Source organism: Chionomys nivalis, chromosome 13 (assembly GCF_950005125.1).
Source record: "Chionomys nivalis chromosome 13, mChiNiv1.1, whole genome shotgun sequence".
In the NCBI taxonomy this organism is placed as follows: domain Eukaryota; kingdom Metazoa; phylum Chordata; class Mammalia; order Rodentia; family Cricetidae; genus Chionomys; species Chionomys nivalis.
Window position 1 is genome coordinate 60,353,829 of NC_080098.1, and position 576,716 is coordinate 60,930,544.

Here is a 576,716-nt window from a genome sequence, read left to right on the forward strand (position 1 = left end):
TATTTCTTTTTTTTTTTTTTTGGTTTTTCGAGACAGGGTTTCTCTGTGGTTTTGGAGCCTGTCCTGGAACTAGCTCTTGTAGACCAGGCTGGTCTCGAACTCACAGAGATCCACCTGCCTCTGCCTCCCAAGTGCTGGGATTAAAGGCGTGCGCCACCACCGCCCGGCAGAAAAAAGTATTTCTTAAAAAATAATTTAAAAATTATCTCTATGCTCCAATAAAGGTCTTCATCGATAAACAAGAAAAAAAAATTATCTCTACACTTGGGTGAAGTTATGTGTGCCTTCAATCCCAGTACTCAGGAGGCAGAGGCAGGTGGATCTCTGTGAATTCAAGGCCAGCCTGGTCTACAGAGGGAGTTCCAGGACAGCCAAGGTTATAAAGGGAAACCCTGTTTTAACAAAACAAACAACAACAAAAACAATTCTATGAGGACCTTACGATGAGAAGCATATTTTATATCTATGTAAAACCAGGTTTAAAAAAAACCTTTTAGTTTTCTATTTTATTTATTTATTTTGCTTTTGTTTTAGACAGGATCATCTCACTACATAGCCCTGGCTGTCGTGAAACTCAACATGTAGACCAGGTTGGCCTCTAACTCACAGAGATCCTCCTGCCTCTCTCTGCTTCCTGAGTGCTGGGAGTAAAGGAATGCACTACCATGCCCAGCCCAAACTTTTTTTTATTAAAAGAAGGAAAAGATCCTGTAGCTGGAGAGATGCCTCGACACTTAAGACCATTGACTGCTCTTGCAGAGGGTCCAAGTCCTTTTCCCAGCACCCACATGGCAACTCACAACCCTGTGTAATTTCAATTCCAGGGGACCTGATGCCCTCTTCGGACCTCCATAGACACCAGGCATGCATGCGGTGTACACACAGATATGCAGCAAAAACACTAGTAAACACAAAATAAAAGTAAATTTATTTATTAGTAAAAATTAAATAAAATACATATGACCCACATAGAGTATATTAGAGAAAGGTTATGTGTTTGGCAAGTCTGGGACCCTGAGTTCAAACCTTTGTGAAATTAATCAATAGGTTATCTTTCTAGTAACAAGTTTCAAATTCCCCGGAGAAGACTGAACAAAACTGACCTTGAAATTCCAGGCCTGAGTTGAGCTCCTTGCTGCTAACTTATGTGGGGCCCACTCAGTTCGCCTCTTTCCTCAGTCTCCTTGCTATGTCTGAGGCTGGGAGCAGCTAGCTATAGCCAAGAGTTTGTCTGAATAAACAGGATTACAGATGTCAAAGTTTGTCAGTCGGGGCTTCTCGCCAGGTGTCTGTGGACCCTCTTGGCCTTGATCTCGAGGTTTTCATGATAGCCAGACATCAATAAAATCTGGCATGTGTATACACACATGCTTTCTTCCTGGATAGAGAGGTCCATTGCTTCCATTAGGTTTTCAAAGGAGTCTCTGGCCTAAATAAGTGTCCTGATCCCCTTTTTTCTCTGTAATTAATTACAGCGTGTTTACGGAGCCTTCACAGTGGAATCTGTTATTAGTGGCACGGCTAACTTCCCCTTCTCTGCTAACCTCAGCCCTGTTCGGAGGGCTTTTACAGGGTTGGGTTTTATATGAGTTTGCATTTCACTTCAGAGGAAGAAGTAGGTGAGGACCCTGCCAGCAGAGATGCTTACCTACAAGCCTGAGATCTTCTCTGGGGGGATCCAAGCCTAAGGGCTCTCCCAGAGCCCAGCAGGGCGGAGCGAGGCTGGAGGACCCACTCTATGGTGGGTCTGCTTTCCGCTCGACTCATATGTAACATATGGCAATGCGCATGGACGCTTGTGAAGGTGATGACTCATTCCTAATCCTTAAAAAAAAAAAAGCCAACCCTATGTGGCTTTGGCTTTCCTCCCCGAGTGCCCTTCTGTTCTCCAGACTGTCTGTGTTGTCACCTGCCACTGCCTTGTGTGTGTCACTTGCTCCTTGGCATTACCTCTCCCGCAGGCTCCTGGCTGGGCTGGCAGCACGGTCTCCCTTACCCATTCCTCTGCTTCTCCTTGCTTTGTTTTTGCTTCGTTTGGTTTAGAAACAAGTTTCACATTGTAGCCCAGGTTGATCTGAGCTCACTCTGTACCTTAGGCTGACCCAGAACACGTGAGAATCCTCCTGCCTCACCCTCTGTGTGCTGAGTCGACAGACGTAAGCCACTACACCTGAATTCCTCTGTTCTGCTCTTCTTTTTCATGTATGTCCTTGGTCAGATGTTCTCCTAGCCTCTCTTCACCCCTCTTCTACAGTTCAGCAGGTAAAGGTGCTTTCCACCTAGAAGGAGGAGCTGAATTCAACACCTGGGACCCACATAGAGGAAGAACCTGCTCCTCCAGGTTGTCCTTTAACCTCCACATGATGGCTGGGCACTCAAATACACAAACACAAACACACACACACACACACACGATTCTAAATTTTGAAAGAAAGGACTTTGTCTTCATTATCAGCTTAGAATCATCTCAGACATGTACGTGTTTCCAGGGATGTTTGACTGAGGAGAGGACGCATCTTGAATGTTCACGGCACAACCCCCATGGGCTGGTTTGTGTTCCAGGCTGAGTAAGAAAGGAAGAAGCAGGAAGCCACTCAGGAAAGAAGATCTCTCTCTCTCTCTCTCTCTCTCTCTCTCTCTCTCTCTCTCTCTCTCTCCTCTCCGTCTGGCCCCACTCCTCTCCCCTTCCTGTAAAGGCAAGGTAACGAGCCATCTCACACTCATTGCAGTTATTTTTCCCTTCCTCCATTTCCTGCCATGATGGACTTCATCCCCTTAGTGAGTTGAAGGAAACCTTGCCTTCCTAAGTTGCATTTGTCAGGCATGGTGTCCCAACAAGAAGTAACTAGGGCCAGGGAGGGAGCTTGGTGTGCAAAATCACATGCCAGGAGCTTGACCATTGTGTTCAATTTCGGGAAGCCAAATAGAACAGCAGTGAGGTGACAGGAGAATCACCCCAAAGCTCGCGGGCCAGCAGCCTTGCGACTTTACCTTAACAAGGTGGAAGGCGAGGACAGACTTAATTGCTTTCTTTTAAAGAGAGGTCAGAGTCCAGCTTTCAGGAGGCAATTCTCTCCTTTCTTTCTGTTTTGTTTTGTTCATGTTTTTTGTTTTGTTTTGAAGCAGAGTTTCTCTGTGTAGCCTTGGCTGTTCTGGAACTATCTGTAGACCAGGCTGACCTCAAACTAATAGAGATCCACCTGTCTCTGCCTCCCGAGTGCTGGGATTACAAGATGTGCACCTCCACTTCCCAGCCAGGTCTCTCCCTTTCTACCACGTGGGTCCCAGAAATGTGCTACCTGCTGAGTCACCTCCTCGGGGACTCACATATTTCAGGCAGGCCTCCAAAGTTTATTATGTAGCTGAAGATGACCTTGAACTTGTGGTCCTCCTCTACCTCCTGAGTCCTACTAAAGTTACAGGCTTAGGCCACCACGTCTAGTTTTATGTGGTGCTGGGGACTGAACCCAGTGCTGCGGGAACGGTAGAAAACCACTTTCCCAGATGAGCTACATCAAAAGCACCTGCTTTTATCGTTGCTATTGCTTCCGAAGTGTCTTTTACGTTATTCTTCTATTTCTTTTTGGGAGGAGAGGTGGCTTTTGTTAGAACACACTCAGCAACTTATCTCAAAGCTCTAACTACTTTTCCTGTATCCTGACTCCTCAAGGGTTTGTGAATGTGGGGGTTGAGGGGTAGAATAGAACAGACTGTATCCAATAGAATTTAGAGAGGTAGAAATAAAACCGCTTTCTCTGGTGTTTGATTGTACATCTTCACATCTGTGGAGGGACATTTTCTGACCAAAGGGCTTGTCAGCATCAATGAAGAGAGACACTTGCCTCTGTGTTCCAGAATGTGTGGTGCCTGGGGTAACTAAAATGGTTATTTACCAAAGGGTGGAAAGACAAGAGTTGAGAGGAAGGTAAGAAGAGAAAGATTAAAGTGTGGAGTGGCCCCTTGGCGCTCCTCTGAACCCTCTCTCCCTTTTTGGCACGTCACCAGGATCAAACGGGCAGCTGCAGGCGGCTCAAGGCTTCTGGTTCTCTGTGTAAATTTAGGAGTCGATTTTGAGGTTAGGATTATGAAGTTTTGTGGTCGCTTTAAAGTGGAAGGTATTGCATTCACCTTGCCTATTCCCCAAGGAAAGAAGAAATGCCTAGCCACGTAATGAAACTCCTCTCAGTCTGACCACAATGAAGAAGACACTGCACACTGAGCAAACCATTGTGAGCAGCCTGCAATGCTTCCCACCGTGACCGTGCGCAAGTGTCAGTATGCAAGCACCTGCGGCAAAGTGTGCAATTTTCAGGTAAAATTTGATGCGTAATGTGACTGGGACGGAGCATCTTGATCATATCCATGGTTGAGCAATTAGTAGTCATTACTACCATAGCTACAAATCCATATGATGGGAAAGGAAGTTCTGTTGATGCTCTCAAAAACAATGAAAAAAACAATGGCTGCAGCCTTCATTCTTTAAGTAGGAATTCTCCATCTAGCCGGGCAGTGGTGATGCACTGATCCTAGCACTCAGGAGGCAGAGGCAGGTGAATCTCTGTGTTTGAGGCCAGCATGGTCTACAGAGTGAATTCCAGGCTGGCCTGGGCCACACAGAGAAACCCTGTCTCAAAAGACAACAGCAACAACCGCAGAAAACCCCTTGCCTTCTTGTTTGTTTGCATCTAATAACCTCATCTCCCTGTCAGCTGTATGAAATAAACTTGCCTCCTTGTTCAGTCGAATATGAGAAACATTCTGAGCTTTTGGGATGCTATGGCTTCTCCATCGGAGAACCCAGTCCACCTGATCCTAGCTGCATGTCTGTCTGTACGTTTGTCCTTCTGTCATTCCCTCGCCCAGCCCAGTCAGGTCAATCCCTGGAGACTTGCAGGACATGGCACCTTCCTTCCCCAGCTCCAGCACCAGACAGGGGTCAGTCTATGGTCCAGGCTGGCCTTGACTTTACTCCAATCCTTCTACCTACCTTTCCCTTCCGACTGCTGGGATCACAGATTTGAGCCACCATGCCTGGCATTCTTCATTTCCTTTGTATATGGTTCCTTTTTCTATTCAATGCATAGAATCTTTCTTACGAAACACAAATTTGTGGAAGTTTCTAAAGGAAGTAGTTGTGTGTGTGTGTGTGTGTGTGTGTGTATGATGTGCATGCATGTGCGTAAGAGTGTGTGGAGGGTGAACATGCCTGTGTGTTTAGGGGAACAGAAGTCAACACCAGATGCCTTCTTCTAGCTCTTCCATCTTTCCTTAAAACAAACAAACAAACACAAACAAAAACAGCTGGGATCAGAGGCATGTGCTATCATGCCAGGCTTATTGTTATTTTTTTTTTAAGGTCTATTTTTAATTATCTGTATTTGCTTGTGAGTGCAGTTGCCTGAGGACGCTAAAAGAGGGTGTGAGATTCCCCTGGAGCTGGATTTACAGTTGTGAACCACCCAGTTTGGGATTTGGAACTGAACTCAGGTTCTCTTTAAGAGCAGCGCTTGCTCTTAACTCTTGAGCCTCCTCTCCAGCTCTACCTCCCTTATCTTTTGAACCTGAAGTTGACTGAAGCAAATGGAATGACTGATTGGCCTGCAACCCCAGGGACTCTCTTGTCTCTGCCTCCCAGCACTGGTGCTACTGCCAGGCACCCAGGCACCAACTTTTTTTTTTTTTTTTTTTTTTTTTTTGAGAGAGAGTCTTACAATGCAGCCCTGGTTGCCCTGGAACTAACTCTCTCTTTCCCTCTGGAGACCTCACTGTCCTTGAACTCAGAGATAAAACTGCCTCGGATCTTAATCCTGCCAAGTACCAGGATTAAAATCACACACCACCACACCCAGCATTTTCCCTGGGCGCTAGAGATCCAGTTTCAAGTGCTCACGCCTGCATGGCAAGCACTTTACCCACTGAGCACCTCCCCAGCCTTAGGAAAGTCATTATTTTGGCAAACAAATACTATATACATATGAATCCCACATTTGTTTCTCCAAGGATAGCTATAGACAAAGTATTCTAGTAATTTTTTCTCTTTTAAAAAAAATGTTTTCTCTCTTCTGAAGTATTTTTTGTTTGCTTGTTTGATTGGTTGCTTTTTGTGTAGTTTGTTGCCTCAAACCTACAGAAATCCACCTGCCTCTGCCTCTTGAATGCTAGAATTAAAGGTGTACACTACCATGCCTGACTTTAATTTTTTTAATTTTATTATTATTATTATTATTATTATTATTATTATTATTATTATTTTATGTTCATTGGTGTGAGAGTCAGATGCCCTGGAACTGGAGTTACAGACAGTTGTGAGCTGCCATGTGGGTATTAGAAATTGAACTCAGGACCTCTGGAAGAGCAGCCAGTGCTCTTAACCGCTGAGCCATCTCTCCAGCCCCTTTAAATTTTTTTTAATATTTATTTATTTTGGTTTTTCAAGACAGGGTTTCCCAGTAGCTATGGAGCCAGTCATGGAACTCGCTCTGCAGACCAGACTGGCCTCAAACTCACAAAGATCCTCCTGCCTCTGCCTCCCGAGTGCCAAGATTAAAGCCGCATGCCACCAGCGCCTGGCTAATACTTATTTTTAATGAAAAAAAAGAAAGAAGTAAGAAGGAAAGGAAAGGACGTGACTGCTCCTAGGTAAATTGGAGGAGCAAGTTTTTTGTAGCTAAAAGGGAGAGCATTGCCCAGACAGGGACGGGGACATCTGGGAGAGTCCAGAGTGGACATGGGCAGGCTGAGCTGGGCAACGTGGCGAGGGAGAGGGGAAGAGAAAGGGAGAGAGGGGAACCAGGTACAGCAGTCAAGAGGGCAAAGGTCTGAGAAGGTACAGAACCAAAATGTCTGGATTAGATGGGAAAGAGCCTCCTGGGGACGGGTAGCCCATTCCTGGGGCTGCAGAGTTCATGGTAGAGGGTGGGGAATATGCCAGCCATACCCCGTAACAGGTAGGGACTGAGGGATGCTGAGAGAACCTGGAGGTCAGATGGCTCCGATGTGTTAAATAGGCACCTCAGCCCATTGTCCAAGGTTGAAAACTTAACATATTTATCTTGTGTATAGATGTGTGTGTGGGGGGGGTGTGCATGGGACCTGCCAAGGCATGCGTAGAGGTCAGAGGACAGCTGAGGGAATGGAGTTTCCCTCTACTGTGTGGGTCCCAGGTACCAAAGCGTCTTTACCTGATGAGCCATCCATCCATCCGTCTTTCTTTCTTCCTTTCCCACAACTCACTTTAAAAAGATAAAACATTGCCGGGCGGTGGTGGCACATGCCATTAATCCCAGCACTCGGGAGGCAGAGGCAGGCGGATCTCTGTGAGTTCGAGACCAGCCTGGTCTACAAGAGCTAGTTCCAGGACAGGCTCCAAAACCACAGAGAAACCCTGTCTCGAAAAAAAAAAAAACAAAAAAAAAAAAGATAAAACATTATTATTCACATAAATATCTCTTACCAACACTTCCCAATATGAGAAGCTTTATAGGCTACAGAGTCTGTCGTGATTAACCTTCCCTGAATGAAACTTCCGGGATCTGCTTTGAACCCACAAAAGAAATTAAATGCACAGTTAAGGCTGATTTTCATCATCAAGATGTATCCGGGAATTGTCATTAAAGCCGTCTCCTGCTGCCTTCATTAAAATCTTGATCTCCTGTTTCAAATTTATATTCCTTTGTGGGTTTAAGGCAGATATTGGATATCCTTTTAATCTATATTTATTAGGCAAGCTATTGATGAATCTGATTCCATCACAAATTCGTGCACGGTGTTCTTACGGCCATTCTGGTGGGAGTCTTAAGAGAATACAATAAGTGGCCTTTATTCACAGAGTAAGCGGCATATTGAAAACAAAACCATTCAAGTTAAAAACATGTACCACCCCTCTACCTCCACATTAAATTGCATTTGGAAGCTGGGCTTGGTGGCAAAGAGCTGTAATCCCAGCACTTGGGTACCTGAATAATGAGGAAGTCAAGGGAGCGGCCTTCTGATCCCCCACTAACCTCCCCATAAAACGCCTCCTCTCACAGGCAAGATCCTCCTGGTTCGGAAGAAACTGCACCTGGAGAGGAGACGGAGGCCAGCCAGCTCTGTTCTCTATCACAGAGGAGCCAACCTGCGCCAGTGTCCTCCCCGGGGCCTCCCTACCATCTGGCATCCAGCTATGCTCAGCGATGGAAAGCGCTGGGAAGAGGTTTGAGGTACATTAGAGAGCAAGACGGAAGTCAGAGTATTTCCCTTCCTCCCTGCCTTGTGTGGGCAGCATCTTGGGCACATGTAGGCACGTGGCCTGTCATGGCAGTTCCCACCCAGCAGCCATTTGGCAAGGCGAGACTAGGAGAGTTTGCACATCAGCTTCCTGTGTGTGACTCAGAGGGAAGGATGAGAAAGGGAGCTGAAAACAAATGACCGCCACAGAGGACACAAAGGACCAGAGTGGGCAGGGAATGAATGGCTGTTCACTGCAAACCCTGCCTTCAGTGTTTCAGAGCAGACGCCCGGTGTTAGGAACCATCCCAGCTCTGGGTCTCCAGTTGAAATCTTGGCTCTATCCCTTCAATTCTACCTGTTTGTCTCCCCCCCTCCCCCACCCGCCGCCTCCCTGTTCACAAGACCCCCTGGCAAGTCTCCTTATTGTGCACTGTAAAATGGATGCCCCATAGCTGCATGGATTGTTCTGTGGGTTACAGGAGGAGACTGCTTTTGGTAGATCTGCACTGGACATGTCAGGGTAGGAACGCATGGTAGACAGAACTGCACCGGGAAATGCGGTGACATTTAGTGGGCTTTCTTGGTGCCTTTCTCGTTGATGTTGTTTGGTTTTTGAGACAGGGTCTCAGATTGCAGCCCAAACTATATAGAATTCACTATATAGCCCAGGCTGACCTCAAACTAGGGTCAATCCTCCCACAGCAGCCTCCAAAATGCTGGGATGACAGACACGAGTTACATACCTGTACTATACTATTGCTTGCTTAGACTACAATTTGGGAAGGACTGTGGCAGGACAGGTAAAATGGGGACAAAAACTCAGGAGGTGTGTCATGAGCTTTTTCTAGGAAACACACAGAGAAGGCAGAACTGTTCCATCAGGGTGAAACTACAGCCCAAATGGGAGTCAGGACCCAGAGAGGAAGTATCTTGTGATATAACAATGATAATGATAATAATCTGAGGTCTTACTGAGGCCCATACTCTATGCCTTGCTCACCCAGTCTTCAAGGATGTGCCATCACCCCTCATGGACATGCTATCACCCCGCATCTTGTCATCTTGTCCTTCTATTTTGGGAAAAAAGAAAGTATCTCCTATCGCTCTTATTGTTTGGGTGAACGTGTGCGTTGTTTTGTATTTGTTCTTATTGTGTGTTTATGAGGTCAGAGGACAGTTTGCCGGAGTCAGTTCTCTCCTCCCACCGTGTGAGTCTGTAGAATCAAACTCAGGCCGGCAGGCTTGGCAGCAAGGGCTTTTCTCCACTGAATCAGCTTACCAGCTCTTGTTTGTTTTTGAGACAAGGTGTTGCTATGTAGCCCTGACTAGCTTCAATCTGTCAGCGATCCTCCTACCTACTAGAATTTCAGAGTGTTGCGATTTCAGGCATGAATCCATCCATAGGCAGATTGTGTCTTCGGGAGGTTTTTTTTTTCTTGTTTTGGTTTTGTTTATTTTTTGTTTCATTTTTAAGCAACAAAATCTTGCTCTGTTGACCAGGCTGTCCTCCAACTCCAGGCTCAAATGTGCAACATGCCATTCATTCGAAATCACTGGTACAGGTGCTACACAATGTGGCCAGGTGATCCAGCCCGCAAGGGTTAGATAGGCTGGGATCCACAGTTGGATGTGCCCAGTCACAAAGGGCACTCTGTGAGGCAATTCTCTGCCTTCGCGAAACCGTGTTTTACTAACAGTTAGCCATATGAGATGGGACTTAGAAGGCTGAGCAGAATTACAGGTTTGAGGCCAGATGGGTCTATACCAGCATTTTGGGAAGCAGAGGCAGGCAGATCTATGAGTTCAAGGCCAGCCTGAGCTACGGAGCAAACTCCATTGCAGCCAGGACTACACAGGGAAACAAACAAAAGAGGAGGGAGAGCGGGTAGCCAGCATACAACAGTTGGTCAAATGACAGATCCAGGCACTAGCAGTCAATAGAATCTAGGCATGTATAGAGTCCCCAGAATATGTCGCAAATAGATAGGTCAGTTGGAACTGGGCAGATGAGCTTGATGCTGAAGTGTAGAGAGCTTCAGGAAGTCTCAGCGGATTCTACACAGATGTGTCTGTTAGACATGGAGACAAAAGACTCCATGTTCTCTACAGATGATCTTGAGGCGATGAGAGTTCTTGAGACTCCATGCTACAGCTGGGTTTAATTACCTCTTCCAAAGTACTAACCGGCATTCCTAGTTTCCCTGGAGAAAACACGACCCTCAAACTGGCACTGTCTGCTAACCTACTTCGGGCTCAAGGCGACTGTCTTCTTGTTTTATGGGTTGGTCTTTTTTGTTTGTTTTTCTTTCTTTTCTTTTTCTTTTTTGTTCTTTGCTCCTGATAGGCAAGATCACTGATTTCTGCTTGAAAATCAGGAAGATAGGCCTTTGATCCCAGCACTCAGGAGGCAGAAGCAAGCAGATCTCTGAGTTCAAGGCCAGTGGAGTCTATAGAGTGAGTTCTAGGACAGCCAGGTCTACACAGAGAAAACTGTCTGCATCAGGGGAGGAAGAGGGGGGGGATGATAGAAAAAAAAGAAGAAAAGAAAGTAAGGAAACCAGGTGTAATAGCACATTCTTATGCACAAGAGACACAGGGGCAGGGGGATCAGGATTCACTATAGAGAGTTCAAAACCAGCCAAAACTGTATGAGACCCAGTTTTCGAAGGAGGAGGAGGAGGGGGAGGAGGAGGAGGAGGAACCTAATGAAAAGAAAGAATTTCTTCTAAAATTCCAAAATGACTTTTAATGGAAAATACTAATCCTTACATTTCTTATTTCTCCATACTTCAGTGCTAGAGGAGCGAGGAGGACTATCTTGCTAATAACAGAGGACCTTTTCTTTGTATTTCAGAGCCATTCAATTATAAACATTGCCAAAATCAATTCAAGCACAATCCTCCTTAAGACTTTTTAAACACAACTGCTAACCTGTCTAGATGTTTAGCTTGCGCGTTTCAAAACCTGTCAGTTAAGCCTTGCTTCCTCTTGCCGCTTTTCTCCCAAGCTATAAACCAGAAGAGAAATTATGTAGCAAATTGGAAAAAAAAAAAGGGCAACCTACACTTGATGGCAACACAAAAGACTGGTTGATGACTCCAAGACACTCCAGTCCTTGTTCTGGAAAATGAATGCGGATTAGAGGGCTCGTCTACCGGCATACTCTAATGAGGCTGTGCCTTCCGAGTTCTGAAACAAACCAGCAGCTGATGCCCTCCAAACACACCTGTCCTGTTCCAAGAAGAAGAAGAAATTAGTCAAACCTGTTGTTGCCTGCGTTTACCAGTCCATTTCCTCAAGTTGTGGCATTGGTAGCAATGAGTAGGTGTGGCTCATTGGAAATAATCTTGGGCCAGCGAGATGATTCAATGGATATAGACAGTTACAGACAAGCCTGATGACTTGAGTTTGTTCTGTGGATCTCAAATGGTTAAAAGAGAGAATATAGCTGGGCGGTGGTGGCGCATGCCTTTAATCCCAGCACTCGGGAGGCAGAGGCAGGCAGATCTCCGTGAGTTCGAGACCAGCCTGGTCTACAAGAGCTAGTTCCAGGACAGGCTCCAAAGCCACAGAGAAACCCTGTCTCGAAAAACCAAAAGAAAAAAAAAAAACAAAACAAGATCTCATGTAGCCTAGAAACTGCTGATCCTTTTGTCTCCACCTCCCAATTCAGAGATCTGAGACAAGAGTTACTATGCCCTGGCAACTATTGGGATTTTGAGGGTTGTTTTGTTTCTGTTGTTTGTTTTGGAATCACAATCTTATGCTATAGTCTGGACTCAGTTAGAACTTACTATATAGCCCAAACTAGCTTCTAAGTCAAGGCAATCCTCCTGCCTCAGCCTCCCAAATGATGAAACTATGGGTAGCAACATACCCAGCCGCCACAGAGAAACCCTGTCTCAAAAAAACCGAAAAAAAAAAAAAAAAAACATACCCAGCCGTAGTGTGACTAAGTATTAGACAAGGTCTTGCTTTGTAGCCCAGGCTACCCTCAAGATCACAAACCTGCCTGCCTCAGCCCTACCCTAGTGCTGGGATTACACACATGCACACTACAACAACCAACAGAAAGTCATTCTTAGGAGACACAGGACAGTGTGTTGGTGTTAAGTACCACCCACAGGAAGCCAGACTTCGACTTGTAGTTCAGCTTGAACCACAGTGCTAAAGTCTGAATGGGAAGACACTAACCCTTTCCTCTGGGGGCAACCCGTGATGTCTTGATGAGCCCATAAATTACAATTGATGGATGCTATTATTTTGATCAGCAGGGACTAGGGCATCTCAATACCCCATACACTTGATTGGATGAAGGACTTTATGTAATCCATTTGCTGACAAATTGTAATAATGCAAATGCTTTTTAAAACTCCCTTTACACATCCCAAATAGACTCTGTCGGGGAGTACATTAGAGGAATGCATGTCCTAAAGCATTCTGTTGCTTTTAAAACCCTAATTGACCTCTAGAGAGAAGGCCATGGACTCAGCTCTCACACAGTTTCCTTTGCCCCGAAGAGTCACTGGTGCCTAACGAGTGCTCTTTCAAAGAACGGCAGGAATTCTTACACAGTTGGAACTGTAGTCTGTGACTGTGCTCTGGGAAGGGAAACCCAGATCACAATATTCGAAATCCAAGAATAAAGTAAGAAATGCCTCTCAAGTGTGTTTCTATTGCCTTCTCTCTAAATTTCTGTCACCAACTCTACCATTTCAAAGTCACAAAATGTGAGCCAGGAACAGAGTCGCCTACCTGTAGTCCCAGGTACGCAGGGGGCTGACAGAGGAGGATCCCTCAGCCCAAGAATTTAAGACATCTGGATCATATAATGATACTCCTTTGGGGGTGTATAGCTACAGAATATAACTTCTCATTTCTTGACAAAGGCTGCTGACATGGCGTTCAGTTGTATCATGGAGCTCGCTTCCCCTCCTGCTATCACACCTCAAGTAGCACACAAGGCCACACCCTAAGGCTGGTACCCCAAAGCTATTGGCGGATAGTGTCCCACAACAGCCAACCTATATCCCCTTTGAGCCTCATGGCAGAAAGGTGATTGGAGATATTATTGGTTAGAACAGAGTTTTAGTGGATGGACCTTTCCCCCATATAAAGAGACAGAACCCACTTTTCAAATGCATGCAGCTCGCTGACCTGACCCTTAAATCCAATACAAACGCCTGCCAGGAATATGTATAAAGAGCCTGCGAGAACATGGGTACCGTTGAAAAGTGGGCAGCCGCGAGATGAACCAAGAAGATTGAAAGTCAGGATGATGAATTTTGATCGTTTCAAAGTCATGAAAGCAAAGAAAATGAGGAACAGAAGAATAAAGAATAAAGTGAAAAACTTCAAAGAGAGGCTGTTCTGAAAGCCCCACCAAAAGATATAAATCTTCAATCTCAATACTCTGGAGGATTCTCTCTCTCTCTCTCTCTCTCTCTCTCTCTCTCTCTCTGTGTGTGTGTGTGTGTGTGTGGTGTGTGCGCTTGGAGGTCAGGGAACAACCTTGGGCTTCAGCCTTTGTTTGCCTCAGCCAGGCCAGTTGGCCCATAGGCTTCTTCTAAGATTCTTCTGGGATTTCAGAAGTGCATGTTACATGTCTGCCTTTTACATGAGTTCTAGGGATTCAAACTCAGATCCTCACACCCATGTGACAAAGCAATTTTGAACATTGAGTCACCTCTTCAGCTTCTCAGAGCAAGACCTTTCACGGTGAGGAAGGGGTGAACAAGCATCAGGAGGAGGAGCCTCGCTTTGTCGTCTCTCTGTGCTTTCATCAAAGCCTCACACAGGGGCTTTGATTGTGGTCACTGTTAGTTCTGAGGGGAGACATCCCATCTCTGCCTACTCAGAAGTAGTCTCCCTTTAGGCATTGTCTAAATTATCTGTCTCAGTCTTCTGCTTTTACTACTGGTTGTATCCTGTATCCTTTCATCTGGGTGGTTTGCATGCTTGGGTGAAGATCATGGACAATTTTTAAATAAGGGAATGTAAAATAAATGTACAAATGTATAAATAAACAAACAAATGCAGAGCCAGCTTGAGGAGGACATGTTTTAAGCAAAGACCTTTTATTTTGAAAACGCCAGTGGCTTGGACGGCAGCAGGAGGCTTGAAGCCCACCCTAACATGTCACCATAAAACAGGTAAGATTTTATTTCATCATGAAAATTAAAGCTCACATTTCTACAATCAAAAAAAAAAAAATCCAGTTCCAGCAATTGAGCAGTCAAAGCAGAAGGATTGCTTCAAGTTCAAGGCCAGTATGAACTATATAGTGTGAGTTCTAAGCCAGTCTGAGCAACACAGACCCTTTCTCAAAACACCAAGTACTAGGGCTGGAGAGAAGGCTCAGTGGTTAAGGCTCTGCACTACTCCCAGTTCTCACGAAAGGCGGATCGCAACCCCTGTAACTCCAGCTCCTGGGGACTCTGATACTAGTTTCTAGCCTCTAGGACATCCGAATTCACATGTACATACCCACACATACGCACAAATGCACATAATTGACATCAAATAACCCTTTAAAAATACACCAGATAAACTGGCATGTTGGCTAACATTGCAATCCCATCACTTAGGCGGTAAAGGCAGAAATAATTTATTAGGGTGAGGCGTGTGCTGAGGTGAAACTGAGGGTTGCAGACATGCTAGGTAAATGCTTTACAACTGAGTTTCTCTTTTCTTCTCCCCCCCCCCGCCCCCGTTTCTTTTGTTATTGCAGCTCCATATCCAAGAACATGGGATGTTAAATGGGCTAAGAGAGAGCCCAAGAATGCCAACGGTATTTGTGTGGGTGGAAATATCTGTCATTGCTCCCTTGACAAAGCTTCTGGAACATGACCAATGCCCATAGGACCTTTCAGTCCATGGCCACGCATGAATATGAAACCACGAGACTAGCAACGCGGAGGGAGTCTACATACTTACTGGGAACGAACATCCAGAAAAAGAAAGCCATAAATCATTTCAGAACATTACAAAGTCTAATGAGGGGGTGTGATTAGCGTTTGTCCTCATTTCAGGCAGAGTCCCTTTAAAAATGAGGACAGCTACACCTAGAAGAGAAGCTACGGGCAACATTGTTCATAGCAAACCAGATTTGGTGTCTGGGGGTGGGGCTGACTTGGTAAAGTGCTTGTGCAGCATTGCTGGGGTCTAGGTTCCATCTCGGCGCAGAAGAGCACGCCCTCAATCCCAGCCCTTGGGAGATGGAGGCCGGAGAATCAGGAGTTGAAGACCAGCGTGGGCTACATGAGCCTATCTCAAAAAAAAAAAAAAGGAAATCAATCAACAACGTAACTACCACTGTGGCTTTACTACACTGCGATTTCTAAGCTCAAATGGACTATTTTCTCGAGTGAGCTGCATTTAGAAATCTCTTGCCCTTATTTTTAATTTTTGATTGCATTTCAATAGTAATCAGTTATTTTTTAAAATGAGTGAAAATTTAATTACTTGAAATCAAACTAGAATTTCAAAAAAATTTTTTGACATTCAAACTGTGTGCTTATATTATGCATTTGTGCCTTCAGCTTTTGAAGTCACGAATTGCTAAAGACTTTTAAAGGAAATTGGCAGCAAGAGAGGTTTCAGGGAAAGGGAGGGCTTAGGTACTTTCTTATATGTAATTAGGGTAACTCCATCCCTTACAGTCTGGATTCTGTTAGTTATGGGTAGAAGGGGTGTGTGTGTGTGTGTGTGTGTGTGTGTGACATGACTTCTGTATTAAGAACTCTCTGTCCTAAACAAGGAGTTTCCAAGAAATGCTAAGAGAAATAACTTCCATGAGATAATGATGACAAATAGTGAAACTCAGGTAGCCATGGTTGCATAGATCCATAATCACAACAATTCTAAAGGTTGAGGCAAGAGGATCACAAGTTCAAAGCCAGCCTGAGTAATTTAATGAGTCTTTGTTTCATAATGACCAATAGACCCAGAAAAAGAGAGAGAGAGAGAGAGAGAGAGAGAGAGAGAGAGTTCAGCAGTTAAGAGTACTTGCTGGGCTTGTAGAAGACTAAGAAGATCAGTCCACAATCACCTGTAACTTCAACTCCAGGGAATCCAATACCCTCCTCTACTCCTTAGACATTTCACACACACACACACACACACACACACACACACATTATCACACATAATGCTCTAATACACTGTAAAGATTTGTCACTTGTTTTGGTTTAATAAAATGCTGATTGGCCGGGCGGTGGTGGCGCACGCCTTTAATCCCAGCACTCGGGAGGCAGAGGCAGGCGGATCTCTGTGGTGAATTCGAGACCAGCCTGGTCTACAAGAGCTAGTTCCAGGACAGGCTCCAAAACCACAGAGAAACCCTGTCTCAAAAAAAACAAAAATAAATAAATAAATAAATAAATAAATAAATAAATAAATAAATATAAAATAAAATGCTGATTGGCCAGTAGCCAGGCAGGAAGTATAGGTGGGGTGACCAGACTAGGAGAAAGGCAGAGAGAGTCAGTCACCAGCCAGATGCAGAGGAAGCAAGATGAGAATGCCTCACTAAGAAAAAGTACCAAGCCACGTGGCTAAACATAGATAAAAATTATGGGTTAATTTAAGTTATAAGAGCTAGTTAATAATAAGCTTGAGTTAATCGGCTTTGGGACTGAATGGCTGCGGGAGCAGTCAGGACAGAAACTTCTGTCTACACACATACACAATTTTTGCTTGTTTGCTTGTTTTGAGACAGGCTCTCTTGTAGCCCTGGTTGTCCTGCAACTCACTATATAAACCAGGCAGGCCTCAAACTCAACAGAGATCTGCCTGCCTCTTTTTCCCAGAGTGGTGGGATTGAAGGTAGGCGTGAACCACTGCTCCCCCTGCCCCCTCACCCCACCCCCACCCCCGTCTTCTTTTGATTTTCTTTTGACAGTTTCAATAGGTAGTGCTGGCTGAACTAGAATTTGTTTTGTAGACCAGGTTGGCCAGCTGTAGCTCACAGAGGTCCATCTGCCTCTGTTTCAAGTGCTGAGATTAAAGGCATTAGCCACCATGCTGAGAGGTGTCTTAAACTGTTTTCTCTTCTTTTTACATGGTATCTCAAACTCTAAGAGATAGAGATTCTTTCTCCTTCCTTACAATTAGTCTACTCGCTAGGATGGGTGTGGGAGGGGGAGCAGTCGATTATGAAGGAAGGCTCCATCCTTGAAGACCTTCAAGCCTGCTAATTGCCAACTAGCCCCCCAACAGAATTAGGGTATGTCTGTTGGCATCTTCACATTTTTCTATATTTTCCAAATATTCCACGAGGGACCATTTTAACAACGAGGGATTAAAATTAGAAAAACTAATTAGGAAAAGAAAATACATCGCTGATGGAAGTAGGAAATCTACGAAGTCCAGGGGCATGTGTCAACCTAATGAATCCTGTGAGGGCTGGAGCGCCATTTGCAACTTAGGACTGGAAAGATGCCGATGTAACATGATGCTGAGACGAATAAAAGGTGGGAAAGAGGACCTTCTGGCGACCTCTGGGGACTTCTGGAAGGGATGGAGTTGGGGCTAGCACAGGAACATTGCCAGTGAGGACTAGAGAGACAGCTCAGCAGTTAAGAGCTTGGACTGCTCTTGCAGGGGATCTAAATTCAATTCCCAGCACACACATCAATCAGCTCACAACCTCTTGCAATTCCAGCTTCTGGGGGATCTGACTGACACCTCTGGCTTGCACTTACGTACACAGACCTATACACACACACACACACACACACAATTTAAAAATTAATAAATCAATTTTTAAAAAGTAAAACCACGTTTTAGCTCAAACCAGCACTCAAGAGATAAAAACAGAGTTTTATTTTTAATTTTTTTATTTTTATTTACTTATTTATTTATTTTTGAGACAAGATTTTTCTGTGTGGTCCTGACCTGGCACTTGCTCTGTACACCAGGGTGGCCTTGAACTCAGAGATCCGCTTGCCTCTACTTCCTAGGACTGAGGGTGTGCGCCCTCACACCCCAGGAAGCAGAAAGATCTTAAAGCTAAGGCTAGTCTGGACTACACAGTGAGGCTGTCTCAAAACAAGTAAAGGAAAGCCGGGCGGTGGTGGCGCACGCCTTTAATCCCAGCACTCGGGAGGCAGAGGCAGGCGGATCTCTGTGAGTTCGAGACCAGCCTGGTCTACAAGAGCTAGTGCCAGGACAGGCTCCATAGCCACAGAGAAACCCTGTCTCGAAAAAAAAAAAAAAAAAAAAAAAAAAAAAAAAAAAAAAAAACAAGTAAAGGAGAACAACAACACAGTTCTAATTGAATGAGTCTCTCCTGATTGTCCTAGAAAAATTTCTGGAGAGAAGGAAGGAGGTGGGAGAGAGTTCTAACCACTTGCCCTTCTTCCTTTATTCTCCACACACCCCAAAACTGAACCATGGCTTCCAGGAGATGGCTAATAAATGATGTCGTCTTGGTGCCCTGGCAGAATAATTCCTAGCTGGAATCCACAAGCTGGCCTGGTTTCCAGTATTTATTTACTTGTTTATGTTCTGTTAATAAAAGCAGAAAGACCTCATAATCCTAGCACTTGAGATCAACCCTGGCTATATCATGAATTCCAGGTCCCTGGGGATTGTATGGGACTCTGTCTACAAACAAAATGATGACAATAAAATAATAGGAAACCAAGTAGGAGGGTCTCATTGTGCCCATCCCATGGCAGAAGGGTTGTGAGAATGCTAGAAGCCTGAGTGGGCATGGGGAAGGCTCTTGGTTGGCATGCTGGTGGGTAATTCCAAGTGAAGAAGACAGACGTCACCGTAGGGCCCCTGAGCTAGGGGCAGAATCTGAATTAAAAGCTGGAACACAGGTAATGGGGATGAATCTAGGGAAAAGTAGGGATCAAGAGAGGAAAAACTGGCCGGGCGGTGGTGGCGCACGCCTTTAATCCCAGCACTTGGGAGGCAGAGGCAGGCGGATCTCTGTGAGTTCGAGACCAGCCTGGTCTACAGAGCTAGTTCCAGGACAGGCTCCAAAACCACAGAGAAACCCTGTCTTGAAAAACCAAAAAAAAAAAAAAAAAAAAAAAGAGGAAAAACTGGAGTTTGGGGAGGTAGCTAGTGGCTAGAAAGCTTGTCTAACATTTCAAAGGTCTTGGGTTCAATCCCTAACATTACACCAATCATGCATGGTGGCATGCATCTGTAATCTCAGGAGGTGAAGGCAGGGGTCAAAAGTTCAAGTTCACTTGGCTATCAGTATGTTTCAAGTTCAAGACCTGCCTAGAATATATGAGACATTGTTTAAAAAAAAAAATACAGGGGTCAAAGGACAGGAAGAGCTGTTCACAGTGATACATGCTTATAACCCTAGCAGTACAAAAATGAAGGAAGAGTATCTGAAGTTTAGGGCCAACGGGAGCTACCCGGAGACCCTGTCTGAAAAGGGGAAGAAAGGAAAAAAGGAAGGATACATCAGTGGGTGATTGGCAGCATACAAGAAGCCAGGGATGCCGGGTGGTGGTGGCACATGCCTTTAATCCCAGTACTCAGGAGTTAGAGACACAGGCGGATCTCTATGAGTTTGAGGCCAGTCTGGTCTACAGAGCGAGTTCCAGGAAGGCTCCAAAGCTACAGAGAAACCCTGTCTCAAGAGGAAGAGAGGGAGGGAGAGAGAGAGAGAGAGAGAGAGAGAGAGAGAGAGAGAGAGAGAGGTACTTCATGTCCCTAGGCCTTTTAGAGAAGCCTGAAGCAAGTTCACAGCATCCTCCTGAAGACCTCCTAGTATAACTATTGATCCTCCACTTACAGCTCCCTGCTGTTTGCAGCTTTGGAGGAATCCACAGTCTGGAATTTCCAAGTAAGCACAAGAGGGGCTGTGCGCAAGAGGGGGGTGTGCTCAGGAGGGGATGTGCACAGGAGGGGGTGTGCACAGGAGGTAGCCTCGTCTGTATAAATTGACTTGCAGGCCACCTGGGGCTGCACACCTCAAGCACTGTGGAAATCAAAAGCCAGGCTGTTAGGACAGGAAGCGTATCTAGGGCAATAGTGAGATTGAAGAAGTGTGTGTCTGTTAATTCTATTAGGAGGGATATATACATATCTGGCTGGCTGCTTTGTGGGGAAGAGATTTGAGGATGGAAAGGTCAGAAACAGAGAGCAATGAGCAGAAGTTCTAAGAATGGGTAAGGTGGTGATGTTGACAAAAACCGGCTTCCTACCAGGATGGAGAGGCCGTGGAAAAGCTCAGCTGATGGGGTGATTCCCAAGCACCCCTGCAGGAAGCCCTAGGTTAGATCCCCAGCACTGCTTAAAACCAGGCACAGTGACTTGCTCTTGTAATCCTAGCACTTGGGAAGTGAAGGCAGGAGGATAGCAATCTAACTTAGACTCCATGAGATCCTGTCTCAAGAAACAGTCATGAGGACAAAGTTGTATATTGCCTTTTATGATAAAGCAGATCACCCAGACAGAATATTGGCAGCGGGTGAACAGAGGAGTGCACACCTATAATAACCTCAGCCCTTGAGAGATGGAGGCAGAAAAGTCAGGTGTTCAAAGTCATCCTCCAGCTACTATGGAGCTTGAAGGCCAGTTCTTTCTAGTAATGACTTTTGTGATCCTGTCACACTGGGGGGTTGCAATCAACTTCTCAGCAACTTAGAAAAGAGAAAAAGAAGTGAGGGGGCATCAGAGCAATAAAAGGGAGGAATATTCATATCTGGGGGTGGATTTGAGTTTTGGGAGGAGTTTGGTATCACCTCTTTTCATTCCTTTTATGGTCCTTTGAAGGCGTCACCCCGGCATGACAATCCTGAGCTGATATGGCAAAGGAGTGACAATTAGCATGCAGATGAAATACAACAAACTTGGAGGTGTGAGACAGCCATCCTAGCTCCAATCAGTTTCTGCTCAGCCCTGCTGAGAAGGATCTTCTAGCTCCCAGGCATTGGAGAAGATAAGCAAGATCGAGGTCTCCTGGCCAAGGGCATCTTCAACCCTTAAGATAAAAGAGACCAGCACCTGGTAGGAATTCTGCTTAGTCACCTAAGCAGTACTTAGGGGAGGGGAAGTCGAGGCCAGGGTTTGGGCAGTTCAAAGCTTGTGACACTCTGAGGAATCAGGTTTCTCTGCTGCCTCCTCTGCCATCTGCACAGGAAGGCCTCTTACTGTCTTCATATGGCAAACAAAGTTTTGTTAAGAAGTAAAGTTAGACCAAAAAAAAGTATAGTTAGTCTGCCAGCTATGGCAGCAGCCCTTTAATACAAGCACTTATAGGGCAGAGGCAAAAGATCTCTGAGTTTGAGGCCAGCCTAGTCTATAAAGCAAGTTGCATGACATCCAGGGCTACACAGAGAAACTTTGATTCAAAAGAACAAAACAAATGAACAAGTTACACACCCACACAAGATAAAAAGTAGATTAACAGCTCCCGGCAGCAGGGAGGGATCCACAAAAGGGTTTGGCCTGTTCCCGTTCCATTTTTCTGAGACAGGGCCTCTAGCCCAGTTTAGCCTCAAACTCTCTAAGTAGCCAAGAATGACCTTGAACTTCTGATCCTTCTGCCTCTATTTCCTCAATACTGGGATTATAGGTATAAGCCATCATGCTGGAGTTTGGGGACTGAATCCAGGCCCTTGCTGTGCTCAATAGACATTCTACTTTACTAAGTGAGCCAGACTCTCAGCCTCCACTTGTACTTTTAGATGCAATTCGGAGGAGGCATAAGGAAAGTCAACCCCTTCTGAAGGTACAAAGGTGCACAACTCCTACAAGTGTGCGCTCCACTAATGCCTTTTTCACTGACCATGTCTGTTCCTCTCTACAACTGAGCCCAGAAAAGGAAATATGGTCCGCTGGATGCTGAGAGCCCCGAATAACAACAACAATACCACTTCTCCATAGGGCACGTACGTGTGTAAGGAAGAGAAGGAAGGACTTTGGTATATACCAGCAGTAACAAACACTGCCCCTGACAGTCTATCTCACACCTTCCGGTAGCTGCTAAACTCTTAGCTGATAAAAGTCTGGAAGGTAAGAGGGGATTCAATTTCTCAATTAGCAACTTGTACCTTCACTAATCGGCTAAACTCAGAGACCTTACCCTTCTAAAGTCGATGCATATGAGGGATTCCTTTGTCCTGCTAGCTGCAGTTTAATCTCCCATCCCAGCTTGCGCTGCTGTCAGGATCCTATGGAGCCTGGAAAGAACCTTGGTTATCTCTTATATTTCTTTTTTTTCGAGACAGGGTTTCTCTGTAGCTTTAGTGCCTGTCCTGGAACTAGCTCTCGTAGACCAGGCTGGCCTCGAACTCACAGAGATCTGCCTGCCTCTGCCTCCCGAGTGCTGGGATTAAAGGCATGTGCCACCACCGCCCAGCCTTATATTTCTTATTATTTATTTACTTTTGGTTTTTCGAGACAGGGTGGCATTTCAATTGTATTTTAATAAATAAAGTTTGCTTGGAGATTGGAGAGTAAAACAGCCCTACTGGTCAGCCTTACAGACCAGGCAGTGGTGACACACATCTTTAATCCCAGTAACTGCACTATCTTGCCATGGAAACCAGGCAGTAGTGGTTTAATCCCAGCCCCAGAGATGCTTTGTAATGATGAAAGTAGAGATGCTGCAGCGGGCCATGAGTCTCTTAGGTGGCTCTCCTAAGCAGCCAGTCCCAGGCAGGGACCGAGCAATGGCTGCATCGGGCCATGAGTCCCAGGCAGGGAGCTGCTGCGTGGTGGGTGAGAAACCTCAATGGGGCAGCCAGTCCCACGAGGAGAGACAGAAAGATGGGCATGCCACGAGACCATGCTGCAGGTCTCCGAAGGTGGCTGGTCCCAGGCAAGGAGCCATGCAGTAGGCAAGAGACAGAGACATGGATAGGCATGCCATGCAGAGTGAGTTTGGATATTTATTTAATGGGTTATGGAAGGGAAGGGGAGAGGGGGTGAAGGGAGAAGGGAGAAGAGCAGAGAGAAACACAGAGGGGAGAAAGGGGAGAAGTGGAGAGAATGGAGAGAGGCAGAAGCTGCCTCTTCAGGGGAGAGACAGAAAAGAGAAAGGACTCAGGCTGGAAGCTGAAGATCGGGGGGGGGGGGGGGGAGTAGGGGTGGCTTGTCCGTTAAAGGGAGAGAGCAGACCATTACAGGCATATGAAACGGGAAGAAGACAGCTCTCAGAGCAGGATTATCACTTCAGACTGAGGTTGAGGTAAAAGCCAGTGGCTAGCTGCTTTGCTTTTCAGGTCTTCAGATTGAACCCCAATTTTTCTCCCTGAGTTTTTTTATTAATCATGCTTCACCTAAATGCAATGGAAACAACCCTACTCATTCCCAAAGCTGGTCAAGTGTACTTGCCTGTAAGCACTGTCATGGTGCCTGGAACACAGTAAACCATCCTTAAGGGGGACTGCTACTCTCCCTTGAGAGCTAGAACGAGCACTTCTTTTTGCTTGTTTGATTGTTTTTTGTTTTCTCATGACAGGATCTCAATATGTAGGCCTGGCTGTCCTGGAACTCACGATGCAGACCAGGCTGGCTTCGAACACACAGTGATACACCTCTGTCTCCTGAGAGCTGGGCCTAACCACACCTGGTCAGATCTAGTACTTATATATCAAGGACCTAAATAAAATTACCATGAGACAGAATAATGAATGCTTAATAGCACTCGCAATTTCCTTTGAGCCAAATCATGGGCAGACAAGCCCATAGAGCCACACAGCACATATGAGCCAGGTTCCTTGGTAATGTTTCCCTATTTGTAACTCAGCAGAAAACCGTGTACCTGCTTGTCTCTCTGAGGCTCAAAGTATAGCCAGAGGGCTGAGCAGCCGCTGAGGATCTGCCTCCTCCTTGAACTATCGGGTCAGCAGGAGGACAGGCCCACAGGAGCACTCACAAGGGGAGAGAGTTCTTAGCCAGACAGGAAGCCAGCGAAAGTGTTCACGTGTGCTGATGAAAACGTGCACATGACGAGCCTCTCAGACTAAGTGCCAGCTAACTTTAGGCTATTGCTTTGGACTCACTCCTTGTCAGGATATTTACTTGCAGTCAAGTCGGCTCTTTATGAAACAGGTAGATGAAGAGTAGATGAAGGCTTTGTTTGCAGTGGGGAGTCCAATGTCCACATCCTGTTCAGGACTCTGGTGCAATGCATCTACAGCCTGTTGACAACAACAGTGGACACATTGTGTGCATTGTGGGCTTTCCTTCCTTTACCTTTATGGTGAGACTTTACCTTTCTTTACTTTTTTTTCCCCTGTGGGTGGGAGTGATTTTTTTTGTTATTGCTGTTTGAAGTAGATTCTGGTAGCATAGCCCAGGTTTGCCTTGAATTTGCAGGGACCTGCTTCTGCCTCTAGTGCTCTCAGATTGTAAACATGGGCCACCATATCTGACTTCTGCTTTTCTTTTCCTGTTCCTTTTGGCGTTTGTATGTATGCTGCTTTGTTTCTACCAGGACAGGGTCTTTCTGTGTAGTCCTGATTTGTACTTGATATGTAGGCCAGGTTAGCCTTACAGAGATCATGCCATCTCTGCTTCCCAAGTGTTGGGATTGAAGGCATGTGCTTTTCTCTTTAAGATTATGTGTATTTGTGTCTGTGTGGATGTTTATGAGCTGAGGATATGGGTTCTAGGAACCAACTTTGGGTCCTCTGAAAGAGCATGCCTCACTTTAATCACTAAGATTAATCTTTCTATCCGAGGCTTCTTACTATACTTATTAGTAAAATTCTGCTTACTTGTGCTAAAAGATTTAAGAAAGAAAGAAAGAGAGAGAGAGAGGGAGGGAGGGAGGGAGGGAGGGAGGAAGGAAGGAAGGAAGGAAGGAAGGAAGGAAGGAAGGAAGGAAGGAAGGAAAAGGAAAATAGCCCAGAGGAACAGACTGGACATAGCACACACAAAGCCAACTGCCATTTTCTGTACCAAAGAGATCACAAACCAAACTAAGACAGCTTGCCTAACACTGTATTTTAAAAATGCCAAACACAGGCCTGCAGGGATGGTTCTTCCAGTAAGAGTACACTGGATGCTCTTCCAGAGACCCCGGGTTCAATTCCTAGAACCCACATAACGGCTTACAACTGTCTATAACACCAATTCAGGAGATCCAGTACCCTCTTCTGACCTCTGCAGGCACCAGGCAAGTACAATACACACAAAAATTAACCCCTGCACCCTTGCAAATATTTAGTTTGAATCCAGGTCTTGTGATTGTTCAAAATTGGTCTTTTTAAAGGTTTGGAGGAGCTGGGCAGTGGTGGCACATGCATTCAGGAGGAAGATGCAGACAGATCTCTTTAGTTTGAGGACAGCCTGGTCTACAGAGCTAGTTCCAGGATAGCCAGGGCTACACAAACAAACATCTTGACATTTCCACACTCCCCCCCCCCCCAAAAAAAAAGTCTGGAGGGTCTTTGTCTGCTTTGTCTTTTTGAGACAAGGAGTAGCTGAGGCTGGCCTTGTATTCCTGACCCAAACACCTTTACATCTCCCAAGCTTGGGATGACAGGCTTGTTCCAGCACATCATCGCCTCCTTCTCCCCTAAAAGCATGCACCGGCGATTTTATTATTTTATTTTTAAATTATATGCTAATGAAAGACCCCCAGTGCTGGGGAGACTCTCACTCAAGTCTCGGGATAACACGACCCCCCCCCCCCCCCCCCCCCCCCGCTCAGTAACTCACGAGAGACCGTCCTTGCTGCAATCACACGAGGCTTTAATGATGAGACAGGAACCAGTGCACTGGGGCTGAGACTCATAACCCACGCAGGGGAAGAGTTCGACCCCGAGTGACCGGGAGAACCGATGTTTAAGGGAAGAAACCACAGCCCAGTGATCCGGAATTGGCAGGAAGTGTGTCACAGAAAATTCTGAAAATACCAGTGAAGATCACAAGGGGGCAACCCCCAGCCTCTCAGGACCACTCCCAAGGTCATAATCAGCTAGTTCCTAAAACACAGTACAATGACAATCACAAGGGGGAAACTCTCTGCTTCTCAAGATTATTCTTAAGATTACAGCCGGGCGATGGTGGCGCACGCCTTTAATCCCAGCACTCGGGAGGCAGAGGCAGGCAGATCTCTGTGAGTAAGATTACAACCTAACTTTTATCTTCAGCTAGTTCCTGAAACACAGTCACTAACCGGCTAATCCTAGATTTTTGATTCTTCTCTTCCTGCTTGGATTTTTGGCTATTTTCTTCCTGCTGGGGAGGTCTGGATTTATCCAGGTCTTTCACTTCTGTGTGTCTGTGTTGGTGCCTTCAGAGGCCAGAAAAGGAAGGTGGATCCCCAGGAGCCAGAGTTGAAAGTTATGAGCCAACCAATGTGAGTGCCGAGAACAAAGGGTCTTGTGAAAGATGAGTATGCCTTAACTGCTAAACCATCTCTACAGATCCTTTTGATTTTATTGAGGCAACCCTGACAAGGCTCAAACTTTCAGTGATTCCTCGTCTCTGCTTCCTGAGTGTTAGCTTTATAGGGGTGTGCCACTGTGCTCAGCTGAGTTACACTCCTTATTTGAGCTCAAGGACCGCTTGTGCTCTTTCCCAAACCCGTATCCAGCTCAGGCTCAGAGAACTCAATCCATGAGCCTGGACCCCAGCCTCAGTTCTCAGGTCAAAGGGGTAGAATAGCTATGACCTTGAGCAAGATCCTGCAAATCCGAAATCCTGTTAGTCTGGCCACCCCCCAATCCTACCCCATTGAATGGATAGCTTCACTGATGTTAACCAAATGTTCTATCTCTCAGCAAAGTGCCCCTAGTCATTCCTCTTTTAGAGAGAGAGAGAGAGAAAGAGAGAGAGAGAGAGAGAGAGAGAGAGAGAGAGAGAGAGAGAAGAACAGACAAGGAGGGAGGAAGGGAGGAGAGAGAGATTCTAAACTTTTAGCTAGGAGAGTCCAGAGATCACTGATCAGCAAAGCTAAATAATACCCAAATACTTCCTGGCTGGCACAGGACTAGCTAGAAATACAGCCCATGGCAGTTAAGAAGGTTGTCTTTTTTGTCTACGGCAGAAAAAAGGGTGAAGTGGAGCCTCACTGTGTACTGTTAACTTTGTCCAGGCTGTCAATAGCAAGCCATGGAAGGGTGAATGAATATATTCTTCATAATTATGAAGACCTTGTCCTAAGAAGACAGTCTGTTTCCTTGGCTAGGGGCAGACTTCTTGCCCCCAGAGAATACACTCATTTCCCTTGGAAAACGGCCCTGGATAAGGGAAGGCCCTTACACGCCCAAACCTGAAATCCTTCCAATTTAGTTGTGCTTTGAGAGTGTACAAACCTTTATTCCCTCTTTCACAAAATGAATCACGATTAATAATAGCCAGAGGGTGAGAAATTACAGTCACGCTGTATTAGTGAAGACGAGTCTTCGCCCTTCCCTTCACCAAGGGCGACAGCAGTGACGAAGCATTCCATCGACTGGGGAAGAAAGAGCTCAGGCCCAGAATTTCCTCCCCACATCCCCAGAAAAGGGCTAGAATAAGGTGGCTGAGAGGGCGGAGGAGGTGTGGCTGTTAGTCAAGTGTGTCGTGCTCTTACACCCCCACTGCCCTGGTGATTCAGCTCTTGGATCAGAAACCGTTCTTTCTCTAGTTTGTTTTGCTTTTTCAGACAGGGTCGCATCTAGTCTATCCTGGTTTTGAACTTACTGTATCCCATCACTTCTGCCTCCCGAGTCACACAGACACGCGCCAATATGGCTGCCTTTTCAGAGAAAACCTGTCTAGCGTGTTGTAGAGGTGCGCGACTCAATATAAGAGTTGCAGAGAGAAGTGGGTGAGGAGATGAGGAAGATGGGAGAAAAGGGCGAGGAGCTGGAGTAAGTTCACCATCTCAGCGTTTTAGGCTGAGGTGGGAAGAGCACACGGAGTTCTAGTTTGCTAACCTGGGCTAACAAAACATAGTACATTTTAAAAATTAAAAGCACGTGCCACTAGCCCGAAAACATAGGAAGGAAAAGAAGTACTCCTCACTCAGAAAGATAGATGCCGGGAAAGGAAATGGGGGAGGGGTGGAGACCGAGTCAGCATTTTCCAATTACCATTTCCCGCTGGCCCGCCACTCTCCCTTTTGGTTTGAGAACTAGTGTTTTTGTCACCACGAGTGCAAATGAGGTTTATTCATTCGAGAGAGTCAGGCTTAGCCTGACCCCTTGACTAACTGTGAGCCGTGGATTGTTAAATCTAATAAGCATATGCGCATTTGTTCCGAGAACAAATAGCTGTGAGGTACATTGCATGCTGACCCGCAATGAAAATAAAATATTAAGTACTTAACATTTCACTATAAAGAGCTGTGCAATGTCAACTCATGTGGGATTTGATAGTCTATCATTTGGTTACTGCTGCTGGGGAATTCAGTTAGCATCTTCTCCATCACCCACCCAGATCTCAGAGCCATTTGCCTTTAAAAGACTGAACCCACACTCAGAAAATGGGAAGTTGGAGGAGCTTCGAGAAACTGCCTTCCTCTCTTTAATCACTGCTATCCAAATGGTAAGTGCCTTTATTTGCATTTGAAGGAAAAATTCAAAGAATTGTGTTGGAATGAGGAAGTCCTTAGAGGTCCCAGATATCCTGACCTAAGGAAGGGAAAGTCTAGGGACAGCAAATTGAGAAACAAAACAAAACTGAATGTGTAGAAACAGACCCAGACCAACCAGTTTGCTTTAGCCTTCCTGCTTTGCCTGTTCTTCTGGATCTTTCCCCTTCACCCAGTCTCTACTTCCCAGGCGCTGAGGTCCCTGCGCGGACCACCACATGAGTTTAGGTGGCTCCTTGCTGACACCCTGACAGCCAGGAGTCTGGTGTTAGAATAACTGTGTCTATTTCCAAAATCTAAAACATTTCCTTCCACTAAGTGGTTCCACAGTAGCTATCTCTGGAAGCCTTTCCTTAGTCCTTCCCGTATGTAGTTTGTTGGAGAACATGCCGGATGCTAAGGATGACTTTACCCAAATAGTTGATAAACAAACAGATGCACAGGACACTGTAGTAAAGACTACCTGAGCCTGGCATGGTGGCGCACACCTTTGATCTCAGCACTAGGGAGGCAGAGAGCAGCGGATCTCTGTGTGTTCAAGGCCAGCCTGGTCTACAGAGCAAGTTCTACACAGGGAAACCCTGTCTCAATGAAATGGGTCTGGATGTGATGGTATATGCCTTTATTCTCATTATCCTGGAGCCAATGGTAGGCTGATATCAATGAGTTTGAGGCCAGCCTCATCTGCATAGCCAGTTCCAGGCTGGGGTGACACAGACCGAACTGAGTAGAGTATGAATGATCAAAACCACGAGGAAAAGCTAGAGACTGGAGAACCTGAGAGGAGCTAGGGAGTGGAATGAAGGTGATCAAAATATATTTTAAAATTCTCCAAAAATAAAAACATTTTTTAAGGGTGCTGGGCATGGTGATGCACTCGGAAGGCAGAGGGAGTCTGAGTTCCTCTTTGAATTCAAGGCCAGACAGGACTATAGAGAGAGAGAGAGAGACCCTGTCTCAAACACACACACACACACACACACACACACACACACACACACACACGTCGGAATGTGTGTGAGGGTGGAGAATGTTCTGTCTTGCTGATAGGACATTTACATTTGGCCCTAGGTTCTATCTCCATCACTGTAAAACAAATTTAAAAATGAAACAAAAACAACAACAGAAGTGAGGACTGAGCTGGGCACGAGGGTAGCCGAGTTAATGACAGACTGTCACTTGCTAAAGGCACCCAAAATGACAAAGTGAGTTCCTGGCCAGGGTGAACTATTTCATGAGACGGTATTTCAAAAAGAAAACAAACAAACCATCAAAAACCAGGGGGCTGGAGGGGTAGCTCAGCTCAGCAATGGAGTGCTCACATAGTGTGTGTGAGGCCCTGGGTTGAAAGCCCAGCAGCAGGCGGGAAAACTGGGCAGGTGAAATGGCTCAGTGTGTAAAGGTGCTTGCTGCCCAGGTTGATGACCTGAGTTCAATTCCCAGGACTCAGTTGGTAGAATGAGAGAGCCACCTCCCGCAGGTTTTTCTCTGACTTCCACAAGCACCCTGTGGCGCGCACAGTGCGCACGTGTGCGCGCGCACACACACAAAATTTGAAAAGGCTGTTGTTTTTTTTTTAAACTAAGTAAATAACCACACAAGGACAGTCAGGACTGGATCACTGTGTAGCCATGCAGAAACTCGGTGGCTTAAAGCAACAGCCACCATTTACTGTTCATGATTTTGCAACTGGGGCAGGAATGGCTCTCCTTCCCCAACATAGTGTTGACAAGAGTGAGCGTCTGGGGTAAGGCTATTCACTAAGGCCCCGCTCACTTTTCTGTGACTGAGCATCACTGCAGTCTGTGGCTCTGCTCTCTCTCCTGAGGCCTCCGATCACCTGCTAAACCTGCCAGGACTTTTTCACACAGCAGCTCGCTGACCTCCTAACACCTGGGTTTGTGAGCCTCAGAAAGTCACTTCCATAGGTTCTGTGGGTAAAGTCAAATCACAGGCCCAGATTGAAGAGCAAAGCAAATAGACTGCACCTGTTCCCAGGAATTGTCATCTGCAGCAGCCACCTTGGCAGGCATGCCACCAGATCACACAACCAGATTCTTAGGGTTCCAAAAGCAGTCTTTCTTCACCGGAAAGAATGGAAGGCAGCTGCCAGGGAGAGATGAGGACAAAAAGGAGCCTTACAGAGTGTTCTACCAAGTGCCTGGCTGGCTGTTGGCACTCAGAAAAGAATAACAAAAGGGCCAGGTGGGGACACACGCCTGTGATCCAGCACTGTGCTGGCTAATAAAGGGAGATAGCAAGTTTGAAGCTAGCCTGGGCTACACAATGAGACCCTACCTCAAAGAACCAAAGGGCTGGCCTGGGATGTGGTTCAGTTGGTAGTGTGTTTGCCTAGCATGCCAGTGGTTCAATTTTCCACAGCTTTAAACCATGTGAGGTATTGAACACAATCAGGATGTGTGTCAGGAGCCGTGTCCCCCCAAAATTTACAGGAAGCACCGCCGCGAGGAGTTTTTGCAGAGAGCTCTACTTCTCAATTGTATTGAGAATAGTCTTATTGACCAAGCCTATCCCGCACCCAAATTAACTGTTAATAGAGAGTTATCTCTTAGCAGAACCTGCCTCACATTCCAAACTATCTAGGCAACTAGGTGTGTCACCTTGTGACTTCCCGACCAAGGAATCGTGACCTGACCCATCGTAACCTCTCAGACTGCGTGACGGACGTGGACCACCGTGCCCCAGCCCCCCAAGCTCCCCATTCAGGGGCTATATAAGCTGTAACCATGACTCTAATAAACGGAGGCTTTGACAAAATAAGCTTAGCCTCCTGCCTCTCATCAGCCCTTGCCTTTCAGGTGGTGCCTCTCCGTGACCCTGGAATAACTGGCCAGCCAGGCGGGTTACAAACCCTAGACAGAGTAACCCGTCGAGGCGGCTACAGATGTGGAGGTTACAGGATGAGAAGGTTAGGATAAGGAGAAGAAAAGTTCAATGTCATCTGTGGTTACAGAGTGAGGGTAGCCTGGGCTATATGAGACCTTGCTTCAGTATCAACACCATCACCCAAGGGTTGAGTGTGTCACTCAGAATACAATACTTAATTAGCATGGACAAAGTTAAAGGTACAAGTTCAATCCCCAGTAATGAAAAACAAACAAAAACAAAAAAACAAGGGTCCTTCCTTGACTCCAGGCGGGTGTCTCCAGTTCCATCAATTCCCAACTTAAAGTTATTTCCAGGTGAATTTAATGTTTGAGCAGTGCTTCAATCCTGCTAAGCTAGCTTGAAGCCAAGACACCAAAGCTGCTTAAAGCGAGACAGTCAAGAAGTTTCTGTGTCATTGTCGGAGCTGAGGATGTCACATGGCTGCCATTTCAGAAGTTTGCCGAGAGCTGCAGAGGCCACGTGGCTCCATCCCAAGCTGCTCTTCTGTCGCCAACTTGGAGAGGAGCCAAGGTCAGTATTTACCGCCCTGCGATGATCCTTCTCTTGGGACTTTCTCTAGCTGCCCCCCTCTCCACTCCCAGCAGGTAACTATAGCCGCCAATTTTAGTAGGATTTTTTTTTTTTAATTCTTTTTTAGATAGGTTCTCATTTGGCAGAGAACCCTTCAATTGCTAATCTTCGAGTAGGATTTTAGGATTTTTTTTTTTTTTTTTTTTTTTTGGTTTTTCGAGACAGGGTTTCTCTGTGGTTTTTGGAGCCTGTCCTGGAACTAGCTCTTGTAGACCAGGCTGGTCTCGAACTCACAGAGATCTGCCTGCCTCTGCCTCCCGAGTGCTGGGATTAGGATTTTTTTTTAAAATAATATTTATTCATCCAGTGTGTGTCAGGAGCCGTGTCCCCCCAAAATTTACAGGAAGCACCACCGTGAGGAGTTTTTGCAGAGGGCTTCACTTTCCAATTGTATTGAGAATAGTCTTATTGACCAAGCCTATCACACACCCAAATTAACTGTTAATTGAGAGCTATCTGTTAGCAAAACCTGCCTCACATTCCAAACTATCTAGACAACTAGGTGTGTCACCTTGTGACTTCCTGACCAAGGAATCATGACCTGACCCATCGTAACCTCTTGGTTTACGTAACGGGCATGGACCACGTGGCAAGGTCCCGTGCCCCAGCCCCCCAAGCTCCCCATTCAGGGGCTATATAAGCTGTAACCATGACTCTAATAAAGGGAGGCTTTGACAAATACGCTTAGCCTCCTTCCCCTTATCAGCCTATGCCTTTCAGGTGGTGCCTCTCCGTGACCCTGGAATAACTGGCCAGCCAGGCGGGTTACAAACCCTAGACAGAGTAACCCGTCGAGGCGGTATACAAGTGTGCGTGTGAGAGAGAGAGAGAGAGAGAGAGAGAAAGAGAGAGAGAGAGAGAGAGAGAGAGAGAGCGAGAGAGAGCGAAAGAGAGAACTTGTAGGAATCTGTTCTCACCTTCTACCATGTGGATGTGTGGATCCCGGTGATTGAACTTAATCAGTTAGGATTGGCGGCAAGCACTCTTGCCTGCTGTGCCATCTCAGCAGCCCCTGGAGTGTCAGGGATCCTTGTCCCAAAGATGATAGCAGGGACCATTGTCCTAAGGATGTTTGCAGAAAGCCCCACTACCTTGAGAGCTGTTTGCTAAAGGAACCTGCCTCACATCCCAACTATCTTGATAGCAGGGACCATTGTCCTAAGAATGCTTGCAGAGAGCCCCCACATCCCAACTACCTTGAGAGCTGTTTGTTAATGGAGCCACAAAAAGAATGTTTCTGCTTACCAGGTGTGCTGATTAGTGACCTTTGCTACCCCAGCAAAATTCCTTCTACCCCCCACCCCAAGCCAAATTCCTCATTCAAGGGCTATATAAACTGCAACCATTGCTAATAAAGAGAGGCCTTGACAAGTGAATTTTGCTTGGTCTCGTTTCTCTCTTCTGCCCATGTTCTTTCAGGTAGTGCCTCTTCAGACCCTGGAATAACTGGACCTGCTGGACGGGTATACTGGAGTGGGACTTTAAGACTCTAGTGATTGAGCAGGAGGCTGCAGAAAGCAGCTGTTCTGAGACATCAAGCGTTTGCTCGGGTGTTTTTCTGAGGAAGCCAAGCTGGCCTAGTCCAGAATTCTCGTCAGACAGGCCCATCAGGAAGGCTTGATTCTCAGAATAAGCACTCTGCTTAGGAACACAGAAGTGTAGTCCATTAAGACTGGCTCCCCAAGTCTATCTACACCTGCAGCCAGCCAGAATGAAGTTGGCACTCCAGGCAGAAGAACCTCCAGGGGTCCCCCTCACTATGACACCAGTTCCTTTAAGATCAGCTACAATCCATTTGCCTGTCCTTAGGCTTTTGAGGTACACATGGATAAATGTGCCTAGATCTTGGCTAGATTGACAGCTAAGTGTCTGGGCTAGTCTCATGTTCTTTCTCTCTCTCCCTCCCTCCCTCCCTCCTCACTCTCTTTCTCTACTGAAACTGACTTTTTGTTTGTTTACTTGTTGGTTTGTTGAGACAGGGTTTTTCCGTAGCTTTGGGGGCCTGTCCTGGAACTCACTCCGTAGACCAGGCTGGCCTCAAACTCAACAGAGATCCACCTGCCTCTGTCCCCCGAGTGCTGGGATTAAAGGCGTGTACTACCACCATCCGACTGAAACTGGCTTTAAGGGAAGAAGGCAAAGTAACCGAAACCAAACATCTCACCTCAAACAGAAACAAACATAAAGGGTAGATCCAAAACAGAAACCATCATTTTTTTCATCCCTGTTCCCCTCCCAAACCTTGTCTCACATGGCCATTGTCACCTAGTCTTGCTGGTTCTTCCACTCAGAAGCTTTGTGATACTGAGTGTGGCGATAGAAGGCTCAAGCTGATAGTTCCAACTCCTTGTTAAGACAAGATTATTTGAGTCAAGGAGGTGGAGACCGTTGCACAAAAAAAACTTCTATCAGAGGGCTATTCTACAAAAAGCTGTGCTGGCTCTGTCACACTCATTTCTACAACGATTTATTTATTATCTATCTATCTATCTATCTATCTATCTATCTATCTATCTACCTACCTACCTACCTACCTACCTACCTACCTACCTAGGTATCTAACAAGAGTCATGTGTGGTGGTCTGGGAATAGCACCAGGGCATCATCAGGGTATGCTGGGTAGGTGTCACTCTAGTACTAAGTCATACTCCATACTCCCAGCCATAGCTTTTTTTTTTTTTTTTTTTTTTTTTTTTTTTTTAATTTTTGAGACAGGGTTTCTCCGTAGCTTTTTGGTTCCTGTCTTGGAACTAGCTCTTGTAGACCAGGCTGGCCTCGAACTCACAGAGATCCGCCTGCCTCTGCCTCTGTTGGGATTAAAGGCGTGCACCACCACCGCCCGGCTCCAGCCATAGCATTTTAAAATTAACTAATTTTATTGATCGATATTTTTTTTTATTCTTTTACATGGTCTTACTGTGTAGCCCTGGCTGGCCTGGAACTCCCTATGTACACCAGGCTGGCCTTGAACTCACAAAGATGTGTCTACCTCTGTCTCCTGGGTTCTGCGATTAAAGGCAAGCACCACGCGATTAAGGGCCCCAATATCTTAACGAAAATATAAAAAAACAGGGACAGGAAGAAATATTGTCTATTACCCAGTGAAGAGCTGGGAAGTGCACTGGAGACACAGGCTTAGGTAGAGCATTGCCCTGCCTCCATTTTTTTGAGGCCCTAGGGTCACATCCCCTAGCTCCAGAACTCAAGAGTTATTTACATGGAAATTAACTAGGGAATTTGGGGAGCTGAACCTAAAATGGGGAAGCCTGTGTGGTGTTGTGGGCTGGTGGAGTCTGGAGAATCAGGAATTCAAGGTCATCAGCACTGCCCACCCCCCCACCCCCCACCCCCCCATGTAGCTAGTAGAGGCTGGCTTGGGTTACAAGAAACTCAAGAAAGGAAAGGAGAGATGGGTAGGGAAGGAAGCGGAAAGAAGAAAAATGGGACTGGAGGAAGAGGAGAGAGGGAAAGAGAGAAGCCAATCCCATGATGGCCCATGCCTCTAATTAGACAGAAAGACATGTCTGAGACTAGCTTAACCCAAGTTAGCCTGGGATGCAAAGAGGACCCAGTCAGAAAAAGACCAAAGGAAAAAAAATTGAACTTTAAAAGGAGCTTCTAGCAGAAGTTGCTTAAGCTTTGCAAGGTTCTTTCACTTGTAGTTAAAGTGTTCGGAGACCAAGGCAGGAGGAGGCAACGTAAGGAGACCCTGCCTAGATAAATAAATAGTCATTTGGAAAGTTGAGATTAAAGTCCAAGAATTTTCCTTACGAATCTGCCCTGGGCTCTGCTGGCCATCTGGAAAAGCCCATGTGGAAATGCCTGGACCACACACACTATTGTGGATTCTTTTGGGGGGTACTGATAAGGATAGTTTTCTGTTGTGAATTTTTGCTTGTGGACCCATTGTTCCCTTTTCAGTTTGTCTGACTCTTCTGTAGAGCAGAGGGTATTTCATCATAACCTTTGAAAATCCCAAAAACCCTGAGCAGACTGCTGTTTCAACACTAACACTGTCTCTAGTCTTGGTGAATTCTTTTTTAGGCTTTGAAGGTTTTTTTTTTTTTTTTTTTTTTTTTGGAGACAGGGTTTCTCTGTGCATCTTTGTCCTGGAACTTACTCTGTAAACCAGGCTGGCCTTGGACTCAGAGATTCACCTTCCTCTGCCTTTCAAGTACTGGGATTAAAGGCCTGCGCAACCATGTCTGGCTCAATTATTTTTCTCATTATGTATATGTTTGTGTGTCTGTATACCTGTTTGCCACAGAGGTCAGAGGCAACGGATGCCCAGATCTTCTGGAGCTGGAGTTATAAGTGGTTGTGAAACTGACATGGCTGTGAGAACTGAACTCAGGTTCTCTCCAAGCCCCAGCACATGCTCTTAACCCCCTTTTTGTTTGTTTGTTTGTTTTTCAAGACAGGGTTTCTCTGTGTTGCTTTGGCTGTTCTGGGATTTGCTGTGTAGACTAAGCTGGCCCCAAGTTTACAGAGATCTGCAAGTGCTGAGATTAAAGGCCTGCATACTGTAATGGTTTAAGAAAATGCTGCAGGTCCCCAAGCTGGGAGACCATGGTGGGCCACAAAGGCAGCAGTTCCAGGCAGGGAGCAAGTCCCAGGCAGGGAAGCCACATGGTGGGTGAGAGACTGAGATGGATATACACCCCACAAGACCACACTACAAGTTTCTGAAGGCATCTGGTCCCAAGCAGAGAGCCACGTGGCGGGGGTGAGAGAGAGAGAGAGAGAGAGAGAGAGAGAGAGAGAGAGAGAGAGTGAGTGAGTGTCAGGAGCCGTGTCCCCCCAAAATTTACAGGAAGCACCGCCATGAGGAGTTTTTGCAGAGGGCTTCACTTTCTAATTGTATTGAGAATAGTCTTATTGACCAAGCCTATCTCACACCCAAATTAACTGTTAATAGAGAGCCTCTGTTAAGGGAACCTGCCTCACATTCCAAACTATCTAGACAACTAGGTGTGTCACCTTGTGACTTCCCGACCAAGGAATCGTGACCCGACCCATCGTAACCTCTCGGACTACGTGACGGGCGTGCCCCAGCCCCCAAGCTCCCCATCCAGGGGCTATATAAGCTGTAACCATGACCCTAATAAAGGGAGGCTTCCACAAATCTGCCTAGCCTCCTTCCTGCTTATCAGCCTATGTCTTTCAGGTGGTGCCTCTCCGTGACCCTGGAATAACTGACCAGCCAGGCGGGTTACAAACCCTAGACAGAGTAACCCGCCGAGGCGGCTACAAGAGAGAGAGAGAGAGAGAGAGAGAGAGAGAGAGAGAGAGAGAGAGGGATAGGCACGCCATGCAGAGTGAAATTGGATATTTATTTAGTGGGTTATGGAAGGGAAGGAGAGAAGGGGGAAGAGCAGAGAGAGAAAAAAAACTAGAAAGGTGAAGGAGAGAAGTAGGGAGAAGGGAGAGACAGAAGCTGCCTCTGAGAGAGAGAGAAAGGTAAGGCTCAGGCTGGAAGCTGAAGATCAGCTTGTCTCAGTGGACAGGGTTGGGAGGGAGTGGGTGTGGCTTGTCTCTTAAAGGGACAGGACAGACCATTACAGTCACCACCACCCAGCCTGAGTCATTTTCTAATTAAAACAATTGCCTAGACTAGAGATGAGGCTCAGTGGTAAAGTGGTTTGCCTATCACGTTCCAGGCTCTCTGGGTTGCATCCCTAGTACTGGCAAATAATGATGATGGTAACATGAGAGTACTCTTCATGGCAGTTTGTTCATTCATTCCTATTCTTTCTGCTATATGATTGAGAGGCACCCTGGTGAATTATCATATTTGTGACAGGAGAAACGATCAGTTTAGCAGAGAACAAACTATATTATAGGGCCCAAAGGTAAGTAATTGGCCCTAATGACTTGGAAATAATTTTGAAATCACATTGGATAAGCTTTCTGATACCTCCTGCTTATAACTAGGGCCTGCCTCTGTGGGAGAAACCTTCAGCATAGGAGGGGTGGGAGCAAGGGGAGGAGAGAGCATTGTTCCCTGCCTCCTTGCAGCTGGAGCAATTCCCACTTTCCTCTTCTCCCCAAACTGAATGATGGCAGTTTAAAGGAACTGCTGAAGCAGGGACAATGTGCACAGAAAGTGGCATTCACAGCCTATTAACCTTGGATTCTGGAAGTTGAGCCACTCCCATGAGTCCCCCTCTCCAGCTGCTTTTAAAATTGCAGTATTTTAGGAGTTTGCCTCTCCATCTAGACTGGGACAAGGGTGGCAGGGAACTGGCAGGCCTGGAAAGGTGACTGAGTGGGCGAAAGATTCCCTTAGGGATTGAGGACGATAGTAGATACTGGTATCTGGAATTTATCTCCAGCCTTTCTCCTGAGTGCTTAGAGAAACAGACTCCAATGATAAGAGCAGACACTGTCCAGGAAGAGTCACAAATTCAGTCTTCCTAGAATCAGAGTCTGAGTTCAGTCCTTTGTTCTGTTGCTGTGATAATACACCCCGGTCAAAATGGGAAGGGTTTGTTCCAGCGCACAAATCTTTAGGTCCCACTCCTTCCCTGAGGACAGTCAGGGGAGGAACCCAAGGCAGAACCTGGAGGCAAAAACTGAAGGAAGCAGAGGCCATAGAAGAGTACTGCACTTGCCCAGGGGTAGCATAGCCTCTGGGCTGGGCCCTCTCATATCAATCATTAATCAAGTGCTTACAGGCCACTCTGGTGACCACATTTCCTTAACCAGGGTCCTTCTTTCCAAATGACTCTAGCCTGTGTCAAGCTGACAAAAACTATAGATTTGGTGTGTGGGTGTATGTGCGCACTGGGGTTTAAACCCAGATCTTACCTCAACTAAGCGCACGTGCTCTACTCCTGCCCCATCACACAAAGCTTTCATAACTAGGTCATAATAACCATTTTGAAGGTTAATATGTGTGAAAGTAAATTGGGTAATTAGAAATGAAGTATGAGGAGACCATCATAAAGTTCATACTAAAGTCATTTTTTTTTTTGTTGTTTGTTTTTTTGGTAGTGTGGTTCATGCCTGTAATCTCTGCATTTAGAAGACCAAGGCAGGAGAACTGCTGTGAGTTCGCGGCTAGCCTGAGCTACATAGAAAAGCTGTCTCAAACTAAAACTGAGGCTGGGCATGTGTAGGGCACCTGCCCAACAAGCATGAAGTTCCAGCTTTGATCTCCAGTACCACATGAACCAAATGAGGTGGCCCATATTCATTAATCCCAGAATTTGGGGCTATGAGGGGCGGGGTAGGGAGAAATTTTATTTAGGCAAAAAAAAGATAACTTATCCATCCATTCCTTTTCTGGGGGAAAATGTCTCTTTCTTTAGGAGAAAGAACATTTAAAACCAAACAACAATCAAACAATCACCACTTTTTTTTTTTTCTGGTTTTTCGAGACAGGGTTTTCTGTGGCTTTGGAGCCTGTCCTGGAACTAGTTCTTGTAGACCAGGCTGGTCTCAAACTCACAGAGATTCACCTGCCTCTGCCTCCCAAGTGCTGGGATTAAAGGCGTGAGCCACCACCACCCGGCTCACCACTATTTTTGAAATGGTCCATTGAAGGCACTTAATTTTTATATTTTTGTTTTTAGACAATGTCTCATTGTGTAGCCCTGTCTGGAATCAGGCTGGACTTCACCATACCTGATAAGATGGCGCTAGCTACTGGAAGAGATAGGAAACCTCAAATGAAAACCTTGAAGAAGAAGGTATTCCTTAGGGGGTTATCCTTGTTCCAGTTGTAGAAATTGAGCCCATTCTTGTGTTGAACATTATTCATGTACTAAAAAAGTTAAATGTCTTTGAATCAAGTAGGTGGTTGTTAAGAGGCCAAGTATGGAAGCATGGTCTAAAGAGGATGCTACAATTGTTCACCTCCTTCAACTTGCAAGTTCACCCCATAGGGTAAGTGAATGAGAAAAACAGATTTGCATGGCCTACCCCCATGTTTGGGAAAGCCACTAAAGACTGAACCCTTTCGGCCACTAGCCAGTTTTATGAAAGCTACTTGTGCAAAGCCACTGCCCGAGTTTCAAAGGCTGACACGAGCCAAGTACCACGGACTGTGGCTGGGAGGGGTCTCAGCACGAGTGGGTTCTGAGTCATCTCTTCCTGGCTTGCAGGCACTGTTTCTCCCCTTTTCCTCACGAGGTCTTCTGTGCATGCCTGTGCCATCATGGGAGATCTAGTTCCTTCTGGTCTAGAGAATGAACTCTCTGGCCTGGTGGGGGACCTAACATCCCACTGGGCTGAGGCTGGTCAATGACCTAGGTAAGGGACCACCCCAGGAAGGCAGGCTCACCAAAACCACAAAAAGACATAGGTGGAATAATTTTCTCTAATAAGATGGTACACATTTTCTTTCCAGAAATCACACCCCTGGTGAAGTCCCTACAACCACAAAATGTGTCGTGTCTGTCACCTTTATAAGCTGTGTCTCAGGAAGGTGCAACTTTTCTCTGTCTCTCTTTCTAATATTGGCCAGATCCTAGGTATCCCCCCTTTTTTTCTGGCACTTTAAACTTTCTTACTTTTTCTCTACAGTGCTGACTTCTATTATGGTTTAATTCAAACAGCATGGCTTTTTTGGTCTTCTTTCTCTTCTCTATTCTCTTCTTCTGGGCAGCTTAGATTTACAGTTTGCTTGCCCCAGAGTTCTTTAAAACGCTAATAAAATTGTCCTCTATCTTCCATTTGAGTTCATTTTTAAATTCTTTCGTTAATGAGACTAAGTCCCCAAGAAGGGACTTCTGTATCAGCAGGACAGTTACATTGGAGTAGGACCTACTCTGGTGATTTCATTATTATTACTATTATATAGACCAGGATGGCCCCAAACTTTCAGAGATCTGCCTGCTTGGGCCTCCCTTGTACTGGGCTTAAAGGTGTATGCCACCACAACTGTTTTACTTAATTAACTCACTAAAGACCCCATCTCTGGACTGGTGAGGTGGTTCAATCACTAAAGGCACTTGTGCAATATTATTTTAAGGTGTGCTACTTTTATGTTGCCTTTGTTTAGCCCTGTGAAGCTGTGATTCTTTGCCTTTCTAAAACACCTGATGGTCTAATAAAGTCCTGAACAGTCAATAGTGAGGCAGGAGCAAGGACAGGTGGGGCTGGCAGGAAGAGAGTATGAATAGGAGAACTCTGAAAGAGAAGGAACAAGATGGAAGAAGGAGAGGAGGACATCAGGCAGCAGCCATCCAGCCAGCCATGGAGCGACAGTGAAAGTAGGACGCACAGAAGGAAGAAAAAGAAAAATCCCAGAGGCAAAGGTAGTCAGGATAATTTAAGAAAAGCTCGGTGGTGACGCATGCCTTTAATACCAGCACTTAGGAGGCAGAGGGAGGCAGATTCCTGTAAATTCGAGGCCAGTTTAGTCTACAAAGTGAGTTCCAGGACAGCTAGAACTAAACAGTGGAACTCTGTCTCAAAAAACAAAACAAAACAAAACAAAAAGCTGGCAAGAAACAAGTCAAACTAAGGCAGGGCATTTATAAGAAAGTATAAACGCCTCGCTGGGCGGTGGTGGCTCACACCTCAGAGGCAGGAGGATTTCTGAGTTCGAGGCCAGCCTGGTCTACAGAGCAAGTTCCAGGACAGGCTCCAAAGCTACACAGAGAAACCCCGTCTCAAACAACAAGACAACAACAACAAAAACTTAGTCTGTTTCCTGTAGCTGTATTTTAATGGTAGAGAGCTCGCTTTGTCTACATGACACCATGAAATCAATCTTCAGTAACATACACAGAGAGAGAGACACAGAGCCTACAAAGGGAGAAGACAAGCATCATTTGTCAGATAAATAGTACATCTTTTATATACTTACTATTTGAAAATGTCTTAGCTTAGTGGTGACTTTCAGTACCATGCACACGGACCGTGATTCTGTCTCCTAGCTTCTTCTCTGGGAATTTCATTAAGAGATGCTCTGGCTGTGGCTGGTCATGGTGGTACACACCTTTAATGTCGATTCTCTGGTGGTGCTGGGAGAGAGAGAGAGAGAGAGAGAGAGAGAGAGAGAGAGAGAGAGAGAGAGAGAGAGAGAGAGAGGAGAGAGAGACACACACAGAGAGAGGCTCTAGCTAGAAAGCAAAATGGAGAGCTTTTAAGAGCCATTTGTCAGTTTCACTTCCTCAATAATGGCAAGTCCCTGGTGGTAGGTACTTATTTGAAAGATCACCCCAGGTGCAGAGAGTACTTGTGAACAAAATGGCAATTGGCTCAGTGCCACGTGTCCATTCATTCATTAATTTTTATTTAAAAATTTCCACATTTTTTTTCCTTTTTTTTTTTTTCCTTTTTTTTTTCCTTTTTTTTTTTTTTCCACATTTTTTTTAAAGATTCATTTTACGTGTGTATTTTGTCTGGATGTATGTTTGTGAATTGTGAGCCTAATGCTTGTGGAGGTCGGAAGAAAGAGCAACAGACTCCCTGGAACTGGAGTTATGATCAGATAGATGTGTGCTACCATGTGGGCACTGGGCACTGACTCCATGCCCTGTGGAAAGTACCCAGTGCTCTTAACTGCTCAGCCATTGTTCCCAAGGCCTCCCATTCCCTCATTAAAAAAAAAAAAACTTCTTGTGGCTGGTGTGTCTGTGATGTGTATGGTACTTGTGACACTGTGTGTAGATTTCAGAGGATAACTTTGTGGAGCTGGTTCTTCCTACCACCTTTTTATGGGATCTGGGGATTGAACTCACTCTGTCAGACTTGTGAAGCAAGAGCCTTTATTCAGGGAGTCACATTCCTGGCTCTGTTTTGTTTTGCTGAGTCTAAAGGTCTCTTGTACAGATTTGCCTTGATTCCTTATTCTCCTGCCTCCAAAGGCAGAATGCTGGGATTGTGAGCCTAAGTGACTACCTGCTCTGATAGTCTTCTCTGCAGGGTCTCTATGCAGCCCTGGTAGTCCTGGTACTCTGAAAACTGGCCTCAGACTCAGACATCTGCCTGCCTCTGTCTCTCAAGCCAAGTGCCACTATGTCTGGCTTTTCCCTAACCTAATCTTTATTTTATTTTTTTACTTTTTTATTTGAGACAGTTTCTCTGTGTAGCCCTGGCTGTCCTGGAATTCACACTGTACACCAGGCTGGCCTGGAACTTCTAGAGATCAGCCTGCCTTTGCCCACCGAGTGCTGGGACTAATGGCATTTTACATTATACCCCGCTAAGACCTCTATTTTTTTGAAACAGGGTTTCACTATATAATTCTGGATGGCCTGGAAATCACAGAGATCTCGTTCCCTTCTCTGCTTCCAAAGTGCTAGGATTAAAAATATGTAGCACCACTGCAAGTAATAGGGCCCATTTTGCAACCTGTGAAGACAGGCCTGTCACCTGGCCAACCCCAGTTGACAGCCTAGAGGCTCCTTTCTGGTTTCAAAGTCTCCTGACTTCCGCATTCTCCTCTACACCCATTACCCGGAAAGAACCTGGGGCCTCCCTCAAGGTCTGCGGGCCTTAGACCCCTAAGCCACACCTCCGGGCCATTCTTCTGTATTATTACTCAACATTCCTTTCACAAAGCTCTGAAAAATTCCTATTTGAAAAACCAGCCTTTGAGGACAGGTCTGGTTTAATTTTATAACCCTAGAAAATGTCCAGCATTTTTATTTTCAGGGAATGGTTGATAGCGAAAACACAAGAATTTGGAAACTGATGATCTATGAAGTTTAGACACAGTGTTACTGCTAAGGTTGGAAATCTTCATGATATGTACGTATGCTGCATGTGTGTCTTCATATAGAAGCAGAATAGGGAGATGATTCTGGAAGACAGAATATGAACTTTGGAGATGTTTTTCTGCAGGAGACAGTTTTGCTCTTGCTGAGCAGTGCATGTATTCATAGAAGCCACGGGATAAGGACATCGATCCTTATTAGTGGATAGCAAGTTTAAGGCTTAGATTGAGGGACTTGAGAAATGGTTCAGTAGTTAAGACAGATGGCTCAAATCTTTAATCCCAGCACTTGGGAGGCAGAGGCAGGTAGATCTCTGTGAGTTTGAGGCCACCCTGGTGTATACAGTGAGTTCCAGGACAGCCAGGACTATTTCCAGAGAAACTCTCGAAAAGCAAAAACAAACAAAAAACAAAAACAGCCAACCAACCAACCAACCAACCAAACAAACAAACAAACAAAAAAGACAGCTGGTTGTCCTTCCAGAGGACTGATGGTCTGATTCCCAGCACGTACATGGTGACTCATAACCCCAGTCTTTCTTTTTTTTTTTTTTTTTTTTTTTTTGGTTTTTCGAGACAGGGTTTCTCTGTGGTTTTGGAGCCTGTCCTGGAACTAGCTCTTGTAGACCAGGCTGGTCTTGAACTCACAGAGATCCGCCTGCCTCTGCCTCCCAAGTGCTGGGATTAAAGGTGTGCACCACCACTGCCCGCTAACCCCAGTCTTTCTACATCCATTCCTCCACCCTGCCACAGGGTTTCCCTGTGTAACCTTTGGTCGTCCTGGAAATCGCTTTGTAGACCAGGTTGGTCTTGAATTACAGAGATCTGCCTGTCTCTGCCTCCTGAGTGCTAGAATTAAAGGTGTGCACCACCAACGCCTGGTACAGCCCCAATCTTTAACTGTAATGCCAGGGGATCCAACACCTTCTTCCACCCTCTGAAGGCACCAGGAGCTCAGCTGTTGTAGAGACATACATTCAGGCAAACACATGTACATACCATGAAAATAAATAAATCTAAAAACAAGCAAGCAAGCAAGCAAACCAACAAAAGCAGCCTTGCAATGAAAGAATACTCCCGGTCTACAGAGCTAGTACCAGGACAGGCTCCAAAGCCACAGAGAAACCCTGTCTCAAAAAACAAAAACAAAAACAAAAAAAAAAGAATACTCCCAAATGAACTGCCTCAATCAGCAGTTCAATGACTCCAAAGACTCTGACGGGTGAATGATTCCTGATAATGGAGAAAGAATTACTTCTACGATGGTCAGTGATTGTTAGTACATTTTATCAAGCCAGAATATTTTCTTCCACCTCTCCCTCACCCTCCTTTAGACATTATGTGTGTCCCAGGCTGGCCTCAAGGTCACCTCAAGGTCACCTCTCCAGGGATGACCTTGAAGTCCTCTTCTTCCTGTCTTCCTGCCTGTACCTTCTCACTGACAGGACTAAGGTCAGGCCTGTGACACTGCCTGTGCTTTCTGTCCTTAGGTTAACTAATTCGGTTCAGCCCACATCCTGGATGGCAAAGAAGTTTCTTTAGGGCTATTTTCCCTGGCTGCTAGGGGAGAGAAGTGTTGAGGTGAGTAGTTTTAGGAAGGACATAAAAAGTGGTAGTGTTCCTTTTTGGCTTAGGAGAGCCCCCCATTTCCATTTACTATTTTCGCCTGCATTTTTAGTTGCAATGGAAGGTGAGCTGATGAATACAGCTTCTTTGTCTTCCTTCCCTGGCTCCAGAGAAGAGAACTGTGATGTCCATGCCTTGGTTTCCACATTATAACCCCCTGTGGATTACCTGGTGGCGGGCAAATTCCACACCCAGCACAGAGAGCTGTTTCACTCTGGAACTTAACAAGAATTTGAAAACTGCAGGTTTCCCCTCTTGGCTGCCTGTCCAGAGCACCAATTCTATTTCAACAACACAGGATGCAATCTAATTAGAGTAGCAATGGTAGTTTAAAAAAATTTAAATTCCTCTTATTACTCTTTGCTTGTGGTCAAAGGACAGTTAGCAGAGGTTGGGTCTCTCCTTTCACCACGTGGAGTCCAGACTGAAATCAAGCCTGATGTGGTTACCCGCTAGGCCACTTGCTGGCCCCAGTAGTTTAAAAATCTTAAATCCAAAGGCTTTTGGTGACTTCTGCCAAAGAGGCTTATAGACAACAAGCAGGTTTTAAAACATCACCTGATTGTACCTGCTTTGTGCTGTGCCATTTTACTGAGGCTTGACAAATAAGACTATAAATTCAGGGGCAGAAAGCACTGACTGACAAAAAGAACTGTCTCATCGTCTTGACATCACTGACTCTATCTTTAAGATGGCTGTTTACTGCTGGGTTTACCTCCTGGTGTGTTTTAAAACACTCTTGCAAATCTCAGTTTGCTTGAAATAGCTGCTCTACCCTCTTTCAATAGAAGCTCCCACCTTCTGAGTATACCGTCTCATAGTTATTTATAAACCTGATGTCAGTCAAAGATCCCTCCTCCTCATTCTCTTCCTCCACATGTGAAGACAGAGCTACATAAAATTAGAAACTTTGCATAAGGTATTTAGTAACTTAGGTAAAAACTATTTGTCAGTCAGCAATTCTTTAAGTGAATGAAAAAAAAAAAAAGAAAAAGGAAAGGAAAGGACATGGCTGCTCCTAGGTAAGGTGGAGGAGAAAGTTTACTGTAGATAAAAGGGAGAGCATAGCCAGAGGCAGAGTCATCTGGGGGAGATGCCAGAGTGGTCAGGACCATGAGCCCTGTGAGGAGAGCAGAGGAAGAAGAGGTGGAGAGAGGTACAGCAGCCAACAAGAAAAAGGTACAAAAAAAAGAGGGTGGGTCACAAAATGTCTGGATTATATAGGGAAGAGCCTCTGGGGTAAGGGCAGCCAACCCCTGGGCTGGAGAGTTCAGGGTAGAGGGCAGGGTATGTTGGCATTCATGCCCTATAACAGGCAGGTACTGAGGCATGCTGGGAGAACCTGGGGCCAGGTCTGCTTTGATATGTTAAATAGGTACCTCAGCAGTTTGTCCCAGGGTTTGAGATTTAAAATATTAAGATGCATAAGTTCTTTGACTAAAAGCACAGTTCTAGGCTGTTCTGGGGGAAACCAGCTCCTTCTTAAGGAAAAATGTCTTTGGGATTTTTTTTTTCTTTTTTTGAGACAGTCTTAAAGTTTTTTTTTTTTTTTCAAGACAGGATTTCTATCCAGGCTGTCCTGGAACTTGGGATCAGAGGCGGGTGGATCTTAGCCTAGTGCTCCCTCTTACTTGATAGAGGTTGACTTTGAACTCCTGATTCTCATTCTCTTGCCTTCATCTTTCCTGTGTCACATTTCCCTGAGACTGGGTCTTTTTTTGAACCTAGAGCTTATAGTTTTTAGCTACTACACTGGTTGGTCAAGCAAGCCAATCTTGTCTCTGGTCCTCACCTCCAATGCTGGGGTTACAGGTACACCCAGTCATTCCTGTTTTTATATGGGGTGAGCATAGGAATCCCAATAGGTACTTAAGCTAGCACAGCAAGTGCTCTTATGCACTGAGCCATCTTGCCCAGGCCCCAGATTTTTTTCTTTTCTCTTTCTTTCCTTTTTTCCTTCACTATGTAAAAGACCTGGCTAAATTTGAACTGCATGTTGGAAATAAAGACATTCGTTACCGTTGCAGGCTCTACAAACCCTTTCCTTTCCAGCTACATCTACTAATATTTTCTGGAATGTTTCTTAGATCACAGTTTGGAGAATAGGGTGTTGATCTACATAAGTCACTTGGACCATGGTGCCCTGGGTGTGTGCCTGCTTCATGGATCCTATCAGGTATATGACCTTAAAAAAAAAATCGTATCTGGGAGAGGGTAGGGGGATGACAGGGTGGGGATTGGGGTGGCTCATGCCTTTGATCCCAGCACTCAGGAGGCAGAGGCAGGTGGATCTCTCTGAGTTTGAGGCCAGCATAGTCTACAAAGCAGGTTCCAGGACAGTCATGGCTGTTACACAAGAGAAACTGTAATGGATTAAGTAAAATGCTGCAGGTCCTTGAGTGGCTGCAGTGGGCAGCAGGCCATGAGAGCAGGTCTCTGAAGGCAGCTGGTACCCGGTAGGGACTCAGGCTGGAAGCTGAGGATCAGCTTGCCTCAGCGGAGGCGGGTGTTTGGCTTGTCTCTTAAAGGGACAGAACAGACCCTTACAGTTAATATAAAAGTAAAAAATAGCCAGGCGGTGGTGGCGCACGCCTTTAATCCCAGCACTCGGGAGGCAGAGGCAGGCGGATCTCTGTGAGTTCGAGGCCAGCCTGGTCTACAAAGGGAGTTCCAGGACAGGCTCCAAAGCTACAGAGAAACCCTGTCTCGAAAAACCAAAAAAAAAAAAAAAAAAAAAAAAAAAAAAAAAAAAAAAGTAAAAAATAGCTCTGTTGCAAAAGTAGAATTGGAGATGATGACAGCAGTTTAATTGTCAATAGCTTAAATGCTGGGCATTAGAGTTTGGTTGAAATATTAAAAAAATGACATCTTCGGGCCGGGCGGTGGTGGCGCACGCCTTTAATCCCAGCACTTGGGAGGCAGAGGCAGGTGGATCTCTGTGAGTTCGAGACCAGCCTGGTCTACAGAGCTAGTTCCAGGACAGGCTCCAAAACCACAGAGAAACCCTGTCTCGAAAAACCAAAAAAAAAAAAAAATGACATCTTCTCAATTCTATCAAGTTCCTGAGGCTTTGAAGGGAATATAATAAATTATGTCTGGGCTTGGTGGCACACAGGCTAGCCAAGGGAACTTCCAGTTTGGTAAAAAGAGAGAGGTTCAGACACTGACTCTGTGAACTTTACCATTTTAAAATTTCTTTTATTATTTTTTTTTTTTTTGGACAGTGTCTGATTACTCCATGCAGGCCTTTAACTCCAGATTGTCCTCTGGAGAAGGAGGATCACAGGCTCACACTACAGGCCCAGCGGTGTGCTAATTTACAAAGGACTCTGAGTCCTCAGAGAGGAAAAGTCCTAAGGAACCCAGTACTTAGAGAGCCTCCCTAGGCTCCAAAAATAGTGCTCAGAGGAGTTAAAAACCATCACAAGAAAAGCAGACTAGCCGGCCTAAAAATGAAAAAGCAGCAGCAAAGGTGATATTTGGCCTGGCCTCCATCTTGGGGAAAGAAGTCACCAGGAGACAGTTCCTTCCACAGCAGGGAAGACTTTCCACCACAGAGGACCATCCATTTTCCTCTTCAAGGAAAACAACACTAGTATTATTTAAGTCTTATGGAAATGAGCAAATTCCTCCTCTACAACCCCCTCAGACCTCAACTAACAGAATGGTTTTTCACGCATGCCTGTGACTTGGGAGTTTGGTAGTCTGGCAGGAGAGTTCATGGGCCCAGGACTGAGAAACCCAACAAGTCTACAGAATCCACAAGAAACTCACTTTGTTCTTTAACAATTGCCTGGGGACTGACAGATATGACGTTAAATTTACGCAAAGCTGCTTAAAATCATAATGATGTGGAGAAGCAGACACCCCTACTATGCGGGCCATAATAGTCAGAATGGCTTTGGAAAACACCTTGTGGCAAGATGACCATAAAGTCACTTGGGTGGTCACAACAACTGTAAAACAGGATGTATTGGATCATTCCCACCAAATGGAAACAGTGAATAAGTTGTGCAATATTTAGGACACACAGGCAATTCTTTTTGATTGTAAAATGAACACTAATTTTAGGAAAATGTTATTTTAAAAAAGGACAAATAATGAGACTTTTTTTTCTTTTTAAAATGTGTCTTATGTCAACTCATGAAAAGATTCCATTAACCTGCTTGGTTCTAAAGGAGTTTTTTTGCTAACTTTTAACTCTCTCCACCAGTTTTGGTCAGAGTTTACTTGTAGATGAGGAACCTGAGCTCACGGAAGCCATTGCTTACCTGAAGTGGTCACTGCGCCATTTGAATCCATAGCTGTTAACCTGTTTCTTAGCACTCTCTAGACCTCTCGATTAGCTGCCCTGTGGGAAATTGTCAGCAGCCGGTAAGGAAGGCGGGGAAGAATGAAAGGTGGCCGGGGGAGGCTCCAGCGTTTTGGTTTGACTGACACTAGCCTGGAGGATTTGAAAAACAGGACCTCTAAGACCTTGAGTAAAAACCAGGAAATTAACGCAGACGCCGGGAGACTTGATAAAGTTCCTGCGAGTGCGAATGCCCCAGAGAGCGACAGCAGGGCCTGCGATCCATTGATCTGAGCGACTGCCGAGCCTGGGCAGGGGCTGGGGCAGGTAAGGCTGTGGGGCACGGACCGTTGGGGTTTCGGGCACTTGGTGTTCGAGACGCTTCCTTACGGTCTGCGTGTGTGTGGTTCGGGCTCCGTACACCGCTCCTATTTTTTGAACGTCGGCGTTTCGGTCTCACTGGCGGACAGCCCTAGTCCTGAGGGTAAAGACCCTTTCAACCGTCTTCACCGACAGCTGGGGCTTCCCCTCGGAGCCACCCGCGACGGCCTAGTGTCGCGTCGGGCGGAGGCTCGCGGGCTGGCGACCACCGGGTCGCGTGCCTGCTCCGGAGGTCGCCCTCCCCATCCGCCTCGCGCGTGGGGTCGCGCGTGGCCACGGGACGGCGGTGAGCCGTGACCTCGGACCACCCCGGCCGCGCGCCGCTCGGCACACACACACACACACACACACACACACACACACACACACACACACACGCGGGCGGGCGGGCGCGAGGCGCTGTCCTGAGGTGACACCGTCGCCTGCCACGGCAGAAGCAGCCGGCGCCGCCGATCAGCGAGTTCGCACCGAGGATTCCTCTTGGTGCGTGGCCCAGTTTTGCTTAGGACCCGCTCCAACCCCTCGCTGACACCGCCCCCCGCGCCGCCACGCTCCGAGGCCTTCCTCGGGGAAGCCTGGCGGCTTGCCCTCCTCGTGGGCCCACGGGCCCGCGGTACGCGCGCGCGCACGGGCGCGCGAGCGATTCCTCGATTCCACAGGCGGTTCGCGCCCCGGGTGGGGGCGGGGCGCGCGGGGCCTGGCCGGCCGCCTGCGGGGAGGGGACTGGGGGGCGGGCCGGCGTGGGGAGTTCCTTGCTCGCAGACCACACGCTCCGCGGGCCAATCCCGAGCCAGCCTCTAGCAGTGTCGCACGCGGGACACGTCCTAGCGTTTGTTGGCAGGGCCGGTGAAGGGGGAGGGGGGCGAGAGCAGGGAAGGGAGTTTGAGTGACAGGCGGTGCGGAGCACGCTGGGAATTGTAGTTCCGAGCTCCCGTGGCCATAGCCATTTTGTAGTCAAGGGACTACAACTTCCAGAAGATCAAGGGGACTATTCTAAGGTGCCCCGGGAATAGGCGGCTCTCCCCCGGGCCGGGCGTCCTGGGCCTCTGGTTCCCAGCTGCCCGGCTGCAGGTAGACGTGAGGGCAGTGGCGAGGGTTTGCATGTGGCGGCCGTGGGGTGAGCGGACTGCGGGGAGGGGGGGGAGGGAAGGGGTTGAGGTGGAGCGACCGAGCTTGCCATGCATTGAGCTAGGGAGCCTCTCTCAATTCCATGCCTGGGATCGGAGTGGGAGAGGCGCCCGAGGGGCGGCCCGGGAAGGGTTCGCGGAGGCCTCTCCCGGGTCTGGTCGACGGGGCTGCGGCAGTGCTGTGCACTGGGCTAGGGCTGGTGGGCAAAGGGTAAGCCGGCGTGCGGGGGCTCAGCTGTGGGAGTTTTCGGCTGGCGAGAGGCGGGGAATTAGCCGAGGAGCCCTAACTTGTATAAAAGCAGAGTCCATTTAAAGTTGGGCTGGATAGCCTCTTTCTCATTGGTTAGGGGGCTTGGAAAAAAGAGACTCGGCGAGCCCTCCGCTGTGGTGCTGCCGCCGCCGCGGCTGGAGTTGACTCTTCTGCTCGCACTGCTGCTGCAGCACAAACGTGACTTCCAACATTTTAAATTTATCTTTCCTTTTTCTTATCCAAGATGTAACTACAGATCAGACACTAAGGACCTTCACGTTTCGCTGATGTAGTTTTTGGAAGAAAAAGGGGGGGAGTGAAGGGCGTCGGTTTTTTTTTTTCTTTTTTTGTGTCTCTGTGTTGTGTGTTTCGGGGGAAATTTTCCATTATGAGTGTTTTACTAAAGTGAATTTTTCTTGTTTGCTTCGTTCGTCTTTGGCTCTTTTTGTTTTTTTTTCTTTTATCCTTCTCAATTTCGGATTTATTTCAAGGCGAATCTGGCTTTGGGAGAAGAGGAAGAAAAGTCGGATTACAAGATCAACCACCACCACCAACAATAAAAACCACCAGGATATTTTTTTGCAAATTTCTGACGGCTTTAAATTCATGAAGCAATTGTCCCCTTTTGCAATCAGCATTTGGATCTCAGAATGAGCAAGGAAAGACCCAAGAGGAATATCATTCAGAAGAAATACGTAAGTGCTCCTAACAACACACCCTTTGGCTTGCAGTTTTAAGCAATGGTTGTGAATGTCAAGTTTATAGATAAATTCTGCCGCTCAAGGGTTTTCAGCGGCGTCCGATAAGGCTGGTTCTTGCTTTTCCGAAAGGGCTTTTCAGGCAAAGTCGTGTCTGCCTAGTTTGGTTGAGAAAACAGACTGGTGTAGAGGTACCTCAAGTGAATAAATTGACCTCGAATGACACAACATTAATGTAGTTTTAGAAGAAAGGCAAGTGATTCTGGTGGAGCGTGGGGTTCTGTGAGTGGGGGGGCCTGCGGTGATAGAACTAAACTGCATTCTCGGACGGATTTGGCCCCATATTGCACTTTGCATACAAATGAGCCTGCTATTGGTGTTATTTAGGAAATAGTGTAAGGTATGTGTGTTGGAAGCCCTGAGTTACAATCCTGGGTTTGACTATGACGATCTTCCTGCACTAGCACATCCATTTAATGTATGTGGTCGTTTGGGCTTATGTAGTTTGCAGCGTAAGCCAGTTGGGAATTATGTTATAGGGATTGCATTTATTGGTATTGACTTTAATAATGAGGCTGATTTTGGTTTTGTTTAAAAAGAGTTCATTGTTTCTAGTTTTAGGGGAAAATCGAGCTAATGTTTTTAAGTATGTATGTGACTGAATGCATATGTTACTACAAATAATTCACCCTTCCTAACTGGGCTTATGAAATTGGGTCGTAGTAGTTAAATTTGTTTTGTGCATAGTATAGAACGTTTTGCTTGGCATAGGGAGTGTTTTTGTTTTGTGTAGTGGCTTTTTTGTTGTTGTTTTAAGTTTTGGGGGGAGGGAGCAAAGAGGGGAACCAGGGGATTAACCAAATATGCACTCGAGTGATCCGGTGGTTGGCTGCATATGCTTTACAGTAAAGAACTTACCCCCCCCGAAAAAAAAAGGCCCTTGAAGATACATAAAGAACAATGCGAGCATATAAGAAAGTTTTATATAACTAGAGTCGATAATTTGGTGTTAGTATTTTTCCTTTCTGTTTTGTGGCGTGTATAATGGGAGATGACCTTCGGGGCAGTGGCTCTGTAAAAAAATATATTTAGTGGAAAACCTGAATTCCTCTTCCGGAGAGCTGATTCTAATCTAGACACGTAAACTTAACTATGAAAGAAACGCGAGATTAAATAATGAAGCTCAACTTACAAAGCTGCTCCATAAGGAATTTAAGAATAAAATACATCCGCATTGCAGAGGGCTGGGTAGAGCGCTAAGGATTAGTTTAAACTCGGTGTGTAGAAACTGCATGGGCAGAGCCTTGCCTTGGAGAGTGGACGCCTTCCCAGAACATGTCTGTTTCTGATGTAGCCACAAAGGAGATGGGGTAGAACTTGGACAAGAACCCTCCACCCTATCCCGGACCTCGATAACTTGGAGAGCACTGTAGGGTAGCCTTTTTTGTTGTTGCTGGTTGCCAGCGAATGCTGTCGAGTCCGGGAGTCCGGACGCAAGCCGCTGTGGCCGGCGGTGGTCACGAGAGGCAGAGCATATGCGGGAGCTGAGTCCGTGCTCACCCCGTGCTCTGGCCCGCTGCTCCGGCCACAACGGGCCGGGGCAGGGTGAGCGGGGCCCGCGGCGGGTTGTGCCGGGGCCGGGGCGTCGGGCTCGCGGGCCGCCTGTAGGGGGCGGACTCTGGGCTGTGCTCTGGCCGGGCGGGTGGGTGGGGCTCGCGGGTGGCGCGGCGTGCAGACTCGGGGCGGGCCAGGCTGGTGAGTGCTGCGGAGGGGAGGCTGCCTCGGGCGCCCCCCGCCGCGCGCACGGCTCGGCTCGCCGGCTCTGGCGTCTACACGCCGCCCTGCCCCGCGGGCTCCAGCGCAGTCTTGAGAGCAACAGGTTAAGCAGGCAAGACGTCAGCGCGCCCCCTCCCCGCGGCCTTCCCTTGCCAGGCGCCTATGCATTTCCCCCCCTCTTCTCCCCGCCCCCTCTCCGCCCTCTGTCCCCAGTGGTTCTGGCTCCCCTCGCCCCCCACCACAACCAGCGAAGGTCTGTTGTCATTGTGACGTCACAAAGGGACGACCCGGTGGAACCTTCCCTCTTCCGTGATGTCAAAAGTCGGGCGGAAGGTTCCAGGAGCGGTCTGAGTGGGAACTGTGGGACGTGGGAGGAGGAAGGGGCTGTGGAAGGTGCGACGAACCTCCCCTTTGAGGTCTTCTGGGTCCCAGCAGGTGAGCATCGGGGAACCTTTTATCTCTCACCGAGTGCCCTTGAACTTTGTTCTTGTACCTCCTAGGGGCTGGAGAGCAGACAGGAGGGGCCTTCCTAACGCTGGAGTATTATCATTCCCCAGTTCCGGGTCTTTTGATGGTGTGACATATTAGGGCAGCCCCACTCTGGCCCATGTTAAGACGAAAACGAAGGAAACTGCATTTAGGGGAGTTTTACTTTGTGCGTGGATGGAGTTGAGTGAGGATTTGGTTACTTTGTCGTGTAGAGGGGGCATAACCTTTGAAGGGGATGCTGCTTAGCTAGTAGTGCTCTCTTCCGGAAGCTTTGCACTGTCTTTGGGGAAGGGCTGTCCTCTTGGCTGTGCTGTTATCTGCCCACTACTGTATCTGAAGGACTGTACTCCAGAGAGCCCAGGACTCCGTGAGTCTCAAGATCCACTGGATCTTAACAGGAGAACAAATGGTTCATGGTTGGAATCTTCACGTTTCTGTAAAATGGAAAATGTCATAACTGCTTTTGTCACTTGACTAAATCATTGAGATTATGTGGGTGGAAGATGTAAAACAGTGTGCTGCTTTATATAGAACGTGGCATTATTACTTAAGCTGGTGGAAGGCAGCATGCTTCCTTCAATTGGTCTCAAAAGCTTCAGATGCCTCCCGTTTACTTTATTGCCTCAGCAGAGAGTTTGAGAGTGTGATTGTAGATGGAAGGCTTCTAGAAATGAGTGTTGTATTTCTTATTAAATGACATCCTTGAGAACCTCATAAATTGAAATATAATTCTATCTTAATTGTATTGGGCACGACTCCCACTACAATACCTTAAATAACTGGGAAAGGTTGCCTTCCAGAGCCCCAATTGAACAATAAAACAGTTGCATGCAGCATATTTTCTGTCTTTTGCATCGTTCTTATAGTTGGTTATTCTTAGGGGAAGTAGGGGATGATAAACAGGCTTTTTGGTCTTAGCTTGATACCAGATAGGAGCAGATACTCCAAAACCAGATGTCGAGGGTGGTATTTAGGATGGCTTTAGCAGATTTTGTACCATTAGGCTGTAATAACGTTTAAAATAGCATATGCTATGACACGTTCACATGGGAAGTCACCGGACAACTTTTTTGACTCAGTTCTTTTTATCTTTAATTGGCATTGAATTTAGGCTTGTTTGCAAGACACATTTACCTTTCTCTTTGGAGCCATTTCACCAGCCCCCTACCTAGCCTTTATGTTTTAAGGATCTAGTTTTCTAAATGCCTGTAATTCCTGCACCATTCAAGGTTATCTTGGTCCATAAGCCCTTCTGGGCTACATAAAAAACTGTCCTTCAGATCCTCTGTCACCAATATGGCTCAGTTGGTAGAATGTTTTCCTAGCATTTGCCCATTGCCAGAAACACTGGGCCTGGTGGTGCTTGTAATCAGGAGGTTTGAGCAGTAGGATCAGGAGTCAACAATAATTCTCTGTTACATAGCACGTGTGAGGCCAGCAGCTGGGAATATACTCCTCAAAAACACCCCAGACCACTCCATGACCCCAGAAAGTGAGAGGACTTGCTTCATTAGGTTTAGAAACTGAGTCTTACTACAGTTTATAGTTGCAAAGTAAAATTAAACAACAGAAAGCAGTATACCAGGGCAGGGGTGTTGAGCTCAGTGCTGGAGTGTTTGCTTAGCATGGCTAAAGTCCCAGGAGGGTTGATCTCTAGCCCTAAAAAGTTCAAAGTAATGACTGCCTGGCATGGTTGGTACACACCTTTAATCCCCAGCCCTGGGGAGCCAGAGAGACCCATGCTTGTCTCTTAGTTTGAGGTCAGTCTAGTCTGCACAGCCAGTTCAAGGCCCTGTCTCAAAAAAAAAGCTTGCTTGCTTTTCCTTTGTTGAACCATCACTGTGATATTTTACAGCTATGGGGGAAGGATTGAAGTTATTCAGTTGCAATTCGTATTGTCTTTGCTTTGTTTCTAGTGGTGGGAAGAAAACCCTTTACCAAGGAGTGTAGGGTGGAGGTGATTTTTTTTTTTTTTTTTTGGGCAGAGCTGGAGGTGGAACTTAGGGTCTTACATATGCTAGGAAAGCTGCGACACCAAACAATCCTAGTTCCAAACAGAAGCATCTTTAAAAACTGTCACTATAGACAGACAATACAGAAGCAATATTGTCAGGTTGATAGTGTGTTAAATTTAAAATGAATAGTTCTTGTTCAAAAAGCCAAAATTGGGTTCTTATATTTTGGGTCGATTTATTACTTTTTTTTTAAAAGGGCTAATATCTCTACAGATACTTCACAATCAAATTATTTTACTTACTTTGTATGTGCATGTTTGTGGGTATGTGGATGCCAGCTCGCACATGTGGCGGTCAGGGTATAACTTGGAGGAGCTGAACCATCTCAGTTTATTGGGTTATTTATTACCTGTTTGTGGGTTAATATTGGAGTTGAGGATTTGTAGCCACTGGCCCAAATAGTCAGCTTTTGTAGTTTAGATGGTTAGTTGATATTTTGCCTCATAGTTGGGACACGGTTAAAACTGTCCCTGATACTGGGTCTGTCTAGGGCGCTGAGTCTCTTCATAGTAAGTGCCTTGATTATTTAAACTTACTGACTTCAAAAGGATGACATCTTTTGAAGTTTCTGACTGGTGCCTGTTCCATTAACAGTGGATTTGTCTTGAAAGAGGATGAGGGGAAAATCATTAAGGCAAGTATATAAACACTTGGTAAAGTCTAAACGGGGATGTTTTGAATTTCTTGCTTTGTCTTGGTCATGGTAGTAGTATTCAAAATTAAGCTTTGGTCATTTTATTTAAAATTCTGGGTACAGTGTTCAAATCCTACAAGTTTTCTCATTGTTGGGTCGTTAGTTCTAACTAACCCCTACCCACCTAGCCTTCTTGCCCGTAGGTGCAGGACATTCTGGTTATTAACCTGAAGCTTCTGCCCAGTGGGCAGCTGTGGGGTGTGCTTCTGTCCCCTTTGGCTTCCACCCAGAAGGCTTGCCAAGTGTCAGTTGTTTGTTCCCCAAATCTGGTTATTCCAGTTGAGCTTATACTTGTAATTACAATTAAGTCTTATGTAAACCTTGAAATGACTGTGAAAACAGTTGGTTCTACTTTAAGTTGAATGCTTTGGAAGAGACGTGATAAAAGTGCTAAAAGAAAAAAAAAGGATGTTAAATTAGATGTAGGCTGGACACTTGATCTTGTGGATTCTTCATAAATGCTGCATTGCAAGTCATTCCTTTTTGGTGGTAGTGGTGGTGGTGTGGTGAGCTAAGTTGTACCTCCAGCCTCCAGGTCACTGCCTTGAACACTAATTTCTTCTCTTCAACAACATGTGGAGCAAGTCTCAAGTCAGAAATGATGGAGTACAAATTGGATGGGAGATTAACTGAGATCCCAGCCGTGGGAGGCTGAAACATGAGGATTGTTGTGACTTCAAGGTTAGCATGGGCTATGGAGTGGCACTGTCTCAATAAAAGAACAAGTTTAGTAGCAAAAAGTAATTTTATTTATCTTTCATCACATCGCTTTTTTGTAACTTTTCTTTTTGATAATCTCATGTAGCTCAAGCTGGCCTAATTTATTGTGTAAGAGATGGCCTTGAACCCTTAATCCTCCTGCTTCTGCCTTCCAAGTGCTGAAGTTGTAGGCACCCACCACTAGAAGTTTGAGAGTTTTGTGTGTGTGTGTTTTAATTTTACATTTATTCTCTCAGTTTTCCGTGTGTTGTGTGTGTGGTGTTTGGTGACAAGCGCTTTTACCCACTGAATCACCTTGCTGGTTTTATATATATATATATAGCAACTTTACTCTTCCATAAGATACCGCTGACGATGCCTTCCATTTCAAATCCTTAAGTGTACATTTATGTTTTAAATTTACTTTTGATTCAAGGTCTCCTTCTGTAGTCCATGATGACCTCAGACTCATGGTGTTCTGTGATTCTAAGTTCTGGCATTACAGACATGGCTTTTAGTAATGCCTTAAAGTTTAGTTCCCTTCTGATTCATTATAAAACTTAAAATTGCAGCTGACTCCTTCAGGAAGTGACTACTTACTGTTTTGCTTCTGGTGCCATAATCTTGCCTGCTTCCAGTACAGCTGCCCCCCCCCCTTAAATAAATGTTTGTATGTTGTGTGTGCATCTATGTATATGCCTCTGGGTGCTTGTGTACACATGCTCTCTCATGGCATATGTAGAGGTCAGAGGATAACTTGCAGAGGTGCCTTGTGTGGATCCTGGGGAATTGAAATCAGGTTGTCAGGCGGAGGCAAAGTGCCTTTACCTGTGGAGCCATCTTACCAGTTTTAGAGAGCACATTTAACAGCCACACAACACCTTCTTGAAAACATGTAGATGACCCAGTCAATTCTGAAGTAGCCACCCACATTCATGGTTTTTACATAGCAAGGTCACATGAAAAAAGGGGCTTTTGACAGAAGGAGAGTATCAACCTCAAAACATTGTTCATATAGTTTAAAGCTGTATGGTATGTCTTCCTGTGTTTTTTGGCTTAAATGAAATAGATGCCAAATGATTAGTCAGTACTATATCCTGAAGGGGAGAACGGATCATAAAAGAAAGGGTCCTGTCAGCTTCTGAGAACAAGGTGTGTGCTAGTCTGCAGCATGTTTATGCTTTTTTTTTTTTTTTTGACTTTTCGAGATAGGGTTTCTCCATAGCTTTTTTGGTTCCTGTCCTGGAACTAGCTCTTGTAGACAAGGCTGGCCTCGAACTCACAGAGATCCGCCTGCCTCTGCCTCCCGAGTGCTGGGATTAAAGGCGTGCGCCACCACCGCCCGGCAGCATGCTTATGCTTGGTTGTTTCTTATGGTACCAGATGGTGGAGCTACTCTGTTGTCCCCTTGTCTCTTTCTCAGAGTCATTGGAAGAGCCTGTGTGGGACTGGTTATTAAAGCTCTGTAGTGTTGTGATGGTCCATCCCACACTCTTGGGTGTACCTGTGGGCCATCATCGGCAATAGTTCTCCAGGCTTCCAGAAATTACTTTGCTGTCTCAGGGCTGTCACAGATCACCTTTGTTAACTTTTTCTTACACTTGGACTGTTGATCCTGGCTTTGCTGTTTTGGAGACCATGAGTTCTGGAGGGAATTGTCCTTGGTCCCCACCAGTGTTTCTGTCTCTAACAGAAACTGTCTAGATGTGTTAATGGGGCAACTTGAGTGATAGGAGCATTATATGTAATTACTCATCGAGTTGTAAGGGTGTGTGATTGACTGCATTTGAGAAGAACCCTACTGTATGTAGGCCCATATTTCTTTTTTTGTTTTTTTTGGTTTTTTTTTTTTTTTTTTTTTTGGTTTTTCGAGACAGGGTTTCTCTGTGGTTTTGGAGCCTGTCCTGGAACTAGCTCTTGTAGACCAGGCTGGTCTCGAACTCACAGAGATCCGCCTGCCTCTGCCTCCCAAGTGCTGGGATTAAAGGCGTGCGCCACCACCGCCCGGCAGGCCCATATTTCTATATGGTAGAAATACGATAGCCAGGCTATCAAGCCATAGTTCCCCACCTGAGGTGGTCACGTTACCTTCCAGACAGGCTGTCGCTAACCTAACAAAAGGTCAGGATGTTGCTCTGCTCTTTTCTTTGTAATTTACTTTTGACCTCGAATTTGTGATCCTGTAGGTTCTGCCCCAACACCAGTGCCTGGGGGATTACAAGTGGGATTACCAACCTAGATGATACCTAAAGTTCTAATTTAGTAAGTCCAACAAGCTCTGCCACTCATGCAGAGGAGGACTGAACTAGTTTAGATAGTAATGTTGACTTCCTATGAATCCTAGGTTAATTGGACTGTTATCCATACACTCCAGGTGTGCTGATTAGTTTTACTTTTTTTTTTTTTTTTTTTTTAAGGCTTGTTTTATTTTAATGACTGATCCACCTGAGGTCACAGGCAGCCCACTATGTACAGGCTCGAGGGAAGCTCTATTTCTTGGTCTCTTCCTCCTTGGACACAGTCTTGATGATATCTTCCTTCTTGGCCTGGAGGCTCCTCCCAGCGCTTTCTTGCTTCCTTGGTCTTAGATCTGTGAGCCTCAGCCTGGTCAGCCAGGAGCTTCTTGCGGGTCTTCAGAGTTTTACATCATGTTGACACAGCTAGAGTTATCTGAGAGGAGGGAACCTCAACTGAGAAAATGTGTCCCCAATAAGATCAGGATATAGGCAAACCTGCAAGGGCATTTTCTGGTTGATGGGGAGGGGCTGGGCCCAGCCCATTGTGGTTGGAGCTACCCCTGGGCTGGTGGTCCTGGGTTCTACAAGAAAACCGGTTGAGCAAGCCGTGAGAATAAAGCAGTGTACTCACTCACTCCTCCATGGCCCTGCTTGAGTTATTGTTCTGACTTTCAGTGATGAACAGTGATGTGGAAGTGTAAGCCTTTCTTAAAGTTGCTTTGGTGTTTCAACAGAGCAGTGATAACTTATTAAGGCACTTTATGTAATTATTCTTGTACACACAGGCCTTTACTTTTCATGTTTTTTTGGAGGTTGGTGGTAGATAGGGAACAGTGAAATGGATGGGTTGTGGGTGTTTTTGTCAGTTCAGGAGATGACTGTCTGGCCTCCTGGGAGATAGTAGCCTAAGCATTTCTGTATTTCTGATGACTGAATTTGCCAGAGAATGTAGGAAGCCTTTTGACATTTATCTTACTGCTTTCTTACAATCTGGGTGGTTCTTCCCCATGTTCTAATCACTATTTTCGAGAGATCCTCAATGGTTGACTCTTGGTTCTAATTTTTGACAACTATTAAATGTTTGGTGTCTGTTTGGTGCAGCACCAGGTGCCAGGAGGAAATGAGAAGGGATTAATACTGAGCATGTGTATTTATCCCTTCTATAGGTGAGAAAGACTGAATGCTCATTCTGTTAGGCAGCAGGGAGTTTGCTTTTTGTGTTTAAGTTGTCATTACTAGCACATGAGCTTCAGTCATAAAGGGCCTTCAATTTGGACAGGTCTGCTTTGACTATATAGGGCACTTAGATAATGGATAAGTTACGTCCAGCTTTTATTTAACTTGGTTGTATGACCCTGGACAAGCTATACAACATGGCTCAGTTTCTCCTCATCTGGATCATTATTGAGTGCACCTTATAGGCTGGGAGAGCCAGGGAGATTTTTGATGTGAAAGCACTTTGTAAACTGCATACTGCTGCACAAATGCTCAAGGTATTATTACACAGTTGGAAATCACCAACTTGGAGACATCAGGCCTGCCAGCAGCCTTCCTAGCTGACTCAGAAATAAATAAATCTAGTAAGTTCGGAGAGAACAGTACATTTAGAGCAAGGCTTTAAAGATTAGGAGGTGATATACCACCCCTCCCCACACACACTTGGCTTGTTGAATGTCTATTGACTCAGGACACATGACAATTAGAAAAGATAGGTTGAGAGTTAAGATTAGAGCAGTACCTAATCTGTCTTCACAACATATTTAAAAGTACAACTTGAAGGATATATATTCCTTGAAACTGAAAATCTGACCATGATCCTTCAGTTGTGGTCTCTTGCATCAAGTGTAAGCCAAGTTTGTCTTCAGTATAGAATAAAATCCCTTTCTTGTTTAAACCATCCACTATATACACTCCTGGATTTAGCCAGGCCCAGCCTCTAACTTTGCAAGTTCTCATCTATGCTCAGCAAGTGAGTTCCTGAGGAGTGCACTATACTCCTCATGGACCTAATGGCTAGGCTGCCATACTCACTCCTAGTTTTTCCTTACTGATGGATAGCACCCCTTACTTCTAGGTTCACACAAGGAGTACTTCTTTGCATGTCTGTTAGGGGCTGAGTTTTGCAAGTGTTTGTGAGTAAGTGATGTACACCAGCATAAAGTTAGTACATCGAGGGGGTCCCCCCCCTTTTTTTAAATTTGAGACAGGGTTTCTCTGTGCAGTCCTGGCTGTCCTGGAACTTGCTCTGTAGACGAGGCTGGCCACAAATTCACATATCCACCTGCCTCTGAGACCTCTTGAGTTCTGGGATTAAAGGTGTGAGCCGCCACTGCCTAGCACCCAGAAAATTCTTTAATTAAACGAATGGTGGAATGTATTCAGTACTACTGGGGTGGAATTGGTTTGGCTCTAGTGGAAAAAGCTGGAGCTCACGAATTAGAATTTTAGACTCACACTTTGTTGGGCATGTAATCCAGCACTGGAGAGTGAAAGCCCTTGAACAGGTCACAGTGACACACTTCTCTCCCCCGGCTGGTGCGTTCTTAGTTCTCCATTGTAGCTGAAGTAATTGATTCATTTTCATGGAAAAATAAAAATTCATATGTAATCCTCATAGCTAATTATAAGCCAGTAGCATTTTCCCTGTGTGAAAAATGGCTTTTCTGCTTCATTATGAAATCATTTCAGTCAGACAAGTATGCAAAGATAAAAATTACTGAAATGGCATACTGGATATTCCTCCACTTGAAGATGTATAGGCTCACTCAGTATGTGATTTTTTTGCTTCTATATCTTATCCTAGTTATCAAAATCCAATGGTTTTGTTGTTTTTTTTTTGTTGTTGGTTGTTGTTTTGTTTTTCGAGACAGGGTTTCTCTGTGGCTTTGGAGCCTGTCCTGGAACTAGCTCTGTAGACCAGGCTGGTCTCGAACTCACAGAGATCCGCCTGCCTCTGCCTCCCGAGTGCTGGGATTAAAGGCATGCGCCACCATCGCCCGGCTTTGTTATTGTTTTTTTTTAATGGCTCTAAACATGCCATTGACATGGGCTTTACTTGGCGTGTTGCCCCTTTGATGGCTTTTCCACAGGTTAGGGTTATAAAAAGTGTTTTGTGTAGCCTGCTTTGTGTGTATCCTTTGCACTTCAGATTTCTCAGTGTTGTAGAATTACTGACTCAAAACTGTTCCATTGATGTGGGATGTCCTTCTATATATTTGTTGCTCTTATTGGTTGATGAATGAAGCTGTTAGGGCCAATGGCTTAGCAGGGTAAAGCCCGGCAGGAAATCAGAACAGAGATGGAGTAGGCAGAGTCAGATGGAGTAGGCAGAGTGTAGCTGCCGAAGAAGGACGCCAGAGCCTTACCACTGGTAAACCACAGCCTCATGGTGACATACAGATGAATGGAAATGGGTTAATTTAAGATGTAAGAGTTAGCCAGGAACATGCTTGTAATTAATATAGTTTCTGTGTGATTATTCAGGTCTGGGCCTACATTCCATGTTGTCTTTTGGGGAGGGGCTGTGCTAATTACATTCTATGTATGGTGCATGCTAGGCCATCTGATTTGTTTATTGGCCTTTAAAGACAAATATGGACACTTGTAACGAGTAAAGATGTCAGTTTCTATTTTCTTTCCTTGTCCTTTTCCAGGGCATTTAGGACTAAGATAAGACACGTGGAAGCATCGTAACACAAAATGACTCTAAAAGCACGTGTTCTTAGACAGAGGGCTTTACTTAGTACTGAAGGAAAGGAGAGGGGGGCGGGTTCAAGACAGGGTTTCTCTGTGTAAAGTGTAACAGAGTGTCCTGGAACCAAGTTGGTCTTGAACTCACAGAGATCAACCTGCCTCTGCCTCCTCCTGATGCTGGCATTAAAGGCATGCACCACTACCGCCCAGCTAATTCTACATTTTGAGTGTTTATGAGTTTCTTTCCTTTGTGAATATATGCAGATACTTAAGTAGTAAAATGACCTGGAATCATTTTTGTTTGTACTCGAGATTTCGGTCTTGTTTGTAGGGTGACCTTTCTTTGTACCATTCCTAGGGCTGAGCTTCATAGCTTGATCAATGAAATACTACTGATAGGTTTTAGCATCTTACTAAGTTTGCTCCCATCATGCTAAGGGAGCAAAGGATGTAAAACACTAGGAAGAGAGCACTATCTTTGGAGCACATGAACGTGGAGTCTTTCCTGATTATGTTTAGATGATGGTGACTTGGGCAGATTGAGTTACAGAGTTACAGTAGGGAAAAAAGAGCCTCTTGATCTCCTCATTAGAGGAGAATAAAAGGAAGTATCAATGTCTAGACAGTGTTGCAGGTCTATAATGGGCATAGTGTGCAACTTTCCAAATTCTGGGTGGAAGAAAATGTGTTCCGGGTCCTCTCCCACCATTACATCATGTTGGAGTTGTGGAAATTAATGTGGCTACTTAGCACTTGTCTCTCATTATGGCTTGCCTTTTCCTTAAGTAATGGGAAAATTCTGGGATTGATGAGTTCCCCCCCCCCCCTTACGGTGTTTGTAAGGTTGAGATTGAGTGACAAAGAAGTGGCATTCCTTTTTGGTCCTCTTGGAATGGACTGAGGCGCCTTTAATCCCAGGGAGGCAGAGGCAGGTTGAGTTCCAGGTCAGCCAAAGAAAGCTACACAGGGAAAAAGAGAAGTGTCTTTGGATGAACTTGTTTTCTTAGGTGGAATCTGACTCCCGTTGGTTTTACCCAAGTTGCTTCCTTTCCCATTCTTACACTGCCCAAAGCACTAAAGCTCTGTTTGTTCTATTTTCAGATTGTAATGATGTCTTGATGTTGGGATGAAAGAGCCAATGTGAATGAACGGAAAGCATTTAATACAGAGTCATGGTCTGGGCTCCTAGTTAAATTAGTAGCACATGCTTTTCATCGGCCTTGAAGGATTTCGGTTATGTTTCCTGGCCATCCATGGAGCTGTGACATCACACAGCTTGGCCCTTTACTCCATGACTCCATCGGATGAGGCACACACACATGCATGCATGTGCGTGCATGTGTGCTTTTAAATTTTTTGAGACAGGGCTTCTCTCTGTTGCCCTGGCTGTCCAGGAGCTTGCTCTGTAGAACTCAAACTTGGACAACCAGCCTCCTTTGACCTCCTAAGTGCTGGAGTTAAGAAATCACTAACTGCCTGAGGCCTCTACTCTTAATGCCAGGTGCCCTGTGGATTTGGTACCTAAATATAACAAGGATCATGAGGAGAGTCACTGCAGGGGTGTTGTTGGTAGGAGAAAGAGATCATGTTATTAGTGATCCTTATTATTTCACAGGTTTTGTTGAACATTTGGGTCTATTCACTTTTCAGTTTACTTGAGTTTCAAATTAGTTTCTTTTTTTTTTTTAAATTTATTATGTATACAATATTCTGTCAGCATGTATACCTGCAAGTCAGAAGAGGGCAACAGACTTTATTACAGATGGTTGTGAGCCACCACATGGTTGCTGGGAATTGAACTCAGGACCTTTGGAAGAGCAGGCAATGCTCTTAACCCCTGAGCCATCTCTCAAGCCCTCAAATCAGTTTCTCAAATTAAAAAAGTTAACATTGGGCAGTGGTGGTGCACAATTTTGATTCCAGCACTTGGGAGGCAGAGTGAGAGATCTCTATGAATTCGGAACTAGCCTAGTCTCTGTGATGGTGAGTGTCAGGATAGGCTACAAAGCTACACAGAGAAACCCTGTTTAAAAACAAACAAAACAAAAAAGGAAGAAAAGTTACTAATAACAAACAAACAACCCCCCCCCCCCTCAAATCCATGGTTTCGCTATCTAAACCCAGCTGTCCTGGAATTTAGAGATTGCCTGTCTCTGCTTACCATGGTACCTACATATGTACGTTTTGTGTGTATGTGTATATGTGTGTGGGTGCTTGCATACCTGCCATAGAGTAGTTGGGGAGGTCAAAGCATAACTTTTGGGAGTTGGTTTTCCTGCATGCTTTTCCACCTGGGTGGTGAGTTTAGGTTGTTAGGCTTGCTGGTGTTTGCCTTAACCCAACAACAGTCAGTCTGTTGTTACCCAGTAACAGACGGACAGAGCCTCCTCCCTTTTCCTCTTTATTCTGTAGCTTAAGATTTGTCTGGAATGCACCGTTCTTTTCCCCAGCCTCGTGAGTACTGGAAATGTAGGTTTTCCTTGCCTTTTATTTTTGATATATTTTTATATCAAAACGATAGTTTTATTTCTTACATCTCTTACATGTCACACATACTCTTTAAAAAGGATGTACATATAACACAATGAGCTGTCATCCCAGGAACAAATTTTTTTCTTGCGTTACCCTTACTAAAGTGCAGTTTTGGCGTACAAAAATGATACAAGATCAAAATATGGACCATGAACAGTTTCCCTCAAAACAGCAGATGTTTGGCACTGAGAGCTTTATTTTAGTTTTTTAATCAGGACAGGGTCTCTGTACCATGACTACTCTAGGACTCATGTAGACCAAGCTGGCCTCAAACTTGCTTCTATCTGCCTGCCTTTGATTGCATCAGAGTGCTATAAGACAGTGCACCCTCACACCTGGCCCCAATTATAATTTTTTGAGACAGGGTCTTTACCAGCTCAGGCCCAGTTGAAACTCATTATGTAGCTCAGGCTACCCTCCAAGTTCTCACTAAGTCTCCTTCAGAGCCTGCTTTTACAAGCATGCGCCACTACACCTGGTTAGGCTTGAATTTTTACCAAAAGTCTTTGCTCAGTAGTATTGGTATTGACACCCTGACAGAACTTTAATCTGTAAGAATTTTAAAGATTCATGAAAGTAATCCTTAGTAATGGTTATCTCCTGAGTGGCAGAGATCAGATTTCTATTTAAATGCCAATGGCGTTTATCATCTCTCCCCCCACCCCCCACCAGTGCAGGTGGCCAGGCAAGGTGTGGATTTAATAATGAACTTCTGGATTCCTGTTAGCTTAGTTGGTGGTGCTAGTAATGAATCAGTGTTTTATATCTTTAAAAATGTTTTCAAATACTCTGTATTGTAATCTCAAACTGCTGTTAGTATTCCAAACCACTGTGGTTTTAACTAGGTTAGGATCTATCTGAAAGGTGGCTGACAAGAGTGAAAATCCAACCTCATTAAATAAAATGCATGTTTGGCTTGAGATTGGTTCATATCTAAGCCTTAGGCCAAGTCCCATGATTGAAGAAATCAAGGAACACTTGCTTCTCATTCTCTTGTATTTATCCCCCACACCCCAAACAAAACCAAAACTCACTCACTATTCCACCATGGATTTTTGTGAGTCAGTTGTGCAGAACCCTTACTTAGACCCACAGACTGTGATGATGCTATATGAAACTTTTGTCTAGATGAGAGAGCGTGATGCCACAATTTGATTGTACTTTAGACAAATTGTAACTAATTATTCTAATAAAATGGGTTTTCTTTTGGTGCTGAGGAGTGGAGAGCATCAAGAGTTTGGGGAATTAGTGACTCTAAAGCCTGTTTTTTTAAAAAATTCCCCTTTCTTCCCCAAACTGACATAGACTGGGATGGAACACATTTTTTTTTACTCAGCTAGCCTTTTCCCCCACCCTTTCAAGAGACTTGCTGAAGTTGTCATGTTATTTCTTTGCAGAATTTATTGGAGCAGTAGGCAAAGCCTCCTGGGAGTGTAAATAATGATGATTATAAAGAACAGTCAGTTTACGAGGGAAGGCCATTATCTTTGACTTGCAAAGCTCTTACAGCCAAACAGTGTTTGCTTACAGTTGTTTAATACAAAAACACCTTAATGTTACCTATTGTAAGAAGGTGTCCTTTTTTTCACCTTTGTAAATGGAGGTCATTCCTGTAAAGAACAGATGATGTCACCTTGGTCAGGCTTGTGTTTCTGGACAGACATTATATACGAAGGCTTGAGTGTGGAATGGAATGTCTGGCTGCTTGCTTTCCTCCTATCAACAGCAAATAATCTTCTGTCAAGTGTTAAAAGATTTGTAGTGTTGATAAGTAGGAATTTACTTTACTTTTTTAGTTCTTTTTTGTATGTAAATTACAAATTCAGGATGGGTTTTAAAGTTAATCTAGGGGACTTGTCAGAGTAGGCACCAAATGACTATGACAGTAGACTTGCCTGCCTTTTATTTTTAGCAAGGATTACAAAAAGTCTTAATTTGCAACTTAAAATTTTTTGTTAATTTAGGTCAGGGAACAACTTTTAGGAGTCCACTCTGCCTTCCACTATGGGGGTCCCTCAGGCTCAGCTGAAGTGCCTTTACCTGGGAAGCCCATTCTTGAGCTCTAAAGTTGCAGTTTTTGTTTGGGGGAGGGTCAAGTTACCCCTGGACCTAGTTTGCTTTTCTATTGCTTTAAAACAACCAAACAAAGCCGGGCGATGGTGGCGCACGCCTTTAATCCCAGCACTCGGGAGGCAGAGGCAGGCGGATCTCTGTGAGTTCGAGACCAGCCTGGTCTACAGAGCTAGTTCCAGGACAGGCTCCAAAGCCACAGAGAAACCCTGTCTCGAAAAACCAAAAAAAAAAAAAAACAAAACAAACAAACAAAAAAACAACAACAACCAAACAACCTCCCCTGGCTCCCCTTACCCCACCCCACCCCAAAATAAAACCTGACCAGAAAAAGGGTTGCTTGGCTTATCCAGCCCAGGAGCCATCCTATCTCAACCTTCCTAGTACGGGAGCGCAGGGATGTCACCAAGCCTGGGAGTCACAGCTTTGTGTTTATGGTTTCTTTTGGTGCTGAGGATGAATGACATTCAGGGTCTGTCATATTCTGGGTGAACAATTTTATCCCCAATCACCCCCCCAACTCAGTCTTTCTATTCTTGGGCATTTCTTGTAGTCCAGAGCATGAACTTCTGATTCTTTTGCCTCCACTTCTTTTTTTTTTGTTTTTGTTTCTGTCACTTGAGCCATCCCCACCCCCAGCCCAGCACTTTCATTACCCAGCTGGTCTTTGCTTGCTGTATCTTTGCAGATCATCAGCTTTTCTTTTAATTGTCTTATACACAGTTATGGGCAGTCCTGGTCCTACCCAATGTTTGTGGTATTTTAAACCAACATGAGGCATCTCAGTCTTTCCCTATGTAATTTTGGATGTGAGTGTAATGTCTTTTAAAAACAATTCTGTGGTTTGTTAGTATATTCACAGAGTTATACAACTATCACTGTGGTCAATTTTAGAACATTTCAGGAGTCCACAAAGAAACTCCACACCAGTGCTACTCACTTCCTACTTCATCCAGCTTCCCAGCCTCTGACAGCCACTAATCTTTCTGTCTCTGAGGATTTTTCCCTCCTGGATATTTGACACAAATGTATTAATAAAATATGTGGTTTCTTTCATGTAACACAGATGACCCTCAGCCACTGTTTTAGTATGTTTCAGCTTCTCTTTTTTAAGGCTTGATCATGTTGCATAGTTTGTGTATACCACATATTTGTTGCTTACTCAGCTGTGCTGATGTGTGTGTTTGTTTCAGAAAACTAGGATTCACCTGGGAAGAGTAGTCACCTGAGGAGTTGGCCTTTATCAGATTGATCTTTGAGTGCATTTGTGATATTTTCTTGAAGTGAAAGCTCAGCCCAGTGTGAGCAGCCCCCACTTTTCTGGTCAGGTGGTTCTGCATTGGCTTCTCTAGCTGATAGCCTATAACCTGTAAGCTAAAATAAGCCTGTTCCTTTTCCAAGTTGGTTTTGGTCAGTGTTTATTACAGCAGTGGTTAGAAAAACAGTACAAATGCTCATCACTCATTTACTGTAGTTAGGTTGTCTCTGCATTGGGCTTGAGGCCCTCCACTCCTGGGATTCATGGGGTACTTGGGTACTCTTTTGATTGGCTGCCGCTCTTACTGCAGATGTTATAGTTTACTTCCTCTGCTTATTTGTAAACTAATGTCATTCACACATATGTGGGAACCATGTCTTCCAATTGCTTAGTAGAGGAACTACATGGTTCATCACTGGATGGTTTGTTTCATGTGACTTAGATGTTTTTTGGCTGTAGTAGGTTTTCAAATGAGTATTTCAAAGATCCGGTGTTTCAGGGCCGGTTCCTGTGAGTAGTTCTGCTTTGAGTGAAGGGCTGAAGGACTGATCGCACCCACGCTTTGCTTTAATTTCTTATTTTTTTTGAGGCAGTTTTTGTTTGTAGTAGCCCTGTTGTTTCTTCTGGAATTTGCTCTGTAGACAGGTCTGGTCTCAGAGAGATCCTCTTGCTTCTGCTTCCTAAGTACTGGCATTAAATAAAGGTATGTGCTACCACAGTTTTCTTGGTTCCAAGCTGGCCTCCTGCTCCTGACTCCGTTCTGCCATTACAGGCATAAGTCACACTTGTTCCTTTGTAGGTATATCGGCTATCACTGTTTGTCAAAGTACTTTTGGGTCAAGGATTAACTATTTACTCAAATTCTCCCTGCAAAAAAACTTTTAGATGTGTGTCTCTTTAAATAGACATTAATGTAGTTTAAGCTGGTTTCAGTTTACTGTGTTCCTTGTGCTAGCCTTAAATAGGCCATCCTGCCTCTACCTCCCAAATGCTGAGATTATATGTTGTATAGGCCTGATAGTCTTGCTACTTATAAGCCCGTTAAAACAAACGCTCTTCATGATGAATGTAATCTTTGAAGAGGCCTGAAATAGAATTCTTCCTTAAAATTTTTTATGTGTGTGGGTGTTTTGCCTGCATAAATGTATGCCATATGTGTCCTTGGTACCTGCAGAGGCCAGAAGAGGGCATCAAGTTCCCTAGGATTGAAGTGACGTTAGCTTAACTGCCATGTGGGTGCTGGGAATTGAAGCCAGGTCCTCTAGAAGAACAGTCTGCTGAGCTATCTCTCCAGCCTATAAGGATATATATATATATTGGACTTGTCAGATTTACTCTTCATACAGTGGTGTGAAATTGTTAGGATGATATAGTTTGCACAGTTTTAAGCATTCAGAGAATTCGTAGGGGCAGCAGAGAAGTGGAGCGGAGAATTTGTAGATGACAGGTACGGTGACCCCCATGGGGTTGAGTATCTTTCTGTGAAGGTGCACAGTCAGTGCCCATGTCCATCGTGCTGAGGATGTCCACACTTTTCCTCAGGATTCCTGTTGATAGGAAGCCAAACACTAGCGTGTCTGTTTGTAGTGTTACATCTTAAACAGAGCTGAAGTTCATTGTCAAAATATTCTTTACTAATGATGTCACCATAGTTTTCTGTTTTTTCTGGGATGACTGTATTGAATCCCGCCCAAAAATCATTAATTTAGCTTATCTACATTATTATGTACCTCTTCAACTCAGAAGTCATGTGGCCTTGGGTATTTGTGTGTCTGAGAAGTTAGTATTTTAAGCCTTGCATTAACTGGAAATGCGTTCTGCTGTGTTGCTTTTTGGTGTGGTGTACTACACACACACACACACACACACATACATAGTTGTGTCATTTGGAATGCAACTGCCACATCCCTTTCACCAAAATTAAAATTGCTTATTAGAGCTAATTTTAGAGTTGAGTTAGAACTGCCCTATAATGTAATGCAGAATATTTCCCAATAATGCCTAGGTTAACAATGATAGTCTTGCTATATTGTGCAAAAAAGGCTTCTGTTCAGACCCAGCTGGGTTTCAGGCTTAATTCATTGCTCTATGGTGGGATCACCACAGCTGCTGTGGGGCCTTTACAAATGCAAAAAAGCTGTCAGTGTTTGTTTCATCAGCTGCATAAGTGATGAGGCCAAGTTGAGGAATCCATTCCCCTGCGCAGTGTGCAGGCGGTAGCCATTATTGTTTACAGAATTAGTGTGCTGGGCTTTAAAATAGTTGGCACATCATCTGCCCTTTAGGAGCACAAGACTAAGGAACGGGACTAGTTGGTTGTCCTGGTAGTGCTTACCGATCCAGTCTAGCGCTTGTCCTTTCTCTGGTCTGTTCTATGACTTCTTTGCCGTTGCAGCACTAAATTAATTCCCCCCCCCCCCCCCCCCCCGGTATACCAGGCTGGCCTCGAACTCACAGAGATCTGTTTGCTTCCCAAATGCTGGGATTAAAGTTGTGTGCTACCACTGCCTGACTAGATTGCTAAATTTTGTCCCACACTTAAAAGGCACTTCTCTAGAATTCTGCACTTGATTTGAATTCTAGTCTTAATCACCCTCACAGATTCAAATAGGTATGACTGTCAGCCGAAAGTTAAATAGCATCCCAGATCTGGCTTTGTGAGATTGAGTTTGTGAAGTGCCACAAACTCATTTGAGTTGGGAATGCCTTTCTTTTCAACAGCCCAGAAGTTAGGACCATTTCTTGACAAGACTTTACAGTCAATTGAAGGGCTGTTAGTATAAGGTGTTTTCTTCAAGTCCTGGCATATGCACACCCAGGGTTTGTTTGGCAGGCAGGCCTTAGGGAACAGTGCCCATAGAGTTTTCTTGGTATTTCATATGACTGTAGAATCAAGTTCCTGTCTCCTCATGTTCCTGCACCTCTACCCCATGCTGGCCTGAAACTTGCTATGTAGCTTTGATTGGCTTTGGTTTGAGATCCTCATCCCTTTATACGTGAGATTATAGGCACGGCATAGGAGCACCACCATTAATAGCTCCTTAGTTGCTGTTTTTTTCCTTCTTGTAGTGTTGGGATTGAACCTAGGATTTCATACATGCTTCAGTCCCTCTCTTTTTTTCTTTTTTTTCTCTGTGGCTTTGGAGCCTGTCCTGGAACTAGCTCTTGTAGACCAGGCTGGCCTCGAATTCAGAGATCCTCCTGCCTCTTGCCTCCTAAGTGCTGGGATTAAAGGCGTGCACCACCACTGCCCAGCCCTCCTTTAATTTTAAACCTGATTTAGTTCTTAAGAATATTGTGAGAGAAAGTGTTGAAGGGTGTGGCTAGTCTGCCTCAACAACTCAGAGTATATAGCTTTTCAAGTCTCTTAGCCAACAAGGATGAAAAATTGTGTTTCTTCCTTATTCACAGTAGGGAAGGCCACAAATTGCTCTCCCATATTCAAAGAAAGATGTCACAAAATTGAGGGGATCCAAATGAAAGGTCAATACCAATCAGCTTTATCTCCAGTAACTCCCTCCTGCTTGCTAAAAAAAAAAAAAAAAAAAAAAAAAAAAAAAACTGGGCATGCAGCCATAGTTATACCAGGATTTAAGGGAAGAAGTTACTGGACATTGTTGACTCCTTCAATTGACTGAGGAAGTAACCTGTTTGGTTCAGTGGGTTTGTCAAGTGATCCTATCTTCTAGATTCCTGAGCAGAGAACACCTTAATCCTTTGAATCCTAGGAAGTGTTTGAAGCCTGAGAAGACAAATAGGGCTGATGAGTTCCATATGTTATGTTGATTAAGCAGAGTTTGGGGACCCTATTGTTACTTGGCCTTAAAAAAAAAAGACTCCTGCCGGGCGGTGGTGGCGCACGCCTTTAATCCCAGCACTCGGGAGGCAGAGGCAGGCGGATCTCTGTGAGTTCGAGACCAGCCTGGTCTACAAGAGCTAGTTCCAGGACAGGCTCCAAAACCACAGAGAAACCCTGTCTCGGAAAAAAAAAAAAAAAAAAACAAAAAAAAAAACACTCCTTAGGATGGTTTCCGACAAGTGTTATTTACCTCTCAATTACAATTTCCAACAGAGAGCAAACAAAAATGTCCGTCTCTACCTTACTTTCCCGACACCCTCTCTCATGAGAGGTGAACACCCAAAAAGAGCAGTAATGAAAAGGAAAACAGTAAACAGTGAAGGCCACATACATCTCTCCCCGATGGTAAGGACTAATTTACAAGGGCCTTCTAAGGAGACAGCAGTTCATGTTCATTCTCCCCCTGTGAGGCCTGTGGTTGCACTTGTTTCTCCTGCTTTGGGTGTTTTGAATATCTCTTTTGAGTTCGGGACTCTTATCAAAAGCCCCTAGTGCAGCCAGGCGGCGCAGCACTCAGGAGGCAGAGGCAGGCAGGATCTCTGAGTTTGAGGCCTGCCTGGTCTACAAGAACTAGTTCCAGGATAGGCTCCAAAGCTACAGAGAAACCCTGTCTTGAATCCCACCCCCCAAAAAAAATCAAAACAAAAAACCAACACCTCCCAGAAGCCCACAAAAACGAAAAACAAACAAAAAACCCTACTGCTTATTTTGAGAGAAGACATTTTCTTGTGATGGCTTGAAAAGTTGTTGTACATCTTTAGTGGATTAGATCTTCTTATGAGGTGAGCAACAGTTTTGTCTCGTGTGTGCACATGCATGCTAGTAAGTGGGCAATGTTTTCTCATGAGCACAAGAGATCTCTGGTGACTTGCTTCCTAGAAATGTGCTACTTTAAATGATAGCTGGAGTGTCCCCCTGCCAGCCTAGTAACAGTGCTCATGAAGTTACTTTTGTCTTCAGTTTTGTCAAGTGGGATGCACGTTCCTTTAGAGGCTCTAAAGTATTAAACTGTCCTGCACCCTAGAGGCCTTCCTTCCCTTGGTGCTCCAGTGCTGCTTTCTTACAGCTGCTCTGCTTGGTGTGCTAGCGCAACTTTCTGGAAGACAAGCATCCTTGGCTATAGGAGGAAATGGTAAATTCAGTACTCTACCCATAAACCGTGGTTACTCCTTTGTTAACTCTCTGGCCACCTACCCACAAGAGAGCAGCCCATCAGTACCTTCACTTTTCCCTTGTGAAATAGTTTGATGTCTGCTTGTGGGGAAAACCTGCAATCACCTGGAAAAAAGAGCTTGACCATGAACTACGACTAGATTGTAGGTGCTGAATAGGGAAGTGAAGTACTCCCTGGAGGGCCCTCGGTTGTAAAATAAATAGTTCAGCTATAAAGCTATTAGAATCAGGTTTTAAACTAAAATATACTGTAGATGAATAAGTATGCTGATTCTAGTGAATTTTCTGGCTGTCACAAGCCATGTTGTTGAAATGCCTTCTGAAGGATCTTCGAATATGATATGATGCCTAGGTTTCACCTTGGTGTGTCAGTGTGGAGCTTATAAATGTCTTCCAGCTGTGAAGCTCCTAAGCGTTTTCAGTATCTGTTTACCTGGCCGTGTGACTGAGTGGCTCTTCCTGGGCTTTGCACACTGATCCCAAGGCCCTACATTTTATTTACTTTCGAATAAACTGCAGTTCACTGAGTTCTGTGCAAGGGAAGTAAGTTGGTTCCCTGAGATGCGTGTTGATAGCCTTTCAGAGTGCTGCTGGCTTAGAACGTCTAAGTTTTGGTTTTTTGAGACAGGGTTTTTCTGTGCAACAGTCTTGACTGTCCTGGAACTCTTCTAGACCAGGCTGGCCTTGAACTCAGATATCCACCTGCCTCTGCCTCCTGAGTGCTGGGATTAAGGTGTGTGCCATCATGCCCTGCCAGGTTGGTTTTGACCTACCCCTCCTTAGTAGAGGGTGTATATAAAATACAGAATCCCTACTACCCGAGAGAATGCTGGGGAGTGAATAATACTGGGACACTGCTTTCTAAGGAGCCTTTTACTAGAAATTAGTAGTGGCCACTTCTTTTCCTCTCTGGAAAAACCAGCACTTACATGTATAAACTTTAAGCCCTCTCATCTCAGACAGCATACCTGACCTAAGTTAGCTTTCTATAGAAGAGCAGAGCTAGATTTTTCCTGATAGTTTTCAAATCACAACTGCAAAGCTCATCTCTGAACTTTGTACTGTTGACAGTGGCAGTTATCCTGCTCCCACTAATAGAAAATAAAAAGTTCATTTGCTGCAGTGATTGTCATTTCCTTCTTAGGAGTGCAGCTTAGCTCCAGGACTTCATTTAGTCGAGGAAAATGGTTGCTACCTCCCTGTTAAGCTGCTTTCCATTATCCAGTTGTGGCAGAAAGACTGTTGGGGAGGCCTGGGGAGATGGGGGGTCACATAAAGGAAGACTAAGAAGGGCTGCTGAAGAATGTGTTCTTCCATCTGAAAGCCTGTGTGGAGAGGATGGTGGCTTTAGAAAAGGGGGTGAAGTAGGAGGGGGCAGCAGTCGCTGAAGCATGACAAGCCTCCAAAGGCCCCTGGGACTTGAACACAAAAAAGGGAGCTTTTTGCAGCTCTTTCACATGCACACGTCTCCCTGGGCTCCATGCATTCTCCCCCGCTGTTTTGTAAATCTCCCAGTTGGAAATTTCTAACACGGGAGAGCTTCTTCCCCTGCTTCACTTGGCAGAATGCTCACACGCAGCTGCAGAGAATCTGCTTGTTCCTTTTCACAGCATCTCTCATTTAAAAGCATTAGCAAGACTACAGAACAAAATAAAAACTTGAGGATTTTTCAGAAGTGGAAGCCAAGTTTAATTAAAGTCAAGGAAGTTGGAGGCTATAACTCTTTTGTGAAGCCTCTTAAAGTCAGATGTTAGCGAGTGCCAATGGAAGGCTAGGTGGGAAATACCCATAGCTTCCTCGTTAGGAAATTTAAAGGCCTGCTTTGCTTGTGGGAATGCTTAGAATTTATCAATGATAAATAGATGATAGCTCAGCTATCTTCTCTGGCCTCAGAATATTTCCTAGTGGTCAGTAGTGGTTGGAGGAAGAATGCCAGTAATAGCTTTGTATTTCTTAGACTCTAAAACCTCCTAATTGGCTCCATCCTTGATCTTACTAAAGCACTGGACTGAAAAAGGTCTACTAAAATAGAGATTTCTGATCTGGTTATTTCCATTGGATTTACCTCCCCAGTGGTGGTGAAGCCCGTTGTTGCCTGCTTGGCTCTACCAGTGTTCCTATCCTGCCTCTTAGTGCTGGGATTTAGTAGGTGTGCGCCACCATGCCCAGGTGTTTAGATTATTATTATTACTTTTTCAAAAAGATCTGGTAGTATTGTTGGGTGCCAGAGTCCTTTATTTTGGAAGCCGGTTTCTTCATCTAACAAGAGACCACATAGTTCTCATTAGGTCCAAAAGACTTGACTGGGCCAGAGTAGTTCCCTGAACTACTTAGACTGGACATTTTGCCCTTCGGTAGTCAACATCAGTAGTCAGACTTTGATGTGGGATCTGTGGACAGAGATAGTTTTTTTTTTTTTGAGTATTTGTTGAAATTGTCCAGATTTTATTTAGTATTGCCATGAAATTGGTTAGTGTTACTAACTTCAATTTCTTTTCTGTTTTCTGAGTAAATTAGTGACTAGATATGTTTTTGCAGAAGGAACTTCAGCATAAAGATTATATAGTAAGGGAGCATAGTTTATTTGCTTTTATTTGTATTTGTATTTTGCTTGCATGTATGTGTGAGAGTGTCAGATACTGGAGTTAGAGATGGTTGTTAGCTGCTATGTAGGTGCTGGGAACTGATCCTATGTCCTCTGGAAGAGCAGTCAGTGCTCTTAACCACTGAGCCATCTCTCCATTTCTTTGTGTAGATCCTTGTACCTGAAAATTGTTTAGGATTTGTTCAAGGTAAGTTTTAGATTCTACGTTTGATCATATTTGTTAGGTGGGAGTTACTATATTTAAAAAAAATAGGTGTAGGGGGCTGGAGAGATGGCTTAGCAGTTGAGAGTACTGACTGAGGACCTGGGTTTGATTCCCAGCACCCACATGGCAGCTCACACCTGTCTGTAAATCGAGTTCCAGGGTTTCTGACACCCTCACACAGACAAACATGCAGGCAAAACCCCAGTGGACATTAAATTGATTTATTTGTTCTAGGCAAGCACTGTACCAATGGAGCTGAATCTTTAGCCCTAGTATGAGGTTACTCACTGAGTCTTCTTTTCCTCATGTCTTCCCCTAACCAGAGTATCTTATTCATTGAGATTGTGTTCCTAGCTGGGCGGTGGTGGTGCATACCTTTAATCCCAGCACTCAGACAGGCGGATCTCTGTGAGTTCGAGGCCATCCTGATCTACAGAGTGAGTTCCAGGACAGGATCCAAAACTACACAGAGAAACCCTGTCAAAAAAAAAAAAAAAAAAAAAAGAAGGGGAGAAGAGAGATTGTGTTCCTAATAGACTTGGAGCTTTCTTTTTTTTTTCTTTTTTTTTTTTTTTTTTTTTTTTTGAGACAGGGTTTCTCTGTGGTTTTGGAGCCTGTCCTGGAACTAGCTCTTGTAGACCAGGCTGGTCTCGAACTCACAGAGATGCGCCTGCCTCTGCCTCCCAAGTGCTGGGATTAAAGGCGTGCGCCACCACCGCCTGGCTGGAGCTTTCTTTTTTATCCTGTTTTCTGTCTTTCTTTTCCTTTTTCTTTTCTTTTTGACAGGGTTTTTTTAGAGCTGCCTTGGAACTCATTCTGTAGACAAGGCTGGCCTTGAACTCACAGAGATATCTGCCTGTCTCTACCTTCCTGAGTGCTGGGTTAAAGGCTAAGATTTGGAACTTTATAAAGAAACAGGTGATGTGGGAGGGTCTTCTATCTATCTATTGCTTTCATTGGTTAATTAATAAAGAAAACTGCTTGGCCTGATAAGGCAGAACTTAGATAGGCGGAGTAGACAGAACAGAATGCTGGGAAGAAGGGAAGTGAGGTAGACGCTATAGCTCTCCTCTCCAAGATCTTAACACAGGTTAAGATCCTTCCTGGTAAGCCACCACCTCGTGGTGCTACACAGATTATTAGAAATGGATTAATCAAGATGTGAGAATTAGCCAGTAAGAGGCTAGAGCTAATGGGCCAAAGCAGTGTTTAAAAGAATACAATTTGCGTGTTGTTATTTCGGGTATAAAGCTAGCTGTGCGGGAGCTGGGCGGAATGCAACCCGCCGCTCCTTCAACAAACAGGAGCTGCAGAATCATTTTATTACAATGTAAGCATGTCAGAAGCCATTGTGGGTGCCCGACCTGATGCAAAGCCTGAGCATTGCTTCCGAAGCCCTCTTTTGGAAGCCTGGTTGGTGTCTTAGTTAGCTGTGTGTAATATAGTGTTCAAGTACATTTTCTAGCACTTCCCCTTCCCACCAGCAGCCCTAGGGAATTTTGTCTTTAGCTTATGTAGTTTACTGGAGTCTTAATTTTTTTTTAAAAGACAGCCTGACTTAATTTGGCTGTCTTTTGTTGTATACTTGTACACTGTGTAAATACTTTTTAAGTTATGTTTTACACCTACTTATTGTATCTCTGACTTATCTATTCCCCTCATTACAGTTGTAGAAACAGCTAGCAAAAGGGTTTGGATACCCTAGTCTTTCAGGTTGAAATAGGAATGAACCAGAGTGTTTTGATCAAAAGCCTGGGTTTCGGGAGGCTCCCCTCCCCCAAACTAAACTCAAACACCATCCAATATGCTAATTAGAGATAAGTCATCACAGAAAGCAGTGATATTTAGGAAGAGGAACAAATAAAAGTGGTCGAGTGGCCTCAAGTCAATTCTGTCTGACATGAGAAAGAGGAATGCAACTTGGTGAAGGTGTGGGTCCTAATCCCTTCATTGCCTCTTTCTGGTTCTGCAAATTAGTCTGAAGTCAATCCTTATTACTGTTATCCTTTTGGGGAGGAGTCCTTGAGGGAGTTAATTCCCAGCCCCTTGGTGGCTCACAACAATCTGTAATGAGATCTGGTGCCCTCTTGAGGAAGAGACCTGGTCAGTCGTCCTCATCAACTTAGACATGAAACCCAATATGGCCAAGTCCAAGTTCTACAGAACCGCCATATACGGGCTGCCCATGCATGCTTCAGCATTGCCAGGGCATACATTTTATTCCATTTCATTTTTTCCCTAATGGTTCCACTCCAGGGGTCAGTCTGTTTCCCAGATTATTACCTCCGCTCCTCCTCTGCAAAGTGGTTGGATCACTTAGGAAAATCCCTGGTGATGTCAGACTCCTCCTGTTTTTATACCTTATTGGCACAAGTAAGAAGCCAGTGCTTTGTAGCAAAAGTGCTTCTAAGTGGCCGATTGATGACTCCAGGTCATGTTTCACTCCAGAATCTGCTTGCCTTGTGATACCCAGGTTTATGGAGCCAGAGCTCCCAGGGAATTTTCTCCTGTCATTTCATCTCCAGTTGTTTTATCTGGAAAATGGGTGTCATTAATGTAGTGCCTGTGTGTCTGTAGTTTTGAGTATTACTGGCTTGGGTTTTTTTTTTTTAAATTTTCTCTCTTTTTTAAGATTTCTATTTTATGTGTATTGCTGTTTTGCCTGCATATATATCTCTGTGTGTGTGAGGGTGTTAGATCCCCTGGAACTTGAGTTACAGAAAGTTGTGAGCTGCCATGTGTGTCCTGGGAATTCACCCAGGTCCTGTGAAAGAGCAGCCAGTGCTCTTAATTGCTGAACCATCTCCAGCCACAATTCTTTTCCTTTTTTCTTAACATATATTATGTACAGTGGGTTTTATTTAGACATTTTCATGCATGCACGTGAGTGATTTTGATCCTATTCAACCCTCTCATTACCGATTTTTGTAACCCTCTCTAGTTGGTACCCTCTCTTGAACCCTCTCAGTGGTTCTGTTGCCAACCAGTCCCATTTGTGTAAGATTCTCACTGTATAGCCCTAGCTGGCCTGGAATTCACAGAGATGTATCTGCCTCTGCCTCCAGAGTGTTGGCATTATAGTGCTGATGCACCACTGGTGCATACAGACCATTGTGAACTGCTATGGGAGTGACTGGGAGTAGAATCCTGAGTCTTTTAGGTGCAAGGTGCAAGGTGATCCTTGGTACTCCTAGTGTTTAGTTGGACCTAGGAAGGGCACTTTTCTCTCCCTTTCTTAATGCTGATTTCATTCTTTGATCATATCAGACACCCTTAAAAAGCTACTGACAATCTCATGGTCTAAAGCTCCACCTGCAGTTAGAAACTGGTTGTCCTGGAATGTTCTTTTGTGTGGGAAGCTGGTAGAAATCTCCATCTGACAGAGGTTTTGGTTAGCCTCTTGACATAGTGTTCTCTGGGATCCAGCATTGTATTACACTATCCTTTCAAGTGGTCTCTGGGAGCCGGTACTGGATTTTATGAACCTTTCTCTTGTGTATTGTGTGATAGGTTTTAAAATGGGTTGCTGTGTCTGATTTTGGGTTATAATTTGAAAAGGCCAGAGGAACACAGGGTGTATGTGGGCTGTGTGCTGGAAGTGTTCTGTCTCTGGGCTGAGTTTTTACTGGTCCAGGGTTAGGGACAGTAGGGAGGCTTGGCCCTTTGGGGAACAGGCAAAGAGAAGAAAACTTTCCTAACCTAAAAGAGGTTGTATCGCTGGAGTGTGCCCCCCCAACCTGTGTGTGTGTGTGTGTGTGTGTGTGTGTGTGGTTTTGCATCTGTGCTGCCCTGAAATTTGGATTTTAAGATAGTGGTCTCGTTGAACTTGGGGATCACTTACTAACAAGAATACTTGTCTTTTCTCCATTTCCCCCAGCATTGGAGTTACAGATAAATGACCTGCAGTGTCCAACTTATGAGAACCCTGGGGATTTGAACTCAGATCCTCATATTATTAAAGCAAGGACTTTTTACTTTTTACTGACTGAGCTCTCCCTCCCTGAAATAGCTGTATGTTCAGAAGTGGAAATTTTCCTACATACAGAGCCTTATTCATTAGGCACTGATACCTCTTAATTCAAAATCGCTTGTAGTAATTGGGAACAGCTGCTGTTTCCCTGCTGACTAGGTGTCAGAGTCGGATGCTTTTGAATAGCTGGACTTGGGTTGTTCACCTTTTAATTTTATCCCATTTAACCCCCCCCCCCGTCTTTTCCAGTGACCTGGATTTTGCTGTAATAGATTTGAATTATATGGGCACCTCAGTAGAAAGATGTATACTCTAAGTTCAAGTCTTACAGTTGATGTTCTTTATTATTAAATAGTGACTATAACTGCATGGTAATTCCCGTTCCTCATCCTCAGAACCTTGTTTCTAGGGTGGTAGGCGGCACAGAAAATTTGCTTCCATTTAGCAAAGTTGAGGCTGTGCTCTAACTTCACTGGGGACACTGGTATATTAAACTAATTGCTTGTGTCACTGCTACAGGAAAGCACTGTGTGAAACAGGACAGACAATTTTATGCTACTTTTTGTCTAATGAAGTTTGCAAAGTTAGCTATGAACAATGAGGTTTAGGGGTGATGGAGATACTTTCTTAGGTAGGGAATAAACCTCAGCTGTCATGGGAAGCTGCTGTGCAGGGTTTGTGTGATGATTCACCTGTTTACCCAGCAGCTTAAGAGAAAAAGAGATTGCCTTAATTTTTGGAGAGAAAGTTGGAGGGGATGTTGTTTGTACTCCTCTCCATGACATTAACAAGGGAAGACATGTAATGGGTGTTTCCTCCCTTTTTGATTTAAGAACCTTACCTGGGCTAAAGTTTTGAGTGGATGGTACTAGTCAGTTTTAAGTTTTCCCTTTTTCCTCGACTGTTGGGTTCTACTTTTGCTGACTTGTAGTTTAGGACAGTACAAGATACATTAGGTTCTACATGGCTGTTTTGACCATAAAGCATTTTCTGTGCTGTGGGAAGACATGGTCTCTGTCCATGGGTGTCATGAATTCTTGGACAGACAGGACCATAAATCACTGTTATATAGAGAGCACTGGGAGTGCTGGGGAAACTCCAAGCTCTGGTTTTATATAGGTTTGGCCAGCTGGAGCAGCTCAATAGGCCCTGTAGATCTTATCCTTTACACTGGCAATTAAAAGAAGTTGCCCAAGTGTGTCTGAGTGCTTTGTGGAATCAGTCCTAGACCGTCCGTCCGTCCGTCCGTCCGTCCGGCCGGCCGTCCTTCCTTCCTTCCTTCCTTCCTTCCTTCCTTCCTTCCTTCCTTCCTTCCTTCCTTCCTTCCTTCCTTCCTTCCCTCCCTCCCTCCCTCCCTCCCTCCCTCCCTCCCTCCCTCCCTCCCTCCCTCCCTCCCTCCCTCCCCCCTTCCTCCCTTCTCTCTCTCTCGATTTGTTTTTATTTTTGTGTGCATTAGTCTTTTGCCTGCATGTATGTCTGTGTGAGGGTACCAGGTCCCTTGGACCTGAAATTAGAGACAGTTGTGAGCTGCCAGGTTTGGGCTGAGAATTGAATCCTAGTCCTTTGGAAGAGCAGCCAGTGCTCTTAACTGCTGAGTCATCTCTCCATAGTTCTGGGCTTCTTGCTGTGCACTCATGGGAACTTTAAGATGCTCCAGGAGGTCTTGTTGGTCCATGTACTTGATCAGACACTGGGGCAGAGCTAGTCCTAGAAAAAGTGGCAAGTTATGGAGCCACTGCTTTTAGGGGAGCCTGCGATTCATATGTCTCTTTGCCACAATGTTGTTTTGGTGGTCAGGTAAACCAGTGCATTCCATATGCACAAAGCTACTAGCAGTCAAGTACCAGGTGTGTTCTATGGTCACTAGGAAGCAAAACCTTGTTTCACAGTTGCTTTCCTCAGAAAATAATCAGTGTAAATGCTTTAATATTTCTCTATGTTAATGAAATGACTGCCTTATTTTTAAATTCTTACATCTAACAGAATCATGTGTTAAACACTCTCCACCAACCTTAGTCTCTTTTAGGATACTCGGTGGAAGAGAGGAACTTAGGTAGTGTTACTTTCCTTTGCATTATTTGTGACAAGACAATATATTGAAGCATTTTAAGGGGCATTTTAGGAGATGTAGTCTTCCAGAGCTGCTGGGACCAACTTGGTTCATAGTGTGCTTTCTTATCTCCTAGGATCAGGAAGTAGAGTTAAGACTGGATTTATGCCATGCGGTTTGTAAAACTCCAACCTCAACCTTGTGGCCCTGTTTCTGCTAGTTCGTCTCATTGTCCAAAAGATTCCACAACCTCCCAAAACGTGTTGCTAGCTGGGGATCAAGTACTGACTTTAATCAGCAAGATTTGTTGATCCAGTAGTTATATGGAAGTGCTAACTTTATTACATCAATCTGAAATTGTTTAAAGAGGTGGTGTGGTGGCACAGACTACTCCTAGCACTCAGGAGCTTAAAAAGAAGATCATATGAAGACAGCCTGGGCTTCACAGTGAGACCCTGTCTTTAAGTAAGGAAAATAGAAGCCAGGGAGTGGTGGAGTCTGTGACTTCTAGAATAGCCAGAGATACACAGAAAAATACTGACTTGATAACTTCCATCTTCACCCTAAAGAGAGGGCCATTGAGGTGGCTCAGTGGATAAAAGCTCTTGCTGCCAATCCTGATGGCCTGATTTCGATCCCTGGTACCTACATGTGGAAAGAGAACTGATTCCTACAAGTTGTTCTCTGTCCACTACCTGCTTGCTGTGTCATATGTGCCCTTGCCTCAATCAATCAATCAAATGAATACATGCAATCATTCTTTATTTTTATTTTTTTGGAGACAGGGTTTCTCTGTGTAACAGTCCTGGTTGTCCTGGAACTCTCTTAGTAGACTAGGCTGGTCGAACTCACTGATACCCGCTTGCCTCTGCCTCCCAAGTGCTGGGATTAAAGACATGTGCCACCACTGCCCAGAGTAATAGGGTTTTTTAGAAAGGGGAGAAAGTAGAACAACTCTTTGTAATGTTACAGTTTATTACTAGGGAAATCTGGGGGAACTGAAACTCAGCAAGTAGCTTGGCAAGATGATCCATGTCTATAATGCCGGCACTAGGGAGGTGGAATAGGAAGTCGTGAGTTCAGGTCACTTTGCCCTGTGTTAGCCTGTGCTAAAAACAAAACAAAGGGGACTGGGGAAATGTGTCGGAGGTTAAGAGCTTTGGCTGCTCATCCATGATACCCAGCACATATATGATAGCAGATAACCCACTGTAACTAACTCCAGATTCTAAGATCCAAGGACACCAGGCACACAAATGTTGCATATCTAAGTAAACGCACATACACATTTCACACACACTCGCACGCACGCAGGCACGAGTGCATGGATGGAAATAAAAATGTGGTGACTACAGTTAGACATGACCACAGGAGTTTCAGAGAAAAGAAAATACAGCTTGGTGGTGTAGGTACACATCTTTGAGGCAGGCTATTTCTGTGAGTTTGTGGCCAGCCTAGTCTACATAGTCATTTCCAGGACTGCCAGAGCTACCTAATAGTAGGTACCCTTGTCTCACCAGGCCCGTGGCCCCCCCCCCCCCAAAAAAAAGAAAAACCCGGCAGCAACTACAGCAAAGTCTTTTAAGGGCTAGGGCCGTGCTCCATAGTGGTGTTTCTTCTGCAGTTCATACTCTAGCACTTCCTAAAACAAATAAAATAGGAAAATGGAAGAACCTGGGTGAATGGAGAGAAAGCTCCACCATGGACCTGTGACTGACTAACATGCAGAGCAGGAAGGAAAGGGCCTGGGGAGACTTGATTTTAGGAGTGATCTGGTTGGCAGTCAGATAGTTGAAAGACCTTTGTGTGGAGCTCTACTACATTGGGACTTCTGGCATTCATTCTAGGCCTTGTTTATAGACTTGCCTGAATGCCTAATTTTGTCTGAGATTTTCATGTGGGATTAACCGTGGAGTGGGCAAGGTGGGGTGGAAAATAGGAAGTTTCAAACTGTTGTATAAAGAGGGTTTTCCTTGGACATTCTAGAATAAGGAACATAGTCTTTAGCATTCTTTCTGGGACGAATGTGCCCCCCCCCCCCCCAAGCACAGACAGATTGTTCCTACCTATCATTCCAGGAGGGTATGGCTGAAACTAGAATTATTACCCTTGTGGTGCGGTGGTTTCTTTTCCTTAGGAAGCCACACAGAAATAAAAGGGGGGTGTTAAAGCAATAAGGCCATGTCCAGGAAGAGGAAACAGAAGCCTTAGGACTGGAAATAAAGATGTGTGAAGTGTGATGCAGAGGAAAAATGCTTTGATTCAACCCATAGCCCAACGACAAGAAGACGTCTATGCTATGTGCATAATACAAGTCCATGTACCTATTTACTTATTCATCCCACCCACCCACCCACTCAAGACAGGGTCTTAAGCTATGGTTGTTCTGGAACTCACTATGTAGACCAGCATCACAGAAATAAGGCGTGAACCACCAGGCACCAATTATACCTATTTATTGCAGAAAGCAGCCTTCTTCCCACCCTCCGCTATCTGTTTTGAACACCTTAGTTGTGGCCCTTGTATACATTTGTATACAAGTCCTTTAGTATACAGACTTAGCATTTCAAGTGCCGGGTACTGGGGTGTGTGTGTGTGTGTGTGTGTGTGTGTGTGTGTGTGTACTTCAACATTAGCAAACACCAGAGTGGCTTGTGAAATAGTTGAAGCTCTTGAGTCCTAATAGTGGCGTATATCCCAGGCCATACACATCCTTACCAGTTGTGTGTGTGTCTGTGTACATAAATGTGTTATAGAGACAGGTATTGCTTTGTAGTCCACAACTAACTTGTGTCTATCCATCCTCCTGTTACTGTCTCTTGAGAGCTAGGGTTACAGGTGTGCTTTCGAGTTTTCTTCCATTTCTTTGCAAATTTAGGAAAGTTTCACTAGCACTGATGCATTGTCTAAGCCATTACTAACATTACTACTGCATCCCAGTGCTTCATAATATGTCTGCACACCAGTATCATCCATATCTGATGACCTCAGAGGCAGGAGAAGGAAGCAGATTCCCTGGAACTGAAATTGTGGTTGTTAGCTTAATATGGACTCCAACCTGTGGTCCTCTGGAAGAGTATGCAGGTCTCTTAACTGGCTAGTGTGGCGTTTTCTTTTCTTCCTGCCAAAGTAAATGTGTGCTCAGCTGTAGCAGTGCTATTCCTCTCTGGTCTCAGCTGCAGCAGTGCTGTTCCTCTTAAGTTTGTTCAAGTTAAATTCAGGCAACTGAGTTGAGAAAATAGATCCTCAAACTTCCACTTTAGGAAAAATAATCTTTCTTTTTTTTTTGAAACTTGCCATTGTCAGTATATCTTTATTTTCATCATGTGTTTAATTATAATACAGGAAGTTGTTGTATAGTGTTCTCCGTCAAGCATACATAACTATCATCTTACCTTCATCAGAGCAACTGTACTGCTTACAAGAGAACCCCTACCCCTGTCAGCAGCATCCCAGAGACTTGAGTGTTTATTTTATAAACTGGAATTGAGTCAAAACCAGTTTATTGATTTATTGTATAGCTGAGTAAGGAGGTAGATTTAGCTTATCTATTTGGAAGTCTCTGTAGGGGGGAGCGTCTCACAGGCTGCAGTCATCCTGGACAATACTGTGGTTGATAGTTTTAGACTATTAAGGTTTGCACTCAGACTAGAGAAAGGCTTTACCATTGCTCTGAGCCTTACTTGGTGAAGGTTTTGGCACTTCTTTCCTTCCTTTTCAGTTTGTTTGGACTTGTGTGGAAAAAAATTTAAGCCATAGTGGCGCATGACTTGGTCCTAACACCCAGGAGACAGAGGTTTGAGGCTAGCCTGATCTATATATCAATTTCAAGGACAGTCCTAACCCTGTCTCAAAACAACAACATAATATTTATATGCATAGGTGCCATATATATGCAGGAGTCCACAGTCAGGAAAAGGCATCAGATCCCCGCTGGAAGGGGAGTTGCAGGCGATTGTGAGTAGCAGCTATGTGGGTACTGGAAACTATGGGTCCTCTGCAAGAGCAGTAAGTGCTATAACCGCTGAGCCAACCTTTCCAGCTCCAGACTTTCTTCTCCAGTTTCAGCCTCAGTGAGTACTTCTTTGCCCTGGTTAAATATGTTGTGGCATCTGGCTACTTCTATGCTAGGAAAGGAGGCCACATGGGGCCAGTAGTCCTTAGTCTGCTGTGCAGTGGAACTCTTGGTGTAGAGTACCACCCATGTTTGCTGACTGTATACCAAGGGATAGTAGGCAGGTTTTCTCAGACTTGTTTAATAACAGAAATATTCTGTTCACGTTATACAAGATGTGTGTGTGTGTACATACATACATACATACATACATACATACATACATACATACATACATGATGCCCAGCTGCTTAAGGGCCTGCCTGGTCAGGGAGAGTTTCCTGGAGGAAGACCACTCCATTCAAAGGATGAATAGAAGTTAGATAAAAGCCTTGCTCTTGTAAGGATCAGGCAGAGGGGAGAAAAGTAGAGTCCCAGGCCCTGAACACTGTGTTGCTTTCCTGTATAGCTTTGCAGGAATGAAAGTTCATCATAGGCCATGGAGGAGGATGAGGCTGGAGGGTAGAACATGGACATCAGGCAATCAAAAACTAGCAAAGTTGGTTGAGGTAGAGGTAGAAAGAATGAAAGTTTGAATCCTGATCTTAAACTGCATGACCATGTCTCAAAAACAGACAAACAAAACTCCAAGCCTCAAAGCTGAACCTACAGCTTCTAAAGCTGTGATGGTGAACATTCCACACTGAGACCCTCAACCCGATCCTTGCTTGGCGAATGCTTTTTACTTGCTGAATGAGTCTGAAGTTTGGTGAAGGGCTAGGGTTGGAATGACGCCACAGTTGGTCAACGTCGAAAGTTGGCTTGATTTCTGCTTGGTTAGGTCTGCATAGCATGTCATTTACTATGCCCCTGTCTCAGTACTTTCCTTTAGTGCACTACCATGTGGGGCTGCAGATGGCCCTGCTTACAGCTCCCAGAGCACTCATTTGGCCTGAAGTTATTGAGGCTGCTGTTGTTTGTTTCCTCACTTCAAAGGAGTGGAGTGTAGGTGTGGATACATTGCATCATTTTCTTGTACTGCTTTCCTTAAAGAAAAATTTACCTTTGTATCTGTTAAGATGATGGGTGTCCTGTTTGCTCCTGTGGATATGGGCGTCTGATCTCCTAATTCTTTCTCTACCAGAAAGCTGTTGTCTTTAGCCATTCTATAACTTAAAATGGAATTCCATATATGTTCTAAATGGTTCAGTGCTAGTGAGAATCAATCAGAGACTCCATGTGTCTTTTTTCCCTCTCTGTGGTTGATGTGGTATAACGACATGCAAACTGGAATCTGTCAGGATTTTCAATAGTGAAAGTTGCATGTGAGTATTCTATCCAAGTTTTGTTCATTTGGAGTCAGGGTTTTCCAGCCTGTTCTCCAACTGGCAATTTTCTTGCCTTCCGTCCCAGATGCCAGGGTTATAGGGCACGTGTCACATGTCCCGATGTGTAAATTCTGACTGCTTATTACACATTGATTTCCTTTTATAAGCACTTAAACTTTCCTGTAGAGGCAAGTAAGAAATGCCGGATGCACAGTGTGGTGTGTACTTCTTCTGCCTTACGGCCGTGCTCCTGACACTGCGTTGTGATTGGATAAGTGACATTTCAGTTTCATCTATAGAAGCATCTTAGTCTTGGAAACTTCTCTTTTATTTTCAGCTTCCTGAGACAACACATTTTTGTGGGCTCATTCATAACAATAAACTACATTTGTTAATTCATGAGCTAGTGCAGTTGACTTCAACTGCCAGGGGAACAATAAGAAAGTTTAAAATTACAGATTATTGCCAGGCATGTGGCACACACCCTTTAGCCTCAGTGTTCAGAGGCATGTGGATCTGAGTCTGAAACCAGCCCTCAGAGGCAGGTGATCTTGAAGTGAAGGCCAGCCTGGTCTACACAGCCACTTGCAGGCCACCTAGAGTTCCATAGCTGGACTCTGTCTCTAATAAAAAAAACCAGACAGACAAACACAGACACAGTCGCTCTTTTTGGAGCTTCCTACTTCAAGAATGAGATATCTTCGTTAGTAGATGGTAGAGCCATTTTGCAAAGCCCACGTGCTTCCCTCCATGTTGTGAGGGAGGCTGTGGTGTGTATATGTATGCATACTGTGGAAGGGGGGCCACATAGAGAGTTGCTAGCCTCTTTATCCATGACACGCAGCAGGGGTTGAGATTGTTAATGAATCTGAAAATTTCAGATTTATCTTTACTGTTTCATTCATTTTTTTAGGTTGTTTTGAGATTATAATACTATATATTTTCCCCCTCCCCTTCCCTCACTCCGATCTGTTTTTTTAATTAATGTGTATTTGTTTTGCCTCTGTGTGTGTACGTGTGTGTGTACGTGTGTGTGTACGTATGTACATACGCTCACGCCACGCGCGCACACACACACCCCACATGCATGTTCAGCACGTGCAGAGTTCAGAAGAGGGGATCAGATTCCCCATAACTGAAGTCATGCACAGCTCTGCCCTCTGCAAGACTGGTACCTAAAGCAATATGTATTGTTTTTTTAAAGATTTGTTTATTTATTATGCATACAGTGTTCTGCCTGTGTGTCTGCCTGCAGGCCAAAAGAGGGCACCAGATCTCATTATGGGCTGTGAGATTCTGTGTGGTTGCTGGAAATTGGTCTCAGAACCTCTTGAACCTCTTGAAGAGCAGCCAGTGCTTTTAATCTCTGAGCCATATCTTCAGCCCCCCAACATGTTTTTTTAACCACCGATCTATTTCTTCAGCACCATGTTCTTAATTATTTTTATCGTTGTTTATTTATTCTTCATGCGTGTGTGTTGTATTTACTTGGTGCCTTTAGAGCCATAAGAGTGTGTGTAATCTGAAACTGGAGTTAGAGACAGCTGTGAGCTTGCTATGTGGGTGTTGGGAATTGAACTCAGGTCTTTTAAAGGAGTACTTTTTTTTTTTTTTTTTTTTTTTTTGAGACAGAGTTTCTCTGTAACAACCCTAGCTGCCCTGAAACTAGCTCTTGTAGACCAGACTGACTTCAAACACAAGAGATCTGCCTACCTCTGCCTCCCAAGTGCTGGGATTAAAGGCGTACGCCACCACTGCCCGACTCAATAACTGCTCTTAACAGTTGAATCATTTCTCTAGATTTAAAACTTTGAGTTCTTACTTGGCATTGATTTTTAACAGATTGGTGAGGCAGACTCTGTCAGTTGTCATAGATACCTGTTTTACTGAGTTAGTTTTGATAGAGAGGAAGCAAAGATATTGGTGAGAAGACTACAGGATTTGTTAGATCCTGGTAGTCTTTTGAAGGGGAGTGGGCAGGTGTAACTGGGCTTTGGCAACTTTGTGTAATTGCTGTAATTACTGAAATCCCAGGCCTTTAAAAATTCCAAAGGAGCAGCCAGGACCACATAAGGAAGAAAAGCTACAAAATGATAGGGTTTTACTGAAGTTAACAAATTGGAAGTTGAGCCTTTTCTCTTAAGCACCATCCACCTTTATTTTTTCCAGTGCAGTGAGAGTATCAGTACTTCCAGTAGTGACATTTTATTAATTTCAGGAATGTCACATTCTGCTGTGAACCCTACATTTGTCTTTGAGTCAGCCATCATTGTGATTTCCATAGGTACTTATTCCATCTTATTTATGATACCTTTTTTCCCCCTTAACTCTTTCTTGTTCAGATCTCATCTTAGTGACTGAAAGTGACTATTTATTGATGGGGTGGAGGCCAAATTTCAGTAATGGATAATAGCAAGCTTCTTCCATTAATTTTAAGTGCATATTGCTTACCATATGTTATTTCTTTTATGAAATCAACTCCACAATAAGCCTTTAAAAATAGTGTGGGTGGAACAATTTAGTTGTCTTTCCGGAATGGAGGGAGAGTGTGCTTGGTGCTTGGAAGCTTTCCTACAGTGTCTCAAGTAATGTGACTTTACATCTTGAATTGTTAGCACCCTTGATAACCAGCCTGAGCTTGGGGCTTGTGACCCTGTATTGTTGGTTTCCTCTTGCACAGCCTGCCTGCCTGCCTGCCTGCCTGCCTGCCTGCCTGCCTGCCTGCCTGCCTGCCATCCATCCATCCATCCATCCATCCATCCATCCATCCATCCATCCATCCATCCGAGACAGGGTTTGTCTGTATAGCCCTCAATGTCCTGGAACCCATTCTGTAGATCAGACTGGCATAGAACTCGGGTCCACCTGCCTCTGCCTCCTGAGTGTACTAATATTAATGGGGAACACACTACCATGCCTGGCTTTTAAATTTTATTCTTAAAAATAAATTAGAGGCTTTTAATAACAGACACATGCAACTGGACAATTTATTCAATTCTTATGAAACTCGACTTTTCACCTTTCTGGTATCCTCTCCCAGGTCAGTTTGAAGTTGTGTAAAAGTCATTGTCTGAATTTTCATTGCATTCTTTTTGCCATGGCTAAAGCATTATCAAATGGTTCTTGCAATTCTTCATTCTAGATGAATAATGTTTTCCTTGTGACCTTTGTCCTATGCCCCTTTCCTTCCAGCCCTTTAACTCTTAAAAACAAAGCAAAACAAAACACCCACATACTTACTGTTTTCTTGGATAATGTCCTATGACTCTTAAGTGGTTTCTGCTCGGGGTCCAGGGAGAATATAGAAATCCTGTATAATTGGTTTATATTACAGTCATGAGCTGATCTGCTGAGTGATAGGAGGAGGGACTATGGTCTAAACTCACTTTTGAGAAAGTGTTCCAGTCAGTGAACTAATGCATCTTTAAAAAAAAAAAAAACTCAGGTGTTCTTCAATGTTCCTTGCTGTGCTGGTGTAACAGAAATGCCCCACCATCCCTCATTAGCCCTTTGAAGCTGAAGACTTTTTATGACCATTTGTGGCAGAGAACCTCAGACGTGTGTCTGGGGACACCACAGCCCAGGTCCTGGTCTTGGTGATGGGTTGAGAGGGTATCTACCTAGAGCCAGCACAGGCCTTTAAGGTGGGTGTTACGATTTGTTTTTGTTTGGCTGCAAGAAGAGCCAGACTGATGAGGATTTTGAAAAAGCACTCATATGAATTGTCCCTGTTTTACTTTTATTGAATGACAGACTTTCATAGTCATGAGTTCACCTCTAACCTGTGCTGACCCAGGACAAAGAAGAGTGCTGACCCTGGGTAATTCTGTTTTTTCTAGTTTTTCACCCTTTCCTGCATTTGAGCTCAGCTCACAGATAAAGTTGGTTTCCTTTTTCTGTTGCTGCACACTTCTGCATGTGTAGGTGAGTTTAGAATGGACTTCTGATTTTGAAAAGCATCTTATCTCACTTCACAACACAGTCTTTTTTTGAGCAGTAGGCTAAAAGAGTTTATGACTCTTGGCTTGGATTTTTCAGGTTTTGAGTACTCTTATTTTAACATTTTGTTTGTGAGAGACTCACTTAAGTCCTAGGAATTACTTAGTGTCTGAATTCATAAGAGGGTTCACTCTTGTGAGGGAACCTGGCTATATTCATTAATTATATGTGTGTGCCTTCTGAGTTTTTTCACCCCTGCCTGCCTCTATCTCCCAAATGCTGGGATTAAAGGTGTCTTCCACCGTTGAATTGTTTTAAAAGGAAAATAAATATCTTCTGGTATTTGTCATTGTGGGATTGGCTGCAGATTTTTTTTTTAAGGCCCAAATTGTGGGACTAGTCTATTTCTGAGATGTCAGGCTTTGACAAGCTATACCAGCAGCCCTCATGATTTTCAATTTCCTGAGGTTTTGCTATCACTAAGCTTCAGTTTTAGTTTGTGATTGAAGCTGGCAGGTATTTTGACTGTTTCTCTGGTAGATTGTTTTATTTTGGGTGATAACCATGTAGTGTGTTCTGATTGCTTGTCCTTTGGACTTGTATGAACCCACGAAGCAAGAACCAAGAGTTCATGAAGTTAGGATTCCCTTTCCTATGAACAGCCTGATGAACCTTACCTTCCTCAAGGTAGCAATTGTTGGGTTGTGTGTTTTATGAATATAATTCTGTTTAGTTAAAATTCTGTGAAAGAATATTGTATTTCTAAGTTTATCTTCAGGTATAAAAACTGTTGAGGACTGGAGAGGTGGCTCAGAGGTTAAGAGCACTGGCAGGTCTTCCTGAGGTCCTGAGTTCAGTTTCTGGCAACCACATGGTGGCTCACACACAGCTATCATAATGAGATCTGGTGCCTTCTTCTGGCATGCAGGAATACATGGCAGGCAGAACACTGTAACTATTGAGCTTTTATTTAAAAACTCTAAACACAAGCCGGGCAGTGGTGGCACACGCCTTTAATCCCAACACTCGGGAGGTAGAGGCAGGCGGATCTCTGTGAGTTCGAGGCCAGCCTGGTCTAGAAGAGCTAGTTCCAGGACAGGAACCAAAAGCTACAGAGAAAAAACACAAACTAATCACACCTTTTTGTTGTTTGTTTTTTGTTTTTATCGAGATAGGGTTTCTCTGTGTATCCCTAACTGTCTTGGAACTTGCTCTGTAGAGCAGGCTGCCTCTGCATCCTAAGTGCTGGGATAAAGAGTGCCACCACTGCTTGTTTTTTTTCCCTTTTTAAATAAAGATTTATTTATTTTATGTATATGAATGCTTTATCTGCATATAACCTACTTGCCAGGAGAGGGCATTAGATCCGACTCTAGATGTCTGTTTGCCACCATGTGGTTGCTGGGAATTGAACTCAACGACCACTGGAAGAGCAGCTGGTGCTCTTAACCACTGAGCCATCTCTCCAGCCCCTTATTTTTCCTTTTCCCAAAAAAAAAAAAAAAAAAAAAAGTAACTATTACTGTTTACCAAGTTTCAGGTATTATTCACTGTATCATTTAACTTCATTCATTCATTCAACTCATATAATGCTTCATTTCAAAGAATGGCTACTGGACAGTGTGTTAGCAGTTCTTTGATTCTGAAGATGCAGGCACTGATAGGTCCTGTCATGAGGGTGCATAGTCACTGGACTGATAAGTAGGCAAGGACTCAAGAGACTGGGACTTATTCCTGTATTCAACAAGTCAGTTTCTCTGTAGGGAAATGTTTCCAGCTGAGGGCGACAGAAGTGGTGTAGGCTGCTGGCTCACCTGCTTCCCATTGTTATGTTTCTGCTTCAAGGAGGAGGAACCTCTTTTTGAGAAAACGTCTCCATCAGATTGGCTTGTGGTCTAGCCTGACAGGCATTTTCCTGTTTAATTCATCCAGGCTCTGGGTGCTGTAAGAAGAAAGCAGGCTGAGCAAGACACTAAGCTTCTGCCTGGTGTTTGCCTTCATGCTCTCCCTTCATGATGGCCTGCAGCTAGTAAGCTCAAGTAAACCCCTTCCTCCTCACTTTGGTTTGATCATGGCATTTATCACAGCAGCAGAAAGCTAACGAGCAGGAACGATGTCCAAGGCATCTAAACTGCCGAGTTAGGCAAATGTAATCTCAACGAGTTTTTATTTTTTCTTGGTTTGGCTATATGTGTTTAAGTTTGCAATCAGATTTTAAAATTTGTTAATCTCTGATTGTGTTGGGTGTGGCCTTAAATGAAGCAGCATTCATTTCTCTAGTCCATTAAGAATGTTCATTGTTTCAACATTTGTTAGCCTCGTTTCACATGGTTTGCAGAGCTCATAATAATGCAAAATTATTCACCCAAGAACTTCAAAGTGTTTTGTATTTTATTCATAGTTGTTGTCTTATTCAGATTTTTATTGCTGTGATACACCAGTATCAAGACAATTTATAAATGCATTTGCTGTATTGTTGTGGTTCACGCCTTTAATCCTACCACTCCAGAGGCAGGCAGGTCTCATAGACCAGTCTGGTCTAGAGAGTGAGTTCCAGGACAGCCAGATCTATGCAGAGAAACCCTGTCTCACACAACAACAGCAACAACAAACCTCTACCAAAACAACAATACCTACAATAAGCAACAATACCTACAACAAACCTCTGCCAAAACAAAAAAAAAGAAAGGAATTTATAAAAGGTTTTAAGTTGGCCTATAGTTTTGGAGGGATCGAGTCAATGGTGGCAGGAATAACTGAGAACTCTGCAAGTAGGAGTCAGAGAGAGCACACTGGAGAGCTCAGTGCCCGCTCCTAGTGACCCACCTCCTCCAGAAATGCTCCACCACCTTATTACAAAAGAGTTTCACAGATTATTGAAATAGGAGTCTATGGAGGCTGCTCTGATTCAAACTGTCATTACAGGAAGGGCAGTAACTCAAGGCAGAAATTGAACTAGAGACCATAAAGGAACAATTATTACTGCTTGCTCCCCAATACTTGCTTAGCCTGCTTTCTTCAGGTTGATAAGCACCCACAGTTTGTTAACTATTAATTGTTAGATTTGCCTGTAGTCCAGTTTTATGGAAGCATTTTTTCAGCTGAGCTCCCTCTTCCCCAATGACTTTATTTAGCCTGTGCCAAGTTGACATAAAGCTAATGAATATAGTCACTGTAGCTTTAAACCCCTCCCCCTTTTCTGGACCTAGTCAGACAATAACTCGAACAAACATTGGGTAAGCCACATGTTCTGACTTGGTTTTCCCCATGCAGACTGAGAAACTTTTTGGGTTTATTTTGCATGTGCACTCACCCCCTCACACCCCACCTTATTTGAATCAGGGTCTCATGGTGTAGCCCCATGTAGCCCTAGAACTGTGTCTTTCCACATCTCAGTTTTCAAAATCAGTTTTCTCCTTCCACCTTATGTAGACTATGATTGAATTCAAACCTGCTGGGCCTACCTCCCCACCGCGGGGGCTCTTAAGACTATGGGCTTCAATTCTGTGCATTTTCATTAGAAATTTTTCTAGTCTTTAGTAGGAGGGAGGCGATATCTACAATGTTCTGTGTGTTACCTGTATAGTGTTCGTTAGAAATGTCTAGTAATTTTTTATTTAAAAGAAAAAAATAAAAACAAAACAATAGGGCGGGTGGCTAGGAGGCCAGAGAGGTCAGATCCTCTGGAGCTGGAGTTAGAGGCAGTTATGAGGCACTTGGTGTGAATGCTGGGAGCCAAGCCCCACAGGGTCAGTGTGCTGCTGAGCAAGCTTTCTATTCCTGGATTTGATTTGAAACCCCCCCCCCCCCCCAGAAGTTCCCTTCTATACATAATGAAGCCCTGGCTGCCAGATATTTTTGTTAAAACTTGTCCTCTTGCTATTTACTTACTTATTATTTAAAATGCTCTGAGGCTAAAGAGATGGCTCAGTGTTTGAGAACATTTAACCTTTTACAGAGGACCTAGATTTGGTTCTTCTACCCCCTATATACGTATGGAGGCTCATAACTACCTGTAACTCAAGTTCTAGGAGATTAATTTTTACTATCTTAAGACCTGTGAAGGCACCAGATATGAATGAATGTGTTACATTCACATATACACAAGTAAATACATACAGACATGTATTCTTTTTGTTTTGCTTTTCGAGACAGGGTTTCTTTGTAACAACCCTAGCTGCCATGGAACTAGCTCTGTAGACCAGGCTGGACTTAAACTCAAAGAGATCCACCTGCTTCTGCTGGGATTAAAGGCATGTACCACCACCACCACCTGGCTTATTTTATTTCAGTTTTTTCTTTCTTTTTTTTTTTAATTTATTTATTTATACAATATCCTGCCTGTAGGCCAGAAGAGGGCACCAGATCTCATTATAGGTGGTTGTGAGCCACCATGTGGTTGCTGGGAATTGAACTCGGGACCTCTGGAAGAGCAGTCAGTGATCTTAACTGCTGAGCCAGCTCTCCAGCCCCTTATTTCAGTTTTTAAGGAACTTTATTTTATGTGCATTAGTGTGAAGGTGTCAGATCTATGGAACTGGATTTACAGACAGTTGTAAGCTACCACATGGTTGCTGGGACTTGAACCCTGTTCTTCTGGAGGAGCAGCTGGTGCTCTTAATGAGCATCTCTCCCTTGTATTTTAAAAGTAACCCCTGCCGGGCGGTGGTGGCCCACGCCTTTAATCTCAGCACTCGGGAGGCAGAGGCAGGCGGATCTCTGTGAGTTTGAGGCCAGCCTGGTCTAGAAGAGCTAGTTCCAGGATAGGAACCAAAAAAGCTACAGAGAATCCCTGTCTCGAAAATAAAAAAAAAAAAAAAAAAAAAAAAAAAAAGGTAGTAACCCCTTCAACAACTCTTCTTGCTTAGGGTACCGTTATTGTGATATTTATTCCTAGTTATACATATAATACACATATAGATGGCACTCATGTTGGTGATTGGTCAGGATCTACATTTAGGAGATCCTGTGTGCTGTATGTACATTATATAGGAACTGATTTCATCCTTATATCATGCATGTGAGGATTGAACTGTTAATCCCTTAACAGAGATGAGGAAGTACAAGCCAGAGAAGTCCAAATCACTGCCTATCTGGCTCCAGAAATAGTTATTTTACCTATCAACTCCTTCACTTCAGCTAGCTTTTCAAAGATGCTGAAATGCAAAGCAACTTTCCTCATTTTCTCCCCTTAAAAAAATTATTTATTTATTTATTATTATGTATACAGTATTCTTCCTATGTGTATGCCTGAAGACCAGAAGAGGCCACCAGACCTCACTACAGATGGTTGTGAACCACCATGTGGTTGCTGGGAATTGAACTCAGGACCTTTGGAAGAGCAGGCAATGCTCTTAACCTCTGAGCCATCTCTCCAGCCCCTATTTATTTATTTATTTATTTATTTATTTATTTATTTATTTATTATATACATATAATATTCTGTCTGTGTATAAGCCTGTAGGCCAGAAGAGGGCACCAGACCTCATTACAGATGGTTGAGCCACCATGTGGTTTCCGGGAATTAAACTCAGGACCTTTGGAAGAGCAGTCGGTGCTCTTAACCTCTGAGCCATCTCTCCAGCCCTGAGATAGGGTTTCTATGTGTAACAGCCAGTAACTGTTCTGGAACTTTGTAGACCAGGCTGGTGCTGAACTCAGAGATCCGCCTGCCTTCTGCCTCCCAAATTCTGGGATTAAAGGTATGCACCACCACAGCTCAGCATTCGCCATTTTTCTTCACTTTTGGATACAGCCTGGTATTGAACTTGTCACGTGGCCAAGAATGACTTGTGTTTCTGATCTTCCTGCTTTCAATGCCTGTGTGCTAGGATTATATATAGGTGCACACCTCTCCACTCAGTTTTACCTAGGACTTTGTGCATGCTGCACAGTAGTCCATCAGCGTCAGCCTCAGCTACTTCTTGAAGGTTTTAGGTGCATCTTCATTCTCTGTGTAGGATTCTGGTAGTGTATCCTATTGCGCCATTTCTTAGGATTCCTGATGTAATTTAGTCATTCTGTAGCCTTATTTACATTTTATTTGTTTGGTCTCAGTTATTTGTGTGGTCTCTAGAAGTAGCTCTCGCTGGTCTCACATTCTTTCTTCCACTGCCTGTGGACTGCTGGAATCATATGGGTTTTAATTTTATGTGGTCTTAGTTTGCTCATGAAAAATATTGGGACTTTGAGCAATATACTGCTCAAAGGTGTGGCATTTAACTAGCATGCACAAGGCTCTGAGTTCAATCCCTGACAATCTCTCCACTACCTATATCTCTTTAGTAATGTATTGAATCTGAGAAATTTCATTATTTCTATGATATGTATTGAACATTAGTAGAGAAGCTGTGTTACTTGCCATGGTGTGCCATCTGCTGGGTAGGGTTTATGATGATTAAATCTAGAGAGGTTTTTCCATGTTAACTTGATGGGCTGGCATCTCTGGTGAAATACTTGAAATTTTCAACACGCTGCTCAGGTGTCTTTGCATCCTTCTATGAGTTATAGCAGTGATTCTCAATCTTCCTAATGCTACGACCTCTTAGTACAGTATTTTCACTGCTACTTCATAACTGATTTTGTTGCTGTTATGAATCATAATGTAAATATTTGATATGCAGTTGGTCTTAGGCAACCACAGTGAAAGGTGTTGGGGTTGTTCAACCCCTTAAAGAGATTGACCTATAGGTTGAAAACAACTGGGTTAAAGCAAAATGTTCATCTGGTAATTTTTTTAAAATTTGACAGAAGATTCATTGTAAAAGTCTCCCTGGTGAAGCCACTGTGCATAAATAATTAATAACTGGTGTTACGGTATTTTTCTTCAGAGGACTAGAAATATGAGAAATAATATTTGTGGGTAGTATTAACAGATCGCCTTCTCCCAACCTAAACAGTGAGTTACAGAGCGCTAGGTGAATCAAAGGTGACCCTGAATTGTGGGCATAAGCTGGTACAGTTGCTACAGCTGCCTTTGCTTCCTGTCTCCCTTTGCTGCTCACTCTGCACTTCCTGCAGTAGTTGTGGAGAGAAGGGATGTCTTTACCCATGTGAGTTTGTGCAAGTATAGACATGCAAAGGATGAAGTTTATTTAGATCTTCCAGGAAATAGAATTTCCACCACCAAAATCTAAATAATTTCAGGATAGGAAGGGAGTTAACTTTCCTATATTTGTGCTAGATTTTTTGATTTTTCTCACCTGCCGTGTGACTTTTGACATTGACTTCTCTCAATTTAGCATGGCCACTTCATGGGAAATCAGTTCACTGAAATGGTTACAACTCTGTATTATCTTTGTATACACACTGGCAGTTAAAGCTTAAAAAACTTACACTCATTTACTTGGGTGTGTATTTGGGGAGAGGGGTCAGAGAACAAGTGAGGGAGTTGTTTCCATGTGGATTCCAGGGATCAAATGCAGGAGTCATGCTCGACAGGCACAGGCACCTTTACCTACTGAGCACACATGCCAGCCCAAGTATTCTTCCTCTTTTTAAAAAAGCTGTATCTGCATAGGTTTTAAAAATGCGTGTATTGAAGTTTGACTTTTGACTAAACTTGTCACAGCTGAGACAGTCCTCTTCCTGACTATCTCTGGCAGTATTGACTGGATTACTGGAGCCGCAGATGGATTTTTATCAGCTGTAAAACTTCTGTAAGTGATGGCCCTTCTGTGTTTACATGGTTTTGCTTTGTTTCCAAAACTCACGTTGTTTGTTTCAATAGTTTGCTTTTATGGCTTAGTTGTTCTGTTTCCTGTGTTTTCCTATATATCTGCCTCCTACTCCCCAAGATCCGTATGTTGCTTTGTAAGTAGATATCTAAGTTAATTTCATGAAGGAACAAAATTAACTAGAGAACAGATCCAGCGAAGTTCATTCTGTTCTGTTACCCTGCCCCTTCACAACTCTTAATAGATGGCAATGTGGAATTTTGGATATATTGTGTAGATCAGTGCTGGTCAACTGTTGACCCTGCCCACACCTCTGCCCGTCTTCTGAGAAATGTAGCTTTGGCAGCTGTGGAACTTGATCTGAAGTCCAAGTTGTCATTGACTTAATATATTCCCCCCTTAGTGGGATTACTGGTGTGTGCTCTCTTTCTCGTCTATGTCCCATACTTAATTACTTCTTATGGCTAGTCAGAATATATAGATTTAGACTGGCAAGGAAAAAGTAGCCACAAAAGAGGTGGCAAATACTTTCTTTAAAAGCAGCAGTTGATGGGAAAGCGCCATTCTATTAGATTTGTCTGCTTTGTCTACACAATCTACACACATGTACACAAGAGCATATTTTCTTTCAGGGAGTGCTGTGCTGAGAACCAGTGTCTTATATTAAGGCAGCTTTGGGAGTGTGTGACCTGGGTTTGAAGTCAAGATATATCAGTTCCCCAAGATGTACTGAGAAAACATCTTAGGGTTTAGGACAAATTTCATAGATGATTGATTGATTGCATTGTTGACTTGTGTAGAAGAGAACAAACTTTTCTGGGAAACTTCGTATTAATACCAAAAACTACAAGAATTGCCGTTCAAGTTTTACCACACAGGCATGGATGCCATGGCAGGAAGAAAACTGAGGACTTGTTAAGTTAGGAGTATGATGTGCAAATGCAGCAATCTGTGTTCTCTGTGCTACTGCGTTTTTGACTTGCAAATCTTGAGAACAGGAGGTCTTGATGGAAATGCTTCCATGTAGTTGGATTTTTCTTTGGGCTACCAGACTTCTTATTGATTATGAAAGCTTGACCTTAGCTTAGACTTTTCTCACTAACTCTTTTAATTTAAATTAATCTGCTTTTATTAATCTACGTTTTACCATATGGCTTTTTACCTTTTATTTTAGATCTCTCAACTCCCTCCATGTCTTCTGAGCCTCATTTTCTCCCCCTATTCCTCCCCTCCAATTCCACTTATACCTCCTGCCTAGCTATTGACTGTTCAGCTTTTTATTGCACCAATCACAGCAAATATATCAAAACATAGTGTACAAATATCTCACAGCACTTCCAGATCTACATCCAGGTCTACAGAAATTTGTTACAATTTCAGAAATGATTACAGCCTAGAATTTGAGTACCCCAAATGCAAAGACAGGAAGATTTCCATAAACTTTAGGCCTGTCTTCCCTATATAGTGAAATATTGTGTGTCCCCCACCCCAGCCCAGGGAAACTAAGATTCATGAATTTTCTGGTCCCTCTTTGATTGTTTGACCTTGTTGTTGACCTGTGTGCCAGACCTCATCTCCCTCTAAGTGTAGAGCTGGTTTGGCAATGATGTTTTACATTGATTGTGACTTGTTTGCCTCATCCTGTTAATTCTAGCCTCCTGAAGCAGTGTTTATTGTGGAGTCCGTAGTAACCTTCAGCTTTTGTTTAGGAGCCTTCACATACCTTGTGTGGAGCAGATTACCTTCATGATTGGATGGAACATGACTACAGAAGAGAAGTATTTTCAGTTTGTTCATGTCTGTTTTAGGGTGTAAGTCATGGAAGTTGTGGTTCTGAGTTACTTTAAGAAATGAGTGGAGTTTCCGGCCCCCCCTCCCCCTTTTGAGATCAGCTTTGGCTGTCCTTGAACTTGCTTTGTAGACCAGACTGGCCTCTACCTCAAGTGCAGGGATTAAAGGCATGTGCCTTCACCACCCTACTCTGCATAATTCTTAACACATTTCTTGGATTAATTAAATTCAATGTTTCAGTTTAGCCTTGTAATCAATATATTGGCTTGACTTGTCAGTACTCACCAATGCTGGTTTTGGTAACACAATAACATTCCTACTCCCAAGTTTATGAAAGGAGAGAGTGTGTATGTGTGCATGTGAGTGAAAGAGTGTGTGAATGCCTGCAGAGGTTAGAAAAGGACAGTTACAGGGAGTTGTGGAATAACTAATAATCTAGCATGGGCACTGGGATCTGAACTTGAGTCCTGCTTTTAGCTAAAGTCATCTCTCTTGCTCCTATATACTTTCTTTATATGGTCTTCTTTAGATTCTATATACCTTTAAGTAAGTTTGGTCTTCTTTATATACCCTCAGATTGATTCTCTAGAGGGTATAAGATGGAGTCGGGATTAAAGATAATAGGATTCATCTTTCTTGTGGCTTTTAGCCACAAATTACTTTTTCTGGTGTAAAAATTCTATGTGGTAGCCATAAGTCTGAAAGAGTAGCAAGAGCTCATAACTGTTGAGCTAGTTCTGCAGACCCTTGCTTCATGGTGTCTAAATCCAGCACAAGAATGTTTCATTCACTTCTTTCCTTGAGGTGCTAAAGGAATCAGTGAATAAGTACTACTTTTCTATGTTTGCAGATGAGATGGGGGCTTATTCTATTGGCTTTTAAGTTTATTTTTGTTTAAATGTGTCTCAACCACAGTTTCCCCAGTTCTCCCAGAATCCTCTTACCCCATGTTTTCTCTTCCCTAGATCCTCTCCTTTGTTTCCCTTCATTAAGAGCAGGCCTCCCAGGGGTATCAGCCAAACATGGCATATACAATAAGACTAGGCACAGACCCTCATCAAGGAAGGTGAGGCAAACCAGTAGGAGGAAATGGTTTCCAAGAGCCAACTAAAGAGTCAGAGACACTCCCACTGTTAGGAGTCCCCCTGAAAACATCAAGCCTTAGGATCAAGGTCAGACTCCTGCAGGCTCAATGATGACCAACACTTCAGTCTCTGTGAGCCCTTTTGAGCCCTGCTTAGTTGATTCTGTGGGCTGTGTTCTCCTTTTGTCCTTAATCCCTCTTGGTCCTATGGTTCTTCTCTCCATACCACAGGCTTCCCTTCCACGGAGATCTCCAATTTGGGCTCTCTTTCTCCCTAATATTTGGCTGTGTGTGTGGGGTATCTGTGTCTGCTCCCATCAACTGCCAGCAGAGGCCTCCCTTGATTGTGTTAGGCAGTCAAACTGGACTTCTGGCAACTGGCAGGCCTCTGGTAGAGCAGAGCGTTTCTGCCCTTATTCGGTTTCTTACTAAATAATTTTTCAATATGGAGTAAATTTTTAATAAGTACAACAGTCGAAATCAGTCCCCTGTTTACATACAGACTGCAGAGAATGTGCAAGTGACCTGTTCTGCAATGTCATTGGTTCTTTAAGAATCTTAGCTATCCACAGAACTGGTATGAATTCGTTGAGAAAAATGTTTGGGCTCACACACTGAGCTTGAATATCAATTCTGCCTCTTGGAGAGTGACCTTGGGATAGTCATCTAACCAGCACAGGAAACATGCAAAGGCCTCATTTGCAAGAAATGCTGAATAAAGAGCCATATTTTAAGCACATGGTAGCTGTGGTGTTTCAGTGACTAATGCCTGGTGTGGGACAAAAAAATTGCTCATTTACTTTGAGACATCAAGTTTGATTTCTTGATCTGAAATCAAGACACAATTCACAGGCCAGTTAGAAAACCTTTCTGTTAAACACAGAAACTGCTAACATGTCATGTACATTTTCTGTTTCTAAGAAAATTCACCTAGTAATTTGGCTTCCTGGTGGTTTTGGCTTGGTGTAGTCATGTTTAAAGGTGATGGATGATTTACAGGAAAGCCACACGAATGTTTTTGTTTGAATTTACAAGCAGTCAGTAGACATCCTGGTGAGACTTTCTCCAAAATTCCCTGGGTGTTCCCTCTCAATTTTTACCTTTTAGTCAGTAAACCTGTATTTTTTTTCCAGTTAAACATAACTTGTGCCTGTGTCTTCTATTATATACATGAATCTTAATAGTTACTTTTCTGTCTCCAATTTACCCACATTGGCTCTCATGTATCTAAAAAAGCCATTATCTCAGCCAGAAGGGAATTCTGACTACCAGAGTGTATCTTAATGTTTTAGTTGAAGTTCATTTTTCCAGGTGAGGATTTCTAATCTGAGAAGATGACATGACTCTCAGGGCGTTTCATCTTCCCACCGTCCATCTTTTAGATAGGGGCATGGATTGCATAGCACTTTTGTATGGAGGGTTGGTGCGGATGGGCAGGCAGATGAGGATAGATACGTAGAAATTTCATGTGCTTGGTCCCACAGACTGTATTTATGCTTTCTCCTTCTGTTAAATGTGTTGCGTTCATTGCAGCTGAGGTGAGAAATCTACTAGGGAGGTAGGCAAGTCTGTTTCTTCTAGTGTTGGAATTTACTGATGTTGCTGGGCTTCAAGCATGCTAAAAGAAAGCCAAAACAAAACAAATATGACAGCTGTGAGGGCAGGAATGATTAAACAAACATCTTGATCTGCTTTTGTATTTAAACCTAAAAGAAAAAGCTGAGATTCTGGCCCAGCTGGAGGACAAGTGGATATAGCAGCATATTTGATTTGAAAGGTGAATGTAGGGGCTTCCGTCTGGGACAGTGTTTGGTGGACAGAGCCTCAAAATGTTCCTGAGGTATTTGCAGAAAACAGCAGGATTTTATGTTTTGGAACTAGGAGCACTTTACAGATAATGTTAAGAACAGACTAGATTTTCAGTCCTTATTAAGGTTACTTAGGTAACTGGGAGGGAAATGGAGCCTTGGGAATCATGCTCTCTCGCTCTGCCACACCAAGTGTGACCCCACTCTGCCTGCCCCATCCCAACACCTCTAAGAGGAGCATCTTTGTGAAGAGGGAAACAGATTTAATTCATGATAGTGACTATGTAGGGCTGAGCTGTGTGTGCGGGCAACCCTCCATCCCCAATCTTGATAGAAACAGTGAAGGGTGGGAAATATCTTCAGATACTTGCTGTACTCTGAATGTTATAAACAGTAATCGCTGTCACAGATCTTGGAGGGTGGTTTGAGGTGGGCAAGAAGGGGGTGTGGTGTTAGTGGTTACTACAAAAAGAGAGCTTGACAGCCATAATGACCTGTCCAAAGGCTGCTGTGAATTCTAGTGACAAAATGCACTACATTTCCTACTAATTTGTTTTCTTAGCTGTGGGTAGCATTTATTTGTTTGTTTTTGTTTGTTTTTCTTTTTTCTTTCTTTCTTTCTTTCTTTTTTTTTTTTTTTGGTTTTTCCAGACAGGGTTTCTCTGTGGCTTTGGAGCCTATCCTGGAACTAGCTCTTGTAGACCAGGCTGGTCTCGAACTCACAGAGATCCTCCTGCCTCTGCCTCCCGAGTGCTGGGATTAAAGGCGTGCCGCCGCCACCGCCCGGTTTTGTTTGTTTTTCTTAAGGGCACGGTACATCCTAGCCATTCAGTTACTGTCCGTTTTCTAGGCTAACCAGGAAAAAGTATGATTATTCTTTTGATCCTTTAGAGAACAGGATGGCTAGCTAGCTTTTATGGCTTTTAACTTACTTATGAGAAGAGATAGGTTACCCTATTGTAGAATTCAGAATTTTGTACATCAAAAACATTGTATTTGCTCATTCATTCATTCCTTAATTTATTTATTCCTTTATCTTTTGAAACAGTGTTTCTGTGTGTTGTAACAACCTTTACTGTCCTGGAACTTGCTTTGTAGACTAGACTGGCCTTGAACTCACAGAGATCTGCCTGCCTCTGCCTTCTAAGTGCTAGAATTAAAGTTGTGTGCTGCTACTGACTGCTCAGTTCAAAGACATTTTTGGTGCGGAAGTACAAATGTTTCACTGTTTCTAAACATGGGAAGGTTTCATGTTGGTAGAGCGGCAAGGGGCTCTCACAGCTTTTATAGCTGTGACTATGTACCAGCTATTCGCTATGTGGCATGAGATACTAGAGGTTTCTAGACTAAAATTACGAAATGAGACCTGTGTTTCAGCGAATAGCAAGAGAAGTTTAACTTGAGAATAACACTTTATGGGGTACAAAACTGCCTCATCAACAGTTTGAGATTATGTAAATTATGTAGTCATCAAGCTCTTTGCCGCATCATTTATCTTTTTATTTCTGACGCGGTCGATCCCCTTTGACTCTGTAGGTGGGTCCAAGGTCATTGTCCTACACTGATTGGAAAGTGAATTGGGAGGCAGTGGTGGTGCACACCGTTAATCCCATCACTTGGGAGACACAGGCTGGCTGGCAGGCAGGCAAATAGCTGTGAGTTTGAGACCAGCCTGGTCTACAAGAGCTAGTTTCAGGACTGGCTCCAAAGTTATAGAGAAACCCTGTCTTGAAAATAAGGGCGCGGGGTGTGTGTGTGGGGGGGGGGGGGAAGGACACATGGAGGAAGTGAATTGGGTTAACTGTGGCTCGGTTAATTTTCACCCAAAGAGACAGCTTAGTAGAACCTGGCTAATATGTAGCTCACTAGTTCCATTGGCTTAGATAATTTTCTCAGTACCTTTCAGATATTCACAAATGCCACCGTTTCACATGGTGAGCTGACTAGTTTCTGCTCCTGTGTGACTTACTGTCTGTGAAAACCCCATGAGACAAAATTAAATAAAGAGATTATGGCCCTAAAAGCACAGAAAAGGACTGGAAAATGCACTGGTGTTTAGTTTTCTTCACAGCTCCAATACATGGTCTTAAGATGTAGGGAAGGGTTTGGTGATCCAAGCTTCCAGTGTGTCTGAATTAAAAGAGAGGAGCCTTGAGTTCAATTATGCAGTTCATGGGATACATGCTTAGAAATAAGAAAACATGTTGAAACAAGCCAAGTGCAGTCAACAACAATATAGGGTAGCTTTCTGGCTGGGGGAAGAAATGGTTTTATCATATAAGTGGATAGAAGTAGGTGCAATGCTGACTTCTCATTATAGGATGGCCAGATGAATGTGATTCTGAGTTGCTTTGAGGCCTACTGTGCTTTCAGTTCATCTGGTGTTCATTACATACATTATGTACAATGCAGTCCTTAAAAAGGTGAAACTGTATGGCTAATGACAAAGGGTTTCCTCCTTATCTAATCAGGAAGGAATCTTTTGAGTATCTAGATTAGTTCTTATTTAGAAAGGATAATATAGGGAATAATTATTCTCTACTTTATTTGTAGAATTTGACATGATCTTTAACTCATTGCATATGAAAATAAAACTCAATAAAGAACAGTCTCGTATTTTCAGCTAGTGACACATAAGAATATCATACTTTTGTTTTCTTAAACTAGCATTTGAAATGATATGTATTGTGTAGTCATTTTGTGCCATTGGTTTATTTGTCAGTTTTGCTAGGCATTACAAAATTGTAGAATTTAAATTTGGGAGCCAGGGGCCTTATAACTCATTAAGGCATATAAAATTATATATGTATTCACTGTACAAGGAGGTATTTTTGTAGTAGAGTATTCTAAGTGAAGTGAATGTACCATAAACTCACAAAAGAAAATAATTTGATCCCTGCAGGATTTTTACAGTGTCATTTCTGGATACTACTAGTTATAGAAAACCTGACACAGTCTCAAATTAATATAGCATCAAGGCAGTCAGTGCTCCCGCAGTCATCCTCCCTCCCCTCTCCCTTCCCCTCTCTCTGTGTATCCGTCCCATCTTGTCTGTCCATTTTTGGTTTTGTATCTAGCCATAAATTAATAAAAATTTTCTCCCTGGGTGCAGGGATGGAACCTCTAGGGCATTGCATCTACTATTGCTTGCATTTCAGCAGTGAGCTATATTTTCACCCTCAGAACCCTTAGAAATTCTGTTAATGACACACCTGCTTTGGACATAAAGGCCAATTATGGCCAGATAAGTGGTTGGACTATTGGTTGCAGAGCATATTTCATACTTACTAAGATTTGTGGGTTACAGGAATGCAATTCATATTTTACTTTCTCAGGACATAGTTTGGGAATCCCTCCCCACCCCATCTCCAAGAATGGCTTAGAAATCTTGTTCCTTCTGCTTATGTGTCCGAAGGTCTAGCACTACAGGTGTGTGTGTCTTGCCTGGCCCTCTGTGTATGCACAAGTTGTGGGCTTAGGTGGAAGGTCCACAGAGACTGCTCCTGAGGTTTCTATAACTTGGCCTTTGGAGAGTCTGTTTTTTCTACCTTGTTGTCTTGTGGTCACGCTCTCCCCTACCCCTCATGAGTGGTCTTGCCATAATTCCCTATTGAACAGTTTTTCTCATAACTCCTAGAACCTATGACCTGTACCTAAGGACATTGCTTTTGTAAATGTTACTTTGTATTCACACTTTCTAATCTAATATTTGTGTGTGCACAAGTGCAGACACATAGTGTTACCATCCAAGGCATACCCTATCTCTTCAGTGTGGGGAGAATTTAACGGAAGTGCCTATAACTAGGCACGGGTGTTATGTAAAGGAGAAGGACTAGGAGTCTAATGTCATCTGCTATGTGCAATTTTGGAGTCTGTCTCCAATAGAAAGAAAAAAAATGTTTAGGAAACTCAGTATGTATGTTTTGGAGTAGCAGAAGAAGGGGCTTTAGAAAGGACTACTAAACAGTTAGGACCTATCTTGATGCACTTTGCATCAGCCTCTGTCACACATAAGTCTCTTATGGTAGTTGAGGGATCTGTTCCCTTTAACATCTTTGGGAATTTGAGTCTTTATTTTAGAAGAAAATGAAGGAGTCCTTGACCTGCTTGGTATCAACAAAATTTTGAATGCTTGTGTAAACAACAGTTTTGTTGGGTCTTTACAGAGACCATACTATGGCCTGAGTTTGACTGCTCTTCATGCTGTGTGGGGTTCATTTTGTGGAAGACCACTCCACCCATAATAAGAAAATCTAGCTTGGTTCAAATAAGTTTCTTTTTGTTTTTAAATCTGTGCCAGGAATAGAGTCCACAGTTGTGTATACTAAGCACAAAGTTAAAACAAAACCCAAAATTTACTTGTTTTGTGTATATTAGCATATGTGTTTTGTCTGTGAGTGTGTACATGTTCATGTCAATGTATGGAGGAGGTGTCTGGATATCAGAAGACAACTTGGGTGTCAGTTCTCTTCATTATAGATGGATCCTGGGTCCAAATTCAGGCCATCATGCTTGCAGCAGGCACCTTTACCAGCTGAGCCATCTCCCTTGTGACCCTTCTTCCATTTTAAAAGTCATGTTTATTTTATATGTATATATTTATTTATATGACCACACTTGCTTTGGGGTGTACATGCATGTCTCGTGTAAGTCTGGCAGAATCATTTGTGAGAAGGTTTTCTCTACTGTGTAGGTCTTAGGGGTTGAATTTGGGGCTATCAGGATTTGTGGAATGCACCTTTAACCACCTAGACCACTTTTCTGTCCTTGGAGTTAGCAGCTCTTTCTTTTTCTTCCTCATTTTTATTGAGCTTTACATTTTTCTCTGCTTCCCCCTCCCCCGGTCCCCATGCTCCCAATTTACTCAGGAGATCTTGTCTTTTTCTACTCTCTACTTCCCATGTAGATTAGATCTAGGAGTTAGCATCTCTTTGTAGCCATCCAAGTTCTTTCCTGGAACTCAGAGTATCTGTTTCTGCCCCCCCCCCCCCAAGTATTATGCTGTGCTATTTATAGACAGACAGACAAGGCTAGTTCTTATTGTAACCCAGACTGACCAGGAACTCTGAATCCCTTGTTTCAGTCTGTGTCGATATTACAGGCATGTGTCACTGTACTAAGTTTCATTAGTTTTTAATGGACACATAAGGATTCTATTTAAAGAGAGTACAATGATATAAATTGTACTTTGGTAATATAAACAAAGAGCCAAATTTCCTTTAATAGTTTTTGTGAAGGTTAAGCCACATGCCTTGGGGGTGGATAGGTTTATATTTGGTTTTCTTTCTCAGATTGTTGTAATGAACATACTGAGAGACCTAACTTACAGCCTGATATGGGACTCACCTGCAAAACAGCCTTTGTGGCTGATTTTGAGAAACTGTTGATGGGCTTTGTTTTGGGGGATAGGTTGTCATTTGCCCTCTAACCCTTGTCATCTTATTCTTCTGGGTTCCTTCTGTTATAAATGATCCCTTTTAGTTAACTTCCCAAGTAACCTCCAGTTTATTTTTTGCATATTTCCGTATTTTAGTCCTCTAGTAGCCCCTTGGCCCCAGTCACTGATTTGTGCTCTCTTCACTTCATATCCAGGAACTTCTACAAGATCTTTAACTGTGCTTGTGTTATAATTGCTCAAGGGCGTGCACTGTGCTGTATAGTGTGTGTCTCACTGAATTTACCTGGCATCTCTTCCACTTGGGGAAGCTGGTTGACCAACAGCCATTGAGAAAAATAGGACCAGAAATAAGGAAGATCATCATGGCTCTTCGAAGCTAATGGAAGGATTGTGGGTAATGAAGAGTCCATAAACAAGCAGTATTATAAATTTAGAGAATTTGCATTTGTACAGAATCTATATATATAGATTCAAGGAGATTAAAGTGTTGTCACATGGGAGTGGGCCCAACATTCATCACATCCCGAAGCTGTTTTAGTCCTCTCAATTGACTGTATCCTCTCTCCAGAGTGCACACAGGATCTTGGGGATCTTGTTTTCATAGGTATTTGTGCTCATCTGCTTTGCTTTAATAACACTGTTAGTGGTTTTCAACTAGAGAAGCAGAACAGTGATGTGGATGATTAGTAGATCATGGTAAAGTGAGAGTCAGCCTGAGAGCTACATGAAGGGACAGATACCCTAGGAGATGAAGTTGTAAGGGTCAATGTTCTGCAGATCTTGGGGATGACGTTCTAGCTTGGTATATATCTAGTTTAGGAATATACTCACCCGAAAGTCTTTCTTTCTTAACTAAGCCCCTTCCCCCCCTTACGAATTCACAATAAATAGTAGCAGTACTGTAGCAGTACCATTTATGAACACCATGCATGCAAGATATGCCTTCTGTGCACATCTTCATACCTGAGAAGCTCTGCTTCCTGTTTCTACTTTCCTTCCTTCCTTGAATGCATAAGGAAGTTATTGAAATATTGAAAGTTGAGGATAGTAAAAGTGGGAAGCTAAAAGCTACCCTGGTGCCCATCAATGATCAGTCTTTGTGCATCTTTGGGTATGTGCGTGCATAATGTCATGTCTAGTGTGTGTGTATCTGTGTCTTTTTGTGTAGTTGTGGCCTTAGAACAAGATTCAGATCATCAAGGAAAGAAAACCTTTTTGTCTGTTTTCTTCAGTGCTATTTATTTATTTATTTATTTATTTATTTATTTATTTATTTATTTATTATGTATACAGCATTCCTTTGATATATACTTGCATGCCAGAAGAGGGCACCAGATCTCACTATAGATGGCTGTGAGCCACCATGTGGTTGCTGGGAATTGAACTCAGGACCTCTGGAAGAGCAGTCAGTGCTCTTAACCTCTGAGCCATCTCTCCAGCCCTTCAGTGCTTTTTTTGTGGGTAGTATTGGTGTAGCTACTGTTCCTGCTAGATTGTAGGTAAAAGAGGTGCTTGTACATGAGCCACACACCTCTTATTTCACTTAGCATGTGTAGCAGGTATCAGCAAAAGCCAGAGAAGCCACTACTATGACTTTACAGCTTCTTGGCTTAGCTTTGGTGCTTCATTCTTCTAGATCCACACTTGTCAGCTGTGACATCACTCCTTTTGTGAACTTCTCAAGCTTTTCCTTCTTTAGTCTGATAGGGTTTATTTTTTCATGTCCTTATAATTCTGATTCACTGGGTCACAATGAGAAAGCTTCTAGCGTGACATCTTCCATTGATGTTTGTCCATAGCATGCTTTTTTGCTAAGTTCTCATCTTTTTCTTGAGGACCCATGAGCCTTCTGTACCCTCTGGTCAGGAACTCATAAGCTCATGTAAGGTGAGTATATCTGAAAAGTAATTAGGGATCCAGAGAAGCAATTTTCGTGATATGTGAGTTGAATGAGGCAGAAACAAATGCTGCTGTTTTACTATATATTTGCGTGAGTACATGCATGTGTACACACGTGCATGCATATACATGCACACCTACGCACAAACATGCCCTAGCTAAGGTCCCTTTCTTAAACTGTCATTGCACAAGTCCTTGGGTCTAAGTTAGAACTCTCTGGTTGGAGCGTGGGCTGGGAGGGCTGGACTGGGAAGTCAGCTGCTGTCCCTGGGATTACTATTGCAGGAGAGCACCCTCCAGGCATCTTCCTGAAGTTGAGACAGGTTCTCATAATTTTGTCTTTTTTACCCATATCAGGTTGTGTGTGTATAAATAGTATGTGGTAGATTGTACACTGAGCTCCTTTGCCTACCCTATACCCATTGGAAAGATGGGAGTTAGTTTTCTTTTCAAGGAGAAGCTTTTATCTCTGATAAGCTGGTTAAGCCATTGTGCCTTTTGTCTCCTCTGTGAATATCAATACAGCCATTTGAATTTCGTCTTTTCATGTAGACCAATGTCAAGAGTTTTTCAAATTTGGAATTCTTTGTGTTTTACTTGTTTACTTGACAGGAACTCTGTAGCCCTGACTGGTTGGGACTGGCTATATATAGCTGTCATCACAGAGATCAGTCTGCCTATATTTCCATATTGCTGGAATTGAAGGTGTGAACCCAACATGGAGTATTTAAGTGTTTTCTTCTCAAACTACCCATGAACAACTTTTCACTGTTATGGGGAACAAAGTGAAAGACACGAGTGTATGTAAACTGACTAACCTTTATTTTGTGTGGGGAAAAGCCTGCAGAAGAAGTAGGCGTTTATAGTGTTATAATCCTTACCATTTTAAACAAACAAATAACTTCTTTACATTCATTTATGTACTAAGCATTTAAATCGATATTTAGCAGAATCTTGTTCTTGGTTTTTTTCTGTTTCTAGCTTTTGCTGTAATTAAACTTGGCATGAGATAGGATGCTCTTCATGACCCAGGGAACAGGACGTGTATGTACTCTAGGAGTGCTGAATTTTTGTGAGAAGCTTATTTTCCCCTCTTCTTTGATTTTGCATTTCAGGCTGTAACTGTAAAAAGAAACTGTAGGGCTGTTCCCCAGGTTATTCACAAAATGAGTCTTTGTCTGCCTTTCCATTCACCAGCTGGTTACAAAGCTAAATTGGAATCGTGCTTGTTTTAATTATTTTCTACTTGTGTGGCCAGGAGGTTATTTGGTCTGGTGAGGCTACATTATAAGCTCTTGTGCTCAGTGCTCATTAATGCCAGAGTCCACATCCTGCGCCAGCACCAGAATGGTTAAGTGGATCCACTTGTGTGGCCAGTGCTTGATATAACACAGTGGTCACAACCAAATTACCGGAGGAAGTGTGGTGTCAGTGTGTGGTTTTTTTCTTTCTTTTCTTGCAGTTTAATCGCCAATAATGTTGATTGCTTAAGCGTATTTTTCTTCTGTTAGAAATATGATTACAAATGACTTAGGTAAGTGCTAGAGGGATAATGTACATTTCAAAAGTTCTTGTCTTTTTATATTAAAAGCAGAATAAAAAAGTACATTTACCATCTTGAACCCTGTATACCCCATGACTAATGGAAATTGTGTGGAGAGACTCTAGTGTACAATCATTTTCTGTGAACCAGCTAAATGATTCAAGCTTTACAGAGCGGTATTGTTTAGCAGAAGACTGACATCAAAGGTCTTCTTTAAAAGACATATAGAACATGCAAGTTTAACATGCATGTACACACAAACCATTCTTCAGTCACCCATTTCCCATGTATGGTAGGAACAGATTCTTAAAAAAAAAAAGCCCAGGATTTTCAAAAGGTGACATTTTAGATGTTTCTGTGAGAGATCTCTTGGTGTTGTGACCAACTTAAAGGTATTTTTTCAATTTCAGAGAACGATTTATTGTGCAGCGAGAACTTACTCATGTCTCACTCTTAATTCTTTTTATTCTGGAATGAACAAGTAGTAGTAGTTGTTTCTGCCTGCCCATTCTCTCATCTTTCAGTCTGTACAGCTAAACCTGTTTAAGTCAGTTTGGGGCCATGGGACTCCCTTAACCATATCTGCTTTTTAAGCTCAGAATTTGGGAGGCTCAGAGATTGGATGCTAGAGGCAGGAGGACCAAGAGTTCCATCCAGGCCAGTCTTGGCTATGGTGAAACTCTCTGCAAAACCCCAAGCTCTTCTTTTGGGCAGCGGCTGCAGAACTGTTCAGCCTCTATGTTCTTCTTGGCAGACCATACTGTTTTGATACTTGCAAATATGTTTGAAGAAATTCCATTATAAACTTATATTCAGGCATAGAATCTGAAAACACGGGATGATAGATAGCAGGTGGCCTTTTACCTCTATATCAGGATCTATAGAGGTGGTGTCTGGTGTCATTAAGTGTTGCTGGTCAAAAATGCTGAAAGTGATGACAGCATTTCTGCAGAACCAACTTGATACAATCTTAAGTTTTTTGTGGTTGTGGCAAATGATACTGTTGTAGGAAAATAATTCTGTTTTTCCCAGGACCTTAATTTTTATATGATTGAGTACTTCCTCTAACTCAAGCACACTGTACAACTCAAATAAGCATTTATTATAATGGTGTTAATACCACTCAAAAATTTGAAACTAAATATTTGTTTTAATCAGAAACAGATTTAATACTTCTTTTGCAAAATACCCACAGCATAGTCATCTCACCACCTCCACTTCTTTGCAAACATTTTTCTATGAGAATCTACAAAAGAGGCTGGTGAACTGCTGGTGCCTGCACATTGGGCCTCCTGTCACATGACTTGAAGGGTTCACCTGGTGAAAGAAAATAATGTATGGATTTTTCCTGAGAATCATCTGAATTAGTTTTGTATATTCTTTGGCCTACTGACCATTTCTTGAGCTGCTTCTCACATTGGGGAAATGAGGGACTTCTTTGAGGTGTACAAGACATAAACCATAAAATTCATCCCTTTAACTACATTCTATTTCCTTTCTAAGCTTAGCCACTGGATTCTTTTTTTTTTTTTTTCATTGACCCAGCCTGCTATTCGGTTCACACTCCCTTTTCTTTCTGCTTAAATAAAGTCATCTAAACAATGTACTGTGAGTTTCTTCTCTTCATTTATCCAGTTATCAGATTATAGTTGTCTTGCTTGGTTTGGGAATGTATGGGTAAGCAGTGATTTAATGGTAGGGCATAAATACTTATTGTATTAGGCATGATCATACTTTGACACCCAAAGTTTGGGCCAAGGGAAACATACTAAGAAAGATGATCAGTTACTTAAATAAGCCACATGTCTCGCCCCAGTCCTAACTGTGAGTCAAGACCCACATATGACATATTAAATGATGAAACTTTTAAAATAGGAGTATGGAATCCATAACCCTGAGGAAGCTGACTTCCCCAGTATACACACAGGTGCTCTCAGAGCGTGTTTGAGTTGATACAGGCATGTCAACAGAAATTGAACTGACAGTGTGAAGACAGGAGAGCTTTTCTAATTAAAGCCTCTTGATGACATTAGACTGTGTTGCTTAATTATAGCAAATTATATTTTCACAGAGCATGCCTGTGAAGGGGTATTACCAGTGTGCTGCATAATGGAAGAAAATCCGACCTTCTTATCATAGTTTGTCCTATGGAGATGACTTATGTCACCATCAGGGACCCGAGCCCTCTGGGAATACTTTCTGACAGTTCTTTCTCTGAAGACATTTTAAATACATGGTTGCATATGTAACATGTCTGAACGCTATATGCATTGAATGGGATAGGTTTTTTTTAATAGACACATTTTATTTTTATGGCCTCTCCTTTTCTGCATCCCTCTTTTAAGGCACTCTGGATTTTTCCATATGCATACATGGGTATTTCCCCTCCTTTGTTTGAATACATGATTATTCCTAGTCCCTATCTTGAACCTGACATTTACAATACCAGTGTTGGCAGCTAGACGGGGCAACTAGGAATGAATAGGCTATTATTAAGGGCACTGGAAGCATCCTGGTATGTTCTCTAAGCCTTTTTTTTTTTTTTTTTTTTTTTTTTTTTGCGAGACAGGGTTTCTCTGTAGCTACGGAGCCTGTCCTGGAACTAGCTCTTGTAGACGAGGCTGGCCTCGAACTCACAAAGATCCGCCTGTCTCTGCCTCCCGAGTGCTGGGATTAAAGGCGTGCGCCACCACCGCCCGGCACTAAGCCTTTTTCTTGATTCAGAACTGGAATATTAGAGTATACACCAACACATAAGATCTTTTTGATACTGAAATGCAGGGCATGGTGTACTGAGATGGTAATTCCTGGTCAGAATAAACTGTTTTTGATGTGGTAGCGTATGAAACCACCTAGGCTCGTGGATGTTACTATTTATTTGTTTTTATTGACTCTTTTTTTAGAAAAGTAGTGTGGTTGGGTCAGTGGGTTTGTTTAATATTTTCTTGATGCAGATTATTAAATCCTTATTTAGGTGTCCCCCCATTCTATCTTGAAATATGTTAGACACAGCAATTGAATTGGTAGAGCTAGAGGGGGACTTTGAATTAATCTGTTCGTAGCTTCTATTTTAAAGATGACTTAGAAATTCATGCAATGCAGTTCAAGCACTTTTTACTTCTCAGTGCTGCTTAAATCTTAGCATCTGACATGTTTGTTCTTGTAAAAGTTCTATTGGCTTTGCATCTGTGACTATTTTATTTAAAACTAAAATACATTTTTAAAAAACATCTGTTTTATGTGTTATGGATGTAGCAGGGAAGGGATGCTCTGAAATGTGTAGGTGCAGGAGTTGGTTCTCCATTATGAGGATCCCAGGGATTGAATTTGAGACAGCACTTTTACTCACGGAGCCCTCTTGATGTTCTCTGGCTTTTTTTCTGCCTGCCTGCCTGCCTGCCTGCCTGCCTGCCTGCCTGCCTGCCTGCCTGCCTGCCTCCCTCCCTCCCCTTTTCTTCTTTGGGTATCTTTTCTTCTTTCTTATCTGATGTTTCTGGGCCTTATCTCTTAGGTTTGGCCCTGTGTGCTGTCACATTTGTTGAAGCTGACACACAGTTGTGGGACAGAAAGTAGTACATTGTTGGGGAATATTATTTTCAGGTGTGTGACTTTTTGTTTACGCTGCATTTGTTTAACTCTGTGAAGCTGTGTTACTGTGCCTGTCTAAAACACCTGATGTTCTAATAAAGCAATAAATGGCCAATAGCGAGGAGGGAGCAAAGATAGGTGGGGCTAGCAGGCAGAGAGTATAAATAGAAGGAGAAATCTGGGCATAGAAAGAAGAGCAAGAGAACAAAGAGAGGAGGACATCAGAGGTCAGCCATCCAGCTAGCTACACATGGAGAAAGACGTTTACAGAAATTGCTGGGCAGTGGTGGTGGCGCACACCTTTAATCCCAGCACTCTGGAGGCAGAGGCAGATGGATCTCTGAGTTCGAGGCCAGCCTGGTCTACAAGAGCTATTTCCAGGACAGGCTCCAAAACTTCAGAGAAACCCTGCCTCAAAAAAACAAAACAAAAAACCAAGACAAAACAAAAAGAGAGACAGGGACTCATCATTGTAGCTTATGCTGTCCACGTACTTCTTCCTCTTGAGTGCTGCACACCGTTACTTCTAACCCTTAAATGATACCTTTTTTGAATATTTGAAAATGGGTAAAGTGATATTTCAGAAATTTGATGGCCTGCCCTGACTAGTCTTGAATTGCCTGTGAATCACATTGGGTCATAACCTAATGAGGTAATAAGTAGTCAGCTCTGATCACACACCCACTAATGATTCCCCACCCCCACTTTTTTATTTTAAAGAATGAAATAAAAGAGACTGTTCTTAAAAGGAAGTCTGTTTTTCTACCCACGCTTCCTTCCTGTCCTGTGATGTTAGGAAAAATGTTAATTTGGTGGCTTTGTATAATTTTCATGTCAGTGGAAAAGTGTAAAACATTCTTGCAGAAATAGCAGTTCCCCACTCCAGCCTTCTTCTCCTTTGCAGATGGATCTATTACATGACGACTGGTTCCCATAGTCTTTTCTACTCCTGCACACTTTGCCCGGAAAATTTTAAAGCCTTTTCTTACATATACTTAACTTCACTTTTCAGTAGCATACGTAAGATACAGATAGGGTCTCTTAGCCTCTGCAACTAAGGGAGTAGACCAGTGGTTTTCAGCTTGTGGGTCACAATCCCTTTGGGAAACCTCTATCTCAAAATATTTGTTTACATTATGATTCATAACAGTAGCAAAACTACAGTTATGAAGTAGCAACAAAAGTAATTTTGTGATTGATGGTCACCACACCATGAGGAATTGTATTAAAGGGTCACAGCATTAGGAGGGTTTAGAAGCACTGGAGTAGACAGTCATTAGGATGGCCTCATCCCAGGATAGATATTTAGACATCTGACCTTCTTGGTAGGTCTTGGTAGGAAGTTCAGGGACCTGCCACTTCCTACCAAGACTTGCTACACTTGCTTGACTAGATTTTTCATTTTGTCTTCAGGAATTACTGAGATGCTAATTAATTTCATTACTTGGTTAGTCTTCATGTGTGTGGTGTTGGAGCAGTAACCACAGGTTGAAGTCGTGTTGTCTTTTACCACTTCCCACCTTATTTTTGAGATAGCTTCTTTGACTGAATCCAAGGCTTACATTTTGACTTGATTTGCCGGTCAGCAAGCACCAGGGATCATTCCTTTCAACTTTGCTACCCCCTCCCCCTTTTAGAGGTATGTACCATTACATCAAGCTTTTACTTTGGGTGCCAGAGATCTAAACTGAGGTCTTCATTCTTCCACAGAAAGGGGGTTTACTTCTTGAGCCCCCTTTCCCCAGTCCCCTAAAGGAAATGAAAAAGAATAGAACAAAGGGGGGTAGTAGGTTTGTATGAGCAGGATAAGGTGGCCTTTTGTGGTTTTCCCTAGTATTGAGACCATCTATGTCTGTTGCTGAGAGTGATTCAGGGTAGGAACTGTAGAAAGTGGAGGAGAATAATTTGACACACCCAAGACTCTATTTTGTTCCTGAAGTGTAGTTTGGTTTCATCTTAAAATATTTAGAAATCACCAAAAAATGATTGAGGGACTGGCAAGATCAGGTAAAGGTAGGTGCTTGCTGCCAAAGCCTGAGTTTGATCCCTGGGATCCACATGGTAGGTGAGAAATGATCCCCACAAGGATTTCTCTAATTTCTACAGCCATGCGTGCATGCATATATAAACTGCTTGCCTACAATCATGAGGTCCTTGGCTTGATTCCGAACATTCCATAAACATGGTGTAGTGGTGTACGCCAGTAAAAGATAGAGAAATTCAGGGTCATCTCCAATTCCTAGTGATATTGAGGTCAGCTGGGATAGAGACCTGTAAAAGTAAACTTAAAAAAAAAAAGTATGAGTTATTTTTTTTCTTCACCAGACCCAATGAAGCATCAAGAAGCAAAACACAAATATTAAAGCACTTCTCTTTCTTAGTGAGATATGTATTATTCTATAATGTAGCTAAATTAAAACATTGCCCCTGGTGAGCACTTTCTAGAACAGCTCTTGTATATCAGGCTAGGATCCTCATTCAAGACACGGCCATTTAAACTGCAATGTTTATCAGAGCAGGTATCTACTTTGAGTTGTCAGATAGTCAGGTAGCAACTGTAATGTCTGTTAATATGCATTAATAACCAGTGTTGGGGTGTTCCAAGGTTTTCTGTAAGCATCTGTTGTTAGAAAAGAATTGGAGTACCACTCCCAATGTTTAACTCATCTTCTTAACAACTTAATGAAATGCTTGGTCAAATACTTTTTCTTTTTTAAAGAGAACTTTGTTGCTAAAACTAGGAGGGCTGGATGGAGAGGTGGTCCAGTGGCTAAGAACTCTTGCTGTTTTGTAGAGGTCGTTGTTTAGTTACCAGCACTGATTTAGGAGGCACACAACCACCCACACAATTTGAGTCCTGGAGATACGGTGACTTCTTTTGATATGTGTGGGCACTGGGCATTTACATACACATGGAAAAATACTCAAAACTAAATCTAAAAATCAGTAGAGATGAGTTTTCTAATTTTATTGTTTTTTGTTGGGTGTGAGAGACTGTTAAATGGAGCCTTGAACATAGTAGGCGTATGTGCCAACACTGAGCTGCCATGTTTTCCATAGCCTCTCTTTTTAAAAAATGAGCATTAATAAATAGATCATCACCTTTCTCTGCTATTAATTTTTATCTTCATTTACTAGCTACTTCAGACATTTATAGTGGTAATTTGATCAACAGCAGACAGTATCTATGTCTGTCAAACTAAAATACAAGAGGGCATATGTGATGAAAAATCAACAGCTTAGATTGGAGTTGTAGGCCCTGCCATCTGTGTGTTCTTTAGGATGCTCTAGGAAGATGTAGTCACGCACACACAATTTAGTTTAACCAAAGAAAATAAAATAACAGAGTGCTGTGCTGTCCTTTCCTTTCTTACTGGCTTGGAACTTGCTGTTTTAGACAAGGCTGGCTATGAACTCACAGAGATCTCCATCTTAGTCACCATTACAGGAATTAAAGGCATGTACCATCATACTTGGTGCGACTGGATGCTTTTGCATTCCTAGTTGAGATTAAAAAAGGCTGCTAGATAGGCCTTTCAAGTTTGGTTCTGTGACTTCTGGGACTTTTTCCATTGATCTTTAAAAGAAGGGTGTTATTAAGTTCCCTTCACACGCAACCAAATGAGTCCTACAATTTTGGTGGACATTATTATTACTGGTTGAACTTAGTGGTGATGAATATCATGTTAAAACCTCCCCCTAAACTGGATCACAGCATGAAATTAGGATATTGCACATCAAAGAACTGTGGGCTACACTTGGTTCAGTGGAGGGGAGGAAGGGTTGTCTGATAGCCCGTCATTGTGCTCTCCAATGTTTAGCAGATGTTCTTTGAGTTAATATTGCTCTTCAGTCATCTTGGACAGAAATGGAATCTGGATAAGATCAAATTGCTTAGACGAACGCGCATTGATCTGGCATCACAAGTCTGTAAGCCAGCCAGAAAAGGAGAAACTAGCAGCGAAAGATGAAAAAACAAGGCCAGTTATTAATAGGAGAGTAGCTTCCAAGTCTGTCAGTTACTTAAGGTTGTTCCTTGTGTATGCTAATTTGGTGGAGGACCTATTTAAAAAATAGCTTCAGAATATGAAGCTCTGCTGTGTTGATCCTGGGTTGATAGCATGTGCTCCCAAGGCAGATAATGCAGTTTGCTGGAGTTTTAAGGAATCATTCTTAAGAGTGAGACTTGATTTTTTTTTTTTTTTTTTTTTTTAAACATCCATTGGTTCTATGAAACTCAAGTAGTGGTCAGTCCTTAAGGCAGTTTTGGAAAGATGTTGAAATTTATTCAGTGGATGTTGCTTGAGTGCTTTAATGTCTAGTATTTGTTACTGTATTACAAAGGGAAAACATAAGTTTTCTTATCAGTGTGTGTGGGTATGTATGTTCCTTTTTTTTTTTTTTTTTTGTTTTGTTTTGTTTTTGTTTTTGTTTTTCGAGAAAGAGTTTCTCTGTGGTTTTGGAGCCTGTCCTGGAACTAGCTCTTGTAGACCAGGCTGGTCTCGAACTCACAGAGATCCGCCTGCCTCTGCCTCCCAAGTGCTGGGATTAAAGGCGTGCGCCACCACCGACCGGCTTGGGTATGTTCCTTAACAGTGTGTGTGGGTATGTATGTTCCTTGTGTCAGCTCAGCTGATGGCAGGGGAGAGAATTAACTCAAATGGGTAGTTGTTGGCCTAAAATCTGATGACTCCCTCTGCTTAAAAAGCAAAGGTTCATTAGGGTTCAGGCAAGACTACTCTGCTTGCCGTGCAGGTCTGCTTACCTTTGTTTTATCTCTGGAATACAAGTCAAAATGGACTGAAAGACATCCCCACCCACACACACACACAAAGAAGGCTTATTAACTGTGCGCTCTTCCTGTGCTCCACCGCTGGGTTTCAGATATGCACATGCCTCTGCCATACCCAGCTGTAGTGCCTTATGATGCATCTTTGGATCTCTTACTAATTATATTTAAATTAGTTGTTATTTTATTAATATATTAACAATGTTACATTGTTAGGGACAAAATCAAGACCATTTTATGTACATTTTGTAACTTTTCTATGTTTTATAAATTTATTCTTCCTTAAAATACAAATTTGCTGTTTATTTCACTGAGCTGGTACATGTTCTGAAGAGGAATTCCTTTTTCTTCTCTTTGGTTAAGTTTGTATGGTAACATTTGGGTTTAACTTAGCCTTTGGGTCCTTGTGACACATTTGGGACTCACTGAGCCTTGTGGAGACAAAGGGTGGGTTATAGTCTTTGCTCTGCCCTGAATTCTCAACCTGCGACAAGTTAGCAGTTTTTGCATGGGGTGTTCTGAGAGTGTACTTGCAGTGAAACATGCTGAATTGACTCGGGTGCTGTTATTAAGCTATTGGCCTTTGGAATTCTCAAGTGAATCCTGTCTGGTGGAAACCTTCTCTTGTTGTTTTCAGATGGACATGGAGGTTTTGAAGAGGCTCTGACTCTTTAACCCTGGCAAATGCACAGCAGAGCATCTATTTGGTGAATGTGACTGTGATCCATGAAGTACCATAAATGCCTTTCCCAAAGAATCTGGCTTGCATCAACGACTTCATTTATTCACTAGAAGAGCAATTTGTTTTTTATTACTTAGTAGCTATGGCAGGTGTTAGACTCCTGTTGTTAACACTAACGGCATTCAGCATTTAAGTTTTTCCTTCACTGTCTGCTGTCTTGTGGTTTTCCACTATTCTAATTGTCACACAGTGGAAGTAATTAAACCCGTGCAGCTCCTCCTCTTATGAATGTTTGCACCTCTTTTAAGTTTTCTTGGCCTTCCCATATTCTGGTTTCAATTATACTGATGGGTCGCTGGTCTCTGTAGGACAGATTATTGGTTATCGTATGGTCTTCCCCTTATTTATTTCCCTTGGATCTTCTGCAGTTGGTTGATGTCCTTGTGACTCCTTAAACCACAGGCTAACATTCATGACCTTTGACCTTTCAGTTTATATGAATTTCTTAGAGATACCTTTTCTATCTAGTAGAGGATGTTAGTGAGCATCTCTGAAGGATGTAATTCCTGTTTAGGTCTCTTTGACTTGCAGATGGGACTTTGTTTTGTGATAGGAGTTGCTAAAGAAAAGTGTTTGGTCTGAGAATGGAACTCTGGCAGGTACATCTTTAGTATTTTGAATTTACTACCACAGTCACACTCTCTGTTCTAGTGAGAGAAGTGGGCCTAATTGGGTTAGCCGGAAGAATGGTTTCTATTTCCATGTTTGAAAAGTCCCATGTCTATTTCAAGGGTTGTACAGTCTGGAGGTGGAGGACAAATTAAAGACTACTGTTTTAGAAGTGGGGCTGAGTTTGGCATTGGCAGCTTGATAATTACGGTATTGGCAAAAGAGCTTTGAATTTTGGCTCTTGGAAGACCTCCTGAGGAAATGCTGAAGAAAAAAAGGACCCTGTATATCAGGAAGGGAGTAAGAGACTGTAGAGCCACTGAGACTGCCTCAGGATAGTGCTTTGTTGTGCCAGCAGGGTGACTCTGCTGGGGAGTCAGTCCCATTATCCCCAAGAGAAAGGGCTGGTCTTAGTTTGGTCATTTGTTTAATTCATGCAGCATGTTTTCTGAGCAAAATTCTGAGTATTTTCTGTTCTCATCAATAATGAAGAAAACAGAGCTCACCTCAGCACGTTTATGGAAAGCAGTAAAATCTGAGGAAAGATGTTTCTTAGTCAAAACCAGACATTTTCTAAAAGGTCAATGAATTAATCAGGATTTGTCTGGTTTGCTCCTAACCATAGTTACTTTAACACCTTCTGTCTACCAAGTGGCAGAATTCTGTCGGAAAGATTGAACTAATGAAACAGGAAGCCTGGGTTGTTGTTAGCTCTTTCTTTCTCAGGAACATCTATCGTTTATTCTTTCTAGATCCTAGGCTCATGTGAAATGAATTTGCATGTATAAATTTCACTGTATGTGTGATGTGTAGCCTTCTGTTGTTAGCAATTCTAAGCATTTTTGTCCTGGTCTCTCATTCACAGCTATTAGCTTGTGGTCAAGTCTTATTCCCTATTAATACAATTTGTGTGTACACCCCCCCCCCCCATAACTTTTGGACTCAGCTGGGAAGTTATCTTAGGCTTCTGAACACTTGCTGTGTGGTCCCTTAATGCATTTTTTTAAATGGGATGTTTTGGCACCTGTGGTTGCTTCAGTCAGTAAGAAAAGAGACACCTTGATTTATTTGCCCTGGTACTTCTTCAAGCCTCTCTAGACTCCCCCTCTCTAATCACATCCTAAATTCTTGGCTCTCCTTTTCACAGCATCTCAGCAGATGCTCACTCCACAGTCTCCCGTAGATACCCAGAACCACTTACCACTGAGAATTTCCCACGTAAGCACATACTTTATTATGTAAATGCTTATTATGAAGTTTGACTTATCAGGAACAGTAAGATTAATAAACAATTATAAAATACAGCAGGTATACTTTAGTGGATCTGGTTTGAGTTATTTAGGCTGTCTAGGATGAAAATACAGATTAAAACTTTTTGGGGGACATTTAATCATGATTTCTTTTATCTTTTTTTCTTTTTTTTTTAACCTTGGAAAATGGCTAATCGAGGAGAGAACCAACTTAGTTTTGGCATGCTTGAAGATGCTGAGTTTTATTTTGTGTGTTTGGGTTTCTTGCCTGTACCTGCAGAGTCCAGAAGAAAGCTTCAGATACTCTGGAATTAGCGTTGGCATGCTTTAAAATGAACATATCTTCTTTTTCTAAAGAAAAGCATTGCACTAAACCAAAGAATGTGAAATGTTTTAAGTAGATATTGGTTTTTCTAGTTACTTTATTTTCTTTTAAAAAAAAAATGCCATCTTCCACATGTACACAGTAAGTAGCGCTCTTCTCCCAGTAACTTGTACAAGGGACAGGCAGATATTTTTTTATGTACGCTGTAGTCTTCTTTGCACATTTATTTCTCCCCTTCCTCCTGAAGTTTTGTTTCTTGAACTCAGATTAATATATTAACAGGCAATTCATTCTTTGCTGTGAGGTGCTTATGGGTGCTGGGAATTGAACCTGGGTACTCTGGAAGAGCAACCAGCGCTCTTAACCACTGAGCCATCTATTTCAGCCAGCTGAGGTTCATTGTTTTATAGTATTTCATACATTTCCAGGTATGTTTCCAGCAAAGCATAACTCTGTATCTGTGACTTATTTCTCTCTCCCTCCAACTTCTGGTTGCCCCTGATCTGCTTCAAAGATGACTTGGTTTCCCACTGGAGAGGCATTTTATATCAGTGGAATCACTTTTTATATCTGCATGACCCACTAATTTCCCTGATGGAAAATTCTATAGTAGACTTCTTTTTATAGATGAGGTTTTTTTTTTTTTTTTTAAATTCCTGTACCATATTTTAGTTGTCTCCGCATCAGTGAATGGGCATTTGAGCTATTTATTTTTTTCTAATATTTATTACAGTATAATAATGTACTATAACTATGTAGTCCAGAGTGGCTTAAAATTCAGCATCTTTTTGCTGTTGCTAATAATGCTTCCAAGCCTTGTGTTCGCCAAGACAGGGTTTCTCTGTAGCTTTGAAGCCTGTCCTGGAACTAGCTCTTGTAGACCAGGCTGGCCTCGATCTCACAGAAATCCGCTTGCTTCTACCTCTGCCTCCCAAGTGCTGGAATTAAACTGTGCCACCATTGCCTGGCCAGTTTCTGCATGTTTTGTGTAAGTATGTAAGAATAAAAGTCATTAATTCCATGTTTTTCTCCTGAGGTACCCACACTTTCCCACAGTTATTTTTGTGATTCCATTGCGTAGAATGATGAGTTTCTCTACATCTTTAGTTTAATAATAATATTAATAACAACAACAACAACAACAACAACAATTTTCTTGCCCTCTAAAAATCATAGCTAAAGATTGGTTTTGGGAGAAATTTATTATTATTTTTGTGTTATTGTGCACATTTTTTCTGATGAATTACAGGGGCAAAAAGAAATCAATTTGTTTTATGGTTTTATATTTAAAATTCTTACTTGTACTTGGGTTTGTTGGTGCATGCCTTTGATCCTAGCAGAAGCTGGAGGATCTCTGGTCTATATAGTGAGTTCCTGGACAGCGCAGAGAGACCGTGTTTTATCTGTGTTAAAGCATTGCTTGTAAGGACAGAACTTGAACACAAACTGCATTTGTGATTTCCCTTCATGTGCTCTCCAAACCTTTGGGTTCAGTACACAGTGCAAGGTCATCTGTAGGGAGAGAGGCCTCCCAGTGTTGTTCTTACTTTGTGAGTTCTGTGTATTTCTTCACCAAAGAATCCTTTCATGAACGTCTCTTGAGACCATCCAGAACAAAGTTCAGTAATTGCATCTACAGGCAGACATTACAGCATGAGAGTTTGCAGTTAAGGTTAGGGATTATGTCCTGGCATTTGGCCACATGCCAGGAGCCATGGAAGCGGCGGACCATGAGCTGAAGGCTGCCCCGGAATGAATATATTTGTGTATACACTGAGACTTTCTTTCCAACACCCTCCTCCACCGTAACCAAAAAAAAAAAAAAAAAGGTTCTGAGGGGGATCCAAGAGGGGAGATGTGTAAAGATATTTAAAAAAGCTTTTCTTTCAATGCAACAGATTCAGTATGAATTTTATTATTACTGTCCTTTAAAAAACCATTTTAATATCCCCCCCCCCAAAAAAAAACAAGCACTGAAAACTGTCAGTGGATGTACGTTGTAGTTTCTAACAGGTGACTGTAGAGGAAGCTAATAACAGTGCTACTTGTATTCATGAATAGGTTCCTAACTTTTTCTTTTCTTTTTCTTCTTCCCCAGAGACAGGGTTTTTCTCTGTGTAGCCTTGGCTGTCCTGGAACGCACTCTGTATACCAGGCTGGTCTCTACTTCCCAAGTACTGGGATTACAGGTGTGCTCCACCACTCACTGCTGGACTAGCTTTTAATCCTTTTTTTTTTCTTGGAGGGAGGGTAAGGGGAATGTCTGGAGGCTTCTTTGGAAGAGTAATTAATTTTATTTTGCTTTTTAAACTAGAGATTTGAATTCATTTTAATAAAAGGTTTTATAGGCCGTGAGACTGCTCAGTGGGTAGAGATACTTGCTGCCAACCAAGCCTGACTACCTAAGTTTGTGGTTTGAAAAAGAACCTCCCCTCCCCAACACCTACCTATTAAAGTAGATTGAGGGAGACACAGCAAGTGTGTCACAAATAAGCTAATAATAAAAGGAAAATCTTTAACCATATGTAGGTAAACAATACTGGACGCATGCATACTTCAATGCATTTTCTAATCCCCAGTGTCTTCAACTTGAAACAGGTTTAACACTGATCATAATTCTGTGATAGTTTCGGGAGCATCTATCTGTACATCATCTTCAGAATGCTATATAGCTTCCCGGATTGCTAGAAAGGCCAGACGAAGCAGGCGGGGTTGGAGTCACGGACAGGATGGTTCTGTGTATGGGCACATAGTATAATATAATAAAATACATTATCAAATAGCACATAAAGTCAATTGAAACTATAGCTAGTGTCATGCACAGTGCTGTCCAGTAGAACTTTATTCTGTGATGGAACTTTTTATAGCTGAGTTGTCATTTTTATTTGGTGCGAATGCTTGAAATGTGGCCAGTGTGACTTGATAAGCTCTTTGATTCATCACTAAGACTGATGGTGACCTTACTAGGTAGTACAATTTAGGAAATGCAGTTCAAGGGATTTGGGATCTATTCCTACTCATCACCTTTTACCTGCTGAGGTTGCAGACAAACATTACCACACCTTTCCTGGTTTTCTTTTTTGAACACAGAAATAAAATTTATTTCATCTTTAACCCTCTTTATTCCTTCTAGGAAAGATCAACTGAAGCTTAGATTTCTGTTGATTCTTGGATATAATCCTGCTGTAGATCTGGTGTTTTTGAATATGGCAGGAATAGAGGTGTGGGAGGTATTAGTCCTGTCTGCTCTGTTCTGAGTGTACTCTGTCTTGGCAAACGTGGGTATCTTCCTGCCATGCTGCTTATTGCCTTCATGACACCGAAAGTCTGACATGTTCAGGCGCAAAAGAGCAGACTTGGCAGCTAACCAGCAGATTTTTATAAAAGCTCAGTTGGTGGCCTGAGATTCTGGCTGTCAGAGTTGTATTATGTAATAAATCGGTTTTCAGTAGAAGTTCGTAATCCAATTTCGACTGTAGCTTTAAAAAGAAGACAGTAATCACATATAGGCACACATTTTTTAAATAAGAATTTGAGAGAAGTAAAACTCCTTGAATCACTGTTTAACCCAGGAAACATGTCTGGAGGAACTTTGCTTGACTTGTTTTCATTTTAGAATCAATTTTAGAATGTATGTCATCTTTCTTAGGATGTTTCCTGCCTCCTTATTGTATTTCTGGATGTGAATTATTTGACCAGCTTTTCTCTGTTTTAGATAAAACATAAAAGTTTTTAGCATTGAGTTGATCTGAGAGGACCCTGAGGAAGGAAATGATCATACCCCAGGCTGAAAATGTATGCCTTTCAGCCTTTCTCTTTGGCAGTGCTTCTCATGCCCATTTTTGTTTAGTGACAGATAAATTCCTCTCTCCATCTTTGTTCTTATTGTTTCATGCTTTCATTGTTTTCAAATTGTTGTAATTGGAACAGGCTGGTGTTGTCTTGTGTAGAATGATTTAGCTACAGGTATTTGAGACAATCAAGAGGTTTCTGATTGCTTTACCCAAGGAGGAGAGAACGGCCATCATGCCTTTCCGTGTTGTCCTTCCCATTCACTTCTGCTGCACCACCACCTCCAGTGCAAGTCTTACTAGGTTCATGGACAGCTGCTGCCTGGCTACCAGTGAGTAATCAATACACCTTGCTGTCAGTTCAGACAGTACCACTTTCCATCTTTCCCTGAGTCTCCAAGGAGGTAACTGCTCTGCAAGCTGAAGTCATCATATGGATGGCCCCTTTTATTGAGGAGTTAGCTGTCATTGGAAAGCATCAGCAGCAGGAACAACCACCAAACTATTATCCAGGGTTTTTGTTTATTTTTCTTTATTTTTCTTTTTTCTTTTTTTGGTTTTTTTGAGACAGGGTTTCTCTGTGGCTTTGGAGCCTGTCCTGGAACTAGCTCTGTAGACCAGGCTGGTCTCGAACTCACAGAGATCCACCTGCCTCTGCCTCCCAAGTGCTGGGATTAAAGGCGTGCGCCACCATCGCCCGGCTTGTATTCTTGTATACCCATGTTTTAATCTTAGAAAGTTTTTTGTTTGGAGTGTTGGTAAGTTTTTGTTCTTGTTTTTTTTTTTTTTTTTTTTTTTTAAAAAAAGACAGGGTGTCTCTGTGTAATAGCCCTAATTCTCCTGGATCTCTGCAGTCCAGGCTGGCCTCCTGAGTGCTGGGATTAAAAAGTGTCTGCGGTGGCCAGCAGACAGGCGTGCCTTTTCACCTCCCTCCCCCCTTTCTCTCTTCCTTTCTTTTTTTTTCCTTTTCTTTGTCAATGTGGGGAGACTGGTACAAATAATTATGTGGTTGTTCAAGAGATAAATGTGATACTTCTTGGATCTCTTCCTTTGTTTTGTGACACAATATGCTTCAACTGCACCTCCTTCTATGGAGGATTAACTGCAGGCACCAGGAGATCCTACAGTGTTAACTGTGCTGCAGGTTAGTCCTCTCTTAGTCCTGCCCTGGCATAGAATTCAGATTCTGAAGTGTATATTTCATCCTTGGTGTCAGATTTTAAAGGCAACTCATGGCATATTAGGTAACTAAAAAGAAGGTATGAGTGCGACAAAGGATTTGTGAGTTTTTGTGCTCCTCTCTAAGACCGCTGTCCATTAATGCTTTGTGACCTCTGAGATGACTAGGACTTACCCTCCATGGACAGCTTGTGGGTCCTGAGGCTTGCCTCTGTGTACCCTGTATTACTAGGGAGCAGTGGGGTACCCACTGCTCTGCAGCTGTGAAAGGGAGTTTGATGCTGGATATTTTGTATCCACAGTCATGTTATTGCAGTGGCACGTCTTCACCAGCCTTGTCGATTCTAAAGCAACAGGTGTGCATGTGTGTGAATTTTATTGTCTAGTGTTTGAAACTGTATGATCTATGTTTTCATAGGTTGTTTCTCCTATATTTAGAGTACTTATTGGTGTAATCACGGTGCTTGTGTCAATAACTCGGTTTATATTTTAAATAGACCTCAGTTGGAGTGGTAAATTCATCTAGAGTCTGAGTCAGGATGAGGGCTCCAACCTTCACAGAATGCAGCAAATCTTCATGGGAGTTTCATACCCAGAGCTATTTGGGGGCTTTATGATTTATAAACTGTTGATGGGGGGAAATAACAGTCATTGTTTGTTCTGGAGATCCAGATGAAAAAGTGAGAATGTGATGGTAGTGAAGAGAATTCTGAAGCCGACAGCTTTAATAAATACGTCCTGGTTGCTTAAGAGGTAGGTCTAGCCTAATAAGCCCATCTCCTGCCGGGAGTGAGCACTATCATTTGGTTGCAGGTAATCTGCTAGGGGAGCTTGCATTTGCAAACTCAGGAGAATTGCCATAAAAATTTAATTCAGCCCCATTTTACTCTTCATATGTTGTTTATCTGCATTATCTGCCACATTGATTATTTGAATTCCACAAATGGAGTCTGGTTAAAAACCTTTATGTTTCTGGTTCTAATCATGAATTTGAAGGTTCCTGGTGACCTCCCTCCCATTAGAGTTTTAGAAGTTTGCTCATGTTATTCAGGTTAGGCTGATACAGTTTCTTGACTTTCTTGGCCTTCCGGTCAAACCCCAAATCCCACTCTGGTATGTGTAAGGCCATCGTATCTTGCTTTCTTCCTTGGACTTTATTTTATCTAGGACAGTAGTTCTCAACCTATCTATGGGTCAGGACCCCTTTGACGGGCCATCAAGCAATCCTACCATGGGAGTTGCCTAAGATTATTGGAAAACACAGATATTTATATTATGATTCACAATAATAGCAAAATTAATTATGAAGTAGCAACATTTTTATGCTTGGGGGTCACCACAATGTGAGAAACTTTATTAAAGGGTCACCACTGCTCTAGGAAATCCTTGAATAACAAAATGTGCAGTTTTTTTGTAGGGCTTATAATCTTTATGTGGTTGGATTTCTTTCTATGAACTAGTTTGTATTTATGTAGAGTTTAGAAATTTAAGAGTGGGGCAAGTCCATGGAGATTTTACATTGTTTATTTGTAATGGGAATATAAAAAACCAAGTCTTTTGTACAGCCCTTATGCCCTGGATGTCAGTTCTGAGCAATTGTGCTTCTCCAGCAGAAAGAACAAGCAAACATGAGTATTCTAATGCTGCTTTTACCTAGACTTCATTTTCTTTGTTCATAGAGAAGTCATTCAAAGTGTCTGAAAAGTAGGTGTGCAAGAAGTAGGTGTGCGATTGTGTACAGGTCCAGAGGACAGCACAGCACCTCTGAATGTTCTCAGCTAGCAGAGTCTTTGCCGAAAACAAAATCTTCCTGGCTTCTCAACAGGCATCTCTTCCTAGTTTCCACATGGTATCACTAATTTCACATGCTCCATGATCAAACCTAGGGCTGTGTCCTAACCACCCCTCAGTAGTTCCCTTTTCTCACATTCTCTTCTTTATTACTTAAAATGCACAGTATCCAACCCACTTACCAAAAGAGAACCACATATGTAATGTAATGTACACACATGTACTGTAGTTTATATGTTGACTGAGTTTTCTGTCCTGCCCGGATCCCGCAGTTGTTAAGTCCCAAAGAAATCACACAGAGGTCTACATTAACTATAAACTGATTGGTTCATCAGCTCAGGCTTCTTTTTAACTCTTATAACTTATATTAGCCCATTATTCTTGTCTATGTTAGTCACATGGCTTGGTACCTTTTTCCGTGAGGCAGTTACATCTTGCTTGCTCTGTGGCAGAGTCAGGACTGCAGAACCAAGCTTCCCTCTTCCCAGAATTCACCTGTTCTCATTTTCCGCCTCTACTACCTGTCTGGTTGTCCCACCTATACTACCTGTCTGGCTACTGACCAATCAGTGTTTTATTAAAATACAATTGATAGGCTACAACCATTGCCCCACAGCAAGTTTTGGTTTTTGCTGGGGTCATGCAGCTTCAGTATTAATAGTGTTAGGTGCATGAGGAAGTAAGGAGATTTGCATTTCTTCATTGGATGATTAGCTTGATTTGTGAAGAAGGAATGTATTGCTACTGTATATTGTAGTACTGAATCACATAATATTTGTTAGGAACTTGAGACATTTCTCCTCCTGCCCCCAAAACAAACAAACAAACAAATAAAAACCAACCTTACTGTGTAGCCCTGGATGGCTAGGTTCTTGCTATGGTAGGTCCGGGTGACCTCAATCTCATGGAGATACACCTAACTCTGTTTCCCAGTAGTATTAAAAGTGTGTACCAGCCTGGTCTACAAGAGCTAGTTCCAGGACAGGCTTCAAAACCACAGAGAAACCCTGTCTCGAAAAACAAACAAACAAAAAAAAGTGTGTCCTGTTGGAATACTGCCTTTATAGTAAAATTTGTGTGCTTGATTTTTGGTGACCCTCCTCTTTATATTTCCACAGGATGACAGCGATGGGATCCCGTGGTCAGAAGAGAGAGTGGTCCGGAAAGTCCTGTATTTGTCTCTGAAGGAATTTAAGAACGCACAGAAAAGGCAGCATGGGGAAGGCATTGCTGGGAGCCTGAAAACAGTGAATGGTGAGTGCACAGTAGAAACTGAGCGCTGTCTCTCTCTTGCCTTCTTCTTGTCAGTTGTGGCCATATGAATATGTATTGTGGACCTTGTATTGTTCCTTTATGTACTACACAATGGAATTGGGAAGGTGCCTTGGTCTGTTGTGGAGACCATGAACTGAATGTGAAGCCTATATTGCATTTACCTCCCTCCCTTCCCCTCTCCTCCCCTCCCCTCCCTTCCCTTTCTCTCCTTTCCCTTCCTTTCCCTTCCCCTCCCCTTTACTCCCCCACCCCCCCATGGCTTTCTACACAGTATGTGTACAGAACCCTTTAATGAACTTGTTGAAATGTGGAGCCCTGTGTTCTGCATATAAGAAATATCCTAAAAACCTACTACTCCTTGTGATGTGCCATTTGTCTTGTGAGCCCCCTACTGGCGCCCTTGTTGACTAAGCCTTGACAGTTGTGCTACAAGGCACTGTGTGTACAATGGTTAGCATCCCTAGTCTCAAAACAAACCTCTTCCTGTGTTTAACTAAGAGATATGAAAAACTGGAGAGAACTGGCTCCCGTGTTTATTACTTTCTCTGTCATTCAGTAGGATTTTTTAAAAAAGAAATAACGGTAAAACTTCAAAACATTTCATTGTCTGTTGTAGCAGTGGCATATTACGTAGCCTACTGTATGAGGTCAAGAGCAAAGAAAGGGCCACGGGAAGAGATCCTGTTTTTGTCTTAAAGGTTTAACTTTGGACACAAGGGGAGTCAGCACATGCAGTATACCAAGTGCCAAGTGATAAATAGTTCATATATGGCTTCCAATTTTCACCTCCTGCCTCCCTACAGCCCCTCATTTCCCTTGTTTGTATATGATGATAATATTTGTGTAAATACGGAAGTCAGAGAACAATCTTGGATGTTGGTCCTTACCTTTCACATGTTCAAGATGAGTCTTCTTTGCCTTAATTGTAAACTGAGTCCTCTATGGTTTCTTGTTGGACCTGGTACTTACAGAGCAGATCTGTTTGTTGACTCGCTTTCATAGGGTCATGGCAGGGTTTTTTAAGACCTCCTCTGTGAACTCCATTGTAGGCCTAACTTGTTTTGCTGTTTGAAGCTGGTGATCTAATCCCTGTTAGGGTGACTTGAAGGAAGACACAAATCCTACCTGGTTTGCTGTCTTACATAGGCATTTTCTTACCCCAAAATAACTATACCATTTTTTAAAATTTTATTTTTTATGTATGGTTGTTTTGCCTGCACACACACACACATACATACATACATACATACATACATACATACATACATACATACATACCATGGGTGTGCCAAGTGCCTGAGGAGGCTACAGCAGGCAGTACTTCCCCTGGAACTGGAGCTAGATATGATTGTAGGAATTCTAGGAATTGAATCCTGGTCCTCCAGAGGAGCCATAATAAGCATTATTTACCCCTGAGCCATCACTTCAGCCTCGATTCTGCCAGTTTTGTTCTACATAATATTCTCCTGATTTCCTTGATGCTCATTTGAGCCAACATATATTTGAACTGCTCATTTGGAGAAATTATATAAGCTGTAGAAACCGTTTTCTATTCTTTGCTTGTAATGCAGTAAACTCTAATCCTTCTGAACATTTGGCATGGTGGCTTTATTGTAACAGTGTAACATAGTATTTTGCTTGGTTCAGTTTGTGAGTGTTTGGGCATGGAGTGTTGATGAAGAATAGCTTTGATTCCAGAGCAAGAGTAGAGGAGCAGCAGCTACTGGTGGCGGCTGTTTTATTTTGGTGAATAGGGATGTTATCTTATGCAGGAGTTAGCAGGCAGTCCCATAGGGCTATTATTTGTTCATTGTCAGAAGTTCACTGTAATTTTTCCAACTTGGAAATATTAGGTGTTATGAAAAAGAAGTTAGAAGGTTCCCCAGGATTTAGTAATGATATTATTTGGATAATGACCAAAAACTAAAGATAATCCTGTGTCTCCACCCAGTACTTGCAGCCATCTGGCTACATTTAGCTTAGACTTTGTGAAAATCAGTGTGAGAATACTGAGACATTGTAATGACAGTTACAAAAGGCATTTCTGTTATATGACTGATGACTTCCATATGCATAGTAAAACTTAAGTTTTTGTCAGGGCACTTTGCTTTTACCCTTACATAGACCCCAGACTTGTGATCCTCATACCTTGACTGACAAGTACTGGGTTAATAGTTAGGTACCACCATGTCAGGTCTGTCTTACCTGTCCATCCATCTGGTCTATTCTGTCTGCCTGTCTGTATTTCTATTATCTAGTACCGTGGAATTCAGAGGACAACTTTTGGGAATCAGTCAGTTGTCATCTCCTGCCTTGTTGAGGCAGGGTTTCCTGTGTGTGTTGCTGCTGGACCACATACTTCAGGCTAGATATTCTGGCCCGTTTCTGTCTCTGCTTCCTATCTTGTTTATAGGATTGATAGAGTTGTATATGCCTGCTACCTCCTGTGGGTTCTGGGGATCAAAGCTGGTCCAAGTCTGTCCAGCTAGTGTTCTTAGTTGTAGAGCCTTCCCGTGACTCAGCCAACTTCCTGAGTTGTTGTAAAGATAGTGCTGCAAAGATGTCCCTGTGACTATGCCACTGTCTCATTTCTAACTGATATCGTTTCATTTATTATATCAGGTTGCATGTAGAGGCCTCAAAATGTGAGCCTCACCTTGTCTGAGAGTTTGAGGTTGTTCAGCTGTGTCAGCACCCTGACCTAGGGTGTGGTTACATAGTGTTGGGTCCTCTCCACCCTGACCAAGGATCAGAGAATTCAAGCATACTTTTGCTTCTTCTTTTGAACTAGGGAGTGACTGCCTTCAGGATAAGTGGTCTAGGTGGTTTCACTGCCTAAACAACAGAATGCTTTTCTTATGAATTAATGGCTTGATGTCTCAACGTATTAAAACTAGTAACTGTTCAAGTTATCCTTTGTATCATGTTAAAGCAGTCTTTTGCCTTCTTCCCCTTTTTGTTTTGGGGGTATAATAGTACATGTAAAATTACACATCCACGACCTCAGAACTCAGAACATTCAGTATTTGCTGAGTTGCCCTTGTGGTACCATCCTATGTCTGTGTGTTTCTTTCTTGTCTCTGTTTCTCCTACCTAACATTTATAATCTTCAAGCCCCTACCCTGGAAAATATGAAACCACCATGGCTAGGATCATGGCAGTAGTCACCACAAAAGGCTGCCCATGACATAAGGCAGTGCAACGTGAAATGGCCTGTGACACTTGGCATCAGGGCCTTTGTCGTCGTCGTCGTCGTCTCTCCTCCTCCTCCTCCTCCTCCTCCTCCTCCTCCTCCTCCTCCTCCTCCTCCTCCTCTTCTCCTCCCCCCTTCCTTTTTTTCCTCCTCCTCCTTCTTTCTAAAAAACAATTTAAAAAAATCTTTATCCAGGTAAATTGGGAGGCAGAGGCAATTGTTTTTTTGTGAGTTCTGTGGCTGCCTAGGTCTACATAACGAGAAACCTATCTCAGCAACACCGCACCCCTTAAACAAAAAGAACCCCCCCCCCCCAGAAGAATTTTGAAGCTAGCTAGCTAGCAAAGATTGGCAATTTTATAGGGATGAGCCAGAAAGCAGAATTCCCACAATGGGAATAACTCTTTGGGAGGGTGCCCCTTCCTCCACTTAACAGAAATACAACACCACATATGGAGGATTCAAGACACTGGAATTTTATGTTGAGAACACAGTGACTTCTCATTGCATGTTGTCTGTGCTTTCTCTATGGATCTCTTATGTGTTTCTAGTGCTCCAAAAGGAGCACCGGAAAGGCTTTATTTTAGTTCACAGTACCTATTATGATGGGGAGACATGTCAGCAAGAACATGAAGCAGCTGGTCACATTGCATCCACATTGTTGATGCGGGAGTCCCCTCTGTGTGCTGTGATTACCATTAATGAATAAAGAAACTACTTTGGACCTATAGCAAGGCAGAACATAGATAGGGAAAGCTAGGCTGAATGAGGAAGAAGGGCAGGGTCAGAGGGAAGGCATGGAGGTGCCGTCAGAGAAAGATGCCAGAACTGGTCAGCCACAGCCACATGGTGATACACAGATTACTAGAAATGGGTTAAATTTATATGTAAGAGTTAACCAATAAGAAGCTAGAGCTAATGGACCAAGCAGTGATTTAATTAATACATATTCTGTGTGATTATTTTGGGGCTAAACAGCTGGAAACCAACAAGCAGCCCCCTCTCACTATACATTGTTACAAGAATTATAGCCAGGCTATGGAACCTCAGTGTCCTCCTCCAGAGAAACCCCATCCTCTTCCTTCCACAACCTTTCAAAACAGCACCATTACTAGCTGAGAACCTGTGTTCAGAAAGCCTATGGGGGCCATAGCACATCTAAGCCAAAATACTTGTCATAGTAGGCTGTTGCTCCACAGCCTACCCATAGAAACACTTCCTTGCTTAGGTCCTGTGAAGTCATGGAATAGGTTGATGGCGGTGTGGTGATGAAGCAAGGAATCCACAGATGTAATTGATGGACAGCGGAGATTGCTGTGTCAGAGGACTAAAGCTTGGCTCCATTTCACAGCTGCTCATACCTCCAGCTCTAGGGCCCCCACTCCCTCTTCTTACTTTTGTAGGCACCTGCTCACGTGTGTAGATATGTACACTCATTTGGTTTTTTTGTTTTGTTTTTTATTATTATGAAAATGTATATGGTGGCCATAAATTTTAAGATTGTCCATTATAGAGGGCCCTTTACCAGGAGCTGACATCATATGTCCAGAGATAGGGCTCTCTTCCCCTATACTCTTTTTTAACCGAAAAAATTATTTTGGTCATTTTTTTTCTCCCTTCCCCAGTTTCAGATCCTCCCTACCTACCCACTTCCAACTTAGTTCTTTTACTCTTCCTGTGTTTTCAAACAAACAAATCCACCCCCCCCCCGCAAGTTAAAAAAGGCAATAAGAAAAAAAAAGGCATGAAACGACAAAATATCTCGAAGCTAAAAGGTATGGATGTGCACTCAGTCCAAAAATGGGATGTTTTCATCAAACCTTTCCCCTCAAGGCTCAGGTGGCTATGGGAGAAGGGGAGGTGGAAAGACTATTTTAAGAAAATACAAGTTCACAATAATCCATCGAGACAGTTTTTGTTTTGACCAACTACTCATGGGCAAGGGGCCTACCTCGGAGTGTGGCCAGAATAGTCAGTGGTATTCCAGTCGAGGAAACTGACTGTCACCTCCCCCACCACATCAGTTGCAGTTAACTTCTTACTTGGGGGTAGATAAAATGTCTACTTCCCCCTTACAGTGAGGGGACCTTGTATGTCTTGAGAACTTGTGCATGTATTATGAGTGTTACCACAGTACTGTCTCTGTTAGTTCTTTATTTATATCTTGTGTCTGGAGGGCAGAGTTTCCTGGATCCACCTATCACCTCTGTTTCTGTGTGCATACCTTATATCTTGGAGGTCTTCTGCCATTACATGCTTTTAACATTCTGACACCTCATCTTTAGGCTGAGTAAAATTGCCTTTTGAATTTACATGTGGAACATGTTTTGAGTCACATAGGCATTTATTTCACAGTAGCAGAATTGGAGTTATATATAGTTAAAGTAACCTTGCTTTCAGAAGACAATTTGCAACACAGAACATATGAAGTTACACGAAATTTTTGAAATTATCATGTTGAGTATAGCATGCTTTAGTCTTTCCTCTTGTCATTTTTAAACAGAGATGTTTCCAGACTATTGTTTTCTGCTGCAGGAATTTCTTAGGAAAAGTCAATTAAAAAACCTAAAACAATGCTATTTTCACATTCACAGTGGGATGTAATTGACATAGTTTTTCTCTAATGACATTTCTCTAAAGACACAACTTCTGCTACATCAGTGACATGCTGGCATGAGGGAGCCTTGTTTCCACAGGAGAAGAAAAGCTATGGATACCATCAAAATTAATAAAGATTTAGTTTGAAAAAGAGAAACATCTTGAGAAAGAGAAATGACAGCTCATTCATAGAGATGACAATACATACTACAGGTTGTAAGGAAACCTCATAAGACTTGGGATAGGGCTCTGCTCTGCTTTGCACGAAAATACCCGTCTTTGAAAAGAGACCTTGGGCCTCTACATGCCTAAAGAAGAAAAGGTAGCTATTCACAAAGAATCACCAAGTTTAAGAGAAATCTGACTTATGGTACTAATATCCTCGGGAGGGTAAAATGTCATTACCTAAACATATATAGTTAAGACTCACTTAAAAATTAAAGCTGGCTTTGGAGTTGGACAGTGGCTATCCTTCTCTAAATCAAAACACATTGTGTGGGGAGGGGAAAAGACCATTTCAGAGTTTCTGTCTCTATCAAGAGCCACCTGGTGTGGGACAGAGGGAAGATAGAATCTAGAAACTAAAGTTATCAAAATTCTGCTTTCAAAGATTTTACTTCTTCCCATACCTATTTTCATCACTGTGCTACTACAGTATATTTCCATTGAAATTCAAACTTTGTTCATTTTGATATAAATGAACAATATATTTTCCTACAGTAATCTTTGAAGTCTCCAGGAAGAAGATGGGGCCCCACAACAACGATTCCACCTGTTTCATATGACACCGTTAAGATGATAGCACCCCTTAGAGATTGGATTTGGACTACAAACTGCTCAGAACAATTTCAAGATTGCTAGCTGAGATGACCCAGCCTCACAGACTATTCTAGTCGGGACTTGAGACAAGCCCTGCGCTTTCTCATGGTGCATGGACTAATGACACAAGTATCTCTCCAGAACTTGACAGTTAACGCAAATTATTCTTTCAGGATTCCCTAAAGATAGTGTCATCCCCAGATAGCAGGAAGTAAATTTAAGAATACAGTGCCCACATTCCAAGAGGTGATGTGGGTGGTTTTTGGATTTTCAGTGAATCATTGTATCATTGATAGGGATAAGGGCAGATTATTGAATCTATTATGAAAAGAAAAAGGGAGGATATAGATAAAAGATGAAAAGGTAGATTAAAAAGCAACTATTAGCTTTAAATGTTTACATTTGATTGAACTTTAGTATATTGTTTACAAATTTTGCATATTGATACGAATTTGTGATTAATTTTTAAAAAACATACTGTACATAGATTTCTACTCTTGTTCAAGATAATTGTACCTATGTATCTCATTTAATAATGCAATGCAAATTTCTAGTCCGTAATAATTATTACGAACTGTTTAGGATAGTAAGGAAATAGAGGTTAGTAGTTAATCACCTAGTAAAATTGAACTTGTAGCCACAATAGGTATGTTTTCATGGTCAAAGAAGGATATTTTATATAGACAGTTTATCTTTGTACACTTCAGAGATCTATGGAATATGGCATTTTAGATGTTTTAATAACTTAGGCTCCTATTTTAGGACAATGAGACATGTATGCTCCTGGCAACACCATTCTACTTCAGAGAAGATAATGAGCATCAAAGAAACTCCATATGGAGCTTACTTTCTTTGTGATAAACGTAAGCCACTGGGCAAGAAAATGCTCCTGCCTCGACTCCTGACAGTATGCTGTCCTAATTAGACAAGCAGAATATAAAATATCATGCTTCCCTTGGACGTCTGTCAGACATGATAGGCCTGTAGACTGAAGATGCATGCCCCGGCCCTGTAGAACCTTGGGCGACTGTCCAGGCAGCCGTCTGTTTCTGGCATTACTCACAGTTTTTGGAAGTTGTTTATTTGCACTTCTCCCTTACTCAGTTAATATTATTTCCTTCTTGGGTCTCTGAGAGACTTGAAGACCAGATAGTTATAGTTATTGTCTCCTGTGTTCATGAAACTCAGAAAAGAAATAGAAATGTAAAAGGATATAAGTTTGAGAGATATCAAAAGTTAGATTTGTTTGGTAATCCAGGTTATGAGAGAAAGTAAATTAGGTATAAGACTTTGGACTCATCAAGATAGAATAGATATGGATTATTATCTCTGAATTTGTCATATGCAAGTGGACTAGGTATTGTTGATGTGTTTATTTTCTGTATATATTGTATATAATTATTTTACTTACTGTAGTTTTTCTTATATTAGTTATAGTCTTTTTTATTTTAGACAAAAAGTGGAAATGTAGTGGCATTTCAATTGTATTTAAATAAATAAAGCTTGCCTGAAGATCAGAGAGTAAATCAGCCTCACTGGTCAGCCTTAAAGACCAGGTAGTGATAACACACACCTTTAATCCTAGTAGCCACTCTCATTTGCCATAGAAACAAGGATGTGCATGTCTTTAATCCCAGTCATAAAAGACAATTATAAGATGGGAGAAGACTGTTCGACAGACTCGTTCCTGGAGGCAGGTTCACCATTTCAGACTGTGGTTGAGATGAGAGCTAGTGGCTGGCTATTTTGCTTTTTGAATCTTCAGGTTGAACCCCAATTTCTGAGATTGTACACCAACTATCCGTCTTGCTTTGGTTCAACCAAAGTGACAAGGACTAAAAGCTTTTGCCTTGTTAAAGCAAGTACAGGATAACTTTGAACAGTGTTGTGGATTAAATGCATGACTTAGACATCATCATTGAAGGTCTTTGCTGTACTAGGAGGGCTGAGGCAGCTTTAAGATCTGCTGATTTTGAGCCTTTTATTCTTCATGATGTTGATAATGCCCCTTTCCCTTGATGTAATAAAATGACAAAGGTTTTCTAAAGAGTTTGCAGAGGCTGGGACCTTGGCCATTCTTGAAGGCTCTTGGCCTGCTGGGGATAAAATTAGGGACATTTAAATAATAACATGCTACACAAATAACGAGTACACATAATTACACAGGAAGAGAGGGGAGCTATTAGCTGTATTTGAATTTCATTTGCCTCCTATAAATGTCATCTCAGATCTGCAAGCCCTTTGGCCAGCAAAATAATTTTGAGTAGACTTAATGTAAGTTGGATTTCATTCTTTAGACTCTTGCAGTGGGCAGGAATTGTAATAACTAAACTGATCTTCATATTTCACAGTGAGTGTTAGAAATCTTTGGTTTTTCATTCAGTCATCAGAACAAACTTTTGTGGCGGGGGGGGGGGGGGGGGGGCGGGACGGGACGGGACGGGACGACGGGACTATATCCTAAGAATGAAGTAGCAGTTTGGTTATCCAACTAGAGCCCGGTAGTGCCGTAATTCAAAACCAGTCTTTCAGAGTTAAGCCTCCTATTTATTTTATTTAGCACTTAGATAAATAGAAACAATTTATGAATCCTCCATAAAGATTCCCACAATAAGAATTTATAAAACAACTCTTGTTTTCAAAGTAATTTCTTTTTGTAAATTAAAAATCATTAAGCATACAAGTTATCAAATATCTGATTGTATTTTCAAACACAGTTTTAGTGTTTACTCCCCTCCTCTCCCAACCATCCTGCTGACCTTCATCTCTCCTTGTGCCCATGAGCCTTCCTAGTCTCCTTTCCTCTTTGATTATCTCTCATGTCATTGCTCATCCTTTAGTGCTTCCTTTTACCCTTTTTTTGTTCTTCTTTCTAGTATCTTTAAGACTTTTCCCAGCTTTGAAGGAGATAGGTGAATTTGTTACTAGGAAAAGTACCTCAGGAAGTGGGTGGTTAAGTATTTGCTAATGTGACCATATTTCTTTGCTTTGATATCTTGTAATTGTATTGACAGATAAATGCAGTCAGTCATCTGGAGGGGTGTGTGTGTGTGTGTATAAAACAAACTTTCAGGTTATCTGGCTTTTTTCACTTGTAAACAAAAACAAAGAAGCACAAAACAGAAAGTTCTAGTATACTTTCTTGTGTCCTGAGATGTATAAGACACATACCATGTGAAAGAAAATATGGATTGAACAAAATGTTGTTGAAAACAAATTTTGTTTTTAAAAATAACATTTGTTTGCATACAAAGCTGCATACTTTACTGTAAAGCGATACTCCATCACTTTTCTCTGTCCGTTTCTTGTAATCCAGTGGAGATGCCTTTCCAGCCCCTGAGTTACTTAGTGTGCAGCCCTTAACTGTTCCACTGTCCTTCCCAAGGTCTCCTTTTATGGAAGACTTCCAAGGGAGCAGGTTAAGATTGCCATCAAGTGGCTGCTGTTGGTAATAGAGAACAGATGCTGATAATTCTAGGTTTTAACCTCCCTGTGCAAATTAGTGAAGCTTAGCTATATGGTTGGAGGGTAGTCTGCTCTTATCTTGAGCTGTTTTTGGTTAAGAAGCCTTTTTTATAATTCTATGTATGTGTCAAAAACAGGTACAGATGAAGCTGGCTATGTTCATGGCCCTGGAACCATGAGTACAGACCATTTAGAGGCAGAGTGTAGTTAGTGGCTGGACATTCACCCAATGCCAGCCTAGATTAGGAGAATTATATTTCAATCCTCTGAAAGATTGTTCTAGCCCACCTTCAAAGAATACACAAGGAGAAATCCCTGTTTGCTTGCCTCTGCTGTGATTAAAGGTGTGTGCCAGCAATGCCCGGCAAGAGTGAAGTTCTAAGGATTAATGAGAATTCATTTGAATACTTTGTTATCTAGTAGAAAGAACATATTCAGAGAGGATTGACCTTCATAAAACCGTAGCTGCACCACGAAGCAGACCACTTGGAAATTGGAAATGGAACTAGGTATGCAATATTCCAAGAATCTGGATGTCAGCATCTTGAAATCAGGAATCTATTCTAAGATCAGCTACCTTTGGTTTCTCCTACCAGGCTATCCTAAATGGCATGGTTAAGGAAGAAGTGTCCCACAGGTCATGTGAATCAGCAGATGCTCCCACCACTGTGTACAGTTGTTTGCCCCTAAGAACTGTGAGCGGCCTGGGGTGGTAGTGGTTGAACACAGACTGACTTTGAACTGGCCCTTACTGCATGAGAAAGGAACTATGGAGAATGTCCAACTGACATGTATGAAACCATGGAAGGGAAATCTTAATACCTATTTTGAACTTAAGAGGGTATATTTTGTAGCCATGCACATTACAATCTGTCAAGTCATATTATGCTGGAATTCCTGGATTCTAGCCATCTTAGGCAATATTGAATTTTTTTGAATGTGTTAAACTAACATTGACATTGGACCTTAATTTTCATTGTATTAGTAACTGATTATGCATTAGGTATACTTTACCGGAAGTTATCAGGATCAGAAGTGTTTTTGGATTTTGGAATATTTTGGAGACTTTTCTGGCTAAACACCACCAATATGAAATCCAAAGTACTTTAAATGCTGGGTCTTTTTGAGCTTCGTAAGGGATTTTGGATTTTGTGTGTCTGGAGGCATTGCTCAGTGTTTAAGAGAACCTGTTTTTGCAGATAAGATGACCCAGGTTTGGATCCTGGCACCCAAATCCCTGCTTTCAACTGCCTATAATTTGACTTACTGGGGTTCTGATGTTATCCTCTGACCTCCAAGGACACCAGGCACATGTCATAAATGAACATATATACACAGAGACAAAAAAGCACATGCACCTACCATATAGTGGCATTATCATATTGGGTGTAGCAGAGAATTGCTTTAGTGTTTATAGCATATCATCTGTCTTCTCTTTGGTTCTACAATATATTGTTGGGCCAGGAGACTTTTGTATGTTTCTATGTAACATAGATGAAAGCATGCGAGGTTTTCTGAAGTCTCTGTGGGGGGAAAAAACAATGGTATGTTAATGCCCATAATCCTGTGTGCTATAGGTAGCAAAATTTGAGTGCCAATCTGCTTTGATTCAAGTGGTACTTGATCTATGACTGGTGGGTGATTTCTAAGATTAAAGACTGTAGTAGGAGCTGTGGGCTGTGTTCCGCCGCCCGGCTCCTGGCCACCGGCTAGCTTTACACCCTAAATAATTACACGGAAACTGTATTCTTTTAAACACTGCCTGGCCCATTAGCTCTAGCTTCTTACTGGCTAATTCTTACATCTTGATTACCCATTTCTATTAATATGTGTAGCACCCCAAAGTGCGCTTACCGGGAAGATTCTAGCCTACATCCATCCTGTCTGCTCCAGAGAGGAGAGGCATGGCCATTACCTCACTTCCTCTTCCTCCCAGCATTCTGTTCTGTCTACTCCGCCTATCTAAATTCTGCCCTATCAGATGGGCTAAGGCAGTTTCTTTATTTACCAATGAAATCCCACATCAAAAGACCAGGGCTGTTGCGAAGTCAGTTACCTAAAGAATGGTTTTCATTCAGAATTGTTTTGGAAGCCATCTTGATGTGGTTTGAGAGAAAAGAAAGGAAGGTCTCAGAAGTCACAATGGGGACCCAAACAGGAGAAGGTATTATGTATGCCATAGACACTAGAAATAGTAACAAACTGCTAATTCTGCAAATAAATTGTTGCTTTCTCATTTTTTATTAACCTCATTTATTAACTTCTAGATATGACATTATTGGACTTTGGCATTGACTTGTTGGAATCCGTTTTACAAAAAACATTTTATAATTGTGTGTAATTGTGCATTTGTGGTTTGAATACCTGCAAATATGTACTCATGTGTGAAGTTCAGAGAACAGCTTTCCTTAGTTCATTTTCTCTCTCCACCGTCGATTCTGGCTGTCTTGCATTGCAAGTGTTTTCATCCACTGAACCATTTTGCCAGGCAGTTTCTTAAAATGTTTTATTAGTTTAGAGTCACACTAGCTGTGTGTGAGAGAATCAATACTCTTCAGTAGTCACCTTTCTGTAGCAATTTTCCAGTGACACTTTCATGTTCAGTACGTCTTAGGTTATTTCTTTTTCCTTCAACAGTACCCCTCCCTTATATTTATGAGTGAATTTGGCTTACACTGTGTTTATAGTATGTTCAAAGGATTCTCAAAAGATTGATCACCACCATCTTTAACTTGGTATGGCTTCTTATTCTTTATATTTCATTTAGCCCTTTGCAAATAGGTTTAATAAATAATTTAAAAATCAGTCTCTGAGCTGGGCAGTGGTGGCGCATGCCTTTAATCCCAGAACCTGGGAGGCAGAGGCAGGTAGATCTCTGTGAATTCTAGGTCAGCCTGATCTACAAAAAGATTTCCAGAACAAAACAGCAAACACCCTCCCTCCCCCCAATACCTGTCTCCCAGGGCTAGAGAGATGGCTCAGTGATTAAGAAAATTGGCTGTTCTTCCAGAGGTCCTAAGTTCAATTCCAAGCAACCACATGGTGTCTCACAACTATCTATGCTTGCATCCAGTGTACTCTTCATACAGGCAAACATGCAGATAGAGCACCCTCCCCCCCCCCCCCCCACACACACAAATCATTCAGTCAATCCCACCCACTCCTTATCCAAAATTTGTTTATTGGGATGGTTTCCTTCCAATCTTAATCAGGATGCTTTCAGTGCTGCTTCCTCCTGAAGGAGCATCCTTCTGTCAATCACACTTTTCTGCCTCTGCACTCACTGACAGAGGACAGTTGAGTAGCCAGTTCACAGAGTACTGTTTGTGCATTGCTAAAGACTGGTGATTTTATAGCATACTGGGTGTTTCGCATCCATGAAGTAGGAATGGGTTCTCCACCAAATATTTTATCTTGTGTTTCCTCTTCTCTTCTGGAGAAAGATGAAGTTGTTTCTTTGAGACAGTTATGTTTTTATACAGAGGCTGTCTGTCATTCCTTGTTTGCTCCTGTGTGGGTGCATGTGCATGGGTGAATTCTCCCTAAGTGTTACCTTTTCTGAGGTGTTTTTGTTTTTTTTTTCTAGTTTAATTGTAGCCCTGTTTTATCATTGCAAACAAGGTAGTTTGACTAAATTTGCCATCCAACATGGGTCACTCTTCTGAGTTATTACAGTTATTGGCCTTACTTTGTAATTGTATAGTGTGGGCTGATGTTAACAGGGCAACTGCACACATTACACAGTGCAACGCTTTTTGGCATTTTAGGAATTTTCATGTCCAGTTGGAAGACTTCCAAGCCAGACTAGTGTGTATACCCAGTTCTACTTGGTATAGAGCCAATGTATTAAATTTCAGTTACATAAGAACCTCAACAAGTAATACTTAATATACAATTGCCATAGTATCTCCCCTTTAATAATAGGTTTAAAAGTAAAATATTAGCCCAGTGGGTAAACACCCCCCTCCCATTTTTAAAATCACACCCTGCTTACAGGATCAATGTAATGAAATTTGGCCACAGAACCAGAAGACTTTTTAGGTTGGTATAAGCATCCTTTAACTGTTGTGGGAGTCCTGTAGATACCAAAGATCATGGAAACCCCATTTCTTTTGTGAAGAAGCTGTAGAGTCAGTCATTGTCTTGTGCAAACCAGAATAATTGTCAGTTTAGTCCAGTCTGGGCAATATAGTGAAATCCCTAATGAATACTAGGTAGTCTGTGCAGAGCATTTCTGGATTAGGTTTTCTAGAACATAGAGCAATCTTGTAAAAATAGCCATGCTGTCTTGTTTAGGAAAGGAGCACTATTACAGATGCAGATATCTTTCTAAGATTTATTATTTTTATTTTGTATATGGGCGATTTGTCTGCATGCATGCAGATACCTGAAGACAGCACTGCTTGGAGGGATAAGGTGAAGGGAAGGCACCCCCTCCCCCCACCAAAAAAACCCTGCCGGATAGACTGCATAAAGACTGGAACCTTGGGTATGACAATAACACAGCATGTAGGACTCCCCAGGATAGGAAACTGAAGAACCACTATAAGTGGGCTGTTCATGTATGCTTAAGCATTGCCAGGGCATTAATGATGATGTCTTTGTATCATGTATGTTCAGTACCTGAGGAAGCCAGAAGAGGGATTGGATTCAAGTTGTGAGTTGATTTTTGGGCTCTGGTGATTGGTCATGGGTCCTCTGAAAACGCAGCCCAGGCTGCTCAGTCATTTCTTAAAACCAGATGTAAATTTTTGTCCTCAATTCCTTTTTCTTAAATCTGTCACTGGTTGAATCCATAGGCGTGGAATGTATGGCTATGGATTGGCGGTTTTCCATAGCCCCATACAGTCTGCTCATTAAGAGCCCACATTTCTTTTCTGAAAAATTCCAGGCTCCATAGCCTCATAATCTGTCAGTTAACCCACATGGCAGCCCATTCTCTCTCTCTCTCTCTCTCTCTCTCTCTCTCTCTCTCTCTCTCTCTCTCTCTCTGGTATGGATTTTCTTGCATTGTGGGGAGTAATTGCACAAAACTCAACTGTTAACATAGCATGTGTCTGTGCAGCTTGGGGTTGTGAATGAACCTTTCTTTGATGCGCTACAACTCTCAGTCTTGCCTTTTTCTCTTTACAATTGGATCTCAATATGGGCTGAATGATTATTCTCGTTTGCCTGTTTAGGACCAGTTTTTAAATTATGTGGTGAAGGTAGCTTGGAACTCACTGTATTAACCTAAACTTGCCATGAACTTGTGGAGTTTTTTTGTGTTAGTCTTCTCAGTTGTAAACCACCATACCCTTACTTTTCAGGTTGGTTATTCAGGTCTTTAATTTAATTAGATAGTACAGTTTTAGCTTTTTAAAATGGAGTAAGCTATACAATGATTTTTCTCTTAAGAGACAAGATATTGTGTAAGTTGGAATTTGTTCTGGTTATTTTTTAAGAAGCCAAATGCACCTAAAGAATTTGTTGAAGTTTTCCAAACTTGGTGGTAATGAGATGTTAGCTATTATTGCTTATGGAAGAGACAAAAATGTCCTGAGGTTTAGGCAATAATTAGGTAGATGGCAGCCATGTACCTTGATTGCTGCATAGAATTGCTTTGATATAAGGTCCTTCTAGAATGTATCACCACTTCAGAAGTAGTATTCGGAGTGCAGTGCTTTGCTTTCTGGTGTCTTCCTGTAGACAGAGACTACTGTGACAGTATGTATACCTGTGTAGGGCTGGCGCCTGCTTGGGGAACCAGTGTGCTTTCATTCGACTTATAAATTGAACCTTTTTTGTATCTAAGGATTTCCACTAATTCTGCTCCTAGATATGTATCCATGAAAAAACTAATGCTTGTTTTCTGCAAGAGCCACAGAGGAATTACACCATGGTTGTGGGAACACACTGAAAATTATTTCCAGTGCCTCTGAACAAGGATGTCAAGATAAGTAGAGAGATAACTGGAATTCATCTACTATCCAGTATCATAATTCATTTATAAAAGTGAGAGAAAGGCGGGCTGGTAATACTTGAGCTAAGATTGGAACTTACCTCTAAAAATAAAATGTCAAGCTCAAGACAATAGGTCAGCACTTCATCTAAACAGCAGGAAACCTACTCGTGTTCACAAATAGAGAGGGGATTAATTTGCAACAGAAGTGGGATTAACTTGCAGCAGAAGATAGATGACAAACAAACACCTGGTTTATTGTAGCTTCTGCGAAGAGGACATAACCAGTGGTGATTGGAAAAGGCCTTCTCAAAGCAGGCAGGAGGTGTTAAGAGAAACTAGAATTTATATATGATTTCTCTCCACCTGTATATGTTTCAGATTCTCCTTTTCACCTCACTTTCCCAGAATTGGTGTTCATCAAACTATCTTGCCTATCTTCTTCCCTGGTCCCTGCTCTGGCTGCTCTTCATTATTGAGGACCCTAGATTAATCCTGCAAAAGGAAAGTGGGTGGGGAAGAGAAGATATTTAAATGTCCTTAGTTGACTGTGTGCGATTTATGCTGCAAAAGGGACACATGCCAAACACTTGCTCAGCATCGCAAGAACATTTTGCATGGGAAAGAGTTTTGTGGGTCTCTGGTAGGAAATCTTGTAGAGAATCTCCTCTGTGTCTTAGACGCTGTCCTTGTATGTTAATATATACTTGACCCATAATGACACAGAACTCCTCTCTAAGGAAACATAGTGACTTGGAGTATGGTTGGAAACCAACCTAGCCTAGGCCACAGCTTTTATTTATAAAATAGTGAGATTGCACCAGACCATTTTTCTATGAGACTCTATCTATAATTGTCATTTAAAAGTGGTGAATATCACATAGGCTTTAGAGAAGATTGTTTCCTTCTTCCTCAGGACTGTTGCATTCATGTTTTTCTGGCATGGTGACCTAAGAAATGACCATAATAACGGCTAGACAGATGACATCATGCCCCAGGAAAATCTAGTATATTCCTTTAACTTTTGTAAAGGTTTCAATTAAGTTAGTGCTTGTGTTTTAAGAGCCTGGAAAGATTTGAAGTAGTAGGATGGGTTTTTGCAGTGCCCTGATAAAAATCTTGTAGAACTTTCAGTACCCCAGTGGAGCTCATGGGCTCAGCCACCATCTTTAGTTTCCCTAAAGGACATAAAGAGAAGCATGTGTGTAGTGTAAAGCATGTGTTTTGCACATCACCATTGCCAGACGAAGTTCAAAAGCTTTAAAGAAATTGACTTTGAAAATCAAAAAAGAGACATGCAGTACAGTTTTTGGAGGCCAGTTGGATGCATGCCTTTTTCACCCCTCTCAGCAGCTGCCAGGCTACAGAGCCTGTTTTGTGAAAGATCTTTAAGAAACAATGAGGGAAAACAGCTTCAGCTTGATTAGATTAGAGCAATTTATGGGCTATGGGGAGGTGCCTAGGCAGGACTGGGGGAGGGGTGTGCTGTGCTTGCTGTAGCTCCTGCCTGCCCACTGGGTCACTTCATAAGTAATGAAGCTCCCATGGTGGCTGGAATTGCAGGAAGGACAGGGAGGGAGGGGCTGGAGGAGGAGCATGTGAAGAGAGATTTCTGCAGTCTGTCTGGAGAGCTGCCCAGGTTTCCCAGCCAAAAACACAAATAAAAATAAATAAAAGGCAAGTGCTGAATGACACAGATTATGATATTAAAAAGGGATACCATTGATACACTGCCCTTGTTCCACTGTTGTTGGAGATGGGTGTGTGCAGGAGGGAGGAGGGGGTTTAGTGCACCGTACAACAGGCCATCCCCTGGACACAAAAGTCTGTACAATTAAATTGTGACTGTCCCTTCTAAGTGCCAGAATTTTTGTAATTTTGAATTGTCTGCATTGCAGGTCGCGGGGAAATGGCAGGATGGAAAGCTATTTTCTTTTGCTTTTTTTCATTTTAATCTATCAGGATGGTAAAAACCACGGAGGGGAAAAGGCAGCCAAATGCCCCCTCCTCTTCAGTGTTCAATTCTCTTCCAGGCACATAAATAATCTTCTCTCCCGACTGTCTCCCCTCCCCCTTGGCCTCGCTGCTGTTCGGCTGTCCTATTGCCGTTCGGAATCTGCACCGCCGCTTGCTTATTACGTACAGGGGAGGATTGTTGACAAGTGCTTGGGAGCCTGCCTCACTGCGCTCTTCCTTCCTCCCTCCCTTCCTTCCTCTGTCCTTCTTCCTCTGTCTCTGCAATGATCCGGCTCTGAGGATGGCTGCTCCACGGGTCTGTCAGGTGCAGTTTTTGGTGGCTTATCTTGAGGAACCTGGGATAGAAGGTCTGTTCCTATAAATAAAAGAAAAAACAAATAGCTTGTGATTCGTTTCAGTCTGATTTGGCTTTTGTTGGAGAAATAGGCCTTTGTGGGTTTTCCTGTTGGGGGTCCTGATTCTATCCATTATGGGTGGCAAGGGATACACACACACACACACACACACACACGCACGCACGCGCACACACACACACACACGCAGTATGTAAAATGTGTTTGGATTTGCTTAATATTCTTAGATTTTATATCTTCTTCCCTAAGGGCATTGGTGGCTCCTACTAAGATACCGTGGAAATTTACAAGAGAGAATTAATGCCATTTTTAATGCATTAAGCTCTGTTGACCATTTTGACCAAATCTGCAATTTTAACCAGGAATTTAGACATTTCTCTGGGGACTGACCAGCCATTCCGCTAAAGTAGATATCTTTATTGATATTAATTTACCAATATATATGATCATTTGCCATATATTTAAAAATAGATGCTTGATTAGAGTGAACTCATTTTATTCCTAGTTTCTTTTATAAATAGCATGCTTGATTTCACTTCCCTTTTCTGTTCTTTTTATGTAGTCTTCCCTTAAACTATGGAGGAAACGGAGGCATGTAGATAGAGGGCCACATCCTTCAGTGGTGCTGGCTGTACCAGAGTGCTTTAGACTTAGAGTTCTTTATTTTTTCTTGTATTTGGTACTATATTTTTCCTTTATTTCCTTGTATTTTGTAGCATTTCATATTTGCATTAGTGTATATAAAGTCAGATGAATATTGGATCCCATCATTTGTAGGGCAGATTGTGGCCACATTCCTGTAGTCTTGTCTTGTACAGTTTTTTATTTCAGTATTGGAAAGACTGTTCTGGGAAGCAGTAGGGCTACCAGCGGGTATGGTTCTGTTTGGACTCTGAATATAATCATCTAAAAAGTGGGTTGGCAATTGTTTGTTTATGTGCAACTGAGATAATGAGCTTAGAGGAAATCTCTTTCTCTCATGCTACAAACAAAATATAACTTGGAACCTTTACGTGTCTAACTGTAGCCAAGGTTAAGGGTATAGATAGCTGTTAGCATATTCATAAGGGTCATGTGCAGCTTTGGCAAGGTATAAGCAAAAATAAGTGCACGAACTTGTAAAGTTTATGGCATTCACTGACGGCCTGTAACCCAGATTTTCACTTGCTTTGGAGAACTAGCTTCATTTTCATTCTTCATTTCAGGGACAAATTCAGTGATGAAGCAAACATTGCACTTTCTTACAGAAAATCTTTTACTATCTGTATGGAATATCAAGTTTTGCCATGTCTGTTTATCTCATTAGAAAACTTTGTAAACACTGGTCTCATTGATGTATTTTAAAGCAAAAGTTAATAAAGCTCTTTTGCTTGCTTGTCCCATTGTCCTGCAGCTCGTTTCCCATAGCCGCCTAATAAGCCCAAGTGTTGCCTCTTATAAGGAAGGCAGCTTTTGACCTGAGATGGTCAATGCTGAGCCTTAAGTCTGTAAAACCATTTTCAGTAGCTGGAGATCCAAGGATCTGTACTTGTGATGGTTGCTGTAAATAAGTTACCTGGTAGGCATGTGTTTGACCTTCCTTTTTGTCAGTGTGAAATGTAAACAGATGTTGGGATGGTGGATGAATCTAGAAGTTAGAGCCTGAGATGGCGGAATGGTGATTAGGTAGATAAAAGTAGGGCTTGACATTGTAGCACAATAGAGGTGTTTGAGGGAAGACTTGAAGTCAACTTGTCGCAATTGCTATGAAAGTCATGATTAGGATGTATTAGTGAAACTGAAAAATAATATATTGTATGCTTGAGCTTTGATCCTAAGAAATGAAAATTTATGCCAAAATAAGTGCTCTGATAGTCTTTGGGCTGATTCAGAATTTTTTTCTGAAGAATAGAAATAAAAAAAAACCCTGTATATAAAGTTTATCAGCTTGGTTTTGTTGGATACTTGTTGTTGAAGCCTTCTTTCCCTCTTGTGAATGTTAGGATGTTTGAAAAGGGGATCTCTTTTGTCTTTGGGTGATGTGGTTCTCTTTCAGCCAAGGATTAAGTCATCCAGACTAGGGCCTATTTTGTGAACCTGCTACAGTGTATTGAGATGGTTGCTGGGCCTTTTCTTATATTTCTCAAAGTAAGGAAAGGCCCTGGGGCCCTGGCTGCCTTTATTATTAGAAAGAGTTCTCTACCTAGTAGCCCAAATTTTCCCTGTCACTGTGTTGTCTTACACCGGATTTGTCTTACAAAAGGGGTTTAGATTTCTGAAGACATTGTATGTGGAAACTAAGGGTGGTGGTGGGTAAAGGCCTCTTGTAAATCATTGGTATAAATTTTTGATATGTAACAGAAATGAACACAACCCAGTGTTACCATTCTGTAGTTTGAATTTATTTTGAGGTTCCATAGGGGCTGGGATTTTGATTACATTTTCTTGACTAAAATAGCAAATCTCCAATGCTTATTTGAGAGTAGACAAAGGGGAATCTCAGTTGGCTGAGGGGTTGTTCTCATGAGAGAGGATAATTATTTCCTATAATCCGAGGTATGAAGCATTTTCATTTGCGCCTCGTTGACCATAAGTGTCACTTACATCCTGCCTTATGACTGTCATTTGTTATCAGCCACATCAGTATGGATCTGTTGTAAACACGTCAATGGACAAGCTAGGGCTGGGCTTCTCAGGCTCTGCCCTGCTCACCCCTACCCTCCTCATTGTGTTGGATGTTCACTGCTGACCTGCATGTGTACAGTTGAGGGTTAATATCCACATTCACATGTGAAGCTGACCGGTATCAGAATGCCTTTACTGTTTGAAAAGCAGACAATCCAATGTTTCATTTAAAGTCTGAGAGAACCACAGCTCTATTCTTCACTAGTAATGGCGGCACACCATGCATTCTGATTACCTTAGAGAGGGTCTCTGCATTAACCAAGGAGGCTGCTATTATGATCTTCCTCCCAACTGAAAGTGAACACATATGCGCAGGCACATCCAGAATGATAAATTGCTGTGGAAAATGAAAGCTCTTTGGGTGCTTGACTGTTTAATATGTAATGTGATACCTTGTGTCACAGTGACAGGGTGGCAGACGGCGTTGGCTCTGTAACACAGAATCACCTTTTGTGCATACTTCCTACAACAAAGCTAAAAACATCGGCTCTCCCTAATATGTTAATAAGTTTGTGCTCCAGATGTTTGAGAAACACTGGCATAGCTTCAAAGCCCTTCCTGTTTTCATTTCTTTTTAATCCTTTTGGCATTGCCTTTGTGGAATAGAGTTTTCCTTTAGTTGTTTTTTCTGCCATGCCTTCTTTGTGTCTAAAACATAAAAATTTTCTAGTTTTTTTTTAAAGAATTATATTGTGCTTATACATTTGTGTTTTGTAATCTTGAGTTATCATTGATTGCTTAAAAATTCTTCAGTTGAAGGAGGTTTTACCTAAGTTGTGTTTCAATCTGCCTACATATTTTCATGGGAGGGCAACAGGGAGAAAGGGTCACTGTGCACACGGTATCTCCAGTGTCCAACATGAATTCATTTTACTCCTTTCTGCCGCTCTTCCAGACCCTTGTGTGGTGCTGGAAGGTTTTTCATTAGTTGCTAATTTGGGAGATGAGATGAATAGCTACCGAGCTTGCAGAGTCCCTGGTAGCAGTTTGCTGTTGCATTTAATTTCTTGGAGGGGCTGTGTTTTGTGATGGTGGACAAGTAATGTGCAGGCTGTATCACATTGCTTCTGTCAGCTGATGGTGTCTAGCTGGGATGGCAGGCACAGGCCTCAAGCTGCCATTATGCCTGTGATTTTGAATTTTCAACTCATATTTATTGCTTTTGTGAAAGACAATAGACTGGTTTAATTTAAGTTCAACCTACTGAATATTAATGGCGGAGAACAAATGCACAGAGGCTGGATCTTTGGGCCCTTCAGTTTTTCCTCTCTGTTTAACCTCCTGTCTACAACGTTTGTGTTAGCAGGGAAGCGGGGGAGGGGGAGTGGAAAAATTAAAAAAAATGGGATATGTATGGGAGGGGATTCTGTTGCATTATTTCTTCTTGACTAAAAATAATAATTTATAACATTGATGCCAGGGCTGTGTTAAGCACTCAAAAGGAAAGGCAGCACACATTAGCCCCTCTATGGCTAATAGCCCCCATGATGGCAATTCTGCCCTGTGACATCATAATCTATTTTGCTGACCCAGCTCTCCTAGATGAGGTAGGCTCTATGATTTGATCTAAAACATTAGGAATTAATTGTGATAGTTGGAGATGTGAAAAAGAAGATAGAAGTGAAGTGTGTGTGTGTGTGTTTGTCGGGGATTGGGGGCTGATTTATCCCAGCACGATAACTAAAAATAAGTGTCATTTTCTGAGTAATTTTTATATAGGATGGGAGTACTCAAATTCAAAACATGATCATCATGTACAGAATAGAGTCAGCTCTGCTCCTTCGTAAAGGGTCTAATTCAAACACTAGCTCTCTAGTTCTTGTCATACCCATTGTGGGAAAAGCTTGGGGTGCCTGTGGGCAATGGAGCCCCCACTTCTAGCCCCATTAATGACTCAGTCTTTTCCTACAAGCAGAGTAGCTTCATTCCTCCTTGCCTCACACTGAGTGTATAACATCTGCAAAAATTCCAAGGACCATCTCATACAATTTCTCCATGCAGTCCCCAGTATTTGTGCTTAGTGCTTATTTTGGGGAGTGGTCCTTTTAAGCCTTTTAGGTGTATACTTTCTTCCCTCTACCCTTTCTTACTCTGGGTGAATTTACACACAAACAGACACACATTTAAATATATAGTACACCATATAGGATTATCTATCTATCTATCTATCTATCTATCTATCTATCTATCTATCTATCTATCTATCTATCTATCTATCATCTGTATATCTCCTTGCACCTTCTTCTTACAAGTTTGTAGAACTTGTTAGATAAAAGTATTGAGAAAAGGTGGAGGCCTTTTTGAAATATCAGATCTGGGTTCTTATTTAGATTTATCCTATCTTATTAGTGCCTCAGTAACAGGAGGTCTCCCATAACCGGCATTAGACATGGACTTCAACTAGCTTTGCATCACCTTAAAATACAAGTTGTGTAGAACAGGGCACATGTGAACCTGGTTCAAGTTCAAATTGAAGAGTGCATTATACCTGCATCTGCTGAGTTCCTGGAAGACAGTAGTAAAGCTGCCAGTCTTTAACTTTTTCACATTAGTCTGAAGTGTAATACTCAGCAGAAGACCAGTTTTTACCAGCTTCACCTGGCAACATTTCCTTTCTTTCCATTATCTAGAGTTTCAAGTAGTAGTCTCCTATCCCATCTTTTTGTGTTGGCAATTTTATTTTTTACTCTTCTGGTTGTCTGACTGTACTGACTTTCCTAGCTTTACCCCATTCTCTTTTTACTGCTTATTACTGGATGTGTTCTTCACTTGTTGTGCAGAATATAGGACCATTTGTGTTGTTTGTCTTGTCTGCATCCTAAAGTACACTGTCAATATAGTAGATATTTTGAAAACTTTTAATCTTTTTACTTTTTCCTGATGAATTTCACTTTAAACAAAAAATAATCTTGTATGTAGTACAATTGGCGGGGCGAGGAGTTTCCCAGTTTTATTCCTGAATTCCTTTTGGCAAGGAATTGAACTGGATTCTGACCGCAGTCATATCTTCTCCTCCCTCCCTTTTCCCAGTCACATTTCTAATGGCTTTGTGTAGTATAGTTTGTGTAGCCCCAGTGATTGAGTGTTCTACCCATTTCTGTATTAGTGTGCTGATGTACACTAATCAAAAGGTTATTGTTTTGATCCAATTTGTTTTTCTATATTTGTTTTCAAAGACATTGAAACAAATAAGTGAAATTGAGATATGCTCAATACCACCTAATACATTCTAGTATCCTTGAGGAGACCTTTCCCTATTTGTGCCCACAGGAGTACATCCATGATTCAGTACTGCAGATCTAGATTGTTGTCCTTACTATTTCTAGTTTGCTCTATGATGTCGTTTTGAGGTAATGATGTTTCCGCATGTAACTGGTATTGGTATTAATGGAAATTCCAAAAGTGATTTTATGATATTTGGTAAGGTTTTACAAGTTATTAGTTATTTGAAAAAAAAAGTGAGGGAAATTATTAAACAACCCTTTACAAATACTGAAAGCCAATGGGAGAAAATCAAAAGAGCTATACAGTAGACTTCAAAGAGATGCTTGCTTATGCAAAAAGGGCAACACCAGTAGAAAGGCTTTACTGCAGAGATGTCAATCCAGTGGAAGAAAGAAGGACACTAAAGAATAAACAGATACAAAGAGGTTGAAGAGGCTATTCTCCATAATAAAACACATCTAACTAACTTACACATCAAAACACTACAAAGCTGCCAGATAGGCTCCTCAGATTCCCGTGACTAAAGATGGGGGCAAGGCCATTTATTAACAGAGCCAGAGGAAGTAAAGCAAAGATGGAGACAATGCTTTGACACCCTATACAATGTCCCTAATGCTGCCATCATAGACTACAATGAGAAATACTTGGGCTGCCATTCGAGCACCAGAGACAATGAGGGAATATTAAATATTGGCAGCAGTGAGATAGAGGAAACTATCAAGAGAGCCAAACAGAAGAAGGCCCCTGGAGTGGATGACATCACGGTGGAGGAGCTAGAAGCGGCTACAATAGGCTCAGGCTGAGGTGCTCCGCAGACTCTTTAGAGAGATAGGGGAACATGCAGTGATTCCCATGGAATGGAAGTACTCAGTCATAATTCCTATACACAATAAGAAGGATAAGCTGGACTGCTCAAATTACATCAGTTTGTTGTGCCATAGCAGCAAGATCTTCTCCTCCATTGTCTTGCAAAGGATCTAGGGCAGAACAGTGGAAATCCTAGCAGAGGCCCAGTGCTGATTCAGGGCTAACAAGAGCACAATTGATCAGATCTTCACTTTGAGGCAACTGGCAGAAAAATATGAAGTATTTGGAAAAGACTTAAATGTCTGTTACCTCGACTTCAGGAAGGCATTCAATAGCATCTGGAAGAAAGGAGTTTGGGAAACAGTGAGATTCTACAGGTACCCAGAGAAAATCGTAAGAATACTAGAAATGCCTATACAGATACCTTTGCGTCAGTCGTCTGTAGAGACTAAGTGATCGGTTTATGACAGTCGTAGGAGTGCTGCGGGAATGCATCCTTTAACTAGTATTCTTTAATATATGCCTGGAATGATAGCAACAGCCCTGGAGGATGAGGAGATGGATGTGGTGTATGAATCAATAACTTGTGATTAGTTGACGATACAGTACTACTTCTATACAACATTACTTGTATACAGCACTCCTTGTATACAGCACTCCTTGTATACAGCACTCCTTGTATACAGCACTCCTTGTATACAGCACTCCTTGTATACAGCACTCCTTGTATACAACACTACTTGTATACAGCACTCCTTGTATACAGCACTCCTTGTAACAGCACTCCTTGTATACAGCACTCCCTGTATACAGTACTCCCCTGTATATAGCACTACTTGTATACAACACTCCTTGTATACAGCACTACGTATCTGCAGTACTACTTGTATACAGCACTACTTGTCTGCAGTACTACTTGTATACAGCACTCCTTGTATACAGTACTACTTGCTGAAAGTCCAAATGAGCTGCGGGTCATGGTAAATAGATTGGTGGAAGTAAGTGAAAACCTTGGTATTAAAGCAACCATCTAGAAAACTGAGATTCAACACATGGGAAGGGCACACAAGGATTTTAACATTGTAATAAAGAACCAGAGCCTCAAGCAAACAACTTTGTCTAACTGGGAGGAAACCTCAGCTCAAGGAGAGAACTGTTTCGGTTGTCAAGAGGTGGATAGGGATAGTGAGGGCTGCAGTCTTGGCACAAGGAGAGGTTTGGTCAGCAAGCACATGATGGAGGAGGGTCATCTGTCTATGTGTTACTTTCATTGGTTAATAAATAAACTGCCTTGGCCCTTTGATAGGACAGAAAATTAGGCAGGCGGAGTAAACAAAACTGAATGCTGGGAGGAAGAAGGAAATGAGGCAGACGCCATAGCTCTCCTCTCCAAGATGGATGCAGGTTAAGATCCTTCCCGGTAAGCCACCACCTCGTGGTGCTACACACATTAATAGAATTGGGTTAATATAGATGTGAGAGTTAGCCAATAAGAGGCTAAAACTAATGGGCCAAGCAGTGTTTAAAAGAATACAGTTTCCATGTAATTATTTTTGGTAAAGCTAGCCAGTGGCTGGGATCGGGCGGCGGGAAGCGGTCCACAGCTTCCTCTACAAACACATAACAATAATAACAGCAAAATTACAAGTATATGAGACACTTGCCTTGAGCTGCCTTCTTTACAACTCTGAAACCTGGACAGTGAAAACGCTCCTCAGAACAGCAGCTGACTATGCTTGAGATGACATGTCTCAGGAGGACTCTAGGCGTCACAATGCCTAGAATAGGCTGTGCAACGATGACATTAAGAAGCATCCCCAACTACAGGATACAACAAGAGTGCTTGATATGTCTGCCATGTTATCAGAATGAAAGATGGCAGATACCTGAAGATAGCACTGCTTGGAGGAGCACATGGGATAAGGCGAAGAGGAAGATCCAAGAAACGCTGGATAGACAGCATAAAGGAAGACTGTGAAACCCTGGGTATGACAATAATACAAGCATCTAGGACTGCCCAGGATAGGAACAACTGGAGAACCACCATAAACGGGCTGGCCATGCATCCTTAAGCATTGCTGGGACACAAATGATGATGAATTATGAGTTTGAAAAATAGCTAGTTGGATTTCATGATAATTGTCATTTTGTTCAACTTTTTTTTTGGTTTTTCGAGACAGGGTTTCTCTGTAGCTTTGCAGCCTATCCTGGAACTAGCGCTTGTAGCCCAGGCTGACCTTGAACTCACAGATCCACCTGCCTCTGCCTCCCGCCTGCCTCCGCCTCCCGAGTGCTGGGATTAAAGGTGTGTGCCACCACCACCTGGTTTTCATTCAACTTTTTTACCCTCCAGGTACATAAGGTTTAAAATGTGCTTTAGTCAGGTTTTTAATCCTAGCATTTTATGAGGTTGAGGTAGGCAGATCATGTATTCAGGCCAAACTAGGCTGCATATTGAGGCTGTGTCTCTGTACGAATCCTCTCTCCTGTGTCTCCTCCTACTCCCTATCCCAGCGCAAGTGTGTGCGGATGCGCACGCGTGTGTTACATACATTTTGAATTCCCTTCTGTTAATTGTTTCCTGTTAGTCCTTTTACTTTCTTATTGAATGAGGCTTAAGTTTTCTTTACTCATTCCAAAGGGTTGTATGTGCTTGTAAAGTTTTCTTGTGTCTCTGTCATGTCTTGCCACAGGGTTGAATGTGGAAAAATTCTGCTTCTGATAGAAGTACTTAAGTGTTTGTTCCTTTTCTCACCCGTAGGGCTCCTTGGTAATGACCAGTCTAAGGCATCCGAGCAGTCAGAGAACGAGAAGGACGACGCATCCCAAGTGTCCTCTACTAGCAACGATGTTAGTTCTTCAGATTTTGAAGAAGGGCCGTCGAGGAAAAGGTTAGTACCCAAGGCTGAAAGCACTAGTAAAACCATCCTGACACAGGGACCACAAAATCTGCTTGCTGATGTCTGCCGCGTGTGAACAAGTGTGAGTCTGCCCACAGTCTCCTGGTTTTCACAGACTTTACTAATAGTAGGAGTAGTAATATTAATAGTTAAAGTCGAAGGTTTTATGGCCTGGATAAGCGGCGCCAACCATTTTGTGACACTTAAGTAGTCATGTTTCTTCTTATAGAAAATGTCCTGAAATATGTTACAAATGTTTTCGCCATATGTGAAGGGTTTTTTTTTAACCTCCCCCCAATATTATAGACTTAATGTATTATTGAAAAGTAACTAGAAATTACCATGTATAATTTCAATATGTCTGCTTTTAACCAAACTGTAGAATCCTAGTTCTTCACACAACACTGTTATTTCTAAACAATTTTCCTATATAACTTAAGCTAAGTTCAGTAAGGAATATAGCTGTTTCAAGTTTAGTGGCCTTGATATTACTGGGTCTTTAAAAATCTCTTTACTGTTATTTGCCCTGTTTCATGTCTTATTGTTTACCCTTTAAAACTTACTTTTTATTTTGCATTTGATATTCTATACTATTATCTTTATTAATAAAACATTAAAAGGAAAAATCGCCTTGGTTTGAACATCCTTGTTACTTCTTCTTACATGATAATTACCCTTTGAAATCAATTTAGATGTCTGTCTCTAATCAAGTACACTGAAAAATTAAGGGAAAGGAGGTTAGCCATGCATTTATATTACACTTAATAGTTCTTAGGTCTGAAAGTTGAGATGAATAGCTCAGATTCTTAGTTTGCCTTCCTGCTCCTTGGTGGCTAGCAGCACATGGTCTGTTGACCCCTACTGTCATCACCTCTCACTTCTCACCACTGTCTTAAGTTACTGTTTGGTTGGTTACTGTAGTGAGCATGAGTGCGAGGAGTCTGTGCATAGGCTCAATGAGGGTCTTAGTGATGAACCTGTTACTGTATTCTTTAAGGCGCCTCTTTCTCCACTTGTAAAGGGAACCATCTCTAGATTTGAAGACTGGGGAGGAAAACAGTCTCTTCAGTAAATGCATTGTAATGTGGGACTCTGCCTTCTAGCATAGGTGGTGCCCATGCCTCTGACCTCAGCTTTCAGGCTCCATTTTTACTCTCTGGTTATATAAGCCAACATGCACTACTGTTAGTGTGACTGACCATTTTTCCCCACCCCAGTGTCAGGAGATCCATTCTCTGGATGAATGACAGTGTTGCTACCTTCTTTTTTATACATTGTGTGGTCGGGCAGCTGAGTGAAAAAGTGGTCATTTAATATAAATTTATAATCATTTAACATGAATTTGTAATTTAGCATAATTTTTATTTAATTTTTATAAAATTTTAACATTTATATTTTTAATATTTATGATTCATAGTCATTTATTATGAATTTTTAGGACAGTCAACCAAGGAAATAACTTTTTAGTGTTAGAATTCAACCACTGCAAATCATCTTTTCTGTTATGTCAAGTATCTTTCTTGCTAAATTAAGAATTTATTGTAGGTTGCTAGAGAGATGGGTCAGTTGTAACAAGTGATTGTTTCTCTTGCAGAGGACATGGGTTTGATTAACAGCTCACTACCACCTATAACTCCAGTTCTAGGGGATCTGATTTATGCATGTGGTAACTTTCATACATTCAGGATAAATATTCATACGCATAAAATCAAATAGATTTTTAAAATTAAAGCAAAAGATTTCAGTGTAGCTAAACAAAATACAAGGGGAGAAAGTAGAATTCCTTGTATCTTTTTGAGCTAACAGGTCAACTTTACTAGTAACAGTTATGCATGTGGCTTATGGTTGGATAGGTGATGCTGAGCTTTCATCACTATATTTTAAAATTTTTAAATTTATGTATGCATGTGTGTTGCTGTGCTTGTACGTGCACATGAGTAGAGGTCCCTGAAGAAGCCAGAGTTGTTGGATCCCTCGAGCTGATGTTGATGCTGGGAATGAACTTTATGTCCTCCTGAAGACTGGCACATTCTCTTACCCGTCCAGCTGTCTGCATAGCCCCAGGAGTAGTTTTTGACGTTGGTGTGAGCTGTCCACATTCCTTAGAGCTGTTTCGTTATGGCGTGCATACCTTGGCAATGTCACAGGATAATTCATGAGGGTTGATATAAGTAGTATATTTTTAATGGTCTACAATTGAAGAAATCCTTTGCTTTGGTCCTGTTCCCTCTTTAGTGGCTTGAATTTGAACATTGTTTTTTTTTTTTTTAAGATTTATTTATTTATTACATATACAGTATCCTCAGTGCTTTGCCTGCAGGCCCGAAGAGGGCACCAGATCTCATTACAGATGGTTGTGAGCCACCATGTGGTTGCTGGGAATTGAACTCAGGACCTTTGGAAGAGCAGGTGGTGCTCTTAACCACTGAGCCATCTCTCCAGCCCCCTTGAACATTGTTTTTTAAAGCAGAACAGATGACTTAGCATTGGAATTCTGCAGATTTCTAAGTTGTACTAAGGATTAATCTTAATGTGTCTATATTTCCTTCTATGTATTTTACTTAGTTTTCCAAAACAAAAATGGGGCATGTATCTCTGAAAATGAAGGGATAAAAAAGATCAGAGTAAGAATCTAAGTGTGGTTGATTCTCCACTGCATCTTACACACATGTATTGGGTGTATTGCAGACAATGTCGGTTCTCTCTGCTGTTCTTAAATGATAGTAGGAAGCACGTGTATAGAGTCCATTTGGATTATATTTGATATTTAGAACTTGTGGGACAAAAAACTCAATTCTAAAGTATAGGGTCATGATTTATTTATTTTTTTTAGATTTATTTATTTATTTTTTATACAACATTCCTTCCATGCATGCTTGCATGCCAGAAGAGGGCACCAGGTCATTATAGATGGCTGTGAGCCACCATGTGGGTGCTGGGAATTGAACTCAGGACCTCTGGAAGAGCAGTCAGTGCTCTTAACCTCTGAGCCATCTCTCCAGCCCCCTAGGGTCATGATTTATATAGCTGAAGTTAACCCCATTGCCAGGATGATCTGAATTGATAGTTGATAGCTGTTGTTTTACCATTTAGTTACTCCTGCTGTGCACAAGGTCTTAGTTGCTTAAATTTCCCTTTTGTCTGTTAACTGGAAGAAGGAGAAAGTAAAGGAAGGTGAGGTCATACTCTTGATATCCTCATACTAGAGTCTATATGCACTGAAGACATCTTATTCTGACCTTATCTGGGCTGACTTTCTATCCAAGGAGATCTCTTTTTGTGATGATATTTTTAACATGCTTTTTAAAAATTTTCTTTTCTGTTAAAATGTGCTTGTGCTCACAAAATGCTCTCTTCTGGAAATCATGTTAAGCTGTATGTGCTCAACGTACTTGTGTTATGGTTGTTCCCTGACATATTTAGAAGATAGAAAGTAGCAGAATCTATAGGTCTTTATTTTTCTCATTTCAAATTCCTTAGAATTTTCCCTTATGGAAGTTGGGTTAGAGATTAAAAGCCCCAAATATTTCTTCTATCCTGGAATAATCATGGAAGTCACTTTTCATAGAGCTTCCCTGCTGGTATATTCTGCTTATTTGAACAGTCTTTCAAATGAAGATGGGAAGTGAATTAACTTGCCATATCTGAAGGCTGCTGTGTGGATCATCTTTTTAGTTATTGTACAGAAGTTGTGCATATGTTGTAAGTAGCAGCATCTCTACTATACTTTCTTAGCTAAAAACAGGCATTCCTTCCATGAGAGGGAATCACCCAACAAGCAGGTAAAAAAGTTCATTGTTGGCTCTTTATCATAACCCAGTGATCAGGTTTTCATTTAATAAGAAATAATATTTCAACATTCACATATTTGGCTTTTAAGTAGTAAATTACTCCACAATAAAGTATGAGTATTAGAAACACTTATTTTTATGTCTTTGAAGGTATAAAACCCTATCTAAAAGAAGCTTTTTATTGACAAGATGATATGGTGCTTATTAATAATACCACTTAATTCTCTGAAAACATTTGTAATATTTTTATTAAAAGATGCAGACCTAGCATTCAAACTGTACCGTGTAACTTTTCAAATCGTCTCAAATATAGACTCTATTCTTTTTTTTTTCTTTTTTTTTGGTTTTTTGAGACAGGGTTTCTCTGTGGTTTTGGAGCCTGTCCTGGCACTAGCTCTTATAGACCATGCTGGTCTCGAACTCACAGAGATCCGCCTGCCTCTGCCTCCCAAGTGCTGTATAGACTCTATTCTTGAAGATGCTTCCTCTGCCATGGTGGTGCACATCCCCCACCCCACAAATATCAGAAGGGATAGACATTGTCTTGAGAACTGAGTCATAAGTGAACCTCACCCACACTGGTTTTTTTTTTTTTTAAATATTTATTATGTATACAATATTCTGTCTGGGGCTGGAGAGATGGCTCAGTGGTTAAGAGCATTGCCTGCTCTTCCAAAGGTCCTGAGTTCAATTCCCGGCAACCACATGGTGGCTCACAACCATCTGTAATGAGGTCTGGTGCCCTCTTCTGGCCTGCAGGCATACATACAGACAGAATATTGTACACATAATAAATAAATAAATAAATAAATAAATAATAATAATAATAATAATAATAATAATAAAATAATTTAAAAAAAAATAAAAAAAAACAATATTCTGTCTGTGTATATGACTGCAGGTCAGAAGAGGGCACCAGACTTCATTACAGATGGTTGTGAGCCACCATGTGGTTGCCGGGAATTGAACTCAGGACCTTTGGAAGAGCAGGCAATGCTCTTAACCTCTGAGCCATCTCTCCAGCCCACCCACACTGGTTTTACACTCTGGTATTCTGCCTATCTGTGGTGGTCCCCTTAAATCTTGTGCATCTATGTATAACTTCCTCTCTTCCAATTGTCGTATTCCTTTTATGAAATGAATGGCATTTTTTTTGTCCCTCATAAACAAACAGTCGACCAAAGAAGAAAAAAATACTTTAGCTTATATGCAAAGTACATGAATTTCTGAAAGCCCTGGTGGAATCCTCTGCTATTAGAGTTTTTATCTTTATGTTCAAGAGCAGGCTCCTCTGAGGTCTTGTAGCCAGAGACCCTTTCTCCCTGCTGGTCTTGCTGGTTCTTCAAGGCAGTCTGTGATAATGTGACTTCGGTTGTTTCTCCACGAGAAAATATTTGTCTTCATTTTTCAACAGTGGCATGAACATATTTGTGGATAGAGGGCAAGGATAACTTTGTAGGCTGCCTCATAGTGCCTCCTATTCCTGCTTTGGGAAATGAGTATGTATTGTTGCAGTATGTGTACCTTAACCTCAGTCTTAAATCTTTTCCTAGGGAACGTGTTCCCAAGGTGAAAGCAAGGGACCCTACTGAGTCTCAGGTGCATAGTACAGGGCAGGTGAGCTCTTGGTTTGTTTCTGCAGTGAAATGTGTAAGCTCTGTTAACTGGAGGATTTACCATGTTGCTTGCTTAGATTTCTTGGCTAAAATTTCCCTGAGGCTCTTTGTTCATACCTCAGTCCTGTGTTGTCATCACGCCTCCAATTCCCTCTCTTGCAGTAGAGCCTAGTTCATACTTTGTGCAGCCTTAAACTGTTCAAGCAAACCCCTCATAGCTGAAATGAAAACATCATTCCCCCCCCCCCCCCCAGTTTTTAATCTACCTCGCAGATGATTGCCTAACCAATTAAATTCTGTTTTTGTTTGGTGGTGATGTTGGTTGGGTTATGGGAATCTTTTGTATTGCTCCAATTCTTTGAAGCAGATGTAGAGCCCATATGTCTCTTTCTCACAAGCCAATGCTAGGCAGACTTTATCAAGTCTTAAGGTGTAGCTCAGGCTTCTATAGAGGGAAAGGCTCATATATTTCAGTGCTTAGTCACGGGAAGAGTGGAAGTCTTTGATAGGGTTAGGATTAGGATGTATAGCCATGTTGGAGGAAGTATGTCTTTGGGTGCTGGCTTTGAGGTTTCAGAAGTCCATGCTGTGGATCAAGATGTATCTGAAGTACCATGTATGCCATGCCTGCTGCCATACTCCTCACCATGATGATAATGGACAGACAAAGCTTATTAATTATTTTTATAAGAATTGCTTGCCCCCATTAGCCAAATGATGGCAGTGCATGCCTTTAGGCCCATGGGTCTCTGTGAATTCAAGTTCAGCCTGGTCTACAAGGGGAGTTCCAGCAAAACTAAGACTGTTAACAAAGAAACATTGGTTCAAACTGCCCCTCCCCCCCAAAAAAGAATTGCCTCATCATAGTGTCTCTTCACAGCAATGAATGTTTGTTGAATGCAGTTTGTTGGTTAAGTATTATGAGATTAGTTATTATGCTAAAGGCAGCCAGTTACTTGGAGTTTAATTTACAGCACACCCACCCACCCACCATGGAATGTTAAGTCCTCTATACCTTATGCTTCCAGCCAAAACAAACTGTTGTTTACCTAGTTAAAGACGACAATAATGGAACTGCCTTTGTGCTTTACTTTGACTGGATGCCTGCCTCTGTTCCTGGGTGGCAAATCTGAACTGTAGGACCTGTGCATGCACCTTAGTCATGTATGTTTCTAGGGGCCATGGTTGGGAATGGCTGTCATATCTTTGCAGGTTCTCTGATCTTGGGTCGAATTTGACTTGTTCTCTCAGGGTTCTCCACCTTTGGGAAGTTTTCTGTTACTCCTTTGTCCCCAATTTCTACCTCCACTGCTATCAGTCTAGCCCATTGATCTCAACCTTCCTAATACTAGGACCCTTTAGTATAGTTCCTCATGTTCTGGCGATCCCTATCCATAAAATTATTTCGTTGCTACTTCATGATTTATTTACTTTTATTTTATGCGCATTGGTCTTTTGCCTACCTGCACGTCTGTATAAAGGTGTCAGATCTGGAATTAGAGTTATAGACAGTTGTGAGTTGCAATGTGGGTGCTGGGAATTGAACCCTCATCCTCTGGAAGGGCAGCTAGTGCTCTTAACTGCTGAGCCATCTCTCTAGTCCATTGTTTGTTGCTACTTCATAATTGTAATGTTGCTCACAAATGATAATGTAAATGTAAGTAGTAGTGTAAATCTGTTATGCAACCCCCAATGGGTTGGAGAACTGCTGACTTAAGCGGTCCTCTAAAGTGGGTGAGGGCCAAGGATACACAATCATTTAAATAGTCCTGACCACCAGTAACCCATCATTGACCAGGACTTAGGCTCATCCTTTAAGAAGGTCTGACAGAATTCCTTGACTGGCTTCCACAAAGGGGTGGAAGAAGCTGAGGGCAGCTGTGCTTACTCCTGATAGGTTTTTGTGGGAGATGATGACACTGGGTTGTAGTCAAACAATCTCTCTTGTAGGGAGCCTCAGAATTTATACAATTTCCTGGTTTAGAAATTAGCTTTATTCGAGACCAGCCTGGTCTACAGAGCTAGTTCCAGGACAGGCTCCAAAACCACAGAGAAACCCTGTCTCGAAAAACCAAAAAAAAAAAAAAAAAAAGAAAAAAAAAAGAAAAACAAATTAGCTTTAGTTCGAGCAGAGTGCTCTCCACCTTCATGGTTGCCTTCACCAGGAACATGAAGTTACAGCCTGACAAAGTCAGGGGGCTGCAACAAGTTGGTCAGGCTCAGCCGCACTGTCTTGAACCACAGCAGCCTAGCTAGCTTTTGTCATTATAAAATGACATGCTTCCATATCAGACAAGGGACCACTGCTATCAGTCAGTCTTTCCACCCAGGCAAAGATGCTCTCAGAGGCGGTGCAGTAGTATTTGAATTAATATAAAACATACCTTTTCATCTGCAGGAGGAAGCAGATCCTAGTCAGAGTTCTTGTATCTCTTGTGATTTATTTATTTGACATACATTTTTAAAAATTATCACCAGTAAGTGGGCACATGTTTCATTGTGACTATGAAGGACATTGGACAGTTCTGTGAAATTACTTCTGTCCCCGCACCTTTACATGGGATCCAGGGAACCCCTGAGTCATATTTCCTTCTCTGAATTACTTTTTAAACTTATTTTATTTTGTGTGTTTGTATGTACTTGTGTGTGTAAGCAGCAGAGTATTTAGGTATAAATCAGAGGGTGGCTTTTATACCTGTATCAGAGATTGAACTCAGCCTTATGGGGCCAGTGCCTTTCATATGCTGACCATGCTGTAGGCCCAGAGATTTAATTTTGAACTGAAAATTCTCCCAAATTAGTTGGAACTACAGATGTGCTCCATCATGCCCAGCTTTAATTTTTAAGAATGTGTATGTGTATAAAAGAAAAAGTGTACGGTCACATATAATGGTATAACCCTGTATTCCCAACCTCAAGAGGCTAAGGGAGGAGTATCTAGAATTCTAGGTCGGCTTGGGTCAAACAACAAAATCTAGGCCAGCAGTTTTAGATTCTCTTGAGTGAAACTATGGTTGTCTTTACACTAGACATTTTCCTTTCTGCTAAATATAGGGCTTTGTCTTGAGATGCTGCCACAGGTTATCCCAATGTCCTTATTTATGCACATCTTAAACATGGGATGGTGGGGGATGCAGAGTTAATATATTGGCAGCATTAGTTTTGAGTCATTAGTTATTGCCAAGGACAATTTTTTTAGTCACTTGTGGGAATGCACATGTAACTCTATTTTCCTAAAGTCCAAGTAAACACAGATTTCGGTTCCTTTGGTTTATTTAAGGAAAATAATCAGAACTTCCGAAGCATTACTGCTGAGGCCATTTCCTTTTTGTTACTTCAGAGATCAGAGTGCAGGAATATCAATTCCACCTCACATGCAAATTAGGGTCTATCATGCTTTGTGGTTTCCATGGAGACTGCTGGATACCAGTTTTTTCCTGTCTTTTATGGTTCTTTTAAATAGAAACGGATGGCACATGTTTTTGTTCTCCTTTACACACCCCCAGTGGACAAATCTAAACATTACTTTGACATCTTTGAATAGATTGCCCATACTGGAACTTTTTATCATCTTCCATGCTGAAACTTAGATTGAACAGAGTCACACTCAGATGAAAGTCACTAGATGTAGATTTGTAAGGGTTTGGAGTTAACCAGGATTGTGAAGGAGGGGACAGCCGCGTGTGTCCCTTGTGAATCACATGGGTGTGTCATTGGGGTTATTAGGCATGCTGTTTTGTGCTTGCAGAATGTCATGTGGTGTCAGTGTCTTACATGGCTGCTAAGCTCACTTAATAGCAATGCAGCTAAGTTCAGACTAAGATGGGGAATGTTCTTGATGTTCTTTCCCTTCTCCTCCCCCACAAAGGAAGGGAACAACCAGCATGACTTGTTTTCAGTAGGGTCTGGCTCATTCTTGTAATTTGAAATTCAAAGAGGAGATGGAAGTAAAGAATGGTGTGCACCCCCAACCTTTATCATAAATGCTTGACTAGACTGTTTTCTCCTTTGCTTTAGGCTCCTTGGCTTTGCTTTGCGGAATAGTCCTCATAGATTTCCCTAATACATTTGTCTTGACAGTTTAAAGCTCATTTCACAGAATTGGTTTAAATCAATACCACCAGTACTTGACAGGAGGGGTGTGGCCTTGACGCGTTCCTTTGTTGCTGAGACTTTCAGAGTGTGGCTCTCAGCTCCTGCACAGATGGACAGTCATTGTCTATCTTTGCTTCTACTGGGCATTGAAGAGGATCTGGTGTGTCACGAACATTGGTATTTTGAGAATAAACTTATTCTAAGGTTAACAAAATAAAGTACAAGAAGAGAAAATGTTTGTAAAGTAGTCATTGTATTTCTGAAGCACACGATTCTACTTAATTGTTCAGCTCTTTTGTCAGTCTATCAAATAAGAGGTCTCTGTCTCTCTGTGTGTGTTCTCTTTTTGTATAGTAAGGTGCTGGTCTTTCTTCTGTTCACCTCCATCTCTGGCTTTTCATTGACACTGTATTTTTCCACATTCAAACCTTGTTAATTTTACTCTTAGAGTACACCTGACTGGATATGACGTAGGAACTTGCTTTCTTATCCAGTCTTCAAAGTAAAGCATGAAACTTTACTTGCCTGCTGCCATCTTTACTTTGTGATGTCAAGAGAACTTACCATCTTGTCTGATGGACCCATCGATTCCTCCTATCATCCTAACTTTAATTGGACTTCTGTTTTCTTGTTTCTTTATTCTTTCACTTAATTATTTTTCTTAATTTTGCTTTTTGTGATCTAGAAATCATTTTAGTATTTGGCTAGGTACCCAGCCAATTGGTCTGCCTGCTTTCCTGCCTTCTCTTTTCCTTAAACCTGCAATGGTACTTCTGCTACCTCTGCCTCCACAGTTCTGGAATTAAACATATGCACTATTACACCCAGCTGCTAATTGTATTTTGAATTTATTTGTTTCTTGTGTAGATCTGATTTGCCCTTCAAATCTGAGATTGCCTATCTTTGCTGGGATTAAAGGCATCTGCCATCACTGCCCAACCTTAGTTTATTTTTTGAAGAAAGTTTCTGTAAAGTATAACTACCATAATGACTGCTATGTTGAATTAAAACGTAGAATACACATATTTTAAAGGAAAACTCAGGTTATTACTAATGATGGCAGAGTTTCAAATGTATGTGTAAATAACTCATAAGCTCCATGCTCAGGGCCATTTGTGACATCATCAGCTGGTTCCCACAGGATGGGCTTATTTTGCCCATGCTTGGGAGTGAAGCCTGAGGAATAAGAAGGAGATAGACTAGAGACAACTGATGAAGTCTGGAGGGCATCTAGTGAATACTGAGATTCACCCTGTGTTTATTTCTGATAGACTTTATATACCCCATCCAAAGAGGAGGAGGAAAGCAAGAGACTTTACCAATGTCATATAGCCTTGAAGGAGCACGAATAGGTCTGAACTCTCTGACCTTTAGTCAAGGTGGAACGGATCCACTTCTGTGGGCTCCCACAAATAGAAGGCTTTACACTTTCGAGTGTCTTAACAGGCAATAGTTAGTAATTTAAAACTTACCCAAAGCAAGCACTGTTCAGGTCTGCTGTCAGATGGCATAGCTTCATCAGTTCATTTGTACCTGCAGAATGCTCTTGATCTTAGTAGACTCACATGGCCTTTGAGGAGGCAAGGCTTTTCATTAGTGCCTACTTTCCTATAGATGATGGAACTCCAGGAGAATTTGTTCCCATCTAGTTTAGTGAAACTTGTGCTAAATGATCACTTGTGTCTAGTTTTTCATAATGTCTAAATACATATTTTCAGAGCCACTCTTTTTCTGTAGCATAATTATTAATTTGTTCAGCCCCTACACAACAGTTTGCATCCATTGTGATAGGCATTAGTTCTTGGCAGGGCAGTGGTGTACCTTTTCTTTATGTGATGTGGGTTGACACTGGCCCTTTTAAATCTTGTTCCTTCTGTTTGTACGGTTTTGAATAGCCTTTGCTGTGATTTCTCTCTTGCCTCTCCATTGCTGATGTGTCTTTCATTCTGGTCTAATTAATTGGGCTTAGTGAAGCTGTTAGGATAATTTTTCCTGGAGAATCCGTTTCTGCTTGCCCCGGATAGACAGGGCAATATCAGATCAAAGATCATTTCAGTTTATTTCATGTCCAACTCGGGGACCATTGAATGAGCAGGGGGGCTGTAGATCAGCTATTTTCATGAAAAACTTTATCTTAGAATGAATAATAATTATACCGCATCACCATACAGCCATTCTGTGAAGGGTTTATGAAATCCCTTATATGTTTCATGAGCCTAAGTCCCTTCTTCCTCACTGAATGAAGGAATGCATCTGTCCTGATGAAACAACTACACACAATGACCTGGTCACAAGACCTATTCCACACAGAAGAAATCCAGGACTAGAAAACACTGGTCAAGTGAGCCCTCATAATTAGAATGTACAGCAATGTTTCCGGTGTTTTGGAGACCAGAATGTACAGCATTTTCTTTGGCGGAAATCTGAATGTTAATCCCTACCCCACCCCCAGTGTGGCCAGTGTAAGTTTTGAAACTGAAGGCCCTGGAAAGAAGAAAATGCAAATGCTGCTCCATCCTGCCAAAGACCTTTCCAGCAAATTTTTTTTTTTTTTGATTTTTCGAGACAGGGTTTCTCTGTGTCCAGCAAATATTTTTAAGACAGTTGGAAAGGGGGCTGGCCAGATGGTTCAGTGGTTAAGAGCACTGACTGCTCTTCTAGAGGACCTGGGTTCAATTCCCAGCACCCAAATGGCAGCTCGCAACTGTCTGTAACTCCAGTTCCAGAGAATCTGACATCACTATACCAATGTGCATAAAATAAAGTTAAATAAAGTTTTTTTTTTTTGTTTTTTTTTGTTTTTTTGTTTTTAAGATAGTTGGAAAGCTTGCACCTCTTATTCCTTGTTTTTGTTTGCACATCATATATTTGACCTCTGGTCCTCAATTTTGGGTGGGGGTGGAGTTGGGAGTGGGTAGTCTTGTTTTGTTGAGATAGGATTTTACTGTAGCCCTGGCTGGCCTCTTGTTTGTATTCCCCTACCAAGTTTTAGGAATATAGGTGTAGGTAAACATGCCTACCTTGCAACTTTTTCTCCTTATGCAGAGGCTCTCTCCCTCACTGTCCTCAAACTCACTATGTAGCCAAGGTCTGCCTTGAACTCATGATTCTATCTCCCAAGACTTTGAATTATAGGTATTGTGCCACTGCATCCAGCCAATTGCTCACATACTTTAAAATTGCATATTTTGCATGCTCCCTGGACATGATAATGTATCATGCTGCAGTCTTATTATTTGAGAGGCTGACACAGAAGAATCAAGACTCTAAAGCTTGCCTGAGTTACCTGTATATACCTGTATATATAAGAACAAATAAAATTTTAAATTACTGTGCAGTCATAGCATTATCTTTTTTTTTATTCTTTTTTAATTAAAATTTCCACCTGCTCCCCGTTTCCCATTTCCCTCCCCTCCTCCCAAATATTGCCCCCTCCCCCCAGTCCCCTCCCCCTATCCCCACTCCTTTTCTCCTCCCCCCACACCATTCCCCCTCCCTCTCGATACTGGAGAGCAGTCCAAATTCTCTGCCCTGCGGGAAGACGAAGGTCTTCTATCTATGTCCAGGAAGGTGAGCGTCTAAACAGGCTAAGCACCCACAAAGCCAGTTCATGTATTAGGATTGAAACCTAGTGCCATTGTCCTTGGCTTCTCATCAGCCTTCATTGTCCGCCATGCTCAGAGAGTCCAGTTTCAACCCATGCTTATTCAGTCCCAGACCAGCTGGCCTTGGTGGGCTCACAATAAATCAGTTCCACTGTCACAGTGGGTGGGTGCATCCCTCGTGGTCCTGATTTCCTTGCTTATGTTCTCCCTCCTTCTGCTCCTCATTTGGACCTTAAGAGCTCAGACCGTTGCTCCAAATTGAGTCTCTGTCTCTACCTCGATCCATCGCCAGATGAAGGTTCCTTCCAGATGGGACTTCTCAGCACCTACAGAGGGACTCCTGGTAGCCCTGATGAGCCAGGGGCCAAGGGAAATGGGGGGCAGGCAGAGCCGGTCCAGGAGAGCACAGCGGACACTGCAGCCCCAGCAGCAGGGGCCCCCGTTCCCTGGCCATAGCATTATCTTTTAAGAATTTTACTGGTTTTGCTGGTTTGTAGTGACTCATGCCTTTAATCCCAACTCTGGAGGCAGTGTCAGGCAGATTGAAGGTCAGCTAGTCTACAAGATGATTTTCATGACAGCCAGGGCTGTTAACACATAGAAACCCTTTCTCACCAAAACAAAACAAAACCCAAAACACATTAACAATGATTATTATTTAATGTCTATGGGTGTTTTGTTTTCATCTATGCTTGTATACCCTGTGTATGCTTGGTGCCCACAGAGGCTAGAGCAAGCTATCAGATCCCCTGGAAATAGAGTTAAAAGACAGATTTGAGCTTAAACATGGGTGCTGGTATTGTGGATCTAGAGGAAGATCAGTAAGTGCTCTAACAGCTGAGCCACGTCCCCAGCACCAAGATTGTCTTTCAGTGGAACCACTGCTAAAATTCCTTCCCTTAAGGGGTGTGTGTAACTCCTATTCTTTTCTTCTAAGTCCTAATGACAAGTCAAAGTAAATTTTACTTGTGAGTTCATTGGTTTTATTTACAGAGAAACTATAAATAATAGTTTTTTTTTTTAATTTTATGGAGCATGGGTGGCTACAAAGCAGTCTGACTGCAAAGTTTTTACCAGCATGGATGGCTTCTGCATGACTGCAAAGACAGAGCCTTTCCTTTCCCTAGAAGAGGAGGTTCTCCAGCGCCTCCCATTGCATGGAGTTGTTTGTGAGGAGTGATTGGTTGAGGGAATCCCAGCAGTTCACAGAATCTGTATTCCTCCCCGCCTCCCATTTCCCTCCCTGCCCCTTAATATTTTTGAGTCCTTATCTTGCAGGCAGAGTTTTTCAGTATTTCAACAGCTGCTCCCACATCACAAGAAGGCTTAATATTAATTATAAATTAATGGTTAATAGCTCTGGATTGTTACTAGTTAACTCACACTAACCCATTTATATTAATCTACAGTTGCCATGTGGCATTAGCTTTCTGGCCTTTTGCACTCTCTGACTCTCTATACTCTCAGACTCCACCCTTCTTCCCAGCATCCTTAGTCTGGTTTACCCACCTATTCTTATCCTGTACAGTTATTGGCCAGTCACAGCTTCTCTGTTTAACCAATCAAAAGCAACATATATTCACACAGTGTAAAGGAATATTCCACACATCTCATTTGTGTGTGTAGGGGGACAGTAGTAACACCATAAAGCACTGGCTCTAATGCAGGTGTGGGGTGTAACCTGGAGCTCTTGATAAAATACTGGGTCAAGATACCAGAGAAACCAATGAGTCAGGTGTAAGATGGGGGGTGAGAATATGCAAATTCCCATTGGATCTAATGTTAGTAGTTGGTAAATTATGGGTTGGTAATCACCATCCACTGTCCATCAAGTTGATGTGTAAGAAGACAGTGATTATCTCTGTGGACAACTTTGGTCCTTCAACTTGTATCACCCATAGAAGACCCTTCCTTTCCTAGGTTCACAAATACAGAATTCCTTATCAGATTCATAGCAATCTGCAGACACAAGAAAACACTGCCTTCCACTTGAAATTATTTATTGGCTAGTTGTTAGCTGCTGCATGCCATACCTCCACTGCTCTGTGTGTATGCATGCCTGTACTAGCCGATGAGCGGGGGAGCATTTCTCTGCTTTGATGTGAAGGAGCCAAGCCCAGGGACTAAGGTTATAGAGTGGTGTTCATTTCTTGTGTACATGGTATTCATGGATTACATTTTTACTGGCAAGATTACAGTATACACTATATTAACCAGTGAGATGTTTTTTGTTTTGCTTTTTAAATTTTTTTAAAATTTATTTCCAAGGCAGGGTTTCTCTGTGTAACAGCCCTGGCTGTCCTGGAATTTGTTTTGTAGACCAGAATGGCCTCAAACTCTATCTCTGCCTTTTAGGTTTTCCCATAGATTCCACACTGTGTGGTGATGGTAGAACGGGTTGGGAATATTTGTATATGTACATATCAGGGTACTTCATTTTTAAAAGTCTTGGTCACATGTTTCCTTGATATAATTTATGCAAGAGGATTACCAGTTAAAGGCTAGACTGGGCTGGCTAGCTAGAGAGACTCTACTCTGTCCTAAAAGTACAACTGATGCAGAAAGGCTGCCTATCCTATCTTTCTTCAAGACCATTTGTGTAAGAGCAGGGAAAGGAATAACCTGGCAAGGCCTTTTCACAGACACCCAAGAATACCAAGGTTAGTATCTTAGCTTGTAGTAGGGAGCTGTGGGACTCTTCCCACAGCCCGGCTCATGGCTGCCTAGCTAGCTTATGCCCCGAAATAAAAACACACAAATTGTATTCTTTTAAACACTGCTTGGCCCATTTCTATTCATGTGTGTAGCACCTTGAGGTGCGCTTACCAGGAAGATTATAGCCTACGTCCATCCTGGGTCGGAGCTTCATCGCGTCTGCCTCAGAGAGTAGAGCTATCGAGTCTGCCCGGGAGAGGGGAGCATGGCGTCTGCTCCAGAGAGCAGAGCTGTCAAGTCTGAGCTCACTTCCTCTTCCTCCCAGCATTCTGTTCTGTTTACTCCACCCACCTAAAGGATGGCCTATCAAATGGGCCAAAGCAGTTTTTTTATTAGCCAATGACCTCCCTCCATCATTAGCTGGTCTCTGAGGGCTTTTAAGTGCCCAGCTGGGAATGATCTTTCTCTAGGCTCAGTTACAAGTTGCTTCCCAGTACTGATAGACTAGGAGTATGTGGGAGTTGGCAGCCTGTTGACGCAGCTAGAGATGGATGACTTCTAAATCAGAGAGATGTTTAGGCTTGCAGAATGAGGAGAGGAATTAAGCTTTTTCAAAGACCCACCTCCCCCCATCTCTATAAGCACAATTTTGCCTTTGCAGAAGATATTTTCCGAGTCCAATAGTAGGGAAATGTACTTCGTGTCAACTAGGTACTTTTGCATTTTAACAATTCAGTAATATATTTTCGTTCTCTCACTACCTGCTTCATCTTGTTACCTACTTGCAGGCCTTTCTCCCTCTACTTCCTGAGAAATACTATCCCTTTTCTCCTGACACACCTCGCCTTGTGCAGAATAGTTTTGAAAAGAGCTACAAAGTATATTTTCCTTGTATTATTTTCATCTTCATCGGAGTGGTTTATTTCTATATGCGATGGTCGGTACTTTGGGGAAGACAGGAGCTGAGGGGATAGTCCGTTGTTTGCGTCACTCTGGTCTTGAAGGACTCATTAAAACTATTTGAGGCTGGGATGAAAGATGCCTTCCTTTCCTTGAGAGTAGATATGCAGAGCCAAATGACTGCTTTCTGTTGAGAGGACCTCTGGTATCTTTGGGCCTGCAGTCTTCCTCGGAAGTTTAACATGCACAGAGAAAGACTGGCTTTGTGGTTTGGTTTCATGCCTGCATACAAGCGAATGGGCTGAAGTAGAGATGTGTTTAGAATGGAGCTGTACAGAAGAAAGTCTCTCAGCTCTTCAGCATTGCTGAAGACATGGGTGTATTTATCTTGAGCCCTGCTTAGAAATTTGGTCGTGTGCAGATGTTTCTTTAATAAAAGTCAGAAATTATAACAGCATTCATGTACATGACAGCAGAGGCCTCACTGGTGAAGAGAAGGACCTGTGCTTTTGTCACACTTCAGTCCCACAGTAGGGTTTGTTGTGGTTGACCTTTGCTGAAAGCCTTGCTTGACTCATGGAGCTACTACTTCAGTGTCTCAGTACAAAGACAGGGTTCTCTGGAAATGAGCTTTAATGTATCAAGATCTTAGTGGCAGAGCTGCGTGTTCAGTAGAAGCTTGAAGGTTCAACGGCTGAGATATTACTTGATGCCTAGCTTGTGTCTCATTGAATGTCATTTTTTTCTCATCTGAAGTTTTTCAGTTTCTGGTGTGAATTCTAGTCAGGAAACATTTTTACTGGACCTGTCAGTGAAACCGTGGCTACCCAAGGTTGGCATGGTTGCTGCTGTCTGCAGATGTGATCCTCATGCCTATAGTAGTCCTTTTTTATATCATTTCTTTCCATAGATTCAATTCTTTATGGTCTCAAAATACTGGAAATTCTACAATTGTGAAATGTATGAGTTTTAAATGCTGTTTGCATTCCATATATTGTGTGGATGCTCAGCAGTTTTCTTTCTGTTAGTATTAGTTTGGTTTTCTGTTAGTTTGCTGTCTAACTTAGCGCCATATATATATAATTGCCACCTCAGGTGTTAATTGCAAGGCTCATGTTGCAGTAGAAGAGTGGTGGTGTGGTGTGGCAGTTGAAGATGCCAGTGATTAGTCTGAGTAAAGGAAAGAAACACCTAGTGTGCTTACCTTTTTGAAGTTGTACAAGGAAAAACAACTAAACACTGTAGTTCTCATCAAGTTTAGCAAAATCCCTGACTTCTGGCATCCACTGGGTTTCTTGGAATGTCCCCATAGCATGGGGAACAGGGATCACAGCTCTTTTTAGTCTACAGACTTACCTGGAAGATGGAATATTGTGAGTAGTTTTCCAGAACTGACCCCTGCTCTATTCTGCACAAAACTCACCCCACAGTTTGTTTTCTTCTAATAATCCTGTTAGGTTTTGCTTTCTGACCTTAAAGGATGGCCCTGTATACAACCTTAATTAAGCCTTAGCAAGAATTAAAAGTGGTTGAAATTCGGCCATGCTCAGAAGTGAAGGTGATTTCCACACTGCCTCTCTGTGCTGCCTACATTTCTCAATACTGCCATTTCCTTTTATTTTTATGTAAATAATTATGCTACTGATACTTCTTATGGTTGTTGTTCCAGCTGCCAGTGACATGGTTCCTTACTGGAGATGCTGGGTCTGCTGTATCTAGAGAATTCCCATTTCCTAGTGGGAGAATGTTTTTCTCCAGACAAAACACAAATATAGGGATTTGACAAGGGGGTTGAGGAGGATTGCTCGAATGTGGGAGCTGTGACAGATTCTTCAATTGCAATCACCTGTTTCTCACCATGCAACTGTAACCCTAACCCTTTTACAAATGTAGGAAGAGATGTCATGTGAATGGTTGTTGGAGACCAGCTTTGACAAGGATACCGCTTACCAGCGCAGGGGCATATAGATTAGATTAGAAAAATAAGTAAGGAGAACGAAGTGAGTGAAAATAATAAAACAGAAACAGGATAGTGCTGTGAGGGAGTTCCAGTGAATACTGAAATCACCCGTGTTTAATTCCCATTGGCTTAAAATACCCCACCCCGAAAGGTAGTGCTAAGCCCCCCCCCCAAAAGAAGCAAAACAAAACAGTGCATTAACATGATACAAGGAAATGAACAGACCAGTTGAAGATTGCAGGCTTTTTTTTTTTTTTTTTTTCTTTTTTGTTCTGTTTTGATTTTTCCAAGACAGTTTCTCTGTGAAATAGTCCTGGCTGTCTTGGAATTCACTTTTTTGACTAGATTGGCCTCTAACTCACTTTTTTTTTTTAATAAGCCCTATTTATTTTACTTTTTTTTGTATGTGTGTTATTTTGCCTGTATAATTTTTTTATTGTATATGCATTGATATTTTGCATGTATATCTGTGTGAGAGTGTCTGATTCCCTGGAACTAGAGATGTAGTGAGCTGCCATGTGGGTGTGGGGAATTGAACCTGTGTTTTCTGGAAGAGCAGCCAGTGCTCTTAACCACCAAGCCATCTCTCCAGTCCCACGTGGGCTACATTCTTAGTTAAACATTTTGTTGCTAGAACAAGACAAGTAATGCTCACACTCCAGACCAAAACATTCTGTAGGCAAACGTTACTCCTTGGGTGGTGGAATCCATTGTTATCTCCCTAAGGAAGAAGTATTTAGTTGGATCCTTAGACTTTTGTTTGAGGTAGAGACAGATCTACTTCTCAATACTTGAAATACAAGGGCTGGATATTAGCCACATCTGTTGACAATAATCCTGAGAGAGCAGAACTCTCTAATCTAAATGTGGGCGAGGTAAAAACACAATAACCTTCAGACAACCTGGAAATAGGCTTACATTTTTTGGGCTTCCACAAATGCTAAAGTAATCTTTTGACATGGAAATAGCAGAATAGAAAACAACATTTGGTTAGGGAGGTTTTTTTTTTTTTTTTTTTTTTTTTGTACCTAGATACTTTGGTATTTGGAACTTGGTACTTAGCCTAAATAATAAACTTTTTACATTTTTATTAGACAGTTTCTATCAAGGCCCCCAAATAAACTATTACCTTAAATTTATTGGCACCATGTAGCATAGCTGGGTTGTATAATCACCTCTTTTCATGCATATCAGGGAACAGTGCTTTGCATTTCGGCTTTTTTTTTTTTTTTTTTTTTTTTTTTTTTTTTTTTTTTTTTTTTTTTTTTTTTTTTTTTTTTTTTTAAATCTGAAAAAGCCCTGTAGGGTCTGGAGAGGTGGCTTGCCAGTTGAGAGCACTAACTTCTTTTTCTGTTGTACCCAGGTTCAATTCCCAGCACCCACATGGCATCTGACAGCTATTTATAACTTTAGTTCCAGGGGAATTTAATAACCTCTTTTGGCCTCCTCCATGGATACTGTATTCACATATAGGCGGAGACTGCTCGCCAGTTTCCTGGCCATCTGGATGTGAATAATCACACAGAAACTATATTAATTATAACACTGTTTCCAGTATCTTAGACACATTTCTTGCTAACTCTTACATCTGAATTAACCCATTTCTATTAATCTGTTTATTGCCTTGGGATTGTGGCCTACTGGTAAGGAGCTGTCTGGTGACTGGAGTCTCTCTGTCAGCAGCTATGTGGTGTCTGCTCAACTCGATCTACTTTTTCTCTAGATCTCTGTTCGGATTTCCTGCCTGGCTTTACTGTACTAAGCCATTGACCGAAACAGCTTCTTTAATAACCATTGGTGATAAAACATGTTCATAGCATACACAGAGGAAAACCTCATTATTCATGTGTACACAGACACACACACAAGTAAAATAAAAGGAAAGGTTCTTATTATTATTCTTTTTTATTTTATATTTTTTATTTTCAACACTAGTTGCAATGGAATTGGTGGGATAAGAAGATATTTCTGTGTTCACATTCAGGCTTTCTGTAAACAGCGCATAGGTCATTTCCAGGAACTAGATGTTATTGAAGGTTCTAAAAATTGGCCAATGGCAGGTAATGCTTGCTATAATTCAAAATTTCTTTTTAGCAAAGTTACAATTGACATCTTTTGGTGCTTTGTGGCCCGGCTACAACATTTTCAGTAGGTAATGAAAATGTTAGGGATATGTTTTCTGTTCCTTTAAATATATATAACCGATTTCTTTTAAAGTAAACATTGAAAACGAGTGTGAAAGAAGCGTTGGCCTGCTCTGTTTGCTGTAGGGGCCTAGTTAGTGTTGTGAGCAACATTTCCTTTGTGTTTTCTGTCTGTACTGTGTGCAATTCTGTTTCTGCAGTGCTGAGTGAGGTGAAGGCCAGGGCTTCCTGCACCATTTTACCATTGATTCCACCCCAGACCTGTACTGGACTTTAGACCGTCATCTGTTACATTATTGCTTCTTGAATGTTCTTCTGGGAAGTTTCTGTGTAGCTGACTTTTCATTCACCCTTTTAGACAAAAAAAGAATGAAATGTGTTGTGGTAGATCCTCCCTCCCTCCCTCCCTCCCTCCCTCCCTCCCTCCCTCCCTCCCTCCCTCCCTCCCTCCCCCCCCCACCATTTTTTTCTTGACCCCGGAAATGGGATTCTCACCTCACAAGGTCATTCATTCCCTTTCCTTCCCAGCTATTCTCTTTGCTGGGAGATGGCTGCCAGGGGATTTTTGGCAGCTTGCAGTTTGGTTTTGAATAACTGAAAATTGAAAAACTAGCTAGGGTTTTTGCTGAAATGATATTTTTAAAACTATATTGGCAATCCCATCTCGAGTGTGAGTAGAAAGGCAAATGAACATTTTCACTGGCACAGCTCAGCTTTTAAAACAGTGTACTTCGGATAATTTGCTAACACCTTGTACCTACCATATTATAGTAAAAGTTTCTTTAGCCAGATCCTGTCTAGACCCTTCTATGAGCTGTTCTTTGACTCTTATCCTTATTTGCTCTCTTTCCCTTTAAGATTTAGTTAGTTCTCTTTGAACTTTTCATGAAATCTTTAGCTTTGTTGAGGAGAATGTTTGTAAGCCAGTGCTGCCTTTGAAGTTGTTGGATCCTTGATAAGAGAAGGTCCTGCACTTCGGTTGGTGGGATGTGCTGCTTTGCCTAGAGGGCACACAAGAACTGACACAAACCGAAGTGTAGGTGACCTGTGGCATTTGTGATGGACAAAAAGGCTTTGTTGCTACTTTGTCAGCTAATAATGATTCCTCTCTTTTGGGGGCACAGTTGCTTTCCAGAAAGAACCCAAAGGAACTTAGTGTCACATTTTTGTCTCCATGGTGAGTGACATTTGTGGCTCTACGCAGGCTTTGACATTTTTGGGTTATAAGATTCATTACTTTGTATATCACATATATAGGATGCTGCTATCACCTGTCTTGAAGTTTCCTGTGCCGGTAAATGCTTGATGAAGCTGTCCTAGTTCTTACGTAGTCACTGCTAACTTTTGACATTCTTTTCTTATTCTATTCTTCCCAAGAATAATCATCCCTCCTTGCTGTCTCTCATGCCTTTATAAAAGTAGGTAGAGTGTTCCTGAGGAGGCTAGGAGTGACTGAGTCCTCAGAAGAAGGATATTGATACTATCACCATTATTTTAAAAGTTAAGAATTGTGATTTCCTTCTTAAAAGATGCATTGTTTTCTGACTCCTCCACTTTCTGTAGTGCTATGCTGTTTTCTATTCTAAAACCGACCGTGATTTTGTTTTGTCACCTGGCGACTAGGAAGTACACCTTTAGTAGTTTTAGCCACTAGGCAGTGGCAACTGATCAGTCCTTCTCAGCTATAACTTGGTAGAAAGGGAATATCACCTATTCAGGGGATTATCTCCATAACCAGCCCTTGTTTGAGCAGAGAGGCATTGCTTAGAAATAGGCAGAACCTAATCTGTTACCCTGTTATGATTTTTTTTTTCTTAAATGTGTATTGAAACAGGGTCTTTGACCTGTAACCCAGGCTGCTCTGCAGGACAGTCTTGCAGCAGCCTTAGCATTTGGATTACAGCTATGAGTTGTTCTGCCTGACTTATTTATTTTAATACTTTGAGGAAAACCAAGACTCACATTGATAAAAATGTAGTTAATTGAGCCAAACCCCAAGTTGTGACTTTTCCTGGTGCCTGCTGGACCAAGCCAAATCTTTTAAGGAGTCCCTGTGAGGGATTTCCCAATAGAAAGTTCCCTCAGGCAAATCTGTCTATAGCAAACGTTGACTCTGAATAGCCCTTTATATAATTTGATTAAGTTAAAGGCTGCAAATATTTAATATCCTGTGGGGTTTTTTTTCCCTGTGGGGTTTTTTAAAGATTTATTTATTATGTATATATGTATACAGTGGTCTGCCTGCATATATGCCTTTAGACCAGAAGAACGCACCAGATCTCATTACAGATGGTTGTAAGCCACTGTGTAGTTGCCATGTCCCTTTTAACTACTTACTCATCTTTCCAGCCCCATACCCTGTGTTTTTATAAACACAAAGCACTTCATCATTTATATGTAAAGTGTGTAAAGTGTCTGTATTGTGTCCTGTCCCTTTCTCTCCTCTTCTCTGCACCCACCCCCCAGCCCCACCCCAAGTCTGTGAATCAGCATGTCTATGTCTTAAGAAATCCTGCAAAGCAAAAAAAAAAAACTTCTGTGCAGCAAAACCCTTTTTCTGGAGTCAAGTGATCTTTCCTCTATCATTGTATTGTGTTGTCAAACTGCTGATTCAGTCTTGGCAACAGGCATGAGATGATGCCTATAGTAATATCAGCTGTGACTAGGTTGCACATTGGGGGTGAAGTGGTATTTTCTGGTCTCTGAGTTCATTTGAGGATATATTTATATTTTCTGTACTACAAAGGACATTTATAGCCACCCTGTGTGTTTTGCCCACCACGACACTAGCATTTGAATTTGATGGGCATCTTGCCCTGGTAGATGGTGTCTCCCGTCCGCAGATCTCTAGTGCCACATACATGAGCACACTCTTGTTTCTGTGAGCAGCTGCCAGGTTTGTAGTGTGTGTATGTCTAGGCGTAGAATATTGTGGGTAATTATTTTGAGGATGGAAACATAGGATATTTTTTTTTTTCCTATTTGAATAGGCCTTTCACCAAGTTGGCAAAATGTCAGGGCCGGCTCCCACACTGCTACAAAGAGTAGAGCCATGCTGGTCATTTTGTATTTGCCACGTGCTGTCTCTAATCTTTGATTGAACAGACCTCCTCCTACCCTCTTTACCCTGTACTTAGAATTGGGGTGCAGTCTAAAGAAGTGGATTTACCGGCTTACAAGGTTAATATTGGAAAATTAACTTAATGATGTTTTGGTATGCAGATCTCTTAACAAGGTATCAGCTCTGCACAGACTGAAATATTTATGGCTTCCCATCCCTCATTGTGTGCACACACTTTGCTTTGGAGACTGTTAGAAATTTCAGTGTAATTCAGCCAACCTGGGATTGGCTATTTTTGCTATAGTATGCATTGCCCTAGAAGTAGATGGTGACACAGCAGAGTAAGGTAATCGTGTACCGTAGGTGGATGAACAAACCTAAAAAGAGTGCTCCCCCCTCATGTCAGGCTCCTTATGGAAAGCTTCCTACTTAACTTTCAAATCTATCTTTGACAAAGGAAAAAGGAGAGAGAAGAGGTTAAAAAAAAATTCCATATGTACATTTTGGGCTCACAATGGACTTTATTTGTGAGCCCTTTCTTAATTTGCTAACTTTCAAAATAATAGCTGCCGACTTATTTACTGAACATAACTAGACCTGAAACTAACTAGAGCAAAGAAGTTTTGAGAGCTGCCTCTGCAACCCAATACTTGGGTGTACATGTTTGTTTTCATAAACATGCTATGATACCTTTTTTTTTTTAAATATCCTCAAGGATTTATAAAGAATTTGGGGTGTGTGGATGGTATGTGCATGGAGTCCAGAGGTCAAATTCAGGTGTCTTTGTTGATGACTCTGTTTTACTTTTTTCAGACAGTTTCTCATTGAACTTGGAGGTCATTGATTGAGTTGGGGGGAGGGCAAGGTCCCCAAGTATTCTTATGTCTCTGCCTCTGTGAGTGCTGGCATCATAGACTGGAGTCATAGCCCTCAGTCCATCTTTTCCATGAACCTGTTGGCTCAGTCTCAGGTCCGCTGGTGCAGCAGATGTTGACTGAGACATCTCCCTATCTGCATTGCTTGGATTAGTCATGCCTCAGTCTTCTTCCTGGTAGGATTTTGGGTTTGTATTATCTTGACCTCAAGGGGAAGCAAACTTCTTCATCTGGCTGTTAGCAATACTAAATAATGCCAAATAAGAGGGAAACTGGAAACCCAGCTTGTTGCATGTTTCGGGAATGGGAGGGGAGGGGATTCTCTTCCCTGAAGTTCATGTGGCTTTATCAAGAAGTATGGGTGATGTACACTCTAAATTGTAGGGCTGTCAGCTCACGTTCATAACAGGAACCTCTTCCTTGGCCTAAGAGACCATGTCTATGGATGGTTGTGTGGCACATGGTAGGCACCAAAAGAGTCACTCCCATACTTCATATGGCTCTGTCGTTGGGTGTTGGTGATGAACCAATATTTGGTCTATCTTTTTTGGATACAGTTCCAGTGGTTTGACCAGCTCCTTCACCTGGAGCAGGGCCTTGGGTCCTCCTCCTTTATGACCCCTGCACCTGTGCATCTTAGTCTCCCGTGTCCATGCATTCAGGCAGTCTCTTAAGAACATACAGTCTGCTTTGCCCACGTGCTTAATTGTCTCCTAAATAAAGGAGTGGGGAGTTGTGTACTTATGGCAGCGATATGGTAGTCTCCTGGTCCTTAAAACAATTATGGAAGTCTTGTCTTACCTTCTTTCTGCATTGCTTTTTAGGATGACTGAATCTGACTTTTGAGATATAAATCACCCAGTTCCTTTTAAAAGTTAGCATGCTTCTGGGAACCATGGGAGAGGGTTGAAAGGGAAGGGAAAGGTAGGGAACACATAAAAATGTATAGCTCAATAAAATCAATAATAAAATAAAAAGAACTCATTAAAAAAAGTTAGCATGCTTCTTATTTCTCCATCAGAAACACCAGACTTGGAGTGTTGTCTGCCCTTTCCATACATGACTTCATTCTTTTTCCTCTCTTGTTTTTCCCCCCTACACAGCTAAGGGGAGCTTATTAACACCCCTCTACACACCTAGGCTTTGAACACTTATTCCAAATACCAGGCATAAATACTAGCCTGGAGCTGTTTTGGGGGGACTATTTACGCACAGTCTTTTAATTCCAGCTTGCACATACTCATGCATCTTTATATACCAGTGAGGATGTGTTGATCAAAGAACAGTTTCTGAGTCCTGTGGATTAGGCTTGGTAATAAAAACACCTTGACCCACTGAGCCATCTCAGTGGCTCTTACTGCATGGTAAAGTTCACTCTGCCACTGATCTATATTTCCCAGTTATGACTAAATTCAGGATTCTAGGTGGGTTACCTGTTTATTTGAGGCAGAGAGAAGTAAACTAGGTCTTGGGCACAGTAGGGAAGGAAATCGTGTCTACTAGAGAAATAGTGGGTGGAAACCCAGTACTGTTCTATGTGTGGCCCGAGGTCATTAGCACAGCTCGTCTCTTGTGATAAAACCCTTCCCCCCCTTGTTTTTGAGACATTCTGTAGAATCCGTGCTAACATTGTACTGATGGTCCTCCTGTCTCCCTTTCCACACACAGTGTACACACATTTTATGCCTACACATAAAACAATAGTCCCTTAGACAGATTTACTAAGCAGTAAAGCATGCAGTCGTTTATGAGAGTAAGAGAGAGATGTAGAGATTTAATTCCTAAGAGTTTGCTCGAGAGATTATCTTTTCTTTCCTCCTGTATCATGGTTTTATTGCTGCACATGCAGGACTGTATCCTCCAGTCTCTGCTTAATAGAGTTTTCTTTTGCTGTTGCAGGCCCAGGCTGCAAGCACAAAGGAAGTTTGCTCAATCCCAGCCGAATAGTCCCAGCACAACTCCAGTGAAGATAGTGGAGCCTTTGCTACCCCCGCCAGCTACTCAAATTTCTGACCTCTCTAAAAGGAAGCCTAAGACAGAAGACTTTCTTACCTTTCTCTGCCTTCGAGGTAAGCTTGCAGTACAGATGATACACAGTGTTATCCTCATTTCTTTGTTTGATTTGAGGGTAGGTTTTTGTTTTGTAAAGGTAGGCCTTTACTATGTAACCCTTGCTGAATTCTGTGTATATGAGGCTGGCTTTGAATTTGTAGAGATCTGCCTGCCTCCATCTTCTGAGTTCTGGAGTTAAAAAATGTGTGGCACCATTCCCGGTTATACAGTTTTTTTGCTTATTTTCTTCTTTATGTGTATGTGTGCATGCCTGTGTGTGTAAATGCCACATATTTTGTTCATTTTCTTAAAAAAAAATATTTATTGTATATTCAGTGTTCTGCCTGCATGTATGCCTGAAGGCCAGAAGAGGTCTTATAATAGATGTTTGTGAGCCACCATGTGGTTGCTGGGAATTGAACTCAGGAGGAGCAGCCAGTGACCTTAGCCTCTGAGCCATTTCTCCAGCCTCCACATATGATTTCTTCTGCTTTTTTTGGTGTGTGTATTTAGGTGTTTTGCTTGCGCTCATGCAAGTGTACCACATGTATGCAGTACTTGAGGCACCTGGGACTGGAATTATAGATGGTTGTAACCTAATGTGTGGGTACTGGGTCTTGAACCCAGGTCCTCTGCAAGAATAGCCTGTGTTCTAACCCCTGAGCCACTTTTTCTGTTTTTGATAGAGAATGCCGGACTCTGTCTGGCTTACCTGGATTTGATGATGCTATCTAGACCTGCCCCAGAAGCTTTTTTTTTTTTTTTTTTTTTTTTTTTAAATTATTTTTTAAACTTAGCTTCCTGAGTTTTGGGATTAACGGTGTGAGCTACCACAACCAGCTAGGAAAATGATTTTGGTGTTAAGAAAATGGAAATTTGCTTTGTCATCATGGAGTTTAATTATGTGAATCTTAACAAGAATGAACTGTAATTAGACGTTGAAGATGGGTAAGAATCAAGGCTTGTCTGAGCAACAGTAAGTAGAGCAGAGTGTGTTTGTCTGCATGTACCATATTTTTCTGTATGTGAATTGTTTTAAAAATTCTATCCCCTCTATTGTGAGTGGTTGGGGGTGGAGTATGTAATAATAACACTTGAATAAAATTTTACCAAGCACACAGCCTTGAGATTTCAGTATTAAGAGAATCACCTTTTATATAGCCAGTCGCCTTTTTAGCAAAGCTCTAAATAAGTGACCCCCGGACCAATGACTGTATTCCTCTACCTACAGAATCAGGCAACTAAAACATTTTGCTTTTTCTTAGCTGGTTTACCATGTGGATTTTTATTATATTCCTTTTCTATTTTTCTTACAGGTTTTCATCTCAGCTATTAAAAGTTAGTTTTCAAAGTCTTTTCTTTTAGACAGATCTCTCATAAGTTTCTTTGTTACATTGTATAAGCCCTAGAGGATAGATGTTGTACCCTGCCTATCCTGGATCCTCGGACCCTACTGTTATTTTATAATATAATGGCTTTGGGTATGGAAAACTTGTATTGTGTAGTGTATGGGGCTGTGTAGATGATGTGCTTCTTCAATAATTATTTGAATTTGAGTTTTAAGGTACAGAAAGTTGTTAAACTTTATTATGTCATGAAAGTATATCTCATTCTTTTTTGAAAACTATATACCTTCTGTGTTAAGTATTGTGGAAATTATGAAATTTGTTTAATTATGAATCCACAGTGTGATATGTTTATGTCAACCTCTATGCAATCTGTAGCATTTTTAGGCAGGCAACAGTTTGGAAACCTTTTATTTTTCTTAGTCTGCTTGCCTGTTTGCTTGCTTTCTGTCTTTCTTCCCTTTGAAGAATGTAGACAGCCATCCGTAGATGACAGTGTGGGAGAAATTGGTCTCACTTTTTCAGAATCCCACGCTTCCTTCCCCTGTGCATATATGAGCCCGTGTGCTGTGCGCACACTCTCAGGTACCCTCAAAGAATAGATATCCTTGTATATTTTCTGAAAATGTAGTTCCAGGTTATGTGAGCTGCCTAATGTGGGTGGTGTACAACAAATTGATCTGGGGGATAGGAAGTATCTAGACATGTCCCCAGCCCCCAACATTTGGTAAATTATTAATTTTTAAAGAGGAAAGTCTAGGATAAATAAAATACATGGAAGGAATATTTTTGGCCGAAGACTTGAGTCATTCCTACAGGTTTTCAGGTATTTTCCTGAATAGTTTGGAATACTGACTAAGTGATGGGGCCACAGGAAAGCCAATGATTAGAGTTCTTTAAACCTTGTTTGTTTTCCATCATTGGTAACACTAGAGCCAAAGAGCTCTCTAGAGAACTCCTTTAAGGATAAGGATTGCTGTAGTTAGTATCCATCAACCTAGTGATATGGGTTGGTTAGCTTCAGTGCACTGTGATCCTGTCAGCCAAACTAGCAGGGCTTCTCTTTCCTACTTGATGTCGCACCCTAGAACTTAAAGAAGGAGGTGGAAAGAATACTGAAGCAGGACCTGAAATGTTTGCCCTGCTGTTCATTTATCTTTAAACAACTGCTCTGAGGAGGAGCACGTTTCTTGCCAGAGGCATGATTTGTATCTTCCCAGGGTGCGCTTGGGGAAAGATCCTTGTGTGTGTGCTGCAGGAAGCAGTGCAGTACCGTGGCTGCCTTTCCTGTCACGAATCTCGTTATTCTTAATGAGTTCTGTCCTCCTGTCTTTGTTCTGTCCATAATTATTAAGAGATTTAAAAGAGCTTAATGTTGCAGAGCAATGGCGGGTTATTTACATTTTTCTTTTTATGGGGCACTGCAAATGAGGAGGATTCCTGAAGGGGACTCATGAAACATAGATAGCACACAGTCCATTCTTATGACCATGGCTACCACAGTGCAGGCTCCCAGTTCTGCCCAGGGAAGGGGGAGTCTCTGGAGGTATGGGAGTGGAACCGCCGCAACAATTAGGGGAAGGACTGACTTTTTTACCATGCCCAGGCCACAGCAGTCTGAGGCCAGTGAGGGGCGTTACTAGCTCTCCCTCTACAGATGCTTGGGTATTGGATTGCTGATTTATTCCCCATTCAGCCTGTGGGTAATATGGTTTCTGTAGTCAGAGTTGCTAGGGATTAAACTAAAACTAGTAGGTGTGAAATGGGTTCTAGTGACTGTCTGAGAGGCGGCCATCCAGGCACATTTACTTGCTGTTTTATAGAGCTGCCAAGGAGGTCAGAGGATTAGATTGAGATCTGGGTAGTCTCAAAAGGATTCTCAGATACACTGTCTAGGTAATGATTGGCAGCTCAGCAGTGGAGTTTTATATGTAGACAATGTCTATCCCTACCCAGAAGGTATACATTGTTGTGTCACTGGCCTTGGGTATTGAGGAGGAGAATTGTCAAAAGTCTGGGGTGGTTTAAAAGGAAAGATCATATAATTAGAGTTAATTCACTGCAAGAAAGGAATTAATCTCCCAATTGCAGTGAGCATGGTGTTTGCTAATAGCAAACTTTCTTGAGGGAAATGGGAAAATACTCTTTGGGGAGGAAGACAGGCTGTCTTAGTGGTAAACAGGGGTTTTCAGGTCACTTTTGTGAGCTATTCTTAATTTCTGAGTACATAATTCAGTCGGCTTTGCTGGCTTCTGTGGTTAGCCTGCCGGTGTCTGCTTTCCCCAAGGCACTGTAGCACACATAGTATAGTTTCTCTGCTCGTAATGAAGAAATCAGAAACCTCAGAGTTCTTGATCAGAGAAAGATGAATGTTTTTATGATTGCCCTGAGACCTTGATTTTGAGGCCAGGGCCTCCAACCAGGTTTGCCCTGGAGGCAGGTAAAACAAACTCACTCCCACTGTCAGGTGGCTGGTCTGGCTTCAGTGGTACGTTCCAGAATACTGTCTTTCTCCTTAGTGTTTCTTGAGCCTTTTGGAACTCTTTGAAGGAAAGTATATGGGAGGGAGGGGTTGGAATTCTATCAGTGCTTGTATTGTTGTTGTGGTACCCAGACACCTTGCTGGCTTAGTGCATCTTATACCACAGGTTCCTCTGAAGTTATTGTTGCCTTTGCCCTGCATGCAGAAAATGGTTTAGTGTCTCTTGAAATCTGAAAAGGCTTTGCATAAATCATAAATTCATGTTCAGACTTGATGGCACCTGGAAGTTCCTTATTTCTACTTCTCAGCTTATGCTAGTTGTTTTTTGTGGCTAGGAGCTACTCAGGCTCTACACCATCATAGTAGCTCCTGTATGCTGTGGTTTCTTCACACGGAGACACCCCAGACTTGTGGGAAAGAGAGAGAAATTGAGAGTTAGTTATTGGTGATTGAACTTTATTGGTCAAAATGGTCCCTTTTGTGAGGCATGTCCCATCATAATTCCTCTGTGTTTGTATTTGAAGCTACACTTGTACAGAGGGCATTGATTCTGAATGCTGAATCCTTTACCTTTCATTGACCTGGCAGTATAATCCAGACTTCCAGACAAGGAATTTGCTATGTTGGGGATTAAATGGCCAGCACCTGGGTAGAGATGTGCTTGGGCTGTGTCCAAGAGGGACCTGAGTCTAGGAAGTTGTCACCTCCCATGCTGTTTGTCTCAAATGAGTGAACAGGGCTGTCTGCTCTACAGAAGCTTGACTGCTTTTCTGACTGTGGAGACAGGTCATTCTTCCTTTCACATCCTCTCGAGCCTGACTTGTTCACATCCCATTTGGGAAAGAAGATAGACTTGCCTGTCCCCTCATTTATATAATAAGAATGTTCTATTTTTAAATTAAATTAATTTAATCTCTTCCAAAGGTCCTGAGTTCAATTCCCAGCAACCACATGGTGGCTCACAACCATCTGTAAAGAGGTCTGGTGCCCTCTTCTGGCCTTCAGGCATACACACAGACAGAATATTGTATACATAATTAATAAATAAATAAATATTAAAAAAATTTTGGGCTGGAGAGATGGCTCAGTGGTTAAGAGCATTGCCTGCTCTTCCAAAGGTCCTGAGTTCAATTCCCAGCAACCACATGGTGGCTCACAACCATCTGTAAAGAGGTCTGGCGCCCTCTTCTGGCCTTCAGGCATACACACAGATAGAATATTGTATACATAATAAATAAATAAATATTTGCCGGGCGGTGGTGGCACACGCCTTTAATCCCAGCACTCAGGAGGCAGAGGCAGGCGGATCTCTGTGAGTTCGAGACCAGCCTGGTCTACAAGAGCTAGTTCCAGGACAGGCTCCAAAACCACAGAGAAACCCTGTCTCGAACCCCCCCCCCCCCCCAAAAAAAAGAATGTTCTATTTTTAAATTAAATTAATTTAATCATTGTAATGGTTGACTCACAAATCAAGTTAGAGAACAACTTGTGGAGAACTTTCTTTTCTTTTGCTTTCAGGCAGCAGATATGTTTAGTCGTTGAGCCACATCATCAGGCTGAATGACAAATTGTATAATTTATGAGTTATTTTTGAAGAAATAGCCTAATATGATTTTCCTGTGAGGTGTTCAGAGTGCCATTGCATGTATTGCCATACACCCTTGTGGTTGTATGTAGGCAGAGTTTTCCTGTCCCCCAGCAGCTTAATATTAATTACAAATGCTAGGCCAATAGCTCAGGTTTGTTACTAAGTTGTTTTTAAAGTGTAAATTAATTTTTTATTTTGAAGACATGGTTTCTCTGTAGCTTTGGAACCTATAGACCAGGCTATCCTAGCATTCACAAAGCTCTGTCTCTGCCTCCTAAGTGTTTGGATTAAAGGCATGCTCCACCATCGTTGGGCAGCCCACTTCTATTAATCTGTGTATCGCCACATGGCTCGCAGCTTTGCCCGTCTTCCAGCATGTCTTGGCTCCCTTTGTGTCTGTCGGGCAACACCATGCTCTGCCTCTTTTCCTCCCAGCATTCTTCTAGTCTGGCTCTCCTGCTTTAACTTTATTCTGTTCAGCTGCTGACTGGTCATATTCTTTATTAAACCAATCACAGCAAAATATATTCACATAGTCATTCCACAACAGTCATAAGAGTAGTTTTGGATAAATATACTGTTCACACCTCATAATTGTCTTCCAGAACCAAGAGCTGGGTACCATAGAGACCATTTTCCTGATTGGCAAGTGGGTCTCTTCCTAATAAGGGATGGGTTTTCTTTTGGATAAAGCTGTTACCCCTAACATACCACACAGACATACATACACTTGGTGTCTCCTATAACTTGATGAATTCCTTTTATATTGACACAATTTAAAGTATAATTTCTTTTTGCTTTAGAAGTGATAGCAATTCAGCATTGCCACAAATGGAGAGAAATCATAAACATAAATAAATCATAAGTAAATAAATAATCAGTAAAATATAAGCATGATTCCCTCTAAAGTAAAAGACTAGCATGTGGAAGATAGGTATATAAGCCCATCTCCCCCATCCCCTGGGATTGTAAAAGCTGGCCTGGAAGGACCACCAGAGATTGAACATTCTGGTAGTTGCCTTATGTTCTTTTAAAGAACCTTCATCTTTGAGTTCCAGTATTTATGTAAAAATCGAAGTGTGTAGAACGAGTCTGGCATGTATGTCATTGGATTCATGGAGTAATGTTTGTAGTTGCTCCTGCTGTCTACAGCTTCTGATTTTGTGGACATCCCTTGTTAATTGTGTCAAAATCCAGTCCCTTCCTCTCCACCTAAAGGACTGTGTGCAAAGGAAGCCCTCTAGGGCCTTTCTAAAACAGAGTGAGCTTTGTTTGCTTTTGAAGATTAAGAACTGGTTGAGTGAGGGGAAGAAAATGGCCAGAAAGGGGATGGTCTGTGTACATAATTCACGGAGAAGGATCCCACTTTATAGAAACCAAAGCCCAAATTAGAAAAAGCAGGCTTTTGGATTAAAATGATTTCTGTTGTGGTTGTAACATACCACAGTTTGATTTTTGTCCAGATGAAAACATTTGGTTTGCACTTCAGTAAATATTATGGAGACATTGCCAGCTAATTTTGAAAAGTAATGAAATACAGCTTTTGCAAAGCACAGATGCATTCTGTACTCTGGTTCCTCCTGTCTGATCCAAAGTGCACCTCCCGTTTCTCCCTCCCTCTCCCCTCCCTCCTTCTGCCTTCTCCTCCTCTTCAATTTTTATTTATTTGCCAACGCACTTGAATTATCAGGAGAGAAAAATGTGCTGTAATTTTAATACAATACTATTTATCATCATTGAATATGAACCACTTCCTTGTTCTACACAGAAACAAAACATCAGCAACCCCTCTCACTATGACCACACACACACCTTTAATTCTCCACAGGTTCACCTTCATCCATCATTTCAAATGAGTGGTTGTTAAGGAAAGTGCACAGACTTTTTAGTGATAAATTAGCAACTCTTATTAGTTAACACCTCAATGAGGGTTTGCTTGTATCATAACAAGAAGAGGCCACCTTGAGAGTAGCTTTTTAATGCCTTTCTTGTTCCCAATGTCATTGCGGTAGTGGGCTTGAATCCTACTATGGGGAAGAAATAGACACCAACCCCCTAAGTGTGTGTTTTTCTGTTTGGGAATCATTTTAATTACCTTAATCTTTGTTTTTTCCAGACGGGGTCCTTGAACTCTTGTAGACCAGGTTGGCTTCGAACTCATGCAGATGCCTGCTCTGCCTCTTGAGAGTGCTGGGATTAGAGTCATGTACCACCACCACCCAGCTTGTATACCTTTCTTTACTTCTTTCTCTATGGCTTGCTGTGTAGCTGGGTGGCTGTCCATGTTCTTTTGCTCTTCCTTGTCCTGTTTTCTTCTATTTATATATACTCTCTGCCAGCCAGGCCCACCTACCCTTGCTCCTGCCTCGCTACTTGCCATTCAACTCTTCATTAGATCATTAGGTGTTTTAGACAGGCAAAGAATCACAGCTTCACAGAGTTAAACAAATGCAGCATAAACAAAAGCAATAGACCTTAAAATAATGCTCTCCAGTAGGTACCTTAGAGGTCAGAAGTGGAAACTAGATTCCTCAGAACTGGAGTTGTCAGTCACCATATTTATGCTGGAGATTGAACTGTGTTTCCAGCCGTGGGAGAACGTTTGAGATTTCCTTTTGGGGCATACACAGAAAAGTTGTATATAAGAAGAACTTTTAAAATTACTCCTTACAGTACTTGGTGGTGTTTAATGGGGAGGGAAACCAAAGTCCTTACCTCTGCTCTCTGATTTCAGACAGTGGATCAGTGATTTAATTGTATCTCCCTCTAGGTTGGCTTTGCTTGGTAAGGGAGAAGTAGACTGTTTTTGTATTTGAGAGTGACCTTCCTGTGGGCTTAACAGCTTTCATTTCATTGCTAAGATGGCAATATTCTTTGAGTAAATCACTTTGTTTTTATCCTCACATTTTTATGAGTGTTTTTTGGAGTTTATTTTAGTTTATGTGTATGCATATGCATTTATGTCTGTGCACCACTTGGCACCTATGGAGCTCGAGCCCCTGGAACCAGAAAGTATTTCCTTGTGGGTGCTGTGAATTGAACCTAGCTTTTGGAATAGCAGCCAGTGCTGTTAATTACTAAGCTATCTCTCCAGTCCAAGGAATTTATTTTAATATTACCATATCCTGTTATAATCTCAGACTAGTTTGTAAGTGCTTGATGTGTTGGGAGTAATCTATACCTGGCTTTTATATTAAGATAATAAGAAAGTAACCTTGGAAAAAAAATAATTCCTTCTCCCTCCCCCATTAATAATTGCAGAATAATCCCCCAACAACATGGGTGGATGTTTTCATTTTACTCATAGGCTTCTTGTGTAATTCATTCCTTGCTGTTGTTTGTGGTTTGTTTTCTGTGGGAATGTTGCAGATATGATTCTTAATTTTAATTTGCTATGCTTGATGAATGGTATTATCCCCTTCTGTGGGTTTTGCTTGAAACTGCTAAAGGAGGCAGATGGAGTTGTACTTCCTAGGGAGTATTTGGAAATAAATTAAAAGTGGTAGCAGCTAGCAGCGATGACTAGCTTTGTTTTATGTGATCCGCATGCGGTTAGGGTACTAACTTTGTAAACCTCTCCTGTGGATTCCTCCTTCTGGAAGGGTCAAGGTCGGCGTTGATGAGCTGTATTACATGTCTTATTCCACCAGGTTCTCCTGCGCTGCCCAGCAGTATGGTATATTTTGGAAGCTCTCAGGACGAGGAGGATGTCGAAGAGGAAGATGACGAGACAGAAGATGTCAAAACAGCCAACAACAATGCTTCATCTTCGTGCCAGTCCACCCCCAGGAAAGGAAAAACCCACAAACATGTACACAATGGACATGGTAAGTCATCATTCAGGCTGTAGTAGTAAGCAGACTTTGTTGTGAGGGCTCAGAATAAATTTTGAAGGGTGTCAATGTAGGTATCAGCCAGATTTCTTCAGGGCATTTAAGTACCAGACCCTTTGTGGACAAAGAACTTAGTATAGTCCAAAAGTATTCTAGTTTTAAAAAAAATGAAGATGTTCTATGTGGAAATGATTATAATTGCCAGATGAAGTACACATTATGTACCAGAAGAGGAAACAATTAATAGTGATTGTCAATAAGATGCCAGAGTTTTGTGATCATCTTTTAACTCATGGACTAGCAAATGTTTTTACCCACTGGTCCATCTTCTAGGTCACAACATGGAAACTTATTGATTGAGAAAGCTGCCTTTCCATTGGCATTCAGGTTCAAGTGCCTGGATGAGGGTGTGTACGGGGCATGTGATGATAGCCTGCTGCCCTCCTGTCTGAAGAGCATATCTGTGTTAGGGAAAGTATAATTGTGACTGCGGGTGAGAAGACTTTCATATGCCCTGATAGGTACGAGGAATAAGGAGACTGCTAATTTTCAATTGTTGCGCTGAGAGAGATGTTCAAGACTGATATTACTGGATTTCAAAGGTGTGTTTCAGATTCGGATTCTTTTCTGAGAACACCGGCATAGCTCCAGATTTCATTAGCTTCGCATAGCACTGTTTCCTAGGCTACCCTCTTTGGTATCCCATCAATGGATCTTAGATTTTCCACTATACTGAATGATACTGTGTCCTGCTGCATGCCTCTTCTGACCACAGTTTTTTAACTTCAGATTGCTCTTGATAAACGTGCCTATGCGTGTTCTTTTATTTCGTTAGTTCGTTTGCTGGTTAATGTCTTTGGTTAGAATATGCTCTCTTACTGCCTGAACACATTAGATTTAGAATAGTTTATGGGTGAAAAGGGTGCCTCCTTTTCATTTTTCTTTTCTATGAAATTGAAACATTGAGTTAGATGATCTCCATGTTCTAGGATCTTGGTTCTCCTTCAGTGTGCATGTGTGCGTGCTTCCTTAGGTCTCTGCTAGGAAGGTGCTAGGGGAGATCGTCTCTACTGTGTGTCAGATGATGCCTCAGGTTTTTTTGCTTGTTTTTGTTTGTTTGTTTTTTGGTGGGGTGGGGGATTTTTTGGTAAGAGACAAATTGGGGTAAGTAAGCTACTTTTCACACTTTTCTAGTTCTCTTATCTGATTGATATTCAGCTCTCTTTTTTGTGTGCTACAGTGCTGAGACAAGTCAGAAAACCTAGAAAAACCTGTGTCCTCTCTGGACAGGTCACCCCACTGGGATACAGGGAGATAAGTACATAGTGCAGTAAAGAAACTTTTTGGAACAGTTTAGCTTTTACTGCGTTATTTTGAAATGTCTAGAGCCCAAACAGGCAGTGCTTCTTCCTGATTGACTTTGTTTTTGTTGAAATGCACTTGGAGACTGTCTCCCATGGCTGTTTGGTGGCAGGGCACTTGATTTCTTGGAAACTGGCAGGAAAGAAGAACCTCGTTGTGACCACATTTTCATCCTTTTCTTGAGCTGAGTGTATCAGCATTTTTAGATTAAGAACCTGAACACAACTGGGTGGTGGTGGTGGCACATACATTTAATCCTAGCAGAGGGAGGTGGATCTCTGAGTTCCAGGCCAGCCTGGTCTATAAGAGCTAATTCCAGGACAGGCTCTAAAGCTACAGAGAAACCCTGTCTTGAAAAACGAAAACAAAAGCAAACCTGAACACTAGAATTCTGGAAGATTTAATTGTCTCTTGATAGAAGCTTATTCCTGAAAACATGACACAGGTCTTCCAATTTTTTTTTTTCACAAGCAGCGCCATCCTAATTGAAAGGGACTTATTGATTAAAATCCACAATCTGGAATGAGCTGGACAGCATTACAGTTCAACCTTGGATCGCAAGTCAATGGTGACAATAACAAATAGTGAGTCCAGGGACGTCCCTTTCAGTAGTGCATCTCTGAATATTCCCCCACATTCAGAGCATCGAATGGTGCCTGCAGTAGAGCTTTTGAAATAAGACAACACAATAAAACTGCTAAACATGTTAAATAAACTTGTATCATACAATTTTATATTTGGAACTTTTTAAGATATTAAATGGTGTTCCTAATTGTTTTGCTCTTTTTGTTTCATCACTAGTAGGTAAGTGGACTACTTGAGGGTTTATTGAGTTTGGAATGATCTTCAGGCTTTTGTGACCTTCAGAATAACTTGGTGGAAGTTCATTAGTTTAATTACTCAAATGGTTTTTGTTTTGTTTGTTTTTCTATTTTCTTTAGAAAAAATCAGAAGGAACAGAAAGATTTTTATTCCTTTTTATGCACTTTTTTTTTTCTGAAGAGGGATATTTCTCAGGACTCTTTTTAAACAACATGCCATTGGAATCCAAGCTGGAATTATTTAATTAATTGTTTTTGGGTTCCCACTGGGCGCATGGCCATAAAATAATCATTTGCAGAAGTTTTTTGCATTAATGTGTTGTCATTACATTCGAGCACTCAGAAGCCCCCTCCATCTGAAGTGGTGGAGGGGATTGCCAGGAGCAGAGCCAGGAAAATATTCAGGAAAGACCCTGACTATTGCTTCAGTTGAAAGCGGCCATAGGAAATCCTGGCCAATGGCGGCCACACCGTTCCTATTGGGGCAGGCTCCTCCCACACTTGTTCCCCACCCCAGTCAAGAGAAAAGAAACGGGGGGTAAGGCTGGGCTTGTCTTAGAGGGCCAGCAGTGCTTCTAGAGTGTGTTTTAGAAGCCAAGCCTCGTCTGAAGCTGTGTCCTAGATGTTTCTATGGTATAGATTTAATTTTCTTCAAAGAGATGCCTCCACCTAGCCTGTCTCTTGAATTTTACCTGGTTGTACATGTCATATTTGCCACTGTCATTAACTCTTCCTGTAATCGGAAAAAATATCTGGATGCCTAGATTTGCTAGGAGAATTCCACCTCACCACAGCTGCTTTGTGAGCTATCTCCATGGTAGCTCTCCTACAAGTCCGGCCACTAATCCCAGTTTCTTCTCCTTGTCTAAAGTTCGTGTTCCTCTGGTCCATTCAGCAACTTAAAGTGCACACCCGCAGACCAGCTGGACATACCGAGCCCCACAGGTTTAGTGGGAGTTTTGCATTTAACAAACAGTGACTGTCATAGTGTCCTGAGCAGGGTCCACAGTGATCACAAGCTGTACCTGCGCTAGGCTCTGCCTTCTGCTCCTATCAGCTTCTCCAGTTCATCTGGGCAAGTTTCTAGATGAAACCAAATACATTCACATACATTGCATCCAGAAATTGGCCTTGAGTTATGAATAGCCTTGGTGGTCTAGGAGACTGAATTTGTTCTAGTCCACAGTAGCCTGACACAAGAAATCTGTCTTTGATTGCTGCTGCCACCAGCCCTCTCAGCCCTGGTCCAACCCAGTCCCAAACAAATAAGACTGGTCAGTATCTAATTACCTAATTAAAGATATTTGTGCGTATGTATGCGTGTATGTGTGTATATGTATAGTTTGAGACTAACCCTACTTGGTTCTGGTGCTGGGATCTTTATTGTACAATACTACTTCCTGTACTCCTGGACATGTAGCTTGATCCAAAAAATGCCTGAGCCAAACTTTGGTTCCTAGAGCCAGTGGAATTATGGACCTGGCATTTTTTTGTGCAAAGTTACCACTGTAGTATAACAGGTCGGGATTTCTATGAGCTTCCAAGCTGAGGCTGACCTTGGACTCCCGATTCTCTTTGCACATCTCCTTTATAAGAATGACTGCACATTTCCTTTATAAGAATGACTTAAGTTTTTTGCCAAACTGCATTTTCAAACTTTTCACACCATAGGTTTGTATTTTTATTCTGAAGTTGGTGATTTTCCTTGACCATTATACTTTATATAATGGGCCTTATTAACAGAGTATACCCACATTTCAGGGTCTTTATCCTACTATGTTGTGATTGTTTATTCAGATTCAAAGTTGAGCCTGAAGAAGTCTTAACATTTACTTTAGATGCGATTGTCCTTTGGGATACAGAATCCCATAGTGCTCCCCTCCCCATGAAACTGATCATCTATTCTGTACAATTTAATGCTCCATCCCTACTGTGAATAATCCATGTTTGCTCTAAGTGAAGTATGGGAATCCCTTTGTCTAGCAATTTTTACCCATGGTCCTTCTGGAATGTTATGGATATTAGTTACCTAGTCATAATGTTATCAGTGTTCTGTTTGTGTTGAAGAGAATCAGATAACCATTTTCAGGGACAAACCATTTATCTTGATTTATGGGCTTTTCATTGTCCTGACACATTATCATAAAGTTATTAGCAGCCATTAAAACTTAGTATCATGAGTCACTGATCACATTGGTAACAGATGTTTAAATGGTGAATATATCCAAGTCTGTAGTTATTTCACATCAGTACTCATAATTTATTTCCAGTTTTAGATCTTTGACAATGGCAAACAAAACTGTGACTGTAGAGAATATGAATTTTTCCATAGAGAAGGATGGAAATTCAGTTGGCTTAAGAAATTCCGTGCTTTAATTCTTGTACATAGGTCTGATTGCTTCATGCCTGTTATCTAAACAACTAAGAGTCTTTTTGCAAGTTGCTGGTCAGTCAGAGCTGCGTACCACGCCCTTATCTGCCGTGTGAGGAAGGACAATCCAAAGCTAACTGTCCGCACACATTTTTCTCCTCTTAAACTTTCTCACTTACATCTGAGTGAGGCAGAATCCCAGTCTGGTTTTGCAGACACAGCAAATCTATAGAACTTGATTAAGATGCTTGAGCTAATTACTCAGAGAGTGTTGAAGGTACTAACTGGTGAGTTTGGCTTGGTGATGGTTCTCAGAATGCATTAAAGGAACTTGAACTGTTCTTCCTACTCTTCCTGCTTTAAGCCATGATGCTCTACTGAGTTACTGAGCTGTTTTGGCCCAGGTCAAACCGGGGTAGAGTACCCACATGCTACAGTAAAATTCTCCTGAAATGTTGGCACCAGTTAGCAGACATCCCATTGTCTTCAGACAATAGAAGCTCTATAAAGTTGAACTGGCTCCAGGGAAGCCAGCCTTTGTATAGTAACAAGGCTTTAATACCAGCCAGTTGATGGAGCCTGTGCCTTGTTCAAGTCCGGACAGCTTGTAATAACATGAAGCTTACATTTAAATTCCTGGCTTGCTATCAGAAACTGGTGGATCTCTTTTCCTTTCTATAGTGCATTCTTCTTAATTTTTATCCTACAACGATTCCTTTGTCTCCCTAAGCCCTCTTCTAGAGGGATGGTATTAGACAATGTTCTTGTTAGTTTGACTGTTGTGTCTGTTCTGTCTTGAAGTTCTTGACTGCTGTCTGGTGCTTTTCTCTAAGCAGGGCAAGTTTTTGGAATAGCGCTTCTGGGTTCCTGACTTGTTCACATCAGCTCTCAAGTCAGACAGGGAGTATTCTCAAAATGTGGAAGAACTTCTATCAAATGCCAGGGACTTCTTTATTACTGCATTTACCCAGTAATTCCTTGCTCTTGGCATTTGTCCTGTTTATTAGGAGTAATGAAGCAAGACAGGGTGTGAGACCAGGTTGCTGGCTTTGTCAGCTCTCTTTAAAATGAATTGATTTTTGTCAGATGTGCCTTTTTGCCGTTGTAACAAGAGCTTTCATAAAGATCACCCATGTTATATTTGCATAGTGTACTCTGAAGAACACACAACACATTGTATATTTGATGCAAAATACTTGAGCAAGACTTGGAAGACAGATGAGGGGCAGCTGCTTTATCCTTAGGGAATCGGGCACAAGTGTTTTTCAGCCAGAGTATGTGAGGGTTTTAGGCATTCCTTCACAGGTTTGCCTTAAGCCTGCGCACATCTCAGTGTGTGCACAGAGCTCATGAACAGCATTATTCATGTTGGACTCTTGGGAGCTTTAAATGTGTATTTCTCCATGGAAATGTAGCTTTCCACCTCACATAATTGCTGTAAAAGACATCACTAAAAAAACTTCTCTTGCCTGTGTCTTTTTCACTCCTAGTTGGAAGGAAATCTTTCCCTTTCAAGAATGAAGTGACCTTCAATGAAAATATCAGGCTTAGGATTTACAGATTTTGTTTATTATGGTGTGAAAACACTTGCCCATAGAGCATTTAACTTTCAGAGTAAGTGTATACAAATCAATATATCAGTCTCTGTTCATTATGTCAAGCTATTTGTATCTGAGGACAATACAGGTTCCTAATATGGCTCGCTGTGATGGATGCTTAAAGAAGCTAGTCCAATTATTTCTTTTAATTGGAGACGGTTTGTAGTGAGCTTCTATACATTGATGCCTTTCTGTCTCATGCTCTCAGAATGGGAAGTGTTTTTTTTTTAAACCTCTCTTTTCCTTCTCTTCCTTTCTTGAAAATCTTACAAATTAAGACAAAAGATAATTACTTGGAGGAATAAAACTGGCAGGTTCCCACGACACTTAAAATTAATGAGCTGTTGAGCACAAAATATACCTTGTCCTTGCCTTTATCGGCTTTTCCCAATCGTTCCCTCCCCTTTTCTCCCCATTTAACACACGATGTGACTTTTTGGGTATGTTTGCCATTGGGGTATATTGCTCTATAAAATCGCAGGATCATTACAGCCAGATTCATTTGAAAAGCATCTTTTGTTTGCAAATCACAGTTTGTTTCATTTCTCTTTCCTAGGACATCTTATTAGAATACTCCTTCGCAGGCACGCTGCTGCAGTTTGCAGAGCAGCTGGTTTGTTCAACTGCATTGATAGCACTGGCCTCCCTCATCACCCGCTGCAGCCAGCATTGCATAGCTCGGCTCTGGTTCCAGATCTTTGCTTTCCAGTGTTTTCCTGGGAAGAAGGAGGATTAGTAGTTGAAAGTCCTCCAAGTCCATTCCATTGGAACCAGAGGGTTGTACCTCTCTCCTTTTCAGATACAGGCAGTAGTGGTGAAGGACCTTCCTTTTTTAGGTCAGGAAGGCATACTTTTTCTGTCCACAGCTTAGAACTGTTTGCTGGCATGATTCTTTAGCAAAGGACTGTATGCTGCTTGTCAGTTAACCCATTTTTCCCTGAATTGTCACTGCATTAGTAGATAAGCACTCCTGTCCCTTCGTGTTTACATGAGAACATGAATTCTTGGACAGGTGACAAGCTAGCCAGTAGCAATGCTAGGGGAAAATTGAGTAACATCGGGGGACTAGATCCATAGTAAGTGGGGTGGGAGCTGGGGGTAAAGGTGTCATATTTAATGAACCTCAGTGGTCACATGTTGTGATGGGTCTTGCTCAGGCCAACTGCCCTCTACCAGCAATGAAAGAAAAGAGGCTAGAACACACTTAGTCAGGGTGTGCTGATAAAGTTTCCTAAGGCATCCCCTTTAAATCTCCAGTGGCTGTCTGCAGGAACATGTTAGCGTCAGTCTACAAATGAGAAAACCAAGGATCAGCTCACTTGCCCTATAATAAATATCAGAGCCAAGAATTGCACTTCAAATACTACTAACATGATAGGATAAATCCAGAGAATATTTTTGTTTCACCCTCTCTTCGAATAAAATCAATGGCTATAAAACTAGTGCTCGAAAGCAGGGTGGACTGTGAATTAATTGTCTTTCTTAGGAGAAGTAAGAAAGCAGTTCAGGATATTGGAGCCATGTTCTTTGCTTTATGAAATTAGTGAGAAATTAGTCAAAAATCCAGTCAAGAATTGCCTGGATTCATGAACCTTCTTAATTGACTCCTCAGAGATGATGCTCTTCATTTGTTCCAGGCAGACCCAGGCTGCAGATGTGGGGGTGTGATTGATGGTTTCTGACAGTGACTAGTTACTTACACTTAGAGTAAATGCAGACATTAGAGCTGCTCCATTTCCCCTGCATCTAGTGTAACAGAGAAGCAATGAGACACCATCTTTATTTCAGTGTCTAAAATTTGTTTTGAGTATATCATTGCTGGTCCTGGAAGAACCTTTGAGATTGATGCTCACAGTTAACCCAGATAGGAGAGAGATCCTATGCAAAAGAAGAGTTACAGCTGAACAATTAAATGAGGAAAAGACTTAGAAGGAAGTTCAGATTATTTTAATTTTGAAAATTTTGTGTGCCACGGAGAGCTGTTTGTCTGAATATGACTTCAGTTAATAGCGCTCAATTCTGTACCCATAGAAAGCAGATCAAAAATGAATGTTTTTACAAAGTCAGTACATATTTGGGAATATTGAACATATTCGTTAGCTTAACATTTCATAGAGCTATGTGTCATATCATGTTATACCATAAACATAATTTTTCTTATCCACTGTTATAGGTTGGGAAAAAATCGAGGATTCAGATGAAGCAATCTCCTATAATATTTATGGGTGGGAGAGCTTTCTAAACTTTGCAGTTTAAAGGCAGAGTTAGCACCCGAAAAATGTAGTATGGTGACATGTGCTTTTAAGGTGGGCAAATGAGTCCGAGGTTAGCCTAGTCCACACACCTTTTTCCAGGGACAAAAGAAGGAAATATTTGCAGGTTAGAGGATGCGAAGATGAGAGCCGCATCCAAGGCTCACCATTCTGCCTGCCTCTGAAGATGGGTGTTCTCCAGGTTTTGTGAGGGACTGGTGAAGGAAAATTGGCTGCTCTGTTTAGCTCCTTGCCCAGGTCTTTACACTACCTGAGATACCCTCTATTGGGGGCAAGTCTTTGCAGTGATCCTTTAAATTACAGAACAAAAGACACCTTAGGTGGGGCTTGTTCCTTTCAATCGGAATTTGTGGGTGGCAGAGGAAGGCAGATCTCTGTGAGCTCAAGACCAGCGTGGTCTACATAGTGATTTCAAAGCCACCAAGACCTTTACAATGAAACTCTTCCTTTAAAAAATAAATAAAAATCCTACCGGGACATTGGTGAGGATGTCAGGCAATCTCTAGATTACAAGGGCTAGTTGATAACATTCTTAGCTTTTGGAGTTCAGGAATGATTCTAAAGGTTTTACTTGATAGTTGAAAGCATATTAAGTTACATATTTCTGTGTTCTAAATGGCTACTAAGAGGATAGATAAATAATAACTTAATGAAGAAATTCTAAGTAGGGAACAGTCCAAAGAGTCTTTAACATTGGTGTGGCTTATTCATGGATACGGTTGCTGGTTCTGGATTTAGTAATGAATAGGGTTGGCTTACAGCTCCAGCTCACTCATTATTCACCTGGAGGTCATAAAAGCAACTGCAACTGCATGCCTTACTCATCCAGTTGCACAGTGTATGTGTGCCTTTAAATTTCATTCAGTGCTTCTCGATATCTTCAGGTGGTCTTGGACTATGACTACATACAGATGGTCCCTGACATTAGTGACTTCACATACCTTAATTGATTTTCTTTTTGTATTATAAAGCAAGTTGTATTAAGTAGTAAATGCACTTTGAATATTGATTTGGGTCACTCCCAGGCTAGTGATGTGCTATAGGCTAGTGGTGTATACTATCCAGTCTTGTCTGGGGATACTAGGAGTGATGATGAGAGCCTAGACCCTGGCAGCACCTCTGCACTAAAGGGATGCCAGCTACGAAGGTCAGTAAGTCAACTGCAGCAGTACACTGTCTCTCTAATAATAACATTCTGTTTGCATGGGGCTTCACACAGCACAGTCCCCTTGTAACCTGAGGAAATTTAGCACATTACAACATTGATAGTCTGAATAAATTTTTCTATAGTTTTTAGTTTTTAACTATTAACTGTTTTTAACTGTGTAACTATTTTTGTTTATTAGAGACAATCAAACTCTGTAGGTCAGGCTGGCCCAGAACTCACTGTGTAGCCCAGGGAGGTCTTGAAGTTATTAGAATAGTTCTGCATTGGCTTCCTGAGTGTTAGGATTTTAGGTACAAGCTACCTATGTTAGCGAGATTATTTTTAATGGATTAAAAAAAAAGAGTTTTAAGCTACAGGAATTCTTCCTTAAGATTTTCTAAAGCGTTTTTAATCAGTTTTATCTCCTTTCAGATACTTTTTGGGTGCTGCCCATTTCACTGGAGAATTTTTGTATAGTTATCCACTCAAGATAATAACTTCATTTTCCCCTCTCTCCCTTTTCTAGTCTTCAATGGCTCCAACAGGTCAACACGGGAGAAAGAACCCGCTCAAAAACACAAAAGCAAGGAGGCCACTCCCGGGAAGGAGAAGCACATCGACCACAGGGCAGACAGCCGAAGGGAGCAGGCTTCAGTGGCCCAGCCCTCAGCCACCCCCTCTGCAGGCTCCTTGGCCAAGGGGCTTCCTGCCAACCACCAACCTCCCCCTCTGCATCGGTCGGCTCAGGACTTACGGAAACAGGTAACCCTCATTGTGAGGAGCTTTCTGGTCTACCAGCTAATGCTCAGTTCGCTCACAAAGTGAAGTCAGGCTAAAGAAGCTAGAGAAGTTAAGACTCGCCACACAGGTGGACAGGGATAGTTTCTCTTCACCAAAGTGCGGCTCTTAACCTTACGAAGATCCAGGTGGGACTTCTGGATCTTTTCCCTCCTGGATCTAACCCTAACTGGATGCCTTTTGCTCACACAGTAAGATTGAGCTTACATAGTAGGATATTAGAGTTCATGGGAGTGGAGAAATGTAGCTTGTGTTCTTAATGTTCCTTTTGTTCAAGTGCTCCACCAGGTACAGGTGTGGGGAACACCCATTGTCTTGCTCATGTTAGCTGTAGCCGCATGAGTTTGGTGTTAAAATAAACCTAGAGATGGTACAGGCTTGTCTGGGATGATTGTGGTCTATTTTCTTGCTTGCTTTTGTTTTTAAAGTTTCTTATAAGGTTTATATTTAGTACATCTAATTATTGGTGTCTGTGTCCTTGTGTGCAGCAAAGCTTTCCTATGGAGGCGAGAGGGTGACATTCGGTAGCTGGGTTTCTCCTTCCAACATCTGTGTCCTAGAGATAAAACTCCATTCCTCAGGCTTGGATGCCAGAGCCTTTACCTGTCGAACCATCTCACCTGCTTTCTTGTTCTCAGCCAGGACTTGCAGCAGGTGTCTTGAGTAGGCAGGCAGGCACACTGCTGAACCATCTACATTGGATGAGATACGCTTGGCTGTGAAGGTTCTGTATTAACAAGATTGAATAACAAGATTGTCTTGGGTAACTCTTAAGACCTGCATCTTGGGCCATTGCTGTTCTATGGAAATTTTCCTGTCCATATTTTCTCAACAGCTCTGGGAGGCAGGGAGTATAGTCATACAGGCAGATCCATTGGGGCACATAAGAAGGACTGGGTTAGCTATTCTAAAACAGATAACAAACAATTGGCTCCTCATGCATTTAACCACGGTAGGGTTGATGAGTCCTAGGGGATCACAGTCCGTTGATGGCTTCCCTTTCCCAGTAATCATGGCAGATTACTTGCAATTTCCCCAGGACTGTGATTTCTAAAGATGGGTTCATAGCAGGGTAGTGAGGGGACAGGAGAGATTTCTTTACGAGCTGTATTCCAAATTGTGGTCTCAGTAACTAGTTCATAGTATATGTCCCTGAATGTGAATGAGTATATTCATTTATAGAGCTGTACAGGCTTATACAAGTAAGTGCGCATGCATGTATGCACATGCGCCCCCCCCCCCCTCGTGTGCGCGCGCACGTACACACACAGACACAGAGTATTTTGTCTTGATCTTTACTTCTCAAGCATTTAGGTTTTCGTTTGTGGTGGTGAAGTCACACATGGCCACTTTATGTTTCTATGTCTTATCGAGACCCCATCCTTCTAAGTCAATGGTTCTCAACCTGTGGGTCATGACCCTCTTTGGGGGCATATATCAGATATCGTCCACACCAGATAGTTATGATTCATAACTGATAAAATTACAGTTATGAAATAAAATCAAAGAATTTTACGATTGGGGGTTCCCATATTATGAGGAACCACTCACTGTTCTAAGTCTTTTGAAGCCTCATGAGAGAACAAGTAATTTTACCATGATATCAGTAGTGGCTCTGGTTTATGAAACAAAGATATCATTTTCTCCAGAGACGGCAGCTGAGCCTGATTATGGAATTGCTCTTTCAGTAGCTGGGGCTGCCTCCTAAACACTGGGTTCTGATATTTGCATTCTCTAAGGCACACAGCACAAGGTGGGCCCCTGCTCTAATTTGTTTCAGTGGCTCACCAGCTACAGCCCACTCAGACTACTGTTGGTTTGACAGGAGCTGGAGCAGAGCTCAGTTCCATATGTTTCTGCTTGTAATACAAAGTGGAAAAAGGATGTAGAGATAGAGATACAGAGACAAACAGGCTGCATCCTATGTATTCCCTGGAACAGGCTCGAGTTTTATGCATTTTCTAAACATCCAGGTGCCCATATCCAGTTGTACCTATTCAGGTTGAACTGTACTTAGTCGAGATTAGACGGGGATTGACCATAGTCGGAACAGCTGTGCTTTCTTATCAAGATTGACCATCGTAGGAACAGCTATGCTTTCTTATCAAGCAGGCACGTAATGGATTATTTTCTAGTCTGGTTATGGTAAAAATTTTTACACTATTACATAAAGCAGGTGATCTTTTTAAAACTTTATTTTATGTGAATTTGTATTTTGCATGCATGTGAGTCTGTGTGAGGGTGTCAGGTCCCATGGTACTAGAGGCACAGCCAGTTGTGAACTGCCCTGTGGCTGCTGGTAATTGAACCCGGGTCGGTCATCTGGAAGAGTAGCCAGTATTCTTAACCACAGGTCTTATTAAGAATAGTTAATTGTTGAGTTAGTCGTGTTTGAGCTGCATCTCCAGATTATTTACTTTTGTCCAAAGATTCATACTGGTGACATTTAATCAAGGGGTACGTGGCTTACATTTGCCTAGGATCATTACTGCTCATCTCAGTCACAGCTCTTCTTCAGCACTCCATACAGTTACAGTAATTAGTCTGGGGGAGTGGGAAGTTTGGAGGGGGGCTGGGTTGTCTTTGCCCACTGTCTTTGTCCATGGTGGGTGCATGCTACCTGATCCCATCTAGCATGTTGATGGGAGGCTGTCTTAGTTCATGTTCTGTTGCTGGGACAGTAGTCACCATGTATTTCTTCTTTTATTAAAGAAAACATTTAATTGGGGGCTTACTTACAGCTTCAGTTTAGGCCATCATCATCACTGTAGGGAGCATGATGGCCGCCAGGTATTTGCTGCTGGGTACTTAACTGAGAGCTACATCCTGTTTTTAGACAGATGGCATTTGAGCCTGGCATGGGCTTTTGCTGTTTCACAGCCCACCCCACTGTCAAACCCACTCCAGCAAAGTCACATTTCCTAATCCTTGCCTTCAAACGTGCACGGGGCCATTTTCAGTCAAACCACCACAGAGAACACAATAGAGTGAGCTGCTGGGACTTAAGTGCTGCCAGCCTTGGCTTCTCTTATTGGGGAATCTTTCCTATGTCCAGAATCAGTCAGAGGCCTTCCAGTTCTGATTTTGTTGTGATCCTGATCTCCACTCTGCCCTTGAGATGTGATCTTTGCCTTCCTGGTGCTTAGTGGGTGATCTTCTGATCTTGTTAGTTGAATGCTCTGAAAATGAGGTCAATAAAAGCAAATTGTAGATCCCTTTTAATTGATAGATATGATGACACTCAAATGCCTGAAGGATACTCTGACCTTTAGCTTTAGGTTTGACTGTAGGAAAAGTCTGTGGGTGGACCGATTTGCATGGGTTGTTGCTGGCAGCAGCTTTGCTCTGCTTGCTGACAGACCCTGTTCTTGTCACTCTTGGACTAAGGAGTGATGGTAGATGGTGCAGTCCTCTGGCTTCAAGGCCCTGGATCCTGAGATTTAGCATACATGAACACACACAACACTTGCATTTCTTTGTCTTGGTATGCAGGGTCTGTGGCCAGCATTCCACTCTAATCTCATCCCAATCCTCTGGAACTGGCGGACTGCGTTGTAGATGTTTGACATTTATTATTCTGAAATAAGGCTTCCAGTTAAACACAGTAACAGATGCCAGCTGTTGTGGGATTCCCAAAAGATTGGGGCTATCAGGAGAGAGATTATTTCCTTTTATTTTGAGATAGAGTTTTGCTGTATATGTCCTTGAATGTGTGACAGGCCTCCTGCCTCGTTCCCTGAACGCTGGCATGACCTGCTTCTCAGAAAGTGTTCTGAAATCCTAGCTTTCCAAGAGAGTCAGTGAAGTTCCTGGTTGAATGTGGCCAGTAATCTGGAAGATGAATTACTGGCACACACCAAATATGTCTTACTCTTTACACTGAGGTTAATCCGTAATACTGAGAAGGATGTTACAGGTCTTCACGGGCAGCCACCAGACACTCTTGGAAGGATATATGACATGCTTGGCCAGAAGACACCTCTTGTGTAAGTATATAGAGAGGAAATGACCTTGTCCCAGAAGATCCACAGAGGCCAAAGGATAAAAAATATGAATTTAGGAAAACAAAATTGGGAATAAGCTCTACAGAATGAAATCTGAGTATCTTAGGTTTTCTATTGCTATGAAGAGATACCATGACTATGACATCTCTTAAAAGGAATACATTTAACTGGGCTGGTCTTACAATTGGCATAGTGGGAATTATGATGGCACACAGGCAGACTTGGTGCTAGAGAGGTAGATCGTCAAGGAGCAGGAAGAGCGAACAAGCCATGGGCCTGGCTTAATCTTCTAAAACCTCATGACAGACTTTTTCCTACAAGGCTACATGTTCAATAATGCCACCCCCTGTGTCTTTGGGTAATTCCATTCAGTCTATGTGTGGGGTGCTATAAAGAAGTTTTGCTCAGCTTCTCCTGCGTCTGTGTGCTCCATTTTTAGCTTTCTGTTTCCATATTGCCTCTGTGGTAGATGTATCTGCGACTGCTATGAGAACCTGGGTCTTCCTTAACCTTTGACTATGTCTCCTCTGTCTGAAGTAGTTGTGCGCTTTTGTTCTTTTTAATCATCACCACTTAATCTGTGCTCCTGGTCAAGCTCACTGGCTCCCTCTCGTGGGTAATGAGAGTTTGCCAATAATGACCCTGGGTGGATGAAGGCTCTTAATTAAATCTTGGTTCACTTATCCCCAAACATCTTATTTTCTGGTCTGCCTTGTAAGTACAAGTCCTTCCTGTTCACAAAAGTTTATTAAATGACTGGGGGTGGGTGGGGTTCCTGTCTCTAAAAAACTAAAGAAAAAACCAGACAAGGAGGAATAGTTGAACTCCTTGGGTTTTGAAATTGTGGGGGCGGTGGTATTGGGGGGACCAGACCTAAACAACCTTTTGCAAATACTTTCTGGCTGTCTCTGTCGCTTCTGGAAATGCAGGTGGGTGATTGTGGGCCCAGAACAAGTCACAAACCCATTTCCTGCAGAGCTGGTTTGTGGGTGGCACTGCATTCCCAGGATCTCCACTAGAACTGGTGTAGAAAGCCGTTCTGTTTTCTTTTTTATGTTGTGCCTTGGAGGGTCCTGCTGCAGCACTCCTGTGCTACTCTTCCAGCAAATGAGGCACATTCCCTTGCATCCACACTGCTGTAGGACATCACAGCTGCGACTCGTGGTTTCCCTTGCTGATGTCATTTCAGTGACTGAGGTTGTCTTTTGTTCTGAAAGTCAAATGTGCTGTAGATCTGAGGGTGGTAGAACATCACTGGTGTTACAGCTCCTCCTTTCCCTGCGGTTTTGTTTTTGAGGCGCTGACTTCTGAGCGATGAGCACACACTGTGAAGTAGGTGTGGCTGTGTTCAGTTTGTCGGCTCCAAGCCTTTCCAGCAGAAGAGGCCATCTCAACTTGTCGAGGTTTCTGTATATTCTTCAGCAAGTTTGTGAGATGCCTTGGTTGCTGGCTTAGCTTGCCAGCTGTGTTGTGGCCACCACTGGGAAGCTTTGTATGAGGGGCAGGATTACAGTTGAGGACTGCTGCTTTAGTTTATTTCTTCGTCCATTAGAACGAATTGTTCTGGCTCGAGGAGACAGATATGCCTTAATCTTTTCTGGACATGAAAGCATTATATTTGTGGGGACACCTAATCTGAGAAAGCAAGTGAAATAGATTTGTATCATTTTAGTGGTCGACAATAATTTTGGCAACAGTCTAGCGTTTCATCCCCCAACAGTGTGGTGTTTTGTCATGGAAGACAGTGACAAGGAATTGCAGTACACTGAGTGTCTATAAATAATTTGGCAAGGAGCCAGGTGTCCCTAGAAGCCAGAGGGTTGGTTCCAAGAATCGTCATCTTTATCTGATATGGGCCACAGAGAACCTTGGTTTAATTCCATGCCCTCTGACAGGCTGGGTTAAAGGACTTGTGGCGATATTGTACCATCTAAGTCTTCTGAATATGGATTCTTTTAGCATCCTCACAGATTCGATGTATGGCCAGTGGCTGTGAAACTTCTATTAATCATCAAAAGTATTCACTTTGTTCTCAAGAATTTTCAGGGTTTCCAAGCTAGAGAAATACTGACCCGATGCCAGTATATATCTGAGGCTGGGCTTTTGACAGAAAGTCTTCATCTTCAGGAAGAGACTAGCTTTATTGTATTGCTTGTGTAAGGGTGAGACAGGCTGTGCCCCCAATAATGCAGGGGCAGGGAAGCCTATATAGCATGTATTTCTCCACCATCTCCAGCGCATAATGGCATCATTCCAGAGACCTGCTTGCCTACTGTCTGTGCCTAGCTGAGTGTCTCGTTGTCCTTCATCTTGGAGATACAGATCAACTAAATCCACTTACTGATTATCTTAATGTTTTTCAATAGATTCATTTGATAAAACTAAGGTGAACTAAACAAAGGTATTTCCATACCTCTTCCTTCAAGTTAGTAGAACCTTGTTCTTGATCTCCTCCCTTGCTCGCTCTGTCTGTCTGTCTGTCTGTCTGTCTGTGCGTGTTACTGCGTGTAGACCAGAGGACAAACCCAAGTTGCCTCAGGAGCTGTCCATCTCGTTATTTGAGACAGTCTTCCATTGAATCTAGGCTCATGATTTCTCTAGGCTAACTGACCAGCAAGTGCCAGGGATATGCCTATCTCTGTCTCCCTATATGTGTGTTGCCATGCTTAGCTGTTTTCATGTATGCTAGAGAATTGATCTTAGTGTTTCATGCCTACATGGTAAGCACTTATCAACAGAACCTTCTTCCAGCCTTGTATATTGGCACCTAATTCATTGGTGTCCCACTTCATCCCAAAAGCTGGGGGAGCTCCATGAGCAAGTATGGGTAGGCTCATGAGCCAAGTCACACCAAGCATTTGTTTTTACATCATTTCTGGCATTCATAGAAAACAGATCTGACTGGATTCTGTACCATAGAGGACCCCCCCCCCGCCCTCGCCCCCCCCAAAAAAAACCAACAACCAAACAAAACCCCAAAAACCTTGTTCAGCAGGTTTTCAAAGTGTGGTTTGTAGATGACAACTAAAGATCTGGTTGGAGTTCCAGAATCACAGGCCTCATATCTTAATCCCACGGAGGGGGCTTTAGAGACTCTTTTGGGGGGATGGGGCAGGAATCTATTTGGGCAAATCCTGAACCTTTCATTTCCTTTGCTGCTCTGGATGCCCATCAACTTCTATTTTCTTCATCCCACTGACTTATCACCCAGATCTTTTGTGGTGCCAGCAGGTTGCTCATGATGCAGCCCCATGGTGGCACCTCACCAGTACACCAGGCTCCCCAGCTCAGCATTTTTCTGGTATGAGGTCTGTGGTTTTTGTAATTGTGTGAGTTTTAGGTTTTTTTGGAGGAGGTGGCGGCGGCTCTTAACACCCACCCCCCAGTTCTTTTAAAATTCATGTTGTAGATGAGACACCCATGAGACTAAATGTCATGCCAAACCCACAGCTGTGCTGATTAGTGTAAAGTCACCTACCTTGTACCTCAGTGTTCTTGTTGATAGGTCTGCAGACTTCTGGGAGATTGTCAAACCACACTCTTCCATTCTGTGTGAATGAGTCAACCTTTTGTTTCACAAATTTTTTTTCCTTGGTTTTTTTTTGGTTTTTCGAGACAGGGTTTCTCTGTGGTTTTGGAGTCTGTCCTGGAACTAGCTCTGTAGACCAGGCTGGTCTCGAACTCACAGAGATCCGCCTGCCTCTGCCTCCCGAGTGCTGGGATTAAAGGCGTGCGCCACCATCGCCCGGCTTTTCCTTGGTTTTTGAGGCTGGCATATGGATGGCCAATATAGGATGGGCATGGATGCCTCTATTTACCCAGTTAGCAGAAACTTAAATGGGACTTGCAAGGGGCAAGAAAATAGGGACCATATGTGCAGAAAGGGGTTTGGCTTATTTTTGCTTCACAAAAGAAGTTGAAATGTCAGCCTGGAGAGATGGCTCAGCAGTTGAGTACTGGCCACTCTTCTAGAGGTCATGAGTTCAATTCCCAGCACCCACATGGTGGCTCATAACCATTCTGAGATCTGGTGTCCTTTTCTGGTCTGCAGGCATACATGCACGCAGAACACTATATTCTTTTTTTCCTTTTTTCTTTTATATTTATTATGTATACAATACTCTGTCTGTGTGTTTGACTGCAGGCCAGAAGAGGGCACCAGACCCCATTACAGATGGTTGTGAGCCACATGTGGTTGCTGGGAATTGAACTCAGGACCTTTGGAAGAACAGGCAATGCTCTTAACCTCTGAGCCATCTCTCCAGCACCCAGAACACTATATTATGTAATAAATAATGAATCTGAAAAAAAAAAAAGGTGAAAAGGAGTTGAAGTGTCTATCCTGCACCTAGTGAGACTGTCTGTGCGGGGTAACTTTCAAGGACAATGAGTGTGAGCTCGCAGCCGCACCTATGGGCTTGACCTGTGATCTGGACCAAGGCACTTGGGAGCTGTGGCTGCTTTCCTTCTCTAGTGTCTTTTTTAAAACATCATAGCTGGGTTTTCTATTTGTGCGTTGGCTGCACAGTTTTGTGACTCACAGATGTAGTGGGCTGCGGGCAGGCCTGTTTTTTCGTCCTGCCTGGCTCCCGCATGGTTAGCTTTACAACTGAAATAACACACAAACTGTATTCTTTTAAACACTGCTTGGCCCATTAGTTCCAGCCTCTTAATGGCTAATTCTCACATCATGATTAACCCATCTCTAATAATCTGTGTAGCACCACGAGGTGGTGGCTTACCAGGAAAGATTCAGCATGTCTGACCTGGAGGCTGGCTCTATGACCTCTGACCCAGAGAGGAGAGGCATGGCGATTGCCCCACTTTCCTTTTCCTCCCAGCATTCTGTTCTGTTTACTCCACCTACCTAATTTTCTGTCCTATCAAAGGGCCAAGGCAGTTTCTTTATTAACCAATGAAATCAACACAACAGAAGACCCTCCCACATCACACAGAGGTTAGCTACTGGGGTGCATACTTAGAAAACTATTTTATATGTTTTTAAAAACTATTGCTCACTTGTCTTAAATGAACAGAATCTTGCTGTTATAGATTCTTTTTTTTTTTTTTTTTTTTGGTTTTTTGAGACAGGGTTTCTCTGTGGTTTTGGAGCCTGTCCTGGAACTAGCTCTTGTAGACCAGGCTGGTCTCGAACTCACATAGATCCGCCTGCCTCTGCCTCCCGAGGCTGTTATAGATTCTTAGAATTGGCATAGGTAATTAAAAGGTCCACATATGGGGTATTCACTATGTAGCCCAAGATTCCCTGAAAGGGCCATGCAAAGAAATGCTAGTATGCAGACATATGCAGGAAATGCAGAGGCCAGCCTGCACAGTCTGGGGTAAGATCTAGGTTGTGAGCATGTCATGCTAGTATCAAAGACTAAAGCTTGATGGCTCTTTTGCCTTATTTATTTTATCTCCCAAGCCTGTAACCAGCATCTGTACTAGTCCTTTCTCACTGTTTCTTCCTGGGCACTAATTCTTTCTCTTACCCCCGATTTTGCTGCCTCCGTAGGTGTCTAAGGTAAATGGAGTCACTCGGATGTCATCTCTGGGTGCAGGTACAACCAGTGCCAAAAAGATCCGAGAAGTCAGACCTTCACCATCCAAAACTGTGAAGTACACTGCCACAGTGACCAAGGGGACTGTCACATACACCAAAGCCAAGAGAGAACTGGTCAAGGAAACCAAACCCACCCACCACAAGCCCAGTTCAGCTGTCAACCACACAATCTCAGGGAAAACTGAAAGTAGCAATGCAAAAACCCGCAAACAGGTGCTATCCCTCGGGGGGGCGTCCACGTCCACCGGGCCTGCTGCCAATGGCCTCAAGGCCAGCAGCAGGTTGAACCCAAAGTCATGCACTAAGGAGGTCGGGGGGCGGCAGCTGAGGGAGGGACTGCGGAATTCCAAGAGGAGACTGGAAGAGGCACAGCAGGTGGACAAGCCGCAGTCACCCCCGAAGAAGATGAAAGGGGCAGCAGGCACTGCAGAAGCCCCTGGCAAAAAGGCCTCAGCGGCTTCAGCAGAGAAGTCTCTGCTGAATGGACACGTGAAGAAGGAAGTGCCCGAGCGAAGTTTGGAAAGGAATAGGCCGAAGCGGGCCACGGCTGGCAAGAACACGCCGGGCAAACAAGCACATGGGAAGGCAGAGGGCACCCCCTGTGAACATCGTTCTACCTCGCAACCCGAGTCCTCGCACAAGCCGCATGATCCGCAGGGCAAGCCAGAGAAGGGGATCGGCAGGTCTGGGTGGGCAGCAATGGACGAGATCCCTGTCCTCAGGCCCTCCGCCAAGGAGTTCCATGACCCTCTCATCTACATTGAGTCAGTACGTGCTCAGGTGGAGAAGTACGGGATGTGTCGTGTGATTCCTCCTCCAGACTGGCGGCCAGAGTGCAAACTCAACGATGAGATGCGCTTTGTCACGCAGATCCAGCACATCCATAAGCTGGGCCGGCGCTGGGGCCCCAACGTACAGCGGCTAGCCTGCATAAAGAAGCACCTCAGATCTCAGGGCATCACCATGGATGAGCTCCCCCTCATAGGTAAGGTATGGGCTTGAGTGGCTCCTCTCTCAGCTTTGCCATGACCTAGCATGGGGCAGGTGGACCTCTCACTCATTTCCCTGTTCTAGTGCAGCCCTCTTCCCCTGGTCCCAGATGCTTGTGGGAAGAAGTTTGGAATTGGAGGGTTGTCATGGTGCTAGATCCCAGGTCCCCTGCTGGACTGTCTTCTGCTGCTGGAGGTGATCAGTGTCCAGGGATGGACTGAGGATTTCAGGCTGTTCAAACAAAGTACCATGGACTGGTGGCTTCAAAAGCAGAAATTGTTTTCTAATTCTGCATGTCACAGGACTGATTTCTCCTAAAGCTTCTTGGGCTTCTCGTGGGCAGCTGCACCTATGTCCTCTCAGTGCCTTTCCCCTCTGTCTGACACCAGTGAGGTAGGGCACCTCTTGCCTGGGTGACCTTATTTTAACTTAGTGGTTACTTTATAGACTCCTTCACAACACCATTACATTGTATGGTTTCAGGGTGTGTATATCAGTATGCCACCTTGGATTGTCCTCATAACTCCACATACATCCTTCTGTAAACTCCTGCCATTTTTGCATCCTCTTGTCCTCGTTTGTCCTTCTCTTTCTCCCTACTTTTCTTCAGTTTCTTTAAGCAGAATGGACCTGCCTGGACATAAAAGCGGTCAGATTCCATTTCTTTCAAGGACTGGTTTGGTTCTGGCTAGCAGTGGGCACCATGGCCTGCTGTTGTAGGTGCACGGCCTGGAAAGCAGAATGCCTCTCTTGTAGGCATGGCTCCTTCTTCCTGCTTCTGTCCCCCACTGGTTCCTCTTGCCCAAGATGGACTTCTCCAGTGAAGTCCAAGTGACTTGTACCAGGGGTCAGTTCCTCAAGGCAGAGAGCAGCAGCACTGTCCACTGTCCTTCCCGTAGGCTCCAACTCATGTGAAACAGTGCCGTGTCTGTGGTTGGGAGGTCTGGAACGGCTCCCCTAAGGTCACCCCAAGGCCAAGAGCGAGGATCAGCAGGTAGATTTCATAGTTCTCAGGAGGGTACGATTGAACATGCCTGATAAGGATCCCCGAAGTGTGCTCCCAGAAATGGCATGGCAGGCTTTGGGTAGAGCTCACAGACAGGGAGGGTATGCACTCCCTCGCCCCACACCAAGCCTTCAGGTAACCCAGAGGCAAGTGGGCCAGAATCCTGCCTTAGCGAGACCTGCAGGTAGGTAGGGGCCATTCTAACTCCCTGTCAGTGCACAGTACTTTCGTGTTCGGGGACAGGTGAGTCGGCAAGTACTGTCGCCATGACAGCCCAGACACTTTTTGTTGCATCTTTTCTTTTCCCCATAATCCTGATTGCAAAGCTAGTACTGTAAGCCATGATTAATTCCATCCTCAGTTATGTTCATCTCGTTTGACATTACTCAGTCCATGACCAGTAGTGGCATCATACCTTTGGTTTCCAGTGGGCAGGATTAGGAAATGTTTAGTTTCTCAGATTCACCAGTGAGCACATGTACCTTTCTGTGGCAATGTATCCTGGGAGCCTCTCTTCCCAGAGGGCATTTAGTAAGTGAAGCCTTGGTGGCACAGGTCACTCAGTGACCCTATAGCCATGAAATGATGGGTGATGTATAGGCCTGACAAGAGCCTTATAAGCGACTTAGCAAGCATTGTGTATCATTTAGGTGTTAACTGGAAGTCAGGAGACAGAAACCTCGTTTATGGCACTGTAGTACTGTGAGTTCCTAAAGCACTGCTGAGTCTGAGAGCTGTTTCCTTAGGAGTTTCCTGACTTTTGCTTCCAACCAATTCCATCCAGGTGTTTCCCTGTATTGCAATAAATGTATCCAGGCTACTGTTTTCTTTATCTTACTGATGGAAGAGTTCAGGGACTCGATCTTTGCCTGGTGGACTGGGAATCCAACCCCCCTTCCCCCCACGGTGGCTCACCTAGCCGGCCCCTGTTACTGTGTCATCTGAAGCCTTACTTCTTTTAGTTTTGATGTCAGTGCAGCCCTGCTTTTGAAGACGGAGGGGTTTCTTGTTTTTATTTTGTTCCACTGCTGTGTTGTTGATAGTACTCCTCTTTCCCGGGAGGCAGCTTCTCCACCTTCCACCCAGGTGCTTAGAGTAAGGGCTGCATTTTAATCCATGAGATGGATTTGTTGTTTTTGTTGGCTTTATTTTTGATTTGTGTGTTTTACAGAGGCTAGGCAGGTAGGTGTTGTACCACTGAGCTATACCGCCCAGCCAATGTTTGAGTTTTGATATACATTTTCACTCTCATCTTCTGAGATAAGCAACCTCTGTGCTTTAAGCAACTCTGGTGTCTGTCTCGGATGAGAGAATAAGCCCCCTTGTGGGTGAGTGTTAGGCTTTGGGAAGAGACTGTAGTAATTCCCCCACAGCAGAGGTGCTCTAAGCTTGCCTCTGCCCTGCCCTGGTCCCTCTACTCTTGGAATAATAGTGCTCTAGTCCCTGCTGAGCCCACAACCTGGGCACCGATGCGGTGATCCTCCGCTATGCATGGCTACCTCTTTCCCTCTATCCCTCCTTCTGTTCAGTCCCTTCCTGAGATGATGGCCCCTCAGTTTGCTTTGTCTCCTGGTACTCAGCCATGTTCATGTCTCCTAGTGCCCAGTAATGTTCATAGCTGTACATTAGTTGCTCATTGCTCTAACCTGGGTGGGGAGATTGGTCCTTTATGTCCTTCTTAACCATTTCCTCTTCCGCACCTTCCCCATCACTGCCCAGGAGGCTGTGAGCTTGACCTGGCCTGCTTTTTCCGGCTGATTAATGAGATGGGCGGCATGCAGCAAGTGACTGACCTCAAAAAATGGAACAAACTAGCAGACATGCTGCGCATTCCCAAGACTGCCCAGGACCGGCTGGCCAAGCTGCAGGAGGCCTACTGCCAGTACCTGCTCTCCTATGATTCCTTGTCCCCCGAGGAACACCGACGGCTGGAGAAGGAGGTGCTGATGGAGAAGGAAATCCTAGAGAAGCGCAAAGGGCCGTTAGAGGGGCACACAGAGAATGACCACCACAAGTTCCACTCCCTGCCTCGCTTTGAGCCCAAAAATGGGCTCATCCATGGCGTTACACCCAGGAATGGCTTCCGTAGCAAGCTCAAGGAGGTGGGCCAGGCCCCTCTCAAGACAGGCCGGCGGCGATTGTTCGCTCAGGAAAAAGAAGTGGTCAAAGAGGAAGAAGAGGACAAAGGTGTCCTCAATGACTTCCACAAGTGCATCTATAAGGTAAGAGGCTCTGTGGTTCCCATAACCTGCAGCTGGGTAGGAACAATGTGTCCCTTGCCCTGTGGAGCCGGAGGAGGCTGCCTGTCCCGCTGCGGTGAATGCTAGGGCACTGCCTTCGTCTGTTTTGAGTGCTGTAACTTAGTATCACAGAGGAGGAATAATAAATGGAAAGTTGTTGGCTTTGGTTCTGAGGATCGGCTGTTTCTCATTAAGATACAGCATTGGGTGAGTGTTCTAGTATTTGACAGCCCCGTGGAAGCACAGACAGTGCTTTGCATGTTTCCCTAGTGCTGTCACAGTGCTGATTTTACCACACACTTTAGAGGGACATACATTCAGATTCTTGGGATAGCTGATCCCACCAACAGATTCTGTCTTGTACACCAATAATAGACAGTTGGACCTGCCTGGGAAGGCTGAGCAGTTAAGTAGCCAAGGCTTCAGGTTTGAGGCTTGGCATCATAAGATGTGGGTGAATAGTTTGCCTCCCGGGCTTTTCCAACTTCCCTTAAATGATGTGTCTTTTACTTGTGTTTGTGTATCTCTCAGGGGCACAAAAATGAGGTCTGTCTGTTGGTCCCATGACTCTGCTTCTGGCCTGGCCTCTGACGGCACTGCTTTGCCCGGAGCTGTTCAGGCTGGGCTGTGAGCTCTGAGAATGCTCTTTTCTTCCTCCTTATTTTATATTTCAAAAAGACTTGTAGTTCTAGCCCAGTGTTAGGTATTGATGAAGAGAGCTGGAACAGATAAATCTAGACACGAATCTCACCACTAACAGCAGTGCAGAAAAGAGGCAGGAAAGAGATTGGGAAGTGGAATTACTTCTGATGGTTGAACACAAGTCCCCCAAGTCACCCTGCTTCTGGCTGAAAACAGAATTTGCAGTCTAGCATCTGCTCCCCAAGATTTGGAGCTCCCTTCTATTGGCCTGTTTAGGGGGAAGGGCAGATGGGAAAGGCACCCCAGGGCCAGCTTGTAGATGCTGTGTGAATATTCCTCCCAGTTGAAACCCTTATCTGGATTCCCTTTGGGAAGAATTCTTAGTTGGCTTTCTTCTGTTGTAGCTCTTAGGGAGTGCTGAGTCAGACAGCTTTCTGCTCTATCAGCTAGGTCAGTCAGCACCTTTCCTGGTTGTCTGCCAGGTTCCTATGACCATGCCATTTCAGGCTTCAACCTGTGCCTCTGTAATGATTGCCATCATAAACCGTAGGACCTCTTAGAGGAGTTTTACTTGCCTTGGATCCTACTGCATCCTTTTTTTGAGGCTCAGCCAGTCAGCAGACCTCAGCTTAGAACTTAGAAATTTCTGGACTTCAAGCATTTCTACAGGTTTGTCTGTTATTAGACTCAGAAAGGGTTTAGTCTTCATCTACTTGAATTGCTACCTGAGAACACCTACTTACAGTCCACTCTGCTGTGCTTCTGAGATTGCTTTTGTGAAAATGGTACTGAATGCTCCTTTGTTTGTTTGGTCTGTATCTTACATGACTGGGAAGCTGTCCTCATTAATTACACCTACTCATCAAATCCTGGGATCCCAGACCAGCACCTTCTGAACTGAGGTGTTCTCCAGTCCTTTGGTAGCTGTTTAAACCAGTACTGTGAGAGTGTGTCAGACCCAAGGATGTTTTTCTTGTTGTTTTTATAAACTTGCATTGTCAAAGTTATTTTCTAGATGTAATTGGAAAAACCTGATGTGCTTGACCAAAGTTGTATACAGCTTCTCAGCACTCTGGGGCACTGCTGGCAGCACCAGCATGTCCACCACCCTGGCTTACTGTGTCTGCCTGTGATACTTCGTGTAAAATTAGATTTTCCTTGTACTTGGGCTTTTATTTTGTAAGAAGAGAAAGTTGGGAAAGCTTTTCAAGTTGTAAGGAAAAGTCACTTTCTCAACCTGAGAACTCTATCCAGAGCCCTGCCTTGCTGGAGAACAAGCCCACATTCTACAGTCTCCATGTTCACTGCTAGTTAGTGCTCTGGAGGCAGAGTGTGCTGGGATTGCACACTTATGGGGATGGTGTCACCTCCTGAGAACAGTGTGGCCTGTCACCACGGGGACGCCATTGGTCAAACACCTGTGAAAACCAGATTTATGTCTTGGTATAAAGTCAAGGCTTAACTCTGTTTTCTTTGTTTCAGGGAAGATCTGTTTCGCTAACAACTTTTTATCGAACAGCAAGGAACATCATGAACATGTGCTTCAGCAAGGAGCCTGCGCCAGCAGAGATCGAGGTGAGCTGGTCCACTCCATGCACTCTCCCGTGACACTAGAAGGGGCCCTCAGGATTGGTGTAGTGTGAAGGGGCACAGAGCTGGGGTTGTCCTGTGTGTGGTGGGGTAGCCAGGCATTTTCTCTTGAAAATGAAAACTTAGTCCATTGAAGACTGAGATTCCATGGCCCCTGCTGGAGGGGTCTGAGGGGCGTGTCTGGGTTCCCATCACTGGTCCTGCTAGCAGTTTTTGTCCTCAGTAAACTCCTCTCCCCAATCCTCCTTATGTGTTCTGGAGGAGACTGTTTGGAATTCCCTGAAGTCATGGTGTGCTTTTCTCCTCTCCCGTTCTTCATGTAATGGGATTGGCAGGTCACCGTTTTTGTGCCATTGCCAGCTCTCTCTTGGAGTTAGTGCGATGCTGGAAATGCAGTGAGCTCTTGTGTGCCCAATTAGCGGCTGTTAGTGAGAGGTGCTGCAGGACGAAGGCAGTCCTGTTTGTTTACATTCCTTGGCCACAGCCCAGTAGAGTCCCTAGGACCCTACAGCTGCTGACAGAGGAACCCAGCCGTAGTTGGTTTGTAAAGGGAGAGAAGCAAGTTCATTCAGTTCCCTGACTCAGAGCAGTCGTAGCTGGGAAGAGGAGTATGTTGAGGGGTGCAGTTTCCCCTGATGGACTCTGATCTCAGGGCTTTGGAAAATTCCATTTACTGATCATACTCTTCCCATTCCAGCTGTGTGACTTGGGGTTTGAGATCCTCTCTCAGATCCATGCTTAGCTCTGCTCCGACACCCATGTGGCCATAACAGGTGCTTCCTGATGCCTCCTGACACTGTCAGACATGCCCGATGAGAGGGCTTAGCCGTGGCATCTCCAGGAGCTGCTGCTGCTGCTTATTGTCCATAGCTCATTTTACAGGCTTTTGTGTAGGAATTCTTGAATTCTTTTTCCTGAGAAAGACTGCATTTTTCTGTAGTCTTTACCTGAATATTTAGAAGCAAAAATGAAGGTTTTCAGAAACTCAGATTTCAGTTTGTGCCTGGCTCGTGCCTTGGACTCTGTCTTATGGAAACGGCAGGGCCTTTTCCTCTCCTGTTGGACAGGGACTTGATTTGGCAACTGCCTATGTGGAATGAGTCCTTGTGTTTCTACTTGAGGTTGGTGACTGTTGGTCTGCCTAAGCTCTGCTCAGTCTCTGAGTCACAGGCTGTTCTTTGTGGGCAAGGGTCCATTCAGGAATGGATTGCATTGCTTTATGGTTTGTGGCCATTTTCCTTCTAGAAAGGCCCTTCTTGTGAGGAGTCACTGTCCCTCGCATTCCTGGGAATTGAGTTGCAGACTGATCCTGGGTGCTCATTGGCTGAGTTTCTTCTCCACTCAGGTTCATGTTCAGGTGGAGGGAGGGAAAGCTGACTGAAAGTGCAGGAGGAAAGTGGTGGGGGCATCTCAGCACAGCTTGCTTCCTTCTTGACTGCAGTGCATTCTCAAACCACTCCTTGTTCCTAGCCTTCCAGTTCTAGTGGAACCTGCTCAGATTGTAGCCTGGCTTTACCCTGTGTGTGTGTGCGCGCGCGTGTGCACATAGGATATACACGATGAGAAGACAGTTTTGAAGTACTGTCCTCTCACCTTTATGGTTTGCAGGGATTATACTGAGGTCATCAGGGTCTTTGGTGTCCACACCATATTGCTAACTTAGTTGCAGCAGAGTACTGATCAGTTTGGAGAGTGTGGCAGGGAGGAATTGTGAGTGCGCTAGACCAGTGCTAGGCTTATTTTTTATTTTTCAGGTGGGAACATAGGAAGTCTTCAATCCCCCTCCCCCCAACACACACACAGTATTCTCTCTGCTTTTTAATTTCATTCCCACAAACAGATTTTCTTTTCTAACATGGCATCTCGCCCATTTTAACTGTTTTAAGATTTCTGCATGTTTGTCTGTGGGGCTGTGCTTGCCATAGCACATGTGAATGAAAGAGACAAACTGTAGGTGATACCTTCTACCTCGTTTGACACAAGGTTTCTGTTCACTGATGTGTATGCCAGGCCTGTGAGCACCTTACTTGATTGATGTATTGCCCTAAGTATGCTGGTATCCCATATGGACGCTACTGCATCCAGTTTTACTTAAGCTTTGGAATCCACACTTCCTTTCACTCAAACACTGTGACAGGCGTTTAAGTACACATTTCTGTGAGATTCACATCAGTGATAACTGTCCCAAATCATAATTCAGTTCTCTGAGCCCTTTACAGACTAACCGTGCCCTCTGCCTGGCAGCCTCTGGTCTGCTTTCTGACTCTAGTACCTGCTGCACAGACTGGGCCCATGACCCTGAGTGTGCTGCCCTCAAGCTTTAGCCACTGCCTCAGGGTTTCTAACTGTTACAGGCAGGCGTGCTTAAGCCACATTCAGTTTCTCCACTCACTCACAGTATGTGTGGGTGGCTTCCCCTGACAGTGCTGTCATCCCACGTGTCAACTGTTGGTCTGAGGGTGTGTCCTCAGGGAGGACAGCTGCACCATTGCCTTAGGTTCTGCAGGAGTTGCTTATGGGAGTCTCTTCACAGACACCTTGTCCTGGATATAATGTTCCAACCGTGTCTTGGGCTTCATGTACCAAATAGACCATGACTGGCTTCCTCTTCTTACAGCAAGAGTACTGGAGGCTAGTGGAAGAGAAGGACTGTCATGTGGCAGTTCACTGCGGAAAAGTGGACACTAATACCCATGGCAGTGGGTTCCCGGTGGGAAAATCAGAGCCTTTTTCAAGGTAATGGTCCAGGATTTTGTCCATGTTTCGGGGACTAGATAGTGCACTTCCCCACCAGCTTGTTATACCCCCATTTTTTCCCTCTGCAGGCATGGATGGAACCTCACCGTCCTCCCCAATAACACAGGGTCCATCCTGCGTCACCTTGGTGCTGTGCCTGGTAAGCGTGACCACAAGCACCCCTGTTCCCCCTTTCATAGCAAGAGCAAGGCCAGGCTGCTTCTCCTAAGGCCTGGGAGAGAGGCCTGGCATCTTAGCTGCAGAGTACATGTACTGACATTTTAACATTGGGAGAGAGGGAGGAGATTGCAATTAAAGTCTCGAGAAAATGTGGACCCCCACCTGTCAAAATCTAAGAGTCTGGTGAGCCTAGTTTAACTTGGAGTATTTAAAGGGGGTTTTTAAAACCGAATCCTAAATGCTCTTTTTGCCAGCAGCCACAATAAATGGGCCAAGTAGTAAGACTGCTTTTGACTTAGGCAAAACAAAATCCCGTGGAGGTTCTGATTGCTGCGAATTCTTTGGGCCTTGGAATGGGAAGCCTAAGAGACTCCTTTCCGCCCAAGCCAGAAACTTTGTATCCCACCTGCTGACTGTGAGACCCACTCACGCCAGGCTTCTCAGTCCCTCGGGCTTTACACATTCATTCTCAGCTCTAAGGGTCAACAAGCTACCCAGCCAAAATGCAAGACTAGTGAATTCATTCTGTGTAGCAAATGGGGAAGCGCAGGCGTCCATCTTTTTCTTGGTGTGGTATGTGTGGGAGAGGCAGAACCGCATTTTCCCCCTGGAGGAAACTTTTAATGGCCATCACACTGAAGCTCTGTTGCTCTAACATGACATCTCTTCTCTTACATTGTAGGAGTGACTATTCCTTGGCTAAATATTGGCATGGTCTTTTCTACCTCATGCTGGTCTCGAGACCAAAATCACCTTCCATATATCGACTACTTACACACTGGTGCTGACTGCATTTGGTGAGTAGTGACCCACAGCAGTGGATGCACGCTGTCCTAGGCATCCTACCAACTGGTGCTGTAAAGGGCCCGAGCCTGCAGCAGCTGGAAGAAATGCACTTTTTCCCTAGCCAGGGCATGTGCTTCCTACCTCTGCCACAGGAGGTTGCGGGGTTCAAAAGATGTTTTCCATTCTTGGCCTTTTGTGTTGTTCTCTTGTGAATTGCCTGCTTAGTCTGCTTCCCTTCTGGGGCCTCCCAGTTATGTGTTGTGGAATTCTAAGAGTTGATCTCATGGCAGCATTCCCACAGTGCCATGGGGGGCTTGTCTAGATGGGCAGCTTCATCTGAGTGGCCTTTACAAGAGCTGAAACATTGAGCAGTGTGTTCTCTTTGTTGGTCCTCTGAGCTCTGTGTTGAGAGCAGCAGGTGGTGGTTGACTGCATATCATATGCTATCCCATCTCATAGTCTCACGGCATGCTGGTCTCAGTCATCTCCACTAACTGCTAATTGACTTAAACGGGTGACAGAATGTTCTTTATTAAGTAAACAGTCTTCAACTGATGTCTCCTCTGGAGCCCATGTGGACAGCAGTTTGCTAGTGTGGGGTACAAGTTGTTTATGACCTGATGAGCAAGGAGGAGGCCTTTGTGTTGTTAAGCGTGATCTCCAGTGTCCTGTGGGGCTTGCTGGGGTGCGGCTGGTGGTATGAGTCGATATGTGGAGCCAGATCATAGTGGTCACGAGCCAGAGAGCAGCCCGCAGCTGTGGAATGCTGCACCCCGTGGACAGTTGTTTCTTTGAGAATCTATGGCCAAGGTCCCACTCAGTGCAGATGCTTCTGTGGCTAACACTGACCTGTGGCATGGTAATGTGAAAATCTTAGTCAAGGTGTCTTAGTCAGGGTTGCTATTACTGTAATGAAACACCATGACCAAAAGTAATTCGCTGGTGGGGCAGGGTTTATTTGGCTTAAACTCCCACATCATCCATTGTTCATCATTAAAAGCCAAGGCAGGAACTCAAGGACAGAAACCTGGAGGCAGGATCTGATGCAGAAGCTATGGAGGGGTGAGATCCTTACTGCTTGCTCTCTATGACCTACCTGTTCAGCCTTCTTCCTTATAGAACCCAGGACGACAGCCCTGGGATAGCACCACCCAGAATAGGCTGTGTCCTTCTCCATCAATCACTAATTAAGAGAATGCCTTACAGGCCTGCGTACAACTGGATCTTCTGGAGGCCTTTTCTTAACTGAAGTTCCTTCTCTCAGATGTGTCAAGTTGACATAAACTGTTCAGCACGGCAAGCTCGAAGTGGCGCGTGCAGGTTATTTTAATAGCTTGAATGTGTAGTTGAAGGGGTTGAAACTTGAGATTCTGTGAGCTGTTTTTCTTGGTCTCATAACAGCATAGACAAAAGTAGAGCCAGGGATATGATCAGAGAACTGTATGGCACATGGTTTTCTTACATGTAATATATATTAGAAACTCAGCATTTCAATCATACATTAATAATGGCTTTGAAATGATATAAGCATTAAGAAAAATGTGGCTGATACCTTCTTTCAGCAGTTGAGACCGTGATTCGCTGCAAAGAGAATTGTGTAATTAGCCGGGCGATGGTGGTGCACGCCTTTAATCCCAGCACTCGGGAGGCAGAGGCAGGCAGATCTCTGTGAGTTCGAGACCAGCCTGGTCTACAGAGCTAGTTCCAGGACAGGCTCCAAAGCCACAGAGAAACCCTGTCTCGAAAAACCAAAAAAAAAAAAAAAAAAGAGAGAGAGAATTGTGTAATTGACTATTGAATGTTGGGGTAGCTGGCCAAACTTGTGTCTGTACAGCCCCAGGGCCTTTTAAGACCCCAGTCTACCATGTTAGCCATTTGTTTTGGCAATAGTCATTGAGACAGCTGACCCTGTCCTGCAGCTGGCTCCCTGTAGTTCATGAATAGGCTTCTGTTCATATTTTTGCTCATAACCATGTGAACCAGAAAGATCTTGTGGTACAATTGGCATTTTTTTGATGGTGGGCTACGTGAGATTGAGATAGAGCCAGCAAAATGTTCAACCTCTGCTACTGCTGTGAGGTCTAGATTCTCCTTTGACTGAGTTACCTGTATTTATTGCCTTTTCTCCCCTGAGGGCTCCATAAGCTTTAGTATGTATGTCCTAGACCCACAGCGTTCCTCATGGTCACTCTGCTCCCATGTTAAGATTCTTCCTTCTCTTAGGTGTTTTAGTAACCACAATTCCTTCAAGCAGGGTTCTGACACACTGTTGATTTCCTAGTTTCCTGGGAAAGGAGCTGTGTGTGTGCACACTGGGCTTGGTCCTTTCCCAGGTTTCTTCCTGGCCAGGAGCTTTAGGTCTTCCCTGGTTGCCTTGGCTAGGGGCCCCCACGTAACCCATGTTTTCTTGTTAGGAACAGCATCAAATCCTGTTCCTATGCTTGAGAGCCAGACAGTTCTTTGCAGTGTCAGAGAACTCACATAAGCTGAGGGGGATGCAGTTGTGTGTGTTTCTGATTTATAGGAGGTTTAACTATATCTGGCTTTGGTTTGAAGGTTTTTTGGCCCACCTTGTGGGTCAGATCTGCATAAAGTGAGCCACGTGTATAAGGCCGTGTTTGTGGTTTGGCTTTGTACTGGGCAGAAGCAGCCAACAGTGACAGAGCAGGGCACTGGGCCAGCACTATAGCTCAGCTGCCCTCTCTGAGGTTGGTCCACGACGAAAAAGGTCCCACCAAGTGTCTCCTGTGTTTCTAACATCCCAGGTATTGCATTCCTGCTGAGGAGGAGAACAAGCTGGAGGGCGTGGTCCACACCCTGCTGCAGGCCAATGGTACCCCAGGGCTGCAAATGCTGGAGAGCAATGTCATGGTAGGTCTGTAGTCACCCACACGACAGGGAACTGATTATGTTGGCAGCTCCTGACAGTGCTGGCCGGGGAAGGAAGTGCTCCAAAAGGGTTGTGGTCATAAGAAGGAAGGAACTATGGTAGAAACCTCTTAGACTACCACTGGCTTGTGCTTCGTGATTTTGTTATTTTCTGAAGGAGAACTATAATCTGGTTCTTCTGTGGCCCCTCCATCAGGGTTCCTGTCAATTGAATGTCCACATAACCTGGCTGGTGTCCTTATGCCATGGGACATGGGTTTGCCTGGCTGATCAAAGTGGGCACATATCTCATTTGGCGTTATCTCTGCAGATCTCCCCAGAGGTGCTGTGTAAAGAGGGGATCAAGGTCCACAGGACTGTGCAGCAGAGTGGGCAGTTTGTTGTCTGCTTCCCAGGATCCTTTGTGTCCAAAGTGTGTTGTGGCTACAGCGTCTCAGAAACAGTGCACTTTGCTACCACCCAGTGGACAAGTATGGGCTTCGAGACTGCCAAGGTAAGCAAGCAGTGCAGGTGTGCCGTAGGCATTGTGTAGACCTGATGCACTGCGAGTATGAAGTTCATGTTGGAAAACCTTAGCCCCTGAGCTCCTTTCACTGCACTGTTGGGTGGAGATCCTCAAGAGCTGGCTGGAAAGTTTTCTCTAGGAAAGGTTTTTCAGGCTTTATCAAGAAGGCTTTTTGACTCCCATTACTAGCCATTCCGCAGTTGTGGGGAGGCTAGTAATGGAATACATAGAACATCTTTGCCCATTCTGGGTTGTGTCGCTGCCTCATGGCCGGCAATGAGGTGCTAGCTAGGTCTTCCCTGGAATCTGGTGCTGTTCTCCAGGTAAGCGAAGTGGCTACAGAGCTGATAGCGATAATCCAAGTCCAGTTGCCACTTTATAAATTCATACAGCCTACCTGCCACTGTGGACCTTGGCTGCTCATTAACTCATGGAAATAGACCCTTTTGTAAAGGTGACTCCTCTTTCAGGAGATGAAGCGCCGCCATATAGCTAAGCCATTCTCCATGGAGAAGTTGCTCTACCAGATTGCACAAGCAGAAGCAAAAAAGGAAAATGGTCCCACCCTCAGTACCATCTCAGCCCTTCTGGACGAGCTCAGGTACTGTAGACCAAGATCCCAAGACTTCAGGGGATGCAACACAGCTGGTTGCAGGACAGGGTTGAGTAAGCCGGTAGTAGTTCCCAGAACTGCAGCCCCTCTGAGGCTTATATGTTGGGAAGCCCTTTTCTGTTCTGTGCTGTGTTCCCTCTTGTCTTCCTGGATGATACTGGGCCTCTAAAGCGCCTGGTGAGCCAATATGAAGTGTGTGATCTCAGGCTGTCATTCCTCTTTATGGTTGATGATGGACTCACCTTTTTGTAATACTTTGCTCTAGGCTTTAGTGTTGGGGTGGTAGTTAGAAGAGGGGCTCACCATGTCCAACCCTAGGCTCTCTTCCAGATAGAGACACACAAACCATCGAGTATTGTAGGCACCAATATTACCCAACTCTGATGTGGTGCTAGTTTGTCCCCTTAAGTTGGCCCAGCTTGTATTCCACACATGTTGAAGGTGTTTCTCAGCTTCACACAGGCCAGACAGTCATTGAAGGACAGGGTGTGTATTGTACCTGGTTCTCTGTGTTACACTCTGACCTCACTTGAATCCTCTTTAAGGCTTCCCTCTCTGGGGAAATAAAATGCTGATGGGAAACATAAAGATGCCCACCAGTTAGATAAAGTTTTCAAGGGTAGGACTAGCAAATAGGTAAAAATCTGTCCTTGACTTTGAGCAAGAATATTTGTAATCTTGAGCAAAATCCAGTCACCCCATGGCTCTCTTGTCTGAAGTACATGGCCTCTGGCTGGGGCTTTAAGAAGGTTTGCTAGGCTTTTTACCCCATGGCCTGTGTTGTCTTGGAGAACAAGTCTAGTCTAAAGGGGTCATGGCATGTTCTCTGGAAGAACCAGGTGTCAATTGTGGGCATGCAACCTTCTCATGGTGCCTGTCACTCACCTACACAGGGATACAGAGCTGCGGCAGCGCAGGCAGCTGTTTGAGGCTGGCCTTCACTCTTCAGCCCGCTATGGCAGCCATGATGGCAACAGCATGGTGGCGGATGGTAAGAAAAAGCCTCGAAAGTGGCTGCAGCTGGAAACGTCAGAGAGGAGGTGCCAGATCTGCCAGCATTTGTGTTACCTGTCCATGGTGAGTCTATCTGCACGTGATCTCCATGCAAACTTACCGTGGGTCCCAATACCAAGCCTTCATCCAGCCCCTGGCCTCCTCAGACCATGGTAGCAAAAGCAAGAGTCAGCTGGCCACAGTAAGCCACCTTGTGTCTGTAGTCAGAAATCAAGAGGAATGCTGGTGCCCCGCCCCCACCCCTCTAGTTTTTATTCCGCCTAGGTTCCACCATATTCAATTAAACATTTTGAAAAACATCCTCTACATACCCAGAGGTATTTAATTTCTAGATTTTGTAAGGCTGGCAATAAAGATTTACCTTGATAGGGTTTTATTAATGCTAATAACTTACATTGTTCAAAACTCTTTGTGATTAGCCCTTAGAGTGATTGAAAGGGGCAACCAGTTCTTTTTTGTTGCATGGAAGCTTCTGAGAAAAAGCCTTTAAAATATTTTTTTAAAAGCCCAACAAATATTTGCACCCAAGTGTCAGAACCATTGTTCCTATTTATTCTAACATCCAGGTGATAGGACCTAAGGTCTCATAAAGGGTGAGATTACATGTGCCCTTCTTAGGCCCCACAGTGCCAGTGTCTTTTCATGTGACTTCAGTAGCAGGGCACATGCTTGGGAGGCATCAGCATGCATGTCCTCAGGGGTACTAAAGATTAGGAGCCCGGCCAACATATTTTGGTCAGAAACTCCCCAAGTCTTAATTCTAAGCCTTCGAAGCCAATACCAGTATATCTGTCCCATCTCTATGAGGAGGGGCATAGATCTGGACGGGCTTGGAGAGCTAAGGCAGGAGCTGCTCCTTTCTTGCCTCATTCCCCACCTTGTTGAAGACCCTGTTGTATGGTTTCTCATCAGTTTGCACTGTTGTAAGTCACTGACCACTGCCTTGAACTCAGCTTGCATCTTTTCTCTAAAGGTGGTTCAGGAGAACGAGAATGTTGTGTTCTGTCTGGAGTGTGCACTGCGCCATGTGGAGAAACAGAAGTCTTGCCGTGGGCTGAAGCTGATGTACCGCTACGATGAGGTCAGTTCTGACTTGGGCAGGGCCCTGGGTACCATAGGGGCCTTCTTAGCCCAGATGACATTAGCTCAGGGCCTAGCCATGCTTGCAGAACCGAGGCTAAAGGACTTATAGTGGATGCTAGCCATCCATGTCTAGACTGGAGAGATGGTAGCTTGAGTTATGCTTTGTCTTCTGACCCCCATGTCAGATCCTCAGTGCCCAGTCTACAGAGTGCTCGTACCTTTGTCAGATTCTGTGCATTTTCCACATGGCAGGTTTGCTTCTTGCACAGGAGGTGCTTGTCCCCTGAGATGGCCCTCCAGGGCTATTCACCCTGGCACCTGCCTTGATAACTGCATTTTGGGAATCAACTCTCTACCTCCACGACTACTCAAGCTCTCCACAGAGCATTTTCCTGTCTCCTGAGCCTGTTCAATGTGGGTCAGAAAAAGTTGCCACCCCTTGGCACAGTTCTGATTGCCTATTGGCAGCACTGCCAGCCTTGGTACTCTTCACCTGTGGTGGTTCTGCACACAACAGAATGATTGTCAACCTTCCTGGCCAGGCAACTTCTATAGCTTTTTCCCACTTTGCCTTTCGGGCTGGGGTATCCTTAGGGCGACATTGGCCTTTAAAAGGTGGCATTGCTCAGTGAACCTGTCACCTTTTCACTAACAAGCTTCCTTGCTAGCAGCTGCTAAATCATGCCTTGCTTCTCTTGGCCTTTTGCAGCCAGCCATTGGCTGTGCTAGCCCCAGAACATTTAAGTATGAGATACCAGTTCTTTGGAGTCTTTGCTTGGCCTTGGAGTGGAGGCCTCATGAGATGCTGAATATGAGCTGCAGCCTCCTCTGACCCTTGTCTGTACAGACAGGAGATGTGCAGAGGAGCTGCCTTAGGGACTTCTGCTACTGTGGATTGTGTGCTGTTATGGTGGGAAGGGATCATTTGAGCCCTGGGGGATGGGTCCCATGTCTGCTTTGCAGACTGATACTGTGAACATACTGAGTCAGGGTGTGTGCGTGTGTCTGTGATGGCGATGCTCCTTGCATGATTTGGATACCTGCACTGGCCATGGCTGCCCCTTCACTCACCATTGATTCCATGTTCTGTGTTCATAGTAGAATGCTTTACCTTGGGGGCCCAACTCCCTAGCAGCCCTGGAATATGGCCTCCTGCGCTGCAGACCTGCTGGGAATCAAGTCCACTTGTGAGCCGCACGGTCTCCACAGCTTCATACCCTTTTTCTTTTTTCTCAGCATGGGATTCTGCATTAAGTTCTACATGTCTTATCTACTTCACCTTCTAAGTCAGTGTTTCTTACCCTTTAATACAGTTCCTCATGTTGGGGTGACCCCCACCATAAAATTATTTTTGTTGCTACTTGGTAACTGTAATTTTGCTCCTGTCGTGAGTCATAATATAAGTGTCTGATACGCAGGATGTCTGACTATGTGAGCCCTGTGAAAGGACTGACGCCCGGGGGTCTGAAATCATAGGCTGGGAATAGCTGCTAAATAAACCTCCGTCCGTATCTTTTCTTTCACCAGTAGAACAAACACTATTTACTATTCTAGTTGGTCTTCTAACTTGTACTATCGATACAGTGTGTATACTTTATTGCCTTGCCCACCCCAACAGTATTGAGATACATTCTGGCTGAAGCTGCTCGTTTCTCCACTTCTAACCCCACTTTGGGTCAACGAACATCTCAAGCAGCCCTCCCCAGATTCTCACAGGCTGCAGCACATGCTCCTGTCTCCTTGGCTGACAGCTTCCAGTCCTCTGATGGGATGGGATGTGCCAATCCTGGTTTGCCTGGTGCTGCACATTTGGCAACCTGGTGCCATGAGTCAGGCAGTGTCACCTTTTGGACAGTGGCCATCACCACTGTGTGTTCCCCAGCTCTGTGACTGGCTGTGTAGCACATTATCCATGTTGTCCCAGGCTCTGCCTTCTAGCTGTTCTTCTGACCCCATCACTTCCCTCCTTGGTTGTGCTGAGGCTGGATCAGGTAGACAGTAGTGCATTCAAATTCAAGGCCTTTACTTACTTGTCCCAGGCTTGCCAAGGGTGAGTCAGGTGTAGGTCGGACTCATGTTACAAGGCTGCAAAGCAGAAAGCAGGTCTATTTACTCCTGTTGTGTTCAGTGATAACACACTTCTGTGGTTCTTAATTTGTTACATGAGCAGCAAATATCACAATGTGTTTAAAATTAGCGCCGCCGCCCCCCCCCCCCACCAGGGCCCAGATTTGGCCACAGCAAGCACAACCAGGGATGGCATCTGAGCACATGATTAGGGCAAGCTGGAACCGTTTTCCTGAATGTGCTGCTAGAAGCTGAGCAGTGGGGTGGAAACATTTTACTGCGACCAACATCCTGAAAAGTACAGCAGCACATTGATCTGGTGGTCTGATGTCTGTCTAGTCCCTGGCTTTGATGGGAAAGGAAAAATGCACGCAACAGCCTCTCCCTCCACCAGAGGCTTGCTGTAGTTAAGGAAGTCAGTAACAGTCCTGAATCGAGGTCAGCTAGTTTGATTGGGAAAAGTAGTGTGCAGCCCACTTATGAGCACTCCTGTCCAGGCCAATAACAGATGTGCTAGGGATTCCAGGCCTGTCCCTTCCACACCCCAGTCCTCTTGTACACTGTGAAGCTCCCAGGAGACACCTGGACACGTGTCAGAGCCTGGCTGCATGAGGACAGAAGGCAAAGTTTCACACTGTGTCTCCAAGCTTGGCACAAAGGAGTCAGTCTACAGGAGGCAAGGGCCCTGTGTTAAGTCGGCAGATGTGTTAGGTTTTTGTGGCCTTCAGTTCCTTCTATGACTTTTCAGAGACAGAGCTCCACTGTGTGAACCTCAGGAGCCTTTTGTCCAGAGCTGCATCCATTCCTCAATCACGGTGCCCAGCCATCCTGCTAGGTATTTGGGTTTCCTGCCAATGCTCTCAATTTTGAGGTAGCCAATGTGTCCCAGGCTGGCCCCAAATGTGTTTTCTTCTTCCTTGACCCTTGGAGACCTGTGATTCCCAAGTGTGGACTACCACTGTGGATACATTTTGGTAGAGAGATGAAGGGTGAGGAACAAGGATGTGGCTATTCCCTCTTTGAGTCATGTGACTTGGTAATGTCACATACTGGAGAACTTTAGCATAGTCCCAAAGCTGGTGCCCATGAAGCACCCCAGTGTGGGGCACAGCAAGATAAGCTGGCCATTTAGAAACATGAATATAGGTGCCTTGTGGTATTAGGAAGAAGTTAGCAATGTAGCTGGCCATCCTGCTTAGCCATGCTTGTCCTGGGCTTGCAGTTCTTCTCAGATCTGGCTGTTCTTTTTTTGCTTTTAAACTTTTTGATTCTTTGTGTCTTTCATACCATGCATCCCAATCCCATTTATTTCCCCGTCCCTTTGTATCTGCCCTCTAACCTTGTAACCCCCCACCCAAGATAAAATAAAATTTAACAGGGGGGATCTCATCATGGAAGCTGTAGTGTGCCACAGAAAATCCTTTTATCCACACATCTTTACTTACAAGTCTTCATTGCAAAGAGTTCAAGGCCTCTGGTTTCTGCTACATCCTCAAACACGGGGCCTCACTGGAACTCCTCTTGGTTATCCTGTTGTTGCCCTGTGCTGTGGAGATCTTCCAGCTTTGGCTCCAGCAGATGACAGATGGGGTGGATGCTGGGGTGGGCTAACTCAACCCTGGTTTTGGGCCTGGGCAGTTAGTTGCAGGGTTGGTCAGCCCAGCAGCTCTCCTGATTTTCTCCACCAGGGTGAGCTCTCAAGTATTGCCCTGGGCTTGTTCACCTCTTTCAGTGATGAGCAAGTGGTAGCTGGCTGCTGTTCTTAATTTCTGGATTTTTTTTTCTTCTCACATTGATTCTTTCAAGAGATAACTGCAGCAAGTGTCTCTCTTCCCTACCCCAACTGTTTGATTCAGGGCCAGGAGATGGCCTGCCCCCTGGCTGGGAGGAATTCTTTTCAAAAATAAATTTACAGCCGGGCGATGGTGGCGCATGCCTTTAATCCCAGCATTCGGGAGGCAGAGGCAGGCGGATCTCTGTGAGTTCGAGACCAGCCTGGTCTACAAGAGCTAGTTTCAGGACAGGCTCCAAAACCACAGAGAAACCCTGTCTCGAAAAACAAACAAAACAAAAAAAATTTACATATATGGGGGGTACAGTACACTAGAGGTCAAAGGCATTCGGTTCCTTGGTGGTAGAGTTACAAGACACTTATGAGCAGCAGAAGTGGGCCTTGGGAGCCCAGCTCCTCCTGTAAGAGGGAGCTGTGTATATCTCAGCAATGGAAAGGTCTGTCTAGCTTCTTCCTTAGGTGTCGTCCTGTCCTGTTCAAAAGTCCTTTGCATCTCTGAATCCTAAAGCTATTTAGAAAGCTTGCCCATGTCTGGTGCAACACACTCATAAGTCCTCATGCTAAGGTAATGTTTGTTGTCTGGGACCCCTCTGCTGTACTAACTTAATGCGGTCTCTCTGTTATCCTGGCAGGAGCAGATCATCAGTTTGGTCAACCAGATATGTGGTAAAGTGTCTGGCAAACACGGCGGCATTGAGAACTGTCTCAACAAACCCACACCAAAAAGAGGACCCCGCAAGAGAGCGACTGTGGACGTGCCGCCATCTCGGCTACCATCCTCATGAAGATGCCGAACCCATGGTCACTTATATATTTTTTGTAATTACTATATTCTAGTTTGGAGTACTTGCTGTAGGATACAAGCTGTCTTTGCACTAGCTCTAAAGAAGAATTTCTTCTGGTTTTAGAGAACTGATTTTGTTTTAGCATTAAACTGTTGAAGTTTTTGTACGTAGATATATAGATACTGCAGTCAGGTTTGGAAGCTGCCGTACACTCACTGTTTAAAACCTATGAGGGGCTGTATTAATTTGTATTGCCCCCACGGCTAACAAAAGCCTTTTTGTTTTGTTTTGTTCTGTTTTTGTTTGTTTGTTTTTGTTTTGTTTGGTAACTGTTGGGGAATAAAGGCTTTTTAACCCATTTTTGAAGAGGGTGAAGTTTGGAGAACAAATTTTAAAACCATCAGTCACCTGAGCAGATTTTTCTAGATTGGGAAAAGGGATAGAAGAACACACACATATACAGAAAAAAGAAACTTGAAATGGCTTTACTTTGGCTGTCTTTTCTTCTATCTTGTGCAAGAGGAGTCTGTACCTTTTGAAACCGGAGCGCCTTGTATGTTTAGTTGGGCGGTTATTGGCAGCTGAAAACAAAATGTGAGGTTTGAGTGACAAGGTTCTCATACCAGCACATCACTATGCATCCGTTCGAGGAGGAGAGAGGACGAAGACAAAGACTGCCTGCCTTGGAGGGTCACTGCGGGAGACCTGTGCCTCATTTCGTTAGGAAATCCATTCTGTTATTTTTTTGGTGCTGTTGGCTACTTTATCAAAAAAATAAATAAATATAAAAAAATCCACCAAAAAAAATTTAAAAATCAAAAAAACCTTCAAATAGCATCTTTGAGGATAAAGGAAACCAGTAGTTGATTGTAAGTGCTTCCCTGTCACCCAGTGCAATTTCCTGACATTCCACTTCCGTCTCTGCCTGTCTCTCTCACACATCAGCATTAATCTCTGTTTAAAACACAATTAGAGCCACTAAGTCTGCAGTTGTTTTTGAATGTGAAAATACATCTGTGCTCATCTTGTCTATTTTTTCTTGTCATATTTTAACAAAAAAGGAAAAAAAAAAGAATCCCGTACCCTTTGTACATACTCCTGTAAATTGTTTTAAATACTTGAGCCTTTTCTTGGTGGGGGGAGGGAGGGGTGAGAAAAGATGAAGAAAAGCCTTACATTTCAGTTTCTTCATCGGCTGATTGGATGCTTACAGGGTTTTTCTTGTAACATTTATAAGTGCTGCTTACACCACTCAACAACAACAAAACATGGTAATGGAGTAGCTGTTGCCCTTCTCCGGTTGTGTGTACAGTATGTGTGGAATAAAAAAGGGAAACTGTTTTCACAAGCTGTTCTTTGTTTCATAATTGGATCAGTCCGTAGCTACCCATATTGCACTGAGCTTGCCAGTGGTGACTGCCAGGAATGTCCTAGGATCCACTTTGGTGGTTGTTGTTGCAGAAGACTGAGCTGTTTTGGAATATTTAACGATTACACAACAGTCGAGTGTTTTCCCATGTGGTTGTCCAGTTTTTTATGGCCTTGCTGTGTACTTTTCCCTCTTTTTGACAGTAAACTTTCGCCTATGGCTTACAGTTTGACATTTAATTTATTAGCGCTGCTCTGCACCCCTCCCTCAAGGGAGGACTTCGTGTGGTTTATTGCCAGTTTTTTTTGTTTACTTTTCAGGTTTGTACTACAAGGTTTAATAATAAAAACAAGTTTTTGGACACTTTTGTCTGTCTTGTGGGTGGCGAGGGAAGGACGGGCTTTCTTCTGGTTGGTGGGGCGGGGCTGCAAGTCTCCTCTGGCCGGGAGCGGAGCTACTGGGCATTTCCCTAGCCGCTCTGTTGTGGCCCTGGTGGGGATAGGAGCTCCTGCTCTGTGGGGGAACAAGCCAGAGTGTTATTGGCTTGTTTACTGTAATGGCTCAGCTGATGGGTAAAATTAAACAAGTTTTTCAGGTCCCAATTTGATCATGTTAGCAGAGCTGTTTTCCCCTGGTGTAACCAGGGTATGCAGCCCACATGGACAGGTCTAGGTCCTGTCCCCTGCAAGTCCTTCCTCAGTGACCCTCCATACCTGAGTTCCTTAGGATTGCTTGGTCCTATCAGCTGTAAGCACCTGCCAAGGAAGAAGCCTTTCATACACCCCACGTGCTCAACACAGCTTACTGTTCAGTCCACAGCTTTATTGTGAGCTCTTCTCCAATGATTCTCACATACCATTAGCAATTGTGTAAAAAAAAAAAAGAAAATTCAAAAACCTCTACAGACCCTGGCTTTGCTGGAGGACTGCACACAGCTGGCAAGTCATCTAAATGTCCTGAGTTGAGTCGCTGTCATCACTGACACCTGGGCTGGAGTTTCTGTCAGTGTGTAATGTGACCAAGGCAGTGTCCACCTGTACCTCCTCCTCGTCAGACTGGATGAGTGGGGCCTCAACGGTGTCCAGTTCAGCACAGGCAGAGGGTGAGGCAGGTGGCTGGACAGCCATTTCTGAGGGATTTGGAATCTGAAGAGTCATCTCATTCTCACAGGGGTTGGTTTCATGCTCTGTTGAAGAAAGTAGAAAAGGCCTCTGAGGTATTGCAGTTGGGAACCACTATTGAGGACAGCTGTCTGAGACTATACCACAGTGCTGCCTTCCTTGATCCCTACAGCCTAGTTGTTCTCCCTGCAGGAGCCACAGGTGAACAAGCCGGCTGACCATCCGTTCTGTGCTCAGATGAGCACCTGTGACACTGGAAAAAGACCAAAAACTCTTTAAAGCCCATACGATTCTATTTAGCACTGTGCTTAAAGGGTAAGGGCATATGCTAAAAGCCATAAACCATGCACAACACAGATAATCCTATAGCTTCTTCAATCCCTGTATATTGGTGCTAAGATGAGCTCAGAATTACTGAGCCTTCAGCAATTCTCCAATTTTACAGGGACTTAATAAGGAATAAAGATTTTACACATAACCGGTCACTGTGAGTAAATGATTCCTATCTCTATAGAGGGCTGAGAGGAGGGTGAAGTCAGAGGAATCAGGACCCATAGTACTGTGGACCCATATCTGAGGCCTGAGGGTTGCCCTTCTGTCTTGTACATGAAGAAAACACTGGCTACTCAGAAGAGCTGCTCAGGTTTAAGGGTGCAAGCCCCACAATCCTGGAAGATCTTGGTGAGCAATTGCTGAATGAACATGAAATCAGAGTGTCTTAAGTAGAATTTCACATACTATTGCTGTTTGAAGGGCAGAGCTTAGAAGTAACTGAGTGGAGGCAGTAAAACTGGACAGTTCAGTTTAGCACAGTGAACAATCTGTATCTCATTTGCCTTAGCTACATGTGGGAAAACGGGTTCATGAAAGATGTTAAGTTTAAGCGATTTGATACTGTCTGGTTGTGACTCTTACCTAAACCAGGGGACACTACAATGTTGTCTTCTCCATTGGAGTTCAAGAAGACATCTAAAGCCTCCTGGTCAGAGATGTCCATAAGGTCCATCTGCTCCAGCATGTCCACATTCACCTCCATGGATGACATGCTGCCCATGGGCTCTAAGGATAAAACAATTGACACTTTTTTTTCTTTTTCTGGTACATGGTGAGTTTCATCATTATGAGGCTAATGACACTATTCCCTCCCAGCTCCTGCAGTCACCAAATTACATTAAATCTGCCCTAACTCATTCATTACCTTTGATCCTTTGGAGGTGGTATTTGGATCAGGGTGCTCCTGCAGCATGCAGGGGTATGTAGGAACTGTTTCAATGGGCTAATAGTAGGAAGTCAAGAAATTCCCTTGTAGACCAGCACACCAAAATTGGGATTGGCATTTTCACGGTGGTAGAAAGAGAACAGCAGCTCACCAGCAATCGGACATAGGGCCACTGACCTGAGTGCTCAGAGCAGGATGCCTCTCAGGATTGGTGCTAAGTCACCTCCCACCAACAGCCAAGAAAGAAATCTTAGGAGTGAGGTAGCCTGGGATGGATGTCTTATGAACCTTGGGCTTCACAGACAAGGAGACCTCTACAAAGTAAGGGGCAGCACCAACAGTAAACCAGTGTCAGAGAGGACAAGATAAAGTTCATGAATGAAAATTAAACTTTTGCACAGTTGAGGATGAGAGCTGGGTAAGCAGAAAATATCCACAAATGAGGCTAGAGAAGCCCTTCAGTTCCAGACAGAAGTAAATATTCTGTGTTACTGAGGAGAAGATAGGGGTTAGAATAGCTTTACATACATAAGCTTCAGAGTTCACTGGAGTATATAATTTCTTTCTAGCGCTAAAGTGGACAATTTTGACAATGTCATTCTGAACCAGTCAAGATGTCGCCACTGTTTCACAGCTTCCTGGTGTGACACCCATGGGGACAACAATCAATGCACTGATTTCAGTTACTGGGGTAGAAAGTGGCACTCCCCTGGGGGTCAGTGGGTGTGCTTCTAGTCAGGGCTGTGACTTAAGCTTGGAAAGAATGTGTTGGACTTGCAGGATAGCCCAAGGCCACTGGTAATCACTAGAGGGGATAAACCTGGCTGCTGGCTCACACCTTCAATCCCAGCACAGGGAAGGGATGCTGAGACAAGAGCATGAGTTCCAATGCCAGCAAGAGCTATATATCAAGAACCAACCTAAATAATCCCTCTCTCCCCAAGTATGTGATTCTCCTGCCTCAGCCTCCCAAATACTGGAGTTGTATGTGTTCAGAAATTAACATAGCTATATTATTCACTATATTTTTAAAAGTAAATACTGGCAGAACAATAAAAATATCAGCTATCCTCTTGGGGGATGTTAATTCACCCAATCTTTGATGACTGACATAACCTGTCCTACTGAAGTAAAAACCTTCAACAAAGGATAAGTGGAAAAACTTATAACTAATTTATGTTAAATAAGTATTAATGACAAAAAATGTTTACAGAGTTAATTATCAAAAGTTAAATTCAGCTAAAATGGCACCCCAACAGAAAATTCTTTGGATGGATGAGTTACTTTAGAATGAAGAAAATCATGTCTTTATCTCAGAAAAAAGATGCCCTTAGTGCCTTTAATTCTAGCACTAAGAAACAGGCAGATTTCTTAGTTGGAGGTTAGCCTGGTTCCAAGGAGTTCCAGGCTATGCAGAGCTACATAGTGAGGTCTTGTCTCAGAAGAAAAGATGCATGAAGAAAGTCCAATTCTCCTGCAAAGACTCCTGAATGCTGGAAGGACAGGCATGTACCACCATGCTTGGCTACAAACGAGCGACCTGTGCAAAAGCAAAGACTATGAGCAGTGTGGCATGCTAATGTGTTTGAAAACTAAAGACGTTTTGGCACCACTTGTGTTTATGGAGACTCAAACAGAGTAGCCAATGGTCTCACACAGTGCTTAGGGTATGCTCATCCACTCAGGCTAAACAAGGAGAGTAATGTGCTCCAGCACCAAATTCCAGAAAGTTGTGAGTCTTAGAAACGGACTGTAATTCCAGTCAAACTTCAGACTGAGTTTATTGAAGAACTTGAAGCAAGAACAAACATGCTAACAAGAGTGAAGTGAGGTCTAGCTTACACCAGGGTGGTTCTGCCCTGTTGACACTAGACTTGGAAAACTGATGCTCTCCGGTGTAAGGCAGGAGTTAAACAGTGCCCTCAGCCACTGTCTATGAGATCCTGTACAACACCTTTAGCCACATTAAAGCAAACAACAACAATATGCACCCAGGCATTGCCAAATGTCCCCTGTAGTGAAACTATACTTAATGAAATGTAATCCCTACAAAATCACAGTGGAATGCCTAATCGGTAGTTATAGGTTTAAACACACACAAATAGAAGGTTGCTGAAGCCCGTCACCTTGAGAAATACTGTGTATCAGAACTATGAAGTCAATATCCAGATTCAATGAAAGGAAGACAAGGTAAGCGTGAAATAAACAACTTACAGGAAAGGCTAATGGCTACCTTCCACTGTTGAAGGTGGTGTGTCACTGGGGGTGGACACTGAGGTTTCAGAATCTCACATTTTCCAGAGTGTGTGTGTGTGTGTGTGTGAGTGTGTGTGTGTGCGCGCGCATGCAATTCTTGTTTTGGATTTTTTTTTGTCTTAATAGTTTTGTGTGACTTTTTTATTTTTAAATCCGAGGGTGGGGGAAATGTGGGAGAGAAACATGAAGTTGGGTGGTGGTATGGGTTGAATGAGCTTGGACCCCATAGGCTCATATATTTGCATGCTATGCCCTGAGCTAGTGAGCTGCTTGGAAGGATCAGGAAGTGTGGTAGTGAGGTTTCTCTGTACCTATGGATCAGGATGTGGTTCTCAGCTACTGCTTCAGGGCCTGCTGTGTGCAGCCATGCTTCCCACCATGATGACAGTGGAATCTCTGGAACTGAAGCCAGCCCAATGCTTTCCTTTACAAGAGTTGCCATTGTTATTGTGTCTCTTCATAAGAACAGAACAGGGACTAAGAAGTTGCTACCAGGTAGTATGTTGCTGTGACAGGTCTGACCATGCTCCCTGTTAGTGAAATGTGGCCTTTTGATAAGGAAAACAGATGAACAATGAACAAGAGCAAACAGCAAAGAGAAATACAAACTGCCCAATTTGAAGAGAAAAGCAGCACCAGGAATATGATGTTGGAGTGAAGTTCAGTGCTCAAAGAGATAAAAAGTAAAAGAAAAGCCAGATGCTAACTGGAGTAAAGAGAGTGGACCTCAAGGCAAGACTCCACCACGCTAAGCTTCCAGTCTGTGAAAAGGAATGTAAGGGAATGTTTAAACTGCACAGGAAACCATCAATAACTGAAAACTTATGCAAGTCAAGGAGGGGCCCAGGTTCCAGCCTTAGCAATTCAAAAAGAACGTGTCAGCTTCAGCTATGTAGTTCTGGCTTTAGAATCAGTAAGGATAAAGGAAAGGGGTTGTGCAATCTTCCTCCAATGGTAAAGAAAAGTCACTGAGGCCAGGCTTATGTCAGAGGAATCCCTGCATGAAGGCCCAATGAGGTCACACTGTAATGAAGCTGTCACAGTGAAGCCTGGGTTGCCTTGGAGACCACAAATGTTGGAGCTAGCAGGTATGGAATACCAAGGACAGCTGCTAACAGTGTAGTGACCAGCCCAAGAGAAAGAAGTGATTTCCAGTCAACAAAGCTAGAAGGGGAATTCCAAAAAGCACTTTAACATCAGACATGGGAATACAGAATTTGGATTTGCCCTGCTGATTTTGTCTTGTTTATCTACTATTTCCTGATTGTGCTCCTTTTTGGAATGGTAATGTATATTCTGTGTCATTGTATGCTGAAGTATGCAATCTACACTTCGATTTTTACAGGGGTTACAGTTTTCAGATTGCTATGGCTCTCAGAAGAGACTTTGGACTTTTAAACAGCACTGAGACCGAGAGAGAGACTGAAAGCCTAAGGGGACTTTTAAGTTGGAATGAATGAGTTTTGCATTATAGTATAATGACATGCCTATGTGTTCAGGATGACATGCCTATGTGGCCAGGGAATGAAGTGTTGTAGGAGAGAAGTGGGTGGACCTGGGAGGGAAAAAGAGTATGCTCAAAATATACTATAATAAAAAATTTTAATGAATAAATGAGCAACTGAAGAAAGTAAAACCCAAATATGTCACTTCATATTGATTAAGGACCAAGGGGGAACACACAAATTGGGGAGCTTGTCAGCTGGAATAACTATGCTGACAAGTAACTGACCAACTCTAGCAAACCTAAAGGAAGCATGTCACATGAAGAGAAGCAATTTTCAGAGTTCCTCAACTGCAACCTTGAGCTACAATGTCCATGGGAATCTGTTTATAATGTAGCCCTGTCAGAAACCCAGGACCTAGCTCTTTACTCTTAAAAATGTGCACAGAGACATGAGGATGTCTGTGAAGGTTAATCTTAATGGTCAGTTAGACTGGTGTTTCCAGAGAAGTTAGTTAAACTTTCAGTTATGGTTCTATTGCTGTGAAAAAGACACCATGACTCGAATAAAGGAAAACATTTAATTGGGGTTGGCTTATAGTTCAGAGGCTTAGTCGATTATTGTCATAGGGAGTGACACTATTAGGAGGTGTGGCCTTGTTGAAATGGGTGTGATCATGTTGAAGGATGTTTGTCACCAAGGGATAGGCTCTGAAGTCTCAAATGCTCAAGATATGCCCAGTGTGCACACAACTTCCTGCTGCTGCCTGCAGATCCATACATAGAACCCTCATCTCCTTCTCCAGTACTATGTCTGTCACCATGATCCCTGCCACGAAGATAATCGACTGAACCTCTGCAACTATAAGCGAGCCTCAATGAAATGTTTTCCTTTATAAGAGTTACTGCAGTCATGGTGTGATGGAATGCCCTGATTCTTCTGTATGCTGTGAATATGTCTTATTACCATATAATAAAGAAGCTGATTTGGCCAATAGCCAGGCTGAATAGAGCCAGGTGGGAAATCCAAACAGAAATACAGGGAGAAAAAGGGTGGAGTAGCCACCAGAGAAGCAAGATGTGAGATAACAAGCCACAAGCCTCGTGGTAAAATATAAACTAATAGAAAAGCCACAAAAAACTGGAAAATTCAGAGAGTCTGGATTATGTATATTATATTGTTATCTTTAAATTTTTTGACTGTGAATGAGCTAAGTACAGAAAGACATTTCATTGTATGGGCTGCTAAGCTAAATCAGCATGTATATTATAAAGCTATCATGACTTCCAAATTTGGATATAAGGATATGTTGCTTTGGAAAAGAAGTTCTTCTCTTGTTTCCACAGAGGATGAGAACCTATGGATTGCTTCCAGACTGGTGTGGTTTGATGGAACAAGACACTCTGAAAGGTTGCCTTGAACATCACTCAAAAAAATTACTTCACCCAATTGCTGACTGAGATAAACCTAGCACACAGGATACACCATGAAAGACCTGATTAATAGCGCCCACAAACAGCAGGAAGCAGTTTAGAGAGAAATAACTATGCCTATATTCCCAAATATTGTCTATAAATGTTTGTTTACATTTAAAGGGGATATGTTATAGAGATTAATAATTTGCTTTGGTATGGATATTGGTTTATTTGTACAAATTTAAAGTAAATTTTGTTATACTGTATATGTATATTTCTGTCCTTGATTAAGGTATTGTGTTTGTGTTGTTCATTTAAAAACATAACATATAATTAAGAAATATAGGTTAATAGATAGTCATCTATAATACTCAAGATTATAGTCATGTTAGTTAGATTTTCTAGATGTATAGAGGCATATTTCAGTTAGATTTTTCAAGTCTTTCAGAGACCTTCAGAATATGGCATTTAAAATGTTTTAATAACTTAGGACTTTTCATAACAATGAGACATGTCTGCTTCTGGCAGTACCAAGCTACTTCCTGAGGAAGATGGGCATCGAAGAGGCTCCTTAGCCATTTGGGCAAGAAAGTGTTCTTACTTGGACTACTTTACTGGACATGCAGGACCCACAGAGAAATGACTGCTAAACTTGTGTAAAGATGAGATGGTCCTTCAGGGCTCCTGCTTCATGAAAGGGTCTGCTAGACATTCTGTAGGACACAGAAGAAAATGACTGACAAACTGCCAATATAGGGAAAACTGTCTTTAAAATTTCCTGCTTTGTGGAAAAGTCTGTTTGATACTATGTCCTGTAGGCTGAAGATGGATGCCCCAATGGTAAAGAAGAATTTTGGGTGACGATCCAGGCAGCAAGATGTCTCTGTCAATTCTAGAGTTTTAGAAGCTGCTGATAATGCATTTTCTGTTTACTTAAGTAATATTACATCCTTCTGAGATCTTTGATGGAGTTGAAGAATTTATAGTTATAGTCTTCCTTAGTTATGATAAAACATAAAGTATATATAAATATTGTAACTGTAATTCTTAATATCTGTTATATGTAATTTTACTATGATAAAGTTATAACCTTCCTATTTAAACAGAAAAGGGGAGGTGATGTGGGAGTCCCCTCTGTGTGCTGTGATTGCTATTAATGAATAAAGGAACTGCTTTGGACCTATAGTAAGGTAGAACTTAGGTAGGCAGGGAAAGCTAGGCTGAATGCTGGAAGGAAGAAGGGCGGAGTCAGAGAGACGCCATGGATCAGCGGCCAGAGGTAGATGTGCTGAAACTGCTGGTAGACCTTGTGGTAATGCACAGATTAATAGAAATGGTTTAAATTAAGATGTAGGAGTTAGCCAAGAAGAAGCTAGAGCTAATAATGAATCAAGCAGTGTTTTAATTAATATAGTTTCTGTGTGGTTATTTTGGTTCTGGGCAGCCAGAACAAACAAGCAGTCCTCCTCCAACAGTAAGAGCTAGTTAATAATAAACCTAAGCTAGTAGGCCAAACAGTTAGTAAATAATATTAAGCCTTAGAGTGGTTATTTGGGAACTGGTGGGTAGGAGAGAAACCCCCAGTTACAATGGTGTCTCTTCACAGCAACAGAAACCCTATCTAAGACAGAAGTTGGTACCACATGGCTGTGACAGGCCTGACCATGGGTTTGGGACTTTGGGTTAGGGGTTAGAAAAGTAGTGGAATGCTTCAATTGCTGCTTAATGGGCCATCCTTGTAGGATCAAGGAAAACAGTGGTGCTGTGGGGAACTGGCTCAAGAAGTTTCAGAGGAGAATGTTACTATGTGGCCTAGAGACTGTTCTTGTGATATTCTGGCAAAGAATGTGACTGCCTTTTGTCCTTTACAGCAATAAAACCTTAACTAAGACAGTCATGTGGGAAGTATGGGGGCATGCAGGCAGACACAGCGCTGGAGAAGTACCTGAGAGTTCTACACCTGGATCCACAGGCAGCAGGAAGTGAAGTGCCACACTGGTTAGGCTTGAGCTTCTGAGACCTCAAAGCCTGCCTCTCGAATGATACACCACCTCCAAAAAAGCCACACCTACTCTACCAAGTGCTATTCTGTATAGACCTATGGGGGCCATTTTTATTCAAATCACTACAGTGGGTAGTCCCATCTTGTTCACTGGGGTCTTAAAATGAATGAAAAGCAGAGAAGGAAAAGCAAGACAAAACCAGTTTCCTGATATGCTTACACATAAGCAAGGCCAGGCCTGCTCCCACTTATACCCCCCACATCACCAAGCTCCTGCTGCCATGCCTCTTCCCCTCCAGAATGTCCTCTTGAACTATAAACTGAAGTCCATCCTTCCTATGTATTTCTGTAACTATGAAGAGAAAAATAACTAATGCAATCTCCATGCCAGCACTGCTGCTAATAATCAACTGGGAATAAGTACTCATATAGTAATGAGTTGGGTATATGTGTTCAATGTAATAAACTTAAGTACAGAAATAGAATTTGAATTGAGCAGATTATACTGGTTATCCGCAGGCCCTCCAAAAGCAAGCTATACAAAGTAATACCTTACTTCCAGAAAGTATGTTTTAATGTCTCTGACCCCCCTCCCCACTCCCCACCCCAGTTTCTTGAGACAGGGTTTCTCTGTGTAGCCCTGGTGGTCCTGGAACTCACTCTGTAGACCAGACTGGCCTCCAACTCACAGAGATCTGTCTACCTTTGCCTCCTGAGTGCTGGGATTAAAGGTGTACACCACCACCGCCCAACTGTTATTATCAACTTTCTTTTCTTTTTTTTTTTCTGAGACAGGGTTTCTCTGTAGCTTTGGAGCCTGTCCTGGAAATAGCTCTTGTAGACCAGGCTGGTCTTGAACACACAGAGATCCACTTGCCTCTAGCTCCTTAGTGCTGGGATTAAAGACATGCGTTACCACCACCCAGCTTATTCTGTTTTTTTATTTTAAATGGTGCTGGAGTTTGAAACTAGGGCCTCATACATGCTAGGTACTTATCACTGAGCTGGGTCCTGTCTCTACGCCTTTGTGTATTGCACACACATGCACTAAAGGTCCATCGGGCCCTAAAACACAGTGAGCTGTGGGTCTGTAGTGGTCGGTCCCATACTCTCCTTTTTTCTGTGCACCACAGGCTTCCAACCTCACTATGGCTCTTGAGGTCACAGCTGGGATTGCACTCTCTCCAGACACACTTCTGGACATAATGTTCCATGACTTTAACTAAAACTTTTGAGATGAAGAAAAGCTCAGACTGCTATTTCTGATCTTATGGAATGAGTTCACAGTGCAACACCCACTAAGGACATTTTTTTTTATGCTGACTGATGTTTTAACTTAAGTTTCACTTAACTCGACTCTTGGAGGTAAAGAACCTTCCTGAAGTAGGGTACTTGTCTCGGTAGGAAGTCTGAAGCAGCTCTCAATAGTCAAGGTACCAGACTACTTGATCAGAGGGCCCTTCCACTCTAGCTAAGGCAATTTTTTTCTTTAGCGCTTGCTTGAAAGATATACATATTGACAATATCTGCCTGGTTTTTTTAATTATGAAAAATATCCAAACATGTTCTGGCAGTTGAAGAAAATTATTCTTGAGACACTGAAAACCAAAATAATTAACCCACTGAATTCTGCTGTGCATAACAAGGACCTTTCCCTGGCCAGGTTGTAGGCTCTATGAGCCTCAGGCTGTAGCAATACCTGGTTCTAGCTGGTCTCTAGAGCATGTCAGCTAGAGAAGAGTGCCTATGCACCTACCAGCTTCTGACCACCATCCCATGAGGCTGTGTGTCCACGTCTCCCTGAGAATACAGAAGCATCTTAGGGATACTGTCAGTTCCTCTTCGTCCTTTCTGAACTTATAACAGCACACTCAGGATGTGTTGGGCCAAACTGAACAGGGCAGAAGTTAAATTTCTCAGTAATAGACGTTCTGACAATGCTGTTATAGTCCCTGTCCTCCAGCACACCAGGCAGCTTGGCAAGGGTGGGTATATCTGTATGGACTAAAAGGTTGAAGTCAGCCCCCAGATTAATTTGTTAAAATGCTACCCTCCAATAGGAGTACTCTGAGATGGGAATTCAGGTAATTAAGGTTATAGGAAGTCACAAACACTGGTACCCGAGCAAGATGACTTTACAAGATACACTAAGGACTAGAGATGTAGCTCTGAGCATTTGCCTAGTATGCTTCCAAAATCAAAAATAATTGATTTCATTAAAAATAAATAAAAAGAAGAGTGATCCCTACCTGACACTGGCCATATGAAAGAATACAGTGGCTGTCTACAGGTCAAGAAGAAAACCATCTCCTGACATGAACCATGCCGCATGTTAGGATCACAGCTGTGAAGAACGTCCAAAGTCCCTCTGTGCCCACGGTTCTCAACCTGTGGGTTCTGACCCCTTTGGGTGGTTGCACATACTTACATTACAGTTCATAGCTAGCACATCACAGCCATGAAGCAGCAATGAAATAATTTTATGGATGGGGTCACCACAGCATGAGAAACTAGATTAAAGGGCCACAGCATTAGGAAGGCTAAGAACCGCTGTTCTCCATTATGGCAAATACCTGGCACAAGGCTTCCACTTCTGTCCCACAGCTGCCACTGTACAGACAGCTCCAGCACTGAGTTAGCACACAGTGTTCTGAGGAAAAAGTCCTTACCTTCTAGATCAGTGTGTTAAATGGGCAGGAAACAGGCTCTGGAGAAAACGGTACACCTCAATCCCATGCTATCTACCAGGAGTGTAGAAAGATATCTTGGTGATCCTTTCTCACCCTGTGGCAGCAGCTTCTCTGCATCACTGCCCTTAATCTCTGAGAGCCTCTCTGGGTGTGGACACCCAATGGAATGAGAAAGAACAAAGAAGTTGTGACAGGTAAGTGAGGAAGAGCAGGAATGGGAAAGCGAGAAAAGCAGGAAAGGAGAGCAGAGATGAAGGAGGTGACGGCACACCCAGGACAGCGAAGCTCCAACTTGCCTATCTATTGCTGGGCAGACTGCACAGCACCTCCAGAGGAAAACACGAGCTGCCCTGTCCAGCCCAACTGTGCCTCCACAGGGAGACAGTTCCTCAAGAGAGACAAGAAGGAGCCCATCCAGTGTCGTCACTTCACCCAAGGTGTTAACTTATGAATCTGGACACGATCCCTCACCATGACTCCACTAGGGAAGTTACTACAGTGCAGGTGGCCTCCGCCTCCAAGCACTCTACAGCTGCGGGCGGAGAAGGAAGTCAGGCCTGTGACAGCTGTGTCTGTATTAAATATGTGCTGAGATTGTTTTCTACGCAGTGTTCTCTAAACAGTACAGGCCAACTATGAACACGGCACTTACACTGGAGACAATCTAAGTAACATGAGGATGCTTTCTAGTGTTTAGGGACTCCACAGGTTACATGCAGTGTGCCATTTTATATAAGGGATCTGTGCATCTAGGGATTTTGTTCTCCACAGAGGGGTCCTGGAACCAAATCCTGAAGAATGACCCTGTACTGGTATGTTCTGACAGCATCCATCTCTAAAATACCTCATCTACTTTTTCAACCTGAGGAGCCTCAGGCATGTGAAGCACTCACTCTACCACTGACTCCATCTCTAGCCCCTCAAAGAGTTCCTAACACTGGGGAGAAAGTCCTCTGCTGACACTTCAGAAGTCAGCTACAAAGATGTTGAGTCCGATACTAGGGACATAAATAATAGACTCAGTAGACTGGAAAGGGCCACACTATAATCATAGGTAATTTCTTTCTGTTTTTTTTTTTTTTTCCCCTAGCTTAGTCAAGCACTTGCCTAGCATGTATGAGCCCTGGGTAGACCTGAACACCATAAAATTAAAGTATTTTTCAAAATTCTGTATGAGCATAATTTTGTAATTGAAGTTATTTTTTAATTTTTCAACTAGAACCTAGAACTAAAGGAAGAGGCAAAATAATGACTCCTCAGGCATGTCCATGATATTTACTTTGATTTGGGGGTTCTAATGACCAAAGACTATACCCCAGACCCCACCCTGCAGGCAGCCTGGAACTGCCCCAGCTCACCTCGCCTGTCTGCGATCTGCAGGTAGCCTGTGGTCAAGTACTGTTCCATGTCCTGCTGGAAGGCTTCCTCAAAGAACTTCTGCCGCTCCTTCAGCTTCAGTTGCTGAGTGTGCTCCATCTCCAGGACCTTCTGAGTGTGCTCGGCATCTAGTTCAGCTGAGGAAGCAGAGGGTGGGGTGAGATCTCCAGAAGGACTACGCGAGAAGCGCCAGACTCTGCCACAGAAGGAAGGCAGTACCACCGGCCCCATTTGCTGTGCTGCTGCCCATTACTAGGCAATTGCTCCCATGTGCCCTTTCTGCTGCAGGGTCTCCACGATACTGCCTGCTCCTGTAGAGCAGGGAGCTGCTGATCAGTCAGTACTAACTCCTCAGATGACTAACGTAATGAGAAGCCTGTGTTCCATCCTGAGATTTCTACTAAATTGTTTGCCTTTTCTTCCCTAATAATTATTTATGTGTCTGTATGCAACCCTGGGAGTTAGATGTATAGACAGTTTTAAGCCAACGGAGGTGAGTGTTAGAACTGAAATCCCATTCTCTGCAGGAACAGCAAGTGCTCTTAAAACACAAGCCATCTCTCCAGCCTGTGCTTCATCTTTTTTTTCTTCCCCGAGACAGGGTTTTTCTGTGTAGCTTTGGAGCCTGACTTAGAACTGGCTCTGTAGACTAGGCTGCCCTTGAACTCACAGAGATCCTCCTGCCTCCCCGGCTGGGATTAAAGGCAGGTGCCACCACAGCCTGGCTGTCTGAGCTCAGTCTTTGGAGGCTGATTTATAAATATGAAAACACAAGTAAAAATTTGAGTTCCTGGACAACTGTATCCATATTTCATTCTTTTTAATATCTTCTCAGCCAGCTCAGTGCCTGAAACATAGGAAACCCTCAACAAATACAGTAAGAACACAAATAGTGTCATTCAGTCTGAAAAAAAAAAAAAAAGAGGAAATTTGGACATGTGCTCTGGCATGATGGACCATGAGAACATTAAATGAATAAGCAAGTCCCAAGAAGACAAATTACTGTGTGATGACACTAAATTACCTGGAGAGACCAGGTCACAGACAGGGTAGAATGAAGGCTGATGGGGAGGAGTGCTTAAGGGCACAGCGTTTCAAATTTTAAAACAATAAGGCTATGAAGGAAGGAGAGGCAGCCCAATGGATAAAGGGCTTATGGAAGCACGAGGACCTGAGGCTGGATTCCCAACACCTACGTAATAAGCTGTGCACAGTGGTACATTCCTCTAACTCCAGCACAGCTAAGGGTGGAGAAGGGCAGGACCCAGGACGCAGTGACAGCCAGCCTAGCTTTGATTCTTTAAGTCAAACTTCAGGTTCAGTGAGACTGCCTCAGGAGAGGAAGAAGTTTTAGAAGTGGATCATAGTTGGTACAATTTTTAAATGTACTCTACACAGTAAGAAAATTGGGGGAAGGTCAGGCGGTGGTGGCGCACGCCTTTAATCCCAGCACTCGGGAGGCAGAGGCAGGCAGATCTCTGTGAGTTCGAGGCCAGCCTGGTCTAGAAGAGCTAGTTCCAGGATAGGAACTAAAAGCTACAGAGAAACCTTGTCTCGAAAATCCCAAAAAAAAGAAAAGAAAAAAGAAAATTGGGGGAAGAAACATGTAGCCAGACTTGAGAAATGGCTTAGCAGTTAAAAGAATATCCACCTCTTCCGGAGGACCAGAGTTTCATTTCCAGCACATCATAGCTTTCTGTAACTCTTGTTACAGGATCTGGTACCTCTGGCCTCTGTGGGCACTGGAACTCAGATGCACAGAGACAACAAATACATAATTAAAATAATAAATATTCTTTAAGAACCATATAGCCATTAGGTGCTATACAAAGTGTCTACTTTTGGCTTTGTGATTTATTAGTCATGTAACCTGGCTAGTAAGTTAGTATCCTATCTGAAAATGGATACAGAACTATTACCCCTATACTGACAAGTCTATGCAACAACCTTAAACACTCCCAGTGCCCATGCAAGGACAGTAAGTGGTGTTATGTCTCACAGCAGACAAGCCATCTAAGGACCCCGTCTCCTGCATGAATCTGGCTGTCTGGGGAAGCTGGACACCACATACTAATTGTTTTCCTAAAGGCAGATGTTTGAGACCACTGGCTGTGTGACATTGCTTAGCTGAGTTAGAGGAAAATACTGTTGTGGGGTGAGCTGGAGACCCCTAACAAGGTCTTGTTCCATCTGGGATATTGTGATGTAATTAAATGGTTTTAAACAGAACAAACAACATAGCACAATGGCTCTGAGGCCTGCCCTTGTCCCCAGTACTGCCCCAATTCCTGTCACCATAACTCCTCAACATAGCACCAGCCTCCAGAAATGACAGACCTTAAAACCTGTAATGGAGTTTATTTTTGATATCACACAAAATATATAAAGTCTAGGTAGTTAGAATACTCTGGGCTTTCGTGTACTCTAATCACACATGCCAGGAGTACAAATAAATGTTAGCTATGACAAAAGAGACAGGAAAGTCACCTCCAGCTGCACACAGCTGGATGTTGCATGTGTCCTTACACTCAGTACTACTTGTTCATGTGTTTTTTCTATTTCCAGTCACCCTCCTGCCATGCCTGTGTTCACAGAAAGATGGGCTCATTACAGATGCAGGTGTTATCTTCCCAAGCTGGATCCTAGCCCATTAGCAAATACTGCTGGGTTTCTGTCACACTCCTCTGGGTGACTCTGCTGTCACAGCAACTGTGCAGAGGGGTTTGTGCAATTCAGTTATCTGCCTACAGTCCATACCCTCTGTATCCTGGGCAAGCCACATGCAAGCACAGCCCTGGAGGTCGTGCACATGTGAGGAGCAGCAGTGGATGACAGGTGTCCACAGTAGGGATGCCCATCCTCTGGGTAGAACACTTCCAAGTCCTTACTGTCCCTGGCTGTCCTTCAACACTGTCTCATCCACTGCCCTGTATACTCCCTGGCTTCCCTCCAGCCTTTCACCCACTCTACCTGGGTGAAATCCTTTGGTTTTCACAGAACTCCAGGTAGAAATCTAATGCATTTAACCTCTCCAAGCTGCCACTTTATCCTCTCCACAAGAGACGTATAAGCACCCATTTCTTAAGATTTCTGTTTGGGTTCAGGGGTGGCATATTAACCACCAGCAATGCTGCACCGGCCAGTAAATGACAACATGATGTCAATAACAGACTCTCAGAAAGGGAAGGCAGTCAGGTATGGTGGAAGCACTTGAAAGGCAGAGGTAGATGGATAGGAATTCCCAGGCTACATGAAATATTCCTTTCTTCCCTCCTTTCCTCTCTTCTCCTGTATCCCTACCCCAGACGCAGACAGACACTACCAAGAACCAAATCAAGCACAGCACTAAAATCACTTTCTCAGCCCTACACAGACTTCAGAATTCATCACTTTTCAGTGCCCGCAATACATCTGCAAAGAGTTGTGTCCTCAGGAAAAGCCTGCAGGAAGAAGACACCTATCTGTTTGCTTCAACAGTCAATGTAGCTGTTAAATGCCTGACAACCGCCAAGTGCATTAGTGTAATTCGACCCTAAAACACATTAGCAAACTTCAGACACTTCAGAGCACAGGTAAACTGGTTTAAAAGAAGCAATTCCAAAACAAGCCATTCAGAATCAAAGAGCAATTTAGAAACTTTTATAGCTATAGTTTAAAAGATAGGTACAGGCTTGGGGGTATTGCTTCATAGGAGAGCAGCTGTCTAGCATGTGTTATACATGGAATCAAACCGTAGCACTTCAAAAAAAAAAAAAATACCATAGTAACAAGTGCTGACAACTAGAACTGCACCACATTGCTAGCAAGAACGTAAAATGTCAGTGTCATTCTGGAAAAGTTTAGTGGCTTCTCTAAAAAAAAAAAAAAATAGGCAAGCAAAATTTACCACACATCTCGGCACCTTCTAGGACTCTAGCTAAGGTGAATGAGGACACGTCTATATAAAGCCTGTCTGAAGGACAGGAATGTTTAAACAGTATTATTCACAATAGCCCTTAAATGGATCCGATCCAAAGGTCTGTCAGTTTGGGAAAAGACCAACAAGCTGTTGTGTAGTCATTCACAAAAGGGAATGAAGTACCAGTACCTATCATAATGCAAATCTAACTCAACCCATATATAAAGGAAAGAAACCAAAGACTGACAGATCCAGAAAAGTACATACTTTTCTTCAAGATATAGAAACTCGGAGAGGGCTGACCACTTGAGCCTTACAACATGACTACATATAATACATGTCATTTATAGAAAATATCCAGGAAAGTCTACACACAGGAAGCTGACTATGTTTGTCTCAAGTTGGGAACAAAAAGTCATCTTTTGGGGATATTGTTGTAAACTAGGCTGTGCCAAAAACAGCAACTTTTAAAATGTATTAGAAATATTCAAGTATACACTTAGAAAGGCACTGTAATGATTGTTCTGTCTCTTTAAGAGACAAGTCACGCCCACTTCCTTCCACCCATTGAGGCAGGCAGGTTTTCCTTCCTGCTTGCAGCCTGAGTTCTCTCTTTTCCGGCTCCCTCTTGGAGAGGCAGCTTTGGTCTCTCCTCTCTCTCTGCCTCTCTGTTCTTCTCCCCTTCTCCCTTCCCTTCCATAAATACTAAATAAATATCCAGCCTCACTCTGCGTGGTGCGCCTCCATCTGTCTCTTGCCTGCTGCTGCTGGGGAGCAGCCACCTTCGGAGACCTGCCTTGTGGTCTCGTGTGCCGTCCCTTCCTGGGACTGGCTGCTCTCAGGACCGCTGCCCCTTGCCTGCTACCACATGGCCCGCTGCCTGCCACCACTTGGGGACCTGCAGTGTTTCTGCTGCCTGCCGCCATCAGGGATCCTGCAACAATTTTTATTAATCCATTATAGGTACCCTTATAATCTATATGCTATACTCTGTGAAACTGCTAGAGCCCCACAACCTCACAGGACTCTGCAGCTGCCCAGAGCAGCTGTGGGGAAGTACCAGCATATTGAGTACTCGGAGGAGAGAAGCAAAGCACTCTGCTTCCTTTCTACAAGGCAACAATGTAGCACAAAGAGCCCTGAAAGGCTATGAAGTCAAGACCACAATGCTTGGCCATATCAGGTTAACAACTATGTACAACATGGCAAATGTTTTCTGGCAGGGTACATCACTCTTAAGACCCATCTTTGAAGCAGGGCACAGACCTTCACTCCAGAGATGTCTTCTCTATATCCAGAAGAGGACATCCTTCTTCAAGACACAGACCTGGAGGACGCTGACCACTCGAATCTCACTGAGCTTTCCCAGCTCATTGCTAGGAAGTTGCACCTACTTTGTTCAACAACACTCTGCCCAACTGTCTATATACCATCAAATGTAATAGAAAACAGCTTTTTCCTGTTTCAGAGCCTGTCCATGCCAGAAGCTGTGTATATCATGCAAAACTTGCATTGAACAGTTCTTGGCTATGAGCCTTGTAATAAATAAGAGAAAGATACCGTCTATGAAGCCCTCTGAGGTCAGCTGTTGTCAGTTTCTCCCGCCTCAACACATACCAGGTTTTCAGGCTTTTTTTTCTAGCTGTTTCAGGCTATCAAGGGTAGCATGTCCCCAGACCCTCTAAACATGTTCCTAAGCCCTCAAGTCATCACTACCCTTCTTACCTTGCTTTCCAGTCTCAATCACATCCCTATGATAGAAATGTCCTTTGACTAGTCCCAGAAAGATGTCTCACCTCCCTCTCTTGTCAGCTGAACATCAGTCTTTGGAGGGCCCCAAGCACTCGCATGCTGGTGGTCTTGCCTTCTCTCCTGCTAACCTGTTTTTAGTTTATTTTGTAGATTCAAATTATTCAAAGATCCTTGCATCCCTAAACTACCATTTTTATGTTTGTGGCCATATATTGTGGTAATATGACCTACTCTGGCCTAGAAATTAATAAATCCACTTATGATTTACCATCATTTGCCTCCTGAAATAAAACTTAACTGATAGAGAGATAGGAAAGGAACTTTTTATATGCTTAATCTGGCCACAGGCACACTTATAAAGATGACCTTCATAGTTTTAGATACTTATTTGGGTTCCAATCACTCTTCTGAGAAAGAAAAGGTTCTATTCAACAATATATTGTACTATATGAAAAATGCTCCCAGGGACTGGTTCCTGTTTTCACTTGATATATTATTTTACTAAAGAATATTAACTGAAATATCTCTTCCTTTTAAATCATGTCATGCAATGCTAACATTACAAAAGTTCTTTGGATTTTCCTCCCTACCTAAAAAACAAATGCTGCAGAAATGCAGGTTTGTGTCGATATTACAAAGGTTCAGGGACTAATTATATTAACAGACAGATTATTCCTCTGGTTAAGGTTATTTCTCTCTACTTGCAAATATCATACAGTACCTCAGAAGGAAAAAGCCTAATATTAAGTCATTCTGTTTTATATCCTATTAACCCAAACACAGAAAGACTCAATAAAGAAAACTGCATTAATAGAAATAAACTAAATGAAAAGTATAAATGAAGAAAATTAACTCAGCACAGATGAAGCAGCGGAGGCTCGTAAAGGTAGACGATGCACCTCAGGTAAAGTCTGGAGCATCTATGTCCTGTTATTTTGTCACCTGACCCAAGACTCATGCCCTACTTCTGTACCTCCCCTCTTCCTTTCCTGGAAAGAGTACCCAGAACTTCCCTTCCAAAGCAGGAACACCGGCATGGAGTCTCATTACCTAAAAAAAAAAATGTCCATCACAGAGGAAGAAGGTCAAAGTCAGAGCTGAGAAATCACTGACCCAAGTTACTATCTGTCCTTGGGTGTATTCATTTCCTCCAAATAGTTCATCATCCCTTTGAAATTGCTGACACCCTTGGCTTCCTAAAAGCCTTGGTTCTTTCTCCACAGGAAGAGAAGAGTGGTGTTTAAATCTCTACCATCTGGCTCTTCTTTGACATCACATTAAATCATCAATGACTGTCACAGTGTCGTCAGTACACCAGAATCAGCCTAGTCCTACTTCAAAGATAAGCAAAAGGGCCGGGTGATGGTGGTGCATGCCTTTAATCCCAGCACTCGGGAGGCAGAGGCAGGCGGATCTCTGTGAGTTCGAGGCCAGCCTGGTCTACAAGAGCTAGTTCCAGGACAGGCTCCAAAACCACAGAGAAACCCTGTCTCGAAAAACCAAAAAAATAAAAAATAAAAATAAATAAAAATAAAAAAAAGCAAAAGGACAGAAGTCAGTTGCTGCAAACACATAGCTGTAAGCAATGAGGTGTGCTGCAGCAAGTTTATTAGGAACAAAACACTCAGCTCTAACTGCTTGTTTCTGTTGTTCCCTGTCTCATTTTAAAAATACAATGCAGAAACTAAATTTTAAAAAATCCATAAGTCACTAACCTGTTTGCCTTGAATCTGTTATCATAGCAGTTAACTCATTTTTAGGGAGTGAGGGAGCTGCTGGACAATCAGACCCAGGGCTTGTGCATGCTAGGTGCATGGTGCACACTGCGCTGTATCTGCAGCTCCACTCTTATATACAGCACTTAATACAAGGTCCTTTCTATGTACCACTCAGGTGATCTCTTTAGCAATTCAAGAGCAGAAAACAATGTTCCAGGAGGTTTGGAAACTTAGCTTTCCTAGCCTGGCCCCAGATGCTTGCTCACTGGTTTTACCGCCTGGTATACACATATACACATGGGCTCTCTCAATGTATAGATCATGATTAAATGACATATAGCCCTAAATAAGAATGACATTGTTGTTTCCACCTATACTATTTTATGAGTATATTCTGTGTCATCAACATTCAAATTAGGAATATATATATATATATTAATATAAATTAACTTGCTGAGGTAGTAATATGTCTTTTCCATTTTTATCACCATACAGTAATATTTGATATCTGGTACAACAAGAGAAAACTAAAGCAAAGGTTACTTAAACTTCTTTATAAGAGTGTGATTTACCAAAAATTGATAACATTCCTGGAGTCAGTAACCAGTAATTAGCTTCTACATGATACAATCAAGAGCCACTTAGAACATTCTTAAAAATAAGAGTTTTTTCTTATAAGCATTTTCTTCTGCTGTATCCAGTGAATATAAATTCTTAGCACTATTTAAAAAGTCGCTGGTCCTATTGTTAAAGGCCTTTGTCAGAAAGACAATGAATCCATGTGGTTAGTAACTTCAAAAACACAGAGATACACATCCACATCTTTCCAGGCAGTGGTGGTACACACCTTTCAACCCAGCACTCACACATCTCACCAGGGTGGTGGTGCATACCTTTAAACCCAGTATTGCAAAGGCAATAGGATCTCTGTGAGTTCAAGGCCAGTCTGGTCTACACAGCAAGTTCCAGGACTGGCTCTGTAGCTACTGAGAAACCCTATCTTGAAACAAACAAACAAACAACAACAAAACATTGTCCACACCTCTGCAGTCAAGCAAACACATTTAAAAGGATTCTCAGTACCACCACAACTAAAAAGCAACAAGCACTGGGCTGGAGAGCTGGCTCAGAGGCTTAGGGGATATATAGCTCTTGCAAAAGAGCTTCGTTCCCAGCACCATATGGGAGGATCACAACCACCTGTGACACCAGCTCCATGGATCCAACGCTCTCTCTGGCCTCAGAGGAACTGCACTCAGTCTCATTTACCCTGTGCCTCACCACATAATATAAAAACAAAAATAGAAAGAGCTAAAGAGATAGTTCAGCGGTAACTGAGTGCTCTTTCAGAGAGCACAGACTTTGTTACCAGTATCCACATGGTTGCTCAAAACCATCTGTAACTCCAGTTCCAAGAAATCCAATACTCTCTTCTGACCTCCATGGGTTTCTGAAAGCATGTGGTAAGTATACACATAAACTAAATATTCAAAGAAAAAATAAATCTTTTTTTTTTAAGCAAGAAGAAGAAAATGGAGAGAGTGCATGAATGAACAATTTACTTCTTCCTTCTCTAACCATACGAGCGAGGGACCAGAGTTTTGCAAACACCAGTGGCACTTCCTCAGTCACTTGCTACAAGATTCATTTCAGGGCATGAGGGTGAAGCAGAGAACTCTAAAGAGAAGATTTGTTCAGTCACATGGGGTACCTGCAATAGGAGCTGAGAAAGTCACCCCCTCCAGCATGAGGCTCTCAACTGTTGAGCACTGACACAAAGGTGAGAACTTAGAGTACCTCCCTGAAAACACCTCCTGAAGGAAAACAAGTCCTTCTTTACCATTTCACCAAACAGAGAGGATAACTTATAGGAAAGGATTCTAGCCCTTGATGCAGCACCCAGAGCCCAGGGTAAACTTTGTCTTAGGCCACGGCCCATGGGTATTCATTCCTCTATAAGCCATTTTTTCCTCCTCTAAAACTGCTCAAGCCCTCTGTTCTTTCTAAATCTGTGGGGTTTCAAATACTAACTCCTCCTGTGCACATAACAGAGGTGCACGACTTTCCTCCCATTAGTCTGCTTACTGCCAGTATCCCCAGACTCAGCTATGGAAACATCAGGGCAGAGAGGCAAAAAAAAAAACCAAGCTTCCCTTTGCCTCCACACTGCCAAAGTTCTGACATCTATAAGCAAAGATTCGGACCATATCATCCATCTAATTCTGAATGCTACATATATATTTATTTCAGCCCACTGTAACAATACTGTTTTCCTTTGAAGTTACCAAAAGTGGCTCTAGTCACGATCTCCAAAGTGCATAGAAATAATCCTCCTCCAGCAGTCACAGCACTGCCCCTCAAGCTGTTCCATCAAGGCTTAGAGCTGTGGGAGAGGAGGCTGGGGGAGAAAATGTCCAACCATTTCAAGAACAAGTTTCTTTAGAGTTATTTAGACATGAAAAAGAATTCTACTTAGGTAGCAGCACACCATGTAATATTTCTATCAAAATAGAGTGTCCCGGGAGTCCTAATTTTATTTAATACAAACTTAAAATAAGAGTGAGGTGGTTCTGATGGCAGACTAATGCTTTCCACATGTGGTTACAAGTACTCATTTTTTGTTTTTGTTTTTTGCATATAGAAATATAGACACAACTATCTGCTTTGGGCTATTGCCAAAGCACATAAGGTTGCTGTGCTGTTAGACTGTCTTACTCAGGGATCTGTACAAACCACAACAGCCAAGTAAAGGCAGCTCTTCCTGTGACTTTTATGAAAACCTCTTCCTTTGGCCTAATCCAGTGTTAAATCTAAAAGAAAGAAGGAGGACCAGGTATATTGGTGCACACCTTTAATCCCAGCACTTGGGAGGCAGAGGCAAGTGAATCTCTGTGAATTTAAGGGCAGCGTGGTCTACAGACTGAGTTCCAAGACAGTCAGGGCTTTATCAAGAGACCCTGTCTCTCTCTCCCCAAAAGGATCCTGTAACATAAATTTGCTTAACACTGGTCTGAGAAAACAAAATATTTGTTCTTTACAATGCAAAACTATGAAGGTAATTAGTGGTGCTTAATCAAAGCCAAATATCTGAAAAAAAGAATAAATAAGAAGTGGAAAAAGATGGTGCACGCCTTTAATCCCAGCACTTGAGAGGCAGAGGCAGACAGATCTCCGTGAATTTGAGGCCAGCCTGGTCTACAAAGTAAGTTCCAGGACTACCAGGGGTACACAGAGAAACCCTGTCTTGACAAAAAAAAAAAAAAAAAAAAAAAAGAGGAGGAGGAGGAACCTTTCCATTTATAACAGGTATTTTGGCACTGTACCTCCCAAATGCACAAACAGAACCAGCAAAACAGCAACAAAAATATCCTGCTACGTGCTGGAAAGATGGTTCAATGGATAAAGCTCTTGCCCACACAGGTCTGATGAGCAGACCATAGAACTCATTTAAAGCCAGGCAGCTGTGGCACCACTTCTAATTCTAGCACTCTGTGGACAGAGACAGGTCCTTGGAGCAGGCTAGCTAGCTGGGTCAGTGAGCTCCAGATTCTGCAGGAAACTGTGTCTCAGTACATAAAAATGAATGGGAGGAGTGCTGTGAGATAATGTTACTATATGCTGTAAAAATTTGTCACTCATATTGGATCAATAAAATGTCAACTGGTCAGTAGCCAGGAGGGAAGTATAGACAGGGCAACTAGACTAGGAGAATTCTGAGAAGAGGAAAGGCAGAGATGTAGTTACCAGCCATAAGCAGAGGAAGCAAGATGAGAATGCCTTTCTCAGAAAAGGTACCAAGTCACATGGCTAAACACAGACAAGAATTATGGGTTAATTTAAGTTGTAAGAGCTAGTTAATAATAAGCCTGAGCTAACAGGCCAAACAGTTTATAATTAAGTCTCTGTGTATTTCTTTGGGACTGAACAGCTGCAGGACAGGGCAGGAGAGAAACTTCCATCTACAGTGGAAGAAGACACTTGATGCCAATTTCAAAATTTCGTATCTACTTGCACGTGTGCATGTGCCTTGTGTGCACTCACACATACATACACACTTAGTATGCCAACACAAATAGGACAATTTCATAAGGCCTTAATCCCTAAATGAAGATCTACAGGCAAGCAATGGCTCCTGAAAGAAGGTGAGTCATTCTTCTCCTGGCATGAGTACCCATGCATTACACAAACTCAAGCAGTTAGCCCCACACCCATGCACATAAGAGCAACAGGGTTCAGTAGGTTATGTGTGTGTACATATATGCATATATATATACATGCATTCATAACAATAGAAGAAAAGATCATTAATCTGAGAGGGAATGAGGGGCATGGAGAAGTTGGGAGAGGGAGAAGGAGGGGCAGAAATGATGCAAACACAGTAATCATATCTGAAGTTTAAATTTTAAAGAAGATGTCTGCTCAGAAAGGCAAAAGAAGGTACTATCAAAGTTGTCTGATCTGGTGGTCACAACAGCTATTTGTCATATTCTCTCCCTCTGAACTTAGGTTTTGTGGTAGTTTGAATGTAACTGACTCCCCCACAATCTCATATGGAGTGGTACTATTAGAAGGTGTGGCTTTGTGGAGAGGGTATGGCCTGGTTGGAGGAAGTGTGTCACTGTGGGGGAACGCTTTGAGGTTTCCTATGTACAGGATACCTCCCCATGTCTCAGTCAACTTCCTGTAAGATGCAGAACTCTCAGCTACTCCTCCAGCACCATGATGATAATGGACTGAACCTCTGAACTGTAAATCACCCAATGTTTTCCTTTATAAAAGTTGCCATGGTCAAGATGTCTCTTCACAGCAACCGAAATCCAAAGATTGAGGTCAATGACAAAAATACCTTTGACAAACAAAACAAAACAAAACAAAACCGTATCTGGTTCATGATGACCTGGCTAATCAATCACACACATTGTAAGTTTCAGTGTGGTCTCACGCTCTTCTGTAAAGTCTCAGCAACTGTATACCCTCCTCTACTGTGGGAAGAGCACTGTGTGCAGTGAAATCAAGATGCCAATGAAGTCAAAGGGAGGGCAGGAGGAAAATCATCCTGGGCTCCAGCATAAGCCAGAGCTCAGGTGATTCACTCAGCTGCTCAAATGTAGGCACCATGGAACAAGAAACAAATGCACTCATGAAATGTTGTCAATCACAGAATGAGAGAACTACAAGGGATTACTGTAGAGATATTCTGTATCAATATGCAGCAAGTCATTTCATGCTATAGCATACACTGCAGCTGTCAGATCATCATCAAAGTTATTGCTGACGTCAAGCCTGCCAAGTGTTAAGATGAAGAGCTAGGAGTGGTGGCACACACCTGTAACCCCACCCTGAGGAAGGGTTGCAGAGAGCAAGATGCCCCATAAGTTTGTGAACAACCTTCAGAAGTACTCAAGGGTGGATTCTACATAGGGGCAGGATGTTGGGTTATAGGATGTGAAGGGTTCTCCTTAGGTACTACCAGGGTGCTGGAAACTTGTGAGCTGGAAACAGCTCTACACTGCTGCCTGCAGCATCCTGGGGAATCCATGGCTGTGCACCAGAAAAAGAATTCCAGGAAGGCCAGTATAAAGCAGAGTTGAGAGTTGTCTTATTAGGACAAGACTTCAACATAGATCTAACTATAGAAAGTAAGGCAGGTTAGAAAGAGAGGAACTCGGGGAAAAGATAAAAATTGTCCACATACAGGTACAGGCTTCTCAAGAGCGCATCACACATACTGACTTTACAGAACGCATATATATGATACTGGTGAGTTCTGAGCCTGTACCTTTAAAGGGTTGCTAAAGCAGCAGGATGGCTCCTAAAGTGCAATGGATAACAATGCCATTAATAGGAAAAGCCCTAGACCACAGAGAAGACTTCACTGTATACAGACTCTGAGAATCTTGCTTGTGAAAATATCCAGATACCTGAGAAGAATAGGCCATGGGAATTAAACATGGTACATAGTCTTTTGGTTTTCTTCTTAAAGATAATGTTTCATATGGCCCAGATTGGCCTTGAATTAAATAGTCAAAGATTACTTTAAACTTTTGATCCTCCTGCCTCTACCTCCCAAACACTGAGCTCACAGGGGTATACCATCACAGTGTTTTATACGTGCTGATGACTGAATCTAGGACTCTGTGCATACTAGCCTACATTGTACTACTGGACTACATCCTTTAGCACCCTGCCAACTGAGCTACATCCCCATAGCCCTATGCCAACTGACCTATATCCCCAAAGTACCCTGCTAACTGCTATCTATCTATCTATCTATCTATCTATCTATCTATCTATCTATCTATCTATCTATCTATCTATCTATCCATCCATCCATCCATCCATCCATCCATCCATCCATCCATCCACCCACCCACCCACCTATCTGTGGAATCATTGCCAGGCATGGTGGCTCAATTCCAGAACTCTGGAGGAAGAGGCAGGTGGAGCTGAGCTTAAGGGCAACCTGGTCTATACAGCAAGCTCTAGGAAAATCAGGGGTACATGTAAGACTCTGCCTCTCAAAATAAATAAATAAAGATAGATGGATGGATGGATGGATGGATAGCTAGATATTGTCTCTCCTGTCAACCTTTGTACCAAATGCTATTAATTGTGGTAGAATTCTTGACTCTTACCCGGTAAGAGAGTGCTTAACCAGGCTCTGGGTGAGGAGCCCCTTCTCCTTCCCACGTTCACTTAATTTTCCTGTCATTCTACCCAGCTGTAACACAACGCTAAAGCACAAAAGTGATGCTGTCTGAGTGTCTTTTAAAGTTGTTCTCACACATTACCATCAGAGCTTCAGAGACTATTTTAGGAACAGTTAAGTATTTCATGTCAGATCTGGCACAGCACACGGAAGGGATCTAGAGGCCTTCAAAATTTTTCTTTCAGTCCTGTTTTGAGCTTCAACCTAACACCACAAATTCAGAGAAATTCTTCCAAAGTTCTGGAACATAAATCAGCTTGTTTAAAAATGAATGAATGAATGAATGAATGAATGAATGAATGAAAAGCCCAAAAGGTTCTTGTTCTTATCGTTCTTATTTTAAAATAGCCAGGTATAACCAAGGGAAGACCAGGTAAGTTGTTAGAATACAGATCAGGTTTCCATAATGTGTTAATTACTAAAGCTTGCAAAACATACATTTGTATGGTTAGAGAGAAGAAGCAAAAATATAAATGCAGTACACACAGGGAAAGTGAACACAGGCAGACAAGGTCTGTCTAAACCGCACGGTTCACTTCAGAGTCTGCCCTGCCCCAGTGCTGACTGCACTCACTGGCTGTGACACTGAGCTAGGGTGGGAGGGTACGATGTATGGACTCGCATGTCCTAGATGCCGGACAGGATGGGTTTCTACTCATGTCACTGCCGTTTGCTTGACTTTGCTTTGTTTCAGTGCTAGTGACTGAACCCAGGGCCTCAGGTATGCTAACTAAATTACACCTCCAGGCCCTAACACTGCAATTTTAATAGAAAGAAAAGTACTACACATTAACAGCACTGCTGATTTTATGTGCTATATACTAACTTTGCTAAAAGAAAAAAAAATATGATGGCATGACAAGCTGATACATTCAAGTATTATCCAACCTCCTTCCCACCTTTTTTTCCCTACTGCTGAGGATCAAATCCAGTGCCTCACACAGGGCAAGCAATGTTCTACCCCGAGCTGTATCACCGGCCCCATTTAAAAAAACTCATATCATTGAAATTACTGTGATTTTACTGCAAATACATTTTTCTGTCCAATTAAAAATAAACCAATCACCTTCTCATATAAGTTTTCTGATTGTCAATTCCATCTTACCCATAGCTACAGTATTTATTTAATAAATTCTCAAAATTAGAAATAAGGGTTTAAAATGAATAGTATAATAGCGAGAATCTTACAAATACTGCTGTCTTCTATAAAAATAATATTTAGAAAAATAGTAAAACGTGTATACTAGTATATTTTAGTGCCTTTAGTCGTCTCTCCTACTGCAGGGTGACCACTGATTCCTCGAATCTAAGTGGATCACATTTCATGTGGCTGTGTACACACCATGGGCACTCCTAGGCAAGGACAGGCAGGTAAGAAGGACAAAGGAGCACAGCAGAAAAAAATAATGACAGCTTGAATTTTGCAGGAAAATGGATGGAGCTAGAAAACATCTTTTGAGTGAGGTAACCCAGACAAAGAAAGACAATTATCACATGTACTCACTCATAGGTGGTTTTTAAACATAAAGCAAAGAAAGTCAGCCTACAAACCACAATCCCAGAGAACTTAGACAACAATGAGGACAGTAAGAGAGACTTACATAGATATAATCTACATGGGAAGTAGAAAGTAGAAAAAGACAAGATCTCCTGAGTAAACTGGGAGCATAGGGACCTTGGGGGAGAATTGAAGTGGAGAGGGAATAGGCAGGGAGGGGAGCAGAGAAAAATGTAGACCTCAATAAATATCAATAAAAATGTATATTAAAAAAAAAGGACCAAGGGTTCCTTCTGATCAGCTGGTCACCTGACTTCTCCCTGGATCTGTATTCTCCCTAAAAAACCATCATAGCCGGCAGTCTTCTGAGTTAGTGGGAACTCCAGAGCTGCCTTTAAAAGTTTAACCAGCAGGTTCAGAGGAGCACAGAGTTGATGTCTTAGCACCAACCTCCAAAAAAGCTGAGACACACAATCAACAGGTAACATCCTCTTTTCAAGCCTGACAGGCAGTAGTTCCACAGAATTCTTTTTTGTGGTGCTTTTATGAAAGGTATAATTCTTGCTGTCAAGTTTACACTATGTTCACCAAAAGGGCAATGAAACAGAATTGCTGTATTTGTTCAAGATATCAAACACGTTATGCAACAAAAGCTTGTACCAATTGGTTCTTAAAATGATCTATTGCTGTAATTATTGATCATGCAATAGCAGTCTATAATCTTTGTAAGAAATTGAAGGATAGCACTTAAGGGTCACAACCCTCATCTCAAGCTCTGTTTTTATGCAGTTTAATATATAAGCTGTTCGAGTGCCAATATCCTCTCCAATACAAAAAAACATCCAGGAGAGTAGCAGGGCAGGCCACAAGTATGGTATCTGACCAAGTGTCAAAATAAAGACTCAGCTGGGTTTGAAAAATAAAGTGCTCAGCTGGGCAGTGGTACATACCATTACCTCCAGCATCTGGCAGGCAGAGGCAGGTAGATTTCTAAGTTCAAAGCCAGCCTGGTCTACAGAGCTACTTCCGGGACAGCCAGGGCCACAAAGAGAAACCCTGTCTCTAATCCCAACCCCCACCCTCCAAAAAAAAAAGAAACTGTCCCAGAATCAAAATTTAAAGGATGTAAATTTCCATGTATTACAGGACACAGCTTTCTTCCAACATCTCTATCACAATATAAACAAACTTCTAAAAAGCAAATATACTTACATATTAGCATATTTTAAAGAGAACAAGAGCAGACACGCAATATCTTTACCAGAATTCATCAATAAATTAAAATTGTAAGGAGCAATTTTCTTAGGTTAATGACTTAAAATCATGCCCATTCTAAAACCATTCCTCTTAGACCCTATAATGCTAAGTATGACGGAGAGGAGGCTAATTCTTATGCAGTCTCTAAAAGTGCTAAAGTTTCACTTTCTCCATTCTTATTGGCTTTTTCCTCACCACCTAACAAGTAAAAAATAAGCAAGAATATAGAACACTCTTAATTGGAGTTCAATTTCATAAATTCTTCCCTTTTGTAAAAAAAAAAAATACATTTACGCATGGAACTGGGGTGGTAGAGTGTGTACCTGCATACCTAAGGCTTGCAGTTCAATTTCTAAACTACAAAAAAAAAAAAAAAAAAAAAAAGGAAAGTACTAGATAGAGATGAGACAGGAAAGATCATTTTTTTAATTAACTTTAACTCTAACTTGCAATCTCAAAAACAGGAAAGTCATGATAGAGACTGGGGGCCACACACACTTCTTTCAGGCTTCTACCTAACAGGGCATGATATATACAAGGAACATGTTACAACATATGCCATCTTAAAGGAATAATGGGGAGTTTTTTAAATGCAGTAAGTCATAGAAATTATTCATCAGTTGCTTCTAAGGATAAAATCACATTACTCAACAAAAAGCACTCAAAACTAATTCTTAAGGTTTATCTTTTCCAGCAAATTCTACAGGTTTATATACCTCTATATGCATATACAAAATATCACATTTAAAACCACATCCTCAGTCAACTGGTGATAAGTACACCCCAGCTCTGTAAACTTACAAAAATAATATGCTATAAATCTGTATGAAACATTAAGACATTTTCAAAACCCATCTTAGAATCAGTCCTCTTAGGTGAACTTTAACTTCATCCTGTACCCAGGAATGGTTGTATATTTAACTATGCTACCTTTTGCTTGGAAAATGAACACCTTAGCAGCAAGGATGCTGAATTAGCTTTCATTTCTAACTGTAAGAAATGGAATGGCATTTTGGCTTTTAATATAAATGCTGCTTTATAAAAGCATCTATTTGGGAAATTTTACCTGATGGATAAGAAGATGTATATTACACATGCAAATGTCCTAGATCCCCATGCAACAATTATTTGTTCTTAGAATTTACTTAATGGTAATTACTTATTGATATACACAGAAAATAAAGCTCTCACTAAAATATTGTGTTTTCAGGTTCAAATCAGTCTAAATTTAATTTCAGTTTTTAAACAACATTTCATCTTTATACCATGCAGTTATAACAAATTTAAATAAAAGCACCTAAGGAAAAACATGAAATGAAGTTCTACCTACGGGGACTCCTCTGACTGTTTTCCTTGGGTCCTGGAGATGACATGGTTTAGAACTGAGCAAACAGGCAGAAGCAGAGCTGGTCAAGAGGATACTCCAGTTACCAGGCAGCTTCCTTCACGCGCATCTTCTGAGATGTAGAACAAAGGGAGGGAGGCTGCAGCCAGAACTCGTTTTTTGTTTTCAGGTTTTTTTTTTTTTTTTTTCAAAGAAAATGTATTGAAGCTGTTAGTTTTCCAATGTTTCTGATGGCTTAGGCAGACACATACCAGAATCTACTGCCTCTATAAAGCAAGATGCAAGCTCTCATGGGCTCTGGGTATACAAAGATGTATGCACCGATCTGGGACCATACCAAATGATGCTGAAAATGGGGGTGGGCTGGGCTGGAAATATACTAAATCCTTCTGAATTTGTTATCTAAGCACAAAGATGCATTAGAAACACCCTAAAAAGCACAAGAAACATTAATGTCTAAAAGTAGACAAAATAAAGGATATGCTTGCTTTATAATACACAGGCATCTTTAAACTTCCCCCACCTCATTTAAATGTAGCTTTAGCAAAGGTTCTCCTAAATTCAGTAACACTGACCAGTGGACTGGAATGCACATTGAGTCCTGAAATGGCACACTTCTGATAGTTACTGTAATCAACAGCAGTACCCTGCTTCAAAACTGCCTCCTCAAAAACCACTCTCTCTGGTACAGTCCTTCGGTCAGCCCCTCTCACTCTGCCTTCACCTCAGCCTTTCTACATACAGCCTCTTTCCCCTTTTAAAGCAAATAATTTCCTTTGAAAAAATTAAAAACAAATCTCCCTTAACCTAACACTCTCCCTTCCTCTTTCTCTCTTAGCCTTTTGCTGCTTTGTTAATTCTGTTTTTGTAGACATGCATACAGGGGCTGTAGAGGCTATAGGCTTCAGATTATTGCCAAAGGTGGTGCTGGAAATCCAACTCAAAACCTCTTAACTGCCGAGCCATCTCTCCCATTTCAATTCAAGCCTTTTAAATAGTTTTCCATTAAGTCTCTCCTCTTCTGTCCTCTCTCTTCCCTTCCCCTTTTCTCCTCCTTGAGGCCAGTCCTTGCTATGTTGCCCAGACTCCGGCCTCAGTCTCTGAAGGACATGGGATCCCAGGCACATACCAGTATATGAACTCAATTAAGTTCTCTCATCTTGGAGCTGATCCCAGAAAATATAAAGCAGATCTGATCCTGTGATTCTAACTAAAACTCCTTGGATTCTCCAAGTCTCTAACTTGTCTCTCTTAAGTGAACCTCTATGCTCTCTTGAGCATACACTCCCCTAAGGAACAAAAATCTTTAACATCAACCCTTCAAATATGATTACTTATATATTATATAAATGAATCCCTACATATAAATTTGCAAATACACACATTGGAGTTGAGACTATGGCTCAGTTTGTAGAGTTCTTGCCTAGGATGCACAAAACCCTGGGTTTGCTCCTCAGCATCACAGAAACCTGACATAATGATGAACACCGGTAATCCCAGCACTCAGAAAGCGAGACAGGAGGATCAGAAGCTCAAAGTCATCCAAAATTACTTGAAAAACGGCCTCAAAAACAAATACACAAAATCAACATTTAACATTCTTGACAGGAAGAAGAAAAAAAGTGAGACAAATCTCACACACGCACACACATGAATAAATAAAAGAAAAAGACTTAAAAGAAGCATTCTAGTCATCTTCCCTGTGGCCAATGTTTTGTATGCCCATCCATTTGTGGAGACCACTGGTCTAAAAGGAAAAGTGCAAACCCTGTGCATGACATACAAGGCTGGATGTGACTCTAGCCTTCAGTCCACACATCATATGCTTCAGTGGTGACAAATTATTTGTAGTTCTTTCAACAAACATGAAAACTTCAGCTTCAACTCTTGAAATAAGTATCTCTGTATTCTTGCAAGTGTTCTTTCCTCTTTCTGAAATGTCCTTGCATCCTGTAAGCCCTGCATGTACTTATCATTCAGACTGAATGATACTGCCTATCTCCAGTTGATTACTCCATTTTAGTGTGTTTATTCCCACTATCCCTAGATAATATTCAAATTATATTAGCCTTTATATCCTATAAGCTCTGGCACAGTTTGTTAGCTCTATTAGGATAGAGGGTGTTATTGTAGGACCCGCCCATAACAAGCTCAATAGAGGCCCGAGACTCCGTAGTTTACCCTAAGACAATATCTGGTTCCAAAAAGACTACAAACTGAGACCACCCAGGAACAGACCACCCAAAGGAAATTCCTAACATTCCAATCATTGTAGATAGGATCACCTGCCAACACCCACCACTTTTCATCAGGACACCCCAAGACAAATGTCAGTCAAGCAGGGATCCTGAATCTTAGAGATCCCTCACCCCAACCTCTGCTATTATAAAAACTGCTGTATATTTTTTTATTATAAAAAAAGGTGGCTCTTTAAGTTTGCAAACTTGTGTAAGAATAAAGGCTCTTTGCTTTTACATACAGGACTTGCTCTCCTAGTTGGTTTTGGGGGGAACTCCATGATCTGGGCATAACATTTATATCATCTAACAAGTGAGGATCCTAACAGTTCTGAAGTCTCCAGTCAGGTGATGTGGTGGTTTGAATGAGAATGACCCCCACTGGAATGGACCACATAGCAATCACAGCTGCTTGACAAAGTTCCAGCATTGACATCGCAGACCACACTTCGCCAGCATCTTTTTATTTCATTTTTAACGATTCTCATTATTAATAACTTTCCATTTGGGAAATTTTGTGTGGGCTTTGGTAAAGAATGAAAATATGTTCAATGGTAACCTCTCTAAACAAATAATTCTTTGGGGGAAAAAAATCACTGCCACTGTAGAACCAGGAATTCCATTGTGCCCTCCTAATTACACCAAGAACAGGAAAGTTAGAGATTTGCTAGACACACCTGATCACAAGGATGAAAAGCCTACAATTCAGATTCAGAGCCTGGGGCCATTAAAGGCAAGAAGAGTTCAGCTCACAGGCTCCTTTTCTCCCATTTAACCCTATATGCAATTATAAAATATAAAAGGTGTACTCTTTTTTTCTTTTCTCTCTTTTCTTTCTTTCTGTCTGTCTTTCTTTTCTTTTTTTAAGACACAGTTTCTCTGTGTAACATTGGCTGTCCTGGAACTCACTTTGTAGACCAAGCTGGCCTCAAACTCAGAGATTCACATGACTCTGCTGGGATTAAAGGTGTGTGCCACCACCACTGGGTACTACTGTTAGCCATCCTGTTTCATCCTAAGATTTTGTCCTCCTCCTCCCGCCTGCTCCCCATCTACTGACTCCACACATTCACTATAGGACCTGAATCCATAACCCCATGCCCCAATCCTCACCGAAGCAGGTCTCAGGCACTCCATGGGGCTCATAGTTTTCAATATTTGGTCACCAGGGAATGGCACTATTTGAAAGGATTAGGAGGTGTGGCCTTGTTGGAGAAAGTGTGTTACTAGGGGTGGGTTTTGAGATTTCAAAAGCCCATTCCAAGTCCAGAGTCTCTTTCTTCTTGCTGCTGCCTGCAGATCTGGATGTAGAACTCTCAGCTACTTCTCTAGCACTATGTCTGCTTTCATGCTGCCATGCTCCACCATGACAAAGGATTGCTGAACTATAAGCAAGCCCCAACTAAACTCTTCCCTTTTTAAGAGTTGCTGTGGTCATGGTGTTTCTTCACAGCAACAAAACAGCGACTAAAATGTGATCTCTTCAACTTGATGACTTCTGTAGATGGAGGCTGCTCTTTCATTCCCGGCTACCCAGACCCAAATAATCATACAGAAACTATATTAATGACAACAATGCTTGCTATTAGCTCAGCTTCTAATTGAATAGTTCTTATATCTTAAATTAAACCATTTCTATTAATCTGTGTATTACCATGAGGCTGTGGTTTACCAGTAGGTTCTACAGTCTGTCTCCTTTGGCAGCTACATGGCATGCTCTGACTCTGCCTACTCTCTCTACATATATCTGTTCAGATTTCCCACCTGTCTTGACTCTGCTAAGTCATTGTCCAAAACAGCTTTATTCATCAGTCAATAAAAGCAACACATACACAGAAGGACATCCCACATCAACCTCTATTTTTATTCACAGTCTGCTACCATCAATGCTGAGAATTTCTCCATCTCTAAGACCTCAAAATGAAGCAAGACAAGGGCTGTTCCAATCTGCTCAATTTTGATGGAAAGCTACCATCAGCATTACCACTTCTTTTCTGAAGTTCTTTGTCATTAAGCTGCTGTACTCTTCCTCCCATTTCTCCAAATGCTCTGGCACAATCTGTTCCAGTGTTTTCCCAGGCAAAGTCTCAAAAGTCATTCAGCAGGTGGCCCTAGCTGTCTCATTCCACATGAGTCTCCTGATGGCCCCCATTTACTGGAATAATGACAACTCCTAAATCGTGACATGTTTCAACTTATTGATCACATTTTTTGACAAATAGATTTTATATTAAGTAGTAGATTACAATGAATATCTTATAAAATTGTATCTACTTTGGTTATTTAATTTTTTTAAAGCAAGTTAAAATAAAAATCTCTTAAAATACATATGCAAATATTTTAATTTAAAACATAACTACAGTTTTAATCATATACTCATTAAGCATGGTCTGACTAAAAATTCTAGAGTACGCTACCCACACTGCACTGGATTAGTCTTATTTTAAAAAACAGAACATAAATATAGATGTATGGCACAACAGAACCCCTTTCCCAAAATGTTTTCTAATTTTTTTTTTTTTTTTTTTTTTTTGGTTTTTCGAGACAGGGTTTCTCTGTGGTTTTGGAGCCTGTCCTGGAACTAGCTCTTGTAGACCAGGCTGGTCTCGAACTCACAGAGATCCACCTGCCTCTGCCTCCCAAGTGCTGGATGTTTTCTAATTTTTAACTCTACTATTTATAACAAAATTGAAAGCCTAGTCAACTATATCAAGTTTTCCAAAGGGTTGCAATCCTAATTTATTGCAATAGTCCTTAACAGTGATGTTCCATTTTTATCTAGTATTTGAGTGTGCGGAACAGTAGCACATTGCAGAGGTGGTTTTTGTGAGGTGACACTTTCCCTGGCTAAGTATTCCGTCCTACTTATGAAAATAGGTATTTGGGAGAGTGGCCAGTGGCCATCTCTATTCAACAAACTATAGGTACCAGGTGGTATGTTTTCTGGAGGAAAGGGATTGGTGGTTGCTTTTCCAAAGTACTTAAGCTGAAGGATAAAGGGCAAATGTAATATATTAAAACCATATTAAATCAAGAATTGAACAGTGAGATAGGAATATCCAACCCTAAATCTCTGTTCCTTGATCCCTTCCAGTGACATATTTTTAGACTTCAAATCTCTCTCTCTCTCTCTCTCTCTCTTGGATTTTTGAGACAGGGTTTCTCTGTTAACAGTCCTGGTTGTCCTGGAACTCACTCTGTAGACCAGGCTGGCCTTGAACTCACAGAGAGCTGTCTGCCTCTGCCTCCCCAAGAGCTGGGATTAAAGACATGTACCACCAACAACTGGCTAGATTTAAAATCTTAAGAGTAACTTTTAAAATTCAAATATATATAATAACCTACTTTTAAAATTAGGGTTTGAAGGGATGGTTTGGCAGTTCAGAGCACTTGCTGCTCTTACAGAGGACCTGAGTTTATCAGCCACATGGCAGTCTCTACCTTCTGTAACTTCAGTTCCAGAGGAGACAATACCTTCTTCTGACCTTTGATGGTACTGCATTTACATGATGTACACACACCCATGCTGGTAAAATACTCTTTCATAAAAGATAATATAAGCCCAAATGCCCAGTATGATCCCTTGAAGGACGGGTATGCTGACAAGTATCTTTAATTCCAGCACTGAGGAGGCAAAGGCAGATGGATCTCTGTGAGTTCATAGTTAGGCTCGTCTACTCAAGTTCTAGGCCAGCCCTATGTACACAGACATTATCATCAAAAAAAATTAAATGAAATTTTATTTTTGTTGGATATGGTGGCATTTACCTATCATTCCAGCTACTGAGACAGAAGGAACATAAATTTTGAGGCAAGCCTAGCCAGTTTAGTGAGATTGTCTTAAAATAAATAATTAAAAAAGGGATAGAACAGAGCTCAGAAGGAAAACACCTTTCTACCATGCATGAGGTCCTTTGTTTAATCCTTAGTAACAGAACCTAAGCTCTGAATAAAATTTTCCATCCTGTCTAAAATTTGATCTATCTGTAGATAGATCTGGTGTGCTGTAAATGTTGCACAAAGTTAGGAATGTGTGTATAAACAAGTTACCTCCACCTAAATTGAATTATTCTATCAAGCAATATGCAATATTACCTAGCCTTTTGCAAAGAGCTGATCTCTGAGGACAGTGATACACTAAAACAGAATGCTTCAGTAGGAAGATGCAAATAAAGCTGACATTTTATATAATGTGCGTCCCTGCTTGTCTTCTACTATTAACTTGATTGGGCTTTTTCCATCTCTTGTTATATAAGAAATGCTAAACTGGTTGATCAAAACAAAGGGAAATCAGAATTTTATGAAGATTTCAAATCTTATTCAAACAACTGGTAAAAAAAATAACACCCATAAATAGGTGATCACAATTAAATAAAAGCAACAAGAGCATGACAATACATGCTGTCACATGGTCACGTACTATTACCTTCAACAACTAACTGGCCATGAGCTTAATCACGGAAGTGAGTGAAACAGAAATTGAGACAAAACAGTCTGTTCAGTGCAGCCACATGAGAAATATGCCTTCATGACCCTTGACTTGAAGAATAATCATTTTTCTGAAACATTTTAACAGATATGACACAGAGGCAATTCTAACCATCAACAACAACACTGGAAAACTTTTACTCATTCAGTAAACCTAAAGGTCAGGCAAACTTACATGAGGAGTAACAAGCATGTATGAGAACCCAAGAGAGTCAACAAGTAATTGACCTCTTCTATCCCTTGATAAGAAAGTCTCTAGGAACAGTAGTTTTACGGAATTAGTGCAGGACAACTGAAAGGAGGCACTTTAGTGCAGGACTCTGCCACTGGGAAGTCTGTGGGTTTCTCCAGGACCAGTATGGTGGTTTGCTCAGGGATGTCCTCCATAGCTTCAGGCATTTGAACACTTGGTTCCCAGTTTGTGAAGGTTTGGAGAGATACAGCCCTGCTGAAGGAAGTAATCACTAAGGGCAGACCCTGAGAGTTCCTAGCATCAACCACAGGACTGTGACCTCTCAGCTTCCTGTTCCAGACTTCTCTGACATGCCTCCCTCCCTGCCATTACGTACTCCTCTTCTGGAACCAAAGAAATTCTTCCTTTTACTAAGTACCTTAGTCACGGAGCTTTACCACAGCAACAAAAAAGTAGTTACTATGTCCTAGTATGGGGCACCAGGGCCAAGAATGACTCCGTGTCTTCAAAAGCTCCTCTAAAACAGAAAGGAATACTGGTTTGCTCTTCAGAATCTCAGAATACATTTCATCCAAATTTCTAATTTTGCAGATGGAGGAACCAAGCCCAAAATCAGAAGACTAATCAAAGTCACAGAACAGGCCGAGAGCAGGGCCAGCACTGACAAGGCAGACTTCTGAGAAGCTCATGAGACTATTAGGTATACACTGAGCATCCTCCCCATCTCTTCTTTTCGTGACCCAGAGGGACACTGCATAGCAGAAACATTTCTGAAACCCCAAGCCTCAGCAACTCAGAGTCAGCACTACACCTTCTTCACTCTTTACTCAGCGCAGAGCCTCACCTGGCACCTGTGCACCAGGTAAACCAGAATTTCAAACTTGTTTGATGAAATAAACTTACATAAACAATATTATGCTAACTTCTACTTTCTTTTTTGAAGGGGCGGGGGTGAAGTTCCAGACAGGTAGCCCTGGCTCTCCTGGAACACTCTGTAGACCAGGCTGGCCTCAAATTCATAGATCCACCTGCCTCTCTGCCACCTCAGTACTGGGATTAAAGGCGTGCTCAAACACCACCAAACTCAACATCTGCTTTTTAACATAAACTCTCTTATTTAAAAGAAAGGGAATTAGCTCTTTTCATTATCACCAACCTAGAACATCTGGCATGATTAATCCCCCAACTACTTTAAAGTGAAGAATTAAACACAGAATTACCTTTGAAGGCTTCAAGCTCCTTCCTGTAAGAAAAGAGAAAAGCAAACTTAAAACAATTTCTTACCACTGAAAATTGCTCTTGCATTGTAACAACAGTTTATGAGCTTGAAAAACACAGAACAGCTTGGGATACTTACATGTCAACTATATGTCACTGAAAATATCAACACAAATTAGACTAAAGTAATGATTTTCATTTCTGTTCTTACCTCCTAATGGCTCAAAAACTCTACTAAAATTTAAGTTATAAAAACAAAATTTAAGAATACAGAGAGCATTCAATGCCGTATGTGGTCCATCTCATACAGAAACAATTTTAAAAAGGCACTTTTTATAATTTTGATAAATACTAAACAATAGATTTCTAAGGTCTTCAACTAAAATTTATCCAGAAGAGCAGTAGTTATTTCCTCATTTAGTAGTGAAGAAGAAAAGTGAGAAAACCAAGGACAGACATTCAGAGCTCACTCTGCCCCTGAAGAGCCACACACCTCTAGGCATCTTCCGGGTTGCTAAACATCACTGTCAATTATGGATGCTAACATGCGTAGTTTCCTGGGGCAATGCACAGTGGACAAAAAAGTCACAGTAAGTTACATTCCTGGTCACCATCACCCTGGACACCTTCCCCTATGTCTCCCTCCTTATTGGCTGGATGGAGCTTTCTTCTGCTTGGTTGGTTCCCTGGTGTACGGACTATACTCTCCAACGATTTCTTAACAAAGTATACATGTGAGCTAAACTGGAGTTCTTCTATGCTTGGAAATTATTTTATTTCCTCATCTATCATAAATAGTTTGCTAATAAGTAAATACCCATATTCTAAGAAGAAATTATTTTTTTCTTCCTTATCTTTTTTTTTTCAGCATAAACTTTAGAAGGAAGAGAAGAGTACATTTTCCCACATTCTATTCAGTCCAGTAGAGTCCAGATTCTGGTGCTCTCGCTCATAGTCTTCAGTGGAGACCTCAGGCTTTGTCACTGAGCACATTCACCAGGGCTCTGGTTACTTCATCGGCACTCATGATGTTAAGAGGCACATTCTTCTCCTGGGCAAGTGCATTGTGGACCAAGAGCTCCTTGGGCAGCACCTCTGAACATTCACTGATTAGAATGGGTAGGCACCTTCCTCAACTCTACAATTGCTTAATGAATTCCTCATAGCCAGGCTGTCTAGCAAGCACTGGCACAGGTGGATGTGAATTCGAATAGTCCCAGCTTTGTACCAACCATCTTTGCAGCCAACATGTTCGTTAGCCCAGAAATAATTATTCAGCTGCAGTGCTATTAAGTAACCAAAGTCTTTTAGATTCATGTTCCTTAATATGCAACTTCTCTAAAGTGTTTTACCATCTTTACTCCTGAGGTACTGAAGCTTACAAAAATACCTATCAACAGTGGACCTTTCCCCACTCACTATGCTGGGTACTTGTTGGGCCCGACAAACTCAAAGTTCTCCACATACGTCCTTTCCACTAGAATTCCTGCTGTGAGCTCACTTCTCCTTTCAAGGCACTGGTGCTTCAGTCCCTGAGCCTTTCCAGAGTTCTGAGATCCACAGCAGCAGCACACTTCATGTCTGAGTTCTCCGTCTAGGTGCTTAGTCTCACCCACATGAGACTGTTCTGTGATCAATCATCACTATATTCTTGCACTTCTAGAACACTGATGTTATCTATGCCTACTGCTGTTTCCTCTTTTACCTTTTTGCTCTTCTGAATTGTAACATTTAACTTCCTTAAAACTTTACTGTGTTTTCTATAAACATAGTCTAGATTTGTTCAATTCTGTCTTTGTACCAAGATTATTTACTCTGTAATGTATTATTAATCAGTCATATAAATAATCAGGTTGATTTGCTCCTAAAAGGTTTCTTTTCAAAGAAATGTTCACCTGAAGTTTCAGGAAGGCTGCATGTATAAGCAGATAAAACAGCATCTCACAGAGTCCTACTGCTCACAGTTAAAGATGTAAGGTAACTAGAATTTAGAATTTGCAGGGATTTTGTAAGTTAAGCTTCCTCTTAGTTGGCTCTTTGGAAACAAAAACAAAACTGTCTATTTTCTTCAATAACCTTGACAGAAATTCTCATTAGTTCCAATTTACAGTTAAGAAAACTGATAATTGACAAAAGGTCAAACAGGTAGGAAAAGGCCGGGCGGTGGTGGCGCACGCCTTTAGTCCCAGCACTTGGGAGGCAGAGGCAGGCAGATCTCTGTGAGTTCAAGACCAGCCTGGTCTACAAGAGCTAGTTCCAGGACAGGCTCCAAAAACCACAGAGAAACCCTGTCTCAAAAAACAAACAAACAAAAAAAAACAAAAACAAAAAAAAACAACAAAAAAAAAACAGGTAGGAAAAAAGAAGAAAATCAAGATTAGGTATCTAAAGACATTACCAATAACTCTAATTGTATTTTATTTATCCTTTTGCGATAAGAGATTCCTGTACCCCAATTGATTTTGAACTTCCAATCTTCTTGCATCTGCTTCCTGAGTTCCACTATGTACCACGAAATCTAAGCCACCTGCATTTCTGTTACAACTCTGAACTGAATCAGTAGTTACCACTTCAGATTAAAAATATGACTTCAATTTAAATAATAAATCATGTGTTCCCTAGACTGGTATAAAATACTTTGACATTTCCCAATATTGTATGCCGATGTCTTAACAAATACCTATAATAGATATATATTTCAGATGAAGTCTTTTAAAGTTTAAGCAAAGTCTTGATTAATTAAAATTTGTCACTTTTAAACGTCTCACCCAAATTCACAGGCTTGAAAACTGTCATGACACTCCACATCAATATCATGCTTTGAGAAACATGAAATTTTTAAATTTAGCCTATTAGAATCTATGAAATGTTTTCCTGTAGATTTCAGGCTACTGATTATAAATAGGTGTCTTCAAACAACACAGATACATCACTCTTCCCCCCCCCCCACCCACCCCCTCAGACAAGGTATCTATCTCTGTGTAGTCCTGGCTGTCTTGGAACTTGCTTTGTAGTCTAGGCTATCCTCAAACTCATGAGATCCTTGATGGAGGTGGGTCTTGTATTAATCTGTTGCTTTCATTGGTTAATTAATAAAGAAACTGCCTAGGCCCATTTGATAGGCCAACCCTTAGGTGGGTGGAGTAAACAGAACAGAATGCTGGGAGAAAAAAGCCGAGTCAGTGAGTCGCCATGATTCTCCCACTCCAGAGAGACGCAGGTTAAGATCTTTCCTGGTAAGCCAGCTCGTGGTACTACACAGAATATTAGAAATGGGTTAGATCAATATGTAAGAGCTAGCCAATAAGAGGCTGGAACTAATGGGCCAGGCAGTGATTAAAAGAATACAATTTCGGTGTAATTATTTCGGGACATAAGCTACCCATGTGGGCGGCCGGGTGCCGGGGATGCAGCCCTGCCGCTCCATATTACAACAGATCCTCCTGCTTCTGCCTAACAAATTATGGAATTAAAGGTGTGTGCCACCCCTACCACCTGATACATACCATCTTATTAAAAATCATCTCTAAATTCTTAACAATATGGTTTTTTAGAAGTCTTAAAAGTACTAGTCAAGGAGATTCTAGACTAAGCAAAATTTTACATGAGATCAAAACAAATGGCTGGTACCCAGGGACATGGGAATTAAACTAGGAAGGACTTAGAGGAGCATACTTTGCCATTTCAATACCATGAAAGACATTAAGAATTACTCAGGATCTAAAATGGAAAAAAGAAAGCATATTTAAAAAGTGGTGCTGGAATAACTGGATATCAACATGTAGAAGAATGAAAATAGACCCATATCTATCACCATGCACAAAACTCAAGTCCAAATGGATCAAAGACCTCAACATAAAGCCAGCTATACTGAACCTTATAGAAGAGAAAGTGGGAAGTACATTTGAACGCATTGGCACAGGGAGCCACTTCCTAAATAGAACCCCAGCAGCACAGACACTGAGAGAAACAATTAATAAATGGGACTTCCTGAAACTGAAAAGCTTCTGTAAAGCAAAGGACATGGTCAACAAGCAAAACAACAGCCTACAGAATGGGTAAAGATCTTCACTAACCCCACATCAGACAGAGATCTGATCTCCAAAATATACAAAGAATCAACAAATTGGACATCAAAAGATCACATAACCCAATTAAAAAAGAAATGTAGTACAGAACTAAACAGAGAACTCTCAACAGAGAAATCTAAAATGGCTGAAAGACACTTAAGGAAATGTTCAACATCTTTAGTCATCAGAGAAATGCAAATCAAAACAATTCTGAGATTCCATCTTACACCTGTAAGAATGGCCAAGATCAAAAACACTGATGACAACTTATGCTAGAGAGGTTGTAACACTTCCACATTGCTCGTGGGAATGCAAGCTGGTACAACCCCTTTGGATATCAGTGTGGCAGTTTCTCAGAAAATTAGGAAACAACCTTCCTCAAGACCCAGTGATACCACTTTTGGATATATATCCAAAGGATGCTCAACCGTGTCACAAGGACATGTGCTCAACTATGTTTCATAGCAGCTTTGTTTGTCATAGCCAGAAGCTGGAAACAACCTAAATGCCCCTTGACTGAAGAATGGATAAGGAAAATGTGGTACATTTACATAATGGAGTACTACACAGCAGGAAAAAATAATGACAGCTTGAATTTTGCAGGAAAATGGATGGAGCTAGAAAGCATTATTTTGAGTGAGGTAACCCAGACACAGAAAGACAATTATCACATGTACTCATTCATAGGTGGTTTTTAAACATAAAGCAAAGAAAGTCAGCCTACAAACCACAATCCCAGGGAACTTAGACAACAATGCAGACACTAAGACTTACATAGATATAATCTACATGGGAAGTAGAAAGTAGAAAAAGACAAGAGATCTCCTGAGTAAATTGGGAACATGGGGAGGAGGGAGGCAGGGAGGGGAACAGAGAAAAATGTAGAGCTCAATAACTATCAATAAAAAATGTATATAAAAAGCAAAAACAAACAAAAAAGAATTACTCAGGACACTGGACTTTTCCACACTTTCATTTCAAGGTATAAATCATAAGGCATTAAGTAAAAGTTATCTAGGTCACTGGTAAAGAACATGATGAGCCTAACCTCATAGCAGGCTTCCTTTTCTATCTAATCATTTAACTTTTTCAAGATGGAAAGGGTCACATCATTTTTTTTCAACAGTCAAATTTCAAGCTGTACTGATGAAAAAAAGTCACAACACTCATATAATTCTTATATCCAAGCAGCTAAAAACATAGTGGTGACAATGAAAACATGGAATACTGATTTATTTATAGTTGCACACCTTATACTATGTCTTCATTAGGGTTTCTATTGGTGAGATAAAACACAATGACCACTGGGCAACACAGTAGAGCTGACCCTGTTGGTGGGGCAGTGGATGAGCCATTCCAGAAAGCCTGACAGTGAAAAGTTGGCACCACCCCTTTATGTGCCCTCAGGTGGAGAGGAAGAGGGAAAAATGCCCTCCCTCCTCTCCCTAGCCATCTGTGGCAGGTGCCCCTCACCAGTTGCAGCACTTGGGAAAGCAAGCCCTGCATTCTGCCTGGGCAGCATAGGAGAGCTGATCCTGTTAGAGGGTGGGGCAGAAGGTGAACCATTCTGCATGAGAGATCTGGCCCCACCCTCAATCTGCCATGCTGTGGCATGAGCAAGGGAGAGAAGCAACCCCATATGCCACCTGTGGCAGTAGGAGAACTGGCTCTCAGGTCACAACAGTGAGAGTGCCTGCTCTGCCTCTTACCAGATGCAGCACTCAGGGAGTGGCCTCTGCACCTCGCCTGGGCAACACAGTAGAGCTGGCCAGAGGGCATGAAGGCAGGAAAACCAGCCCTGCCCCTTGCTGCTTACTGTATAAGGTGAGCTAACGGGGTGGTGCTGGAGAGCTCACTCTGGTGGTGAGAATGAGAGTAAGCTGGAAGGCTGACCAACCCAGTAACCACCCACGCCCAGAACCAGGGCTATGAGTTGGCTCATCCCAACATCCATCCCACCCATGATCTGCTAGAGCATGTTAAGGGGCCAGTCCTGCAGACCCAAAGCTGCAAAATCTTCAAGACACAGGGCAACAACAGGATGAGTCCCAGTGAAAGCCCCCTGTCAATAGTGTAGCAGTAACCAGGGGCCTTGAGCCAGACTAACGACTCATTGCTATGAACAAGTAAAGACATATGGATTAAAGGGTTTAATGTGTGATTCAATGGGTCACGCAACAGCTTCCATGATAAGATTTTTCTTTCTTTCTTTTTTTCTTTTCTTTTTTATTTTATATTGGGGGGGTTGCAAGGGCAAAGGGCAGATATGAAGAGATGGGGAGATGAATGAGATAGATATGTATGATGTAAAATCCACAAAGAATCAATAAAAATTAAAAAAATAAAACAAACAACCCACAATGACCAAAAGAAAATCAGGGAGAAAAGAGTTTATCTCAGCTTGTAGCCCATCATGAAGGGGAGTCAGGGCAGGAACTGAAGCAGATGTCATGGAGGAACACTGCTTACTGGCTTGTTTCCCTATGCCTTGATCAACCTACTTTCTTACATACCCAAGAACCACCTGCCCAGGTGTGGCACCAATTAGCACTCATTAATCACGAAGATGCCTCACAGACATGCTCACAGGCCAATGAGGGGGACATATTCTCCCAACTGAGTTCTCTCTTCTGAGATATCCCTAGCTTGTATCAAGCTGATAAAAAAAATTAAGCTGTACAGGTTAGCCAGTGCAGGATACTAGTCCAGTACTTTGCTAATACAATGCTAAAATAATCCTGTAAGATAATATTATTAGCCTATTTTACAGTGAAAAGATCATTCTCTGGAGTCACACGATCAGTATCCAAACTAAATTTTAGAGTTCCAAAGCTTTCTACCATATTTTTTGAAACTCTAGTTGTAAGGTATGAGCTTTCTTACACAACTAACTTCTTCCAAGGAGAGTATTTACCTACTATGAGTTGTTAAATAGGATACTAACCTATCTACTTCTCACTCTTGTATACCTTCCTGTCACATAACAGCCTGGAAATCCCCTAAGTCATACGCTACCTATTCATGCCAAAGATGTTCTTATGAGTAATATGGCATTCTCAATGCTGTCATACACATCCTGATGATCTAGGAAGGCCAAATTTATAAAATTTATAAAAAACCACCTCCACAAGGAATCTCATGCATACAGTATGACACACGGCTCCCTGGAGCTCTTTTTCATGTAGAGCCTGCACACCCTGTTCTGCAGTCCCTCAAACATGCACACCAGTACCTGGGAAGCTGATTGTAAGCAATATCACTGTGGTGAACGTGGGACAGTGCAGAGAGTCCAGGAATCTGAATACTCAACTCCTAAGGCTGACCAACACTGGAAACACATCCATACACACATGTGGATGGATGGGGGAACGTCGGGCACCCTTAACAATCAAGGAAACTTTAATGGAAGTATGATGACCACAACTTCCCCATGCTAAGTTGTTTTTCTTCACTTCCAGAGTTGTGAAGTTTGATACATTATTATCCCCACTAGAAGCCAGTGTTGTTGAGGCTAAGAGATTACTGTGCAGTCCTGCATCTAGTATGTGACAAAAGTTGAGAGTCAAGCCTATCCAGCCCTTCTCCCAAGACTGGACTCAGGTTCCTTCCACTCTGTACTATTACAGGGATAAGAGAAAAAGAAAGAGCCGCTCAGTTTCCTGCCACTGGAGCACAGCAGGCCAGAACCAAATCTGTGAGCACCTTTGCCCTCTGCCCTCTCTCCCTTCAGAGTAGAGCATTCACACTTTATCCTGCCCCTAGCTTCTGGCAACTCATCACTAAGTGGCAACATGTCATGATTTAAAATTAAACAGGCAAATACTGGATGGCTTATTAATGAACTTTACAGATTGAAACCTTTATCTTTACCAATCAGAAAATATGAAGAATATCATGGGGGAAGGAAGCTGGTTCATTGAGTAAAAGCATTTGTCTGCTAACTTGAACTTGATTCCCTACGGTCCGGGTTATAGAAGGAGAGAGAACCAACTCTCACAAACTGTCCTGGGACTTCCACATATGTAACATGTCACTCCCAAACACACACACACACACACACACACACACACACACACACACACACACACACTAAATTCTATAATTTTTTAAAAGACTAACATGTAAATCAATATAAAACACTTTGAGATTAGATTGTTGTGGCCCAAGTTTCTAACTTACCTCTTACTTTTCTTGTAATTTTCCAGGTGTTGGGACTGTGCATGTTTGTGTCTTTCTAACTCACACTGCCCACACAAATCCTCCAGATGCACCAGGTGGTTTTCTACCTCTTCAAAACTCGTCTCTAAATGAGCTGAAAGTATGACACAAAAAGAAACAACTGTCAAGTATAAATCACTGGCCAAAAGAACAAAATTTTAAATTGTTGTTGGAGAGATGGCTCAATAGTTTTAAAAATACATGCAGCTCTTCCAGAGGACACAACACACACATGAGGTGGCTTGCAACTGCATGTAACTCCAACTCCAAGGGAAACAACTTCCTCTTCTGTCCTCCACAGGCATACTTAGACTAATATGTACACATACCACACACAGACACGGTTAAAAATAAAATAGAATGAACAGCATCTCTCTCTTTTTTAAGAAAAAAAAAAAAGCTTAAGCTATTGAAATTGCTTTGTACTTCCTTGGTATTTCTTATTTAACTTTATTTAGGCAAAATTAAATTCACTAACAACATTACAGTATACTTTAACAAGCATATTTCAAACATTTCTCAAGACATACAAGTTCAAAATGCCTTGAACATTTATTATTAAAATGATGAATATAAAGCATCCCAATTAATCTGATGTTACCTCCAGTGACCTATGTATACCACAAATGAACCAGGTTTTTTGTTTGTTTGAGACAGGGTCTCATTGTGTCACTCTGACTGTCCTGGCACTCACAATGTAGACCAAGCTGGCCTCAAACTACAGAGATCTGCCCGCCTATGCCTCCTGAGCACTGGTACTAAAGGTGTGTGGCACTACACCCAGAAAATGAACCAGTTTTTAAAAAATGACAAGCTAGCCAATATAAATAGCATACATCATACCACTGTAATTTAGTATTTATAACTCCAAGTCATTTTAAGATCTGTTTGGCCTCTGGCACATCACAGACATAAACCTCTGCATGAAAACTACTACAAATACTTAAGTAAGCCGCTGTTACTGAGTCAGTCAATGGTTGGGGGCACTCAGTTCTTGCTAGTTGACTAGTCTTTCACTAGTCTATCTGAAGATCACAAAACTCTATACTTTATTGGAACATAGAGAGCATTTAGTTAAATCTTTCATTCAAAATATTGAAGACCAAAGGCTAAAGAGATGGCTCAGAGATTAAGAGCACTGGTTGCTATTCCAGAAAACCCAGGTTCAATTCCCAGCACCTGCATGGCAGCTCACAACTGTATGGAGTTCCAGTAATAGGGGATCTAAAACCTTCTGGCATCTTTCAATGCTGGATACACATGGCACAGACACACAATACAGGCAACACACTCATGTTTATGTGTGCATATGTATACAGTATATACATATATATGTATATATATATGATTATGGATACACACATACAATAAAAGCAAAAATATTAATATCCCTTTGAAAACTATCAAAGATCAAAGTCTTGAGAAACTATCCCAAGTCCACCAAAAGGCAGAGAAACAGCTGTGATTCCAGTTGAATCAGTATTACATACAACTGGTCGGCTGAAAGAAAGCCAATGAACTCACTTCACAGCCACAGGCAGGAGAACTGCATGTTTTCTCTGACAACAGAAAGGTTTTAGAGGTCAAATATTTTTAGAACTCAAACAGCCTCATAGCTATATACTGAACATTACTTGCATATACAAGACACAAGGACACAGTATGAAAGACAGTCCTGATGCTCAAAGAGATGGCAGAAGGAATCAGTAGCCTGAGAGGGTGAGGCATGAAGGGGACCAAGGGAGCAGCAGCATCTAATTCTGGGTGGGGGAGTTCCATGAGGGACACTCTAGTAAGGACATGAGTACCCCATATGTTTTAAGAAATATTAAGTCTAAGAACACAGCTTGGAGTATAATTCATAGGAATATGAGTTTGTGAGAGAAAAAAATGGAAATGTTAATGCCACTTTGATCTAACTGACTGACCTAATAAGATCAATTAATCTTGTTTACGTTCTGATTATTACAGGTCAAGAAAATTACTCATTCTAAATGACTTTTAGTTGCTTTTTCTCAATGCTGCTATGTCAGGCTATTCCTGGGGAGACATGAGCAAATGTCTACTTACCTCAGATAGGAAGCCAATGGCAGGCTAAAAGTAAGGGTACCATCAAAGTCCAACTTGGTGCACCAATGAGTTTTACTGGGGTTACTCATAGTATAGGTTGAGGGATTATTATCAGGAGCATAAATGTCTCAAAGACAGCTGCATAATAAAAGCCCCATGGGTCGGAGTTCATAAAAGTTGGAACCCTGGGCACACTGCAGTTTAAAGGCAGCAGCAGATTAGAGCATCTTTTTCAGATAGCTTGTCTGGTTGTTCTAGGCAGTTCAGCTGGGTTCTGTCTCTCTCTCTCTCTTTTCTTTCTTTCTTTCTTTCTTTCTTTCTTTCTTTCTTTCTTTCTTTCTTTCTTTCTTTCTTTCTTTCTTTCTTTCTTTCTTTTTTAAAGGTTTTTGAGACAGGGTAGCTTTGAAGCCTGTCCTGGAACTTGCTCTTGTAGACCAGACTGGCCTTGAACTCACAGATCCACCTACCTCTGCCTCCCAAGTGCACTACCCACTTCCCAGGCACATTTTCTAATATCCTAAATTTGTCTCTTCTAAACATCTAAGTTTATATAAATACATGTATATAAAAAATCCTTTTCTATTTGGCAGGGCCAAAGACCTATGGACATTAGTAGAAAACAAACTTTACTACAATGAGTAAATGTAATGACAAACAGCTTTGCAGTTCTGCTCAGAGACTTTACAGTTCTGCCTGCCTTTTTTCTTCTCTTTTCTTTTTTCTTCTTTCTTTCTCTTTCTCTTTCCTTTCCTTTTCTTTCTTTCTTTCTTTCTTTTTTTTTTATTTTTAAGACAGGGTTTTTCTGTGTAGCTCTTGCTGTCCTGGAACATTCTCTATAGACAAGGCTAGCCTCAAACGCAGCGATCTGCCTGCCTCTGCCTCCTAAATGCTGGGATTAAAGGTGTGAGCCATCACGAGGAGTACTGCCTTTATTCATGCTGATGTATTACTGGAGATCACAGGCAACTTTGAGAAAGGTTAATAATATCACTGTTAATAATAGTTTGACTCTATCAAAGGCAATAGAAAGCCCCCAAAAACAAGCCTGAAAAATCTAAATTCTAAACACTAAATAATTATAGCTATGATTTTTTAAAGTTATAAATGATGTACAAAGGGAAAGGCAAAATACTGTATTAATCATAATTTCCACCACTACTGCAAAAGAATATTCTTGGTGTTGCACAAAGAAACATATCAACAAGTGAAAGTAATCTTGCAAGGCAATTACCTTTTGTAAACAGTGTGTGCCATGAACTAAACTAGACTAGCAAGCACACATCAGGATGGGAAGTTTCTTAGTTTTTAATCAAATGCTGGTGTTGACTCTTTCTCATCCCATTAGTAGAAGTTCCACCTCAATCTAGTGCAATGAGATAATTCCTAATTGGCTTGAAAGAGGAGGTGATGAGAGTCAAGACTTAGGAAATTCCAGGAGGGGGGAAACAAGCACATACACAGTTTTTCAAGATGAGGAAGTTTGCAGGATACTATGCTGTCAAACAATCTTAGAACACTGTAGATATGTATTACTTTCATTGTTAATAAAAAAAAAAAACTGAGTGGCCAATAGCTGGGCAGAAAGAGTTTCGGTGAGACAGCCTGACACAGAGAATGCTGGGAAAGAGGGCAGAGTATCAGGAGATGCCAGCAGATGCAAAGAGAAGCAAGATGGGCATGCTGTGCTGACAAGAGGTACCAAGCCATATGGAAAAGCACAGATAAGAAATATGGGTTAGCATAAACATAAGAGTTAGCTAGTAACAAGCCTGAGCTACTGGTCATGAAATTATAATTAATATTAAGACTCTGAGTGGTTATTTGAGAATGGCTGCTGGCACAGGAAAACTCCGCCTACAACACTGGCCCTTGGTGTATTAGATACTTTGGATGAGAGAACAAAAATGTTTCTCACACTAGTTTTTATTTTATTAAACAGAAAAATGAGACTAGCAGACTCACCCTGGGAAGTGGTACAATAAGCACCTGAGAAGCAATATGTGCCTCATAAAGCATACAAAGAACAACAGAGCCAGAGTAATAAGATTCTACCTTGATTGGTAATAAGAACTAAACTACAATTAACATGAAATCTAGTTAACTCTAAGGATTTCGGCGTCGTGCACTGGTTCAGAGAGGACACTGAAATGCATGATTAAAAATCCAACTCTGCTGTTGTTTGTAAGCTTCAATGTAACAACTCAACTGTAGAGGGAGAAGTAAATGCACACAGCATCAAAACTGCCAAAAGGGTGAAGTGAACACAAGTACTTAAACTTAGCATTTGATAGTAATTAAATATTCACATGTAGAAAAAAATGTATAAGGGATTAGCTAAACTTTATCAGATGTCATTTACAGCTTCTCTAGCTCGACGGGGAGATACATACTGATAACCCCAGTACTGTAGAGTCTAATGCAGGAAATGTGTTAAAAGTTTGAGGCCAGTGTAGGTTACATGGTTAATTCAAAGCATGTTTGAGCTACTTTGCCAAGATCCTATCTCAAAAACACCAAAAGTGCTGCCAAGCATATGAGCACATAACTGTAATCCCAGCACATGAGAAGTAAGGAGGTTTGGAATTCTAGACCAGCCTAGGCTATATGAAACTCTTTCTACAGATGACCTAGGTTTGGTTCCTAGCACCCACATGGTGGCTTACAACCACCAGTAGTACCTCCAACTCTAGGGGATCTGACACCCGCTTCTGGCCTCCATGGGCAATAGGGACACATGTGGTGCACAAACATACATGCAGGCAAATATGCCCATACATATAAAATAAAAATAATAACAACCTTCTGAATAAACCAATAAGCAGCAAAACAGAAAATGCAGACAGAAGGTGCCTGGGGTAGTCAATGGTCACTGTTACTACCACCAAATATGTATTTATGTTCTCCCCTTTGAGAAGTTTTAAAGGTCCTAAGTCTTCTCACAGCGGAATTAAGCTTCTAAACTTAGCTTAGGGTTATAAACCCTGATCATAATCTGTTACAATCTTACCACCACCACCCTCCACATATTCTACTTTACAACAAAAAGGCCCTCTGGTCATTCCAAGAAGAGCCCCATGTCCCCTGCCTCCTTTCTGGCTGTGGGTGGATGGGATACTTCTTTTTTCTTTCTTTCTTTCTTTTTTTTTTTTTTTTTTTTGATTTTCGAGACAGGGTTTCTCCATAGCTTTTGGTTCCTGTCCTGGAACTAGCTCTTGTAGACCAGGCTGGCCTCGAACTCACAGAGATCCGCCTGCCTCTGCCTCCTGAGTGCTGGGATTAAAGGTGTGCGCCACCACCACCCAGTTGATGAGATACTTCTGATTGTCCATTTCCCCTTCCTTTCTCCACATCGGCAAATATCACACCAGGTTCCCCGCTAGCCCTGGCTCCAGACTACAGCTGTACTTTGCCTGTGCTTCCACAGACTTGTCAGCTTCATGAAGATTCTCATCTGATTGACACTAATTGTTTCCTCACATCTCTCTCAGAAATCAGTTAGGGTCAGGCTAAGGGTACTGTACCCTTGTGCCTTTGTATTGCCTAATACCTATATATTAAGTCTGATGACTTCAATAAAGTTCTTGTAATTCTACTATTCTACAATGCAAAATAATTGGGGAAAACTCTGTGATTCATGCTCATCTAATACTGATAAACTAATTAAATTAATATTAAATTAAATATAAGAATTTATGCCAAATTTTGTAAAAGAATAACTTAAACATGAACTTAGGAAATATTAAACAACATGATGCTGCTTTACTAATCACATCAAACTTGGTCAAATCATCCCAAATTGAAGCAGAAAAGGCGACAGGGATTTCAATTTTGACTCTATTTTGTTTGATTTACATGCTGCCCAGCCCAGCTCTGTATTTCCTATGCAGTCCAGGATGGTCTTGAATGCCTGATCCTTCTGCTCTACCTCTCAAGGGCTAGAATTACAAGCAGGTGCCACCATACCCAACTCTACATTTCAACTCTTAACAAACTTGAAATTATTAATATAGGAAAAATACATTTTTACCTTTCTGAATTAAATTATCATAAATATATACACAATATATATTCCACATACTTATTTTAAATTGTTATAAATTTAACTACCCTAACACAAACAGCTCATTTCCTGTTACAAAACCAGTTGTAGAGATAAGTTATAACTAACTAACTTAGAATAACAGGTGTACATAAAACATTGGCAGGCCTCCATGGACCCAAACCCATCTTGCAAGGAACTCAAGCCTCACGATTTTGCTCTCTATAACAGAATATCTCTTTAAGTGACTGATGGAGAAGACAGAGAATTTCACTGTGAAAGCCATTTGGGAATGCCTGACAGCTGTGCAAGAAAGAGCTCCACAGATCTTGGTGAGAAGATCATCCCGGAGGGAGAGCAATTCAGCTTGGAATTTTTCTTTGTGCCGTTTGTTTCAAGTAGATATAATGTGTAGTACAGCCGTGATACATGAAGAATGAAGTGATACATGAAGAATGAAGTAGCATACTGAAATTATTTCACATTTAATTAGTTTCTTTCTAACCAAAATAATTAGCCTCATAGAACAAAGACATTTTCTTTGTCTGCATACCCACAAGTCATTGAGGCCAGACACTAAAAGACATAAGACCCTTCAAATGCTTGTGCCATACTTTTCTGTACTGAGGCAATAATGTAATGACGATATGTAAATAAGGAATGTTTAAAAGCTGCATTAACTTGCAAAAGCCATTATGGAACAAATGAGATCTGTGTAGTAGACTAAGAGGTGTTGAGAGAGCGTACTTGTGATGGTACTAATCTTGGAAAGTAACTTGGACAGGAGGATCTAGCTTATGAAACAGCTATGAAAGTCCCTGCTAGATGTCTTCACATTCTATAAGGCAACACAGTAACATATCAGGCTAGGGTCTATCAAAAGCAACACAGAAACTCAATATATGGCTCCTACTTATCCTAGAATTAGTAGAATTTCTCTTCTAGATGAAGAAACTGTCTTCTAGAACAGACCATATGAAATTAAGTACTAGAGAAAAGACAAGGCCTTGACAGTTGAAATTTGAGGAAAGAACAGGATTAGACTGCTCTCTAGTGGAAATTCAAGAGAACTCACCATACCCAGTACTTTTTTTTTTCACTAGACCACACTAACTTAAACTCAAATTCACCCTTTGTCTCAGATGCCTACAGCTCAAAGCACTCCTTCTACTTCAGCCTCCAAAGGTATCATAGGTATGAAAAGCCATGCCTAGCAACGATATACAGTACTTTCAAACTCATATTTCCTAGTTGTTATTTTTAAATATTATGTTGTTTAAAATGCGCGTTGTGGCTATTTAACCTAGTAAGAACTATGCAGCCTTTCAAACATTTTTCAATGCACAGACACTGTTTTTCCTGTCACGTTTAGATGAACATTTTTACAGACAAGTCTCATGTAACAGACTAGCCTCGAATGTGCTATGTAGCAGAGGATGACTGTGAACTTCTGATCCTCCTGCCTCTCCCTCCCAAGTGCTAGGGTACAGTATGCACCACCACTGTGGATGGATGCCATGCTGCAGGTCAAACCCAGGACTTCTTGCCTGATAAGTAAGCACTTTACCAACTGAGCTAAGCCCCAGCCCTCATCTTCCAACATTTAAAGTAATGGTTTTGTAGGCCAATCTAAACTACACAGTATCCACCCTTTGACACAGAAAAAAAATGACTCTGTAAACTTGCAATGGTTAGACAAACTGCTAGTAGAATGCCCATACCCTCATGTTCCAGACATGTTCCAGATTTCTTCCAGACCCAGAAATAGACATGCCAGGCATGTGCTATGTGGCCTGACATTTGTCATCTCACTTAACCCTGCAACTATCCTATCAAGCAGCATAGTCATCCCTCAGTATTCCTGAGGGACTGGTTCCCAAAGCCCCATGGCTGCCAAAATCTTTGAATACCAAAGTCCCTTACCTTAAATCAGCTCTGTATTATTTAAAATGCCTAATACAATATAAAAGTATTATGTGAATAACTTGTACTCTATTGTTTAGGAAATTACAAGATTGAAAACAAACCTGTATATGTATTTATTATGAACAATTTTAAATGAATATTTTCTATATGCACTTGGATGAATCTACAGATGCAAAACCCACAGACATGAAGGGCCAACTGTATTCTGAGCCTCATTTGCAGATAGAGGCTGAAGCAAGGAGCATTTGAGAAACCTAGAGAGAGAATTTCAGAGCTGTGAGTTCATATTCACTATTTTTGACTTTCCAGTATACTTTTATCATTTATTTCCTAAATTGTAGTCTTACCAGTAAATATCAATTAAACAGGCATTTGTAAGCTAGATGGACAACATCCCATAAAAAGAAATCAATATGAATGGATTACCCTTTGTTACTTAACAATTCCTGAAGGACTTAGATCCCAATACCTCAATTTATTAAGCCACAGGATAGCACAGTTAAAAGCACCATCAAATGTCTTAAATTGCTCACAAAATACAAATTTCTTACTCTTATAAGACAGACCATCCAGGAAACAAAGCAAGACGAAAAAATGTAAGAAGCCTGGAAAATGGAAAGAGCGAGTGGACAGAGTATTATATACAACCAAGCCATGAAAAAAAAAAGAAAACAAAGTCAAGGTTGGTCTGAGAAGACAGCTCACTGGATAAAGAGCTTTCTGTGAAAGAGTGGGGACCTAGGCTTTGATCTCCAGAACCTATTTCAAAAAGCCAGATGCTGTAGTCCACCTCTGTAACAACAGGACTGCTACAGGGGAATGAGCAGTAGACACACTGAAGGCTAGCCTCTGACCTCCATATGCACACCATAGCATGCATACACACACTGAAGGCTAGCCTCTGACCTCCATATGCACACCGTAGCATGCATACACACACAGGGATGTAGGCAGAGGAGGGCAGACGGGGACACATAATCAAAAGAAAAAAATCAAAGTTAAGGTCAGTTACTACTTTCTTCTAAGTTGCTTTTAATTTTTATTATTGTTTAACTAGTTAAGTCTTGTGAGGTTATATCTAAGCATCTAGGTTATGGTAGGACATATAATATTTTGAAGCTATCAAAAAGGTAATTCAATAGTGTATGAATTATCATTTAAAACATCAAGCACTTCCAGAATCTAAGAATTATGTCCAAGCTCATTGAATATTAATTTCTAAAGTACATTAATTGACACGAACACTTTTTAAAAGCTATTCCATAAAATCCAGCTTCATAAAGCTTCCATTATGATATCAGCACTGATTCTATGAAATTGAGTTGTTTAGAATGGGAAAGGATCTTCACCAACCCCACATCAGACAGAGGGCTGACCTCCAAAATATACTCAGAACTTAAGAAATTGGTCATCAAAAGAACAAATAATTCAATAAAAAAAAAAAACAGGGTACAGATCTAAACAGAAAACTCTCAACAGATGAATATTAAAAGGCTGAAAGACACTTATAAGGAAATACTCAACATCCTTAGCCATCAGAGAAACACAAATCAAATCAACTCTGAGATTCCATCTTACACCGGTAAGAATGGCCAAGATCAAAAACACTGATGACAGCTTATGTTGGAGAGGATGTGGGGTAAAGTGAACACTTCTCCATTGCTGGTGGAAGTGCAAACTGGTACAGTTTGCCATTTTGGAAATCAGTATGGCGATTTCTCAGAAAATCAGGAAATAATCTACCTCAAGACACCACTTTTGGGTAGATACCCAAAGGATGCTCAATCATAACCACAAGGACATGTGCTCAATTACGTTCACAGTAGCCGTATTTGTCATAGCCAGAACCTGGAAACAACCTAAATGCCCTTGACTGAAGAGTGGATAAAGAAGATGTGGTACATTTACACAATAGAGTACTACACAGCAGAAAAAATGACATTTTGAAATTTGCAGGCAAATGGATGGAGCTAGAAAACATCATATTGAGTGAGGTAACCCAGACCTAGAAAGACAAATATGTACTCACTCATAAGTGACTTTTAGATATAAAGCAAAGGAAAACCAACCTACAATTCACAATCCCAGAGAACCTAGAAAACAAAGAAGACCTTAAGAGAGACAGACATGGATCTAACCTACATGGGAAGTAGAAAAAGGCAAGATCTCTTGAGTATATTGGGAGCACGGGGATCATAAGAGAGCGTAGAAGGGAAGAGGGAGGAAGGGAGGAGAGCAGAGAAAATATAGAGCTCAATAAAAACAATTTTTAAAAATTCAGAAAACAACAACAACAAAAAAAAGAAATTGAGTTTAGACAAAAATCTCACAATTTCAAAACATCATTCTTTGACCATATTCTAGGTTGACAAGATGCTATTTCACACAGTCATCCACTATTTGCGTGTTGGGGGAGGCTTCATTTTGTTAAGGCATGGTCTATTCTGTAGCTCAGGCTTGTGTGGAATTCACTACGTAGCTCCGGATGGCCTCTAACCAGTGGTGATCCTTCCTCAGCCTCTCAGTCATTCAGTATCTCTAGCCCAAACATAAAATATATTTTAAGAAAGAGTTAGGTTGCATGCACTTCTCAAATAAAAGTAACTATAAAAATAATAATTGTAACAGAATGTATTCAATTAGTAAAGTGTTAGTATTAAACACAGAACAACTACAATGAGAATTTATTCTCCTTTGGGGAGAAAAAGGTACAGTTACTATAAAACAACAAAATCAAGTGACTGGGAGAGGTTCAAGCAGGTAAGCTAAAAGGAAATGGTAAAAATGGCAATGTCTACCAGTTAGAAGGATTGTTAACATCAACGAGAGAATCAACAGAAACAAGCAATGCAGACGGAGGGCTACGGACCACAGAAGTTCTACGTTTCTCCTTAGAGTCAGAAGCTCTTTTCTATGTCATACTTTCAGGAATGACACCCAGCTCCAGAAGACCTTTGTAAGAACCCAGGACACAAAGACCATGAGCCATCATCCTACTCCTCACCACCCAGAGGGTTGCTGTGTACTAACGTCATACTAACTGTGAGACCCTGAGCCAGTCACAGCCTCTCCCAGCCTTTGCTTCTCTGCATAGAGAGCAGGGATGGTAAAGGCTACATTCACAGGGCTCTCAGAGAACTAAAATGGGCTCTGTAAAGTCCCTAAGAAGCTCTACATCTTGTAGGTGCTCAACGCTGGCCAATAAACAGCATTCCAAGTAGGTTCTGTCTACTTAGACACAAAAAACTGCTTTATGCTTCTCTAATGAATCCCTCTGCCAGTCTGTTGAGGACTGCAGCAAAAGACAGACTGTGAAAAACAGGAGCAAAGATAATCCCATTTCTATGAGACTACATGAAGTTATTAGTTCAAGAAGTTCATTTTCTGTGCATGCAGTTCCTACTTCCCACTTTCATACAACCTTGAGCTTAAGTGCAAAACAGTGTTGAATAAAAATTTAAAAAGGGAGCCACAATCTTGGCCTGGGCAGCTTCACTGGCTCCATATACCAGCCTAAAAATAAAGTCACTAGAGCTGACAGTTCACAGAACCAAACAGAAACTGAGGTGGTGACTTGCCCTTGGCATGATGACTCTCCCTCTGCCTTACCCCTAACCCCATATCCAACTTCCCCTTCCACTTTCATGTCATACACACAGATTTCCCATATGAGACAAAACATGTGACACTTTGTCTTTCTCTCTCCCCAGAAAGAGAAAGGAGGGACAGAAGGAGGGTTGTGAGGCATAAATGCAAAGAGATTACAAAACACGTGTATAGAATATCATGACGAAACCTGTTGTTTTGTATGCTGACTAAACTCAGTAAGGCAACTCAAGGCTCCACCTCCCTGTCCCTGCCCTACAGAGTAACTTTGGAATGACTATTCCACTTATTTTTATTTGTATTTCTTTACATTCTTTTCTATCTATAAAATCATTAAGAAATAAATGATGTTCCATTTTAGAATTAAATTACAATTTAGAATTTAAAAAGTAAAGCCAATTGTGATATTTACATTGTTCTAAATTTTCCCTTTGGGAGCAGTGAACCACAAAATTACCCTCAAGGGTATGTGTATCAAACACAACAAATTAATTCTCTGCATATAAACCCATCCAAATGAAAAAGTGACAAAAATGACTTTCCACAAAGTTCCAATGCAGCCAAACAGGCACACGAACTCTTCTAATCTTATGTCTACCATCTGCTGGGTAAAATACTGTAAGACATGAAAAATACCATGAGTCTTTGAAAGCCTAAACTTTCAAAGCGATATTTGGAGTATATTCTCCAGCCAGGACAGAGTTACTATAGAACCCTTTTATTTTTCTACTTTACTTTTAAACAAAAAGACCTAATGTTTTATACAAAGTCTTGAGTAACTCAAAAATCAACATGGCCTAGGAAGATGACTCAGTCAGTATAATGCTTATAGCTGAAGCATGAGGACCAGGCCTGAGTTGGATCCCCAGTACATACATATAAACATACATAATGCCAAACATGGTAGCTTGCTTCTAATCACAGCACTGAGGAGGCAGAGACAGGCAGATCCCTGGGGCCCACTGACTGACCTCATCAGTAAACCCACGTCACAATGATAGACACCACCTCTTTTGTTCTTTTTTTTCTTTTCTTTTTTTAATTTGGGTTTTTATTTGTTTTTGTTTTGTTGAGACAACAATTCTCTGTGTAGCCCTGGCTGCCCTGGAACTAACTCTGTAGACCAAATGGCCTCAAACTCTGAAGTCTAACTGTCTCGGTCTCCACAGGGCTGGGGTTAAAAGTATGCAACATCATCTCAAAAGCAAAGCAAAACACCCCAATAGCTTCCAAGAACAACAACCCCGGTTATTCCCAGGTCCTCCATGTGCATAAGCACCTGCATATAAAAATGTGGGCACACACACACAAAGGCACACATACAAAGATCAAGAAAACTAATACTGCTTCCTTAACTGACTGGAGGCAGAAAAGCATTAGTGAAAAATTTTAGAAGTGAATTTCTATCTATTTTCTGTATAATCAAACTATGAGAATAAGAATGCACTATTAGGGGCTGGAGAGATGGCTCAGCGGTTAAGGGCATTGCCTGCTCTTCCAAAGGTCCTAAGTTCAATTCCCAGCAACCACATGGTGGCTCACAACCATCTGTAATGAGGCCTGGTGCCCTCTTCTGGCCTTCAGGCATACAAACAGAAAGAATATTGTATACATAATAAATAAATAAATAAATAAATAAATACATAAATAAATAAATAAATAGATAAATAAATAAATAAATAAAAGAATGCACTATTAAAGTGTTAGCTAAGAATTTGGTAAATTCTGAGAAAGCTTTGAAACAGCACCAAGTCGATTGAAACTGCTTTTACTCTCACGTCACACTTACCCAGGCTTGCCATCAAGGACTCCACATCCTGGAGGAGAGCTGGCAGCTGCTGCAGCTGCTCCTGCAGCTCTGACAGGCTGGTCCTCTTCTTCTCCCAATGGGCAGAGAGCATGACCACCTCGCTGTCCACCAGCTGCAACACAGACCAGTAGGGCTCAGAGAAAACACATCTCAATAGGAGGTGAAGTTAGCATGCAGAGGCCCAGCCAGTTTGTCTTTAGCAACCCTCCATGGTCTACAGATGTCAGCCATCATCCTACTCCTCACCACCCAGGGGGTTGCTGTGTGCTAACGTCATACTAACTGTCAGGCCCTGAGCCAGTCACAGCCTCTCCCAGCCTTTGTTTCTCTGCACAGAGAGCAAGGATGGTAAAGGCTACATTCACAGGGCTCTCAGAGAACTAAAATGGGCTCTGTAAAGTCCCTAAGAAGCTCTACATCTTGTAGGTGCTCAACATTTTCTAGAGCTTTTTTTTTCATTTTCTTTCTTTTCTTTTTATCTTAGAAAGGAAGCAATTTAAGATTCTGTAAAACAACCTCAAACTGCTGCTGTATCAGGGATCTTAACCAAAAGAAGAAAAGTTTAAAAATAAACTGATTACTTCTAAGTATATTTTGTTTTTAAGGATTCTGTTCGTTGGAAAATTCATACCTAAAAAAAAGACAAAAAACACACACACACACACACACACACACACACAAACTACTAACAACCACCACAAAAAAAAAAAAAAATCAGGGCGGACCAGTCAGTTGGTGGCACACACCTTTAATCCCAGCACTTGGGAGGCAGAGGCAGGAGGATCTCTGCAAGTTCGAGGCCGGCCTGTTCTACAAAGCAAGTTCCAAGACACACACAATAACACACACACACCAAAAAAAATTAAACCAAACAGACAAACAAAACCCCCCAAAAAAGAAAAAGAAAGAAAACATATTGAAACAAATCAAAAATATGATTTACAGGTAATTACTTGTTTTATAAAATCCTTTTATTAGGTAAGGTCCTTAATGCTTTGTGAATACCCTACAATCAGCTTATATTCAAACAGAACATTTCCTACATGGAGCAAGGAAAATGATTCTGTACAGGAGGAACTACTGAGGCAACTGACCAACTCTAGGAAAGCAGGAAGCTTGAGGCTGACTAGGAAGGACAGGAAGCTTGAGACTGACTAGGAAGGACTGAGGTACAGAAGGTCTGAGACCTGGATTAGTCTATGGAAGACCAAAGATAATGACAGACTTTCTGTTTTAAAACACTTAGAAAGCCGGAGATAGGCGGCAAGGATAAGACAAAGGAATAAGGAAGCAGTCTGCTTTTAAAACATGACCCAAATAAGTAAACTGTGACAAGTATTCTCTGAGCAATAAAAAAAAAAAAAAAAAAAAAAAACTGTAAAATCTACTACAAATGAAAGGAATGTATTTGAATTTTAGAGAGAACAGTTTATATTTCCCAAGTTAAGATTCTTCAAGAGGTAGAATATGAATAAAACAGGTAAGAATTTTAGAGGAAAAATATGTCAAAATAAGGCAGAAAATCAATTGTATGTGGTAGTAGATTGCTATTTGTTTACTTTTTTTTTATAAGATTTAGACAACATCTCAAAATATAGCTCAGAATGGCCCACAAGTTGTAGCCATCAGTCTTTCTACCTTTACCTCTAGAGGAGGTGCTGGGATTACAGAGTGTCACTCCAGCTGATGTGTTCTTGAGTAAATGAACTGCATCTCCCTAGTGCTCCCTAGCACACACCTGGTGCATAACCCATCCCTTAGACGGTGCTGGGAAGGTGACATAAGGTTTTTCACAAATGCACTTCATTCACTGTGTCACCATGGTTGGACTCCTGATCCTGGGACTCCAGAATTCCCAACTCAGCTCCTGAATAGCTGAGGTCACAGGTTGTACCACCACTGTCCCTAGCTTCATTAGTTACATATATTCAAAGTGCCAATATCAACAGCTTTTATTAAAAAGTTTCTAAAAGTAGCTTTAAAAATTCTGTCTAAGGGGCTGGAGAGATGGCTGGACATTTAGCAGCCATACTGCTCTTGCAGAGGACGTGAATTCAATTCCCAGCAGCCACTTCTAGAGGCTCGTTACTGCCTGTAACTCTAGCTCAAGGTTCAGAATCCAATACCCTCTGACCTCCATGAACACCTGAACTCACCCACACAGACACTCACGCCTACACCAATCAAAAATAAAAACAGGGCAGAAGAGATGGCTCAGTGGGTGGAGATGCCTGCCACCAAGCCTGATAACCTGAGTTAGGTCCCCGAGACCCACATGACTAGGAGAGAACTGACATTCTAACGGTGTCTTCTGACCTCTTCTCATGCACCCAGAACACATGCATAAAATATAATAATTTAAAAGTTTTGCATAAAAAATTAAAACAAATCTTAAAAAATACCGAGTAACACTAACGAGCTGTCAGACAGTAAGGAAAACATGTCTACGCAAGGCATGTTTGTCTGTGCCACAAAACTGATTTCTTTTTTTTTTTTTGGTTTTTTGAGACAGGGTTTCTCTGTGGTTTTGGAGCACAAAACTGATTTCTAATATTCAAGCAACTCCTTCTGACCATCGTGTCTGCCAGTCCTCTTTCCCTGACCACCTTATCTGCTGGGCCTTGTGTCACACACTGGAAATGGAACGAGAAACAGACAGGAAAGAAAATACTGTTCTCTTGAGCACACTTTGGTATCGGGTCTCTCAAATTAGCTGAGCTTCAGATTTTAAGACCTAAAAATGCAAAAACAAAACAAAATTCACAGGACCGACTAAAGAAGTAGTTAAAATATTTTGCCTGGTACCTGGCATAATCTTTATAAAGCATTATAAATCTTACCTTGATTTATTAGATAACTCAAAAAGCCTAAAATAAGTAAGTTTTAGGTAATAACCATTTCTTACCAAAAATTAAAGTATAATGTATTTAGATATTAAAGTTTAACAATGGTTTATTTAATTTACACTTTACATAAAACTAAAAATTATATTCTGCATTTAGAACATAAGAGGTATATGTGTAGAAAGAATACAACAGAATGCACTGAAGTATTTTAATATAAGAGAGAGGCTGAACGACTGTCAGAAATCACAGATAATATAAATGATACTAACACATTTTGAGCACTTGCTATAGGCCAGATTCTGTGTTAAGCAATTTAGATATATTATCTTATTTAAATGACATCTTGTATGTCCTTCAAAGGCTTGAATGCTAAAAGCTTATGTGGAGCAGTTGGGAGACAGTGGAACGTTTAATAGGTGGGGCTGAGCATAAGAAAACTAAGCTACCATGGTATAGTGATATTTTGTTTGTGTTTTAACAAATAAGGTTTTCTAGAAGATCAGAGTGCAGAGCTAAGCCACTAGAGGCCAGGGAGTGGTGGCATGCACACACCTTTAATCCCAGGCCTTGGGAGACACAGGCAGATAGATCTATGTTAGTTCAAGGCCACCCTGGGCTGCACAAGATTGAATCTGCCTAAAAGAGAAACAGCTCACACAGGTGATTCCAGCATTTGGGATCACACACCTGCAGCACTAGGGAGGTGGAAACAGGAGTTATGATATGGCTGGGCAGAGAGAGGAATGTAAGACGGAAGGAGACAGGAGTTCAGGGCAGTCTGAGGTCTGGCAGAGACAGATGGACTCTGGAGATGCAGTCTGAGGACAGGATTGCCCCTTCGGTCTGAACACTGGTAGAGGTAAAAGAACTCTCTAGTCAGGTGGTGGTGGCTTACACCTTTAACCCCAGCACTTGGGAGGAAAAGACAAGCGGATCTTTGTGAGTTTGAGGCCAACCTGGTGTACAAGCAAGTTCCATGACAGGTTTCAAAGCTACACAGAGAAATCCCATCTTCAAAACAAAACAAAACAAAACAAAACAAAACAAAAAAACCAACTCTCTAGTGGCTGGCTGCTCTGTTTCTCTGATCTTCAGTATTAGCCCTATATCTGACTCTGGGTTTTTAGTAATAACATCAATTAGAATTTGAACTACACTGTAGGCATGTCTTTCAAAGGATTTTAGAATCCCAGCTTCTTTCTTTGGGTCATACTCCTGGGCTACAGTGAGATGAACACAGTTCCTCCACCAAATGCTCCACAACATGACACCATTTTATGGATAGAGAAAGACAGAGACTAGGTTATTTGTGTAAGACTAAAACAGATTAGTGCACTAAAGACAAGAAACAGAATCTCTTTTAGCTATCCTGGAACTCGCTTTGTAGACCAGGCTGGCCTTGAATTCACAGAACTCACCTGTCTCCCAAGTGCAGGGATTAAAGACAGGTGCTACCATGCCCAGCGAGAAACAGTTTCTAGCCTGCACCCCGGCACAGAAAATGCAGCCCAAACAGGGAAGAGAAAGTCTCACTCAGCTTACTCCACACATCAAACTGCTGAATAAAACCATGACTCTTAAAGAGTTCAATCTGAAGGTAAGCAACTATTTCACCATAACAGGAATCAAAAGCAAACACTACAAGTCTAGCTTTGGAAACCACCACGGAAGCCTAACTAACCCTTAAGTCACTTTTAACTACTCAGCTGTAAATTGTTAAGGAGTGAAATTAAAAAAGCAAACAAAAAAACCAACTGCTTAGACAAAGTTTAAACAACCAAATTACCACTGACTGCTTGCTTTATAGGTAGGCCACAGGTAAGAATATGCCATGGGGGGAAAAACGGCTCAGCAGTTAAGAGCACTGGCCCCCATTCTAGTGGAACCAGGTTCAACCCCAATACCCACATGGCAGCCCACAAATGAACTCCTGTTCCAGAGGAAACAACACCCTCATCTGGCCTTCACAGCACCAGAAACACATGTGGTGTATATACATATATGCAGGCAAAACACTCATATTTGTAAACTAATAATACATTTTTTAAAGACTGTGCTCTAGGAATAATTATAAAATAATTTCTTGAACAAGACTGAAGTGCCCGGGCCGGGTGGTAGTGGCGCACGCCTTTAATCCCAGCACTCGGGAGGCAGAGGCAGGCGGATCTCTGTGAGTTCGAGGCCAGCCTGGTCTACAAGAGCTAGTGCCAGGTCAGGCTCCAAAGCTACAGAGAAACCTTGTCTCGAAAAACTAAAAAAAAAAAAAAAAAAAAAAAAAAAAGACTGAAGTGCCCGTAAGTACATCTACCTGCCCTGTGAGACAGATACTGCCTGATAAAAAGTTCTTTCGTCAGAAGCAGGCCTGATAAAATAAACACAAATTTAGTAGTAGTAAAAAAGACATTCATTTACACATTTGTAAGTTTCAAAGACACATCACTAAGAGGGTCTTTTGTTTTGTTTCTGTGTTTTTGAGACAGTCTTACTTTGTAGAACCCAGGCTAGCCTAAACTCTCTGTGTAGTCAAGGCCAAGATCAAGATTAGAGCAATTCTGCTTCAGCCTCTCAAACGCTGGGATTACAAATGCTCACCACCACACCTGGCTTAAATTTTCATCCTTAAAGCTGGTACTGTATTTCAGGATGGCCTCAGAGGTCATCTTTGCTTCTGGTGACTCAAACTTTGAATAGCTTATGTTATTTTTGAGGAGGAGGAAGAGAGTCTAAATTAGTCTATGAGAATCTGAGGGATCTTGGTGTAAACTCTGATCCATGGGGAATTTACTGGGTATCAAAAGATACACGTGACTTTCATTTTTTAACTTAGGGGTTATGTGTGTATACAGGAAACATAACTCAGAACCCTACACTATGTGAAGGGTTACAAAACATGGTAACAGGCCGGGCGGTGGTGGCGCACGCCTTTAATCCCAGCACTTGGGAGGCAGAGGCAGGCGGATCTCTGTGAGTTCGAGACCAGCCTGGTCTACAAGAGCTAGTTCCAGGACAGGCTCCAAAACCACAGAGAAACCCTGTCTCAAAAAACCAAAAAAAAAAAAAAAAAAAAAAAAAAAAAACAAAAAAAAAACAAAAAAAACATGGTAACAAATCCAGTAAGGAAACCAGTTTGACCAGCTGTTCTAAAGACTCCCAGGTTTCCCTCTTTCCTCCCTAGTTTAACCATTCACCAGGGAATGAAGCCATTTCAAAGGTCGAGGGGCATGTGTAAGCGTCCCAAATCAGCACACCATGAACAAAGCTTCCAGTTTCCGGCTTCAGCTTCCTGCTTTGCTTACAACCACTTTGACTTCAGTTCCTCTTCCTTTTTCCCCTTTGGGAGTCCCTTAATTCTTACAGGCTTAGTGTATGTTAAGAATCCATTATATATGTGTATACACATGGGTTTTACCTTCCTATCAGCCTCTGCACACTCCCACTTTACACCCCCACAAGGAGAATGACTCTTCAGGGGTACACTGTGTCCAGAGCTCATGGCCGTAAATGGGTCCAGCCTCTCCTTTCAATATAGCAAAACCAACCAACGAAGCCTTTTACCCTGGCCTAGACCTGGCATTTAGCATCGGAAAGGGAAAATTTGCCACAAGAGAAGATCAGCAAGCTACCTCTCCAGCGTCTGCACATTCCTTCGCTCTTCTATGAAGTGCAGCCCACGTATCTTCATACCTAAAAACGCAAAAGACAATTTAAAATGTAAACTGACATCAAAAGGAACATATCTAGGTAAGTTTATAATATACTGAGGCAGCAGAAAAGAATCAAAAAATAATAGCACATGCCACAAAAGCATAGAAGGCAATGAAGAATAAAATACCCAGAGACCCTAAACACACAAATAGTTGAATTTTTATTTTTAATGGGAAAGAATTTTTTTTTCTTTTATGGGAAAGGTCTCAGTATGTAGAACTGGCTAGCACAGGGCTTTTTATATAAACCAACCTACATATTCTTTAAATGCCTTAACTTCAAAATGGGAGTCAAAAATTATGTTGGGCAAGAAGTGATATTTTTGTTTCCACAAGAAACAAAAGGCTGTAGAATCATTCAAGATTAATTGTAGCCGGGCAGTGGTGGCGCACGCCTTTAATCCCAGCACTCGGGAGGCAGAGGCAGGCGGATCTCTGTGAGTTCGAGGCCAGCCTGGTCTACAAGAGCTAGTTCCAGGACAGGCTCCAAAACCACAGAGAAACCCTGTTGCAGTTTCCTAGGAGTTCTGCATCCAGAACAAGCTTCAAGGCTGCTGGTTGAGATGGTTCAGCCTCAGACTTCTCCAGATAGGACTACAGATAAGCTTTGCACTTTCCCATTACACAGACATTGGACAACAAACAATACAGCTAGCTCTCCCAGGACTTGAACATTATCCCAGTTTTCTCAGGGTCCCCCCCAAAGATGCCAGTGCCCAAAAGGTAACAAGAAGCAGTCTAGAAAGGTGGGATGGGTGGTTTTTGGTCATTTGGTGGGTTATGGATGCTTGCCATCATCTAGTAGGGATATAGGAATATAGTATAAAAAGACAACTATTAACCTCAAATATTTTACATTGACGGGACTTTGGTAGACTGATACAACTTTTGTTTTGTTTTTCAAGACAGGCTTTCTCTGTAGCTTTGGAGCCTATGCTGGAGCTAGCTCTTGTAGACCAGGCTGGTCTTGAACTCACAGAGATCTGCCTGCCTCCGCTTCCCAAGTGCTGGGATTAACAGTGTGTGCCACCACCACCTGGCCTGATACAACAAATTTAAGGTTATTTTGTTATTTTATTTATATATATACATATATATATATGTATTTCTGTTCTTGTCTGGAGTATTGTTGCTATGCAGCTCATTTTAAAATGTATAATTAAGAAATACAGGTTAGTAGTTAGCCATGTATAATACTCAAACTTGTAGTTATGTTAGGTATGTTTTCAATGTTAAGCAGAGATATATTTTAGATAGGTAATCTTCAAACACACATATGACATCTAAGAGGCTTAATAATCTCCAGCTTTTCATGACACCGGTCTGCTGCTCAACACTGAGTTACTTCAGAGATGATGGGCATTGAAGAACCTCCATATGTAACTTGCTTTCATTGTGGCAAGGTTAGCCACTGGGCAAAGAAATTGTTTTTGTCTTGACTCCTGACAGTATGCTGTTTAAACTGGACAAGCAGGACACAAAGGAAAAATATTGAACCTTGCCAAAACAAGGTAGGACAGTCCTTCAAAATTCCTGCCTCACAGAGAAGTCTGCTAGGCATTTTGCAGGATACACAGGAAAGTGGCTGTTGAACTTTGCCAAGATTAGGTAGGACAGTCTTTCAAAATTCCTGCTTCATGGAAGAGTTTGCCAGATATTCTAGCCCTGTAGGCCAAAGATGTACCAATGTTGTAGAGAAACCTTGGATGACTGTCTAGGAACTAGATATCTCTGCAGGTTCTATAGTTTTGGAAGTGGGTTGCACTGCACGTCCTGTATACTCTGGTAATATTATATCATTTTGGAGTCTTTGATGGAATTGAAGACTGGATAATTATAGTTTTCCTTAGTTATAACAGAAGGCAAATTAGGTACAAAACTTTAGACTCATCAAGACAAGGATTAATAATGGGAGTATTTTCTCTGACTTTGCCAAATGCAAATGGATTGGATATTGTGAATGTAATTCTCACTTGATAATTGTTATTATTGTATATAGTTTCATTTGTTAAAGTTAATTTTCCTTTCTATTTAGATAATACCTGATAATTGCTCTTACTGCATATAATTTTATGATGTTAGAGTCAAGACTTTCCTTTTTATTTAGACAAAAAGGGGGAAATGTGGGATATTTATACTCTGTGTGAAAATGTAATGCTGTGATTGGTGTAATAAAAAGCTGAACAGTCAATAGCTAGGAAGAGGTTAGGTGGGACTTCTGGGAAGAAGAAAGGCAGAGTCACCAGCCAGTCACAGAAAGGAAACGGGAGCTATAAAATGGGATAGAGATAAACGTCACATGGTAGAACATAGATTAATAAAAACATAGGTTGCCAGGCGGTGGTGGCGCATGCCTTTAATCCCAGCACGCAGGAGGCAGAGGCAGGTAGATCTCTGTGAGTTCAAGGCCAGCCTGGTCTAAAAAATGGGTCCCAGGACAGCCAGGGCTATTACATAGAGAAACCCTGTTTCAAAAAGCCAACCAAACAAACATAAATAAAACATGGGTCAATTAAAGTTATAAGAGCTAGTTAAGAACAAGTCTAAGCTATAGGCTAAACTTTCCTAACTAACAAGATCCATGTCATTGTCAGCTGGCTGACAGGACAAAGAGAGACTCACCACAGAAAAGGAGGTAGCATACCGACTAAATACACATGGTCCTCGATACAGAAAAAAGGGATATCAGTAACTGATAAAATTTGAATGGATTTGTTGGCAGTAATATAGTTACCAACTTAGTTCCTGCTTTGATCATCATACTCTGGTTATAGAAAAGGCTAACACTGGGGGAAATTCTTGATATAATTTTACAATATTTTCATAAAGCTGAAATCATCTCAAAATAAAAATTTCAATTTTAATTATTACTATTGTTATTATTGTGTGAGGACATGCATGATGGGTTCACATGCCATGGCAAATGTCTGGAGGTCAGAGGTCAACTTTATGGAGTTTTCTTTCCACCTTTACATGGGTTCTGGAAACTAGACTCAGGTTGCCAGGCTTACACAGTAAGTACCTGCTTAGCCATCTAGCTCTCAAAATAAAAAAGGTTTAAAATATAATTTCTGAATGTAATATTATCTATATGGCTACTGATAGAAAACTTGATTTTCCATCTTATCTAAAATTGTATCAAAGATATTACCTGAATAGATATACGTATTTCATGCATTCATGGTGCCTTTCTTTATAGTTATACAGACACTTTTCAGTTGAATTTAGATAGGAAAGTCAATCTGATAATCCCAGCAACTATTACAAGTATCTATATGTAATAGAAAGCACTGGACAATGTTACACAATCAACCTAGTCCTACTGTCATTGTTAACTAATAGAAAACTTGACGTTTTTTCCTCTGTAAGTATCAATTAAAATCAGCAAGTACTTATTAGGCACCAGAGTTGCCATCAAGAATTGTACTTTTCCAACTTGTTGTCTCAGTAGTTAACACAGAGGACTTACAAAATGTCTGACAAAAAGGAATGATCACACTAATTTCAAATTCAAGACTTCACAGCAGACTGACCATCACTTCTCAATCAATGGAAAAGAGCAAGTTAAACACTGCTTGCCATTTAAACTCCAGATTCCTGTTCCCATCTCTTCTTCCCCTAGTGTGCACAGGCTTCGCTCCTTACTGTTTTGTATTGCCCTCATACCAACTGAGTGTGTCACTTTTCTGATGATTCATTCTCTAAATAATAATGCAGACCCACTCAATGGGACTTCTGAGACAAAGGGTTTATTAATTCACAATTCCAGATTACAGCCTACCAATGTGGGAAACCAAGTCTAGAGTTCAAAGTTATTCCTTGCATAGGCAAAATAAATTTGAAGCAGTTAATCACATTACATCAAAAGTCAAGCGCCAATAGCAATAAACAAACACTAGGTGCTCAGCCAGTTTTCCCACTTACACAGTCTAAGATCCCCTGCCAGGGAAATGGTATTAACCATAGTAACTGTGTCTTTCCACGTCAATTTACATGATCAAGACAATATCCCCACAGACCAGTGCCCACAGGCCGACCTAATCTAGACAATCCCTCATTAAGGCTTCTTTCCCAGGCAAGACTAGACCACCACACCCAACTACTCATTTTCTCTACTATGAGGTGATTATGTTACTGGGCATGGTGAAGAAAGGGAGACAATTCATTACAAAGACATACTACTCAGTCTTTCATGGGTCTTAGTTGTCAGTTACAATTTTTAAAAATTCATTCCTGGGCCGGGCGGTGGTGGCGCACGCCTTTAATCCCAGCACTTGGGAGGCAGAGGCAGGCGGATCTCTGTGAGTTCGAGACCAGCCTGGTCTACAAGAGCTAGTTCCAGGACAGGCTCCAAAACCACAGAGAAACCCTGTCTCGAAAAACCAAAAAAAAAAAAAAAAAAAAAATTCATTCCTGAGTAATCCACTGCCAGGGGAATGGTGCCACTCTCAGTGGGCATGTCTTCCAACCTCAATTAACACAACCAAGATAGTGCCCTTACAGACACATCCATGGGCTTTGAGGGAAGACAATCCCTCCAAGCAAACATTATACAAAAAGTCACTTTTAATACATACATGATTTTACCACATTTTATTGAGGTGAAGACCCTGCTTATAAATTCATTCAAATTTTTTTTTCTTATATTTCTCTAAGTAAATAATGGGGGAAAAATGAAAGGAAAAAAAACCCATACTCATAATGCATCAATTTATTCAAATAATTATTGAGGACTAGTGGAAGAGACCATAGCATAGGCAGATTAATATGTAAACAACATGTAAATACCTTCTGTGCTGGACAAGGCAAACTGCTTTATAAAGCCTTTGACTCTAAGGATTTGGGAATCTGATTTTTAAAAACCTATGACAGTACAGACAGAGGTCAGTTACAATGGTGGCCACTTACAATCCCTGCACCATGTAGATGAAACTAGGCACATATCTGGGCCTCAATGTCCAGATGATCTGGCCTACTTGGCAAGTTCCAGGCCAGGGACCTACCGTATCTCAAAATAATCAGGCAGGCACCTGAGGAACACCTGAGGTTAAGCTCTGACCTCCATGGACGTATACATAAAACTACGATCTAGAGGACAGAGAAGATGGCGAAAGTAAAAAGGGCTAGGAGTCTATCTCCCCACCTAGACCCTAATTACACTGACAGAGTCCTTCAGATTAAACCAGTCCGATGGCTTGCTAACTGTAGGGGAAGGTATGGATGGAAAACTGCTTAATTTGGGTTAACATGGTTTTATTAGAGTAGCAGCTACCCACGCCCAGAGTCCCCAGGCCCCACAGCTGCAGCCATGTAATAGGAAACCTGTCTTGTGGTTATTAGAGACCTGTGCTCCAGTCCCTAGTTACTGCTTCTGCTCTGGAAGGTGTAGACAGAGGTAGTCACCACTGCAAATCCCTCGTAGTCATGACAAAGAGACTTTTAGCAGATTTAAAAGGCCAGCACCTGGGGCTGGAGAGATGGCTCAGTGGTTAAGAGCATTGCCTGCTCTTCCAAAGGTCCTGAGTTCAATTCCCAGCAACCACATGGTGGCTCACAACCATCTGTAAAGAGGTCTGGTGCCCTCTTCTGGCCTGCAGACATGTACACAGACAGAATATTGTATACATAATAAATAAATAAATATTAAAAAAAAAGGCCATCATCTGGTTTCCGTCTCCCATTATTTCTTTTTGTTTTCTTTTCTTTAAATTAGATGCCAATCATTTAAAGAGTAAACTAAAATAGTCACGAGCAACCACATATACGGAGGAACTAATGTGGTTGAAACATGTTATGCTTGCCTAGCATAAGACCCTAGATCCAGTTCCACTAGCACAAGTGTGTTTGTATGTAAATAAACTGTACACAATGGTTTTTACCAATACTTCCTTTTAGGTTCACTTATGTCCTTCACACTACAAACACAAGCAGGAAATTAGCACCAAATAAACATACATTTATGATCTCAATATCAAACATGGTGTGGGGGTGGCAAAGCCCTCTAGATTTAGCAACTACAGAAAAAAATCCAACTGTGAACTAAAAACAGAAACTATTGATGAAAAGAAATGAACAGATCAGGAAAAGAAGCTGTCACCCACTGTACACACCCACCAGGTCTCATGTCAGAGGACTTCATAACATAAATAATAAAGATTTATTTCATAACATCTCTGGTATAGCTGACATACTATAAAAATCACACTTTTAAGTGTTTTCATAGTGGTTTTCAGTACATTCATAAGACTGCAATTATGACACTACCTCTAAAATATTTTCATACTGTAAAGAGAAAACTCATACTTACTCCCCAGCAGTTACTACCTACCCTGCCATCCCTCCAAACACTGGTAATCACTAATCTTTTGTCGCCATAGTTTGTTTCTTCTGAAGATTTTATTTAAGTGGACTGACAAATATGTGCTCTTTGTGCTGGATCCTGTAAGTTTTCATCCATGTCTAATCTATCAGTCTTTCATTTACGTGGCTAAATAACACTTCATTATATGGATACTTCATTGGTGGACATGCATGCTGCTTCTACTTTTTGGTTATGAATACAACTACTACACACATTCAAAGTTTAGGTACAAGTTTTATGTAGATGCAGATAAAGATATAGATATAAATACATACATATACATACACACACGGTGGGGAGGCAGCGAGTGCACACCTCTCACTATGTAGCACAGGTTGGCATCAAACTCATTCATGATCAGGAATTCCTGCCTTGACATCTAAGTGCTGGGATTAATAGCATGTGCCATCACACCTAACTCAGTATGTTTCCACTTTTCTTGGAGTTAAACGGCTATTTTATATGACAATTCTGTATTTAAATTTCTTTTTTTTTTTTTTTTTTGGTTTTTTGAGACAGGGTTTCTCTGTGGTTTTGGAGTCTGTCCTGGAACTAGCTCTTGTAGACCAGGCTGGTCTCGAACTCACAGAGATCCGCCTGTCTCTGCCTCCCGAGTGCTGGGATTAAAGGCGTGCGCCACCACCGCCCGGCTGTATTTAAATTTCTGAGAGACTATGAAACTATTTTCCAAAGTGGCTGCATCATTTAAATGTCCATCAAGAATACATAAAGATGTTAATCTGAGCCAGGAGTAGAGGCACACATCTTTGATCCCAGCACTCAGGAGGCAGAGGCAGGCAGATCTCTGTGACTTTGAGGACAGCCTGGTCTAGTCTACAGAGTGAATTCTAGGACAGCCAGAGCTATGTAGAGAGACCCTGGTGGTGATGCTAACTTGCACAGGTCCTTGGCATACTCAGTATGGTGCAGCTTTCTGAACGGAGATGAAGTACATGAAGTGGCATTTGAGTGCAGTTCTGATCTGCACTTCTCTAATGATAATAAATAATACTGAGCACTTTTCATGCTCTTCTGGGCCATCTGTGTATCTTCACTCTGAGATGTTTATTCAAATTTTTTGTTTCTTCACTGGACCACATTTTTGTTACTGAGTTATAAATGTCCTTTTACAGACTATGGATGCTACTCCATCAGTCAAATAATATGCAGATATTTTCTTCTCCTGTGGGTTTTTATTTAGTTTTTGTGGTGGTGTTGAAACAAAAAAGAAATGCTTAATTTTGATTATGTCCAATTTATCAGCGTGTTTTCTTTTTGCTTGAGCTTTTGTTTCATGTCTGAGAAGAGCCACATCTTATTGTGTCAACAGAAATGGGTTGGGAAATAAATGATATAAGATTCACAGAGTGCTGTCCTAAAATGCACAAAGCCTGTGTTTGATTCTTAGCATCATATAAATCAGATTTAGCAGCACATGCCTGTAATAGTGGCACTCAAGTGGAGGCAAGAGGATCAGAAAGTTCAAAGTGGTCATTCACTAAACAGAACATGATTCTAGCCTGAGCTGCATAGGACTGTCTTTTAAAAAAAAAAAAAAGAGCAAAACGAAAAATAAATTGAGTTCTCTAATTTGGAATCATCCACAAGTAAAAACAACAGTAATTATCTGTCCAAATCAGAATGGCCTTGTACAGAGGGGTGAAAGCAGCTGCCTTCAAGGAAAAGAAGTAAGCAATCTCGTCTTTACACTAGCAGGAAATTCTGGGGTTTTAGGGTTTTATCTGTAAAACTGTAAAGTATTTTTAAACAAAAATGAAAAGTACAACTCTGCTCTAAAAAAAATATTTACCTGCTAAGTAATTCCAGTCCAGCGGAGTACTTTGTTAAGTATGGAGCACTCCTAACAAGAGAAACACTTATTAGAATTGCTGCAGATTTGGTCAACTTAAAAAAAAACTGCTATAAGTGAAGTAGAAAAAGACAAGATCTCCTGAGTAAATTGGGAGCATGGGGACCTTAGGAGAGGGGTGAAAGGGAGAAGAGAGGCAGAGAGGGGAGCAGAGAAAAATGTAGAGCTCAATAAAAATCAATTTAAAAAAACTGCTACAAGAATTCTGGCACTGCCAATTATTATGTAAATAATTTTTTTTTTCTAAAAACCGGGCTCCAAATCTCTACGTAAGGGAGCCTGTTTTTTTTTTTTTTAAATATTTATTTATTATGTATACAATATTCTGTCTGTGTGTATGCCTGCAGGCCAGAAGAGGGCACCAGACCTCATTACAGATGGTTGTGAGCCACCATGTGGTTGCTGGGAATTGAACTCAGGACCTTTGGAAGAGCAGTCAGTGCTCTTAACCGCTGAGCCATCTCTCCAGCCCCTTATGTAAATAATTTTAAAGCCACTAATGAGGGGCTGGAACAATGGTTCAGCAGTTCAGAGCACTGACTGTTCTTCCAGGGGATCTGGGTTCAATTCCCAGCACCCATATGGCAGCCCGAACCATTCGTAATTCCAGTCCCAGGGGTCCCAACACCCTCTGCTTGCCTTCATGGTAAACATACACATAAATAAAATATCCTACAATCTTTTAAAAGATTAAAACCACTAATGAAGAGGATGGAGAGATGGCTCATGCAACTCCTGCAGAGGATCCCGGTTCAGTTCCCAGTTCCCACATCAGGCAGCTCACAATTGCTTTTAATGCCAATTCCAAGGGATTTGGCACCCTCTTCTGGCTTCTGTGGGCACTTGAAATGCAAGTAGTGCACATTACTTATGCAGGCAAGTGTACACATATGCATGTGTGGGTGGGCGTGCACACAGACACAATGACAATTTATTTAAGCTTTCAAAAAAATAGATTGCTTCAGAAGTACTAAACTGCAACATAACAATATTATTTTGCCAGGCAGAAACTGTCTCTAGCATATAATACAATAAATATTTTCATATAATATCAGATAAAGAAAATAGGCTGGATAAAAGCTCACTGTTTCCAGCTGAAATTGAATTTGATCACATACTTGAAAAAAAAATACAATTCTAGTGTCCAAATGTAAAACACGTAGCACATCTACAGGGACTCACTTATCAAGTTCTATTTCATTATTAATTTGCTTTTCAGTAATCCAGGACTTTGACACACTTCAGCTCTTTTAACACTTCATAAGTTTAATACAAATTCCATGTGTCTCAATATTTAGAAAGAATCAATACTTTTTGGGAGTCAGATGCACTCACTCAACAGACCTGAAGTCTATAAAAACGATCCTATTACAAACTCAGCCAAAAGTTATATAAAATTCAAGCTATGCAAATTAAGCTGGCTTGAGCTTACCTGGGCTTGCTTTTTACTTTTGCTTCTCTTGATTTGTCACTTAAAGTCTTCAGCCTATAAATTAACAAATATAAAATACATTTTTAACAAGTCAAAATTTTCAACCCCATAGGGGGTTCAGCCCATACCCTATCCCCAAAATTACAAAGCTCAAAAGAAGTCTGTTTAATACAAAAATAATCTGTATATCTCTTTAGCTGAGTTTAAGAAATTCCATAAAGCCTTAGCTGTCCAGGAAGCAACAAGAACCTCCACAGGTGAAAGTCAAGAAGGGAGTTTTTTTTTTTTTTTTTTTTTCTTTTTCGAGACAGGGTTTCTCTGTGGTTTTGGAGCCTGTCCTGGAACTAGCTCTTGTAGACCAGGCTGGTCTCGAACTCACTGAGATCCACCTGCCTCTGCCTCCCAAGTGCTGGGATTAAAGGCGTGCGCCACCACCGCCCGGCAAGAAGGGAGTTTTTACAGCCATGTTCTACCATTTTCGGTCCACTCTCAGAGAGTCATTAAGTTATAACGATTTAGACAGAGCTACCCTGAGACTGCTATCCTCAGCAGTGGACCCCACTCAAGCAGGATTATGTTTACAGTTGAGAATGAAAGGTACACATAACATATATCTATGCTGATATCTCAAATACAGAGTTCTAAAGTATCTTTTAATTTCATAATTCAACCTATCAACTTTTCTGCCTCCCCCACAAAAGAAAAAAAAAGAATTTGGGATAAAAAGGTAAAGAGAGAACTGAAAATAAAATTGCTGTAAGATTCAATAAGCACTTCCCCATGTGGCTCCTTAATAACCATCTGTTTCAAAAATTGGTCTTTAATCAAATGTAATGTGTGGAACTTATTTGATCTGGATTTGGACTTATCAGCTGTAAAAAGGCATTTCTAAGAAGCAAGAAAATCTGATTACAGGCTGAGTAACTGATACCATCAATGAATTAGTGCTAATTTTGTGGCAGCACATCTGTGCACTGCCTATGCTGGTGAATGAACTCCCCGGGAGAGGTGCAGGGGATCTGTGGAGGACTGAGACAGGAAAGACAGACACCAACAGTTGAAGACTGTTGACGGAGACATGCGGGGCTCATATCACTGCTCTGTTTTTGTGTATGTTTAAAGTTTTCATTTTAGAAAATGATTTTAAATTAGACATAAAAGCACATGCCTGCAATCTCAGCAGGGAAGCTAAGGTAGGATGACTAAGGGTCCAAGGCCAGCCTGAGATCTTATCTTAAAAAATGTTTTCTCTAACAATAAACTCTTTAAATACTCATTTCTCATCATACATTCTCCAATACACACACACGTACACACATACACACACGTATGTATATATGTATATCAAGGTACCAAAATTTAGAATAAAATGCAAGAAGCAGCCAGGCAGTGGTGGTGCATGCCTTTAATTCCAGCATTCAGTAGACAGAGGCAAGCGGTTCTCTGTGAGTTAGAGGCCAGCTAGTTCCAGGGCAGGCACCAAAGATACAGAGAACCTGTCTTGAAAAAACAAAAACCAAGAGCACAAGAAAGAGGAAATTTTAAGAAAGAAAAAGATGTGGGGTTACAATCACTATTATTCGTTTTAAGTTCTTTTTTTGTTTGTTTGTTTTGAAGACAAAGTTTAACTTTGTAGCTCTTGCCATCCTGGAACTCCTTATGTAGACCAGACTGGCCTCAGAGTTAGAGATCCCTAGAATCCACGTAAAAGCCGAGGAAGCTTCTGTAATACTAGCACTGTGGAAGCAGAGACAGACACATCATTGGAGCTCACAGGTCAGACAGCCTGGAGGAACTGATGAGACCCAGGTTCAGTGAGAGACCCTGTCTCAAAAACGAAACAAGGTGGAAAGTGATTAAAGAAAAACCCAGATGGCCTTCTGTCTGTACTCATTCACATCCACATAGACATGGACACAAACCACATGCACATCAAATAGCTATGACATTACTGAGCCAGGGTGGAATACCATAGAGCTTCCTGATGTACCAGTGACAGAGAGATCTGCTAGCTGGCTCAACTGCACTGGGTTGTATGGGCAGCATTTCATTTGCACGCCCATCAATTCCCACTCTGCCTACAAGGTAGCAGGAAAAGGGACAGTGGTTGCTTTGACAAAAACTACAAAACCTGCAAGTCAGCATATCTGGTCGTAAAACACAAGTCTTTAAGTCACATTCAACCTTCTGCTAGTCCACTTTTAAATTCTGTTCACAAATCAAAATCCAATTTATTATGTTCACATATCTCTCTTATTTTGTAGTGGCACAGACAGAAAGACACACACAGAGACACAGGGTGGAGGGGGTCTGATCTCAAAGAAAAACTATCATATTTAAAAGTTTATATGACCCCTTAAGCTCCACAACCTGACAAATGCACACCAAAGTGGCACAAACTCAGAAAAGGGAAAATAATTTCAAACCACCTTTGCCCTAATGAATCTCAAACACACTGCTTCATTTCTGACCCCTCTCCTAAGGGTACCTTCAAGTTCCAAGAGCTCCTCAGATCTCAAGGGCTACTTCACAAAATCACTATCAACTGCTCCTTTCCCCTCAAGTCTTTTCTTGTCCTTTATGTTGGCATAATGCCATCACTTATCTAAGATGCTACAAATCGCTGGGCAGTGGTGGCGCACACAATCCCAGTACTTGGGAGGCAGAGGGCAGGTGGATCTCTTATGAGTTTGAAGTCAGTGTGGTCTACAGAGCAAGTTGCAGGACAGGCTCCAAAGTCATACAGAGAAACCCTGTCTCGAACAAAGCAACAGAGATAGTACAAATCAACGTTCACAAGTTCTAGACCTTTTCATTTCACTTCTCACTGCTGACAAGCTCAACCACTGCCTGTCACATTGTTCCTCTTTTACATGTCTGCCAGCACTCATCATCTCCTGCATGGCCCACACATACAAGCGTAACTTCTCTGCTCACCATTCCTGATCCCAAACACAAAAATACATGTAGGCCCGTCCCTTAACCTGTTAGCCACAACAGCTCTGACTTTCTAAATAATCTGCCTCCTGCCGTTGGTCTAGATGTTCTGTGCTATAGCCCCAGTACCTAAACAGGGTCTGACACAAAGCACAGGATAAATCTTTGATAGATTAAGCAAAGCATGAAAAATTCTCTGTTCCCAGATCCTGAACTTCCTTCCCAGCTACATCTCCTAAAACGGCTTCCATTTCTCCAGTACCTTGACTGAAACCTATAATAATCCATCCTTATTCTTCAAGGTCCAACTTAGAAACCTTCGGTGAATGCACCCAAATCAAGGACTCCTTCTTGTGGGCTCACAAAGCACATCACTAAAGTCTTTTAACATTCAGTTCATTACACTTCGCTTTTCATTACTACCAGGGTGGGAAGCTGCTTCTGTAACTTTGGTAGCTGCCAGATCTAGTCCAATACACAAACATTGGTATATACTATGCAAAACTGAGCATATGGTCTCTCAAACCTTAAAAGCAACTATGAAAAAGGGTACTTTGCACATACATGCAGGCAAATACACACATAAAATAAGTAAATCTGAAAAAATAAAGGTAGAAAGCAAAAGAGAAAGGTACCTGGTACATACATGCACCTGCACACACATACATATACCTCTTATATATAGGAAGGACCTATCAGCTGAAGGAGTAACTTAGTGACAGATTGCTTGCCTACCACAAGAACCTAAATAAATAAGGAAATAAAGAAGGAAATAAAGAAATCCTAGAAAGGTCAACATCTCTAGCAAAGTTTTGTCTACAGATCACACTATAAACTAAAGTATTAGATACTCTTTGTACAATTTAAAACTATAGAGGAAGAGAAAAGAATGAAGATATTCAACAAGAGCTGGGGGCAGTGGTGCCCTTGAAAGCATGACAAACAGGAAATACAAGCCTGTAATATATAGTCATAAACCTTCAGGAAATTTGTGTTTCTGTTCCCTGAAGAGATTTACATATATAGTATCTAATTTTTTTTGTTCATAAATGCTCAAAGGTTAAAAGAAACAGTGGACTCAAAGTCTGTATTTCCAATGGTTTCCCCACAGAGCCAATCTAGTCTAAAAAAATATACAAACAAAAAACCTGTTTCTACAGGAACCCCCTAAAATGGCTCCAGGAACCAAATCAAATGAAAACAAAAACAGAGGTAAAAAGACCCAGAGTTAATGTCCTCCAGTCCTAAGGCTTTTGGGTTTGCCTGCTAATCACTTAGGGGGAAAGAACATGATATAACCACAACACTAGGTTTTTCCTGGTACTTGTACCATGGATGTTTATGAGGAAAGACCACAAGGACTGGGGATGGTGCTCAGCAGTAAGGCACTTGCCTGGCATGTTTGAACTACCAGTTTGGTAGTTTGAAAGGAAATGGCCCCCACAGGGAGTGGCACTGTTGGGGGTGTGGCCTTGTTGGAGTAGGTACGGTCTGACTGGAGAAGTATGTCACACTGGAGGCAGGCTTTGAAGTCTGATATATGTGCTCAAACCATACCCAGTGTCTTAGACCACTTCTTTTTGGCTGTGGGTAAAGATTTAAGAACTCTCAGCTCCTTCTCCAGCACCATGTCTGCTTGCAAGCTGCTAGGCTTCCCACTATGATGACAATGGACCAAACCTCTGAACTGCGAGTGAGTCAATCCAATTAAATGTTTTCCTTTATAAGAGTTGTCATGGTCATGGTGTCTCTTCACAGTAATAGAAACCCTAACTAAGACAGAAGATGGTACCAGGGACTGGGGTATTGCTGTTATAGGCATGATCATGCTTTTGTTTGGAGGAATTTAGACTTTGGGAATTTGGATTAGGAAAGCAGTGGAATGCTTTAAGCACTGCTTAATGGGCCTATTGGTAACAGCATGGAAGACAACGATGCTAAGAGTGATTTGAACTGTGAGGGACTGACTCAAGAGGCTTCAGAGGAGAATTTTAGTATGTTGCCTAGAAATTGTTCTTGAGATATTTTGGTGAAGAATGTGGCTGCTTTTTACCCTTGTCCAAAAAGTTTGCCTGAGGCTAAAGCGAAGAGTTTTGGATTAATTCCCTTGAAGAGAAAATCTCAAAACAGCCTAGAATAGACTCTGTTGTGTGGTTTAGTGTTAACTCTAATGATGATATAGAATGAAAAACAAGCTGAGCAAGGAACAATATTTGAGGAGAAAAGGGTCCCTAGGAAGCAGAATGGAGCTAAATCCTGCGTTCAAGGAGATAAACAGATTAAGAAATGGAATGAAGGGAGTGGTGACCTCAGTGCAAGATCCCACCAGCTAAATTATGAAAAGGAACTGAAGAAAATCTTAGAGCCTGACATGGTGGCAGCACGCACCTTTAATCCCAGCACTGAGAAGGCAGAGGATGGCAGATCTCGAGTTTGAGGCCAGCCTGATCTACAGAGCAGTCAAGCTTAAGCAGTGAAAGAAATCATCAGAAAACAGAAAGCTGGTGAAGAAATAATTGAAAGAGCTCTGAGCTCAAGGCCAACTTGATACAGATCCAGTTTCAGGACAGACAAGTTTAGGCAGTGAAGGAACCCATCAAAAATAGTAAGTTAGTGAAGACATAATTGAGCAAGGAGCCACGTTCCAGCCCCAGCAAGCAGTAGAACGTAGCGGCTTTGGCCACGTGGTTCTAGAATTGACAGAAGAAATGGTCTGTGGAATTTACTTTCAAGACAAAGGAAAGATGTTGATGCCAGGCATGTGTCAGGGATGTACCTGAATGGAGGCCTAGAGAGGCCACTGTGTGAAGCTGTGACGTTGAAGACTGGATTGCCTTGGAAACCCCAAGATGCTGGAGATGCCAGAGCCACGGGATACCTGACCAGGGAGTAGAACCAGCCCAAGAAAGTATGTTGCAGTCAACAAAGCTGAAAGAAATTGGAGATCTGAAGAGCATTTTGACATCAGACATGGAGATAAAGAGTTTCTAGTTTGCCCAGCTGGTCTTGCTTTTTGGTCTTACTTTGGTCTAGTATTTCTTTACTATGCTCCCTTCCCTACGTTTTGGAATGGTAATGATATCCTGTGTCATCATATGTTGGAAGTATGTGATCTGCTTCTTTTTTACGGAGGATGACAGATTGCATGAATCTCAGAGGAGACTTTGGACTTTCAAACATTGTTTAGAGTGTGAAAGACTATAGGGACTTTAGAAATTGAACTAAATGCATTTTTGCATTATGATATGGCTACAAGCCTTTGGGTCCTGGGAGTGGAATATGGTAGTTTGAAAGAAAATGCCCTTCAAAGGAGCAGTACTATTGGGAGGTGTGGTCTTGGATGAGTAAGTGTGTCACTTTAGAGGTGGGCTTGAGAGTTTATACTTGCTTAAGCTACTCCCAATGTTTCAGTTCACTTCCAATTGCCTTTTAGATCAAGGTGTAAGGAATCTTAGCTCCAGCACCAGGTCTGCCTGCATGCTGCCTTGCTTCCCACCATGATGATAATGCCGTACCTCTGAGCTGTAAGCAAGCAACCTCAATTAAATGTTTTTCTTTAGGGACTGGAGAGATGGCTCAGTGGTTAAGAGCATTGACTGCTCTTCCAGAGGTTCTGAGTTCAATTCCCAGCAACCACATGGTGGCTCATAACCACCGGTAATAAGATCTGGTGCCAACATCTGTCTGCAGGGAACACATGCAGGCAGACCACTGTATACATAATAAATAAATAAATCTAAAAAACTGTTTTCCTTTATAAGTATTCCTATGGTCATGGTGTCTTTTCACAGCAATAGAAACCCCAAGACACCCAGTACTGAAAAAAGAAAGGAGGCTAAAAGCCTAAGGACAACCCGGGTTCCTCCAGATCATCTGTAATTTCTATCTTGTCCTGTAACGATAATGACTTACATGGCATTTCCTGGTAAGTCTGAATGGAATGTAGATAATGTAGCCTTGTAACTAAAATTCCTTCTCTGGGAGAGACATAAATAATGTTTACCCCCTCCCCCTAACATCCCAATGACAAGCCAAGACATGATATCTACAAAGTACACTTTGGGGAAACCAGTAAGTTTTTTGAGCTTCCTTACAGAACACAGGTAAGGCATTACTTATAGGAGTGTGGGTGCATTTCCCCACAACAGACTGCACCTGGAAAGCCTTTATCCTGGGATGAGGGCTTCCCCTCCTCTAGCCTTCTCCAGCTAACCAGCCCCCTCTGGATGCCATGCGCAATTAAGGCAGCACTGAATATAACAGGTGGTAACGAGCAGCGGGATCCACAGGTGAGGAGGGGTCCTAGAAATACTCAACAAGCTCAGCTGAGATCATTCTTCGCACTTGGGATGCAGTTGACATCCACAACATGATTTAGTCACTAAGGTGTCATTCTCTTAGGAGAACAATAAAAATAGTGCTGTTTGGGTGATGGTGGTGGAGTGATGTCTCAGCAGTTAAGAGGACTTGTTCTTCCAAAGGACTCGAGTTTGGGTCCCAGCAACCACTACTGCTCCTCACTCCAGTTCCAGGGGATCCCATGCTCTCATCTCCCCTCTGCAGGCACCTGCATAAACATGACATTCATATACAGAGACACATAAACATACACATGGGAAAAAGTTAAAAAGATAATTTGCCAGCTCTATGAGTTTTCGAAAACTGACAATGAGCAGAAACTGAGTCTCTGCCCCTGCTGTTAGGAATAACACTGCATATAGCAAACTCAGAAAACCTATCGACTGAAACTTGAGTACAGGATATTAGAAATTGTTTTAGAAGATAGCCGCTCTGTCTGCTGAACACTTGCTCTAACTACCAAGGGTCCTACCGGAACAGGTTCAATATTATAGTCTTGGAAGCTGACTGTCATGATTTTTTCAAAGAAACCCCTCAGTGCTTATTACCACAGAAATGTGGATTGTGTTTCATTTCTTAGTCAAGGCCAAAATGGCCATGCATGTAAAACAGAATATGGAAGAGTTGGAAAGATGGTTTATGTTTTGTTATTCCCTCAGTAAAAAAAATTTTTAAAAAAATGTGTAGGAAATTAGGAAATTGAGAACCTGACCAAAGTTAGTATCCGCAGTCAGAGTTGCCAGAGTTGCCTTCTCCTTGGGAGACATACATGATTCAAAGTTGTTATTTCTGCCAGATAACAGGATAATGGCACAGTCTCCTGGCCTGTCAGCTAAGTAACCTGTGCAGAAAGGAAGCTGAGATGTAAGAAACCATAAGAAACAAGACTTTCTCAGGATGTCTAACACTAAACCTGTCCCAGGCTATGGCATTACTTCCCAGGGGCTCCTGATCACATATCCTCAGCTCCTACCCCTACCTAAACTCTAAATTTTTAAAGCTACCAGGTCTCAGAAGACAGTGTGGGGCTGAGCAGTCCAGAGCCCACATTCCTAAGCAAGAAGCCTCCTAAGCAAACATCAGGCATAAAAATGGGTTCTGAGACAACCATGTGATCAATGCTCCTAGCAACTACCAAAAGGGACGCTGAGCTATTATTAAAGAATTCCTTGAAGTAGTAACAGAAGAGTATTCAAGTGGGTTTTACTCATGGCCACTGTCATGTTACAAAAGCAGGCTATCAGAGCAACACACTGAAGTTAAGTTTACACTCAAAAAAAGAAGTTGCTTTTCCTAAATTTATAGTTTAAAAAGATGCAAGCATGCAGTAACACTTATCACTGAATAATTCCTTAAGCATTCATAATTAATACTGATAAGAACACAAAGCTAAAATCGTCAGTAATGACACATATATAGCAATATACATATTCCAATATATGTTGGAAACTTTCAAATATTTGCCAATAGGCAAATATTCTTAAATATTTTTTTCTCCACGAGATAAGAGCTCAGCTAACGTTTTCCCCATGAATTATTAAAGTAGCATCGTGACTACAGTGCCCTCATATCAGGAACACTCTCCGAGCACATGACAGACCATCAGGTCATGGAGGCAGAAGTATTTCCTAACGGTTCAGGGCCAGTTTGGGTTAGAGCATAAGACGCTGTCTCAAAGAAACAAACAAAAAAGAACAAACCAAAGAGATGGCGGATCCTTTCTAAAGGTGACACTTTTGTAAGGCAATAAAAGCTGCAAATGAATTAAACACTAAAGACCACACAAACAGCGCTTGCTGCACATGTAACAGTCCCATTAACTCTATGAGCTACGCACCATCACTATCATTTTAAAGTCGCAGAAGCAGAGGCAAGAGACCGAGTAACTTCGTCAGGTTAAGTGGTAAAATCCTGCACGAGTGCTTAGGCAGCCTGGCATCCCGTCACGTTCCCTGATTTTGTAGTGTATCGCATACACCTGGGGAGTCCTTCAATAACGCCTTCCCCTAACATTCCGGCTTAACTGGAGCTCCGAGTGGGCAGAGCCTGGAGATTGCGAAAGGTTCCCCGGGGCGTCCAAAGTTTGGGCAACTCAGGGTGTCAACAGTTTCGACCCAGCTCCGACCCTCTGGCCCAGCTCCTTAATCCGGGCGTTAAACCAGGGCAAAGGCAGAGAAGGAGAAGAGGCGGGCTACTGGCCGGGTGTCGGAGCTGAAACCGGAGAGGGAGGCGGGTCCCGGGTGGGTCCTGCCCTGGGAAGGGCCGCGGGCTCCCAGTGCGGAGGACACTGCTCCTCACGTGACCGTGCTGACCCGCTGAGCAACGCTGTCCCGCGACCGGGCAAGAGGACATCCCGCCCGCGCCACTCAAAGAGACTCGGGGCCGCCGCCGGGACGCTGGGAAGTTCGTTGTCGCCGAGGCGCCGCGACGCCGAGACGCGAGGGCGCGCCGACCCGACGGCAGGCAGCCCCACGGCCTTCTTGGTCGCCCACCGCGTACTCACCCGGAGGTGAAATCCTGCTGCACGCTCAGCAGCCGCTCGCGCAGGGTCTCCAGCATCGCGTCGCCTCCCTTCAGGCCTCGCGCCGCCGCGGCCACCCCCGCCCCCCGACGCCGCCGTTGGGCGCTCCCGCCCTCCCGCCGGCTCGCCTCCTCACACCGCAGCCGCCGCGCCTTCCGCGTCCCCGCCCCCCTCTGCGCGCGCCCGGCCCGCGCAGCCGCAGTGCAGCGCTCAGGGCAGCCTCCCGCTGCGCCCAAGGGGCGGGCCTTCGCCGGCGCGCTCGCCCTCTCCTCAGGCCGGGCAGGAAGCCCGCCGGCTGCGCGCTGCTAGCTGGAACCCGGCCTTCTCCGGGATTACTCTGCAGCGCAAAAACATCATGGAAAGATGATTTCGGTCCCTGAGCTCTTTAGGGAAGGGTTGGCTCTCGAGGGTCGGAAGAGAGCTGCGGGAATCTCTTGCGTAGCTGCGCCTCCCTGTAGCAACACTGTGTCAAGGATTTTGGTCCCGGTGTTGGACTTTGGCAGTGATTGATCGTCTGTCACCATATCCTTACTTTTCACACTCTGGATCTTTAACGGCTCCCATCAAATGTCTGTGTCCTTCACACCTCCACGTTGTTAGCGTTTGTTTCCTCCCCACCCCGTCTCCGTGCGGGGCTGGAACTCAGTATCTTGGACACTAAGGCTCTACAGCTGAGCCAGCAGTTCTCAACCTTTCAGTTGTCCTCAGGGCAGTGGCTCATTTCTTCCTTTGATCTCTTCTGTTTCAGTGGCTGCTTACAAGAGCACATGCACAGTCTCCTCTCTGTGCTCTCCTTTCGGTTATCCTAGCCATCATCTATTGTACTTCCTACCAAGGCACGGATGCTACCCACTTCTCTATTTTCAGCCTTGCCCCCCTTCCCTTTGATCGTTTCAGCATGTGTTCACGGGGCATCTCAGACCCAACATCCTTTGCTAGGCTAGCACTCTTACCACTGAGCCCTTATTCTTGTCTTCCGTGTGGAAAAGGTGATGATCAAAACACTCCGAGAATCAACTTTCCACCGAGGGGAGAGCTAGGAAACTGAGCTAGGAAGTTGGGTGCTTACTCCTGCTTTTTGGGGGTACAAACTTCCAAAACGAGGGTTCAATTCGCTATAGGACAGGCTACAGGGTGACATTTTGTTTTTATGATGGGCAAGGATTCATCTGAGGTTCAGTATCAGGAGCTCTGCTTCCCCAGGAATACTAGGAATGTACTTTTTTAGCCAGATCAAAATAAAAATGAGGAGTTAGCTCCCTGCTGGGGTTTGGATATAAATTGTTCCTTACAGGGTTCATATATCTCAACACTTGGTTGTGTGAGAGACAGAGACCCTCATTTCATAATGAGAGCACTGTAGACTCGGAGTAGTGAAAGCATGGTCATTCACTGTACCTCTTGGCAAAGCCAGGTGTCAGTCCAGAATGGTGGGCACACTGAGCACAGAGAACAGCTTTTAGAATCCCGATACAGGTCCCTTCTTCCCTTTCGTCGTTGGCTAAATAATCAGGAGGATGCCATTTTATAGATAATCTGGGCCCTGTCTTTCTCCGTCTAAGCTTTTCATTTCCTTTACTGCTTACATTTGTCTGTTTTTAGCAAAGACGGTGTGTGTGTGTGTGTGTGTGTGTGTGTGTGTGTGTGAGAGAGAGAGAGAGAGAGAGAGAGAGAGAGAGAGAAAGAAAGAGAGAGAGAGACCTCGCCAGGTCTATATGTCGTTGATGTTAAGGAGTAAAAACCCAGAGACCACCCTTATGTCCAAAATTCAAATTCAGAGTCTGTATTAAGTCTGCCAGCGACTGCCTGAAGAGAAACACTTCTCACAGAGCAGCCCCAAATGCATTTTTCAAGGATTTTTTAAAGACAAAGAACACAGAAAAACAACCTGGTTGGCAGTTGCAGGAGGAAGTAAGCAATAAGTTTAACAAGAGCCAAGAATCATATGGTTATCTGGGGCTTTTTGACCTTGAGTTTCTAGAAGAGGGCAGGTTGCTTTCCCACGGGACTTTTCAGGGCAGGGCTTAGAAACCAAAAACGGCTTTGGCTGAGAAGATTTAGAGAAACCTTTACCCTGTTATAGTTAGGCAAGCTTGGCCGTTAGTAATTTCCTACTGTAAACTAGCTTGAGTTGAGAGGGTAGCTGAAACAAAAGTGTGTCCCCACAGTGACATACTTCCTCCAAAGGCCACACCTACTTCAACAAAGCCACACCTCCTAATCCTGCCACACACTATGTTTCTATAGGCCAATTGCATTCAGACTACCTCAGACCCCATGACTCTTTTTCTGATTTCCGACATGTCTTTATACACGGGCACTGTGGTGGTTTCAAAGAGAATGAACCCCAAAGGGAGTGGCACTATTACGAGTTGGAGCCTTATTGAAGGAAATGTGCTACTGTGGGTCAGGCTTTGAGGTCTCTTTGCTCAAGCTTCCCTCAGTGTGACACTCAGACCATTTCCTGTTGCCTTCTGATCAAAATATAGCCAGCACCGTGTCTGCCTGCATGCTGCCATGCTCCCTGCCATGGTAAAGATAATGGACCGAACCCCTGAAACAGTAAGTGAGCCACTTCCGTTAAATGTCATCCTTATAAGAGTTGCCGTGGACGTGGTGTCCCTTCACAGCAAGAGAAGCCCTAACTAAGACAGGCATGGAAGTCCACAGATGGTTACGGTTGTCTTAATAGGTCAGCTTTACATGGTAGTAACTCTCAGGAGTATGTGAGATGGTTGATTTCTTCTCCCTGGAGTGGGTTAAATTATTGTATACTTGGGCTCCTAATGAACCACAAGGAACAATCACAGTCTGGAAGAGCAATTAGCTCACCAGTGAAGGTCTTTCAACCCATCTCGACTTTGGAAAATAGTGGAAATGACCAAAGAGGAACAGTACCCGAGAGGAGACACCTCACCACCTTTACTACCCCTTACCCCGTCTGGAGGCTGCAGGGAGAAGGAAGCATTAGGCTGAATAAGATAGAAACAGAAGCATGGTCCATCTACTGACTGACTGCCCACTGCCCACTGAACAAGGTGTGGCTCATCATAGCTTTCTGTAGTGCCTTCTATTATATATCATGTTCAGGCCCTACCTATGGCTAGCAACTAAATGCTATAGGTGTAGTAACAACACTCATAATATCATAAATTATTCATATTTTGTTGTGAGAGCCTTCATTAACAAAGAGTTCACTTGTTCCAGGCAAAAGTGCACCTCGTATGAGTAGGTATGTGTTCCCTGTTTTACAGTTGGGAGCATGAATCTCAATCTGTGTGAGCCTCTACTCTTGAGGTGAGGAGATGCCCACAGGGGAATTCCTGTTTGCATAATAGTGATTCCCAAGCCTAGGAGTCAATCCACCTTGCCTTGGCTACAGAAGAATCATCAGAGGGGGTCACCCAAGCCCGCAGTACAACGAATATTAGGAAAGAGCCGCTTGGAATGCAATCAAGAAAGATCCTAGGAATGAGGATGAGAAGTTTGTGTGTACATGAAGAAAGATCCAGCTCACCAAAGATGACCTCATTGGGAGCACAAGGCAGTTTTAGCATGAGTCAACCAATTTTAGCACAAAACAGCCAATAACTATGACAGGTCAAACTTGTCACAGGTAGGTGAGCAGTTTTGACTGCAGCCAAGAAAAGAAGACAATCTCAGAGTATTTATTTTTAATGTATTGGGGAAGAAGAAGCCCTAAGGAAGGAGGAAAGTCACTGGTGATAGGTGAACTGGAGGATAACTTAAACAATTCTGTACCACATCCCTAAGCTGGTGAAGCAGGATTTACTGCCACCTTGTGGTTTTGCCATGAGGGATGGGTAAGTCAGAATGAGATTACTGTCTCCATTTCTCTCCGCCTAGACAGCTGTGGAAGATCACCTGGGAAATGGGTCACAGTGGACTCTTTCCTCTTTTAAAAATGGCTTGTCGGCCGGGCGGTGGTGGTGCACGCCTTTAATCCCAGCACTTGGGAGGCAGAGGCAGGCGGATCTCTGTGAGTTCGAGACCAGCCTGGTCTATAGAGCTAGTTCCAGGACAGGCTCCACAGCCACAGAGAAACCCTGTCTCGAAAAACCAAAAAAAAAAAAAAAAAAAAAATGGCTTGTCGCAAGCTGTGAACGCATACCTTTAATCCAGTACTAAGGAGGCAAAGGCAATCAAACCTCTGTGAGTTCAAGGTCAGCATGGTCTACATGGAAAGTTGCAGGACAGTGAGAGCTACACAGTGCCTATGTTCAAAATAAATAAATGAATTAACAAATGAATGAATAAATAAAAAATTAATAAGCTTTGTATTCTTGAAGAGAAAATATCTTGTCCTTATCTTTTTATTTTGTTTTGTTTTGAAACAGGGTTTCACTGTGTAGCCCTAGCTGTCTTAGAACTCACTCTGTAGAACAGGCTGGCCTTGAACTCACAGAGATCTGCATGCCTCTGCCTCCTGATTGGTGGGACTAAAGGCATGTACCCCTACCATCCACACAACTTTCGTCTTTATCTTTTAGTGTAGAATATCCACACAAATTTTTTATGGCCCCTTGTGAGGTTGCACTATTGTAGCTATAAATCAGACCTAAAAGCTTTGTCCATGGACCAAATGCCCTGCTGTTCCCTTTCTCTTCCCTGTTATTTTTTTTAAATTCTGTTTTGCTGGGGGTGAGTTTGATTTTGTTTTTCTTGTTTTGTTTTTTGTTTTTGCTTTTTTTTTTTGACATTGCAGATTGCAGGCAGGTGCATCTTGCCTAAATATGAATGCTGTGTTTTGAGTTGGAAGAGAATTTATACTACTTCACACCTGTCATTAAATGTAACCTCTGATGTGAAGGCTCCAATAATTTGCCCTAAAAATAGCGAAGGGCTGAATGGGCATGGAGGCCAGGATTAGTGCTGGCTGTGGTTTCACGCATCAGGAATCCAAAGGCCAGGGAATTCCCCTGGCTTGATCTAGGTTTGCTTTCACCCTGCAGGGCCTGCATCAGGTGCTTTGCTGCTGCTCCTCATCAGCACAAACCCATATTAATTAATATACATGAGAGAGGAAAACCTCAGTGGAGAATTAATTACCCTTAACGATGTTTTCTTTCAAAATTGGCTGCTTTTCCTTGGGAAATATGACATGATATGATTTTGTGGGGAGTTATTATTTTTGGAAACAAAATCAAATACTAATTATAGGCTCAATGCCGACAAACCCAATTCAACCTGCCGCATCTACTTCTAGTGGAGCTGCTTCAATGATTCAGGCTAAATATGTCCTGGTAAATGACACCTTAAGTCCCCATGATTGGAGTACCTCTTCAGATCCTTTTGTTCATCTTTTCCAAAACTGAAACTCTCACGTGTGGTATTTAAAGAAACAAAATCTGCATAGCAGCAAAATGCCCTGTAAAAGCATTTGGTAGATATTATAATTCAGTCTTAATTAAGATTAGTAGTATGGTTTAAAAGGTTTAATAAGGGCTAGAGAGATGGTTCAACAGTTAAGAACACTTGCTGCTCTTCCAGAGAACCAGCGTTCTGCTCCCAACGCACACAAAAGACAGCACACAATCACCTGTGACTCCAGCTTCAGGAAATTCTATCCTTTCTTCTGGCCTCCACTGGTGCCCCTACACGCGTGGTATACACACACACACACACTCACTCACTCACTGTGCAGCTATAGATAATCGTGAACTCCTGATACTCCAGCTTCCACCTCTTAGATTCTGGGATTATGGGTGCATTATCAGCACACTTGGTTCAGCTTCATTTCAGGGACATGATTTGAAACTAATATGTGTTATGCAGGTGTTCAGGTATATATATATCCTATTCCATCTTAAAGACCCATCTTAGTTTCTTTCCCTCCCTGGACCCTCCATGGAGAGGAAGATGGGACAGAACTGGTCTTAGCTTTCACTTTTGTTCTTTTCTATCTGGCATAGCCTCTCTAGGTCTGACAGGGAGAGAAGACTGGCTGAGGTAAAGGGAGGGATGTGTTACTTAACTGGGCATGTGATGGAATCCTCTGCCAAGAGCCTCAAGGTCACCCTGCCACCCTGTCCATCCAGGCAGTTCCTTGATCTAACTAATCTGACTTCCTTCTCACCCCTTAGCCTCTAGGTGAAAGTGCCCCTTGGTCAACAGACAGACCTCTGATAGGACTGTCTCAGAGAAGCTACCCAAGGGTCTCATTGCTCCCAAGATAGTGTAAGATACCCTTGAATCGTGAGCCCTACGGATTGAAATCAGTCAATTGCAAATCCATCAGACTAAATAAAGATACAGAAGCAGACAGGATAAAAGCCATGGGGCATCATTAAGGATTTAACCGAATTACATGCACATGAGAAGGAATTTGGTTTGATGATAGAGGTCCCCAAGTCAGATTGCTCGGTTTAAATTCAACTGAAACAATCATGCACTACAATCGACACATTGTGGACTGTGCTCTCTCTTGGAAAGAAAACAGGCTGTAGAGGTTTCTGTCAATATTTAGAAATCCAAGATGTAGCCCTCTTACCCCCCCAAGCAGTGATACTATAAACATATATACTTATTTATTTTATTTAAAAAAATTGTGTGTGTGTTTGTGTGTGTAGGTGTATGCTACATATGTGCAGGTATCTTTGAAGGCCAAAAGAAGCTGTTGGATCCTCTGGAGGTGGAGTTACAGGTGGTTGCAAGCCATCTAGTGCGACTGCTGGCAACTTTTATCTAAGAGTCTTTTGGAAGAGCAGTAAGTGCTCTTCCTTCTCTCTGGACCCAAGGGCAGCCCTAATTGTCCTTTTCCACTTCAAGGACTTTGACGCTTCATTTGCCCTAGGCCCCTGTGTGTGTTCTTGTCTTTTCCAGAACTCAAACCACGAGCTCCTTCTCTACTTCCTTAAACTACACACCTTTATTGAGATTCCAAGCACAGCAAAGAGAGTGAGTCAGCTGGAGCTTCCATTTGACTTTCTAGGAGGCCCTCCTTTCAGTAAATACTTATGTCCAGAATATCATGTGGATGTAGAAGTCCAAAACACCAAATGCAGATTGAAAACAATCTGTTCTAGAAGGTTCTTTCATACTATTATTTGTAGCAATGGAATACTCAGGTTAACATTCCTTTCTCAATCTTTTTCTTTAAAGGTATAGTGGAGATACAATCCTTTAAGTCAATAACTATACGAGTCCATCCTTTTGGTAATAGAGAAGCCAGAGGAATTCCAGACTGTAGAGGGCCCATAGGTTGGATCACCTTGTGACAGCTCTTAGATCTGTCACCATTCTCCATTTTCCAGATTTCTTTTTAACAACAAATACAGGAGAATTCCAAGGGCTGGTTGATTCTTCAATATGGCGAGCATCTAATTGCTCCTGTACCAGCTGCTAAAGCCTGCAGTTTGTCTTCCATTAAAGGTCATTACTTAACCCATATGGAATTCTCAGTTAATCATTTTAAAGGCAAGGCTTTTAGTACCTCTGAGGGTTTGTTAGTTGCTTTGTGTTCTTGTACAGCCTGAATGGCTAGTGACCTTTTTTTAATAATATTTTATATTCCTCGTATTTTGACTCCCTCTCGCTTTCTTGGGATGAAACATGCTACTTCCGGGTTATCTGGAAAAGTACTCACATATCACAACCTGTGCTCAGGCACGGTCCTTCATTGTCGCGGTCCCCCTCGGCCAGCAAGAAGGACACACAACACCGGAGCTCTTCTTGCTAAGCAGTTTATTTCAGGACTTTATTCACAGCAATCCTTCTCCTTCTCTTTCTCTCTCTCTCTCTCTCCCTCTCTCCCTGGGCAAACCTCTCCCAGCCCTTAAGTAGGCATGGGCCGCTAACCCAACCCCGGATTGCCAGGTGGGCACTGCCCATAGGTCCACGCATACGCAAGCAGCTGACAATCATTGCGTGATAATAGCATAAGTCAGGCCTAGTTGATATTAGGAGTTGATTATCACAGAGAGCACTCGCTTTCGGGATCGCGGAGGGCGGGAGCCAGCACTCCACGCAGCTCTCTATACATAGCCATCAGGTGTGACTCCACGTAGCTCTCTACACTTCATGTCCCCACTCGTGGTATTCCTCTGTTCTGGAATGAATCTACATTATAAATGTGTGTTCCTTTGGCAGCCTGCCACTTTTGAACCTTATTTGAATGAAAGCACCCCTTTGGATGAGTGAACCCTCTTCCTCTGAATGTATTCAATAGGATTTTTTAAAAAAACTTTAGTAATATTTTATTTTCAATAAATGTTGATCCAGCTCCCCGTTAGGACCAGGAAGTAAGGCAAGGCTTCCACACCTGTGGCCATTGTTAATACCGACAGCACTGGTTGGAGAGAGTTTGCCACCCTCGCCCTCCAGCATTTTTGTTCTGCAGCAGCCCTGGGTCCATGACTTAGGCCGGTATTGCTGTCTCCCATTGCCCTTTGCAGGAGATTGGAATGACTTCACTGTCTTTCCAGGCCGTGAGAATCACTGCCTTTGCATCTCAACCTGCTTTCATTTGGATTGCTTAGCATGCTTTGACTTTTCAGCTCCTTAGACTATGACTATTTAACACCCCAGCAAAAGATGTTTAGTGTTTTATTTTTAGGTGAACTGTAAACCCTGATGACTAAACAGACGGATGTGTACTAACAAGCCTCTTGGCCAAAAACTCTTATAAAACCCACCTGTGCCAAATCTGCATTTCAGCAAAAATAGCAGAAATAAGATCTAGCTTGCTTGCTGAGAGTATTTGCTTAAATTTGCTTGATTTTCTTGAATATTAACTAATGCTTATATAGAAGAGGGATACTGCCTGCTCTTTTTAAATTTAACATTAAAAACAAAATCAGGAAGCAGGGCGATGGTGGTGCACGCCTTTAATCCCAGCACTCGGGAGGCAGAGGCAGGCGGATCTCTGTGAGTTCGAGACCAGCCTGGTCTACAGAGCTAGTTCCAGGACAGGCTCCAAAGCCACAGAGAAACCCTGTCTCGAAAAACCAAAAAAAAAAAAAAAAAAAAAAAAAAAAAAAAAAAAAAAAAAAAAAATTCGGTGTCTTTAAACTAAGTTTTTAATCAACATTGCTTTGGAGTAGTTCAGAGTGTTATATTTTCTTCCTCCTCCTCTTCTCCCTACAGTCTCTTTGTTCCAAGAGCAAGCTTCTTAGGCTCTTGCATGCATGCAGCATCTCAATGAGCAGGTTATTGTAGGGTACCTCCCCATTCAGGTGCTTGTAGCAGAGCTGCATGCTGACTGCCCAGACTTCCAGCAGTTGAAGATGTAGCTGTCTGAATTTCTCTGTTTGCTGTGGGTAGTTGCAAACCGTGTAATTCAGCAGGGCAGCACGCACCCGTTCCTGGACACTTTCCACCATCTGGAAGTTCTCGAGATTCTTGGCGTCTAAGCTGAAGAGCACTAGGAACTTGAGACACACAAACTCTCGGTGACCACAGTGAAGGCACTAAGTCTCAGGACAAGCTCTTGTGAATGGCACACGAGGCTGGTGAGTGTGACTCCGGTTTGGGAGGCTCTGCTTGGAGAAGTCAGCTTGCTGCCTAGTTATCAGTAAGAGCGACCCTTCCTTCCCATGTAGGAAGACACTCGCCGACAGATGTGACCAAGGATCAAGAGCTCACTCCAGCAGTTCTGAAGCAGCTTCGCTTGGTCATCAACCTTCCGTTCTCTAAAGAAGATACTACTCCTGGCCCACTCAACAATGGTGAAGAGGGTCTGGCCTGCCATGTTGCACATAAACCCATGTTCAGTTTTATGTGCTTGCCTCGGTTTGCCTGCTCTTGCTGTAAGTCAGTCGAGACTTTCACCTAAATTTGAGATTCCTCTCATTCACACTTCGAAATTCCAGTGCCAGGTGTGGGATGCTGGCTGGGGAGCTTGTCTGATAACCATCCATGTAGGAGTGACCCATCATTGACTCCGGTGAGCTGGTGTAGGGATCTGAGTACTTGGACTTGATGACCTGACTAGGAAAGTGATCCAACACCTTGTTGGTAACCTTGCAGGCTGCCATGGGGAGGCATTGTCGTGCTAATAGAGACGTGACAAAGGGACTCCTGTCATAGCTGTGGAGGCAAGGCTGCAGGGTTCCTTTGGTGGAATTTGGTTCTGAATTGCAGAGGAGAACTTCAGAGGGCATCGCTTGTTGCTTTAGGGTCCTGTCTCTCTTGTACTTTGGCACAAACTTATTTCTGCCTCCTCCCATGCGGTCAGCTCTTATGGCTTCTAGCTTCATTCCAACACTTAGACATTTTTGGAATTGGCAGTAGGAACAATGTTTTCTCAATTTGGCAGTTCTAGTTTTCTATACATGTGTACCTTTTATTGTTTTGGACTGTTGGCTTGAAGAAAAAAACAAAACAAAAACCCTTGCATCTCTCACAGGTAAGGAGACCAGAATGGTACCCGGCCGGACACTTTATCTCCACACGCAGGACCCAGCTCTTGGAGATCTTCATCATAGGAGTAAGTCACCATTTTAAATTGAGACACTTGCTTGTGTTCCGGCATCTGCCCTGTTCCCCATGTGATCAGGCCAGTCCTGGGGCTTCCGGCTTCACTTTGGGCAACATCACAAGGCAGCAGCAGGTGGTTCCGGAAGCCCAGAACCTTTCTTGTGCTATGTATTTAGGTATCATTTACTTCTCAGGTGACGGAAGAATCTTAGCTTTTTTTGTGTGTGATTTTTAAAAGTTTTCTCTTAGGTAGGATTTTGAATCATGTTTTCCATCCTTCCCTCTTCCCAAATGTCCTGCCAAGGCTAATTATCTTACTTCTTGAAGTCGGTGATTTAAAGATCTCAAATAAAAGACCCTTCATCCTTGCGTTCGTTGCTGTGACCAGATAGATACCTCGGGAAAACCAGGTAAGGGAGGAAGAGTTCGCTTCGGCTCACAGTTGGAGAGTGTCATCCCTCATGGTGGGAAAGCCACAGTGATAGGAATGTGGGGCAGCTGGTCATATGCACCCACACTCAGGCATCAGAGGAAGGTGGCTGTCCAGTTGGCTTCTTCCTTTTCCCCTTTTAATCCAACCTAGGACCCCAGTCAACGGAAGGCTACCGCCCACATGTCCCTTCCCCAGTCAAAACTCTCTGGAAACAATCTGCATACTCACCCAGCCATGCCCCTCCCAGGTGATTCTAAAGCTAGTCAAGGTGACAATAAAGATTCCGTGACAGTCTTTTCTAGAAGTGATGTCTCAGTGTCTCAGATAGGATCACTTCTAGTTCCTGCTTCTTAGATCTTCTTGAGGTACCTGGATTTTTCTTTCTCTCTTTTTATTTAATTTTTTTTTAAAGGTGGTTTCTCTGTGTAACCTTGGTAGTCCTGGAACTTGCTCTGAAGACCAGGATGGCCTTGAGCTCACAGAGCTTCACCTGCTCTGCCTTCCCAAGTGCTGGGATTAAAGGCGTTTGTCACCCTCACCTGGCTCTCTTTCCCTTCTTAAAACAGGGTCTCACTATGTAGCTCAGGTTGACACTGAACTCTAGATTATCCTGCCTCAGCCTCTGAGGTGTACAATTACAGGCATGTGCTACCACACCTAACTCTTGGATCTCTCCGATTTGAAACCATCCTGCTCTTCAATCCTTCCAAGGTCCATAGACTTCTCGAGCAGTTCCCTTTTGCTTTCTTTAGCCAGAGTTCTTTAGTTGTTTGATATAAAGAACTCAGACTGCTACAGCTTCCTGCTGAGCCATTTCGCCAGCCATTAAAGCAGATTAAAAAAAAAAGATACAAGTTAATGTCAGATAATGTAACTTCTTAAAAAATCTGTTACGCGTTCTTTAACAAATCAATTCAGTTGTGATCTAGAGCATTTGAAAAGTCTAATTTGATAGAATCTACAGAAAAGGGAAGGAGTGGGAGGCAGTTCTCCAGAGGCTATCTTGGAGGGATTATCCTGTTTAACAAAGTCACCGGTTCCTCTTTGATGCCAGCAGCCTCCTGCTAACCTTTCCCTACCAGCTTCTGCTCAGTCTTTGTTGATAAAAAGCATAGCCCTGCTTAGTATTCTCTTGGAGCGTTTGTGTGAGTGTACAGGGAAGCTCTAGGGAAAGCAACGGGAGTCTTTAGTCTGTCATGTCGATAAAAATACTCACACTGACTTTCCGTCACAAAAATACACAACTTGACTTACTGCTGGTTGTAGACATATTATGAGCCCAGCATGGTCCTGCCTACCTTAATGTCAGCACTTGGAAGGTGGAGGCAGGAGGATCGGAAGTTCTCTGCTAGCCTGGGCTACGTGGAAGCCTGTCTCAAAAAGAAAGCAAACAGGGCCTGGTTCCACAGTTAAGAGCATTTGTTCTTCTTGCAGAGGATCCTGGCTCAGTTCCCAGCACCCACATGGTAACTCACAGTTGTAAGGGCTCCAGTGCACTCCTCTGGCCTCTGGGGCACACTGCACACACATGTTGTACATATATGCATGCATGCAAAACACTCATACATATAAAATAAAATTGAAAAAAAATTTTAAAAAGAATAAAACAAAAGCAAGCAATCAATAACCATTAAAAATAAATAAAAAGAGATAGATAGATAAACATTAAAAAAACCCACCAGAAATATGTCCCTGGCTTGGGATTCTTGGCATCATCTCAAGGGCTGGGGGGGGAGGGTGGGGCAACAGAACTCCAGCATTTTCTCCTTTCTATTTCCTATCCTCCAAGATATAAGCAAGCAATCTTAAGCTCCGCCTACAGCCTTGCCTCCCTCACATGGGGGAATTAATACAATGGTGGAAGGGGGCTTGGATAAAAGTCAACTTGAATTTCCAACTGTTTGATGTCGTCTTGATCACCAATGAGCTGTGAGGTCTCAGGTGAGTATCACTGAGCCGCTCTGACCATGTCTCCTCAATTGCAAAATAGACATAGCACTATAGCCACTCATGAGCTTTTGGAAGAACAACTTTTTAGCTACACAAAGATAAACACCCTGGCATATAATAAACCCTCATAAATGTTTAGGACTGTGTAGAACAGTTACCCATAAAATTTGTTATGAAAGTTCTAAAAAATCAAGAGATAAATTATGCTAATCCTAATCCACCCACGGAACGGATGCTTGGTTCGCATTCAGGATTAGCTACGAGCATCTTTTAAGACATCAGCATGGCAGCTAAAAACATTCAGGTGCCCTGAGAATCTCCCAAGCTTCTCTTCCCTGATCTCTGGTATAAACTGTGTAACAAAGTACACTTTTGCTTTGTATGCCTCTTTTTCTTTGGATTTTATTTATGTTCAGTGAATAAATACACCCATAACATTGTCTGCAGTATTGGTAATTAAAGGTACTTGGAGAAGGAGCAGTAAAATGAAATGACTCTGCTTATCAGAGTAAAGCCAGAAGTAGGAACTGGCAGAGTAGCAGCTTCTAAAGCAACTCAGGAGATTCGCGTGTCCATAGTGTGATTAAACTCTTACTTAGGTGGAAACTAATAGGCATTAGCCAGAAAGGAATTATGGCGTAGTTATTTCACCCTTTTGCTAAATCAGAATCGGAGGAATTATCTAGAGCATTCAGCTCGTCTCTGGAGGATGTAACCACTTCTTAATTACCCGACTAGAAAAGGCACGTGCCTCTGGAGAGTTCTCAGGAAGCATCACGGAGAGTCAGGAAGCATTACAGAGTCTGTGTAAACAGCCGCCCCTTAGTGACTCCTCTCACCGGAAGCCAAGTCTTCTGATTTAGGAACCTCCATTTATTCCTTCAAAACCTCTGAGCTCCTGGGCACTTTCTCTGACCAGTGCAGTGGAGGATATCCAAGCTCAGAACGTGGAGGTGGGCTGAACTGGTTGAAAACAAGAAAGTTACCGAGTACTGTGGTTGGATGTATTTGGTTTGTTGATATACAAAGGATATTTAATGAGGTCCTGTGAAGTACCAGGGACACTGAAGAACACAGAGAAGGGAAACGAAATGATTTTTCCTGGAGCCAGCAAAAATGTCAAAGGAGAAGTGGCTTTAATGAAAATATGGCCTCCACATGGGCAACTGAGGCAGAGACAAAGTGCAGGAGAAAAGGCCAAGGAGGGCGGAGTTCCTATGGCTGCTGGGACCGCAGTGAAAGCCTGCCTTTAACTTCAGCCTGCAGTCTTTCCCCTTCCCCAGCTATGTCCTAGAGGATCAGCCTAGAGGTCACTTCCTCTGAGAGGTAAAATAATCCAGTCTAGGTCAGCCTCAGTATTTACCACCATAACACCTCATACCCCTCCAAGTGTCTCTGCTCCTCCCGTCACCCCCACCGACAAACGTTAAGGGCAGTGAAGCAGACGCATGTCTGACCAGTTCACCTAATGTCCCCAGAACAAAGCGCTGTGCCAGATAAACATATATAACTTGAAATAATACTCATGAATGATTAAGGATGGACGTGATCTTAATTGCTTTTAGGCATTAGGCAACACATTTCAGAAAACCACATGTATTCTCCAGTTTCACCAGGGCTACTCCTAGCCTTGTCTGGTGGCAAGCGACGCGAACTCTCCTTAATATGCACACACTCATACATATACAAACAAACACACAAGCTCACCCCCACTCCTAGGCTCATGTAGACACACAGACCCTCACATACATACTCACTCCCACAAACACACATGCACAGACTTGTATTTATTTTCCTCTTTTCTTTTACTGTTGTTGTTTGTTTTTTTTCTTCAGAAAGGGTCTCACTGTGTAGACCAGGTTGGCTTTGAACTTGAGATCCTCCTGCCTCATCCTCCTGAGGGCTGGGATCACATGCATGTGACCCTATATTGAATTCTTCTATTGACTGTTTAAATTCTTAAAAGGCTAATTTATTTTTTCTTATCTGTAGGACTGTCTGGCCTGAATGTTTATCATGTGTGTGCCTGGTACCTGTAGAAGCCAAAAGAGGGCATTGGATCCCCTGGAACTGGATGGTTATGAGCTGATACATGGGTGCTGGGAACTGAACCCAGGTCCTCTGCAAGAACAACAAGCGTTCTTAACTGCTGGGCCATCTCCCTAGACCATCTTCTGTTGATTTTTATACTTGCTTCCAGAAACTAATAATTATGGAATCTTGATGAGATGTTAATTATATTAGGAAATTCTAAACTAGTGAAATCTTCTTGAGTATTTCCTAAAGCAATTCAGCCATGTAAGAGTCAACATTATACATGGGTATGCATGTTCAGAACTGAAATTGTTACCAGAGTTTATAGTCAAAGCCTGTTTAAGTGGAGGTTTCTAGGTCTCGCCCCATCCTGCAGCCACTTCTAAATAAACACTTAGAGGCTTAATATTAATTACAGAGTGTTTGGCCTGTAGTTATTATTAAGTAGCTCCTACGTTTAAATGAACCCATTTTTATTAATCTATGTATTGCCATGTGGCCATGCTTTTACTGATCTACTGGCATCTTGCTTCTTGGGTGAATGGCTTGTGTCTCCCATCTCCACCCTTCTTTCTCTCTGTGTTCAGTTTGACTTCCTGACTAGCTATATTCTACCTTGCTACAGGCCAAAGCAGTTTTTATTATCAACCAATGAGAGCAACATATATTCACAGTGTACAGAAGGGCTATCCCACAGCAAGGTTGGGCCCTGGTGGTAGCCGTAACAAGTTAGACTCGGTCACCTGTCCTCAGTACAATACTTAAGGACACAAACAAATAAGCTAGGTGTGATGGCACACATCTTTAATCCGAGTATCAGGGAGGCAGAGGCTGGAGGACCTCTGTGCATTCAAAGCCAGCCCGGATTACATAATAAGACTTTTATCAGAGAGAGAGCTGGGGGGGGAATGTTTGTGTAACCTGTCACTACACTGGAAAAAGGAACATATAAAAAGGTGCAGTGACCCCCTCCCCCCCATCCATTCCAGCCTATCTTCTGGCTACTTACATGAGATTTAGGTTTAAAAAGAAGGCAAGAGGGACACATAGCTAAGAGGTCCTGGTCAAGGTGTACTCCTACCCATCATTGATTCATCTTTGTCTAGGCTCCAGTCTGTCCCTCTGAGAGTATGCTAAACTGTCAGAACTTTGTGAGGTCACTTTCTGAAAGACAAACACCCCCTCCTGCTGGTGCCAGGCTTCAGTCTTTCGCCTCCCCTAGCACGGGATCTCTGGGGAAATTCTAATTCTTTGGGGTCCATTGTTTCCATAGTCTGCTAGCCAAAGGAAGGGGTACAAGTGTCTTTTTGCAGAATATCTTTGCCTCTGAAGGACACTTCCATAATGGTCTTCACATAAAAAGTAATTCTGTTTATACAAAATCTCAGAAACATGTTAAATATGGCGAACGATGGTGATGATCAAGTCCCTTGTTCTCTCTTTTAGTCCAAATACCACTTTTGTGCTTGTCTCAGTTTGGGCGCCTCAGCAGCAGTCCCTGAAGTAAGCAAGGGATTTATTAAAATGTGCTCCTCAGACACCGGAAGCGCTGAGTAAGGAGGGCAGGCAGCCAAGCGCAAGGAAAACTGCGATGGGCCCTCAGGAGCTGCTTTTGCTCAAAAGCCCAGATTCCTCACTGAGGCCCACAAGGTAACTAAAGTCTGGCCCTTCTTGTGTGAGGCTGGAAAAGATTCCATTTCAGTGCTGGGATCTTGTGGGACTTCGAACTTCACCCCCACCCCTGAGGAAAGCCAGGGGTCGCTAGCCCCCTTTTAGGGGAAGTATTAGCTAATGGGAAAAACCCAAGCTACACAAAACTACTGACAAGATGCTAACCACCTAACTTCCCCTATCGGTTGAGTAACAATGGACCAATCAGATAAGTCTCCAGGCAGACCCTGTGTTAGCAGAGTGGCGGCAGATGTCTGGAGGACGTAACCAGGGTGGCTGTTGCTATCCCCTTTAGATACTAGAAGCCTATCAGGAACTAACAGCTGATCTTTACCTCACCGTTAGCCGATTGTGATATAGGATAAGGAATTTTGTATTTTGAGACTGTAACCTTGTGATTGCTTTGTGGCCTTTGTCTTTATAAACCCCTTACAATAGTAGACAGGGTTCTTCTCCCTCCATCTGCTGTGTCAGACTGTGAGGCAGAAGACCCGTGCTAGCCCGTACTTAATATTTCAGAGACAAGAGTACAATATTCTTTCAATTTAACTTAATATGTATGGCTGTTTTGCCTGCATGTATGTCTATGTACCCATGTATGCAGTGCCCTCAGAGGTCAGAGAGGGTGTGGAGAGCGCCTGGGACTGGGGTTCCAGACAACTGTGAGTCCCATGTAGGTTCTGGGTGTTGAACCCGATCCTCTGGAAGAACATTAAGTGCTCTTACCTGCTGAGCCATCTTTCCAGCTGCTGGAATGTTGTAGTTTACATCAAGTTTATTTTTATTTTTTAAATAAGAAATGGGCAAAGCCAACTTTATTTTCGGAAAAAAATATGGAGTGTCTCATGAATTTGCATGTTCTCTGTGTTCAGGGGCCATGCTAATTTTTCTGTAGCTCCAATTTTAGTTTGTGTGCTGCCTAAGCAAGCCGCGGGACATTTTTTTTTAGAAGCTCTCTTGATTACATTCTCTTTCTAAATTAGGGCCTCATGTATCCTAGGCTGCACTTGAACTTGTGATATAGCCAAGAATAACCTTGCATTCTTGACCATTTTTGCCCCCACCTCCTGGGGGCTGGAATTATAAGCATGCTCCACACAGCTGACTTTACACAATGATGGAAATCAAACCTAGGGCTTCGTGTATGTTGGGTAAGCACTCACCCACGAAGGCTGGGTCATTCTTGATTTAAAAGCATGGAAATTAATGACTATCAATGCAAAAAGTCCTAAAAAATTTAGATTCTCAGTATGAAAGATGATGTGGGACAGTGGTCTATATTCTGTCAGTTATATTTTAAATAAACGTTGATTGGCCAGTAGCCAAGCAGGAAGTATATGCGGAACAACCAGACAGGAAGTAGAGGCCTGTCAATGAAAACAGGAGAATTCTGGGAAGAAGGAAGCCCCTTCCTCTGCAGTCCTGTCTAGACACAGAAGAAGTAAGATGTGACTATGCCACTGAAAAAGGTACTGAGTCATGTGGTTAACATAGATAAGAATAATGGGCTAATGTAAGTTATAAGAGTTAATAAGAAGCCTGAGCTAATGGAACAATCAGTTTATGATTAATGTAGACCTCTGTGTGGTTTCTTTGGAACTTAATGACTGTGGGAACTGGGCAGGACCGAAAACCCAGTCAACAGAAAGAGCTTTGATTTGGTTCTGTTTTTTTTTTTTTTTATTATTTTTTTTTATTTTTGAGATGCTTCTCTGTAGTTTTTGGTGCCTGTCCTGGAACTAGCTCTTGTAGATTAGGCTGGCCTCGAACTCACGGCGATCCACCTGCCTCTGCCTCCCAAGTGCTGGGATTAAAGGCATGTACCACCACCACCGGGCGATTTGCTTACTTTTTTATATGCATGTGTAAGCCATATAAAATAATATCTTTCCTAAAACTATCTTTAAAAGCTATCTCAGTAACTGTGAAATGAAAACCCAAGTGATATAAAAAGAACTCTGTCCCAACTGGCAGCATGTTTGTCTCCACAAGACATAAATAATGATGTCACATAGACAATGTCTTAGGGTTAATTAAATATGCTAATTCTTTTCTAAATATTCTTAAACATTTATATTCTTAAAAAAAATTACTCAGAGTTCCAAACATTGAAATGTGTGCAATGTCTTAGTTTTGTTTTTGAGACAGGATCTCACTCTATAGCTTTGGCTAGCCTGGAACTGCCTATAGACCAAGCTGGCTTTGAACTCACATTGACCTACCTGTTTCTTCCTCCTCAATGCTGGGATTAAAGGTATGTGCCACCACATCCGACTGCAATTTCTTACTTAAAAGTAAACATATTTCAACTTAACTCCTTTAATAAGTGTTTACTAAAATTGTACAAAACCCAATGAGGATACCAAACTATATAAGGTATGTGTGATGGTCCTTTCCCTAAAAGAATTTATAATCTCATAATTAATAATATTTCTGGACTGGTTATTGCATTCTTTAATTTGTGGAGCAATGTATCAGTGCCTCCACTTATTCTCCACCTTGGTGGACTTGTGTCCCCTGTAAACCAGGAGCCAAGACAGCCCTTCCTCTCCTGCTTCATTTGGTGACAGCAACAAGAAAAGTTAATTAACATGCATTTGCATTTTAGAATTATGGAATAGGGAATTAGAACAAAACATCCATTTTGGGGGGCATCTTTCTCTCAGCATTTTTTGTTGACAGCTTCTCACTGAACCTAGTGCCATCAATTGGCTAGGCTGCCAGCCCCTAAGAGTCCCCTCTCTCAGCCTTCCAGCACTAGGATTACAGGCTCCCCTTTCTTTCTTCTTTGCATTTTTTAGTGCATGTGTGCTCACATCGGCATAATGCTTCACACCTTACACTCACAGACATGTGTGTAGTGATGGGGGAGGGGGCAACGAGTAGAAGTTGGTTCTTGCGTTCTGCCATGTGGGTGTCTGGGTTCCAACTCAGGATGTCAGGTTTAGTGGCAGGTGCCTCTACCTTTTATGTGGTCCTGGGAATCTAATCTCAGATCTTTATGCCTATGAAGTGGAGCTGTAACCATGGAACTGTCTCCCCAACCTAAAGAAAGTTTTTTTTTTTGTTTTTGTTTTTTTAATTAGATGTGGCACACAAAGCCAACCTGGCTCACATAGTGAGACTTTTTTTTTTTTTTAAATTTTACTTTATTTAAGCCTTTCCCTAAAACTTGATCATTTTCACCTCTATAATCATCAGCCATGTGAATACATTGCAGGGATATTCCTAGCACTAAAGGTTGGACACAATTTAAATGCAGCCAGCTCAGGAAAAACAATCTTTTCATTATGCTGACGATAGTGAAAATTGCTCACATTGCTCAACAGCTAGAATCACTTCTAAAGTTACTGGTCATTACAAAGATTTTAAAGCCATTTTAAAATTTACCATTGTGGTAAAATTCTCAGAGCATATAAACACATAAACATGTAAAATTCAGTGGTATGTAGCACAATCAGAGAGATATGTAACCATCTCTACTATATACCCCCAAAATACTTCACTGCCCCCCAAAGATGCCCATTAGTCTGCTTTTTCTTTTTAGATTTACCTATTTTGGATCTTTTCCATAAATAAAATCAAACACATAATATTTCATGTCTGTCTTCTTTTACCTCGTAATACATGTCAGTGTGCCTTTCCCTTTTGGTTCAGTGATATCCCATTGGGCAGACATTCTTGGTTTTTGTGCATCTGGATGGCCGTTATCTTTGGCTATTGTGTCTAGTGCGATCATGCGAGTCCATGTACAGGCTTTTTTTCGGTGGACACGCTTTCCAATTCTTTGGGCGCATATGTACCTAAGAATAGACTTGCTGGAGCACACAATAATTCTATGCTGAACTTTGCGAGGTAACACCGACACAGTCTCCATGGGACTTGCAGCATTTCATAATCCCATTAGCAATGCATCAGGTTTCAATTTCTCAGTGTCCTCATCATCATGAAAAATATATTTTTGAAAAAGTTCCCTGGAACTCTAAAGCAGCTCAGGGAAGTCTAAATTATCAGAATTGTTTGGATTTCATTTTATCCTCAATGGAATTACAGCCGTTACTATAGAGCAGTGTTTCCCGTCTACTCTGAGAACAACCCAGTTTCCCTGCCTACACTGAGAACAACCCAGTTTCCCCCATCTACACTGAGAACACAGGACACTCGTTCACTCTGCTGTCTCACAGGCTTATCTTCACAGCTAGTTGTACGGCCCACTTCTCTCCCTCCACCGCCCATGTTCAACCTTTTGACACTGGGACAAGACCCAGGCATCTACGAAGTTCATGTTTGAGAATCTCAGAATTGAGTTAAAACAACAAGAACAAGAGCCATATACGGTTTTAAGTAAGCTTACGACTTCGTGCTGGGCCATATCCATAGCTGTTGTGGGCTGTGCACTCATCTCTTTCTGTACTCTCTAAAGAGACATTGCCACGCTGTGCTCTTAGCACGACTATTACACATTCTCTCTGCTGGATTCCTTCCTCCTCTTCCGGTTCCCAGTCCATCCCTCTCCTGTTAGGAAATCTGGCAACATTCCGTGTCTTACCAGGCATCTTGTGATCCTGTGTGATAAAGGAATATTGTCCTGTGTGGCAGAAAATATGTGGTCCAGGCCCAATCATTGCCCCCAAACTTTGTGTTTTCTAGTTTTTCGCATTGAATTCTTGTTATATGAATGTTTAGACTGAAGTCTAAAGGACAAATCTATCCACCTACCTCTCTAGTCTGACCTCTGCCAGGGGGCTATATCATTTGCCGCCTTCTAATGACCTTGAATAATATCCATTTCAACTGAAGATAATTCTGTAGACAGGGAATTGTAGGATTGATTGGCTGGCTGGCTGGGGTGGGGGGTGGTGGTGCAATAGTAGTTTCTAGAATTGAGGGTGAAACAACTAAGTACAGATTTCCAAAATATTTTGGTAATGATATAAGATATTAAAAGAAAATTCCCATTTTCTCCCATCATTTCATAAATCTCAAATTTGGACCGAAAAATTCGTAAGAGACAAGACTGGAATGTGAAGTGCATCTGTGTGGATTGTTTTCATTTTTCTGGTATCTAAGGGACCATGAACTTAGAGTGCAGAAATCCAAAGAAGTAGAGACTTGATGTCTAAAGGACACCCATGTCTAAAGGGGACAACTCAGTGCTTGTACTAAGAAAAAGCATGTTTGGAAATGTAATTAGTCTCCATGGCCACCAGAGGGCAGATATTAGCAGCCTGAGACCTGGTGCCCGGGATGCAGTCTTTTCATTTCTAGGGGCCTCCAGGGGGCGCTGCAGCTCACGCCAGCTGCCAAAGGACACAGTCACCAGCTGCTGGTGTCTGGCAGTTGCTGAGGTTTCCCGCACTCTCCAAGCTGGTGGGAAGAGTTCCTCATTTGAGAAGCAGAGGGAGGGGGCATACTGCCGTCGTCCTCAAAACACTACCTAGCTGCAGATATCAGGGAGTTTTTTTTTTTTAAATTAAATTCGATAATCTGAATTTATCATAGCTACAATAAAATAAAATAAGGTCAAATAAAACAGAACAATATATGTTAATGTTTTCCAGAAGCAGTCTACTCTTCTGAGCATGGAACTAAAAAGAATATACAGCCTCTGGCTGGGGACAAGACTGAATGACTTGGGGACAAGACCAGAAATGCCAGGGGAAATTTTCTCACCGTGAATCAGTCTGCAGGGACAGCAAGGGATTGCAACTGTTGGACAGACCTGAAACCAACTTGGGGATTTTTAAGTCTATAACAGGACACTTCAAATTCAAACCCTTCCCACCTCTTTCTTAACACTAGATACCATGTTTTGTCATCCCACTCTGAACTCCATCACAATCCTACCTTAAACTATGAACCTGGGTGCACTCAAGTTGCTCTTAGATTCTAGATTGAGATACAGTGTAGCTCTGGGATTAATTTACGATGGGGTGAGATTTCTGAGAAAGGCAATGATTCCCAAAACATATGAAACAGACAAAATTAAAACAATCCCACAGACACATCAAGCGAAATTACAAAAGGAGAACAAGTGATTTGGTAATGTGACATTCTGGAGAGGTGGCTGTCTGGTGTGTTTGGGCTCGGTCGGGAGATACACAATGGGGTCTTTGAAGGCATGAGTAAGAGGAAAGTGGGTGAGGGGGCTTATTCTGTTTTGGATGTGGTTTATTTCCATACATTCTTTGTGTATAAGTTGTGTTGAAAATAAAAAGTGTGATAGGGCTGGTGAGGTTGCTGAGTAGGGGGTGGTGCTTGCCACCAATGCGGATGATCTGACTTTGTTCCCTGGGGGAAGGAGAGAAGTGACTCCCAAAAGTCATCCTCAGTCCTCCACCAACACACACACATTAAAATAAATAAACAAAACTATTAACCAGCATGCCCGGATCCTGGAACAAGATGAACATAAGGGATGCCAGCTCTGGCTTCTTGGATCTGTAGATTCTTCATCTATAGAATTGGAATAATAATGTGTAATTGGTAGCACCCTTGTGTGCTTTAAAATAAGTCGTGTAGAAAACGTGTAGGGTGTGCCAGAGTCTATATGAGAAGTTACTGGCCTAGTCTGTAGGGACGAAGTAGAGATTGCATTGGGATTCCTGCATTCTACTAAATAAAATGTGGCCAGGCGTTTTTGCTTCTGTTGGCTGGGTTTTCTTAACTACACCTGTCTTTCATTAGTGTGTATTGAAAATGAGAAGGAAATCGCCTGAAACTTTACATAATTTGAGCATTAAAAATAAACTGCTGCCCTTTAAGAAAGCAATTTTGAGCAAGCGAATGACACTTGAGAAGAGGAATGTTAGAATGGAGAGTCAAGCTGCCGTTAATGTTATATCTAGCTCTGGAGCTCGGGAAACACACAGGAAAATCATGTATGGGGCTGCCCATGTGTGTGTGTGTGAGTTTGCCTGAATGTGGAGGTCTGAGGTTAATGCCAGTATCATTTTGGATCACTCTCTCGCCTTACTCATTGAAACAGGGGCTCTTAATCAAACACAGGGCTCACTGACATGGCTCGAATTGCTATCCAGATTGCTCTGGGAATGTCTGTTTCCAATTTCCAAGGAGGCTGGAGTTACAGGCAGGCTGATTCACCCACCTGACATTTACTTGGGTTTTAGAGATTTGAACGCTGGTCCTTAAGCCATCATTTCAAACTCTTTAACAACTGACCAGTTCTCTGGGCTTCCTTGTTTTGTTGTTTTTGCAGTCCTGGGGGTTGAACCCAGAACAAGAACACGATAGGCAAGATCTACCACTGATCTATATCCTCTAATCTTCCTGTTTTAGTTTTCAGACAGAATTTCACCAAGTTGCCCAGGATGGCCTTGAATTTGTGATCCTTCAGCCTCAACCTCCGTAGTAGCTGGGATTCCAAGCCTACACCAGGAGGCAGGCATTTCTGATAATGTTGGGAAAGTGAGATCTCTAAACATCCATTAGTGAGAAATGATGAAGTAACTGCCATGAGCTCATTCTGTGGAAGACACATCTGTTAAAAGTATGTTTCCCAAGATTTGAATAAAAGCAGAACAACCTCAAAATGCATAGGTTTGCATTAATGAAAAAGGTGTATACAAGTTGTGCAAAAACTATCTTAACTCTGTGAAATGTGCTCATAAAACAAATGGAATAAAATAAAGCAAATTCTTAACAATTATGAGCCAGTGGAATTCAGGGTGGGAAAAGGCACCTGTCACCAAGCCTGAAGACCTAAGTTCCATCCCTGGGCCTCACCTGGTGGGAGGAGCAGACTGAGTCCTACAGGTTGCCTGCTGACCTCCACACCATGCTGGGGACTGTACAGGCATGTGTATGCATGTTCTCTCTCACCACACACACACACACACACACACACACGCACACACACACACACTGAATAAATGTAATGTAAGATTGAAAAGAAAAAGAAATATTAACAAGTTGAGCTCTTTTAGACTGTGGGATTTTAAGTGATTTTTAATTTTTTTTTTTTGCTTTCTTTCTGTGTGTGTCTCTATTTTCTATAATCAACACAATTACCCTCATAATAGTGAAAAAGGTAGGTTACTGCCTGGGAACTCTTAAGTGTATTTCTGTCTTGGTTATCCACAGACTGACTTGTGTGCAAGGAAGAAACGAGTGCAATGACACCCTTGTGGGGGAACTGTTTCATCTCCTCCACACTCAGAGAGTGCAGCTCACATCACTGTGAAATTGCAGACTTCACTGTATTTAGAAACTCCAGTTGCCTGAGTTAAACAAACAAAAATCATGTTTTGCATATTGGAATGTGAAATGTGTGAAAGCCTACACCCTTGGGAGAGCGTGCAATTTGCAGTGTCTATTATTTTTATGTTATTAAACCCATCTTTGTTAATAAGATCTATAATTATTAGGCAGAAAGCATAATGAAGTTGGCTGGTTACAATGGAGGCCAAAGCCAAGTTTTTCCAAGTGTCTGATGTTTCCTGGTGACAGCCGTTGATTAGAGTACTGCTATTTTAAAGTAATTTTTACCAAAAAAGGAATGCTTACAGAACATTAATAGATGAGTTTATATTTCTTAAAAGTTTTAGAGTTCTTCATTTGGGCATTCCTTCAGGTTTTGGGGGGCTATATATTAGTTTCTTCTTTCTTTCTTTTTTTTTTTTTTGATACAGGGTCTCACTGTGCAGCTCTGGCTGGTCTGGAACTTTCTATGTAGATCAGAGTAGCCTCTAATTTATAGATATCTGCTTGTTTCAGCCTCCAGAGTGATGGAATTAAAACTGTGTGGTCAGCTTGTTTTGCTGTGGAACAATCTTCGTACACTGTAAATATGTATTGCTCTTATTGTTAATAAAGAGCTGTTTGGCCAATGGCTAGGCAGGATTTTCCTGGCAGAGAATGCTGGGAAGAAGAAAGGCGGAGTCAGAGTAGTTGCAAACCAGACAGAAAGGAAGGGGGACATGCAGGCGAGGAAAAAGCCACAAGCCTCGGAACAGCACATAGATTAATGGAAATGGGTTGTTTTAAGTTGTTAGAGCTAGTTAGTAATGAGTCTGAGCTATTGGCTGAGTATTTACAGTTTATAATAAGTCTCTGAGAGGTTATTTGGGAAATGGCTGGCTAAACAAAGTTGCTCACAGAATACAGAAAATCTCCATCTACATCGTTTCTTTTCTTAAATTATTAGTGCGTATGTGTATGAGAGGGTGTTAGCGTGTATATGAGTGTGTGTGTAAGTGTTGTGAGTATGTGTGAGTGTGTATGTGCTGGTGGGGTTGTAGATGGGGTTTTAAGTTTATGTGGTCAGATCTTGACATAGGCTATTGTCTACACATAAGAGCCTTTGGGACAACAGGTTTAGATTAAGAAAGCCCAGTGGCCAGGCTGGGCAGCCACACGAGGGAAATATCACAGCTACTAGCTTCTCAAGGTGGGTTGTCAGCCTAAGACATTTGCTATCTGAAACACCAACCAACAGTTTAATATTAATTAGAAATGTTCTAAGGTCAGCCTATTTCTTTATCTGTTCCTTCCATCATTTGGTCCTAGAACTACAACACATTAGAAAGGGAATACTTAAATTAAGCTCTTTAAGTTGCTGGAAATCTTTTGGGTTTGGCTAATGTGAAGTGAGTGGAGGCACTGATTGACGTTGGAGCTCAGTAAGGATGGCCCCTGACTTTATGATGGCGTGAAAGCTTCACAGTCAACTTACATCTGGCTTCCATTTTTGAATCTGGATCTTTCCGAGGCCCCGTGAAATGCATGAGCAGTTGGGTGGACCCGCCTTGGTTTGCACTGAGAGCTTCTGCCCCACTCCCTTTGTTTCCGCATTATCACAATCAATGTCAGCTCAGTGGAAAAGGCAAGTGATGTCTCAGTAGTAATATGAGTATTTTGTCCTTGGGAACCTTGTAAGAGTTCCAGGGGCAGCTCCCCTCCCCCAACATCAGTGGTCTAGGGCCCATATTCTCAGAAGGACATCGACTACATATGACCTGAATTCGTGAGAGGCAGCTCTGAGAAAGAGGGAGGTTTAGCCAAGGCTTAGCGGACACGTGTGTAAGGAAGGTCGGACTGTCTAAACCAGGGTAAACGTCTAAATGTGAGCAGCAGGTTGTCTTCCTCAAATTTGCTTAAGTAAAAGGTGCGAAACACAGGCAGGAGGTGGCGTTCTGATAGCAAGAGTTACAGAGGGCTCTGTTTGCGTGGAAGGAGCTAAGCCTTTATCCTCCCGTTGCCTAAGGAGGTTTATAGCTTGGAACAATAGAATTATTATTGCCTATTAGCTCCAACACCCTGAAAGCAATATGCTGAGGGGATTTTGGAGGCTCGCATTGAGTCGAGGGTTGCCAGTTAGACAGCTGCACCTGTCAAGGGAAGGAGATGGTTTAATAGAGCGGATGGTCAACTAATTAAACACTCAAACCACTGTCCAGTCATTCAATCAGAATATTCAATCTGGTGCTGCATTTGCTCAGGGGACACAACTTTATATTACCTTTAATTATGGATGCCGATGAGGACAATAAAAAAGAAAGCAGTCTCGAAGAGCGGCAGACTGTGCCGGTATGACCTGTGTCCAAACACAAATGCCATGCTCTTTGCTCGGCTTAATCAGTTCCAAATAGTGTTGTGGGAGCAGAGGACATGGGCTTGGAAGATGTGCTTCAATGTTTATTGAAGGTCTATAACTGCTATAAGACTGTATGGTCTAAGAGCCTGGAATTAACATTTAGGAACTATGATGTGTCTATCCGTGTGCATGTATGAGCATATATATGCGTGTGTGTGTGTTCTATGTAGTCCTGTTTTGTACATGTTAGCACTGACCCTTGCTGCTACTTCCTATTCTAAATCTCTATCAACTGTTGCCTGGATTTGAGCAGAGTCTTAATTAGACTATTTCTATCTATCTTACTCTCTTCAACCCATTTTTTAAAAAAAAATATATATATATATATTTATTATGTATACATTGTTCTGTCTGCATGCCTGCAGGCCAGAAGAGGGCACCAGACCTCATTACAGATGGTTGTGAGCCACCATGTGGTTGCTGGGAATTGAACTCAGGACCTTTCGAAGAGCAGGCAGTGCTCTTAACTGCTGAGCCATCTCTCCAGCCCCTCTTCAACCCATTTTATACACAGTGACCACAATGACTTTTAAAAAGAATAAATTAGATCATATGTCTGTTTCCTATGCTCCAGTGACTGCAGGTTCCTGCTGTGTGATATCTTATGCTTCATGTCCTAGTTAGAAAACCCTTCGCAAACTCTTCGGCTGTGCTGCAAGGCCCTGTGAGTCTCTGCCTCTTTGACTCTGCCTTGATAACTATAGTCTGGTCACTATGGCCTCGTGTTCCTCTCTTGGGGCCTTTGTACTTGCTGTTGTTCCTGGAAGGACTGCTAGTCCCCCCAATATTCAACTTGGTTTTTTAGGTTCTTTCTAGCAAGTTAGGAGACCCTCCTGGAGTAGGCTCTCTATGAACTGCTGTCATTTTCTTTGTTGTTGTTGTTGTTTTTTTTTTTTTTAACACAGTTTTTAGCACCTGTAATATAGCCGGACACATACACAGCCTCATCAGATAGTTGTAGATTAATGAACAGAAGAATTGCTGGTCACTTTCTCATCATGACCAATGATGACAGAAGCTCCAGGGCAGAAAGACTTCTTGGGTCTTATAGTTTCAGACCATCACAGCAAAGAAAATGAGGCAGAGTTCATGGCCTTAGAGCATGTGGTGAAGGCACCTTCTGTCTTGGTGGGTCAGGATGCAGAGAACTCAGAGCAGAAGCACAGATGACCTATAACCATGAAGGCCTCCCTCTCTGTATAGTGTTTTGCCTTTGCCAGTCGGGCTCTGTAGTCTCCTGGCAGTGCCACAAGTTGCACGGTGTTGGGGCAGACATTAAAACACGTTCACCTGTGGGGTGCTATAGATCCATGTCATGATACCTAGCTAGCCCTGAACCCCAATTGGCTCTTGGCCATCTCATCACACAAAATGTATTTTGGCTTAACTTCAAATGTCTCTGTAGCCTTTAATGTTCCAGTACTGTCCAAGTTTCTGAAGTCCAAAGTTTTCTCTGAGACTTGTGGTGATCTCTTAGCTGTGACGCTTATAAAATAAGAAAGTAGCATACTTCCAATGCACACTTTCACAGAATGGGCACCCACACCAAAGGGTGGATAGCAATATATATATATATATCAAACCAAAGCAAGACTGAAACCCATTAGTGTCGTGGGCCAGCCCTGACAAGATTGCCCTTTTTCCAGAGTGGAGGCATGGGAATCTAGAATTATAGCAAGGAATCTAGAATTATAGTAAGCTGTGAACAAGAATAATAAAACACAGGAACACATAAGATAGTATCGGGAGGGAATTTCAGTGAGTCCTGAAAATTCATCCATGTTTAATTTCCAACAACTTAATATACTCCTGATTTCAAAAGGTAGGAGTATAACAGAAGGACTGCATTAACATACAAATTGAAAGTCGTGGGGTACAGTCACCGCTCATGCCCTTTACTCTTGTCCTAGACCAAACACTCTGTAGGCAAACTACAGAGTGGAATCCCAAGTTATTTCCATAAAGGGAAGAAGAACTTAGTTGGTTCCTTAGACTTTTGTTTTACTTAAGAACCAACTACTTTCCTATTTCAAGAGCGTGGGGTCTGGCAACTAGCCACACCTGTTTACAGTAGCCGTGAGAGAGAAGAACTCTGTTTACAACTAGGTGGGACTTTTGTTTGAGTTAGAAGCACAAATAATCTAAAAACAAATCCCAAAACTCTCTGACCTTTGGCCTCTTTGGGCCTCCACACACTAGGACAAACATGACACCCTATAGTTCCATGTCCAGCATCTGGGAGTTGTGGTATCCTATGTGCTCCAATATGCTTGGGTCAACTCCTAGATTCTTGCTACCTGTAATGCACATGGCCTCTCTCTTGGGTCATCTCCACTTGGTGCCTGCAGTGATGTTCCATGTTCTTGGCATCTTCAGTATCTTGGGATTTCTACTACAACCTAGGCATCACCTTTGTAGCTTCGCGCACAGTTCTCCCAGGAGATCAACACAGAGAATCTGACCTGTCTGCACATTGCCTGGCCTCTTTGAATTTTTTCTGGATCCTTGCTGTAAGGCCCAATGACCCGAGGGCTGCATATATGTCCATACAATCAGCTTCACATAGACAATACTAAGCTCTGCTACCATCTTGAGACATAGCTTGGCCTCCTTCTAATCACAGCTACAGTAGCCCCTGAATTCCAGCATAACGGAACCTGAGGAAACATTTGCTTACTGATCAGCGAGCCCCCAGGGATCTGCTTCAGCTTTTTGTCTCCTCAGCTCTCAGATTACAAGCCTATGCCATTTTGCTTGGCTATTTCCTTTTATGTCGACTCTGAGGATCGAATTCAGGTCCTCATGTTTGTGTAGCTGATGCTTTCCTGATGAGCTATCTTTCCGGTTCCTCTTATTGACACTCACAAAGTTGTGGTAACAAATGCTGTTACACTGAGCATTAGATTAGAGCAAACACATCTGTCTTGTGTCCCATGGGTTGCATGCATCCCATGATATCTATGCATGCAGTCCAACATGTTACTTATAAATGCTCGGTTGATAACTCAGACTTGCTATTAGATAACTCTTACATTTAATTTAACCTGTATTTCTATTTATGCTTTGCCACGTGGCTCATGGCTTGTTACTTCATTTTTTACATGTCCTGCTTGCCCAACAGATGACTGGTGTTTCCCCGACTCCGCCCTCCTTCCCATCATTCTCAGTTTGGCTTTCCCACCTACCTTCCTGCCCAGCTACCGGTCTGTCAGCTTTTTATTAACCAATGAGAGTACTACATATTCATAATGTAGAAAAAGATTGTCCACAGCAGTTAGGTACATGGAATAGATTATGGAATTTCACTTCACATGTAAGGAAAAGTGAGTTTTGATAAAACAGACATATAGAAGTCACTATCCCTACTCACCCCAAGACTAAGGGCTTGAATTCTATGAATTCCCCTCAGTGTATTTCTTAACCCATTGTGAAGTTAGGGGAGTAGGGAGATCACTTCCCCTATAAACAAAATCATATGTAAAAATGTGATAATCTAAAAAGTACAAGTCCCTGTGGGTAGTGTGGCATGGTGGTCTACTCTAGGGGTCCCTGAACTCCTTTTCCCTCCAGTGTGGGTAGAACCAGAACTGTAAACGAAAGCAATATCATCAGAGAATAGACCTCATCTGGGAGAGCATTTACTTAGCATACCTGAGGTTGTGGCTTTGACCCTCAGCATCACGTAAGTCCAGGCATGGGTAGCACAGACCTACAATCCCAACACTTGGGAGGTAGAAACAGGTCAAGGTCATCTGTGGCTACACAGCAAGTTGGAGGCCAGCCTGTCTCAAAACAACCACCAAAACACCTTCAAAAGCCACCGCTTCCTACTCGGTATGCAGGTGACAGGGGAACTGTGCATTCCTGGTTGTCCTCCTACAGCTGGGAGCATGAGTGACAGACAGGAATCCCCACAGTTCCGAGTCCCTGCTTCCTAGCGCCTTCCCTGGCAGAAGACAGAGATGACTGGGCTGTTCATGCAGACCTGCTCCCACGGGCTAGGAGGCCTCTCTGGTGAATGACTGGCTCGAAGCTGTTGCTTTAATTTGGCTGAGGTTACCTTGGTATTATGCTGCTGAAGATGAATCTGGCTTCCTTCGCTGCTGCCTTCCCCTTCTCCTTCCCAGCTCTTCTTGCCACTTTGGGCTCCCTCACTCTCCAGCCCCCTCACTGGCATCTCCTTCCGAGAATCCTGACTAATCCTGTCTTGGCATCAGTAGAGAATACAAGCTAATGAGGAGCTTGTGGAAGTGAAACAAGAGACCTGCATTATCCCTGTGATTGCTTACTTTCAGATTAGCACAGCCTTCTAAAGTGCACATATATTGGCCCCATTCCAATAAAACCCAAGGGAAGAGGAGAGGAATGAGAAAGGGACCCCAGGGACTCTGTTATATGCTTTAAGTCTGTAAATCGATCATGAGAAAAATAACAAAAAATCGAAGTATGGGCAGACAGAGATACTTGCATAGATTTTAAACAGCCAAAGAAGAATTGGAGAATAGTCCATGGAGACTGTTTTTACACCCACACAACCTGGCAGATCATTGCTTATACCATCTTTGTTGCAAAAAATACTACAAAAATATGGTTCTTTGAAAACATCTTCTGTCCCTGTATAAATGACATAAGATCCAGAGGCATTTCTGCAAATAATATGTTTTCCAATGCCAGTGTATAAATAGCTTGGAGAACTGAGATAATAAGAAACTTGCCAAGAGTCTTGCTACACTGACAAGAGAAGCCGTCGACTTGGAGCTGGCTCCGTTATTTGTGGCTAGTCTTGAAATCTAATAGATCGAACACAATGCTGTTTTCATACCCCAGACAAGAAGGAGGATGCTGCCATCTTTGACTGTTGAGGCAAGGGCCAGATTGGGGCCTCCTCAACTTCCTGGCCCTTTGCCCAAGTTTTCCTTAGGAGATAAGGACTTTCCTTCCACTGGAAAAGTTATTGATTGATTGATTGTATTTAGGTATCACACACAAGAAACTACAGAATTATTTTCTATTTTATATATTTAGAAATGATGGGTTACATATACCTGTATTAAGCAAACTTGTTAAACACTAATTCTTTCAATTTTTCTATGATTTTTATTTACTCTATTTTCATCAATTAAATTTGTTCTTTGACAAATTCACACGTTTGCTGCCTTCTGTTTGCCCTCACGGTGACTCGTGCTTACCTCTCTTCTACCTCTGCTACACCTTCTCCCTCCGAGCGCTTTTCTTCTCCCCTTCACGCCTTCCTGTTTTGTTTTGTGACCCACTGATATTAACCAGGATGCCTGTGTGGCCACAGGCTTGAGACTGTCCCCTGGGGCTTGGTGGGCACACCATCTGGAACACAGCTGATGGCCATGACTGTCTCTCTGCAGGATCCATCAGTTGCCAATAGTTCAGTAGCGAGAATTAGGGTCCTATGAGCCCCTGGCTGATTCATGATTGCCTGGTGAGACTTAGTCTTGTGCAGGCCTAGTTCAGGCAACCATTACTGTTTTGAGATCATGTTTGCAATGGCTGTGCCATGCCCTGAAGATAGTATTTTGTAACCCTTCTCCGTGTCTTCTGCCTCTTAGAATCTCGCTGCCCTCTCTTCCACAATGCCTCTTATAAGAGTTAGGACTTATAGGAATATTTGATTTAGGGATGAGCACTCACTTTATATTTATTCTAAGCACCTCGAGCACTCGCGAGTCTCTGCAGTCACTGGCACTGATACAAAGAGAAACTTCTCTGGTTAAGAGTGAGAATAACGTTTGTCTATGGTTATAACCCCAAATATTTAGACTGCAGTTCAACGCCACGTTAGCATAGCTAAACAACAATGACCTCCTGTCTAAACACAGAGTCCTATTATCTGGAAACAATGACCATCTTTGCTTCTTTGACACTTCTTTAAACTTACAAACCCTATTGCTTTGGTTAGGACCTGGTTTGAAGTCAGTCCATAGCAAGATCATCAACACTGCCCACCTTGTTTTTTCTTTTTTCTCTCAAAGGGGGTACTTTAAGATTATTATCATTAATGTGAATTTCTTCCTGAAAATACTCAAAATGTATGTGTATGTGAGCATGTGTACGTGCGTGTGTATGTGCGTGTGTGTGTATGCGTGTGTGTGTATGTGTGTGCATGTGTGTATGTGTGTGTGTCTGGTGTTTAAGTGAAATGGTTGTGCTCAGATTGCTTTCTTCAAAGACGAAATAATTCTCATTCCTACTTGTGTGTTTTTTTTTGCCAATGATAGGCTTTATGCACATTAAAAAACTACTTGTTGTATCATAGGGTATAAAATGAAATTTGGTTATTATTTTAATTTGCATCTTCTTTTTTGCTCATAACTTTGGTCATCTTGTTGGTGCTTTGAATATGCCTTTACATCTTGTGACTTTTTTCTCATTCTTTTCTTCCAGCTTGGAGGAGACTGTTGTTTTGACCAAACTCTGTACGTTTATATTTCTATATTCCTCATTTGTTAACTTTTTCCTAAGACTTCAAAGTTCCTATCTTCATTGTGAATGAATAATTTCTTGGATGGAGAAAAAAATTTCTGTCTTTTGTAAACTTCCCCTTAATCTGGCAGTCTTACCTCATTTCCTTATTGAATCCAATACTTCCTTTTGATTAATCTAGTAGACTTAACAGGTTTCCTTATTGAGTCCAGTATTTCCTTTTGGTTACAGCACTTTTTAGATTTTCTAATTCAATGTTGATATTGGTTATTTCATCTTCTAGTTTTACTTTAATTGCTCAAATCTGTAATGTTAAATAATAATGTCAACAGACAAATTAGTTCCTGATTTTAATTAAAAAATTGTTAGAGTATTTTGTCTGTTTGTTTGTTTTCAAGGCAAGGTTTCCCTGTGTAGCCCTGGCTGTCCTGTAACTAGCTCTGTAGACCAGGTTGGTCTCAAACTCAGAGATCCACCTGAGTGTTGGGATTAAAGGCGTGCATCAGCACTGCCTGGCTTGGTTTGAGCATTTTATCATGTAGGATAGCATTTTAGATATTTGGGAATTAGTCTTATATTTATTTAATCTTATATTTATTATATTTATTTCCATTTTGATTGTTTTCAAAGGTTAATTGATAAGTTTTTACCAGTTAAGCTTCTCTATGTATTGGCATAGCTTCGGTTTTTCCCTTTCATTCTCTCATGCAATCGATCGTGTCCATAGACCGTGAGTAAACTGGCAGAAGAGCTGAGCTCAATGCAGCTGACAAAAGGAAATCGGCTAACAAACCCGAGAGCCGAGTAATGAATTCGAGAGACCTCAGACTTTGGCAGGAGGTGATTTTAGCATAATCTTGTCCTGTCAAAAAGAATTTTCACCTTTCCATAAAGGCAGAGGAGAGCTTCTGGAGGTGTGAGGAGATGGAGCGTCCTAGCTGTCTTACACTGCAATACTGACAGCATGCTTTTATCTTATCAGCCCCTTCATGGTGGTTTTAAAACACGGCCTGTCCTCTGACAATTATAATCTCTGTTATTTACATCCCTGCGCGTCTATATGCTGGACACTATATTCTCCATAGCACTAAGAGGTTGTTGTTATTCCTGCCTTACCACTGTGCAACAGTGAGAACAATCAAAGCCTAGAGAAGGTAATTAAACTAATTGCACTCATAGAGCTTGCAAGCGATGCAGCCAGAATGAAAAGAATTCCTGCATGGGCAAAGCCTACATAATTAGTAAGTGTGTGTGTAGGGGGCGTGTGTGTGCATGTGCATGTGTATAGAAGGTGCTGTTGTGAGCGTGCCATGTGACTGCAGCAACCTCAGGTGTCAATCCTTTCTTTCCACCATTTTTTGAGACAGGGTTTCTCTTGCTATTTGTGGCTGCTTATGCCAGCTAGCCCCAGCTTCTGGGGACTCTCCTGTCTCTTGCCCTAATGGGTACATCTTTGACATCGATGTTACCCAACCAGGAGTTACCAGACTTCCTGGACAAGACAGAAGTCTGATAATATTTGTGATTCTAGACTGATGACCCGTTTTCACCATCTGTGCTAACCATCTTTGTCCACATGGAAAGGGTACTTCTCCTTTGTGGAGCTTCCTAACTCATGTGTTTTACAGACTTTCTTTGGGCAATTAAATGCTTTCAGAATAAGTTAAATCCCATTTAGCATCAAAACTTCTGTCCTTTCTGCCCAAAGAAATAAGTGGTCCTAAGGAACCAGATGGTCTGGCTGAAAGACACTGAGTTTTCAGCTATTGCTCCAGTACCATGCTGCCATATTCCCTGCCATGATGATCACAGACCAATTGTTTGAGATTGTAAGCAAGACCCACATTAAATACTTTGAAAAGTTGCCTTGGTCATGGTGTATTTTCTCACAGCGATAGAACAATAGCCAACACACAGCCCACACACACCCGTTCTCTTCAGATGCTATGATGGAGTGCAGCTCCCATAGCTGCCAGTGGCAACTCTTGAAGAGAGGAGGGACTGATAAGCACTGGAGAAAGTCCATTCTATACCTGTTTCCTGTGAAGGAGAGAGAGAGAGAGAGAGAGAGCATATACAGAAGGGAGGAAGTAGAAAGGAAAAAGAGGAGAGAAGAGAAGGGGATATCTCTGATCTGTCTTATTCCTTTCTTGGACTGAACAATTGTCATGTAGTTTATGTTCATTGAACTTCAGTTGAAGGGATCGTAGAAGTGATCCTTCTCATTTTAGCTCTGAGGAAACAGAATCAACAAGGCTTGTAGCAGTCACAAACTGGCTAACACTTAGTGGCTGAGTTCAATCCATCATTATCCTTTCCCTCTGTGGTTCCATTTTATCTGTTTCAATATGCTTCATTGTTTCAGACTCATTGCTCCATCCCTAGCATGAGGGACTTATAATCTAATGAAAATAACAGTAGACTACTTGTTGTATAAGCTCTGGTGGTCTACACATATCATGCATAGTCCACACCACTTTTCACGTTAAGCATTATTATCTGTTTAATGAGTTTAGTTTACACAAAGGTTAATACGCTCAGAACTACATTATTGATTTGAACTCAAGTTCATCTGACTATAATTCCGTAGGTGTTCCACTATTTAACTTGATTTGTTAGCTATTAGCAACTGGAAAGTAGAAGATAGTAGCCAGTATGCTTTTTAGAAGGCTGAGAAGTTATTATTATTATGTTAAAGATTTATTTATTTGTGATGTATAGTGTTCTGCCTGCATGTACACTTTCATGCCAGAAGAGGGCGTCAGAACTCACTATAGATGGCTACAAGTCACCATGTGGTTGCTTGGAATTGAACTCTGCACCTATGGAAGATCAGCCAGTGCTCTAAACCTCTTCGCCATCTTTTGGCTCCCAATAAGTTATTATTTTGACACATTTCTTTTTGAGGAAGAGACAAAGGGAAGAGATGGAACGAAATAATGCTGGATGTGGAAATGACTTTCTAAGAAGGATTTAAAATATGGAGGGAAAACAAGTACATAATGGAGGAAAAGAGTAACAACAGGCACTTACAGAGATGCCAGAGGTGATGGAGGAACGCAGACAGAGAGCTTCTGTGGGGTTAAGGACGCTGGTTTGCAATGGTCAAAGCTATAGTTCAACATAGTAATTCTAAGGACAAGAATGTAGGCATGTCTTAATTCAGTTTGTCCATTAGTGCTCAGAAACTGAAATAGCAGAGAATAAAAATCTATTAGTGTTTCATTTTCTCCACAGGGTGCATTTTAAAGTGTTCAACCTGGTTCTACCACCGTTACACAAACTTTATTAAGTTCTGCCTTAGGCCACAAAATAACTTTACACTAGAGTAGTAGAATAGAACTCTATTTGAGAGAAATCGTTCTCAGACTTCCCAGTCTTCAGACATTTGTACGTGTGAGATGTTCCTGAGCGACAGGTTAAATGGCAGAATTTTAGCTGAGCAGCAAAGGTGTGGAGAGGAGCATTTGAGACAATAGCAAGCAAAGGAGGCTGGGGATGTTTCAGCTCCATTCTGGTTGCTGTGATGAAATACTCAGACCAAGACACCATAGGCAGAGAGAGCAGTGTGTTTCAGCTTCCAACTCCAGGTCATAGAATCTATCACTGCAGAGAAGTCAGGGCAGAGACTTGCACATCTGGTCAAGAGCAGAGGGAAAGGAAAATGTCTGCTGCTTGCCTGTGTTCAGCTTGATTACTCTTTTATAGAGCAGGATCCATTCAAAGCACACCTAGGGAATGGTACCACCTACAGTGGACTTATTCTTTCTATATCAATAATTTGATTAAGCCAACTCCCCACAGACATTCTCACAGGCCAACACAATGTTGACAGTCCCTGACTGAGACTACATTCCCAAGTGACCCTATATCAATTTGACAATTGAAGCTCACAATCATGGGGTGGGGGTGAGGGTTGGAGGTAGTCTGCAGCCATAGATCCATTTTAGCTTTGTGGCCTAATCAAGATACTTCACATTCCAAATCTATTTTCTAATTTACAAAATGAAGATATTATTTACTTTATAATTTCAGTGTAGATGGAAGTTTCTGACCCGCCCAGTCCTGCAACTGTTCAGTCCCAAAGAAATACACAGAGGCTTATATTAATTATAAACTGTTTGGTCTATTAGCTCAGGCTTATTATTAACTCTTACAACTTAAATTAACCCATAGTTCTTATCTATGTTTAGCCACGTGGCTTGGTACCTTTTCTCAGTGCAGCATTCTCATCTTGCTTCCTCTGCATCTGGGTGGTGACTGCAGACTGAGCCTTTCCTCCAGCATTCTCTTAGTCTGGTCACCCTGCCTATACTTCCTGCCTGGCTACTGGCCAATCAGTGTTTTATTAAACCAATACAAATGACAAATCTTTACAGGGTACAATAACATTATCTCACAGCATCTCAGCCTATTTGAGATGATACACGTAGGACGATCCGGAGTTCAAAATCATCCTTGGCTACATAGTAAGTCCAAGGGCATCCTAGAAAAGAATACATACATATGTACATGTATATAGAAAGATACATATTTATCACTAATAGGTATAAGGGCTAAGATGTGACTCAGTAGAAGAGCACTATAGGAGGCTCTAAGTCCAATCCTCAGCACCACAAAAGAAAATGACCATCTGTCTTTCTATCACACACATACACATACACACACACAAACACACACACACACAAACACACACACACACACACACACACACACACACACACACACACACTGTAAGAGAATGCCTGGCCACTGATGTTGCTGTTGAGGAAACAATGTCGATTTCATCCTTATTAGCTTATTCTTAGATTAGATTCTCTTTGGTGTTGTCCTCAGCAGGGAGGCTAGCTCTATTTGTTAGTTGTAACAGCATCTTATGAGGCTAAAGAAGATATTGCTCCATGACGATGCCCTTTCCTTTACTGTAAATCACATGTTGGGTCCCCAAAGTTTCATGAGCAGAATAATCATTGTGTGACTGTTTCTGAGGATTCTATTTCTAATTTACCTCAGGGGTGTAGATGGAGACTGTGCTTGCATTTCCTGGCTGCCCACACCTGAATAATCATATAGAATTTATATTAATTACAACACAGTTTGGCCAATGGCTCAGGCATATTTCTAGATAGCTCTTATATCTCAAATAAACCCATTTCTAATGATCTGTTTATTGTCACGAGGCTGTAGCTTACGGGTAAGGTTCTGGTGTCTTTCTTCTTTGGCAGTTACATGGCTTCTCTCTGACTCTGTCTTCTTTCTCCTTGCATTCAGTTTTGTTTTTCCACTCATCTATATTCTGCCCTGCCATAGGCCAAAGCAGCATCATTATTAACCAATGAGAATAAAACATATTCACAGCATACAGAGGGGAATTCCACGTCACAGGGGGGCAATTCCAGACTAAAAATTAGTTTAATCTGTATTCAACATGGCAAAAATAATGTTTTTTTTTTGATGTTACTTACAGGAACATGTGTGAAGGGTACTACAAGATCACAAATGTCACCCAGGCAGCTGCCCCATCCTGGCACACATGATAATTCATGGAAGCTAAACCACTGGACTCACGACCCTGGTCAGTCTTTTACCTCCTCTATACTGGGGCAGGGTTATGTGTAGCTAGAGAAAGCAGCTAAGTATGAATGGCTGGAATCTCTGGTGAAGATCTGATAGCCTTTCAACCTCTGCGTGGGCCAGGTCATCCCTGGAAGTCAGAGTTCTACAGAGTTGGTTGGGCACCATCTTTGGGATCAGCAGCTAGGACAGGTGTATCCAGAGGGAAATGCCAAACTCTCACATCAGCTCCACACCAGCCTGGTCTACTGGGAGTGCGGGGGATGGAATAGCTCTTCAGGACTATTCCACACTGGGCTGAGATGTCCAGCCTTTATCCACAATACTGGCATGTAGACTACTCTGGGAAGGGCAGTGACTGACTGGAAAATCTCATCAAACCACAGTTTCCAAAGAGTGGAGGTCTAGGCAGCTTGCAGGGTATACTCATAAACTCATGAAAGACAGAGTCTTTCTCTGGTGGCAGTAGTTCTTCTGACAGTAGTTCCAATAGTAGATTAAAAGAGACCAGGAACAAAGGTCTACAACTGTTTCCAAGGGTTGGAAGCCTTTCCTCTGTGTCCTCGTGGAATGAGCTACTTTTATTCTTGCTGAAAGCATTAGTCAAAGGCAAAGCCCAGAAGGCAGAGAGGGGTCACACAATCCTGACAAAGAACCTGAATGGAGGTAAGGGTGGGCTGATGGGAAAATGTGCACAGTGCATAGACTGTGAGGGACTTGGTCTCCATCAATTTCCACAGGCGTAGCCACATCCCAGCAACCTAAGGTAACATGGACAGATGTCAGCAGAGACATGGAGGGGACCCTTGGGCCTAGGAATTCAAATATAGACAGTGTCCAAGTGGCAGAACACAAAGAGAAAAACCTTTGTGTGAAGGAGAAGCTGTTGAAGAACGGCTCCGGGGTGGGGAGAGGAGAAGATGCTCTCTTCTCTAAATTCTCCCTTCTAAAAGAAGCATGGAGCCTTCTAGTCCCGGGGGATGTTGCTTATAAAACATGCCTACTGTCTTCATCTTAAATGAGTGAGTCCAGGATGGCTCACATAGCTACGGTCTGCCCCTAAACTCATATCAAGAGAAAGCAGGGGACATAATTCTCAGGATGTCCCAGCCGAGGAGAGCAGACATGCAGTGATTCCTCACAGAGGCCACTAAATAACACCCCACGAATGCCCACAGAACTGCTGTGGGGAAGATGGATGTTTCCATCTGGCAAATCACACAGGATCATCAAATTCCTTGGCCAAAAATTTATTTGAATGTCCATTTCAAGGCTGAGAAATCAATAACTTACCAGATTGGAGGAAAGGGATCAGAAAGCACATTTAAATTTCCCCTTGAGAGGAATGGCCACAGGAGGGCTTCTGGGCTCCTAGAACATGGCTAGAGTCTCTGCCAGGCCTTGCCACTTTGAGCTTTTGAGCATCACCACTGGTCAATCAGTCTATCCAGTATGTCAGGTATGTTGATAATTATGCCATGTAGAAGAAATCCAGAGAGATCTGAAGAAGAAAACAGTAGACTGGGTCCTGCCAACCAAATTAAATGGCACCTGTCAAAACAACAATTTGTGTGAAAAAGCAAGAGAAAAACCTAATATAGGGCCTGTCAGCACCCATCCAAATGACAGCACTTTCACCAGCAACCGCAGTGCTTCCGTTCATGCTTAAAATACATGTCTGGGAGCTCAGGGAGGTGCCCATTGAACGAGACCTGCTATGGATGTCGCACATCTGACTTCCAGATCATGAAAGGCTAACAGGGCACTTAATATGCCGTTTATTCTGAACAGACAGAGTGGGGTTCCTCCTGTGTACCACCTGCAATTATGGGCATGCCTCCAAAGCAAAGAGAGGTTACTTCACTTATCCAATTTGGCAGCACAGCAGCACTCTCTGTCTTTGCATCCCTGGCCACCGGGATCATTTATTTCTTCACTAGGCCCCACTGAAGCTCAAAAGCCATGAGACCACGTGACCCTGGGTGGATCCTTTGCGATAGAAGCAAAGTGGAAGGTGAGGAGGGTTTGGGATTGTATCTGAGACTGGGAGGCAGAGAGATTGTGAAGCCTCTTTTCATCCTGAGGACAGAGGATGCAATCAGATGCTGAAGCTACTGAGCAGGTGAGTTTGGGCGGTTGAGAGTTTCCAGGACTAACACATATCCTCCATGTTAAGCAGGAAGTGACAAGAGTGGACACGTGTTCGTGGCCAGGGGATCTGAGAAATAGATGCCTTGAGGCTTAGAGACCTTCAGTATCATTAATCAATGGGGAAACAAAAATTGAATCTTTAATATGACATTATAGCAAACTTTTGAGGGTGAATTTAAATAAAAAACAATCACAGATGGCAATTTTGATGGCCACCGTGAAAACTGTCTTCTCATAAATAACATACGGAAAGGTCATTCAGGAGAAAGTCTAGAAGACTTTGGTCATAGTTGTAAATTTTTAGATAAAATGCCAAAGGAACAATCCCTGAATGATAAGCAAGACTTTAACAAAATGTAAAACTTCTAGTCCATAGACTAGAAGAAAATGCTGGAAAAGGACATATACCCATTGCCCCACTTCCAAACGAAGAGTGTTATCCAAAATATACAGATGTCTTAGTTAGGGTTTCTATTGCTGCAATGAGACACCATGGCCAAAAAGCAAGCTGGGAGAAAAGGGTTTAATTAGCTTACACGTCCACGTTACTGCTCATTATTAAAGGAAGTCAGGACAGGAACTCAGACAGAGCAGGATCCTGGAACAGGAGCTTATGTAGAAACCATAGATGGGTGCTACTTACTAGCTTGCTTCCTATGGCTTGCTCAGACTGTTTTCTTATAACCCAGGACTCTCAGCCCAGGGATGGCCCCACCCACCATGAACTGGGCGCTCCCTCATTGATCATTAATGGAGAAAGTGCCCTGTGGGTGGATCTCATGGAGGCATTTCCTCAGCTGAGCCTGCATCCTCTCTGATGACTCTAGCTGGTGTCAAGTTAACACAAAACCAGTCAGTACAACAGGTAACTTTAAGGACTCAGATATGAAAACATGAGCAATATGACTGATAAAAACACAAAGGACTTCAGGCCTGAACAATACTTCATCTAAGAAAATAGATAGCAAGCACGCATATGACAGAAGCTGGACACACCATCATGATATAATCGCACATGAAAACCAATAGATGCTACTTTTTTCTTTTTGATATTTAAAATGAATTTTTATTCATGTGTGCACATCAGTGTGAGAGTGTGTCACATATGTGCAGGTCCTCATGAAAGCCATCAAGGGGTGCTGGAGCCTTTGAGCTGGAGTAATAGGGTATGAGCTGCCCAAACTAAGTGTTGGGTACTGAACTGGGGTCCTCTAGAAGAGCAGCAGTGTTCTTAACAGCCAAGCCATCTCTCCAGCCCTGCAAGGTCAAACACAGGTCATAATGTGGAAAAGCACTCAGCCTTAGTCAGTTGCCAATGAGAACACAAATGGCTTCGCAGCCTGCTAAAAAGGCAACTACACCCTTACCTGATACTCCCGTACTCTCACTTCTGTGCATTTATTTAGATGAGTAAAAGTGTCTATCCGCACAGAACTTGCACTGGAACGCCTATAGAAGCTACGTTTATACTCTTCTCAAGTTGGAAGTGAGCCCGATGCCCAGGCAGGTAAATGGACCAGTAAATGAAGGCGCATCCATAGAAAAGCACATGTTTCTGAGCCGAGCAGTGAGCTGTCAAATCATAAAGTGTCATGGAGAACCTCAAGGGAATATTACTATATGGATGATATCAAGCAGAAAGGGCTACCTGCTGGGCAATTCCACATTGTGGTATTCAGGGAAAGTAAAACAAACTAAACAGCCAAAACAGATGGAGACAATGGGCCCCAGGAGCTAAGAGGTAGGGAGGGATGAAGAAGCAGGATGAAGAGGATTTTTAGGGTACTACAACTATTCTGTTTGGTAACAAGGAGTTACATGTCATTTACATGTGTTTGCCCCCTAAACCATAGGATATATAACACTCACATGAACCGTATCGCAAACTGTTTTGGATAATGACGTATGATGTTAGTTCTCACTGATCGCAAATGTGCTGGTAGATGTTGATAGAAGGGAAGCCTGTGTGTGAGGGGAGAGGGCACATCTGAGTCCCTTCTCTTCCTTCCCTCCCTCTGTCCCTTCCCTGTCCTCCCCTCCCTTCCACTCCCACCCTGCCCTTTCTTGCCCTGTTTCCCCCTTCCCTTTATCTTCCACTTTCCCTGCGTTCTCTTGGTTTCTTTGAACCATTCTAAAGATTTCCCCCATTCTAAGGTTAGGGATTTAATAATGTAGTAAAATGATTGGAGATCACAGAAACAGAAGATAAGTATGCCATTTATTCTCACTAGAGGCAGAGGCCTCTTTCTCTGTTTTTCTGTCCCTTAGACACACAGACACAAACAGACACACAGATGTAGACACGGACATACAGAGACACAGACACATACACACAGAGACATAGACACATACAGATGTAGACACAGATACACACAGACACACACAGACACAGACACAGACACACACACACACAAATGCTGGTTCCTTGCCATATTCAAGCAGCAGTTTTTCTCTGTTGAGCCTGCCAGGATTGTTAACACCCCACATCCTTTCAACTGTGTAAATGCAGCAAAGACTCCTTCACACGTTTCCAGGGAGGCTCCAAGACTCTTCTATTATTAGTCTCTTCCCACCTCACTGCTGCATACACTCCTAAACATGATAGCCTCTTTCTCTACAGAATAAACATACAGGCAGTCAAAGGGCCAAGATGAGCTTTTGAACAATGGGTGGTGGAACTGCGTTCGGAAAGCATTGTCATTTCAGGTAACCATTGTTGAGAGGTACCACCATCATTGGCTGGTAAAGAAGTCTGAAGAACTTGAGAGGGGCTGGGAGAGCTGGCTGGATGTTTGGTTTGGACAAGTCTTCAGAGTTGAGCATTTGTTTTAAGAAATGTGATTTTATGGGCTGGAGAGATGGCTCAGCCGTTAAAGGCTAGGCTCACAACCAAAAATATAAAGAAATGTGATTTTATGTTTTCTAGTTTTGGTGAAATGCCAAGTGTGGAGAGGTACCTAGTAAAATGGAACCTTCCAGAACAACAAACCCCAGAGCATAGCAGGGTTTCCTGCTTCCCAGAAGCAGGCTATCCCCCTGACTCAGTTCCCTATGAACCCATTGAGTTTATTTTTCTTTTTTTTTTTTTTTTTTTGGTTTTTTTCGAGACAGGGTTTCTCTGTGGCTTTGGAGCCTGTCCTGGAACTAGCTCTTGTAGACCAGGCTGGTCTCGAACTCACAGAGATCCACCTGCCTCTGCCTCCCGAGTTCGCCACCACCGCCCGGCTACACAGTTTATTTTTCTTTTAAACAAGCATATCATGAAGTCCATTCCTGGAGAGTTGCAGATGGACATGTGAATCTTCCAATAGGAAGCAGGAACACTTAAATATCAACTATTCCAGTGGTTTGTCAAGAAGGATGCCCAAGAGGACAACCTTGAGTGTTGTATTTCAGGAGTTATCATCCTCCATGCATTTTGAGACAGGATCTCTCCTTGGTCTAGGACTCATCAGTTTGGTTGGGATGCATGGCCAGCAAGTCCCAAGGATGCCCCTGTCTCTGTCTCCCTCCCTGGGATTGCAGACTTGTGCCACAACAGCTGACTTTTTCCATGAGTCCTGGGGATTGAACCTAGTACCTTGTGCTTGTGTTCTGCAGTGTACCACTGAGTCACCGTACCACCCAGGCCTTGAGAAGTGTTTTTAAAGAACAGCATTCTCATGGGTCATGAAGATCACATTGGGGCCCCAGGTTGGAAAATACTGGTGAACCTGATCTTGGGAAATTCTGATGTTTGTGTTGTTATCGGTACTTCTCACTCAGGACATTATTGCTGACTCATCTGTAAATGAACCTGACCACATCAGAGAAGACAAACCAAACAGAATGGGCCTGTGGCTGAACTCTTTAGACTTGGGGAAGGCAGTAATAAGCAGCAAGTTAGGCCTTTGCATTGGGCTGGGGCAGGGTGAGAGGTGTATCCAATCTCTATGTGATTGCCTAAGAGAAGTTGGGTCCATCTCCTCAATGTTCAACAGCCACTGATTAAAACGTCTGTGCCGTAGGTATGAATACCAGAGTTCAGATCCCAAGCACCCATGTAAGAACCTGGCAGAAAGGCATGCGTCTATAAACCCAGCACTGAACAGAGTGGGCAGAAAGAGGAAGATCCTGGGGGCTTGCTGGCCAGCCAGGTTAGTGGGAAAGCTCCAGGTTCCATGAGAATTTCTATTTCAAAAATAAGATGGAAAATGGAAGACACCAGATGTTGAGTTCCAGTTTCACAAGCAACCCTTTGTTTCAGCCTGCAAACACACAAACACACATCCCCCTTCCACCCAATCAGTATGTCTGGGTAATTTCTCACTATACTCCATGAGCAGTGGAAAGGCGAATTGCATGACCATAAATGTATTCCCTTGTTCCTGGCTTATCTTAGTATTGCAGGACTGTACCATGGCACATTCCGATACTATGCAAATTTGTCCATGTTGTGGGCCAGATAGGTCTCTCGGAACATTAATGGTTAGGCATAGAAAAAGCCTTTTAAAAGCAATGAGTCTTTCTAATTTCTCTGAACCAGACTTACAAAGGGATCCACAGTGTGATGCACAGAAGGAAAGGTTGCAGGAGTGCCCACCCCAGAACTGCCTTTTTGCCTCAGGGATGCAGCTTCATCCTGACCTTTGTCCACTAGATCTTGAGGGTAGCACAGGAGAGCTGTTAAGTGACCTGGCTGCCAGATGGCTTTGGTTCAAATCCCAAGCCCACAGTTTACTATAAGTGCAGTGTGCTTTAGCAAGATCTTTATGTTCTCTGTGGCTCAGTAAAGACACTTGTAAAATGGGAACGATATTCACCTGCTCTTGTTACTATGAGCGTTCAAGGAGAGAAGCTCAGTGCCTGTCACACAATGAAGGCTGACAGATGTGTGCCATTCCCAGGCAGGTGAGAGTGCTTCTATGGTGGTTTGAATGAAAATGGCCCCCAGAGGCCCATAGATAGTGGTACTATTAGGTGTGGCCTTGATGGGGGAAGTATGTCATTGGGGGTGGGCTTTGAGGTTTCAGAAGCTCAAGCCAAGCCCAGTGTTATTCTTTCTTCTGCCTGCCAATCCAGATGTAGAACTCTCAGCTCCTTCTCCAGCACCATGTCTGCCTGCATGCCACCCTGCTTCCCACCGTGATGAAAATGAACTAAACCTCTGAACTGTAAACCAGCCCCAATAAATGTTTTCCTTTATAAGAGTTGCTGTGGTCATGGTGTATCATTTCAGCAATAAAACCTAAGACACTTTCTGATGTATCCCTCCTTATTCTTACATGTAAAATCTAGGAAATAAACAGGAAAGAACAGTTAGTTCTCATAGGTAGGGAGTGTGAAGAGTTAAGGAAGTTATTCAAGGACATGTAACAAATATTGGAGTCTATGGATGAAGAAAGTACTTAAGTCCAGGTTTTCTGCCTCAAGATTCCACAGTTTCATTCTTTCATGATGCTTTCAGGAACCTCTGAGTAGAAGGAATGATGTCTACAAACTTCAAGGCTTGGAGCTCAACATACATACGCATGATTATTTAGTATGTGTGTGTATGTGTGTTCATAGGCATACGCGTGCCACAGGGCACACACAGAGGTCAAAGGACAACTTTGCACGAGTCTGTTCTCTCCTTCCACCATGCGAGTCCTGGGAATTGAACACAGGTCATGAGGCTTGGTAGCTAGCACCTTTACCCACTGAACTAGCGTGCTGGCCTCCAAGGGATCCAATAGCCTGGAAGGAGTTCATGCTCAGGTTGAGGTGTTGTTAACGTGACGACAGCAGTGGAAGCTACTTATGTGGAAAGCGAGGGGGCTTCAGTGGTTGTGACTATGTCCTGCTGCTGTCTGTGGGTGTGGACAGAGGACCGAGATGCAAGAAGGGTGTGAGACTGTTCCGGCTCTGAGAGTCAGTGGTTTTCACTGGCAGCAGAGTTTATGTGAATTATCAGCGTGCATTTCTCATGCACCAGAAACCTGTTAGACTCGAAATTATCAGGTGATTTTTCTGGTGTTTTCTAAATGACTGCCTTGGATTCCAGGAATTTCGTATTGGAAGGAGACACTACAACAAACTTTGTTGGAAATAGATTTTGACTCATCTGTTTAGGATGTTAGCTTAGTCTTAGAGGCACAAATAGAACCTTAGCAGTGGTCTGGGCAGGTGTCATTCCACCCTGATTGCAATCCAAACGTGCCTTCAGTTGTATTGCTTTGGGGGCAGGGCAAGCATACCTCTGCACTGTTCCTGGTACCAGGGACCGTTTATTTTTCCTCTTGCAACCCTAGTCCCCATCACCTTACTCCCTCCACCATCTGTTTACTCTAGGGTGAGCTGAGGTTGGTTGGGCTGAGGCAAACACTGCATCTTCAATCATTTAGACGCAGCTTTTTTTCTATCCCTGGAAGGAGAGCTCTTCTTGCTATCAGCCGTTGGAAAGGAGTGTGAATCTGGGGCGGGCAAGCACTTTTGGTACCATCTAATATGAAAGCATGTCCTGTTAGATTCTTGACAAAGACACAGTATACGGTGTTAAAATACTAACATATTGCCCCTCCCCGTAAATCGCGGGGAGCTCAGTTAAACTGAAATTCAGAGAAACGATAGTAAATTTACAAAGATAAGCATGTCCCAATTACCGCACGTGAGCTATTAATATTAGTGAAAACTTTCTCATATAACTTCAAATTTGACCTTGTGCCTTGGGTTATTTTCTGGTAAGTGTGGCAATACCATGTTCCCAGAGAAGTATCTGCTTTAGCCTAGCAAGTAGTGATAATTTTAGGATTTTCATTTTACCTGAAGTACATGATAAAAGAAAAAGCTGTGTGTAATGCTAACTATGTCAAATGACTTTCATTTATATATTCTCTTCACATCTTTTAAAAATACACTTCTTTCTATTTTATGTACATGGGTGTTTTGCCAGCATGTACATCTGTGTGAAGGTGTTGGATCCCCTGGAACAGGAGTTACAGACAGTTGTTAGATGCCGTGTGGGTGCTGGGAATTGAACCTGGGTCCTTTGGAAGAGCAGCCTGTGTTCTTAACCACTGAACCATCTCTCTATCCCCCTTCTCTTTACGATTTTGTTCTTGCACATTTTTATTCTTCATAGCTATGGTATTGAAATTGAAACTCTATATTCTATCCTTCCTTTTGCTAGCATTGCCTTAAGTACTTTTATAATTACTTTAACCATCATCTAAATTTTTATTTCATTATTTATTTATGTGTGTGTATGCATGCATGCGTGGGGGGGTACCTGGTGAGGTCAGAAAAGGTCTTTGGATCCCACAGAACTGAAGTTATAGGAGGTTGTAAGTTTCCAGAAACCAAACTTGGGTCCCCTGGAAGGCACGCTTAACCTCTGAGCCATCTTTCTAGCCTCCCCCGCATTTGTAATTTTACTGTTTCTTTAATTACCTTCAAGGATAGTATATTTTTTCTGTGGATTAGAATAAAATATTGGAGAAGTTTGACGTTTACATTGAAAATCAACTGGTATTCTGATGGATTTTCCTTTATGACGTGTGACTTTTTTTCTTGTAGCTTTTCATACCCTCTGGACTTTTTACATTTAATAATATAATATGTCATGGGTTTTTTTCTGGAACTATTAATTTGACATTCTGTATGCTTCCTGCATCTGTATGGACACATCTCTCTTTAATTTGTGGATATTTTCTTCCATAATCCTACTGAAGACATGGTTTATGCCTACACCATGGGTCCCCTGAAACTAAGCCTTTTAGCCAAAGGTTAAAACTTCCCCTTTTAACCTTCACATGTATTCTAGCCCCTCTAGAGGCCACTTGAAATTAGGGCAGAATGACATCCAAATATCCACGAGGAGCAGCTGACTCTCAGGGGAGGGTTCACTGTCCTTCCCATGTCCTTCTATGTAAGAATGCCAGGGGTCAACTGTCCCTACTGTGCTTGATGGATGCTTGCAATCAGGCACAGCTGTTCTGATAAGACAGAGACTGTTTTGATTGCCTAACTGTGTTCTACAACATTTGGGGAGAGAGTCAGCAGCATTGCCCTGGGAACACATGTGCCAAGGTAAACTATGACAGGCTTCACAGAGGTCGAGGCAAAGGCAGGGTTTCAAGGCGGGATCTGAGGAGGACTACACAAAGTTTTTTTGCAATAATAAATTCAGCCATTGAGAGTAATGATGAGCAGTGCCGCTTTGAAGTCAAACAGGCAGTTGCTGGGCAGCTGTCCTCAGGGAAGTGCCTTTGTTCGCAGCTGTGGTAGCCATGCACGAGGCTGGAGTTTTGGAAGAATCTTCTGTGATCATTAGTGTCAGGCAGCCATTCGTGAAAAAGTTTTCCTTCACAATACTGTAGCTCCATCTTCTTTTGCTTTATTGTTTTCAGATGACACATTGATTTCATTTTGATTCTGACAGTTTGCACACGATCCGCAAATATCGATCAATTATCAAGAAAAACCTGGTAACTTGACAATGGAGAAACTTTGCTTATGTCGTCTAAGACAAGTGACCAGCCACAAGTAATAAGATATTAACCTCACATGCCCCCTGATACAATGCACTGAGGACAGAATAATCACTTCTGTGATGATCTTGTCATAGATTTAGAACCCCAATCTAATCATGAGAGTCCATCGAACCCTGAAGGAAAATCATGCTGTAGAATTACAGACCAACTTGCACCAAAGGTGACAAGGCTTTGAGAAATGAGGGATGAGATTACCAGATGCTGAAGAGAAAATAATGAATGCTGCTTGAAATTCTGGATTGAATAAAGGAACAGGAAAAAGGGCAATGTGGAGGACATGTGGAAAATTGGAATGGAACCTGTTGTTTAGTTCATAGTATGAAACAATGCTAGCTTCCCTGTTTTAATAATCATAATCTTGTTTTCTAATTTGCTACCATCACTGGAGTAGGGTCAAGGATTTATGTGTATGAGCTTCCTCCTGTATGTGTGTGTGCATGTATGTGCACACTCACATGTGTCAATGAAGGTTCATGTGTTTGGGTTTCAGAGGCTAACCTTGTGTGTCAGTCCTGCCTCCTCACCTGTTTGAGGTAGGGGATTCTCCTGTCTTCATCTCTCATCTCCCTGTAAGAGTTCTGGGATCACAGACATTTATGCCATGCATCTGGCCTTTAAGTAGCTTCCAGGGACTCAGAGTCAAATATTCATATTCGGGTTTTTACTTACTGAGCCATTTTCACAGCTCTGTATAGGAGAGTTTTCAAGAAATGTGTGTGCATGTTTATGTGTGCCTATGAGGCCAGGAAGGGGGTCAGGTGTACTCTACCATGATCTACGTATTCTTTTAAGACCTGGAAGTCAGAGAGTGGCAGTGATTTTCCTGGCTTACCCTCACCCCCCACTCCCAATTAAGTTACAAGTCTGCACTGGACACATGACTTTTTACATGAAGGCTAGGATCGGATTCCTAGTTCTCATGACTGTGTAGTAAGAGCTCTTAATCATGAAGCCGCATCTGCGGCCCCTAAGAGTTCATAAGAACATATTTATAGTGTTGATTTTCACTGAGCAGTTATTCTGCAGTTATCAGAAAGGTGTTCAACAAGAATTTATTGTGATCATAACAATTAAGACAAAAACAACATGGCTTAGATAACAAGAGACCAGGTGTTGTGGAATATTAATTAAGGATGCGTTACATTCTTTTATGCTGTTTAATGATAAAAAGATGTGCTGCATTCTTTTTTTTTCATCTGTATACAATATTCTGTCTACATGTGTGCCTACAGGCCAGAAGGCACCAGACCTCATTACAGATGGTTGTGAGCCACCATGTGGGTGCTGGGAATTGAACTCAGGACCTTTGAAAGAGCAGGCAATGCTCTTAACCGCTGAGCCATCTTTCCAGCCTTGTGCTGCATTCTTTTATGTTGCATTTGTTTAACTCTGTAAAACTGTGTTACTGTGCCTGTCTAAAACACCTGGTTGTTCTAATTAAGAGCTGAATGGTCATTAGCTAGGCAGGAGGGAGAAATAGGCAGGGCTGGCATGCGGAGAGAATAAATAGGAGAGAAGATGGAGGAGCAAGAGAAGAAGGAGAGGAGGACTCCAGGGGTCAGCCTCCCGGCTACACAACAAGCCACAGAGTAAGAGGTAAAGAAAGGTATACAGGAAGGTAAAGGCCCAGAGGCAAAAGGTAGATGGGATAATTTATGGAAGAGGGTATGACACAGGATTGACCCCTTTGCCGCATGTTATCCAAGAGCAGAACACAGTAATTCTGTCCTTTCCTCGGTTCCAGGAGGGCTGAGAATATCCACCTGTCTTTCCAAAGGTTTCACCTTCCTTGTGTTGCCGATGTCCAGCTTTGCTCTTAGGCAGCAGAGCAGAGAGTTGGTGCTGTGTGATCTATGTGAAGCCCAAGAGCCTACTCCAGTTCCTAACGCGTTCCATTGCCTTGAAGTAAGCTGGGGAAAGAACAGAGTATAGCATTCTTCAGCTGAGAGTTTGCTGTGTGTGTATGTGTATGTGTGTGTGCATGCACACGCATATGAGTGCATGTGTGAACAGAATCACAGAAGCTGGCTAAGCCATTTTCACAGACTGTCTTCTTGGCTAATGGTTTAGGAACTGGAGTAGGCACTTGGGCCTCATATAGCAGGTAATCAGGGAAGGGAGCTTAGAAGAGCCAGGTTGGAGCCCCAGAAGACCAGAATAAAACCTTTATCTTGTTTTATTCTTCTAACCTTGATGAAAAGTGGACAGAAACCAAGGCCTTAAGCCACACTGCTGAGTAAGAGCATACCTAGGCCCTGGGGGATGGTTCAGTTGGTAAAATACTTTGTTTTGCAAGCATGGGAACCCTGTCTGGCAAGGGTGTGGCTTGTAATCCTAGCACTCAGGGAAGAGAAGGGGGAAGGATTCCTGGAATTTGCTAATGTGGTTGGTGAGTTCCAGGCCCATAAGAGATCTTGTCTCAAAGGACGTGTACAATTTTATGTGCCTGAGGATGACAGTGAAGGTTGTCCTTTGACCTCTGCACACTACACTCCCACCTCCCCACAGACACACATCCTCCCCACAGATACACACACACACACACACACACACACACAGACAGACACGTATACAGACATACACACATACATACATACACACGAATACACTTGGTTCACAGAGCCCAAGAACCTGCAGGAAGGTAGGTGGGGAATGGACAAAAAGCAAGTCCAACTATTGATAAATATCAATGGGGTAAATGGGTGAATTAGCAAAGCATGTTTATATCTTTACAAAATGACTGCCTTCTTCTACTCTATCCTAACAGGAAATACAGCTGTATACAGAGTAGGATTCTGGGGAATGTAGTCCTGCCTCTCCAAGTTAGCACAATACACAGGCAGACATGGTGCTGAGAAAAGCCTCCCTGTTGCCCTTGCTCTGTAATCCTGTTGTGTGACTTGTACTCTGGGAAGCAAAATTGGTCTTTGAAGAAATTCCATTGTCCCCACCTCCAGTTGCTTTCTGCTCCTCCTGATGGACCCCTACTTACCTTGTCCAGGTCCTTTGAGAAGCAAATATTACAGCAGTTAAATATGCAAGAAGTTAGAGGGAAAGAAAGTCTGTGAAAGGACATTAGAAGGAAGTTGAGAGAAGGTGGGAAAATAATCAGCTCTACTGCAGGTATGACACAGGAAAGGGAAGGGGCAAAGGTTTAGCAGGAGCCGTAGAGATTGTGGTATAAAGTCACCCAGAAGAGTTGTGCTGTATTTCCTGGGCATAGACCTGCCTCTGCATTCTAGCTATGCGTGGTGATTGACAATAACCTGCGGGAAGCCTGGCCTGCAAGAAACATGGTGCAGAGAGCTTGGTTAGCAGGAGACTAAAGTCATTCAACCTCGTCTGTCTGCGGTTTTGTTTTTATTTCTGCTGTGAACAAGAGAGACCCAGTCTGCCTCCCTCTTTTGGAGGATGAAGGTAGCTCTGCTGAGGCCAGACCCTTTGTTAACCGGGATAATAGAGAGGGAACACAGTTGTGGGGTGTTAAACGGAGTAAAGTGAAGTTGCTGCTGGACCCATAAAAATGATTTCAACCTGGAGTTAGAGAGATGGTGGAGTGGTTGTGAGTCTAGATGCTCTTGCGGAGTGTCAATTGGACCCTGAAAATGTCAGTGCTGGTAACCACGTCATAAACAGCACTCTGACTGGGTAAATAGGAGTGTTATCGGTTAAACAGAAGTCTAAACTTGGCATTCCCCAAGAATCTCATAAAGCAGGTTTGTGTTTATCAGAAAACCACCACCTCCCTTATGTGCCCAAGGTCAACTACCTTGGGCAGGGGCATCTAATTCCCAATTAATTCCAATAGTCTGCACCGGTCCCCCCCCCCCCCCCCGTTACTGCTCTCTGCAGTTCGTTCCACCACATAAAACTCTCCTCTCTACCCATGGGGTGGTCTAGTTCAGTGGTTCCACCGCGCCTCCCCTCACACAGAGGATCTGAATTTGGTTCCCAGCACCCATGTGGCTATCAGCTGTAATCCCAGCTTCAAGAAATACAATGACCTCTTCTGGCCACCACCCCGCCCCAAAATAAACCTTCAAAGTTAGCTTTAACAAAAGGGGATGAGTTTTAAACAGTCCAGATGCCTGCTGATTTAATACACATTTCTTAACAAAATAAAAAATAACCCGGGGGAATTTTGCTGTGAAGAGGGGAAGTAGTTTAGGACTTGCTGGAGTTAGAGATTTGCAAAATATAGGTTGAGGCATTTTCCACAGGCTTTTATTACTGTTTGCTTGAGAAATTAAATGGAAGCATTTGTAAAATCAATGTAAGGAAATGGATGCATTCACATATATATATATCTTATATATACACACAAAAAGTATATACACACACATATATATACATACATACACACACACATATATATGCTTTTTTGCATAAGCATTGAAAAGTTAAGGATTCATTAAAACATTCACTCCTGGAAGGCAAGGATTATTTTCTTCCTGAAACCACATGACACCCAGTGTGCAGCCATACAGAACAGGACTTGGAAGCTTTTCAGCAACAAGTCTCTTGAATTTTGAGTTTCTTTTCTATAACTGCATAGCAGCTAAAAATACAAAATAAAATAATTTAAAATAAAATTCGTACTGTTTCCTTGGAGGCAGGGCGTTGGGTAGAACACAGCTCTCCTTCCCCACAGCCTCTTACCACTGTCATGTGTTTATAGCAAGACAACGCTTCCCGGTAAGAGCAGAGGGCGCTTGGACAATTCTGCGTCTCTGAAGCTCACCCAAGAGCTTTTCTAGTGAACCCACAGAGCCCTATGGGGATCACACCCAGCGCAAAGGATGCACTGTAGCTTCTTCTGCCAATCTTTGTTCTCAATCTCTAGCCAAGTCAGATGATGCATTTTTAATAAGCATTCACAGAATTATCATTATTTTGTTGTTTTTGTTTTATCGAGACCAGGTTTCTCTTAGATTTGGAGCCTGTCCTAGAATTAACTCTTGTAGATCGGGCTGACCCCAAACTCACAGAGATCTGCCTGTCTCTGCCTCATGAGTGCTGGGATTAAAGGTGTGTGCCACCACCGCCCAGCTGAATTATTTTTTAAATTAAAAATAATAGTGAGTGTTTTGTTAGATCAGTGAAGCCTGTACGCTATCTAATAAATATCTGATTAAGGATCAAGAATCTCCTTTTTTTTTTTTTTTTTTTGGTTTTTCGAGACAGGGTTTCTCTGTGATTTTGGAGCCTGTCCTGGAACTAGCTCTTGTAGACCAGGTTGGTCTCGAACTCACAGGGATCCGCCTGCCTCTGCCTCCCGAGTGCTGGGATTAAAGGCGTGCGCCACCACCGCCCGGCCAAGAATCTCCTTTGAGCAACCCCTCCCTCCCCTCTCCCCTCCAGTCTTCCTGCTGAACTGGAAAACTCAAAGGCACAGTACATGTACATCTTGCTGGGCCACAAGAGAGGAACAACAGCCCATTGTGACTGGAGTTCCAGGAGACCGTTTCTTTTGGAAGTTTACAGATGAATAATCCCCAGATGCTAATTAGGATGCTGACCTCAGCCTTCCAGGTACTGAAGGATAACTCTCTGTTAGTCATTCCTGGCTTGGGAACTAGCTGTCTTGGAAAAAAAAAAAAAAAACCCACCCTGCTTGTCTCCTAATTTAGAGCAGTCCCCAGGGTTCAGGTCTGTTTTCAGTAGCTCGGTAAACAATCTGTTCTGACACATTGCAGAGGCAACAGCTTCACACAGGGATCCTCACCAGGTCTAAAGACTGAGAATTGAATTCATTAACATCTCCCAGGCAGAGCCTCGCACCGGTGCTACAGTGTCTGGGCCCGACAGAAGATGCCAGAAACATGCTGAGAACCTCCACCTTGACTAACTTGGAGAGCAGAGTTATGGTCTGTCCTTTATAGCGGTATCTGTCTTTATCCAGTGTTTGTTCCTTCATGACCAAGCCCATCAGTTTTGCCTTTGTACAATCAGGGCTTCCTGAATGTGCTGGCTTGATTTTCACTGCTATGATAAGTACCATAACTGAACCCTGCTTGGGGAGGAAAGGATTCATTTCATCTTATACTTTACACTGAGGGAAGTCAGAGCAGAATTCAAGCGGGTGTAGAGGCAGGAACCATATTGACAAACCGCTTTATTAGTTTGCCCCAGGCTCATGTTCGCTACCTTTCTTACACACTCCAAGCCCGCCTGCCCAGGGACAGCACTTCCCTCAGTGGACTGGACCGTCCCACATCATTCAGCAACTCAGAACCCAACAAACATGGCCAGAAGGCCATCTGGTGGAGGCTACTTCTCAACTGTCAAGTGGGCAACCAAGATTAACTGTTATGCTGAGGTAGGTTCCACTACTATCACAGTTGGTAAATAGTCACGGCCTAATGATTTATCTACAACCTTGCACCATCTCTGAGTCCTCAGGTTTTAGCCACAGCATTTGAAGATCTAAAATCCTGGCTGACTTGACCTTGGGACTGTTGGACGCCCCAGAATACGATTAAGCCAATGCTTTTGAGATGGGAGATTCTGTGAGATTATCTGGTGTATTTGTTGTCTTTTCAATTGCCCTGACCAAATACTCAAGAAGAAACAATGCTATGGAGGAAGGATTTTGTTTTGGCTCGTGGCTTTGGAATGTACTCCATCATGATGGAGAAGGCACGGCAGGGCAGTGACTCTTAGCTGTGGTACTGGACTGTGAGGCTGCATGCTTACACTTGTGTGGACCAAAAATCAAAGACCAGTATGCAGGGCTGGACTTCCTTCAGCGTAGCATTACCGTGGAAGGATTCTACAACCTCCCTAAGCAGTGCTCCTATCTGGGGACCAAGTATTGAAGCATATAAACCTGTGGTAATGTGTGTGTGTGGGGGGGCACACTTTAGATTCAAGTCCCAGCATCTGCACAGGCTAAATGCAATCATATGTGTCCCTACAGGGAGATTTAACAGCTGGCATACAGGAGAGAGGGCAATGTGAGAATGAGCATAGAGATTTGTGAGTGTTGGCGTTGAGGACTATACTAGAGGGATGTAACGATAAATCAACAAACAACACAACCACGGAAGATGAAAGAGGCAAGAAATAGTTCAATGCCTACAGCATCCAAGGAAAGAAAGCCCTGTTGACAGTTTGGTTTCAGACACATGGCCTCCAGGACGCTTAGAGAATAAGCTTAAGTTGCTTTTATCCACCCAGTTTGTGGTGAATTGTCACGGCAGCAGCCGAGGGAATGAAAATACACGTTCCCCTGAATTATGTCAGTGTTCCAGCTAGCTTCCAGGAGACCAGCTCTCTCTGACCCACCTTGAATGCAAAGCCCTGGCTGTCCTGGAACATACTCTGTAGACCAGAGTGGCTTTGAACTCACAGAGACCTGCCTGCCTCTGCCTCCCAAGTGCTGGGATTAAAGGCATCTGCCACCAAGGCCCAGAAGCTTTCTAGTTCTTTAACATCTACGGTGTTTGAACTTCTGCCTGTCTTCCTTAGGGTTTCCATTGCTGTGAAGGAACACCATGACCACAGCGACTCTTATAAAGGAAAATATTTCACTGAAGCTGGCTTACAGTTTCAGGGTTTAACCCATTATCATTGTGGTGGGTGACATGCAGGCAGACCTGTTTCTGGAGAAGGAGCTGAGAGTTCTACATCTTGATCTGCAGGCAGCAGAAGCAACTGTGTCACTGGGCATAGTTGAGCATTGGAAACCTCAAAGCCCACCTCCACAGTGATGTATGCCCTCCAGCAAGGCCACACCTCCTAATGGTGCCACTCCTTATGAGCTTATGGGGGCTAATTACATTCACACTACCTCTCCCCATTACCTTTTTGGAGTTACCAGATAAAATACAAGATTGAAACCTTTTTATTGTTTGTTAATTTCATACATGAAAATAATGATTTCATCAAATCTATCTCCATCCCTTCCCTTCTAATTTCTTCCATATCCCCTCCTTCACTCCCCTCTCCCGGCTTTGAGTTATTTCTTTTCCCACTGACTCCTCTTACTGATACCTGTATGTGCATGGGTGGGCAGCCTTTCAGGGGCAGCATCTTAGAAGGAAACTAGTTCTCCCTCCCTCAACAGCCATTAACTGCCAAGGGCTCCTCAGCTAGGAGTGGACTTGACAAATCTCTTTCCCGCCCACTCTCATGTTCCCACTGACTTGATCTTGTGTGTACAGTCCCAGCTGCTGTGAGCTCATGTGTGCTATGACCCGGTTATGCTGGACACAGGAATTTCAGATAAACAGTGAGAATGTCTTAGGGTAAGCACTCTCCACATGATATTTGGGACATCCATTTAAAATATACTTATTTCTTTATCTGAAATTCGCATTTGATTGCTTGTATTTGTTAAGTTTGATCATCTTCTTTATAGCAATTTGGATCAAAAAAGACTTGAGCCATTGCCTCTTTTAATTCTCTGCCTCATTTTGGAGACTGGGTGTTGTATATCCCAGGCTGGTCTAGAACTCACTATTTAGATGAGAATGACCTTAAACTCCTGATTGTTCTGCCTCCACTTCCTAAATTCTGGGATCATAGGTGTACACCACCATGCTTGTCTAAGATGCAACCTGGGCTGTTTTTGAATGGTCCCCCTGCTTTATTTTCTTTAGTGTTTGCCTGCTGGCATGGACCACCACAGCTGGCTCAAAACTCCTAAGTGTGATGCACCGTTATCTTAGCTCTCAGTGTGGTGTCTGATTTGTATTCTTTGGTCACCATTACATTTTCTCTCTTTCTTCATACTGTAAGTGATTCTTTTCCTTTATTTTTGTAGCTAAGTATTTTCAACAAAATAGTTTTAGCATTTTGTTCAAGGCTCTTCCAAAGCTTGAGAAACTCCTGACTTTATAGCATACACTGGCCAGCCTTCCAGATTTATCTTATCCTGTGCTTCCTGTGTGAGTATGAACTTGTTGAGCATATCAGATGTGTATTTGTGTCCATGAATGTGTAATATGCAGAATGGTGAGAGAGTGTGAGAGAGAGAGAGAGAGAGAGAGAGAGAGAGAGAGAGAGAGAGAGAGAGAGAAAGGAAGGAAGAACTGCTGATTGCAAATGATTGCATTAGGGCTGAATATTAGGACTGGTTACAAATTTTTCAAAACCTCATTCACAGTATAATTAAAACAACATACAATAGTTGGCAAAAAAAAAAAAAAAAAACCACAGAAAAAAAGATAATGTCTGTGGTAAAGATACTCTCTGTGGTACGTTCCCTGACTTAAGGAGTGCTAACGGGAATGAAAGCACGGACCTTGCTTTCAAGGAACGGTTGGGCAGGGGGCAGCTTTTAAAAATGGATCTCAATCCCTTGTATGAAGAATATGATGCAGAAAAAACTTAATTAAGAAACGTAGACTAATAAACAGGCTTTCAGTCATTCAGAAGCAGGGTGAAACTCATGTTTCATTTTGTCACCCTTGCTGAGAAGCCTGGGAGCATGAGAAAATAATTTTTCCCACTTTGCAATGAATGACAACAAGGGGTCCCCGCTGTTCAGAAGAGCAACGCTCTGGCATTTGACAGAGGCAAGAGGCCAATAAGGGATCCTTGGATTAGATCCAGGGAGACTGCCCCAAGAGCGAGCCATGAAGGGTGACTGACTCCGAGGCCAGGGCCACATTATAAAAGGAATGCAGTGCCCTTTGATGTGGGCCTGTAACCCAGTCACAAACTGTCTCTTAAAAACAAATCGCGGCAGCATTGCTGGGCCTTTGGCTCTGAGGGCCTCACCATCTGCAGAGCCAAGAGCTCATCCCTGTCAGATCCTTACCCACCTCGCCCTGCTCTTCTGTGATTGTGGCAAATAATTTACACATCTCAATCAGTTCTAGAGGAGCTGTGAGGAAATTTCTTTTTTCTTGACTGATGCTATTTTAGCCTCAACTTGTGTTATTTAGGGCACTAAAATAGTCTTTGAATTATCAAATTGGAGTTTTTAAGTTCAGTCGCATTTAAGGTGATTCTAATGAGCTTTTTAAACTTTCTTGTCTTCCTCTATCTGCTTATTAATATTAATTCAACCATGCGAGTCTCCCTTGCCATCTGCTTTCCCATGACATTTGTTAAGCATTAAGCAACAGAAAATAACAGGCAAGCTCTCAGTTTTTGAGAATTCCACCCTGGAATTATTTTCTTCACTTGAACTTCAGTTTGGCACCATCTTGGATCTTTACCTCTCAGATGACGGTTGCTACCTCCAGGAAGCTTTAAGTCCCTCCCATAATTAAAAGGTCATGTGACTTTAAGGCCCCAAAGGGAAGACTTTCTCAATCCTAGTGGGAAAGCGCTTGCTGAACATATGTGAAGCTCTGAGTTCAAGGTTTAATGCCACAAAAAAGTATAGGTAAGTTTGTATATTTTCCCACCTTATTAAGCAAAATAAATAATTTAACACTTGATTTTTGTTGAGAGAGAATCTGTGAGTTATTATGTGGTTGCTGTCTTTCTTCTTTATGTGGTTGCTGTCTTTCTTCTGTTCCATTCTTTGTGATTTTTCCTGTTGAGTATAAAACACATGCACAGGAGAACACTGGTTATAAATTTATCTTAGTTTTAACTGTCAACCTGATATAGCCTAGAAGCATCTGAGGGGTCACTTGTCCTGATAAGGATCATCTGTGGGTGTGTCTTTCTGTGTGGTGTTGCCTTACTTGTTAATTTCTGTAGGAGGGCTTAGTCCAGGCAAGTGGCCACAAACTACAAAGAAAGCTAAGTAGCATGGATTTTCAAGCAAGCCAGTAATTGTTTCTTCATGGTTTCTGTTTCAAGATCTTGCTTGAATTCCTGGCCTGACATCCCTCCATGATGCACTGTAACCTGTAAGAATTAAACCCTTTCCTCCCATGAGTTGTGTTTGGTCACAGTGCTTCACTACGGCAACAGAAAGGAAGCCAGGACAACATCGTACCTGTATTAAGCTACTTTTTTTTTTAGTGATCTCATAAAAGCAAATTAAGACAATAGGAGTTTATTCTGGATCACACTTTGAGAGTACAGTCCATCATGATGGGGAAGGTACATGGCGGGGGCATGAAGCAGTTGGTCACATTGTTTCCCCAGTCAGGAAGCAGATAGCAGAGGTCAACCTTAGCTGTCTTTCCTTTGGCACTGTCCACCTTGGTTTTTGGGATGAGGTCTCTCAGTGGCTTGAAGCTCTGTTTAGGCTGGCTGTACAGTGAGCTCTTGAGGGGTCCACCTGTCTCTGCCTCCCCCATAGTAAGATTATGTGGGTAACAGTATCACATACAGGTTTAAAGCATATGTGTTGGGGACCAATGTGAGGTTCTTTTCTTGTATAGCAAAAATATTAACTGACTGAGTTACTTTCCAACTGCTAGTTAGTTCTTTTGAAGCAGAGTCTCACTATGTACCCTGAGCTGTCTTCATCTTTACTATCTTCCCAATGCAGTATTACAGGCATTACCATGCTTGGTGTAATGGGCAGTGTTCTTAAACAGGAAACATTCTAATGTAAGAAGAACACAATTGTTCAAGTAATTTATAGTCTATCCACAGGATAAACTTTTTTTTTACGACAAACTCTTGTACAACCATTAATGTATTTAACAAAAAATTTTTTAGTAAAATGATAAAATATGTTAAATGGAAAAAATGGGAAGCAAGGTTCAATTCAATATGATCACAGTGCTGCTAAAATGTGCATAAGAAAAAATGGAAGGAGATTTATCAAAACATTAATGGCATCAGCACTGGACTTTGGGACAAGGGATGGTATTTTTCTTTATGTCTCAATATTAAAAACAGCTTATTATGAGTGTATTTTTCTACATTCTTTCGTTTCCTTTTTTTTTTTTTTTTTTGGCCAGGTTTTTCTCACTCTAGTTTAGTCCAAAGACCTGACTTTGTAGTTGAGGTGGGCCTTGAGCTCATGATGTCTCTCCTACCTTGGCCTCCCAAGGGTTGAGATTACAGGTATGAGCCACCATGTCTGAAAAAAATATGTATTTTTTTTAATTTGTGGGGGGTATGGTTGTGGGTGCACATGTTCCATAGCACAAGTGTGGTGTGCTGGCTAGTCTTCTGCTAATTCGAAAGACAAACTAGTTATCTGAAAGGAGGGAAACCTCAATTGAGAAGATGCCTCCATAAGATTTCTCAATGGCTTCTTTTAAATTAGTGATTGATGGGAAGGGTCCAGCCCATAGTGGGTGGTGCTATCTCTAGGCTGGGGGTTGTGGGTTCTTTAAGAAAACAGACTGAGCAAGCCATGGGGATCAGACCAGTCAGCAGGGGTAAGCAGGGTATTGCTGGGACGGACCTGATCATGTTTTTGGGGAGGACTGTGGAAGGACTTTGGAATTTGGGGATAGAAAAGCCTTGGAGTATTGAGAGCTTAGGGAGCTGTTTTGTAGGAGCCTGGAAGATACAGGTGTTGAGAGCAGTGCAGATGATGGAGGCCGGGCTTGTGACATTTCAGAGGGAAGCAGAGACTCTTCCAGGCTTTGTGTGGGAAGACTCTGCACTTCTGGTCAGCTGGGGCTGAAGAATCAGCTGTGATTAACAAGACACCAGAACTGTTAAAGTGAAATTTTGCTTTGCTGGGATGGTTTGTTGGAGCTAGGAAATTGGCGGTGATAAAGAAGAGACCAGCATCACTGAGGTGAAATCTGCTGGAAGCTGTTTCCTCAGGGTCAGCACACACGGTGTTCCACTAGCCAAGGTTTTATCTCATGCTGGCACCTGACATGGCCCTCTGGGAGTCACCCAGATGGGACTGGTTTTGAAGGCATGAAGGGGGCAAGGAGAGAAACTGAGGCTTGGCACTGTGAGAGGCCAGGAAAGGCCATTGGTGAAGGTGCAGCCTTAGTAGCAGTTGAAGGCTCAGGACTGAAGGGGCCATGCAAAAGAGCTGAGGCTTGGCACCACGAGGAGAGCCTAGGAGAGGCTGTTGGTGAAAGTGCAGCCCAGCTGCAGCAGAAAACCTCAGCGCTTTGGCGATGCTGGTGCCATGGGATGACCACCAAGAACAGCAGCAGTGGAGTGGGGTAGAACCAGCCAGAGCCTAGACAGCAAGCCGTGTGGCGCACAGGGCAGAGCTGGAGAAATGACCCAAGTTCCTTGGAGGAGCCCTGAAGATTCTGAGTAAATCCCACATAATTGGATACTAAGTTATTTATACTGTTGGAGTTTGGTTTTGCTGGGTTCAGACTATGACTCTGCCCTGGTTCTTTCCTCTTTAAGAAAGTATTTAATTTTGAATTTTACAGGCACTCATAGCTGAAGGGCTTTGGTATTTTCAAAGAGATTTTTATTTTATTTTATTTTTTTATTTTTAATTTTTTTTTTTTTTTTTTTTTTTTTTTTTTTTTTTTTTTTTTTTTTTTTGGTTTTTTGAGACAGGGTTTCTCTGTAGCTTTTGGTGCCCGTCCTGGAACTAGCTCTTGTAGATCAGGCTGGCCTCGAACTCCCAGAGAGTCCTCTGCCTCCGAGGGCATGCGCCACCACCGCCTGGCATTTTTAGAGAGCTTGGATATTTTAAAGAGACTGAAATTTTTATGTTTGACTTTATAAAGACAGTGGGACTTTTTAAGTTGCTCATGTTTTTGAGGTAAGATCTTGGGGATGCATAAGAAAGGAAGGGTGTGGCTTAATAGTGATGTGTTTATGTGTCAAGTTGATGGGGGTCAGTTGTCCTGGCTGGTCTTAGGTCAGCTTGACATGCAAACTAGAGTTATCTGAAAAAAGGGAACCTCAGTTGAGAAAACGACCTCTTAAGACCCAGCTATCAGGCATTTCTTGATTAGTGACTGATGGGGAGGGTGCAGCCCATAATGGGTACTGCCATCCCTGGGCTGGTGGTTCTGGGTTCTATAAGAAAGCATGTTAAGCAAGCCATGAGTAGCAAGCCAGTAAATAGCTCCCCTCTGCAGTCTCTGCATCAGCTCCTGCCTTCTGGTTCCTGCCCTGTTTGAGTTCCTGCCCTGTCTTCCTTCAGTGATGAACACTAGTGTGGAAATGACCGGCTCCTTCCCAGTTGCTTTTGGTCAAGCTGTTTCCTCACAGCAGTAGTGACCATCACTAAGGTGTGTGGCAGAGGACAACCTGTGGAATTGTCTCCTTTCATTGTGTTAGCTTCCACTGAACTCAGGTTATCAGGCTCAGAAGCAAACCCCTTTTTTCTACTGAACCATCTTGCCCACCCTTTTTGAGATTGGGTTTCATGATATGTCCCGAGCTTTCCTGGAACTCACTATGCAGCTCAGGCTGGCTTTGAACTTGTGGCAACCCTTCTGGGTACACTGGATATTGAATTACAAGTGCTAGTGTTTCTAATGAGAAAAGAAAAGCTTATAAACAAAACGCTAAGAACTTCCAACAGAGTGTCAAAAAAGGAAATGTATGCTGAAGAGTTATCTATGATGATTAGAAAGCCTTATTTATCCTGGGGACAAACCAGAAGTGAATGTTTTAATGCCAGCCATGTTAATAATATTGGTTACATGTTCATAGATAAGTATACCATCCTGCAAAACATTCTCAGTCTGTGTCTATCGTTTCATTTGATCATTTTTGTTGTTATTGCTTTTGTTTTTATGTGCATAGGTGCTTTGCCTGCCTGAATTAAGTGCTCCATGTGCATGAAATATATACAGAAACTGGAAGAGGGTGTTGGATTTCCTAGAACAAGAGTTACATAAGGTCATGGGCTGACATGTGGGTGCTGGGAACCAAACTGGGTTCCTCTGGAAGAGTATCCAATGCTCTTAACCACTAGTCATCTCTTCATCTCCTATTGTTTTTATTTTAACATGTGTGTGTGTTTGTGTATGTATGTATGTGTGTATGTACACGTGTGTGTATGTGTGTGTATGTGTATATGTTCATGTTTGTGTATGAGCACATGATTCAGGTACATGTGGAAGACAGAGGACAGCTTGCTGGAGTCTGTTCTTGTTGCGTCAAAAGCGCCCCCCCACCAAACCCTTCAGATGGCAGTGCTGCTGATAGCATTGTGGATTGCAGTCTGGGCTCAATGTGAGCTGGACTCTGACCTGGGTAAGCGCTAGCACTCTGCATATTCCTGTCTGTCAGGAAGAGCCATCATGCCCCTTGACTCTCTTACCTCTGGTAAGTGGGGCATCTAGTTCTCTATACCTCTAACACAGAGGTGACTGTCTCTTCTGGCCAGCAAACCTCCCCCACTGCCTTCAATTTTCAGACTAGTCTGTTAACCAGCCAACCCCACTCCCAACCCCCATAGTGACCTGCTCTCTTTAAAACCAGCAAGGTTTTCCCTGCCTTTTTCTATTCTCTCTCCATCCAAAAGAGAGCCACATGGCAGTTTCATTTCCCCAATAAACCTTCTTTCTGCCCAGTTCGGTGCTTTCCTTGTGCCCTCACTTACATTCTCTTCCTACCATGTAGGCCCAAGGGATCAAACTCAGGTTATTAGGCCTGGTGGCAAGGGCTTTAATCTTCTGAATCATCTAGCCAGGGTCCAGTTGATTCTTAAAACAAGTCTGTCAAGTGTAGCAACCTTTCTGTCATTATGGGAAAAGGCTCTGACTTCTGAGTGGAATGAGAATCCTTCAGAGAATGGAGTACTCTGGAGCCTTGGGTCAGCCGGTCCTAAGTGAGGCCCTGGCTTCGGCCCTCCTGAGCACAGCTTCTGCTAATGGTTCCAGCTCCCTCCTCTTGTGAAAATAAAGGTTCCCTCTGCCCCTAAATCCCATGATCCTCAAACCACAGAGGTTTTGAGAGACAGTGCATTACCTTGGAAGCTGTTAACCTTCTGATCCCTCAGTTGTTCCCCAGAGATGAGATAGCAGCATATATTTAAAATATTCTCTTCTTGTCTTCTCTGTGCCCATGCAGAAGCCTCTGCAAAATCCTTTCCATCTCTTTGGTAAATCTGCAGAGCTCTTTCTCCCTGAGCTCAGTGGCTGTGGGAACATGAATATCTTCGGGAGTGATGATCTGCTACAGTGCCTGCCTCACTGACAGGGTGCAAAGCCACAAGGAAAGAGACCCCCTGAATCTCTCTTTGCTCCCAAAGCTCTTACACCATCCCATCTAACAACTGCCCTGCCGACTGGCTGCCCCTTCTCTTCCGCTATCCAAATACAAGAATTATAAAATCAAAAGACTAGAATAGAGCAAGACAGGACGGTTCCATCCTGCCCTCGGACTCAGGTACAGATTGTTCCTAAGCCATCCCAAATCCCCCCGCCCCTTTGCCCCTTGTTAGAAGAACCGATTCCGGCACCAGAGGAAAAGTCATCTGACGAGAAAGTCAGGGTCCCGCTCCACATCCCATCTGTGTTTGAGTATAAATTATGAAGGGCACTTTAATTCCGTGTCCCAGTTTCCAACCGTACTAGCTAGGCCTCTAATGGATTCAGCTGAAATTGCATTACCTCCGGCCCCATCCCTCCTGCCCCGTTTTCACAGAGCTTGCTCAGAGCAGGCCGATAAATCGAGTCCTGCCAATCAGATCACTCCATGGGCTCAGGGGCTCAGGGGCTCAGGGGAAAGTTTTAAGGGGGTTTCTCCAAAGCTTCATTTTCCTTTCTAAGCACTTCTTATGTTCCCTCTAAGTGCGCAGCAACAGCCACAGCCTTTGCTTTTCCTTTCTCTCTTGTCTCGGGGATACGGATGCTCCCTACTTCGAGTGTAGCAGATGCAGCGGGGACACGATGACGAATTACAGAGAACCACTGCCAAGGAGCTCACATAAATAAACATGAGGCCTCGCGGGAGTCGGGAGAACAGAGACTTGCAGTTGGAACCATTGGGTGTGGCTCCCTGTCTGTGGCCAGCTCGTGGCGCGACCATGTGATAGGGCGCATCATTATTCTGAGTTATTGCCTTAGGTGGAAGCTAGAGATGTTCTTTTTTTATCCTCCTCAAAGGGAGCGTCAAGATGAAGTAGCGTCCCCATGTATAAAGCCCCTAAAACAAACCTTGCTCACACTCAGGGCTCAATAGTGGGAGCTTCCTTCCCTCGCTGGTAATTACAGAGCCACATCTGCTAAAGCATTTGTTATACCATAGTTGCTGTGATCATGTCCTGAGTTGTATGTGTCTAAGAGAAAGAGAAAACTAAGGCTCTGACCTTCCACTTCTTCTGTGTCCCCAGGAAGTGAAGGGAACAAGGGGACCAGAGGATGCTAATGCCATGGGGTTTCACTGAGTCTCCAGGGACAGACTCTATGGAACAATTAGGCTGCCACCATGACTTTGCAGTAAGACTAAGCAATTTACTCGCTGTTCTTGAGGGATAAGGACCCTGAGAGGAGAGAGGGACAGTGTACCATTTGGTTTGGGATCTTGGCTAATGTTTGGCAGGGAGGGTGTTGGGGGTGAGTGGTCAAACTGCCTTTTGGTGTCATCTCCTGAATTGGACAGGTCGTGCTGGAATGGGTGGGCTATAAGGAAGCAGAGTCACGGGAGATGCTACTAGAAGTACCCTTCTGTGGCCCAGTGGGGTTGAGCATGAATTAGATGAGAGTCTACATTCCTACACAAGCATGGATTCAGGCTGGGTAATAACAGAGAGACGATGAGTGGCTTCTAGGCACTTCCACCAGAATGCTGAAGGCAGGAACACCAGGACACTCTCTGAGAAGGGATGGGACATCTATCTACATGGTTACCAGGGAGTCTTACATAAAGAATGAAGGCAACATGGACAGAGAGTAAATGCCAGCAGGTGAGGAAAGTATGGACCAGTGTGCTTCCTTGGGAAACACATCACAGATACAAGCAAGGTCTACAGGCAGAATAAGGGCGACACAGTGAACTTGATGAACCATTCTCTTCATTATAGCCCCAGTCAAGGCCGAGGACTCCTGAGGTCAGGAACCTGACCTAAGAGAAGCGTGCATGAAGGCTTTCCCAGGGCTTCTAAGGTGGCCTGGCAACCAGATCCTTTTGCTGACTGTGAGTGTGATGTAGAGAGGTATTTGGTGGAAAGGCAAAGATAGAGATACTCAGAGAGAAATGCTGTCCTTAAACCTTGTCTCCACGTCTTGACTCTTTGCTCTTTTCTAATAGTGCATGTAAACCCCAGAAAATTTGGTTCCCGCCATGAAAACATAGCTCTAGTCTGACTCCTTCTCACTAGTTCTGCTTGGATTGTTCTAATCCAGAGGCCGTCTTCTTCCTGTGCGGTGAAGTTAGCTCTCCAAGTGATCCCCAACCTGCTCCTCATAGTCTGCTCTGTATACGCAGCTTCTGTCATTCCCCTACTCAGATTCTTAGCATGGCATTGCAGCTCAGCCGCAGCACAAGGGAACCCCTGTGAGGCCCACGGACCTCTGCATGACCTGGTCCTCTATTAGCTCTGACCTTATCTTTTATCACTTTTTTGTGCAGTCATGCTGACCTCTGAAGCATTCATATAATTGATCTTTATCAATAAAAAATCGGGAGTCAAATATCGGGATAAGAACCCGAAAGATCAGAGAACAGGGAGCAGCTGCCAATTGTTCCCTACCTCTCTCTTTCTACCTTCCTATCTCAGTCCCACCTTACCACTTCCTGTATGCTCTCTCTCTTCAGTCCTCCAAACCTCTACGGTTAACTAGGCCACCCTCTGACTCCAGGCAAGCTTTATTTGTCAGACCACAATCAATATATCACACAACAGGCCTCTTTGCTTATTATCCTGTCTCAGAGCTTTGGCACCTGCTCTCTGCTTAGTTGATTCTTTACTCAGACATCAGCATGGCTCATTTTCTCACTCCGACTCTCTGCACGAAAGGCCACTCACCAGAGAGGGGTTTCTTGACTATCTTATTTGAAATACGCCGCTTTGTGTTTTCCTATAGCTCTTATCCGCATGTCACCACAGATGAATTTTATCACGCAGACATGCTGCTAGGCTCTCCACACAATGAGGTGTAATTTGACTTGTTCACTACTATGTCTAGCTATAAAAGATTATCTGTCATAGGACAAACAACTCTGCCTGTTAGATCTACGGAACATACCTTGGGAAACTGCTTTAGACTTTTAGAGTCTGTTTCTGGGCAGTCTACTAAAGACTTATTCCTTGACTCATGGGTTATTTGATACTTCATACTAACGATGCTCAACACATGCATTCATACATGTCCATGCATTCATACATGCTCATTTGGATACTGTGTTCCTATTGTGTATCAGGAACAAAGTTTTGAGAATCTGTGAAGTTAGTATTCTGACCTGCACTGAGTCACTTACTCTCTAGGTGTGGCTTGTAGTTAGAGGTAGGAGGTGCCTATAACATTTGCCTGAAGGACCAGAGACTCAGGGTAAAAGCGCTTCCTGCCAGGTGGAAGAGAGTAATTAGACTATACTAAGTGGGAGAAGTTTAAAAAGTGGAGGCACCGGCTTAAGTCACAGATCACATACTTACAAGGAAGACATTGAGAACATCGCACCAAAACTGCAGGGGTGAACCTCCCCTCCCCGCAGTGACTCCAAAGTCCATTAACCTCATTTGAGCTGAGATGTAAGACAATCGCTCTAAACTCCTGTCTTATGTCAGCACAGGTTCCAAGGCACTCTTCTGCCGCTCCAATTTCCAACCATCTTTATTAGCCCTTGTGTACTCAATTTAAGGTTTCGTTTTTTAATGTGTTCTGAGCCTTCAGTTATACTACACTCCCAGGAAATCGGGAAATCATTTTCTTTCTTCTTTTTTTTTTACTGAGAAAGCTGACTTAAAATTTTTAGAGTTGAAAAGCAATTTCATAAAGTTTCCTTCATAAGCACATAGCAATACCCTTGACAGAACCTTAGCTCATTATGTACTCATGAAAAGAACACAGCATCCCGGATGAGTCAAAAATCGAAGATGCCAAATAATGATACATGGACTCTTTAAGGAAAGTTGGGGAGCTGAGCCAACTTTCCACTCTGGCTATTTAAGAGTGCTGGAGGTTATGAGCATTGCTTGCTACACAGGCAGGAGAGCAGGGTCCCAAGTGCCTTCAGTCTTGATTTACTGGATCTGGGGGGCTTGTGAAATGGGGGCGGAAAGTCTCCCATTGATACTGATGTTGAGGGCGCTTGCTTGGTGCTTGTGACTGACAGGCACCATCAAAATTGGTATACAACTATGAATGAAGGTCAATGTTTTCTTTAAATGTGGTGTCCTGTTTGAATTCTCCACAATAGTCGTGGGACACTTTGCTGATTTAAGGCAGAATAACATAATGTGACTTCAATATTCAGGGAAATTTCCATCTGCCCTTGACCTCCATCTTGACTGCCAATATTCCAGTAAGAGTTCTGGAATGTTCCGAGTAGGGACCTCTCCCTCCTTCCCTTTACCTTGTGTGCGTGTTACCACAGAGATCAGCACTGTCTTCCTCAATTGCTTCTCCACCTTACTCTTTTTCAGAGAGAGCCTCTTACTGAACCCGGAGCTCACTGATTGGCTAGGTTGGCTGGCCAGTGAGCTCCAGGGGTCCCTCTGTCTGCCTTCTGGAGCCGTGCTGACAGGTGCTGTCCATTGTTTCTGGGTTTTATATGGGTACCAAGGACCCGAACTCAGATTCTCATGTTTGCTCAGCGAGTCCTTTGCTAAATGAGCCGTCTCCTGAGCCCTGATAGGGACTTCTCACATCCTCTATATCATGACTAAAGTGAAAAGGATGAAAATAATATATAGCCAACTTGTATCTATTAATATTAATCACATCATCATGTACTACTTCCCCATGGCTGATCTAGCAAAGCTCCAAGATTCAGCACCTTAAAATGGGAGAAACTGGTTTTATTGTAGCTTGGGGGCCTGGTTTCAAATCTGGCAAGACTGAGCTCCTGTCAAGGGCGCTAGGGGAAAATTACTTTTGTTTTTTTTTTGTTTTGTTTTGTTTTTTGTTTTTGTTTTTGTTTTTCAGGTTTAGGTGACTGTCAGAACTCCTGGACTTGAGCCTGTCACATTCCAGACTCTACTCAGTGAGCATATCACTTCCACACCTTCTGCCTGTCTGAGCTCCTTCTATTTCTTTTTTACAAGGACACCTGTCAATGTACGTGAATTCACCAGGGGTCATCTGGGATCATCTCAAGATCCTTAACTTCAGAGCATCTGCAAAGGTGTCCTTCCTAAATAAGATAGGTTCTGGGGTGTATCTCTGGAGGGGCTACGGAGGACTACCCTCCCATTCAACCCAGTCTTTACCTAATATCTATCATTCTCTGTGTTAAATCAGTCTTGCTACTTGCTACAAAGATTTTCAAATTAGCATTCTGCATGGAACTTCTCTGAATTATAATTTTTTTGAGGATAGCTGCCAAGGACGAGAGTAGATTAAAATTCTGATAGGAGGATAGTTTATAGAGGAAATTAGAAATTCATAGTCAATTGTCAAATCAGAGGCCGATAATCAGCACAGGCTAAATCACTTCTGCCATTCACTTTCTGACGTGGTTTTGTTTAGTTCTTATTCAAATTGGGGGTGTGCTATTCACTTTTATACCTTTTTTTTTAAATGATAGGGATTGAACCTATGATCTTGTGGATGGTAAGTATTCTACCATAGAACTATAGCACCTGCCCTAGTTTTTCAGAGAGAGTCTCCATGTATAGAGTAGGCTGGTCTCAAACTCATAACCCCCCTGCCTCTTCCTCTTGAATGATGGGATTGTAAGCATATGCTACCATCCCTGTCACTCTGATATACCCACTCTAATCAATATTTCAACAAATGAGGAAACAGGCTCTGGAAACTAGGAATTACTCTCAAATTCTACTCGCTAGTAAGGCAGAGTCAAACTTCCAATCCACATCCCAGCTCTGTATCCAAAATCTGTCCCTCTCTGGCAATGAGAAAAGATTTTGTGTGCATCTGGGACCTGGGAGTTCCATGTTCCTATCATATACCAGAGTTTCAGTAGGGAGAAGGGTGAGAAGCCTTTAAAGCTTGGGCTGGTAGTGGATTCTCCCTTTAGCTATTTCTGAATTCTATTTTAAGATAGGAGAGGAGCAAGAACAAACAGTGTTCCTCCAGTTACGATCATTGCTATTATATGTTGTTACCACTGTTGTCTTCAAACAGGTAGGATGGACCTGAAAAATTCCAACATGATTTTCCACGGGGTACCGAGCAAGAATGTTTGAAGGTCACATTGTGCCAACTCGGTCAGTCACAGCAGGACAGCCTCAATAAACCAGAAAAGCAAGTCCATAGGAGGCAGTAAAAGTTTCCGAAAACTAATTATGAGACTCAGAATTAAAAACCGACTTAAGAAAAGAAACACATGTAAAACAGTAGAATATCCAAGGCTTTTTTTTTCAAATTGAAAATTTAAGTACAAATCTTGATTCTTTCTTTGATGGAAAGGAAACTTCTTCATCCAATGATATAGAACTAGAAAATTCCTTTTGTGGTCATAGGTACCAACTTCAATGATGCTTTTCACTTTACCTTTAAAATAATTCAGTGACATCAGTGTCTAGTCATTGGGAGACAGTTCCATTAGCAAAACAAGTCTAGTGCAACCTGCACTGAGGACTCAGCGTTCAGGAGAAAGGCCGCATGACCTAGTGCTCGGTAAGAGCGTATCTTCCGCTGAAGACAGAGGTTAACTGTTTAGAATTACTCAGCAATTATCTCCTTTGCAGCAGCCATTAAGCAGAGTAGCAGATTGTTTTTTAATTAGACTTCAATGGGTGAATCACTAATGGTTTAATGAGAAACATAATTTAATAATCAGGCCCTTCATTTGTTCTGGAAAGCCCTGACCGTTCCCAGCATCCCCAATGCAGGCATTTGAAAGGGTTACCATCTCAGAGGCTTTCCATAGCATATTCTAGTCACTGGCATAATTCATTCCACTTTTAGTGAATGTTTCTTTTGTGTTTGTGTGTGTGTGTACATTTGTGCACATGTGGCGGCCAGAGGTTGGCGTCAGTGAATTCTTCCACTGTTCTTCACCTCATTTTTTGATCCAGGCTCCATCACTGAACCTGGAGTTCACCAATATAGCTAGACTTTCCAAGTCTCAGGGACCTTCCTGTCTCTGTTTCCTCAGTGCTGGGGTTATAGACTGCATGTCCTGACTCTTTTATATGAGTTATAGAAGACTGAACTTAGATTCTCATGCTTGTGTGGCAAGCAATTTAGCAATTGAGTCATCTCCCTACTCCCCAAATGTCTCTTTATGGGCAAGAGCCAGCCCTAATGTTTCAGTGATAGAGACCTAAACCAGACAGAGCCTGTAGGTTGGTTCCGTTGCCTGCTCCCATACCTGCTGGGTCTTAAGCTTTGGCTCCTCATCTGGATGCTTAGAGATGTCAACTGATTAACCAATTAAGGTGGCTAATCATGTTGACTGTCCAACGTTTGCGGCCCTTCGGACATATTTAACTGCTACCAATGGATCTTGGGAGAAAGGACCTTTGAGAGACACAGACAAAGCAGTACGGTGGCATGACAGACGTGGGGTTAATACATTCAGGCAGGAAAGTCTGCCTGCCACATCTCACACCTCTCCTTGAAGGCGGGACTTCCTTTTTCTCCAGAAACTGACAGCTGCTGCCTACAGAGCTGCCCACAGCAGCAGCTGTGGCTGTAGCCGAGTCATCTTTTGCTCATGCTCCATGTATAGAGAATACTGATAATTCACGTCAACGTCACATGAATACCAGTGTCTGCAAATCCCGAAGACAAATCATTCTCGATCCTACAGACCTCCTGTTCTCTGTGGCTTTAGTCTTTTTCTAACCAGCACTCAGTGTCAGAACATCTCCGGTTCTAGAATTTACAGTTGTCAGCTATGACGATGGTGTCTTTCTACATTGAAAAAAAAATTATGTCCTTCAGACAATGACCACACCTTTTAAATAAACAGTCCAGGCAGTTATGTTACAAAAAGGCCATTTGCATTTAAGAGACACACATTTAGTGATTAAAATAGGTAACATTTATGGAGGGCTTATCAGGTATTTATTTAATCTTCCAACAACCATATAAGGGGAGGATAATTAATACTAATTTACAGATAAGAAAACTGGGGTGAAGAATGGTTAGCTAACTGTGGATGTTCACATAGCTTGGTCAGAACTTGGTCCAAAGCCCACACTCTTCAACCATAAGCTAAAATCAGCCAGAGTAACCCAGGTGCCTCTTGAGTTGCATAGCTAATTTGTCATATGGATGAAAATAACTTGACCAAGGGCATCACGAACATCAGGAAGGGCCGAGATCATATCAGTTCAAACACAGGCTCCTAGGTTAGGTAGAAAGAAATACTCACACCCTGGCCCAGCTTGGGTAGCTTACTATCTTGGGGCCTGTTTCTTTATGTGAAAAGTCAAGGCATTAACAGTAGATAACTATGACAACACTACCATTCAACACTTACTTTTCTGTCTACTGCGAGATACATGGATATGATTAGCTTTGCTCTTTGCACATAATAAGCATTAGCTAGTATTATTATTACTGGTATTATGGTATGACTTTATGTCAAACCCAGTTTGACAAACTTTAAGAGCTAACTTCTTCGGTTATATTGGAATTCTCTGACCTACTCAATGTAGCTTGTAATGGGTAGATTACAGAAACAGCTTAGGTTTCTTTTTTTTGTTTTGTACAGTTTCACTTATAGTTTATCTTCCATTTAAATCTAGTGAACAATTGGACTCACCTTTAGACTATCACATTATATACTGCTTTTTTTTTTTTTTTTTTGGTTTTTCGAGACAGGGTTTCTCTGTAGCTTTGGTGCCTGTCCTGGAACTAGCTCTTATAGACCAGGCTGGCCTCGAACTCACAGAGATCCGCCTGCCTCTGCCTCCCGAGTGCTGGGATTAAAGGCTTATATACTGCTTTTATTACTCTCAGGAAAGCTTCATCTCTATCATTGAGTATTACTGAGTTTAGCTAATTCTCAAACTTCTCCTGGATCCTGATAAACAGGCTCCTTTTTCTTCACAGTGTAGTGAAGAGAATTTCTTCTGAATGCAGATTCTTATCTACAGTTTAGAGGGGGGGAAATGAAGTTAAAGTAACTCATGGTCAGTCACAGTCCCCTCCTCACCAAAATGATGGGGTGGCACAGCAGTCATTGGGATTATTTATGATCTGCAAAGTCATAGCTAAAATAACATTCTAGATTCTCTAATTCATTTCACAAGCCACCCTTGGCAAGAGGCATTTTCTACCTTCCCACTGTCAGTTGCCTGGGCTGAGCAAATTGGGCATGGCTTTTTGATTACATATTCAGTTCCTTCCCGGCTTAAAAAGCCATTTCACATTCCCAGCATGAGGTATCAAGGGGAGAGCCATTTGAGGGCACCAGCTTCAATTATAGAGGCACATCAGGCTGGATGCAGAAGCACTGCAGGCTTTCCCATATCTCATGACAGGAGGTGAGCTGCTATTACCCATGCTCTAGATTCAAAAAGTGTGTTCATCTGGTTGTCTGAAGGGATTGGTACCAACATCCCGTTTTATATTAGTGGGTGGCTAGTCTCACATTTCCAGGTCAGAGTGCCCAATTTTCAGTTTCTAGAATCCTATGTATTAACAAAAACTCTTTAGGTTACTGTCATTATGATCTTGATTGACTTTCAAGACATCTAGGAGATTTGTAAAGCACAGGTCTGGGTGTGTCTGGGAGGTGTTTCCAAAGACAATTAGATCATGAGGTCTTTGGCCTAATGAATGGTTAAACCAACCAGTGGAGTCACCTCTTGGGAGGTGGCGGGACTGTGAAAAGTGGGCACATAGTTGTCAGAAAAGGTCATTGGGAATGTGCCATTAAAGGGAAAATCCTGGCTCAGGCTGTTTCCTGCTGTTCCTCTTTGCTTCTGGCTACTCTGGTATGAACAGCTTTCCTCTCCCACCATGATACACTGCCCCACCACACGCCCAAGCAATGGAGCCAATCAGCCCCAAACTGAAACTCTGGAGACCAAATGAGCCTTTTCCTCTTCTAGGCATTAGACACAGAGGCAAACAACCTGCTGAGCACACTAACCCAGCAATCAAGCCCTATCTCGTGACCAGAATTAGTGAGAAGGCAGTAATCAGGGTTGGAGTTGGCTAGCCTCCTTCTAGTTTGCATTCCTGCATCTTCTGTTGGCTTGCCTGAGGCATAATTTGCTTCCAGCGCCCAATTCTTTTCTCAATTCCTTTTAGTAAAACCAATTTCCATGCCTTTTAATCAAACATAAGCAAAGTGTTACTATCTCCCGAAGGGTTTTATTCTTGTTCTCCCAATTCGCTGTACCACCAGAGAGGCAGACTCTTTGAAGAAAGGGTCAAGATTCCATTCGATAGAAAAACATTGGCTAATAAAAGTAGAAGAGGATTGGAATTTGAATATGCTGTCTAGCAAGAACCTAACCCATACATCTGTTCTGGCCTCAAATTCTTTATTAAATGACTAGGTTTGAGAACTTAGCATAAAAAAACATTCATTTGTCTCTGTGTGCTATATGTCCATATGTAGGCGTATTTGCTGGAACCAGGAGAGGGATTCCCTAGAGTTAGAGTTACAGATGGTTGTAACATATCTGATGTGGGTGCTAGAAACCAAACTCTAGTCCTCTGGAAGAGTATCGAGTGCTCTTAACCACTAAGCTATCCCTCTAGCCATTAGAATCACTCAGGGTTCAAAAGTGACAGCCATTCTGGAGAATACAATGCTATTTAAACAATAACATCATTATCATCATCAACAACAATGACAACAACAACGACAACCCATCTATCTCGGATGTGATGCAATTCTAATATTGAAACGTTGAACCTAAGTTCACTGGGAGATGTTTTGATGGTGTTATCCCACCATCCCTGGATATATGCCTCACCACAGAGGCGGGGGAGAAACTGGCATGAATTCAGTGTCTTTTGTAAAATGCAAGTTCTGACCTCCAAGATTCTTACCATTCTTTTCTTCCCTTTCCTTCCCTCCCCACTTTTCCTCTATGATGCTTTCTTCTCTCCTTTCTCCCCCTTTCTTTGTTCATCTCCTCCCCACTCTCTCCATTCATCCCCTTTCCTCCCCAGTGCTTGTAACTGAGCAGCATCTTCAGATCACCCCTGATTTTTAAAGAAGCTTTGTCATTGCTGAATCAGGAAATTGAGGCTGGAAAGGATTTATCCAAGACCATATAGCTAGACTATAGCAGAGTGTGCCAATTCCACATCTCTCACTAGGGGGAGACTGACCCTGTTCATAAAATTGAGTGAGGGATAATTCCCAGGATTCCAGAGAGGGAAATTATGGTTGCTATACTAAGGTGTTTGCCAGCTCCCGTGTCCAAAGAACCCAGGTTTCTGTAAATTCAGTGTCCTAGTTCCTTTGTGTCTGGCTTACCCTTCCACATGACCATGTTTCTTACTGGTTTCCTCTCTGTGGCAAACTCAGCCTGCTTTCTTACACAACCCAGGACCACTTGCCCAGGGGTGGTACCACCCACAGTAGCCTGGGCCCTCCCACATCAATCATTAATCTGATGGAAGCAATTTCTCAATTGAGGTTCCCTCTTCCTAGGTGACTCTAGTTTGTGTCAGGTTGACAAATGTCTAACCATCACACTCCAGAATCCAGCATAAAGAATGTAGATATGCCTGATACAGTGCCAAGAGACACATCTTACCTAGGTCAGCTCCAGTTATAGATGGGGGATAGATGACCAGCTAGTGGAGTGGAATAGGGACGGGAAGACACACTGTTAACACCCCATTCCTTCCATGCTGGTATCACCAACCTGTCCTAATTTGCCCAGATGGCCTTGGCTTTTAAACTGAAATTCCCAAGTCTAGCAAAACTCAATGTTGGGCAACCTTCAATAGTTGTTTACCCGGAATTTCTATAATCAGGGGATATAGTTTCTATTATATACAATAAAAACAAAATAAATCACCTTCTGTTGATGTTACCCTACCAGACTTGGAGGGTATGTTTGAGATAATTTGATATCTATGGGATATTTGAAATTGATTTGGGAACTTCAGGTCAAGGGGATTCCCAGATGACCTGAAACCCAGACATAACAGGAAACATCATGATTATTGGTTGGGGAGCAATGCAGTAGCTATAACCTCATGAGCCAAAGCAATGAGCGATGGTTTCAGACCAGCTCCCAGTAATGCTCCAAATTGCAGTGTTGATTTGAAATCAAGCTAAGACTGAGTCAAAACCAGGCGATGGCCACAGAGAGTTGTTAATTTAGCCAGGAACTGCAGTCAGCCGTTCATGTCTGGCAACCTGGAAAACCCAGACAATTAAAATTAAAAAGTGCAAAATCTAGCTTAAAGGTACACACACTTAAATGGGGTAGTTGTCTTGCCTGTGTTCTGATGGACAGGTTTTAGGTTACCAATATTCATGAACGGAAATGAGAATTAAAAAAAGAAATGAGAATGGGGGGGGGAGAAATTATCTCACACCATTTAATCTGGATCTTTTTGAGCCCTCATTGTAGTTGCTGTTCCCCTCTACCATGGCCATTGTATAGATGAAGAAACTGGGACTCACACTCAGAGGTAAAGGCTTATTCAAATTCACATGGCTGTTAGACACTAGCTTAGCTATTTCTTCTACTGCTATGATTAGATGCCATGGCCAAGTAACTTACAGAAGAGTTTATTTGGGCATTGTGGTTTCAGAGGGTTTGAGTCTATGACCACTGCAGAAGGAAGCCTGGCAGCAGCTGGACAGGCATGGCGCTGGAGCTGAGCGCTCACATCTTGAGACACAATCATGAGACAGTCACAACTGGGGATGTCTGGGTTTTTGAAATCAAAAGCCCATATCCAGTGACACACCTCCTCACCTCCTAATCCTTCCCAAATAGTTCTGCCAACTGGGAATCAAGTATTTAAATATATGAGCCTATGGGGGCCATTCTCATTCAAACTACCACACAACATGCTTTATCCACTGTGATAACTCGAGAGTGGGGTACAGAGAACAAATTTCATCAGTTTTTTAGAGGTGGGCCCTGGGTGCAAGACGATTACAAATTTTTATGACTAGGCAAGCCTACAGAAGGAAGACTCTTTAGTACAGTACTGTGTGTCTGGGGTAATATGGATCCACATGTGGCCACCAATGATCAAATATGCCCAGACAGCACCTCAAAATATTGGAAACCAACAATGAGAGTGCCCAGAGGTCAAGCAAGTTCCTTAGGAGGCCCCTAGTCAGCCTTAGGGGTTTCCAAAATGCAAGTGAGCATCCAGAAAGGAAGGGGTGGGTGTGAAGATAACAACACTGGAAAATTCTGTGACAGGCACTCGTCTCCATCATAAAGAAGAATGGGGCAATGGGAACAGGTGCATTCGGAGGGAGTGGCCATGGGAAACCCTGGAAACCAGATGATAGAGCCTGGTATCTTGTAGGATTCAGAAACTCAGGGCAATAGTATAATACGAGAAATAAAATATCCTAGTTTCCCTCTGTAGGAAAAGGGTGGAGTCCCAGCTGCCTGTCAGCATGCATGCTGGCAACCCCAGCTGTCTAAAGGTTCACAGTCCCACCGACTTCTAGCTCACTTAGACAAACAGCTTGCAATCTGCACAGCGGCCTTACTTTGGAAAGGGATCTTCTACCATCTCCCAGTCAATCCCAATAGTGCTGTAGCCAGGAGCCTTCTCAGTAAGGGAGCTATCATCTGAGTACAGGCTGGTAGGGGGTGGGCAGGGGAGGGTAAAATGCCCTTGCCTATTCCCATTCCTGAGACCCAACAGACATCTCACTCAGTTTGGCCCTCAGCCTCAATCAGACCTTGCACTGGAGAGGGTGGATGTCAGGTGGATGGTGAGGGAGAACACTGCTCTCAAGAACCAAGGGATCAGGGAGCTCTTCCCCTCCATCTGCTGATTCACACTGTTGCCTGTACTGAAGGCAGACACTTGCAGGTTCTCACTGGCCTTCCATTCTGAGCTGTTCATAGGCACCTGTTACTAATGGGGCAGAATAAACCGCTAGCCCTGTTCACAAAGGAAGGCTTTGAACAGCCTCTCTGATAGTCTGCCCCAGGGAACGAAGGAAATCTGAAGAGGAGTAGTCTAGGTTCTAGTCATGCCTTATTCCTGCTCATTTCAGCTGAGAGACACCCTCCACACTTTTGTGTGTGTGCGTGCGTGCGTGTGTGTGTGCGCGTACGTGCATGTATACGCACATGTGCATGCACGTGTGTGTGTATGTGTGTGTCCCTGGGCATGCACAGTGGCTGGCAGACTGAGGTCACATTTGCTGGGGGTTGCTGGAAGTGTGAATGCACAGCAGCAGTCCCACACCACACTATCACCATGCTGATGCAGTCCCCATTGCTGCCTGCCCCTGCCCTTTGACCTGCCACTGCACAAGAGCACTGTCTGTCATCAGCATTCACAGGAGGAGCCCAGCTCTGCACCACCATCTGGTCAGAGAAAAACTGCTTCAGATCCTTCATGTTACTGATGCCAGAGGTCCTCAATACTAACAAGTCAACAGTGCCTGGGCAAATCCTTACCACATGGCAGGAACCACCACTTCACCATAGAAGTGTTCCTAAAGTGCCTGTTTCCCAGATACTGCTGTCTGCACTGTAGCTGCAGTGTCCCCATTCTTTCATGGTCCACAGAGACACTGTGTCTCTCGGACTCTCACTGTCAACAGTGTGCCCAAACTCCTGTAATCACTGCTAAAGAAGGTGCAGGGAGGTTATACTAAGGTGCCTAGGTGGAAATAAAGTCAATATCCTTCCAAGATACGTCTTCAGAAAAAACCACTCACTGAGAAAGTCACCCCAGAAGAGTGATAGAGATCGAATTTACCAGATGCACACACATCTTACTGGAGGAATATAATAAACATGAAAAAACAAAACAAGGTAATATGATACCTGCAAATGATAGTAATTCTTTAGCAACATATTGCAAGCGAAATTGAGACAGGTGAAATGACTGATGAAGCATTCAAAAGAATAATTATAGGAATGCTCAATGAGACTCAGGAGAATACAGACAAATCATCACATGAAATTAGCAAAACTATGTAGGGTATGAATGAGAAATTCAATGGAGAAAGTTTTTGAAAAAGAAATGGAGAACTCACCCAAATAGTTAGATGATAATTTAGTTGAAATCTTTCAATAACAGACTAGTTTAATGGAAGAAGGAACATCTAGCATGAAGTTAGGACTTTTAAATCATCTTACTTGGACAAGCAACAACAACAACAACAACAAACATGAAAAAGGATTCAAGGTCTTTGGGCCTGGGCCTGTGAGATAGCAAGTAAAGGCACTTGCTACCAAGCCTGATGATCCCTGGAACCCATACTGTGGAGGAAGAGAACTGACTCCTCCAAACAGCCCTCTGACTTTCACACAACGGGAAATGACAACACCACACTCTAATCAGTAGTCGGAACATCAACAAATAAACATCAGAATTAGCACATATAATATATTACATGTTCTGATCAGTGAGGATGTATAAACCCAACAGCTGTGTAACATACATTATACATTTTTTTCATCAGTCCATGGAACTTTTCCTGGTCCGGACAATGTATTGGGCCACAAAACAAGTCCCAGCATATTTTAAAGGAGTAAAATTATATCTTGTGTCTTTTCTGTTCACAGTGGAATGGATTGAGAAGTGAACAACAAAAGAAACTTTAGAAATTATACAAATACATGACAATAAAACAGTACCCTTAAATTTTTTTATTTTGTTTATTATTACTTTTGTTTCTTCCATGTATGGAAACTAAAAACAGTCAGCCAGAAAGTAGAATAGTATTGGTGATGTGTCAGGAAGGATGCTGTGAGGTGGTGATGAGGGTGGAAGGAAGGAAGGAAGTATGGTCAGTGTACAGTATACCCACGCAGGGAAAACATATACCAAAGTCCATCAATATCAATGTGTGCTTATTTAAGGTCCTCCGTGCTTCTAATTTGCTGAGTCTGAGGCAGGACAGAGAGGTGAGGGTTTAACTAGTTTGATTAGTGCCTTATCTAGAAACCACTGACTGAAAAATAGTAAAACACAAGCCAGCAAGCAAAACTTTGGTGCCATTACTTTCTCAGTTACAGATTCATTTCCGCAGGACGGCTGTAAGAACAGTGTGGCAATGCACACAGATTGCCTTGTGGAAGCAATCACATGACCCAGCACTCTTATTTCTGCACTTTACTTTTCCCAAATCCACAAAGAAGTGATGCCTGAAGCATTTTCCAGAAACTGTTCTGAGGTTAAGTTAAACGCCTGCAAACAATCCTTAGAGCCTTTTGCAGAAGAGGAATTTTTCTTCCTTATTATTAAAACAGCTGCTATTTTCCTGAACCAGAAATTTGAAGTACCTCTGTTCTTGGCCTTCTCAGGAATATTGGTTCTTCAGTCATGAGACCCCCAAAAATCTCTTTCATTATTGATGTGGACAGCATCCTGAAGCATGAACATGCCCAAATGGGAAAGCAGCTGCGGAGTTTTCTCCACTTCTCTCCCAAACATAGGCCCACTCCATAGCCTCATGACTCCATGCTCATGGTCAGCGACCAATCATTAGTCAGGACTCCTGAGTTCTAATTCTCAGTAGATCATTCATGTTAACAGGGTCCCATCTGCACAACAGGATTTATGTCAAAAGTTCGTTTGAAACTTGGGAAAAGAAAATATACTTGAAGTATGGGCTAGTTTACTTCCCCTCCCTGACGTCCATGAGATACCATTTGTCCTAAGGGATACCCTAAAATGTCAAATGTAGGAAGTGACCATGAAGTTTAGCAGTGAGTCTAGGGAAAATACATATACCAAAAAAAATTTGCTTTCCTTATGGAGAGATCTGGGTTCTAGGATTCCTGGCTCCCTCTAGAAAGAAGAGCAGGGGCATGAATGGGGGAGGACACCAAGCTTTATAGAAAAGCCAGAGTCTTCTCTTAACTTGACTAAGATGTTTTGGGTTTTGGTGGCAACCGAAGGTCTTGGATTGTTGGCTGTCCAGTCTTGGGAAGAAAGACTTTCAGATCAGATGAAATGATGCCCCAAGAGATGGGAATGGAATCCTGGGTGGAATAATGAACGATTCCATGAAGCTAGGCCCAATGGAGCCTGTCAACATGAGTTCACTTGGAAAAGTTGTCTTTGTAGATGCAAGTGTTAAGGCCATGAGCACCTCCTGGTTTGGGGTGAGCCTTAAATCCAAGAAGTGCTTGTGTAAGACAAGAAATGAGAAGCAGACCCAGAGGAGAGGGCTGTTCTTATAGCTGCTCCCACCAGATGGAAACTTTTCCTTGTGGAAGGGGAGGGAAGGCTCAAGGCTCATGAAACTGACAAGAAACTTACAAGATGGATGGGCCCCTTAGGAAGTTATGTAAGCAGTAGATAACTGCTGGAAAAGAGGAGTGTCTTCAGTGGTGTGGTTGCCTGAGTTTGTGCAGGACACTCCTGTGGTTTAGGTACTGGAGTTGCTTGGTAAGTAACACCAAGAGATTCAATGACTCACTAAACAGGGCTTGGATGGAATTATTCCTTAGGTCTAGGTGAGCTCACAAGGTGAGGTGAACAGATATTTGTCCATGTTGCTCCAGGAAACGTGGCCCGCTTCTCCCAGGTGTACCAGAAGCTGGACAAAGTCAAGAAGGATCTTCCCCGTGGCCTTGGCAGTGAGTGCAAGTCCGCTAAAACCTCAGCTTTGGACTTGAAGCTTCCAGCACTGTGAGAGAATCTCTCTCTACTGTGTTAAGTCACCTCACTTGTTGGTCCGTCAGCCCTAGCAAACAGATGCACAGCGGCAGGGGCTGAGGCTCCATTGTCCAGTGCCATGAGACTCACTTTCTTCCCAATTCCCATCTTCCCTTTTGTAAGAGCTACCTGTAGATCTCTAAAGTGGTCAACTCTAGCTCACTAAAGCACACATCTTTCTCCTGGGAAGCACAAATTTAAGTACAGAAATGTTTGTAATACAGCGCCCCCCACAATTCTATTTTCTTGTAATAAAGAAACTATGCTTGAGAATTCTGTTCTCTTCTATTACTTATTATAAAGGTTACTGTAGTGTCTTCACCAACCAGTTCAAAGGACTTCTTGCCTTTTCTTTTGTACAGGTGTGCTTATCTATGTGTGGGTATGTGCACATGAGTGCAGGTGCCCATAGATGCCAGAGGCATTGGATGACCTGGAGCTGGAGTTAGAAGTTGTTGGGAACCACCGGCTGTAGGTGGTGCCAGGCACTGAGCTATACATACTCTTAACTGCTGGGTCCTCTCTTTACCCTCTGAAGGATTTATTTTCATATATTATCTTTTGAAAAAAGAAGTGTGTGTGTGTGTGTTTGTGTGTGTGTCTGTGTTCTGCTACCAATGATCACAATGTTTTCTTTTTTTAAAAAATATTTATTTATTTATTATGTATACAATATTCTTTCTGCATGTATGCCTACAGGCCAGAAGAGGGCACCATACATCATTACAGATGGTTGTGAGCCACCATGTGGATGCTGGGAATTGAACTCAGGACCTTTGGAAGAGCAGGCAATGCTCTTAACGACTGAGCCATCTCTCCAGCCGCCCCCCCCCCTTTTTTTTAATCTATTTTGAGACAGCATCTCATGTAGTTCAGCCTGGCCCCAAACTCACAATGTAGCTTAGAGTATGTTCTTAAACTTGCAATCCTCTTGCTTCCATCTCCCCAGTACTGGAAGAACAGGCATGCAACATCATGCTAGGCTTTATCACAAGTACTTTGGTGTGCTCTTGACTGGGTTCCCAGGGTTTTTCATGGTCTCTTTAGTTATTTTCTTCCCATCCATGTGCTGGCCATGTTCTCTGTTTTGTAGGTATATCTCACTCTACCCAGTTTTGGTCTCCGCATGTAACTGTACACATTTTCTGTTTCCTTGGGTTTAACTTCAAGCAGATGACTGCCAGGTTTCTACTTGCAGCCCTGACTTTATCCCATGTCCACTTCCTCCCAGATACCTTTCTTTTAGATTTATTAAGGGCACCATAAACACAATATTCTCTACCTTGAACCTCTTTTCCACCTTCCCTGGTCTCCTAGTTTATTCGTCTGGGTGCGTGATTCCATCAGTTAGTTACACAAGCCAGATATGGAAATGCCATCTTGGAAACCCTCCCCATTTTCTCCTGTGACCAGATCCAGTAATTCTTTCCTCCAATCCAGCCTTATATCCACTCTGCCTCAAACTCCTATTGTCTCCCATCTGGACCACTGTGACGATCCCTTAACTGATTTTTTTTTTTTTTGCAGGTTTAGCGAATTCCTTCTCTGGGGATATATAAACAAGTCCACCCCCTCTTCACAAGGTCCTGATGACAAGTCAAAGCTTGGTTCTACCAAAACTCAAGCCGAGGAACCAATGAATGTATTGGGCTGACTTACGGAGCATGAGTGAGGGGTTATTGATGTGAGTGTGGGTGACTTCATAGCAGCCACACTAGAAAGTCTTCCCCAGTATGGATGAGGGCTTCCCCATAGCCACACAGAGAGCCTCCCTTCAGTCAACCTCTCCTGACTTACACACTCCAGCACTTCCTGAGACGCAGAGACAACATGCAGCAAGGGCAGAATTGCATACAAGTGGCTGTATAGGATGCACCATGTTAGGACACACCTCTCTACCCTCAACCCTACATGTTTTCTGCCCTGTCACGAGCATCTAGCAGCTGGTAGGAGCAACTAGAATCCCGGGTAAGGATCAAAGGTTCTTCTGCATCCTTCCTTCTTAGGAGTTCATGGAAATTGTCCATAAGCCAGGTCTGTGATGGACTGCTGCAAGCAAGCTCAGCTGCTCTGGTAAAGACGGTAGCTGTTCTGCAATGGACACTAGCGCATCGTTGTTGCCCCTACACCCACCCCAAAGTGAGCATCCTGCTAGGCAAAACTGCAAATGTCTTTTTCTATTGAAAACTTTTCATGAGTTTTCCCTTGTTTGAAGCAAGCAAGTAAACGAAGTCCTTAGCAATGCTGTGACGGCGCCAACTGGTCCCAGCCACCCCTAACCCCCTCTTAGATCATTCTCTTTACTCCCAACTTTCTGTTCCAGTCATACTAATTCTGACTTCTCCTATTTACTGGGGTCCTTTCTGATAGATGACCTTTGCAAATACTTTCTTCTCCCTCTTTCGGCCTGGTTATCCTACAGACAGACTTCCCTTGTCTACCCGACAAAGAAAATCCCTATTTAGTCAGCCTGGACGACTGTAACACACAATGTCACTCACTGTGTGACTCATCAATGGTTCTTGAGGCTGGAAATCGGAGATGAAGGCGGCAGCATTTCAATTCCTTCTTTCTGGTTACAGTCAGACAACTTCTTATGTCTCTTGTGGTAGAAAGAGAACTAGGTAGCTTGCTGATGTCAAGGAAAATTCCTGGAAAGAAGCTGTCTTCAGAGATGGATGGACCATTTAGAACTGCAATGAAGCAGAAAGGTTGGGATATTGTGAGTTCAGAGGCTGAGTGCCTTATCCCAGGATAGCTCTACCACCCTGAATAGCCTTTCTTTGTCCACTTCTGAGTCTAAATTAATGTCCTGCAACTATTATAATAGATAAAAAATCCTTCAGAATTTATCAACTCAACAGACCCCTAGCTTCCAGTAACAAAATCTAAGACTATCATCGGATAGCATCTTGGGTTCATAGAAGAGCTTCCCCCATCTTGCTATAACCACTTCTCTGATGCACCCACTGATATATTTTCAGCTTGTCTTGATTTATTGCCGCTATCTCGGTGGAGACCTCCAAATGCCGCGCCCTGCGCCCCCGTGTCTGCGCTCTGTTTGCCGGCACCCAGTTCCTGAGCTTTGGGCAAGGGGCTGGAGGTTAAAATACGCAGACATACACAGACAGAGAGACAGCAACACGGGTCATCCTTGAATTCCCCAAGAATGCCCCCTTTATTGTGTTCAGGGGCAGATTATATAGAGATAGCCACGCCCCAGCCAAACCCACCAGAAACCACTCTCCTGCCATCAGGAACTCCTGAAGGTCTCGTGCTCAGAGCAGCTGTAGGCACTCAGATCAGGGGATTACAAGAAATTCAGGATCTGGGGTCTCACTGCTCCCAACAATTTATGACTTTCTTTGTTCTGTAAAACTATGAATCTTTATAAGCAGTTTTTTTTTGTTAGAACACAGAAGCTGGGTAACCTAATCTGTGTTCCCAGGCCATTGTTGTTCAAATTTGGCTCTATTATAAGCCTTCTCTTATCCCCTTTAAGGGGACATAGTTGACGTTGGCCGCTCCTTATAAGGTCACTGATTCCCTTGATAAAGTCTTCATTTTCATGATGTAATCATCTCCTGAAGGTCCCACCTTCCAAAAATCACAACGAGGGCTACAATTTCCATATAGGAATTTGGAGGCTGTGATATCCTTCAGACTTCTGTCTGGCATTGCATATTCTTTTTCCTTAGCACAGGTGAGCCCTAGACACATTTAGAAGAAGCCTTAAACCTCATTGTTATCAGTGTCATTTCATAAAAAGTGGTGAGGTGACTTTGGAAGGTCTTGTTGATGTGGGGCTGGAAAGGACCATTCTCCAGCCCCTACCCCTCTACTGCCCTTTGCTGATATTCCTAGAAACCAAATGGCAGGCAGTAAAAACCCTCTCAGGTCCTGTGATGAAAGAGTGTCTGGGAGAGGTACTCTAACTGCACAGAGCTCCCAAAGTGATAGGGGTGAGCTTATTATTCATGGGCAACCCTGGTAGTTTATACAGGAGACTGTAGGTGACAGTGGCATGTGATGACAAGAGACTCATTCACTAAGGGAACTGTAAGTTTATGTCTCCTGTCTTCCTATAGCAGCTCTCCCATGCAGAGGGTATATGTTTCAAGATCCTCCATGGGTGCCTACACCCTGCGTAGTACCAAATTCTATACACACTACAGGTTCCCCCATATATGCATACTTATGATAGAATTTAATTATAAGTTATCTTCACTAAGGGATTAACCACAATGATTTACTTTATCTCTCAGTGACTTCAGTATTTGATATTGTTTTCTTCCTCATTAAGTTGAAAACGGTCTCATTTTTTCACTTAACAAGGGAAGTATTTTATTGGGTTTTTTTTGGGAGGGTATGTATAAATTACCAGCAGATCACATTAAATACAAAGGTTACTTCTGAAACAGCAGTGTGATATCGTGGAAACCAATGCCAGTGAGATAGCTGCTAAGTAAGTAGCAAGGGAGGGATAGTATATGCACTATGTGTACACCGGACAGAGGGTTAATTTAAACTCTCAGCACCAGATCTCATGCTACTGAGACAACATTCAAGTTAAAACTTACCCATTGTGTCCCTAGCTTCCTTGACCAGGACACCATGGAATGAGATTAAACAGACAAGGTGAACTATTGTTCTTAGTATGCCAGGACATCATTTAGCATAGAGCATGTGTTCCTTAGATGCTCACTGAATAAAGGATGCTTTACTGATGCTACCATCTTGTTTTGTTTGGACCATAAAGTCCTCAATCATTGTGGCTTAAGACCATTAAAGTAAGATATAAGTGTCAGGACAATTGAGATTGGATACGGTAAGGGCTTGTGACCCCAAGCTGGAAATCACCTTGCTGGGGACCCTTGGAATAGAGAAAATTCCTCACATCCTTGTAAACCAAAGATTCTTTAGCCACATGATCCCTAAAAAGGCTAAGAAAACTAATAGGCATGGCGGTAACTAGAGTGTCAATAATTAATACATAGTATTCGTTCATCCTTGTCACTGAGCTAGAGGTATATAGTTATTCGACAGATGAGGTAACAAATTACAGAAAGAGTAACTGGACAAGGTTGTCCAGCCTTTCTTGATAAGGCCTTGACATTAACTCTGTCTTAACCTCTCTGCCAGTTCTTCCTAAGCATAGCTACACATTTAATTTACCTGGAAGATATCTATCTATCCATTCATCTATCCATCCATCCATCCATCCATCCATCCATCCATCCATCCATCCACCATTTAATTTTTGTACTGCTAGTGATCAGACCCAAAGCTTCACAGATGTTAAGCATGATTTTCCCAGTGGGCTTACACCAGCTCACCTGAGGGAGTTTTTAAATTTCTATATAACCATATTATACCCCAGGATGAATTAAATCAAGATCTGGGGTGGGAAACAGGCACCAATAATTTCAAAATTCACAGCTCATTTCAAACTTTGGGAACCAGTTCCTAGACTTTGCTGTTTATTGTTGCTCTAAAGTAAGTGTATAAGACTAATCCTTGAGAGGTGGGGCAGGAGAAATTATCCACCTCTTCTGCTTGCCTCAAAGGTACCAGCGCAGATCATCCCAGACAGGAACCATCCTGAGTTGAGACAAAGGTCTGGACGGGCTGGATGCCCTTTAATTACAGCCTCTCATAGATTCAAATGGGGGCAAGCTGAGATGTTACAGAAGGGGTGGTTACACCAAGGTGATTTATTGTTATTTTGTCACCACACTACAATTTAATTCACCTCCAAATAGTTATGTTCATTTTAATAAACTAATGAGTACCGTGGGAGCCTCTTCGGCAACTCCCAGTGATGAATTAATTCAGTGTTAACTGCCTAGACCGGCAGGATAAAGAAAGCACACCCCCTTCATTTCCACAGTCATCATTCTTGCACGGAAATTCCTGGGCATGAAGCTGGATATTTCTGTGAGCATTTAGCCTATAAACCCAGCCTTGTAATTTACCCTAGCAGGAGAAGTCGTAAACGGCTCTCCCTCCATCAGTGGGGGAGCTTGAAGGATAGAGCCTGTCTTGACTTGGTGCTGTGGCAAGGCCAGGCCATCAATTACAGTCAATAAAAGGAGGAAGGTGGTGTGAGAGCCTGGAGTTAACAGGCAGCTGGTCAGCACCGTCTTTGACAATTCAGAACAGCCCGGGTACAGAGCTGCTTTGCAGTGAGAGCGAGGGGGGTTGTGTGCTAGGAGGTTGTAGGCATAAAAAGAATGGATTGTTTGCAAAAACACATGATTTACACACTCTGGGGTAAGACAGGGAATGGTCAGTCATCGTATATCTGGCCAGCTCCTGTTCATGTTCATGTTCATGCCTGCTTCCTTCTCTCCTCTCCCCTCTTTCGCTTTTTCTCTTTGTCTCCTTTTCTCTCTCTTTCTTTTACGTTCTCCTTCACTCTCTTCCTTCCTTCCTTTCTAATGGCAGCATTGCTATGTTTCTGGGACCTTCTTTGGCAAGGTCAAGACTAGCAAAGAACGGTGCACATCTGTAATCCCAGCAAGCAGGATGTTGACGTTGGACAATTATTGCAAGTTCCAGGCCAGCCCGGTTTCCTGTTTTATTTTGATTTTTGTGAGTTTTGTGAGTTCTTTCATTTTGTGTCAGCTTGGTGAGACTCTGTCTCAACCAACAACATCAGTTAATAATGATAAAACCAACAGCACTTGTGGACAAGTGTAGGTCTCTAGTAGTCAATGAACCTAAAATTCAAAAGGGAGACCTATAGCAATTGGCTGATTGTGGAGTAGCCTGTAGAAGAACTAGAGGTTCTGTGTAGTTCTGTGACCTTGCAGAGGTACACGCCTTGCCCAACTATGAGAATAAATGGTACCCCACCTCAAAGCCTTGTTTTGTTTCCTGGGCATGAACACAGAACGACCTCTACAGGCACATGCAAGTATTAACTAATTAGGAGTGTGCATGATTACAGCCCTCTCCTGTGTAAAAGAGACCAATCAGAATTGAACACACTTCCACCTGCCATTTAAACATTTATTATCTTTAGTTTATGTATGTGGATGTTTTGCCTGCATGTATGTATGTGTCTGTGCACCACTTATATGCCTGGTGCCTTGGAAGGCAAAAAAAGGGGGGCCTGAGATGCCCAGGATCTGGAGTTGCAAATGTCTGTGAGCCAACACATGGGTGCTCAGAATTGAACCTGGAAGTGCAGTCAATGCTCTTAACTGCTGAGCCTTCTCACCAGGCCTGCAGCTATCATTTGTATAAGGAGACTTGAATCATGGTAGAAATACCCTCTATGGAAGCCACAATATATCTGCCTAGTTGCTAGGATACAAACACATGCCTTCCCCTCCAAGAATTCACAGTTTGTCAGGCAGACCAGGACAAGGACCATAAATTGTGAAGAGGTGTACAGGGCTAACAGGCACAGGGAGGTGCCACAGCCTGGAGCCTGCGCCTGATTCCGAAGGGAGTTCCGAAGGGAGTGCAGGAAAAGCCCAAACTGACTTTTAGAAGGAACAACAATAATTTGACTTCTGCTCGCTATTGTGGTTTGGATGTAGTTGAAGATCGTGTGTTGGAAAGGTCACACCCACTGAAACAGGTTTGGAAGATGAGGCCTCATATGAAGTGTCTAGGTCGGGAGGACTTCACCCTTACACTGGAAAAGCTCTTGACCTGTCTCCACTTTTATCTGTGATACTGATGATACAAAATAGGTTAGTTACATTAGCATGCATGTATATGACAATACTCTAATCATACTCATCTTCATCACCTTCCTGTCTTCCCTTTCCCTGCCCTCTGGTCCTCTTCCTCTCCTCATACAACTCCCTTCCAATTTCCTATCTTTTAAAAAACATTTAGATACCACATATGAGAAAAGACATGGGATATTTGTCGTTCTGAATCTGGCTTAGTTTTGCTTAACATGAAGACCTCCAGAGCCATTCATTTTCTTACAAATGACATAATTTCATTTGCTGGGGAAACCTCCTCTAGAGGAATGGAGTTGGGAGTTGATACACTCCAGGGGACCCGGCAGAACTATAACAGCTTGGCTGGGGAAATCCTCCCCTGCAAGAGCAGAGGCCTTCCAGCGGGGAAACCTCTCCCTGGAGCAGGACTGTAAGCTGCCACTCTTACTATGACCTGTGATATTCCTTGGCCCCTATTGCCAGAACACTTTTCCATCCGAGCTGTACCACTTAGTATCCCTTGGCTTCCAACTACCAGGATCCCTTTCCATCTGAGCTCCAATGCTTACAGTCCAGATGGTCCAGATATTGTGGGAACCACTACTCTGTAGCATGTGCTCATTCACCTGTGGGAAATTCTTGCGAAGGATTAAAAACATCAAACACTAATAATTTTACATTGGAGATAGGTGGATTTGGCCCTGGAGAAAATTCACTACAGTGAAGAATGGCTGCCCAGAGGAAAGGGCCAGGGAATTTCTTCTAAGGTCATGAGTGACAAAAATTTTAAGATGATTATAATCGGGGAGAAGTCATTTGCCTGTCTGTGACTTTTTTGTATCTTTATGTTGATGACAGGGCAAAAGGTAATGAATGCCCCGGGCATGACCCAACCTGACTTGGAAGTGATTAATAGCCAGGACTTTTGGAGTGGAAAAGGTAGGCACACGAGATGCAGTTAAGGCAATAACGAAGATGCAATGTTTGGCGGTGAGCTGGGATGCTGAGATGACTGAGGAAGAGAACTACTGCCTGTCTCTTCTGCAGAGACCATTTACGAGACATATGCATGCGCTCACGAGTCTGCCAGGTTCACACACACACATGCGCTCAAGAGTCTGCCAGGTTCATAAAGAGCAAGGAGAAAGGTGAGTATAACAGATATTTTCAAAATGTGTGTATTTCTTTGTCTCCCTCCAGGAGGACTCTCCAGTAGATTCCAATAACAAAACTGATGAGGATTTCAACCAAAAAAGAAACTGAAAAAAAAAAAAGAAAAAGAATCTGCGACTGGGTTTAAGGTCAAACATGTCTGGCTTGACTGGAACTTGCTTGAAGAAGGTAACGGACAGAAGAAGGTACTCAGTATGATTCACGAGTTTTGCGTGCAATCTGAAAGCTGCCTGGGTTATGTATACAGGACAAACCCTGATGGACAGGCGGAAGCAATTTCCGGTGCTGCACTCTAGGTTCCTTCTGTCTTTCTTGCGTTTCCTCCCTCCGTGGCTAGGGAGATGCTCCACGACATCAGGAAACGTTCTTCTTAAACTTCTTTTCTGCCAAGTATTATAAAGTAAGTTAACTAACTCCCTACCAAATGACCAATTAGATGGTTTGATACATCCACCTAGAGGTTATATAGCTCCAGTAAATAATCCTGTAATGTTGGAAGACAGCGGAGAGGCAGAGAAGGAAGCATTAGATATGTAGATCTGACTGCCCACTTCTGAGAAATAAATAACGGTCCATTTTCAAATGTGCCCCACGTCAGGCTAGGTTCAGCTATCGAGGGACAAGAGGACAATGGATCCCTGCTAGCTCTGCTAGTCCAGCTGCTTCCCTGGGCACACTAGAAATTCAGACTATCAAGTATTGCCGTCCAGCCTTGCCTAAGGAACTGCAGACGTGATAAGGTGTGCATTATCATGGGCCTGAAAAGCATGAAGACAAACAAGGTGTAAAATGTAGAGATAAACCCACACAAGGGTTTTTTTTTTTTATCACCTAAGTGGTGGATGAGGTGTAAGATTGTACACCCCACCCCCAAACCAAGGAGGACCTGCATTCAGGGATCTAATAACTGTTCTTTGCACGCCTGCAGTGCACACTGTTATTTTTATCTCTGTTGGTGGCACCTGGCTTTGTAAGTCCTAAAGGCAAGTCGTAAAATATAAAGTCTGTGCTTTTGCTACTGTGTCTCCAGTGCTTGCCGTGTGTGTGTGTGTGTGTGTGTGTGTGTGTGTATGTGTCTTCATTTAGTGTGTGGATGGCTGATAGGCATCTGTCATTGATTGACTGATAGGCATCTGTCATTGGATGATTGATAGGCATCTTTATTTTGGCATATGTGAGAGTCAAAGAAAGTAAAAGATGCTAAGTTTTATGTCCAATATCACAGAAAAAAAATATAGAAGGTCTAGTATAGAGCTGAGAGACACTTAAGAACATATAAGCAATGATCCCTTTTCAGGCAATTATTATGCAGTTATTGTGTATACCTTTGTAGCAGAGCCAAACTTATTTGACCTCAACTGGGAAGTTTGAATTCCTGGAATCTTGTCTGCCCATTGCCCCCTATTATTTTTATGTTTTCAGATGGGGTCTTGCTATATGGCCTATGTTAACTTCAAACTCTTGGGCCCAGGTAATCATCCTGTCTCAGCCTCCCAAGTAACTAGAAGCACAGGTTCATGCCACTGCATGCAGCTTCTCCCTGCTAGGAGGCTGAGTTCATTCCTTATGCAGTCTCAAGAGCTCCAGAGTCTATCAGAGGATATAGTTCATGTAACGTACCAGTTACACAAAGATGAGTGGCCTTGAGACAGTGTATGGAGGGACGTAAGTGCTCGTCCCAATGATCTCAAATCTAACAGGAATTTTCTTAGTTATTCACCTTAGCTCAAACAACATTAATGGCTGCCAAGAATAAAAACCTCTACACCCCTAATTTACAGCTATGCCATGGATCCCCCAGGTCATTGGTATTTCCTAGGCTCTGGTCAAAAGCCAAAGCTACTCCATTCCATTGTAAGTCTACTGAGAAGGATAGGAAGGGGAGAAAATGCACGAAGCTTCTTAGAGAAGAGGATTAAGGCCAAATATAATTGAAGCGGGAAGCAATCGGAACATGCAACAACTGTTATTTTAAGGAAAATAAATTCATGAGATTCACATCTCAGCATGACAGAAAAAAAGTGATTTTTTTTTCACATTTTCCACAAGATGTTCAGCAAGATGAATCTGTCAAGAAGTGGAGGGGGGGAAGGTCACATGAAGGCTGACAGGAAGTCGTGGATGGAATTCATTCCGTCACGTGGAATCATCTCAATTAAAACACAGCTGGAAGGTTGCCGTTTAGACTCACGTCTTCTGGGGATCTTTAATATGAAGCATTGACAGGGCCTGTTTATTTCATAGGAGCGTCTGAAATATTCCCGTCAGCCTGAGATAATTAATGTATGAAATGGTCCATTGGCTTTATTTTGACAGGCACTGTCTCAAGTATATGGGAACTTGGTAAACATCTTAGTGAGTCCCTTGGGATGTCTGAGGTCTGCATTATTCTGTTGAATAGTGCCAGGCATGGTTCTGTCATCTGCCACATGGAGGAACAAGGAGGTGCAGGCCAGAGGAGACCCAAGTGAAGACTCCTCTGAGTGGCAATAAACAATTGGTTATTGGGAAGAACCTAGTAGGGTGTTATTAGTTACTATTTTTATCTCCAAGGCCAAGTGTTAATGAGAAGAAACCCAAAAGATGAAGGATTTATTTTGGTTCATGATTTGGGCTAGAGTTCACAGTGACTGGAGAGTACAGAGGTGGGCACAGCATTTCCCTTTGGCAACAGGAAGCAGAGAGGAGGAGGCTGGGTCCTAGCTCACTTCCCCTTCTTTCTTTTTCTTTAGTCCTAGACCCTAGCCCATGGCATAGATCCACCTACATTCCTGGTGGGTCTTCTTCCCCTTTGTTAATTCTCTCCGGAGATACCCTCATAGACACAGCCAAATAATCAGACTAACCTCAAACTCCTGGGCTTAAACAATCCTCCTAATGTCCTGAAAATTCTGTCTGTCTGTCTATCTTTCTTTCCTTTTAAAACTTTTTGTTATTCTCTCTCTCTCTCTCTCTCTCTCTCTCTCTCTCTCTCTCTCTCTCTCTCTCTCTCTCTCCCCACACACACACACACACACACACCCCACTCACACACATATATATTGAAGACAGGATCTCTCTATGTAGCCCTGGCTGTCTTGGAACTCAAATCACTGTATATACAAAGCTGGCTTTGAACTCGCAGCAATGCACTTCCTGTACCTCTTGAATGTTGGGACTAAATGTATCTGCCAACATGACTGACTAGAAAATGTTTCTTAATTTGGTTGAAGTATCAGTCAAAATCAGCCATCAGAGACACAGGAGGGTGGAACGAATTGTATTCAGGTGCGAGTGTTGAGCACAGTGGTAGGTTGATCAGTCTGTCCTTGTGGGGCAAAGCACTGATTCATTAGAGTGGTTACCAGTTTCCAATGTGTGCATACTTCTTCCAGGGCTGGTTTCAATTAATTACAAAATATTTGATTCTGAGTATAGCATGGCACTGGGATCTAACCCAAGGCCTCTTGTATCCTGGGTAAGCATTGCAACTATACCTTAGTTGCTGTGTAGTTATTAGTATTTTAATTAAAATATTTCTTTCTGGAAGGAGACTCAAGACTTGGGAAGTAAACAGAAATTTGCAAAGCTTAGGGAAGTCGTGAAACATACAAGAGTCCCAAGACGGTAACTGCTAGAGAGAAAGAATCTCAGACAGGCAGAGCAGTTGCAAGCTGTGTCTGGGGACACAGCTTTCTGACATATCACCCATGTTAAGGGGGACTTTTTGGTGATGCAGCTGCTTTTCAGTTACTCATGTTCTTGGAAGTCACCTCTCACTCATACTCCTGGAAGTAAACCTAATAAACCCATTCTTTCCCCAAAGCTAGACTTAGTTGGCATTATTCCATTGGTCTGTTGCTGGTTCCTGACCTAGTGTAAATAGATATTTGTTTATGTCTCCTCGGGAAAAAAATCACATAACATTGGCCCAGATTTTTTGAAAATTCAAACACTAATTCTGGTGAACCAGTACAAAGCTTCAATATGTGACTTGGAGAGCAGATGTTGTTCAAAGAGAGATCAGGGATCCAAAGTGAGAAAGTGCAGGAGCAGACTGCAGGCAGACATGGAGCCTGAGCTTGGCTGGGAAAATGACCTGCAACTTTGCCTTTTTAAAAATAACATCAGGGGTTTGGAGAGATGGTTCATCTGGCAAGGACGCTTGCTGCCCAGCCTGACAACTTGAGTTTAGTCCCAAGGTCACACATGGTAGAAGGGGGGGTGGATAAGAAACTCCTGCAGTGCTGTGGGAGCACATTCTGCTCCTTCAGCCAATAGCCTTTAAGATACCAGCCCACTTGGGCATGGTCTCTTATACTATAAAAAGCAGCGGAACAGTCCCATACCAACACACACACACATATATACACACACACACACACACACACACTGTTTTTAAAGGTCAGAATCAATCAGCATATTTGTCTACCACCGAACAACACCCTAGCCAGGGCTCTGATTTCCAGATCTGAAACCAGTGATTTGGAAGTTTCTGGTCACCTGGAGTTCCCCATCTGACCCCAATCTGGGATTGCTAGGGATTTTCCTCTTTTACACACATGGCTTTTGAAAGCTTACATTGTTTGCTTAGATTTCTAGTTTCCCTAAAGAGTCCTAGTTTCCAGCTGAGAACTTCTGCTTTTTCTTGGCATCACCATTTCCATCTTGAAACTGCTCCTTGGCTCCTGCCCGTGTACTTTCGGTGAATTAAAGGTTCTGAGGAGAGGAGGCTAAGGGAAGATTCTGTCCTGCTCGGGCGTCTTTGTTCTTAGTCTTTGTCTCTTAAGGTTTTTCATTCTCATCTGTCTTAAAGGTTACAGTGACCTTCAGATACCAGCCAGCGAGTGAAAGACATATTTCAGTACCTTTCCCCAGCATTTTCCTTCTCTGAGGTGTGACCTGAGTATATTGCTATGCTGTACCAGCCAGTATTGTGTGAAAGTAAACAACACAGAAAAGCCAAATTCAATAGAGACAGTCTCACTGTGACTGCTGACAGTCGCACACAGCGCAGGCTTCTCTTGTAAAGGAGCTTGAAGCCTCTTTTGGGGAGACTTCACCTTTTGTTGGCTCTTTCCTTCCTTTCTTTCCTTCCTTCCTTCCTTCCTTCCTTCCTTCCTTCCTTCCTTCCTTTCTTTCTTTCTTTCTTTCTTTCTTTCTTTCTTTCTTTCTTTCTTTCTTTCTTTCTTTCTTATCCTTAACACCGAATATGTTGCTAGACTTTTAATGGATTCCCTTTGTGTTTGGGGATAATTTTTTAAATTCTTTCATACCCTGAGAACATGCCCAGTTGAAAACCAACTTTGAACTCGTGCAAGCTTTACATTTTTCTGCTTTGTTCCTTTCTCTAGAGATAGGTGAGCCAATGCCACCAATTGGCCTCAGAATGACCCTTTGTTCTCTCCAGTGTCAATAGCACCAGTCCATAGATGGGGAGAAAAAATACTGCCAGAGTCAGGCAGACCAAACCTTACAGGAAGATGGGAGATTGTTAGCTGCTGATGCATGGTCCTCTCCCTGGGGAAATGTGAACAATATCCGACCATCTTAGCTGGGCACCAGTGACAGACCAAAGTTACGAGTCTACCGAAATCTAGACTGGTGAGCCAATGAGTTTATTGGGCTTTCTTACAGAAGTGTGGGGAAGTGGTTATTACAGGAGCTCGAGGGACCAAAATATCTGCATGATGTATGTGCCACATAAACATGGATGGCAGCTTCCACCATAGCTGTGCAGACAGAGGAGTCCCCACATGAAGTTAACCTTCCCTCACCCTGTATAAACTACCACCTCCTGGGAGCTCTTGCAGCTAGGGCAGAACTGTACACACCTGGGAGGGGACGTAGGAAGGAGTGGTTGGGATTCCAGGTGAGGTTCTAAAGACCTATCCTGAGGGTGTCTTATAGATAGTCATAGCTGCCCTAGTAAAGATGCTAATGGCTGTTGTATTCAGAAGAAGCATCCCAACAGCAACAGCCTGCTTGCTCTGCAGAACTGAGGACCAAATGAGAGAGCCGAGTGGCAAGCACAAGCAGTTTTATGGAATAGAATACAATATCAAGACAGTACATCTATTATTGGAGAATTATGCATGTTCATGGCAGCACAGCTCTTTGTAGAGATTTTCTTCTCGTTTTCTATTTTAAGAGCTAGAAAACTCAACTTTATCTTGGAAGACTGTGTGCTGTATAAGAAGGAACAAAACTGAGAATTAGGAAATCCTGACTTCATGAACCGTTGTGTACCATTTAAGTGTGGTGTTGCTATTAATAACGATAACTGGAAGTGCATTCAATTAAGCTTTTACTGTACGTTAGTTTGTTCAGTCCTCATGACAACCTGTTAAGAGAGCTATTATTGCTATTATTATCCTAATACCATAGGAAGAAAATGAGGTTTTTGAATGACTCACTCAACCTCCTACCTCTGAGTGACACTCAAAGCCAGGTTTGTACAATCCGAGAGTGGACAATAAAAATCCCTGCCGAGAAGATAACTGTGATAAGCGTCAGAACAACCCCCACACAAAATCATGAGGATCTACTCGATTCCTCTCGAAACCACGGAACCGATCATTTCACTCGAGAGTGAAAATAAATCAGAATGGTCACTTAGTTCAGCCTCTTTAGGCTTCAACTATGAAAATTAAATCCCCCATTAAAAGACAGCTGTCCGGTAAATGACAGCTCAAGTTGAGGCCTTTTAGCATCTTCTCAGGGAAGACACTTACAGGACTCTTCTGAACTTAAAGATCAAGAGTTAGGTTTACAGGATCCGTTGAGGATTAAAGAGCATACTAACTGAGCCCTCATTACACAATTACACAGTAGGTATTTCAGAAGCAACACACACCACACACACACATCGTGCTTTTTCAAAGATTTATTTATTTTTATTTTATGTGTATGAGTGTTTATTCACATATATGTATGTGGACTATGTGTGTGCAGTACCTATGGAGGCCAGAAAAAGGCATCAAATATCAACTTGGAGTTACAGGTGATTGGGAAGGGAATCTGAGTCCTCTGCAAGAGCAATTAAGTGCTCTTAACTGCTGAGTCATCTCTCCAGCCCCGCCCCTTGCTACTGAGTCATCTCTCCAGCCCCGCCCCCTCCCCTGCGCAAAACCATTTTAAACCAAGGAAATAAAGGTTATTTCCTTAAGATATCACACAACTGTTAATTCAATTAATTAAGACTTTGGAAAAAAAGCTCAGAGAGATCTATTTGTACAAAAACATAGTAAATGGAAAATCAGAATGAAACATTACCAGCAAGTTAAAAACATCCCAGGCAATTAAAAAATAAGCAGACATATCAGCAAGTTAATAGGGTTGTATCAGCCTCAATAGAATGATAGCTTTTCTTTATCATAGTGTCACGCTATGTCAACACAATATTTTAAAATAAATATCTGTAAAAAAGAATGCAAGATAATCTTAAAAATATTTTTGCTTTCTATGATTTTATTTATTTTAATATATCTTTTATTTTACTTTTGCGTGTGTGTGTGTGTGTGTGTGTGTGTGTGTGTGTATATATACACAAGTACCCACAGAGGTCAGAAGAGGGCATCAGATACCTGGAGCTGGAGTTACAGGTGTTTGTTTACTGCCTACTGTGGGCACTGGGATATGAACTCAGGTCGCTGATAGAGCAGGAAGCCTGCCAAACCGCTGAGCCATCTTTCCAGCACCCCCGCCTTTCCTTTCCTGTGGCCATAGAGAGAAAGTTCTCCCTATCTTGTGATGGTCTGGTTTAGAGTTACCGAACACTGAACTTTATGACTAGCTTCTGTTTTCTATCCTTTGACCTATTTTCAAACATTTGCCCCTCAGAGTTTCCTCCTGCCACCCCATCCAGCTTCCTTTGTGCACACTGGCCTTGCTGCTGTGAGTGCCGTTCTCTCCCCTCGGCACACTGACAGAGTCGATATTCCCTGTAGGCCTCTCAAGGGTTCCTAGATCGGTTTTGTGCCTTAAATTGCCTGGCATTGATTGTACTCCTCGTATCCACTTCATGTCTTTTCTCTCACAATTGCCCATCAATCTTGTGCACCCCAAAGGCTGAGAGGACTTTCTGTTCATTAATTAATTGCCTTACCTTAGCCTCCTGTTGAAAAAAAGTCTTATCTCCACACAGTCTTAGCAAGAATATTGGATCTCCTCAAATTGACGGAAAGCTGAGCAGCAAAGACAGAAGGCAGGACAGAGTCAAAGGACACTGGGTGTCCGAATGGTGATGCTGTGGAGAGAGACTGCATTTAAGATGCTTCTGTGCTCGGACTGCAGGTGAGAACCAGGGTTGTGTCTGCAACTAGGTTAGGAGTCCACATCCTCCCTACCGTGGATGGTATGCTTGCCGGTCTCCTCTTATGGTAATGAAAAGCCCCAAATGATTAATTTATAAAGAGAAACTCTTTTGGCTCTCAGTTTGGGGGTTCTGTCTGTGATGAATGGACCCAATTGTTCTGGACCAGTGATGAGAGATTGCAATGTGATATGAGTTCCCAGCAGAGCTAAACTGCTCACTCCCGGTCAGAAGTAAAGAGAGAAGGAACGGGGTGGGATCCCACTCTTCCCTTTAAGGGCCTATCTCCACTATAACCAAGGTTCTCCCGCTAGGCTCCGGCTCTCGGTTTTCACAACCTCACAAAAGCATCACCTTGAGGACCAAGCCTTTAGTCTTGTGTTTTCTGATCTGAAGGCTTTACTCTATGGCCCTTCCTGAGACAGTTTTCTGTGCACCAGACCACATTTTTATAACAAAATTTTGTAATGACTCTTTTTCTTCTTCTATAATGAAATGCATAAAAACAAAATCAACCTACACACTGAAAAAAACACAGGAAAATAATTTTCTAATTAAAATCTAAGGAAGACATGCAGGGAAGAAAAAAATAATAGTACCAGGAAGATCCACAGACAGGGCAGGCCTAATCTGAAAATCCCAAATCCTTTACAGTTTATAGCATTTGGAGAGCCAAATGATATCACAAATAAAAATTTCCACACTAAAGTTCATGTGAAACTTGTATTAAAAATACTCTTATTATTCACAATGTTATTTAAAATCATCTTTAGGCTACGGGTCTAAAGTGTATATGAAAGAAGAATAAATTTTATGTGTAGACTTTGATCCCAGCCCCAAGGTATCTCTCTCTATGTTTATGTAAATGTTCTAGCTCCTCTGTCCCAAACAACTTCCAAACCTGAATGCTGCTTGTTCCAAGCATTTTGAATGACGACTTCTCAACATATGTCATAACACATATGGCATGTTTGCATTTTTAAATATTATTTTACCTTATTTTAGTTTTGGGTGCTGGGAGTTGAACCCAGGGTCTACACATGCTCTTTGACTGAATGACACCTCCAGATTTGCGCATTTCAATAAGAAGTATTAAATGTTCACACAATTACTGTGGAAGACAACATCACATCATCACCTGTAGCAGGTTGGTGCGTCGTGCATGAAGTGATATCCAGTCTGTTCAAATTCCAAATGAAACCAAGTAAGACCGTCTCTGACTCATAGTAGGTGGACTGCTCGGAACTCCCTGATTAAAGACTATGGCAAATGTTTCATCATAGCAATGTGAAAAGTCACCAATACAGCAAGGATTCAGCTTTGTATTTCAAAAGCCAGGAGGGATGCTGGCTGAGTCCTCTTTGGAGAGGAAGCATTTTCTGCCCACTGTGGGATGCTAGGCATTCCCAGACTGTTTGCTAATGACCAGGAGCATCTATGCTCAAGGACACTCAAAGCTCCAGTAGCAGTTCCCAAGATGCCATTAGGAACTTCTGCTTCAGACACTGTGATGTGATATATCACCCCTTTGCCTTACTTTGTCTTCCTGGCCCTGCAGGTGGCTTAGGCTAGCTGACTCTCCTTCCCCTCCATCTTTCTTTACCTTGGCAGTTCTCTTTGCCCTTTTGACTGTCTGGCTTTTCCTTTTGCTTGACCTGGGTGACTTAGAATAATAGTTTAGCCTCCTGTTCATTCACAATGTAACTTGATCGATTTTCTTGTAACCATGGTATTTTTTCAGGAATACGTGTCCTTTCATTCTTTCTTCAATTTGGTAATTTGACTGCAAAAACCAAGGCAGCAATTTCTTGGTAGTTCTTTCCCTAAAGGTATCTGTCTAAATACGTCATTTATTACCTTGTTTCCAAGTTACATTTCATATTCTTCAAGCTCGGAAGTCTGAAATCATGGAGTAGCTTTTGCAGCAAACCCCAGGAGTTCTTGTTGATATTATTGAATTTCTCCCCTGTGGGAGAGGAGCGTGCTAATTAAAACACAAAAGAAAAGGAAAAGCTTCCAGGGGCAGGAGAGAATCCTATTTCTCAGTGGTGTAGACCCTCTAAGTTGCCCTTGTTCAAGTAAAAGGCTCCCTACCCATGCTCATGCAAGCAACCCTAATTAAACTCAGTGCCCCCCTCTACCTCTGCACCAAAGGCAAGGAAAGAGGAGGGGACTTGCTGGGAAGAACAGGTTTAGAGGGAGGTGGGGGAGAGTACCAGAAGATAATGGAGGCCTTGGGAATGATCAATGTGTGCTCTGTTTATTTATAAAACTGTGAAAGAATAAATAACAATTTAAACATCATACCTTGGAACACCATAAGGCCTCCAGGGGAGGAAGAAGGTAGTCTTCTTTCATTGAAAGGTCACTGAGTGACTGCTCCCAACATGCAGTGGGGGAAGCTACAGTCACTACTATGTTAGCTATTAAAACTTACCGCCTTAATATAGAGTTTGGTGGTGATGTCTATCATTAAAGACTGCGTTGATTTCCAGTTTGGACTACTGGGGACTAAACCCAGAGCCTTGCATATGCTATACAGATATTCTACCACTGAACGACACTGCCACTAACTTTTACTTTAACTTTGTGTTTTTCTACTTCATTTTGAGATGGGCGCTTGCTGTGTTGCGAAGGCTGGCTTTAACTTCTGAACTCAAGTGATCCTCCTGCCTCAATGTCCTGAGCAACTGGTACTCTTTAGGCCTGGCCTATCACACCAAGCTTCTCGGACACTCTAAGAGCTGCTTTCTGGTCATTGTTTCTCCATGGTTTGAGTATACAGTGCCCCCTCCAAAGGTTCATGGTCATGCTGTTTTGTGAGCTTCTAGAAATTGTAGGAGATGGAGCCTAGTGGGTGTTTGGTCAGGATCTTGTCCCTGGTCCCTTCCTCTCTCTACCTCTTGCCTGCTGTTTGGTTGCTTTGTTTTATGATTTCCATGATGTTGAAGAATCCTGCTCCATGACGCCCCACCTATCACCACAGAATGAAGCCCCCAAGACAACAAGACAACTCCTCCCTGACTCTGCTTGTGCTGAGTATTTTGGTCACAACAATGTGAAGACTAACCAACACACTTCGGTCAGCTCTATCCCTGTGCCCTGTATTTTTAAGGACAGAAGAGATCTTGATAGCTTGGGCCATGACAGTGAGTGACTTCTCTAAAGCCACATGAACAATTGGAAACAATGCCAGGAAAAATAGTGGGGAATGTGTTTCTGTATTTCAGGGTCAATGTCTGAAATATTTATTTTCATTATTGGTGTTTTTTGATGCCCTCCTTTTTTCTGGGGACTGGAATTCCTTTTTGAACTTAAAGCAGGGTCTTGGTGTATTGAAGAGCACCTTTGACCTTCTGAAATGTAAGAGCTGTTTAAAGTAGAACAATGTTTACTGAGGAGACATCGGAATCCTTGCTGCTCAAAGAAATGCCTCAAAGCAAAGCAAAGCAGGGAGGTAAGCCCGGCCTTGTCTTTGACTTCCATCCTGAAGATGGTCTAGTTTTCATAGTGCTCTGAGGTCCTTGACCAATTTGATGCCTTATCTCTCTCCTTATCCTTGTGTGGGATGCCTGAAGAGGGGTTGGGATTCTTATTTTGTGTGAGGGAGGCTTCCTCCCTCCCCCGTCCTAAAGGATATCTGTCCTCATGCTTAGCTTCACACCTCAGAGAGGTATCACTGCATAATTCAGAAGCCTCCTCCCCTCCCCAGGCACCACCACTCTTAGGTGCACGGAGGACCCTTTAAACGACACCTCTGCCAGTGGGTAGCCTTCTCTGACTACTGTAGCTCTCTAAATGTTGGCTACTCAAAGCAGAAAGTAAGACTCCTCTACAAACCCCAGCCTGAACAAGGACAACAACAGAAAGCCGTGTGTGTTAACTGTTCCCGTGAGCCGCTAGCTTTCCAGCTAAAGTGGCATTTAAATTTCTTCTTATGATGTTTCTTCTTTTAAGCTTCAGAACGTCTTACTTTCAAAGACAGTCAATTCATTTAGCTTTCCAAAATAATCGGAGGATCTTGTTATGTAAGCAATAAAAAATATTTCCTGAAAACGATTAATTCTGATACTGTTTCTAGGGTAACCAGAGGAGTAAAATCACAAAGCAGCAATGGGGAAGTCAGTGTAAAATTCTGTGTAATTTTAAAAAGAACCATTATCTTTAAAAATTATAAGCTGAAAAAAGTAATATTTGGCATTGCAGGGCTGAACCCTGGACAGTTTATTGTTGCCAGTTTGGTATAAATGGGGATATAAATTGGAAGATTATAGAAGCCGAGTATAATGTCCCTCCTTTCCCAAGCATAACTCAGAGACTTTGGAGGCAGCAGGTAATGTCAAGTTTTTGTGACATGTCTTAGGGAATTATCATTTGAATAACACAATCTCCTTTCTTTGGTGTCTAAGGAACAAGCCAGGCATGGTGCCTCTGATTTTAGCCTTTGAGAGTCCAGATAGGAGAATTGTGTGAGTTCCAAGCTACAGTAGGAGACACTGTTTCAAAAACAAATGTACAACCACGTTAGAACTTATTAATGTTATTTTGTTAGCAGAATTCTTAAAGCACACCAATGCAATAGTTGAAGGCAAAATGTATTAATAGGTTACAGGAGGCATGAAAGGAGTCTGGTCCATTTACAGTGAGTCAATTCTTTTTCTGTTTATAGATTGGATTTTTGCTCAAATCATCTGTTGTCTTTTCCATCACAGATGTGATGGATGTAACAGACAGGCTGAAGGAAGAGCTGAAAACCGCTGGGTTATTTTCACCCCTGCCTCTATAGACTGATTCTCTCCACTGTCTTGGTCCTGAAGGTGATCCACGTGGGGATTTCCAGTCTTTCTGGCAATGAGATAAAGTCCGCTGGTCGCATTCAGGAAACAAGTCCTCTTCTGTGCAAAGACTCACCAGGCAACATCAGACTTCTCAGGGGTCGCAGGTAGGGATGAAATGAGTCAGGAACGTGAGGTCTAAGTACGAGTGGAATTTGTTGCTAGGGTCCCTCCTCCCAGCTCTGACTGTCTCTTTTGGAACCTCTTATTTCCAGATCCACGGATGTGGGCAATGCCTTCTCCAGCTGGTTGCCTGTGAACATTCCTTTGTTCCTAGGAGAGCCACCTCATCTTGTGGTCACCTGACCTCTCATGCTTAGTTCCTCTGCAGGTGATTCAGCCCAACCCCCTTCTCCAGAGTCCTTCTCCACCATAGGGGAAATTCTGGCCTCTCCAGCCCACAGAGTCATTGTTATATCACTAGAGCTACCCACCAGACCTGCATCCCTGGAACTGCAAGGTTCCCAGGGTGGCTCATTCTGAGTTTTTTACATCAGTGATCAGTGACTACTCTCACATGACTCCGGAAAATGTTTTCTGTTTTTTTTTTTTTTTTTTGACTACACTGGTACATTTTCTATACCTTTGAAATCACTGAATTTTAAAGATGCATATCTATATCACAAACATCTAAAGACATAAATGCAAAGCTAGGCACCAGGCATGCTTATAATCCTACAATTTAATCGCTTAGGCTTCTTTTCTTTTTAGCTCACTTCCATGTTTTTTGTACACTAGTGCTACAGTGAAAGAATAAAGTTTTGGGTGTTGTCATCCATAGCAGAATTCAGAGGTTTGGATTTTGTCCACACTCACTAAACTGTACGCAAGCCCTTGGCCTCCTGTTGGTTATGGCGAATCACCCCAGGAGAGAGAGAGGATTGATTTTCTCCCCCTGCTTCAGAGTTCTTTCAGACCAAACTCGCTGACTTTAGAAGTGACATCTAGACACTGAATTTTCTTCCATTTAAAAATTGGACACCAAGTTCCTTTAAGTGGTGTCAGGCTGCGTTAGATCAAGAATACAGTCGTGGAATCCATGATAGGAGCGTGGCCAATGGCATTAAGTTGTCACAAGGAGACAGAAATGACAACAGAGACTTGGCTGCACCTTCAGCTCCCTTCTAGTGTATTACAGGAACTAGCTTCCAGGTCTCTAAAAGTTATTGCCACGTTCTTTCAGATAACAGTATTGAATAATTGAGACGTTGGGTCCCAGTTAAGAAGACAGTTAAAAGAACATCACTACATTTATACAGTGGCTTGTGTCTTCCTAAGTCTTTGACTTTTATTATCTCGTTGAAGCCTCACAAATGTCTTGAGATGTGACTGAGGAAGACATTGTCATTACCTTTGGTTGATCATGAGGCTTGATTCGACTTTCACCATCACAAAGCCAGCAAGAGGCTAGAGTTTGGTCATCTAGTTCTTTGCCCAGTGCTCCTGGGGTGCCCAATGCTTTCCACATCATATAAGGTATCTGTGATGGTTAATCCTGATTGCTAATTTAAAGGGATTTGGAATCCCCATGGAAACAAGTCTCTGGGCATGTCTTTTGAGGGATTATTCAGATTACATTAACTGAAGGTGCAGGACCCACCAAGAATGTGGGCAGCACCCTCTTTGGGCTGAATTTGGGGCTGTATGAAAAGGAGAAAGTTAACCGAGTGCAAGCATTCGGGTATCTCTGCCCCCATTCCGTGGGCACATGTGACCAGTTGCCCCTTGATTCTGCTGGCAAACCTTCACTACCATAATGGTTTGATCATCTGGATATGCAAACCAAAGCAAGCCTTTCATTCCTTAAGGTGCCTTTTGCCAGGTGTTTTGCTACAGCATGGAGGCAAGTTTCCCGCCCTCATCCTGTTATCAGTGCCTTTGAGCCACTGCATCTCCAGTGAACTCTTTCCTGCCAGGTCTCGTGTCCTGTGTGTATACCCTCTGACCATGCTTCTTTTAAAACATTTGAAACTGCCTTTTCTGTTTCCTTGGCCTCCACTATATACATGCCTGTCCAAGCTAACATCACCCCCATCCTAAATGATACCTGTGCCTGCCCTCCTGGCCTCTGGCTTCTCTCGGCTTATATTCCCTTCATTTCTTTTCCACACAGCAACCAAGTGGTGCTCCCAAAATGCATAGGAATTCTGTCCTTCCCAACTTTGTTCGCCTTTACATGAACCCAAAGTTTTCATCCCAGATGTGAATACCTCAAGGCCCACTGAGCTAGCTTCTGCCTTTCTTTGACGTCTCCCATCTCCTAGCCATGCCTACTTGCTCAGTGTGTCTTCACTGTGTTTGATTTTCTCTCTGTTATGAGTGCTGATCATGCTCACTCTAATTCTAGGCCACCCAGAGACCGCCCTATCTTCCTGCTGACAATGCTCTTTATCACCCAGGGTTTTGCTTGAACTCCACCCTTCTTGAAAACCCAGCCTGAAGGAGATCCTGTCTGCCTCTTCCATGTTGCCTTGTGTTACTTCATTGCAGTCTCTAAATTATCTTAATGTTTCACTCAGTCACTAAATGCATTGCATGTATTTAACTAGCGTTCACATAGCTTTACTGGAAGTCTGGTGTGGTACTATATATCTTAGAAACATTGGTCTTCATGATGACCTCCTTATTCGTCTTTCAGAAGTGGAAATTGGAACGTAGAAACATCTTCAATGTCACTTACTGCAGAATGGCATAGCACAGTTGTCCTAGCTTTTGGGTGAAGGTCTTGTCTAGTCTGTTCAACACTGAATGTCCCTCATCTAGAATAGTGATGCACTCAATTAATGTTTGTCAAATGACAAAGACCACAAGTCTGGTTCTCATAAGGTTATTCTACATGTACCCCATTATCTATATTCTCCTGGGACCCTTGGTATTACCTAGCAGCTGCCCTATCTAATATTTCCTGAGATGGTTCAGTGTCTTTTACTGGGAAAATGTTTGAAATTCAAACTTGCATCCATCTGACTCCTCACAGCTGCAGCTAACATTAATGTGATAATATAAAGTTTCTACAGACCGCCCAGATGGATCTTGTCACAGAGCACGAACACAAGGAAAGAAATTACTCCTAACTCCCTCCAGAGACCAAAGTAGTCACTGCTGTCTTCTCATCAGGTTGACATAGTAACTCCCCAGCTGCAGCTGAACCTAGATGACATCAACCATATGCTAAGAGTTGGCTTGTGTCAGTTACGTCCCAGGGAACTTATCTGCCTTAGTAACACTCATTTTGAGTAGAGCTGGAGCTTACTGGGAACGCCCAGGTGTGAGGTAAGAATTTTTTCAAGTGGGACAAATTAGACTTTTCTTGGCAAGACCAGGCAGAACCAAATTAATCAAATAATGATGTTATTTCATTTTGTTTTTACGGGGCTCCTAGGGTAGCTCAGAAGTGGTGTGTATATCTGGTACATGTAGAAGCCCTGAATTCAATCCCAGAACAACAAAAAGAAGAAATTACCTTCAGGTCTTTCTGTAATTTATTGAGATCTCTGTGACATTGTCAATGGCTATAAGCCTTTTTTTTTTTCATCATTTTTCTGTCTCTTTATTTAGTTTCCCTTTCACATGGCCATGTGCTATGGCAACTACCTGCCATGTTTAAAAATGGCAGCCTTGCAAGATAGGAAGAGCTTAGATCCCTGAGTTCTTGGGTGGAAGAGAATATCAAAGACCAGTTTCATGACCTGCATAGATAGTTACTTATTTATTTTTGCAATACTGGGAATAAAACCTAGGGCCACTTGCATGCTAGACAAGTTCTCTACCAATGAACTATACCACCAATCCTTATTTTTCAAAACCTTCTTAAATTTTGAAACTTAGTTGATAGCTGTACTGCCTCAGCCTTCCAAGTAGCTATAAATATGAATATATGAATAAGGATGACCATCATTGGTTCATAAATTTGAATTCTCAGTCACCAGGAAATGGCACTATTTGAAAAGATGAGGAGAGGTGGCTTTGGTGGTAGAAGTGTGTCACTGGAGGTGGGCTTTGAAATTTTCAAAAGCCCAAGCCAGGCCCAGTGGTTTGCTCTTCCTTCTGCCTGCAGATTTGGATGTAGAACTCTCAGCTACTCTCCAGCACCATGTCTGCCATGCTTCCTGCCATGAAGACAATGGATTAAACCTCTGAAATCATAAGCAAGCATCAATTAAGTGCTTTCTCTTATTAGAGTTGCCGTGGTCATGGTGTCTTTCCGCAGCAATAGAACATTGACTAAGACATTATGCCAGCAGGCTTTGATACACCTGTGTACTATTGAACTGTGGAGATTTGGGAGTTGTTTCTTATGGCAGCCAGCATTCATAAATGCAACTGATAAAAAAAAGACCGAGGAAATGAAAATCGAGACCCCACTGTACATTTTTCCTTTTTCCTCAGATTCAGCAACTGGTTTCAAGGGACATAATTTCCTGGTACCAGGATTTGTCATACATGCTTAGGGATTGGCTATGCAGCTCTTTGTTTGGAATTGGCGAGTAGGAAGGAAGAGGTGCTGGAGCATCCTTATCCAGAAGCTGTACCGAGGTTGAGCAGCAGAAGTCGAGATTTTATATACTCTTACATATGAAAGTATAATAACAATAACAACCAGACCCCCCAGCTCTCCCACTCTCCCAAGCTCCAAGACAACCACACATAGTTTCCCCTTTTCCATGAGTTTTAATTTCCTACAGTTTTTCTTAACTATGACCAACCCACCGCCATATGAAAGAAAGGTGAGTTCAGGACAGTAGTATAAATTTTGAGAGAGAGAGAGAGCATATCTACATAACTTTTATTAATATAAATATATATGCATTTATACATGCTCTATTTTATTGTTAGTTATCGCTACTCTCTTACCATGCTTAGTTTATGAGTAAAACTTTATGTAGGCACAACATATACGAAAAAGCATAGCATGTATAGGGTTGGGTGGCTTCAGGCATCCTCAGGGGTTCCTGGAATAGATCCCCTGTAGAAAAGGTGGACAGACTTCATTCACACCCAATTCCCAAGAGATCTCCTCCTCATTCCTGTTCACAAAGCACAATGTCAGAGACAAACATTAACGTGGGGAAATTAATACAAGCCCTAACAGCGTGCTGGGAGTTTAAATGAGCTCAGAAGTCTCACTGAGGTAAAGATTTTAAATGTATCTTAAAGCACTAATAAGGTTTTTAGCAAGTAATGACAATGAACCCACTCCCCACAGCATTGACCTGAAAGTATGTCTTTGTTGTTTAAATTATGATTACAATGTTCTGGGCTGTATTTTATTAATGAGCTCTAAATGGAAGTGTTTATCTCAGGAGGAAGCACCGTTTCTTCCTCTTGTCCCTGGTGACACACTAAACATACTAATTGACATGAAGCTGATGTTCTAGGAGACAGGAAAGCCCCAGGGCCTTTGTCACATTTACAACCATGGCTAGAGTCATTATAGGGCTGTCAAATTCAGGCAGGAGTCAGGCTACACTCATTTCCCAGTATCCCTGATCACAAGTCTGCATGATTTACCAGTCACTCTGCTTGTGGGAAAGAATGCCCCCTACGTGAGTAGGGGCCTCATGGGGCTCTAGAAAGCCTTCCACTCCTCTCTGTCTTACGGGAATTTTCAGATGGCTTTACCTCTCTGTCTCAGTTAGGGTTTTCTATAGCTGTGAAAAGACACCATGACCACAGCAACTTTTACAAAGAAAACATTTAATTGTGCTGGCTTGCTTATAGTTTCAGAGGTTCAGTTTATTATCATCATGATGGAGAATATGGCGGCGTGCAGGAAGGTGTGGGGGTGGAGCTGAGAGAGCTATATCTTGCAGGCAACAGGAAGTCAACTGACTGTCACACTGAGGGAAGCTTGAACAAAAGAGACCTCAAAACCCACCTCCACAGTGACACACTTCCTTCAACAAGGCCATACCTCCTAATAGTGCCCTCCCTTTTGGGTCCATTTTCTCTCAAACCTCCACACTCTCCATCTCCAATTTCATCAGTTAGAGAGTCATTTGAATGAAGAGTCAGTCACCTCTTCAAGGCCATGGTAAACTAGAAGTGGGCTATAGCTCAGAGGCAGAATACCAATTTAGCATGCAGAAGGCCATGGGTTCAATCACAAGTGCTGGCAAAAAGTAAAACAAACAAACAAATTTTATTTATTTTCATAGTCTTAATGAAGTACAAGAGAGTTATTCCTGATATATAAAGAAAAATATTCAAATTAAGGACAAAACATCAACTATACCTAATAGAGTCACTGAGAATTCTGGGACCAGAATATGCCTCAGTATGTAAAGTTGCTTGCTGCCAAGCCTGAGGACTTGAGCTCTATACCTGGAACTGACATGGTAGAAGGAGGGGACCAACTCCCACAAGTTCCACATGTGCACCACGGCATGTGCATAGCCATGCACACACGCACACACACAAATAGTATGAATGTGTGTGTGCGTGTGCGTGTGTGCATGCAAATGCCTGCAGGTGCCGACATGGGCCAGAAGAGAGAGCTGGGTCCCCCGGAGCTGGAAGGAAGCATGATGTGGGTGCTCTGATCAGAACTGCCATCTTCTGGATGAGTCGCAGGTGTGTTTAACTGTTATGCAATCATTCCACTCCCCCACTAATAAAAAACACTTAAAAATCCCTACCTGCCCCCAAAGTAAGACAGAAATGTGAAAATGTGAAATACCAGTCAATGTCATAAGTCAACTTTGTAGCATATGAAAGAAACTAGCTATTGTATAAATGCCACAAAGAGAAACAGCTCCTGAATTCCAACTCAATTAAAAAATTTCTCCTTTTTATAGTGACACCTAATCATGTGGAGGGGAGAGAACATTAGCATTTTTCAAACACTGCTGGCTACAAAGCAGAGGACATTAACCAACTCCTTAGAAATATTTATCTGAGATCTTAAAAAACTGTTACTATGCATCATAGCTCCCAGGGATGGATTCCAAGGAAATAAGTAAGAATATATGTGATTTTAGTGTGAAGGACGCTTAGGACAGGGTTGTTTAAAACAGTAGAATTGGAAAGTTCCCCAAATCTAACAACAGGGAATGAGTAAAATAAGCTGGAATATCCATAGACTCATGTACAAGGTAACCATGGAATAATGTGTTCCGGAACACCTGCAGACAGAGGGAACACTTCCTAACGCATGGGTAAGGGAAGAGGGAAGGCCATAAAGCGTGATAGTTCAGTTTTGAAAGATAAAAGTCAAACAAATGTATTTATGTGGAAAATAGTAAAGAACCGATTGTCAAAACATTTAGTGATTATTACTTTTTAAAAATTAAAAATCACATATGGCCAATAAACCTATGGAAGCACGTTTGACTTTATTCTGACTATAGGGATATAAGTCAGCCCACTGCAGATGTGTGGAACCGAGGCTTCTGACATAAGTATGAGAGGGCATGAGGGCCAACAGAATTCCTCACACACACTGGTAAGCCTGTGAACACTTTGGAAAGCAATTAGCATGACCTCAGGAAATTAAATATTCACATACTATGTAATCCAGCCGCTCTGCTCACAGGCATACTCTTTACATGTATGAGAGAGCAGATGGGAAGAGGCTGCAGGTGGAGAGGCAGGCAGCTGGGAGGAGCTCAAGGCCAGACTTGCCCATGTGGCAAGTTTGAGACCAGCCTGGACTACATGGGACGTTCTCAACAACAAACAAAAGACCTAGGAATACTTTATAATAGCAAGACTTTGGGGGTAACTCAAACTATCGTTGAGTGGAGAATAAATGAAGTGTAACTACACAGTGGACTATTACACACCAATTAAATAGATGAGCCACGTGCAGCAATATGAATGAATCGGAGAAATTTACTATTCAGTATAAAATAGTGAATCTTAAAATATCAATTAAAGTATGGAATCCTTTTTAGTTATCAAGAAAATGCCAAACAAACATGCCACACGCCTACCTGATGGAGTCATTCTTCAACTCAAGTCTCTTTCCCCAGGTGTTTCAAGTTGACACCCGAGGTTAGTTATTACAGTAGGTAAATACATGCATTTAAAAAATCCTAAAGAGAGCCACTCTGGACTAGCAATGAGAGGGCAATGGAGCAGGAATGTTAATTCTCTTCCTTACAGCTGTGCTTCAAAGTCAAGAGGTGGGGCAGGGGAAGAAGGCGGGGAACTTTGGTTGGGTTTCTTGCCTGTTGCTCTCATGAAACAGCTGAGGAGTGGGAAGGATTCACTTGGCTTACACTTCCGGGCACCAGTCCATCACTGAGGGAAGTCAAGATGGAGCGTGAAACAGACACTGGAGAGATGCTGCTTGCTGGTTTGTTTGTAGGCTCATGCTCAGCTATCTTTGCCATATAGTTCAGGACCTTTTGCCTAGGGATGGTACCACCCATAGTGGGCTGGGACCTCCCGCACCAATTAATAACCAAGAGACTCCCCCTCAGATATTTCCAGGGGTTTATATCCAGATGATCTGCCCAGCTAGGATTAGAAGTCCTTGGGTGATTCGCACTCCTTGGAAATGCAATGAGAGTTTTTAGAGGCAGGACATTTCCCAAACTTGGAGGTTCTAGAAACAGAATGAAGGAGACATATGTAGGGTGTCGCTAAGGGAGTTTGAACCTTATGACCTTGAAGGTCTCTTCCAACTCAGGGTGGGAGCCCGGCTTTATTCCCTTGGATAAGGCAATTAGAATAGTGCCCTGCCTGTTGGATTAAGTGACAATTTAATTCTGCCAATTACCTTGCAGCAACTTTGTCAAAAGTTAATAGCCTGTCCATTAACTTAGATTACAACGCTAATTAGGTACCTGGCATATGGATATTTATGAGCCTTGAAAGAAGCTAAGAAGTCATAAGTCCCATTGTATGAGTATCCCTCTTTCCCTATTAATGAATCTCATATTCACAGAGATAAAGAGGAAGAAAGAAATATGGTTGGTCTTCTTCGTGTCTGTGATTATTTCCCAAGATAAGAAATATCTTTAACTGATCTTGATAGCCAGAGAAAATTTTATTCAATCTATTTCATAAGGCTCATTAGATAATTTGTTAGGATTCCAGACTCCTGAGGATGACCTTGTGATATGAGTGGCTGATCTGGAAACATTACTCACCGAAATTAAATGTAGAAAGAGCTTTGGGTACTTTCTATTTTGTCTGTTAAAGAGAAAGTTCATATCAATAGTCTATTTTTTTTAATTGATTTGGCTTATTGCTATATACAAACTTAAAGACAAGTCTCCAAGGATGTGGTAAAAGATGTTTTCTATTTTAAAAGTTAATTTTGGAATATAGGCTAATTCAGTGATTGTCCACTGGGAAGAGGAATGATTTGATCCATAAGAAAATCATGAATTTGTCTCTTTTAGCCACTTGGAAAAATAAGCAAGATTCTAGGGAGAAAGTTTGGGTTGCTGGTATTTTATGTCCACTTGAGATCTATTCTTCTGGGATTCTATAATGCTATCTTCAGCACTGAAATTCAGAGTGGAAGCCGCTTTTCTTTTTGTTTCAGTAAACTCACCATGAAGACTCTCTTAGCGACTGACTGTCTTAGTCACTTTTCTGCTGTTGTGATAAGACACCATGACCAAGGCAACTTAGAGAAAAAGAGTTTATTTGGAGCTTACAGTTTCAAAGGGTTTGAGTCTATGACCATCATGGCAGGAAGGTACGGTGCTGGATCAGTAACTGAGAGCTTACATACTGAGGCACAGTCATGAGACAAAGAGAGAGCTAACTGGGGGTGTTGGGAATCTTTCGAAACCTCATAACCCACCCACAGTGACATGCCTCCTCCAACAAGGCCACACCTCCTAATCTTTCCCAAACAGTTCTATCCACTGGGGACCAAGCATTTAACTCCATCAGCCTTTGGGAGGCATTCTCCTTCAAACCACCATAGTCACTGATATAAAGACAAGGTCCCGAGACCTGAAGCTGATAGTAAACAGGACAAAATGGATGTAGAAACAGAGTCTTGGAGGTGAGTCACCTAGGAATCCAATGACAGTCAATCTCTGCACAACCAGAGCAGACAGGCCAAGACAAGGTATTCCTGGGAGCCAATGACCAGCTTTGGAAGTTAGGCAAGACTTAGCTAGAAGGTTCAAAATGATATATGAGAGGTGGAATCAAGAAATCCTTTGAAGGAGCAAAATGGAGTAATGAATGGCTTTGAGATTTCTTGCTGCTTCAGCAGGGGACAAAATATGGAATAATTACGTGTATCCAGGCAACCAAACACATGCTTTAAAGCTAGTTTTAACAGTACAATAGCATCCTCTTATCCATGATGAGCATGTTCCAAGACCCTTAGGTGATGCCTGGAACCTAACAGTGTTGAGCTTTCTATATACTTTTATGTGTCCTGCCCCATAGACCCTGTAGTGTTATCTCATAGGGTCAGAGTTAGTATTTCCTCTCACACTTAATGACCTTGCTGCCCCCTTTGAATTACTATCCCAGTGCTTTGGAGCCATTATCATGTAAAATAAGAGTACCTTAACACAAATACCGGGACATAGAAATAATTGACCTGGTGTCTTGTTAACTAAGATGACTGCTGAGTGACTGGTGGGTGGGTAATGTATACATCACGGATACATGGGACAGAAGGATCACTTCTTGGATGAGATGGAATGGGAAAATACAAGTTCTCAAAAATAGAACATGCTTTAAAGACGGAGTTGTGGCTTTCCAGAGTGTTTTTGGATGGCAGTTGACTACAGGTAATTGAAACCACAGAATATGAGCATTCGTAACAGGGAAAACCACAGTGGTACGTCACGTCCTTTAAAGCTTTTGGAATGATTTTATTTTCACATTGTTTCTGAGATCCCCAATATAACTAGTGAGATAACAAACGATACTTTGTAGGGTAGCCTTAAGGCAATAATTTTTTGTTTTGTTTTGCTATTGGTCGCTATTAGTCGTATTTCGTAGAGTCTCAATATTTGAATTATTTTCCCCTGCTCTATCCTATGGAAGCTGAATGATTAAACATGCTATTTATGCTGACCACCCTATCTTCCTCCGAGGCCCTGGGGGTGCATCCTAGGGACCCTTAGAAATATGAGCATGGTCATTAGAAAGCTATTTTCTTGAGAAACAAAATCTGCTGGTTTCCTCTGGAAAAGAAAATCACTGAAAAATCGTCTTTTCCCTTACCCCCAGAAGTCGCAGGAAATTGCTTCACATCCATATGCTCAAAGAGAACACGTGCCTGTAATTACGGATGAGCTGAGGGTATACATTGTAAAGTACTAAAGCAATTAATGATTAATGACTAGACTAGGGACAAATGTTTGGTTTCTTCTGGAGTCCCAAGCCCATTGACCCCTCTGAAATAGTGGGTCAGAGAGACTTTCACAGAGGAGCAGCTGGAGGGAGGTGACTGACAGCTAGAAGGGAAGACACCTGTCCCCACCGATTCTATTGGCAGTACAGGTGTGTGGTGGTAACTGAGTCCAATTAAAATGAAAAATGGCAGGATGCAAAACTATCTACGCTTCATATCAGAACGAAAAGAACACTCGAGAGGTGGCTATTGTTCTGGCTGGTTTTATCTCAGCTTCATACAAGCTAGAGTTGTCAGAGGAAGGAAGCTCAATTGAGAAAATATCTCCGTAAAGTTGGGCTGTAGGCCGGACTGTGGGCATTTTCTTAACTAGTGATTGAGAAGGGAGAGCCCAGCCCATTGTGTGTGTGGCCACCCCTGTACTCATGGTCCTGGGTTCTATAAGAAAGCAGACTGAGCAAACCATGGGAAGCAAGTCAGTAAGCAGAGCCTCTCCTGGCCTCTGCATCAGCTCCTGCCTCCAGGGTCCTGCCCTGTTTGAGTTCCTCTCCTGACTTCCTTCAGTGATGGCCTATGATGTGGAAGTGTGAGCCAAAGAAACTCTTGCCCCCCCAACTTGCTCTTGGTCATGGTGTTTCATCACAGCAACACTAACCCTACTAGGACTGTTACCCTCGAACTTTACATGTTAGCCACTTTAGGAAGCAGGTTTGCCTGGATTCTGCAGACAAGCTTAGAATTTGTCATAAGTTTTGTACAAAATCCATGTGAGAATACAGAAGATAAACATCAAACATAAGCTATGTTGGACTGGCAAGATGGCTCAGGGTTGAGTGGGCTCAGGGTTGGGTGGGGGAGGCACCATGTAAGCTCAACAAGGACCTTAGTTTAATTCCTGGGACCCAGGTAAGGGTGGACTCATAACCAGCACAGATCTGTCCCTGACCTCTACATATATACACCAACATGTGCAACCCTCCCTTGCACACATCGTAATTTAGAACACTTAAAAAGATGTTTGACTTAGAAGCAATTAGTTAAAAATATAACATGTTCTAGCTTGTCTATGTATCTATATATTTCTAATCTATCTGTGACTGTCTATCTATCTATCATCTATCTATCTATCTATCTATCTATCTATCTATCTATCTATCTATCTATCTATCTATCTATGTCTTTTTGCTCTGCAGCCCAGGCAGCCTAGAATGTACTATATACTATATAGATACCAGAGATAGTCTGAATATGCAACCTTTTTGCTGAGCCTTCCAAGTGCTGAGATTATAGTACTCCATGACTGACATTTTTTAAAAAATTTTGTTCACAAATACAAATGTCCACATTTCTATATATCATAGCCCATTTGTAGGTATTTAGAGAACTACACTAGTCAGGATCTTGACCCTCCACCTCATCAATAGTGCTAGCAACACTTTCAGATTCATTGAGGTAGCTATTGCAGATGTGATTTCTTTCCTCTTTTGAATTTCTGCTCTGTTTTCTTTCTTTATGTGTGTGTGTGGCTGTATATGTGCTGGAGTGCTCATGTGGAAGTCAGAGAACAGCCTATAGGAGTTCTCTCCCTTTACCAGTTCAGTCCCAGGGATTGAACTCAAGTCACCAGGCTTGGCAGCAGATGCCTTTATCTGCTGAACCATCTTTATGGCTTTTGTCTTTAAAAAAAAAATCAAATCTCTGCTTTTTCTGATACTGTAATCAACACAATAATATGGTTATGAGCATTATTATGCAGCCAATGATCTGATGGCACAGTGATATTACAGTTGTACTAGAAAATTTAATTGCATCATAATCTCGAAGTCTTAAACTGTGCTCAGAAACACTAGCTAGGGATTGATTTGCTCTCTGAATGTCTTACAAACCCTTTGAGGTTCAGTTTCTTTCTGGCTATAAACCAGAGGTTAATAGTATCTACCTTCATGCTTATTATGAGGCATAAATGAGACAAGGTGTCTAACAGTGGCAATAAACTCCAAAGACTATAAAAATGAATGGTGGGACTATAAAAACAGCCGCACACCAGGTGAGCCAGACAAAGACCGTTCGGAAAGCCCCTTCGCCTTTGCTCCCGCAGAATTGTACTGTTCTGGCTCGGGTTTGGGCACGCCTAATAAAATGTGTGAGAGAGAATGAAACAGTTCTCGTGTTGGCATGCAGCTCTGTGTCGTCTGCAGACGAGCAGTTTGGGGAAGCATACAGACACCTAAAGCCCAAAATGTCCTTCTAGTCAAAGGGCCTGGTTTTTACAAGCTCTGTGCAATAAATGTACTCGATTTGAACACAAACAGAACAAGCCACAATGCAATTTTTTTTTAGTCCTATCTCGGGAAACACAGTGAATCATCCTGTAGATTTTTGTACATTGTCAATAAACCTGTCTCTTCCTTTTTTTTTTTTTTTTTTTCCTTTTTGGGCTTGCAGAAATAATGTCTTGGTCTATGAAGCAAAGCACTGTTATTGACTTATTGTCAAGAATTCTGGTTTCTAATATTTAAGGTATTTTTGACTGGTCAAGGTAGAATAAACTGGGCTCTTTTTAAGAGGGTCCAGAAAGTCAAGAAGGAGAAATAGAATGATCCTGGAGTGATGGTATAGATTAATTCATTTCCCAGGAATCTCTCTCTCTCTCTCTCTCTCTCTCTCTCTCTGTGTGTGTGTGTGTGTACATGTGCACATGTGTGTGCTTATGTGTGCAGTGCATTCACATGTGTACATGTGTGAAGATTCCAGGAGTCTTCTTTGGTCTCAGTCCACCATATTTCCATATTTTTTGAGACAGGGTCTCTCACTGAATTTGGAACCCAATGGCTCTACTAGGCTGGCTGACCAGTGAGCTCTGGGGCTCACTTCTCCTCCCTCTCAGCATGCTGGCATTGCAGGGAAGTCATCATGTCTAGCTTTCTTATTTTTTAAAATATGTCACTTCTGGGATCCAAACTTAGCACCTCATGCTTGTGCAGTAAGCACTTCACTGACTGGGCCATCTCTCCCAAGCCAGATTTCCAGGTTTACCAAGTCCTTTGAACTGAGGCTGGAGCATAGCTGGGCAGTGGAGTATTTACTTACACAGTCCTATGTTCCATCCTCAGCCCCCAGCCCCTGAAAATCTTTTAAACTTATTTAGAGCGACTGTAGTGCCTATCATGCAAGGTGGCTGTGGTGATTTTCTAAAGGAGTAAATGACTAAATTCATCAGTCACCCTCTATTTATTTCATCATCTCTGAGCCTATGTTGCTGCCATAAGAGTCTTCTCTTGGCTTCTCTACCCTGGAAAATCTGACTACAAGATTCTATTCCAGTTTTCCCTGTTAGGACCCCATGAACCATGCATGATCTCAGCCATACTTAGAGCTGGGCGTGGAGCTACACACTAGTAATCCAGCACTTAGGAGGTTGCGGCAGGAGGATCCTGAGTTTGAGGGCTCTGAGCTACATAGTGAGACTGTCTCAAATACCAAATGGTGTGATCTAAAGGCTCGACTTGGTGTTAGACATCAGATCCATGGGAAGGCAGACTTTTATGTCAACTAACAGAAGGTGTTATGGCTTGGATCTGGTATGACCCCCAAAGACCTGTGCTACATATCTGGTCACCACCCTTGATACTGTTGGGAAACAGTACAAGTTAGGAGGCAGGATGCAGTGGAGAGAAGCTAGGCCATTAGGAACATGCCCTGTAGAGGGATGTTGGGACGTAGGCTTTCCTTTTTTTCTTTCTCTGCTTCCTGACCGTCATGAGAAGAGCAGTGCCCCATATTGGTACCTGCCTTTCTGTGGGCCCAAAAGAACAGGGCCAAGTGGCCATGGATGGAGACCTCTGGTACCGCGAGTTAAACCTTTTGTTTTTTAGGTTGAGTATCTTAGGCATTTTATTATAGCAATGGACAGTGGACTATCTCAAAAGGTTCACTACTTCTATTTTGTTTTAAGTTTTGGAAAATAAGTCTGCAGTGCTGACGTGTCAAAGCACTTTAGGGGCTGGAGAGATGACTCAGTGGTTAAGAGCATTGCCTGCTCTTCCAGAGATGACTCAGTGGTTAAGAGCATTGCCTGCTCTTCCAAAGGTCCTGAGTTCAATTCCCAGCAACCACATGGTGGCTCACAACCATCTGTAAAGAGGTCTGGCACCCTCTTCTGGCCTTCAGGCATACACACAGACAGAATATTGTATACATAATAAATAATTTTTTTTTTTTTTTAAAAAAAAGCACCTTAGGTGTAGGGGTTGTGTTGAAGATGTGCCTGTTGGGACCGAGCTCCCCGATTCTAGGTTATAATCAGTTGTGATGTACTGTCATGGTCTCTATCGCTTGCACAGAGAAGTTTCCTTGATAATGTGTGAGTTCGACACTTCTGGGTATAAGGACAAATACTTAGAATGTAGTTAGGGGTTGTACAAAATTTCTATTTGTCCTCTTGAGCATCATTTTCTTCCCAACTCCTTTTTAAAATTTAGTGCTCGGTTTTGTTTTCAAGATTTTCCAGGTCAGAGGATTTCACTTCTCTGTCTTGCTTTTGATGCTTGATAGTTCTTGAAATCAGAAAGTGACGTGAAGCTGAAAAGCTTGCAGTCTGTCTGTGTCTGACCTCGCTTGTCTGAAGCCACCTGGGGCCCAGAATATCAATTACCCATTCCCCTGATGCAACTTATTTATAGGAAGCTCGAGGGGTTTAAAAATTCTGGCAATGGCCATTTTGCTTGACCTACTGTCTAGGAAGAGGGTGGAAATTTGTATTTCCCACCCTGCATTGTTCCGACTCCCTGCTCTGGTCTGTTTTGACTTCTTCTGTCCTTGGAACATTCCTCTCTTCCTTGTCCCTGGGTCTGTGCCGTGCTCACGCTGCGTCCCCATCTGGCATGCCCTACTTTATCTTGCTATCCAGATGTCAGCTCCAGGAGTTTCCCGGCAAGGATTCTGTATCTTTTGCTCACAGCTGTATCGTTAGGTGTGCCCCAGCCGCATTCCTCACAGCGAATGCCTCGGACAGCATCAGGGTCACATTTGTGGATGTGGATTAAGTGACAGTTGGTAATGGCTATCAAAATCTACCCAAGCTTCAAAGCTTCTCCAGGGAAAGAGAAGAACAGAACCTATCATTCATTCAGCACAACTGAACGACTGTCTTCAACTGTCCAACACATTTTCTCCTTCATATGTGGGTACTGGGCTCCAAACCCCTACTGACCCTGAAATGGACAGTCCCCAGATCCTCATAAAATTACACAGTGCTTATACTCTATAATACCCTTCCATATACCTCAAATCACCTCTAGATTACTTATAAAATTAAATGCATTGTAAGTTTTATGCAAATTATATTACACTGTATTATTTAGGGAAGACAAGAAGTCAGGCCCATGCATGTTTCTTGGTAGTATGAGCACATTTTTTTCCCCGTTTCCTTTTCCCTTTTGAGACATGGTCTTGACATGTATCTTAGGCAGGCCTTGAACTTGAAACCCTTTTGTTTCAGCCTCCCAAGGGCTGAAATTACAGTCACTAATGGTTGGTTGGTTGAGTTCGCTGATATGGAGCCTCTGGTGCAGATGCTGCTACCACACTCTTCTGTTTCTGCTTCTGTCTGGTGAGTTGTTCCCAATTCCACATTCACAGAGGCTCGAGGTAAAGAGCAAGGATCCTGCAGAGGTTGCCAAGCGTGAACGTGAAGGCAAGTCCTCCAGTTGCAGACTCAGGTCAGAACAAGATAATCTTTAACTATGAATAAGAGCTTAGTCCATTTGGCAGTGAGACTATGGGCCAGGCTCTGTCTTCAGGTCTTTAAATATCTTAGCTCCTCAGTTCTCCATACCATCCTGTGTGTTAGGTGTAAGCATCATTTCTGTTTTGTAAGTCTGAAAAAAAAAAAAAAGAGATCAGATCACCAGCCTGGCTAACAAATGGTCACTCAGTTAGCAGATCCAGGATCGAAACCTTGTCAGCTCTAGAACCTGGGCTTAAATTTGTCTGTCACTGCCTATGCCTCTTGTCTTCAGCTCTTCTGTTCCTCCCTCTGCTTTTCACAGGAAAGGATGACCCCCTCTTTCTATTGGAAGACTATTCCTTCTAAATGCAAACCCTGGTATTAAGAGTAAAAACTTCAATTCTAAAAAAAAAAAAAAAAAATGAGGTAAAATAAACATTTTGAAAAATGTGAAAGTTGTTCCCCTTCTGAACTCACACTTGGCACGCGTCCTGACTAGATTTTATTGTCAGTGCCGGGCAATCTGGAGTCATCTGGGTGGAGGGAACCACGCGTGAGGAACTGCCTCTGTTAGACTGGCCCGCAGCCGTGTCTGCAAGAGATCCTCTTGCTTGATGATTGATGTAGGAGGGCTCAGTCCACTGTTCGTGGCACACTTCCTATGCAGGTGGCCACAGGCTGTATAAAAAAGCTAACTGTGTAAGCCAGAAAGCAATCCAACAGGCAGCATTCTCTGCAGTTCCTCCTGTACTTCCTTGGCTCTGACGAAGTTCTCAAGTCTGCCCGATGTTTGTGGGAAAGCAAGCAGTTCTGCCTTCAGGCTCCTGCCCTGAGCTCCTGTCCCGACTTCCATCAGTGATGACTTATGAACTGGAAGTGAAAGGCAAAGAAACCCTTTCTTGCCCAAGCTGCCTTTGGCCAGAGTGCTCTATCACAGCAACAGAATGAAGTTGGAACAGAAGAGTCTCCATTCTCAAGATACTCTTTCTTTCATTCCTTTTTGGGGCAAACACCTCTGTTTCCCCAGTTAGACAGGAAGCAATTTTAAGGAAAGCAAATAGAACTTCCTTATTTTGACTGCTACTCCCATCCTCTAGAATGTGATTCTCAACCTTCCTAAAGCTGAGAACCTTTAATATAGTTCCCCATGTTGTGGTACCCCCAACCATAAAATTATTTTCATTTCTACGTCATAGCTGTAATTTTGTTGCTGTTATGAATCATAATGTAAATATCTGATATACAGGACATCTGTCATGCGACTTGTGTAAAAGATCTTTTGACTCACAGGTTGAGAACCATTGCTCCAGACCATGGCACAGTGCTTTGAATGTGGTTAAATATTCAAAAAAAATTTTTTAAAGATTATTTATAGATTGGAATGGTTCCTGTTGTTTCCTTCCAAAGCCAATCTGCTCATAAAACTGAAAAAGTTTAAAATGCATCTGTCACATCTGAGATAGATTATAGAGAAAATAATCTACCCCAGTAGTGGGAGGATAAGCCTGGCTGAGCAGTTGAGGAGCCTTTGAACTTTAGGGAAAAGAAATCTTCAACATATAAGGCCATGTTTTAATGGGACAGTGTCCGTTGGACTAAAGTGCTGTATTTGGGGAGAAAGATAGCTTTCTTATGTCTGGTTTTAAGCACACAGGAAATAAGATTTTTATGGCCTTGATTTGGGAAACACTATCTGCAAATGTCTACAGTAAGTTAAAGATGGTCACAAATTCTCTGCAGTTTTTCTTCTGAGCATTGGTCTGTTCCCCCCGCCCCCCCCCCCCCCCCCCCCGCCACCTCCCGCCTGCCCCTGAATCAAGTCTGGCTTAATGACCAATAGAACACAGCTAGGCTGTGGAGCTTGACTCCAGTGTCCAAGTCAGGAAAAGACTACAGACTTCTCCCTTCACCTCTGGGGACACCCCCATTCATGGTGTATCCTCAATGCTCTGCTATGAAGAAACTTGGAGAGGGTGGCAGAGTGGGGAACCCAGGAATTTGGCTGAGAGCCACAGCTGAGGTCCTGGCCCACAGCCCATGCAAACTCATTGTTATGGTGGAGAGTCAAGGCGGGGTGGACCTTGCCATCCAAGTCCAGCTACTCCAGCTGATGCATGTGGATCAGACATTGACTTTCCTACTGAGACCCTTGCAGTGCTTGGACCAGAAATATTGTCAATAAAATGAAGCTGTTTTAGTGCCACAAGCAAAAACATAACAACAGGGAGCACAACAATGTCAGAGAGCTGTGTATACAGTCCAACAAGGAGCTCTATGTGTATTTACTTGTTTCCAACACATACCTGCTGTTATTAGGTATTTCACCGGCCCACACCACCTGTTTTTGAATCACATGATGTTTTTGAAGGAAACTGTTGCATTCACAGATCAAAACTGTGCCAGAGGTGTTTGGGGGGTGGTGGGAGACGATGGAACAAGAAGCTCATGGTTGTTATTCTAGGCTCGTTATAAAGAATTCAAATATAACAGTTGATTTTTTTTTTTTTTGAGACAGGGTTTCTCTGTAACTTTGGAGCCTGTCCTGGAACTAGCTCTTGTAGACCAGGCTGGCCTCAAACTCACAGAGATCCGCCTGTCTCTGCCTCCTGAGTGTGGGATTAAAGGCATGTGCCACCACCACCGGGCCGACAATTGATTCTTAACGGAATTCAACACACATTTCAGGGGCTGATTGAAATCTAAACGTACAAGCCTAGGTTAAATTGTTCCTCAGACACATACAGCTGCTACAGGTACATCCTGGTTGTCTTGGCCAGTGTTCTATTGTTGAAAGAGACAGCATGACCAAGACAACTCTATAAAAGAAAATATTTAATTGGGGCTGGCTTATAGTTTCAGAAGTCCATTATCATTATGAAGGAAGGCATGATGCTGAAGAACTGAGAGTTCTACATCTGGATCCACAGGTAGTAGCAAGAAGAGAGAGACTCTGGGTTTGGAATGGGCTTTTTGAAATGCGAAGCCCACCCCCAGTGACACATTTCCTCCAACAATGCCTCCTGATCTTTTCAAATAGTTCTGTACCACTGAACATTAAAAGAACATTAAAAGAATGTTCTTGAGACAGGTTGTCATTCTGTAGCATAGGGTGCCCAGGAGCTCACTATGTAGCCCAGACTGGCCTCAAACTCCTGGCAATCCTCTTGTCTCAACTTTCTTAGAGCTAGGGCTATAAGATTAGTTTCTTTATTAGTTGTACCTAGCCTCCTACCAAAAAGAGCTTATAATTTTGTTTTGTTTTTTCCTTTTTCTCAAATCTTATGAACTGCAGATGTCTCTTGGGCCCTCTAGGAGGGAGCTGGTCTGGTTTCCTCATTTATGAGACTGTCCTTTATGGGGAGAGGTGGATGTGGTGTTTGCAGGATTTAGCTCGAGCAGCTCCCCAACATCAACGTTCATTCATCTTCATGGAAGGAGGGGCCATAGGTGAACTGGTAGTTTTTAATACTCTGTCACAACTGCATCTCTATCTAGATGCTCGATTAAAAACACCCTAATTGTTCATTTTTAACCCACTTCTATCATCTGTCTGAACTGCTTCTATGAATTCAAATCATGTTTGAACTTACAGGATCATGAACCAGGTCTTCCTGTGCCGCAGTTGGATCCCACCTTAAGTCAAATCAGCATCCTCTTGTCACATGGGCTATGGTAGTTTATGCCCCGTTTTGCCCACCCCCCACCCTCCTCTCCCCCCCCCCCAACAGAACCATCCATTTCCCAAACAACCGCTGTGGAAAAGTTCTCTAAGAGGCTGTGTTTTACTTTAAAGATCACTCCCCTGGGGGCATCCTGCTGTGCATGGCCAGATGTGCTGTTCCTGGCTGGTTGCCAGCTCTGCCATCACTCCTCAGAGGTTGTTTTTACCCCTGCGAGTTTATCACACCCTGAGACTTTCCGAGTTCCCTTCATGTTACGGAGGCGGGAGGAATCTCTCCTTTTGTGCTTTGCCTACCCTTTGCTTTTGAACCTTAAGTATGTAATAGTGTGAAGGTGGGTGTCTGGGCTCTGGGGTCTTTTGTGATCTCAAAAATCTCTTTCTTTGGGTGTGAGGCATGTGTGTGTGTTGGTGTCTCTCTGTGTGTGTGTGTGTGTGTGTGTGTGTGTGTGTATAGGTACATATGTCTGTGCAAGCACCAGTGTCAGCAGAGATCAAAGGACTGCCTCGGCTGTCCTACCCATCTTGGGGTTTTCAGCGGGGGGGGTCTCTCCTTGGTCTGAAACTCAGCAAGTGGTCTAGCCTGGATAGCCAGTGAGCACCAGGCACCTACCTATCTCCATCGCCCTAGCCAAACCCAAGCCACAATGACTCACGGGTTTTACAAGACTTCTCAGGCATTGAACTCAAGTCCTCAAGCACTTGAATGGCGTCTCTCCAGCCCCAAGTTTTCATTTTTTGTCCTTCTGGGATAGTCCTAGAGAATCCTGACTGCTGTAAAGTGGATGTAAGGTAGACTCGAGCCTTCCTGCTCCTTCCAGCTGGGAGTCTTTCTTCCTCAGTTCCCACAGAGGGCTTTCCCAACTCCCTGCTGGTACAGGATAAGTTGTGTCCTGGGGGGGAACCTAGATGCCAGTCTAATCTTTGTAGCTCAGAATGTGACCTTGGAGGAAAAGGGTGTGTCAGGGGTAGTCAGGTTCCCATAAGTTGATCCTAATTCAATCCATTGGTCTCCTTTAGAAAGCTGGGAAGAGACTACAGGAGTACAAACAGTTCAGAGGCTGTGAACACACCCGGAGGGACGTGGCTGGTGGAAGAAGACGTTGGTAAGCTAAGGAACATAAGGACTCCACAAACGGCGGCAGTTGGAAGGATTCATCCCAAGAACCGTCATAAAGAATGTGACAGGGATCTTGGTTTTAGGCTTCCAGCTCCTGGGCATGAGGTGTCTGTTGTTCTAAGTCATGTGGTCTTTGGTCCCTCCTTAAGCAGCCTCAGGAAATGAATACAGCTCTCTCTCCCACCCTTCATTACAGCAATCTGACAGCCTAGGAAGTTCCATGGTTCTTTCTACTTTACTCTGGTCACATTCATTCCGGACAACGTCTCCTGAGTGCTGGGAATACAGGCGTGTGCACCCCCCACCCCCCACAAAAGGACAATTCTTCTCCTGCCTGTCTCAGAACCCAACAGTCTTTCTGTCTGCCACTTCGCCTTCTTGCAGGTGATTGATTCATGGTGAAGTGTCACCTTGAGAACAAAGGCACAGCTGTGGATGGTGGCTGAGGGCAGTGACACCTAAGTCAGGAGTCACACTTCCAGGGAGATCATGGGAACAGCTTACTCACCGGCCTTTCTATAACTCGGCTGAGGATTCTCAGGGTATTTATCTTCTATTTTCATTGAAAAACAAAGAGGAGGCCAAAAGATCCACAGGGTGACCCTGGCAGGTCCCCTGGCAGGTGGGAGACTGGCGGGTGGAAGACAGACAGATAGACTCTGGGCATCGAGTTTAGTGAGTATTGAGAAGGGTATAAGGGTAAGGGGGTTATGAAGGAGAGAGAGAGAGAGAGAGAGAGAGAGAGAGAGAGAGAGAGAGAGAGAGAAAGAGAGAGCTAGATAGAGAGGGAGGGGGAAGAAGGAAGGAGGGGGAAATGGAGAGAAGGCCCTTGAGATCAGCTTGCCTGGAGGGAATGGGGGCTGGAGCTTGTCTCTTAAAAGGGGTACAGGATACCCAGGTGACAGGGAAGGCCAGCAGAATAACAGAGGCTATTTTATTTTTTTAACAAGGGAGTTAATTTCCTAGTTAGTTAAAACTTGTGTTTTATTGAGGTTAATAAAATCAATGCAAATTTTATTGCTGATATTATATTTTAAATCAAGTTCTTCAGACAAGAACGAAAACACATTTTCTTCTCCACACACTTTCCTCTTAAAAATTCTCTCTCTCTCTCTCTCTCTCTCTCTCTCTCTCTCTCTCTCTCGCTCTCTCTCTCTCTCTCGTGTGTGTGTGTGTGTATGTGTGTTGCATATGGTAGTTAGAGGGTAACATGTGGAAGCTAGTTCTCTCTTTCCCTATATGGGTCCTAGGGATTGAACTTGGGTCATAGGTTTAGCTGTGAGCACCTTTACCTGCTGAGCCATCCCATCTGCCTTGTTTCTTAAAGACCTGACAGAGATGGTCTGGGTAAAACCGGCTAAGCCAGATTTGCATCTCAACCTCAGCTTCCCGGTGCCCAGGTGTTCATGTGCTGGAGGTTTCTAGAACCTGTTAAAACATTCGCTTGCCTTTCTTTATACCCACTTCAAACAGCCCTTCTAAATAAATACCACTCTTCCTTGCCATCTTCCATAGAGCAAATATTCTATGAGCTACTTTAAATTCAATTATTCAGAGTCCTGAAGGCTGGAAGATAGAGCAGAGTCCCCTGGAATATTCTGAAGTCCCTGTCATGTTAGTAATGAAGAGCTCTTTAGGAATAAGCAGGCTGGATTCCAACCATCTCTCCCTGTCTAGACCATCAGGAAAATCAATTCTCCGGCAGGGGTCTCGGTTCACCTGCTGGGACGGCTTGTGGGAATCCTTAAGAGGGTTTGGATTCCTGTCTCAGAGTCTGGTGAAAACCGTCTCTGGTAAACATTTATGTGCCTCTTGTTTGGGTTTGGTTTTGTAATACTGAGTACGGAACCCAGGGCCTCGCACATGCTAGATAAGCACTCCACTCTTGGAGCTATGTCCCCAGCTCTGAGTATATGCTCCAGGCCTACTTTCTTTCGTTTGGTTATCAGGCACAGCTAATAACAGATTTGCTCTCTCAGTTCAGACTGCAGCTAGGGAGGGCCAGCCAACGGTGGGTGGGGCCAAGGGAGTGGGCTGGCCTTTGCTGTCCATAAAGTTCACCCATAATGGCAGGCTTCACGGCTTCTTAGAGCAAGGTTTGTGTGACCCGGAAACAGTTCAATAGGCTATGAAAGACTGTCTCACATTGTCTTTGGAATGGAATCGTGGCTAGCACGGCGTTCATAATTAGATTCTCCTATCGTCTGAATTCCCAAAGCAGGACATGTTCATATTTAGGAGGCAGAAAGTTAACTGGAAGGAGGTGGGGAGAACTTCATGCAGCTATGGGGAGGTTGGCACCCACACTGGGGTGGGATTCCAGTGCCGCGGTGGTTTGGAGTCTCCCATGGTCCTGTAAGGGGCCTATCATGTCATTCACAATCCTTTTAGCAAGGCCAATGAGCTCTTTGGTTCTCCAGGCTAGACTTGGGTGGAATCTTTAATTTGGCCCGCTGTCCGCGCCTTCTCTGGGCGGAGTAGACATTTGCTCATATCTCCCCTTTTACTGCAGCATCTTCATAGGCAACTGTGGGATATGTAGCCAACTGTAACAGAACCTCTGGGGAAAGAAAGGCTGCTGGGCTTGGCTGAGGAAGGACAGGTTACATCACTATTTTTGCTAAGCACTAGAACATTCATTTTAAAGCAGGTTCGAACTGCTTATTTTTAAAATAACTCATGCACACGATGAGTTCATAGCATACTTAAAATGTGTTCGAAAGCCAGGTGTGTTGGATACTTGAAACCCCAGCTACTATGAAGGGTGAAGTAGAAGGATCCTGAGTTTAAGGTCAACTTGGACACCATAATGAGACTCTGTTGATACAAAATCTGTGCATGAAACAGAAAAATACAATGTAATCAAGTATATAATGTATATGCAATTGCATGCAAGAAAAGCAGACATTGAATCTTTTCTTCATGTTAGAATCTCTTAGAGGTAACAAACATTTCCTCCCAAATATTTGTGCATTGACAAAGCTATTCATTCACCAGTAATCATATACTTGACATTTTGATTACAATTATTTAGTGTGTGTATGAGTGTTTGTATGTGTGTTGCTGTTTTATGGTTTCTATTGGTGCAATGAACCACCGTGACCAAAAAAGCAAGTGGTGAGGAAAGGGTTTATTAGGCTTACACTTCCACATTGCTGTTCATCACTGAAGGAAGTCAGGACAGGAACTCAAACAGGGCAGGATCCTGGAGGCAGGAGCTGATGCAGAGGCCCTGGAGGGATGCTGCTTACTGTCTTGTTTTTCTAGCCTTGCTTAGCCTACTTTCTTATAGAACCCACAATCATCAGCCCAGGGATGGCACCACCCAGCAGGGACTGGGTCCTCCCTCACTGATCACTAAATGAGAAAATGCCTTATAGCTGGATTTCATGGAGGCATTCCCTCAACTGATGCTTCGTCCTCTGATGACTCTAGCTTGTGTCAAGTTGACACAAAACCAACCAGCACAGATGCCATGTCACATATGTGGAGGTCAGAAGACAATCTGTGGAAGTGAGTTCTCTCCTATTTTTCCTGTCCTTTCTATTTCTTTATTCATTTAGAGACAGGGCCTCATTATGTAGCCCTTGCTAGACCAGCACTTGCTGTGTAGACTAAGCTAGCCTCGAACTCACAGCCATCTGCCTATTGTTATCATCCATGAATGACCCCACCAGGTCCCTTGGTGGGTGGGAGATCACAGTGGGTGAGAGACAGACAGATATGCCATGCAGAGAGAGCTTGGGTATAGAGTTTATTTGGGAAAGGAGAGAGGAAGAGAGAGAAAGAGAAGAAAAAAGTGGGAAAGGGAGAAGGGAGAGAAGTACAAGCTGCCTCTTCAGAAGAAAGACAGAGAGAGAGAGAGAGGGAGAGAGAGAGGGAGGAGTGGAGGTGGGAGGTCCATTTGACTCAGAGGGAAGGGGTGGGGAGATTGGGAGTGGGCGGGGCTTATCGCTTAAGGGGACAGGGTACCCAGGTGGCATGCCAGGCCAGCAGACTACAGCACCTACATCTGCTGAGATGAAAGCTATGTGCTGCCACACCTGTCTCTGAGTACCCTTCTTATGCCTGCATGGAATGGTCGGACTCATCTTAAAGTCTCCCTTCTCTGGGCACCCCTTGCACATCGTGCTCACCATCTCTGCTCACGTGTGTAAGCTTATTTGTCCCACCTAGCTATTAAAGAAGTGGAATCAGTAGATCAAAGGTTTGTGGCTCTTTCATTGTGATCCACGCGGACAAACTGCTTTCTGCAGGGAGCATGTCAGTTTCTACTTCCTGCCTCTCTGCTCTCGCGGCCCAGTGGTGCATGTTTGAACTTCCTGAATTTGGCCAAATATATAAGTAAACAAATGTGTTTCCTATGATTCTCTGGCTTCCAGCCATTCTCCCTTCTACCTTGCAGTGGAAGCATGAATATGATCCTGTACCTTAGGCATTTGAGATTCTTTCTCCTCCTCCATTTCTTCCTGCCCTCTTTTCCCCTTCCTTCCCCTTCATTTCTTTCTCTTCCTCCCTTTTTTCTTATCCCCCCCCCCATGTGGGAAGTCCTTCTTTCTGTGTGTTGCTTTTATTGGTTAATGAATAAAGCTATTTCGATCAGTGGCTTAGCACAATAGGACAAGGCAGGAGTTCCAAGCAGATATAGGAGAAAGAAGGCAGAGTCAAGGAGAAGCCATGTAGCCCTGCAGGAGACAGACGCTGGATGAAACCTTGCTGGTAAACTACATGACGATACACGGATTAATAGAAATGGGTTAACCAAAGATATAAGAGCTAGCTAGCAATATGCTTAAGTTATAGGCCAAACAGTATTGCAAATAATATAGTTTCTGTGTGATTATTTCATGGTCTGGGCAGCCAGGAATGAACAAGCAATGTCCTACCACATCCCCGTTTCCTCTTCCTTCCCTCCATTTCTTCCCCCTCCTCCTTGTCTTCTTCCTCCCCCATTATTCATCTTTCCCCTCCTCCTCTTGAAGCTGCCATCACTCTGGTTCATATTCTTTCCCTGTTGTGTATCATCAGTGTCGACGAGCTTCTGAGTTACTGGCGCTCTGCCTCAATATTGTGACGGCAAGGTGTGCGAGCTCATTCTTCTACAGTGATTAGATTCAGTTGCTGAGTGCTCATTCCTGACACCGATTTTACCAATTAAATGTTACCCACCTACTCGAATTAAATACAGAAGCGTATCACTCATGGAATTTAGATGGAGATAATAATAGTAACCGTGAGTTAATGAGGGCTGACCATGTGCCAGACTCACTGTAGATTCCATTACTGATCTTCGCTCTAATTCTGCAAAGGCAGGGACGATTATTTCCATTTGCAGATGAGGATATGAGGTTCAGAGGGTAAAGGATTAAATCACAGTCACTAGGTTTGGGCGTGACAGAGACAGTTTTGGTCTCCACAAACGTGAGCTTCTTTCCCTCATATCAAACAGCATCTCAGATAACAACCCAGTGAAGGAGACAGCACAAAGCCCTTAGAAAGGGTTTCCTTTATCTTACTTTTTACACTGGCCCCAGCACATCATTTTAAGAAGTTCTTTTCATTATTTTTGAATCATGATCTTTGCCACTTTTAACATGGTAGTATTTACTAAGGAGTGTAGAGTGGGGCGCTGGAGAGAGGGCTCAGTGGTTAGAACACGTGTTACTCTTGTAGATGGATAGATCCCAACACCTGTGTCAGATGGTCCACATCCGCCCATCACTTCACCCCACATGCCTACACATAGATACACATATACATACGCATAATTTTAAAATAAAATAAATCTTGACTTTGAAGCTCATTTCTGGGCACCTGTACACATGTCCACATGCCTTCACACAGATACCCATATACATACATACATACATATAATTTTAAGATAATATAAATCCAGAAGGTGGAAAAATGAATGCTTAAGGGAAGAATAAGGTGAAGGGGGAAGGACAAGGCTGGTGTGTTCCTTTAGAAGAGGCGTGGGGAGGTGTAACTCTGCTGAGAGGATGTTTAAATGCAGAGAAGGAGAGAATCTGTAGAGCATGGGGTGGAAGGAAGGGCCTGTTCCTGGTGTAGATGCTCTTGGCTCTGTATACACACTGATGCTAAATGTCAAGCCCATTTTGACCTGTAATGTTGCTATTTACATTTGATAAGGAATTCCTTACATCCTTTTTAGAAGATTTATTATTTTATTTTTAACTATGGTATATATTTGTGAGTGCAGTTTCCCTTGGAGGCTGGAAGAGGGGATCTGATTCCCTGGTGCCGGCAGTACAGGGAGCTGCCAGTCACCGGATGCAGGTTCTGGGAATTGGACCTGGGCTCTTTGCAAGAGTAGTGCACGCTCTTCATGGCTGAGCCATTTCTCCAGCTCCTCCTTCACATCTTATGAGATTATTAGCTTGGGGAAATTCCCTTGTAGTCTCAACGCCAGTTGTTTCTCACAATGTCAAGGCCCTTTGTGCCCGCTGCTTACCTCCTATTGACACTGCAGGAGGCGATTCTTCAGCGCCATCTCTGGTATCTCAAGAGTGAACTGCAAAAGAAGCTTGTATGAATGTGTACTGCTCTCCCGGTATTATGACAAGCTGGGAAGTTGGGGGCATTCAGCACGAACACATTTACTAAGCAGAAAGATCCAAGTCTCTTGTGCATGGGAAACAGGGTCCTATTTAAATTCCATGTATATTTTTATATCACTCAAGGCAGGCCTAGGGCCTGTTAAACCAAACACTTCACTGCAGAAGACTATAGGAGACTTTTCAAGGGGAGAGGGAGAAAGGGAGTGAATGAGGGAGGAAGGAAGGGAGAGAGGGAGAGGGAGAGAGAGAGAGAGAGAACCTTTGTTCTCTCTAAGAGAAGCCCATCAAAGACAGATAGCTGTAAGGACAGCCACCAGAGAAAGGATACAGGATAGGTGGAGCAAAAGAGAGGAAGCCGCTAAGAGGACCTCAAACAAATACGTCCAAACATGAAATAAAATAAAATAAAATGAAGAACAGAGAGTTTGCCATGCCAATATAAAGAAGTACCCACAGATGAAGTGCAAATTAGCAAAAGGAATAGGGTGAGACAGAGTGAACCAGAACGTATTATGAGAGGCTGGAGAGATGGCTCAGCACTTAAGAGCCCTTCCTGCACGTCTTAGCATTCCTATGGCTGTGATAAAATACCATGATCAAACAAGGAGGAAAAGGTCTATTTCATCTTACAGCTTGTAGTCCTTTGTCCAGGGAAGTCAGGGCAGGAGCTGAAGCAGAGGCCCTGGAGGAGTACTGCTCACTGGCTTCTTCCACCCCATAGTTGATGCTGTCTTTGGTGGTCAGCCCTTGGTACTGTCCTCAGTGATGGGGTCTTCACCGCAACGGGCCTGGAACTCTACAAGTATCCTCTCCTGCTTTGCGATGCCAAGCCTCAATTTCTTTCCATGATCCCTTCCTTCCTGGGGCTTCCTCTGCAGGTGGAGCTGCACCTTCACCAGGGGCATCTCCTGGCCTGCCCGGTGGCAAGCTTCAGGCGCTCTTCAGGACCCCTTCATGCCTTCGAAATCAGCATCACCTGGTAAGCTCTTAAACATTACCAAATTCAACTGCCAGCAGAAGCTACAGCCTTGGGCTCTTCTGTATCATAACTTGTGTGTGTGACCCAGAGGAAACACTTCCCAGAAGACTTTGCCCCAGCCATGTCAGTCTCTTCTGAATCACTAATAATTCTGCTCTTGCAGAGGACCAGAACCCAGGACAGGCAGTTCACAACCACCTGTAACTACAGATCCTGGGGATCTGATGCCCTCTTCTGGTCTCCATGGTACCTGCATACATGTGTACGTACCACCCCCCCCAGAGTTAGTTTTTTTTTCTTTAAAAAATATCTCTTTAGATCAAGAGTGAAAAGAAGCAACACTTAAAAGGCTGCCACACTTTAGCTTTGTTGCAACCAATTGAGCTGGAGAGATGCGTGGTTAGGGTGGGTGAAACTGCCCCCTCTGCTCACAGCCACGCCTGCAAAAATAGAAGTGGACTGATAAGTTCGGCTGGAAAGAAGGTTGAGCCACGGTCATGTTTGTCAACTCATTGTGGGCAGCTTCAGTTTAGCCGTCTGAAGCCAGTGCCAGCCTGCCCAATTCATCACTAAGGTGCTTTCCCAAGGGAGCCATCTGTCAGTGAGACATATTTGGGATGATGGGAGGAAACCACGGGCTATTAACCAGGGGACTGATGTGAACCTTCAACTCACATCCAAGGTTTCAGAGAGGAACACTCCAAACAGACTTGATGCGTCTCGCATTATCGAACCTCTTTCTTCCTTCCGCGTTACAAAATTTATGGAAAACTAGTGTAAGATTTTATATGTTTATGGATTCTTCACTCAAGTTTCTCCTGGATTATTATTCACATAAACTCAGAGTATCCTATGGATGGTGACAACTCTGATGATCAAAGCGACTCCTAATATTTGCATAGGTCATGCTATTATGGTTTCATAGGCCTTTTCATTTATGTAGACATATTTAATCATAGATAGGTGGCTGGCAGGGGCTCACGGTGGCTGAAGCAGGTAGAGGCGAGTAGAATTATCTTAGGAATTGTTAGGTCTGGGCAGAGCTGTGCCCTTTCACCTCCTTAGCTCTCCTCTCTCCTGCCAAGGAAGAGCACCCAACACCTCACACTGACCCTTGCTCTGTTTTCAGGAGGGACCAAGTGTCTATAGTCACTAACTGTCGGCCCTCATGTGTGGAACTCCTTGTGGTCCACAGAAGGCGACAGACAAGGACACGACTCACCTTGTGTATCAATGGTTCATTGTTGGACAAAGCAACCTAAGGAAGGGAACAAGGGTTTATTTGGGGTCATAGCAGGGTGGCTTGTGGCAGGGAGGGCATGGCCACAGAAGCGAGGGAAGCTGGTCACAGTGTAGCCACAGTCAGGAGAGAGGTGAGTGCTGGGGCTCCATTCGCTCCTTTTCATTCAGCCCAGGACGCCCAGCCTTTGGAACGATGCCCCCTGCATTAAAGGTGAGTTCTTTCTTCAGTTAAACCTTTCTGAAGCCACCCTCATCGACAAATCTAAAAGTGCATTTGCAAAGTGACTCTAAAATCAGTCAAGTTTACAATGAAGATTAACAGTCACATCCTGTTAGAGGTGGAGCTTGGGGCAACCAATCCTGAAATCAGCTCCCAGAAAGTAGGACCTTTGCTCCTAAAGTGGCATCACGTTCTTGTCAGTGCTGGCTCTGTGGTCACTACTTTCTTCTCTCATCATCTTCTTCCTCTGGCCAGATACAAAACTTAAAAACTTCTATATCTATATTAGTATAGTATATTAAAACATTAAAGCCGGGCGGTGGTGGCGCACACCTTTAATCCCAGCACTTGGGAGGCAGAGGCAGGCGGATCTCTGAGTTCGAGGCCAGCCTGGTCTACAAGAGCTAGTTCCGGGACAGGCACCAAAGCTACAGAGAAACCCTGCCTCGAAAAACCAAAAAAAAAAAAAAAAAAAAAAGAAGAAAAAAAAAAACATTAAAGTGTCTGAGAAAGCCTACAGTAAAACCTGGCTTTACTTGTTTATGTTAGGACCTTGCTATGTGGCTCAGGCTAACCTTGAAATCCTATGTTCCTCTTGCTTAAGTCTTCCACATGTTGGGATTGCAAGCATATGCCACTGTGCCTGACTCAAGAACCATTTGATTTGTATGCTTTTAAAATCCTCTGCCCCATCCCCTGTTAATGTGCACTTTCTCAAGGGCTCAGGAGTTAGAAGCTTGCTCCCTATTGTAGTGATATTAAAAGGTAATGGAGCCTTTAAGAGGTAGGGCTTAGTGCAAGGGAATTAGGCCATGGGGGTATGGGGGGCACTGTTTTTAGGAAGGATAAGTGTAGTTCTCATGGATCCCTGCAATATTTCTTACTCATTACTGAGTTGTATGATTACACAGTGTTTCAAATTATGTCTGGTTGCCACTGAGTCTGTGAACTCACAGCAGCTGTGGGTACTTGCCCAAGACCTGCACTTGGTTTGCCCATCAGTATCCCTCCACAGGCTCCACCCCTTTCCTAGAAGCTATTGGCAGTGCATGGTTGCTGCAGGAGGGGCAGTCATTTTCTGCAGCGGTCTAGCCATTGGTAAGGGGTCCATGCTCTAGTAAGTAACACCCACCATGTCATGCAGGCAGCCTTAGTGATACTCAGTGGGTCTGGCCCCAAAAAGACATGGAAGAAGAAATACAATATGACTCATTAAAATAAGAAGGGCTACAACAGGAGGTGGGGGGTGGTGGAGGAGGGATAATAATGGAGGTGAATATTATCAAAGTGATATATATATATATATATATGAAATGATTTAACTAGGCATGTAATGTAGCCTATAATTATTGGAAGTTTTAAGGTATTTTTATAAATCTTTCAGGGTCAAGGCATATTATCGGTATTAAAGCATAAAATTACAGCCATTTCGACAGCTGCATTCATCTGGCAATGCCGTGGTCATTTTTCTCAGACACGGTTGCAATTTGAGTCCCCAATCAGACTTTTAAAAATGTTGATGTCAAATGTCAGGAACTGTGGGAGTGTGACCTGAGGCACCTGTGATTTTAATGTTCTCTAGGTGATATGGAGGTGCAAAGTTGAGAACCAAAGGTGTGAGTGATTTGCAATTTTCTTCAGACTGGGCAGGGGCACCTTGGAGAAGAGTTTCAGGGGCTGCTTTGGGCCATTTGAAAATTGTCCGCAAACTAAGATTTGGTCAAATGCTAGAGACACTGCCTTTCAGTTTCTTAGCTCTGATGTGGGACCTGTGTTTCTAACGTGCCTGTGATTGGCCTCACTATAAACCTCTACTGGCATATGAGCCCTGCAGGAAGCTGAAGATTTTGAAGTCATAGAAAACTAGTTTCGAGATGGACAAACATAGGCCATGATGAAAGATGCTTGCGAATTTTGTTGGAGGGTTGCGCTAGTCTGTTTCCCGTTACTATAAGAAAGTTTGGATAACTGATTTCTCTTTCTCTTTACTTTTCAGGTGTTTGATACAGCATCTCTCTATGTAGTCCAGGCAGGCCCGAAACTCCCTATGAGGCACAGGCTGGTCTTAAACTTGTGATGATCTTCTTGCCTCAGCCTCTCAAGTGCTAGAATGCCAGGCCTGGGCCGCCACTGTCAGCTTTAAGGCTGACTAATTGGTAGAGAAGGCAATCTGCTTGGGTCACTTTCTGGAGAGGGTAGCACTGCCTTCTGCTCTACCCTGGTGAGGGCTTCCAGGCCAACAGCATTGCAATGGCAGGAGACCACGTGAGAGTGATCACTCAGCCACACAGGTAACCAGAGACTCGGGGATCAGGCTAATCCTCCTACGGTACTCATTCTAACAGAGCTAACAAGGATGCCATGAGAGCTACATCCCTCCCAAGGGTACCACCCCCATTGAGTTAATTACTCTAAGATCTACAGTTTAAAGATTCCTCTGTTTATTTTGTTGTTGTTGTTTTGTTTTCGAGACAGAGTTTCTCTGTGTAGTCATGGCTGCCCTGGAACTCTCTCTGTAGACCAGAATGCCACCTCCTGAGTGCCACCACCTTTTTAAGATAGTCATACTGAAGAATAATTTCCAACAAATAAACCTTTGAGGAATTCTCGAATTTTATCCAAACCATAGAATGGATACAAAGCACAATGAGAATTTTATTCGAACCAAGCACAATGACGTGCAGACAAACCATTGTTGGAACACACACGCACACACACTGATTGTGGAGAGAGAGAGAGAGAGAGAGAGAGAACACAACTATATACTCATGTGCAGAGAAAGGAAAGCTATGACTTCAAGACCAGCCTAGACCACATAGAAAATCCTATCTCAAAAAAAATAAGGGCTGGGGCATGACTCAGTGATAGAAGTCTTGCTTAGCAGGAATGAAGTTCTAAATTTGGGCTCCAAGCACCTTAAAAGACAATTCCTGAAATAGAAAATTTCTGTATTTAGTGTGTGCTTGAGGTTTAACTAGATCCAGTCAAGAACACTGGGAACATTTCATCTTCTTTAAAGATAAGCCTGTTCTTTGCATCTGTCCACTAGTGTTCATAAGTCCCCTGGCTCGTGGTCACAGAATAACATTGCCTTCATCACCAGTTTTGGGTCATACCAGAATGGAGGCTCTGATGTGCATGGAATGTGGGGTAGGAACACGCTGCCCTTCTCCAAGTGTCCTGTCTTAGTTGGGATTTGATTACTGCAATAAAAACACCGACCAAAAGCAACCTGTGGAGAAAAGGGTTGATTTGACTCACACTTCTGTCCCACCGTTCATCTATAAGGGAAAGCAGGGCGGGAAAGCAGGGCAGGGATGCAAGGCAGGAGCCTGGAGGCAGGAACTGCAGGAACCGTCAGGGAGTGCCACTTTCTGGTTTGCTCCCCATGACTGCTTTGTATACAATCCAGGACCCATCTGCCCAGAGATTGTACCACCAGCATCCATCCTCATTAATCAAGAAAATGCCCCACAAAGTTGCCTTTTGGGCCAATTTAAATGAGGCACTTTCTCTTCTTAGACAACCCTGGCTTGTGTCAATTTGACAATCAATCAATCAATCAACCAACCAACCAATCAATCAGTCTAACCAGGGCATGTCTATAAGGTAATACAGCTTAGAATGACTAAGCATGTCAGTTACCAAGATACACAGGAGTCTGTCACTTGTTACTTCATTTGTGAGGTAGCTTCATTCTTGGGGATGTAGACAATAGACACTAATATTTACGGAGCAATCCCTGTGTAATGGATGTTGTAATATGTACTCAGATCCTTCTCTATGGGTAAGGACTAGTAATAACCAGTCATTGGACATGCCCTGGAGAAGAAGCCTGAGACCTGAGACTATAGTTTCCCCTGAGGACCTGCCTTAAAAACCACATAACTATTTTGTACAAGGTCTCCCCTTCAATTGTTTCTATGTCTGCTCTCATCGTGTTGTGTTAAACAGGGTGGCAGAAGCATAACTCCTTTTCCCCAACATATGACAGTTCTGAAAGCCCATCCAAACCTCAGAACTCCCTGCAGGATTGGTCTTGGCTCTTAGCCTCTTCCACATCCCTGTTCCCGGTGTATTAAGTCATTCAACAAATATTTATTGGACATTTTTAATATGCCAGCATCTTCAAGAAAGAGTACATTGGATATATATAGTCAATATATTCTACATCATGTCTATATATCATGTTTATGATATAAAATATGTCCTCAAGGATGGAAAGCATCTAGCAAAATATCAATATTAATTCCTTCCTTAGATGTCTGCCAAGGGGAAAAAATGTAAAGACTCCCATTAAATTCTTATTTGATGGTAAGAGATAATAGGAATGGAACTATATTAAGTTAAATTAGTTCCCTTAGAACTAATGGAAAAGGGAGTTGATAGATACCATGCCTGGAATCTAATTTAGTTGATGTCCCAGGTAACATTTGGGGTCTTTTCTCTGTGTGGCTTAAGTTCTCTTGCTACATTCCACAGGAATAATGCATGGATATTTCTAGCACAGCGTCAGGGTCATCTGAGTGTTTGTGTGAGCGTTTGAGGAGGATGCTGTGTACTGATGAGTCTGTAGCAGAATTAGTAATGACACATGCCTGCATAAGCTATGTATACCAAAATGCTTTTAAATTAGATTATGTATATTAATAGTGAAAGCTAAATCTAGACACAATGACTCATGTTTGTAATCCTAGCATTCGGGAGGCTGAGGCAGGAGGATTGTTAATTGAGGCCAGAGTGGACTACATAGTGAACTCCTGTTCTTCCAATGCTATTATGTTGCCTTTTACATTTGCCCCTAATGTTGGTGATGTAGATCTAAAATTGAGGCCAGCCTGGGTTACAGTGTGAGAGACTCTGTCTCAAAATAAAAATAGGTGACTCACAGCGAGATAATGCCCCAAGTAAAGATGCTCTGCAAGTCTAATGACCTCGGTTCAACTCCAGGACCACATAGTGGAAGGAAAGAATCAACTCCTGCAGGTTGTCTTCTGACCTCCAGCTGTGCACGGTGTACCCCCCCCCACATACACATGAACACACACACACATACATGGACACACATACACATACACACACATGCACACACAACACCCTAAATAAATAAAATGTAATAAACAATTTAAAACAAGAACAAAACACAGGAAAGCAAAATGAATGAATAATAAAATATGCTATCTTTGAGCAAATTCTTCACTGAAGGATAATGTCTTGCAAACATCCATGACCTTTTTCTGCCTGCATTCAGATACTAACACTTTAGGTTTTATGGGCCACATCTGCATTGTCCTGTGAATATGTGCATGTCACTAGAGTCCCTCAAAGCTTCATTTTCACACACACAACATACACACACACACTCACACAAAACCCAGCCCATCCTGGATTTGCTCTTTGGCTATCATATGTGGATCTCTGACTTAACTAGCAAATGCAAATACAGTGGCCTGAACTGCAGCAGTTGACAGGGGTCTGAGCTGGGAGAGCTCCTAACCCACCTACTGCTTACTTGGCTCCACTCAGCTCCAGCTCGTAGTAATCCCGTAGAAAGATGGTGAGCCTTTTAGAGTCTGATCTGTCTACTTTTCAAAAATAGTCAGAGACCTAGATTTTCACCTCCCCATTTTAAAACTTGCGCAGTTAACTCTTGACAGCTGCACCACACCTTGAGACTCCAGCAGGGCATCTTAGCTGACTACATTCGGCCCCGCTGTGGAGCTTGTGTTACACAGCAAGTGTTAAAATCAGCTCATCTGCTCAAGAGACAGATTGGAGATTTCTGTCTCCAGCCGAATCTAAGCAAATAGCAAGCAGAGCTTTAGTGGGAGGCATAGCTCTGCAGTGGGTGTTTCGTATGTGTGTGTTCATGAATTGTCCTCACATTGTAAGGAAGTGTGCTCATTCTTCGCTCCCATTGCTGTAACAGTTATCAGACAATAACAATTTAAGAAATAGTTACTTTGGCTCAGGGTCCATCCTGGCGGCAGGGATGGGAGTGGCTGGTCACATTGTATCTACAGTCAGAAAGCAGGGAGAGATGAATGTTGGGGATGACTTAGCCTTTTCCCTCTTTATTCAGTCTAGGCCCCCAGCACATGAAATGGTGTCACCCATATTAAGGAAGGGTTTTTTTTCCCCCTCAGTTCAAGCTCTCTGGACACATGCACCTACCTACCCACTCCCACCCACCTACTCCACCATATCACACACAGCAAGTGTGTCTCCTTGGTGATTCCAAATGTCAGCCAAATTGACAGTGAAGACATTAATCATAACAGTAGGTATGATTGCTGCTTTATCAAAGGCCCTCACCACAGCTAGTATGTGGCGGGGCTGGGACTCAAACCCAGGTTGGAGATAGGGTCTGAGCACACAGCCTCCCTACACTGTATAAGGCTTCCTCTCTCCAGCCGCCTTCCTCTTTACACTAAATGCCAGAAAAAGTACAGAGGCTGTGCTTGCTCTGGTCCCTCTTCCAGCTGGATTTGGACTTCAGGATCTAGGCCGCTTCCCATCTACTTGTCTATAGATCAGCTGTGGACTTCATGGCTCTGGAGGAAAGACATATCTGAGATGCCTACTTTATTCCTTGCTGTGAGGCAAGCTCTCCAGCAAATGTTGGGTCATAGGTCTGCAGCATGACTTCTGTGTGTATATCTTATCATAATTAACTTTTTTGGTAAAGTCTACTGCTTTGGAATTTTGAATATAATAAAATATATGGTTTAATATCCATCTTGCTTTTTCTCATTTGTCCTAACAGGCCCCAAGCACATGACTTCAGATATATGTAGAAAAATATATATACTTTTTTTGCCTCTTAAAGTCACAGTGTCAAATATAGGAAAAGGAAATCAAGCAGAAATTAGAATTGGTTTGCTAGGACAGTGAAAAATCTGAATCTATGTTCAATAAGGCACGGTTTCAAGAGAGAAGTGGAAATCTTTATTTTCTCTAGCCAACTTAAAAGAAATGACAAATGAGTCGGGGTTGGTGCTTCTGAAGTGCAGCCATGAGTCTGACTGTTGGTTTTGAAGATAACTCCAAAAAGCAATTTCAGCTACAAAGGAAATGTAGGAGGCAAAACAAACTATGGTTTCTCTTTTCTAAAAGATGCAAATACCAGGGAGTTGCTGGGGATGCTCAGTTCAAGAAGCGATGCTGTATTCAGCAGCACCTCCCCTCTGGTTCAGTCGGATCCTGCCGTGGGGAGGAAATCTGCAGGTTTAGATCTGTGAGGAGAGAATGGGTGTAGACTTGGGATAGAAAGGTTCACTTAGACTTGTTCCAGCATCAAAGCTGTCACAGGAAATGTCATTAGGTTTCAGAGAAAGCAGGACATTTGGTGACCCTACGTTCTTTGGATCACTTCATGAATCCTTTCTTCCTCCTGTTTCCACGTTTTCCTCTGGGCTCCGCCTTTCTTCATTCCTAGGAAGACCTGTGTGGCTTCGAGGCTTTGGGTAGTCTCCTTCAGAGTCTCCTGCGTTGCCTTGGTAACCCTCACCTGTTTGCTCCACAGAGCCTAATTTCCCAGAGTCTCCTCCGCTGCTTCTCACCCACGAGTTTGGAGTAAATCCTGGGAGGCTGCAGTTCAACAAATCCAGGGGCAAAGTGGAGAGGGGGGCAGTTAGGATGGGAGGAGATGGACTGCATGGCAGGGGCTGGTGCTGAAGATGAAGCGAGATAAAGGGGAAAGACTGAGATGAAAAGACAAGGAAGTGGGAGGGTCCTTTCAAAGCCACTGCCCCTGTGAGGTGGGCTTAGGTAGACAGGACAGTAGGAAAGTGCCTGGCTAAGGTGACTAAGGTGACTTGCTGTGGGAGGATTGAAAAGTCTTTTTTTTTTTTTTTTTTTTTTTTTTTTTTTTGGTTTTTCGAGACAGGGTTTCTCTGTAGCTTTGGAGCCTGTCCTGGAACTCCCTTTGTAGCCCAGGCTGGCCTCGAACTCCCAGAGATCCGCCTGCCTCTGCCTCCCGAGTGCTGGGATTAAAGGCGTGCGCCACCACCGCCCGGCTGAGAAGAAAAGTCTTTATCCTGCCAGTGGACACTGACCTTAGGACTGGGCTGTCATCTCTCTAACCCGATGTCTCTCTAACAAGATCTGTTAGAGGCTGAATTCCTGCTTGACTGCCCCCTGCAGTGGGAATCACCTCTGATGTGTTTCTGCAGGCCATGGACTTTACTTTTTTCCTCCAATGTTTCAAGAGATCCCAAAGCATGAGAAGAACATGGAAGTAGAGGAGAGTCTGAGTGTGAGCCTTAGAGATGGCCGCAGAGGATGAATTCAGCAGTGTGTCCCAGCCTTAGCGGCTTAGTCTGAAAAAAAGGGGGAATCATCATCATATTTATCTCAGTATGTGATTAGAAGGACTTCAGAATGGCTGACACCTACTAAACCCTCCGTAAACATTGACATCATCTAACCCATTACTAATGCTTATTGTTGTAATTATTATCTTTAGAAAGAACTGTGAGAAGGGCAATAAAGCAGGAAATCTGTCTGTCACTTAGCTATCATCTGTCTATTTACCTAACTGTCTGTCTATCTGACTTATCTATTTATTCATTTATTTCAAGAGAGGGTTTCACATAGGCTGGAGCCCAGCCTGGCCCTAAACTTGTGGCAATCCCCCTGTCTTCAACCTTCCAAATGCTGGGATTGCAGCAATGTTTCAATGATGTGTACAGGCTTTCTTCTCCATCATGGATTTTTATTTTGTTTTTATGAGGTTGGGTCTTCATGTTGTGTATAATTGCCAATGAAATAGTCTTGCTATATAGACCAAGCTTCCCAGAACTCATAATTCTGCCTCCTACCCCTTAGATGCTGGAATTACAGATGTGATCCATCATTCCTGGCTTGCACTTTCAATTTTTAAACAAACTGTCTCCCTCTTCCTTATGTCTATATCCTTCCTCACCTAGCCATCAGATTCTAACAGTCATTTTTTTCCAAATGAACATTGGTCTACATGATCTGTCCTTGAAGTGGGAAGGTCAATGATACCAGTGGCATTCCAACTGTTCTTTGACTTTGCTTAGAGGGGAGAAATTCGAGGCTATGACTATCAGGTAAAAATATACTGAATATAGGGAAGTTGCCTTAGGGTTTCTATTGCTATGAAGAGACACCATGACTATGGTAACTCTTATAAAGGAAAACATTTAATTGGGGTGGCTTACAGTTTCAGAGGTTTAGTCCATTATCCTCATGGCAGGACATGGTGGCATGCAGACTGATATGGTTCTGGAGAGGGTGCTGAGAGTGCTACATTTTGATCCACAGGCACCAGGAAGTGAACTGTGTCATTGGGCGTAACTTGAGCATAGGAGGGCTCAAAGCTCATCCCCAACAGTGACACACTTCCTCCAACAAGGCCATACCTACTCCAACGGAATCGTACCTCCTAATTGTGCCGCTCTTTATGGGGTCATTTGATGGAGGTGGGTCATCTTTTTATCTGTTGTTTTATTGGTTAAGTAATAAAGAAACTGTCTTGGCCCCTTTAATAGGACAAAAATTAGGTAGGCGGAGTAAACAGAACAGAATGTTGGGAGAAAGAAGCCGAGTGAGGAGTCGCCATGATTCTCCCACTCCAGACAGACGCAGGTTAAGATCTTTTCTGGTAAGCCAGCTCATGGTGCTACACAGAATATTAGAAATGGGTTAGATCAATATGTAAGAGCTAACCAATAAGAGGCTGGAATTAATGGGCCTGGCAGTGTTCAAAAGAATACAGTTTCCGTGTAATTATTTGGGGCATAAGCTAGCAATGCGGGCGGCCGGGTGCCGGGGACGCAGCCCCGCCGCTCTTATTACAACAGTCATTTTCTTTCACACCACTCCAGAAGTGTTTTGGGAGGAAGGGGTTGTCTCCTTCTCTGTGCTGAAGTACTTTAAAAGTTACAGGAACCCATTGTTTTTGACTAACCTCCCATATTGGGCCCCAACAGGTAGGCTAAACAACAAAATAGCATCTCTCATATTAAAGTTTCTTCTCACAAAGAGGGACACACACTTTAACCCGACTTCCTGAAAAATCAGGACTAGAGAGAAAACAGACAAATTTCCCAGCAGGTCAGTTTCATTCTGTGCTTTAACTCTTGTATAAAAACTATCCTGATCCCAAGTTTTTCCTAGTGTCTGTCTCCCTGTCCTTGCCACTCTGAGGGCTCCCAGAGCTCCCTCTGTATCTGGAGCCAGATGGGGTGCCACATACTTGTGAGCCCCACACTCAAGAAGCAAAGGCAAGAGGACCAGGAATTCAAGGTCGCCTGGTCAAAAAAGAAAGAAAGAAATGACCAACCTGATTTTTGGTTTTTGTTATTTTTTCTGCTTTCTTCACACTCCATCCCCATTTTTTCTATAAAATCAGCCACCCTGCGCAGCTTACTGTAACACCTATTTTGTGGGTTGAAGGCTGGCCTGACTTTAGAGTAGAAAACAAAGCCAGTTAAGGTCTTGAAACTAAACTGTCCTAATTTTGTCCTTTGACAAATCTCAATAGCCAACTTGCATCTGGATTTTAGAGCTATGACCCATTGCCATGACAACCCCTGACTGCGTCATGATTTGTCCCAAGTCAGCACTGGAGTGCTCTTCAAAGGCAAACACATTTACATGAAGCAATTTATCTTTCATCTCATATCAAAGAAGCCAAGCAGACTATCTTTGCCCAGTGAGTCTTTAATTGGAGAAGCAATTTTTTCTTTTAGCCTCTGCTCACTCTAAAAACAGAATCCATCTTGTTTACAGGACCCTTATGAAAGGCAAGGCCCTCTGCACGTGAAGGGAAGCCTACGACCTCAGCAGAAAACCCCTCAGAAGTGTTCAGACTCAGGCTGACAGACAGGCTGGCTGCCTTTCCAAGAGCTTCATTGAATGCTAAGGCCGGTTGGAAAGGGCCAATCCCACTCCTGCTAATTTGAGAATCTCCGGTACACTCTCTACATTAAAGCTTGGTGTTAAGAATTTGGGCCAGAAATACCACCCCTCCCTATAATGCTCATGTTTTTGAGCACTTGGTCCCCAGCTCACTATGCTGTTGAAGGGGATTGTGGAACTTTTCAGAGTTAGGGTCTTGGGTCTGGGAAGACGACTCAGAGGATAAAGCACTTGCCACCCAAGTGTAAGGACCAACATCTGGATACCCAGCACCCACATAAATGCCAGGTGAGCATGGGGACCTGCCCATAATTTCATTGCTTAGTACATTTGCATGCTATGTGAGCCCACATACACGTAAACACTCTACACAGGTGCGTACATCTGCCTGCATGCATGCACACACACACACTCCATCCATACATATGTGCATGTACATCACACACAGACATATGCAAAGATGGAGCAGTGAAGCCTCGTGGCTAAAATAGGTCACTGGGTGTGTGCTTTGAGACTGCAGCTCGGGGACTGAAGAGATGGCTCATCCGGCAAAGGTGCTTGCCACCAAGCCTGATGGTAGAAGAAGAAAGAACTGAATTCCCAAAGTTGTTCCGACCTCCACACATGCACAGGCACATAACACGCTCTGATAATTTTTTTTTTTAATGTAGAGCATTATAGCCCTGTTCTACTTCCAGCTTGATGTCCATCCTCCCTGATTCACCAAAATGTGAGCAGGGCCCCTCATACTTGTGCCTCCGTGGAGCCACCTGCTCTCCGTTTTGCCTTCCTTCCCTTTCCTCCACATGTGATGGATGACTGTTACTCCTTCAAACCACGTGGAGAGAGCAGGATAGATATCTCTCTCTCCCTTTTTTTTTCTTCTCATGTTTGTTTTCACAGCGGAAACAAAAGTGATGGATAGGCCTGATGTTCGCGCTGTGTTCTTGACTTGATCTTTAGCAGAAGCCTCCCCAGTTCCTAGTGCTTTCACTGTATAGCTAGGGTTGCACACATAAGTGAAGAAGGGCTGAGATGCTAGCTTTCTTGGGAACCAGCTTCCCTCAGATGAAGAGGGGGGCATTTTTTGTCTCTGATTGTAAGAGCCCTCCTGGAGTAAGACAGGAAGTAGAGTAAGTTCTGGATATAGAAAGAGGGCTACAAAGCTGAGTCAAGCAAAAAGGTTGAAGATGTTGGGTTACTCAGCCGCTGGCAGCCCAGGTAGAGAAAGCATGCCAACACCACCCTTGCAGCAAATGTGACTCCAGGGGAAACTTAAGGAAGCCCCAGGGAACAGTTGGACTTCCAGGTAGCTTTGGTGAGTGCTCCCTGCACCCATTGACTGGGAGATCTGGGGCAGCTCATGAGAAAGCAAAGGTAGTCGGTTGTTATTAGAGGGTGTTTTCCGTGTGTGTGTGTTTATTAGCTATTACTAGATTGTGTTCTCCAATGTGTGTGTGTTTATTAGTTGTTATTAGATTGTGTTCTCCAATGTGTGTGTGTTTATTAGTTATTATTAGAGTGTGTTCTCCAATGTGTGTGTTTATTGGTTATTATTAGATTGTGTTCTCCAATGTGTGTGTGTGTTTATTAGTTATTATTAGATTGTGTTCTCCAATGTGTGTGTGTTATTATTAGTTATTATTAGATTGTGTTCTCCAATGTGTGTGTGTTATTATTAGTTATTATTAGATTGTGTTCTCCAATGTGTGTGTGTTTATTAGTTATTATTAGATTGTGTTCTCCAATCTGTGTGTGTTATTATTAGTTATTATTAAATTGTGTTCTCCAGTGTGTGTGTGTTTATTAGTTATTATTAGAGTGTGTTCTCCAATGTGTGTGTGTTTGTGTGTGTGTGTGTGAGAAACTAAACCCACAGTGCGTGGTGTTGAGGGTAAGTCTCACAAGTGGTGGTTAAGGTCACTTCTCATGGGATGGTTGTTGAGCTTCATTATCAGCCTAGTTGGTCTAGAATCACAGAGGAGGCCTAGCATAGGCATGTCTAAGAGGGGATTTCCAGAGATTAGCTGAAGGAAAAGGATCCACCTTGAATGTGGATGGCACCATTCCATGGCAGCTAGTATGTGTGCTGGTTCTACTTGGGTCTGTACTCGGCTTTTGGGTGGGTAAGTCAAGGTCTCAGCAGACTAAAACCTTCCTTAGACAATACACAGAGGAAATTGGCCCTTAGCAAAGGAACGCAATAGACGAACTGTCCTCTAAATGAACACTTTAATGTCTTGATTTGAATTCTTTCTGTCTGGGTTTAATGTATAATTTGAGAGCAAATATCAAATGAACAAACACTGCAAGAGCTCTCCAGTGCTCTCCATAGGGGGGGGAAGGGGACAACAGTCTTAAGGCACCAGAGACCTGGCTTAGCAGCTAAGAGTACTTATTGCTCTTGCTGAGGACCTGGGTTCAGTTTTCCCAGTCCACATGGCAGCCTGCAACTCCAATTCCAGGGGATCTGATGCCCTCTTCTGGCCTCCAAAGACACCACATACATGTGCTGCAAATATCTGCAGGCAGGCACTTTTAATCAACATGGACTTAAACATAGTTAACTTAAAATCCGATTTCTAGCCCGGTGGCACATTTTAAGTTTTAATGTATTTTAAAACATAGTCTGAGTCCACTGTTCCTCACACACAAGAAATTGAATGGCCTGGGACTGGTATTCTGGCTTTTCTGGTAATGAGATTTGAAGTATTTCATGCAGAGCCTGAATAAGAATAATACTGTTCCATCTAAGAGATGCTTAATACAGATTTCCCTAAGAAAAATGGGATTTTTTTTTCGAATAAGCTATTTGAGTAGTTACTTTAAAGAAATATAGGGAACAGCACTTCCTGGAATAAGACTTTGAAATGGCAAAATACTGTGGGAATTTTGATAGTCTTTGATAAAAAAAAAAGGCAACTTATTCCCAGAAAAGGGATCAATTCAATGCCTTCTGTAAGCAGGCTGCTTTCTCTAATTGTGAAGACTGTGCCATTTTAAGAAGAGTTGCATGGCTTTATCATGGGACGCAAGTGACTGTCCATTTACCAGAGCATTGGACTGGGTTTGGAAAAGAGACTGGCATTTTAGCTAGGCTGGGTAAGCACCTACCCTGGACCAGGTTATAAATGTAACCAAGACTGGTAAGAGATTGTGTTTGTTACCCACTGCAGCAAATTATCCTCACATTTAACAGCTTATAGCAATAAACCCTTGTTATCTTGTGCTGTTTCTAAGGGTCGGGAATCTGGTTGGTGCTTCTATCAGCATTTCTTTTGATGCTGAGGTCAATATATTGCTGTAGGGCAGAGTCAACATTATCTGGAGGTTTTCTGGGGTCCGGAAAGTCCGTCTCATGGTCACCAGTTATTCGGGCGGATGCTAGTTGCTTTGGTTAGGTTGTAGTTTGCCTCCCAAGTGTACAAGCTCTGGAAGCGCAGTCCCCAGTATGAAGCGTTGTTAGGCAGCAGACTTTTGAGAACAGAGCCCAGTGGAAGTGAAGTAGACCTCAGGGGATATTTTCTCACAGATTCATGCTCCCTCTCCGGAGGGACCTGTGCTTTCTTGGTCCTTCTCACACACATGCTTTCTGTCCACGCCTACTTATTGCCGGACGGTGGTGGCACGCGACTTTAATCTCAGCACTTGGGAGGCAGAGGCAGGCGGATCTCTGGGAGTTCGAGACCAGCCTGGTCTACAGAGCGAGTTCCAGGACAGGCTCCAAAAAACCACAGAGAAACCCTGTCTCGAAAAACCAAAAAAAAAAAAAAAAAAAAAAAAAAGACCTTCTTCTATATTAATTTTTAGTCAAGACATTTCACTACAGTAGTAACAGAGATGAAGCTAGAAGACCATCCTAATGGATATGAGATGGTATTTCATTGTGAATGTGACTGGAATTTCCCCAATGTTTAGTGACAGTAAATATTTTTTTAAATGTACTTTATGGCCATTTGCGAATCTTCTTTGGAGAAATGTCTAAATCTTTTGCCTACTTTCTGCCTTTTAATCATGTTGAGTTGAAGGAATTCTGTGTGAATCGGAGACATTAACCTCTTACAGGGTTTCTGAAAGTATGCCATTCCATAGGTTTCCCTCTCTTGCTTGTGCCAGGTGAAGCATAGAAATCCATGCATGTCACCCTCTTAAAGGAAATATACATGTTCCCACCCACACATGTATCTTATCTAGTTTAGTAAATGCCGATTTTACTGAGGGTCATGATACAAAACCTGAAACAGATAAGAGCCTTGCATAAATAAAATCAAGCAAGTAATTTTTCGAAAGGGAAGATGGTCCTCCCCTCCCCCTTTCTCCCCTCCTTCCTCTTCTTCTCGCAGGTCCTCACACTCACTGAGCAGACTTTACCATGGAACTATGTCCCAACCCTTAGATATTCTTTTGTTTGTTTCAAGGAGGAGCCGTAGAAGTTATTTCTCGTTTTAAAATGAAAAAAATAAATAAAATAAGCAGCCGGTTTTACTCATCCTGTGCTGCTAGGCAAACTGGTTCTCTCTCCAGTTCCCATCTCACTAAAGACAGGCAAAGACAGAGAAATAAAGGTGTGTGAGGCAGGAGAGGAGAGCTGTTTGTGCTGACCCTCAGTTCCCTTCTCAACGGGAATTCAGCCAGCTCCCAGCAGACCCTTCGTCCTCGGGATGAAGGACAGGAGACCTCTGAGTTCAAGCATCGGCTGAGAACATATCTTAGCCTCCTTTCAAACAATTAGTTTATAAAACTCGGAAGCAAGAACAAGTCTCCCCCAGCCCCTCTTCTCTTTTTAGGTGTAATTGTTTTTTTTAAATTATTTTTATTATTTCCCAACAGTTTGTTGTTTCCTGGCCTCTAGATGGTACAGTGGTTTGAAACATGATCTGCTTTCCCTGTGGGGACTGTGACTATTCCAACACACCCCACTGAGGTGCCATTTGGTGCCTTTGTAGACAGGCTTTCCCTGGACTGGCAGCTGTTGGCTCCAGGCTATTCCCCTAAGGGCAATCCTAGAGTCAGCTGGGAGCCATTCCTGTGATACAGGCTCTGCTCCATAAGATTCAAACCTGTTTGCACCTCTTGGAAGATTCATATTTCAAAGACAAGGCTTTCTGTCCTGTTAGGTGGCTCACCCTCACTCCCAGACTCTCCCGAATCCACCTTTCCTGTCGCACTTGGATTGAACAACCTACAGAGCTCACAGGGGACAATAGCAGCAATGCTACACTGTGGGCATGCGTTGTTTGTACAGGCTCCATACAGTTCCATTGTATTCCACCACTGTCCAGGGACAACAGCAACCCAAATTTACCAGAGTCAGTTCTGCTACCATGTGAAAGGAGGCTTCCGGGGCCAAGGAGGTCTAGGAACTTGCAAGCCCACCCATTGAGTGGGAGCAAAAGCTGGAACTTGGTTGTTCTGAGTCAAAGCTAAAAGGAAGTAAGAGAATAAGAGAACGCTGCAGGGTGTCATTTACCCACAGGGAGGGAGCAAAGAGTCAAACCCAGTCCTCTTGTGAAAACAAAGACTACTTGTCGATAAGGTCTTAAGATTGTGGCCTACTTTCTTCATTCCATCCTGTGTGCGACTAGATAAAAGGGCTTCCAGGGCGGAACTGTGCTTTCGAGATCCTATATTGTGCACACAAGATCCTATATTGGAGCACACAAGATCTCAAGCCATCCCTCCTCAGATTCATTGCTTTCTACGTTGCTCATTCTCCTCTTCTCTAATAGACACTTCTTTGTTTCTCCTGGCAATTAGCAAGTATTTGAATGGCTCAGAAAGTATTTGGTCAATTGTATCTCCTACCTATATGGCCGCCAGATTTACAAACAAAAATACAGAATGTCCAGTTAAATCCGAATTTCAGATAAAGTGAAAGAATTCTTAGTAAGAGTATGTTATAAATATTTGCATTTTAAAAGGTGACTTTATTCAAGAAAATTAAGAACAGAAAATGCCCTGTGGTATTTTGATTATTATAACAATGTTATAGAGGAAGGCAGATAATAGTCTTTAGATTTGGTTCCAAGAAATCCCTTTTGCTAAAAACGAACAAACAAACAAACAAGAAACTTTTTTGTCGTTTTAGTTATGATAAGGTGGTCCTAAGTTTCTGATAATTAAGCTGAAATTGAAACTCTGATCTAGTGAATTCAGGTTACAGTTTATTAACTATGATCTCTGAATTAATTGGCTATTGGAACAGGAGGAGGGCAGTTAATTCATCAAGAGAAGGGTAATTTCATTGTTGAAACATCTGGCATCTGGTTCTTGTACTGTGCTCCAGATTCACCTATGCTAAGATCAAAACGTGCCATGCAAAGAGGGGAAGCGAAATATACGGTGTTTACACAATTAACTGAGTTACATGTGATCATCTCTATGGTAACCAGGGCATTCAGAGGGAGGGAGGAGCAAAGGTTTAGCGTGTAATAGAAGGTTTACACGTGGAGGTTTAGGAAAGGAAAATTGAAGGCAACTGTGATGTCTCTAACGGAAGATGCGAAAGCAAGCACATCCCCAGAGAAGCCTAGCAACACAGCTCTACCAGGGTTCATTCAGTGGAACCTGCGTTTTCCTTAAACTACAAACCAAAAGTTCAGAGGACGCTGGCAGAGCATGGGTGTTAGCCATAAGATGGGAGAATGGCTTTAAAGCCTGGTGCTGTATGCCATGTCCAGAGCTCCATTGTATTCATTCACATTCACACAGTGTCCACATGGGGACAGAAGCCATGTAGTGTTGCTACCCAGATGTTTTAATTATCTGTAACTGCTAATCTGACCCAGCCTAGAGTCACCTGAGAAATCACAGTTGAGGGATTGGCCAGATCAAACTGGCCTGTAGGGATGTCTGTGGACTATTGTATTGATTATTGGTTGATATCAAAGGGTCTCGTTCACTGTGGGTGGCACCATGCCTAACAGGTGGTCCTGGGCTATTAAAGAAAGTGCAGGCCTGTGAGCGAATCATCCAACAGCAGTCTTTCATGGGTCCTGGTTTCTGAGTCCTGCCTTGACTTCCCTCAGTGATGGACTGTGACCTGGAAGGTATGAGATGAAATAATCCCTCCCTTGTTTGTCAAAGTATTTTATCAGTAGTAAGGAAAGTGGAGCTTCCTCTACGGCTTTCTACAGTATTAGATCAACCTCACTCCAGGTTAGGGAAGCATAGCAGGCAAACTCCACTTTGGGGAAGCAAATCAATGACTTGTTGTAGCCATGGAGACAGAGAGGTTTAGGAGTGGGCCACCATCACAACCATAGAGATCTATTGATTAATCAAGTCAACAAGCATTTAGTCTGGAGAGTCTGGACCAGAATTTGTTTCTCTAAAAACAAACTACCACGACCAACAACAAAAATAAACCAAGTCAAAATCCCTGCTATGGGGGAAGGACCACATTCGAGTGAGGGGAGGCCAAGAGTCAAACTATTTATTTGTTCATTTGGTACCAAACAACTCTTGGGCCCTGTGTGCTAGGCATTCCTATAGACACTGGGGTGTATTACTAGCAAAACATGCGATAACGCTGTGGCATGGCACATATAATACAGATATGGATGAGAATCTTAATAAATTGGTAAATAATTCCATATTTGGAGGCAAGACTGTTAAGATAAGGAAAGCTGGGGGTTAACTGGAGAAGAAGGGTTTAGAGTTTAAGTGATGTCCACAGAAGCCTCACTGAGAAGTGGATGTTCGAGTAAAGACCCAAGGAAACCAGGGAGGAGATGTCAGCTTTCCTGGGCTTTGAAACAGGTGTTAGCAGAAATTTTGGTGAGTTCTATCAGGGTCACCATGTGACATAAGAAAAATCCTGGTGGGGCTGGAGAGATGGCTCAGTGGTTAAGAGCGTTGCCTGCTCTTCCAAAGATCCTGAGTTCAATTCCCAGCAACCACATGGTGGCTCACAACCATCTGTAATGAGGTCTGGTGCCCTCTTCTAGCCTTCAGAAATACACACAGACAGAACATTGCATACATAATAAATAAATAAATATTAAAAGAAAAGAAAAATCCTGGTCTGTTATTGGGACCGCATATCACAATCGAAAGAACTTAAGATGAACTCCGACAGGAACTCAAGGATAATTTTATCAGCATTTGAGAGAACTGCTCCAGGGTGGGCAAGCTGCAAACCTTGGCAGCTACCAGGAGAAGAGGAAGAAACTAAGCCAAGTCATGTGAGTCAGCCACAGGCTGAAAGAACTGCCACGGAGAGAGTGGAAGCTCCCGGTACCAGAGGAGAGCATTCAAAAAACAGACCCACCGCCCCCCCTCCGGACAAAAAAAGTTCCTTACTCATTTCCATAGGCAGGAACTGCACTAGAAAGTGGAAATTCTGGAAGGAAAAGTACAGAATCACATTAAAGGGCGAATTATTCTAATTATTCCTTCTATCCTTTTAGCTCTACTGAAGTGAACCTGCCTTCCTGATGGATGGTCCTTTGGCCAGGTGATTGGCTTACCCAACTCAATTAGCTCTTTAAGGGAGACAATGGCTTATCTGCCACCAGAGGTAGCTTCCTTTTGGCTAGAAGGTAAGAGAGCTGGCCCTTAACTGGCTATCAGCGCTACTTGAACACAGGTATGGCCAATCAGTTTCTCTTGATTCCAGATTTTGCAACCTAGGTTGACTAACCCTGCCGTTTTTTCCTCTTCTGTTAAGCTGACATTAAAGGAGGCCATTGTTTTATAATAAATGTTTTCGAAGTACCCACAACAGGCCCAGCTAACTTCAAAATGGTATGGTATGCCTCAGGCTTAATTGAAACTAAGCAGCTTACTTGACCCCATAAGAAATCAGGACTAGCGATAAGAGCCAGATTTCCCAACCAGCTGGTTTCAGTTGGCAAGGTGGGCTGAGAATGAAGTTCCCTGTTCCTTAACCTTCACACACACTCAAGGTGACCCATGGAAGATCTGCCTGTGGCTCTAGTCCTCACTCAATAGGCCTAGGCAATATGACATGAGTTCAAAGCCAGTATATTAAGGTTATGTTTCAAAGATGGATCAAGAAAAAGGCAATCTGGACCAACTAGATATTAATAAATCTTACTTCCTTATTTCTCTCTATTGTCATCATGGAAGAAAAATAACTTTAAAATGATCAATCTGCCTTTTGTTTTGTTTATACTTTTTTTCATTTTTTTTGACTATAAACCAGCTTCGAAAGCAATAACAAAACCACATAGCTCTAAACCAGTGCCCCTTTGCTTAGCTACTCACAACTATTCTGTAGTACGAAATGGGGTATGGCTTCATTCTAGCATAAACATAAAACCAATTGTGGTTTTTAAACCACATTAATGCTTTTTTTCTCTTTTCTTTGCAGTGCTGGTGATCAAACCCAAGACTTTGAACTTGCTAGCTAGTGTCCCACACCCACACTATGTCCGACTTTCTAAACTACTGTGATTTTGTCCAGAGACTCTCCCAAAAGCTACAGGGAAGTAAATCTGGAGCTGCTGACAGCAACACCTCCATTCTTTTAAAAATGAAGTGGACACATGGGAATTCTGGGGCCAAGTCCACTTCTGTTCCTTACAGTTCAATAACTCTGTATTTTCCATCTTTTGGTTAATTTGGTCGAGTGTCTTTGACTTTCAAAGGAGATGATGATCCCAGGAAGAAAACTTCCACCTATTCAGGAACAGAGGGCAGAGATGCTAATAGCATCTACTGGAGATATGCCCATTAGTGTTCTTATGCCAATAAACTCCCTGTGCCCTGGGTCCTGGTCAAATACCTTCCATTCACTACGTGCCTGCTTGAAGTCTACCCTGCAATAGGGTCTTGAAGTAAGGGAGAAAGACAGGACTCTGGTCCCTTTCCCCTTCCATTGCAGATGCTCCAATTCCATGACTTATTTCTACAGACATCTACTCTTTAGCAGCTAGGAGATCGGAGGAGGTTGTATAATAGAAGAACAATATCACCACCAGCTTGGCAATGGGAGAAGATGCACCTCTCTGTGTTCGTGTGATATCATTTGCTCCATAAACTGAAGGTTCGAAGGGTATGTGGTCCCTCAGTAAAATAGGAATTCTCCCCCAGTTCTCTGTGCTGTGCATGTTGTGATCAACATGCACATCACAAGGGCTCTAAGCCATTATTCATTCTCATCCTCGCCTTCAGTGCCTTGGTTTCAGTGGTTGAAAACCAGAATGGTGTAAAGTACAGAGAATACCTAACCGAGGCTTCTTATTGTTTCCTGAGAAACTGAAGCCCAAGGAGTTGAGTCAAATGGCAAATTCTATTCCAGAACTCCATCTTCTGGGCTTGCTCAGGAGAGAATCGAGAATATCTGTGACTTTGGGATTATGTTCAACTGTGTTTGAAGCCTCAGTCTTCCAATAGCCATGAGAAACTGACACCCCAACCTTTATTTTCTCATCAATCGAAAGAATTCTACAATGACAGTTACTTCAAAATCTTTAATAAATAATACCTATAATGAGCTTTATATAAATAATCCTTAATACTTTGCTGATTCATCCACTTTCTGCTAATACTACATTCCCTCATGAATATCAACAAGACTTCAGCATTCTCCTCCTTCTCTCTATTAAGCGGGGTTATCTAAAGCTAGGCTGTTAATTGGTGGGTCCCGACCCTATATGCAATTGTACAAATGTTTGCATGGGGTCATGAAAACTTTGTCAACATTAAAAAATTTCTGGACACATAGCATAGTCACCAAAAATTAATTCAAAGTAAAATGTGTAATGAGTCCGGGTTACTTCTAGCAGCGTTCCCCCGTGGTGCGTTGTGTGACTTCTCTGCAGCCTTGATTCTCACCAGTTGCTCACTTTGTACAGAGCACACCAGCAGGTCTCACGGTACTGCAGAGTCCTACCTGAGGTGCTTCAGCTCAGATTTTGAGACTGTTGTTAGGAATAGCAGGGCTTTTGCTGTGCATACAAGTTTTCTGTTCCTATAGAAACATGATGGTCTAACGGGAGAAAACAAAGGCTTTAGATACTCTTCTACCACGATTCCTTAGTAGGCTGGGTTTCATACCAGTGTATCTTTGGGTTCACACAGAGTACTGGGTGAAGATGCTTGTTTTTGAAAATTACTGTTTGGATTTCTGACTTGAGTTTCAAAAAATGATTTTTAATTAGGGATTAGGACAGAATTTCTAACCACTAAAATGGCCTTACACCATGCTGTACTAAGTTATTTATGCAAAGTGCCATGCTCAGCATGGGTGAGTATAATATCAAAACATCAATTAACTCTGAAAAGCGTTGAAGATGCTGTATGTCCTGCATTATCAAATATTTGATCAAGATTTAAATCTTCAAGTAGGAATGAACAAACACACTTATCCCATTAGTATGCAAATTTGCTTTTGTCTTTAATAATGATGATAATAATAATAGCAACAACATATATAGCCAAATAATTGCTTTAAAATAAACGTTTTAAGGCTTATTAATAAATGTTTGTTACCAGTAATTTATATGCATATACTATATACTGATGTACTAGAAATCCCATATCTGTTTCTCAGGTGAGCATCCTTGAGATTGGATGCAAGAGCCAAGGAAGAGGTCACAGAGGGAGGAAGACTAGAAATCCTAGCCCAAGTCTTGGGGTCTCTAGTGGAAGAGGACAATGGAGAAGGAAAGAATAGGTATCATGTTTTCTGGAAATGGTGGGCCATGAGGTAGAAATCCAGGAGCCTGTCGTAACCACATGGACAGAGGACTTGTAACTCTGTTGTGTAAGAGTTCACAGAAATGAGTGGCCAGTCAGCAAAGACTCTCACACAGCCGTAGCTGAGAGTCCATTTCAGCCCTGGGTCTCTGAGAGTGTAGGGCAGGTTGCTGTTAGGCCAGGAGAAGGATCTAGGTGGAAGCTGCTTATGGATTTATACTTTGACCTTTTCTAATCAGGTTGTACCTGGGGGCTAGCAGGCTATGTTAATGAAGTATATATATCAGAAACAGGAACAAAGTTTGATGAAAGAAAAAAAAGTTAACATTTGGATTAAAAGCTCATCTCAAGTACAAGATATTAAATATGACTCCTGAGCTGCTTGCTAAAACCTAAGCATGCATCATGCCCAAATCCCGAAATGCAGAATTCTGAGTGGGTGTAAGCTGTTTCTCCCCGAAGGACATCTGAAGACGAAGGTCAACCTCTCTCCTCAGCGGTGAGTTATGTCGGCCTTTCTTCTTCTTCCTTCATTTGTAAGAAATGGAAACTTTCACAGTGTTTAATGGGCTTCTTCACATGTTATTTCACGGACCATTAACGTAACTGGATAATAAAATTGATGGCTGAAATCCCCTACCTACTCCATGCAAGGGGCGAATGTGCAGCGCTGGTGATTAACCTCAGACGGTGAAGGACCAGGCAGGAGGAAAGCCACTGGGCACAAATTGGGGATGGTGCTGAAGCACAGTTAGTGGCGCTCTGCCCACCTAGGGAAGGAAATAATTATCGAAGTAGCTGCGATGTAGATCCTACACTCATGGCCTTAGCCTCCCCATGATGTGGGGACAACATCGCCCTCACCTGGGGAGGAAAATACCTTTTGAGGCAGAGCATGTGCTGTGCCCATCAGTGTGAGTAGTGTGTGGAGGGGGTGGGGCACAGCCATTCAAAATCTTTTCATTCAGGAAACAATCTGAGACAAAAATGAAAAAGAGGGATGGAGAGATGACTCAGCAGTGGAGGAACTTGCTTCGCAATGATGAAGACAAGAGTTCCAGTCCCAGCATCCACAAAACAAACTGGGCCTCCCATGCACACCTGCAACCTCAGCTCCATGTGGGGCAGATATGGGACCATGGCTGATGCTTGCTGGGGGCTTCCAGCCTAGCTGAGAAAATCAGAGTCTCAGATTCATGGAGTAATGTTGCTTCAAAAGTGATGGGGGAGAGTGATGAAGGAGGACCCTGGGTGTCCTCGTGCTGTGTGTGTGTGTGTGTGTGTGTGTGTGAATGTACACATAAATAAATCTTTAGAGAGAAAAAAGGAGAGAATGAAAGAGGAGGAAAAGAAGAGAAAGAGAGGAGAAAGAGAGAGAGAGATTCTTTTGTCTCTCATTTTTGATGGTTTCAGTCTAAGGTTTGGTGCAGCCATAGCTGTGACCCTTTGTGACCCTGTGATGCCACCACACCTGGCCTTTGGTACCTGATCATCTTCCTCCATCAGCACCTTAGTATGACCACACTCTGCTCCTACTCCTCCTGAACCATCTCCATCTTCACGCTCTTTCCACTCTCTCTTTCCATCTGGTCCTTCATTGTGGCTTTTAAAACAACCTTTAATGCAGCCACGTGTTCCACACACGTGCCCAAGTGTCTTCTGCTTCCTTGACTTTGCTTACTCTGTAGCTGTCTCTTGTAACAGGTCTGGCTTCCTTTTGCTTCTCCCAAGTTGAAACATCCCATTGCCAGCTGCTAGGAAGAATCACATCTGGACCCCAAGGTATTGGTATTTTTTTTTCCTGTGTCTTTCCCCAAGGCTTCATACAATGTGTGTGTGCACGCGCGTGTGCACGTGCACAAGCATGCATGTGTGCATGTGTGTGCTTATGTGCATGCACACGCATTTGAGCATGGGTGCACGTGCGTGTTGCTGCAGATGGAACTCCTGACCTCTCTCATGCTAGGTGACAAGTGCTCTACCACTGAGCTATACCCAAGGCCCCAGATTTCAAACCTGTCACACTCTTACTGTATTTCTGCAGCAAACACTCTTGAAAGAAAAGATGTTGTCTTATTTAGCTTTAATATCCTCACAGCCTCTCAAAATGACAGGTATTCAGCACAGGACAAGCATTTAAGAAAAAAAAAACCACGGTTAAATACATTGATAATGGCTGGTAGAAAGATGAGAAGTGGAGACCCACACCAGGCAACAAGGTGACCTTGGGCATGAATTCTGGGGGCAACAGGAGTTAGTGGTTTGATATCATTTTAGATCAAGGTTGGGATAATTTTCTCTAAAGGGCTGGATATCAAATAGTTTAAGATCCGCAGGCCATTCTGTCTCTGCCCCAGCTTACCCAGCTTTGTCCTCGCAACCTTCCTGGAAGGAATGAAGATAATCCAAATGAACAGTCCCGCCCCTCCCTTTGCTTTTCAGACTGTGGAAACAGTGGGCCCCTCAAATTAGAAATTCCTTAGAAGCCTCGTGCTGGGGGTGGGGACAGGGGAAAGCTGAAGCCCTGGTGCATGTCTGGGAGGAGCTCATCTCCAGGAAGAGATGCCACACAGTTCTCTCAACTTGTCAGACCACCTGCAGGAGAGCCTGGCCCTGAGAGAATGAGGCTGTGCAGGGCCACACCTTGATCCTTAGCTGTGCACACCACTCGCTTTCTATTGCAATCTAAACATCACATCAACACGTACAAGATGGCCTTGGGGATGGCGAGGAGGTCACTGGACCTCTTTGCTCCTCCTCCTAGTGTGGCCACATTGATAAAATGATTTTTTTCTGCTTTTCATTATTATTTCAACTGGCTTATTGGGGATGGGTGGCCAAACCTAACTTGTTAGGACGGCCAGAGGCTAAACTCTGATGTGAAGTCCAGTTATAGCGTTGCAGAATGAAAGCGGTCACAGGTACTAGGTGACAGACATGGGTGTGTTCCAATACAACTTTATTTATACACACTAAGTTCTGAATGTTATACAATTTTCCAATATCACAAAATACTATACTTTAAAAATTTCTCTTCACCACTGAAAACTTTGAAAACTATCATCAACTCACTGGCAGTAGAAAAATGGGTGGGTGGATTTGGCTCTCAACCATAGTTTGCCAAACCCTTATTTAGAACAATAATTAAAATGTTGCAATTAAAGAAGATTCACATCAAAGTTTTTATGTTGGTCAAAAGGACAATGATTGAGTAAATTATAGTACAATTACTTGTGAAATTCTTTATAGCCAATTAAAATAGTATAAAGATTGTGGGACAACATGGAAAATGCTATGATAAATTGCAAGTTGAAAAAGCAGACTCCAAAATTATGTGTGTTCTGATTCTAACTATGTTGAATGAATCTTAAATAAACTCTGTGCAAATTATGTATGCACAAGACTGAAAGGGAAAATGAAAGCTGTTTGATTTGTATGGAGTTGGGACTGTGGGTAATTTGTTTTTACTTAAGCGTGAGTATCAAGCTGCCTTCTGAAATTCTCAGGTTGTGTGACATGATTTCCAAGGACGTTCAACTCGAGTTATATTCATCACGGAAGAGAAGAAGAGGATGTGATGGAGGTTGATTGGAGGTCAGCAAAGTGTTAAGTGGTGTTGCAGTTCATCATCGCTGTGACAAATGATTCTACACTTAATGTCCTATAAGGACACCTCTGTATACAGTATGTGCATGGGTTCTCTGTGCTAGAAATTCAATCAGGGCCCAGTAGCAAAGGTATGTCTATAGCCTGTGATGTTGGTGGCCTCAGGTGGGAAGACCTGAATGACTACTCCATTGGGTGCCTGGACGAGGATAACTCTGAGGATGGGGAGTTCATTCCCTAAGGCTGTTAAGGTTAAAGTGCCACAAACCAGGTGGATGGATGCAGAGACTCGTGGCTCTGGAGGCTAAAATCTCGGGTCAAGTGGTTGGTGGCGATGATTTCTTCCAAGGGATGTGGGAGAGAATTGTTACAGGCTTCTCTTTAAGCTCCTGAATGCTTTCTGGTGGCCTTCAGCATGCCACAGCTCACAGAGGAATCACCCTGCTTCCTGAATTTATTTTTTCATGCTGCCCTCTCTGCCTATTTAGCTAACTAGGTATTCGAATTCATCATTAAAAAGTAATTAACTGGGGATGAGAGATGACTCAGTGGTTAAGAGCACATGCTGTTCTTAGAGAGGGCCTGGGTTCAGTTCCCAGCACCCACATGGAAACTCACAACTGCCTGTAACTCCAAGATCTGACACCCTCATTCAAATGCACAGGCAGATTACGAGGATCTGGTGCTAGTTACACACATGGTTATTTTCAGACATTTGCATTTTTAGAGCAATTTTAGGCAGACAACAAAATGGAGAGGAAAACGCAGAGATGCCCATATGCTCCCACAACTACTCTTACACAGCCTCCTCTCCAGTCACCGTCTTCCGCCAGGGTGCACATTTACAAAAGTAGATGAACCCAATGGTAGTACCATGTCCTCCCAAACCCTCACGTCATTGCTTGGGCTCATTCCTGGTGTCCGTTCTTCGGGTATGGACAAATGTGCGATGGTGTGGATTCCCCATTATGGTACCCTACGGACTCTTTTCACTGGCCTAAAATATTCCTCTTGGCAGCCATCTTACGAGATTGCCACAAGTAACGATTTCCAGCCTAGGATTTGTGTGCCCACTGGGAATCCATTGTTGGCTTATTAAACATCTGTGAAGCCATGGAAGCTAAGCAATGAGCTGTCTGAGATCATGTCCTTTGTTTCTGCAGGACTTCCTGGTCCTCAGATTTCACGCTACGATCTCGAGGGTCTTTGACCCACAAATGATGGAGTTCTGAAAAACCGAGTCCACCTGCTGCTCCCAAACAGAACAAAGCATGCCTTCCTCTAACCCAGAAAACGGTTTCCGTCTAGCTTGGCATCGACAACAGCCTTTCTCCTTCCCCCAGGCAGCGCCTGCCATCTGGCAAACGGTATTGTTCTGTGACCCCAGTGTCCTTGAAGCTGTTCAGCAGCCCTAGAGTGGTCCCAGAATGCTGTAGCTTCTCACTGGACAGTGAAGGGTTTGAAAAGGATTCTGTTTCCACTCCCCGGATTTGGGAAGCTGTGTGATGCTCCACCCACATGCCAGGGCAACCCAGGAGAGTCAGTGGCCCCAGCACTCAGCCCTTCCCTGATCCCCTCCCTGGATTGATCACGTTTGTATTATCTGTGTGCATGACTATCCTGCTGCCTATCCCATGCCCCTGAGAGCAAGGATCTGTCATGTTGCTCCTCTTATTAAAAATACTTAGTCTTGCTGTGTGTGTGTGAATTTCTAACATGGCTAGCACTTTAAACACATCAAAACTAAGTTGCTGCAGGTCAGCTCAGATTCCTAGGACCTGGTACTACTTACACACCTGGTTAGAGCCAAGGCCTTGGTAAAAGGTCTCATTTGGGGGAAAGACGTCAGCTACAAGTGGACAGTAGTGGAATGAGATTTGTCGATTGAGAGGGAGACTTGGGAAGTGGAACCTAAAGCCTTCCCAGTTGTGCCTAGTAATCAATGCGACATTGGCCAAGATATTTCCAAGGACATGGTAAAGGCTGAATGTGAATCATGGCTCGTATGTATTAGCTATGAGAGGGGTGGTCAACAGCCTGGAGAAGTTGCTGGCCCTAAACCTAGACTGTAAGATTGGTATCTAGCGTGTCCCCCGATTGCCTGTATGACCATAGGCATTCATAGACCTCCTGGGATCTCAGCTTCCTTCTCTGTCAAATGCCAACCCTTTGCTCACCAGCCTCTTCAGTGGGCTTACTCTTGCCCAGAACTGTTGTAGGAACTGTACTAGTGTTTGTACATGCCCTTAACTGTGGGTTCTTCTCTCTCTCTCTCTATCTCTCTCTCTTTCTCTCTCTCTCTGTGTGTGATTTTTAGGTCCTTATCATGACTCTGCACAGAGGTCATGTTACCACCCCATTTACCAACAATACAACGGAAACAACAAGTGGGTAACTCTCTCATGGTCACTGTCACAGGGTTGCTATTGCCGTGAAGAGATGCTATGGCCATGGCAACTCTTATAAAGGGAAACATTTAATTGAGGTAACAGCTTACAGTTTTAAAGGTTTAGTCCATTATCATCATGGGGAGAGCACAGTGCCTGGGAGTACGGTGGTGTGCAGGTGGACACAGTGCTGGAAAATTTTATATCTTGATCCAAAGGCAACAGGAAATGAACTGAGTTGCTGGGAGTGACTTGAGCATATATGAGACCTCCAAGGCCACCCCGGCGTAACACTCTGCCTCAAACATGGCCATACCTACTTCAACAAAGCCACGCCTCCTAATAGTGCCACTCCATTTGGGGGCCATTTTCTTTCAAACCAGCACAACCACTTCACTGCCAAATGGTGTAACTGGGATGCAAACCAGGTGGTCTTGTTCCACAAGGGAAGCAGCCTCTTCTTCTGTATGCTGCCATGGCCAAACACATAGACCAAACAACCATAAACTGAATGCTCTAAAACCATGCAACAACAACAAATCCCCTTTGTTTCCGCAAAGCATTTGATCACAGTTATGTAAGAGTCATGAACACAAGGACACACACACACAATGCATACACATCTGGGTTCCTAGCACAGACTTCTCGCTATAACTGGAGAGTCGGAGGCACTAAAGGTCAAAAATACCTCTTCTTCCTTCTTTTCTTTCTTATTTTTGGTACTGAGGATCAGTTCCGGAGCCCCACACATTCTAGGGAAGTGATCTACCACTGGGCCAGACGTCTGCTCTTACAGCAGGCAGCATCCCTCTTGGCAGTACAGACAGAGAATATGTCTGACAACAGGAGGGTACCAAGCTGTAGTGCTTTCCTTGATGCTGTGACCAGATACCTGATGAGAAGCAGCTTAAGGGAGGAGGGGCTTATTTTGTCTCACGCTTTAAGAAGGGATAGGCCATCGTGGGAAGGACTGGGTCATCATGGGAAAGACTGGAGGCAGGAGTGTCTCTGCGTCCAAAGTCAGGAATTTGAGAGTAGACAGGATGTAGGGCAGGTTATAGCAGTTCAAGGCTCTCCCTCAGTAACACGCTTCTGCCAGTAAGGCTCCTTCTCCTAAGGATTTGACAATCTTCCAAAACAGTACTACCGGCCAGGGACTAAGTGTTCACAAGCTCGAGCCTGGCGGGGACATTTCACATTCAAACCACAGCACTAATGCTGCAGGGTTCTTTGGCCTCCTTCCTGCCGGTGCCTGCTCTACTTACGTCCTTGTGGAATAACATCCAACCAAAAGCTCAAGAGACAGCACGCAGAAGCAATTGGCAGAGATTCCATTTGGGAGGCTGGTGAGTACCATGTGGCCTGCTGGTGCCCCTCCCTCTGGGAGTGTCAGGGTCTGCATAGCTATAAGCCATCTATTGTGAGGTCAGTATGGTGCTACAGATACACACACACACGCACACACACACACACACACACACGTACATACACACGTACGCACGCACGCATGCATGCACATACACACACACACCCTCCATGCCGTCTTGATAAAAGTGAGAATGTCTGAAATAAAGATACTGTTCCCTTCTTCAGCTGTTCGAAGTCTGTTTTTCCCTCCAGGGACATTTTTGAATCTGATTCCAAGAATATGCTTGGAGTTTATTAAGTCTTTCCAACAAATACAGGCAAAGAGAAGTCAGTAAAACAATGCACAGATCTGAGCGCTAAAGAAACGCTGGCTCCAGTGAAACCTGGGGGTGTGGAGCAAATGTTCCACATGAAGACAGAAGGAGCCGGGTTAATCCTTGAATGGGCAGTTCAAGCTTTAACAAGGAAGCCCACTACTGACGAGATCAGAGTCCAAAAGGAAGACCTGGAGGTTTCCTTTAGGCCCTTCAGGAAGGAGATATTAAAGAAGGTGGGTGGGGAGGAAAGAGGCATAGTGGAAAGATAAAGACAACATACGGTCATCTGCAAGACTCAGCCCTTGCTTACCAGACGAGACCCCTAGTAAAACAGAGGACCAGTGCTAAATGAGGCTTTTTACGCAGAGAAATGCTGGGTTCAATTTTCGCTGTTGTTGTTTAACTAGGCTTGCTCCAGCTACATCATGGAGAATGCTGTAGAAAAGGACAACGGTGAAGGCAGAGAGACTGCCTAGGAGGCTGCAGTTCAGGTGAGAGATGTGAAGGGATCAAAAGGTATTTAGGAGCAAACCTGGCAGGCTGGGGTATGGGTCAGATGAGAACAGGCCAAGGATGTTACTCTGTTTCAGGTTTGAGCAGCTGGGCAGAGGCAGCGCACAAGCTTTAGGGCAGAAGGGAAATGTTGGAGCGATGGTGATCTGCTGTAGATGGTGGAGGGATGTGGCAGAATGCCTCACTGCAACCGGAGTTCCAAATGTGGCTTTACTCCCTCCATCAGCTACCCTCACGAGAGTCCTTAACTCAGAAGGCAGGGAAAGAGGCAGCAGAACCTGTAGCCTCATGGTGCTGATGACGTCAGCAGCTGTTGGTGACTCTGGCTCCAACTGTCCTGGCCAGAGCTGTCCAAATGTTCCATCCGAACTCAGCCCCTAGTTGGTAAAGCAGGTTTCTCATTCTCCAACTTCCTGCTTATATCAAAGAGAGCACCTTCCTTCAAGGGTAAATTCTGCAGGATTGCTCTGGAATCCATTCCTGGACAAAGCCTAGGGCTTTCCCTATTCTTTTCAACTGGTTCTGAACACGAGTCCCTCATCCTCCACCAGAAATCATTGTATGTTAAAAATGCCTACAGTGGTCTACGCTGTTGCCAACTCAAACTCCACAGACATACACATTATGAGTTTGGTGAACTCTAAAACAGCCAGGTACCTACCCAGGGATGATAGAAGAATCTTATTTAGGAGAGTGGACCAGCCTGCCAGCTGGAGAGTTGTTAGTACATAGACTCTTCAGGTTGTGATCATCCGCAGAGATATAGCCAGGGAAGAATTTGAGAGGTAAGAAAATGGAGCCTGGAACAGAAGTTTTGAACATAGCTATCTTTTAATTTAAACAATTATTTATTATACTTTATATAGATGAGCATTTTGCAGCATGTATGTATGTACACCATGTGTCTGTATGCCTGGTGCACTTAGAGGTCAGAAGGTGTCTGGTTCCCTGGAGTTACGGATGCTTGTGTGCAACCGTGTCAGTGCCAGGACTAAACACGGGTCCTCTACAAACGCAGCAAATGCTCTTAACCACTGGGACGTCTTTTCAAACCCTGGACACAGATTTTGAAGTGATAGTGAGAAAGGCAAGCTGGCCCTGACAGGGAGGCGGTCAATGCAGGCAGTCAAATGGGGATGGCTGGTGTCGCAGAAACAGCGGTAGGTGCGGTTCTCTGAGACTAGATCAATATAACAAATGCTTGCAAGAGGCCAGGCAAGCTGAGCCCTGATCATCATCATGAAGTCTTGTTTCAATGCCCTAGGAAAGAGCCATTTTGATTCAGCCATGGCAACAGGGTTAAGATAGAAAGGATCCAGCAGCAAAGGAGTGAAAAAGAACGGAGACCACGCAGGAAGGCAGCCAAGGAGCTCTGGCCATGCTTGGAGGTGATGTAGGATTTAAGGAGAGAAGTTTTATTTCTAAATCCTTAGGCAAGCTAAGTCACACTCCAGCATGAAGCATTAATAAGGCACTGGGTGGAGTGGTGTTGTATTTCACCCAAACAGTGATCTTTTCCACATGGGAGAAAGAAGCATACATTTGAATGAGAATGGCATGAATCTAGGAGGTAAGAGAGAAGGAAGACAAAGGAGACAGAAGCTTTTAATGCTTTATTTGCTGTAGAAGAGGGGCTGGGACCACAGATGAGGGGATGTGGTCTGAGAGAGGGGAGAGAGCCCCTTTTCTGCTAGCCCAGGGGGGAGCATGGGACACAGAGGGTAGGTGTTTCAGGAGTTAACTCTTGTGGGCAGGGGTTTGGAGACATACAGACTGGTGGCACCCACTCTTTTTTCTGTAGAGTTCTCTTTCTGGGTTTGTGCAGGCTAGAGGTCAGGGTCTTCAGGAGAGTGGAAAACTTTTCAATGGTTATCCTGGGGATTAGAAGAGCAAACTCACTGGATTGCCATCATTGCTGGGAATCAGCTTGGAATTAATGACCAGGACTTGATGGCAGCACCTGTCTGTTGAACAGTGAAATCATTACTGGCAATCTAACAGGCTCTTGGAGGGAGCTGTTTCTAAAAACCACTGTCTCCTCACTTGAGCCCACAAGGTATAGAAGCAGGATAAAGGCCAGCACTCTTGCCTTGATTTTCTGTCTTCTCCTCTGTCTTAGACTCCTGTGTGTCCCTGCTTAGGTACGTCCATCACCTAGAGAAAGGTGTGCCTGCTTAATCTACGTCGCCCTCCTTCAAGGCTGGAAGCACAGAGCTAAGCCATTGTCCTAAATGTGAAGTCACCCTGGACTGAGGGAATGGTAGAGCCTTGTAGGACAGACCACCTCTGAGAAGAAGGCAATTGGCTATGAAGGCAAGCTTTACCTTGAAGCATGAATAATTATCTTCCAGGAGCTGTCTGGCCCAGCACGTAAAAAGGACTTCCTTGGATCATTTTCAGATCTAGAACTGAGATAGCGATTATCAGACCATTTCAACCAGGACTGCTTAATGAATCCTGTTCCCTGTCCCAGTTCTTCCTCTCTTTAAACCTAAAACTCAGGTCAGTTCCCTGAAGGTTTGAGGGACTGCTGAACCCCTTTCTCTGTTCTTCCTGATGGATTGGTTAAATCCCCACTTTTCACGTCGCTTGCTCTTGAATTGATGTATCAGGATGGGTGGCCAAGCCTGACCTGTTAGAGCCCCTGGAGACAAGGCTGTTGCCCTAAAGCTGGCGACAGCAGGACTTGGCACCTGTTCGCGGGCAGGGAGCCAAGTCATCCGGCTTGGGGTGTGCTCCGCTTGCTATGATGGAAGGACAAAGGATACATGAAAGCGACAAGAGACCAATCCAGGTGTTCCCATGGCTGTGGTGTTTGGAAGCAGGTAAGGCTGGTCTGGGTTATCACAACGATGGGGAATACTGTACAGGTCTGGGACAGATAATTGTCTGCACAACATTACCAGTCACAGCCATCGATGGAGAAACTAATTAGTTCAAACAGAGGAAGGAAAATAAAAAAGTAGGAAGATGAGACAGGCAGGTCAAAGGACAGTGAGAGAGCTTGGACCAAAGAGGAGAGACTGGGTGTGCAAGACAGTTGAGCTAAATGCTCCCATGAAGGGAGACTTCCCTACTTAGTTCTCTGAGAACAAAGGCCAAGATGGTACTCTATGTGCAGAGACTTCGCATAGAGCAGACAGCACAGGAGGGAGCGTCGGGAGAGTGTGTTGGTGGGTAGCTCAGATTGGGATGAGGTACTGACATACTTGAGAAGGGAAAGGGAGGGCAAGGCAGGAGTACAAGGCTGAAAAAGAGTCCCAGAGCCAAGAGCATCTACCAGTAGAATCCCATCGAGGGCAGGAAGGCCAAGCTCTGAGTGCCGTGAAGGGCGTCAGAGCAGGGCACCTCCAGGGCTGCCACATCAGGGTATCTAGTCTTAGGAAAGAAGTTGAAGCTCCAAAAAAGTATGCTGCTGGGCACTCAGGTCCATAATCCCATTGCCTCAGTTTCCCTATGCCCCAAAGATATTAGGAAACAGAAATTGTTTTTAAACATGGATTTATTTTCAATTCAACCAAAGAAGAAAGTCAAGTCCAGTTCCCACCGCCATGACCCCTGTTCCTTGTTCCCGTGTCCATCTTATGGTTTAGAGAAAACTGGCCCTAGAATGCGTGCAGATTTAGCTGTGAGACAGCTAATAGGCATGCTTTGGGCGTGGCAAAAGACATTATCTATTAAATTCGTGTTCGAGAGGTGATCAAGTATCAAAAAATATTCACAAAATAAAAACTCATAATGTTTTAAGTTTGTTTTGTGTTAGGCCCTATTCATAACTCTCCTGAGCCACGTGCGGCAGGCTGTAAACATCTGGGCTTTATCAGGTCTTTTCCAGGGGGGATGGTGACCTTGGGCCCAAGTTGCCTTGGTTCCCTTTGTGTGTCTCTGGCTGTCTTGGAACTCTGTAGACCAGGCTGGCCTTGAACTCAAAGAGATCAGCCTGCCTCTGCCTGTCTGAGTGTTGGGATTAAAGGTGTGTACCACCACCACCCTGCGCTGCCACCACCCAGATCCCCGTTATTTTTTTATTCAATCTGGGTTGAGAAGAAGAGGGCCTTCAATATCCTTGAAAAGGAAAGAACCTTTTTTTCACTTTTAAAATGGGGGTGAGGCCCTCATCTATTCTGGATCTGGCAGAGTTCTTGGTTCATGGGTTTATTCTGTGAAAGACTTGAAATTCTGGCTTCTGAATCTTTCCTTTGGACGTCAGCTTCAGGCCTGGTAAACACACTATGTTATCTCTCTGCTAAACTACATACATCCTCATGGTTCCTCACAATTTTCTACAAATTATCAAATGACCACCAGCGTGCTAGTCATGAAATATGACTTCTGCCTTCTGGTTTGGCTGAACTTTAAATAGATCCATGTTTCTTTACCAAGTTATGTCTCCTAATTTCTTTGGGACATGGGGAAACTGAGGGTTCTTTGACTGTCCAGTGGTGTTCTCTCTTAGATATTAGATTACTCACATGCAAGACCAGACACCCCTAGAGAAATGATTGGGTACAAGTGAAAGACACGATCATGTGATTGCTGAAGGGTTGGGCACAGCATCCTTCAGAGTCTTCCCATGGACTGTGTTCTGACACCTTGACCACTCAACCTGTCATGCAAAAGTTTGTCAATGAACTGGTGTGTAGATATCAAGACGCTATAAACAGCACAGCCCAGGAATGATACCTGCCTGAGGGTCAGAGTTCAGCTGCAGCAACTCCCTGGGGATGGTGGGAAAACCACTGTTAAATGGGAGTGATGACCAATGGCTCCCATTCTGTGGGTCTCTGGGAGATTAAAAGACATTTCAGGAGGGAGGCTCACTCAGGACAGGGTCTGCAAAGGGTACGTGGTATGTGTGAGTCACTTCTAGCTTGACACTTCCGCCCCTTCCTGTTGTCTTTAAGGTGAACAGAGCTGTGCTCCAATAGATGAACTGTTTCCGCTTTCCATATTATACTCAGTGGTCCCCAGTGTGATAAACCCGTACTTTATTCTGCTTTGTAAATATTTTTTATCTTTATTCCTTTATTTATTTATTGTTTGTGTCCGTGTGTGTGTCTCTGTGTGTGTGTGTGTGTGTGTGTATACATGCACAAATTTAGGTCAAAGGACAACTTGGAGGGGGTGGTTCTCACCATGTGGGTCCCAGGGATTGGAGTAGGTCATCAGGGTTGGTGACAGACACTTTTAGCCTCTGCACCATCTCCTAGGCCCATCTTGCCTTATATATTTCCTAGTAGCACATCAAGCATCCACTTCTCTCCATCCTCCAGACAGATCAAGGTGAAATGAGGCAACAGCTGCCCCACAGACGCTGTCAGAGACTCAGCTATGATTCCTGGGTGGGAGCAAGAAAGGGGGTGCACTCGAGCAGAAGCAGGCTGGGTTGCACCAATCTACATAAATATCACCCTGGATCCACGTCTTCTCTGCCAGGAAGCAGAAGCAGCTTGCTTCCCTCTCGGAACAAAGCCTGTGCTTGTGCGAATGTCTCTAGAGAGAAATGTGTTTGTACATTAGGCTGGTAATTAAAGGCTCCCAATAAGCCCAGTCTCATTACTCAACTTAAAGAGCTGCCTACATGGTGCCTGGCACTATGTCAAGTGTCTGCTTGTGCAATAGTCAGGGTGAGCTGTGCGGCTGCTGGAGGAGGGCCCGGGTGTGTGGGGCTCCGCTCCTAGGTCTTATGTATGGTGGGCTGAAGGGATAGGAGCAAGACCCTACCCCTTCCAGGCGTCTCTACTCTCTTTTTCCTAGTATTTCAATAGGACCCTAGGACGGAGCCACTGTCTGCTCTGCTGTCTGGTTCCCTGACCATTAACGTCGCTATAGACAATTGTCAGGAGTTTCAGACTTCACAGTTCCCAGGCAGAGAGAAAGCCCTGCCTATCGCTCTTATCAGGATGCAGGGTCCATCTGAGCCAAGGTCAGATACAGGAACAACGATCACTCCAGTTCCTTCTGCACAAAACTGAATGTGCTTTCTGTTTCTTTCTTTCTACATTGTCTGTCTTCTTTTTCTCCTTCTTTCCATGCATCCACTCTTCTTTCCTTCCTTCCTCTCTTTCTGTCTCTGTCTCTCTCTCTGTGTTTCTTTTCTTTTCCTTTCTTTTCTTTAGTAGGCTGTGTACTCCAGTCCAGCCTTGAACCCCTTAACAATACTCAGGGTTTAGGATGACCTTCAACGCCTGATTCTACTGACTCCACTTCCCAAGTACTGAGATAACAGGTACGCACCACCACATCTGGCTCAAAAACTTCTTATTATTTCCTTCCATTGGCTAAGAGAACACTTAGCCTTGTAAACGGTTTTCTATTTTGAAAAGCATGTTCACTGTATCTATATATATTTTTTTCTTTACCATCTTATCCAGATCAAGGGTAATATTCAAAGTAGCTGTTACCACCCCCACAGCAGTTGATTTTTACTGGCAGCTTTCTTTGTCCCAGGAACTATTTTAGTTGAACTGAGGGGACAGTGGATATAGAGAAGCCAGAACATAAACCTGAGCTTGCTCTGCAAACATTGCATTACGGGGGTTTGCTGGGGGAACTCAGGAGGTACATTTTCGTTGGCTCTTTGTATCAAAAAGCTGATTTTGGAGTGATGGCTCTTGCAGAGGACTAAGGCCAGTTCTCAGCACCTATGTTAGGGAGCCTGCAACTGCCAGTAATTCTGGTTCCAAGAAATCTGATGCCCTCTTCTGGCCTCTATAGGCATTACACTCACATGCAAAAAACCAGATACACACATACATACAATTTTAAAATAAAATATTTAAAAGAATAAAAGCTAAAACTAATTTCATTTTCTCCATTTTTCTTTTCACTGTTTTCAAGGCTTTCTGTGGTTGTCCTTCCTCTGAATCATTCTGGAAAGGACAAATCACTATAATAATATCATTTAACACCAATGGAATGCTCCTGCTATGTGTCGGTAACAAGAAACTTCTAGAATCTCTAATTTGATTATCTCAACAGCCCAATAAAATGGGTATAGTTTCTTATTCCTATTCTCCACAGGAGACTGAGCAACAGGCTAAGTGGCTTGCCTAAGAGCTCAGAGCTGGCAAGTGATGGGCTGAAAAATCTAACTCCATGCACATGGTCTGAACCATCAGGTAGACCATGACCTTCCTCTTGTTCAGCTTAAACCTCAGTTGACTTCTGCCATCCTGAAACCTCTTTGCTCTGTATGAAGATATGGGAGACTCAAAGAGGTCAAGTAGCCTCTTAAGGAAGCCATGGTTTAGATCTCAGTGTCCATGCTGACAATCTAAGTCTAGAATTTAAAAAAAAAAACCAGCCTGTCATAAAAGGTATATTACAGAATTAAATATATATTTACCATTATCACTTAAATATTACATATACTCATTAAATGTTATACAACACATGCACACACACCCCACACAATTTCCCTCTGTCTTTTTTGAGACAGAGTCTCACTATTTAGCTCAGGGTGACTTCAGACTCCAGATCCTCTTGCCTCAGCCTCCAAGGTGCTGGGATTACAGCCGTGTGCTATGACATTGACCTGCAACTCTTCTTTATTCAGCCTTTTGCAGTTAGGGAGCCAATAATTAAATTTCAATAACTTTCTCACAATAGAAATGATTATTCTTCTGTATAACCCAGACACTCAGTTGTTTGACCTGCTTCCTCACTCATTGGCCAGCTGTTCTTTGGGCCTTAGAGATTTCACCTCCAGGGTGGAGTTCATGTTTCCAGGCTCTGCCTGGACTTCTGATGCCCTCCCTGTGCAACCTATTAGAATTATTTTACAATTAAAGGAGCCTCTGGGCTTTGCTTGGGAGCTCCAGCCTGGCTCGTGTTTGGGGCAGGGATGGGCAGAGTTTTCCTACCAATAGCTTACCCTGGAGGATAGAATGCAGCACGATACCACACGGAACAGTAAGGCAAACGGTCCACGTGTACCGGTAATGAACTCTTCCTGACACAGAAGAAAAGTTGCTCAAGCTGAGGCCCTCGAAAACTCCCAAAGGAGTTTAGGTTATGATAGCAGATGGATGGAATTACCCCTGGAGATTTTCACCCACCATCTTTCTGTTTTGAGAGAAGATCTCAAGTATTCCAGCCTAGCCCATTCCCCCAATTCTGTGAAGCCAAGGACGACCTTGAACTTTAGATTCTCCTCCTCCTCCAGCTCCCAAGCTACGGGGTGTACATCAACACATCTGGGTTCTAATGTGGTCGTGGAGATGGACCTCACGCTTAGCAGACATTCTGCCAACCAGGCTCCACCACTCCTTTTGTGGGCATGGATGAAGCTTTATTTATTTCTAACTTGACTAGATGAAACACTTTCTAAGTCTGCATGGCAGCGACAAAGGGCTTTCCTTTTTAGAGGAGGGTGTCTTCCATGCTACTTGCACACCACAACAACCAACCACGCCCACTGAGGTAGCTTATGAAGTTCAGGAAGTCAGGGCAAGTGCACATGCCACGTTCTACAGAGGCCAAGCATTTCCAGATCATTACAGGGGATATGATTGCTGGAGACACAATGCTGTGGGGCTTGAAATGTCACAAGTATTTCAGTGAGCCTATGAAAATTATCTTGAAATCACACGTGCCAGAAGGGAGTCCCTTTCTTATACATACACATACCACAACATTCATAAACTCTCTCTGTCACACACAAATACACATACAACCTCTCTCATATACACACTCACAAACTTCTCTCTCTGTCACACACACACTCACACACATACACACACTCACAAGCTCTGTCATACACAAATACACACACAACCTCTCTCATATACACACTCACACTTCTCTCTCTGTCTCTCTCTCTCTGTGTCACACACGCACTCTCACACACACTCACAAACTCTCTCTGACACACACACATACACAAACTCTCTCACATACACACAAACTTCTCTGTCTCTCTGTCCCCCCTACACACACACCCTTATAGACACAGAAGTTACCAAATCTTCAGAAAGCTCGCTGTACTATATGAGACTTCCTTCATTCTAAAACCCATAGTTCTCCACATTGTGACACCCCCTTAACCCCCACACTCCATGCTTTTAAAGCTCTGATGCTGTTACCCTGAGAACTGAGAGGTAGCAATTGGTCACTCAGGGTTGGAGACAAGTTCTCTGCCGGTGTCCTAGAGATTCTAATTAGGTAACATTGAGGATCCAAAGGAAATGTTAACCACTGACTGAGGGCAAGTAAGGCCAGGCTTGCGCAGATCCTAGTGTTTGTAAGAGATCTGATAACAATGAAGGTGATGAAGAGCTCTCTCTAAATGAGACTTCCCAGCCAAGGGTTACCTTCCCTACCTTCCCTACCTCCCACGGGTCCCAACCGTACCTCTCTACTGGCTTATAATCCACACAGGAGAACTGAGCCCCACTGCTGAAGTAAGGAGAACATATTGAGTTGATTATTTTATAATTAAAGAAAGCTCTGGGGGAGAGATTTTGCCCAGGAGCCCAGCATTGCAAACTGGGTCACCACACACTGGAGTCCCCATCCATCCCCAACACCAGGAAATACCAAGCAGGTCCAAGGTTCTTTCTTTACTTCGCAGTTGGCTTTTCCAATGATTTGCTTGCATCCAGAGAGGCTCCATAACGCATCTTGTTTACGCCTGTTCACGTTTCTCCAACTGCCAAGCTGCTGTGAGAGAAGAACCTACAGATTAGGTAACTTCTGGATGTCTGTGACTCTCAGTCCCAGGAAACCCGAGAAGCATTCCAAACCCCAGATGCCCAGGCTCAGGACAAGCTGAATTGTATCTAAATCTCTGCTTTCTTTCTGAGAATTCCTCGTGGTGATTTTAGAAGACAGCCAGGGCTCCTGCTTCCTGGTACTGGATCTGAGAGCCTGCTCCTGACCCAGCCTTGCCTGGGAGCTTGTTAGAAAGGCGGGTTCCCAGGTACCACACTGGACCCATGCAATCAGAGAATTCGCATTGGCCTAGCATGAGTTAATTCTAACCTGCCATGAACTCTGAAATTAGTCTGCGGGGGTGGGGGTGGGTAAGATTTATTTTTCTTTTTAATCATGTGTATGTGTCTGTGTGAGAGCCCCCCTCCTCAGGCCTGAAGCATTAGACAACCCCTTCCCTGAAGCTGGGGGCAGCTGTCAGATACTCAACGAGGGTGCCGGAATCGAACTCAGGTCCTCTGAAAGAGCAATGTGCTCTTAACTACGGAGCCATTTCTCCAGCCCCCAGGTAGGAATCTAACATTCAGTGGCTCTCTAAGAGCTGGTGATACCCCTTCCAGGGTAAAGACACACAGAGATAAGAATAATTGAGGCATCTGTCAGATCTTTGCAGCATCCTATTTGTGTCCATCCCCCAAGGGCATGTAACTCCAGCGCTGTCCTAGACTTACATCCAACTTGAATTCCAGGAACAGCCAAGTCGTATGGGATGGGTCACTTCCTAGACTGCTGGCAGTTATCCAATATCTGTTCCAGCCTGAAGCACGCATTCCCAAGGCTCCTGTGATGTCAGGAAGGAAGGCAGAGTTGCTCAGGTGGGCCTTTCTCGTTTATAATATTTTATAGCCGGGCATCAGACCAGCATGGCATGAGAGCTGACTGAGTGCACAGAAGGGACTTTATAAACTTAAATAGAGTTTCTTCTCTCTCTTTCCTCATTGGCTGAGTCTTAGATGTCACCTGCATCTCACCTTTCCCTCGGCCACTTATATTCGTCTATTTCTTAACAAAGACTGTGTGAGTTTGTTGCCCTGTTTTCCACCCTGACTTTATTTTAAAGCTCATCAGGTACTTGGCCTTGTCACATCTGCAAGCAAGCTTGGTTCTCTTTCTCTCTCTCTCCCTTCCCTTCCCTCTCTCTCCATTTCTCCATATACACACAGACATTAAACAGCTGGCTTTTTCTTCTAGCTTTCTTAGTAGCAGAAAAATCTCAATTCCCACTGCTTGGGAGTTCCTGGGAGTAAAATGCTAAACCCTGACCCACCTGGGATGCAAACTCAAAAGGTGCGTGCTTTAGCATTGTTTGCTGGGGTGAACCTTTCTAGTCTTTACTGGTTGTTTCTATATCCATTTAGCTTAACACTGCCAGGAAACACAAACAGTAGTCCACAACAAACCCTAATTAGATAGCAGGTTGGCGTTCCCTAGAGAAACCTCTGATGCCAGGGATGAAGTGTTTATTATGTGGGCTAGAGGACAGACGTTCTAAATTTCCTCTAGTTAAACAGAGCTGAGGTAAACACCGACCTGGAGAAAGCAGAGCTGAGATGATGCTGGGCAGCAGGAAGAAACAAAGACGACCTGCTCTGACCTGTGCCCTCCAGAGCACTGTTTAAGTTTCAGGATCTTTGGGATGGGGGTTACTGAGAGGCAGGGACAATTCCTTCCGTATCGCGGGAGCTCAAGGATGTATCTTCCGCTGTCCTTCCCTGGGCTTAAAGGAAAAGTCCTTAGATCAATCCCATCCAATAGCTTGATAAAGCAAAATAAAAGCATAAGAATAAAAATTATGTGACAAAGCAAAACAAAAACAATGGACAAAGCAAGCAAGGCCCAAAGAGGGGTTCAGGATTTCCAACCAAGTGCAATCAGATAGCATTTACAGAAAATGGGAGGCAAGAGTTAGAAAGCCATCAATTGGCTATAGTCTTGTCCATACACCAGTCAAGTGGTTGCAGCTTAACTGGTTAGTTTCATAAACTTAATCAATTGCTTAGCTGCAGAGCCTTCTACAACCAACCATACCCAGTGGCCATGTACTCATGGCCTCCTGTAATTCTTCCTCAATGTCTTCAATTTTCAGAAGGAAGTCACAGAGAAAGAAGACAAAAGAACTGATGTTGCCATGTGTTTACAAGGATCTTACAATTTGCTTATCAAGAATGCTACTTTTCCAAAGTCAGCCAAAGTATGGTAGGCGCCACAGCCTAGCACAGCTACCAACGGGCCGAGTTCTCGCCTCACTTAGGGACTTTTAGTCATATAAGGCTGGATCCCTGACTTTGAAGTTGAAAAGAAATTCAGGATGAGCCTGTAGGGGCAGAGTTCGAGATTGTTAAAAGGAGATTTTTTAAACATAGACTTAATGTACAGGTTAATAGAAAGAACTGTAGTTGGACCGAATAAGACATACCCAAGGGCATGCGTGTGGACTTCTCAAAGGTGGGTTTGTTTTTCTTACAATAGCAATAAATAGGGTTTTTCTGGACTCTGGAGTTGTATCTTCAAAGGCTTACTAAGGAATTCAAATAATAATAAAGAGATAATAAAGTGTTTTTTGTCCTGGTTTTTTGGATAGGATTATAGTCTATTAAACAACATCCTATATCACAGTGGTTCAGGAAGTTAGGATGTTTTCACTGTAAACAAGATAATAGTTTTGTTTGTGATGCAGCCAGAAAACATCTGGGCAAAGACTCAGACCCTATGTGCTGAGGCCTGCCTTGTGGCGTAATGCTGTTTAAACAATCTGACTTGAAATACCACTATAGAGGAAGTACTGTCTCTACGTAGGCAACCTTCACAGTGAACGGTGTGTGCAGGAATTCTTCACTAGCTGGTGAGGTTTCAGACTCTGGACTCTAGAGTGTAGGGCCCCTTTCCCTTCCCCTGTCTCCCTAATTTCCTTTGCCTTTCTATCCCACCTCAAAAGTCAAGCCTGTCAGGTCTACCAGATGATATTCTAACACCTGACGGTACCTTAACATTTAATGCACTTTGATGCTCATAGCAATACTGCAAAGGAAGTGTCTTTGGTCCTGATTTCCAAAGTGAAGATCAGGTGGTTTGCAAGCAGCTTTAAGAAGCAGATGTGCCCAGCCTCCAGGCCTTCGTGGGCTTTCTTGGTCCAGCAGGGTGCAACTTGGAGCTTAGACCGTGTGGTCTAAGAGACAAATATGTGTCCTTCCCTGAGGTTCTAGCCACCGCTGCCTCCCCTCATCATGCTCAGCATCTACCCTCCTCCTTCTGAAGACATTCTCCAGGCATTCAGGGTGAAATACACAGTGTACAGACAGAAACCAGCATTCGCATTCCTTACCGTCCTGAAAGAGTCTCTGTAATGGTTCCCCTTTGGCCAGTCTGTCAGCTGAAGGCATTTAAAGGTCAAGTTCCAATCCGTGCTAACCCTCTTTCCCCCAGTGCAGCTCAGACTGCAACTTTTGGTGAGTTGTTTCCTGTAAATGCTGTTTCAATTGGCCATTGAGGCCTCTGTGCCCATGAGCTGAGGAGCAGTCCAGTCTATGGCAGAGCACCTTATAGCTGTTAAATGAACTAGCTAGCTTATAAGGAGATGGGGAAAGTTATCAGACAAGTCCAGATTGAGAAACATCACAAAACACTAGTGTGCCACTACCCAAGGGTCAAGAGGGAGAAGAATAATCACGTGTTGAAATTATACTCTGAGGCGTGCCTGTAATTCCAGCAGTTGGAAGGGTGGGTCAGGATTTCAAGGTCACCCTTAGGTATACAGAAATGAGTTCAGGGCCAGCCTGAACAGAGACCTATCTCAAAACAAACAAACAAGCAAAAATAACATAAAAAACAATAACAAAATAAAGGACTCACTGTGTAGCCAAGACTGGCCTCAAATGTTCAGCCTTTCAGCTTTGGTCTCCTCAACGCTGGGACTGCAGGCAGAAGCCACCATGCTTGGCTGCTCCACACTTTTTTGTCTATAGATAATGAGAGCATCAGATGTCTACTGAGGGAATGGATGACAATATCAGCCAACTTTAAAGCCATTTAGAAGTCCTTCTGAAGGGTGACACTCATTCCCATTCAAAAATAATAGCGTGCTTTTGACACCAGGGTTTAGTTGATTAGTATAGAATGGCAAAACAAAACAAAACAAGTAACACAGACATTTAGTTCTTTCTCGGTCAAGGTAAACTTTTTGAATGTTGGGACAGAGGTAGTGTGGCGACAGAAAGTATCAAGTACCCAAGCTTTTCTTGGTTTGTAATTTTCTTGTCTTCCAACCCTGCCACCCATGGTGTTCGTTCCTAAGCTACTCAGCGGCTCCACAGGACTGCTGGAGCTCCAGCAAGTGCATCCCAATCCAGCAGCAGAGGGTAAAAGGTCAGAGCTAAAGAGGTTCTCTTCCTTTAGAAATCCTTGGACACACTCCGGCTCTGTCTCGGAGAGGGGACCTGATAGGCGTTGGGTTGAGCAGCTTCAATTTCTTTCTAAGTCGGGCTACACGTTTTGCTTTGGAAGCTCTTATCTCATTTTCCTACAAAGACAAGAGAGAAATTTGGTTCATTTCTTCTAGTTATTAAGCTAATGCTAACTACTTCCTCCGACATAACTACCATTTTAGGAACAGGACCCCAAACCAAACTAATTAGACAAAAATGATTTTCAATAAACGCACACTTGCATCTAATGACTATCTTTATTTCTTTAGCTGTTCATAATCCATATGTGTGTGCGTGTGTGTGTGTGTGTCTGCATGGATAAGTGCACATGAGCACAGATATCTGCAGAGGCCAGAGGCATCAGATCCCCTGGAGTGAGAGTGTGAACTGCCAGATGTGGCTGCCAAGAAGCAAGACTGGGCGTGGGGGAGCTTCTCTGAGAGCAGTATTTACTCTTTCTATCGTAAGGGCTGAGCCATCTCTTCAGCCCTGGCTTCTTTCTTTTTCTTTTTGTTTTCTCTTTTTGGAGCTGGGGAGGTTCAAGACAGGGTTTCCTTGTGTAGCCCTAACTGTCCTGGCTCTGGAACTAGCTCTGTAGACCAGGGTGGCCTGGAACTCAGAGATGCCCTCTGCCTGTGCCTCCTGAGTGCTAGAATTGAAGCCAGCCCTGGCTTCTTAAAGTTCACAAGAAGGTCATCACTACTTTTGCAACTTCTCTGTTCCCCTGGCTCTCAGTCCTATCAGCTGAGATTCAAACTGAGAACCAGAACTGCCAGGGTGACATAGACTAAGGGATTTATTTGTTCTAGAGAATCGGATTTTGCCTCCTGTGGACGTCTGGTGTTCGAGTCTAATGTCAGCAAGGTAGTGGGCCAAGATGACACGATACGGAGCTAGAGAGAGCAGCATGGCCTGGAATCTCTCTCCACCTCACTATTTCCAGTTCTGGCTGGAAGCCTCTCATTGTGACACTTTGGCCAGGGTCTGCGAGCTGCAACAGCAGGCATCTGGCTGTGTCTCCACACCGTCTCCATGAACCAGCAGACTAACAGTGGGCCCTGGTTGCCATGGTGATTCTGTTCCCACCTTTAAATCTGTCCTTTTTAAACTCTATTGCAAAATGTCTCTTTGGCTTTCTTTGCTGAGAACCACGTAGGAGAATCAGGAGTTCAAGTCCAGTGTGGGCTACACAGAGAGTTAGTTGGAGGCTATCCTGGGCTCTACGAGACCCTATTTCAAAATAACAAAAGCATTTTCTGGTGAGGTAGAACAAACCCTATCCAATAATAGATGGGTAAAAGGACAAACCCAGTCATTTTGAATCTCTAAGAGTGTGTGTGTGGGGGGGTGGCAGTGGGAAGCAAAACTGGCAAAACACTATAAAATCTGGGTAGGCCAAACCCAGAGCAAACTCAAGCTGGAATCGAGTCCTCAAAAGATGGAGATGCCACCGTTCAGGTGGAAGTTCCCATGAAAGTCCAAGTACAGAAGCTGATGGCATCAGGGAATCTCAGGCAGCAACCTAGGACAGGTCAGTTTCCTTGCTGGGGTCTTATTGCCTCCCTATGTTCCACACAGGCCTTCCTTCAAAAGATGTGAGATACTTCCATCCCTTGTCCAAGCACAGGAGACAATCTACAGTTCTTAGTGGCCTTGATGGGTTATTATCCTTCATCCTGCTTAAAAATTCCAAGGGAAGAAGAAAAAGGCCTTTAAACAGCTCCGGCAGACGCCTTGACTATATACACAGAGAGAGGGGTATGGACAATTGGTCATTCTTGGTAACTCTCTAATGACGTCATTGCTAACCATTCAAGGTTCTCCCATCTCTTACTGTTGATCCCCTCCCAAAGTAATCTCTAAAGAAGTTTACCCTGCTTGGCACCTTTTCCAGGAAACCTTGTGATAAGACAGATATGAAAAACTCCTCAGCCCTGTTCTCCTAGTAACTTCTACCCTCCTTTCAAAAGCCCCAGCTGTCCAGGACCCAGTGCCAGCTGCTCCCTTGTTGTGGTCTGGTCCTGGACCAAGGGGGCTCTTTCTCTAGAGCCGCCCCGCCCTGCCCTCTTCCTTTCACACCTTCCTAGCTCTACTGAGGCCCAAAGGCCCCATTCGCTTGCTCAACCTTCCTGGTTGGCCTGCTGCCTTAGATAAGACTTATCACGTTGTTCATTATGGCTGGCCCAACGTTACTGTTTACTTTGTTTTATGAGGCAAACCTTTGGCGAATAAAGGACAGGGGGAGTGAGAAGACACAGAAATGAGGGTTTCATGGTGGGGGGGGGCATAGTCAGAGCTTTCATCCTGTATCCTTAAAGCTAGTGGCCAGGAAGTTTATTCCCTTCATCCACAGCAGGAGAAGCTCTGTCACAGCGGTTCTCCTGTGTGGTTCTCATGCCAGCCCTGTGGGGCTCTCAATTAAATCAGAAGCTGCTGTGGAGGGACGTGGCTGTGCTGGAGCCCAACAATCTGCATTTCTAACAATCTCCCAAGGGACAGCAGTGATGCTCATCTATGAACCCATGGTGAGGGCCAAGACGTGTGGCACCTGAGTAAGCTTTAACTGCTGGGGTTTCTGTTAGACTATTGACCATTGCTATTGTCCCATCAATGCTGTGTCTTCTCCAAATTCATATGCTGGAACCCTAGTCTCAGCTGTGGCTCTAAGGAAGTAACTAAGGTTAAAAGAGATAAGAGAGAGCACACTTACTATTTCTCTCTCTCTCTCTCTCTCTCTCTCTCTCTCTCTCTCTCTCTCTCACACACACACACACACACACACACACACACACACTCCAGAAGTGAAGAGAGAAGGTCATGGTAAGAAAATGGCCATCTACAAGCCCGGAAGTGAGCCCTCACCTGAACCCAACCACCCTGCCTTCTTGATTCTGAAATTTCTAGCCCTCAGAATTTTAAGAAAGAAAAATCTGTTACCGAAGCCACCCAGCCTGTGTCTTTTTGTTGTGTGGTTCTTGTTAACTAATCCAGCTACTATGGTTCCCAACCGGGTGTTCCAGGAACTGGCCAATAACAATCTCAAAGACTAAATAAGGTATCCAGTTTTTGCCATTATGCTCCAATTTAGTCTGTAAATTAGTGGATCTCAACCTTGACTGACAGTTTAATAATCTGAGAGCTTAAAGGGGGCCCTGTCTGGGGATACAGGCATAGTCCAGAGATTTAGAGGATGGTTGCTCTTCCGAGAATCTTTGGTTTCTAGCACCTTCTTTTGGTGACTCACAACTGCCTGTAACTATAGCCCTAGAAGATCTGTTTAATGTCCTTGTCTGACCTCCATGGTCACCTACATTCAAAAGTACACACACATACATACACACGCATGTACACATACACAATATTAAAATTACAATTTTTTTTTAAAGAAAGAAAACCCCTATTCCCAATTCTTACCCCCACCCACAGAGTTAGACTCTCCTGCATGCAGCTGACAATAGCTATGAATATGGCCTAAAACAACATTGTAAATGTAAAACATCATAAGGGTTTGTGTTGTTGTTTTGTGTTTTTAGTTGTTTTTTGGGGGAAGGGGGAACGGGAACTTGACTCCCTAGTTCACAGGGTAAATTCTGTAGATGGTGATGCCAGTTTGCAATGTCAAAGGTTGGACAGGCTGGTAAGTCTGGCCTGATGTTAGGGCCTCCTTACAGTTGATTTTTAACCAGCAACAATAGCCAAGGCAGAGAATGAGTGGCCAAAGTAAACATGCCAGGGGCAGAGCAGAGGTAAAGGTCAGTTTGCATTCCCGGTGAGCCTCTGTGCGGGCGTGAAAAGACCGTCAGCTGCAGGAGAAGAAGGGCTGCTAACGATAGATTACTTTCTGGAGTCAAAAAAAAGGAGTTTAAACTGCTTACATGATGCACTTGTCTTGACCTGTTGTGAAGGCGTTAGCTTCCATGCACATAGGTGTTCAGGAATCTTAAAACTGGACTCCAGATCTTTTAGGTGAAAAGGATGAGCCTTCTGTGGAGTTCAAACCAGAAGCAGGGAAGCCTTCCAAAGGTCATTGTCAGTCCCCAGATGTATACTGTCTTTTCTTGCTTCCTTGGGACTCAAATATCCCTGAGAAGTGCTGAGTTGAGTTTACAATTTGGGTAGGCAGTGCCTTATGTGAGGGCGTCTGCACCCTGTCTCTCCTTGGAGATCCGAGTTCCCTTTTACCCTGCATCACCACTGAGGAAGCCTAAACAGACATAAGTCAAAGGCATCTTCTCCTCTTCCTTCACACGTCTGTCTGGTTTGCTTTCACTCTGGTGTCGAGTGCTAAGCTCCATCCTTGTGATCTTGTCACACTGCATTCTGTCACTTCTGGAAATGTGCTACGGTTTTACTTATCACCTATAAGAACAAGAGAACAAGAGGAACCCAGCACCCATGGGGGAGGACCCCCTCCACACACAGCCTACTCAAAGTCCTCAGGTGCACAAGGCTACAGCCAGTGGTGCTGGAGGAAGCCAAGCCTCCCAGAGGTAGACATGCCACTGAGTGAGCTCAGAGATCTAGAGCCAGCTAGAGATGGCTCGGATTCTGAGGCGCTTTACCTCCCACCCAGTGGGAACAGGAAATTGCATCTCTAACACCAAACACTGCAAACATTCTACATAGTCTCTCACACTTGCTTCCTCCAGAAACTCCATAAGAACATATGCCTCATCTTAAAGATGGAGGAACCAGCTTCGGAGACACTTGGCAATTCCTTGGTCCAAGGTCTGAGCAGTATCGGAACTGAGACTGACTCTCTAGCCGTGACACTGCACTAGGAAATGTCAGCTCATTTCCACTGTATAGGAATTGGAGCGGGGCTCAAGTCTGGTTAACCTGCAGGAGGATTCTGAGCAGGAACGGCGCACAGCTGGCTGGCTGCTCTATGTCTCTCTGTGGGCTTGGTTGGTTTTGTCTGTTACTCCCTTTCAGAACAGTGAGGAGTCTGCTCACGCCTGTCAGCGTCCTAGCGCTCGCGTGATCTCTTAGCGCTAATAGGTTCATGCCTTGGATTCCCACAACCATGATTTCATTTTAGAACAGAGCTCCCGGCCCTTCCCCCCCCCCCTTTTTTTCTTTTTCCTTTTCTTTATTCTTTCAAAGACCTTTTAAGAAATCGGTTAAACCAGCTTAAAATCGCATAGGAAATTACAGAGCTTTCACAAAAATCTGTTTTTTTCTTTTCTTTCAGTAATTTTTTTTTTTTTTTTAGTTTCTTGCCGTTTCCGTCTCCCCCTCAGCAGCCCCTAGAGTCTCACAGCGATTGTTATTAACACATGGGTGATGAAGTTTCACAGTAGCTCATCGTCATTGCTAGTCAAGAATGGAATAAAAGGATCAAAGCTGGTCTTAAAGCCATGTTGGCTAGAAATGGATGGGCATCCCATCCATACAGAGCCCTCCTCAACCCAATACCATAGGGGGAGACCTGACTTTCTTTAACCAGTAGCTGGATGGGTTTTGTGTGGCCTCTGACAAGACCACCAAAATATAATCTAGAAATAATGGACCTGGGTCAAATTTAAGTCTTGGCACATTAGCAATATAATTTGTTGAATCAATGCAATAAATCAGTGGACTTGGTCCTAGGGAAGCTGGGAGCGTCACCTTTGTCTCCTCCGCAGGCGCCCCTCACTCCTCTCACGTGTGATGAGTTATCCTCGGCATCTGTTTACACAAGGCCTTGCAAAGCCTCCCACGTGGTTCCTGTTTTTCTCCTAGTATTTTTTTTTTCAAGGATGGAGACAGAATTCTGCTGAGAGGATCTAAGAAAATTGTCAAAATGTCTTTCTCTAGCATACGTTAATTAATGAGAGTGGGCATCCTAACTCTAGTTGTGGTTAGCAACAGGCACCTTCGTAACCTTAGCAACGGTTTTATGAGTTGAAATGTGCTTTCAACAACTCCTGATACCTGGCACCTGCAAAGATGATCGTATTTGGAAACAGGGTCTTTGCAGTTGTAACTAAATTAAGATGACATCATTCCAGAAGAGGCTGGGGCTCGATCGGTGAGCTGACTGTTCCCTAAGAAGACGGGAAAGGGGGTTTGGAGAGATGGTGAAGTGCTTGAGTTCAGATCCCCAGCGACCACCTGAAAAGCCAGGCTTGGTGGCATGCTCCTGTGACCCCAGTGCAGGTGGTTGTGGGGGAGCAGGGAGAAGAGGATCCCTGAGGTTTGTCATTTAGTCATGTCAGGGAGGTCTAGGTCCAGTCAGAGACTCCGTCTCAAGAAATAAAGACGAGAGTGATGGAAGACATTAGCCTTTGGCCTCCATAGCCACCCGAAAGCACACATGTATGCATGCACATGCACACACATACACCCCCCACAAAAACCATCAATAGACACATATAATAAAAATAACAAAGTGGGAGAGGAAGGATAATGGTCATAAGACAAAAAGCCATGGGGTGCTGGGGCATAGACTACATCCATAAGCCAAGGAATACCAACTGGAGTTGACAGAGAGTGTAGGATACGTCCAAGGCTATGAAAGAGTCCACTACTGCTGTTTTTAAAGCCACGTAGTTTAGGGTAATTTCTTATACCAGGTCTAGAATACAGACAGGAGAGAGAAGCTGGCCTTGATGTAGAGATTGCAGGCTTCCAAGAAAGTGGCAAGCAGGCCCTGTCTCCCCTGTTGGCTGTAGGCCAGAGGCAGGAGCCCTCAGTATCTCTGCTAGGGCAACATCCACCTGAGGAAAGGGTCTGGGAGCCAGCCTGAGCGCTGTCCCTGCTGTGACCCTCAGAGCAGCCGTGGTTCCTAAACAACAGCATTCTGAAGAGTCAGGGCCATGACTGCTGCAAAAAGGAGGAAATGGCCCAACTTTGTTTCACAATTCTGCCCAGGGCCAGTTTCCCCAACAAGAGGGAGCACACGTCAGCTCTTTCTTACATGCGACCTGGGAGTTCATTGCCCAATGCTTGCTCTTGCACAATCCTTCCTAGGACTCAGGGCTGCTTTTCTGCCTTAAGCTTTGCCAACCCTCTATGTTTGTTTCCTGCCAGAAAGATAATTCCGGGAGCCAACCTAGTTACCTTTTATCTGTTTAATCCACCGGGTGCTCAAAAAATGTTGACAAATAGATTTTTATCTTTGCAAGCAAGCGCTGGGGGACACCACGTAGGGCATCACTTAGACCTGGGCTCAGATTTATTCTTCTCAGTGCTGGAAATGTTGTCAACAAAGACTTTGCTGGAGCCTCCCACTCTCAGAGCTTCCTGCGTTTTAAACAAGCTGCTTTGGCCAAAACCATGTCCTCCCTGAACACGGCCTTCGTTTAATGACTGGTCAGTGCAGATGTACGAAGGCTTGGCCCCCTCTAGTTCTTCTCACAGTTATCTTTGAGGAATCGCCTGGATTCAAAACTTACACGCGATTGGATGAGGCCTCTGTTATAACTGCACGGGCTGTGGTTGGGCTTCTCCTTCTGTCTTGTTTGTGTCCTGCAGTGCCAGTCTTGATCTTAACAGCTCCTAGGTTACAGCAAGCATCCTGCACACAGTCTCCTTCCGAGGATCTGATTTCCAGAGGCCCTGGTTGGTGGAGATACCCTTCAACCTGACACTTTTAGAGGACAGACAGCCTCGCTTACATATGCTGACAATACTGACATCGAATCCGGAGCGTGTGGAGCAACAAGGAGTGAAAGACAAAAATGCCACCCGGAGTCTGTGCTGTCTCTGTGTAGACTGGCGGCTGTTCTATTGCTCTTTGAAGGCTCATGTGTTCTGAGTATAGTTCATTTCCCTCTAGGGCTTCATTGAATAAGGTAATAGACGTGGCCATGGAATTTGACTTGGTCCTAGAATGAACTAAACGGACCTTTTCAAAGGGTTTTGTCGCCCCTCTCTAGTAGGAAGAATGGCCTTCGGAGTGTGCTGAGTTCTTTTCTCAAAATAGTGACAAAAATATCTGACAATTGATTTAAGGAGGAAGAGTTATTTTGGCTCGCAGTGTGAGGGTAGAGCCCTTCGTGGTGGGGAGGTTGTGGTGTTGAGGGTGGCTTTAGCTGTGGCAGCAGGGGCAGCAGAAACATGAGGCAGCTGGTCACAGCGCACCTGCGGCCAGGAAGCAGGGAGCTGAGTACGACAAACACGGCTGCCTCTTTTCATTCGGTCTGGCATCTAGCCCATGGGATGGAACCATCCCGTTCAGGATTCATCTTCCTTCTTCAGTCAAGCCTCTCTGGAAACGGTCACAGACAATCATAGGGGTATCTCCATGGAGATTCCAGACCCAGCTGACAATGAAGATGAACCATCACGTGTTAACTGCCTGTGCGCAGCTCAGTTATGATGTGATGGGAAAATGCTTAGTCTCTGTGTTCTTCCTCACAAAACATACCTGAGAAAAAAGCCAAACACATCCCAACTGAAGGACATTCTATAAGCTACCTTACCATTGCCAACACTACCAAGGCTATCAAAAACAAAAAAAAATCTGAAAAAGTGTCATAGCTGGAAAAAAAAAAGTCCATAGACAGATGACAACTAACCGCAGTGTGGAACCCTGGATAAAAATTAGATATTACGTGGAAACAAAAGAAATCTGAGCGACTCTATTTAGTTTACATAAATGCATCAATATTGGCTCAATAACTGTGGTAAGTGGCAGCGTACGGTGGTGCACACCTGTAATCCCAGCATCCAGGAAATTGAAGAAGGAGGGCCATGAATTCAAGACTAGCCTGGACTGTAGAGTAACCTCAATATCAGTGGAGGCTGGTTAGCGAGACTCTGTCTCAAAAGCAAATAAGTCATCAAAAAGCTGTAAGAAGTGTATTATCCCCATTCAAGGTGTTAGTCAGAGATTAAACTTGGAGAAGGATATATGTGAATTCTACTTTTGCATATATAAAATTAATCTATGACAAAAGAATTTAAGAATAAAAATTTAAAAGTACAACCTACTTTCTACAAGCATTGGTGGTTCCATCCTGGGTTTAATACACACACCTGGGTCTCCACTGGCCTTCCCTGGCCTTTTGTTATTACAGCCATGAACAGACACTGGAGTATAATTATGGCAAGGATACCATGCCTTCGTCCTCAGTCTATGTCTCTAAGTCACTGTTACTTACATGCTTGAGGCTTTTCATTCTAGATGTCCATCCATCCATCCATCCATCCATCCATCCATCCATCCATCCATCCATCATTAATCCATCCAACCATCCACCCTTCCTTCCTTCCTTCCTTCCTTCCTTCCTTCCTTCCTTCCTTCCTTCCTTCCTTCCTTCCTTCCTTCCTTCTTGCCTGCTTGCCTGCCTGCCTGCCTGCCTTTCAAGCCAGTGGTCCCCAAGCTCCCTGAGTCAAGACACCTCTATGAATCAGTTCTTTGACTTGACGCCATGTGGGACTGTCCCAAAAGGACTTACCTGTGAGGTCTTACCCAGCTGCCCAGGTGACCCACTGTGCAGCCCAGTAGAATTTCTATGTGCTTCACCTGATGCCTGTCAGCTGTGTAATGGGTGATCACACTTACAGATATCACCACCCCCAGCTCTGCCTTATATTCCTACTGCAGAGAACTAAGTGATTTTTAAAATTTATTTATTATTTATTATGTATACAATATTCTGTCTGTGTGTATGGCCAGAAGAAGGCACCAGACCTCATTACAGATGGTTGTGAGCCACTGTGTGGTTGCCGGGAATTGAACTCAGGACCTTTGGAAGAGCAGGCAATGGTCTTAACCACTGAGCCATCTCTCCAGCCCAAACTAAGTGATTTTTGACCCTAACGTCTTGAGTGAAGAATCCTCTTTTACCCTTTAGCAAAGAGGTTTACTTCAGAGTTATTTGAAGTTGGGAAGTAGAGAGGGGCGTCTGTAAAAGGTTGTTTATCCTGGTGGTGGTAAGTGACATTAGCAACATGTAGCATACAACACCGACCTACCAGTCAGACCACTGGTGGGAGGTATACAGCTGACCGAGGATTTATTTACTCAATAGCAATCTGGTTTTTTCTTTCTCCAGCCTGATTTGAGTAAAGAATAAAAAGGAGCTGATGTGGAGTGGGAAGAAAAAAAGCTAATTTTATTGTACCTGATTTTGTTTTTGTTTTTTTGGTTTTTTTTTTTTTTTTGGTTTTTCAAGACAGGGTTTCTCTGTGGCTTTGGAGCCTGTCCTGGAACTAGCTCTGTAGACCAGGCTGGTCTCGAACTCACAGAGATCCGCCTGCCTCTGCCTCCCGAGTGTTGGGATTAAAGGCGTGCACCACCATCGCCCGGCTTCCTGATTTTGTTTTTAATGTTATGGAAGCTCTGAGTTCCCATAAGGGATAAACAAGAGGTCCCCAAGTTATCCCACCCTCTACCGGAAAAGCTATCTAATAGAATTTAGGGCAAAACACAGTCTCTAGGAGTTCCAATGGACACCTTGATCACTCATCCCAAAGCCTCGATAGAGGAGTAACCATGAAAGGTAGACAAAGGGGATTGAATCAGTGAGCAATTAATGAGGCCACACTGGAACAGGAACAGATATAGGGATTCAGTGACCTTCAGATTCATCTTCAGAATATGGAGATGATGAATAAGAATTGGGGCAATGGGGAAATATGCATAATTTAGCAATATGGTCAAGATGTGGCTGATAATTGTCTCAGTTCTAATTCAAAAAGTCCTCTTGCTTCTCAGGTTGAGACGGCCATCCTCTGAAGGGGTCTGCCCTTCAAGGCTCTGTTGTGCATGGTATTCAAGGTGACTGCATGTTTAGGACAATTATTAGAAGTGTTTAGATACCTTTTGGGGATTCTGAAACAGATCGTTATAAAAAGTATTTTTTATAAAAAAAAATAGAGATCTCAGTTACTCTTTAGACTTTCAGCTTGAGGGGAACGGGATGGGTTATATACGGGCAGTCTTCATAAAGACGCTCTCTGAGCGAAGAACATGCCTGTGTGCAGAGGTAAGAAGCTGACCCAACGTAAAGGTGGCAGCCGCGCAAGGAAGGCAGAGACGCTGGGCTTTCACCCTGCTCACCGTCACCTCATGGGCACAAGAGGAGGGTCTATGGTTCTTACAAAAGCAGCTTCCAAGAGCTTGTCACCATGGGGCAAATGGGTATGACCTCAGAACTTTGAGTAGGAAACTAGGCAGAAGCCACCCCACCCTGTGTTAATTCTCTCAAGGTGATCTTCCCCAAGACCCCGAGTTATGCCCCTTGGATGCACTTGTGTAATTGTTGCCTCCAGAAAATGGATGCTTTTTGCAAAGTCGCCTTTGCTGGATGACGGCTTCCAGGTTGAGTGCAGGGATGGCCACTGCTCCCCTCTCTAGCATGACCCAGGAATAAGGAGGTTCAGAGTACAGGTCTTGAATTTGTTTAGGCTGGGCCCCGGGAGTCAAAGGGCAGCGTACACAGGCTTATTCTCCAGCATTACTGGTCAATTGCTTTGACCTATTGACTTAGCAGCTGCTCCATTACTGTGCAGGCAGCAACAGCATGGCCCCAACTGAGCAAATGTTGACTTAACCTATTGGTCTCCCGCACTGTTATAAAGTCCACTCCATCGGCATGCTCATTCATCGCCCTTCAAAGAGTGTTTGTACAAAACCAGAATAGTGCCACCGGACTCGGCTAAACTGCCTCTTTCACAGGAGAGGAGTAAGGAAAGGTGCTTTTTATTTTAGAAAATATTGATGTTCCATTCCTTGCCATCTAGTTTCCTGTTACATATTCAAGATCTTATTCTGTCCCCTGCATTCTGCTGTGAAATATTATTTACTTTAAATAATGAAGACATACTTTAATTGTGTCTACATAATACCTTATTTTGTATGATTTCAAATGGTTTCCTTTTTTAAATGAAGCACCTCTGGGTCTGGGCTTATTCTATTCATTTCTCTTCCCCAGAGGCATCTTGGTTTTTTTTTTTTTTGAATGAAATATGAACACATTTCCAACATTAAAAACCTTGAAGTTTTAAAGTCTAAAATGAAATATAGTAACATAGTAAATATATCATTTGATACAAATTTTTTTTGTTGTTTAAAACAAAAGAAGTTAAGCTCTGGGTTCAACCCCCCAACTTTGAAATATAAAATAAAATAATAAGGGGCTAGGGGTATTGTTTAGTAGTAGAGGGCTTGCTCAGCATGTTTGAAACCCTGGGCTTGATCTATAGCATCATAGAGAAGGGAGAGGGATGAGTGGGAGAAAAATGGGAGGAGAGAGGAGGAAGAAAAAGAGAAAGAGGAGCAGGAGGGGAAGCATGAGGAAGAAGGGAAGGAAGATAAGAGGAAGAAGGAAGGGAAGAAGGAACGGGAGGCACAGAGGAAGGAGAGGCCTCCATTGTCTTCTGAGCAACTGTAAAGAAGCACACAGTGGGTGGCAGGTAGCTCACACTCCACTGTCTCCACTGCCTGACCATGCCTGCTGACCTGCTGACGGTAGTTAATTAGGGTAAGGCTTTTTGTCGCAGCTTTTTACTCACAGATTTTAATTTGGAAAAGAACTCACTATAGGCAGGACAATAATAGCAGCATACTCATGTAAAACTTGTCTATATTTTATAGTGGCTGTCTCAGCAAATTAGCTTAGCTGTAATCTTTTCACCATCATTTGTTAAGGATGCATCAAAAAGAAGCAGTATTTTGATAAGTGATGATTTATGTGAAAAGTTGTGCAGAGCTCTCTGGACCCATCTACAAAATGGAATAGTATTTGGCTGTAAAGAAAATGAAATCATAAAATTTAGGAAAATTGATGGGCTTAGCATGTAAACTATTAAGTGAGGTCACCCAAACTCAAGAAACAAAGCAAAACAAACAAAAATGTATTTTCTTTCTTCATATGTTGTATACATGTTTATATGTAAGCAGCTGTAGGGTAGTGTAACTTGCAGACACCAAGAAAAGGGGGATGAGGTGTTGAGGAAGGATGGAATGTGGCAAAGGACACATGAGCTGCCAACGAGGACAGGAAGCTAACTGGTCCCCTAGTTTCAACTCTGTCATAATTTTCCCTTGTTTATGGTGGATAAGCCCATAAAAATGAAACCGGCCGTGAAAGTGTAAAGCTATAAACAGGCTCCATGGCTTCAGCACGGCCTTTCTAACCATATGTAAGCTCGCTGAGGTCAAAAGTTTGAGACTGGGCAGGCGTTTGAGTGTTGTCGTATTCAAGTTGTGTGCTGTTTTCATTTGTGAGCTTATTATAATAAAGTGATATTTTAAAAAGAGAACTCATAACATTTATTTTTTTCCTTCTTTTTGCATAAGTGTGTGTGTGTGTGAGAGAGAGAGATGTGCATGTGTGTGTATGTGTATCCACATATGTGTGGGGAGCAAATGGGTGTGCAGACGCTAGAGCACAGGGAGGTTAGAAGTTGACATCAGATGTCTCCGCAACTCTGCCCAACTCATGTATTAAGTCAGGGTCTCCTTACTTCAACCCAGATTTGAGCCAGCTTGCTCTGCGGATCCCTTGCATTTGCCTCCTGAGTGCTGGAATTATAGGCAAGTAATCACACCTGCTTTGTTCTGATGTAGGAACTGGGAAGTGCAGGTAATGGGTTCCTTACAGGATCATGGACAAGTCAAAGCAGCTTCATTACTGAAAGTCTACCCCAGCATAAATGATGACTCATGTAAGCTGGAACCCTGAAGGTCTCTCCAAGATTTGCAGGTAGCTGGGCAGGTGGAGAATCTCTTCATTCCAGCAATCCTTATTGCTTGTGTAACCTTGGTGAGGGAAGAACCAGAAAGACAGCCGGTGCCAGGGACTTCCTGAGACTTCTAACTTCTCAGTCTCCTGAATTTTTTTTTTTTTTAAAAAACTTCAGTATTTATTTACACTGCATTTACTTTTAAAAGGATGAAGCTGAGAAAATACATTCATAAAGGAAGTAATTTCATTTTACCAAACCTATTTATACTTTTTTATGAAACCAAACACAGATTTAATTTAGATTTACAGGTCTAAGAGAACCCAAAGAATTCATCCAGCTCAACCTTCCTTCGGTCTTTAGCTAAGACTCACATCACATGACTGTGGGCAGACGCAAATCTACTCCACATCCACACATCTGCAGACTGATATATGGGACATCAAAGAGCCAGCGTTAGTAGATTTCACAGCAACTGACAAACCTGCAATGAAAGGCACAGCCAACACAATGCAAGACAGTAGGGAATTTTGCACAATAACAACAACAACAAAATGGGATGTACACAGAGATCACAGTTGGCAACGAAGTCAATGTACCACAGTCACAGCACCCAGTGTGGTTTTCATTCAAGTATGTACATTATTCTTAGGCTTGGTTTTCACAGACGTGTCAGGGAGAAGAAAGCACACACAAGAACTTTACACACTATAGAAAACAACAAATAGAAGAGGGGGAACACTTTACCTTTAGACTCTGCAACAATCCCAAGCCTGTTGCACCACCACTATACACTTGGCTTGTAATCGTTCACTGATTTGTACATCTCTAAAGACAGCATTGAGATTTATAAAAATACTGACAACGGCTCAATATGGTAAGGGTCAGGTCTGGCTTCTCTGAAACCCCCTATTTCAGTAGTTTATAACTTAGCATTCTTGAGCCTCGACTGACTGAAAACTGTCTCGAGCGCTGAGGTCTTTAAAGCTCCGTAGCCGCATCACATCCGGAAACTTCTCGTCCTCTGAAACGGCTGGAAAGGCTTCCTCAGCGCCCACATAAACAGCTGCGGTTTGGGCTTGGGCTTTTCAGGGAAGAGGAGCGCTTCACTCTCTGGTGTAGGAAATCGCTCCTGGTAGACTTCAGGGTACGATTTCTGAAACTGCTTCAGCTTCTTCTTCTTCTCCTTATTGGAGAGTTTGGCATCTGCTATGACTTCTTCCAACAAGGCTGCCAGAGGCTCCTGAGAGCCGTATGCCCTTTGGTATTCAAATTCCTCTGGACTGATTTGACGGCAAAAAGAAGGCGCAGACAACGTGATATCCATATCAGCTCCTGGGTATTTTATCTGAACTCTTCGCAGATGAGCCACGCGCTCCTCTATGGAGGTCTGCAGGGCCAAAGGAACTTTCAGAATTTCCTGGTAATTGTCCATCAGAAATGTCACCAATCGAGCAGCTAGCAACTCATCTAAGTCTACTTCGTCCTTAGAACACAAGATGCACCGAGAAAATGTCTGAACCATCAGCGTGCGGGTGCCAAAGCCATCACACAGTGGCGGCATCTCTTTGTTTAAGCAGATCCTTGCCATCCTCCTCATCAGCAGCTGCAGCTTTCTCCTGTTTTCAGGAGGCAGAAGGAGACAACAAATCTGAAAAGCTTCGATTGCCATCTTCTCTTTCTGCAGCAAACCTAGGACACTGACGAAAGCATCAAACAGGTGGAACGTAAGCAGTGGCTCCTTCAGGTGACCATAGTAATCCGCGACTGTCTTGAAGACATCTTTCTCAAACCCCAAGTACATAGGCTGCTTCCAATCAGAACAGTTGGGCCAATTTGCCAAACACTTCATAGCTGACAGGACCCAATAAGGAAGCTCTTTTGACCTGTCATCCAGGATGACGACGCCCTGCTTGCTGACACTGTACACGTTAACGGCCTCTCTTTAGAACTTCTTAAGTCTTCAAGACCTTCCCTCAGGGCAGAATGTTTCAAATTCCTACTCCACAACAGCATCAGCTATTGGTTCTATCCAGAGCACTTATTGTTTCCATAAATGTTTTAACACGTCTGTGGTATACACATACATATTTGGGAGAGGAGAATTGAAGGTTAAAAGGGAAGCAGGTGGCTCACTCTAGTACGGTACAGTTTTACAAGGTGGCTCTGCTAGCTGTCTGATTTCACCCACAATGTCACCAACTGAGTGTGAGGTTTCCTTTTTTTCTACAACCAGATAAATCTGATGCTGGTCTCTACTTTGTCAGTCTTTCTAGCCCTTTTGTGTAGAGGTGTTGTATTTCGGTTTTAATGTGCATTTCTCTGGTACCTTACAATGCTGAGTATCATTTTATTGGACATTTGCCCCCTCCCACAATCTGTGTAATGTCTGTTCAAATCTCATGATCATTTTTTTTTTACAGTTTGGATATCTCTTCCTTGATATATATAATAGACTTTCATGAGCCACTTATTGGCTTCCTGTATTAGTTAATATTTCAACTGATGTTATAAAATACCATGCTCAAAAGCAACTTATGAGAGGGTTTGTTTTGGTTTATGGTTCCCAGGGGATTAGAGTCCTTTATGGCGGGGACACAAGTCAGCAAGCAGCGGGCACGGTGGCAGGAACAGGAAACAGACAGAACACGTGCTTAAAGACAAACATGGAGTAGAGAGAGCAAGGCTATGAACTCTCAAAAGCCACTCCCAGAGATGATTTCCTCTAGCAAGACCGCACTACCTACCCAAACAGCGCCCCCAACTGGGGACCAAGTGTCAAATACCTGAGCCTGTGGGACATTCTCATTCAAATCACTACACTTTCTTTATTTTTCCAAATCTTTAGATTCTTCATTTGCTAAAAGTGCTCATATATACATAATGACAGACTGTAAATATTTCGTTATGAAGCATGGCCATCTCAGTTTATTTATTGTAACGGTTAATTTTGGGTGTCCCCTTCAGTATAATGAGGGGTGACAGGAAAATGGTAAAACAGACTTCGGTGAGGATGTTTCAAAGAAGCTTGACAGATAGGTCAGCAAACTGAGTGAGGAAGAGCCATCCTTCAGTCAGCTGAGGGACCAGAGAGGACAGGAAGGCAGGAGGAAGATGCCATCTGGTTCTTCCTTCTGCAACAGAGCACCTTTCTCTTGCTTCTGACCCTCAGATTCCAGGTTCTTCCACGTTTAGGCTCTGACACTTGAAGGGCTCTTTTCCCTCAGCTTTACGCCCCTCGCCTTCCTCTTTTGGAAGCTTCTGAGTTCTCGGATGTCACACTCCCCTGTCTCTCAGCTCCTAGATGACCACTGTAGACTTTTCAGTCTCTTTGTTCTGTGTGCTAATATCCTAATTCTGTGGCATGTACATCTATTTATAGGTGTAATGTATCCATATCTATCATCTGTATCTGTATACATACTTACATTTAAACTGTTGGTTTCCCCTTAGCTTATAAGAAATAAAGTACAGGTTATTAGGGTTGGTAAGGCTACAGGTAATGGGTAATTTCCTGTTGCACATGCACACACATGTGTGTGTGTGTGTGTATTTGTAAGACCTATAAGAATCTGTGGCACACAACAGACATTCAGCAAATACTTGTTCAATAAAGGAAGGAAGGGAAAACATAAAAAGGATGTTGGAGATGTCATTTTGTTGGTGCCTACCTAGCATACAAAAAGCCCTGTGTTCAATTCCCAGAACTGAGGTGTGTTGTGTGGTGCATGACTGTAATACTGGCATTCCAGAGGTAGAAGCCAACAGAAACCAAAAAGAATAGCCGGGTGTGGTGGTGCTGCCTTGAATCACAGCACTCCAGAGATAGAGTTTGAGGCCAGCCTGGTCTACATAGCAGGTTCTAGACCAGCTAGAGTCATAACAAACCACCAAGCAAACAAACAAAAATCTCCAAAGGATTATTATAGCCATACTTCTACATCACTTTGCTATGTTCGAAATATAATTGTTTTAATTTTCAGGTGTATAAAATTTGCTACTACCTTCTACATTTTATCTGTAAACTGATATTCAAAACTCAAATGAATGAAACGGATAGGTTTGGCCTGTGAGAGACTGTATTTCTGAAATATAGCTACGCCCCCACACAAAAAAACTCCCTTCCAGTTCTGTATTCTTCTAGAACCTTGCCACTCTATGGCAAGAACTGGACTCATCTCATTTTCCCTTGAGCTTCAGTGGGATTTTGTTGACTGTTTTGCTTGAAGGAGTCCAGCAGAAATGACGCTTTCTGTTGTCTTATTTTTGGTCCTAACAGCGGTATAGATTCTATCTTTTCCATCCTTAGGAGAGGGAGTTTTGGAGCCCTGAGCCATAAGGGATGAAGTTTACCCTGAAACTGACATCCAGGAGAAACCATTTTATCAGATTACACTGACATAGAGAGAGAGGGGGGCAAAGCACTTCCAGCTGCCAAGCTGTCTAGTCTTCCCAGAACGGACGCCAGGTTTGTGCGGGAAGGAGGCATGGAGTTCAACCCAGGCCCAGGCACCATTTAGCTTCAAAGCCTCCGACATTACTTTGAGCCAGAACAACCTAGTTAAGCTGTTCCCAAATTTCATGGCCACAGAAACTATGACCAACAATAAATGATTATTGTTTTAAGCCATTACATTCTGGGGCAATTTGTCACGTAGCAGGATCACTGAAACACTTACTGTAAAACCAGTTAGCGTGATTGAGTCAACAGGAAAAAAAAGTGAACCTTGTTCTATTTCATTAAAGTGTGTGCCCCTTAGAGAAAAACATCCTATTTGGCAAAACAAAAGCAATGCCACTTCTGACTTCAACTCTCAAAAATTATACGGTGTCTTAGTCCGAGGAAAACTTTGTGCAGCTCTGTTATTATTTTTCCATTCTCTCTGGTTTCCTTCTTTTTTATTATCTAGTTCTCTCGTTTCTCTTATTATCCATAAAGATAATTGCTTTGACTTTCATGCTGAGATCTGCTTTCCTCTTGAAGGCATCCTCCATCCTTCAGCCTTCTTATGCTGGCATAGGGGTGGGGTGATTCGTATGTATACAGGTGAACATCTGTGTGAATGCATATAGAGGTAAAAGGTCAATGCCAGGAGTCTTCTTTGTCTTTGATTGCTCTCAAACTTATTCTTTGAGACAAGGTCTTTCATTAAACCTACAGTGCACCAATTCAGCTAGACTGGCTTGCTGACGATCCCCAGGGATCTTTCTGGGTCCAACTTCCCAGTGCTAGGATTAGACGTGGGCTGCCTCGCTAGGTTTCTCTATACATGATAGAGATCCAACTTAAGTCTCCGTGCTCCCTTGGCAGACACTTTTCACCATCCCCCCCCAGCCCCTATTTAAGTAATTTCTGTTTGAGACAGGGTCTCCTGGCTGTCCTGGAGCTTACTATGAAGACCAGGCTAGTATCAAATCCACAAAGATCTGCCTCCTGAGTGCTGGGATTAAAGACTTGTGCCAGCACGCCTGGCCGACCTAAATCGTTTTTAAAGTATGCATGGAACGTAATGCTTTGTGTCCAAGGAGGCGGGTCTCATTGGTAGGTGTGTTATTCTGTGACTAGGAAGGCTGATCGCTTTGCCACACTGAAGGCTCCATGTAGTCAACAAATTCAGTCACTGCAATTACCCAAGGCGACATCTGTGTCATGGAATTCAACTTTGGAGTAGAGTTGGTTTTTGTTTTTTTGTTTTATTTTGTTTTTATTGTGGAGGCTCTAAAGTCCTTCAGGCTGAAAAATACTTCTGCCGCCACTCAGTCCCTCTATCCCCTCCTTGGAAAATGTTTTCTCAGAAGACTATGGCTATTATGCTGCAACTGGAAACAAATATCTGGCCTACACTCGAGTGTGGGTGGTGTGCATCTGAGTGGTCCACTTTTCCAACTGTCTGTTGTGTGGTTAACTTCCTTAAGTCACCCCAAGCTCATGCTTGATCTTCCTGCCTGCTTGCTCCAAGCTTGGAGCCCCTCTAGCCAAAGCCTGTGGCTGAAGCCTTCTTGGTAACATGCGTTTGGCCTCTGCAGAGCTCAGCTTCTTAATGTCAATGGACACTATTTGCCTTCTAGCTCCCAGAAACTTCTTCAACATTCTGATGGACTTTTTCATCCTCCATGTCTTTACCATTGCTTAACCTTGGTCAAGGAGAGTTTCTAAAGAGGCCTAAACTTCTAAATTCCTTAAAATAATATTGTCGAGCTGATGGATCATTTATACATTTTCTAAAATAAAGGAGAAAGCATATTATGTTAATTTTCATTCATTTTTTTTTCTTTCACTTTTTCTCTTTCTTCCTACCACTTATCAAATACTCCCAGGCCATGCGATTTTAATCATGGAAAAACCATGGGTCTACAAAAACAGAAGAGCTGCCTTCTCTTGTCCTTTGTCACTTCCTAATAATTAAAATAGCATAGTTACAGGCATTGCCTGTGCAGAAAACAACCTACAGCGCGGTTCCCAGTTGTTTCCCGGACAAGATAGGTGACAAAGGGCCATGACTCGAAGCTCTAGGGGACAATGACACATTCCTCATGGGATCTTGTTTTGAGCAGATTATAAAAACTACGGATGGCCACTGGTGGCAACAGCTGCTGCAATAATTGACTGTCATCCCAGTCATGGGACAGTCACCTTGTTATTCCCTCTTTCCCCAGATAATGCAGTCTTAATTAGCCCAAGTCATGAGACATTTATGAGTTTAAGTTTTATTTGCATAACCTTCAATGCTAGCCTCCATCTTAATCTCCAGATTTCAGGGAGCATGGCAAAGATAAGAGAGATCAAGCTAAAGACAGACGGTAGGGTAGCATGAACATAATCATGCCCTATCATTTTACAGCCTTTGTCATTTAGTTCCTCAAAACATTACACTATATGCAGTTTATGTATTCATTAGACATTAATCCAATAAACCTTTTTTTTTCCTTGCTACGTGCAGCTGTGAGAAGTTTAGAGATTCTTGCAGGAATGCAGAGAGGGCACTGTGTTCCAGCCCAGTCAGGACAGGCTTCAGGAAGGAGGAAGAGAGTGATCTGGGCTCCAGAGTGGATGGGAAATCACCTTATTGGAAGAGGCCCACATCAACCCAAGACATGAATGCATAGGGCGGTGACAGGATGGATGCTAGGGGGGAGGTTCTGGCTGAACAGATTGGTGCAGAGACGTGGAAAACCCTCTAGCTGTCCATTGCCTCACCCTGGATGCTGGTCCTCTCGTCACCCATTGCTTCATCCCACAGGTTTCTCTTTGATCTGCTGAGGAGTAGAGGATCCGGTGAGACTCTGAGAGAGAGTTCCTCACAAGTCTCACTGAAACATTAGGGTAATGAGACGCAGAGTGAAATACCCATGCTGAGAGAAGACAAGGAAGATGAAGAGAGAGACACACACTGGGGGAAGGCTAAGAACATGAGGAGGGAGAGAGGAGAGGATTCCCACACAGTGAAAACTGTGACCACTGACTAAAGATGGAGACTGAGGGCCACTCCTGTCCCACATCGTCTGGAGTCCGTAGGATTTAATTCAGCCAAAGGAATCTGGGAAGAGTACTCATTTTGTTTGTAAGAAAGATGATAGCTGTCATTGGAGGATAAGATAAACAAGCTTATTCCACTATCCTGATTATTTTCATTGACATCTTGACTGAGTGCTGAGCTAACTTTCTCCCTTCCGCCCCCTTTCATTCAGTCTGTGACTACAGACCAAGGAATAATGCTGCCCATCTCCTGGTGTGCGGTGGGGTCCTTCCCTTCTTAGTTAATTCTTTCTGGACATGCCTTCAGACATACCCAGAATAAGACTGTATCTTAGGAAGAAGGAAAAAAAGACACCCGACAACAAAGGAACAAACAAGGGGCTTGTAGAGCTGTGTGTAACAAATGGGCCTGCTTATTTTTCTGAGAAAACTTGGGTGACTTTCTGACTTCTGAGCTGGAAAGCCTTTCTGTGACTCAAGATAGTATAAGAAAAGATCAATAAGCCTGCCCAAGGATACAAGAAACCATTTTCAGTGGCAAAATATGCCACAAGCAAAATCAGGAGACAAATGGCCAATTGGGAGAAAGCTTTGTGCCGTCTATCAGGGAGGGACTCAACCCTCTCCTAGTTAGATAAAGCACTCTGAAAATAAATCAGCAAGACTGGTAGGAAACAGGCAAATTGCACAAAGAGACAATTCACAAGGGAAAAAGAAACTGGCTTTTAAATATTTTAAAAAGATTCAACCAGACTTACAGTAAGAGGAATTCTTATTAAAATTATACCAAGCTATTTCTCCCTTAGAGATTAGAAAACAGTTCAGAAAGCCATACATTCTGTTGGCTCAGTTTCTGACACTTCATATAATGACCTCATTTAGATGGGATCATAACAGCTTGATGCATCTCTGGTGGTTTGAATGCAGAATGTCCCCCACAGGTTCATGTATTTGACTTGGTCCCCAGTTGGTGGCACTGTTTCAGAAAACTATGGAGCCTTTAGGAGGTGGAGTCTTGCTGGAGGAAATATATCGCTGAGGAATTTTAGCCTTGCCTCCCTTACTGCTCCCTCACCCCCACCCCATCCTGCTTCCTGTTGTGCAGATGAAATGTGATCTCGGCTTCCTGTTCCTGCCTCCATGCCATCCCTTCCCCACCATAATGGTCTCTGTCCCTCTGGAACCATAAGTCAAAACCAACCCTTTCTTCCACAGCTGGGCCTTGGGTCATGGTGTTTTATATAGCAATAGAAAAGCAAATTCAAATAACATCTAACCCACAAACATCATAGCTTCTTCGCCTGGAGTGACTTAAAGTTGGTACTTGATTCTTTCATTCAACATCACATTTGCTTTTACACACACACACACACACACACACACACACACACACACACAGAGTGGGTCAGGCCACCCACAAGGGCAGTGTGCTGAACCGAGCAGTGTCCCAGGAACATTTGCCCTGGGACCCAGAATATAAACCCAGTCACCTCTGACCTATATTTTCTTCTTGTTTCCTCTTCCCCAGAGTTTCCCTTCCTTTGTGGGATTCACCAGCAACTGCTGGGAAGGAGTTTAGATTCCTGGGTTGTTTGTGTTTATGTTTAATTTAGTTTTTGGTTTTGACTAAGAATGATGACTCTCAGTCTGAAATAGGGGAAGAAAACTTGCTTGGAAATTTGTCTGCAGGAGACTCAAGGCTTTGAGATGGCAGGGATGTAACTAGCAACTAGACCAAGTTGCTCATTCCTGTGATGTTGTCTTAGAAAGAGGCAGAGTGACAGTCACTTTCTGGTTCTTGATCTGTGAGGGAGGGATGTTTACACTTGAGTCAAGAGTGGGGTGGATACATGCAGTTAACAAGAGGTGGCCCTCTCGTCTTGATTCCAAAGTCACTTCGATCTGATAGTCAACTTGTAGATTTATTTGCTTTATTAAGACAAACTGAGACAAGAAAACAAATGAACCCCCACCCCTACCACCAAATCTGGATATTACTATATAATGTTTAAATAAATCTCTCTTCAAGGCAGATTCATTTTTCTCCCCCCTCACTCACTCATCCGTTCATTTACACCATCAACTCTGACACAATAAATGCCTATTACACTAACCTGGGCTCCAGCCCGCAGAGATAAAGACAGAAATATGACTGTGGCAGCCTACGTGATTGAGAGGCAGAACCAAAGTCAAAAATAAATCAGAAAAGCTCTTAAGTTCTCAGGGTGGCGAAGAATCTCAGAGGTCATCTTTTGTCCTTAAGGTTGCAAATCAAGGAACGAAGAGTAGAGCACCCCTCCCCGAAACCACAGACCAGCTGCTTAAGGACAAAGCCAAGGGTAAACACCAGGTTTCACCTTGCCAAATCCAGCACCATTCCCATCGCAAATCGCTGCTTCTCCATCAGTTCTGAAATGTGCGGATGAGCAAGAAGGCGAACAAACAAGTTACAGAGAGTAAGCTGATGCCTTCATTTTCCTAGTTAAGATTCTGGAAGAAGAGCATTCTTCGAGGACAGGTGCTAAGTGGGTGAGGAAAATGTATTTAATTAATCATTTTGTGACTCACTCACAAATATGGGCTCCTTGGGATAATATCCCTTAAGATTAAAAGAAGGCTTCTGTGTGCTCCTCTGAGCTAGTAATGAAAGATGAGTAACTTTACTGTCTTACATATTGGTCTCCTCTTCAAAATATGTCTCGGAATAAAAAGGCCTAGCTGCGTTAGCTGAACTTGGATTCGCTTGGTCTCTATGGCAACTGGGAGCACATCCCCACAAGTCACAAGAAAAGGGCACTTGACATCTTGAAGCACAAGAGACAGACCCTTTAAATCCTATCCGTTGCTGTTGAGGCTGCAAGGTAGAATGGGGGGGGGACGCTATCAAACACACATTCCAGAACCGCAGGACAAAATTGTTTCTGTGTTTGGACCAATTCTTTGTGCAGCTACCAAGGTCAAGAGCCATTCATAAAGATGCTGCCCGTAAGTGACAATGCTACATGATCCGAGACACTCTTTATGCCTACCCCTAACCCCACGCCCAAGCAGAGGAAGACCCAGTTGTCACCCAGGTGCCTCAGACATTGATCTTGCTGTCTTATGCAGGCAACGCTATGAGCAGTGACTTAAGGATTTTGTGTAAAATGTCAGAAGGCAGCACTGGGCATCCATGCTTGCTCACCAAAGACTCCTAGGAAACGGGGCTCCTTCCACTAAAGTACTCCTCCTTCTCTAGGGAAGTCTCTTTGCCATCAAACCTTTATTCCATGTAACAGAAAGGAAGGATGCAGAGGAATTACCTCTCTTTCAAGGAAGTTGCAGTACAGCATTTGTGCTAGCACTCATTGAGGAGTAGATCACCACCATCACCATCATCATTACCAGCATCATCATCGTCATTGTCGTCGTTGCTGGGGCCTGGATCCAGAGTCTCATGCATACTAAGTGAGAGTTCTACCACTGAGCCTCACCCTCAGCCCTGACCAGAATCGAAATACTTTGTGATATTTAATGGTAGGGAAGGAAGGGAAATATAGTCCCTACGTCTGACGGACGTATGCTCATTTAAAAGCAGGAACTTCAGCCAGGCCTGATGGCACCTTCCTATAATCCTTGCACTCTAAAGGCTGAGGCAAGAGGATTCTAAGTTTGAGGCAAGGTTGTGCCATGTGATGAGATCCTGTCTTCAAAAAAAGCCAAAACCAAAGAATAAGTAGGAGTTTTCTTGTAAGAATAGAGGGGAAAGTGGACATGGTCTATAGTGCCTGGCATGGATAAAATTGTGCTTTCTTGATGAGTTGGAGTTAACTTTTGAAGTCTCTCTTACACCAGGTTTGATTCTTGCCTCCTAGCCTAATGTCCAAAATGGTTTTCTTAAAATGATGGGCCAGTGATCCTGATGCTTAACTTCCTGCAGAGGCAGCTGTATAATGGCATTAGCCAAAGAGACCTGGAGATTTCAACTTCATGAGTAGGTACTTGCTGGGACCTATGGAAAGACATGTCCGCAGACGGATGTGGGCTCCTGGCCTCTCAGTACACAGGGGAGAATCATGTTCAGTATGAAGTATAAACAGATATGGTATAAAGCAGAAGAAGCCTCCAGTACCTCTGTGTGAGCACAGTGCCTACTGGAGCCAAAGAGTGTTAACTTCCATGCAATCTGTAGGGAAGGTCGCTGAAGGAAGCTGGGGGCAGCACCTGGAAGTCCCCGGGGGACCCAAAGGCTCACGTTCTTGGCAAGTTGGATGCAGGGACATCTACTGGGTTCTTTTTTATATAGTCCTGCTAATCTCACACCAAGATTAGAGAGAGTCATATTTTTCAGGCAGTCTAGGCTTACAGCTTCAGGGAAAGAAGGCCGTGGAAGAGTGACTTCAAATCAAAATATCCCTTTTACAAAAAAAAAAAAAAAAAAAAAAAAAAAAATTAGCCGGGCGGTGGTGGCGCACGCCTTTAATCCCAGCACTTGGGAGGCAGAGGTAGGCGGATCTCTGTGAGTTCGAGACCAGCCTGGTCTACAAGAGCTAGTTCCAGGACAGGCTCCAAAGCCACAGAGAAACCCTGTCTCGAAAAACCAAAAAAAAAAAAAAAAAAAAAAAAAAAAATCAAAATATCCCTTTTAGCTTAGGAGTTTCTGAAGAGACTTTTGAGCCCTACACAGATATATTGCACTGTCAGAAAGGGCTTCCATGCCTTGGCGCCTGGCTTTAGGGTGTTAAAAGCAAATGGTTCCGCCTGAAGCCAAGATTTGAGGGAAAGACTTCATAATAAGGCTGTGAAACAGTGCTCCCGGGGCTTAACTTTTCAGTCCTGTCTGGGGCCAGGGCTGAGAGAGCTTGGTAAAAGTGGTGACCTCAGGCTGGTCCTGCTGCTTTAGGCTCAGGGTGGATGAATGACAGGGTGTCATGATTTTGAAGTATGGGACTCTGGGTCGCATCAGGGACTCTGTTTCCTGCTCTGCTATGACTTAGGAGAATAAAGGGGATCTGATAGCCCAGGTTCTCATAGAGGTGGGCCTGAGATAGTTCTGCATAAACTCCTTGAAGCAACCAGCTGGGTTGAAGGAGACCAGAATGTGTCACCCCAAAACATGCCTCCCTGGAATAATGATTTCATTGCGCTGAAGGCGACTGAGGAACAGAAGTGAGGGAGGAGGTGTCCTTGCACCAGATGCAAGGGAAGAACTCATGATTGGGATAGCATAATATTAGATCTACATAAACTAGATTTACCTTACTGAAACAAGTTTTTTGCCTTTTTCTCCGCTGCCCCACCTCCCCGGGCCCAAATTATTTGCCTTCCCATGACTGCTGCCTCTGGAAACCCAAGCCCTTTGTCCCATCTCTTCTCCACAGATACATTGATTGTTTTTTGTTAGAGGCACCCAAGCCTCATTACTACTTCTCATTTTCACTTCCTGTTCGAAGAGACCCCTGTATACCCAGACAAAGAATTATAATATAAAAACCAAAATGTGTATGCTCACTCCGGTTGATCTCTCCTTGGTCAGTTTAATTTGCAGGGCCCCTGTCGCTGAACAAAGAGTCCAGAAGAAGTGATTCTTCCCATGTTACAGGACAGGGACAGCGGCATCCGCTTGGGACTTTAGAATGGACAAAGTAAGAGGCAGAGTGGTAGAGGTTGGGAGATAATACAGTAGGGACAGGGTGGGGCACGCCAGTGAGTGACTGCAGGTAAGCGGGCAGATGCCAGTGTGAGAATTCTCTCAGTAGCTTGAATCCTTCTTCTTCTTCTTCTTTTTTTTTTTTTAAATCAACTTCTGTGAATTTAGCTGGCATGCTGAAGTCTTAAATCGAAAGAGTTTGACACTAAAGACTGAGAAAACTGTTTAAACAGAACAAGTCATTCCTGCCTCAGAAAACGTTAGGCTTGAGCCCAAACCCAGGCCCGTTATGAAAACACAAAGAACATTACCAACTTGGCAGCCGTGAGTTTATGGTATGGGAAGTTTGAAGATGCTGCAAACCACATATCAACTTATCACAAATGAAAGCAAAGATAATAGACTCCACATGAGTGTGTCAGTAAGAGAGAGATGTCTGGGAGGTCTTGCGGGCAGAGAGAATCACTGGAAGACTTCCTACAGATATGAGTAATCTTTTATTGACAGTGAACTTCATTGATCAAATACTATGTAATCAAGTCTCCATGAACAACTGCGCAGAAATCTTTGTTAGAGGGGGAGCTTCCAAGGAAGAAATCATGGACTTACCAAGGTCTCCTCAGAGAAGAGATGTCTCTCCCGTGTCCCTTCCCAGTGTTCCTCCAATGCTGTTGTCTTACTGGTTGTTTCCCGTGAAAGGCTCTGCAGTTCTTCCTAGAGCTCCTGGAGCCCCCACAATTCCATTCTGCTTGTCCTTTTACGGTATCTTGGGGAAAGCTGGGCATGGTCCGCTAGGATAGCTGTGGACACAGTGTTGGAGGGAGTCTTACTCACCGTGTGTTGTCACCTCATACCCACACTGAATGGCATTCCCTAGCCACGGGGCGAGTGGAGATTCCCACCTGCTCTTCCATGAGCTGAGGACTGCCTCTTTCGCTTAGTTGGGAATGACTCTCCCCAGCTGCTCTCTTCACTTCTAGCTTCTCAGGCATAAAATTGGGCTGGATCTTCACACTTCTGTCCAGAAATGTTGTAGGAATTGACAAAAATCTCACCACCTGGTATATAGTGGGTGCTCATTAGTGGTTTATTTATTTATTTGTTTGTGTATGGGCACACATGTGGAGGTCAGAGGTCAACTTACCGGAGTGAGTTTTCCATTTCCCCCATGTAGATCTCAGAGATTGGCACCAGGCATCTTTATTACTGAGTCACCTTGAAGCCTTCATTAGTGTTTCTTTATCCCTTTCTGGATACCTCTTTTGGGGCAAAGTACCCTTGAGAATCCTCCACTCCCAACTCCTACTGGGATCGTCTAAGAGAATTTTCTGAAGCAACCAGTATTGCTTTAAGTCACTCACAAACTCCTGTCCACTAGCCTTTATTTAAGCAGTCTGAACATTTGACCTCTCTTTGGGAGGAATATCGGGAGGACTTGATTATCTCAAAGGGGAAAAAATGATCTGTCAGGCTGGTGTGTCTAAGTTATAGGAAATTGAATTGACACACAAGAGCCCCTTGTTTCTACGGTAAGAATTGAAGTATGTTAGAGAAAGATCAGAGAGCTGTTGCTGACTTCCCAGCGGATGCTAAAATTAGATAGGATGCTGTGGTTTTCTAATCTGGAGCAGGGGTAAGGAAACTTTAAAGAACACATCTAGCTGGTGCCCATTCAAAGTCAATCATGGTTTACTTAAACAAAGGACAACTAAATGTAATGAGTTCATCCAAAGGCAGAGGAAAAATAATCAAAACCCTCTTCTACATTGGCTATTAAAGTGAAAGACACGGTCCATAAAATGCCATTCAACAAATACAGCAAAAAATAAAACCAGACGCTGTAAAATTTGGATTATCCTGCAGCCCTTTAGAAAGGAGGAAATAGTTGACTTTGTATCTTCAAACAAAGATTTTTTTTTAAAGGGTTTTAAATGGAATGGTCTCTAAAAAGATCACAGGCTTTTATGAATTCTTAGAGTATAAAGAATAGAATTTAACCCCTTTCTGACTTGGAGTGTCAATGAATTTATGTTAATATTAGTTATTGTAGACTCCTTTGTTGATATGATGATGTCCTCAGTATCAGCTTAGGTGCCGGAAGCTAGAACTGGCTTTAAAGTAGCCTCAGACTCCTGTGGCTGTCGCCTTCCTCTCTCTGCCTGGATGTTGCTTCTGACAGCTGCCCCTCTCTGGTGTCCCTCATAGCAATCGGTGGTTGCTAAGTCAGAAGCAAGTTTTTAAAAAGCTACCTGTAGACTGTTATGATCCGAATGTTAAATAAGCCTCCCAGGCTTACATGCTGGAGCAGCTGCTCCTCAGATGGTGAGACTGCTACGGATGGCTGTGGAACCTTTGAAAGTGTGTCCTAGCTATCAGAGGTGGGCAGGTCACTGGGGACCCGTTTTAAAGTGGTACACATTTCCGGTTCTAGTCTGAGCTCTGATTCCTGTCCACCACTGCAATGTGACTAGCTGCTTAATGGTCATACAGGAGATAGTCCTGGTGGCCTGTCTTCCCCACAGTGATGTACTGTTTGCTCGGAACCATAAGCTGAGATTAGTCCTTCCTTTACTGGGGGGCTTCTGTCAGATATTTTCTCATAGTAATAAGGAAGGCTACTAATATATAAGCCAAAAGTAAACTTATTTTAAATGAACATTTGAACGTTTAAGAGGAATAGATGTGGGCCTTGGTTTTTTTTTTAAAGGTATTTCAGTTATTCCAATGCCTTTTACTATGGACTACACCTAAGTTAGAAAGAGTAATATAAACAACAGAACCAGTAGAATGAATATATATTAGAAGGAGATTTATTAGATTGACTTGTACTATGTCGACTGGGTTGTACAATGATGTCTGTCTCATACTGAAGAGACAGAGACCCAGGTTGCTTCTCAGTGCACAAGGCTAGGTACCTCAGCAGTCCCTACATGACACTAAAGGCTTGGAGGACTCCTGGACAGCTGCTTTGATGTTAGAGATAGAATGCAGCAGCAGCAGCACCAGATTAGCTGAACTTGCCAGCAAGACCAAAGGCAAGCAGGAGAAAGCAAAGCTTCTGTCTTCAATCTCTTTTAACCTGGCTGCCACTGGAAGGTGCTGCCCATGTTTTGATTGGTTCTTTCCACTCCAAGTAACCAGGTCAAGAACATCTCTCACAAGGGTGCCCAGCAGCTTGCAACTTAGTTAACTCCAGATCCAGCTGAGTTGACAATCATGATTGACCGACCACCTCTGTGCTTCCGCATCAACCAATACCCCATATGAGAAGTTTTTCTGTACATTACAGTTGTTATTCAAGTACGAAGACATGTGTTATTCTCAGGGATGTGTATGTCCTCAGCTGGGGCAGTTCTCCACACACTGGCTACCTTACTGGATGAGCATGGGAAGTTGGCCCTGGTAATGCAGAAGATACTGTACCAGGGCCCTAGCTTTTATATTAAGGAGTCACAGTTGCCCAACAGCTAAGGTTTCCAGGCAGTATAGTAAGTCTTCTTGGACACTCAGCTGTCCCAGGCACCAGGCTTGCTGGATGAACTATATAACCTTGCAGAACCAAACAGTCTTTCTGGAGGCCAGTGAGGCTTGGAATACCAATACCCTCAGCCCAATCTTCTCCTGCCATGAGTAGCCTGTGGTTTATCCAAGTCTGCCCCTCAAGTCTCATTTCTAGTACGTGCACCATGGGGTAAAGAGTGCTGACAGTCCTGGTCTTGGGTGACGTCTTGAATTATAAGGAGCCACACTTACGGCTTTACACAGCTTATGCGTCCCTGAGCTGTTATCGTTTGACATGCTTTGCTGAGAATGACTTTTTTTCCCATACAGGAATGGTCATAAAAGTGGATCACATGAAAATTCACTCTCCTGGAGCCACTAACCTGGCCTAGGTACTTGGTTCTATATGAGAAAGGTTTTAAAAGGCTCAGTTTACTAGTTTAAGATGTGTCCGGTGTCTCCGTAAACTCAGTGTTCTGGGTACAGACTCAGGAAGATCATGAATTCAAGGCCAGCCTGGGCTACATGACGAAACCCTGTTTTTAAAGAAAGTGTATTCGTTCAACCTGTCTTTATTGAGCATAGGCACCATGATAAACTTTGAGACACCAGAATGAATAACATGAGCCACCTGCTTCAGGGAACTGTGACAGAACCAAGATAATCACAACACAGTGTGATGAAGGGAAGCGCCACTTAATTCTAACCTTCGAAGTGGAAAAACTTGCCTTGATCTCTGGTTCCAAACAGGACACCGATACAATCTGGCTAGTTCCTCAGGCTCCCTGCACACCTCATAGAGTGGTAGTAGTGTTTTTGTTGTTGTTGTTGTGTGTGTGTGTTGTGTGTGTGTTGTGTATGAGAGCTCATCAGAGTTCATTCACTGGTCAGTCCCTACATCTGGCCTACAACCTCCTACATGGGGCTCCTGAGGCCCTGTGACATCTGATGTTTTCCTAGAGAAGAGAAAGGCTGACTTGTTGTTGGTTCCTGTCATCCACCACTACAGATAAGAGTATAGACACACAGCACAGTAGTAATGTCCCTCTGAGCCAAACATGGACACTTGCTGGTTTCATCTGTCTTCCACTAGGGCAGCATGCCTCAGCTAAAGACTTTCCTCTCCGAAGGAAACTGAGACTGGTTAAGAAGGTTCTAAAATAGCAAACATGGGATTTTAATTTGTTTTCCCTCAGTGAGTTGGGAAACTAAAAACTTCTGACCTACAAGAAGGAAGGAAGTCAAGATCATGAACAAAGCCATTCTAAGGAGGTATCTTAATTGCTTTGTTTTGGAAAACATGAACATTCATAACTTCCAGAGGAAATGCCTGTGCATGCACAATTTGAAGACTGTAGTTTCCTTCTTGGACAAAGTATTTGGAAACTGCATTCCAGCAAAACTTACGAGGGCTTTGACCTCCCAACACCTAGAATCTTCAGAGCTAACTGGGGTCCGTGTTCCTATCCAGCAAGAACTACAGCTAACGTTGGCACACTTGTTGAGAACGATGATGTCTAGATACATTTACTTATTAATTCAAAATAGAGCGCGTTATTGTGAGTCAAACGTTCCTTTAGTCTGTCTCACAAACATTTTATTTTAGTGCATGAGAAAAGATTCAAAAGATACAAAAGGAAGACAAACGGTCTAGTTCCTAGTGCAGAATCTGGCATCATGGGTTGTCCTGGTGATTATCTGAATGGAACACTTCTTTTTAAAAACCTGCTCATTATTTTCCCAAACAGGCATACTGGGAGTCCACGTGGTTCAAGAATGGAAGGCATGTTTGTCATCGTTCAGATCCCGCTTTTTACTTTACGGGACCCAACAATGAGCCCACAGTGAACTCTGGTCCCCTGTACTGAAAAGACTTATTTTGGCCTCAAGGAAGCTGTCAAAGGCAACCATGTTTCCTCACTGTGAGCAGAATGTTACAGTTTTGCCATGAGACGTTTGGTGCCTGGAGTATCAGAGTACAGGCCTTTTTGGATCAACCAGTACTCCATCCCTTCAGAAGCTCAGCAGCCTGAAGACCGGAAAACAGCTGTAGAGCCTTGCCTAACTTCTGCCAGAGCCTTCGGCTCATCTGGCTTCAGGCACACCAGCCCTATGTCTGTCCTTTGAAGGCGTCGTCAACTCATCATTTAGCTCAGTCTTTTCACCTGTTGCAACCTTGGCCTGGAATTTCCACTCCCTCAGTTCTTCTTCCTCGTTTTAAAAAATTTATCTATCTACCTATCTATCGATCGATCGATTGATCGATCTATCTATCTATCATCTATCTATCTACCTACTATCTATGTATCTACCTATCTACCTATCTATCTATCTATTATCTATCTATCTATCTATCTATCTATCTATCTATCTATCTACTATCTATGTATCTACCTATCTATTATCTATCTATCTATCTATCTATCTATCTATCTATCTATCTATCATCTATCTACCTACTATCTATGTATCTACCTATCTATTATCTATCTATCTATCTATCTATCTATCTATCTATCTATCTATCATCTATCTATCATCATTATTATCATCTATTATGTGTCAGTGTGGGGAAGGGCATGCCTGTGAAGGTCAGAAGACAGTTTCTGGCCCTGTGTTCTCTTCTTCTACCATGTGGGGGTCGGCATTAACCTCACATCATCAAGTTTTTCAGCCAACTTCTTTACCCCCTGAACCATTTTGCCAGCCCATCAGCTGTTTGTTCAGCCTATCCATTCTCTGGCTTCCTCTAACTGCCCCATCTCTAACAGACTTCCGCATTCTGAGCATGCATTCTATTCTCCTGGGTAGTGCTCTTGGCTGTTTCTTCTCCACTCTCTGACTCCGTTGCTGCATGTTAAGTTCAATAGCAGCATCGACTTGTCTGCATGGTATCCCACTGCCCTGTGCAGTGTGTGGAATATACTCATTAGTGTATATCTATTGAGCAATATGAAAGGATAATGAATGAACAAAACTTAATTTATTCTTTTTTTTAGGCATAAAGCATTTTATTGGGGGAGAGAGGCAGAGAGAGAGAGGGAGAAGAGAAAGAAAGAGGGAAAGAGAAGAAACACGTGCGCACGCTAAAGAAACAGAAGAGGGAAGACCTTAATTTATTCTTATTACCTGTCTTAGTTGCTTTTCTCTTGATATGACAAAGCACTGTGACCAGGGCTTTATAGAAGAAAGCATTTAGTTGGGGGCTTGCTTACAGTTTCAGGGGGTAAGTCCATGACCGCCATGGTAGAGAACATGATGGCAGACAGGCAGGCACGGTGCTGGTGCAGTAGTTGAGAGCTTACATCCTAACCTTCAGACAGCAGACAGAGAGAGAAACTGGGCCAGGTGCGGGTTTTTAAAACCTCAAGTCCACTCCTAGTAGCACACTTCCTCCAACCAGACCACATCTCCGAATCCTTCCTAAGCAGTTCCACCAACTTGGGACAAAGCCTTCAAATATGTTAGCCTATGGGGCCCATTCTCATTCAAACCCACCACATTAATAAAATGATATATTATATAACACATGATCCTTAGTATTATTGTTTCTCAGAAAAAGCATGTTCTCTGAGGGTGCGGTAAGCGTAAGGGAAAGTATAAAAATTAGTTGAGGCATAAATAGTGAAATGAAAGTCAGGTATGTGTGTGTGTGGGGGGGGAGATGCCTGCCCTGAAATCCTTGTCCTCACTGGGGACATCGAGACAGGCTTGGGCTACACAGCAAGACTCTGCCTCAAAAACAAACAAACAAATAGCAGAAGCAATATGGAGATAGTACATTTCCCTTTGAGGCAGGATGAGGACGTCTGGCTTGAGTCGTCTGTTAAGACTGAAAATATTTCATCGACCAAAATCCTGTCACTCTTCACTCTTCCCCCAGTCAGTCTTATCTTGAGAAAATAGAAATGCCCACCCACATTCCTGATGGCCTCATGTTTCCCATAAAATTAGGGCTGGGGAGGCTGGGGAGAGGACGTGAGGAGAGGGTGTAGAGAAGCTTCTTTCAAAAGTTGTTTTTAAGGGGAAATTCCAGTCCTCAGCCTTAGACTTCTGAGTCTACAGCCATGTGTGGCAGCTTCCAGACATGAAACCACCGCACACGGTTCTGACTTCATGGATTGGCGTTGGGGGCAGGACTTGGTTCTGAGCAAGCCAGAGCTGCCTGCAGGCTGTAAGATTTTGACAGAAAGTGGCAGAATCTGGGAGAGGAGGGGATGATTGGATAAATCTGGAAGAAAATTCCCCTGGGACTGTGAAGCTGAGTGGAAGACGAGGGTGCGGGCTACGCTTTTCTTGGAACTCCCCTTTTTGGATCCCCCTCTCCCCCAGCTGTGGCTAGTCTTTGGAATTCTCCAGAGTTTGAAGGTAAGAGGTGTTGCTGCCCAAAGTCAGAAGTGGCCTCTACTGTGCAGGGAACAAGATACTGGTGAAGTATCCTTGTGTCAACCTGGATAAGGTGGCATTTGACTCCCTGCTACCACACCGGCCTTCTCTGGATGCTGGAATTCCCTTACTCAGGTTGTTTATCTCCAAAGAGCTTCCACCCCAGCTCCTAAGCGCCACTTGAGAGACACCACTTCTAGAGATGTGGACCCGGGAGAATGTGCTTCCCTCTGAGGACCAGGAAAGCGCAAGAAATCTGGCCCCAATGATACCTGAGTTTTAAGTGGAGCTGGTTCAAAAGAAATTGTGGGAGGTCTAGCCGCTAGAGGCGCGCAGGACGTATGAGTAGGAGCAGCTGCTGAGGCTGAAGCGGAGACTTCTGCGAGCCTGTGGCATTGGTTTGTGGGGAGAGGAGGTACGGAGGTCACTGGGGACCATGGGCCAAGAGTATTCTCACAGAGGGAGAAAGACGAGTAAAAAACCAAGGTTAGACACAAAGGAGACCCTAAGAAAACACCATCGCCAAAGATTGGCTCTATCTTCACCCATAAGGGGTGGGGATGGTACACATTAAGGTCTGAATCTGCAGGGGCCTTTCGGGTTTGTGTTTTGAGTACTTACTCTAAAGATGCTTGGGAGCCTCTGACGCCCTTAGCATGTGAGAAAACACTTGGGGTGCACCTTGGAAATATGCACCCAGCCTACGGTTCTGGTTTGCCATGATGTGAGGAACCTCCTCCCCAATTTTGGGGCACCATGAGTCAAGCTGGGTCATAACAGCACTGGCAGTGAAGGAGATATGCCGAGGTGGAACAGAACTCTCAAGTTGCTTCCGTCGGGGTACGTTGGTCATAGAACGTGAAAGAGTTAATGCAATGTGGGGATGTGGGGCCCATTCATTCTGCCACTCATTCTCTCTCTCTCTTTCTCTCTCTCTCTCTCTGTCTCTCTCTCTGTCTCTCTCTCTGTCTCTCTCTCTCTGTCTCTCTCTCTCTCTCTCTGTGTAGTGTGTGTAATCATACATAGAACATAACTATAAATAACAAGAACAAAATCCATTCCCCCAGGGAACTGGTGATAAAGCAAGCAAGTTCCAGATAATATAATATAATATAATATAATAAATATAATACTAAGCTGTGATGACAGCAATGGAGAAAAATAGAAGATAGTGTGTGTACAGGGAAAAAAAAAAAAGAACCGGGAGAGAGCCAGAGAAAGAAGAGCAAGGACCAACATCCCGAAGGAGAAAGTGCATGGATAATGTGGACACCATCTCCTCTTCCTTGTCTTTGACTAAGTAGGAGAGGGTTCCTAGACAGCATTGTACTGGTGAGCAGCCTCCACCTCTGCACAGTTGAATTCCTGGGGGAGATTTTTAACTCTCAGGACCCAAGTCGTCCCCAAGTCAATTAAAATGGCATCTTTAGAGGTAAGATCCAGCTATCAGGATGTCAGATAATGTACTCAGGCACAGCTTCCCAGATGATGCCAGTGTGCAACCATGGACTAATGGTAAGTTCAGTTGTAGTTATAAAAAAGAAAAACTTAGGAACTCTTTTTTTTTTTTTCTTAAAGGACAGTACTGATAGTTTTCTATTTATTTCTTCCTTCTCTGGCCACTCCAGAGCAGTCAGTTTTCAAGATAAGAAGTAGGGTTAAATGAGTATAAAGCACAAATAAAATTGGAAGTAAGTTGCTAAGTGAGAAATAAAAGCAATGAATAATGTAAAAAGGAGAAGAGCTGGAACAGTTAGGACAGAAAGCACGTCGAAGAGGCCATCAGAAGCAGAGGGCCACTTGGGGACGGTGCGAGCGACAGGGTTGGAATACAAATGCGGGAAGGAAAGCTGCTGGACAAACCCTGTCTTTCTGAAACTCAGGAGCAGTAAGTACTTTGGAAGCCTGAGGGATTTCAGCTCTTTCAGATGATTGACAAACTCAGGCCCCAGGCAGCCAGTTCCTCCCCAGAAGGACAGTCACAGCCTTGGTCTGCACAGCACGATTGGAACGGAGAGGCCACACTGTGAGAGGGAGCGGACCCCAGTGACACTGCCCTTTACTCAGCTCGGGGGGGTGGTGTGGGGAAAAGAGTATCAGGATCCGGAGGGTGGAAGAGAAACACCTCTTCAATTTGAAGAAGCTGTGGCATGCTTCTCACTCTCTTTCCCTTTTAGTCCTCAGCGCTAGGATACGAATTACTATCGCCAAAGGGCACCCGTGGGATCAGCTTCCCTGTAGACCACAAGCTTTCAGGAATCACATGAACAGCTTCTTGCTTGCACTTTCTAGGCTGTTACCTGAGTGAAGACTGCCTTGAATTGGTTGTTGGTAATGACTACACATCTCTGTCCCTGCACGACTGTCAGGGATCTCTGTGACTGTTACTAGCCAAACCTCCCAAAGGGAGGGACGGCGGTGTCTTTTGACTGACAAACACTATATTCTCCAAGAAGACTTGCTCCTAACCAAATTCTTAGCAGTCTCAGGTTGTGCGTGATGAATGTTTTTAAAATCAGAATATTTTGTCTACCCACAGTGGGCTGGCCCCTTCTAATTGACAAAAGACTGTCCCCCACAGACACTCCCACAGGCCAATCTGATCTGAGCAATTCCTCAATTGAAGTTCTCTGCTCAAATGGATCTAGGCTGTGTCAAGTTGGCAGTTAAATCGAACCAGGACATTTAATTATAGAATAAATGGCTACTATGTGAATACGTCTGAAGAAAGAACATTTGCATGGAAGATTCTTTCTTCAGTACATTTCAATTCACCCTCAGGCGCCATATTCCTATGCTTTATGAAATGAAATAATCTAGAATGTTCTCAAAGCAGTAACTAGAAAAGCAGACATGACTGTCAAGGTGTCCAAACAGACATCCACCCTCTCAGTGATTCATGATGTTGCTATGGATTTCTGAAAGAGGAAAAAAGTCCCAAATTTGTAGATCGACATATATCAGGCATAATGAAGTACCTTTTTGGTTCCCCAGGCTGGTGATTTGATAGGAAATGGCTTTCTGAGTGCTTTAAATACCTGGAAGCAAGCATGTGAAACAGTGTTGTGATACCAGGGACAGCAGAGTAGCAACTGCCGTAGACACAAAATTCCCAAACAAGCATTTAACCTAACAACACTATCAAGCTAGTCATAATGTTCCCATCGAACCATCTTAAATGAGCTCTCTGGGCCCACACAGAATTAGTCAAACTCCACTTCTGTGTGATTACATCTCTGGCAGAACTGCCTCTGGAACTAACCCACTTCCTCCAGCGTGACTGTTGCTGCGTATTTATTGATGGGAAAGAACACCTTGAATCTCTTTTTAAAAAGGTTTGATAAAGGAGAACAGAAAAAAATTCCTTGCCAAACAGGTAAAGAACAAATCAGAGAGTCAATATTTGAAGAATTGACCATACCCTGGCACATACAGAATCCCATAGCAAGAAAAGTCAAAGGGCCGGAGAGTGGTCCAGGTGTTAAGAGCACAATGCTCTTCCCAGGGACAGACCCAAGTTCAGTTGCCAGAACCCATGTTCAGTGGCTCACAACTACCTATAACCTAACCCCAATTTTAGGGTTTCCAACACCTTCTTCTGGTGTCCACAGGCATCCCACACACACGTATACACACACAAACACACGATTAATAAACAAATGAAAACATGTTTTGCAAATCCCTCTGATAGGTGCTGTGCAGATTCTAGCTGGGAAACATCATGCCTTGAAAAGAAACAGAATGAGTCAGCATATTTTTGGTTTGGCTCATTTTGGTGTTTGAGACAGTGTCTTTCTAAATCGCGCTGGCTGTACCAAAAAACTATGTAGACCAGGCTGGTCTCACAGAGATCACCTCCCTCCACCTCCGAGTGCTGGGATGAAAGACGTGTGCCACCACACCTGTTATGCCAGCAATGTCCTTTAAAGGTATCACATACTAAACCTTTTAGTTTTTGTAGATCTCATGATATTTATTGCAGCCACTCAGTTCTATCATCAAAACACAAAGGTGGCCACAGGTTGTTTGGAGACAATTGGAAGTAGCCATGTTCCAATAAAATTTATAAAAGCAGGTCATATACTAGGTTTGTCAAGTGCTATAGTTTTCAAACCCCCCCCCCATTTATATAACTGAGAATGATGAATGGGCATGGAAGACAGGTGACCAAATGTAGAGCATGACTCTCAGGGCCCTTTTAGGGAAGTGTGAAGAAAGAGATTCTGAACTCAGAACCCGACTTTTCTACTGGCTACCTGGGTGAGCTTGAACACTTCATTACATATCATTTATATTCATCCGTAAGACCTTGTTTTGATCATCTATACAGCAAAGAACTCAGTGCTATTTGTTGAGGAGATTCCAAAGAACCCCGAGGAAATGAAGCCTGTGTAAGCGAGATGAGATCCCAACTTTTATTACTGAAAAGGTCGCAGTGGTTGACATTAAACAAACTTCACCCTGGCACAGTTTGACATGGTAATTGGGCACAAATAATATCCCATTTGCATACGTTGTTTTTATACATGTAGGGAGCGAGTGAGGTCCTGAATGAGTGTGGTTCTGAATGAATATATCATTTGATGTGAGCTGACCATGTCAAAGATGAAGGAATCTGACGCATGGGAAATCGGCAAAGCCTTCCACCATCAGAGTGCACAGTTCACCTCAGCTTTTCCATACTTGTGTCTGTGTGTCTATCCTTCCTTCATTCCTCGCCTCCCAGAGTCACAGTTCCAGACCTCATGGGTTGAGACTTACAACCAAAAGTTTCCTCTCCCTGCCTTGATCACTCTACAGGATACGGAGCTGGGAAGAGATGGACCATTTCCATCAAATGGTTGAAACATCACCACTGTGTACTTGTGGATGAAGAATTTTATTTTCCTTGGAGACCAGCCTTCCTGCTCACAACTTACCTGCCACTAATGTCCATCATTCTCACCTGATCAGGTACCCACCACCATGCTTCTACTGTCACTTTTTCATGGAGTCTTAAGGCACATGTACACATTGTTTCTCTTTCTCTGAATGGTCTGGGTGCTGGTAGGCACAGTCATATCACCACGTTGTGACAGACTGCAGAGAGTGACCTCTGATACCAAGCAACCCAGAGAATACTGGTGTAACTGGACATTTCTCTCCTTCCTGCCTGAATAAACTCTCAGAGGCTTAATATTAATTATAAAACTTTAGCTGATGGCTCTGGATTATTACTAGCTAGCTCTTACATGTAAATGAACCCATTTCTATTAATCTGCATATTACCACATGTCCCATTGCTTACTGGTAATGTTTTGGCATCTTACTCTCCCTGACTTTGCATTCTTTCTGCCTATATTCAGTTTGACTTTCCTGCCTAGCTATTTTCTGCCCTGTCATAGGCCAAAGCAGTTTTATTCATCAACCAATAAAAGCAACACATGTTCACAGCATACAGAAGAACATCCTACATCATTTCCCTTTTTCTGCTTAATTAAAAAGGAAAGTTTTAATTTTAACATTGTAAAATTATATATAACAAAGCAGGTATCAAGCAAGAATAACAGTTATAATATTTAGTCTATTTGTATTTGATAAAATTAAAGAAAATACTCTATTGTCTATCCTATCTTTTTGAGTCTAAAGTTTCATATCTAATTTATCTTTTATCATAACTAAGGAAAACTATAATTATCTAGCCTTCAACTCCACAAAAGACCCCAAAAGGGTTAAATGTTACCTAATGACAGGAACTTCAAGTTGGCAGGAGAGTCACCCAAAGTTCCTCTGTGATGTTGGGGCATCTATCTTCCTTCTACAATCCCACAGTATCTGACAGACTTTTCGCTAAAGCAGAAAATTTAAAAGAATGTCCTCCTTTATTGGCAGTTTGTCAGCCACTTTCCTCTGTGTCCTACAGAATGCCTGGCAGCTTCTTCTGTGAAGCAGGAACCCTGAAGGACCTTCCCACTTTCTTTTGGCAGGTTCAGCAGTCATTTTCCCATGGGCTCTGCATGTCCAGTCTATACAGCTTGTTGTCAAGCAGTTTGGGAAAGAGCAGTTTCTTGCCCAAATGGCTAGTCTTACCACATTGAAAGCAAACTCCATAAGGAACTTCTTTGATGCCCATGATCCTCATGAAGTAATTGGTGCTGCCAGGGCAGACATGTCTCACTGTCGAGAAAAATCTAAGTTCTTAAAATATTTTAAATGCCATATTCTGTAGGTCTTTGAAGTGTTTGAAGGTCACCTATCCATCTGAAATATATTTCTGCATTTCTAGAAAACCTAATATGTCTGCAAGTTTGACTATTATAGATGACTATTAATTTGCATTTCTTAACTATACATTACATTTTTAAAAGAGATGTATAAACATAATACCTTAAACAAGAGTAGAAATATACATATAGCATAACAAAATTGACCTTGAATTTGTATCAATATATGAAACCCCTTTAAACAAGAATAGAAACATACAGTGTGAAAGAAATATACAGTGTAATAAAATTAACTTTAAATTTGTATCACTATACCAGAATCCACGTCAATGCAAAATATCTGAGGTTAATAGTTGTATTTTGGATTAAAGTAGATTCAATAGTCTACCTTTTCATCATTTATATTTCATAGTTCCCTTTTTTCTTTAGATTGACTGTGACCATTAATGATTTATAACCAACCCCCTTTAAAGGAAAACAAACATTTATAAACAATATTTTGGGAATTTGGGAGTAGTTTTTAATACTACTTCCTACTGATTGAGGGGTGCTGGAAATCTGAGAAAATTTAGTATTATGGTCAAGTTCTGACTGGAGTTTTTTTTTTGTGCTTGGTTCATCTCAACCAGTAGCCTGGAAGTTGCTTTGGATGTTGAATCACCTGGGTAATGGCTCCCATTGGAGACCTCTCAGGGGCTTTTGCTTGCTCAAACAATATTAGCCTGGAAGAAATCCATAGCTTTTCATCTTCTGAGAAAACAAAAGCAAAATCTCTTCTCCAAAACAACATATTCTTAGACCCAAATTTTGAAGTCAAAATACCTTTATGTTGGTTTAGCTTAGCAGCCCCCACAATCAAATGTCTCTCTGCAGTGGCTACCAAGAAGTTGCACTTGACTCCTGTTTTTGTGGGTCTAGAAACCCTCTCTTTTTTTTAAGACTTTTTTTTACAGCTTTTGTGGATCCATGCCAGATTGTGGGTGCCATTTGTAACTGGAGGTTTCTCTCCTACCTGCCAGTTCTGAATATCCACTCCGAGGCCTAATGTTAATTACAAACTGTTTGGCTGATGGTTCAGGCTTATTACTAGATAGCTCTTATATTTAAATTAACCCCGTTGGGAGCTGTGAACCTCCAGATCATGAATTTCTTGTAAACAACTTGTTTTCCCCTGATCTGAGTGCCTACAACTGCTCTGAGCATGAGACCCTCAGGAGTTCCTGATGACAGGTGAGTGGCTTCTGGTGCGTTTGGCTGGGGCATGGCTATCCCTATATAAGCTGCCCCTGAACACAATAAAGGGGGCATTCTTGGAGCATTCTGGCATCAAGGATGACCCATGTCTCTGTCTGTCTTTGTGTGTTTCAATCTCCAGCCCCTTGCCCGGTTCATGAACTGTATGATGGCGCATAGAGCACAGACAGGCATGGTGCACTACAAATCCATTTCTATTAATCCGTGTATTGTTTCATGGCCTGGCATTACCTCACATCCTGCTTATGTGGCAGCTGCTGGTGTCTCCCAGACACCACCTTCTTTTTTCCTGTATCTTTGTTTGGATTTCTCACCTAATAATATTCTGCCCTGCCATAGGCCAAAGTAGCTTCTTTATTAATATGGTAATAAAACATATTCACAGCATACAGAGGGGCATGTCACATCAGGTTGGAATACAGTAAATCGTAGGGCCAGGTCTTTAATGTCTAAAAGCTGCAGGTAGAAGATGAATCAATAGACTTAGCAGGGAACACAGCAAAGAAACAATAACGTCCAAGCAAGGTGTTCTTGTTTCAAGGACTCCTTCATAAAAATTCATGCAACAATCTTTGGCATAGATAAGTTGCTGTAAGAACATACCTGCCAACCTTTTCTGGGGCATCAGGGAAATCACCTCAAGGGGGAACAGGAAACACCCCTGCCTCCCACTTAACCTCATCACATACCCATGTTACTTAAGAAGAACAGTCTGAAGAGACATATCAAACAGTAATGTGTGTTTCAGTCAAAATTTTATCTATAAAAAAAAGAAACAAAGTTACCTGAAAGTAACTAAAAATAGAAGGAAATTTAATATTTCACAGAAATAAGCATCCATGATTGCTAAATCTACTGGTTCAACAAGTCCAGGACCCAGCTCCTATCTTACCAACCTCCGTGCATCACCCTTTTCTCCAGCTGCCACCTCCTCCCTTGGTGAGGTTGGCCAGTGCTCTTTATTCATCCCCAGACACAGCCACATTAAGAGGAAGAAGAGACCATATCTTCATGGGGTCTCTTTTAGGAGCAACAATACCTTTCCCAGAGTCCTCCTGGAGATCTTACCACAATTCCTTAGTCACCAAAGATGGGAAGTTCAGTTCTACATTAATCCCAGGCAAGAGGGAATAAATAGGAAGGACCATCGTGTTGACTTTGATGGCCTAGAATTTACACTGGAGCTCAGCTGGAAGTAATGTCAACCTCACTATGTCATTTGAAGAAAAAGTGGATTCCAAACCAAATTTGGAATATGCCAACAAGAAACACAATGCACTGAATGTTGGCTAACAACCAATATCAGGATTTTTGGAGATATGACTAGAACCCACTTGATGCTCTCTCTCTCTCTCTCTCTCTCTCTCTCTCTCTCTCTCTCTCTTTCTCTCTCTCTCTCTCATGCATGCACACGCGCGCACACACACGCACACACACACCACCTTTCCTACCAATCACTACTCAGCAGATGGTTAAAACTCCTTTGCAAAGATGATAGGCATTGCATTCCCATTTCAAGTGCAAAGCACAAAGATACAAGGATGACTAGAAAGAAAAGTATGAATTGAACGAATTTCTCTTAACTTGGGGAGGTCTAATATACAGTCTTTTCTTCTTGGTAAAAACAAAGGGGATAAGAATCATAAAGGTATGTGTAGCATAATTTTTTTATATAAATGTGCTATGGTACTTACTTTGCATTGTGAATCTTTAAGTATAGAAATCTTCCCGTGGTGGTTTGAATAAAAACTACCCTCATAGGCTCACAGGAAGTGGCACTATTAGGAGGCGTGGCCTTGTTGGAGTAGGTGTGGCTTTGCTGCAGGAAGTGCATCACTGGCAGGGTGGGCTTTGAGGTCTGAAATGCTCAAGCCTGGTCGGTGTGACTTTCGCTTCCTGCTGCCAGCAGGCCCAGATGAAGACCTCTCAGCTCCTTGTCTCGCGCCATTCTGTCTGTATGCTATCATGCTCCCCACAATGATGATAATGGATTAAACCTTTGAACTGTTAAGCCACCCCCAATTAAATGCTTTCCTTTATAATAAGAGTTACCATGGTCGTGGTGTCTCTTCATGGCAATAAAAACCCTAAGACACTGCCCTACCCTATTATGAGCCTGCAATGGGTGGATGACTCGTCTATTCCCCATCGTATCCCAGCAACAAGGGAAGACCTGTACCTATTTCCTGTCTTATTGCACAGCCATTATGCCCACTTTGGTAGAAATCATAACAAAAACACTCTGCTCAATCGTGCCTTCCAGACTTAAGTCTGGCTCCGCTTCGCTCAGTGGTACCCAAGATCTGTTCTTGGTCTCAATTCTTGATAATATTTTCTTGAGAGGGTTTGTTCAGTTCTGTTGACCCTTCCTTCACATATACCTGGCCATGATGCCTTGACTTGCTTTTCTCCAGCGTTTTTATGGTCTCTCGACTTTAGACCTCCGACCAGCTTGAAGTTCAGAAGACATTTATTTCTCTGCTTTGTCTTTGATCAAGTGTCAGCCTGTAGATGTTGTTGACATGATCACTCTCATAAGACCACCATGGTGTTTGCTCTGCTTGAGTTTGTCATTTCCTCTTCCTCCTGTCTACTGAGGTTCACATTTCCTGCTTCCCTCATCCGTCTCCACGCATGACCTTAAATCTCCCTGGTCCTTTTTCTGCAAGTTGCTCTCTTGTAAAGAAGCGGCTGCCCAACTCACATTGCCAATGACATGCAAAAGCTGGCTCGTGTTTCCATGAAAAGGGGAACGAACACAAAAGAGGCTTGCCTGGACCTGCAAAGGCGTCATACAAATGGCCAGTTTTACACTATGCCTCCTAGACCACCACCCTCTTCAGCATATAAACTAGGAGGCTACCACATGCATAAATTCAACGAATGCTTGCAGAGGCTTGCCAAGTGGAAGCCTAATGTTCTTTTCCCTTCTACAGCTGATCTGAGTTTGTACCCATGCAAATGGATGCTGGTATTTAAATAACTTTCAAAAACTTAGAAAGTCCACAAAACACTCCGACACTCAAAGTGGTATCCTTAGATTACCTTGCTGTGCAGGCAGGTTGGGAAATATTTGGTGAGGTTAATTCCCATTTGGCCACACCCATGATCGCTAACCATAGCAGGAGAAATGAGAAGCATAAATTCCAGGCATGCTTTATGATTTATTTGATGCATGCAATATATATATTTGATTTTCAAAATAGGCTGTGGAAGAACAAACTGAATGTAACGGTTCCATTGCTGTCTCTGGGGATCCTGGCTCTCAGATTCCTCTGCTTTTTGTGGCTGTATGGGGTTGGATTATATTTTTTCAAGTGATCTTTACTAGTACATTTACGTGGTAGGTTCTTTTTGACCCCATCTCAAGGACTGTGATAGAAGCTGTGATATCTACTTCTAGTGGTTCCTCTGGGACGCAAGAGACAGCAAGCTGAACATAGATGGGGTGTTGGCATATGTTTAGGGTCTAAAAACTAACAGCGAGAATACGGGTTTGCAGAAAGGCTTAATAGTACTCCCTATGGGAGTCATTACAGGCAGCTACAGAAGCTGTTTTGTGACTTGCAAGGTTACGGATTTTTAGAGCCATCTCAGTCGTGACATGTGCCCAGTGCTGCTCTGGGCTTACAGAAGACCCACAACCATTATTTGCTGTCTTGGTTCGAAGTTCAAGAAGGGCAGAAGTTCAACACACACTGTAGGGGAGGCATGCCGACCTGTTCCTCAGAAATGAAGGAAGCCCATCCCCCTTTGAAGTCTGGAGTTGAGCTTCTTAAGGTCAGTGCTCGGAGGAGAAGAGGTGGACTGGGGAGGCTTATCAAGAAGAGTTGTAAAGCAAATAACTGGGGTCGAATGGGGACCGCCTAAAGGATAACATAATGATGCCTTGCCCAGACAGCAAGGGAATAAAAAGGAACTGTGGACTCATGAGCATATAACTGACTCCGCTCTCCAACTGAAAAATAAACTCCTAATGAGTCTTAAACTGTTCCAGTACTCCTGGCGTTTTATAATAAAGCAGAGATATTTTAAGTTTGTGTTTACACTGTAAACCTCTCCGAGAAACACTCCTAGAGGGCTTCAGTATGCTGGCGAAACCAAGGCTGTGGACATAGGCAGAACTGCTGCTGGCCTGTGAAAGAAAAGATGGGCTGGATATTCAGCACACTCTTAGACACCGATGATAACAGTCCTAAAACGTATTGCAGTGAGACAGCCTGTCTCCCTAGCAGCGGGAAGCAGTGTGGTCTGGACTGAGCAAGAGAGCAGGGCTTGCTCATTCTCTTAGTCCTTCAACAAGCATTCGCAGGCCTTATCAAGTGCTGTGCACTGTGTTAAACATGGTTGGGGACATAATGGTTTTATTTGAATGTGAAATGTGTCCCACAGGTTCCTGTGTCTGAACACCTAACTACCTAGTGGAATTGTCTTCAGATGTTATGACACCTTTCTGGGGTGGGGCTTACAGATGTAGGAAGTGGGTCACTGTGGGGTGGGTTATGTGGCTCACACCCCAGCCTCCGTTCCAGTTCAAGTCCCCTTTGCTTTCTACTCTACCAAAATGTGAATGACCCATGCTTCTAGCCTGTACTACCATGCCTTCCCCACCACGGTGGACTCCACCATCTCCAACGTTGAGCCCAAATAAAGCCTTCTTCCCCTGAGTTGCTCTCGTCCTGTGTTCTGAAATGGTGGTAAGAAAAGTCGTACAATGATGAATACACTTTCCCTAAGAATCTAGGTCAGGAGCAGTTGCTTTAGTTGCTTGCCTACTAAGCCCTACTAAGGCCTGGGATTCAACCTCTGGGATTTCAACTATCAAACAGGTTCAATTCCTTATTCCCACGGTGCATACTGTCTAGCAGGAAGGACAAATAGGTGAGCAAGATATGCCAAGAGAATGTAAAAGTTTACAAACAGGCAAGTCCAAAGGGTAAGGACCCTACAGAGGAATCATCTCATTCAATTTGAGGGTGGTACGAGCGCAAAGGCCTGAAGGGTTAACGGCAGGAAGCAATAATCAGGGCTGGAATAATCGCAGCGCAGAGGCCTCAAGGACACGGTTGCAGACAGGGAGGAATAAGAGCAATAATGAAGTCTCGCTGTGAGATGGTGTGTTGATCTGGGCATTCAGGTCATATTCCTAAGGGCGCTAGGACAATAACCATTATCCTGAGTGGTATCAATAATTGAAAAGGCTGCCAGAAGAATGAGGATGCTGAGTGCATAGAATGTGTCTCGTGTGGCTTGGGTTGTTCATCCCATTACCTTAGGCATTCCACGTGCACTTGGTCTAGTTTACCGTGTGAATCAAATAAAACATATGCAGTGATAGTGATTATAAGCATACGCCTGGTTACTAGTGAACTACATGGCAACCGAACTTAAATGACTTTAATCAATGGTATTTTCACTGAGTTAAGCCAATTTTTTTCTCCTTCCGTTAGTGTCTAAATATCTATTATGGTCGAAATGCCAGCTATTCCTCACCCCATGCTAAGGGGATTCTAAGCGAATCAGAACGTAAGATGCTGTCTTCTTCTCCAGGGTGTAAAGTTGTTTCTAACTCTCTCTGCTGGAGAGACCCATGCTGGAACAACCTGCACACAAATGGCGCCAGCAAATGAGCACTGTGTGGCTCAGCATTGATAGCCTAAGAAAGCAGCAAGCCGACAGCATCCACATGTGCTTCGAAGGAGTCTTGTGTGTGCTGGACAGAGTAAGAACAGCCACAGAGTAAAGGACTTCCAAGGAAAAGGCAGAATTTTCTCTGGGGCCAAATGTCTGACAATAAGCAATTGAGGGGAGGGAGGATTTCTTCTGGCTCATGGCTTGAGGGGATGCTATCCACCGTGGCCAGGAGGCATAGTGGAAGGTGATCCAGGGCCACAGGAGCTTGCTCACATCTTGACAGATGTGAAGGAAGAGAGACCAGAGTTGGAAGTGGGTGGGCTATAAATCACCATGCTTGCTCTCAGCAACCCACCTTCTCCAGCGACAGGTCACCTTCTAAAGAGACTTCCAGTCTCGCCAGTATCAGTAGATGAGGACTGAGAGTCCCAACATATGAGCCATGGAAGACAGTCTACATCCAAAGCACTACAGCACCCCAGTGGAGAACAGGAGGAGTCACGCACTGAGGAATCCTTGTAAGCATTGGCAGGCACAGCTTCTAGTGCGCATGCTCACACAAGGAGAGTTGTACCTTTAGCACTGGAATGAAACGTGCAATTAATATGAACAGAGACGAGTGTAGGCACACAGTTGGCAAAGCTTTCATTTCCCACTCCAGTGACCATACGCTTGCAAAGAGAAGTCGTTGTAACTCAGGTATCACACAAGCCAAGTGGCAGAACATGTGTCTATAAGTGTGATGAGGAAGCTCCAAAGTGAGACAAATTTCACCACTGTCCTGCTGGCAGTAGAGTGGTATCGTAGTTGTTACCTTGTGTTTTCTGGTGTATGAATGTTGAGATGAGGTTCCCAGATTTCTTCACTCATTTTGTTCCTCTCCATCCTTTGGGGATCTGTTTTCTTTTTGCTATTTTATCTCTCTCTCTCTCTCTCTCTCTCTCTCTCTCTCTCTCTCTCTCCTCTCTCTCTTTATTTATTTATTTTGGATAGGATCTCACTAAGCCCTTCCTGGCTTTGAACTCACAGAGATCTGCCTGCTTCCCCAAGTGCTAGGATTAACCGTGTATGTCACCATGACTGGTACCCTTGGTGATCTGGTTATACTGCAAATGGCAACACCAGTGTGAGAAAGCATTCCTTGTCCCTTTTTTTTTTTAAGTTAGTTTTTCTTAAAGCATGGTCGATACATGGGACATGTGGGCATCTTATGAAGGAATGTTGGAAATGCAGAACCTCGGGCCCTGCCCTAGATCTGCTAATATACAAACCTGCATTTTAACAAGCTCCACCCACCTTGCTGGGGGTCTACTGTCCTCTGAGACATAGTAGATTCTGCTGATCACTTCTCCTCCTGCCACTGCTAATGCTACTGTGAAGCCAGAGCCAGGTGAGGTAGGTGTACTTGTCAGTGAGCCAGGAAAGACGACTCGAGGCTAAATCACCTCCTTTGAGAGCTGTGTTCTCTTCTGCAATGAAGAAATTCATTTTGGCCTTGCAGGGTTAGTGGCTCAGAGTGAGCACATTAGCTGGGCGTCGTGTTATTTGCCGTAAATACATTTTCAGGGCGTTTGCTTGACAAGGTCTAGAAAGGTAGGTCAGGGCTCTTTGACCCTGTCCCCAAGGACATGAGGATTTCTGATGGTTGGAGGACATAGGCTAAGGGCTATTCTACTGTGACTTCACAGACCTCATTGATCACCAGCACGGATGGGGCCTGACACAGATGGCTTCACTCATGTGCTTCCTAAGACCATTCCTATTTAGAAATGAAGGAAACAGATCCTTGCTTAGGCTCTTTTCTGACCTTGCTGTGCCCTCTTCTTCGTGTGTCACCTGATGTTCCATCGATTGCCTCACACACACACACACACACACACACAGATACACACACCCTTCTCCACAGAATTGCCTTTCATTGGCTCAGGCAGTCTCCCAGTTAAGCACTGGAAGTATAAAGTTATGTTTCAGAAAGCTCATAACTAACAATGGTGTAGCTTTCTTCTAATTTCAAGGCCTGATTTCCAAACTCCACATCACAATGTTTCAGAACAAAATATCAGTCTTACAACAAAGCATAAAACAAATGCATAAAACATCCTAAGAAGTGTTGTAGGAGGCCATTTGTTTGTTCCTGGATGCTCAGCCCTGAAATAACCACACAGTAACTATATTAATTAAATCACTCTTTGGCCTATTAGCTCTAGCTTCTCATCAGTTAGCTCTTACATCTTAATTTAACCCATTTCTATTAATCTGTGTATCACCACGAGGCCGTGGCTTACCAGGTAAAGTTTTGGCATCTGTCTCCAGAAGGGCTATATGGCTTCTTTCTGACTCCACCTCCTTTCTCCCAGCATTCAGTTTAGTTTTCCCCGTCTAGCTCTGCTCTACCCTATCACAGGTCCAAAACGGCTTTTTTTATTAACCAGTGGTATTCACGGCATAGAGAGGGGACTCCTACATCAAAGAAGGATGGTTCCAAGCTCATAAAAGATCTGCCTGTACTAGGAATCACATCTCGGCACAGGCTGTTTTCCCTTCCATGTTTCCAGGACACCAGCCCTTTGCCTCTCCTCTCTGGCTTCTGTTCTGTCGCATCATTGGGCAGAGACAGCAGTATTGCCCATCTGCAGGTCATTGGTCCCAGATTGCTTTACTAAATCCACCAAGGAAGGTTAGAAGAAAGTCAGGGAGACAGCGGACTTGCTTCACTAGGTTGTGCCAAAAGCTGTGATTTTGAGACCCTGATCCACCATGTCATAGCTGAGATGTTTGGGAAATGTGCTCTATCACTCTGAGCCTTCATTACTCATCCAGGAAAGAGGGGTTGTCATATTACTCAATAGGGTTTGGAAAGGAAAAATATATAGTAATGCTCTAAAAATACCTAAATATTGCCTGGTTCTGATGCCACGTTATTTGTGAAAGTTCTTTCTTGACTCGCAGCCTGTGTGTATTGTTGTGGTTTGAGTATTAAATACTCACCACCAAAGATGGTTTGGTCCCCAATGCAAGCAGCACGCAGAGGTGGAGCTTTGGGAAAATGACTGGAAAATGAAGGCTCTACCTTTGCCAATGGTTTAATCCACTGGTAGATTAGAATTTTGATTAGACTATTGGGGGTATTAGAACCCTGGAAGGCAGGGCATAGTTGGAGGAGGTAGGTTACTGCAGAAGCAACTCTGCAGGGCAGGCCTTTGCCCTGGCTCTTTCCTTTCTCTCACTGTTTCCTGTCTGGCATGAGATGGGCGGCTTTCCCCTCCCATGTGCTCCTGCCACCATATTTTGCCTCGCCACAGCCCTGAAATAAAAGGAGACAGATGAGCATGAACCAAAACCACTGAAGCAGTGATCCCACATACATCCTTTCTCTTTGTCTCAGGTGTTTTTCATAGCAAGGAAATGTCTAACAGATGTACGTTTCATATATGCACATATAATGCTATTTAATATGGCTTATTTTGTACTCATATGACTAAACATGATAATAAAGTACACTGTATTATATTTATGCCATATCATTATTAAATAGTATGTCATATTGCATTATATAGTATTCTTCGATTTTCTGAATACCATAGATTGGATAAATTATAAAAAATAAATGTTTCTTTACCTCATGGTTCTAAACAGAGCAGTCTAAGAACACGGTGCCAGCCTCTGCTTGATATCTGGTGAGAACATGGTGCCAGTCTCTGCTTGGCATCTGGTGAGGAGATCCTTTCTGTATCAGAATGTGGCAGAGTGCATCACATGGCAAGCCTGAAGAGGAGTGGCAGACATGGCTCCCATGCAGGCCAATTCCTTCAATACCCTGCTAATCCAGGAATCCATGAAGGTTAATCTACTTCTCAACACAGCTTCATTGAGGATCAAGTTCCCATCTCATGAACCTTGATAGACAAATTCAAACCATAGCAAATGCAGAGCATTTCCCATGGCATCTGTCCCTACTCATCAGACTTTACTATTACAACAGATAAACTAGAAATACCATGCTTGCTGATTGCACAGCAATCTTATTTTTCCAAGAATCTGAATCCACAGACCCATAACTTACCATCCTGTAAGAGTTAAGATTAAAAAAGAACTAACAACACTTTATTCCAATAAATCTCTCATTACATGAAGAGAAAAAAAATGGCCTGAAAATGAGATATTTGGGGGTATACTAAAAGGATATCTCAGCCCTTTAATATAATAATTTTATTGTTTAAAAACCAATCTTAAACTGATGCAACCATAAGAATTCTCCATCTTAACATGATTCCTGCTAAGTTCCCTCAACCAGGTCATCCAACAGACTATGATTACAGCAGGTTTAATCCAAATAAAAATTAAAATGTAAAAAGATCAGTGCACAATTTTGGTTTTTGATGATCATACTATTACTTGAATTTAACCACAAGATATTTTCCCCCCAAAATTTAATAATAAGCCCGAATATCTCATTTTGGATTCTAATTTTTTCTCTCTTGAGTATCTGGTGAATGTGGACACGGTTTTCTAGGAAGTCCACCCTTTGTATCATTGCTGGGCTTCTCTGATCTTCTGAGAGACAAGACATATGTTTCTTCTTTTGGGTGTAAACATACTGAACCCTGCAACCAAGAGTCAACTATAAATATTTTATTAGCGTTCTAGGGAAAGAAAAACCCACAAAAACATCTGAACTCAGGAGTGAGTTAGTCCCACAATCTGGTAAAAGGAAGACATTGTTCACTTTTATAGGCCCTGCCTCTCCTGCCTCCTTTCTTGGAGTTCCTGAGGCTTCCTAAGAACAAAAAGCCCAGGTTGCTGGTCAGCTGACAACTGAGCCCCTCACCCCATGACCTTTTTCTAGGGCATATATCTGGAAGGACAGAGGGTGGGTATTTAAGTGAGTTTAAATAAGCTAGAACGGGAGGCACAGAGTCCCAGGTCTTCTCATTTAATGATGGCTGGTTGGCTTTATTCCATCTTTCTACATTAGCAAAAGCTGTAATCCAGCTCCACACATGGCAGGGTGTATTGGGTGCTCTGTCTATCTCCAATCACACACAGCAGGGTAGACTGGGTGCTCTATCTCCAATCACACACAGCAGGGTAGACTGGGTGCTCTATCTCCAATCACACACAGCAGGGTAGACTGGGTGCTCTATCTCCAATCACACACAGCAGGGTAGACTGGGTGCTCTATCTCCAATCACACACAGCAGGGTAGACTGGGTGCTCTATCTCCAATCACACACGGCAGGGTAGACTGGGTGCTCTATCTCCAATCACACATGGCAGGGTAGACTGGGTGCTCTATCTCCAATCACACACGGCAGGGTAGACTGGGTGCTCTATCTATCTCCAATCACACACGGCAGGGTAGACTGGGTGCTCTATCTATCTCCAATCACACACGGCAGGGTGGACTGGGTGCTCTATCTCCAATCACACACAGCAAGGTGGACTGGGTGCTGTATCTCCAATCACACATGGCAGGGTAGATTGGGTGCTCTATCATCTCCAATCACACATGGCAGGGTAGACTAGGTGCTGTATCTCCAATCACAAATGGCAGGGTGGACTGGGTGCTATGTCTCCAATCACAAATGGCAGGGTGGATTGGGTGCTGTGTCTCCCATCACACACGGCAGGGTGGACTGGGTGCTGTGTCTCCAATCACACATGGCAGGGTAGACTGGGTGCACTATTGCATGCCTCCCACCTCCCAAACCACAGGTCTGGCTCTTTGTCACCTGTTTCTTTCAAGAATAAAGGAAGAGTCTGAAGGCAGCTGGGGAATTAGGAGGTAGAGCTAAGATCTGAACATGCTCTTCGTTTAAAAAGTACAACAGAGGCTGCCATGATTTCAGGCACCTGGTGATGGTACTGTGAGCACTTTCCTGTCCATCTCCCTTTAGGATAAGGCTGTCTAGTGATGTGGGAGTCCCCTCGGTGCTGTCATTACCATTAATGAACAAAGAAACTGCCTTGGCCTGTTGATAGGGCAGAACTTAGGTAGGCAGGGAGGACTGGACTGAATGCTGGGAAAAAGAAGGGCAGAGTCAGAGAGAGATGCCATGGATCTACTGGAGACAGACACTGGGAATTTTACCCAGTAAGCCACTGCCACATGGCGATACATAGATTAATAGAAATGGGTTAAATTAGTATAAGAGTTAGCCAATAAGAAGCTAGAGCTAATGGGCCAAGCAGTGATTTAATAAACACAGTTTCTGTGTGGTTATTTTGGGGCTAAGTTAGCCAGGCGGCCAGGCCAAACAAGCGGCCTCCATGCAACAGTCCGATTTAAGGCCCTCATTTTATTTTATTTATTTATTTATTTATTTTGGTTTTTCGAGACAGGATTTCTCTGTGGTTTTGGAGCCTGTCCTGGAACTAGCTCTTGTAGACCAGGCTGGTCTCGAACTCACAGAGATCCGCCTGCCTCTGCCTCCCGAGTGCTGGGATTAAAGGCGTGCGCCACCACCGCCCGGCTTAAGGCCCTTATTTTAAAGGTAGGGACCTGTGCTAAGTGTTCACAAGCCTTTTTACATTCTGAGACAGCTTCTTCTCTCCTCCTCTCCCCCTTCTCCCTTTTCTCCACCTCCTCACTGTGCTCCCACCAGTTCTATGGTGCTCTGCTAGCTGCAGTGTCAAACAGAGGAGGCACCAAAGGAAGTGGCCACATTGATTATTTTCAGAGCGGAGGAGATATGAGCGTTCTCTGTGATGTAAAGATGAGTTACTGGCAGCTTCTGAACTGGAGTTCAGAGATTAATTCAGCACTTTTTTCTAAACCCGGTGTCACAATTCCTGGCCCATGGAAATCACAGCTTCACCGACCACTAACTACTGGGTCTCTGGAATATTTGTAGGTGGGCTCTGAAAGGAACTGATCCTCGCGACATTCCACCCCAGTTTTTAGGCTCCTCATTAAGATGAGTTCGGAGTTGCTCCGGAGCCTGAGGAAGGTGTGAGCCATCAAAAGGAGCCTGCAGGCTCGGATGAGTGGTCATGGCAGTTGTAGTAATTACAGACACCCCGAGCCGGAAAGAGTGTGACAGAAATGGACTCAGAGGTTCAGCTTCCATTCTTATTTCTGTGTTGGTTCCTCCGATAGCCTTTAGCTCAAACTCACACTCCAGGGACCATCGAAGGATGTGAAGTCAGGTGTTAGACCCTCTGACTGTCAATCACGGAGATATAAGAAAGCTTGACACTGTGAGATGTTGACGTTCTCCAAATTTATCTATAGTTTAAAGTATTCCCAATCAAAATCTCAACAAGGTTCACTATCTTTTATTATGTTTTTAGAAGAAAACAAATATATGGACTCTAAAGTTAATTCGCAGATGATGAAGGACATAGGCAGTTGAGAAAAGCTTAAAACATAATAGAGCTGGTGGGCATGCTCCATCAAAGCTGAGTGTTACCAGATAGAATGCAGAAGGGAAGTCAGCTGTGAAAGTCAGACCAATGGAACAGAAGAGAGTTCAGAAGAGTTCTAAAAATCCTGCACTGCCAGAGGGTAGAGAAATATCGTTCAGTAAACGATATTGAGTCAATTGATATCTGTGTGAGTTGTGGGGTTGAGATGTAATCCCTCTATCGTACAACAACAACAACCCATTCTCCATTGTAATATAGTCTATTATGTAAAAATTTTAGCCACGATTTTAAATGAGTTCCTGGGCTGACCTCCAACAGAAATCAGATCACTATGGCATCTCCTACACTAAAGCTCCTTGCCACCAAGCCAAATCCAAGTTCTTTATTTGATCCTTTGAGAAACCAGGAGAGAAACAATAATTTGACCAGGGTGAAATCTCCCCCCACTCTGACACAGACCCCCCCCCCCCACACACAGACACATCCCCCTACTCTAACACAAGACGTGGAACCAAAGGAACACAGTTCTAGCGCACCAGTGTTTGTTTCCTGAATCTGCTCTCTTCGGCCTTTATTTCTAAAAATATTTATTTCATGTGTTTGTGTGTGTGCCTGAGTGTATGTATGTGCTCCCGTGTGTGAGCAATATCCTGTGGAAGTCAAAAAAGGGATTTGGACTCTCTGGAGCTGGAGTTAGAGATGCTTTGGCTGCCATGTGGGTGCTGGGAACTGAACCTGGGTCCTCTCAAGAGCAGCTGGTGCATCTAGCCACCGAGCCCTCTCTCCAGCCTCCTTTCCTGCCTTTGAAATCAACTTTCTCTGCTGAGAGCCTTTTTTGATTGTATTTTTAGAGGAGATTCTGTAATTCATGAATTGCAAATAAAATCCAATTTGATGATTTCACCATACTTGTTATTGTGATTTGTCTTTTGACAAAAGCAAAAATAAAGGCAACAGGTCTTTTAGGTTCTTCCAACAGAATGCAAAATTGTAGCAGACAGGAGGGAGGGTAAGTCGGCCAGTACAAACAGGAGCCGGCCTTCATCAAAGGATGTAAGGGAGAGAAAGGCAAATGGCAGTGTCGAGGTGGACGTGTGACATATAAAATAGCTACACTTTCTTGGGCTCCATAACAGAAGAGGGGACAGTGGTCCAATACATATGGCTGAGACTTATTCCACTCTTGGGGCAATCCGATTTCCTACCCCTGCGATCTACTCACTCCTGAATTTAAGCACTGTGTTTGAAACAAAGACTCTGAACACTTACCTGTAATCCTGGCCCCCGAGAAGCAGAGGCAAGAGGATCCATCAGGACTTCAAGACTGGCCTAGATTACATGAAACCTTGTCTCAAAACCAGAAAACGAATTCGAACATGAAGAGAGAAAAGAACAAAGAAAGAAAAGTCAAGTTCCTTCAATTCTATCCTCCCGTGTTACCACCTGGAGCTTTATTTCCATTTAACATTTAAAACAATGAATTTAAAACTGAATGCAGACTGCAAGGTAAAATTTGGTTTGATAAGTGCCAATTTTACTTCACGCATGAACTGTTTTTATTGTTATATTAACATTTTAACTGAAATTTATTATTTTTAAACAAAGGTCCTAAAAGGAAAATGATGTGATTACTTTTAAAATCAATCATGCCACATAGACAAAGTGCCATATGAACCTTTCTAGACCCCGGATGCCGTTGGCTCAAAAGACCTCTTCCCGAAAAATTATAAATTGTATCGAGAGACATTAAAGACTGAAGTGGAAAGACACTGTATTAAAGGATTGAAAGACAATTATTATAAATCTAAACATTCTCTCCAAATTAACTCCGTCAAAAGAACAAATCAAAATCCTAAATTCTAATTTATTTATCTTTCCTTATTTCCTCCCTCCTTCTTCTCTCTCTCCTCTCTCTCTCTCTCTCTCTCTCTCTCTCTCTCTCTCTCTCTCTCTCTCTCTCTCGTCAGGGTCTCAAGGTATTTCTGGGCAGGCAGAACTTGTTACGTAGACAAAGCTAGCTGTTCTCAAACTCATAGAAATCTGTCTGATTCTGCCTCTGTATCCCGAGCGCTGAGATTAAAAGAATGCAATCACACACCTGGCCCCCCAGTTTTAAAACCAAACATAAGAGAATCTAACTACAGTTCACCACCTTAAGATGTGAGAGAAAAGTGAGATGGCTCAGTGGGTAGTGATGCTTGCCACACAAGCCTGGTGACCTGAGCTCAACCCTCAGAACCCATGGTAGAAAGAGAGAGCCATTTCCTGAAAGTTGTCCTCTGACCTCTACATGTGTGTCATGGAACACACACACACACACACACACAGAGTAATAATAATAAATTCAAGCAAAATGTGTTTACCAAAGTTCGCTAATAAGAGAATAGAAAAAAAAAAACAAGCAATGCTAGAACGATTGGAAACATACAATTTACAAGAAGCTCACATTTAACTTATAATAAATCAAGACACAGAACACTAAATGAAAGCTTCCAGACACAGATTAATGCTTGCCACATGACTCCATTCATAATGAAGTTTGGAAACTCAAGGTAAGGGTATCGTTTTAAGTGGTACAGCTAAAAGGGGAAAGAAGGAAGCAGTTGCGTTAAAAGTTAGGAGCATGGGAGTCTTTGTTGTGGCAGTAAGTGGGAACTCTCAGCACTCCTCCTGCAGGGAGGCTGCGTGAATGTGGAGTTGAAGACATTAAGAGACCTGTGTGTTTGTGCACACGCCTCCCTTTGGGGCCTCTGTCACACACAGAAACTGCAATGGAACAGGATGGAGGAAGCAAATGAGTGTGTTCAAGTGCTTTTTGCAAGAAGCTTTATGAAGTAGAGAATGGTGGTGCATGCCTGTAACTCCAGCTCTGGGTGGGCTGAAGCGAGAGGCTGGCAAATCAAAAGTCCGCTTGGGCTACATAGGGATACCCTAGAAGACTCTGTTCTCCATCCTTTAGTGAACCACACTTGCCAAGGACAGAGACTCACACCAGAGGCCTACCGTAGAGCAGTGTGATCACAAGTAGTGTTTTGTTTCACATCTGTAACACAATCAGAAGTAACCAAGCCTTGTTCTGATTTCGTGTTTTCAGGTAATTGGTCATGTATTAGTCTTTCCAGAACTTGCCCCAGGATTCTCTCCTGGTAATCACTTCTGTTTTCTGTGCGTCTCATCCTCCGGTGCTCTGGGTTTCTTTCTGGCCATGCTGACCTCAGGTCTGACCTGTTCGTGCAGTTTCTCTTCCCCTCACGTCTTATGGCTTTTTGTAACTGGGTGGGATGTTTAAGCCACCTGTCAACGACAGTGCAGAAACCGCCATAGGGTTGACTTTTACAAAGGTGGAGATGCTTTGGGTAGAGTTCCCAACATCCTACGTGGATGACGCACTGCATATGGGTCTTCTGGTTGGATGGGTTGCAGAATCTGATTTCAAGTAGATATCCTTTAAAAACTATTTGCTCACTAAACTAAAAAAATAAAAATAAAAAAGCAAAACTATCAGAGCCATTCTGCAGGAGCATTTTGAAGATGAATTCCCATTTTTAGGAGGTGAGTGTATGAACAGATTTTATTTAGTATTCATTAAGTTTATGGGCTAGTATTATTTATGTCCTACAAGAGGCAGAATAGGCGATTACTGCATCTAAAAACGTGCATGCCATAGTAAAAGCCTATATAAATCACCTTGCATGTCTCTCAGCAGGTTTTAGTCTATTTTATTAGAAACCTTTGTGTTTCCCTATAAATATAAACCTATCTTTATTTTCTTTCTTTTTTTTCCCCCACATAGAAATCTGCTCCTTCTGCATGGATAGAGCTCCCTACTTTGAGTACTTTAAAAAAAAAAAATCTCGAAATTTTTGTACTGATTTTGTGTCGATGTTTCTGTAAACGACAAATGGTCACAGTGTTCAGGACACATATAACTCATTGCTGGATGCCTTCTTTTAATCCAATTTTCAGTTGACCTGAGCACTTTGGGCAGAATATGGGGGTGGTGGCAGAGAGGAAAGGGTCTTGTTAAATATTTCAGTCAGGTCTAGAAAGTGCATGTGCAAACACCCCCGCAGTAATAATGAATGGTAAGGGCCATTCTCCAAGGACTTGGTACAGTGCGTCATTTTTCACTTCTATTATTTCTTTTTGTCATTTCTAAAAAAAAAAAAATCATGGTGCCTTTCATGTTATTTTATTTGAATTTTTCCCCTTGAGATTTTTGGGTTGTTGCTATAGCAAAAATAATGATGAAATGAAACTTTGCCTAATGTTCATTTGCTTCTGCATTTCCGATGAGGAGTAGTGGGGCACTGCCTGCATTTCTCGTGCTGACCGCCGCTGAGTGTTCAAGAGAAAGAAGATGTTTTTGTTTTTTTTTTTTATTGCAGGCATCGCTCATTTCACAGTGAACTCCGATTTCACCATTCTTCCCATCCATTTCCAGTGAAGAATAAAATTCTGAATTGAAATTAGATAGTGATATTTAGATATCATCCCCCCTAAATCTGGCCCGTGATGTCTGCAGACTGCTTAGGGATCGTGGTTACAGAGTGAGCAAGGGGAGCTAGCAAGGGTGTTTCTTGTGCATCTGTTTACACATTCCCCAGCTATTTGTTGCTGTTTATGATTTGCTAGGCTTAGGGTACAACGTCGTAGAGTGAGATGTGGGGCCACGCACTCAGCGAAGTCAGGAGATTTGTCAACACAGAAAAAAAAATGACATCCTTGAGTTAGGAAGGAGCCGAGGCAGGTACTATTGGAGCACACAAAGTGTGTACTTGATTTGATTTACCGCAATCACTGAAGCTTCCTAAAGAACTGTAGTGGCTAAACAATCTCTTCAAAGGCCTAGAATCCAAGAGAGAAGATTAAAAGCTTCCACTGGAGGATGGATGTCAGGGAAAGTATGATGTAGGGTGGTGTGCAGGAGGGGGCCAGAAACATGGCCAGGAGCCAAGGGCTGGGCTCTGAAGAAGAACATTTGTAGACTTTTATAAGAAGAAATAAAAATGGGGTTTGATTATTTCAGAAATAGGAAGTCATTGGAATATTTTCTGCACATACACCTGAATTTGCTGGGACTAGCATTTGACCCCGAGGAACATAGCTCTTTTGACTTGACTAGACTATTTTATTCTGTCTCACTGGTGTCCATGAGTCTACCATTCAAAAGCTTTTATAAAAATGTATTTTGTTTATTTTGCATGTGTGCGTATGCATTTGTGTGTATCTACACATGTGCACACTTATGTAATTCCATGTGTGCCGAGAGGGAGGAAGTTGTGCATATATGTGCCCCAGTAGTTGGAGGTTACAGGTTAATATCAAGTGTCAGCCTTTAGGTACTGTATACTTCGTTTTTGAGAAACGGTGTCTCAGTAGCTTGGGGACTTGCTGATTAGTGAAGGCCAGCTCATTAGAGAGCCCCAAAGATCTCTCTGTCCCTCCCACTCTAGTGCTAGGATTACAATTGTACACCATCACACCCAGCTTTTACACGTGGACTCTAGATTGGACTCTGGTTATGATGTATGAATGGCCAACGCTTTGCTCACCAAACCCTCTCCCAAGTCCCTCCTTGATGGGTTTCAGTTGGTGGAAGAACATGCGGCACCCCTGAGCTGATGATTGACGTCAGAAAAGATCTGGGTAGCAGTCAACATGAAGTTGACGCTGTTTATTTTCGCTCGACTAGAGATGATGCTTATATCACTTATCTTCAGACTTTGGAAGACAGAAACTAATTATTGGACTCTTGTATAGGAAGTCCAGCACACTGCTCTTCTTGAAGTAGCTGGTAAAAATAAGACCAGCATTGCCAAGAAGGAAAAGGATTGTTCGGACTGCTTGTTTTCTTCCAGTCTCCTGAGACTGAGTGGGCAAATGAGATGAAGGATGAAATAAAAGAAGGTTTATCCTTGTCCATTTTCCTGTACAAAGTGGACTTGTCTATAGTGAGAGAGTGAGATGCTTACACAATTAAACTGAAAACTGGCAACAATGTGTTCTGCTTTGAAAAACACGCAACATGTAGGATTCTAACTGAACTGAATGAAGGATTTAGTGTTTCACTGAGTTCCAAAGAGACAATTTTTTCCTACGAATCCTTTGACAAGCAGCTCTGCTTCCTTGAGGCCTATTTGACCCCCCTGTTGGGACGGAGCCAGTGTGCTTTCTTCCCCAAGGTGGGGAGTGCTACAGTTTAGGCCAACATCTTCCATCACGAGAGCTTTGGAATACTGTCCTCCAACCATGAGCCAGCCTTCGCTCTCGGAACTCTCGCCTGTGATTACATTACAACACTGGGCCCGTTGATGTTGACCACTGAGACATTCTCTCCAAAGATAAATAAGCAGTCAATAATTGCTGGGGTGGGAGAGACTTATTTTTAGCAGTGTAAATTGCCTGTAAATTGTCCGTGTTCCTATGAATACCTCTCACCCATACTTCTATGAACTACTCCGTACACTGATGGTTCAGTAGCTGGCTGTGATGACTGTCTTCTTGTCAACCTGATGAGCAAGCGAGAGTCATTTGGGAAGAGGAAATGTCAGTTGGCCTTTAGATAAGTCTGTGGAACCATTTTCTTCACTAATGATGGGCGTGGGACAGTCCAGGTCACTGTGAACAGTCTCACCCCGGGACAAGTATTACCAGAGTATATAATAAAGCATGCCAAGCAAGCCATGAAACTAAGATGCGAAACAGAGCTCCTCTATGACCCCTGCTTGAGTTCCTGCCTCTAGGTTCCTGCTTGAGTTCCTGCCTTGGCTTCCCTTTGTGATGACTGGACAACCTGTATGAAATAACCTAGTTCCTCCCCCCAACTCAGGAAAAGTGTGTGCTAACGATGAAGAGTAACTTAGAGAGGAAGGAAAGGGGGTGTTGGGGAGATGGCTCAGTGGATAAAGACCTTGCTGCATAAGGACAATGATGAGACTTCGGATCCCAGCACTCACATAAGTGCCAGGTAGGTTTGGTAGCCTACCTGTAATTCTCACACTAGAAAGGCAAAAGGTTAGGCTAGCTAGATTAGCCAAATCAGAAGCTCTGGGTTCAATTGAGAGCATCTGTCACAATAAGTAGAGTACAGAGCAATGGAGGTTGACTCCTTGTGTTAAATTTGGACCTACACACACACACACACACACACACAAATGGCACAACAACCCACACATGTGAAAAAGGACAAGGAGCTTGACAATGATGAAGGTCAATGACACTGACACTGGGAAGTCAAGATAGTCAAACTTTAGAATCTGGGTCCTGCTCACGCCGTTAACATTTATGTTGGGAAGAACATGGTGGGTTCAGGGAAGGAGTTGTGCAATGGGTGTGACTATGGGTGTGAAGAAGCCAGAAAGGCAAAGGACGTCAGATGTTATGAACATCCATAGCTCTTTGCAAGCTCCATACTAAAAATGCCCAGAAGAGCCATTATCTTTCTCGTTTGGGATTTCTTTTTTCTTCACTTAATTTTTTCTCCAGTTCCTCTGTCCTCTCTCTCCAGGAGCTGTGGCAGACAGGTCTTTCTGAGGCTGAGATTTTCATCATAAAGAAAGCCTGCAGTTTCTAGTAATGGATCATCACAGGCATTCGGGAAAACCAGAGTGGGTGTGTCCCCATGGTCACTCTAATTAAGTGATCACAACCATCTCTCTTGACATGTCTGCGAGGGGCTGGAGCTACTTGGCAATGAATCCATCAGTCACAGAGAGAGCACAAAGGGACTAGGTCAAAGGCAAATCTCACCTTTATTCCACATGACTTACCCAGAAATTGGTCCACAGACTTGAAAGGGAAGACACAAGATATCATCCATATATAATCAAGGGAAGCTTTTTGTATTTTATTCTAGGTTAAGAAACTTAAGAGGTGAATTCTTCTATAGTGATAAAAATGAAAATGTTCACAAGAACTACTAAGAAAATATATAAATAATAAGTTCTTAAGGTCAATATTATTTGAATGTGCTAGAGTAACTCATGATTTAAAGAAAATTCTGATGCTTGTTTCTGTAACATGAGACACTGATGCTTACATTTCTCTGTATTTTCATCTGGATTTTTCTGGAAGCTGTGTGCACTGAGCATGCCGTTAGATAAAGCTCTTGTTGTTTGGGTGGTGGTTGTTGCTCTCTTGTGTCTTCCTCAGGTCAGTTAAGACACCACAACAAAACAAAAGGAACACACAGCTGGGAAATGCATACTACGCTATTACCGGTTAAGGCTCTATTCTGCCCCAGCAGGTCCCTCCACAGGCAAGGCACACAGAGCAACCAGATATGGTCTATATCTAGAGTTTTGGGGTGCAGAAAGCAGTGAGGCAGACATGGACCACTGACTCCTTTTTCCCACGAGTAAAGGTATTATTTTTTCCAAGTCAGGGCATCTAAGAGTGTTTCCAACCCGGGAGCTCCGCCCGGAGAGTAGAGTTCTTGACAGTCACGACACTTTTGGCTCTAAAGCGTCCTATAACAAGATCAACCCTTTTCAGAAATCCAGAAACAGGAAGCAGAAATGCAAGCGCAAATCCTGCACAGCTTGGAGTTTCGAAGTAAATAAGTAACAATGCCATGTAGAGCTGGCACCATGCTAAGGATGTAGCTCATATCTTACCACTGAGCTTACTTAGCCATGCTATGGTAGATACTGCTGCAAATATCTAAAAAAACTGGAGGTATTTGAGGCTAAATTACTTGCCTATAGTCATGGTCACCAAGTGATAATGCTGGCATTTCAACCTAGGAATTTGGCTGTAGAGACAGTGCTTTAAAATATAGTGACTGTATTAGAGCAAGGACGTTCATTGTGGCTGAATTTTGGGCAGTTTTCCCTGGTTTCAACCCATTCTCAGTTTTCTGTGTCCTTTCTCATGAGGACCTTGAAGGACTGCTGCAAAAATATGTGTGTGCACGTGTGTGCACACGCTTTGTTGCTTTGGCATCCTCGTGGAATGAACTGCAAAGGAATAGTAATGCCACTGCCACCTCCTGGTTTTAAAGCAGATTCTTAGCCCAGGTGGAGTCTTCATTTCCATCTGTCTGGAGGCAGGGAGATGAGAAAGAGTCCCCACAGGTGCCTGTCATCGTCATTTAGCCCTTGCTGGGTTCTCAGATCTCTAAATCAGGCTTTAAAAAGAGCAACGGGATTCCAGGTGCAAACAATGAATTTTCCTTTTAATTCTTTTTTTTTTTTTTTAAACCAAGCAACCGTGTAGTACCAGAGCATACTAAAAAAAAATTCTTAAAAATATATCCTTAATTTTTGATGCCTCCTCGAGTATCATTGTTACGGCACGTGACACTGCAAGATGAACATAAACACGGTTTCTGTGAAAACACACAGGTTGTCTCAAAATGTTGATGGTTGGGTCATCAGAAGTGTAAATATCGGTGGGATATCGACCTACATGGTGTCATAGAGACCTTAGAAACTAGTCAACTAACTTTCAGTGCAACAAAAATACTCTTTTTTTTCAGTCTTATCATACTTCCCTGTTTATTCTGCCCTCATTACCCCTACTCTTCCTTACCAGCATGGCACCCCTCACCTTTCCATGCACCCCGTACATTCGGAGTGGTCACAACCTTTCTGAGCTTCCCACATTACTTCCTGTGAAGACTGTTTTTTTCTGCAGCATCAAAGTTACCTTTGCCAACTTCTGCTTCCTGGGATGAACAGGCGGCCCCATTTAGAGCAGTCTATTGCTAATTACAGATAACCAGATGGTGGTCCCAGCCAGAGCCACCCATTGCTAGTTACATTAGCCGCCTTTCTGCTGCTGTAACAACCTACTTGACAGAAGGAACTTAAGAAAGTGAAGGTTCGCTGGGCGGTGGCAGTGCATGCCTTTAATCCCAGCACTCAGGAGGCAGAGACAGGAGGATCTCTGTGAGTTTGAGGCCAGCCTTGTCAGGAGCCATTTGTCCCCCCCAAAATTATTATAGGGATCATCGCCCTGAGGAGTTTGCAGAGGGCTCCACTTCCCAATTGTATTGAGAATTGTTTTATTGGCAGAGCCTATCCCGCACCCAATTAACTGTCAATAGAGAGCTAGCTGTTAGCAGAACCCACCACACACTCTAATTATTCAGAGAACTAGGTTTGTCAACCTGTGAACTCCTGGCCGAGGAATCGTGACCTGACCAATCGTAACCTCTTGGCCTACGTGACCAGCGTGAACCACGAGGCAAGATCCCATCTCCCTGCCCCCATCCCAAGCCAAACTCCTCATCCAGAGGATATATAAGCTGTACAATGACTCTAATAAATGGAGGCTTCGACAAATCTGCCTGGCCTCCTTCTCCCCGCCCATATTTTCCAGATAGTGCCTCTCCGTGACCCTGGAATTACTGGACCTGCCAGGCGGGTTACACCCCTAGACTAAGTAACCTGCCAAGGTGGTCAACACAGCCTGGTCTACAAGAGCTAGTTGCAGGACAGGCTCCAAAGCCACAGAGAAACCCTGTCTTGAAAAACAAAACAAAAACAAAATAAAAACAAAAACAAAAACAAAAAAGAAAGAAAGAAAGTGAAGGTTCCTTTGGGTTTGCAGTTTTGGAGGATTCATCCATGGGCAAGGGATGGCGAAATGGAACAGTTCTGTTTATATTGGGATGGGCCAGGAAGCAAAGAGAGGGTAGTCTTGACCCTCACCCCAGCTTTCTCCTTCTTTCCCCTTTCAGTCTGTCTCAGTCTCCAGTCCCTACTCAGGGTAGATCCTCTCCCATAGTCAATTATCTCTGGAAATGCCTTTAGGTAAGCCCAGAGCTCTGCCTCTGCCTCCTATGTCCAAACAAGTTGGCGATGGAGATTAAGCAGCACGCTAACACAGACTTAACAGTCATCTGTCAACAACTGCCCATATCAACTAGTATTTTATAAGCAAGATTCTTGGGCAACTTCTGGAACAGACAAGACATTGAGGGACACATTGGTAAGAAGCTAATATCTGCAAAATTATTTCTGTTTGGGCTTTGTAACACAGGGCTTTCAATCATACTGCAGTTTCTAATTTGATATGCCCACCATTTATCTGGGCCTTCTGGAGCCTTCCTCACCCTGTATGTAGTTTAGTGAGGAATACTATTTTCCTCCATAAAGATTGACGTTGTTAGTCAAAAACAGCAGCCGCAACAGTAAATTTGCATTTCAAAGTTAGAATGATTCATTTCAATGAAAAATAGATGGCTGGTTGCAGCAGCAGTTAATCCAACTCTAAGAGATTACAGATTGATATTGAAAGATTTAGAAATGTGAGTCTCCCTATAAAATGATGATGTTTGACTTCATAATTTAAAAACTGTGTACAACAAAAGATACCATCAACAAAATGACATGGCAGAAACAGACGGGAGAAAATAATTGCAATGTATAATTAAAGTTACGTCATGCAACGTTGACATTAGGATTCCACAACAAGTTCTCAACACTCACAAAGCACAAAGACAGCGACCTGATGTATGTGGACAGACCAAAGAAATGGTTCTGCTCGAGTCTAGCTTGGTGAAACAGTGAGCTTGATTAGAGTAACTTCTGGGAACGTGAGTAAGGGGTTTTGTTCACAGAAGAAAGGGCAACTTACAGGAAGCTACAACAGTGAAGAAAATGCCCCCTTTTCCCAACAGGTATTAACTGCTCATAGAGCCTCCTGGTTCCTCCCCACTTCCAGACAGAATGTTAATTGACCCTGTGCATGTCTCCTCCAGGCAATCACCACTGTTGAGTGTTCAAGAGAACAACAACCATGTCATGCCCTTAGGACAGCATTCTACAACAGGGCTTGACACAAGACCAACACCAGTTACAGAATTTCTGATGTCTCAGTAGGGGGAAAAACAAAAACTAAAGGCTTATTTCAGATGTTCTTAATTTATAATCTTAATCTTACATTTTTACGTATCTTAAGTAAGTTTTACTGTGTATTAGTTACGTTTAAAAATAGCATATGCATTTCAGTATCCTATGTGAGAGTCGAATAAAGTATTACAGTTTGGATATAAAAATTTCCCCCAAGAGGACCATGCATTGAAGGTTGGTCCTCAGTTAGTGGAGTCAGTCACTGAGAGACAATTGGATCATGAGGGTTTTGACAGAATCAATGGATTTAATCTTTAGAGAGTTTAATGATATGACAGTGTTTTGGGGAGGTGGTAGTAGTCAGTGGGAGGTGAGGTCTAGCTGGAAGAAGGAGGTCATTAGTGGTGGCTAGGATAGAGTATGGGGGTAGTGGTCATCTTGTTCCTGTCCCTTTCTTGTCTCACTCTCTGTTGCCTGACCATAATGAAGTAAACATGTCACCACAATATCCTGCCTCACTACATCAACAAATTGAGCGCTGAAACCTCTGAGCTCATGAACAAAAGCAAATACTGCCCTTGTTAATGGCTCTTAGGCATCCTTCTCACAGTCCTCCACAGGAGGTTATGCATGCCTGGTTATTTGTAATTTAAAAGGCTACTGCTTAGTCCCCCAACCCTGGCAGCTCTCCAGGAATGTATGCTCTTTGAGATATGCCAGTCACTAATGGGTAAGAGTTTGTTCAGCAAGTCAGCCTAAGACAGATACAGTCCAGTTGCTGAGCCCCCCTGAGGTGGGGTCAACAAGGTCTGAGCAAAGAACTCTGGCTCCCGCTGAGTGCCCATGTAATAAATAAAAAAGGGTGGATATGTTTGAAGTTAAGGCCTACCAGGCCAAAAGGAGCAAACCTGGAGTCTGTCTGGTGTTGTCAGAGGTCCTGGTGGTACCCAGCCAATGAAAGACAACCACATGATGTCAACTGTCAATGGATCAGAATGTTTGGGTGCTGGGAGGGTTTATGGTTTTTCCTGTTGTTAAATAAACGAGTCTTCTGTATGCCTTCTACCTGACTTCCTGTGTCTTGTTTGCTGACATGACACCTTCTCACCCGCTCCTCCAAGGAAGACATCAGGGCCCAGCAACAGTGCACCTATTTAAACTCTTTATTCTAGGAATTTGAGTCACCCATGAGGACTCTAATAAATATAGATTAAAAAAAAAAGTACAGAGAGGCTTGATTTACCAAATCTAGGATGTGTGAGTTTTCTGGCAAGACTGGGAAGGATTAGCATTTAGTGTTGGCCTTGACAAACAGCCCTGCCAAGGGAGAACAGATTACTTAACTGGCCTGATTCTGCAGAATAACTTGATATTTATCAGAAATACATAAAATCATGTATTTTTTATAAATATATAGTTATATAAATATGCAATTATATAAATTATATAATATACA

The 576,716-nt window shown here is 43.0% G+C and overlaps 3 protein-coding genes and 2 pseudogenes across 5 annotated transcripts; 1 reads left to right on the plus strand and 4 right to left on the minus strand.

Annotated features, from left to right (window-relative positions):
* Positions 1-51,675: 51,675 nt before the first annotated feature.
* Jarid2 (jumonji and AT-rich interaction domain containing 2) lies at positions 51,676-239,959 on the plus strand. 2 transcript variants are annotated; one of them, XM_057787147.1, is made up of 18 exons: positions 51,676-52,244; positions 133,275-133,410; positions 161,235-161,364; positions 187,975-188,144; positions 197,194-197,370; positions 207,475-207,710; positions 217,269-218,301; positions 221,032-221,534; positions 223,677-223,769; positions 226,402-226,520; positions 226,610-226,680; positions 227,383-227,497; positions 230,252-230,357; positions 230,686-230,868; positions 231,351-231,481; positions 232,387-232,570; positions 233,481-233,588; positions 238,082-239,959. In XM_057787147.1, exons 1-18 carry the CDS (start codon positions 52,200-52,202, stop codon positions 238,232-238,234), a joined length of 3,693 nt encoding a protein of 1,230 aa, XP_057643130.1. In that variant the 5' UTR covers positions 51,676-52,199; the 3' UTR covers positions 238,235-239,959. The 2 variants fall into 2 exon arrangements, with proteins under 2 accessions (XP_057643130.1, XP_057643131.1); XM_057787148.1 differs by lacking the exons at positions 51,676-52,244; positions 133,275-133,410 and adding an exon at positions 151,662-151,771.
* A 457-nt stretch (positions 239,960-240,416) lies between these two features.
* On the minus strand, positions 240,417-327,345 carry Dtnbp1 (dystrobrevin binding protein 1). Of its 2 annotated transcripts, none has more exons than XM_057787149.1 (10): positions 327,193-327,345; positions 317,394-317,447; positions 315,902-315,952; positions 307,650-307,710; positions 301,160-301,292; positions 287,691-287,823; positions 279,444-279,466; positions 253,110-253,265; positions 241,640-241,783; positions 240,417-240,789 (listed from the first exon to the last, which is right to left on the minus strand). In XM_057787149.1, the coding sequence occupies exons 1-10, from the start codon at positions 327,246-327,248 to the stop codon at positions 240,551-240,553; spliced, it is 1,050 nt and encodes a 349-aa protein (XP_057643132.1). In that variant the 5' UTR covers positions 327,249-327,345; the 3' UTR covers positions 240,417-240,550. The 2 variants fall into 2 exon arrangements, with proteins under 2 accessions (XP_057643132.1, XP_057643133.1); XM_057787150.1 differs by lacking the exon at positions 327,193-327,345 and adding an exon at positions 323,107-323,158.
* On the minus strand, positions 327,263-337,702 carry LOC130885540 (nuclear receptor subfamily 5 group A member 2-like; annotated as a pseudogene).
* A 6,860-nt stretch (positions 337,703-344,562) lies between these two features.
* LOC130886310 (U6 spliceosomal RNA) lies at positions 344,563-344,662 on the minus strand (annotated as a pseudogene).
* A 178,049-nt stretch (positions 344,663-522,711) lies between these two features.
* LOC130885541 (DEP domain-containing protein 1B-like) lies at positions 522,712-532,926 on the minus strand. Its single transcript, XM_057787073.1, has 3 exons — positions 532,869-532,926; positions 531,842-531,893; positions 522,712-523,950 (listed from the first exon to the last, which is right to left on the minus strand). The coding sequence occupies exons 1-3, from the start codon at positions 532,924-532,926 to the stop codon at positions 523,008-523,010; spliced, it is 1,053 nt and encodes a 350-aa protein (XP_057643056.1). The 3' UTR covers positions 522,712-523,007.
* Between the last annotated feature and the right edge of the window lie 43,790 nt (positions 532,927-576,716).

What these genes read in the sequence shown, in the direction of transcription:
- LOC130885541 (XM_057787073.1), bottom strand. Translation starts at nt 532,926, where the DNA reads ATGCATGAGACTCTGGATCCAGGCCCCAGCAACGACGACAATGACGAT. An exon ending in CAATGACGATGATGATGCTG is followed by an intron (nt 531,894 to 532,868) that starts GTAATGATGATG and finishes CGCACATTTCAG; the next exon opens with AACTGATGGAGAAGCAGCGA. An exon ending in ATGGTGCTGGATTTGGCAAG is followed by an intron (nt 523,951 to 531,841) that starts GTGAAACCTGGT and finishes GAAGTTCTAAAG; the next exon opens with AGAGGCCGTTAACGTGTACA.
- Dtnbp1 (XM_057787149.1), bottom strand. Translation starts at nt 327,248, where the DNA reads ATGCTGGAGACCCTGCGCGAGCGGCTGCTGAGCGTGCAGCAGGATTTC. An exon ending in AAAGTAAAAAGCAAGCCCAG is followed by an intron (nt 315,953 to 317,393) that starts GTAAGCTCAAGC and finishes TTCTCTTGTTAG; the next exon opens with GAGTGCTCCATACTTAACAA. An exon ending in TGTAGTGTCCCCTGGTTTAG is followed by an intron (nt 240,790 to 241,639) that starts GTAAGAGTCACA and finishes TTTCTTCAACAG; the next exon opens with AGCATGAAACCAACCCCTGT.
- Jarid2 (XM_057787147.1), top strand. Translation starts at nt 52,200, where the DNA reads ATGAGCAAGGAAAGACCCAAGAGGAATATCATTCAGAAGAAATAC. An exon ending in ATATCATTCAGAAGAAATAC is followed by an intron (nt 52,245 to 133,274) that starts GTAAGTGCTCCT and finishes ATATTTCCACAG; the next exon opens with GATGACAGCGATGGGATCCC. An exon ending in GGATGAGCTCCCCCTCATAG is followed by an intron (nt 218,302 to 221,031) that starts GTAAGGTATGGG and finishes ATCACTGCCCAG; the next exon opens with GAGGCTGTGAGCTTGACCTG.